The sequence below is a fragment of the Astatotilapia calliptera genome, chromosome 11, assembly GCF_900246225.1.
Source record: "Astatotilapia calliptera chromosome 11, fAstCal1.2, whole genome shotgun sequence".
Taxonomy (NCBI): Eukaryota; Metazoa; Chordata; class Actinopteri; order Cichliformes; family Cichlidae; genus Astatotilapia; species Astatotilapia calliptera.
The window spans coordinates 18,008,400-18,533,786 of record NC_039312.1 but is presented as its reverse complement, the minus strand read 5'-3'; the positions used below and the strand labels follow the sequence as shown (position 1 = coordinate 18,533,786).

The following is a 525,387-nucleotide window of genomic DNA, read 5'->3' as shown; positions in this document are numbered from 1 at the left end:
ATTCAAACCACTCTTCTTTTGAGCAAAGGGCCACTGAGTGCAGCGTCACTGTTATTACAGTTGTCTAAAATAACTACAAGAACTGGGTAGAGGTGGCAACTACATGTACTTCAAGGTAAGACATATAATAAAAATAACAGCCTGCTTTGAAAAAGTTTAAAAATTCAATTGTTCAGTCCCCAAACCTCTCTGTAAAAACAGCCCAGGGCAACGACTCGACCGCTAAATTAAATTATCCCAGTCCAATCACAGGTGCCACAAAAAGTGACCTACAGATTGTTTGATGGTTTTAATGTGATTAGGTACGTGTGAAGAAGATTCAGTTCAGTTCAATTCCATTTTATTTATATAGTGCCAAATCACAACAACAGTTGCCTCAAAGCGCTCTAAGGTAAGGTAAAGACCCTACAATGATCTTTACAAAGATGGGCAGACTGTGGTCGTAAAGGGACAGCAACAACACTCAGGTAGGTTGTGGTGTTTAAATAATACTCAGTTGGTACTAAGGGGCCTAAAGTGTGCCAAGAAAACATCCTAATACCACCACCATCAGCCTGACGTGCACACACAAGGCAGGTCATGCTTTCATGATGTTTATGCCAAATTCTGAAACCACCATTCAAATGTCGCAGCAAAATTCTAGTCACATCAGACCAGGCAACACTTCTATTGTCCAATTTTGGTGAGCCTGTATAAAATGTAGCCTCATTATTCCAGTGCTGTTCTTCCGCATACCTTTGTTGTAATGAGTAGTTATTTGAGTTACTATTTTTACCCACTTGCTGTATATTTTCCTCTTTTTCAGTCCACTATCAGTAAACCCTAGAGATGGTTGCGTGGGAAAATCCCAGTAGATCAGCAGTTTCGTAACACCCAGATATAAATGCCTAAATACACTGAGATGCTGCCATGTGATTGGCTAATTAGATATTTGCATTAACGAGCAGTTGAACAAAATAGCCAGTGTGTGCATTTGATTTACCGTTAATTAGCCAAGTAAATCCCACAGAGGTTAGAAAGCTCTTTTTCCAATAACTAATAACTATTTTCCATTATAGCCCATTAAAAACGGACATTTTATATGAAACAACCCTTATTTGTTTCCCCAGAAATCTCTTTTCTTTTTGCCAAAACATAGGGTTAAACATTAAGGTTAGTTCTCTCAGACATTTTTTTCTCCAGTAGTAACATGTAAAGTTTTTAAAAAGCAATAAACTAAATGAGAAACCATTAGATAAGTGCTGATCTGCGCAGCTGAATAAATTCTGTGCATGTAGGTAGCGACATTAGGAGCCAGCAAAAGTTTTTATGTGTGTGAATGTGCCCATGAAATATGTGTTGCCTTATGACATCCGTTAGAGCAGTCACTTATCTCCCTCCCCAGTCAACAGGTCTCCTCTTCATCAACAGCCCTTTCCACTCAGGCAGAACCCAGCCAGCCTGTAATTACTGATGCCACTTGAGAGGAATACCAACAGGCACAGACACACCAGAGAGGAAAAGCATCAGCAGCGAGCACTATTTCAGCCCACAGCACCTTTTCACGACTTCAAAACACCTGGAGCCTGCTGCTGTTGTCTGTGTGTGAAGAGCAGCAGCACCACCTGCCACTGCGGAGGATCTAATGACCAAATAATGAGTGTAAGGACACAAACTTAGGGAATATTTTAGTCTAGTTGAGCCCAGACTGTTTACTTCATTCCTTCTGGCTTGTACATGGCTGTCTGAGAAATCCGTGAGCCTGTACATGACTTCCTTGTTAAAAGAGCCAGACAGAGTGGCAGGAACTCAGGCTGGACACATCAGGTTGATAACGAATGGCATGTGACAGGTAGGAAGTAGATTTCTGAAGCAGGGCATGACAACATAAATATACTATGAGCGATACATTTTTGCACCCAGCTCACCTCCTCTAACCTCCATTATTTCCTTTCATGTTTTAAAAATTGATATTTAAATTTATTTTTACAAGGCTACATGAGGAATCTCTTCCAGCACTTCCATGCTTAGTGGCACATTTCCATTTATGGAAATGTAGGCGATCATCAGTGGGATTTACATACTAATGCCAGGAGTATTTCTAACTACAAGCGATTGCAAGGTCTTCATTTACTTCGGCAGCTGAGAGGTTTTGTAAAATATTAAGAAGTTAAACACAAAAATTTGCCATTAACTACGGGGATAAATGTCCCCTTGAGCTTTCCTAAAATCTGTCTCTTGCACTCTTTTTTTTGGATGCGAGCCAGAAGATGTCAATAATAAAATCAATTACAAAAAACGCTTCAACTCCAAACTGAGCTACACTCACTCATCAGAATATAGCACAGTGATACTCGTGGGCAGTGTCTGCCCACACTTTCTTCACAACAATAAGCTACATTTTTCTATTCCCTATGGCATGATGCATGGCAGCCGCATGTGAGGGGGGGCGGGGAGTCGCTCTGTAATCTGGGAGTACCATCTGTGGCTGTCAGCTGAAACTGCCACTTAGTGGGCCTAACACAATCACCATGTCAACAGTTGCCAACACTTGGCGCTTCCACAGTCCCCTCGGAGCACATGTGACATGCCAGAAAAGTCTAAGCATGGGAGAAACGTCTCAAAAACAAGCTGAGTCAAGCTGCTGTTAGAGTCGGATTGATTCATGTCACGGGCACACAGCGATTGGTTCTCGGCGAGGATGAATGAAAATCACAAAGAGACAAATGTAGGCATGTTACCATGTAGTGATCTCTGTGATTCATCACAAGAGGCAGAAGCCTGATGTCTGCAAGACCAACAGATGTACAACAGGTGGAGCCAAAGTCTTATTAATAAGAAAAATAGGATCAGTAAGCTGCCATTTTTACACAGTGTAATCCTCTCACGACTGAAGTCGGCCCATTTACAGATTGTCATCAAGTTACACAGTAGATTTCATCACAGCACATCTAGCAGGCATTTTTGGTACTTTAGCACACAGAAAAAAATGCTTAACAGTGTCTTTGATCAAGGAAACTGGAGTAGAAAATGTCCATTAATGCATTTTTTTTAGCAGAAATTGTCACAGTACATTTACTCTATAAGCTCTCATAATTAAATGTGTAAACACTTGATAATGCCATCTGTTATTAAATTAGGCCAATTAGTAGGAATTATCATAAGATCTTAAGTGGTTTTGATTCCACGGCAGCTTCAATCACCTTTGCACAGATCATAGGGCATTTTGCATATTGTGGTATCATCCATCCATCCAGCCATGTGGTGTTTTTCCATTTGTTACTCCTCTGCTTCAATTTCTCCCAAATGTTAGTGCTAATGATAAGACTACAATCAGCTATTACAAAGCAGCAATAATCACACGTTATCATTAATGCATGATTCCCACTGTGAGCAATGATCAAAAATTTTGAGTCTGAGCATACAAGTCTGAGGGTACGTATTTAATACAAAGACATACTTGATGGCGTAATCTCATTAATGCAGGATTAGCAACTTAAACTTGTTGCAGGCAAAATGTTTAAAAAAAAAAAAAACACTGCATAATAACTCAAGCAGATGGAAAGGAAACTAGAGTCTTGCACCTTCTCCCAGCTCTGTCTTCAAGTTTTTAAAAAAAATAATAAAATAAAAAATTTGCCCCAGTAGACCTTGGCCAATCACAACGCACATCCCCCAGGAAATGACTAGAAAATAAACGCTTGGAAAAATGACATGAGCACTTGTTAATGCCTGGTTAAGCTGCTGCTGAGACACTGTCAGCACCTTTAGATGGGACAGAAACTTACATATCTATCTCCTAGACTCTGTGCCTCCTTAAAAGGGGAAATGTTCGTGCATTAGAGATTTGTTGCCTCTAATCTTGTTGCCTTTCATACCAGATCATGTGAGCAGTGCAAAATGTTATTATATATTATTATTAATATTATTTTAGATTTTTTTTTTTTTAAAGTGGGGGTGGTTAAACAGAACAAAAAAAGGTGCAAGAAAAGGGCTCTTTAATCTTCATATTCTGGCTGTTCTTTTAAATAAAATCCTGTCTTCTCTGGTTTCCTTGTCTACTGAAACTTTAAATACTGAGTTAGCCAAGTTAGACAGTCACCCTTAATCTTGAAAGACAATTTTAAAAAGGAAGCAAATCTTCTGTCAATAAAAACTTAGCAGATACCATCATTTTTTCCTTGCACAGGACCTGATTCTGAAAGCAGCATGTAGACATACGTGCAGAAATACAGTGTGTGTGTCAGAAACACAACAAATCCAAATTGAAACAGTTCATATTGGTGTGTCTCAAACTCAATGCAACCATCCCGATTCTCTTGTGCTCTGACAATACCTTGAAAGGGAGGTGTCTGAGTTCAGTCGACGTTATATTTTTAAAAAGAAAACAAATTGTCACTCAGTGCCTGTTCAGAGTTATTGTGGGGCCATTCTTCTGTGCAGCATCATCTGACCCTGGATCGCTTGACAACAATTGTACCAGCAACCATATCATACACAGTCCTGTTGTGCTGGAAGAACAGAAGAGTGATGAAGGCTGGGAAGAAGAAGGCAATGGAAAAGTTCTTATTCAAGGCTCGAACAGTCGATCTGAAGAGGGAGACAGAAACAGTACCGTTATGTGATGTGAGGCTGTTTGCATGCACGCTGTGACTTCTGATGGATAATCTTTAAAAAATAAATAAATAAATACTCACGCAGAAAGAGAGACATTAGTTGCTGGCACGACAAGAACCCTGTTAGGCTGAACCAGAACTGATGAGTCACATGTCACGACTCTGAGTCCAATGAGAAACTTTCCGGGAGTGGCTCCTCCTGCTCCCCAAATGCATATGATCTAAAAAGAGAAACGTGTATCAGCTACCAAACATAAAATACATTTTCCACAAACAATTTAACAAGTTACGGTCGGTAAAATATCACTGCTAGATGTCAGCAAATTGCAGTCGACTGAGTTCAGTCTTCTTCCTTAAGTGCTTAACTCTAAGTACGGTGGCCACGGTAGAACAAACAACTCTGGCTGCTGTTCGTCTGTAGTGAGTGGAAGCTTTCAGTCTGCTACCTAAGCTGTTGATATGCTGGTGTTGTAGTCCATTTATGTTGGAGGAGGCTGTAAAACTTTGTGAAAGGACTCCGATAAGAGTCAATGAGTCAGTGAAGCTCACTTTTGACTGACGACAGCGACACTGAGGTGAGTTGATATCTCAGACTTTTTCTTGCTGGTTTTGCCACTGCTAGCTGCTGTTAGCCTCCATTAGCTGCTGTTAGTCAGAGTTAGTGAAACTTTCTTTGAAGTAAATGTAACACTGTTGGACTCGGACACTTACCAACCAGACCCTCATATGACGTGAGATGTGTAATCAAACTGTTTATCAGAGCGAAAGTGTGACTTTTAGGAAAATTGAGCCTAACATTAGCTGGCATAATGTTAGCTTATAACCCGCTGTTGCTGTTGTGTAGCCGGCTTAGTGGCAGCTGTCCAAAGACAAGAGGGTCGCATGTCAAATCAGCTGACAGTAAGGGACTGTGACAAAATCAGGAATGAATAAACAAGTTTATGTAGGTTTTTGTATGTTATTGCACTGACAAACTGGCACCTGCCCATTTTAATGGAGACGCTCTAAGGTTATGAGAACACAGTTTGTTGGAAGACGGAATTACACACAGAGCAAAATACTTAGGAGTACGACAGCCCCTGGTTCCCCTAGCAGCTGTACCCTTAAGACCAACATCCTAGTCAAGACTCCAGATAACAGCATAAAACTTCTCCGTGTCCACTCACCTCATAAAAACAAACTAATATCCGATACACAAGAGCAACAAGCATCATTTTCTGCAGCTCCTCCATCGATGTGTCTTCATCGATTTCCTCCACTATAAAATGCATGGCGAACTTGGAAACATCTCTGAAAAGTGAATGAAACGATACAGGTTTAAAGAATGTCTTAGTCTGATTACGAGTCTCCTTCTTGAAGGGATAAAAATAAAAAAATTTAGAAAAACATAAATACACAAGGGGCGATCGTGGCTCAAGAGTTGGGCGTTCGCCTTGTAATCGGAAGGTTGCTGGTTCGAGCCCGGCTTGGACAGTCTCGGTCGTTGTGTCCTTGGGCAAGACACTTCACCCGTTGCCTACTGGTGGTGGTCAGAGGGCCCGGTGGCGCCAGTGTCTGGCAGCCTCGCCTCTGTCAGTGCGCCCCAGGGTGGCTGTGGCTACAATGTAGCTTGCCATCACCAGTGTGTGAATGTGTGTGTGAATGGGTGGATGACTGGATATGTAAAGCGCTTTGGGGTCCTTAGGGACTAGTAAAGCGCTATATAAATACAGGCCATTTACCATTAAAGTCCAAAGACATGCAGCTTGTGGGGATAGGTTAATTGGATAATCCAAATTGCCACTAGGTGTGAATGTGCAAGTGAGTGTGAATGGTTGTCTGTCCCTATGTGTTAGCCCTGCGACAGACTGGCGACCTGTCCAGGGTGTACCCCGCCTTTCACCCTATGACAGCTGGGATAGGCTCCCGCGACCCTGAAAAGGATAAGCGGAAGCGAATGGATGGATGGATGGCATAAATACACAAACTCACTTGATTCCACTAAGGTGCATAATACTGATGATTATAGTTGCTTTGATGAAAAACAATATGAAGAAATCCACCATCTCAGCCATTAGTCTTTGGAGAGGAGAAGGAATACTGTACTCTCGGCCTGGAGAAAAGAAGCAAAGAAGTTTGTTTTATTAAGGGATGCCGGACTGCCTTTCAATTGTTTTTAAAGGCGCTCAGTCCCAGAGGGTCATCATAACCCTCAAATGTAGTGACCCTTGGAGTTAGGAAAAATCGGATATGGTTATACTGTCTGTAGCAGCTTTTACCTGGTCTCGGTGCATTTCCATTCTCCCTCGCCTGCTGCTGCTGCTGCGGCTGAGCAGGCACTGCTGCCCCGACGATGGTTTCACCTGCACGGCCGCTCGAGGAGCCGGCCGCGGGTGGGTAAGGAGGCAACGGAAGACCAAACGGATTATTATGCCAGTGCTGGGAGTTGATATCAAGAACGGTCGAAGTCCCGTTAGGTGGCTGTAAACAGTAAGGGTAGGACATGGCTGACGCTGCTAGCCAGCTTTGCCAGTTCACATATCCACTGTAGTACTGCCACATCCATGCCTGTAGTTTCTCGCAGTATCGTGTCGTGGCACGGCTTTCTTCGGCGTCCTTCTTGCCGTCAGTGCTGCCCCGGTTGTCTTTTCTTTGGGTAACTTCGTCAGATAATGGCTTAACTTCACTACCACAAGGTTTATTCTTTCTCTTATCGACATCCATACTTCTGTTTTCTTTGTCGGCCATGTTTGATCGCGTTGCGTCACGTAACGTCATCTGGACGAAGAAAATAAATACGTGTCAAGATAGAGATATTGTAAAGATATGCGATGTTATGGATTCAAATAAATTGAATAATATTTTTCAATTTAAAAAAATCAAAAAAAATCTCTATTTATAATTCACGTTAAACTGTTACCCCTCCTCCCCTCTCCACCTAGCAGGATGTAGTGGTGCCGCCCGATAGTTGCCTGCTATTACGGGAATCAACCACAAGGGTGCAGCATATCTGCGAGGTAGAAGTTGCAGTGATAGTGAGACATTTGGGGTCTTCGAGTTCACACAATTTAATATTCAAATGAGAAAGTACGGCAGCAAAAGATTTTCAGGACTTACTTCTGGATTTTCTCGGATAACTGCATCTGTAATTATCACATTGTTATAGAACTTATGAGATTAACTACATGAATACATGAGACTACATAAGATGACTGCAAATACAAGCCTAGTTCCAAAAAAGTTGTGTGTGTAAAATAAAAGCAGAATGCATTGATTTGCAAAATCATAAACATATATTTTATTCAAAATGAAAGTGTGGACAAAGTTCACCCTGCCATCCACAAATGGTGGTTACAAATGTATGATGCAATAAAGAAGCCATCTAGAAATCTGGATCTTCTCTAGAAAGAGCTCATTTAAAATGAACTGAGGGCAGGTAGAAAACGTGTCTGTGGTCAGACCCATCAAAATTTAAAACTTTTTTGGAAAGCATGCACACCATGTCCTCTGGACTAAAGAGGAGTGAGTGCTTGTCATCAGGACTGATTTTAAAACCCTGCTGTGCAGGAATTGGGTGCATCAATGCCTATGGAAAGGCACTTGCAGGTTTTAGATCAACATATGCTCCCATCAAGGTGACATGTTTTCCAGCAAGACAATGCCAAACCACATACTGCATCTATCACAACAGCATGGCTTCACAGTAAAAGAGTCCCACTGATGAACTGATTCAGATGTTATTTTAATTGAAAACATTTTGCAGCCTCATCATCATGAAACAAATGGTAAAATGAGTCAGCTGATACATACGATATGTGTTCTGTGTGCAAGATTTGCAAATCATTGCATTCTGTTTTTATTCCCATTTTACAGAATGTCCCAAATTTTAGAATCACGATTTATTGTGTAACAGTAAATAATGTCATTTCTTACAGCTTCATGCTGATGAAGGAGATCCTTGTAGGACCTGAAACCACCTTTCGCTATTGAGATTATTCCATCACAATCAACAGGCTGCTTTTCTTAAATAAAAGAGAAATGGAATAATTGTTACAGTATTGGTGTGCACACAGCTACCACATCCTTTCTTAATGAACAAAAGAACAAAAGAATTTAGCAGCTGATCATGTCATTGTGTTTAAGGGAGCTAAGCAATTTCAAAGGAAGTATGCTTCTTAAAGCTGGCACCCACACAACACCATAAGCATGCTTAATCTGTAGGGTTTTGTTTTGTTTTTTTGAGCTGGTAGGACCTCAGGTTTCACCGCATACCTTATATTTATATCTGAGCATGTATTTTAAAAATATAAGTAAATGCTCCACAACACATTCTTTGTGCAGGCAAAGCACCAAAAACATTTGTGTGCATATGGCACCATCTTACATAACATGGCACTTGACAAAACAAAGCAGCTTGTCATTAGTCAATACTCATTGTTGCTTGACCACCACCTGGGGCCACAACCATTCACTACAGCCTGGAAATCTTTGAGGATTTATACCTCAGTGTAGTGCTCTAAAGGACCCTAATTAAAACTTATGTGCACTCACTTGAATTTTGCATCCATGCAACCAAGACTAGGTCACTGCTCCAACTGCAAGCAGGGATTTGGCCTTCTCACCTTGTCATATGAGGGCTACTCTGATTTTAGGAGCTTTCCTTCCCTTTGTTTAAACAAAAGGCCTTTGTAACCCCCTTCCCCTCTAGCTTCAAGATCAGATGTGTGTTTAAGCCAATCAGGTTTCTTGCTTTAAAAGGTTTATCTAAACAGTTTAGAAGGTAACTGCAGGTCATGCCAGCTACGAACATTAAACTAGTGCAGCTATACAGGGAGGTATTTCCTTAATTTTGCACCCTTAACTTTGACCTGATGTGCAGCTGGCACAGCATTTTTAGTAGAGGATGCACGTTTGCATAGTGATAGGCATCTGGATGCAGGACATGCTGTATTGATACAGTCTATAATGTAATTCTTGGAATTGAACCAGCCATATTGAAAATGCCTTTTAAAGTGCAATCTGTTAAACTGAAGGGAATTAGTCTGGCTTTGAAAGTAGTGTTAGAAATGGAGACAAACTGGCTCCACTGTAAATTTTTAGTAGGACATGAGCTGCACACATTGTCAATCATTTAAACCCCCATAGGTAAAGGATGTTGAATTGCATGGGTGAGTAGCATGTGACATTTGAGTTTATGCACCAGAGTCACATTAGAGTCAGTAAATGTGCACCTGATGCTTCACAAGTACAAGACTTTGTAGTAAGAGTCAGACAGAGTGAAGTGTCACAGTTTAAACTTTATTGGCATGTTTGGCAGTAGCGCACAGTCTTGAAGGAACAGAGGAACAGGAACTCTTCACAAAGAGTGCATTAAGCTACTTTCTTATAGGTCCTCACTGCAACAACATCATCCATGTAACATTTCTGTTGAGACAGGGTTCAAAGGTCAGACATTCATTCACTTAAAGCTGTAGAGCAGCAAAAGCGCCATGTTAGGCATGCAGACTGCATATAAAGAGCAAACAGCTTTAATGGCACAGATAAACCATCAGTTACTTACAGCTATTAGTTTTCCATCCTCAATTGCTCGCTCAATTCTTGTCGTCTTTCCATCCCAAGCCTGTTTCTGCACGAGTTTGCCATCCTCAATTGTCATGGTGGTCTGAAATTAGGAAAGTTTATAGAGAGGGCTTTAGTAAGACCTTAAAATGTGTGTAAAATAAAGTCTGGCTGGACCTGGGATGACCCACCTTGGTGGCTCTGCCGTCAGCAGTGTCCTCGTCGCATTCCTCATTCAGCTTGAACTTGAACTCCGTGGTCTTGAATGTAGTCACAGACTTTAGTGTGATAAACCCATCATCACCCATGCTGATCACCACGTTAGGCTTTGCAAGGATTCCCATTTGCCGAGTGGTGTAATTTACGCCTACAACACAGGAAGGATCCAATTAGTAAACTGTTAAAATACAACAGATAACAGCGTGCATCGTTTTAATAAAAAAAAAAACAAAAAAAAACCACACAAAATGAACAAGCTTACCGACTGCTTTCATGTAGTCATCAAACTTGTCGCTGTTAACAAGAGTCCAGTTTCCAACAAACTGCTCAACCATGATGGTGAAGGTGAAGCTGACGTTTGGGCTGCAGACAAAGAATACTTGAATCCTCTGCTGATGAAAGGCGAAGGGACCGAGAAGTTGTGAAAATTGCCTATTTGTAGCTTGATTGAGCACGCGTTTGATTCGGGCCCACCAATCAAGAGCAGGTGCCGTGGTTGCCTTGGAAATCAGCAGATTAGGGGCGTGGCTTTAAATCAGATTTCATCTGATTTTGATTAAGTGTTTGATAGAAGTGAAATGTGTAGCTTATCCTGGGTTTACTGACTTCAGCAATAAAACGGAAGTAAAAGGGGGTTAAAAAGCGTTAACTTAGACACCTAAATACTCCTGAATAAATACTAAAAAATAAATATCATTTAAATGTTTAAAAGTATTATTTATATGTAGAAAAGAAGATGTTTTGCTTTTTTTACATTAAACTTATCCTATTAGAGATTTATTGTGAAACTGCTAATATAACGTGTTATATTTCAGTGAATTTTCCCACAACTGCAACAGAATGGTAAATTGGAAAATAGATTCCGACACAATTCTTTACTTTGTAGTTGTATAGTTATGTTGACTTTAAGCAGTAGGTGGCGCCATGTGAACAGCAGTTAATACTTTAAAAGGGCTAATTCTGTGTTAGAGGTGCAGACAGAACAATTTGTGTGAAAGTGCATTATCAGGCAAATTTATAAGGTCGGGGGGGGGGGTCAACATTTATTTGCTCATATATCTTTTCGACATACAATAGTACTTCATAATTTGCTTCCAAGGAGCCAGACCTATCATTTCTAAGTAGTCTTTCTAAAAAAAGAGCATAACATACAATCTTTACACCAGGAAGGTGTTTGGCACAAAAACTTGGTACATCCGGGTATGCTGTACGACAAGCAGACAGGCCTGAAATACTTTCTACAGCAGATGAACAGTGTCTGAAAGTCAGTAAGAAACAGGAAAAAAATCCTGCAAAGACCTGACACATGACCTGAGAGATGCATATGGTCCTTCAGCTGATCTGTCTGCTGTTCACTGAAGCCTCATCAGAAATGTTCTCAATGGATCTGATTGACTACAGCTTCATTTTTCTTCAGCTTCAAGAGATGGTACTGTAATGTACTGCCCCCTAGTGGTTTCAGCAGCAGACTACAGTACGCTTTATATCTGAGCAAAGGCAACTCAAAATACCACACATGTCAAAGTGAAGTATGACAATGCAAAAGAGAGAAGCAAACTAATCCCAGTTCAACCAGTATAGTATAGTACAGGTTCTATGTTTCATTCTTAGTAGACAAGGATTTATTCACCCAGCATATGTATTTACTTATCTTTTTTTAAAACCCCTCTGTGGAGGCCAGTATTTTGCACAAAAGTACAGAGTGATTAAAATAAAGTATTTTTTTCATCAAAGAGCAAAAGAAAGCTAAGTTTTTACATTTTCACTAAATATTTTGGGCTAATATTAGTGCCGCTGACAAATGTCTGAAGATGACCAAACGGCGGTGGGAACGGCTAAGATACAGACTGGAGCTGCTCAAAGCCAAAACAGCTTCAGATCAGATGAGTGCCCTGTGGCACATCTATGTGGACTGCTGTTTCATTCTCCTATGACCTCCTCCAATCGTTAAATTTCACAAGTGGCGTGTTGTGAAATCACATAAAACGGATTTGTTACTGCCTGCAAGGTATGAAATGGTTGCTTAAGTATAAACTCGTAAAAAAAGAAGAATCTTGTGAGTTTTGGTAGTGACTGCCTGCAAGGTATGAAATGGTTGCTTAAGTATAAACTCGTAAAAAAAGAAGAATCTTGTGAGTTTTGGTAGTGGAATAAAACAGGCAGGCCATCAGGCAGTTTTTGGCTTCAAGATGATACCTAGCACAGTATGAGAACACTTTTATATTAACTGAATATAAAACAAAAAGTGGGTCAGTGGGAAAAAAAAAACTTGCTCTAAATCACAGAAGAAGCGATTTTGTCTTTTAGCCATTTCGTTAGTTTGTGATTGATTAAAATCAGCGATGCTGGAATGAATACATGCTATAGATAGAACATCTGTAATGGGACTGTCACATGGCTGCAATATTAGATTTCATGGTCTCCAGGAATCACTTTATTATTAACTTCAGTGACAGACAGTAATGATGTGATGCATCACGTAATGTCCCAGTATGTCCCATCACCTGGGGTTTCTCCGCATACATACAGGTGCCATCCAGTAGGCACAGTGGTCACCTAATGAACATGAACTCTCGCCGGCATCCACAGAGAAGTCCTTTCCTTCTGGTTTTCATCAACACTTCAGCCCCCATTGATGGGAGAACAGTGACCATGAACAAAAGCTGTATATACTGTACAAACACAGCTCTGAGCGGCAGCACACTGACTCATTCTTCAGTGTGTGTGAGAACGGAGGGGGACCCCTTTCAGCTCCTTTGTGTTGGTGTCTGTCAACAGTGTAGTTGGAGGCAGAGCCCATTGTGGCGGCCAGTGTTTCGTATTGACACAGGGCCTCGTTCAGCTTGTTCCCAGGGTCCAACCTGAGGACTCATGAATAATGGAGAGAGGATCCTCAGGGCCAAGGAGGAGTTTGCCAGTCTGACTGGGATGGTTTAAAACCCAAACGACAACTTTATATGGCAGCAGGTAAAACTGGGGTCACAGCTGATCATGTTGAGTGCCGTGAGAGTCCAGCAGAGTAGTGACATGTTCCACATCAAGGAAGTCTTTTCACTTCTTCTACTCTGTGTACATTTGATCATATTCCCTTCTTTTAAGCCTAAATTGTCTTTTCTATTCCAGGTAAGCTTTTGTCTGAGGTATAGGGGCTAAATTTCCCTCACATAGAAATGAGTGAAACGCTCGTAGGAGTTTTGTCTGTGAATCCAAACCTTTGAGTGACTGATTTTTTTTTTTGTTTGTTTTCATCTGTAAGGGTCAAATTCTGACAATGAAAATATGTCTAGAGACTACAACAAATTCATAGCTAGTAAAGAAACCCACTTAATTAAAAGAGATTTTTGCACATTTTTTTTTTAATTTTCTCTCCTTTTTTTGATAAAAATGTAAAATACCTGATGAGCAAGAAGTAAGTACAGCCCACATTCAGTGTGTGCCACACCTTTGGCACCAACAGGGGGCACCACTTTAGGTCAGGTTCCCAGCAGGTCCAGATCATCTGCTGAACGGCTCACACGGCCCGAGTGATGTGCCCTCTCCTCTTTGCCTTTTTACACGGCTGCTAGGGGAACCAGAGGCTGGTTACCGACTGTTCTGCACAGCCAAAATGAAGAGTGTATGTGTGTGTGTGTGTCTGCATGTGTGTGAGTTTGAGTGTGTGTGGCAGGGGTCAGTGAGGTGCCTCTCGCTTGTGTGCTTTGAGCTTTTTCATGCTTCCTGCTTTGATCTTCTCTCTCATCTCTTCATCCCACACGCTCCCTGCGCCTCAGGCTTCTGGTTTGCACACCGACAGAGGAGCAGGAGAGGGATGGGAGGGGGACATGGGGCTGCCTCTCACACAGACACTACTTGTTCTGTCAATACAGAGAGAGGTGCAGGGAGAGCTGCCCATGGGGCACAGCCACCGGGTGCAGAGTGCAGTGGGTGGAGGGGTCACCAGGAGCTAAAGTGATGCATACTGTACAGTTCTCTGCTCCTCTTTTATGCTCTCTTAGATCATCCAACAGTGGGTTGAAATTCTTGTGTGAAAAACAACTGCCACAGAGCTTAGAGGGTGGCCTCCTGACCCCTTACAACATGGGAAAGTGCACCCCTCAGCTGGTAGTTATATAAAGCCTGCCACAGAGTCATGAGAATCACTGGCTTGAGGCCACTTATGTCTTTCTAAGTCTGAGCAATTATTTCTAAGACTATTGTGACCTTTTCTGCCAAAGGTTTAAATAGCCTGTGTTCAGAGTGTTGCCATTTAGTTCATGTGGAAAAAGTGGGGACGCTTAGAAGAGCAAAACAACCATCATGTGAATACACGTCCTGCGAACCTCATAATCCTCATGAAAGCCCCCCTCATATACTTACACACATACACACACTCAATACCCCTCCCGCTGATGCGAGACTAGGAAACACAGATGCAACAGCACAGAGCAAGAGCCCTAATTGAAGATTAATTGGAAGGGGGGAACACTTACCTTTATTTAGACATGTGGCTAGTGTTAGGCAGTGACAAGCAACTCAACCATCTCAACAGATGACTGCAGTTAATATTTCATGACTAGCTCTGAGGGAGAGGGCACGTTCAGGGAGATTACCATCCATTTCTTCTAGCATATTTACATTGTTGTCATAGCATAGAATAAAGCCTACTGGTACAACTAATCAATTATAACTTGAAAATTAGAAAAGAATAATAATGAATTAAGAATGGATTGAAAGAAAATTAATGAAGAAAATATGTGAATTATAGGGAAAAATGACAGCAAAAAAGAAACAACACTGGATGTAACAGTCGGACTTGCTTGGATTGTGATTCATGCTTGTGTGAGTGGGAAGAGAAAGAATAAGGGGTGCTGTGCTAACAGGCTTTCTGCAGATCACTGGCAGTTTGACTGCAGTGGAGAGTAATGGGGCTGGCAGGGCGGAATCAATTACTGGCCACAACAGATTTTCCCACAGGTCAGAGCTTGGGAAAGCAGTACTTTACTGCAGAGCAGACAGCTGGCACAGAGCATCCACTGGGAAAGGAGCCGGCTCTTAAAAAAAGACAACTTTTTTTCTCTCCTTTTTTGATAAACTTGTGACACATCATAAATTGGCTCTTTTCAGTTTCTCTATTATGTATAACATTTTTGGTGGTTATACCCATTCCTAATCAGATTTTATTTGAAACTGCACTGGGAAGGGAAAATAAAACTGCATGTAAGTGACCAAAAACACTTTGGAAAAGGTTTTTTGAGGTAAAGAGTTACTCATAAAATGACAGCTGAGCTTCAGAGACAGACTTGCTCTAAAACACTGATTTCCCACAGAAATGACCAAACGTGTCTTGTGGCACACAGATGCAGAAACAGAGACTCTGCAGCTTAACTTGGCTAATAATTCATATGGCCGGTGTCAGTGAGGGTTTCTTGTGATGTAAACCAGGAGATACATTTCAATTAGAGCCCTCACACCCCTGCACTTTAAGACACACATACACAGAGACACACACACACACACACACACACACACACACCATTGATATGCAAACAATGTTTTTCCTGTGGCAGCACAATGTGTGGCCTTAAAAGTAGCTTGCTCCGCGGTCCTCCTTTCTCTGTGAGGACATCACGTGCTGTCTCCTGTTGCGCTTATTTGAGAACCAGTCTTGTGATCTGCCTTCCCCCCATTGTGAACTTGCATAAGTTAACTGGTAATTTGAAGCATTCTGGTAAACCTTATGAACAATATAATTGTGAGGGGCCTATGTGCAGGAGTGTGCGACATTGTGGGGGGAAAAAGGAGCGAAAGAGATTTTATTTATTCAGGAGTAACTTAGGTCATCCACTTCTTTCTTTTTTTTCCAGGCACATAAGGTTGTCCATATTGAGTTCAAAGTATTGTCTGAATCTTTCCTAAATGCTGTTCGTGCCCTGTAATCGACTCCAAGCCCTGTAATTGGCAGCTGGCACTGAAATACTGGTGTCAGTATTGTGACCTGAGGCCTGAGGAGATGTCCTCATAAAAAAAAAAGAAAAAGAAAAAAGAAAAGGCAAAAAAAACTTTGCTAAACAAAGAAAGAGGGAAGTCAACATATCCTCCCTGGCTTATACCTATCTGAAAAGTACAAGCAGAATGGATGCCAACAAAGACAGGAAAGTAAAGAATGAGAAGGCGGGTGTATTACGGTTAAGGAGTGGGAATGGGTCTCAGGCCTGCCCAATATAGCGCCTGGGTGCTGACCAGAAAGAGAGGGGACAGACAGGAAACTGTGGCCCATAGGATAACATTGTTGCATGAAAGCTGTCTGGGAGACATTTCCCTCAGTCAAACAACCTATTGAGGACCAGCATGGGTGGCATTTTCCTTGCCTTACATAATAATGTCATACCTAATGTAAATGCGCAGCAAAGCTCACACCTTTGGGCAAACATCGTCCAAATATGGATGAGGAAATTATCTCACACACATTAACAGACACATACATACAGCACACAAACCCACAGTTCACTCCAGCAGTTGTTGAGTGACAGGTATAAGATGTCAGGATGGTGTGCGCACAGGACGCAGGCACGGCTGTGAGCGTTGCTGCTGCCGACAGCCCCAACGGTTGACATAGTAAATCAATCCTGATGGGAGGGAGGGTAGGATGAAGGCGGAGAGGAGAGGGCAGGGGGTGGGGGTGTGGGGTCCAATGGGACTGAGCCGGCCTCCGTCAGACACACTCAGCCACTCAGCCAGCCAGGGAGAGACGGCCGACGGGTGGGAGAACACTCGCCGGGAAGCGCTCACACGGAGATTGAGTTACCACGGAATTAGATCAGGGTTGTGGGAAACAGCACCTCCTAAACACACTTGCACGCTCTCAGTCGCACACACATAAACACATGCAAACACACCAGCGCACACTCAGGCCGTGCTCTTGCACACAAAGAGTCACCAAGGGAAACCTGAGGGAAGATTGAGGAAGGCAGCTGGGCACACGCCAGTTTCAAACAAATGCTTGCTTATACCTTTTAGCTTCCTGGCACTGGGTTGAGAGGGGTTTCTAGAAATCGGTGCCGAGTTACGCCCACGTTCAATAGGCAGACTGGTAAGCTGTTGGAGTTATTAAATGTAAAGATGGTAGTCAAACAACACAAATGAGCCAAAGCCAAACACACTCTAACAGAACAGGACATTCACGTCCAGCGTCACCAAAAGTGGACTGGGAAGGGCGAGGAGATGTTGCGATACCGCAGGTGAAAAGTCAAGGTTTTTAAAAGACGAATCATAATTATGTTTAATGGGCCACAGGAATGTCAGCTCTAATGTGAATGACCTTGATGGTCAGGTGTGAGGAGAGTGGTTTGTGTTGCCATAATGGCCCTATTTCCATAATAGTATCATAAACAGTGCAAAAGAGTGAGCATAAATATATTCAGATTGACATGTAGCAGAGTCACTGGAAGGCCAAGAAGGCACAGTTCATGCATCTTGCATGAGAAATTCAGTCCAAAAAGGGAGCAGGCAGGCTGTGAGTATTTTTCAGCACTGGATTAAGCACATGTTAGGATCTATAAATCCTCCAAGTGGGAGTATGGGAATGTGGAAATGCATGAAATGGATGAAGGTAGGCATGACAAGGAGAGGAGATTAGGTGGGGGTCTGTGCATGTATCTGTGTGTGAGGGATGGTGTGAAGGCTCATCCGCGCTCACTGCATCAACAGAGTGACCGAAGCTCGCACATTGTATCTGTCACCACTGAAGCCCCTCTGACATTCTGGGACCAGCGTGTTGGCCTCCAGTTGCTCCATAGAATCAAGCTCTCATCCGCACTTGTCTAGCTCCCAGCGTACAAAGTTAACAACTGACCTGATGGACAGAGGAGAGAAACAGCTGCTTCTCTACAAGGCACTGGAATTGAAGACAGCAGGGGCACTGCGCTCCCGCTGACAGCCTTAACAGACATGTCAGGCACATGTCAGAGCAGGCGCTATATCCCAACATCAAGTCATTTTTCCAGACCTTCCATCAGACAGAAAAGACTAACATTCACCTGTTTCTTTATCTTAACTGCTTTCTATTCTTGGTTCATTTGTGGTTAAATGTGTATTTTTCAAAAGCCTGGTAAGGTGATGGTTCTAAAACTTTTGTTTTTAAGTAATTAAACCAAATTTCTGTTACAAGAGAAAACAATTTTAGATTTATTAATTAAATGTGCTTACAATATGACCATAAAGTGCTCTTTGTGCAGGGAAGATATGTTGTAATTGGATCACATCCTACCATATATTGCATATGGAAACACTTTATCTGCAGGGTAACTACTGATCTTATTTGTTGGCAAATATAGTGATATATATAAGCATCAAATTTCCGGCTTTGTGGAGGATAAAACAGCAGAAAATATATATATTCGGGCATCTAAAAGTTGCACTATCATGTAGTATTTGTGTAAATGTACAAATATTACTTTCTATTTTTGTTTTACAATAATAGAAATTGTATATAATAGAAATTAGATATGGTTTTACACCATATACATGATATATGGTATACATACATGACAGCAGAAGTGCTGAGATTGTTCAATAAAAGTAGCAATACCAAAATTCAAAAATAAAGTAACATAAAGTAAATAAAGTAAGTCCCACATTCACATTATTGTTTTAACCTGTAACCCTGTAAGTGTATCTAAAAGTGTATCTAATTACTTATTAATACATGAGTTTTTGTGAGTTTTTACCCCTCAAAATCCAAAAGAATTTGGACAACATTTTAAGAGATAAATTGCCAAAAAAAAAAAAAAGAAAGCCAAATGTAGCAAAAAATTACAAGTTAGTTAAAACTCTTTTTTTAAGTGATTTTTTCTAGTATTTTATATTCTAGGTTTTTATAGTTCAGTTAAGAATGTAAGAATTGTTTTTATCACATAAAGTATCAAGAGTAAGCGATTGTACTTTGCAGAAAATGTTCGATGGGAATATTTTAATGTGATATATGATTGACTTTTTTTTATTGTTTCTACTGAAATTATGGAGTCTTAATGCTGTAGGTGTGTAAAGTTGGCCTTATTTTAACTAGTAACTGTAACTGTACTTTTAGTAGTGTAGGGTAGTATAAATAAACCAAATTTTGTGAGATTCCCATGTTACTGCCCTGTGGGAAGCACTAAAAGGTCAGCTTGTAAGACAAACATCCCTGTTTTTGGTTCTGTTTCTATTTATTTTACAGTTTTCCAAGAGTATTTTATTAGTTTAAATATCTCATAAAGTACAAGAATGTTTTCAAACCAGAAAAATCATAAAACGCTACATTTAAAATCCCTAAAACATAAGAGATCTGTTGTGGGTTCTTCTGAGTACACAAAAGAAAGAAATCAATGTGAAAACTAACAAATATCTCAAAGAGAAATAGTAAAACATCAAATAAAGTACAAACACCTAAACTTTGTACTGTAGGTACAATACTAATGTCTAACAATGTCTAATAATGTACACACTTTCTTTCTTTCTTTCTTTCTTTCTTTCTTTCTTTCTTTCTTTCTTTCTTTCTTTCTTTCTTTCTTTCTTTCTTTCTTTCTAACATATTTATATATTCACACTGGCCACAAGTGAAAGAGAACTTAGACTGAACAGCATCATTGCACATTAGCACGACTTCTCCAAGTCCTGGAACTTAGTTGGAGAGATATAAATATCTAAATACATAAATATAGAAATATCATTTGCCCAACAGGAATCCCCTCACTTGATGTTTTGAACTAGAACTTCTTTTATTTATCCTTCCCTGACAAACCATGCCTCCACAGCGAAAGAGACCCCCCTCCCAACTAAAAGATTTGATATGCCCCTAAACTAAAAACATATGCCTAAAGGAATCAGTTACACAGTAGCGCTAGCACTGAAATCTCCCATGTTTCATAGTTTGCCCCCCTGACCCGCTTGTATTAGTGGGGTCACCCTATCACACTTCTGCAGACGCCCCCCTGTTCCCCTTGTGTTCCTTATTTTACGCCCAAAGCAGCTTTACCTGCTGTTATAGTTTCTATAGCTGCTTATAGCTCAAGCTTAAGAAAAAATTTCTGTTTTTTTGCACACTGCACTGCAGAGAGACGAATGTTCACCCAGCGGGTGTATGGCTCCATTGGAAGGTCTGCCTGCCTGTTGACCTGTTTGCAGAAGGTTTAGAGGAGGAAGTTCCCCAGGAGAGCGTGGACACGCTAGCCCACTGTGGAGTCTCCTGGCTGATCAGTGACACTCTGGAACCACATGGTTGAAGACAGTCAGCTAATAGACCATCCAACCTTTATAATGCAGGAGAAGAATCTATGCTGCAGTCACTCCAGCTCTCTACAGGATGGATTAAAATGTTTAATTAATACATTGTTTTTATATATAGATTCATAATGTGATATCATTGTTTCAGACCACTTTTATTAGGATGATGCTCTTTGATCCCTCAAAACTTCATTGATATTTTTAAAGCCCCCGTCACTCAAGCCTCAGCTCGATTCTGACTGGCTCAAGTCTGTCAGAGCCCCGCCCACATCATTCCGGTCACCCCGCCCTCCTCTCCGCCGTGTGAAAACAGTCACAGCAGATGCAGATCAGACAGTTTTAAACTGTTACGCATACCTCGTGCTGTCTGTGCCCCGAGAGAAGAGATTGAAGGCTTGAAGGCGAAATGAAGCGAAGCCACAACTACAGCTCATCGGACAGCGACCTGGACGACACTGTTGAGGTGGAGAAGGACAGTGGGGATGAAAATGGGTATGTTAACTTTTTTTTTTTTTTTTTTTTAAGAAAATCAACCTATACGACATGTTTTAATTAAGAATTGGGTGTTTTTTGCGTTATTCCCTACATATCCTGTTTTTTTTAAAGTGCTCTTTAATGTATTGCCTCAACATCGTTTTTTGTTTTTACTTTTTTAGTCAAATTGACTCCCACGGATCGATGTCACTCTCCACAACCACGCAAGTCCAAGCCAGAAAAAGGCGCAGAGGGGTATGTGAACCGCGTTTCCCGCTCTTGTTTAATAGTTTCCAAAGTTTCTCATCCTCTGCACGATTGAATTAATGTTGAAATATGTTTTCAAACAGATCATTGAGAAACGGAGACGTGACCGGATCAACAACAGTTTGTCAGAGCTGAGAAGATTGGTGCCGAGTGCTTTTGAGAAACAGGTATGTTATTCTTCATTTTATTTGGCACACACAATTTTGTTGATAGATAATATATAACTGAAAGAGACGCTTTATTATAACGTCTTTGCAGGGATCTGCTAAACTGGAGAAAGCAGAAATACTCCAAATGACAGTGGACCATTTGAAGATGCTTCATGCTTCTGGTGGGAAAGGTAGTGGATATTTTCTTTAAATAAATGCATGTTTCAGCTCTGGTATTAATAAATATGACATATTCTTTGAGTAACACGTTTATTTAACCATGTTTGTTCTTTTCTCACAGGTTACTTTGAAGCTCACGCTCTTGCTAAGGATTACCGCAGCCTGGGCTTCAGGGAGTGCCTGGCAGAGACAGCTCGCTACCTGAGCATCATAGAGGGTCGGGACAGCACAGACACCCTCCGTGTACGTTTGGTGTCCCACCTCAGCAACTATGCCTCTCAGAGGGAGGTGCACACTGGACTGGAACACTTAGCCTGGGGCTCTGCCTACGGGGCTACTCCTGCCCGTCTACCCCACCCACTCCTTGTACAGCACCCCCAGGGCAGGACACCTGCATCCAGAACCGCCAGTAGCCAGGCCCCTTCCTCCTCCTCTTCACCCTCATCATCATCTTCCTCCTCCTCCTCCTCCTCCACTGAGACATCTGGGACATCCAGACTCAGTGCCATGCCCCCCACAGAGTCCCTCAGGGTTGCCCCCAATGGCTCTCTACCCCTCAGTCTTCCCATGCCAACAACCAAGCTTTCTCCACCACTGGTCTCATCTCTGTCCTCGCTTTCGGCCTTCCCCCTCTCCTTTAGCGCATTCCCCCTCCTTTCCCCGACAGCCGTCAGCACCGTGAGTCCCTCCTCCACACTGTCAAAACCTTACAGGCCATGGGGCATGGAGATCGGGGCCTTCTGAAGCCAATCCCTGGACTGAGGGCAACAGCTGAGCTGTGTCCACCGTCACATACAGACTGCTTCAACTGTTTTACAACAATAAAATACAGGGGAACAAAACTGATTTTATTTTATTAAGCATAAGGAACAAGTGGGAGCGGTTGCTAGAGGATCTAATTTCTCATTTACTTTTAACAAGTAAAAAAAAGTATTTTTATGTTATTAAATGAAATCATAAACTAATTTAGCTAGCCTGCACTGCCTCCAGGTTGAGGACTGTTGTAATGGTATGATAAATGGGTCATGGATTGATTTACAATAAGCACAAAATTAGAGATCAGCTGTTGTAGGCCATATACTGAAATATACAAATCTACACCTGGCGTAACATAGATTAACTTAATTATGTCAGCTTTCCTTATGATTTTGGGAACTACAGTGACAATAAATATGCATATTATGTGCGCAACTTTTGGGAAAATAACTTTTTAAGGTTTGGAAACCTGGATTCTTGTACCTGTTTGTAATATTTTTGTACCAATAAATTGATTCTAAATATATACAACATGGTTATAAAAGAATGTGTATTTCTGTTGCCTTCACTTCTTTCATTCCTTTTTGGTTCTTATCATGTATACCATGTTGTTGCTTTTCACATTCATTCACATGCAGCCAAGTCCTACATACAAGCAGACGACAGAAGCTCCTTTACTCATAGAGCCCATACATTCCCATAATGACACACAATCTGCAGGTGCACTTCTATTGCAGTCTCATAGAAGTCAATCATGAGCTAATGAGGTCCTGGCTATTGACTGAAAGGTAATTCCTTTACTGTGTGCCAGGTAAGTAACTGAATTCGACAGCATTGTTGCCCTTATGAATACACAGGAAATCATTAAGAGCCAGAGGAAATCCTTTACAATGTTACCCTGACCTCACCAGCTCAGGTTGGTCTGGAACGGAGACAATAGTGTGAACAGTATGAGGACATTGGAGGAAAGAGGTTGAAAAGTAACAACAACACTCAGGCAGCTGGACCCATAAATCACTGTTCCGCATTTTAGGTACTGTTTTTGTTTCTGTCTTTTAGAGGCATGGCTTTTAAGGGGTTCATTGTTTTAATGGCTTGGTCTTTTATCCATGCATGAAGCACATCAGGCATTCAGGTGGGGCATCTGCTGTCTGAATTGTATTCCCCCAGGGCTTTAAGTCACATGCTGTAAATAATAAATCAGATTATGAAAACTAAAATGTCAACAGCAGATTTTAGGGAATCTAATATTCTAATTCAGCCAGTCAGTAATACTGTTAATATGGTTGCCTATATTCCTGTTTAGCATATTATATATTTTGTTCCAGTTTTGAAGGGTTGTAGGGTTTTGTTTTGTTTTGGGAGGGTTCTGGTCCCAAATAAATCTGACACTGCCACCTGCTGGTGGAAAGCTTAAGTACAGTTAGAAGAATTCAACCCCCCAGAGCTGGTGGCTCAGTTATGGCACTGTGTTGTGGAAAACTGGGCCCAAACCTTAGGGAAGGTTTACTGCAGTTTAACACAACGTGTGATGAAATATTTCTCTCCAGAGAGGACACGATGCTCCCAAGTGATATGATGAGTACAGAAATCATGTGAATCATATGCTGTCCCCTCCACGGGCACAAAAGAATAAGTGCACATGGTGAAAATGCCTTAGTAGGGCACTGCGTTTCCCATATATGGAATAACCGTTTTTTCCCCACTATTTCCACTGCTGCACAGCAAACAATAACTGTTGATAACCAATTTGACAAGTTTTGTTTTTTAAATTGTAAACAAATACAGTTTAAGACAGTGTCGCCGTCACAGTGTAATTCAGTTAAACAAGTAAGCTGAAGTGTCCATCATATTGACCAATCACATTAGGATCCGTCATCCGTTGGGTTCCGCCTCCAGACAGTCGAAAGTAAGTTTAGCGAGCGCGTACGTGTTGGTTTAGCAGGGTGTGTGTAAGCAGGCTTTCTCCACAGAGCACCCGCCAGAGCGTAAAATTGTAGCAGCACGTGCAAAGCAGCTAGCGTGCACGATGGCTTCTTTGTGCGCGTTGCTGGGTGGATTGGAATGTAATTGTGTCCCTGAAATGTTTTTGCTCGTGCATGTGTTATGTCATAAATATAATTCCATACAGAAGCACCATGATGTCTTTTTCCGCCACTCCTTTGTAGATTTGCAAAAAGAAAGTTATAACTTGCCTTCAAGACCTTGAAAGGCAACCTCAACATTGAAGTTTACCGGAAGCCCACACACACGGACCAGTACCTCCTCTTTGACTCCCATCACCCTCTGGAACACAAACTTGGAGTAATTAGGACCCTACACCACCGGGCAGAACATGTTCCCTCTAAGCCTGAAGGGAAAAAGAAGGAACACACACATGTAAAGGAAGCACTTAAAACATGCGGTTATCCTAATTGGGCGTTTATAAAGTCAGCAAAGATGCACAGGAAAGAAGATCAGACACCAGCGAGGGAGGATAAGAAAGACAGACGCAACAACATTGTCATCCCCTATGTAGCTGGTGTATCCGAGAAACTCAGGAGGGTTCTCTCCAAGCACGACATCCCGGTGCATTTCAGACCCAGCAACACGCTCAGACAAAAGCTGGTTCACCCGAAAGACAAAGCTCCTAAACACAAACTTAACAATGTGGTGTATGCTGTACAGTGCAGCGAGGAATGCCCAGACCTCCACATCGGAGAGACCAAACAACCCCCAGAAGAGCCACCTCCACAGGACAAGACTCAGCTGTCCATCTGCATCTAAAGGACAAAGGTCACTCTTTCAAGGATGCCAATGTTCACATTTTGGACAGAGAGGACAGATGGTTTGAAAGATGAGTGAAAGAAGCCATTTACGTCCACTGTGAGCGACCATCTTTGAACAGAGGCGGTGGTTTACGACACCAACTCTCTGCCATCTATAATCCAGTTTTGAGATCCCTTCCCAGACGCCTTAACACCCACTCACATCCTGGGCCATCTGACCTCAGGAAATCACATGATAGGGAGGGGCCAGGTTTCACGATGAGCTCACCCAAAACCCTGGCTGATTGTAACCCACACCCGCTTTCACACCTTGGCTCATGTGATTAGGTAGAGGATCATCAGGGGGTCCTTTGTCCCTCTTTGGGGGGAAACTCCCACTGGGTTTAAATCTGGGACTCTCCACTATTTGACCTTAGAACTGAAGAAGCTTCTCAGATGAGAGGTGAAACGTCTTCAAGCAACTCATAGAAGTCCAGACGCTTTTCTTTCCAAGCTCCTTTGACTACGATGACCTGGATGACTGAGAACCTTCACAGACATATAGCTCTCCTTAGGATCATTGCCCTGTTGCACCAACCAATTTTGGCCAGCCTTTAGCGTTATTTGTCTCTAGAAAACTTTGGCATACAGAGGAGAGCCTAGATGCTCAGGTCCTACAAATGTAAAACAAGCCCAAATCATTACACCGCCACTGTCGGGCTTCACAGTTGGTATAAAATGTTTGTGTTGATGTTCTGTATTTTATTTTTGCCAAATATGGGGCTGTGCATTATGGTAAACCATCTCCACTTTGACGGCTTCTCTCCACTTTAAATTTTTCAGAAACGACCTCATGACCATTCCCAAATCATAGCTGATGTTTTTCGTCCTTGGCATTGTGTTAACACACAACTGCTCCAGACCATCCAACTGTAAAAATAAAACCCTCTGCTTTTATAGAGGTGCTCATACTTGCTGATGATCAATTACATATCTGTACATTTTAACTACTCTAAACACTGCAATAATAAAAATGTTAAAACTCTATTAAAATCAGATTAGAATACAAATTTACAGGAAGATTCTCAGGATGTGTAGATAACTGGTTCTTTTATTTGGCAGTTTACAGAAAAGTTTCAGATGGTGCATGCCATGTTCACAGAACCCCAAACTTTTATTCAGCAAAGCTTTCACAGAGAAATAGATGGAGGGAGAAAAACAAGCAGCAGAAGATGCAGGCAGATATCAGTGGTACTGTATATTAAAAAGAGACTAGTTTAGTGTGCTGAATGTAAAGCATCCTGCATCCATTCTCTATCTAACCCCCTAAATGAGAGAAGGTGCTGATGATGCCTCAAGGTAATTCTTCATTCACACACACCCACACAGACATACGTAATGTTCACACTATCAATATCAAGATGGGAGCAACAGCACATTCTACTGTCCAAGACACTATGCATGATACCAGTATGGTGTCATAACATTCACAACTTTATAAGGTTCATTCCCAATACCGTGTTCTTAACAAAGCTATTCGTTTGGGTAACGATGGATTCATCGAAAAATGGCGCCGTCGGGGTAAAGTGGTAATCTGCAAGTGTATAAACAGTTGCTCCCATTGGGCATAGACATTCTTAATAACAATAAAGCACCTATTGAGCTCATTTCAGAGGAAGTGGACTTCTATGTATCTGTGGGGATTCGATTATTGTTAAGTTCCAAGTGTGCGTGTTGAGAATGAGTAGGTGCGCGTGAGGGAGATACAGATGAGATACGTTGATATCTTGAGGAGTCTGTAGTCTGGAAACACCAACCGTCATTCTTCACAAAAGACACAGCAAAAAACATCATTATCAGGACATCATCGGGAATCAATGCAAATGCCTGTCTACAGCCAACTCACACCACTGAGAGCTTCCACAAGAAAATGGTCGCAGAGTCAAACTTCAAGAACTGAACATTAATCAAAGACAAAGAAAATATTAGATAGATAGATAGATAGATAGATAGATAGATAGATAGATAGATAGATAGATAGATAGATAGATAGATAGATAGATAGATAGATAGATAGATAGATAGATAGATAGATAGATAGATAGATAGATAGATAGATAAAAGTACTGACAAAATTAAAGCCAATAAAACCCATATTCTTTCAATTTCTCTTAAATCAACAAAACCATTCAATTCTCAAGATGAGTGTTATTCATGTTTATATCCACTGATAATACTGATAATAGTGAGTACTGGTGGCATGGTGGGTTGTGATATAGTGGTGAGGTCCTTGAACCTCTCAGCCTCCAGGGTTGAGTGTCTGTTACGAAGAGGGTGAAGGCTCTACCGAGGAAGGGGACAGGACTGGGTGGATGGAAGTCTGGACTCGTGTGAGGCTCATGCTGTCAGCTCTTCCCTCAGCTCTTTGTTTTTGCGCACCACAGCCGCGTGTTTCTCCTGGAAACGTCACAACAGCACAGTGAGAATGATTACTCATCAGGACGCTGCCCAGCCCCTTTCATATGCTTTTAGTTCTGATAAAGCTGACGACTCACCTTCTCTTGTAGGCGCTCCATCATGGCCGCCAGGTGGGCTTCACGGTTCTCCTTGATCTGCTCCATCTTCATCTGGAGCTTCTCCTCAGCCATCTTGCTGAAATTACTGTTCTCTTCCATAGCCTTTAGCAACACGTCCCTCTCATGTTCTCGCTTTTCTGCCAAAGCCCTCAGCACCTGGGCCTCTTGGTACTGAATATACAGAAGTATTCAAATTGAATCATTTGCACCTCCATCTTGTAACATGAATTATTCATTTTCCATAGTTAAATGTCTCAAAGATTTCTTTTGTTTTACAGTTTAAACACCTAAAGCTTGTTGACATCGATGCAATATACTCACCTTCCTCCGTTCTTCAGCTGCCTCGAGTTTCTTCTCAATGTCGTCCAAGGAGATATCCCTCTTTGGGGGTGAGGGAAGGTTGTGGGCTACATCTGACACTGGAGACTGAGGCTTGAGAATCACCTCAAAAGCCTGACCCGAGGCCCGCTTGTTTATAGGTTTCACCTCCATGTCTGTAAATGACACAATTACAATGCTAATGGTAGCAAAGTCAAGACATATTACTGTATCAGTCCAATGATACGTATTTTTTGTCTAAAATCTGAAAGAAATCATCAACATGGAGTTAGCTTGTTTAATTTAAAAGAAAATCCATGATTCAGCTGATTTTGTACCTTCAAAGTCACACACAAGCTTATTGCGTGGCTCTGGGTAGAAGCAGGAGCAGATGAGGGAGAGGACAGACAGCTCCTTCATCTTCTCTTTGTATGCTGCAAGAACATAAAACCATAAAACAAACACAGCATTATCCATTTGTCACAACCAACATTGTCACAAATGGATACATATAGTTGAGATTTTCAATTTGATTACTTGTTAAGAAAGGGGAAATTCTCAACAAGCCTGTTAGCTCAGATGACTGCCTAATGAGCTGTTAAAAGTCTGAAATGTATCTAAGTGCAGCACTGCTTAATAATTAATTGGATGAATGTATTCTGTGAGCATTATCAAACTAAGAGCATAACAACCATTACTTTTACTGAAGTTCACATGTGAGCTAAAATCAGGACATGAAACAGCTTTGTCCAATAATGCGCCTCGGTCACCGTGGTGTCATAGTCATAAAAAACACCAGATTAATGACCTGAACGTTCTTTTTTTAATTAACTTTCACTAGATCTTTGGACTATTTTTAATCTTCACCGCCAGTTCTTCGTGCTCTTTCTATTTTTGACAAAGTGCCCACCTGGCTCTTCAGGACTACAGATTGTCAGTGCTGCTATGCCTTCTGCTGCAAAGGCCAGCGTGTGAAGCAGCCCCTTGCTGCAGGGCTGGCCTGCCTCCCACCCTGCCGTACACCTGTCTGGTTAACTACAAATCTATGCTACTACATGCAGAATAGTGAGTTGGCACATTATATTTTATGTAAAAAAAAACCCTGAAGGAATGGGTGGCTTATATTAAGAATTTTGTAAAATAGGTAGCCAAAAACAAACAAACCCATGCTAAATGTCTGGCCTACAACAATAACTACCCATCAGAAGAGATGACTAGCGTAAAATCTAGTTCCTAATATCAGTGTGCTAACTCTACCTACATTTTATTTTTGTAACATATATCAATAATGAATTTTTGGAAAATAAACTGCAGCACCTCTGCCACAGCTGGTGCAATCCTTTGCCAGGAATAGATAAGGAAAGCTAAAGACATGAATAAAGGGTGCAATCTTATAACCGACAACAATCATCTTAAAGAGACGTTTAAGTGACAAAAAAAGTGAAACGATCACCTGCACCTTTCATTATAGCCACATGAATGTAAAAGTCAAACAGATGAAGCCTCCAAATGATTTGGTGTCGGCTAAATGATCGGCAACCCAGCATCTTGGGTGCGGTCCGTCTGCATTATGCTGCATGTTGGGGCCGCTGTAGCGTGAACCGCAGGTGGAGCATTGTAAGGTTAGTAAACCCCTCTCAGGCAGCCCATATTGTATAATTACACAATGTTACCTAACACAATTGTTATATAAAAATGAATATGTTTACATAGGTAGGATAATATAGGAGATTTTTCAGTAACCTAACGACAGAGGATGCTCGGCGTGAGCCCACATTCTTATCATCAATAGAGTCCTGCGTGGAGACAATAGTCTGCAGAAATGTGATTTAATGCAATTTAGTGTTGAAAACGGCAAAGAAAGCTTTTATTTTATTTTATTTTATCTATTTATTTTTATGGTGGAGCTGTTACAGAAGCACGACCACCAGCCGGTAGGCTACACCGGGCCGACACAGACCTTCCGCAAAAATCCTGCACCTGTACCGTGCATCCATCCCGCTTTAATCCATCTGAACCCATCCAGACTAATGCTTACCGGTTGCTGTTTTAGCCATGGCTGATGTATTTCTCCGCAGAGGATGCTGTAGATCTGTTCTGGTGAGCGGTGATGCTGCTTAAGGCACTGAGTCAGCGAAGAGACGGAGGAAGGATCGGATAGCAGACGGGAGGTGGGCACGCACGGGAGCGCGCAAACAGACCCTCCTCTCACGCGCCGCGCGTCTTACACCACCCAGTGTAGGCTAGAAGCTCAAAATACTGAGACACCACAGAATAAAGCCGTTATCTGTCCTCAAGCCTGAATAATAATGTAATAATAATGTGTTTGAGAACGATCCAAGTTAACAGTGCAAAAAATATAGGCCAGAAATAAAATACACCAACATTGTCACTTTTTTTGCGTAAAGAAGTGAATATCCTGGTGTGCAGATGATTCACCACACTGACAACAACCGATATTTCCTCAACCTGCAACTGTGTCATGATATAGTCCAGTATGAAGAAGTTACAGGAATTATAAATGACTAAAGTTTAGATTGAAAAAAACAAAACCAAAGTCTACGTGATTATAACACCTGCATTCACATACTGATTCGTGTCAAAGCTGTGGCGGTGAAAAGGATCTGTTAAACTAATTCAAACAGATAATACTGTAACATAAGTAAGAATGAAGACTTCTTCACCGAGCTGCTGCAGACTGCCACGCCTGCTGGTCAAAAATATCAGCAATGACACTCGCCATTAGTCAGAGTGTTCAATTTTATCTCAACCTTTAATGCGTCATCTATCACCAGCATTAGACAAAAGAGGGAATGAGTGTACTAAAGTTATTCCTCTGACCAAAGCAGTCCAAAGTAACTTCAGTCTCAGCAGATCTTTCTAGAAAATGAACCCTGTGACACCAGCTGAAAATTTTAAAACCAGGTGTTTTCCCCATATAGCTGATTTTAACAGACAAACTAGGTTAGACCAAGGTTAGTATTCATGATTTTGACTCGAATTTACATGAATTGCTGATTGATTGAAACATCTTTCAATAACTGTTCCTTCATTAAATCCAAGCCTAAGGTACGACCTCAAAGTAGGTATTCTTTCCATTTTTTTCATTAATTGTAACAAATTAATGTAACTTTATGATAACCTTAGCAGACAACACAACAAAGCCATACTTCCTTCGGCCAGCTGTTTGTGTGTGGCTCAACACAAACCATTCTGCCAACAAAGAAACAAACAGATATATTTATACAACACTGCCTTTACATGCCTAGCTTCAAATACCTTTCTCATTTCTTATACTCGGGCGGGGGCTCAGTTGTTACATGTGTCACATTTTAACCTAGCTACCACATGGCTTAAGCTTGCTGATGAAAAACCTTTTTAACAAGTGTCCAATTTTTAACCGACTAATACTGTGTGAGCTTTTTATTACAGAAAAAGCAGCAACATGAAAAATTACTCTGACCCCTAAAAATGACAAAATACTTCCTCCCCTCAAACTTTTCTGTCTTTTCCACAAATTAACCACCGCAAAAGTGTCCTTTAATGTGGCGTTAACAGTTAATGTGACAACAACACCAGTCTACCCAAAATCTTTTAGGGAGATTATTATTATTATCATTGATAATTTACTGTTCAATCAGTACACACCAGAACACCATTTATTAATATCTTTGGCTTGTTTATTGGTCAGGATGCTGATCTTGACTTCACCAGGCTTTTCAAGAGCTGCAAATACTGACAGATCATATAACAAACTTCACATTGCATTTGTGCCGCAGTGCCTCTTACTTAAAGAATTCTTTTCTTAATATGTTGTGAAATTTCAGACTGCACAAAGCTTTACTTGCTTGCTTTATTTATGACACAAAGCAGAAATCTTTCTCAAGCGGAGTGTTGTGTTGTTGCAATTTTATATTGTGAAAGAAATGCTGAGCACATATACAAAGGTCGAAGAAACTGAATACAATCTGGATGACAATAAAAATGTAAAAAAAAATCTCCACATACACAATTAAGTTTTCAATAACAAATCTAAACCTATAAAATATTTTAAAAATGTATTTTTTATAATAGGTGTAAAAAGGTCATTTTGTTATGGCACCACTGTAAGTTTAGACTTATAGGTTCAAGTTTTACGGATCTGAAACTTTACATGTCAAGTAGAATAAGACGACCTTAACTAATACACATGAACTTAACTCACTTTAAATACAAGGGTGCTACATCAATTCAAGTGTACTTAAGAGAAATACGAAATAAAACAACAGTGTAGCGGTGCATGTTTTTATAGCAGTGTATCAACTAAATCAGTGTCGAAGGATAAATAGAAGGCATCATTTAAGTCTTTTGGAGATATTTAAAGGTATGACTTCTAGACAGAAGATCATAAGAATTTACTGTATGCTTGCATTTATTTAGCTATCTTTCGCTTTGGCATTCAGCTGCTTCTTAATGTAGTAGCCGACCAGTATCTGAGGACGCTGCTGGTAACTGTGAAGAACTTCGTGAGAGCTGCGCAGCTGATCTCCCTTCAGCCGATCCAGGAGCGTGACGCAAACCACAGCCGCTTTTCACAAACAGAGATAAAAGTTTTCAGACACAAAAAAAATGCTGTCAGAAGTAAAACGATGCTGATATTGAAATTTCTTACCTCGTAGACCACTCAGTTTACACATAGCAGCAAACACTGATGACTCCATCTCTATATTACAAACTCCTGCTTCCTGAGCTTTGTTGAGGTAGTCTTGCTTGTCCTCCTCAGTGTAGGAGCAGAAAGCGCCATCCAAACGGGCTTGCCCTACACGTGTGATCAAACAGAGAAAACAGGAAGACAGTGAAAGACTGTAGATGTTGGCAAACAGTGTACTCGCTAACACATTGATGCATCAGAACTCAAACCTTCATAGAAATCCAGCGTGCACATGGTGTTGCCTACAACTGTCTTAAACTGGTTTAGCTCCTTGCTGCACTGCAGCAGGTCCTCAGCCAGGCTTTGGTCCAGATCAGTATTGCGCACCACGGTCTTCCCAAGGATCACCTGCTCAAACCTGGGCTGAAAGGTGGGATCCACAGACTGTTTGGTGACAACAACAGTGCCAGGCTCAAGTCCTGAAAGCCAAATATAGCAGGTTAGATGAAAAAGTTTTTTAAAGTGAAAATACAAATGTAAAGATTTTAGGACAAATTACTTTATAGCCCTTTCTAGAGCATATATCTTTACTATGAAGATCTGTGGTTGTAAAATTTAGTCACAGCTTCTAGAATTGAATCACCATCGTGTGCATCATGTGCTGGAAATGTTACATGTATAGACTTCAAAATCAAAGATGCAACACAGGCCAACAGCTAAATGTTCATGCAATTGCTTGTGTAAGGCCAAGGTTGTGTAAATTTCAAAGGCAGGCTTCAAAGATCAGCTGATCTCTCTTTCAAAAATCTGATAAAATGAGTTAAAACCAAGTATTTGCAATTAATTGTGAAAATGTTTTCATGAAGCAATTTGATTAAGGAACCTTAGTCTGTTTCTTGGGATAAAAATAGAAAAATATGCCCTTTTTAAAAACAAAGACTCTGTTGTCATCTCTTGCGTCATCACACGATCCATCTACTGGAAAGTACGTGCGACACAATTACAAGGGAAATTAGCATATTCTAAATAACAAACGAATTTCTAGCTTGCTAATGCTGCACATGTATTATTATATATTTACAATGACAAAAAATATATAACCCCTCAATACTGATCTTCATTTAAGTGTAACTTTAACCTAAAATGTCACAGTTTTCCAGTCTAGTGCTCAGCATTCATCACTCTTATGCTGTCTCTCATTTTTGCTTACACCATCTCTGCTTTCCCGCTAGTTGTAATACCCGATCCTTTGAGCTTTGTTAAAATGTAACTAATAACACAGAAACCTTTGCCTCGTTTTGTCTAAACTGAAAACAAATCATTAACCTAGAGACCATTTTGTTGACAGGATCATACTTTCGCTTTCAGCTATTCACCGGTAACATTTTGTAACTGCATCTTGCACAGCTGCGCACAAGAAATAAATCAGTCCCCAAACTGACAAATATTTATCAAATTAAACAAAAAACCTTATTTTGGTTGTTTATTTTACTACAATGATTTGGAAAATGGGTCTGGTATGACATGTAATTAGTCCCATGGTAACTAAGATCCTATCACAAGCTGGTCTTTAGGCTTAATCTACAAATTAATCCCAAACAGCACCCAATTCCAAAGGGTCACTTCACCTTTCCTCAACAAGAAAAGGGCCCAAATGCACATACCTACTCCACCTGATGTCCCAATACGTATAATTGTAACATCTGTGCACTTTGCATGATAGAGGAGCTTTATTAGCTCATGCAACATTATGGCAATAGATGGGATGCCCATTCCGTGCTGCAAAAACAAGCAGAGATATACACAATTTTTAAATGACGTTCATGATATTATTATGCATTTTGGTAGATTAACAAATACAAGTTAAGAAAACGATCATGTGGAAAACAAAATAACATTGAGGATATTGTTCTTACATACACTGACAGAGAGGACAGGGCCAACTTTGTACATGGCGTAACGATCCGTCCCAGCACAGATATTTGGATACTCAGATTTGGGGTCTTCCATACCGAGCTCAGCTGCGATGTACTCAGTGAATGCTTTCATTCTCCAGGGACTCCCACCCACACAAACAAACTACAGTAAAGCACACACATAAAGATAGACATGAGAACTGCACAGACAAAAACAGGCTCAAGGCTTTAAAATAAAAATTAAAAAAGATGACTATGGGATACATTACTTTGACATCACCAAACATATCTTGTAGGCTATGAGTTTCAGTTCCTAGACTGAAGTGGTAGAGGATGTCTTCTTTCAGTGCATCCAGGTGTGGGTTGTGCACATAAACAGGGCTTTAAGAGGGGAGAAGGATAGACATGAAAGGGTCAGTTAAAACAATGAATCACACAGATCAATGAAGAGCAATGATTGTTACGTAAATATGGTGGGTAGCTAACGGGGCAGTATTACAAATATCTTATTGGTTCTGTAAAGACGGTGTTATTTAACAATAACAAAACCGTCACGACTTTCAGGGGGGGGAAAGAAAGAAAAGAAAATCAATGGACATATATCCTGTCACACCCCAGCTTCCTCATTCCAAGACGACATTGCAGTTGACGTGTGTGAAGCGGTTTTGTCGAGTAGTACCTGCGTTTTTAAACAAATATGTCGAACATTATGTTGACCGGAACTTCTCACCTGCTGCACGGAGCGCTTCCTTCGGCCTTTGAGTCCATTTTTCCTGCGAACAGCCGAATCCGAACAAAATTACTCAGTGAGCAGAATGAAAGAAACGCATAACCACACCTGGCTGCTGAGAAAGCCTGTTACTTAGAATTTCACCAACATCTAACTCAGTTCTCGAATCTGGACAATTAAGGTTTTTGGTTTTGTTTTTACATTTAAAACAGTCACCATAGGAACATACTGTCAACATGCAGATTCAGCACTATCGCGCACCGGCTACAGGAAATACGGTAATGAGCTTCATCCTTACCTGAAAGATCAGCCAACGGGACTCACGAAACCAAACAAAAAATAAAAAGCAGATATAGATGTTTTGCTCTTTGCGAGGTTACTTTTCTGCTGCTGTCTTCCTCCGTTTCATTTCAGTATTAAAATCTGACTTAACGCCGAGAGCCGGCCCACAATGCCGTGACGTCGGATGAGTCACAGGGGTACTAAATGAGTCTCGTCACCCACTCACTTGTTGGCTACCGGCTTCCGGTCACGTACAGAGGTCGACGAAGTGCAGCAGATGTTCAGTTACAGCGGCGCTATTAAAGGATTTCCGCATATGTTGGGAAAAGCAGTACTTTTCCGAGTTTATTTTGTGTGAGTCAGTTTGGTCAAAATGACGAAGGTTGTACAAGAAATTAATTCATTAAGTACAGGAATCGTGGTTTTATCCTCGAATAGTGTAAAAAAATACTTACATTTTATAAAATGTGCTCAACAAAATCTTTCATGTGTGATTTTCACTTCCTGTAGATTCATGTTGACCGTTAATCTTTTTTTTTTATAGCAAATTTGTTGTCAAATAACCACTTTATGTAGAACACATAACAAACAGATAAAATAAAATACCATTGGTGTTCCTGTTAATATCTGCTTGACTGATGCAAGAGTCACTCCCGTTTATGCCAATTTCTTAAGCTGTTTAATGCACGGACATGCTCACCAGCTGTACAATACACAGGTGTGTCATTTGTGATGGAAACTGCTGCTGAAGCAGGTTGATAATAGCAGAGGTATAGGACAGAAAATCAAAAGCAATTTGTAGACTGTGATATTATTCTGTTATTATATGTTACCTTATATATGTAATCAAAGTAGTTGAATTAGAATACTGCTGTAGATCATATTATACCCTTTAAAATAGAGTGTGTGATCTGTATGTAGTGTAGTTCTCATTATACTTTTGAGTTAACAGAACATATTCACATATAAATGTGCACCACTCTGTATCCTTGATCTGCTGGGAATGTGTTACACTGTTTTCTTGACATGCTTAATTGTTGAATCATGAAGAGAAGGTTGTAAGCAGGAGACTCTGTGTCTAAAGACAGGGGAGATAGACAGACCACATTCCACACCCCCACCTTACAGAAAGCAGAGAAACAACTGCCGAGGTCATAACTTAGGCGCTGTAACAGAGAAAAAATGTGATGTTTTGGCTTTTACGACTAGCTGGGGGCCACTAGAGACTATAAAAAGCTGAGCAACCCGTCACCATTTTGAGACATGTGCCTGACCCTCTGGTAGCATCTCTCCCGTCCGGACGTTGTAATGCTCTTATTGTTGAATTGTATGCAAATAAATGATTGTTGATTGAGCATTGATACACCGAGTATTGTCCCTCCTTCAGCCCAAAGATTCAAAGAACTGCGTGTTTTCAACAACTTGGTGCCGTGTGACCCGGATCTTTGGTGTGCTGAGGAGGTGCAGATTTGACCTTTGGTGAGATCGTGAGGCGAGGTGAACAGAGGACCGGTCCAAAAATAAAAAGGTAAGCACAGCCTGTTGTATTATAAATACCAAATGTGCATATTGGGCTTTCCAAATTAATCTGTTCGCTGAGTCACATGTATTTTCACAGTAAATTTGTCGGTGTCTGGTTTTTGGCGCAAGATACTAACAACATAAGTTGAGGCTGAATTCCAGGGTGTTAAATAAACTGCTTCTACCGAGATACTAATAACACACTACGTTGGTCTAGATTGCAGTAATCTGCTTCTACCGAGATACTAATAACACACTACGTTGGTCTAGATTGCAGTAATCTGCCTCTACCGAGATACTAATAACATACTACGTTGGACTAGAGTGCAGCCACTTTACCTTCCACATTTAATTTTGTCTAATACTGGCTTCTGTAGCAATAATACGTTAGAATTTATTCTGAAGACGCGGCCATAAGTTCAGTACATTGAAGTCGAGGTTTGTTTATTTTGTTTATGGTGTCAGTGACGTCCTGGCTTTTGCCGGCTATGAAATAGAAGTTGATTTAAGGAAAAGCAGATGCTGGCTTCACGGTGCAGTTGGACGCTGGCAACGCGAGAGCGAAACACGTCCGTAGGTTTGGTTTATGATACGGCGTGTTCCGGTGGTGCGGCCGTGAAGTGCAGTAGTGGTTGGTGCTAGTTTTAGTACATTTGATAGAGGTTTTGACGGTGGTTTGTGGCGTCAGTCGAGTATAAAGGGCTGCGGCCATAATACAAAGTAAAAATTTAAGTAAATAGCAACACCTGGTTTATGATGTCAGGTATAACTTCGGGGATGCAAGCATCACTTTTATGATGCGACTTTGCCCCGTGGTGGCGGTCATAATCGCAGAGAAAAGGGTATTTTGGTCTATGGTGCAGTGTGCTTTCAGAAGATCTAATAGTTGAGCTCAGAGGTTTCTGTGTAAAATTCCCGCTGAGGAAAAGTGTTGTGTGTGAGTGTCAAAGCGCGCTCTGGGTGAGAGAGTGTGTGTGAAGCTGCGAGGCGCGCTCTGGGTGCTGTCTTGTGGGTGAAGCGCGCACTGAGGGAGAGTGTGACTGAGGCGCGCTCTGAGTGTGTTTTGTGTGGAGTGTGAAGCGTGAGCACAGTGACAGTGACGGTTAATGTGTTTGATTAGGAGGACATTAGAGCAAATACACATTTTAGGATCAAAGGTTGATGCCTAGTGTACCTGTGGAACTTTGCCTATGGAGTAGCGACCCTCCTGTCCAGGGACGCTTGGCCAGGACCGGCGGCGTCCGGGTGCTGAGGTGGTGACTTGGGGAGGTGAGGGCCCCCGCATAGCCACGGAAATAACACTGGAACGACCGTGTAATCACGGGTTCACATTTATTTCCGGACTAGAACAAGACACATTTTGCGAACAAACGTTGAGTCTAGATTTAGTAAAGAAATATAAAAAGGTTGAATTCCTCGTTTCAGTGGTTGAAATTGTTGTGTGCCTGTCCCCTGACGAGTGTGAAATTAGAATAAAGAGGGAATTTGGAGCCACATAGAGATAGACGGGCATAATTGGGTGTATTACTCTGTGGTGTAATAAAAATAAAAAGGAGAGATAGTAAGAGGTGTGCAGTGGAGAATTATGGAGGAGTACAGAGAGGAATGAGTTGGGAGACTGGCGTACAGTTTACGCTGTCAAGGTAGGCGGGTTGCCTGCTTATCTGTTTAACATGTGATGAAAATGAAATTAAATAAATCTCTTAGTGTGTTAATACAGGAAGCTGCGGACCTGGACCAACTGCCCCCACAAGCACAGCGGCCGAAGCAAAATTATAGGTAATGGGAACCACACCCAGCTTGAATCAGCAGCTGTGAAAAAGACAGCAGCGAGGAGAGAATTAGAGGAGAAATTAAGAGAAGTTTTAACACATAAAATTGGGGCCAACGGACTTGTGGAGGTTGGGAAGGCGTCCGGAGCATCACAACAAAAAGGTGAAACAAAAACACACACAAGCAGAGAAATCTGAGAGAAAGGCTCCTTTTAAGGTAACGCCTAGTTTGAGAAAAAGATAAAATTAACCTGCTTTTATACAAATGCACATACACGCAATGAAGAAACAGCTTACACTCATGAACACGTGAAGATTTTCCAGCAAGGTTAAAGAAAAATTAACATACTTAAATGATGAAGTCTATACATTACTGACAAAGAAACCCTCTGGGTTGCAGGACAACAATTTAACAAAAAAATAAAAAAGGAACACTGGTCTAACCAACCAGGCAAGACACAACAAATTTAGTGGTTAAAAGATTCAAATTGTGACATGTTTTCTGTTGATTGATTAATAAAAGTGATTACTGAATGAAAGAAAGTTCCTTTTTTGGGCTTTTAAACATGATCTTAAGAATTTTAACATATACCGGTGTTGTCCTGTCAACTTGGTGGGTTAGGAGTTGATTATATCGGGAGACAAAAAACAAGAAAAAAGGGGGAGAGAAGGCTGACACAGGGCCTGGCCCCATTGCCTCCCCTCTGAATAACACAGCCAACACAACAACATTTTCCTGTTCGTTTGTTTTTGTTTTTTGTTTGTTTTTGTTTTGTTTTGTTTTTGTTTTTTCTATACATATTTAATTACAGGCTGCTTTGCCGGCCCTGAAAGCCGAGGCTGACTGGACTCCTGCTCTCCCCCATACGTGACACTGACCAAATGCTGCAACAGCTGGACCCACAACAACGACCTGAGAATGTCAACCGACCTGCAGGAATGTGATCTCATGCAGCTGAGACGGAGAGCACTAAACCTAAGGCCCGTTTCACTACACGGGGGAAAAATTCCCAGACTGCGTCAGCTGACAGAGCTGTGACGAGACGCCCGCCAAGCCCGAATGAAAAGTAAGGCCGAGCGAAAGAATGCTGACCTTGATAACTTTGCATTTACACTGTGCAGGACAGTGATGGACCAACACGGATGATCGGGTGGCGAAAAAGGGCGTGACCGAGACAAGAGGAGTAACTGAGGTCAGAAGGCACCTCAGAATGGACAAAAACACAGAAGAAGATGCAGGTTTCACCTGCGGTGAACATCGACACTGGAGAAAGGACTGCCCCAATTGGGGTCAGAACCAGGACGGACTGAATTTTGAGCAGCAGCAGCAGCAATGGTCGCAAACAAACTGAAAAGGAGGGGGGGGCAGGACCCCAGGGCACGCTTCAGGCCGTGGTTTACCCAGAACACCAGAACAGGAAAGTGATGAACACAAACACAAACACACACATCTACATGCACTGACTCAGAATGAAGAGAAACACACACACACACGTCTCCAAACACACAGATTCAGAATGAAGTGAAATACACACATGAACACGTGCACTCGTTGAGTGAGTGAGAAATGACACACACACACACACACACACACACACACACACACACGGGAATGTTGATTCACTGAGAAGTGATGCACACACATACACATGCACACGCTTGTGCAATGAAGAGTGATCCACACGCACACACACATACACGCTGATGCAATGAAGAATGCTTTGCTTATGCTGATATGCAAAATGCTGCACACAAACATCCCAATGCATAATTTTTATGAGGAGCCATTGATTACCATTGATTACTTAGAATGTGTTATATGTCACCTAGAAGGCATTTATGTAGATTTTAGGAATAAGCGCTAAAAGTTTGGTTATGAAAACAATGTCTGTGCGTGATGTCTGTTTATGGCTCAAGGCCTTGACTGAATTCTTTGCTGTGCTTCACACAGCCCTGATGAGGAACAGTGGCACAGAGTGAAAATGATGAATTAATAGTGTAAGTTTTAGGTCGGAGTACGGCATTTTCTGTGATTGAGTTTTAAATCAAGGAGGAACAAAAGGTGTTACGGCACCTGAGGTTCTCATTCCCACACAATGTTGTCCCGGCAGGAAGCAAAATGTTCCTGTGAATTTCTGGTTGATTGTTTGGTTTTGTTTAGCGCTAGCTTGATTTTATCAGTGAGCTTTGGCTTGTGTTCTTTCTCGTAAGCGAGAGAGGGATAGTTTTATGCTTGGACATGTCTGCAACGGGCCCTAGTTTGTGTTATTTTAGTAGTATTTTGTTGGTTATGTCTGTTTTCGTTTTTGTTACAGTGCACTGGAGAAAAAACATCTGAGAGGTGTGATCCACCGGTGGTGATATGTTGATATTTTGTGAGTTCATGATTTAACAATCAGCTCTTTAAACAAGGCCTGAAAGATTGAAATTTAAAGCGCTATGAAATATTCTTACAAAAACAGTTGCAAAGTGTGCTTCTCCATGATTGTAATTGGCTTGGGAGAAATTCACTTATAGGGAACACTGAGAAGTTCTGAGTCTGAAAGGATTGCACCGAGTCAATCCGGCCCAAAAAGAACAACAAGGAATTGTTTTCCTTTAAAATGATGACGTCATCTTGCTGGTGATGGAGGCTTGAATAGGTTGCGCGTGAGACTCCATTATCAGCAACATCTGGTATGAATGTGTATGGAGGTATGCATGTGAATGGACTGTGATGGACTGACGACTAAAAGTTTTGACTGACTTGATACTGAGACAAGGACTGCACCCACTTTAGGATTAGTAAATGCCAATAAACAATTCATAAACAATTCACCCAGGCGACAAGAGAAGGGTGGATGCTTCGCTTTGTTTTGTTTTGTTTTTTCAGGAGCAGGAGGATAAGAGAGACTGGAGGAGGAGACTCTAGCTTCACATAAGTATGAACTGCAGACTTAACACTGTGGTTGCTGATTTTGAGTTACTGATGTTTGCATTAAGAAAACTGTGCTATATTAGCTGTGTTTTGATTAAGGTATCATGTTATATTATTGGAAATGCCAAATGCTACAGTGGAGATAACTATTGATATCACTCATGACTGGAACATGTTATTATTAACCATAGCAGGCCACTGTAAAAAGTCAATTAAATTTTATAGAGGAAAATCGCCAAAATTGAACAATACCTATGAATGACTGGCCACATTCAGAATAGAGATATGCAATAATAAACATTGGTCCACGTGATTTAGGTTCTCACTTGAAATAGTAAGTTATTAAATGTAGAATATAATCGACAGGGACATTTGATAGGATGTGGTACTGCAAAAGAACAAGAGCAAAGTAAATAAAGAAATATTGTGTTTAGTTTGGATAAATTCAAATTAAAATGTACCATTACACTCAGAGGATCAATATGAAATAAAACATATGCAAAATTTATAGGAAGTACATGACTGATAACTGTTCTGTCCTGAGCGTTTGTTTCTAGAGCACCCACTTGACCACACCAACAGTTTCTCGCCACCGAGGAGGGGTACTTGCAAAAAAAAGAATAAAATAAAAATCTGAGTTTAACAAAACATTTTAAATGTAAATATCAAGCTTACCTTTCTTTTTCCATGAAATATGCTTGTGGGCACGCCAGCCATTTTGAAAAGGTGGGCAAAACAATTGGCAAGGCCACACCCCCACACATGTGATATAATTTTAAAGGTACTGTTGCCCTCTCTAAGAAACATCAGGACTTAGAGGAGTGGCAAGTAGAGTATGCGAGCTACAAGCAAAAACTAAAATGTGTACTACAGTGTGCAAAAAATGAAATACTGGGTCATCAGGGGGACATGAGGGACATTTATAAAACTAAAAGTCCCACTAACCTTAAAGTGCACTTGAAAAGCTCACACAAGAAGGTTAACCTAGCTTACCTAGAAGACCTCATCAGGGGGAGCACACCTCCTTGAAGAGCTCACCCACTCAACCCGCATCCCCAGAAAACAGCTAACCCCAGATAAGGCAGTGTGATGTATCCCGAGACAACAGGACTGGGACATCTAAATAAAGGTGTGAAACAATCGCCTTCAAAAGATTATCAATTCACTTGAACCAAAATTAGGACCACACGGTGCGGCAAGAGTTAATAGTTATTAGTCTCAACACCCAAGGATAACCAGAGGAGCATGACTGATATGATGGAACTGGGATTTTGTTACACTTAATTTTTGCAAGACACAAATAAAACTAAATTGAAACTAAGGATTTTCAGAAAATAAAAACTACACTAAGCTAGAAAAGAATTGGTAAAAACTAATTACAACTGGTAAAAATTGAAAATCTGGAGTCGAAACTAAATAAAAATAACAACTAATGGAAATGGCGAAACGTTTAAAACCCTGGTGCAGAGATTGGCAAATCTGACCAGGAAACGTTATAAAATGGATTGTCAGGATAGTCAGCGTTAAAGCCACTTTTGACAGTCCATACTAGGATGGCATTGGACATCTTCGGGGCAGAAAAGGGTTGGTGTGACCAAGGTGTGGTTTGGCTTGTCGTATGTATATTTGAGATCATATGGCTCTGGATGGACCGGTTACCAGGGCATGGAAGGAGGACAGACTCATTAAAGGAGGAGAAGGAACTTGCTGGGATTGGAGATCCTCTGGGTGAGTGGTTGATTAAAAGTATGCATAAAATGGAAGTTATCTGTTGTTATTGATTGGTAAAATTATTGATTGGTAATGGATTGATAATTGGCCACATTTACAGCTGTATTGACTTGTTGTGGACGTAGTCGACTTCAGGTTTAAACACTCTAATTAACAGGGTGAAAATAGTGACATTAAAGGAAGAGTATGCAGCACCACCCTGTCAGACGCCAGTGATGGTTTTCATTGCAGGTGTAACCATGATCGTTTTTATACATATTGCAACTTGTTGCTCATTGTAGAGTTGTGCTCAAGTTAATAAGGGTTAAAAGCTACAGTCAGCGCGAATGTCTGACTGATCTATTGAGGGAAAAGGCTTCGAGCATAGAAGGCCGCACGCGCTTACAAAACACTGATATCATGTTATTCTTTGTGATCTTTTCTTAAATTATGTCTTTAAGTTTAGTTTAAATAGTGGCAGTTAATTAAACGAGATTTATTAAAATATTAAATACCTGAGTCAGAACGTTACACGCGGATCACCTTAAGAGTCTGGGAAAGTTTGTAGCTGCCTAACTTTTTTGAATGTTCTAGCTCCGTTGATTTGACACATTGGAATGTGTCAAAAAAGGGGGGGAAGGTTGAGCTTTAACATCAAACCAGGATTATTTGAACATTTTATAACTTCATTTGTGTCTTTAATAATTTAGGAATGGTAAAGCTTAAGCTAATAGCGGTCCGAGAAGACGGACCTTTTAGAGAATCAGTGAAAAAGCATAAACTATCACTTTCATGTTTAATCATTACTCATTGAAATGAACTGAATAGCGTTTAGAAGATTTGTTAATTTTTTGTCTTTTGTTAAAAAGAGGGGTTTCAATAATTTTCAGACACACCTTGCAAATGTGCTTATAACGAGTTGGCACTCGGCCTTTTGAAGGTCAGAAGCTTCGTTCGGCGTGACTGTCCGGACTGATAAAGTGTAAGAAATGCCTTGAGTGCGGAGGGCGAAATGCAAACATGCTTACACACACATAGATTATGATTAGAATAGGTCCTGAACATAATATTTTAAACCAAATTTGAATCATTAGAACAACAATGGATAACAATATTAGATTATCAAGGATAGGGAGAGAGGTGTTTTGGCTTTCTGTCTCTTGCAGAGAAAGGAACAGACACCAGACGGGGACACGGAGATGTGAGGACCCTTCACAGCAGAGACAGATGTAGGGACTGCCGAGACAGCAACTGGGGTCAAGTGTCATGACGTTTGGGCTCCTGGAGAAGATGGATCCCACAAATACAGCAATAACCATGAAGGGGTTGGCGAAAACCAGGAACACCAGACCAACGAGGTTCGAGAGGCTCTTGGCAAAAAGGGGGACACGGCGGTGACCCCAAAACACACAGATCCTTGTTTGAAATCGCAATAATCCCCAGAACTGTGCAATGACTAAAGGGTGGTCTAACCCCGGAGGACGAAGAAAGAAGCTGAGAATCACCCAACTGGAAGACACTGGTAGCTGCAGCAATAAAAATAAAGGTTAAAAGCTCCTTAGACAGAGGTTCTAGTCTAAGTACATTTGAAAGGTATAAGGGGGCATTAAAATGGGAGTGGAAAACTGGAGCACCAAAATAAAGCTGTGGGAAAATTGGGAATGATGGGAGTGTCATCTGTAACTGCTGTTATGGTTGTAAATCTAACTTTGCTTGCATCTGAACTGCGTGAACACAGAGGTCATCCCCCATATGGTCCACCCGTTAAAGGGGGACAGAGGGCCTCAGGATCAAGAAAACCTGGACCTTGCAACGCTGAAGTGCTTGTTATTAGTGATCTCTTTAATGAGAGATCAAAAGAGGGTATTGTGATATTATTCTGTTATTATATGTTACCTTATATATGTAATCAAAGTAGTTGAATTAGAATACTGCTGTAGATCATATTATACCCTTTAAAATAGAGTGTGTGATCTGTATGTAGTGTAGTTCTCATTATACTTTTGAGTTAACAGAACATATTCACATATAAATGTGCACCACTCTGTATCCTTGATCTGCTGGGAATGTGTTACACTGTTTTCTTGACATGCTTAATTGTTGAATCATGAAGAGAAGGTTGTAAGCAGGAGACTCTGTGTCTAAAGACAGGGGAGATAGACAGACCACATTCCACACCCCCACCTTACAGAAAGCAGAGAAACAACTGCCGAGGTCATAACTTAGGCGCTGTAACAGAGAAAAAATGTGATGTTTTGGCTTTTACGACTAGCTGGGGGCCACTAGAGACTATAAAAAGCTGAGCAACCCGTCACCATTTTGAGACATGTGCCTGACCCTCTGGTAGCATCTCTCCCGTCCGGACGTTGTAATGCTCTTATTGTTGAATTGTATGCAAATAAATGATTGTTGATTGAGCATTGATACACCGAGTATTGTCCCTCCTTCAGCCCAAAGATTCAAAGAACTGCGTGTTTTCAACAAGACAAATGCAAATCTTAACTCCAGAGAATTTCTAATTATGTGTAAACATAATTGGCGCCATCACTTCAGTTCAGGACTTTTATTAAAGCATCTGAAAAGTAGCCATTCAGTTTTTTTTTTCTGTTTCAAAAAGGTGTTCACACAGTATAAATACACTACAGCACTCTCAGGGGGTTATCAAAAACCGAAATTCTTGTGAACCTCCTGCAAAATAATAAATAGGAAATAAAAAGTTAAATTAAACTGAAAGGAAGAACAGCAAACACAAACACTGCACAAGCAAGACTAATTTCTCAAGGTGAGTGAAGCCCTTCAGCCGCCCTAAAAACAAACAAAGGTGACATATTTTTATTATGGTGTTTATGTTAGCGACCTAATTTTAACAATATACCGTAAAAACTACCTTTTTTTCTAGGTTTTAACTTTAACTTAATTCCTACATATACACATTAACTGGTGTTATAAATGTCCAATGTTCAAATTATTCTTGAAGAACAATGGGTATTTCATTCAAATCATAATCTATACTCTCTACTGTTTTTCTACTGTATGAAAAAAGCATTAAAGTCAAACTGTGGTAACAAATTTACAGTATTAAACTCACATTTTATCTTTCTTGCCATTCATCCTCATTTCATAAAGCCTTAGTTGCTCAGGATCTCTCTGTGAAGATAGTATAAAAGCATTTTAAATCCAGACACTACTGATATTATTTGGACCACTTAGCAAGTAAACAACAAGAATTTTACACTTACTGCCTCACTTAACACTATTGGGTGCTCTGGCAAGAATTCTGGCTTCTTCCTGGCCTCCGGACAACTGGCCAGACCAATTAAGAAGTCCCTTGTGTAAGATATCCTGTCTGAAGATAAACATGGTATAAGAGTTCAAGTTAGGGATATCCAAAAGAATCTGGTTGCTTCTTTACCTCAAAGGTAATAAAGCTGACAAAAAATGTTTGTGATGCATTGGGATTCACCAACACTTCTGCATTGGCTAACATCAAACACAACCTCACTAAAAAGACAAACTCCTTCTAAGAAGCTTATTCAGGTGTGTGATAATTCTCTGATTACTGGATGTTAAGGCCCTCTTGTGGTCATTCCTCACAATATCAGCTTTTTGAGGAAACATTTGTGATGTCTTTGGTCCAAAATTCCTCCTTGTCACTGTTTATGAATTCAGGGTTTGATGACAGGTGTAACAGTGAAGCTGTAAAGTATAGAGGTAATGAGGGTAAATGGGTTTAAATACATGGGGTTAACCCTTCAAAGGGATGAACAGAGCACAAGCGAGGTGAAGAAGAGCATGCAGGCAAGGGGGAGTGGAGGAGGTTTGAGTGATTTGTGACAGAAGTATCGCTGCAAGAGTGAAAGGGAAGATTTGCAAGACGTTAGCGAGACCTGCTGTGATGAATGGTTTGGAGACAGTGGCTCTGACAAAAAGAGACAAGGTCGAGCTGGAAGCAGTAGAGTTGAGACACTCAGATTTTCAGTCAGAGTGACCAGAGGCCTGACTGTGAAGCAGGATATCAGATTATCCAGGTAACTTCAGAGTTAACCTTGGATTTCCCGTACTACAAAGGTGGTTTACTTCTTACTGGGGTACATTGCCATGATAACTTATAACCTGCTCTGGAGCATGTTATGTTCCAGATTAGAGACCAATCGGTATGAAATTACTGCCTAATGACCAAACAGTTCTTCACAAAACACTAATTCCAGGAAGATTCTTCAGACACCTGAGGGGAGAGTACGAGGGTCTGAAGTCTTTGAGTTTCCCTGATGACAAAATCTGATTCCTTGATATATTTTTTTTCTGCTGGCAACAAAAAACTTTAAAATAGTTTCATTGTTCTATAAGCATTAATATATGATCATAAAACAGGACCATATATTGTTGACTTCCCATCAAATTTGTTCATAGACTGAGTCTATGATTTTGTTTTTTATTTAATGTTTATGCTTGAACCCTTAAAAACCAGAAAAGCTGCAGGTGGGAGAATAAAAACTAGAACGGCCAGGAGCAGGTTATGTTTGGTTCAGAGGTTTGGTATAAAATTGTGAAGAACATTTTCAGCATTGTGATAGATTTTCTTCTGGCAGAATAAATTTTATATGTGCAAGTTATTAAACCGTAACCTTACAAAAAACACTGAACGAAGTGAAAACTGTGTCTCACTCTCATGCAAACATATGTGTCTTAATCTGTGATTCAGAAAATATATGAAATGCACTATCTATGTGTATACTTTTTTTTTAATCTCCTGCTAAGCCTCCTTGGCATTTCTGGAATTGCAGCTACTAGAATGCACACCAAAAACACTTGTTTAACCACACTGGCAAGCTGAAGTGCTTTCCACGCCTTGTTTATTAGCCTATGGGACAGCAAAATATATTATTTTGGAAAAAAATAATATAAGAAGAAGAAGAAAAGACTCACCTTTTTTCTGTTTATGAAGGTTGATGATCTTGTAGAACTGCTCTACACCAATATTTGTCTATCAAATACAAAATTTCAGCTTAAATATATTTTTTTAAAAAGCATGATATCATGAGTCTAAAATACTGAAGCGCCGAATAATTAAATGATTAGTTATTTGAAAGGTTAGTGTTATGTGTCATCTTTGTGTAGTGCCACCGTTCTCAAATGTTGAGGTGTGTCACAGGTTTACTCTGGTGGCATAAGGTGCTCACACAGTGGAAAAAATCATCTTAGATTAATCTTAGCCTGACAACGTCTCACCATGGCAAACAGCATCTCTACAAAACCCAGATTTGCAGTGACAAGCTAGAGCCTGATGGACAAACTATGGAAAGCCAAAGCTTAGAACATGTTCACTTTCCCATCCTTTTTTGTTGTTTGATTATGAATTACCTTCAAACAGGTGGATGCTTTTTAGTACTTTTTTTCAGTACTGTTATACATGTATCTCCATATCATATATACACTGTCAGCTTCACCTTTTTGTAACAATGTCGTTTAAACTCCTTTTTTATTAGTAGGCTTCATTTACCAAAACTATATTTTACCTTCTGTGAAAAAAGTGTAATATGTTTAGTTTATCCCAGCTTTCATAGTGCACAGCTGTAATAGAGAGGGAGACAGACATACTCACATTCATACCTACAGTCAACTTAGAATCACATATTAACCTAACGTCTTGATGCATGCTCAATCATTAAGGTAAGTAAATCCCAAAAGGTGGATTCTGTTCATCTGGACGTAGCGTTGCGTCACTCATCCAAGGGAATTCTTCAGTCTCGAGACTGAAGAATTCAATTGGATGAGTGACAAAACATTTTTCCCATTGAAAACGTAACGTCCAGATGAACAGCTACTAACCTAACCTTTGCATGTCTTTGGACTGTGGGAAGAAGCCATGCAGACACATGGAGAAGATTTAAACTCCACACAGAACTAACCTTCTTCCTATGAGTCACGAGTACTAACCACTGCATCACCATGCAACCATCTTCATAATTAGGGTTTTATTTTTTACTTGCCTCTTGATCCATCAGGACATGTGCAGCAGGATTTATTGGTGGATCTAAACAAAGTATTAAAATCCCCATATGAACATTCATTACACGGGAACACATTACATTTCAAACTGGCACATTTGATCCTGTTTACTTGCACTGATGACTTACCAATGTCGGCAGGAATGCAGCGGCGCAGGGGTCTCGCTGGCTCCAGGTGCTTTTGAAGGATTCTTCTCCTTGATACCTCCATTCTGGCGTCAGTAAGGTTCAAACATGCTTTAAGCCAACTAATTTCTACAAGCCTACTAAGCAGTGCTGCATTAACAGAAGGAGACATTAGTCACTAATATATTACTTTTCAGTGTTTTAAAAAGAGGGGTTTGGAGTCCAAACCAAGGCCAAGGCTGCATATCAGGAATACTTACAACTTTTCACTATAGTGTGTAATGATTTATGACCCTATAAATTATTGATATTATTTTATTCCCATTGGTAATGACTTTATTATTTCATAATTAAGTATCTTTTTTTACAGCTACAATATTCAAATACTTCACTAAATAATTTGAGTTTATTGGTATGAAAAGTTGTAAATGTCATGCATCTACATAACAAGATGATTGCTTAGATTTTGTGAAACTAGCAAAATAAACAAAAACAAAAAAAACGTTTGTGATACAAAACCAAACTGCAATCACAGTCCCTGTTTCAGTTCAATTTATATACAGTCATGTGAGAAAATTAGGACACCCTATGAAAGCCTGTATATTTTAAAATATATTTGGCCATATGGATATTTAATGCCAATTTTAATGATACTGAGGAATCCAAATAATATCACTAAACAATTAAAAAAATAAGAAAAGCCGTTTTAAAATTTTATGTGAAATGTAATTTTAAAAGAATGCAATTTCTGGTGAGGAATAAATTAGGACACCCTCACATATTATCCCACTTAAAATGGTTAAAATCACACACAGGTGTATCACATTAGGTGCACATGATCAGTACATCGTTAACCAGCATTTTAAAAGAACCTTGCCTTATCTATACCTCAAATTTAGTTTGGTGCTTTGCTGCAGCAGGACCTGGCCAGCTCACCATCACAGAATCCATCATGAATTCTGCTGTGTATCAGAGGGTGCTTGAAGAACATGTGAGACCATCTGTTAAAAAATTAAAGCTGAAGCGGAACTGGACACTAAAACATGACAATGACCCAAAGCATACCAGCAAATCTACCAAGGACTGGCTAAAAACTAAGAAGTGGAGAGTCCTGGAATGGCAAAGTCAAAGCCCTGATCCTAACCCCATTAAGATGCTGTGGGGTGACTTGAAACGGGCTGTACATGCCAGAAAACCCTCAAACATCTCACAGCTGAAGGAATTCTGCACTGAGGAGTGGAGCGAACCTTCTTCTGATCATGTCAGAGACTGGTAAAAAGTTACAAAAGGCGTCTCGCTGAAGTTATATGAGCCAAAGGAGGCAACACTAGTTATCAGGGGGTAGGGTTTCCTAACTTTTTCCTCCATTAAAACAAACATTTTTGGGTTTTTTGATGTTTCACAAAATGTTCATTTATACAACAACAACAATCTTTATTTATAGAGCACATTTAAAAGCCTTGGGCATACCAAAGTGCTTTACATAAAACAATAAAAAATAAAACAGTTCACACATTAACATCAAATACATAAAGGTAACGAATTATGTTCACAGATAAAAGCCACCAATAAGAGTAAACTGCAGCACATAGGTTATAGCAAGGTAAGACTGTACCACCATGATAAAAGACACCAATAATGGAAAGATAGCAGAGAATTTAATACAATAGGTCAATAGGTCACTGCAAGCAAGCCAGCATTTAACTGGTAGAAAAGGCAAGTTTAAAAAGATATGTTTTTAGCTGTGATTTAAAAGAATGAATAGAATCAGACGCCCGGATGCCAATCGGGAGATTGTTCCACAGCTCCGGTGCAACTAGAGCAAACGATCGATCACCTCTAGATTTCAGTCGAGATCTGGGCTGAAGCAGCAGTAACTGTGAGGATGACCTTAAAGCCCTAGCAGGAGCATATGGGTTTAAAAGTTCCTTAAGATAGCTTGGTGCAGTGTTATTGGTAATTTTAAAAGTAAACAACAAAATTTTAAATTGAATACGATATTTGACAGGCAACCAGTGCAGATCAGCAAGGACAGGAGTAATGTGGGCAAACTTCTTGGTTTTAGTTAGAATGCGTGCTGCAGCATTCTGAACTGTCTGTAATCTATGTAAAAGGGAAGAGTGGAGACCACAATAAAGTGAATTACAGTAATCTAGCCTTGACGTTACAAAGGCATGGATGAGCTTTTCTAGGTCTTTATACGGGATATAGTGCCTGGCCTTAGAAATAAGGCGAAGCTGGTAAAAACTAGATCTGACAACAGCAGATACTTGTTTATCAAGTGTAAATGAGCTGTCAAATAAGACACCCAGATTCCTAACAGTGTCAGAGAAAGAACTAGTGAGAAAACCAAAGGCATCCCGAAGTTTGGCACGAAGGGCATTACTACCAAAAATCATAATTTCGGTTTTCTTATCATTAAGGATAAGAGTATTTGCCAAAAGCCATTTCTTGACCTCACACATGCATTCTCGGAAGCTATTCAAAGACAGAGCAAGATCATCGTTTAGCTCAAAATAGATCTGGATATCATCCGCATAATAGTGAAAAGCAATGTGGTATTTCTCAAAGATAGCACTTAAAGGAAGCATGTACAATGAGAAAAGGGTAGGGCCTAACACAGATCCCTGGGGGACACCACAGCAAACAGGTACAGCCGAAGAAGAGGATGTGGCCAGATGTACCGAAGAGAGCCGATTGGAGAGGTAGGATTTAAACCAATCCAAGGCAGCGCCCTTAATGCCTACAGTGTGCTCTAGTCTCGCCAATAGGATGTTATGGTCAACCATGTCAAATGCCGATGAAAGATCCAATAGCACTAGGACAGAGGGGCGTCCATTGTCAGCCATTAGTAAAAGATCATTGAAAACACGAAGCAGCGCTGATTCAGTGCTGTGATGTTGTTTGAAGGCCGATTGAAATTTATCATTTATATTTATGTTGTTTAATTGCAATTACGTCGCTTTCTTTTCCAGTAATACATAAAATCATGATTGGAAATTGATATGTGAACAGTTCATAATAAAGAGATGATTAGTTAATGGGGGTGTCCCAATTTTCTCACATGACAGTACACAGTGCCAAATCACAGCAACAGTCACCCCAAGGCACTTTATATTGTACAGCAAAAAGTATTAACTCATCTGGCATTAACTCATCCAGGTGTGAAAGTGTGTTTTGTAAGAAGTCACAGACAAGGCTGGCCAAACAACAACAACAATAATAATAATAGTAATTTTGTTTAAACAATTTTTCATTTCATCTTTGTTTAAAGAATACAACGATTAAATGCGGTGTGATATCTGTGATGAAAAGGAAGAATTACTGATAACGATAAACACAAATAGGGAAATCTCAAAGAAAAAGAAAGTATTCGCATTTTATTAGCTAAAATAGTCTGGTCAGGGTTAGACCGTTAAATATCAAACTCCTAAGGTTTAGCATACAGAGAAACAGAATAGAAAAATAATTAAATAAGAACCTTACATAAATAATAAATTCTCCGGCTTAATATAGTTAAATAAAAATCGGTTAAATGTTAGTTGTTTATTTACTTATTACTTAACATGTTTCATTTAGCTTAACTTTACTACACTGGATGTAAGCTAACTTGCCAAACTTTATGAGGCTGTCAACAATAGTTGTTAAAAGCCTTTTCTAAAAATCTAAATCTCAATTTAACTGCATTAACAAAACAACTTTTGAAAACAGGTGTAACGATCCCGCTGTCCACTATAACGCGCTCATGGCACCCCCTAAAAAATAAAATGAATCTGTGTAAAGCCTGCGCATCAAGGCAACGGCGAGCAGCTAACGTTAACATTAGCGGTTGATGTGAAGGTTCACAGTTCGCTGCGTATTTAATGGTCAGCATTGTGTGTACAGATAGGCTAAATGACGTTAAAACAACAAAACGAGAAAGAAAAATAAGACAAGTAATAGAAAAACATAACTTGGAAAAGGATGCAAAAGTTTGAACTCCTATAAACATCTATTAAATCTAACTAGCAACGCTCTGCTCATTGCGCGAATTTATAGATATTGAGGTTTAAAATTTATTCACCTCTAGTTCAACGAAATTCCCTCAGCGTGGATTTCAGCCTGTTCGCCTCACCAGTGTCATGCTAGTCAAGAGGAAGAAAAAACACAAATAACACGACTTCCGAATTTTAATTTTCAAAATAAAACTCATGCAGTCACCATCATCGATACACGTTCTACTGTTGTGAAAAGGGAGTAGTGTTGTTTCCACATTTAATCTAATTAGCAATTTTATCAATATCTGAATGTTTTTTCTGTACAAGTAGGTATTGACTATCGTTACAGCATTAAAAGGAGTGTTTTTTCTTTTTATAACTGTACGGTCTTCTGTAACAGCCGTATTTGATGTGAAGCCACACCTCGCCATTGCTTAGGCGGCTACCAGGACCCGGTACACCTCGTTGCAACATTGGATAAGTGCTTAGTGGTTGATCAACTACCGTTTATCAGTTAACTAAATGTCTTGAGAAATTTTGTATACAAAGTTATTTTAGATTGTTATACACAAGAGAAAATTAGAAATTGTCATTTTAAATGTTCACATTTTTTAAACTAATTTTTCACTAGGTTTGAGCTGTGCAGCTCTCCCAGTGCTTACAAATTATGTAAAATGAGCAGAAAGCGCGCGCGCGCACACACACACACACACAAAAAAAAAACCCCACCACGCAAGTTTTAGACAGGCCTCTATAGTTATTATTTCAAACCTGTCAGTACACCATATTCACCACTACAGATGAGTAGTGACCATTTAAACGGTGGTCGTATTTAAGGTTTTGTTCTTTGAAGGCTGTCTACAAAAAAATAAAATCAATAAAATGCAGAATATCATAACAGGTCTTTGAGGGGAGAAAAAAAAAATACATCACTGAACTCGAAATATTTTTTATTTATTATTTATCTGTATCCTGTATAGACAAGCTTGATCAGCAGATCCTAATTTAATGTTAACAATTCAAAAGCATCCATTTTTATTTTAAAATGACAAAAAGACAGTAAGATGAAATGGAATACACACTATAACAAGTTCAATCAAAAATTGAAATAGAGTATTGCTTTTAGCAGATAAAACAAGGCTAAATTAAATACATGCAAGCTAACTTTATAGTTAGAATCATAAAGCCACCCCATATCAACAGCCCCCAACACCCTCCTTTTCCCCACCCTACATAAAAAATTTAAAAAAAAAAACGAAATAAAAATGAAAAAAAACAACAACAAGGCAGTGGTTTTTCAAATCAACATTGTTTACATTTCCAATTACACCTGGAATTTTAAGTGCAATGAAAAGCAATTTTACTTTCACACAAGGAGAAGCTTTATTTTTCTCTGCCCTATTGGTCTCCCACCTAGTTCTTCAACTGCCGTTAAAGCCTCTCGACGAGACTCAAATACCAAAGTAGCAGAGCCTTTAGGTTTTCCACTCTGGTCATACTGCAGTGACACAGATCCAGGTATTATACGATACCCGTAACAAAAATCGTAGATTTCTTCACTTCTGATTTGGAAAGGTAGGTTGAGTAACTGAACACAGGTGGGAGCGTCAAAAGGCTCCACAGGGGAGCGAAAACTGCCACGAACTCCATTGCCCCTGTCTTCTGGAGAACGAGACCGCGCTGCACGAGACTCATAATCAATACTTCCATGGATGCTATCCTGTGCATTAGTTACTGGTATACCCCCATCACGAGGAACCCTGAAGTCAGGATATGAAGTGTCACCAGTGAGATAAGATGCTTCGCTGCTCTTGCCCGAGTACTGCTCCCCTCTCAGCAGTGGCTCTTGCACCACTGGTGGATCAACACCCAACTCCTGCATCTCAGAACGTGTAATGCATTTTAGTATGACTTTTGACCCAAGAAACCGTCGTCCATCGAGAATGAGTGCCCTCATAGCCTCCGTCTCAGATCCAAAGACCACCATAGCTTGTCCAACCCCAGCACCTTCTCGGTCCTGCAGCACACACACATTGTCCTCTGTGATATTAAACCCAAGGAAGAAGTCGATGATCTCAACTTTTCGTACATCGAATGGCAGGTTTCGCACAAACACACATATCTTCTCTGAGTCATAAGGATCACTGGAGTAAGATGCAGGCCCCTCCCGAAACCTTTCAGAGTTTCCAGAAGGCCGGACAGTGGTACCTTGAGGTTTCAGAAGGGCAATCATGTTCTCCCTCGAAACTGGACGGGTATGCACTAGTCGATTGAAAAACTGTCTTTTTTCATGAGCTAAAGCTTCACAATAGTCACGCAAACTCTTGAACAGCACCAGTGCAGATCTTTTTTGTTTCCCGTCAGAGTCAATCAAGTGCAGGATCTGGTCATCCCCAAGTTTCGCATTATGAAAGAGACGTTTTATATGTTCTTTTTCCACTGCAAATGACAGATTTTCCAACAAAACACAGTACTCCCCTTCTGAAGGAGCAATGTGCCTCTGAGCCACAGGTGATCGTGACCTTGCACGGTGCTGTGGATCCCTCTGATCAGGAATGGGTGATCTCCCCCTTTGGAAACTGCCACCTATTACAGCTGTTGGCATTCTACCAGTAACCCGATGCCAATCATTCAATGTTGTCGTGGAGATCTCAATATACCTTGCGCCAATGTATTCCCGATCTCTCTTCAACCCTTCCATTGCATCCTCTCTTGTTGCAAATTTGACAAAACCTGTTCCATTGTTTAATCCTTGGCGATTTTTTACTAAAACAACTTCATCAACAACTAAACCACCAAAAAAGTCACAAATTTCCTTTTCAGTGACAGAGAAAGGCAGACCTTTTAGAAACAAAAACACATCATCTGTGTTTGGGGCCCTCTGGAGCAGGGGTGGAGGACTGTCACCCGATCTGCTGGCTGATCTCCTGCCCATCTCTGGCTCCATAGATCTGCGAGGATGTCCAATGTCATCTTCAAGCCGCCTTTTCTGATCCCTCTCCACAATTTTTGTTGTTCTGTCGAGCATATTCTGCATCTCTGCTTTACTACTTAAAAGCAATGTAACAGGTGAGCCTCTAATGACACCACCTGAACGTATCATGGCTCTTCTTGCATCTTCATCTGAAGCAAAGATAATGAAAGCCTCGTCTCGCTCCCCACCAATTATATGCACCCCTCCATCAGGAATTTTGAGGCCAGTGAAGAACCTGCGAATATCCTCAGAACCCGCTGTGACTCTCAGGCCCTGTAAACGGATGACGACCGCCATGCTGAAGCACAAACAACAGCACCTGTAGACAGAAGGATATAGAATAATATTATTGCCAACAGAGCATCTGTAGCTCTGTGCCAATTTCCCGGCATTTCACTGTACCACCATGGAATCTGAAAAGCAATGCACTCTCAGGGGCAGATACACCATTTACACCAATACCCAAAACGGCCAATTTTTTAAAAAAAACACACAAGACTGCCTAATAAGAACTGCAGAGGTTAATCACAAATCCACCTCACATTCTAAAGAGCCAAGCTTCAAAGCACAAAACTAAAGGCCTTTACGTTGAAATCGCAGCAAAATTAAGGAACTAAAACACAGACCATATTAAAACTAAAATTCTGCTCACTATTTAAAATATTTGACTCAAGTTCCCACCAAATTGACTTCACCAAAAACCCAAACAAACAAACAAAAAACATCGGTGGCACAGTGTTCACCAGCAAATGAGGGGGGAAAAAATAAAAATAAAACCATACTGGTTTCAATAACCGAGCAAGATTAGTTCTGAAAGATGCCAAGCTGAAAATGAAACCACCTCCCAAAGAAGAAAAATCCTCAATATAGTGAGTCCACTTTCAAGTTTATGAATAATGTCCACTTATTTAGCCAAGTGATCAACTGCAGAACAGCCTCGATGACCAGTCATAAATCCAGCTGTGAAATCTGCGCTTGGTGGGGGGGTAGGGAGTAGTTCTTCATCTGGCACTGTCATCTTACAGAAAAAAATGACAAGATCACGCTTAACAGCAAATAACATCTCCAACCGTTAACCTTTGCTCCATCTGTTCCAGACATGATCAAACGCTGCTCCAAATCAGTCTCAGACTTCACAAGCACATTAAGCTGCACATTTACAACACGTGAAACCCTTCAGTATTGCTTTAGAGCTAGGAGTATACCAGTGTGGTCATAGCTCAAAGCAGCATGTTCATTTGTTTTGGGCAAAGAAGTCCTTACTTGACGTTACTTACAATACCCAAATGTATCAATTATGTACATTTTAGCTTCAAAGCTGTGCAAAACACTCCAATGTTTCAGAAGTTAATAGTTGACTGCTCGTAAAAAGCTAGTTAAAAAAAAATGTTTTATGCTTCAGCCACCACAAAGTCCACCTCAATTCATAATTATAATTAAATGAATTTGGATCTTCTTATAAGCAAACCTAATTAGATGGTGAAAATTCACACTCCTTTGTTCACTCCTTTTTTGTGTTACCAGTTCAGATTTCCTGCTTTCAAGCTGGTCAGACAGGTCGAGCTAGACTGTTGTTTCTGATGAACCAAAGCAGGAAAAAAAAACCCAACGAAATCAGGATGTTGTTCTTCTTCAAGGTTTCTTCACTACATTGCAGCCTTGATCCAGCTTCTCCCAATGATTCCAAAACGTGCAGTTTATAGCAGCAATGGATGTATCAGGTAAAGGAAATAAGTAGCCAGTCACTCATATGGTCCTTATGCAGCAGTACGCTGAAGTCACTGCTCAGTTCAAGATCATTAACCCAAAGTGAAAATTACAGGACCTTTTACCACCAATATCAATGAGAAAACGAACTAACATGGTATCTTGATGAGTCGCCTTCATGCACGGCAGGGAGATCTCAGAATCTTTGCAAACTGACAGTTGCTGTCAACCAGAAATCCACACCCATGCATCACGGGAGGGGGGCACGACCAACGACAGAGCCTTAACTGTTCCAGGTTGGCCATCCACGTAGAGAGAAACCCCCAACATGTACAATAACTTGCTAAATGACTTAAATGTGTCTCCAACGTGCACCTAATCAAAAGCTCAGTGCTCCAAGTACATAACAACCACGTCGCCGATACTGAATCGGACATGCCCCCGTTAGCCGCATCGTTGACAAAATATACACGTAAAATACACGCAACCTGCACACATCGTAACCTTGTATGCCAGCTGAGATTAGCTAACGTGGATTGTTCCCCAGGTTGTTTCTGGCACTTCAAACGCCTCTGCCGCTGAAACCAAGAACAAAATGTCGAGCTGAGCTGCACTCGTCTTTGTACCCAGCTAGGCCTGTAGCTTTAGCGTTAGCTCGTTTATCGCCCGAACCCGGCCAGCAGCAATGACGACGTTTTCGTTTTTTAATATTACCACCATACTGTCACATAACCAACGTCAGAACTTACACAAAAGGCAACCAAAGACTCTCGTTAAAATATCGAGAGCAGTGGAGATAATGAGAACAATAAAGCTCGGGTACGTCGCTCTCACGGCACTGTTTCAGGGGAAAATGGCCTTCTTCTTCCTCCTTTTAAATTTTTATTGCCAGTTGACAAACAACTGAATGGTGCATTACCGCCACCAACTGGTATGGAGTGTGGTCTGAAACGCGAAAGTGGGAAAGTGGCCTTCTTCGGCGCCTTTTTTTCTTCTTCCTCAGGCGGCGCGGTCCAAACCGAAGTCAAAGGTGCATGTTGCCGTCTACTGTACCGGCGTGAGAATGCTCAGGCAAAGTTCTAGCAGAGCCTAACCATTAGTTGACTTGCTAATTAACCAGCCTGTATCCTTAACACATTTACAATCTTCTCCAAAGTTACATTCATCTAGTTTTTTCCCCCACAATATACAGTTTTATATTGTCTGTGTGTGTGTGTGTGTGTGTGTGTGTGTGTGTGTGTTAATATTTTCTGCTATGCCTAATGATAATACAAAAAAAAGAAGAACAAATCAAAACAGAGATCCGGCAATCAGATGAAATCTGCCCTTTAGGTATTGTGAGTGCAGTGTACTTTGGTGTAGTCTGCTGCGGGAGCAGCATTGGAGCTGATACCAGCAAACTGAATAAACCGCTCTGCAATTTTTTATGGAAGCCCATTTCCACCACTAAAAAAGGAAGAAAAATAAGTATCCATAACTTGAAATTTCGAGTTATCTTTCTCAAAATTTTGACTTATGAACTCAAAATTTCAAGTTAGCTCTGCCAAATTTTGAGAAAAGTGAGTCAAAATTTTGCGTTACTTATCTCAAAATTTTGAGTCCATAAGTCGAAATTTCAAGAAAGATAACGCGAAACTTTGAGTTATGGATACTTTTTTTTGTGGCGGAAACGGGCTTCCAAAGACAGCAGATCACTTTCTCTAACAGGCTGATTCAGCTCTGATGGCACAAGGACAGATAAAGGAAATCTTTCATATCACTTGTGATCAACCTCAATAATTTAAAGTATCTGTCAGGCACAGAATCATCTCCTGCATATTATCATCATCAGTAATATTATTATTCATTGCAACTGCTGTACCAAAAGAATTAAAAGAAAGTATGGGATAACAAAAGTATTTCTCTTTCCATCATCACATTAGTGCAGTTCAAATTGTTCCAGTGGATTACAAAAAAACTGAATAGGCAGAACAAAAAGTAATCAATCAAATAATAGACTATGATAAACAACATCAAATAAATGAAGCATGAAATATGTTTATCAAAGGACCAAGGTCTCTGTTATTGAGATTTTAACCACTGTGTGATGCTCTCTAACAAGGCCTGCCTTTTTGAAATTTTAACTGGTTGTTTGATTCGTAGGAGCCGCAGTGCGCTCCGGGGTTCGCGCCAGCTGTGCACCCATATCATGTGATGCTGAACAGAGAAGCCTCAGAAACAGAGGCACTCGATTAGTGGCTGATACAAATAGAAATTGGCTAAAACACATGCTCAAAAGACTTCGTTGGGGGATCAGACTGTTAGTCTTGTCATTTTAAACACTTCCCGAGGCGCTGCATTCGCTATCATTTGTGTTTTAGAGCTCTCCCACAACTCTTCGCTAACTATGTGAGCGCATTCTGGCTCGGTCGTACCACCATTCACCCATGCTGAAGCTAGGGCGCAGCAGTAGCGGAGCAAGCAATAGTTTTAGACAGGCCTCTATAGTTATTATTTCAAACCTGTCAGTACACCATATTCACCACTACAGATGAGTAGTGACCATTTAAACGGTGGTCGTATTTAAGGTTTTGTTCTTTGAAGGCTGTCTACAAAAAAATAAAATCAATAAAATGCAGAATATCATAACAGGTCTTTGAGGGGAGAAAAAAAAAATACATCACTGAACCCGAAATATTTTTTATTTATTATTTATCTGTATCCTGCAGATCCTAATTTAATGTTAACAATTCAAAAGCATCCATTTTTATTTTAAAATGACAAAAAGACAGTAAGATGAAATGGAATACACACTATAACAAGTTCAATCAAAAATTGAAATAGAGTATTGCTTTTAGCAGATAAAACAAGGCTAAATTAAATACATGCAAGCTAACTTTATAGTTAGAATCATAAAGCCACCCCATATCAACAGCCCCCAACACCCTCCTTTTCCCCACCCTACATAAAATTAAAAAAAAAACGAAAAAAAATGAAAAAAACAACAACAAGGCAGTGGTTTTTCAAATCAACATTGTTTACATTTCCAATTACACCTGGAATTTTAAGTGCAATGAAAAGCAATTTTACTTTCACACAAGGAGTAGCTTTATTTTTCTCTGCCCTATTGGTCTCCCACCTAGTTCTTCAACTGCCGTTAAAGCCTCTCGACGAGACTCAAATACCAAAGTAGCAGAGCCTTTAGGTTTTCCACTCTGGTCATACTGCAGTGACACAGATCCAGGTATTATACGATACCCGTAACAAAAATCGTAGATTTCTTCACTTCTGATTTGGAAAGGTAGGTTGAGTAACTGAACACAGGTGGGAGCGTCAAAAGGCTCCACAGGGGAGCGAAAACTGCCACGAACTCCATTGCCCCTGTCTTCTGGAGAACGAGACCGCGCTGCACGAGACTCATAATCAATACTTCCATGGATGCTATCCTGTGCATTAGTTACTGGTATACCCCCATCACGAGGAACCCTGAAGTCAGGATATGAAGTGTCACCAGTGAGATAAGATGCTTCGCTGCTCTTGCCCGAGTACTGCTCCCCTCTCAGCAGTGGCTCTTGCACCACTGGTGGATCAACACCCAACTCCTGCATCTCAGAACGTGTAATGCATTTTAGTATGACTTTTGACCCAAGAAACCGTCGTCCATCGAGAATGAGTGCCCTCATAGCCTCCGTCTCAGATCCAAAGACCACCATAGCTTGTCCAACCCCAGCACCTTCTCGGTCCTGCAGCACACACACATTGTCCTCTGTGATATTAAACCCAAGGAAGAAGTCGATGATCTCAACTTTTCGTACATCGAATGGCAGGTTTCGCACAAACACACATATCTTCTCTGAGTCATAAGGATCACTGGAGTAAGATGCAGGCCCCTCCCGAAACCTTTCAGAGTTTCCAGAAGGCCGGACAGTGGTACCTTGAGGTTTCAGAAGGGCAATCATGTTCTCCCTCGAAACTGGACGGGTATGCACTAGTCGATTGAAAAACTGTCTTTTTTCATGAGCTAAAGCTTCACAATAGTCACGCAAACTCTTGAACAGCACCAGTGCAGATCTTTTTTGTTTCCCGTCAGAGTCAATCAAGTGCAGGATCTGGTCATCCCCAAGTTTCGCATTATGAAAGAGACGTTTTATATGTTCTTTTTCCACTGCAAATGACAGATTTTCCAACAAAACACAGTACTCCCCTTCTGAAGGAGCAATGTGCCTCTGAGCCACAGGTGATCGTGACCTTACACGGTGCTGTGGATCCCTCTGATCGGGAATGGGTGATCTCCCCCTTTGGAAACTGCCACCTATTACAGCTGTTGGCATTCTACCAGTAACCCGATGCCAATCATTCAATGTTGTCGTGGAGATCTCAATATACCTTGCGCCAATCTATTCCCGATCTCTCTTCAACCCTTCCATTGCATCCTCTCTTGTTGCAAATTTGACAAAACCTGTTCCATTGTTTAATCCTTGGCGATTTTTTACTAAAACAACTTCATCAACAACTAAACCACCAAAAAAAATCACAAATTTCCTTTTCAGTGACAGAGAAAGGCAGACCTTTTAGAAACAAAAACACATCATCTGTGTTTGGGGCCCTCTGGAGCAGGGGTGGAGGACTGTCACCCGATCTGCTGGCTGATCTCCTGCCCATCTCTGGCTCCATAGATCTGCGAGGATGTCCAATGTCATCTTCAAGCCGCCTTTTCTGATCCCTCTCCACAATTTTTGTTGTTCTTTCGAGCATATTCTGAAACTCTGCTTTACTACTTAACAGGAATGTAACAGGTGAGCCTCTAATGACACCACCTGAACGTATCATGGCTCTTCTTGCATCTTCATCTGAAGCAAAGATAATGAAAGCCTCGTCTCGCTCCCCACCAATTATATGCACCCCTCCATCAGGAATTTTGAGGCCAGTGAAGAACCTGCGAATATCCTCAGAACCCGCTGTGACTCTCAGGCCCTGTAAACGGATGACGACCGCCATGCTGAAGCACAAACAACAGCACCTGTAGTAGGGCTGCTCGATTATGGCAAAAATGATAATCACGATTATTTTCACTGAAATTGAGATCACGATTATTTGACGATATTTATTTCGTCCGCCAGAGCTTATATTATTTTTTTACATGCTGTAGTGCCATTTGTGGGAGCATTTCAAGTTGCTATACATCAATACAACTGTTATAGCCCATATTTTAAAAATGTGTATGCATTAAGTCCATAGTAACTACATTAATTGCAAAAAAGTGCAATAAACTACAAAAAAATTGAAAATCGTTTTTGTTTTTACATATATTTCTACTTGGAGAAATTTAAGAGGTTTATCCCTCAAAACTTTAAATACAAAAAAGTTGCAAAAAATAGTTTACAACAACAGGAAATTTATTTTGAGTGTCTTCATAGTTTTATTTTTGGAGATACAGCAATTTGTATATACTGCAGGAAAAACAAAAAAACAATCCTATGATGCAAATTTGCAAAGAATGTGCATGTGCATCAAAATAAACTATTTCCAGCAGTGCAATTCGAGTTCTAAGGCCTACAAGTAAAAAACTACATTTTCCGCAAAAATGACGTCACTTGCGATAGTTCACGTTGACGTCTTTTTCAATGTGGGAAGTGTTAAGAACAGCTGATCGGATCGGCAAAGCGTGTTTCTGGAATATTATGTTTTTGTTCCTGCAAGCTCTTTTTATGCAATTTTTGCAAAGCTATATGTGGAAGGAAACCGTGACCGAGGACAAGCTGATGGCATAAGATGTAAGTACAACTCCTCTGGTTTCATATGGAAAAAAATTGATTGTGCTAGCTTAGCGTTCAGGTTCTACAGGGATTTAAAAATAGTTACACAGAACGAGCATGCTGCTCTGACCGGCTTTAAAGGTTTAACAATAACAATGTATTGAATAATGACTTTAAAAAATAATATAAAATAGTGTGCAAATACTGATAACAGTGCAAATGTTTGCAATATAAGAAATAAATGAAAAATGTGAACTTTGCAGTGTTGCTCTGTGGTGCAGCTACGACACCATAGCAAAGTTTACACACTGTGTCTACTTGATCCACGTCTGACTCCGCGAAGCCATAATGTTTCCACACCAATTAAGTTTTTTTTCTTTACCTTTCTTTTCAACCAACGGCAGTCCACTCCTCTCCAAATAACTTCTGCTTAGCTTTCCGAGCTTCCCTCGGGTCCTCTTAATTGTTGTGACGCGTGTTCGAAATGCAGAGCAGTGCGCTTGATTTGCCACATGGAGCAGCGCGAGAGTAAAGCATGAGGGAGGGGCTAATAATCGGCTCAGTCATTTTTAATGATCGTTGAAAGCCCAGATCGTAATCGTGATTAAAATTCGATTAATTGAGCAGCCCTAACCCGTAGACAGAAGGATATAGAATAATATTATTGCCAACAGAGCATCTGTAGCTCTGTGCCAATTTCCCGGCATTTCACTGTACCACCATGGAATCTGAAAAGCAATGCACTCTCAGGGGCAGATACACCATTTACACCAATACCCAAAACGGTCAATTTAAAAAAAACACACACACAAGACTGCCTAATAAGAACTGCAGAGGTTAATCACAAATCCACCTCACATTCTAAAGAGCCAAGCTTCAAAGCACAAAACTAAAGGCCTTTACGTTGAAATCGCAGCAAAATTAAGGAACTAAAACACAGACCATATTAAAACTAAAATTCTGCTCACTATTTAAAATATTTGACTCAAGTTCCCACCAAATTGACTTCACCAAAAACCCAAACAAACAAACAAAAAACATCGGTGGCACAGTGTTCACCAGCAAATGAGGGGGGGAAAAATAAAAATAAAACCATACTGGTTTCAATAACCGAGCAAGATTGGTTCTGAAAGATGCCAAGCTGAAAATGAAACCACCTCCCAAAGAAGAAAAATCCTCAATATAGTGAGTCCACTTTCAAGTTTATAAATAATGTCCACTTATTTAGCCAAGTGATCAACTGCAGAACAGCCTCGATGACCAGTCATAAATCCAGCTGTGAAATCTGCGCTTGGTGGGGGGGTAGGGAGTAGTTCTTCATCTGGCACTGTCATCTTACAGAAAAAAATGACAAGATCACGCTTAACAGCAGATAACATCTCCAACCGTTAACCTTTGCTCCATCTGTTCCATGATCAAACGCTGCTCCAAATCAGTCTCAGACTTCACAAGAACATTAAGCTTAGGGCTGCTCAATTAATCGAATTTTAATCAGATTACGATCTGGGCTTTCAACGATCATTAAAAATGACTGAGCCGATTATTAGCCCCTCCCTCGTGCTTTACTCTCGCGCTGCTCCGTGTGGCGAATCCAGCGCACCTCTCTGCATTTCTAACACGTGTCACAACAATTAAGAGCAGCCAGTGTTGCCAATTTAGCGACTTTGTCGCTATATTTAGCGAGTTTTCAGACCCCCTTAGCGACTTTTTTTCTAAAAAGCGACTAGCGACAAATCTGGCGACTTTTCTGGTATTATTGGAGACTTATTTATGACGACTTTTTGACGTGAAAACGCGCATCGCTCTTACTCTCAACAAGCAGCGGGTGCTGCCGTGGGCACCTCACCCGTGCCAAAGCTCTCCCAGGCGGAGGATAGTCCTCCCCCGCTGTTATCAGGGCAGGAGATGTTCACACCCATGCGTCCAAAGGACAAATGAATCGCGCATGAGTGAAGCCGCTGCTCCCGCACTGACTGTAACGCAGTCAATTCTTCTTTTACTGTTATGCTGTTTTGTGGATCACAAAGTTTAAAACTACTTATAAACAAACACTCTCACACACAAAGTAACTCCACCAGAGCGCCAATTTCGGGTCACTTTTGCCAGTCCAGGCCCGGATAAAGGAGCAGGGTTGGAACTGTGACATTAAAAACAATAATTGTTAAAAGAAATTTAATTTGTAGTTCTAAATAAATTCTAACTGCATTTAGGACGTTTTTTACTCACTTTATGTCTCTTCCACGATGTTATTTCTCTCTCCAACAACGTAGGTTACAATTACATTAGCATGACCAATTCTACAAATTAAGCGATGACGTCATTTGGCGACTTCTAGCGACTTTTAGGACAACCAATAGCGATTTTACTTACTGAGGAGTTGGCAACACTGAGAGCAGCGGTTCCCAACCTTTTTTGCGCCACGGACCGGTTTATGCCCGACAATATTTTCATGGACCGGCCTTTAAGGTGTCGCGGATAAATACAACAAAATAAAACTAGTACCGGTACCGAAAAAAAGAACATTTATTCATAACACACGTAAAAAGACCAAGGAAAACTGAGTAAACGATAAAAACGATAACAAAATAACGCTGAAAACCGATAAAAACCCTGAAAACTATACATTTCACACCTGAGCCTCAACTCTCGCGGCTCGGTACCAAACGACTAACGGACCGGTACCGGTCCGAGGCCCGGGGGTTGGGGACCGCTGATTAAGAGGACCCGAGAGAAGCTCGGAAAGCTAAGCAGAAGTTATTTGGAGAGGAGAGTGACTGCTGTTGGTTTAAAAGAGAGGTAAAAAAAAAACTTCAGTGGTGTGGAAACATTATGGGTTCGCGGAGTCAGACGTGGATCAAGTAGACATAGTGTGTAAACTTTGCTACAGTGTCGTAGCTGCACCACAGAGCAACACTGCAAAGTTCAGTGAACAGATGTTTACATTTTTCATTTGTTTTTTATATTGCAAACATTTGCACAGTTATCCGTATTTGCACACTATTTTATGACAATCTTTAAAGTCATTATTCAATACATTGTTGTTAAATAAATATCGTCAACTAATCGAGATCTCAATTAATAAAAAATAATCGTGATTATCATTTTTGCCATAATCGAGCAGCCCTAATTAAGCTGCACATTTACAACACGTGAAACCCTTCAGTATTGCTTTAGAGCTAGGAGTATACCAGTGTGGGCATAGCTCAAAGCAGCATTTTCATTTGTTTTGGGCAAAGAAGTCCTTACTTGACGTTACTTACAATACCCAAATGTATCAATTATGTACATTTTAGCTTCAAAGCTGTGCAAAACACTCCAATGTTTCAGAAGTTAATAACTGACTGCTCGTAAAAAGCTAGTTAAAAAAAAAAGTTTTATGCTTCAGCCACCACAAAGTCCACCTCAATTCATAATTAAATGAATTTGGATCTTCTTATAAGCAAACCTAATTAGATGGTGAAAATTCACACTCCTTTGTTCACTCCTTTTTTTGTGTTACCAGTTCAGATTTCCTGCTTTCAAGCTGGTCAGACAGGTCGAGCTAGACTGTTGTTTCTGATGAACCAAAGCAGGAAAGAAAAAAACCCAACGAAATCAGGATGTTGTTCTTCTTCAAGGTTTCTTCACTACATTGCAGCCTTGATCCAGCTTCTCCCAATGATTCCAAAACGTGCAGTTTATAGCAGCAATGGCTGTATCAGGTAAAGGAAATAAGTAAGACTTTGAGCCAGTCGCTCATACAGGGAGTGCAGAATTATTAGGCAAGTTGTATTTTTGAGGAATAATTTTATTATTGAACAACAACCATGTTCTCAATGAACCCAAAAAACTCATTAATATCAAAGCTGAATGTTCTTGGAAGTAGTTTTTAGTTTTTTAGTTTTAGCTATTTTAGGGGGATATCTGTGTCTGCAGGTGACTATTACTGTGCATAATTATTAGGCAACTTAACAAAAAACAAATATATACCCATTTCAATTATTTTTACCAGTGAAACCAATATAACATCTCCACATTCACAAATATACATTTCTGACATTCAAAAACAAAACAAAAACAAATCAGTGACCAATATAGCCACCTTTCTTTGCAAGGACACTCAAAAGCCTGCCATCCATGGATTCTGTCAGTGTTTTGATCTGTTCACCATCAACATTGCGTGCAGCAGCAACCACAGCCTCCCAGACACTGTTCAGAGAGGTGTACTGTTTTCCCTCCTTGTAAATCTCACATTTGATGATGGACCACAGGTTCTCAATGGGGTTCAGATCAGGTGAACAAGGTGGCCATGTCATTAGTTTTTCTTCTTTTATACCTTTTCTTGCCAGCCACACTGTGGAGTACTTGGACGCGTGTGATGGAGCATTGTCCTGCATGAAAATCATGTTTTTCTTGAAGGATGCAGACTTCTTCCTGTACCACTGCTCGAAGAAGGTGTCTTCCAGAAACTGGCAGTAGGACTGGGAGTTGAGCTTGACTCCATCCTCAACCCGAAAAGGCCCCACAAGCTCATCTTTGATGATACCAGCCCAAACCAGTACTCCACCTCCACCTTGCTGGCGTCTGAGTCGGACTGGAGCTCTCTGCCCTTTACCAGTCCAGCCATGGGCCCATCCATCTGGCCCATCAAGACTCACTCTCATTACATCAGTCCATAAAACCTTAGAAAAATCAGTCTCAAGATATTTCTTGGCCCAGTCTTGACGTTTCAGCTTGTGTGTCTTGTTCAGTGGTGGTCGTCTTTCAGCCTTTCTTACCTTGGCCATGTCTCTGAGTATTGCACACCTTGTGCTTTTGGGCACTCCAGTGATGTTGCAGCTCTGAAATATGGCCAAACTGGTGGCAAGTGGCATCTTGGCAGCTGCACGCTTGACTTTTCTCAGTTCATGGGCAGTTATTTTGCGCCTTGGTTTTTCCACACGCTTCTTGCGACCCTGTTGACTATTTTGAATGAAACGCGTGATTGTTCGATGATCACGCTTCAGAAGCTTTGCAATTTTGAGACTGCTGCATCCCTCTGCAAGATATCTCACTATTTTTGACTTTTCTGAGCCTGTCAAGTCCTTCTGTTGACCCATTTTGCCAAAGGAAAGGACGTTGCCTACTTCTTCTTCAGTCAAGTTTAACGGCAGCTTGCATCCAAAACTGTTGCATTACTGCCATCTCCTGGCTGTCAACCGTCCGTCACTAGGACGTTGCCTAATAATTATGCACACCTGATATAGGGTGTTGATGTCATTAGACCACACCCCTTCTCATTACAGAGATGCACATCACCTAATATGCTTAATTGGTAGTAGTTTTTCGAGCCTATACAGCTTGGAGTAAGACAACATGCATTAAGAGGATGATGTGGACAAAATACTCATTTGCCTAATAATTCTGCACTCCCTGTATGGTCCTTATGCAGGAGCACGCTGAAGTCACTGCTCAGTTCAAGATCATTAACCCAAAGTGAAAATTACAGGACCTTTTACCACCAATATCAATGAGAAAACGAACTAACATGGTATCTTGATGAGTCGCCTTCATGCACGGCAGGGAGATCTCAGAATCTTTGCAAACTGACAGTTGCTGTCAACCAGAAATCCACACCCATGCATCACGGGAGGGGGGCACGACCAACGACAGAGCCTTAACTGTTCCAGGTTGGCCATCCACGTAGAGAGAAACCCCCAACATGTACAATAACTTGCTAAATGACTTAAATGTGTCTCCAACGTGCACCTAATCAAAAGCTCAGTGCTCCAAGTACATAACAACCACGTCGCCGATACTGAATCGGACATGCCCCCGTTAGCCGCATCGTTGACAAAATATACACGTAAAATACACGCAACCTGCACACATCGTAACCTTGTATGCCAGCTGAGATTAGCTAACGTGGATTGTTCCCCAGGTTGTTTCTGGCACTTCAAACGCCTCTGCCGCTGAAACCAAGAACAAAATGTCGAGCTGAGCTGCACTCGTCTTTGTACCCAGCTAGGCCTGTAGCTTTAGCGTTAGCTCGTTTATCGCCCGAACCCGGCCAGCAGCAATGACGACGTTTTCGTTTTTTAATATTACCACCATACTGTCACATAACCAACGTCAGAACTTACACAAAAGGCAACCAAAGGCTCTCGTTAAAATATCGAGAGCAGTGGAGATAATGAGAACAATAAAGCTCGGGTACGTCGCTCTCACGGCACTGTTTCAGGGGAAAATGGCCTTCTTCTTCCTCCTTTTAAATTTTTATTGCCAGTTGACAAACAACTGAATGGTGCATTACCGCCACCAACTGGTATGGAGTGTGGTCTGAAACGCGAAAGTGGGAAAGTGGCCTTCTTCGGCGCCTTTTTTTCTTCTTCCTCAGGCGGCGCGGTCCAAACCGAAGTCAAAGGTGCATGTTGCCGTCTACTGTACCGGCGTGAGAATGCTCAGGCAAAGTTCTAGCAGAGCCTAACCATTAGTTGACTTGCTAATTAACCAGCCTGTATCCTTAACACATTTACAATCTTCTCCAAAGTTACATTCATCTAGTTTTTTCCCCCACAATATACAGTTTTATATTGTCTGTGTGTGTGTGTGTGTGTGTGTGTGTGTGTGTGTGTGTGTGTGTTAATATTTTCTGCTATGCCTAATGATAATACAAAAAAAAGAAGAACAAATCAAAACAGAGATCCGGCAATCAGATGAAATCTGCCCTTTAGGTATTGTGAGTGCAGTGTACTTTGGTGTAGTCTGCTGCGGGAGCAGCATTGGAGCTGATACCAGCAAACTGAATAAACCGCTCTGCAATTTTTTATGGAAGCCCATTTCCACCACTAAAAAAGGAAGAAAAATAAGTATCCATAACTTGAAATTTCGAGTTATCTTTCTCAAAATTTTGACTTATGAACTCAAAATTTCAAGTTAGCTCTGCCAAATTTTGAGAAAAGTGAGTCAAAATTTTGCGTTACTTATCTCAAAATTTTGAGTCCATAAGTCGAAATTTCAAGAAAGATAACGCGAAACTTTGAGTTATGGATACTTTTTTTTGTGGCGGAAACGGGCTTCCAAAGACAGCAGATCACTTTCTCTAACAGGCTGATTCAGCTCTGATGGCACAAGGACAGATAAAGGAAATCTTTCATATCACTTGTGATCAACCTCAATAATTTAAAGTATCTGTCAGGCACAGAATCATCTCCTGCATATTATCATCATCAGTAATATTATTATTCATTGCAACTGCTGTACCAAAAGAATTAAAAGAAAGTATGGGATAACAAAAGTATTTCTCTTTCCATCATCACATTAGTGCAGTTCAAATTGTTCCAGTGGATTACAAAAAAACTGAATAGGCAGAACAAAAAGTAATCAATCAAATAATAGACTATGATAAACAACATCAAATAAATGAAGCATGAAATATGTTTATCAAAGGACCAAGGTCTCTGTTATTGAGATTTTAACCACTGTGTGATGCTCTCTAACAAGGCCTGCCTTTTTGAAATTTTAACTGGTTGTTTGATTCGTAGGAGCCGCAGTGCGCTCCGGGGTTCGCGCCAGCTGTGCACCCATATCATGTGATGCTGAACAGAGAAGCCTCAGAAACAGAGGCACTCGATTAGTGGCTGATACAAATAGAAATTGGCTAAAACACATGCTCAAAAGACTTCGTTGGGGGATCAGACTGTTAGTCTTGTCATTTTAAACACTTCCCGAGGCGCTGCATTCGCTATCATTTGTGTTTTAGAGCTCTCCCACAACTCTTCGCTAACTATGTGAGCGCATTCTGGCTCGGTCGTACCACCATTCACCCATGCTGAAGCTAGGGCGCAGCAGTAGCGGAGCCAGTGAGCCGACGACCATTTCCGACAGCTCCGTATGGATTTAACGTCGGTATACGTTGCTGCCTGATGTTTTAGAAAGCCGATCACCGGTGATTTCGAAGATGGGGGATCCCTGTGACCTTAAACACTTCGTAAAGTGAGTACCTCGTGAGCATGTCCCGGTTGTTTAGCGGGTCCTTATTTCTGGTGAAACCACCTTACTACAAAACAAAACATTAGCTATCATGCTAGCAAAGCCGGGTCACAGACTCCACTATAGGGGTCCATTGTATCCTAAAATAGAAGTGAATGTCATATATTTTCTTCCGTGTCAAAAAACTACAAAGGTAAGGTGCTCACACTGTCGAAAAAACCCCCATTATTCTGAGTGAACACACCAGGTAAAGCTCAAAGTATAACAAGTTTACGACAGCCACGTTAGCCTACAGAGCGAGGCAAAGCTAACACAGCTAGTGTTAGCTGCTGATGCTAGCCCTTTACAGAAGCAAATGTGATTGTTCAACCCCCTGACAGGCACCCGAAAACACACTAAAAGCCTTACTTCTAGCATGTCAAAGTACACAACTGTTTGCTAGTCGACAGTAATAGCCTACGTTATACACAAGGAATATGCTCCTGCTGTCTTTAAAGACGGCCCATGAAATCTCTGCTAACCTACCCAAGCTAGCTCAGCTATTATATTTTTTAGCAAATTATCATCACGGTCTAATAACTAAGGTATGACGTGTTTTCTGCCTTCTCAGTGTTAGTGTAAGCAATCCTTAAAAAATAGCAGACTAAATTATTTGCTTTAGAACAATAATTTAGCTAGTTCTAGAAGTGGCTGTCTTTTTAAAGGCCATGTTTTGGCTGCATACACTCACTGCACAGGCCATGCTTAAGTGTAGTTACTCAGTTTGCATTCAGTCACGATTTGTTTGTCCCATTACAGTGTCGATGTGGTCATTCACATAAATCGTTGTTCTGCAAACAGCATTTTGTTTTATGTAGTCCGCATGCTTGTCTTTGCCGTGTCTAATAATCAGCTGCATCTTCTAATGCCCGCCCTGCATCCATCCATGTTTTTCCATTTATCTTCGACCATGAAACTTGCTGTTAATAAACAATTGGCGAACGTAACTTCCTATATGTTGATCAGCTGAAGCAACAACAGTGGAAATTTACAGCCAAATGTACTTAAATTGGGGGGAGGGGGTCCATGTCTAATGGGAGTAAGACGAGGTACGGCCACATTGCATCGATAGATAACAGAAAGGAAGGCGGGTCTGCAGAAGTCGTTACTGTGCAACGCTTTAATGCATGTGACACAATGTGCTTTCTGACGTTGTGTGCTGAATATACAATGTGTGTTGGACAACAGAGACAAACTGTGAAATACTGCAGTTATTGTGTCATTAGCAGGAACTTTACTGAGATTTTAATGGTGTCAAAAGTGTACAAGTTCCTGAGTGATTAGCTGTTGTGGATACAGAGAGACTTAGTTCATTGCTTTGTCTTTCTTTTTGTCAGGTGTGGCGTCACTTTGGAGGGCTCATTTCTCTGATTTGGATTATTCTTGGCCAGCAGCCCCTTCAGGCCTACTAATCCTAGACGAATTTCTCTATGGACGCTCTGCACAAGTCAGAGATCAGGTATTAGACAGCAGAAAATGTAGAATGCTTACCAAGTTGTGTTATGTTTATGAATATAGTCTGGCACGCTACTTTTAAAACATTTTGACTTCTACGTCAACCCATCCACCGCCATGTTATTGTTCATATAAAGAGCTTCTTTTTTTTTTTTTTAATTTAAGCACTAAAGTGTCTTATGCAACTCATAAGTTCTGTGCTTTTTCCACATCCTTTCATCTGTTTATTTATTAATTGTCAGTCATTGTCTAGATGGTGTGTTTTTTGTAGTTCATACACAGTTCCTTAAAGTTTGTTGTGGTAATACAGGACAGTAAAAGCAGAAAAAAACAAAAAAGTCATATATATATATCGAACAAATTGAATAGAAATTGTTACCTGAAGATGTATTTTTTTTTAACCATATATTTTTCATTTTCTTTTTATAATTTATTTATCAGCTTAAAAGATTAGATGCTTGTAAATTACAATTACAAAAAAATTACAAGAAAGCTGTTTGCAAAGGGAAAGATATTCATTGAAACCTGTGTTATAATCTTTTTTTTAATTGATTGCCCTTATTGATTCCAGATTCAATCTTTACAGGGAAAAAAGTAGTCCTACACATGTTTTTAGCATCAGTGTAACTGATTTATTATCTTTTCAGTGCAGAGACAGAGTAGAAAATATGGCTTGGATTTGACTGAGGTGAGCAAAAACTCCACTCTTTGTTATTATTTTGTTTTTTGTTTTTCTTTGTAACGGGCAACTGTAAGGAATACATGGCAGCACTAATTAATGAAAAATGATTGGCTTGGAAGCATTTAATTCCAATGGAGCTAATGGGGTTATTTGGAAGCAGTTCTTAACAGGAACCAGTTGTTATTCCCCATTCTTGCATTTCATAGCTCTTTCTGTATTACTGAATGTCCCAGCGCATGTGTCTCAGTTTGAAGGTCACAGGAGAAAAAAAAGAAAATTGAAATCCTAAAGGAATAAATGACCCATTTTTCCCATCACCCATATCAAGCTTTGCCCAAAGAAAACAGACACATTTTATTAAAAGTAGAAAGGGAATAAAAAGTCACACATTAAGTTTTCTTATATGTTGACCGCTTTTATTTCTTTGCTTTTATTGTTGTTTTGGAACACCAGTTACCAGTCTCAGTAAAGACAGTAAAGATATATAACAGCAACATGGCGATGAGAAAAGAATGCCCAATGGTGTGCCAAACCCCTTGTTCTGTAGTCTATGCCACTGAAACAGGAGTTGCATACCAGTCGCCCCTTTTCACTCTCAGTGTCATTGTATGTGAGCTCTATTTATTTAAGTTCAGGGTTAGAAATGAATATGAATCCATTTAGTAGAACGTAATTATTTCAGAACAAGTTTCGAAACATTTAAATTCATGGACATTCCACAATTATCTTACCAACTGTTATTCTTTTCGGTGTTTCTATTGAAAGAGTGATGAAAGAAACTCGTACTGCCAGAAAAAAATCTTACTTGCAGTAAAAAGGGGAGAAATCTGAATGCTTTGTCCTTCGGTATGGTAAAGCACAGAATACACTGTGTAAAGGGCCTATTAGACCCGCCGTTGTCACCCTTGTCAATGGTGACGCGCACCATAAGTGACGTCATATCCGCATAGGCGAGCTGCGCTTTGGTGTCGTTTCAGTTAGCCGTGGACTTCTTAGGTTTTTCTAACCCTTGTGTAGTTGGGGGCAGCCAGATTGAAGACACACGTTTTCAATGGTCATGGGTTTTATCGGCATTTCAGTGATTTATCAGTGCAGGAGCTCAGAGATTTGGAAAGTTGAGACTTTCTGGAGAAAGTATTCCCCTTTCGTCGTCTTTTACTCCCATACCAATGCTGTCGTATAGGCTTTGTCTGTGTGGCAGCACCTGTCGTTCAGGAGAATACTGCAGTGAATCTGGTGCCCCCTCAGTGCTGGTGTAAATGGTGACAGGGCTGTGGTGACGTCATGTTTGGCTTGCGACATAACCAGTGGGGGCCTAAAGATGGATGTGGGTCAGCCCACAAGAGCATCACAGCTAGATATAATAAGGCCTGCATATTTATAAAAAAAAAAAAAAAAAAAGTTTGAAAAGTGAATCCTAAATATTTTTTGTTCTGGTCTTCACTGAAATATCCACTTATTTCATTCAGCTCTAAGAATGTGTGGTAGCCGTAGCGCTTTGTTTTGGTTGAGAAGTGGTGTTATGCAATGCTGGATCACTTTTGGAAGTTCAGAGAGAGTTGAACTTTTATTTATGTCTGACAGAAATCATTTCTAAATAAGCAGGAAATGTAAACAATAGAGGCAGGAATCACCAGACACTCCACTATACAGTATTATCACAATACTTCACTCATGATACAATATTTTTGTGATTATTATTATTTTTTTTTTAATTTTGCGAAATTCTGAGCATTGCAATAATATATATTGTTAGTTTTCATAATTTTTAAACTGCGAATGATGTCCTCAAAGTTAAACTTTGTCAATATCTGTTTCATCCACTAAGATAAAGTTGTCTCACTTCAATTTCTCCAAAAGTTGATTCTGTTCATCTGGACGTAGCGTTTTCAGTGGGAGAAACTTTCCGTCACTCATTCAAGTGACTTCTTCAGTCTCAGCTGACTGCAGGTTTCCCCAATTTTATAAACAGTATATTTGCATAATAACTGAAACCAGCCCACTGAAGGAACACTGAGCTGGTTCCGTCAGTTTTTCAAAGAAAAACCAGTCAGACCGTTGTCTGTCAGTCTGCAATTGAATGAGGGCAAGCTGGCATTTGCATGCAATCTGTTTCTGATAATACAGGAATTAGTTGTGATCAAATAATGTTGAAAATCATATGTGTTGCTGTCTGCATCGATATCGTCTGCATCTTGTTGTAATATTCCCAGAGTATTTGAATTTATCTAATAAAAAAATTGCTATTTGCTGTTCTTGTGTTGATACAATGTCACCAAGCAAAATGACAATACTATGCTGTATCAATTTTTTCCCTAGCAAAAAAACTAAAACCTTTAAAACTGATCTTGCAAGTTAGTCAGCTTTTAGTAATCTGATTGAACATGCAGTTTTTTTGTTAGCTTTTCTAGTTTTTCTCTGCATAGTAGCTCATTGTTCTGCCCTCAGAGTAACAGGCTCAGAGGCTGAATGTCTGTTCTGTTCATCTGGTTGTAGTTTGCATGCTCATACCATGTTTGCATGGGTACGTTCCAACTATGTCACATTCTTCTACACCAAAGGCATCTTTATAAGGAATTTGGAATTATATAGACATAATATATATATGTATATACTTATGTGAGAATTAGGCATCCAAAAGACAGTGCATTTAGATAAAATGTAACTTTCCTCAGAAATGTTATTGTATTCAACATCACATGCTGAAGTTTATTTTTTGCTTAGCAGGCTTCCTCAAACTTTGGTGGGTTTGAGGAAACCTATTTAAAGTTGATCTGAGCAGTTATGTAATGTAAAGCAATTTCCTGTCCCTGTCCCCCCCCCCCCCCCCCCCTTAGATGTATGTGACATGTCTAGGTCAGTTAACCTGACAGTCTCAGCACTTCCATTTCATTTATTTATCGGTGAAATCCATTACTGCCTAACACTGTTTGCCACTAGTAGTCTAAACACATATGATCACATGGCTGCCGTAAGCTAATTCCCTGTCCGCTATATTTAAAATGTTAAAATGAAACTTGAGTCTGTTTATTTCTGTCTGTTTATTAATTTAACTCTGATAGAAATCAGAAGTGTTAATACACTTGGCATAGCATTCCCTTTGAACTTGAGAATATTGGGCAATGAGTGAAAGATACTGAACCACTGTTTCAGATTGGGCAACAGTTGTTTTGAAGTCATTTGTCATTAGTCCAGAGAACATTTTCAGGTAAATGTTTACATCCGCAGGTTTACCCTGATAATTTTGGCTTTAATCTTAAAGTTTCTTTTCTTTACTTTTACGATTGTAAATTAATTTCTGACTTTCCTTTCTTCTACTTTCCCATATTGCTCTTATGTAAATCCAGAGAGGAAGGGAGTGGTGCATCGGTAAGTTAACTAAATATAATTAATGACTATAAATATCTGCGGTCTTATCAGCATTTTACAGCCTTTTTTATTATATAAAAGAACTGAGGCAGCACGTTTATGTGTTTTCTCTTGTATTGTAGGTAAAGGTGGAGGGCCTGTCTAAAGCAGCTCTAATCAAAAGCCTGTCTCCCAGAGTCATGCTGTCCAACCACCTTTTGCCTAAAGGGACCAAGATGAAGGTCAACTTAGAAGATCAGGGTCGTCAGAAAGTGTCCTTCAGCTTCTCACAGACAAAGAAGCCACTCCAAAGCTCGTTCTTCATCCCTCCCAGTCCTGATAAGTCAGATCCTCATGCTGCCTCGTCACAGTCAACCTCCGAAAAACCTGGAAAGAGTGCAGACAGCAAAACTGAGCAAAGGCAGACACCCTTGGTGCCAGTATCAAAAACAGAGACACCTCAGACGCCAGTCCCCACAGCTACTAAAGTGAAAATGATGCATTTCAAGAAGCAAATTCTTAATGACTCTGTGACTGAAGAGAAACAGTCAGTTATGCCAGAAGAGCCGCACACCTCTCTATTTCAGAATGAACTCCCAGCACCCCAGAGTCTCATCAGCACCTGTCCCTCTGAAAGTGCTCACACTGAAACCTCTGAGACGAGAGAAACCTCAAGCCTCAAGAAACCAGCTGCTTCCTCAGGAAAAGATGGGGAGACATCCAGCAGTACTGAGCAGGATGAAAAGATACACAAAAGGAAAACCAGGTCACAGTCAGATAGTGCCCCCCCTGGCTCCGAATCTGATGGAGATTCAGCCCAGATGTCTTCCAGCCACAAATCAGTTGATTCCAAAAGTAAAACAAACTCTGACAGCAGAAGTAAAGATGTAAGAAAATCTTCTTCTGGTTCACATGCAGAGGAAAGGGAAAAAAGTTTCTCAAAGCGCTCAGAGAATTACGAAAGGTCGTCTAGTTACTCGAAATCAGACCGTGATTCCAGACACACATCTTCACGCTCATCCCGATCAGAGAAAGATCGCCGAAGGTCCAGATCTAGATCACGGTCTAGATCAAGAGGTTCTCGAACAAGTTCTTCACACTCCAGATCAGACAGAATTAGAAGTGACAGAGGATCGCGCTCTGAAAGGTCCTACTATCATGAATCAGACCGGAGATCGCACAGGAGTTCTCCACGCAGGGATAGAAGACGTTCTCGCTCTCGGACTGACAGAACTCGGGACAGTTCCGACTCTGAAGATGACCACAGAAAAACAAGGTCAAGGACAAGTGACAACAGTAGGTCATCTAACCACTCAAGCTCACATAAGGAGTCAAAATCATCATCCTACTCAAAATCTGAAAAAACCTCAAAATCTGTAGATTCACCTCACTTTTCAGAGTTGGATAAAAGAACACAGTCCTCAAAGTCTGAAAGGATTACAAAGCGGTTATCGGACTCTGATACCCTACGCAAGGGTTCTCCTGATCTGGACTCCAGTCACCGTAAATCTAGCAGCCATCATAAGTCAGAGGCCAACAATAAATCTTCATCTTCCAGTAGTTACACACACTCTCAGACACATGAAAAACGGCAAAAAAGCAGCCCCAGTGACTCTGAAACGGATCATAAGGGCAAATTACAGTCATCCAACAGAAGCTCCAGCTCCTTGGAGAACTGTAAAAACTCTCAAAAGAAAAGCAGTAGACCAGAGTCGAAACAGGTCCCCTCTAGATCTTCTGTGAAATCTTCTGGGCAAGATAGACAATCAGATGATTTATTTCATAGCCCTGGAAAAGCACCATCTTGTGCAACCACAACAGAATCATTTTCTCAGAGTTCAAAAGAAAAATCCGATTCCCAACCGGTTGAAAATGAAAATGGCAATAAAGATGAAAAGGAGGTGGGGTCTTGTGGTGAGGGTTTGCAAGAACTGTCACTTAAGACAGAAGCAAAATCAGGTCTTGAAATGGAAAATAACATTGCCTCTGATGTCACTTACAGCGAGAGCCTAAAGCATGTAAACTCTACTCTGGAAAACGTGTCTAATGTGAAGGATAGCCTTTCCTCTAATGATCCAACACATGTGAACTCAAATGCATCTGTCGTAAATTTATGTAGTGGTAATGACAGTACAATGTGCAATAAGGACGAGGAAATTTTTTACTGTTCAACTGGGCCAGAGTCTGTACTTCATTCAGTGGATAAAGCTGTCACAGAGGCTGTCCAGCAAAACACTAAACCAGAAAATGTTGAGCTGGATGAAGCTCAGCCAGTCAGTAAAGAGTCTGACACAAATTTGCCAGTCAAATCTGATTCATCTTGTCTTCAGTTTGAGAATCCGCCAGAGTCACTACCTACCGATGTAAAAAAGGGCAGCTGTAGTACCCGAAAGTCACGGTGGGATATTGTTGGGCAGGATTCCTCGGAGAGTGAAAATTCACAGAGAACTGTTTGTGTAGAGAGTAAACTATTAAATACTGTTAAAAAGGTGATCTCTGTCAAAAAAATAGAGTTCTCTAAAGATAATGCTCAACAAGACTGTGATATTAAAGATGATATTCAGCAGGAAGCTGGAACACATTCCAGACTGGTAAGGCAGACGGAGATCTCAAAGCAGGAAGTCCAATCAGAGAGCACACCCGTGACCTTTAATTGCAAAGACCAAAGTGAGCCTTCGCAAGCCAGCACCAGCAATGACCACTGTGACTCCAAACTGTCTGCTTCTCAAAAGTCAAACACAGATCAGCCACTGCACATAAATGACAAGATACAGATCAACTCGGCAGCAACAGCACAGCACTCAAATGAGGAAAATTCCGAAAACAAATCCAAGGACAGTGCTAGCAAGAGCAAACTGAGTAAGAGAATGTCTCCCAGTCAGGATGCGTCAGGACAGAGTGAGGCCAGTGATAGCGATAACTCAGAGTATGACTCTGATTGCGACGAGGCTATAAAACAGTTGCACTCTGTAGTAGTGGTGCCAAAGAATTCTTGTCTAACAATGAATACAGAGGAGAGGGGACCTTTGAATATTTTACAACAGCAGAATGCCTTAGCAGCTGAAAAACATATTAGTGAACCCCCAAATCAAGTTAGCCAACAGAAAAAACAACCCACAACACAGACCGGTATAAGCGATTCACTCAGTAATAGTACATTGTGTCAGTCCCAGAGCAATATGATTGATAGCACCAGTCACTCAGAGGCCTCCACCTCCATCAGTACCCAACCTTATACTGCTGGTCATACCAGTTCCCATGCAAGTGTCACAGATTCCACCCCCATGCGTGATAATTCCAAACAGTGTGAGCAAGGGCACAAACAACATGATGTGAGCAACAGAGGAGATCGGACGCACGTGCATTACCAACAAGATCATTTCTCCAGGGCTGACAATATTAATGAGAAGCATGAATTCAACCTGGGTTGGGATTTCTCACAACCAGAACAGCCTACTAGTACGTACCAGCAGCCTGATAGCAGCCACGGGCCTCAGTTAACAAACACTAAACTGTCAGGATCTTTTTCCAAGGAACAAGAACACAGACCAAGTACTGCTTCCTGTATCCAGCAGTCGCAAAACATGCAGACAAGCAGAAAAAACTACCTCCATGCAAATGTCATTGATCAGGATCCTTCAGGCGAAATTCAACCCGACTCCCTCACTAATGATCATGACGACTTCAGTGGGGATAAATCATCAAGTTGTAGCAAAACGGCTTTTGAGGGCAGTGGGCCTAACACTCAAGGGTCATCAAGCTTTGTACAAGGTCATGAAATAAGCAGCAATAGCAGGGGTTCTGCTGTACCCGACCCCTCTAGAGAAGACAGTTTTAGGCCCCACAGAGGAAGGGGCCCTCCCAAGAAAAGGCGTCCAGAGATAGAGTCCGATTCAGACAACGAGGCAGAGGCTGGCCCTGCAGCTAAAAGGGACCGTCAAGGAGATACTGAAGTCGCTAAAGAAACTCTTGTAAAATCTGCAGCGGACCGTCCATCACTCACTCTGCAGGACTTTCAAGATGCAAATAGATGGAAAGAGTTTGCCAAGTCTAAAAAGATGCCTCCGTACTTTGACTTGATTGAGGAGAACTTGTACCTAACAGAAAGGTAAGATGATTCCCGTCAGAGAATCAAGTTTGTTTGTGAAGAGTAACTTCCTAGCAAAATGTTGAATTATTTTCAGACTTGATCTTTGAAAGTTTTAAAATGTAATTTGCAGGAAAAAAAGCAAATCTCATCGAGATATTAAACGAATGCAGTGTGAGTGCCCGGTGCTACCCAGAGAGGACCGAGCAAGGGGCGTACTAGCATGCGGGGATGACTGTTTAAACCGGCTGCTGATGATTGAGTGGTAAGTGTAATAAAGGTTATTGAACCGCTGGCATCTTTTACATCAATAAATATTTTACAACTTTCCTTAATTAAGAACCTGGAAATCCATAGTTTTTTAAGCACCTATTCTGTTTTGTTAATCAAATCTTTTTACGTCTTTCTCGTAACATCTTTTTGCCATGTGATTTTTTTTTTTTTCTTAGTTCGTCACGGTGCCTGAATGGAGCCTACTGCTCTAATCGCCGCTTTCAGATGAAACAACATGCCGACTTTGATGTGATCCTTACAGAAGACAAGGGCTGGGGACTACGGGCAGCTAAAGACTTGGCATCGTAAGACACTTATTGGTTTTTAATAGAACGCTGTGAAATAATTTTTAGAAAATAACATTCAGTAGTTGACAAAAGAGGCTCTCTGTTTCACTGCATAACGATAGAACAAGGCCTCGACAGTGCTTCCTAAGAGGTTATAAGATCTGACTTATACTAGATAAAAATGCATGTGGAAAGAAAAAACAACAGTGGTGATATATGTGAAACTGCTTTTGTTGTTTTCTTAGAAACACCTTTGTACTGGAATACTGCGGTGAGGTTTTGGACCACAAAGAGTTCAAAACAAGGGTGAAAGAGTACGCTCGCAATAAGAACATCCACTACTATTTTATGTCTCTGAAGAATAACGAGGTAAGTGATGATTTAACACATCAAATGGCGTCTGTAAATGGTTTTAATGGTTATTTGTGGTGGCTGGAAGAAACGACTGACGCTGTACTGCCTCTCTCAGATTATTGATGCAACGCTGAAGGGTAATTGCTCTCGGTTCATGAACCACAGCTGCGAGCCCAACTGTGAAACCCAAAAGGTACGGTGGCAAAATAAAACTCTTTGGCGTATCCTTTTAGTTTCTTTTACTTTTTTGTTTTGTTTTTTTATTTAATTTTTTAATCGTTTCAGTGGACAGTCAACGGTCAGCTTCGAGTTGGGTTCTTCACCACCAAGGCTGTTACTGCAGGAACTGAGCTCACGTTTGACTACCAGTTTCAGAGATATGGGTACGGTTCCTGCGCGGTTACTGTATTTTTGTGTTCGACGTATAATATATGAATAGACTCAAAAAGAAAGACTGGTTAACCTTTTCATCGAATGGTTTAGCAGTGGTGGTTTCATCTCTGTTTAATTGTACCCTGCAGGAAAGAAGCACAGAAATGCTTCTGTGGAGCACCCAGCTGCAGAGGCTTCCTGGGTGGGGAGAACAGAGTTAGTGTTCGAGCAGCTGGTGGGAAGATGAAGAAAGACCGCAGTCGAAAGAGTGCTCTCACAACGGTCGGTTCTTTTAGTAATATTTAAAGGTCTTAAGGCATTTCTTTTAAGTGTAGCTTTAACAGGTTTGCATGGAGGCCGGCACTTTAGTGACTGATACACAACAACTAAGAGAGGGAAAGACTTACAAATTTGTATAAATTGAGTGCTGAGAACTGTTAAGCTGCATACACTGCTGTGTGCAACTGTTATTTTCCTCTTCTTAATAATCAGGTACATAAACCTGTTAGAAAATATTCATGCAAAATCAATCATATCAGAAAAGGCAACAGAAGCTGTGAACTCATTAACTGTTCCGTTTTTAAAAAGTTTACACAATAAAAGTGCAAAAAATGTTATCTTTCTTTTCCTTTTGATCACTATAATAAGTAACTGCTTCAGCAATATAGTGAAAATGTGTTAGTAATGTACCAGAACTTCAGGATATTTGACTACTTGGTATTCACAGCCTCATTTACAGGGTAATTGTAGTGGTCTTTGAAGTCATAGTGTTAAAGTTACAGTAGAGGATTCATAACAGCCTGTATTACAATGCCTGTACTTGCTTCTTAGATTAGATCTGTTTGTTTCAAGCTTATTATTTTTTTAATATTTAGACACTGCTGGAATATCTCTGCATAATTTGTAGTTCAGTTTTTATACTTGTCTTATATTGCATGTCAGTAGACACTCTGAAACTAACTGTTTTAGCTACCCTCCTTTTAAGGCCACCCTCAATTTAAGCTGGAATTCTTCAGAGTGCCTCACCCCTCATTTTGAACAGCAGGTTGATGGGGCAGAGCCAGAACTGTGTGCCTTGATATCCCCTCCCTTTGACGTCAAACGGAGCCAGAAATGGGGGGGGGAAATGAGCTTTTAGAACAGCCCAAGCATTTTGACTCACTGTGATTACTTGCACAGTACATAAGTTGACCTTTATTATTTGAAACTTTGTCCTTGTGTAATATGAGAAGCCATCATTGTAACTACAGGCTGTATACACGGAGTGTTTTAAATGCCAAAATGTATCTTCACTCTTGTTTCTATGCTGTCCTTTCACAGGTCGATGAAGAGCTGGAGGCATTACTAGAGAATGGCGAAGGCTTATACGATGAGAAACAGGTGGTGTCTCTCTGCAGACTGATGGTCCGAGTGGAAACGATGGAACAGAAACTCATCTGTCTAAAGCTCATACAAGTATGACTAGATCTGTGAATACGTTGTCTATATTGTTGATTTTTTTTTATCTTCTTTTTTAGGTTATAACATGTTATGTTTGTTTTGTACAGGATACACAAAATCCATCATGCTTGAAGCAGTTCTTAGACCACCATGGATTGTCTTTGCTCTGGATTTTCATGGTGGAGCTTTCCGAAGCTAAAGGCAACAGTGCCAACAACATCAAACTGCAATTACAGGTGAGATATGTCAAAATGTTATCATATATCACTGTATGGCCCATACACAGCCACTTGCTGTTTGACCAGCGATTGCCTTGTTTGCAGATCATGAAGACCCTCAGTGTGCTGCCCATCTCAACTAAGAACATGTTGGAGGAGAGCAGAGTCCTGACCTTCATTCAGCGGTGGGCTCAGACAAAAACTCTTCCTCAGCAGACTGAGATGGATGGTTACTCTAGTGAGAACACCTCCCGTGCCCAAACTCCCCTCAACACTCCTGATGGTTCCTCCGCTAAAATGGGACCAGAACTAGATAGTGACACGTCCAAGCCTGCTGTGTACAGACGCCTTAAAATCATTAGCGAAAACAGTCTGGACAGCGCTCTTTCTGATGCTAGCAAAGCATCCGATGGGAAAGAGGAAGAGGAGGAGGAGGATGATGAGGAAGATGATGAAAATTCACGTGCAGGACTTCCTGAAGGAAAGCAGTTGAAGCCAGACACACCGGTGGACGCTGCAGATCCAACCACAGATTCAGCGGAAGAGTCGGCAAAAGAAGTCATAGGAGAGAAACAGGAAGAGGCAGCGATGACTTCAAGCAGTGAACCTCAACCTCCAACTGAAGAGGTGAAGGAAAAACCTGATTTGGTTGTGGAAGAGGACTCCGATATAAAAGAAGTCAAAAGTGAAGATCAGGCAGATGAGCTGGAACCAGCAAAAGAGCCAGTTGAAACACAAGAGAGTGGGAAGCCTCAAGATACCCAATCAGTGACAGAAAATGCAGAATTAGAAGAAGGCCAGCCCAGTGTTAAAGTCCATGAGCCAGAGACCCAATCCAGTCAAACGGGTGTTGCTGATGCTCCACCTGAGCAGCCTTCAGAGACTATGGAATCCCAGACAGAGGCTGAAGAGGCTAAGAAAACACTGCCTAGCAGTGAGCCACACAGTGGTGAACCAACCACTGATGTTCCACCTATCGCTGAAGCCCCGGAGGCCACGATTCCCTCAGCGGTCACAGCAACCCCTGTGGATCCATCAGTGATAGGGACGCCTTCTCAAGATGAAGAGGAAGGTGTCTCAGATGTGGAGAGTGAGAGGAGTCAGGAACCACAGCTCAGTGTTTTCGACATTAGTGGCATGGCTGCTAGGCTTCTAGAAAGCTGGAAGGATCTAAAGGTATATTCATAAGTTGTCGCCTTCAAAGGAAAATAGATAAACATGTATAAAATGTGTATCATCCAAATGTTTGCGATGCTCTCATCATTGTATTCCAAAGTCAAAGTTCTGTTATTTTCAGGAGGTGTACAGGATACCAAAGAAGACTCAAGTAGATAAGGAAGGAAGAGGTACGGTTACCTCGAAGTTTATGTTTGGCTTGAAACATTATTTGCATAACTTTTAATATAATTAGATTTTTCTGGCAGATCGCAGCCGAGATCGAGATACATCTTTCACGCCACGCACCACGTCAGGAAGCCGAGAACGTGAACGGGAGCGAGAGAAGGAGAGGGAACGGGACAGGGATCGAGATTGGGACAGAGACAGGGATCGAGATTGGGACAGAGACAGGGATCGAGATTGGGACAGAGACAGGGACCGCGATCGAGGCTCTGAGAAAACTCCGCGCAGCTCTGAGCGACGGAGGAGACGCTCGCCATCTCCACCTTCATCCTACGAGAGGAGCAGCCGACGCACTGAGGAACGGTAGGAATTTGTGTTATTTGTTGATTGTGTCCTCGAATCATAGTGTTTTTTTCTTTTCCCAAACTCTCCTAGTGAAGGTTTGGTACTCAGCTGTCCTCATGTTCTCTGAATTGTGAAGGTTTGATCCATCTAACAGCAGCAAGACACCAAGAGGAGTTGGTGGCAAGGAGCGCAACAAACTGTCCACAGAGGAGCGCAGGAAGCTGTTTGAACAGGAGGTTGCCCAGCGGGAAGCACAGAAGCAGCAACAGCTTCAACAGCAGCAGCAGCTCCAGTCTTTGGCTTATGACCCGGCTCTAGCCTATGCCTCCAGCCCTGGTTTCATCACGTACCCACCTGGATATCCCATCCAGACTTTTGTGGATCCTTCCAACCCCAATGCGGGCAAAGTACTTCTCCCAACACCTACAGTGGAGCCGAGTCTCAACTATGAACAGACTCCACCCCAGCGTCTCGTCTCAGATCTAGGACTGACCTCTCCATCTTCCACTCCCCAAACCACTCCAGTCACCAATCTCCCTCAGCACGTCACTACCGCAAACCTTGCCTCTGGCAACCCTCAGCACTATGCCCAGCCAACTGTAGCAACCCAGGATGCAGGCGTAGCTGTCCTGTCGGTACCAGCCCAGTCTGCCCCTCAGGTACAGGGCCAACAGAGCTACACCACTCTCTGGGACCCCACCACTCAGCAGGCAGTGACTGTGCAGACACAACCTGCACAGCAGTATGCCACAGCCCCGGGACAGGGTCAGACTCCCACAGCTATCTATTATCAGGGCCAGCCTTGCCAAACAATCTACAGCATCCCTGCTCCCTACCCCCAGACCAACACTCCAGTCATACAGGTAATCTTCTTGCTCTGGTCATATACAAATGTCCATTTTACCTTTCTTAGATTTGCTCATTGCCCACGTTTGATTTTTGTGTAATTTTTATAAATAACCTACATTATGATATACAAGAGATAACTCCTTGATATAGAAAAAAGCGAATGTTAATATCTTTATTGCGATTGAACTGTATGAAAATACAAGACAGTCTTTTAAAAGATGGTTAATAAAGGAAATTATGTTTTTCCTGACCAATCTGTAGTATATTTTTGACCCAAATTCGATGGGGGTTGGGAAAACTAAGCTCATAATTCAGAGGAGGATATTTTATTTTATTCCTTAAAAAAGAAAAAAGAGGTTCTGAACGTCTGTAAGACTGCCATCTAATTGTGCTTTGTTTTTGAAGGCATACACTGATCCCACAGCCAGCTACCTACATGGCCAGCCGGTATATCCTGGTCAGCAGGGAGTGGTGGTGCAGCAGGGAGGCACAGTCACCACCATTGTAACATCTCAAACTGTTCAGCAGGTAACAGACAAGACGTAAAACAGGGATATTATAAGGCAGTTGAGTTTGTGGTTTTGAACAAGCCCTATTGTCGTGGCCACAAGGGGGTGGTATAGATCTGAATTATGCATCTGTCCCTTTTAATATGAGACAGAGTCCAGCTAAATGGGTCCCATTTGTTTATAAGAATGTAAACACGTATGACTTCAAACTACAGTTGTTATAGTGACAAATTTAAGTTGTTACATAATGGCCATATACATTAGAAATTAGATGTCAATTTGTTTTGTTTTTGTTTTTAAATGAAAGCTGTGTCAGTAATTTTTGATCTCTTTTTAAACACATTAAAGTGAAGCTGTATGTGTATATTTTGTGATCCTCCTATACTAAGTTTAAAACTTATTTTCTTCTCCAGGAAATGATTGTGCCCAACAGTGTGATAGACCTGCCTCCACCTTCTCCCCCTAAACCCAAAACTATCGTCCTACCTCCCAACTGGAAAGTGGCTCGGGACCCTGAAGGCAAAATTTACTACTACCATATTGTTACAAGGTTAGTAAAACTGTGTTGCAGGGGTGTTTTGTGTGTGTGCCTCAGTAAAGTCCTCACAAGCATATTGCGTTTCATTTATTTATTTATTTTCCCTTTAGGCAAACACAGTGGGATCCACCAACCTGGGAAGGAAATAGTGACAACACTAGTGTGGACCATGAATCAGAGATGGACCTGGGAACACCCACCTATGATGAAAATCCTTCCAAAGTGAGCTTTTGACATTGATTACTCTTCACTGAAAGATTTTTAAAAAGTTAACTGTTGTGATCTAATCTTAGGTGGGTGGTCAGAAACAGCGGGTTTTAGTAACAGTCTTCACAGAGTGGAAAAGTATCTCTGCATTCCTTCGTTTGACAATGAGAAAGAATCCACATTACTTTTTCGTTAGTTCCCCTGAAAGTTTGCGCTTGGATGCAAAACACGATTATAGTGTTTGCTCCTTGAGGTAATTGAAGATGCTGCACCAGTGATTACTTTCAGCTGTTTCTCAACTAAGAAAAAAAGAAGAAGAAGAAGAAAAGCCTTCAGCACAACACCACGTTCTGTCGAGTCTTATAAACTTGGCGGCGACTACACCTCTCAAAATGGCTTCATCGCACTCTACAGAGAGACAGAAATTTTAAGAGTGTGTCTAAACGCCCCGCCCCCTGCTCAGCTGTCTGTCCTTTAGCCTCAAGGCTAAAGAGGAGGCGATGCCTAAGCTCATCTCCTCTCTTCTGCTTCCTTTGTTTTCCCCTTTCATTTTTTATCCTGTCTTTAAAGATAATGGAAACCATGTGGGAGATTTAGCCTTCATTTATTTGCAGTTTGGGGTTTTACGCTTTAACTGCATAACTGTCTCTTTGAAAGACTTGCACAGTGACGGACATGCAACCCACAGCAAAGGTAGACGTGAGAGTCGGTGGAAGTTTATTTGTAAATTTTGTCATTTTAAGTGGTGACAGTACAGAGACGCGCCATCGTGTAGGAGGTCACAAGTCTTAAGTGTTGTCTGCATGCAAAACCCCAGAAATGAGACCACGCATCATCCGGGCAAACTCGACTCACGAGATACAACAGCTGTTGAGAAACACAAAGAAGACACACACTGACACGCATACAGAGATTCCTTGATTTATTCGTAGGGTGTGTTGGTTCATTTAACAAACAAGACTGAGGTGAAACATCCATGTTGTTCAATAATCCAAGAACAGCTACATGTGTGTGAGCTGTAGGCTTTAGACAATGGTGGTGCCGACTTCCAGGGCTCAAAACTATGACACATGCTTTAGCCTTGCAAAGCATTCTGTCTCACTGTCTGGATTCCTCCTCTGTGTGTGCGGCTGTGTGTGTGTGTGAATCCTTTATGCTTGTTCTTGATACTCACCGCTTCATAGTGGGTGTAGGCAGTTAACTGCTGCCTGCTTGGCTTTGCTGTGGAAGGCTGCGGCCAGAGAGGAAGCGGCACCCTGGCAGGATATCCCTGCGTTGTTTCAAATAGCTGGTGAACAGGTGCTGCATTTACTCCCTACTGACCTCAGTAGCTGTCGTTGCAACTTGTAGGAATGTTTTAATTAAGCTAAGCTAGGGTTGGGTTTGCAGCATAGAAAAATCAGTTTGCAAAGTGGCGTGCTAATTCTGGTCCGCAACATTTCAGAGTTATATTTGTCCGCAAACAAGCCTGTTAATGAGTTTCTCTTATGATGACGTTGTAGTTTTCCACAAAGACGGCTGAAGCAGACACTTCCAGTGAACTCGCTAAGAAAAGTAAAGAGACCTTTCGCAAGGAGGTGAGTCAGAGTTTCCACAAACTGTGTTAAGAGCAATGTTTTTAACTCCTTTTTTAAACATATATACAGTGTCTGCACTTCGATCTGCATGGTCGTGAATCTGTCCGGCCATTTCTGTTTTGTTTTTGTTTTTTTAATTCTGTACATTACTTAACTTTATACCTGTTTGTTAATCAGATGTCACAGTTCATAGTGCAATGCTTGAATCCTTATCGAAAGCCAGACTGCAAATCTGGACGCATCAGCAACACAGAAGACTTCAAACACCTGGCTAGAAAGGTAACCGTGTTCATACATGGATTAAGTTTTCCACAAAGCAAACGTTTCTTTCTTTCCTAGTGTGGTCACGGCACAGTGAGGATGCTGGTCAGCATTTAATGTAAACAAAGTTTTCAAAGTTTCCTTCAAACTATTACTAAATAATTAAACTCCCACGATTTCGGCGTCCAGCCAAATGTTTTTGTGTTCTGCCTCCAGAACAAATGTTGTACATGCTAGCTATTATCACTGTCTCTTTTGTTTTAGCTCCTTCTCAAAAGCTGTTTTCAACCAGCATCTCTTCAAAGGGCGGTGGGGTTTTTTTTCCATTATGATTCTCAGTAGGTCCATGGATAGTGCATGTGAGTGGTTTGCCACTCGAACATACCAGGACTCTGAGGACATGGGCGCAGTAAACAGAAAGACGACTTAGGCTTCACCCATTTAAAGACTGCAGCATTGTATTATGTCAAATTATAAAGAGCAAAGTCACTAAAGGGGATTAACCACTCTACCGCAACTTCAATATCAGTTTATTGTAGACTTGAGGGCAAGAATGAATGCCTAACTCTTTCCTCACTTCTGCTCTGTCTTCTAGCTAACTCACGGAGTTATGAATAAGGAGTTGAAAGCTTGCAAGAATCCCGAGGACCTCGAGTGCAATGAAAATGTGAAGCACAAGACCAAGGAATACATCAAAAAGTACATGCAGCGATTCGGCGCCGTGTACAGACCCAAGGAGGACACAGAGGTGTATTGAAGCATTTCAGGCCACAGATGTTACACTTTGCTCTGCGCTAACACAGGAGAAGCACAGATTTGCCTTTCCATTCACTCCCACATGTACGAACTGTCCAGCCTGAACAGTGAAGTAGTTTCTTTATTTCTATTTATGTCTACGAATTGCACTGCTGAAGTTCTCCAGGCCCTGCGGATCGCACAGGAGCCCCGATATACGGACTCTGGGAGACTTGGTTGTTGATGACCAACCCAAGACTCCAGGTGCAGTGTTCTCAGACGATGACACTGAGGGGTGCTACAGAGACTGTTTTCACTGACTGTTTTATTTTTTAGCGTTTTTGTGTTTTTTTTCATTTGCGGCTCTTAAAAGTTCCTCAGATGATCACCTCAATTCCAGTTTTTAAACTGTTATATCCCTGAATGAGGATCATTCACAGGAATCAGCTTTGGTATCACATTTATCAAAGTTTTGTTGTTACTTTCCACTGTTTAAAAAAAAAAAAATTTAAAAAAAGGATCCGTGCCCGAACAGTCGAGTTCTCCCTCCCCAGCCTCCTTTTTCTCCCCCCTCTGTACACGCTTCAGCCCCCCTGCCACTGACCATATCTGGTGCTGCTTTTAAATGGGCTGTGGAGGTCCAAGCTTCCACTCCTGCAAACCCTGCCTTCTTAACCACAAGACTTTGGAGCCTCTGTTGTTTTATGAATGCATGATGTAACCTGAGGTCAGAGTGATCCTTATGGAAATCCCTACATTTTCCACATCTTCTTACTTCAAGTAATCTTCCCTCACGGGGATGAGCTTTTTGCTCACGGTATACTGAGGGATCAATCGGTGGCAATCAGGCTGGCGAAAAGGAGTTAGCGGTCAATCTTTGCTTGACTTTTATCAGTTAATGTGTAATAATGGGAGCAGGGTTTGAATGCTATGTTTGACATGCTGTTTAGGTGTGTGTCCAGTTACTTCCCCACCCCCTCGTTTCTTGTCCGGCCCCACTTCCTCAACTTGTTCTGCCCGATTTCCTCTTCTTGCAGGAATGATTCTGAGAATGAAGGTCGTAGCATTGCAGTTTTAACCGTTTCTAAACATCCCACGCGTTCAGTCTTTTTACCACTCTTAGTCCTAGCAAGACATTTGAGACACTTTGGTCGACAAACTGTCGCTCATTAATTTCTGAGATTTTTACAGTTGGCACTAAAAGTTGTTTCTTTAGCATTAGGTCATCGATTTTACATCGCATAAAATTGCATTAAAAAGAATTCCAACATATGTACATTGCTTTATATGTGAATATACTGAATAATAGTTTTTTGGAATGCTTAATTAAGCCGACACTTTGTAAATGGAATATGATTTGGTGATTAAAAGTGTAAATATTGTGTAAAATTACCAAAGCTGTATGCAGGAGAGTAGGGTGATGGAGCACAGTGAGCCCACCCATCCTCACCAGCTTAGTCCTCCTGATGCAGTTCCCATATCAGTCAGTGAAACTTAGGAGCCCACTGACTCACAGCCAATTTATTTTAATGAAGTGGCCAGGGAGATGTTCATGTGTTTTTGTTTTTTAGTTGTTATTGTTGGTGGTGTTTCTTTTTTTTAATTATTATTTTTCTATGTACAAATTAAATTTCACCCAACTCTACTGTAAGTATTGTGTAAGCACATTGTCATACCGAGTGTAAAAACATTTTAAAGATAATAAACTTTTTTTGTAAAATCACATCAATTTTTTTTCCTGCGGTGCAGTTCAGTTAGGTTCGTTTGAGCATCAATTAAATAGACCAGAATATCTCTAAGCAAATGTGACTGCCTTGTGCTTCATGATTAACAGCGTCGCGCACACCCAATCCCATTTTTAGATCTGCTCCCGCCTCTAATAAAGGGTGCACATGGCACGAATGCCACTACGGCACTTTCGCACAGCACTGAGCCAGATGTTCGGCCCCGCTAAAAGGGAAAAAAGTATGGACTGCCTTCATTAGATACATTCAGTGTGCTCTAAATATGGAGAGCTGTGAGGAGTAGAAAGAGGCGCTGCTGTGCTTCCCCTCTCTCTTCTGGGTCCCAACCCCACCCCACCCCCTTTCCAGTGTATGCACATTCCGCAGCCTCATGCCCGTGTGCTCCAGACCGCAGTTAAGCAGTCCCTTCTGGAGTGTGTGACGGCATGTAACGCTGCTCTAGGCCATGCACGATGCCTGCTCCCACTTAGGACTGTAGGCAAAGAGATCATTAACAGATCCGAGTTCACGGCAGAAGGGGAGGAGGAATGAGAGATGGTGTCTCGGTGAGAAACAGAAAACTGCTCCTCCAGAAGATTTAAGATTATTTTGGTTTCGCCCTCAAATTATTAAATACCTCTTAAATGATTTCCCCTCAGGGTTTTGGACAGGAAACGTCCTCATACACTAAATCCCTTGAAGAGAAGTAGTTTATTCCATGTCCAAACTTTGTTACTCTAACCCATCAGATGAGTTTTATACTTTGACTAAAGATGATAGACGTAGGTTTATGGGACTGTGGTTCTTTAGCAATAAATGTCTTATTTCCGTAAACCTAAAAAAAAAGACTTTTCATTTGGTGCAAATACAACTGTTCACTGTTGCCTTTCACTAGACTGTCATAAAACACTGTATCATTATTACATAAACAATGCCAGAACTGTTTGGGCCTTTGGGAAGATGACAAAAAGATGAAAATTAAACTATACTGTGTGAAACTAATGAGGCCTGTCGAATCTCTTGTCAGCTGAGCTCTTTTATCATCACTTTTACATATTTCATCTGTGCTTCATTTCTGTGCTTCATGTTTAAGGCCCTTTTAAAACTTAACATTTGTTCTGATTGTAACTTTAAATTGTAATTCTGCTTCTTTTTCTTTTTTTGTTTTTAACGAGTTTGTAAATAATCGCTTAGCCTCGAGAAACTAAATAAAAGGTGCAAGTTCCCCAGGCTGATTGTAGCAGATCTGCAGCATAAAGACTGATGTTTTATCATCTGTATAATGCTACACTTGATTAGTAATTCCACAAAAAGCAAAAGAAGTTAAACATCAAAGTTAGACTTGCTTGCCAATTCATTAGTTACAGGTAGTGAGTACTGGAATGGACCTCATTTTACCTTCAGAGCTCAGTTTCCTGTTCCTAGCTGACTGGAGAAGCCTTCTGCAGCTCTAGCAAGGTTCAACATGTTGTGGATTCAGAGATGCTCTTCTGCATACCTTGGTTGTAATGAGCGGTTATCTTGTTACTGTTGCCTTCCTGTCAGCTGAAAGCAGTCTGGCCATTCTCCTCTGACCTCTGACATCAAACGAGGCGTTTTCGCCCAGAAAACTGTCGCTCACTAGATATTTTCTCCTTTTAGACCAGTCTCTGTGAACTCTGTGATTAAAATCCCAGCAAATCAGCATTTTCTGAAATTGGCTGATTAGATACTTTTTCACTAAACTTACTTACTAAACAGTTATACCTAACAAAGTGGCTGTAAGGGTATTTGTTAAATGACAACTAGGCCACCACAGATATCTCATAGGTTTTATTTACTTTCTGACTTGAAGTGGTGTTAAAATAAATACAAAAACAAGGTGTCAAGCTGAACACAAGGATTAATGTTGAGAACTTTTTCTACATTTTAAAATGGAAAATTCCATCTGCATCTTCACAAATTTCCACTTTAATCCAGGACTTTACCAACCCCTTAACATTTAAAGCGTTTACAATTAAATGATGACTTGAATGATGACAGAAAGCGCTAAGAAAGTTGTTTAGCAGAATCTGACGGTGCTTGATATTTCCTCAGTGTAAATGACCACAGCTACTTTGTGGCTGCAGCAGAAAAAAAAAAAAAACCCAACAGAATAGGCAATAACTTTTAACAAACAACCTAGTGAGCAGTTCCTATCTACATACAAGATAAAAGTGTTCTTATAAAAAATATAAACTACAAGCAATAATGGGGACAATTACAGAGATATGACCTTGGTGTTCTCCTGAAGAAATCAGACCACATGCCCATTAAACCCGCACAAATGATCCCCTTTAGGAAAAGCCACATTATACTGGACAGGCAAAAAACATGCCAAAATCAGCTGTACCATAGTGGTTGCTTCAGTTGTGAGTCATAACAAAAAGGCTAGCCATACTAAAAACATGATGACGTAACCTGTGTGCATTTGTACAACAACGTGGGGCGGGATACATATATGTGAATATATATTTGGAGTTTTTTTTACATAGGGATGGATCTAATTTATGATGTCTCTGAATAATAAAACTCATGCAACATGTAAACATGTTATTTCGCTTCCTGCCACTAACTAAATATTTACAAGACATAGTAGTGTGCGCATATAAACAACACTGTAAATGCTCTTATTGTTGTGTGAGAGGAGATCTTTCCACGTCATCCCAGATGATCAGGTTGTTCTCTCACTGGTAGCATCAGTTGCAGTGATGAGATATACAACAGTTTATACCGTTAGCGTCCTGCTTATGTGTTGATAGGACACATTAACAGGAGAATCAGTCATGCAGTTAGAGCAATGTACAATCAAGTGGTGACATAAACTGGAGTAAAGGTTCAGAAGGTAAAAAAAAAAAAAAAGAGATTAAAAAACCCATCAGTGGCAGAGGTGGTGATATCAGAGTACCTCTCATCATGTCAGAGTTTTTCACCTGAGTCTCTGAATTTCACACGTAGGGTCGAGAAGTTGTCAGACCACAGACACCCCCTGCACGGGACAGTTAAGAGCTGTTACTATGTCGGGCCTCTCGATGCGGGCCACTGCAGAGCACAGCAGTCCCAGAGTGGAGCCTTCTTTCTGGGCCCAGTTAGAGAGGAGTGTGTGGGCCGGGGCCTCTCCCCGCTCGAACAGATCCAGCTGTTCAGGCTCATAACCCAGCGCCGCGCCAAGGTGCCTCCAGCCTCGGCCGCTTCCTTCTTGCAGGAGGCGCTCCACCTCTTCCTGTCTTTGTGGAGGTAGGTTCGTGTAAAGACGGCTGTCCTGCTTGTCTCTCATGTTACCTGTGAAAACAAAATCCAACCAAAGTTACCACATCTGTCCGAAAAGCAGTAGCAGTGCTTACAGTATATTATCAAAAGCTATAAAAAATACCACAAACATGGGCGCTAGAATAATTGTGTCCTTTTAGAAATACCAAGTTAATTATTGCAAAATTAGGAAGTTTACAGTTGTTGTGGAAAACACTGAAAACTTAAAGGTGATACAGAGATTTCATCCAAACAAAGAGACTTTGTTTAGTTTTAGTGTTAGTTTCTGAAAGCCACAATGCAATACATGGCTTGTCTGCAAGACATCAGTCTGCAGACAAGCTTATATAAAACGGAGCTATGGTTATAATATAACTTTTTGAACTTGCTTTCATATATATTCAATCAAATCGCTTTTCTTAAATTAACCCCTGCAAAATACAGTTGCATTTTATTATAATAAAATAGTAATAATGGATGAACTTGAAAATGAAATTCCTCCTGTGGAAGTTTCCAAGCTAACCAATAAACGCGGCAAAGCTCATGGAGTTGTCTCAAAAACAGAGGAGGTTAGACCAAACACACGTGATTTAAAAGGGATTTTCACGGCACGTCAACTTCCAAGAGACACGGCAGGCGGCATCATGCATAACTTTAAAAACTCATCGGTAAAGCAGCAAACGTCCCTGGGCATGGAAGAAAGGTTTCGCCGAGAAGAATCAGATGTTTAAAAACAACAGCTGAGATAATAACATATGACTGATGTCTTGGATTGTCTGAGGCACCACGTCATTTAAAAGAATAACACAATGCGCTGAGTGGATAGACTGTAATCGCTCGACTTTCCAGCAAGAAATCATTCCTCGGCGTATTTCCAAGTTAGGACTGGTTCCTGAAATGTCCTCACTTCTCATTTAGAGGCACTGAAAATACTTTTCAGGCTTTTAAAGAAAGCAGCGTGAGCTGAAAGTGTTTGGTCACGAGGAATGAACTAAAATTCCAAAAGCGTGGGAGAAACAACAATAAACATTACCCTTTGGCCTTCTTCTCATCATTAAAGTCAAGCATTGTTATTGTTACTTAAAAACTTTAAAACTGTCAACCTGGTTGCATAAATATGCACACCCTTAACCTAATACTTTGCTTCAGTGACTTCTTATTTTAAAACACCATCTAGTCTTTTTAGGTAGAACTCTATCAGCGTGACACGTCTTCACCCTCCCTCGCGTTGTCTCCTGTGCACAGCTGTCTTCACGTCCGCCCACAGATTTCCTGGTGTGTTTATAGATGTCGGGCACAAAATTTTAATCTTCCCCTGCTGAAGTAATTCTTTTGTTGATCTGGATGTATGCTACGGGTCATTGTTGTGATGAAAGATGACATTCCAGCTGAAGCATGATGCTGCTGCTGCCATGCTTCAGCGTAGCTATTGTGCTCTTTTGGTGATGTGCATAACTTTGGACTTTTTTGCTGTAATTCCAAGTCTTGTCATTATCCCACATGCTTTTAGGAAGACCGGATGTATTTTGTTCTGGAAAACTAGCAAGGCTTGGGTATTTTTCTCTGCAAAAAAAGGCTTCTGTGTTGCCACCCTACCACATAGCACAGACATATGAAGAATATGAAGATTGTTGTCACATGCAGTACACAACCAGATCTTGCCAGAACTTCCTGCAGCTCCTTTAATGTCTCTACAGGCCTCTTGGCAGCCTCCCCGACCAGTTTTCTTGTTATCTCTTCATCATTTTTTGAGGGGTGTCCAGTTCTTGATAAAGTCACTATTGTGCCATATTATTTCCACTCGGTGATGACTGTCTCCATTGTGCTCAATGGTATATTTAATACCTTGGGGATTCTGTTGTACCCTTCTCCTGACTGATACCTTTCAGCAATTTGACAATTTGTAAACTCTCAGTGGCCCTTTTTGCCGTGACCAGATTAGTTTAACAAAATCGGTTGATTTTGGTTAATCCTCAGTTATATGAGGGTGTGCACTCTTATACAAACACACTACACATTAAGCAGTTTGCTTCTCATTTGAATTGCAGAGGTTATTTGTCATATTAAAGATGGAAAAAGCTCTGAAATTATTTATATTGACATCACAAAAACCCGCGATGGGTGGAAAGGTTGGTTTTTTTTTTGTATCCACTGTTCTCGGGGAGCTGCTAGATGTTTTAGCAACATTTTTAGAAAGCTTGAATGATTTGAAATCAGTTTAATTTAGTTTCATAGCGTCTGTGGCTATCATACCTTTGCTGGGCTGGTTGTCCTGTAGGCTGTAAGAATCCAGAAATACACCACTGTCACTCTGAAGCTTCTCTCCTTCTGGAGATGTTCCCAACTCTGCTGCACGGGCCTTAGAGAGCGCCTTCTTCTGTTTGCATGACCTCCAGCTGTGAAGACCACAGTAAAAACAATGATAGTTAATTACCCATTAGGTCCTATTTTTAATCACTGGGGGAATATGTACAGATTCTTATGCACATTTCAAAATAAGGACCCTTCTTCAGTGAAAACCTACCATTTATAAGCCACATAAATAAGCAAACCCAGCACCACAGCAGCCAGAACAGACACATATACAAGAATGTTGCTGTTGCCGCTCTCTTCCTGTGTGGTTAAATCAGTCGTTCCAGGAGCAGGACTGGTCTTCCCGTCCTCCGTTACGCCGGGCCACCGAGGAGCATCGGTTTGACCGGGGCGAGAGAGAATGTGCAGCTTCTTCTCTGTGAAGATTAGGAGATGGACATGCGCCACAGTGAGGAGCATTGCATGTGCACATTTTGCACGTCAGAACACATTTGCACACCATAAATTAGGACCAGATGTAATGATAGCCTCAGCTATCCCACTCCCCTGAGGTTTTCAGACCTTTCATTGCCCCCGTTTCCAGCCTGATTCTCCCTCCTGCCGTCTGCCTATTTTGGGATCAAACAGTATATCGTACTGTGCTGACCCACGAGGGGTCAAAAAGTCATGACTTATGGACCCACGGTGTGCACAGATGACCTAACTCCTGGAGAGCGGGTGTAGCCATTTGGGAGCGAGCAGACTTGCTGTCAGGGTCAGCAGCCTCGCTTGACCTTCAGGTTTTTGAGACAGTTAACCTAAAGACCTGTCAAGCTCATATCAATTGGACTACAGCACTTAAGTGGGCTCTTTTTCACAACTCATGTTTCCCAATTCACAGTGTTACAAAGTGAAGCGTAGATGCAGATGTTGACCACATGTCCTCATTTTTTCAGAGACTCTTCCGCTGCTTGTCTCCCCCTTCCCTTCAGCTCTCTCTTTCATCTTTTTTATGCACTATTGCCTGCATCAGATCTTTAAAGGATAAAGCTCTCACTATTCTTTATTTTCCAATTATCAGCCAGTTATAAAATCAAGACCCCAATCAACCCACTGGGTAATTTATTTTTAATATAATTTATTTTAATAACTTTTACAGCTGATAAAAGCCTCCCCCATGATTATTCATGGTTCTTGGTTTATTCTTGTTAAAAGGGAGTTTTTCTTTCCCTGTCCCTTTATGCATTTTATTTACCGAGTCTAAATCTTTGATAAAGCTCACCCATGCAGAGTGTGTCAGATTGGGGCAGGCAGGACCGGATCTCCACCTCATTTTCAGAGCACCGAGCGCAAGGCTGACAGGGACCTGTGGGACGAACCGCCTCCGAGAAGGTTCCAGGGCCGCAGGTGGCGCACACAGTGTCTCCCATAGAGCCACACTGCTGTACAACCCCCTCACCACGATTGCATTTGGAGCAAGGTGCGCACGAGCTGTACGAGCTCAAAAAGAAGTAGCCTTTGTCACATTCACACTGTGTGTTTTGAGTGGCAGAGCATGGAGAGAAAGTGGGAATACTGTGTGGACACCTAGCACATGGAAGGCAAGAGCCAAGGTCTTCAGATGAGGAAAATCTGCCTATGGGAAAGATTACAAACTCTGCGTCAAACTGGGTGAAGAAAATGATGAGGCACTTGAAACACGCTGAATCAGAGTAGTAACATTAGATTATAAGTGCTTACCCTCTGGGCACGGTGCACATGTGGTGTCCTTTTTCCCACATTCTACCTTCACTTCAAACCCAGGAGGGCACAGACTGCAACACTCCCCTGATTCAGTGAACTTACCGCTGGCACAGGCATTTCCAAGAGTAACCTACAGCAAAAGTGACACAGTAAGAAAAATAAGATACCCCTACTGGGTTTTTTTTAAGGCAACAAATCATACGTTTGGGCCATTTTTGGATATAAAATTTTAGGACTGCACGATTAAAGAAGCAGCAAAGAAGATAAACTGTAAATGCCCCCCCCCCCCACACACACACACACACCCCAAACCCGCCTTGTTTTTATCTTTCGATCTGCCTTGGTTTTCACCCATAAGTGCTCTTAATCCTTATCTGCAAGTGGGTAATGGAGGTCCCAGCTTGAGTTATGACATGACGAATAGATCAGACATTCCTAACAGCTTGTGCAGGGAGCGAGGGTGCCTGACAGGAGTTGCTGGATTTAATCACATGGCTTTAGGTCATTGAAAAGAATGAAACATAAAGGGGGAAGTAAAACAACCAGAAAAGGAGCGTGAAAGAAGTAAAAGAAAAAAGAAAAAATCTGAGTTTCTGCCTCTCCACTCATTCTAAATTCTGTGTGAATGAGCGCTCTCTGTGTGAATTAACTATACTGGTTGTGGCGGTGACTGGGAATAAAGGAGATGGCCCCAGGCAAGAGTGTCAGTTAACCAAGGCTGCTCAGCATGAGAGTGTCCGTTTGGGTAAGAGGAGCGCTTTGAAGTCACAAAGCCCCGCAGGTGTGTCTGTGAAGGTCAGTATTTCACTAACACGCCCTTCTCCAGGCTCTATGCAACGGCATCTTAAACATGCACACATATTTAAGGGAGATTGACCTACTCCGCCTGGGGCCTGACAAGAGCAAACAGATGTCTAACAACTAACCTCCTGCAAAGGAAAAAAGTAACAGCTAAACAACCTCAATGATGTCTCTCTTTGTTTCTGAAGTCTGCCAAGACACTCAGGAGACATGTGTGAACCTGTAGCCTCCAACAAAAGCCCCCCAGATAAAAACCACACACTCACGCACACACACACGCGCGCGCACACACACACACACACACACACACACACAGAGACAGTGGTGCGACTCCAGTCGCGAAACCCAAAATGTTCCGTGCTGATGATACAGGTGAATCGGCTTTGAAACTGTGCTCGACTCGTACCAAAAACAACAGCCGGTTTGACCGCACAGCTTACAGAGGAGCCTGATGATATCTGAACACCAGCCACACAACCCAGAACAGAGGCATTTAGGAGACTGGGGTGGTAGGATCCAGCAGGGAGGAATCAGGATATCTGAGTTGGCGTCATAACCACAATAACTTGTAGCACAGAGGTATCCTGGTAACCCTGGTTTGCCCTCTCCATGTGACTGATGAAGTGCTTAATAACCTTTTGGCCTCTTAATCTATCCTTTGGTAAATATTTAGTGACAGTGGCTCTGTTTTGTTTTTTGGCATTTTTTTGGTGTGTGTGTGTGTGTGGGGGGGGGGGGGGGGGGGGGTTGACCTCGAGCTTGAATTTGTAGCATTTTATAACGCCTGGTGTGGGTCTGGTTGGTGTAACTCGTTAAACTTGGCTGGGGGGCCAACTGTACGGAGAGCAGGCGCCAGCAAATGCTTGGCGCTTAACCCATTGGACTCCAGTATACAATGAAAGATTTCATTCATGCCACACTGGAAACCAGCGGGAACTGACATCTACTCCTTACAGGAATAAATATCTACTCAATGTAAATTAAATAGTACTCCTTAAGGGTAAATTGAACTTTAAGTACTAAGAGGAGTAAATTATACTTTTACAGGACAATGATGAGTTTCCTGTTTAAGTCTAGAAAGTAGACATAATAACAGAAAAAACATCTAAATTATTTGTTGCTTGTAAACTCAGAAGGCAAAAACTGTTATTTTTAGTTTCGTGCCACATAAATTGACACGCTTTGCTTTCTAAACATGTATATAACTTGATTCCGTTTAATTATTGGCTCTTGTTAATCATCTTGCTATAGCTTGTGTGGCTACAACGTCATACCTTGTCATTATGTTCACTTTTCAAGCAAAGTTTAATTTCCCTCAGAGTCCTCTGGGTCTTATCTGTTGTACTGGGGGGATATAAAGTCTGAGGGGAACCAAGCTGCAGTTGCTTTTTCCATCAAGGTAAGAAGCTGCAATCTAAAGGGATTCCCCAGTGAGAACAGACGGACCACCGAGGAGCACAGCTTTCAATGGGGCTCTCAACTCCACGGCTGCTGGAGTCACTCAGTCATCGGAGATCTCACACACAAACACACATACACAATTCATTTCAGCCGCCTCTCTGCCTGAAACATTTTCTGAAGTGAGCTCCCTTTTAAAGCCTGCGGATGTGAGTTTCCACTGTTAATCTAATCTGTGTGAAAATAAACATGAAAAGATTGCTCTTCGCCTGTGAAGATGCTGACCCATGATATTTCACAATCCGGCTGTGGCAACAACAGTGAGAGGTCTTTCAGCAGAGTCAGCCCAGGCTGAGAGGGGAAACCTGTCTGAGCAGCACATCTGTGCCCATTCCTGCTATTGGTGCAGTATGCAGGCAGCATGAGGGACAAATTAAAGGACACAGGGTTCCACCACAACCGTGATCCTAAATCAAACGAGACAGCGCGCGCAGATACACCAACTATTCATCTAACGGTTTTCAACTCTCACCAAAGTAAATGAGGTAATTAAAAGTACTAAATGATCCTGAAGTCTGCCTACTCTGTGGAAATTCAAATTAGGGTGGGAACACACTAAACTACCCCCTTGCATGCACACACACACAAACACCACAAACTGGGAGAAAATGATGATAATTGCCTTGCTCCGGATATCCAGACCCCAGCAGTAGTAATAGACTAGGCCACATTTTCACCAGGAACTGCCACTAGCAACAAATGTATCAACGCGTACAGTAAACTAAATGGAAAATGTGTTGTAGAAAGAGTTAAGGTAGTAGAAAAACACCCAACTTCCACACTGAATCATATAGTGACTAATGAAACAATTATTTTTGGAAACAAAAGATTCCTTTTGTGTTTTTCCCAAATGAAAAGCATCTTAAATTCCACAAATTAATCCTACTGATATTATAATTATAAAGAGATACCTATCTTTTTTAGAACTAAAGCCTTATCTAACCACTTTGATCTAACAAAAGTGCTCTGACTCTTAAAAAGCATGTCTAGACAGGACTACAAGCCCCATGGGCTTTTTCAGGTAGATGAGTGTCAAATTATTGTCTGCAACTGTGAGGTAGAGGTTTTCTTTGCACCCTGATCCTGGCTTAATGGTATGCTATCAAACACCACCGAAACTATAATCTGTCTTTAAATCATACACCATTTATTTTAATGTGGCTGCTTAATCTTGATAAATGGTGTGCTCCTGGGTTTTGTTCCTGTTTTATGTGTTTGGTTCATTGTAGCCGGTGTGATGGGCTTAAAATGCGAAGTTTCGTGGGAAAACAATGAGATTGCAATAAATAAATAAATAAATAAAACACACACACAAGAAGAGGAAGAAATAGTGCCAAGGAGGTCTTCAGTAGGCTTCGTCTTAGCATGTGCATCTGAGAAATATGTTTACCACGGTTCGATTCCAGTTTTGTCAAGAGAGCCTTTCAAAGACGCACTAATTTTACTCTATTATCACCTCTGACGCTTATATTCACCAACATGTGTCGTGTGACAGCCCTGACGAAGTACGGTTCTGTGTTGTGAAACAGATTTCCTTTGGGAGCAATGGTGCAAACTGAGCTGGATTAAGTTTACTCAAGTTTAAACAGACCCCTGATGTAAAGCCACGAGTGTGGAATAAGTAAGAAACGCCTTATAAAACACGTCAAAGTGAAAATCTGACTTTAGCTCATGTGGTGGTAAAGCGTGCAATAAACTGTAGCTTACTTTTAACAGCAGAAATGCGCATACGACAAACGGTTTCATGTCTTCAGCTCCAAAATCCTCTTTGGCTTCGACACACAGGGGCGTCTCAAAATCGTCCACAGAACAGTGTTTTCACTCTGCAGCCTCCAACAATGGCATGAAAAATGCCAAAACCTCAAGTTCCCCGAGTCTAGTTAAATACACCAACTTGTCCTAAAACGCGCTGGTTCCACAGAAAGGAGAATTCGATCATAGTCCAGTAACCAGATGAGGGTTTTTACGCGTGAGGAAGCAGTTTTAAAATGTGTATAATCCTTCGGTCTTCTCCGCGTAGCGCTGCAGCCCGATGCGTCTGTGTCAGTGCATTCCTCAATGTTACCTTAAAACAAAGTTTCTTCTGTCTCAGCTCACAGGACGCACCAACTGCCACACTCCTGCAGCTTTGCAACAGATGAATCTGCTGCGAGTTCTCAGGAGCCTTTTCTCCTCCCATCTATTCGGCTTTCAGTGCGGCTTCGTGATTGGCTGCATCCCGGAGCTCGGAAACAAGTACAGACGATACAGGAAGGGAGAAAAGTAAAGGTAACCGTCATTGTTATCGACTGTGTGTCAATGTTATGTATCTAATGTTACGTGTCTACAGGCTCAGTGCACTAGCTTAAAAAGAGCAACCCCAAAGTTTCCAGTATTAAACACAATAATGGGACATTAATACATAAACAGTCTTGTTAATAAATGGGATAAAGGTATTAGTTTATAGACTAGACTGTTCAGATAGTTTGTACTGATATTTATTAATTTTTTCCAAAATTTTATTGTAATTATTGCCTCTCCTGTATTTATCTGTCTGCTCTTTTTGTCAGTTAGCCAACAAAATAAGACTTTACATGCAGATATGAAATGTGTTGCATTGTTGGATACTTTTTTTTAAATCTGAAGCTGAGTAATCCTAGTGAAAAATGCGTAAAAGCAGGACTTTACCGATCACGTTTTACTGCGTTAGGCCCGACAGGGATGCTCGCAAAGAGCTGTGATCAGTTGTTATCAGAAACAAAAGAGGGCATGCGAATCAAACAAGCGCCCTTAAGAAGAAGTACATGTTTGATCTCAAGTAATTCAAAAGATTAGAAAACCAATCCAGGCTAAATTACACACCTTGTAAATTCTAGAGAGCGCATCGCAGGGGGCCCGGAGACTTCAGAGGCAAACAAATGGAAAGATCTCTCAGACACAATACTACTTGCACTTCAAAGCCTGCCGAGAGATAAGAGGAGACTGAGGATGTTCCTCCTCTGATAAAATGCCAAAAAATATTTGAGACAAGCAGGGATCTCCTTTGCGTTCATTCATAACAACTGACAAAGTCTCCGCACTGCAAAAACCTCAATCTGCCTGAGGAATTCTTTTTTAGTTTTGAGTCTATATTTTAAACACGTCTTTTCTTTTCTTTTTTCACCCTATTAAATCTACTTTCGGCTGCATGTTTGTTTAAGTTTAAAAAAAAAGAAATTACGCCGGATGCCCTGCCTGACTCAAACTTCGGGATCTGCGTCTCCTTCAACCAAGGAACTTTAGTTTGTTAGGTGAATGTGTAAACCACCACAACGTAGAGCTACTATTGCCCTGCAAAATCAAGTAGATTTTTTTATCTTCTATGAGTTTATAATTGAGGCACTATGAGAGTGTGAATCAAATAAGCGCTCTTAAAAATACATGCATTGTTAAATAACGCAATACGAAGAAAAATAAAGTTTATTTCAAGACTGATTTAAAAATAAATAATATAAATGAGTTTGTAGTTACAGCAGACAAATCTGCCTCACTATGAAAACAAGCCTAAAAGTTTATTTTTATGGGGAACAGGTTCCAATAAGATTATCTTACTGGAACTAAAGAAAAAAAGTTGTTTTTGTTTTTTTTTTAGGATTCAGTAACCATCCTTCAAAGCAAGTTTTATCATAAATCAGAAAAATAAACAGTCTTCATCAGTGTCTTCCCCCTTCACTTGTCTGCATTATCTGGCTGTAGGAGCACAAACTGCTTATCAGAGTTTGTTTGTAGTTATACATGACTGGGAATGATAAGGAAGCTATAAAAAGGAAAGAAAATGAAGTTCTTCTCCACAGGCCAAGGTGAAATGGACCAGTGGAGGAAAAAAAAGAAGAGGAGGAGGACGCGGGGGTTGGGATCTGAGGTCGTTTGAGCGAGGACTATTTGAGAGTTGTTGCGGTTCTTGGCAGGAACATCTTGAACAACACCAAAATTGCAGCATATCATGAAATCAATCCCCTCCGCCTGCCCTCAGGTCTGGAGAGGTCAGACGGAGATGCTGGCAGCAACTGGGAGCGAGGTGTTAATCCCTCCCTCCATTGTCAGAGGGACCACATCAGAGCAACTGCACCCTCCTACTACACTTCCCTTATTCACTGCGCTGTGGTTTGTATTTGACTGGAGGTCCACAGGTCAGTTTTACCACCCACCTCCCCCCTCCCAACCCTACTGAATTGTACCTCATAGAGGCGTTTATGGGGAGGCTGACAGGATGTTCGGCCCACCAGGAGATCAAAGTCACTTGAAGTAAATGCGCTCTTGCTTGCTGTGACCTTTTCAACTCTTTTAGGGTTAACATCACAGATGCATGCAAGGCTGGGATTATGGAGGAGCTGGATGAGCTACATTGTGGCAGCAGATCAGTTTCCTTCCTCCTGGGGTTCACACACACACACACACACACATATACAAACACACACACACACGCACAATCAGAGCTCATTTTTCAGCCCTATCATCTGATCAACCTCAGGTAACAGGGCTGTTGGTTCACTGAAAATAAGACGATTGAAAGTAAGCATCGGGAAGGAGCAATACAACTTCTCACACTGAGAGCAAACAGAAACAATAATTGCTTTAAAGTTACAAGGAGCTGGACGTTTCTTTTACTAGAGCAATGCCACCACTTAATAACAGTGGGAAAGAGAAATGGATCAAGTCCAACTGCAACACGCATGGCGTTTCTTACGGATCACTTTGAATCCGAATGATTTCAACACCAAAATTAAAATACGTAAAATACAGCACGACTCAAAAGTGCTTTAGATGGAGGATCGGGACTGCAATGACTGCAAAGACGTACATCTAAAACTGATGAATTCAAAGTCTCTGAGAGTTACTGCATAGTTGTGTGAAATAATGCATTCGCCCTGGTTAGAGCAAAACGTCATAAACCGATATCAGTATTTGCAAGACGTGTTTTATTCACAGACTGTCTCAGCAATGCACAGCTTATACATTTATCCTTATCTTACTGCTGTGTAAATATGATTTTTAGACAGTCTGAACCCATTGAATCAAACAGTGGAGAAAAAGGTTGAAATGAGGAGTAAACATTTCATTTCAAATATAGTTTCCTTTACATTTCTTATGCATTTATTCAGAGAATCTCTGACAACTAGTCATTTTATGTGTGCAACATATTATGGGTATTGCTTTCACCCAGATAGTTCCCTTTGTCTTTCTCCCATTAATGACACTGCAAAACATCGACTTTGTTCCAACCGCAGTATTACAAAAAAAGAAAGAAAGAAAAAAGAAAAAGGAAAAAAAAAAAGCTGGCAGGAAGTGAATTCCTCTAAAACTCACTGACAGACTTTCTACACACATGTTTCAGATGTTCTCAGTACTTCATAAGTGGTTTTACAATACCAGCACAGTCAACAGTTCATCGAATCCACGTCTGAGTCACAGTGGAGTAGAAAAGTGTGTTCAAAATGGATCAGCAGGGACAACAAATCTGACATATAGTGATTTTAGATTCAGTGTTTATACAAGGCCTTAGATGAAAAAGGCACTTTTGAGCTCAAATATAACAGGAATACAGTCATATGGTGAACAGAGTAGCAACAAAACCATTCCAGAAGAATTTATAAAAGCCTTAACGCTATCATGAATAAGGCAACAGAGGGCCCTGCATTTGAGGTTCATTGCATCCAAACTCCACATAGTTAAAAAAACGAATATACTTCACATACTTGACCATTAAAGCAGTTATTGCTTTAATTGTAACAGTCTTACATTACCTAGAGCCTTAAGGAATGCAGAGATTATAAAATGTGGTATCCTGGTGTATTTCTGGTGCTAGGATAAGGATCTTTCAACCACTAAACATTATAAAACGGCATTAAGTATACTAGCCTTGTTACCCCGTGTCTTTCTTTACAAAATCTGACCTTTTGTGGTATTACCAGTATTGCAATTTGGGAATCTCAAGCAACATCTACTGTAGTTTTTTTTCAAGTTTTCAGGAGTTTTAAGAAGTTGCCATTGCCAAAGAATGGCTTTGGGACATTCAACAGTACAGGGATTGTAGCCGTGTCTCCGACAATAAAGGAGAAAAACATGGAGCCCGGGGAGTTCACAGCACGACTCGTCTTTGCGTCTGAGGCTGAATGTGGATCAGAGTGAGTCAGTCCCCTGAAATATGACTCAGAGCACATACAGTTCGACAGCAGTCCACAACCGCAAACACGGAGCTCTTCTCCATACACAAAACAAGGCCACTCTTTGGAATGATGCTGATTAAAAACAGTGTAACCATCAATGAAATATGCAATAAAATATAAAACCATTTAAGAGTAGAAAGTGCTCAGTGTATAGTTGCTCTCTCAGAGAGACAAGTGGCTGGCTGGAGAGCATAGTTTACTATTCTTTACAGTTTGTAAAGGACAGGAGGCCTTGTTGAGTCTCGCGAGCGTGTGACGATGCATCCTACAGAGTCCTCAGGGTTCCTCCCGACTGTCGCTCGTCTCATTTGCCAGCATTCTCTGTGGGATTGTACTCGGTTTCACCTGACGACACCTGAGAGATGCGGCGCGTGGAGCCCCACAGACGACGGGAGAATTGTCCTGAGCGAACCTGAAAGGAGGAGGGCCAGCACGTTAATCTTCACTTCTAAAAAGGCTCGATTATCATAAGAAAAACCTTGTTTTCAGCAAATATTTAGCATACAAGAGCCTCCTTCCCACACCCCCACTCTCTCACATCTGACAGTTACCACTCCTGCTTCTCACCTCCTCTGGTTTCCCAGCCCCCACCACAATTAACTTCCCGTCTTCTAGTCCCACTAGGATGTGGCTGCACTCTTTGGTGACAGACACACTCCTCACAGTGACCCTCAAGGCCAGGGGTGTCACCAAAGCATCCAGGCTGCAAAAGAGGGAAGAGTTAGAACCAAACATTTTTTTGCTCTGAAGTTTTGTGCAAATGCTATAAATTAGCAGCCTTTAAATTAACATTGCACCGTGTTCTTCATCTCTTTACCTGTATAAGTCCCGAATGTGGAGGTTGCCTTGAATAGTTCCCAGGATGACATATTCAGACACCAGGTGGAGTGCAGTCACCTGCTCCTCCATGGTGAAAGAAGACAGCAGACAGCCGTTCACTGAGTAAACATGAATGGAGTACTTGCCCTGCAGGAATAAGCAACATTTGGATAGTGACATAAGCGGAAAGAAAAAAGGAGCCGTACATTCGAATGCATTAGAAAATATATGTTTACTGGACGTGCCTTCTTGTTGGAGCGTTCCTCCAGAGACGTCTGTACCACAATGTGGCCTTCCATTCCCACCTGTAGCCCGGAGATTTGGGCGGGTATGCAGCTTTCGTTAGGTGGCCGCAATGTTCGCAAGAACTGGCCTCGTCGGACTGTGTGCACTATCACAGTTCCATCCTGGCACACAGGAAGCACAAGCAGAGCTTCATTAAAGATCCAACAGCACTTCAAGCTTAAACCTGTCATCTTGTCATGCTGCGAGGTGACAACTCTTGGCGTAAGAAGTCAAGTTTAAGTTCCTGTAATAAGAGCTAAGAATTGCAGACCTGAATTTTCTGTTTGCCCCCTGAGGATTTGATGCTATTTATTTATATAAAAGTTTGAGGGGCAGCTTGGCAGGATGCCTTCTGTGCACTCTAATCAAAAAAACGGAGTATTTCCAGAAGGGAGAACACATCTGAAGCATACTATCTTCTGTTGTATGCTACATGTGCAAAAGATCAACACTGGGCCACAGCCTGGCTTGATTTTCTGAACGTTGCCTGGACTTCATGTGTGAAACAGATCTAGATCATTTAATAATGAGATACTTTTTAAAAAAAATCGCTGGCATAACATCTTTAAATTTCTCTCTTAAATAGTAGCATAAGTACTTTTATTTCATCTTTAACACGTCCACGTTTTACATCTCTGACCTTTGATCCTGAGACAGCCATGTCCAGTTCAGTGCTGATGGCCACACAGGTTACCTCCTGGTCATGCCCACAGAGAATCTGTACTGGCCGGGGAGACAAGCTGCTGGAGAAACCACCCTGAATGACAAAAAAAAAAAAAAGAGAGACTCTTTGCGTGAAGGCTTCATTTTGAGCACAGCTGCTTCTTAGTGCAATTTACAACTGCTGCATGTGAGTGAGGCTAAGCATAAAGATGATCACCTGCTGTAGAACCTGCCACACTATACAGGATGTGTCCCTTGAACCAGAGATGAGGTAGATGCCACAGAGATCCAGAGCCAAGCAAGTAACAACGTCTTCGAAGAACACACAGAAACACAGATAAATGCGCAACAATGCAAAATACAAATATTCCTTTAAGACAGATAACCATCAGAACTCACCAACGTGCCGGCAGATCCTTCCAACCAGCTTGCCTTTCGCCAGCTGGGTGACGCGGAGACTGCAATCCCAGTGTCCCCCGCTGAACAGCAGGCGACCATCATTAGACACGACCAGCACCTGAGCGCTGATGTCGACCCCAGGAGCGAAAGGTCCGCTCAAGAAACGCTGAGTTCTGGGACACAAAGCGGGATTGGAAAAGATCAAAGCGACTTCGAAACAAACAACAAGAGCAAGCTGTGGTCTAAATGTGGACGATTTATAATGTGCCATAAAACTGTCACGACTTCTGCAGATTACAACCTGTGTGAAAGAAAATGTTCAAATGGTTTTTATCGTTATTTATTTCCTGCTTCCTGATCCATGGAAACGATAAGCTGAAAATAAGATCCAGTAAAGCAAATTTCAACAAATTAAAAGGAACTCTGAATCATCACGGACGAGGACAGACAGATGTTGTGCTTCCATCCAGCTATCAGGAATTTTCTTTATCCTGGGAAATGCTGCAATGAGTGCAAAACATTTAAATTTAAGCACAAAGTACCCAAAGTAATCTTGTCACCGTTTCTGTAGAGTCAGATAAGGATCCTGTACTTCAGAGGATCTTCTCAGAAAAGAAAAAAATAGCAGGGTAGTGTGATTTCTTCTGCCATCAGCTTTTAAATAGAGCTCTTTTACTGCTTGCCACACCTGCCTCTAGAGTCCTGCAATTGGGCCCTTATCAGGACATTATTACGTGTAATTTACGAACACTTTTCTCCCTAGAAAATGGAGTTTCCATGGGTGTATTATTTGTTAAGGCACTCACTTAGGATTATTCATCGTGGGGTCTTTAGAGAAGGTGAAGTAGTTGGCGATGTTTTTGTCGTACGGCAGCCAGTTGTGTGTCCCTATCAACCCGTTGGAACTGACGGTCACCTACAGAGGAAAAATCATCTTAATGCAAAAGTTACACCAGCCTTTTCTCTACTATCTAACACAAATGTCTTACTGTTGCTACTGCCAGGGTTTAGTTATGAATTTGGTCCTTACCAGTATATCTGAGCCCTGGGTGATGGAGCGGGTCTGTGTCTTTGGTACCACAGCTTGGACCACAGGAAAGCCATCACTTACCACCTGAGGCACACATGAATAAACACATACACATACACAAACATGACTTAATATTCATTATTTGAGTTGAGGAATGAGTTTAAAAAGATTTTAGGCCGTACCTCCTTAAATGGCCGGAGTTTTTGGATATGTTCAAAGATATTCAGGGGGAGAGTGTCCAGACGGGCCTGCCGCCTTGATGCGTTCTCAGCTGACATGCGAGGCGGATGAGGCTCCTGATTGGACACAAATGTGTTATAACACTGCTGCTTTTTTTTTTAAACAAAAAGTCAGATTATTATTTATCTTGAAAAAAGCTGTGAAATATTTTGAGTGTACCTTAAGGAGCTGACAAGGTGTCTGTCCAAAGTTGCTGATGATGCCCTCCAAGGCCTTGCGCTCATTCTCATTGGCTATTGCATCCAGATCTACTGCACCTGCACAGAGGTCAAGAAAACTGTAAGAAAGAGCCACAACCAAGAAAACAGAATAACAATTAATGCTGAGTGAAGTTTCCTCTTTTTTTCCTGTTCTTTATTCTAGCCTTACCCTCATAAGTACAGTAGTAGAAGACATTGAGGGCATTCACTGCCTCTTCGCCTCTCTGCTTATAACCAAAGATCAGGTCAATCCACTCATGGAGGTGATTGGACACGTACTCAGACTCCTACAGTTTAAGATAAAAGAAATTACGTTCTTTAGCAGTTTCCTTAACAAAATATTCTCACAAGAAAATGCATGAGTAAGTTTTAGAGACACAGGATGTTTGTGTAGACTCACCAGGGCTTTCTTGTGTTTTCTGATAAAGTCTTCCCTTGATGTCGCCCAGCGAGGCAGCACAACATCTGTCACAGGCTCCTGAGATATCTGTAACTGGCCTAGGTCGAAGCCTATAACAGTCATGGAGCAGCTATGAGTTAATATTTTTCATCTTTAAGCATTTATTTGACAAAATATATATATATGGGCACTCTTTACCGTTCATATTCTGCAGGAATTCTGGGAAGTAAAAGAACTCTGGGATGAGCTCTTTGACATCAGCTGGACTCTCCATGCGAGCCTGCCAGGCTGCTGCCACCGAGTGGAACTGTCTGTCAGAGCAGTCAAACCTAAACAGTGGCAACAAAGACCTGTGTGAGAAAACAAGATACCAGGAAACTCAAGAAACTCCTGAACTAGTCAGCACTCCCACCCACTTTCCACTCTGTAGCTGGATATGCAGGGTGGTGAATGGCTCCATGCGGATCATGTAGTGCATGACTCCTGCTGCATTAGAGTAGTGTGTGCCATAGTGGAATTTGTCAATGGTGCCCGTTGGGTCCTCAAAGCTCTCATATCTAAAGAATAAAGAAAAATATGTCAACAAATTATTTATATTATCGATTCAGGTGGTAACACAGGAACTGCTTCAAGACCCACTTACTTCTCTCTGACATTCTGTGCATGACGTGGGTTGACCACACCGATGGGTTTGGATAAATCCCTGAACACTGCAGGGTCCTCCAGATCCAGAACAGTAGAGGTGTAGTCGCACAAGACCCAGGGAAACTGAAGAGAAACAAAAACACACAACTCACTGTAGCATTTGCTCACACTGAAAGTGCAAACTCTTTGGTGATAGCAGTGGTAGCAGATACAAGTGCGGCACACTTACCACAGGGTACTGCGACAGGTCGTTGTAAGTGCGTCCAGCAATGGTGTTCAGTTGCATCAAATACTCAAAATTGGAGATCTCTCTGCACACCCATTTCTGTTAACATCAATACTGGACTGGTCACAAACATGTACATGATTGATGATCTTTGTCTGAAGAATGTCTGAAGAAATTATATGAATTAAGACCTGTGTGAGCCCAGATGCCTTCAGCAGCTCTTGGGGAGAGCGGGAGCCAAAGTAAAAGAGGTTTGGAGGCCGCAGACCGAGTATCCTAGAATAGACTTTGTTTCGTACCTGAAGGGTGAGAGATTGAGAATCTTAGAGAGCACAGAAGCCGCAGTTTCATAACTTCAAAAGCACAGACTTCACTGAAACTAAACAGCAGAAGCTCTTTAGTTTCAATTATGGCTGCAGCTTCCTGAGCAGTTCAATTTAAATCAGGCGTCACCTTCTTTTTGAAGTTGATGAAGTAGTGAGCCTGGTCGATGAAGAAAAGCTCCAGTGCAGACCTTCGCAGGTTGTAGCGCCTCAAATGAACCTCTCTGAGCTGTGACAGAGGTCGCTTGAAATCAAACCCAATTCCTGGGGGGACACATTTATTAGTGACCTCAGCTTGGACACGTGTTTTGGTTTTTTTTCCACAGTGTCAAAGATTTCTCACCCTCCTCTGTCTCCTCTTTCTCACTGCTGCAGTCATAGAAGTACAAGTGATGTGTGGTAACCTCCAGACGACCGGGAACAACTGCCACGATGGTGATGAGCTCACAGTCTTCAGACAGAACCAGCTTTTCTTTCTGGCTCTCGTCTTCTCCCTCCGCCCTGCGAGCATTGAAAAAAAGTACAGCTTCAGTGGATGTCCATACCTTACATTTTTTAATACTGAAACCTGCAGCAGAAGGTGGCAGTAGCTCTGCAGAACTCACGTCTTATCCCAAAAGAGAAGGTCCTCTTCTCCTAACTGATCGTCCTCCATGTCGCTTACTTTTGCTTCCTTAGCAACAGCCAGTGGGAGGGGTTCGGAGCCACGGGGGCTTTCAGCTCCTGATAATCACAGAAATATGGCAACGTGGTGAGTGCAGCTTTGTACTTTGAGAAAAAACACTCACGTGCTTACAGTCTGTGGCATACCCATGTTATCCCGCAGGGCGCTGGCCTCGCTGTGTGGATCGTAGTTATAGTTGGGCACAAGTTTGAGGCGCATCTTTGAATATGTCTCTGCATTGGACAATTTCCATTTTACTTCCGGCTGAACTCTGGGATCAAAGACACAAAGTACACATCAGAACATTTTGGGTAGTGAGCACAGTAACAACTTAGTCTTAAAAATCCACAGCTAAACATGATATCTTGATCAGAGCTGAGAGGAGCTGTCGTACCTGTTGGCCCATGCTGCTCTCTCACAGGTCAAAAGCCTGCGGAGAGACTTCCAGTGCAGCCACACCACCCCCTGCTGGCTGGAGCTCTGCTTCTGCCAAATGAGGTACCTGTTGTTCTCAGTCCGGGCTCGCTTCAAGCAGGGATCCACTATTGCCTCCTGTTTTTACAGGCACATGCATGAAGTAAACGATGCGAAACTGTATTTCGGCAGTTTGCAGTGCGAAGGTCGTAAGGTCTTAACCTGAAATTTGGATTTGCTGTCAGATCTTTCTTTCTCCTGTTTAAAGGCTGTACTCATCAGGTCATCGAAGCACGAGTTCCAGAAATTGGACATGATGTCATGGCTCCTCCCAAACGTGTCCAGCTCGTACTGCTCCATGGTGGGCTGAACCTAGAGGCGCAATTGAAGTAAGTATAATGTGTTTATAAAGCACATTTAAACGCAGCTTAAACAGAACAAAAGCCGTCTCTGTACTAGGAAAGGCTTTGAAGCCAGACGGAAAGGATTCCAATATGCTATATAAGTGCAAGATAGGACAAAAACACTCTGGACCGCAGCACGTTTAAAACACAGAGAGACAGTGTCAGAGTTTATGCAGGAATTAATGATACTCTGGTATTGTCTCCCAGCTCGGACACTGTTTTTGAAGTGGTTAATAAAAGCAAATAAGCAAACTGATTTTGGTCACACAGCCAGCACACTGGTCATCTTTGAGAAGTCAAAAATTATTCAAGGTAACACTCAGTCATTCAAACTAAATATTTTCAGTAATTTCAACGTGTTGTCGCCTCTTGGCCAGGACTCCCTTGAAAAAGAGGTTTTTAATCTCAATGGGACTTTTCCTGGTTAAATAAAGGTTAATAATAATAATAAAAAATATCAAATATCATTTCAATTAGAGAGCTTGCACATTAACCATGACAAGAACATCATTTTGGTCAGGACCAATATTGTTTTATTTAGGGCAGCTGTGGCATAAACCTTCTGTCGTTAACCGTTAAGCACTGCGTATTAAGATTCTTACTGCTTTAACGCTAAATGCTAAAACTGTAAGCACATTTACAACAAACTGTTCTAAAAATAAACTGAAAACACACTAAGACAGACGGTATGTGATCGCTTTCTGCATGAAAAAAGCGCCCTGGAAGTTTCACGTTAGCCAAAGTTATGCCATACTGGTTAATGTACTGCGGGATCCGTATACATAAGTAATCTAAACGAAGCAGATTTATAAACACACACTGTCACGCAGCGCAATGATAAATCAATGCTGAGCTCAGTGTGGAGTGTGTCTGTTTGGCATCAGTTCATGAACTATTTAAGGTGCAAGTACAAGCATAAACTAAGCTCTGCCTAAAATACCAGGCAACATTAGGGAGTTTAAGATTGCCTTTTCATTTTTCTAAACTTGTGATAGCTTTTCTTTTTTTTTTTAAACTTTGCATTAGATTTCTCAGTTGCCCACCGGGAGGTAACTGGTAAAGCCTGAAAATAAAACCGCAAATATTCCTAAAGTACACAAACCTGACAGAGAACAGAGGCAGCCGTATCAGAGTGCACGCTTTATTAAACGTGCTTAGTGAGGAGAACAAGTTCTCGAGACTCCCTAAACAAAAGATAAATGGCATCTATTTTTAAATGCCCCATTTCAGCGGACACTGACCTGCTGCTGGTAAAAGCCTTGCCACTCCAGTGTTTGACAATAGGCCTTCAGGTCCTGGGCGAAGGTGGTGCTGCCGTTGGTGATGGGCAGGTTGGGCAGGAGCTTCTGGAGGTTGACGGGGTCGGCGTGCTGGTCAAGTAGCGTACGCACGATGGGCACAAGGTGGGAAAAGGTCTCTGGCTGTCCGTAGTTGGTGTTGTCCATTGCACCACCAGGCCACAAGGGGGAACCAATCCGCCCCAGCAAGAAGCACACCTCTTCCCAGCTCAGGCAGAGCACAGTCTGAAGAAGGCTGTGGAGCTTGAGATAGGCCATCTCACTCACCTGATAAGGGGAAACAGACACATAGATCTCAGAAAGAAAAAAATAACACTAATTTATTATTATAGGCACATTTTTTATGTGTTATATCAGTATTTGATTGAGAAGTTAAAAAGAAACTGGTTAAAAAGTCCCTCAAAATCACACTTGTGTACATAGCAAATATCCATGACTACCTCCAAACACCTGATTCATTTTACTTTCCTTAGTAGACCAAAAATTGTGATATGTGTCAAAGTGCAATTAAGTTAATATATCTTTAAAGTGACAAAAGGGGGAGTTGCACTACTTAGGAGATGAATGAAACCAGCAGCATGTAATGGAAAGCCTTATGGTCAGTTCATTTAACACTGCTCTCTCTATCCTACAGCGAGAACAGCCACAACAGCCGTGATAACTCAGAGAGAAGCTGCCCTTTCATACAGAACACTCCCTAAAAAGTATGACTGCAATATCTTTGAACAGAAAGCCATAGAAGGCCTGGTATTTAAAAACTATCTTTATCTGGGTTTACTTATCATGATAGGGACTGTAAACCTTTACAGTTCTGCAAAATTCAATGTTGCAGGTGTTTGCGTTGTGAAAGACATGCTTGGTGAAAAGTATTTGACATATATGGTTGGTGCATAATATCGTGGTTGCAGCTGACCGTGGGGTGCTGCTGTTGGATATATCCGGTGATGATACGCAGGCCGATCTGGGCCATTTCCTTCAGTTCAGTGTTTCCTGGACTTCCAGGGGTGCTATGCCAGGCGTTTAACTTGTCCAGCAGGTTCACCACCCCTTCAAAGATCTGCAACAGAACAACAACATCTGTCAACAAAGAACTCAAGACAAAGCCTAGACCTGTTTCCACACCTTGCAGCGTCTATAAAAATCCAAAGCCATTCAGTACAGCCTGACTTTAAAGGTTATTCAAATGCAAACTTCTCACCCAACCACGCCTCTCCACCCTTCAGTAGAGCAAGTTCCACATTTAGTACATGGACTGGTTCTTATATAGTACTTTTCTAGTTTTCAGGGAAAGTCTGAGAATCTTTTTTGGAAACACTGATTTATTTTCTCGCTGAGCGTTAAATGAGAAAATCAATGGCTAACGTAGCTGCATCGCAAAATAATAAAATCTTCCTTTAAAACAACAAAGGGTCAGTCATGACTCAGCATGGTGTCAGAGCAGGCTTTCTACCAATCACAGCCGTTCCTTGCTTGCTCTGTCTACAAACCAAGGTGTTTTGGGGTAAGCCACTGTGTATCCCTGTTTGATTCTGATGGGAGATGAGCACCTTGTAGTGAGAAACACATTATATACACATTATAAGTACTTTGTAAAAAGGATCATGAAGGTGGAGCACATTTACAAATTTTATGACCGTTTCTTGGTCTTGGAGCAGTCACAGAAACTGCCAGGCCACCTTTTTCTAAAAACCCTGTGCTAAGCTAAGCTAACGTTACTGATCTGTACTAGCTTGAATTTTATTTTGAAATTCAACTCACATATAGAAAGAGATAAAATAAGACACAATCATGAGGATATTCAGTAAGCTGATTATACTTAAATTGAGCACTTGTGCTTTGTGTTTAAAACTGAAGAATTTGGACTGATAAAGAGGAGAAAATGTGACATTATTTGGGCTACAAATTGGCAGGTTTTATTAAGAGCATATTTTTTCTTGGTGTATTGATTCATTTTGCTTATATAACCATAAAATATTAAATCAAATTTGTCAGGGACTTTCTTTTGTCTTTGGTGTTTTTCACTTATGAGAGTTAAATACAGGCTTTCAATAATGCAACACTTGAATGAGTTGCTGTTACATGAATCAGCTAATATACCTTTTCACTCCACAGCGCGTGGTTGTTTGTACCCTCTGCAAACAGGAAGTCCTGCAGCAGCCTGAGGAGCCGAACGAGACTGGGACAGAAAGGCAGGAACGCTCCCTGGGCGTCCCTCAGGTCTGACAGTGATGACTCCAGCATCATCTCCAACAAGCTGATGCACAAAGCAGCAAACAGACTTTGAATAATTCACTGCATAACAAGACGGTGCTTCTAGATATTTACAATAAGGTGATACAGATGAAGGAGTGGTTTCGTTTGTTTTTTCAGCTGCGAGACAGGCTCACTCCTGGTGCGTTTCTTCTCCAAGTCCGCGTAACTAACCTGCGTTTGATGTCATCGGGAGGGCGGACCAGCTGGCAGGAGGAGCCCAGTTTGGTGAGAACAGAAAATACCTGTCCTCGCTCTCTCCACACCACATCTTCCGCGCCCTCCGCTCCGCTGCCACTCCACAGGACGGAGAACACGATGTTGGTTAGCAGGTTGCACAGCTCCTCCTCAGGGGTCTGCTGCAGTGTGAACAATAGCTGGTAAATGGAGCTCAACAAAATCTCATCAGATATCATAGACAAGGAACGAGATTTCAAAGCCTGGATTTACATGCTAAGTGCAGTGAAACCCGCATTAAGGGAGCAGGCATACCTGTGGGTTGGACGTGTTGGAGATTGTGTCTCCAGTAGGAGGATCGGTCCCATAGCTGGTGTCATCCAGCACATTGGACAAACTGGAGCTCTTCCTTGGTCTGAGCGGTGGGAATGGTTTGTAGTGCTCTAGAGGGGATGGTGTGTTGGTCAGACTACCAGCAGGTGTGTGTGTGCCAGTCTCTCCCACACCTGGCAAATCCAAATCAAAAGGTGATGTACCGAAGGGGGAGAGCGGATGGTAGTCCCTTCCCTCTTCTTCATGGTGAGACGAGGCGATGTCAACGGGATTGGAGGTAGAGGATGAGTGGCTCCCCTGATCCACCGAGTCAAACGACTTGAAATGCAGGGAGCCTGTGAAGTTTTTCAGCGGGCCTCCGCCTCCACTGGGAGGCGACTGTGATAAATCCGAGAAACCCTCAGAGATGTCCCGCTGTCCACCTTCATCCTCCTCGTCCTCATCCTCGATTTCCTGCGAGGTGCGGTAGTTCATGAAAATGTCTGTGCGTGCGTCCTCTATGACCAGGGATTGCTCTCTGCGCAGCGGCGGCCGGTAGTTTGGTTCTGCTGGAGTGTGGTTGCTCGAGTCGGCAATGGTGGCGGCGTGGGCCTCATAGGACTCTTTCACATAGAGTTTGGTGAGAACATCCTGCCAGCCAGGCTGCTTCGCAAGCTGTTTCACGTAATCCTCATTGGAGTAGATCAGATGAAAGAGCTGGGGTAAAACAGAACAAGAGCTTTTCATTACTGAGAATAAATCTTTTGGTGGGATAGGAGGGAAAAAGCCAGTTTTATAAGAGCACGACTTCTTAAGCAGACTGACCTTGCGACACACGTCCAGTCGGACAGTAAGTTCAGCTCGATGGGACAGACAGGCCACAGCCAGGAGGTCTCTAAAACTAGGACTGGCATCTGTGGAGCAGCAGTTAATTCATTGGTTTCATCATTTCAAGCTTGTTTTAATGGAAGGAAGTTATTGCTGTTTATTCAGTTTGTTTGGTTAGTCGATTCAAGGCTGGGGTAGGCAATATGTTTTCAGCGTCACTTTCAAACAGAAACCTGCAATCATTTTTCAGCATATTGTATCTGAGAAGGTCTGGGAGGCATGAAAAAGCAAGCTAGGCGAGTTGGGAGAGAGTTTCTTTTTTGGACTTCTGCCTGCTGCTTTTTTAATCTTACATACATTTATGAACCTTTAGTGAAACATTCAATTTAATTCACTATTTTGTCATTATTAGAACGTTTTATAACTATTATTATATTATTTTCTCAAAGCATTACAAAAAACAGGACTGACCACTGCACTTGATTTTGGGCTAAAGCGCAGCTTTCTTATCTAAACATCAGATAAATGTTTTTTGTCATCCATTTCCATCATAAAAGGAAAACTCTTGTGTTTGTATTACCTGTAGCGAGGACCTGCTCGTACAGACACCGGACAGTGGTCATGGTTACGGGAATGTTATCAAGACAGCAAACAAGTCCACGATAGCCAAAATCCCTTAGTTTAATGCGATGCTTGTTGCGCTCCGACACACGCTCGCTCTTGAGGATCTTGTACAAAACCTAGAAGGTAACCACAGGGAAACTGTGAGGATCCCATTTTCACAGTTTACAGTACGATGCACATATCTGCTGTTTAATAAATTGCAATATGTTAAGCAGAGGTCCGGTGACTGGATCTCACCCTGAAGACCCTCTCTCTGGCCTCATCCCCAAAGCTTGGATTGAGCAGCAAACTGTACAGCTGCTCCACGCCCCACTCCAGCAGCACTGTCTGCACCTGCTCGCGAGGAGGGCTGCTCCTCAAGAGCTCATACAGCACATCCAAGGCCTTCACCACCTGAGTGAGAGAGACACGGGAAAGATGTGAAGGAGGAGGTTGATGAAGAGCCAAGAAATGTGGAGTAGGGAGGGTAAAGTTTGAAGTTGCACAAAGAGCATTTCGAAAAGTGCAGATATACCAAAACAACATATAAAGAAAAAGAGATTAGGAGTAAAATATTACACGGAAAAGGTCAAATGATAGCAATTTTAAACTCCTGAAATAAAAACAGCTGTAAAACATGCGAGTTATTACCTGCTGCTCCTCTCCTACAGTCAGAACGTAGGCAAGGACGCAGTGAAGCTCCTCTTGTGTAGGAGACTTAAGAAAATCTTTCAGCAAGGCGAAGAGAGAGGTTTGAATCGTCTGCTTCTCATCAGACAGAGAGCTGCCGTCTTTCTCCACACTGTGACCAAAGATATTTCAATGAATTCAATGAAATCCCATCTGAGGAACAACGTTTTGGTATCAAAGGGGAGTGAACAAAACACGGATATTTACAATAACCCGATAAGAGTGATGAGTATTTTTGAATACACTAATCATTTACCTAATGTGACCGTTCATCATCGTAACAGAAGGTTTACCTGTAGTATGTTCGAACGGTATCCAGTATGTACTGAACGCCGTACTTCCTCCTCATCCGCTGCTTGCTTTTGTTTATCACAGACTGCAGGTATTGTATGTGTGCTTTGGGAGACAAAGAATACTTTTGTCATCTTCTTTCAGGCTGACATTTAGAAATGTCAAACTAATATGCAAGACTGTGGTGAAGAGGAGCAGCAATTTATAACACGGGGCGTTGAAGTGGTGCATCAGTCACCGATTCCCTTTTGACCCGTCCCACAGCCTGAACTTGAGACATTAATGTATTCAGCCCCCACTCTGTTGTGCTTTGACCCGTCTCCTTCTCCTCCCACCATGTGCACATGTATAAAAAGGGACACAAAAAGCTTCGGCAGACATTAAAAGGTTCACAGGTGCATTACTCCACAACAAGGGGCTGCTTGTGGCTTACCCAGACAAACAGCAAAGTGGCTTTTGGTCCAGATGCGGAAATTAAAGAGCAGGTGCTGGTAGAGATGCTGTAAGAGCAGACTGTTGCCCTCATTGAAAACCTGCTCCAGCAGCAGCTGACATGCTATTAAAACATTCATGTCCATCATACTGCCTGGAACCTGCAGAAGAAACAAGCAGATAGCAGTTTGTATTAAAGTTCAGTTTGCTTTCATTTATCTGGATTTTTGGGAATGAAGCCCCGTTTAAATAACACTAAAAAAGAAGAAGAAGAAGAAGAAGTAGTGTTTGTTTACTGTATATAACACTTCTATTTGTGAGCCACTGCCACACTAATAAGAAGTAGTTTCCTTACAGGATTGAACACATTAATATTATACATTTAAACATGCAATCACTGGCCACTTTATTAATTACCCCCGATTGTTAATGCAAGCATTTCAACCAGCCAATCACATGGCAGCAACTTAATGCATTTATGCAAGTATGAATGGTCAAGATGTCTTACTTGATTTAAGAAACTTTGAATGATACTTGACTAAGAAATGGAAACCTACGATTTGCACAGGCTTACTAAAACTGGACAACAGCCTACCTGTAATGTTGCTGACCATGTCAATCCTTTCATGACCACAGTGTACCCATCTTTTGATGGTTGCTTCCAGCAGGATAACATGCCATATAACAAAATCTCAAATCTGCTTTCTTGGGCATGACAACGAGGTCATTGTACTCATATGGCCTCCACAGTCACCAGATCTCACCTCTGGGATGCGGTGGAACAGGATTGTCACATCATGGATGCGCAAACAACAAATCTGCAGCAACTGTGTGATACTATCATGTCAACAAAGACCAAAATATCTGAGGAATTCCAGCAGCTTGTTGAATCTATGCCACAAAGAATTAAGGCAAAAGGAACTCCAACCAGTAATAGGAAGGTGTGCCTAATGAAGTGGCTGATTAGTGTATATGGCCAAGATGGCACAGAATGCAAGACCTAGCTAGGTGCATTGAAGAATTACATCTGAGAATACTGTATGATGAAGTCAAGTTCAGAGCTTAAACATACAGGAAATTATCACTGACCCGAAGAAGAAAAAACACTACTGTGCCTGCTGAATCAGCACTGTTGTAACTCGGAAACACGCCACATTAATCCGTGTTTTGTTTGATGCAAGACAGTGAGTGTTTTTGTTTAGCCCTTTTCAAACATGTAACATTGATCAGTCTGACATTCACGCTCATCGTGTTTTTATTCAGACATTTCCTCAAAAGTATGTGTGCCACAGTACTTGTGCAACATCTGCAACATATAATGCACCAGAATAGAGCTTTTTACCCATATACTACTACACTTTATAAAATATGCCACATCCTGTATGTACTTGTGCATCCATACATACTTTAGTAGAACAAACTAAATAAACTATAGCTTATACACTCTTAGTCTGTGCAAAAGTTCACCTGTGTAAAGTTAAACACAAGAAGACTGTTGAAAATATTTAAAGCAGGAGACTCTGAGACATGAGGCTAATGTTTCCCATGTCACTGTGAGAAAAAGTAAACACTACTCTGTCCTTAGATGTCACTAAAAAAAAAAACAACCTTACTGCAATTCAGCACTTTCTCAGGTCGTACAGCTGCTATCACCACTCTCATTCAAAGAGTGACTGTGCAGTCTAGCAAACTCCATACATTCACCCCACATAATCATTTGATACTGTCATTCTGAGAGAACCGCTGCTCTTTCGACAACACTAGACCCGTTTATTACACGGCGATTACGCTGCATCAATACAATGGAAAAGGTCAGATATTCGCTTTCAGATGATAATCAGTTCTTCTCTCATTTAGTTCCCACTCGATGGAATGGATAGCATGTGAGGGGAGCTTACTTTGCTGAGCATGGCTCCTATGATGCTTGGGCCGTGGCAGTGCAAGAGGCTCTCTTGATTAACGGGGTGTTGGCGAATCAAGTTTTTCACCATCAGCAGGAACGCGGCGATGCTGTTTCTCTCTAGTCTGCCCTCTGTGAGAAGAAAAATAGGGCAAATCATTTTTTCCGGTGTTACCGGCAGTCATCATTTCGCATTACCAGGCACTTTATTGACATTTTCTAATCTCATGATGAGTCATCCGACATATGTCAGATTATATGTTTCATTTTGTTACATTTTTTCCAGTCTTAGGTGAACTGACCTACTGACTTCTCATCATTATGCCCACATAGATTCTGACATTTAACCTATTAGGGTTGATTGCACAATGCTTATTGTTTGTCTGCAACTTCCTGCTTGTCATTGCATCGTGCACTACATCTAAGCTCTAATTTACTACTAGTCAGGATGTCACTTATAGATTACATCTAAACTAAATTCAACAGGAAATAATGAATATTTGTGATACTAGCTTTGAAAACTATAAACATGCAATGCTTTCTGACCAGTATACATGCAGTGTATGCAGACATGCTGACAGCTTGGTTTAATTTACTAAAGTTTTAAAAAGATTACAGATGCTACCTCAGTACAGTGAATCTAAATGTTATTTCATTCTCACATTAGTTAAAAGCTACATTTAAAGTATTTTACATAGTTGCAGGATCATACTCTGGCTTTTCAAGGCACAGAAAGTAGCTCCAGTAAAAGTATACTATATGGAGTGTATGTAAGTACTGGGCCACCTACAGGAGCTGCTTGGCCATGGAAACCCATGCCACAAAGCTGCCGGCACACAGTTTTTATGCTGATGTTAATACCAGAGGAGATTTAGAAGTCTGCATTTATTGAGTTTACAGAGAATTGGCAACATTTACGCACCTGTCTGTAACTTTACATGGTCTAAAACTTCGTGGATGAGTTGCTGTGTTTCCTGAATGCTTCTACTTTCAAATAAATAATAACGCCAGGAGGGAAGACATTTTATAAACTGAATTGTTGCATGCTGGGATCCTATTACACAGTGCCACTCTCTAGTCAGTGTGATCATTACAATATCCCTGTGGCTCTGGGACTTTCTTGAGAACAGCAATGGAAGACGAAAAGCAGATATCTCAAAACCTGGGCAAACAAATCGAAGACTATCTATATGCTACTAGAGATTTGTGAGATTCATTTTGGCGAGCGAGCTATTTGATTGTATGCTATAGCCGCATATAATACACAGAGCAGTAAAAAATTAAATTAACTCAAGATTAACTGACCTGCAGATTTGTTCAGCGGCAGCAGCATTGCAGCAGGGCCTCTGGGGGAAGTGAGTTCTGGCCCCAGCAAGTCTGAGATCTCCTGACCTCCATTGTAAACTTGTTCAGCCTCACACACCTGCTCAAGCAGGGGCAGCAAAACCCCCATACCACCGACCACGTTTATAACATCCTGCAGGGACAAAACAAAATAAATCACAATCATAAAAAAAGAAAAAGAAAAAGAAAATTAAACCATGACAAAAATAGCATTGTGCAGTGCTCAGTGCATTATTAGTACAGTATAGGTAAGAGTTCGCAGGCATATAACATGGGTAGTTATAACACTTCTTACTTGCCATAAATGTGAGATACAGTTTCAAAATGAATACAATACATTTGAAAATGCTTCATATCTAACCTTGATGTCCCAGTTCACCACCCTGTGTCCTGTAAGCCTGCCATCATAATGGTGACTGGGTGCCAGGTCCAGACATATCTGATTTTTAAAGGCCTGAAGAAAACATACACACACACATGCATAAACAGGAATAATCTGTACTGTTTATAATTCACCCAATGACAGCACTGTAGTGCAATATGAAAGTTTCAGTGAGCTACCTGTGGAGTGTAGTACAGCAGCAGTTTGCTATTGAGTTCAGACAGCTCTCCTTCCACTTTGAATAAGGACACGTGATTGGGGCCTGTGATGAAGTGTAGAAAGCAATGTAGGTCATGAAATATGCAAACATCGCTCGGTGCACATGTAAAAAAGCTACTCTTGTTTTCAGTGTGCGCAGGACTAATCTTTCAGCAACACGTCTGAGAGACTGTGATTTTTCTTTACTGCTGGTTTCCTGAATATTTGATTGTATGCTGAATTCTGGCAGAGGTGAATCCTAACTTACACTAATACTCAAAGTGATTAAGAACATTTTGCACCTGCAGCATGTAGAGCTCTTGTTTGGGTTTGCTGCAGAGCTTCGTGGCAGATGAAGGCAGTGCCTAGGAGCCCATCCAGGGATGTGGGTGTCCCCCACTCCGTGTCCTGCAGTCCTGCTGGGATTGTGTGCACTGGAGAGTCTCCTATGGACCCCCAGCGGCCACCCGCAAAGGAAGCTGGGAAGGATTGGGAACGGATGAGGGAGGGGGCATGGGAGGGGAAGGCAAACTCAGGTGACGGAGTGGAGGAAAATGATGTGGGCAGGTTAGGAGAGGTGGTGGTGGTAGTGGTCCGATGGCCTGCAGAGCCGATGCAGCAGGATGTAAAAGGCTTCAGGATCAGGTTTGGGTGGGGTACAAAGAGAAGGAATTAGAATGATAAGGAGGAACTCCTCTCTAATAATAGAATACATGCGATGCTAGTTTCAGTTACCTCACTGAAAGATGGAAAGCGAAGCTGTGCGGTTTTACGCAGCTCCCCGTCGATGTAGATAGTGACCAAATTCTGACCAAAAGGACGGCGGCCTGGGATGTGAACTATAGCCACTGAATGCTGTGAATATAGCACAGCAAACACACGTGTTGATGGAAAAAAAAAATGCCATGCTAAAAGTTTGAATACTACAAAGGTGAACATTATGAACATTAGTTCAAAATTCACAGCAACTTTATTTGTAAATTTATTACATCAGATATACTCCAAGGTGTCCACACTCACCCAGCACGAGTCAGCTAGTGGATAGTCTTGCAGAGCAACAGCCATGTAGTCTTTCTTAGTGCAAACAGCCACCACCAGCACGCCCTCCATGGTGAAGAAGGCCTCCAGTCCAGTTCCACTCGCTGTGAAGAAACTTTACAGAAAAAAAGCATCTCAGTCAAGCACTTTAGTCCACAGCAATAAATGTAATTATATCGTGTTGTTACTTTATTGCTCACAAATGTGTCCTTTTACCTGTAGAGCTGTTTCCTGCGTGGTCCCTTTCCCATGTCATGCTGAGTACCCATGCCAGAGCTGGCAGCAGGTTTACGGTTGTTGGAGAAGTCTGAGTGAGAAGAGGGGAACTCCATGTTAAGGCAGAGCCAAGCGTGAAAAGCAAACCCACTGCCTGGCCATCGCTGGATTGAGGGCACCATGATCCCTGCCATCGGGGGTGTAAGATCAAAATATTGCAAGGCACTGTCCTTTCCTTCTCTGGCTGCCATGGCTGAAAGCACACGTATAACGCGAGTGCAGTAGGGGTGGACCCTCCCTGCCAGTGCGCCGTTGTCCTGGCCAACCCTGAGGAGTCTCAAGAGACTCTTCAGCTCCTCTGGTTTGAAACATAGAGAGCCCAAGTCCTGCAAGAGGCCCAGCAGGGAGTCTGCACACTGCCTGTCCAGACACTGGGGATGGGAGAGCACCTGCAGCAGAGCCCCCACCATGCCTGCTTCCACAGCCACCGTGCGACAAGACAAGGAGCCACCGCAAACGGTAGCCAGCCACTGAGCAACCAACAGCTGCAGGTCCCTCTGACCTGAAAGGTCAGGCAGCCACTGCAGGAGCAGGAGCAGAGGCTGGTCGTTACTAATGCCAAGGTGATGAGCATGGGCGTGCGCGCCCTCCACCGCCTGGATAGAAGACAGAGAATAAGAAATAAAGGATAAGATATAGACAGGTTAGGCTAATGACTATAACACCATTTAAACTGGGGCAGTTTGACTTCTACTGTCTCTGTACTCATTAAGGAAAATGAGAAAATTCATATTTCACCATGTTCATCAGCTCTTGCAGAAGCCTTTTGGTGGGTTGACCTTGACTCTTCAGCACGTCAAATAGCTGGGAGTAGCCAATCCTCTCCTTGAAAACCTCCTGAGGGGAAGTGAGACAGAAATAGGCTGGAGAACGCTGTTCTGCAGGGGATAGCTAGCTGGCACACTTCCATATATTGGAAGGAAATACAATGAGCTTTCCCCACATTAACGGAAGGAACTTTCCTGGTCAGCAACCAGGAATTGTAACATTTGTAGCGTTGAGGAGAACATGCAGGTTTTTGTCTAGAGGACATCAAGGAGGGCTTTACCTTAGCATTGGGTGAGTTACTCATTATAGCTGTGAGGACTCCCAAAGCATGAACTGTAATACTGTCTGACCCTTTCTCCCAGACCTGTATGGAAAAAAGGAGGCACAGTTGATTAGAAATGTGCATCATCATGAGCTGGCGCCAAAATTTCCCAAAACAAACGAAAAGTAAACCCTACACAAAAGCTTCAACACATGAATTTTGCACCAAATATCTACAAATTGTAAGAGGAATTTTATTAAACAGCCCTCTTTAAAAAAGTTTTTACACCGTAAGTACTAAAAGTAAGCACACAGTTGAACAAGTCACCAAACAATCGCCCCGTTGTTAATTACTGATAGGTCTCAGCATGCAAAACCCAAAGCCAACCAAAAAAACCCGAAAAAAAAGAAAGAGCTGAGGCAATCCTCAACTACTGCGAGAAATTAAGCAACATCAAACTCCAGGATAGGAGCCAGATCTTTTATACAAGCACCACCAGTCACACGTCAGAGCAGTTAACGCATGAGGAAAAGAAGGAAAGACGTGCACCCAAAAGCAACCATTTCATGCACTATGAAAAACACAGCATGCTCTTATTGCTCAGTGCTGTCAACAGGGAATTCAGCCTATTTACATCTGTGATAGAAATCAACATAATGCCTGAAATAACTAAGATGAGCTGTGACAGGACACTTGTGTGATGGCAGATAAAAAGAAAACTCGAGACGGCAACTATCATGTACAGCCAGTGCTACCTGCTGTATTTACAAATGAGTGTAAGCCAGACTTCCTGCCCTAAGCTTCCTGTTTAAATAGCTCAGAGCAGCTAACGAGTGGAGAGAGCACTGAGTTTCCTGCTGACAGTCCAATAGCAACACAGAGTGGGGGAAAGTACCTGGTCCACTTCGACCTCAGTGAGTAAACGCGTGGTGAGGTCACACACAACCTCACGCTCCGGCCTACGCCTGTTGCTCTGAAAGAGCTACAGGACATACAAACACACGCAGGCAGACACGCACACACAGAGAGCACAAAAAGACAGACAATTAGACCAAAAAAGAAAAAAAAAAAACTCATCCGAGAGAGGCAGAAGAGACAGGTGTGATCCTGGTCTCTCTCAACAGATGCAGGGGTACTTCTTTATCAAAGCCAAGTGACGGACAAGTAACATGGAAGCATGAACATTTGTGATTTTTTTTTTTCAAGGTAACCAAAGAAGAAAGAGATTAGGCGGCAGATGTGACATTTATGAGAACAACAGAGGAAATAGACGTGAGACAAATAAAAAGGTGACAGACTGGTAGGGAGGCTGGTTCAGAAGAGCACAGAGATGAAAGAGCAGACACAAAATGTTTTTAAAGGACTTGCTCTGACCTTGCTGTTCTGAATGAGTCTGAGGATGTGTTCAAAGCAGTTGTTGTTCAGGAAGATAGCTTGAAGGACTGGTCTGTCAGAGCACTGCAGGATCTCAGGAATAGCAGCTAAAAGTGACAACAATAGGGTTGACTCATCTTATTTATCACACACTGGGACAATTGATTCTTGCCCTTCATACCGACTGAGAGAGATCAACAAAAAGGGAACAATCTGCACCCAGGCAGAGTTGAGACTTAGTGAATGTGCTCTTACTTAGCATTTGGCTCTGGAGCGAGATCAGGCTGTCTTCCCAGGACTGCCTGTCTTCCTGATCGCTGCTAAGTGGACGGTTCCAGTTGAGGAGCTGGAAGTAGTTCTCCAGGATGGTCCTGATCTCCACCTGCCGCTCCACAGGGCTGCTGGTGTGCAGGAGATGGATCATCGCTGTCAGGCACTGCAAGCTCAGCCGCGGGAGTCTGGTGTCCTTGGGTTCAGGGGAGGTCCGGCAGCACCATGCTCGCAGGACCGAGAAGAGGTCATCCACAGAGTAAGGAGTGATGGAAAGAAGACCATTCTTCTGCAAAAAACAAGGCGGAGCGTGACTCTGACTCACTTGTATTTTAGTTTGACTGTCTACTGTTTTTCCTCAGACTGCTGAGTGATTATTGATAGACAGGACAGAGTAGCAGACCTTTCCTCCACTGATGACAGCGCCTTGGAGATGAGCCAATCTGAGCGTGAGGAACTCTGGGATCTTCTCGCTCTCCTGCAGACTTTCTGTGTCAGGAAGCCAAAACAATATTATGTAAGACAAGCTAATACTGGAACCACAAGACAGAAAACAAACGCAGTGCTCTCAAAATATAATTAAATTAAAGCAAAAACATTTTCTTTTCAGCCTCTCTAGTTTGTTTCTTTCCCTAATGCATACTGGGACCGATTCCAGGCTCCAGTCACTATAAATAGCACACGGGGCTATAGCAAATGACCAACAGCAAAAAATAAATAAATGAAAGGGAAAACTTCATACCACAACGCCTCAGAAAACGTCCCTTGGAGTGCCTTCTTTGTTTTACAGTTATGCAAAAGAGAAAAGCCTAAGCCTTTCTTATAGGCTCGGTATTACACAAGTAGCCCCTTAACATTGCCAATTACAGCTTGGTATTATGATAATCCTCCTAAAATGTGGACATACTGAAACTTGTCCAGCCTGAGATTTCCCACATGGCTAACAGATTAGAGCAAACGTGACTCTATAATTACTAACGCTTGGACAGCTGATTGAGACCTGATAATTAGACGCAGAATAACTGAGTTCTTTTTACCCAAAGTAAACATGCTGAGAACTGAACCATTTCTACATACACATATATTTTTTCTTTTTTATTCCCAGACAGTGATTCACTTGGAACTGTTTGATTCTTGTGGTATGTGAAGCCTGACAAAGATCAGAGTTGCAGAACAGCTGAAAGGGAGTGTCTCACCATGGAAGAGGGCAGGCAGCTCTTCTGGCAAGGCCAGCGGGGAGAACTTATACTTGTTCCTCTCCAGCAAGCTCACCTCCTCCCTGTAACACACAAAGACTCGAGTCACCACGCTCCCATTCACATCACGCCTAGTTAGTGTGCGGCTGCCACTCAAACCGCTGGTACTAATGAGGTTTGTTTGACTTGAAGGCTTAGATGCAACAAGATGAGGTGTTACTGTGACAAAAGATTGTGCAAGACGTTGAATGCAAATAAGAGTATTCTTCTAGTCTTTGTGCGCCCAAATTCCACCTCCCACACATTCACACAGGCAATGTCCAGTGTTGAAGTAACACACACTCACCCTGCTAGGCGTCTCCTCCACGTCTGATAAGGGTCAAACAGGCTCTCGCACAGCACAAGTCCGTACTGCACGACCGACTCCAGAGACGATTTCTCCCCTTTTCCCTTCTTTAACTGATCGAATGAAAGTTGGTACACATTTATTCACATCTGCATCATCTGTAGTTCATAATCAGAGTAGAAACCCCTGTTTGAACATCTTTCAAATTCCTTAACAATGAAAACAAGGTCAACTGCACACCCACCCACTTCTCTTTTAACCATAGCCTAGTTCTCTTTCCTTAGGGTAAGCATATATATTTTACTACCCAGTTCTGTGTAAGCCTACTGGATCTCTACTTCCATATCCTATTTCAGCAAATTTGTCCATGTATGGGGAGCCAAACTGTGTCGCTGAAATCTTGCTTATGAGGGCCTTACCTGGTTTAAACAGAAATTCAAAAGTTTGATAGTCTCGAAAACAAAACTAGGGGTCTTCTCTGGATCAATGTTCTCCATATTCCTAGAAGTAAAGAGAAATCATAGAATTAGGTTAGGAAAGGTGCTAGGAAAGGTCTCACAGATTGAAAGGGGTGAGGGCACTTTTTTCGGTTAGTCACTGTGGAGCATAATAAAAAAATATACAGTAGAATCACCAGTCAAATCTGATTTAATTAAAAAAAAACAGCTTCAAACGTTACTATATCTGTGAAAAATAGAAATTACCCAGTTCCCCTCACACCCTGTTTTTTTTGGTACAGACTGTTGAATAAAGAGAACTGATAGTGGTTAAGATTTAATTCCACCCACTGCGTGAACTAAGGTGACATCATGAGACATGCGACGCAAATTCGGGCGTATGATTTGGAACCCGAGATGTAGCCTGTCCTAATTAGTCATCTCCTGCCTATCGTCGTGAGAACGTCTGCAAGTTGTTTTACAGAACGCTACGATTAGCACAACCTATTAACTGCGCAACATGTTTACAGTTCTCATTACAACACATTTGCACAGCAGGCTGTGCCCTCACCTGCAAACAATGATGAAGAACTTGATGAGGAGCAGTGGGTGTGGAGTGCTGCTGTTTTGCTCTGCAGCGCCGGTGAGGTGTAGCGCACTGTGCCATAGCTGCGTGCTAAGGAACACCAGGACCTCCCGGGGGAGCAGGGGCACCTCTGAGCTGCACTCCTCCAGCCTGGGAGATGAGAGAGGAGGACATGAGAGAAGAGAAGGGAAGTAAGAGCAAAGAGGGATTGCAGCAGAGGCCGTGAAGCATAAACATGTCACATCCAATGTCCACAGTGCGGAATATAAACCGGTGGAAATTTGTGGCTTTGTAGTTTGTGTAAAATAAATAGCCGCTCACCTCCGAGGCTCCAGCGACTGCACATCAATGAGCCTCTCAAAGGATGCCACAAATGCCTCCAGCCACTGCTGCAGATAGCCCACATCCTTCTGTGGAAGGGAAGAAGAAACAGGTGAGGCTATAACAAATCGGCCTTCACGCCTCTAGGCGTACAGTGTTAGTAAACAATGAAGGGCATGAAAAATGCCCACCTATAAAAGCAAGCTCTTTGTGGTCAGTTGGACCAAGTAGTATCAAACAGAAAGGTTTAGCGCTAAACTCTGACACACGGTGGCTACAGAAAATGCTATGACCTGTTTTTGTAACAGGATGTTGCAAAGAGATGCAATTCTCACAGAGAGGAACACATGAGCTATTTCTTTCCTTTTTCATCACGGGGGAGGTTGAAAGAAACAAAAACAACATGTTCCTTTCATTCAAATCATAATTCCACCCATAACGTCAACAGTGGCCCTGTGTTCACCGTGAGCACATCCTCGTCTCGGACAAGATGTTCTTATTACTGCCCCTCTATAATGTCATGTAAGACAACTTCATTTGTACAAGGATGTTTATATACAACAGTTGCTATCACAGCTACCATCAGTCTCTGCACTGCAACATATCCTGTCAGTCTTCCCTCCACACAACAGTCTCTTGATCTCGTTACAAACAAATGACACAGGTCACAGGCGAAACAGGTCAACTTTAAACTGTTTTTCTTTTATGAGCAATGCTTTGATTTCGATATAAAGCTGGCTCATTATTATCGATAGACAAGTAGCCCTACTTTTGAGAATGTAAAGTTTCAAAACTCAATCTGAAAAAACTCAAAAAACTGAGAAATGTGCAGAAATGTTCTCTGATGTTCATGTGCCAAAACAACCTGTGCGTTCTGATAACTGAGCAAGCAAGTAAGCGTAGCGTGAATCTTCTCCGATTTAGAAGGAAGACATGAGCTGTCTCAGACCGCCTGACTCACTGTACACAAATAACATAAAAAACAGCACATGGTATAACAATTCATCAGGTACTTCCCCCTGAACCAGCAGGGAAATGGCTCGAGTGAGCAGCGTTTGCTGCAGCTCGTGTGGGAAAGCAGCACGGCGATTAAAATCTTACAGTTCAGCACAGTTCTCCAACATGTATGCTTTCATGTTCTGTTAGATCTGCATTTTTAAGTTGCCTGAGTAAGAGTAGCAGCAATCTAATAACCTGAACCCTTTGTGCAACTATGCCTTTCCTGCATTAATGTGAAATGTACATTACCAACTGGCATTGACTTATGTGCCTGTCCATCTCTCATTGTATGCGGCTGAGCAGGGTGCCGGGTTCTTGCGAACCCAGTCTCAGATGAACCGTCGGCGTAGACAAAAGTCAGCGGCTCAGCTGCACATCACTCCTGACCACCAGCAGCGTCTGACTCGCTCGTTTTTTGTCTTCAAGCGTAAAGCGAGCAACCAGGAAATTACTTGTCACTTTAACTGAAGCTTATTTCCTTCATCCTCGCCTCCTCGTCAAACCCCTTCCTCTTTTGGTTGTAGTGCAACTTGTGTGTAGATTGATGAGAGGCCTCTATAAAAACATCCCACAGTAACAATAAAGCACCGGGACTACATTTATGATTCCTATATTTAGCCAAAAAAAAAAAAAAAGATGTTGCAGGAGAAACTTTGAAATTTAGCGTTTGTTTTTGTAAAGTGTGTCTGGCTGTGCTTATGCACAGGGACCAGAAGACTGTGAGCAGATTCAGCTGAAACAGTAGGTGGATGCTATAAAATCACAAAAACTGCATTTGAAATTGGAGAAATTGACTTTAGATGCCTTCAAACGGTTAAACTTTACATGCAGAAAAACCCCCATCTGATTTTAAAGTTGATACACAAACTGCATTTTAAAATCTCTGCGTGTGCTCAACGAAAACAGGAAATGACAAACAACCTATTGTTGTGTGGCTCTGTCATCTGAACAATTAGGTATTTTAAACTTGAGGGGCGAAGATAAGAATCTTAAAGCTGGTTTTTATTTTTCATTATTGAATAGAATCCACAAGTATGCACACTAATATGCTTCATAAAGTGTAGGTTGACTAAAGAGGCTGTGGCATTCAGTTCAGGTACATTGGTTGGCTGTGCAACAGGTAGATTTTAGTGTATGATTAAAAAACAGGGAGAGACAGAGGTCACAGATACACCAGGTGTTTGAATCAGTTCTTGTTTATAAAAACCCGCCAAAAAATGTGTGTTTTTTTAATAAAACAGAACTGGCTTAGACTTCTGGTACAGCGCTGCTTTATGTCTCCACCTTTAACGACTCCTAAAATCTTCCCATATCGACTTACTATTGATCAGCCCCTCTAAACAAATCCGAATCATTTGCTCGCAGCTAATTCAACAAGCTAGTTCAAAGACAGATTTACAATTAGAAAAGCTAATTAAAACCACAATTAGAACAAATGTCACAAACCAACCATGAGCTATCGGCCTCTATAAAGCATGTCATTTATCTCTGTTTTCTCTGCACATGGCCAAGCAGCTGTGCCGCTCAGTGCTGCTTGGCATTCAGCTTCGCTCCAGCTTCCTGCACAAGGGAAAGCAAAGAGAACTTTGATTTTCCTGGTTAGCCGTTCGGTCGGTAAACAGGGGAGCCCAGGCACACAAGGGGATTCAATCAGAGGGCTAACAGGGCTATATATCGTCAGCTGCAGGGATGGATGTATCTCTGAGAACAGTTTGCTGACATGCATCAAAGCACTAGTAACTGGGACAAACACACAGTAGCACGACTGACTGTGTAGGGACAAAAGCAAGGATGTGTGATTTGTTCTTTTCATAGAAATCTGAGGAGGTGGTTTCACAGCTGTTGATGGGTGGCAGCTGGGTTAACGCTGTGGCCCAGCGCTGCGTCTCAAGGCTTTAATTAGGTCCTCAAGCTATGGACCACAGAATAATAACACACCATTTCTCTTCCAGACTAATATCTTACTCTTACATCTTTACTGGCTGAAAATGATGCTTCTCTTTTTTGGCAGAAAAATGGCATCTGTGATTGGAGGCTTACTCCTGACTTAGAGCAGCCTGAAAGGCTGGAACTATCAGTCTTTTTTATTTCTTTATTTTTGAAGATTTATTGATCATCTTATCTAAACAGACTGAAAATCCACCTTTTTATTGTTTACTATCCTCAGATTTGTTTTATGTAGTACTTTCAAATATGACGGGGAAACAAAGAATTCTCACACGTGAAAGCTGGATTTTTTTTTACCAGTATATTAATTTGAACACTAATTAAAGCAGTTGTTGATTAATTTTTTTTTTATGTCAGCCATCTCATCAACTGATCACTTCATTTGTACCTAGTGGTGCGTGTTGATGCATTTGTAACAACATGAAAGCATATTTACCAGATATTTAAGACAATATGACTCATTGAGCTATCCTGACTTTTACCAAGTCAACAGGTCAATTAAAGATTCAATATTTAAGAAGAACTCAAACAATAAGAGTAAGTACAACAATGTTATTAACTCTAGTAAAACTACTCGCTGCCTATTTATTCTTATGTAATAGTCCTTGGTTTTAATTGGACAAAATAGAAAACAAGAAGATACAAATGTAACTTTTTACTATAATCACCAGTTGATTGATCAATCAATCAATTACATTGATACAGATATAAAATATCAAACCAACAAAACTGATCAAGTACTGGTTATTACTACATCCTGACTTGGTGAAAAGCTCAAACATGCCCAAGAACAATACCTTTTTGCATTTTTTCCAGACAAGATCTAACAAGTTATGCACCAGAGCGATTAGATCAGACTCTTCTGCGTACCTCCATACCGCAAGTCATGAGGATTTTATAATGGCCTTCAAATATTCTTAGATGTGAGATATGAAGCAATGAAATAGTGCTGGAAAGGCTGGCCTTACAAAACTGGAGACACAAACACGTCCTGTCTCTTGCACAAAATCTTAAAGTGCCCTAACTACAACTTTGTTTAGCACATTTCCTGACAAAATTACATCAGCAAGCCCTGAAAACCAAGAACTTGTCTGTGAGTAAATAGTCTAGATGTAAATTGCCTGTGCTCAGGTATTTACTGAGCTACAGTATGTGGCAAAATAATAGGAAGCTGGCATCGAGAAAATAATCAGCCTATAAATCATCGTCTGCCTGTGATTTTTGAAGTCACTTGCACAGAACTTTTACCATTTTTCACCGGCTTTAGCGCAATACGCTACTCAATCACAATGTCTATTAAACATTTACATTAGCTCCTGATCTAAAGGTCTGGCAAGAAATGTGATTTTTTTGCACAGTCAAAGGAGGCGGACCTCCTTTATCAATGACAAGCTGTGCTTTCTAAAACAGATTAAAGGCTGGAGATACCACATTTACTCAAACATGCTGAAATCGATTGTTATGATGTATGAAGTTGTTGTGACATACTTAACAACTTCCACGGGACAATATAAGGTCACTGAAAATTTGAGTACACCGGTTTTGGTTTTGTCAGGGTGCACAAAGGAGGTGATAAATGCACAACATTTCTAAACCAATATAACAAATCTGTCAGTGTCACAAACAGGGACACGTAAGGCGCTTTCGGACTTAAAATGAGACGTGTTACAGGGCGTAAAGCAGCCGAGGGCTTATTTACAGCTTTGACAAAACCCCCTGTTGAATAAAGCTCAGGTTTCTTGTCCATCTGACTGATTTACAGCAGTCAATACGTTCTTTAGTGTGACAAATTACAAACAAGGTCTGTGAGTCAGAGATGGGCTGTGTACTAAAAGATGATATTGTCTGTGTCTACCTGACTAACAGGCGGGTAACAAAAACACTGAATACAATTACATGGTGGTGTTTGTAGGAGAGGCCAGTGATTGTTCTCTGTAGTGGTTCTCCTGCCTTTCCACGGCCTGCTGTGCTCCTCTGAGTCACATAAGGTGGTGACATTTAAGCTCAAATCAAATCCCGCTCGAGCAATGGGGTATGTCGTTTACACATGTGAAAAATACACTTTCAAGAATGCTGCGAAAACATGTGCCACTCTTAAAGTCAAAGGAGGAAACTTCTGGTCCTTTTAGGCTTCAGGGCAACTGAAGGAAAGTGACACGGAGCCAAGAGGCAGCTTAATAAGGAAGTGATCTTGCACATAGAGATGTGAGACAGCTGACGGAGCCAGATTCAGGGCAACCCCTCCCTACCTCACAGACACCCCCCCCCCAATGATTTGTTCTAGCAATGGATTGTGACAGCACCTACTACTTGTTTTATTTGTTGCATAACCAGAAAAGTTCAGTAACTTTGCAGTTACATGCAGCAGCAGGAGGAGCACAGAGGAGTGGATTAAACACACTTCCTCTGGGATCTGCCCAGAGCGACCACAATCACCACTTTGACAGTAAATGCTGCAAAAGGTGATACACTGTTGACCTTCATCGGTGATGCATTTATTAGGGTTTGTTTGCAGTTTGTCCACCTTTGACTTCACTCTTCTAAAAAGTCGTTGGCTGCTTTCCAAGATTGGGATTAAGCCCTTCATTAAAACAACATTCAGTGAGATACATAATGAAACATGAGCCACTCTTTGAGAAGGTTTTATCACTGTCAAGAGACTAGCCCTTTAGATCTGCTGTGATGATGATGAGATACAGCGCGTACAAACTTGAAAAAAAAAAACGCTCCTCTTCTTCTTTTTTCTTTTTCTTTTTTGTGTCCTCAGGCATGGAAGCAGATTGCAAACTCATTAAATAATAATAATACCCAACCAAACTGTCTTCCTTCTTCAAGTAGGAACATGATATGAAAGCATTTGCAATATTTTACTCCAGTTAATTTGTTTTCATCCATATTAGCAATATATTACACCTTAATAAACATCCAGAAACCTGAGCTGCACTCACGCCCACAGGGGACAACATCTGAGACCAAACTCCCACACAAACAAATTTGACAGTCAATTCAACATCGGAGAGAGGAAAGCAATTGGCTACTGCGTAACAGTGCTGCTGCGTGCAAAGCCTAAGCATATGCTTCAAGTAATATATGACAGTAGGATCTTCCAACAGTTTAAAAGGCGCATGCTTTCAGTAGGGGAGACAGGCAAGCAGCAGAAACAGGAAGTAGTCTGAGTAACACCTGCATCACAGGTATAACAACGGATATTCGAACAAGTGATTAATCAGCTTCAAATGCCATTTTTTTACGCGTTGCTTTCGAATTGGGGACAGCTTAGAGGCGCATCAATGTGACATGATATTATTTTATAGTGTGCACAAGGCAGCTTCGGCTATTAAGAGAGCGTCACTGTAAATGCAGGAGAAAAAAAATACGCGAGTTCCTCAATAAAACCTCGATTTTTCAAAGAGCGACCCTGTACACACACCGTGAATCACGCAGAGTATTTAGGGGTCACAATAAAGTTCAGGCAAGGAACCTGTGGCAACAACAGGTGTCACCGTCAGCTCTTCCGCACTTGCACTCACCTTAGTGTAATATAACATCCACAGCTCATACAGCTTTTCTTTCGATGCCATTCCGCCGCCCTTGTGGTTGCTCATTATTTCCTTTATTTTCTTTTAAAAGATCATGAAACTGGCAAAGATGGTCAAAGCCACGGCTGTCTGAAGTTGCTTCCTACAGGCAGGAGGACGCAGCACGCTCCTGGGTGAACCATTCCTGCAAATTCGGGCACAGTAATCCCAAATAAAAAAAAAAGTGCTCTTCAGTCTCGACACACAAAGTTGTCAGGGTGACGTGAAAAAGCAAAACATGACGGTGTGGATGTGGCCGCGGTGCGGTCACTGCCCAAACTGTGCAACCAGGAACACAAATGCGTGGAAATGCATGTCTGGAGAAACACCCATGTCCGCATTTAGAGCGAGCTCGCTGCCGTATGATTCCTGTTGGAGAGAGTTCCCACGGAAGCGACAGATGCCATCCGCTCAAGACCAACAAATTAATGCGCTGCCCCTGCGGTCTCGGTCTGGAGCGGTGCGCGATCCTAAACGCTGTGTGACAATCAGGAGAAAATTATCACCAACTAGTGTGTAACCCTGTAAAAAAAAAAAAAAAGACAAGAAATGTGGTGAAGAGTTCTCTAGATCATGCTCACAGGTAGGCTGATATTCTTAAAGGCACACACACATATAAACACTGCCTGCTCGAGGGCTGATCTCACTAACTGACTGCCACCCGGGAGCAATGAATGCAGCTGCCCCCAAAGTTTTTATCATATAAACGTTTCCGTACAAATAAAACAAATAACCATTAAAAAATTGTGCAAAGAAGACTGAGTGCTCAAACTCTCACTTGATTATTGAATAAAAGCCTGCGTTGTGTAGTTACGGGTGTAGGGGTGTAACTGTCAGCTTTTAAAGCGAGCAACTTTCAGTTCTGATGACAGCTGCTCACAGTGGGTCCTTACTATATTCCTTATTGTGATCAGATAAAGCGACACTGTGGCTGCGTTAGTCCTTAAAAACTGAAATAATACGTAGGTGAAAGATTCAAAACATTTACTCCTGCAAGTATGAGGGGTATACTGAAAAAAACACGGCTTTATCTTGAACAAAAAATAAATACACACTGGAATGTTTTATTTTGTAAAATATTACCTTACGGAATTACTGTAAATGACAATGTTTCCTCTCCGCTCTGTGCTGAATGCATGTCAGAAGTATGTTTGTCCCCTGACTGAGCAATAACATGGTTTATTGCACATGGTCATTTTATTGATATATAAATCGTATCCCTCCTAGTTTTATGATCACCACCTTAGTAATATCAGCAGCAGGTTTGTATTGTCATACACACTCTCGATTAGGAGGATAGACAGGGTGAAGCTCGAGGCAGCTGTATTACCATGGCAATGGCCTACATTCCTAACCAGGACCTGTCACTGGGACCATCAGCAGGCAGGTCTGTGTACAAGTCCGTGTTTTACGTTTAGTATATAAATATAGGTTTGTCAATATCGTTAAAATAGACTGAAATAAGCCATTCAAAGATAGCTTGTAAGCTGCTGAAAGTTACATTAGTTAAGGTACTTGATAATACAACTAACATAGACCACATACATCTTATTTATAAAGTATGTTTTAATTATTTATTTGGGGATCGCATTATTGTAAGCAAGAGTTTGGTTTTTAAATAATTCTCGTTCAGATTTCAAGTGAAACTTACGGATGATTGTGATTTTAAAAATATGAACACAACAAAGAACAAAATCACATGATGAGGCAAAAGGCATCGCAATCGATGTGCTCTATGGACTTCTTTTGTCCGATCAGGACAATGAGTAGATTTCAGAGAGAATCGAGCGGCGTGTGGCTAAAAACATGGAGCAAAGTGTTGGGTCGCTTCAGGAGCAGGCTCTAAAGAGGAAGGAGAGGCTAAAGGCTCTAAGAGAGAAACAGCTTCATGTAAGTTTCTTTTATGGCGTTGGCGGTATGTTGCAAAGTGTAGCACAGGCCACAGAAACCCCGTCATTTTGACACTGAGGTACCGTTAGCAGACTTAGCTTTTAGCTAATACTAGCATACTCGTGTGTAAAATCAGCCTTATTTTTAGCCCGTAGCTTTGTTAGTGAGCTGTCAAAGTTTCGATAAATTCGTTTAAATATAAACAGTTTTAGTAATTAATTGTTATTTTACTGGTATGTTTTGCATTTATTCTAATCTCATGTGATTGTTCTTGCACCGTGACATTCTCGTTGTGTTTTAGTTCGGTTTCATGTTAGGTCGCTGCTAGCGTCGACAGTTGAATTAAAACCGCTTCTCAAAGTCAGTTACAGTGATACTACATCAGATGCTGTACATTAACTACAGTCAGTTAGACTATAGATCATTTACGACCCAGTTTACAATACTGTGCAAGAGTCTTGGGCCATCATTTCTCCTTTTTGCTTCCACGGTAGAAGCTGTGTTATGGTTTGGCGCTGCAGGTCAGCCAGTGGTGTTAGGGATCTTGTCAAAGTTGATGGAGTTATGAAAAAGGAAAAGTAGCATTTTGTTCCCCAATGCAAAATCATATGGAAAGTGTCTCATTGGGAACAGGTTTGCTTTTCAGCACGACAGAGATCTCAAAAAGCTGCCAGTGCATTAAAAATATCACTGGATGGAAAAACACACAATGAAGCACTGTCAGTCAGACCAGATCTCAACATGAGGAGTGTGGGATCGTCTCGACAGAAACCAGAAAAGAAGACAGAGCTTTAAATGTCCTTCAAAAAGCCTGGAGAACTATTTCTGAAGACTACTTAAAGAAATGACAAGAATGCTTTCCGAAGAGAGCTCAGGCTGTGTTGAATAAAAGGGGTCATACCAAATATTGACTTTCAAGACTGTTAGAATTGTGCAAACTGTGCTTTCTTATTTTCCTATTAACATATCAAGAAATGAGGGTGGCTCAAAACTTGGGTGGGTGGGTATTCACTTCTGAAAAACGTTGCCCACACAGCTCGTTCATTCTAATCTTTCTTAACAATACATAAAATAAAAGAAATTAAGCATAAATGGATAAATATTCTTCATCACAAACTTCAACCTCAAACACTCATGTAAATAAAGAAATTGAAATGAATATCACAGTATCACCAAAAGTTAATTCTGTTCATCTGGACGTAGCGTTTTCAGTGGGAGAAACGTTTCATCACTCATCCAAGTGACTTCTTCAGCCTCAGCTGACTGCAGGTTTTCCCAATCTTATAAACAGTACATTTGCATAATGACTGAAACTAGCACCACTGAAGGAACAATGGGCTGGGAGGTCAGATACCACAGTATCGAGCCAAAGTTCAGGTTTTATTTGTCATATAAAGGCAATGAAATTCTTAGGCTCAGAGCTCCCTCAGAATGGTGCATAGAAATGTAAAGTTGCAGATAAGTAGCATTTGGGTAAAAATAAAATAAAGAAAATATATTTACTAAAAATACTGTAGCAGCTTTAGTGCAGAATTAATGGTATATACATGTAGAGTGTATCAGTGAATCAGGTGAGTGTTAGTGTATGTTTGTGTTGAGCACCCTGAGGAAGAAGAAAACAGTGATGATTGCCACTATAGTCTACATTTATCAAGTCACTATACTGTAGATGTATAAATAAATAGTTTTCAGATATTGTTTGTTTCTCATTTACTAATACTGATGCAGTGTAAATGGAACAAAAATAAACTTGCTAGTTAAAAAATGCATCATTTATGGTGAAAGTTGGAGAAACCTTGGTAAAAAAAATACGGTAGGGTAAATTCGGACTCCCTGTTATTTGGAGGATTTTGAGTAAAGTATGCAGGTACCTCAGTTTTATTAAATATGCCGAGAATAAATCAAAGCAGTCAGTTGTGTAGTAAATTTAAGCAGTGTGTTAGATGTGTTTGAGAATGAGTTCTTCATCATGTACAATCAGAACTGATGCTGCATTTGCTTCAGCACACCTCGGCTCTTGGACTACAGGACTCAGACGGGGATGTTGCACCAGATTTTCTGTCACTCCTCCACAGGGCTGCAGTCTGTGTTGAACAATTTAAAGGTTACACAATCATTGTCCGCCACTATGGCAGAGTTTCAATTCTAGTTATCAATTCATTTAGCAACAGGAAGGCCCATTCAATGCGAAAGCTACTGTTTTGGAAGCTGGATCACAACTTTCACTAAGCAAACGTTATCTAGTTTTGCTAGCAACAGCCGATAAATGATCATTGACATTCCTGCAGTGTGTCGTTGTTTTCCGTTTGTGCTGCGCTTCAAGAATGAGCCAGTACCCTGAATTGTTCTAGCAGGTGGTCAGGAAGTCTCTTCAGGAAAATGTAAGCTGGGAGTGGTTTGATATCCTTTGTTACAAGATGTGACATGGGCTCAATATTGTGCTTTTGGAATTTCTGCAAGCCTTTTTCATTCTTCACTTACACTGTTGTTTACAAATGAAAGGTTTAGTGTGTGACACCATCTCAGATGCATCATGACTAGAAACAAAGCTTTAAATGATCAGGATGAGTAATCAGAGTTGGATTAGTGGGGCTGATTTTAAATTACACATAGGTGTAAATGTAAGTGCGAATTTTTGTCTTTCTCTCTGTGTTAGCCCTGCGACAGACTGGCGACCTGTCCAGGGTGCACCCTGCCTCTTGCCATATTGTAGTTGGGATAGGCTCCAGCAACCAACCCCCCTCCCACGCAACCCTGATAAGGATAAGCATAAGAGAATGGATGGAGTTCTCAGGGTTTATGAACTACTTCTCCTGAATAGCTCAGTGTCAAGAAATAATGCAGCTTAAAATGTAAATTCATTATTTGACTCTCAAATGACGAGTGACAACAAGCAGATATTAGTTTGTTTTTCTATGCAAACAGCACCATGTTTTTCTATGGTGCTGGAGCTAAAATGACCACATACATACCTTCACTTTCACCAGCCACTGCCAACACATTTCGTTTATGTAAATAATATAAAAGAAAAAATGATTTTCATTTTCTTATCATATGTTACAAAATGATTCTTCAGGGCAGATTACAATATTTTTTTAGTGTTTTTTTTTTTCTAGTTTGTACTCTAAGAATAATGAACAATTAATGCCGGTAATGTTAATAACTTTGATGTCCTTACAGGGGCGAGAGCAGGACAATGGGGAGCCAGAGAGCAAAAAAGCCACATTAGAAGAGGCCACTCAAGAGAAACACAGGTTGGTTTGCTGCACCTCCCACAGAAAACAAACGCCTGTTATCTTTTAAATATTCGTCATAAAAGCTTGTTACTGCGTCTCCACTCATTGCTGTTACTCGCCCCTTTAGCTGAGGCTTTTTAAGCTGTGCAAACGGAACTGAAACTGACTCACAAGTATATCATCAGAGCATTTATCTGCCCTTTATCTAGACACCAATGCATGTCTCGGTGTAAGTTGTGAAATGCAGTATTTACACTTGGCTGGATCCCAGCCTTGTGCTAGTAGCTGCTCAAATAACCTTCAGCTTACTCAACTTATGTGCGTTCATTTGTAGGAAGGAGCAGCCATCTTTCCTGTCCTACAGGACCTTTTTTCCATTGTTTATATTTAATGACTGCACTGACGGCACCAAGGGAGTGCCTCTGTTTTTCCTCCAGTCCAACAGGGCAGATCTCTTTCATGCGAATGAGAAACTCGCTGTAGGGTTAAGAGCCTAACTTAGACATTTGTCTGCAACGAAGGCTAATTATTGCTCAATGCAGTCTATAGGCTTTTTCTCTTTTTCTTTTTTTTATGTTTTAATTTGAGACTCATCTTTAGCAGGGTGCCAGTGTAATGTATCTTGGGATTGGTATTAAAATTTCATGGGGCATCAAATGACTAAACGAATGTATGAGGGAACAGAACAATCAAAATGTTTGTCCCAAGGTTATTCCAATTTTAATTTGTGAGAGCTTCACCAGTTTCAAATGTCAAAATGAATTCATTAAGATTGCAAAGAACCTTTTAGCTTCCTGTGTGATATCATGCATTCCTCCAAGCCTGTTCCACAAAAGGCACCAACCAAACCAGGCAGCTTTTCCTGTTAGATCTTGTTAGGTGTCAGGGTGTTTCCCTGTCTTTTCTTTTTTTAAAGATAGGTAAGTAGATTTAGAGTTCTTGGAAATGGCAAACATGTTTTAAGAAATCTGAACTTGGAAATATTGTTGTTACATGTTAGTTTTTTGTTTTAATTTCACGTTTAAATTAAAGGATTTCTGGTAGCCTGGAATTATTTTTACTGGGGTTTGATGAAGCAGATAGCTTTATCAGTGCAAACATTTGAACACACTGCTGCACCTCCTCCTTAAAAACAGTTCACTCTAAACATTTTGAGAAAGCCAGACTTCGACCAGAGCTCTGAATTTATCACAGGTTCTCTTTGATGCTACGGTGTGCTTGAAGTGGAAATGTGTAAACACCGTCAAAAGGTTTGGAAGTGTAAAACTAAGAGACAGTCAGGAACAAAAAGCTTTTGAAGGGCGAAAATTTACATGAACTCTTTGTCCTGTTTTTTTTGTTCTGCTAAAGGGGGTGTGGGGTTGGAGGCGGGGGGAGGATTCCTGATAGATTAGTGGGTTATAATTCCCTCGAGTCGTAGCACAGTTTGTCTGTGACAAACCCTCTTAAAAAAATAGCACAAAATCCCTGTGATAGACAGGTGACCTGTCGAGGTGTATCCCACCTCTCACCCAGTGATGGCTAGGATAGGCTCCAGCACCTCCACGACGTGGTCCTCAGATGATGACGCTGATGTTTCCTTTCTTCCCACTTACCTTGATGTTGCTCCATACAGGAATTATTTTTTGTATTTTTGGAACTTTGCGTGCCACTTTAGCTCCATTCTTAGACAGTAGAGATTAGAATGACTTTGTGCTTGACGTTGTGACACTTATCCACCCTTTCCTCTGGCCCCGTATATACGTTAATTATTTAAACACAGTATAATGCATAATTTAGTTGAGGATTGTGCTAAATGTGTTCATGTTTCTTACATGTAGCAACATGTTTTGGGCTACGTTTGTGCCTGTTTAATAGCTTGTTAATTGTAGAAAGCTGTCAGAAGATAAGGGGTAACAGAAGAGCTCCAACCCAAGCTTCAGGATGCCTGAGGAAGACATGTTGTGCTATCATTTTGAAAGCATTTCTATTTATTTCAGTTTTACGTGATGAAGGCTGATAAATGACTGCTTCTACTAACCTTTGAAGTGTATTGTGGCTGCTAGGAAAACCTGCTCTGCTTGCTTTTAAAGCAGTTTATCAGTATACCTCTGCATATCACATAAATTTTACTGCAGTAACGATGTTTTAAATAAAGATGACATGTTAAGCTCATTACCAGGTCCATATTTTTCATTGTAGATGCTCCTACAATAGCTTTGCATGATTAACTATTTCAAATAGTCGTTTTTTTACCATATACTAGACTTTTGTGCACTCTTTGAGCTGACTTTCTTCTCATTGGGTGCCTTTTGCAAAGATGCAACGATTTAAACAGCAGGCTGTGCGCCTTTCAGATAAGTGCAACAGAATGTCTTATTTCTATTTGTTGTGTTTGCAGTTTTAATGCTAAAAAAAAAGTCCCTTTTAATAATCAGCTGGACAAACCAGCACAGTGCCTCCTTAAAACAGCCCCTTCAAGGTCTGATATGCTGGAGGTAGAGAAAGAGAGATGTGTGAATTAAAAGTGGACCTCAGGCGTCCAACCACAGAACATGACTAGCATTTTTGCCCACACCCATACAAGGCATTGGTCTGTCTTTTGGCAGCACCAGGAGTCTGATGAATGCATCAAGAGTGTACGCTCTCAAGCTTCATCACAAATCCACGTTAAGCTCAGAGCAGCTGATAACTCTTGGTTGGTGCTTGGGCAGACGGTAGTTTACCTCTGCCTCTGGACCCTCGGTTTAATCTGCAGAGATGTCAGCTAAGCTTGCCAACAATTCCTCCATGTGGAGTTGTGATGAAAGACGGTATAATTCAACATCAAGGGAAGAATTCCTCAGCTGTTTGCTGCTCTCCTGCCCGGCGGCAGGTGGAACATGTTAATCAGAAGTGTTCACGGGAATAAAGAGGGACATTATACCCAACCTTCTTTAGACATTAGATGTGCAGCTGTGTAGGGATTGCAGGTGGTCTTTTATGCTCTTTAGTCTCCGGTGGAGTATATTTGCCTACACTGCCACCTCCTGGAGGTCTAGAGTGTGGATTAATGGTATGAAAAAAGCATTTTAAGAGCATTCAGACTTCTAATAGTAGTATCACATTAAGTGGTATTTTTTTCCACAGAGAACTGAAATTGAGGAATTACGCTCCAGAGGATGAAGAGCTAAAGGAAAGACAGGTGCCTAAAGCCAAACCAGCATCAGGTAAGAAATCTTCAATCAAAGGCGACCTTTAAAAAACATTTAAAAAACCCTTTTTGGTGTCAATGCTGCCTTACTGATTGTAGTTTTGACTCCTGTTGGCTATATAATGATAAGTATTTATTGTTTGCAGTGGAAGATAAAGTCAAAGATCAGTTAGAGGCAGCTAATCCAGAGCCCATCATTGAGGAAGTGGTGGGTACCCCTGTGTAAACGTGAGTTTTCTTCACTGAAGCATTTTTATCTGCCATGTTGAGTTTTTTCTTTTTCTTTCTTCAGGATTTAGCCAACCTTGCCCCAAGAAAACCAGACTGGTAAGACCTGTTTTCAAAATAGCTTTCCAAGCTGTATGGTGCATGATGAACTCTTGGTGTATTTTAAGATATTTCGTTAATGATTTTTTTAAAAATTGTAATTCTGGATTTAGGGATCTAAAGCGCGATGTGGCAAAGAAGCTGGAGAAGTTGGAGAGGAGAACACAGAGAGCCATCGCTGAGCTCATCCGTCAGTATTTCCTGTTATGTTTCTGCCTTTTATCACTACATTTTCGTGAGGCCACAGAGATGACGGTGCCTGAGCTGGGCATAATTTATTAGGCTAATTGCTCTGTGGTTGACAGACTCTGGAGGCTTGAAGCTGTCTGATAACATCAGAGGTGATCATAACTGATGAGTGATTCTAAAAATAGGCAAAATGAGAGATACATCACAGGTTTAAGTCGAGTAGGAGATTTCCCATATTTTTATTGTGCGTAACTGATTACTGAAGACCTTTATTTAAAAGCATTTAAAGTACAGGAAGCCTGGTTTTGTTTTAATGTGTATTAGGGACAGGTTTGTATTGTATGTTATTTCATCAAAAATATCAGATACATCTTTAAAAGTTAGTTTTAAAAAAATCATTATCCTCCTGTGATCTACAAGGCTGAATAAGATCTTACTTGGAAGATGGAAAACATTGTCTTAAGCTTATGATCAGAGGATGCGGTCAATGAATGAGTCAGATTGAGTGTTTGTGTGTATGTCTTTCCAGGTGATCGTCTGCGAGGCCATGAAGAGGAGTTGGCCGGAGCCGTTGGAGCCATCGGAGCAGAGGCGGGAGATTCAGACTGAATCCAAGATGTGACAGAAAACAAGGAGACTAAACAGAGATGCCCAAGATTTACTGCAGCAGTCACATCTGGGTTGTGCATACAGAGGTGGATGATTTAATTGTGCAGGGAGTAAAGCAGTGTTTCCTGTCAGGTCTTCAGGCGAGTCATAGCTTCTGTCCTTGTAGTACATTCTGTATATGTGGGGTTTTTTTTGGAGATGCATTATTAATGTAACGGCCAATATTTTGTAAAATTAAAATATTGTTTTTTAAATTGCTGTCCATTTCATTTGTAATTTTTGCTGCCTTAAAAAAACTGAGGAAAACAGACAAATGTAAATATAAACAAAAACAAAATGCAGTGATTTGCAAATCATAATCTCGTAAACTGATGTTTCCATAGAACATAAAAGTTTAAACTGGATAATAGCATCTAAATGACATTGATATGTCTCTTGCATCTTATTTATATCAGTTCATTTCAATTGTATTTGATATTTTTACCTTTTTTTTTCTCCACCCCTGGTGAGCCTGAATCGAATAAGTGTAAGGAAATGGATTGATGGGCAAAAAGAAACTACACTACAGAGGCTCTGTGCCTCACATTGCACCTATTGCTCGGTCCTCCGTAAATGGTGTTCCATCAACATTTGACCAGAGATGTAAGAGCTACAACAGAAAATCCAAATGGAGATGGCATGTCAAATGCTACTGAGCATCAAATAAGAGAAAGAACACTTAAACACACATTTATTCAGAAAATGTTCTGAAAAGCATCATTTAGTGACACCTAAGCACTCATGGTAGTTACTGCAACACTAATGTCTTGCTACATTTGACTCAAAAGTTAGTTTTGAATCAGTGGGTGATAACATGACAAACAGTTATGAACAATAAGCTGTATTTTTGGTATGACATTCACTACTGCACGGACCTGAACTGAAATGCTCCTATCCTTTCACAATAAAGTGCATCTTTGATTTCAATAGGCCCAAACTGTCCTCGAGAAGAAGGATATTGCACAGCTGATTATTTTACCAGTCTAATACAAGGCCACCTGCTCCCTCCAACAGCTTCCCTCTTTACACAAAACTCTTATCAAAGATCTAAAAAGAAATTCAGTCACTGCTCATCTGAAACTCACACAAAAAAACTACACAAACATGTGACATAAATGTCATTGATATGAATAATAGCCCATAATAGACTCTCCTACACACTACAACCTTCAAAAATATACCACACTGGCGACGAAGCCTACAAACTACAGACATTTATAGCAGAATGACTAATACTGCAAAAAGTGAAGTGTTGATATTGTGGCTCTGGAAGCTTATCAAACCTGTATGAGCAGGTTTGTAGCTCTAAACACTGATGATCACAGGAAACGACAGATCCTGGATTTTTGCATTTAAGAAACTGAGCTAGAGTGATCAGAGGAAGCATCAAAGTTCTGACAGTGGGACGAGTTAGATGATGTTTTGGCACTCGGAGTGGAAGAATAAATACGCCTGCATGCAGATTTTAACAATAATAAAGGGAACAGAAGCAGAAAATGGCAAAGCGGAGAATAAAATCCTCAATACTTAACCTTGATTGCAGGCTGGCATTTGGTGCCAAGTAGACGCCTGCAGATTTAGCCCTTGAGCACGATTGCTCGTAATCTTGTTGATAGTGTGGAGTTTTCATTTGCTGGTACTGACTGATTCATTCATTGCTAGTGGTTCAAGGCTGTCAGTCACACTGTCCTCCACCCGATTCAATCTTCCTGGCAGCAGGACCCAGTTCCACCTTGCACACCCTCTGAGCAAACTTCAGCGAGCACAAGGTCTCTCCCACATTACTCTCCAGAGCAGAAACCTTTAGTAAAACAATTTGAACAAAAATGATGCTCCTTATAAGAATTTATATTTACTGTAAATGATCACAGGCTTATAAATCAGGTATTAAGTAGGACTGGAGCAGTAATCTTACCTGCACAACCATGACAGTCTTGCTGCCCTTTCCCAGGGAGTCTTGCAATAAATAAGTAAGACGGGAGTTCCTGAAGGGGATGTGTGTCTGCCGAGCCCTAAGTGCCTGAATTACGTCTCCCAGTGCCAGCAAAGAGCGGTTAATATTCTGGGCCTCTTTCAGCCTCTCTCCCTCTGCACCGGACTTCCACACCCTCTCCGAGCCAGCCAGGTCCACCAGGTTCAACTTGCCTGGGGAGCGAAAAAGTAATGTCAGCAATAAAGTCAGTCATTCCAACAAAGACTCATACCAGATGTTTGTCTTATACACTTAACCCCTGCTTCTCATCCCAACCTTTACACACTGATACCCGTGTGAAGAGACAGTTTTAAAGGGTAAATTCACAGCCTGCCCTCACCTAAATTTAAAGTAGGTATTAGACTGTAAACCATGATAATAAGTGATATTAAGTGGCTTGGACGAGTCAAAACTGCATTTTCTGTCAGAGTAAAGATGTTTAATTACACATTTAATTCCTGAGATATCTAAATGTAAGATAAAGGAAGTGAAATTTCACTAACACATCTACAAGATAAAGATTTTTCTACATGACAAATGTGTAAAATTACAGAAAGACTTCTAGTAGCTCACTGCCGCAACTGTCCCTCAATCATAAAACATAAAATAGCATAAATGGCTGTGGGGGTGGACTTGAACAAACTTGAAAAACAATACAGGCAAAAGCCCAAAAATGTATTCCCTCCTTTATATTTTCCAAAGCCGTCCAGCGGGCTGGATTGGCGTTTTTGATGTGCTGATTCTGACCCCCGCACCTTATGTTTGACACCCTTGTGTAAACGTTCCATCTTGAACCAGAAATGCATTAATAGCTGACCTGTGGTTTTGGAACCAGTGGCGAGGTCAGTGCCCTGAACAGTGATACAAAGCAGGGCATGGGAGCGGGAGCTGTGCTGGTTCATCTGAGTGCCAAAGGTAATCCTGTTCCTTCGGGCTGTTGCTAGAATCTGGATTAGCAATCAATCAATTAGCATAAGTGTAATCATTTTTCTAATGCTGAATCATAATTCAAAAAATTGCATCTGTGTGGGTGTTTGAAAACAAATAAAAAGAAGAGAAGCAAACATTTTTTTTACCTTTTTGATGTGCTGAAAGCTCTTTACTTCGATGACCCTGAGGCCCGGCACGTGCAGCTGTCCTGTTCCATCCGGGTTGATCTTTATGTCCAGTTTCTCTCCATCTTTACTCAGCAGGTCTCTAAAATACAAAATACAAGTAGCCACATCTACAAGTGGTAGTTATTATTTAGGTAAGGCTCTATCGAAAGAAAAAAAAGAGGAAAGCTGTACCTTAGCACCTCATTGTAGATCTCCACAGAGCTGACTGTGACACTGTAAGACCACATGTCCTTCCTCTCCTCAATCTCACTGAAGAGATGTTTCAGTGCTCGCTGGTTGATACCTGGGTTTTCCACAGTACCCTGGAAATAAAAAGGGTACTTAGCTTGTATATTAAACCTTTAAATGTCTATTATGAGTAGCACGTACAGTAATCAGTGTTTTACCTCCATAGTGTAGGTTTTTCCAGAGCCCGTCTGTCCGTAAGCAAATATGCAGACGTGGTATCCATCGATGCAGGACGTCACAAGAGGTTCAATCTCCTGGAAGACCTGAGGAAACCAAAATAAAGGTTAGCGGTCTTCCCGCTGTACAATAATACTTCCTTTACACGTGTCATCTTTATTACCTCTTCCTGTGTGGACTGTGGGTGGAAGATTTTGTCCATTTCAAAGATGCGAGCCTTTCCTTTGCTCAGCACCGAGAGCGAGGACTCGTTGTTGGGGTCCGTCGTCACGACCACCGAGTGGTCCTCTCCGTGCTGGTCCTCCTTTAGCACTGGCTTCACGCGACACAGCACGCGAATGTTGCCTGCAAACAGGGAGCTCGCTCAGTGATGCTGATTTTACTTGGTGCGGCCAGTTTGAACCTTTCAGTGTTATACCTTTAAGCTCCACCAGCTGCTCGTGATACTTCCTGCGCAGTGCGACTTCTTTCCTGTATTTCTCCAGGAGATCTTTGTTGGCTTCAGACATCTCACTAATAGCAGCTGAAATCTGCAACATCAAAAGACAAAAAAAAAAACAAAACCCAAAAACCCTCCATCATGAAACCTTTTGATTTGGTCAGATAGGCAAATTTATTAAACATAGTTCTCAAGGCACCACATACCTGTTTTTTTGCTTCGCTGATAGCTGCTCCATAAAACTCTGAGAAATTTCGAACCTGGCTCCTCAGGCTGGCGTAGTCTGTCTTCATAGAGCGTAAAGTTGGAGGAAGTGATGTCAGACGCTTCTGCAAGCCTGACAAAAGGCAAAAAAAAAATCCAGTTTTTTCAAATCCAGTTGCTTTTTTATTTCAATTCCTCTTGGAGAAACCAAGAGTTCTTTTCCTGGAGGTTCAGTTACTTACTGAAGAATTGGTCCTGCAGGTTCTGAAAGTGTTCTGCTGAGCAGTTTGCAGCAGCCTTCACAGCCTCCTCCTTCCTCTCCTCCAAGTGGCCGATCTCTTTCAGCAGCTCCTCTTTCAGTTTACTGATTTCTTGTTCATACGCCGCAATCTGTAAGAGGTTCAGCAGAGCAGCTTGTCAGTCTGTGAGCTCGACTGCTGCAGTATGTGCAGATTCTGCTCTGCAATCACTTCTTCTGTCAATGAAACTGTGAATTTCCAGCAGCAACACAGAAACATCCTCCTTCTGACTTTGATTATCCATCCTGTGATGATGTGTTAACTAAACGGGGTGTTTTTTGATTTATACCTCTTTTTTTGGAACTTCTTCCACCCAACAGCTAACAAAGGTAATTCATTTCTTTATTTGCTGCTGCCTGTGACAAAAGCTCAAACATTGGTGGAGCACATTGTCCCTACTTGTGCAAATGGTACTGCCAATGTTCGTCACCTTGTGTTGCAGATTACAGCTGTATTCGTCTGACTTCCTGATCTGTTCCTCCAGCTGTTTGCACCGCTCATTCTGACCGGACAGCCTTTCGGACAACAACTCATTCCTCTGTCTGGCTTTGGTTAGCTGCTTTACTGTGGCTGGAGATTCCACCTCCACGGTCTGCGTGACATACTGGCAGAGAAGATACATCTAGTTAGGGGCATTTTCTCTAAAATAATATGAAAAGATATTGTCAGTATACCCAAATCAAATTATCTACATTATTAATTCTTTATATGTGTGTTTCTACTCAACAATATAAGTTACGAAATCAGTCACAAAGCATTTCTGTCATTTTCTTCATCATCTTGAAAAGTTTATGGCCATTGTTCAAATCCATTTAAAAAATTCTCCAAAATAAGATTTACCTTAATAATGGGCTCCTTGCCTCGCTCTCTATCCAACTCCAGCTGTAGGTCTCTCACTCTGTCCTCTCTCTTCCTCAGCTCCTCGCCTCTTCTCCACTCGCTTTGTTCACTCCGTCGCTCCATTTGCGACAGCTGCTCAGCACGCTGCTGTAGGGAGAGCTCCAGCTGCTGCACTCTGCCACGGAGGTTCTCATTTTCCTAAAGCAAAGTAGATTACAAGTGTAAGAAGGCCTAAACTGAATGTCTGTGAGCACTCAGCTGTGCTGGTCCCTCTCACCTTGATGAGCATGGTGCTCGACTGGGAGGGGATGGTTGAGAGCTGCTGCAGGAGGCCTTGAGTTACGCTCAGGCTCTGTTTCAGACTCTCATTCTCTGCTGACAGACACAGGACCCGCTTCTCCGAGTCTGTGGCCCCCTGAGGACATGAAACATAAGGCTGAGGACCAACATATTAACAGAAAAAATCCCATCATTTATCAGAAAAATGTCTATTTAGTATATGTATACATTTAGGTCAATGGTTTTTTTTAAAAGTAATTTCTAGTTAAGGTTTTGTACAAGGCAAGCAGACCACTGCTTGGCTATTTTTAACTTGGTCGTGTGGCAGCTCAGCTGATGAAGTGGACACTCACAAAGACTTGAGAAACGATTAAGTCAATAGTTTGACCGTGCAGCTCTTACAGTGGCTGTTCTCAGTCTTGACAGCTCCTCCTCACGCTCCTCGATGCAGCTCTTCAGCTCATCAATCTGTGCAAAATTACAAAACCATGTTTTTTTTACAGACATTTAAAACTAAAATTTACTTTTATTACATGTAACATAATGTCAAGCTGATGATTTATGTGCACATATTTTTTACTTTTTATATTTTGTGATATATTTTGAGAGACCCTTCCAGAAAGGCAGCATAGAATAGATAACAGAACGACAGCGTAACACCCAAGAGGATATGTTTGTGCTTTAACTGGATTAGCCTTTTTCAGTATATACATGCATTCATAATAAAACAAAATCTAAAAACTCACTGAAAGTTAAAGAGCAACTTTGGATTTCAGGTGGCATTTTTTCTTGCTTAAATTGGTCTAGCCTAGGAGCTAACTAGTAAGGAGTGGTCTACCTGCTGTTGAAAGGTTTGTATTCGAGAGTGTCTGTCCCTTTCCTTCTGCTCCAGCTGGGAGTGCAGCAGACGGAGTTCTCCTCTCAGCCTACTCCTCTCACCCTGCAGGCCGTGCAGGGACTGCACCAGCCTGTGAACCCCAGCTTGTGCCCCTTCATCACTACTAGACTCACCTGGTGGACCAAATAACATCCATTATAATCATCAGCCTAAGCGCAAACAAGGTCTTTGTAAACATATTAATATTATGCCAGTCACAAATAGTCAGAATCAATAACATCTGAACTTCCACTCACTCGTTTTCTTTTTTAAATGCAGTAATTTTAATTTAATACCACTTCTACAGTGCACCTAAAAGCTTCCAAGTGACTGTAATATTAATGAAAATGAAAAGTGTGCTGAAAGCTCCCTCACCCACCATGTGAAAAATGCAACAACCTATTAAAAAAAGAGCCTATTGTCCAACAAGAACCTGAGCTGCATGCCCGACAGCTTTTAATCGCTTTCCTCCTCCTCAATGATTCATCGGGTTCTGTCACGTCTAATTTTCCTTGCTGGGCTCTTTGCTAATTTTATCAACGCGTTATGTCAGATTTCATTGCTGTATCAAAAAGAGGTGGTGGTGCAAGATATTGAAAAACAAAAAGGAGACGAGGCCACAGCTGTGAATTAGTGGTGCAGGCGTAAATGTGTTGGCAAGCACTTGAAGCTGCAGAGGTACTAATGTAACGATGTGAATTTTAAGACAGCAGCTTGAAATGGTGCATGAAAATGTATGTTAAACTCTGATAAATGTCATCTGCATGCAGGGCAAACCATTCGGTTTAAATACTGAATCACAGACAAAGATACAAACTGGTTTACCTGCTGAGGCACAGAACCAGTCCTGCATGACACTAAACAAACAAACCAGACAGACTTGTAACCCTGGGACGTAGGCCTTGGGCTATTTTTAGTCCAGCACGTTTACACGTGCTGCCTAGCATGTGCCCGACCTTGTAAGTGCATTTGCAGGAAATAAAACAGCACTAACAGCCCTGTTTTATTCATGACAAAGAGTCACTGAGTCGCTACACAAGTACCACAAAGTCTCACCGCATACTCACATATCTTTATGCAGAAACTACAGAGCCAGCACTCAAGGCCTTAAACACGCCTACTTATAGAGATGCTTATAATCTGGTTTGGGTTATCATGCATATTGAGGTATTCCTCTGAGGCTATATAAGTGAGCTTGAGATCTACAGAGCTGTTAACAACCTGACCATATGCACAACACCAAGGGAGAGAATACACTGCTGCGATGTCAAAGAGCCATTTGGTCAAATCTGAAGCACATCAGATACAAACATCTAAAGCTCTGCGGTCAGTTGCAGCTGTACAGTGTCTGTCTGGCTTCTGTGACATCATTACTGCCAAACGTCTTGCATCCTAATAAATCTGATTAACCTGTTTTTCTACAAAAGTGCTGCCTCGCATGTACTTTGTGTTCCCAGTTAGATAAAATCAAACTCTTTTCTAAAGCTGGGTAGGTGGACAACTTAAAAGGCACACACCCACATTAAATGTAGTTGAACTACATAATACCCCATGACAATGAACCAAAACACTTAGTCATCATGCTTTAAATCTCTCGTTCTCAATGCTCTTCACATTTTTTAAGCAGTAATGGAATATTGCAGAATTTTCTCCACTGTAACAGAGAGAACATGAGCCCTGTCTCATTTAAAATACAGAACCTAGTCCATTCGTTTTCATTCATTGTCCTGCTAATTCATCTTCCTCCAACTACCCACTCTGGAATCTCATAAATCTACCTTCAGACATGTGTAATTTTCACCACCTCTTTTCCCACCAGCTGAGTGGATGGGTTTATTGAAACAGCCCCTTGACCTTTTCCTCATTTTTGTCTCACACACTCCATGACAATACACCGCAATCTCACGTTCCCCTTATTTTCCCTTCCCCCATCGCTCCTTCCCTCCCCCCTCTATCATATCTCCTCCTTTTCTCCAACCTCATCCCAGCTCTCTCACCCTCGCTCAGTGGACTGGGGCACTGTTGCTGGCTGATGGCCTCTTCCAGACTGCTGATGATGCTGTTCTTGTCCCGGAGACGCTGGCGGTAGGAGGCTCGGAGAGCCTTCATCTGGCGGCGGTGCTGGACTCGGTGCCTCTTCAGCTGGACCCGGTACTGGTCAGCCTGCTGCTGCAGTTGCTGGAAATGGGAGTACTGCTCCAGAAAACTCAGCAAGTGGGACATCACTGCCACCAGGGGAGACTCTGCCAACTATGCAGCGAAGAGCGCACACAAACACACGCACATAAACCTTAGTAATGTGCAGAATGCCCCGGTTTGGGGAAATCGAGCTCGTGTTATTCTGTCCTACATCAGTTGGACACTTGTTACCTTTCCTGTTGTTTCGAGCTGAACCTGGGAAGCTCTTCTCTTCTCAGCATCCTGCTTGAAAGATAGAAAAGCGGCCAGAGGAGTGCAAGCTGGGATGTCAGGGGTGTCTTCCACATCTTCATCGCTCATTTCATCTGTGTCACTGCTGCTGCCTGGATGACATCGCATCACACAAGCAATAGAGTCAAGGAATGTATGTACTTATTGATCTCTTGTAGACAAAAACAAAAGTGTTATTCCTAAATACTTTCATTTTATGGTTAAAAATGCCCTGAAAGACTATTTGAGCACCCACTTGAATCACTAAAGCGAGCACAAGCTTTTTTTCCCACTTTGGGGGTGTGGCCATCTCTCCTCCTGCTCCTTGTTTCCATGGAAACAGGTCCTGGCTCCTGAGCACAGCATCATATATAAGAGTCAGTAACACAGTAAAATAGACATGCATACAGCAGCATTGTATACATCCTTTGTTAGTGAGCTTATGGCCTGCATGTTCCCCCCCATTTATTTATTTCAATCGAGAACCCCCGAGGCTGGACATGATATGGCTAGACGTACATCTGGGGAATCTCCACACGCCCCTTCCAAGGCTTCCTCCTCCTCCTCCTTCTTAAAGACAGTGTAGAAGATGTAGACCAAAAGGGAGTAAAAGGCATACATCTCCACGCTGCCCAAGAGTCTCTATAGATGACAAATGAGGTCATTAATAGCACGCATCTTTACAAAGGTGGAGAAAAGCAGAATTTTATTTTTGTACTCTTATACTAACGAAACATTTAATATCAATGATTTTTAAAGGTTACATAATAACAAAATCTAGTGCAAATACACAATGACTTCTACAGAGGTGAAACATTGTTTCTATTGTAACAATCGCTCTGTTCCATCACAATAAAACGCTTCGACTTCTTTACCTTATCAAATGAATTCTCCTCTTTGGTGTCAACTCTCCGACATTCCAATCGTTCGTGTTCCACTTTCAGCTTCCATCTGTATTCCCAGTGATGACTCTTCCCATGCAGCTCTTGTTCTCAGAGCTGCAACAGCATCTCACAGCTGTGTGCAGCTCCTCTGTGCCTCCTTCCCAACCGTCCTCTCCTCTCTCCTCCCCTTTGCTCCATCTACAGGCTGCATCTGCAGCGAGCATGCTCAGTGCAGTTTCCCGATGCGCTGCAGTGGTGAAGTGACAGATACAGGCAGTCATGGAGACAGATTGAGGTTGTAGGTTTGATGCCAGCGGTCGCAGTCAGGGGTGACAGTGACCATAAAAGGTGCTCGGAAAAATCAGAAGCTGCAGCTTCATGCATCTGAAAACATCGGAATGGTTTCAAGGAGTAAAAAAGTGGTTTAACAATGATAGATAGCACAACAGTGAGATGGCTGTCAGGTTTTACATGTTTGTTTATTTAACAAGTTAAATACAAAATGTCAAACTTCTAAATGGTCAAAAAATAGAAAACTAACACTTGAAAAGGCAACAATTACCATAACATTTTGGATTTCCCACAAAAATGCTAAAAAGCATCAGTGTTCATCTTTTCCCTGAAGACTGACATAGGCAGTCCCAGAGAAAGGCACAGATGCTTGCACATATACTGCAAAAAGGAAAAACTGCTGAGGAAGCTGCTCACACCCCTGAAATCTTTAGGGAGCCTCTGCAGCGTCCACTACAAATGACTGTAAGGAATATCAATATCTCACAAGGTCAATGTAAATGACATGGGACACAGTGAAACGAGGGTGGTTTAAACAGGCCAGGTTGTTTCAAGTACCAAGACAGCTGATACAAACCAAGAAAGTTTTTTTTTCCTTCTTTAAATTAACTGATAAGAATCAAACAGTTGTGATGAGATAAGGGCTGGGCCAAAACCTTCAGCCACTGCAGATTTTTTCTTCTTAAACAGACATCGTGCTGAGTTTGCAGAACAAATATCACCCAGACTCTGAGGCAGCTGGAAACCACAACATTAAAACTGTTAGAAGAGCCGGAAGATGGAAGAACACTGCTAAAAAGGAAATTCATACAGGAAGTTCAAATATACAAATGACATCTTTAGAATAGTCAAACACAACATATGTTAAGTAGACTTCTACAAAAAGGGTATCTTCAGTCATGGTCTCTTGGTTTGGCTGTATGTTCCAGAAAATGCAGAGGCAAGCAAAAACAAGCATTACAAAAAGGACTATTGTAATATTCATGCTGTGGTACTATCATGCTGGAAAATTTTCCCATCTTTAATTTCATCCAGAATTATTTCTTTAATGTTTGGAAATTCTTCTAAATTACTGTTTAAAACTATACTTTCCTTTAGTACATGTGCTCTCTGAGACGATGAACCACAAATCCTGATGCTTTTCCCTGAATCTCCCTATATCGCTTATTTATTTTTATAGGAAATAGGAATAGGAAATCCCAGTCACCCTAAAATCCAATTTTTAAATCCTATTAAAAGTTTCAGCTTCCCACACCCTCAGCTGGCACCTTCAGTTTCTTGGGTTTTTTAATAGATACGTTTCAAATTCATAAATCATGTTTAACTTTTTGGTACCGCCCTCAACAACCCCCCACCCGCAAACTTATTTCTTACATCCTTGATTCCTCTCCTAGTGAGGTGAGGATAAGACATCATCACACACATAGAAACAGTATGGGTCTTACAGAGCAGGTAGACAAAGGTCAGAGGAGACAAGGAGGCAAAAGGTAGAGATATGAGACAAGCCCACAACAAACCCCCTTACCTTCAACACAGGATTTTTTAACCAGTTCTTTTAACTTGGGATTAATTTACACAAGTATAATGTTTGTTTTTATCAAAAGGCAGTGTGCATAGATTTCACTTAAATAAAGTAACACAGACTCACTGTCTTTACTACATACATGCTTACTGCCATGTTTCATTTACTCCCCAAAAGCTCATTATGAGCCATAAAAATGCTGCATGATGATGCAGGAAAAAGATAAATGTCAAATCCTTGAGAAGGCTGAACCAGCTATTACTGGAGCTATTATTTATTATATTGACACATTAATAGGCATATTAGATTTCTGCATTTTTCTAGTTTGTCAGTCACATCTGTCACAGTCCTAGATACCAGAGATTTCTATGAACTTAAATAGACAGCTTGGTCAGTCACATCAAACAGAAACTTGCCAAGAGCAAGAGTTGATACCCAACAGCCTATAAACAGTGACCCCTTTAAAAGCCACTTCATCAGTCCTTCTGTAGCAGCTGGAAAAAGCAGAGGAGCAAAAGTTTTTGTTCCAAACCTCTGAGTCAGCAGTAAGGGGAGGCTGAGGGCCATGCTCCCAAAGGCCCCTGAAGCATTACCAGCAAACAAACACACCATCAGGCAGCAGGAGAGGGATGATAGGCCCAGACAGCGAGTCATAATTGTGAGAGTATCTGCTGAGAGCCAGTCAGAGAGTCCGAGCAGCAGGCAAGAACCACAGAGGAGAATCTGTGCTGTGTTATGGTCCTGACTGAGCCAAAGGAAATCAAAGGAGACCAACACTGGAGCCAGCACCTCAGCAGCCCATTCTGCTTCTCTCTGCAGGGAGGTTAGGTACGGGCTGGAGGGATGCAAGAGGGAAATTGCTGCAGAGATCCCAAGCAGAAAGAAGCCTACTGAAGGTGCTCTGTGGACCTGCAGAGAGAGAATGACCAAGTTTGATACTGGCTGGATAGATAGATTCACAAATGTCAAGTGAAAGATTTACGGTTTACTGCTAAAAGTTAGATGCAAAAGAAAAAGAAAACTAAAATAAAGGGAAATAGCTGAGGAAAGAAGGCCAAACCCAAGGATATTAAGTTTACTATCATTTATTAAAAGCAGAAACGACTCATTTACTACAAATAAATGTCCACACACAGATACTACATTGAGTGATACCCACCTTAAATAGTTTGTAAGAGGAGTGGAGTGCAGTGGCTGTCAAAATTATGTTGAAACATGACGTGACCCACTCTGTTAGATAGGACGCCATTGATCCTGGGAGACACGGCTAGAGAACACCAGGAAAATTACAGTCTTAATCAGCGTGTTTTTAGTTAGCTATTAAAACTGGAGACGGTGTCAAAATTTAAAAAATTTCACTGACAAACAGAGAAAACAATCAGCACCAAACTTTAGATAGGAACCACAATTGTACCAGGAACAGCGGCCGTTTGTTTTGACACGTGACAAACAAGGATTTGGCAATGCGCAGGCGCAAAATGGTGCATTCAAGGCCAGTCGTAAACCCTGCAACTATTCTAACCAAAATGACCACCAGGTTTGAAATGCTTTACGGATTACTTGATTATTTCTCATCTTTTTTTGAGCCCGTGTTTTATACAGATATCTGAAACAATGCAATTTTGTTTTCAAAAAATCTGAAAGCTCTCATTAATTAGCTGAATATGTTTGGTCGAACTAAAAAATATTAACCTGCACTTTCAAAGTTATATTTTAATATGTACACTCAAACTCTCAATAAACTGACGTCTAACAACTTTAGCAAATAACAAGAAGTAGTAGTTAATGATCTTTTATCTAGAAATGTGCTATATAAATAAAATTTTACTTACTTACTTACTTACTTACTTACTTACTTACTTACGGTTTGTATAAAACCTCCAGTAACAAAAGTGAAACAGGAAAGACGGTATTTATTTTTCAGGCCATGAAGGCAGCAGAACTTCGAAAAGTATGGCGGCGAAGTGTTTGACAACACTAACAGAGCAGTGGATACGTGAAAGATTAAGGCTAAAACACCCGTGTCTCGGTAACTTTACATCCAAGCTAATATATACACTATGTAGGAGTAATCAGCAGCTAACTTTAAGGGTGAGACAGGGACATCAGACATTTGCTGTTGGAAAGTACTGTAGCTAGATACTCTGCCAGGCCAGAGCATCAGTAGATAAGCTAACGAGAGCTAGCGTAGCAATAAATGCTTCCTGCTCCAGACCACATCACCATAACATCTTAAAGTTATTACTTTTTTTAATTTTGTTTAAATAGGCGACGTGCGGAAATTGAGCCTTCCGGGGACATATGAGGAGAAGATCAGACACCTGGGAAATGGTCTGAGTAACTTTATCCGTCTGAAATCTCTGGATCTCTCCTGTAATGCACTCGTTTCAGTTGAGGTTAGTTTTAGATTGTTTTTTTAAAAAAAAATGGAATTCACAATTTATACTACTACTGAAGAAAGAGTCAGAGTTTAATAATTATAAATGATTAAGTGCAGTAGTGGTGTATAAACTATTTGATAGTTTGAGCAATCTCCCTCTAGGAATTTGAAGACATTTGTGAGTCCTCGTTGAACATGCTAATCACACTAGATGCAGTCTGTGTTGGCCTAACATGTAGTTACATTTCTAGGGAAGCTGCAGGGTTTCGTGGGGGGGTTATGGTGGCTAGTGTTTAAATTACCCACTGAAGTATAAATCCCATGTAAGCCTATTGCAGCACACCTAAGATTACCCTGAACACTAAAACTGCATGTTCTTATGCTGATATCGGCCAATACTGTATATTTTGTACATCAAGTAATATAATATATTGCATGACTAATAATATTTGCAGAGTCTGTATCTTAACCGTTCTATTGGTTTGTTCTCAGGGTGTGCAACATTTAAAAATGCTACAGAGGCTGATCCTCTACTATAACTGCATACCTTCTCTTGAAGAAGTGAAAGTACTGTTTGAGCTGCCATCGTTAAAAGAGTTGGACCTCAGGCTCAACCCTCTGGCCAAAAATAATCCACAGTACCGCCTTTACTTGGTGCATGCCATGCCCACCCTGCGCAAGCTAGGTAAGATGTTGTTTTGTTGCCCAGAATTTGCTCATCTCATGTCAGGTTTTAAAATAATAAGTTCTCCTCGTTGATTTACAGATAGCTGTTCAGTCAGAGATGCTGAGCGTAAATCTGCCTTGATGCAGTTCTCTTCTGAACTTCTTCCTCAGCAGATGAGCTTCTCTTTGAATCTGATTGATGATCGAAGGTATGCTGAACACAAAATCCTTAATGTAAATGAGCTTCAGCTCATTCTGTTTGATGAAAGAGTCAAATAAAGATCTGATACCAGATTTATAAGTAATATATTTTTGAAAATACTGTTTTTCTCTTATACACTCATGGACACTTTATTAGTTACACCTTACCAGTATTGATTTGGACCCCTTTTGCCTTCAAAACTGCCTTAATTCTTCATGGCACAGATTAATCGAGGTGCTGGAAACATTCTTCAGAGATTTTGGGACATATTACACGATAACATCACACAGCTGCTGCAGATTTGTCAGCTCCACATCCATGATGTGACTCTTCATTTCCACCGCATCCGACAAATGTTCTATTGGATTGAGATCTGGTGGTTGTGGAGGCCATTTCAATACACTGAAGTCACTGTCACGACCAGATTGAGATTATTTGAGCTTTATTTGAGCACGAGCCATAAATCCAGTGAGTTGTGGCCATGTTAACAGCTGATTCGATATTTACATTAACAAGCAGTTGAAAAGGTGTACCTAATACAGTGTCCATTGAGTGTATGCTGTTGTTCATAAAACAAGAATTTCTTCAGACCAGCAACACAGGCAGCTACCGAGAAATGATAGTAAGGAGATTAAGTAAGGCTTGACAAAACATTGCTATAAAGTGATCCTTTTCATTTTTAATGATGAGGTTTCGTGGGTACATATGTTGAATTGGCAGAAAAAAAGAAACAGAAATGTGTGCCCACATTGACAGTTTTATGAATCAGAATCATAAGTAGATTTGTTGCAGTTTTATGCATCTTCGGGCTGGTGGAGCACATGAAAATGCAGCGAGACGAGTCTTCTCAACCTCGGTTGCTCGAGCGGCACCATTTGCTGTTTCATTTGTGGTTTTTCAGAAGCAGTGATCGCAGACCAGCTTTAACTGACCGCTTAACCAAGAGCCTTTCTGTCCTGACCGACACTCGTGATATTGAGCTGAACTTTGTTGCCACAAATGATGGAGAGCAAAGTGAAGCTGTCTCTGTGTCATTTCACAAGGAGGCCGATGGTAAGATGTCCAACTCCAAAAATCAAAATCAAACCTGACTAATTCATGTTTCTTTGTTTTAACTTCTGATAAATCCAAACCATCCACTGTTTCAGGTTTCAAAGAGAAAGTTTCTGAAGATTTTAGAAAACAGATGAGCTCAACTCCCAAACAGGTGCTTTTATTGTTACTACAGATTAAATAACATTAACAGTATAAAAGTTCATTATGAAGTAGCTCTGTTCTTATTTTTAGGAAACTGCTAAATCCATCCTCAGGTATCCACTCACTAAAACTGGTAAGCCTATTTTTCTAGTTTAGGAGAGTGCAGTTTTTTTCTATGTCAGTATCTTATTAGAATTGAGATCGCAGAAGAATTATTATGAGAATAAAGCTTTCTTTGAAGGTAAGAAATCCTTATCAGTAAGCAATTATGAAAACAACGTGTGACAGTGTGTATAATCACCACTAGGTGGCGACATAACTCTTTTCCTGTGGGTTTTTTTTAACACAACGTGCTTGTCAAAGGTCGATTAATATCACTGGGATTTTTTTTTATGTGTGTGTGCCACATGTAACTCGTCAGATAACAGTGAGTCCAAAGGGTCACAGATGAAAGATCTGTCTCATCAAAAAAGCTGCACCTCAATAAAAGTGCCTGAAAGACCAAAAGTGTCCTTTGGCCCCTACATAGAGCAACGTAGACCTGCTCATGGAAACCCAAAGCAAAAGGACTCTCCCAAACAAACCAGACATCCAGCTAAAGGGCATTTTACCCCAAATCCAGGTAGGAAATAAATTTGTGTTTAACAAAATCCCTGAGCTATGATTTCTTTATTCATTCCACATTTTGTAATTTTTACCAGATGAAAGCCTCCGTCACAGTTCCTCATTTATTAATATCCGGCCTCCCAGTCCACGACGCCCTGGTTTGAATCTGTCTGACCCTTTTAACCCCATCTTGCATCCTCCACGACTAACCTACTCCAGCTTCAACAAAACAGATGGGAGCTCCAGCCAGCCTGGGCAAGCTGAGAAGAAAAAAAAGGTTGGCAGCTATTTCGGTCCTCTTACTGATTTGCAAATGACATTGTGAATCATTCCTCATTCATCTGCAGGGTTTTCCTTTGCACATCTATTCATGGAATCTCTGAACTCTCTTCCCAGGGTAGTTATAGGAAACCCCTGGAGATGCTCCTCAACCTCGTGGACAAACACTGGACAGGGGAGAGGTCACTGCATCAAAACAACAACTTCCTGTGTAAGTTTGGACTTTTGGTTTTGAGGAATGCGCTATCTGATTACAGAAGCCTGAGATAACGAATGTCTTCCTATCATCTCTATTTTTGGCCTCAGCTCAGGCAGTCCAGATCCTCTCCATGATGGAAAGCGATATTTCCAGTCGGGAAACTGAGGTCAGGACCTTACGGCGGGAAGCTGATGCACTTCGCTTTCAAGCGGCAGCACGAGAGGAAGAGCACAAAACTGAAGTGCACAACCTCTCCGCTCAGCTGGAGGAAGCTCGGAGAGCGGTGGTGAGTTGATCCACCACTCAAACACAACACCAAGCTTTAGAGAACCATAAGAGTAAACTTTATTCACAGTGTTCACTCTAACACAGGGCAAACTGAACGAGCAGCTGAGGGTCGTTTTAGAGGAAAACGTTGCTCTGCAGAAGCAGCTCATCAAGTTAGAACGCCATTATCTGAAATCTATGATGAAAAGCTCACATGTGTCTCAGATCAGAGGTGGGTGTACTTGCCACTGTGACATAAGCGAACATGCTGCTTTCCCTACTAAGTGTCCCAGTTTGTGTTTAGAAGCTCAGGCCGAAGTAGAGGAACTGAAGAAAGAGATCGAGGGGCTGAGGAAGAAAGTGCAGGAAGCTGAGAAAGTCAAAGAACTTTCAGATATGCTGCAAGAAAGCCACAGGTAAGAAGATAATGCTGTATTAGTGCTGACAGTTGATTTTGTTGTACCTACATGCTCAGTGTGAGTAAACTGATGTAATCTCAATCTCAACTCACCCCCTTGTTGGCTGGTTTTGTGATTTAAATGTGCCTGTGTTTGTGTTCTGCAGGTCTCTGGTGGCTACAAATGAATGCTTGTTAGCAGAGCTGAAGGGAAGTGGGGAACATTAATGCAGAATTTGAACAAAGAGATGCATGCCAGGATAAAAATATCAAAGCAGGACTATGCCGACCGTCATATTAGCATGTGCCAGCAAATATAAACTGCTTAAATTATTTTATTTTTAAAATTACTGCAGATTACTGCAAAATTGTAGTAAGTGCTATACCTTTTTTTATTTTATTCTTTTTTATAAATGTTTCTATTATTTAAAAAAATGTGCATAAGCTGCATTTACTCGATGTAAACAGTAACGGGGAAAGGCAATTCATTCAGGAAGCTTTGTGTATGAGTGTGTGACAGGGCTGTTGTATTAACAAATGATTTTCTGGGGGGGTGTTAGTGAAAAGGTCATAATGCATTTCCTGGATCTGTGGCGGGATCGTCTCTCTTTTGGCTCCTTTTTTAGTTTTTTTTCTGTTTGTAGGTCAGTCTCCATCTGCTTTGCACGCCGCAGTGGAATGAATGCATCTAGATTCCAGCTGCACTGTGACTTTATTTATACCTCTGCCTTCGGGCTGGAGAGATGCGCAGGCAGACATGCACTTTCCTCTTGCTAACACTAAATCAAGCCCTGGCAAACCAGGTTAGAGGTTTGGATGCTACACAAGCTGAATGTCTTCTTTTTCTTTTTATATGAATGTTACAGATCGTTGGTTGGTACTACTTGTAGGGAGTAAACTCCACAAAAAAAGAAAGAAAAGAAAGCAAGAACATAACTACTGTTTCAACAGACACTCCAAAACCTACTCAGCAGAGGTTCCAGGGTGTGCGTGCATGGTTTCTTTTTTTTTTTTTTTAATTTTCAATAATGCACTACAAATCATGAACACACTTTAAGAGATCTAAAGAACAAGAACAAAAAAACAAACAGAAAACACACTGCATGCACTGGGGCATAATAGTACATTACAAGTTATTTGAAGGAAAAAAGGACAATATTGTGTCTCCACATTAAAAGGTGCACAGTATTTGGCATTAAGCACAGAAAACGGATCATACTCAAGCTACAAAAACACACTGATAGCTGCTAGTTTTGCACTTGATGCACGAGTCTTCATCAGCTGAGGCTACAAGTAGTGTGTGACATGAATCTGTCATTCTGCTGGAAAAATATTCTACAAAAGTATAATACTCGTTTGCAATTTTCCCTTTTTCTGATACAGTGTGTAAGGAAACATTAAAATCCCTGCGTTTGTTTGTTTTTTCTTCAGTTAAATCTGTGCCTTGGATGACTGTGCGCATTAGGAGATTTTTATCAACAAATATTAGAGCATTAGCTGACTTTGTACACGTACAGGTTCATACATATTGATTTCAAACAATACAAGATTTTGTCGTCTCACAATTTCATTACTTAATGTTTTTTTTTAACAACACAATGTTGTCCACCCAGTAGTCTCTTCTTACACCAGGCACAGCAGTTCCAATATAATATGACAGACTCCTACCGTCATCTATATGCTGCTGAATCAAATGCAATATACATAACATGCACAAAGTACAGCAATACATAATACAAATAGAAAATAAAACTTGAAGCCAGTGTCTTAAATTAATGTGGCTTTAACCTTTTTAGAATATACACAATCTTACCACAAATATATTAGAACTACTGTATAGAAATCTGATCAGGAAGTAAAATGTTAAAAATACAATCTTGTACAGTTAGGCTCATCTCATCTGTGGCTAGAGCTTTCTCTTTACCAATTTATTACTTAAAATGCATGTTAGCAAAACAGTTTGTGTATAATTAAATAAAATATGGTATGATAAAGCTAGATAAAGACTAAGAGGGAAAAAACAGGGAAGTCCTTTTAGGTTTTGTGTAAGAGCTTTAAGTAAGCTCGTTAAATTCTGCATGGGAGAGCTTTTGTTTTTATATGTATTTACAAAAGCAAGAAGGTATGATAAAGGTCACAAATATTTAGTCTGAGAGGGGTGACTAACTTTCACAAAAAAATCTCCCCAAAAAACGATTTTCTTGGTTCGAACTAAAGGCAGATTACTGAAAAGACAAGTGTGAGCTCATAAAATAACAAACAGCAGATTTCATGAAGACGAAACAGTTACTAAGTGCAGATGGCGAACAGACAACGCTGAAATCTGAATGAATTTAAGGTTTCGAAAGAGAAAAATCAATGATCTCTGTCAAAAACCTGTGCCAATTATCTTTGAAATGGCAAAACAAGCTAAACCGTGTAATCAGCTAAACATGGGAACAAATGTTTCTATTAAAAAGTGCAAATGTATATTCACCAAACTGTTGTCCCACTTTTGTTTTTCTTGGCATGTTGCTCATTGTGCTCAATAAATACAAGGCCCTATCATAACAACAAAGCCTAAATAGTCATAGCAAAGCAGTTTCTCTCATTTGTTCTCTTCAGTGTTTGGCAGTAACTTGCTATCAGACAGGAATGTACCAGCTGGTGATGAATTTGTAAAAATAGATGTAAACAGTTTTCCAGTTCTCACACTTCACGAAGAGAGGAACTCAAAAACACCTCTCTCGCTTGCTCGCTCTCACACACACACACTCACACATAAAATAGATGGATGGGGAAAAAATATGAAATCCTATGCTTTTGTGCTTTCTATGAGTAATCGTTTAATAGAAAATCATCCTAGTAGTTGATCAAATGTTTATTTCCTTGTCTTCGCCCTCACACGGGTCTGCCCGCAGTGGGTTTGGTCACCTTCTTTTCATACGACCCTTGATGCTTGTATCCCGAAACGTATCCAGAAGTGTCAACTATGTCTACTCGTCCCGCCTTACCCTTCCCGCGGCCGGTTTCGTCAAAACGCTCCTTGTGCGACCCTGTAAACTTGGTGGTGTCTGTAAGACGACTGACTGTTGGGGAAGCGACGGCTCTCTGTGAAGAAGTTCACAAAGAAAGTTTGAGTTTTTACTGCTGAAAAAGGAGACGTGTTGTGAAACTTGTGAAACTTTCCGATCGAATCTTACTGTGACTCCTGAAATGACCGGTGACTTCCCCTCGATCAGCTGGAACACCTCTGCCTCAGCCTCCTCTCCAGTCTTGTCTTTATACTTCTTCCTGGCCAGCTCTCCAAGCGCAACCTTGAACTCATCGAATATGATGGTGCGACTGGATTTCTTCCTGTAATATAGGAGGAAAGAATGGACATTTAAGTAGGAGTTTCAACACCTTTATAGTATATTACCTAACCCCGAAAAGTATAGTCATAGGAAAAAGATGATCTAGTCCTTACCAGGCCTTAAAATTAGGTAAATACCCTAAATACACTGAAGATTTACAGCAATACATGATGTATTACACCAAATCATTATTGAATTAACAAAACCTAAGCCAAAACATCAAAGCAAGCAAGTACACACCCCAGGCTTCAATATCTTGTAAAACCACCTTTAGGAAAAGCAATTTGAAGTAATCGTTTTTCTGTGTGACCTTATCAGTCTCTCAAATCATTGTGAAGGAACTTATCTTGACAATGTTGCTTCAGTTCATTGAGGTTTGCGGGCATTTGTTTATGTACAGCTCTCTCAAGGTCCCACCACAACATTTCAATTGGGTTGAAAGTCTGGCATTTGACTTTTTCAGCCAGTCTCTTGTAGATTTGCTAGTGTGGTTAGGAACATTGTCCCTTTGCATGACCTAGTTTCTGCTAAACTTTAGCTGTCAGACAGATGGCTGCACATTTACCTCTAGATTAGTTTATTTTACAGATGATTTCATGGTCCACTCACTGACTGCACAGTGCCACAGAGCCGACAACTGAAAAATTAAGCCCAAAGTCAAACCCATCTAAAAGTATGGTAGCAAGTGGTATGAGGTATTTGTGCTGATGTGCTGTGTTTAGTTTGGCGCTGTGAATTACGGCCAAAGATTTCCACCTTGGTTTCATCTATCCAAAGGTCCAGACAGTTTGTCCAGATCCATTTTTACAAACCTAAGCTGTGCATTCCTTGGCATTGTGGTAACACATTTGAATGCACCAGAACAACAAACTTCTGCTTTTATGGAGGTGGTCATACTTGCTCATGATCTGTTATCAAGTGCATTTGATTACCAGCACCTTACTCTTTTAATTCTTATGAAAGCAGGGAGGGTGTAGTTTCAAACACTTGCATCCATCCTGGCCCTTTCTTAAATAAATAATGACACGATGAGATATGTCATGTTTTATAGTTCATTTGAGGCTGTATTTTTTTTTACCTCAGTTAAGACCTGCTAGGGCTAAAATACCTGTAGTATTTTAGTTTTGCATTTTCCCATTTATTCATTATTTTATTTTGCTATTCCCCTTGGCATATTTTGCTTCAGTATGGTAATAAAGGAGCTATCAGTCACAGTGTTGTTGATTCACCTTTGGTCCTTTTGGTTGGTCATTCAAAGACTTGCAACAGAAATGGTTACAAGTCAGGTGAAATGAGCCAGTCTAGCTGAAAATAGCCTGTAGTGTTAAACAAGAAAGTAAGCTAATTGGGAAATTAATATAAAAGCAGATGAATGAAAAAATAAAACTTTTAAATGAATTTTTTTAAACAAATACTTACATTGACTTATTTTTCCTGGTGCATGGTCATTTTCTTATTGACTTTTTTGAGAATTTAGGTCCTCCATAGTACCAAGTACTAATGTGTTTCAGAGCAGTTTGAGGTTAAGATGACAGTCCACAGTCTACACTCAGCCATGTGTGATCACTTTAATGTGGCAGATGTAAGACAGCATGGAGATGGTATCCTATTGAGATAAACAATGGGAAAACTTTCACGTCTCCCAGTGTGTCTCAGTACTTATGTGTCGCCTTAGCAACTCCACAGAGTGTAGCTCGCATTTGAGGCCGTCTCTTAAAATCATCCATCATAATGTGTTCGGCTCACGCACTTAGACCCAAATGTGTTTGACTGTAGCTGTCTGCTAAGTTCAGCCATGTATCTGGAAGGGTGTTGACTTCTCGTTTATCTGAGGATCAAACCGCTTGAATGAACTGAAAATCCTGCATCACGTCAATTTTTCTCCATCTCAAATTGCTCCACTTGTTTAAATGGCCATTTGCCATTTTTAACTTCCATGTGAAAAGTTCATAGCAACACAAACACAAACTGCTATCACTGTGGTGATAAACTTAAACACCTAAACAACAGCCTATAAAGCACACAGTCTCCCCTGGCAACCTGCTGCCATAGAAACAAGCTACAGTAAACAGAGATGTTTTGGTTTATTATTAATTTCACTTGTTCAGTGACTGGTTTTGTTTGGGCAATCCATCAGTGTTGAACATTTGGGAGCTTCATTCCCCCCCGAGTATGTTCCATGCTGTCTATTGTCAGAGGGGAAACTGGACTTTTAAACTGCCATTCCTGTGCAAGGAACATAGCTGTGTTTCCTCTCTGCAGACCTCCCCACACTGACCGGTTCAGTTCCTCACAGAATACAAAAGGCTAATCTGTGCAAATAAACAGAAGATGAGAAACTAACGAGGCTGTCATGAGGTTGAAAAGGACAGAAGTCAGAGGGTCATTATAACTTATTTTTGGCAGGGACACTGATAGTTGACCTGCTGTCTGTTGACATATATCAGCCATTTGGAATATATGATGCATATGGACTGAATGTATTACCCATGATCACATTCACTAATAAGGAAACCAAGCAGTGACTTCCAGGGATGAAACATGAATTCAACATCTGCGCCAATTTTTTTGTAAAGGCCACTTGAGGCTGGCTCCAACAGTAAGTCAAACCCCTCAGGCTTCAGTGTGAAAATGCCAAACTGGCTAACTGTGGTTACAGACTTGTGAAAACGCAGTTTTTAACTCTATAGCCAAGTCTCCCTTTATAACAACTGTCTGTTTGTTATAAACCAATGCTTGCACAATGCAACCAATGTAAGTTGCCTTAAACCTGCATTCTTATCTGAAGGACACCACATGGCGATAGCTGTGGTTGCAAAAAGACTTCCAGTCCTATGCGAAAAATGGCTCTCTGACTTGATCTCTATAAATACTTCCCTGCTGGGTTTATGGTCTGAGCCACTTGATAAAAATTAAGTCTGTTTTGTAATTCTTGGTTATACTATGTACCAAAAGGGAGGGTTATCGGTGGCATGTACATTGGCTAATGAATTGCGACTGACAAGTTGTTAGGAAATGCATGAGCAGTTTCACAGTCAGAACTGCACCTCACATCCTCTTTTATGAAAATGAGAACCACTTATCTCAAGGCTTATCAGATGCCTATGGATGATGTCACGGTAGCTATGTTAGCCTTCTGAATAGAGTCTTTGGAAACAAAGACTTTTTTAATGCTTCTACCTCTTTGTGATGAACCCCTTTTTAGGTACAAGCAACCATATGCTGCAGGGCTAAATGCAGTAGCCCAGGTTCGACTCCAACACGAAGCGCTTGCTTCTCTCTCCCCACTTCATCTCATCTCTTCATCTAATAAAGACAAAAAGGCCTAAAAACAAAAAGCTGCTTTCACTATCTTTCATGTTCAGACCTACTTTTCAGTCAATCAGTATTTGATCTACACATAGCACATCAAGCTATGTGCCGGTGGGGTTTTTTAAGGACTACACACATCTGCGTGAGTTGCAGCCGCAAAATTCTTCACTCTTAGTTTAGTATCTACACAAACATAAAAATACTACAAACTTTATCCCAATATAGTCCCATCCCTCGCTTTAAAAAAACAAAAAACATGGTGCAAGAATGATCGAGGCCTCAAAACATTTAGAAACTACTCTCTGACTTGGTGGCTATACCCATCTTTTATATACAGGCTATGGGAAATACAACCAAAGCCCTGGAAATAAGATGTCGTTACAAATTAATGAATCTATCTCAGATTATGTTGTAGCATTCTGGTTCCAAGCAGACACATAGCATAGCAGAGACCTAATGTGGTGCAGCAGACCTCCATATCCAGAATAAATAATGAGTCACTGGGCCATGCTGTAATTTGCCAGTCCTCATTAAGATCTTTAATTTTTTTGCATGCATTCTCCAACACTGATTAAAAGGAAAGTGATGATCTGCATCTCTTGCAATGCCAGCCCTCCCCCACTCAGCTGTGCCTGGAGTCAGAAACTACATGAAAAAGGGCCCTTCCCCCAGAACTGTATCTCTGTTTATACTGTCGGTGACGGCTAGGTATACAAACACCACATGTGTGGGTTTTTTTTTTCACATTTTACAGTAATATTTTCTGGATCACACTCCAGAGCTGTGAGTCTTGAAAGAATTGCCTGCTGCACCACCTGGGATTAGAACCCGAGGGAATCAGATGACGGCACCTGTAAATTCACACACCAAACACACACATATCCAGAGACCTAATGAGACTACACAGAATTACTGGTAAGAAAAATGTGCAAAAAGCCATTGGGCATACTTTGTTCCTTAAAATTTGGGCCATCATATTATTTGCACACTTCAAAATACTGCTCACAAGTAGAGCTGGATGTAAACAAGACTCACAGTCTAAGTTCATTCTGTCCAGAAAAATATTTGTAAATGTAAACACAAATTGCCATGCCAGCAGCAAAGGTGTCGATGTGGTTGGCTCAGAAAAATGATTCTTCTGTTTGTTGTATAAACAGACAGCTGAAATAGGAAGGAATATTTTATTAATGCTCTTAAAACTCTTAAATGCATTGAATGTATTATGACTGATTCGCCATTATTCTCGCTGCTGTGCTCGTGCTCAAAGAAAATATTGTTTTGGACTAAGTCTACCCGAAATCGGACAGGATTACCCATTTTTTCCACCCTCCCATTTCCATCTTTAGACAACTTTGTGAAGTGGACAGACTAAGAGAGCGATAGGTGCATTTCAATATCCATCCATGTGTTTAACAATCTATTTCTGCATAATCTTGGAATCTCTTCCAGTAAATGTATATGAAAAATGACTTAGATTGGACTATATGCAGGTAGAAGATGGAAAATCTGCTAAATCAACGTGAGATTCCCGAGTAGATCTTTTTTCTCTCCATTCTTGTAGACACAATGAAGTGTGGCTCCCAGCCGTACTCCGCAATTCTGGTGCCGTCTTGCGTAATAATCCTTATTCAGATCATTCAACCAGGATGAAACAAGTTCAAAGCCTCTCTGTATATGAATGAAAACTCCAAAATAACCATGCGCACGGTCGCACAAACCAATGCTGTAAAAACCCCGCTCCTTACATCAGCTTTACTCTGTGCTACTGCACACAAGTCCCGTATTGTGTGTGAACAACACTGGAACAATATTCATTTTTAATGTGGCGTGGATCACATGTACGCTCGCCTTAAAAGTGTTACCAGCCTAGACAGCATCCGGATTTTCGGTGCATTTGGTAAACATGGGCACAGCTGTGCAGAAGACTTTTTTTTTTTTCACTCCCATGGCGAAATAATATTGAGGTCACAGTAAAGGGTGAATCAGCCCAGCCTGAGGAAATATAAGATGAGCCATCCTGGCATTTTGTTCTAGCTGCTGTTTTTGACCAACCGAATACTACAAGTCTCCTTAATAAAAGAAAGAACAGCATGTTCTGAAACAGAACATGAAATTCAGAAACTGCTAAACCGAGCCTTGGATTTGTTTATGATATTTTGATGGCTTTATAAACTGATGATCGTGACTGACTTACTTATTAATGACTAAAGTTTAGTTTAATAATAGCTAGATGCCCTTCATGTGTTCATAGTTACTGTACAATAAGGTTGATACCTGCTAAAAACATTAATTTAGTTCTTTGAAATGTTCTGAAACAGAAACGAAATAGTTTTCAGTTTTATGTTCTTTGAACCACAATTCTAAATGTTTGCAATTCTCTACCAACAATCATCTACAAAATGACAAATGCAATAAATAAAATATGCGCTTCTGTCGCGACACAACAGCTAAGTGATTTAAACAATCAATTGCAAATTGGAAGGTAAAACCCAAATATGATGGAAAAGACTTTCTACTAATCCAAACTGAAATTGTATCCTTAGTGTGCAATAATGTCGGTGTCTTTCTTACTTGACTTTGCTGAAGACGATGTCCACGTCAGTGAGGGTGATGTTCTTGCCGTCGATCACGCCGCAGTCCTTGCAGAGCTTGGACCAGTTCTTGCCGTGCATCTCCTTGCCGGTTGCACGAGTGTCGCCGTGGATGGCGAAGCGTCGAAATGATTCTTCCAAAGCAGTAATCTCCACCGGTGTAGATGACCCGACACCACCGTCGCTAGTCCCATTGGACTCGGTCGAAAGCCTCTTGGATGCCCGGTCTTTAGAGTGTTCACTATGCGGCCGTAATGGGGCCGAAGTCATATTAGGGTGCTTAGCTGTCTGGACTTTAAAATCGTCTATGTTGTCTCTGGAAGGTAAAATAGCAAATAATCGGGTTATCCATGTGATGTCAGAAGTATAAAAGGAAGTTTACTGCTACTGAGATCAAGTGTACATGCACTGAAGTTATTCTTTTCTAAGCAGACTTGTGAATAGTCACAACAGAGGAGGTCTGTAAAAGAATAAGAAATTAAGTGAGTTGGGAAAAGCAGCCCCTGCAGCATGTGAGGTTTTGGCTGTGCATCAAGAAACAAATAATTCCCTGTAATATTTTCCATTTACAAGAAAAGCTCATGGATTTGATCACAATCATCGGATAAGAGAGGAAAGAAACGTACAGCCTAAACATGGATACCAGAAAGGAAGAGGAGGATTTTCTGGAAAAATAAATCTGTTCTAAGATAAAGTGCAGTTTAAAAAAAGTGCTCACACTGCCTGTGAATGGGCAGACATCACGGTTCTGGTAGAGAAGTGAGAGTTATAAATAGATCTCTGGAATTCAGTGTCACACAAATCAAGAAACAGGAGTGTATAAAACACGCACACACACCCCCCACACAAAACTGTGGACTGGAAGCACTTGTAGTGTCATATACTACAGCTAAAACGACTTACTTCTGGTCTGCCATGTTTGTGCAGGAATTTGGTTCCCTCTGTGCAGTGTCTTGATTAGCCAACTTTTCTTTTCTCTTTGTGCTGTGGGAGAGATCAGAATGAAAGTGGTTAATGTTATGGGTGTGTACAGATGTGAGTGTCAGGGAGGGGTAAGAGGGAGAGAAATTTAATTAAACCAATTAACCCAGCAGCATAAAAACTGAAAGTGGTGCTCATACTACTAATACAAGGTCAAAATCCTTCTTATAATCAGTAAAAACAAATTTATTTCTGCTTTCTACAGTCTGTGAGGACACACATCTTTCCACTGTCACTTCATTCAGTCTCTCCTAACACATCGGTCAGATTTGCAGCCACAGAAGCAAATTCTTCTTCTCAAGTCAGCTTTACATAAACATACAAAGGAGTGACAAAAAGAAAAAAGCCAGTAAAAGCTTTTTTTTTTCATTCTATAAATATAACAAAACCCTGCATTATGTTTGGATGATGCATTTCTGCTCACCTTTCAGCTGTTCCCATACTCAGCTCAGCATCCTTAAAGAAACAGTGCTGCCACTGCAAAGTACACCCAAACAAACTCTCTACAACAATTTGCCAGAAGTTGTACTCACGTCGGTTTTAAAAAGATACAAACGAGAACCAAACCAGAGCGGGATGCTGCGTCCTGCGGTTCGAACCGTCTGCTCTGGCTAACAAAGTTTAAGCAGCTCCCTCGAGTCACCAATGAAGTGCTTTTACGCTCCCCCAGTGGCAGTGGCAATATGAAGGGCTTTGTTTCCACAATCCTGTAGCTAACAATCACAAACAGGGCCTAGCTAAGGACGGTCGATGCTTGAATACGTACCAAAGTTAAAAGATTGACACTGCATAAAGCCATTATATTCAGAATGTTGAATCTTTGTGAGGAAAAAGAGATTATTAATGTGTCTGAATAATAGCATTCACAGCTATAGACACTGGGAACCCATTGTCCAAGGCAAGTGGCTTCTCTGTCTGACCCATGCCATTTCTTCACGCATGCACACGGTGACATCGCAGAGTACCACTATTGATGGCAGGGGCTTCTGTAGTCATATGTCATCGAGATCTCCAGCCAAGACAATTGAGACTGAGTTATTGAGGTTGCTGAAGTCTCAATGGATTACCAATAAAGTTCGTCACCATTAAGGAGAACAGAAAATCATTACCATTTTTACTGAAGTAATGTATTTACCACCTATATCACCTATATAAATATTTGTGCATTTTTAGACATGATCAAGAAGATGTGCTGAATATCAATACCAGCATCAGAATGGGGAAAAGGAGGGATTTAAGTCACTTTGAACATGGCATGGTTGTTGGTTCCAGATCAGGTGATCTCTGTATTTCAGAAACTGCTGATCTGCTGGGATTTCCCACACAGCCATCTCTGAGGTTTACAGAGAAAGGTCTGAAAAAGAGGAAATATCCAGTAAGCATCGGCTGAAATTGCCTGACATCAGTCAGGTTATATTGAGAGGAGAATGGCCAGACTAGTGTGAGCTGACAGAAATAGTTCAATAATTCCTTGGTTACAACCCAGGCATTCAGAATAGTGTCATCATCTAAACACACAACAAGCTGAAACTTGAAGCAGAGGAACTATAGCAGCAGAACACCACACCAGGTGCAACACCTGTCAGCTAGGAACAGGAAACTGAGGTACAGTTCTCATGAGCTCATGAAAATGTAATAATATGAGATTGCAAAATGTTTCCTGGTCTGATGAGCCTCAGATTTTGTTACACCATTTAGACGGTTGGGTCAGAATTTTGAATAAACACCATGAAAACATGGATCCATCCTGCCTTTTATTAACAAATGAAGCTGGTGGTAGTTTTAGTGGAAAGTGATATTTCCTTGGCACACTTTGGGATTCTTAGTATCAAGTGAGTATCATTTAGAGACCACAGATTTGAACTTTGTGACATATCAGAAAGTTCAACTTGGTTTCTTGAACGTGACAATGAGTTTGCTGTACTCAAATGACCTCCACACTCCAACAGAGCACTGTTGGGATGTGGTGGAAATGCTGAGTGCTATTTTATTTTATTTTATTTTATTTTTTAAGTTATCATGATTTTACTGCTCATAATCAAATTGTATCTTCAATTTAAGAGTCTTAACTTTGATTTAATTGAATTTCAGAAATGGATTGTAATTTTACTCCTTAAGACTTAAGACTTACTACCTCACATTTTCAACCTGTGTCCATACTTCAGGAAGGAGAGGCCAGGGTGAGGTGGAATGGGATTTTACTTAAAATTGCAGAAGGAGAGTCAGATCAAGAGCTGTCAGGACATACCAGCTTTGAAGTTTTTAGGCATTAAAATGTCTAGAAGGGGAAGTAAGAACCTTTTAAACCATGCTGAAATCAGGTTAAAACTGTTTTTTAGAATGAAACATGAAAACAGGACAACGCTGCCCACAATCACCTAGACAACGGGTTCTTTGATTATATCAAACAGAAAATAGGCAACAAAGTTTTAGAAAAAGAACATATCAAAGCTCACAAACCAGGTATGTGTTTATGAAGGTAGCATTAAAACTGAAAACATGCTGGAGCTGAAAACATTTTTCAGCATATCTGTGACTCAGATAACCTAAAATCTGAATTTAACTATTTGAATAATAGCTAATTCAATGAGTTGAGATGGATTCTTCAAGATTGGGCAGCCCATCACAGTAACAAATCAATGATGTTCCTCTTCATGGAACTAATATAACTTCATGTAGGCATGCAACTAAATAGTAGTATAAATACTGATTATAATAGCTATATAATCTCTTCAACATTTAATTTGAATTTATCTTTGTTGTTAGATTGTAAAGTAAAGACTCAATAATACACAGAAAACCTCAACATCAAACAACTGTCTATGAGCAAGTAGTTGGCAACAGTGGGAAGGAAAAGCTCCCTTTTAACAGGACGAAACCTCCAGCAGAACCAGGCTCAGGGAGGGGCAGCCACCTGCCGTGACCGGTTAGGGGCGATAGTCTATAAATATCCACCACTGTTTCCTAGAGCCTAAAAATATTGACTTTATAAAAGATGTTCGCTCCAAAATTAAATAAATAAACAAATAAAAGCTTGAAAAAGTCCTTAAAGGAATTGCTGATTATCAAAATTTCTTTTTGAAACAAGATTTTTACTATCTATATTGCAATGCCATATACAATTAATAACTGACATAACATAATCTACATAAAATTCATAATACTCTAAGCAATTCTGCAATTGCTTCCTGTAGCAGCGACACTGAGGTACTGTGATTATATACCTCACTCTCTGTGGAGATCCACATCCTTTCAGTACACTAGCTGCTCACTGTGTTTTCCTTTGTGCTTTAATGAGAGCAACTAAATCTAACAGAAACAAAGGAATCCTTTCACCGTCCTCCTTGAATTTATTGTCAGCAGTGTTAAGTGCCCAAGTACTCAGTACAACAAGCCTCCTCAAATGATACATAAAATTAACACTGCACAGAGTTCATTGGGATAAGGCACAACACACACTGAGATGAACTGAAATGTGGCCCTCTGAAAGTCTTTGTTTCATTGCCTTTTCTTGGATTTGGCCCGATACAGAAAAAATAGACAAACATTACCATTACAGATCAAATTTGCCTTGTGCCACTTTTTTTTTGTCCCACTTTGCCACATACAAATGAGAAGCCGTTTGGTTAAGGGCAGATCTCCAGAGACAAATCTGTTACTGGATGACAGCATGCTTACATACACTCTCCTTCTGGCAATACGCTGCACAGATGAGTGCTTTAACTATAAATCGACCCATTTTGAACTGCGTCTATTCATAGCAACAATACATTGCCACGAGTGGAACATTCTATTCATTCTTAGGGGAGCAGATCAGACAGCAGACAACATGCAGGCGATAAAAAAGAAAAAAAAAGAGGGAGAAAAATTTGGTGTTAATCTGTTAGTTTGGCAGATGGTGTTTAAGTCACAAAATGATGACACTGTTGTCAGAGTGAGAGAGAGAGAGAGAGAAAAGACAGTGTCTGTAACCTACTGCTTCATCATGCCATCATGGTGAGTGGGGATGGAGGGATCCCATCTGCTTTCTATCTAGATCACCTATCCTTTCCAGGCAGCTGCTCTGGAATGTGACCATGTCAGTCAACTGTTACCACCCCGGTGTCTGCTCAGGGCTTCACCCTGCGCTCAAGTCGCTTGTTTAGTTCTAACAACCCCATGTTTCTTCAAAAAAGTTCAATACAGCCCCTTAAATATATCCCGGTCTGTTCAGTCCCCAGTCCTCACTCTCCACACAAGGAGAGAGGACACGACATTAGCATGCCACAGCCCAGGTCTGAGGTCACCACCACGCTGTCTCTGTCATTCCTCGCCTCCCCAAACACTTGAACAGCTCTGTGAGCCAGAGATCTTGGCAAGCATTATGCTGTAGAAAAATAAGATGTTTAAAACACGACGCAGTGGTTATTGTTGGCAGCAGCAAATGGAGGTAATAACAAAGCCCAGGGATCCTTATGCAGCTGCACATTGGAGCAGGATACATGATGCCAGAGACAGCAGAAGCGTCCCTGACATGGCTCATGGGGAGAAAGGCCTGTTGAGCCAGCAACAAAATGCATTCTGAAGGGAGTACGGTTAAAGATTTTTGGGAGGGTAGACTGTGTTGTATAACTTTTCATTTTAGAGTCTTTTAATTTCGTGGAAATGCAACCAAATGTCTCAGCTGAAACATAAAAATATAGCAGAGCACACCAATGCCAGCTATCCTCCCGTTTGATTTGTATTCACTGTCTAAAAAACCCCACTGACTTTGCATATCTGACCTAAATTTGAGTCATCACAAACAAAATAAGATGATTTACACCGTGAGATTAATTGTTTGCGACAGAACCCAAAGGCTCCTGGTCGAGTGCAATAAAAAACCTACACAGTGAAATCTAGGACAAACTCAGTGACTGTCTTCCTCTCAGCCATACCTAATTCAACCAATGGCAGCAGCGCCATTAGATGAGAGGAATTAAACATATTGTGTTCGCGCAGTGCTTTAGTGACACTGCTTCCAAAATAATGCACTAATGGCTCCTTCAAAACCACAACCTAATACCACCACAGACAGTCGCAATTGGACATATTAATGTGATTATCTTGTATTAATTTGAAATTAAGCAGAGCTGAGCATCGGATTATGACACAGATCTTTTTTTTCTTTCCGTGCCTAATTATGTAACTACCTACTCGTAGCCCAGCAGCTCCCCCCCCCCCCCCCCTTTTTTTTCTAACCATTAATGGTGCTTATTAAAGGAGCTTCCACTCTCGCTCTCATTGCGTTCAAAGGATAAACGGATGAGGGGAGAAAGCTCTTGTTTATATCAGTGGACATGGCTGCAGCTGCTGCTTAAACCACAGAGTCCGAGTGCGTTTATTGAGCGAAACGTGTTACATAAACTTGCAAACGCCAGATTCACACGTCCACGTGATCCGTTTGTTATTGTCAGCCCTTGCGAGTCTGCCTGTCCGGAACATTAGGTACAGCCCAGGTATGCGCGAATCGAGCAGTGTCAAAATAAATCCTTTTACAGGAAATTCTAAATAAAAAGGAAATACATGCAGAAACTTGCAAAAAAAAAAAGACCCGCAAATGAATCACATGAATCAGTGTAGGCTGGCAATCATTTTTTCCAGGTTGTGAAAACATGCAGGTCTACCTTGTAGTCAAAACAAACTACGTTTTTTGTATCTTTTATTGTTTATGAAGTAAATACGACAAATCGTTTTAATTACCTGGTGACGTAATCCTCCAGCTCCTCGCGAATTTCACAAAATCATAATTAAGCAGCGAGGAGCCTTCAACTATCTTTCCTCCCTGTTGCCTGGGATCAAGACTACCCGATGGTTCAGTCCCTCTGAGATGCTGAAGAGAAACCAGACTGCTGATTGGCTGCTGTCGAGTGCGCCGAGCTGTTTTCTCTTTTCTTTTTCTTTCTTTCTTTTCTTTTTTTTCTTTTTTCTTTTACCGCCCCCTCCTCCTCGCCTCCTCGTTTTAGGCACGACGATACCACACTGGAGCTGTGATAAACAACCAGCAGCATCTTTTCGTGCTTTGAGGGGAGGAGATAGTAGATGTAAACAAGGGATGGAGGATCGTACGAAATGATAGCTTTATTAATAATAGCAGCTGTCTGTAGCCATGAACCTTGGAAGGACATGCATGAGAGAGGCCAGTGGTCACACACAGTAGCAATAACAAGCAATAACAATCTTTGGCTTTTGTCCAAACACAGGATGGCCAGAGGGAATTATCTCAAGGGGAAACCCGTCAGACTTTAATAAGCAATCTTTTCAGAATGGATGCATGTCTACAAATACTCATGAATATGACTCTTCTTATGTCCAGGGCTGTAATGTGTTACACAACCAGTAGCCCATAACGGCTGGACGTGGATGGACATTATGTAACCTTTAGTCTTGGTTGGTTCAACTGTGGCACAAAGGTCTGATGTATGCAACTCAAACACAAGGATATAAGCAGAAAGCATGCAAGCCTACAAGCAAACGAAGAGAGAATAGTGATAGCTGATCATGATGAAAGCAGCCTGGACAGAGTGCAATCACTTGATGACATAATAGTCTAACTCAAGCTACTTCAGTTGCACCAGTGTGTGGTTAGTAGTAGGCTACAGCGAAAACAAGTACACACTGAAAGTGCTTTATGATCAGACTTAGCAATAAGAGTTGCCCTGCCACACTTGCAATACACTAGTATTACCCATAAAAAATACCACCTAATCTGGGTTGACTAGAAAATGCCAGCTTCAGTCCACATACAGGAAATATACTGCAGGTGTCAGGTTCATGAAACAGATTTCACAGATATGCTTACACTTTTGTTAATATGATATTTCTCTTTTCATGTAAAATAAAAATAAACAAAAAGGGGAAGTGTGGTTTTTTTTGCGGTCTCGTTAGATCAGGCACGTAGCGTGGGTGGATTCAAAGGTTTTGGGCCGTCTATTTTCACTTTGACAGACCCTCACCACTTCTGGCATATAGCAACATGCAAGTATTGATCATCATTTTCAGTTTAAGGCTGTTGTATTGCATATTAATACCATCATAAATACCTATATTTACTCACCACTGTTACTGAGTGGTGCAGGATTTTAATTATACACTTAAATTAGACTTAAATTATACAGATGTGAGGTGTGTGCTCTCCCCCCCCCCCCCCCCCCCTTCTATGCCACATCATAATATTTGATGTAAACTACTCCTACACCCATCCATCTTGCATTGTACAAAACTTAAAAACTAACTTGATATCTCTAAGCATGACAACTTTTTGTACCAGGTGAACAAGTTCAGTGACCTCATCAACAGAAAGTGGAGGATCAGACTTGGCAGGAACAACAAAGCTGACACATCACACAGTCCTCTCTGAGAGACAATAAAAAGGACACACTATACGTTGGTATGCAAACACCGATACAAATTCCCAGCTCACCCATCCAGGTGACACTGGTGTCTACAGCCCTCTAGTGGTGAAAATATGTACAATCCAAGTAATGTACACTTAAAACTCCCTGCAACAATCCATTTATTATATATTCTTAAATAAAACGTGTAATTGAAAAAAAAATGCAATAACAACAAGTCTCAAAAGAAACATAATGATTAGTGGCTTTTTTGTTTTTTTAGAGAAAAAGGCAGACTAAATCAGACAAATGCTTCAAGCAGCAGTCATGTGCGGGGTATGTGAAAATGTGCCCCAAAACTTACTTTTGATTGATTTCAAAAGCAGCATACACAAGCTGCAGGCCTGGTACAGCTGTGGTTTGACCCATATATACATGAAGAATGAGAAATTTGATGCTAAAGGCTGTGGTTGTAAGAATGACATTCACATGTTTGACAATTGTTGCAAAGTGAGCCAGTTTCTTGCACCATCTCCACTAAATCTGTAAACTGTTGGCTGTGTACATGGCACATTTCCTAATAAACAAAGGAAAGCTCACACACCCACACAGTCATATTGTTTAAAAAACAAACAAACAAACTGCTAATTCCATTTCTGGAGCCTCCTGCTGGCAAACTGAAGGGATTTGCAACTGCAACATCCTTTGTCATTCATTAAAATGTATGACTTCAACTGTAACCCATTCCAAAAAGTCCTACCTTAATGCTCCAACTTTAGGTGTGTGTCAAAGCTGTATGACTATTTTTCATGCTGTATATTGTCAACAAAGCAAATAGTCAGATACATATTTGTATTTTGTAAAATGATGTAGACACTGGAAGTTAAGAAATAAAATAACAGAGCAAACATGGTTTTTATATTCTTTACTGTCATATTTAGCAAAAAAGGGTGTGCTTAACATCGTCAACTTTAAAATCGGTTGTTCATAGAAAGGGAACAGAGAGCTGAAGTGTTATTTCAGGCCACTATCTGCTCCACTCTTCACAGTTAGACAAAACATTTTTCCCATATAAGGTTCTCTCTTTGGTGATCAGATAAAAACGGAAAGATTCTCAAATGTTACCATCAGTGAAATGAACAGGAAACTACACCGTGATATATTTAGTTTTCAAAAAGATGCAAAAATACATCTGTCTAACTGAAATGGAACAGAGACTGACCTGCCTCGCTAACTAAGTCAGTGAGATAAAACATTGCTTTAAATAATTCAACTGTTGTCATTAAAAAACAAACAAACAAAATTATTAAAAAAATGAATGAAACCCAATGACAGGTCAGGTTATGCAGTTGGTATACAAAAAAACAAAAAACAAAAAAAAAAAACAGTCATATAAAAGTGCAAAGGTCCACACAGTACTCTGTTCTTGTAAATAGCCAACCTTTCTGTTCTGTTTTGATAATGTCAAAATAAATATTTTCTGAGAGCAGCATCTTCTGATCCACCACCACGCAGACATCTGTTTGTTTAAATATCATCGGGAGTCATGATTGAGCTGCCTAGAGGGTCCTGCACTCCAGGAACACTGCAAACAGACTTCACAGTGGCACTCTGAGACTCTTCATCATTGTCAGGCTTCCAGTTTTTGATGTCCCTCAAAGCTATTCCCCCTGTCAAACAGAGGAGATAAGCATTACTTACAAACTTCATGTGCCGACAGTCTTTCCTAATACATACTAATAAACTTACCTGATAATGTAGAAGAACACACTTCATTTACGCTCAGCATAAACACTTGTACACTTTACTGCAATAATTCCAATAATTGTTTGCAGTTCTGAAGTAGTATGCATATACTGCAGATTTCTAATACTTTGCGGGGGTTTCATATTTGTAAATGAAGTTGACATACACTCAATAGGACACTTCATTAGGTACACCTTGCTAGTACCAGATTGAACCACTTTTGCCTTCAGAGCTGCCATAGTTGTTTGTGGCACAGATTCAACAAATCCTGGAAATACTTATCATATGAATGCTTCACACAGTTGCATTGTGAACTTCCTGTCCCACCCCATCCCAAAGGTGCTCTATTGGATTTGAGTACATGGTTTAAGATGATGAATTGAGCTTTGTAACATGAATAATTTTTCTGTTGTAAGCAGCGATCAAAAGATGAAATGCCCAAAGTGTGCCAGGGAAACATCCCTTACACCAGCCATTCACAAAGTCAAGAATACTGTGGCCAACTTAAAAGCAAGAAAATCTTAAATCTTCACTCTAATAAAAATACAAGAGAAAGTGATGCTTTTCATGGAAATTTTAATTTGAAAAACAACAACACAAAAACAAAACAACAACATAGGCTGTTGGCTATAAACTGCTAATGTTACTCAGTCATATGCAAACCCGTATGCAAAGTGTTACCGCCAATATGTGACCCATGTGTCACTGGGACAAACCTCAATACCAGAGGAGTAAATGTAGGTCAGAGTAATGAATAATAATACAAACTAACCACATTCTATTACCAGTTTCAATATATGTATATAAATATGAAACTGTCCATAGTTTCAGAATTTCTGTTATTACTGCGGCCAACCTACAAGTTCCTTTGGAGCACACTAGGTGGCCCCAGCCCACACTTTGGAAATCACTGCCCTACACAATTACACCACCAACCTAAACTGTCGATACAAGTAGGTTGGATCCATGCTCTCATGGTTATTTTGATGGTGTCTGTGCAAAACTCATTACCATTTGAATGTTGCAGCAGAATTGAGACTCATCAGACCAAGCAAAGTTTTCACAGCTTTCTATTGTCTAATTTTGGTGAACCCATGTGAATTATAGTCTCAGTTTCCTATTTCTAGCTGACAGGAGAGGCACCCGGTGTGGTCTTCTCCTGAGCCCATTTGCTTCAAGGTTTGATGCATTCAGAGATGCTCTTCTGCAGACTTTGGTTGTAACAAGCGATTATTTCAGATAGTGATGCCTCCCTATCAGCTTGAAGCAGTCTGGCCATTCTCCTCTGACCTCTGGCATCAACAAGGTATTTTCAACCAGAAAACTTGTGCTCAATAGATATTTTCTTTTTCTTACCATCCTTTATAAAACATAGAAATGGTCATGCGCGAAAATCCTAGCAGATCAGCAGTTCCTCAACAACCATGCTACACATGTAGTCACTTCGATCACTTTTCTTCCTAATTCTGATGTTTCAGCAGGTTGTCTTGACCATGTCTACATGCACTGAGATGCTGCCATGTGATTGGCTGATTAAATATTTGCGCTATTATTTGTGTAAGAGTTATTGAAAACGCCTACCTACAAAAAGTGTAAAGTATAAAGTAACTGTAAAGTATAAAAGAGCTCATTGGTAAAGAGTACAGATGAATACTTACTTGCTATATTTTCACTGGGATTTTCTGTACCATAACGGAATTTGTTCTCTGATTTCTTAAAGTTTTCCAGCTATAAAAAAAACAAAACATAAACAAACCCTCGAACACTTTAATGTGTCACAAATTAGATCCATCATAAATCAATCAAAGAAGATATAAGCAGACATGCTTACCTCTGTGCATATGGACTCCGAAAGCCGGCTGGTGAACGGATTTTTATCATGAAATTTGCAAGAACTTCAAGAAAGCCAGAGAGGTATTACTATTTTTTAAAACAAACAGCTTTAAAAGAAGCGTTACAAAACAGAAAGGAAATATTTTACCTTGAACGTTGTGACAATGATGGCTCACAGTCAACTGAGGCCTCTTGGTTCTATTAAAAGAAAAAAAAAAAAGCTACTGAATACAATAGACTAAACAGGTGAATAACAGAGGCAGAAAAGAAGCCTGACCTGTGGAGCCTTATGAGTTTTTGCATTACGAGTACCATTTCCTGCTTCGACGTCTCGTTTCTTTGCTTCTTTTTGCCGCTGCAGCTTAACATAATCATACGTGCTTATGGCTTTATGATCTATAAACCAGAGTGAGGAGCAAACACCACAGGATATAGTGAGGCTTAATCACTGGAAGAGGGCAAAATAACCTTATGACATGTATGTCTCCAAAATTCACTTACAGAGGTAAAGGTGAAAGCCCAGCAGATGGCTTAGCAGCAGTAAGCAGGTGGTGCTCAGCATGACTGTTACGAAGGATAGTATTAGGAGACCAGCTGAACTCGTCTTTATGGGAGCTAACGGCAAAAACATCAGCCAGGTACTATTCCCCGACACATCTTTGAAAAGAAGGAACAAAGGACAGCTTTCAGTGCTGCAATTTCCACCGACTTGGTAAGATTATACTGCAGGTCACTCACCGGCAAACTGCGGTGCAGTCCGTAAGCTGTACGGATTGAGATAATGCTGAATAAATACGAACAACACAACCACAATAAGCAGAAAGACGCCTATTGTAGCTGAGCACAGTGCCAAGAAGAAGTACCTGAAAGTAATGCATGAAAACCGATGAATTTATAGAGCAAGTCTTACTTCATGTGGACAGCAACGATAAGGCTCATAAATCCAAAAACTTCAACTTACCGGTAGTTCCTTCCACCCACACAGGTGTTCAGCCATTTGCAATGGTGATCAAAGTCTTCCACACACTTGTTGCAAACACCACAGTGTTTTACTTTGGGGCCACTGCAAGAAGATTTAATGTTTTACATCATTACACTTTATTAAAAAAAACGTTTTTCCTCATTTGTGATAGGGTACCTGCCAATTTGAAAATGCAAATGAACATTAGAGACTGCTGCTCAGGATACATACACATTCACATCACAAAGATAACAGTGCAGGTCGTGGATAACATGCGGTTGCTTTGTTCGGTCAAAGAGAGGCATCGGCGTGGAATAGCTCTGCTTGGCCCTCACGCTGTCATCTGCTGGATCTACAGTGAGAACTGCGATGTGTGCGAATAAGTGCACAATAAACGCTACGCCCATCAGCTGCACAAAACAACAGTCAAGGAAGTTTTTTTTTTTTTTTAAACGCCCTTAAAGAATATTGCAGCGTGTGATAAATGTGCAGTAATGTGAAAAAATATTAAGTGGGACTAGTATGAGAGAACAACTGCTGTACAAGTCTTGTGCATGAGAAATAAAGACTGAAGACATTGACTGTTCTTGTGGTTGACATCATGCGGCATTCAACAGCTTACAAAAAGGCCACTGATTATGTCTTTTGGGCCAGAAAAAGAAAGTCTGTCACACTGGGTGTGACTGAAGCCCATACAGACATGCCACACAACAAAATCCTTGTCCTGTTCAGCAGCACAGACAAAAAAAGACAAAAAAAAACCCAGCACAGGCTAATGTTTGCTCCATATTCAAATAAGAAAGACCCGCTGTGTGTTAAGGATACAGTATAGGCCACATGTTTCCACGGCAGAGGCAGAAGCGGGATATAGATACCAAAGCTGACTATGGTGAGATAGCTGTACACCAACCACCCAACCACCTGGAAGGCTTGAGGGGGCCACGACCATCCGTTCCTTCTGGGAGGCTTGGAGGGGACAAGCTCATTTTTGCTGCTGCCAAGCATGGGAGCTGTCTGTCTGAACCTCTGACTGAAGCAGTTCATCTATGGTGCGAGAGAAGAATAAGGACAGGTTGGAGTACACATAAAAGTAGAGTACCGGCAGAGTGTGGCCACATTTGCTGGGGAAATGAGCTAGGAAAATGAGTTGAGCATAATGGCAGTGACTGTTCATCCACAGATGGTGCTATACCGAGACTGTATTAGGTGCAGCTAGATGTTCTACAGTGATCCAGCCACTCTGGTTTACTTTCAAGGGTTTATATTTATTAAAAAGAAACATATAAGCACTGCACTGTGATAGTAAAGTGAAGTGTAACTGAGGAGCAGTACGAACTACATTTCTTACATTTTAAACTTCATAAAAGCAGCATTAATTTCTCAGCCACTAAATTAAAAAGGCAAATAAACAAGAACAGAGACTCAGTCACAAAGCCTGCAGGAAACAGCTGATTAAAGTGACTTCCACAAACTTTTACATCCCCTTCTTTTTCACAGGCCTTGCAATCACATGTCTTGCTTTTAGCCTTACCCTTAGCACAGCATATGAATTGTGCAATCCGTTTAACTTAAAAAGCATAAAAGGTCAATTGTTTCTGGACTTTCTGCAAAAAAGGCAGTTAATTATGTTCTTGTTCATCTATGCATTAGAAATCTGAAAAAGAAGCAACAGAGCCATCCAGCTGTATTCCTGGCAGCTAGTTTTGTTGCCTCTGCTTTGCTTAACAACTAAAGCGAGTAGCTGGCAATCAGTTTATGGTTGCTTTAGTGGATCAACCCGGCTGTTTAATTTGCAATCAATCTAGCTGACTCCATTTGTACCCGTTAAAATAACAATACTAATACTACTACTAATAATAATAACGACGACACTAGTCTTAACCCATAATTACTTACCTTTCTACTTGCGACAGCGACCATAACATTACATTTTCTTCAGTTCATTCGATTTTCACCGCCTAATGTCCCATCATAACTTTGTCAGCCAAGCAGGTGTTTCTTATGAGTAAAAGTCACATGAAAATAAAAACACGACAACATCGACAAATAACTTTAAAGCTCCCGTATGTTGGGTAAAACGGGCACACCGGTCCTCCGGTGTCCTTGGATTTGTGAAAGCCGAAGGACGTGAAGTAGAAGAATCAACTCACTCAGCAGGACGGTACAGCGCTATGGAAACTGTGCGACAGCGCATGCGCAATGGCTCTCTTCGCGATACCTGCCCTTTTCCCCTTTTTTGTGTGCATGTGTTTGTGTGTATTTTCTTCTTTGTCAACCTTGACTCGCCAGATGATGTGCATGCAACTCGCCTATTAAACGCGCTATTAAATACTTACAGGTGTCAGGGAATTTGAAACCAATGCTTCCACAGAACAAGAAGGAACTGCAGACAGACACATGTGCTCACAGGGTACTTCTGCTTTCAAAAATAAAGCCCGTGCTTTATTTTCAACTCATATTAGACCGTGCTAAATGCATATGTCGCAGCACCCATAGTGCTTCAGTTTCACTTCCCCAACACACCGAGACAAACAGCGTACATTGCTCAGTTAGAACTTACAGGTGGAAGCTTACCCATGCTGAAAACCCGAGGCCTCAGCAGTTCAGTTACTCTGAAACTGCGTTTTCGCTGCAAATGCACGATATTTGGATAACACGGACATTTCCTATTTTTGTGCTCCCATAGTGTATATACAGTGCTGTGAGAAAGTACTTGTACCCTTCCTGTTTTCTTATTTTTTGCAGCGATGTCAGACTTACATGCTTCACATCATAAATCAAATTGTAATATTAGACAAAGTTGTATTTATACATTTATTTATTTGTATTTATTCAAGCCTTCCTGGTCCTGTATGAAAAAGTTAGCACCCCCCCCCCCCCCCAAACACACGCACGCACGCACACACACGCACACACTCCTTTAAAATAATTGTGATTGAATCAATAAATCACTTAAATAGAACCGATCTGACAAGGTAAAGCAAGCTAAACAAGTCCAAAAAGCAACACATACGACATCATACCACTATCTACAGAAACGGAAGAACAGATGAGAAAGTAATTGACATCTATCTCCGAAAAAGACTAAACATTTCTAGTCAACCACAGTGAGAGCCATTGCACATCAGTGACTCCTCCAGGAGATCACAAAAGAACAGCATCTAAAGAATTGCAGGCCTCACTAGTCTCAGTTAATGATTCAACAATAAGAAAAATACTGAATAAAAATGGCATCGGATGCCATGACAGAACTCGGCCCCTGTGACTTATCTGGGCCGAGTGTTTTGAAAGACTGATGAGAGATCACATCACTTCTTCACTTCCTGCCACCATCGACTCACTTCAGTTTGCTTACCGGACTAATCGTTCCACAGATGATGCCATATCTCACCTGCTCCACACATCCCTGAGTCACCTGGACACTGGCAGAGGGAATTATGTTAGGATGCTGTTCGTGGACTACAGTTCAGCATTCAACACAATAATTCCCTCTAAGCTTTTCACCAAGTTGACGGCTCTAGGACTCAGCTCATCACTGTGTCAGTGGATCCTCAACTTCCTCACAGACAGACCCCAATCAGTGAGGGTGGGAAAACAAGTCTCCCCCTCCATCTCACTCAGCACTGGAGTGCCTCAGGGCTGTGTTTTAAGCCCCCTGCTGTACTCACTGTACACTTATGACTGTGTAGCCACATCCGACACCACCTCCATTGTCAAGTTTGCTGACGACACTGCTGTTGTGGGCCTGATCTCCGACAACATCGAGACGGCCTACCTGGAGGAGATTAGGAACCTGGAGACCTGGTGCCAGGAGAATAACTTCCTCCTAAACATCAGCAAGACTAAGGAGCTGATCGTGGACTTCACTACAAAGCAGGCGAGGAATTACAAACCCCTCATCATGGTAAATGGCCTGTATTTATATAGCGCTTTACTAGTCCCTAAGGACCCCAAAGCGCTTTACATATCCAGTCATCCACCCATCCACACACACATTCGCACACTGGTGATGGCAAGCTACATTGTAACCACAGCCACCCTGGGGCGCACTGACAGAGGCGAGGCTGCCGGACACTGGCGCCACCAGGCCCTCTGACCACCACCAGTAGGCAACAGGTGAAGTGTCTTGCCCAAGGACACAACGACCGAGACTGTCCAAGCCGGGGCTCGAACCGGCAACCTTCCGATTACAAGGCGAACTCCTAACTCTTGAGCCACGATCGCCCCATCAGTGGCACGCCAGTGGAGAGAGTGGACAGTTTCCGATACCTGGGTGTCCACATCACTCAGGACCTGTCATGGTCCTGTCACATCAACACCCTGGTTAAGAAAGCCCGTCAGCATCTCTTCTTCCTCAGAAGACTTAGAGACTTCCATCTGCCACTGAAGGTGCTCAAGAACTTCTACTCCTGCACCATTGAGAGCGTCCTGACGGCAAACATCTGCACCTGGTTTGGGAACAGCACCAAGCAGGACAGACGAGATCTGCAAAGGGTGGTGCGCTCGGCAGAACGCATCATTCAATCAGAGCTCCCTGACCTGCTGTCTATCTACACCAAGCGGTGCAAGTCCCAAGCTAGGAAGATTATGATGGACCTCTCCCATCCCAACAATGGACTCTTCTCACTGTTGAGGTCTGGGAAGCGCTTCCGCTCCCTTAAGGCCAAAACAGAGAGAATGAGGAGGAGCTTTTTCCCCCAGGCTATTCGGGGCCTGAACCAGGTGTAGGACTGGACTCTCCCAAACACGTCACTATAAGACTGAACACACGTCACCACCACACATTTCCTATAATCCTATAATTCCTATCATTTATAATCCTTATCTTTATAATCTCTTCTGCTATCTGCACATTCTTTACTGTAAATTCCTAAGTTAATTTGTAAATTTTTGTAGTAAACTGTAAATTGTAAATATTGTAAAACTTTTCTTCTGTCATTTAATGGTCGGGCATTGTACAGCTACAAGCATTTCACCCCCATGTCATACTGTGTATGGTTGTGTGTGTGTGACAAATAAAATTTGAGTCACAGGGCCAGCGGCCTAAGCAAAGAAGCTCAAACCTCCCTCCCCCCCAGCCACCTTCTCCAGGCCAGCCAGGAAATATGATTTCACCAGCGTGTCCTGGGTCTGCACCAGGCCTCCTCCTGGTGGAACATGCTCAGGACACCTCACCCAGGAGGCATCCTTGTCAGATGCCTGAACCACCTGTACTGGCTTCTTTCAATGTGCAGGAGTAGAGGTTCTACTCTGACGTCCGGATGGCCGAAATCCTCACCCTATCTCTAAGGGAGAGGCCAGCCACCCTTTAGAGAAACTTCATTTCCACCACTTAAAACCCACAGATAAAAGCAGAACTTTATGGAAGGTTTGATTCCTGTTACATCTGCAGTAAAACATCTAATTTCACAAAAATACATCACACCGGCAGTCCATAGTGGTGATAGTATTATCGTCTGGACGATTAATTGCTGGAACCATGAATTCTGCTCTTTACCCTAATAAATGAAAACAGCATTTAAAAACTGCATTTTGCATTTACATGCAAAAAAAAAAAGAGGGCAAATGCTTTTTAACAACACTGTGTATAATCAGAATAAGTAAAAGATTTGTGTCTAATAACTGAGTGCACACATTCACAAACACAGGCACAAACATTTATTTTTCAAGTGCTGCAACTCATACAAAAACACACAATCACACTAGTCTGTACACTTATGTTCAGTCTTTAACAAAGGTCTGAGGCTCCTGCTTTCTTCACGGCAATTCAACAGTCCATAACAGAGTAGCCAGAGTGGTTAGCAACAGGATAACAGTGCGGCAGTGTGTGGTCAGCCGTTGGCCGTGTTCTCTGGCTCTGGAGACTGCAGGAACTCATAGGGATCATGAACCATTTCAGACTGGTCCCCAACACCCAGATGAGATGGGCTCCCTATGGATGCACGAAAAAATGGTTCTTATGTTGTATTGCTGGCACTAGTAGCTCATTTCATATAATCATTAAAATAAAGGGAAAAGAAGGCATTTGCTGGAGATACCTAAGTGGTGCTGGTCCCTCTCGGAGGCATTAGAGAGTGAGGACAGGTTGGATGAGGGTCTGGAACCAACTCTATCCACCTGCGCTTCTTGGAACTCCTGCAGGAGTTTATCAGCATCATCAAAAGGCTGCTGGCCCTCCTCATTACCTGGCTCTTTTTTCACCGTTTTGCCTGATATACAAAAAAAATATGGCTTCATTATCGGGAATTAAAGGGCACTTCATGCGACCTTAATAAGGGCGCATATCCATAAAAAACTAAACTAAAACTTGCACAATTCAGCTGAATTTTGTTAAGCAGAACATTATACATTTTTCCCACAGAAAGCTCCTCTAAACTTTGAGTACAGATTCAGTGGAAAAGAAAGTGAAACAGCAAATTCAGCATTTCTGTTCTATGCCAATGAAGGAGACGTGGCTGCCGCATGTGCTGAAAAATAGTAAACATGTTTACATGAAAATAATGCCCTTTATTCCAGCAACTCCAAATATTTACCTACCCCTATGGTAACATCACATTTACCTGGCTTCTCTTATCTAAATGTCATTGTATCTGAATTACTGATATAGAAATATGAATGTATATACAGCATGTTGATAGAGAACAATCACCTAATGAGTTAAGCATGGTGATATCCAGAGACATATCTGGATAAGTCTTCATTGACATGAAATCCAGCACCGAACTCCCCTCTCCCAGGCCAGCTCCATCTGCCATCTGAACAGAAAATATCCAGCTTGAATTAGTCAATCATTTCAGTTGAAACAAGAAAAACAATAATCAAAACATATTGTAGTATCTCCTTTCATGAGCCACAGCGTACCTGCATGTCACAGATGTTCGACTTGGTTTCGTCAGGTTTCAGCATTATATTTCTCTTCTGAAATGTTACAAATAAAGAAGCTTCGTAAACACAGCAGAGGAACTAAACTTTTCTTTAAGCAAGCAAAAAAAGAAAAAGAAGAAGAAGAAGAAAAAAAAAGAGACTATACCTGTCGTATCTGATTGACAGATTTTGTGTGATCGCCTGCGGTCATCTTGTCCAGGAGCCCGTCAACCCAATGCTTGGTGACACCGCTGCAGCCCTTGACAAACTCCTGTATACTTAAGTAGTGAAAACAGGTGATCAAAAATGAAAAACTTACCACAACTGGATAATTTATCAGTGCGATCAAAAAAATGACCGCCTACCTTAAAGCGCACTGAACCCCTGTGTCATCTCCATAGGCTGAATAGAGCATGTCCATCTCATCAGGTAACAAGTCTGCAAAAACAGAGTTCTTCTGGAGGCTCTGGACGTTGTAGGCACTGCTAAGAAAGGTCACTATACAAAGAGAAAGAAACTTGTTAAAAAGCACGAACTACTTAAAATAATTAAGATTAAGTAAATCAACGAAAATATATATTATCACATACCTTTGTGTCTCCTGTCATCTTTGAAGCCCAGGGTTGTTAACCCAGGCAGAAGCTTATTTGACAGAGAACTTAGATCCACTTTATGGGTCTCTTCCTCTGCAAAACAATAAATCAAACTGGGTTCTTACAGAGATATCACATATTATAATGATATAGCAGAAATAAAAAGGTTTTAGTAGATATATAAAAGGCCGTGTAGTGGTAGCAAACCTTCTGCATCAGGATCGAGTTGATTTACAACAGTATACAAAAGAGAACTGTCAGACTCCTTACGCAAATACCCCATCTGAAAAAGCAAAACACTGGGTAAATTAAACGCTTTAAAAGCTGTCAGCTCTAATAATAAAAAAGAGCTATAACTTGTGTAAACATTGGATACAACTGGATTGTATAAAAAGTGTTCAAAGTGTAAAACCTTGGAGTTTGGCATGTATCTGTTGATGCGGTCGTGAGCTTCATCTGCAGAATGTTCAACCAGCGCCAGAACATGCTCCTCTGCTGTGCTGTCAGTCAAGCTGCATGCGTTTCCCTCTGGTTCATACAGGTAACTGAGACGGCAGAAATGTTACACAGTATCAGTATACAGACGAGGTGTTGTGTGACAAGATTCACAATGCATCCGGTGTCAAGCACTTCCCCACTGTCTTCTCTGAATATGTTAGTCTGAACACGTTCGCAAAAAAAGTAAAGGTGACATGAAATGTAGACACTGTTCAGGGAATACCTGATGACTTCCTTCATGTCCTTGGCTGGCTGCTTCCTGGGCTTCCTTGGAGATTCCATTGGAATGTGGATCGTCTCTGGAGGAGGAATGTCAGCTGTCAGGTCTTCATCCCCCAAAATGGCTGCTTGCTGGGTAAAATCCATGTCCTGCATGAATGACATGCTGCGTTTCAGAGCCAAAAGCCGTTCCTGGACAACGAGTAGAAAGAAAAAAAAAAAAAAAAAGACACAATATTTAAATTCCACTTTTATGGAAAAGCAATAATAAACAATGATATTGGTAGTAAAGCATTTGTACCGATTCCATAAACATGTGACTGTATATTTTAACCAAAGCAAAAACGTATATCCTCAAGTTTTGGGTTTAGAACATCAAGGTTTGCATTACTAGTAGCATTAGTTAACAACATTTGCAGTCGATTGAATATTGTTTAAATTAATGGTACAGTGGGGCAAAAAAGTATTTAGTCAGCCACCGATTGTGCAAGTTCCCCCACTTAAAATGATGACAGAGGTCAGTAATTTGCACCAGAGGTACACTTCAACTGTGAGAGACAGAATGTGAAAAAAAAATCCATGAATCCACATGGTAGGATTTTTAAAGAATTTATTCGTAAATCAGGGTGGAAAATAAGTATTTGGTCACCTCAAACAAGGAAAATCTCTGGCTCTCACAGACCTGTAACGTCTTCTGTAAGAAGCTTTTCTGTCCCCCACTCGTTACCTGTATGAATGGCACCTGTTTGAACTCATCATCTGTATAAAAGACACCTGTCCACAGCCTCAAACAGTCAGACTCCAAACTCCGCCATGGCCAAGACCAAAGAGCTTTCGAAGGACACCAGGAAAAGTATTGTAGACCTGCACCAGACTGGGAAGAGTGAATCTACAATAGGCAAGCAGCTTGGTGTGAAAAAATCAACTGTGGGAGCAATCATCAGAAAATGGAAGACATACAAGACCACTGATAATCTCCCTCGAGCTGGGGCTCCACGCAAGATCTCATCCCGTGGGGTCAAAATGATCATGAGAACGGTGAGCAAAGATCCCAGAACCACACGGGGGGACCTGGTGAATGACCTGCAGAGAGCTGGGACCAAAGTAACAAAGGTCACCATCAGTAACACACTACAACGGCAGGGAATCAAATCCCGCAGTGCCAGACGTGTCCCGCTGCTGAAGCCAGTGCATGTCCAGGCCCGTCTGAAGTTTGCCAGAGAGCACATGGATGATACAGCAGAGGATTGGGAGAATGTCATGTGGTCAGATGAAACCAAAGTAGAACTTTTTGGTATAAACTCAACTCGTCGTGTTTGGAGGAAGAAGAATACTGAGTTGCATCCCAAGAACACCATACCTACTGTGAAGCATGGGGGTGGAAACATCATGCTATGGGGCTGTTTTTCTGCCAAGGGGACAGGACGACTGATCCGTGTTAAGGACAGAATGAATGGGGCCATGTATCGTGAGATTTTGAGCCAAAACCTCCTTCCATCAGTGAGAACTTTGAAGATGAAACGAGGCTGGGTCTTCCAACATGACAATGATCCAAAACACACCGCCCGGGTAACAAAGGAGTGGCTCTGTAAGAAGCATTTGAAAGTCCTGGAGTGGCCTAGCCAGTCTCCAGACCTCAACCCCATAGAAAATCTGTGGCGGGAGTTGAAAGTCCGTGTTGCTCGGCGACAGCCCCAAAACATCACTGCTCTCGAGAAGATCTGCATGGAGGAATGGGCCAAAATACCAGCTACTGTGTGTGCAAACCTGGTAAAGACCTATAGTAAACGTTTGACCTCTGTTATTGCCAACAAAGGTTATGTTACAAAGTATTGAGTTGTATTTTTGTTATTGACCAAATACTTATTTTCCACCCTGATTTACGAATAAATTCTTTACAAATCCTACCATGTGGATTCATGGATTTTTTTTTTTCACATTCTGTCTCTCACAGTTGAAGTGTACCTCTGGTGCAAATTACTGACCTCTGTCATCATTTTAAGTGGGGGAACTTGCACAATCGGTGGCTGACTAAATACTTTTTTGCCCCACTGTATATCTTCGGAGTGATTCGTTGGATTGCAACACCCAAATCAGTTTTATTTGTATGTGAGAGTCGTACAACTCTGCTACTAAAAATATCAGCACTTTGAATATATTCCATAACTGTGTATGGAACATGATTTGACTGCTAATAACTTCCTTTGTGATCTCTGTTGCTGTGCTGTTTTATCTTTATAAAACAACAATATAATGTACACATCAACAACAATCATACACTGTTGTTATAACAAATGAATAAAGTGTTTTTGCCTTTGGTTTGCTTGACCGTGTTACCTTGCTCATCATCTTGAATCCTGTGTGAAGCAATTTCTTTGCAGCCTTGTAGTAGACAGTCTCTGGTCGGTTGTATACCATGGCATTATCACACATCAGTTTAAAATCAGCCTGAGGAACAAAAAGTGTTCAGTCAACTATGAAGGCTGCAGGTTTAATGCCCAACATCTTTAAGCTGGGAAGAAAATCTAATTCACAATTAGATGTTAAAGGCACCCTCACCTTAAATTCTGTTACTGTTTTATAGTCATTGTTTCTATTCTTGTCTTTCATGGTGCTGAAGTCCATAGGATGTTTGATGATCATTGAGTAACCAGGAGCGATTGCATCTGTTACTGGAGATGCAAAGAACCCATGGGGATCTTTCCTGGAAAGATGAGAGACACACCATCAATGTTATTGAAAGCACCAGCTTTTAGACTTGTTTAGACGTGTCCAGTGTTCTGATCTGATCAAGAATGTTATCTTTCAGGTCAAAATGGTCATTATTAATGGATCTTGCTGTGCTTTTATCAAACAAAGAATTTCATAATGTAGCCTTATTCACATGCCACATTTTGTAATCTGTGATAAAAAAACAGGGCTTCCCCTCAGTTCTTCAAAAGAATAATAATTCATTATCTGCTAGGTTAATGTTTGAAAGCATGTCAAAGGAGCGATATTTATTGGCCATGTTCAAAATGTAGCATGCTGGTGTTCCACGACAGAACAGCAAATGCAAAATGCTCTATTTTTAGAACATTATTAGCAGGAAAGTAATGCGAACCTCCCTCTCTAAGAGAATATATGTGTTTATCTAAGCTCATGCTAATCTGCCAAGTGGACTGTGGGAAAAGACACATGCAAAACTGACATTTTTAACCTACTGGTATAAAAAAGGAAACAGAACTACTGTGGACTGCGCTCATCGTAATATGTACAGTTAGGGCCACATATATTTGGACACTGACACAAGTTCTGTTTTTTTTAACCTGTTTACCGAAACATTTTCTAGTTATAGTTACATAATGGACATGGACATAATGTGTAGACTCAGCTTTCATTTGAGGGGATCAAATGCAATGAAGGTATCTGCGGTGCCTGCATTTGGAAGATTTTGCTGTAAACAGACAACACTGTTCTTACCTCTGCAGCTGCCTCAGAAAGTGTTCTAGCAGCTGTTGCCGTGGTGTGGACTCATTCTCTAAATCGGGCAAACATAAACTTACAAGTAAATTTTTGCCCAAATATAAAATGCTTGTAAAAACTGTATGCGCTTATAGACAGGTAGTCTTGCCTTGCTGTGTCCGGCACGCTCTGACTGGCCTGTCTCCTGGTTGTTCTACGTCCACCTTCACAGTGGGGTGAAACTCCTCCCCTTCGGGCTCTATTTCAAACCGTTCTTTCTTCTTCTTTTTCTCTTCTGGCTGTAGAGACACACAGAATGTAAACAACTTGTCAAAAATAACCATAATAATTTATTGGTCACAATCTTAAGATTTAAGTTTTATCACCTCCAATCCAATACTTTTTGACAGTGTGAATGGTTCAACAGGTCCAGCACCACCACCACCACCACTACTACTACTAGCAACAGTCACTGCTGCCGCCTCTGATTCACTCTGCTCCCGCTCCCTCTTCTTCCTTTTCTCCTCCTGTGAAATGGTAAATAGTAAATGGACTGATTGTTATATAGCACTTTTCTACTCTCCCAGAGCACCCAAAACGCTTTATACAAGAAGCCTCATTCACACAAGCACTGTCTTTGACACTTAAGTGCAATCTACCGATCAAAAACATTCATACGTCAATGGATGCATCAGAGAGCATCAGTATCATTATCTTGCCCAAAGATATATGGCATGCAGACTGGAGCAGCCAGAGATCAAACCACCAACCTTCCGATCAGTAGATGACCTGCTCTACCTCCTGAGCTACAGCCACCCCAATGAAATGAAAGCCAATTAAAAAACAAACAACTTAAAAGTAGTAAATGGTGCATTAGTCACGCAGAAGAACGAAATTCAGCTACCTAACCTTTCTTCGCCTTCTCTCCTCATCATCTACATATTTGTCTTTATCCTTTTCAGATTTTTTCTTCTTCTTTTTCTTCTTTTCTTTGTGACGTTCTCGCTCGTGGTCTGATCTGTCATCGTAGTAGCTGGAGTCATGGCCGGACCCAGAGAGTTCAGTCACTTCGCTTCCTCCAACTTTGAGCACAAGCTTCAGAGGCTTCTCAAGAGCTTTGTCCTCATAGTCTACAACCAAAACGAAGAATTGGTAAAGGTATTGTGTCAGGCAATAGCAGTGACAAAGTAGAAGGGCAGTATGAAAGAAGTTGACATTAACATGCAGATTTTCTTTTAAAAAAACGAAGGACTTTACACGCCAAACTGGTTATTATATAAAAAAAAGGCATAATAAGCTCTCTGGTTTATATAAAATATAAGGCATAATAATCTCTTTGTTTATTTTTTTATGTATGTATGTATTTTTTTCCTACTTACAACCCAAATACAGTTTGTAATTTTTAGAAGTGTTTTATAATAATTTATAACGTAAAACAAACAACAATAAGAACATAGTATACAACGTAATGCAGCAAAGTGATTAATGCGAGATTTTAGCTATACATAATTCCACCAGTAGATGAATGAATGAATACTATACATAAACTAAACTCTGTCAGTTTTAATGCTAGCTAACATAATGCTAGCTAGAACAAAAGCGACGCTGCAGTGAGCGCTCGGTGTGCAAATAAAATGTGCTCTAATGTACCGTCAACTGTTCTCCATTCCGGTTTATGCTTCTTATGTTTTTTCCCCATGTTTCTGTTCAAATTCTCAAAGTCGTAAATTTATTCCAATTAACACTGGTCGCTAGCGTTAGCCTAGCTGTGAGAGAGACGGTCTTCTTCTTCTTCTTCTTTGTGTTTAACGGCGGTTGGCAACCAACGTAAAGCAGCATTACCGCCTCCTACTGTTCCGGAGTATGGGTCAGACAGTGAGTTTACAAGCTGTATCAAAAAAACAAAAAAAACCAAGAGAGACGGTGGGCAGATGTGACGCTACAAAAACTACTGTCGTATTTCCGGTTTAAACAAAACGCGCGGAATTCGACTCATAAATATCGGCAGCACACGGTTGATAGTAAAAATACACCAGATGTTTGATTGATACGACTAAACAGTTTGACGACGCTAATGTTTTAAGGTTTGGGTTTTGTTTTGTCACCTCAGCAGGTTATTTTGTTCAAATGAGGCAGCTGGGTTAGCTAGCTCACGTTTACAGCCTTACCCGGTTTAGCTAGCTTGCTAACGCGATGTAGTGATGGGTTTTGGTTCAGTACTTAATAAAATACAGAAGCTCTCTGAGACTTGCTGTTGTTAAAGCCGCAGTTATTGCTCTGGTGTTCACAGTTCTTCGGCAATGGAGGATGACAGGATGGAGACGGGAAACCTCACACCAAAAATCCATGTGGAAGTTCACGTTAAATCTGACAGGTGGGTAGTTTAATCCTAGTGTAAACAGTGAAGTTATTATTAGGTCAAACCCATACACAGGTGATAAAGGACATGAAAAGCTAAAATGCCTCCTTTAGTTTACTTTGACCCTTTGAACTCAAATGACTCATTTTTTTCCACCAAAGATTTAAATATGTTTCAAGTCATGTCTGATGATAACGTTTGTTTAAAACAAATCAGCAATGGTATTGTCATAGTACCAGCCAGAAGCTAGATATATACACGCATGCCTTCTTGTGATTTGTGATTTGTGTTTCATATTTCAGCACAGCTAAACGGTCTGAGGTGAAAATGCATGTTCAGAGTTTACTGAACTGTCACAGCATGGTGTTTGGAAACTACGCATGGACAGAGTTTGACGATGACTTCCTTCAGAAGCATGTGGCATCTGTGGTTATAGCTGATCTAGAAGAAATAGTTACACAGGTCTGTTATTTCAGTTTGTTTTGGGGATGAAAGCTCTGCAGTATCATTGTATTAGTAAAGCTTTATACTTATTAATTTTTATTCTCCCTTTCAGCCCCTTGATTTGAAGAACTGCTGTGTCTCTTTTCACATCTTCACACTGAGCGAAGATGGACCTAGCATGCTCACTTTGGAGGAGGATGAGGAGCTTTCAGCAGCAAACCACTGGTTGCTGCCTGCAGGTAACACTGCGTTCAGTTTAATTCGCTTTGCTGTCATTAAAGCAAAACCAGTGCAATAAATTGTCTCTTATAGGTAGGTTGCAGTTGTTGTTGTTGTTGGCAGTGTGTGACAGTTTCTGGTCTAGTGATTGTGTGCAAAACAGTGTATGACTATGCATTTAATAAGTCATTCATAAAGGACTTTGCAACATATTGTTATAGAGACATGAGAAATTTACTGTCCTGGGGTGGAGAAAGGAAAAAATGAGCCTTGGTGGCATTTCAAAAACACTTGGTGTCAGTGTTTTTTGGTAGATATCTCTAATAACAGGTAGCTGATTGCTAACAGTACGCTCAGCTGCTGTGACTTTCCTCTGCAGTGCCCTTTCGTCAGCCAAGGCAGAGTTGCTGTACCAAACTGTAAGATGGGAACATGGAAAATAATGCTATAATATTTGTACAGTGGTGAAGCTGGAGAAGTGGAGAAACTTGTTTTGTGACAAATGGGCCCTTTTCAGCCGCCTCATGAAGTGGTGGCGACACTAGGCCTTCTTTATCAGACGGGAGATAAAGAGACCAAATCAAGTCCTCAGCAATATAGACATCATTTCTTTGGTCTCTTTAACATTAAGGTCAAGGTTTTTTTTAGAGGACTGTATCACCAGATGCTGGATCTTCTTTTCATTGTTCTGTGGACCATCTTGTTTTTTTTTATTAGATATTTGGACAGTCAATGTGACGCCATCTGCGTATAGTGGAGGATAATAGTATAATATAGGATGTATGTAGGATGGAAATGGTCGTTTGGGTATGTTCCAGCAACATCTATCATCAGGAGGTTCTCAGAAAAAACATCTCATTTAACAGGCAGTAAAGGACTGGAGAGCAATGATTGATGGTCACGATACGTCTCCAACGCAGCTTTAAAAAAGGAGGGGGAGAAGATATTGGATCCATGTGACCCTGCAATCTTCCTGCATTGAGTTACAAACTGACATATTTTAACCAAAATCTTTTTAAATGACATTTTTGTATCTTCATGGTACAAGGTCTGTGCTGAAATGTTTATGGATCATATTAAGAGTAGGAATGAGTATTATACAGCAGAAAGAATTGTGAAAATCTAGCGCTTATTTAAACGTTTCTTTACTTTTTGCTAGTATCAAAATTGGGATTTCATTTGTGTGTTTGAATCCAGCATGACCAAAACCTACTTTGCAAATGTATCAGTATTTTACATTATGATGTTCTTGTTACAAATGTACAGGCTACATGTTTCTGTCAAACAGGCCTCAAGATCCTGCTGCCATGTTGCTGGTGGAGCATCTGCTTTTTATTTCTTCTTTTTATGGGATAAAAATAAAATAATCTTGGTTTAGCATTCGAGATCTGTGGGTGTAAAGCTTGGTGAGCATGTTGTGCTACTGAGGATGATATTTTTTTTCTTGCAGCTCATAAGCATTTTCTGTTCTATTATATATGTTAAGTTGCTTTTTTCTTTTTAACAGCTGAATTTCATGGGATTTGGGAAAGTCTGGTTTATGAAACTGGAGTCAAAACTCAGGTAAAATAAATTACAGCTGTTTAGGAATTAGGAAAAATGATCAAATAGCCTGATGTGTAACCTAATGCTTCTTAACTTTACCTTATTTCCCCTTTTCTCTAGCTCCTGGATTATGTCACAACAACAATTTATTTCTCAGACAAAAATGTTGACAGCAACCTGATTTCATGGAATCGTGTTGTTCTGCTTCATGGTAAATATTTAAGAAGGGAATTTCTACAGTGATTGTTATTACATTGGAACAAAGAGTAATGACTGTCTCTCTTTGTTTGCCCACATTCAGGACCTCCAGGCACAGGGAAAACATCACTGTGCAAAGCTCTCGCCCAGAAACTGTCAATCAGACTGTCAAGTCGGTAAGATCGTCCTCATTCTAGTGAAACCGCTCCAGCTATGACTACACCAGCACTTTTCATTTCCAAATACACCTTTTTTTTCTCCCCTGCAGGTATTTATATGGCCAATTTGTTGAGATAAACAGCCACAGTTTGTTCTCAAAGTGGTTCTCAGAGGTACACCTGGGTCTTTTTTTCTTTTTCTTTTAATGTTTTTGTTACTTGTATTGTCTCCTGTAGCTAATTATGCCTATTTTTCACAGAGTGGCAAGCTGGTCACAAAGATGTTTCAAAAGATCCAACAGCTGATTGATGACAAAGACGCTCTTGTGTTTGTTCTGATTGATGAGGTAAAATGAAGTGTATTTATTTCATTTTGATTTGCTTCTGTGTCTTTTATGTTTCTCTAAGACAGGAGAACTTCTTGCCAACTGGTTGTACTTTGTTATGTTGAAGTGTGATTGAAACGGTTTCTCTTTTGTGAACAGGTGGAGAGTTTGACAGCAGCAAGAAATGCCTGCCAGGCAGGAACAGAGCCTTCTGATGCCATTCGTGTGGTCAACTCGGTCCTCACGCAGCTGGACCAGATCAAACGGTCAGAATGCAAACCTTTCTTAGTGATTTTATTTGTTTTAAATTAGAGATCGACTCTGTACTAGTCTGTTGTAGTGGAGAGAGAGCAGTGTGAAAATGAAGCTGTTGTTTAACACATGGTTAAAAGCTTTCAGTAGAGACCAAAAGATTGGAATTGCAGAGAGAAGTGGTGGAAATGAGCCTCCTCTGTAGGGTATCTTGGTTCTCCCTTTAAGACAGAGGAGGAGCCCAGAGCTGAGCTGCTACACCTCTACATTGAAAAGAGCAGCTGATATGGTTTGGGCATCTAAACAGGAGGCTCTGAGGCAGAACCGGGGCATACTTGAAGACAATATGTCTCTTGGCTGACTTGGAACATAACATTTCCATGAGACGTAACCTTTTAGGGTGGCTGTGGAGACTGAAGTCTGAGTTTCTCTGCTAAAACTGCTACTGACCCAAACTTGGAGTGACAGAAAGTAGATGGATGGATTATTTACTTATTATGTCCTACTTTAAACAAGTTGTTCTGTGTTGGCTATTGGGCTGATATTTCAGACATTCCAATGTAGTGATCTTGACGACCTCCAATGTGACAGAAAAAATCGACTTGGCCTTTGTAGACAGAGCTGATATCAAGCAGTACATCGGACCGCCATCTGAAAAAGGCATTTACAACATCTACCTCTCCTGCCTGGAGGAGCTGATGAAGGTAATCCAGTAATCTGGCAGCAGTTTATTTCCACTTCTAAAGTGAAACACATCTGACTTAAATGTTTTTCCATCTAAAATTGCAACTACACGGTCACGAGGTGGGCAACCAAACTTGGCATACAGGTCTATAATAGATATTTTGATGTCACCATATTGTGTAGTAACCACCTGACCAAAAAGAGCACTTTGCCAGTAGGAAACGAATGTCAGTTTCCTGAAATGTTACATACGTATGGCAGCCATCTGGTGCAGTGCACACCATGCTGTCCAGTGCCAGGCATTGTACCTTGCAATCTCTGTATGAGTGTTTGTGTAACTGAATGAAGACACTGTAAACTGCTCTTGATAAAAGGGCTACATAATGTACATATAGCAGTTTATTCCAACAAAATATTGATAGAACAATTAAAAAAAAAAAAAAGTCATGGTGCAAAATACAATTTAAGCATATTTAAGGAAAGCGAAGCGGTACTGATTTGTAACTTGGGCTTGTTATGATGTTGTATAATATGATATTTTACTACAGTACACATCTAACTAGGCAGCTCATTCTCTTGAAATGGGGTCAACTTGAAAGATGTGAAATGTAAAAGTAAGGTCAGAGGTCAAATGTGACATATTTGGATGCAAATAAGTGCATCCAGGTGCAAAACAAAACAACCCCACGAGAACCTTTGGAGGAGGTGGTCTCCAAAGGAACTCCAGAGCGGTTTGTTTATTTTGTGAACGTGATCCAATCTGAACAGACCACCAAGTGTAAATTAAAAATTTGAGCTAAAAACATCCCAAAGTCACGTATGCTTTGTAATCGCAGTGCGGCAAAGGACTACAGATGTGCAAAGGTCTGTACGGGCCAGTGACTAGCTGTTAAATTAACATTAATTCTCAGTTTTCTCACACAGGACATTCTTCCTGTATTTAGGTTTTTTGCAGAAATTTCTTGACAGAAAAATCACAAGAGGCACTTTTAAAATTCAGCTTATGTAAATAAAATGCAATTTTGTTTTCCGACACGTCTCTGAGTTGTGATCTCGGATGTACACAGTGCCAGATCATCTACCCCCGGCAGCAACTGTTTACCATGTTTGAGCTCGAGACGATGGGCTTTGCAAAGAGTGAGGTGTCCGAACACAGTCTAAACCTGAGGAACATTGCTATGTAAGTGCGCATTCCAATAAGCAGCATCTAAATCAGAGTGTGGGAAGCGAAAAGAGATGGAGGCCAATGCTCAGTTTTTTCTTTTTCTTTTCAGAAAAAGCAAAGGTTTGAGCGGAAGAGCACTCAGGAAGTTACCATTTATAGCCCATGCACTCTTTGTAAAGGTAGGTATTTGATTGTTTTCTCCTGACAAACATACGATTCACATGGGCTTTTTAAAATGGTTTGTTGTCTTGCAGACACCAACAGTAACGCTTGAGAGGTTTCTGGAGGCTATGGGCCAAGCTGTGGAAAAACAGAAGGAGGAAAAAGCTAACTTGGTCAATGGTATCTGAACCTGCTGAAATTCCCACAGGCTGACTGATTGTGCCTTGTTTGTGGTTTAAAACCTATAAAACATCTTTTTTATAGAGCTTAATCAGTTCATTTGTCAGCACTACATTCAATATACATACACACAAATGCTATTTTAACAAGTGCTGTAACACAAAAGTGTTTATTCAGGTAATTTTTCTGGTGCTACTCTCTTAAATTACCAAGACCATATCTATGTCGACAGAGGAATTGTAATTTTAAGTTGTAGCCCCCAATGCTTGAATTTTTCTTTGTTTTATATGCTATTAACAAATATGTTTACTCTTTTCTCACTTCCAAAGTATTTAATATTTGTTGCTTTAACCATAACTGTTTCTTTTTGTTTTTCTTTTTTTAAACCTATACTATTTGTGCACAGACATTAGATCAGTCAGTGTGTAGCTATGCTGACATGACAGCTTGTGAGTCCCACAATGGGCCAACAGACTCACCGGACAACAAATCCAAAATATAGTAAACATGTTGCTGTTTGTTATGAACGGTTAACCTGTGTGTGTTATTATGTGTTCTTGTTAATTGGTCCCATTCAAGGTCGCTTATTTCACCTGACAAGTTTGTAAGCTCAGCTGGCTGCGTCCCCTACAGAGGGGGTTTATGCCTGTGCATGAATCACTTGATGCAAAAAAACAAAACAAAAACGTGAGTGGACTTTACCCTTCACATACAATCTGCTTTGTGCTCTGTTCGCATGTTTGTTTGTTTGTTTTTTTTATAAATGAATGTGATAAATCCAATTTAAACTATCTGGGTTTGTTGTTTATTGGTTTAATTTTGTATATAACCTTGTAATAAACAGCATTGTTTCCTGATTGCAGTGTCTGATGCATTTTGGAGATTTTAATACACTACGTCCACCACTTGGGGGCGCAATGAGGCTGTAATGCAGTTCTATACATAAACAGAATTCAGTTTATTACAGATTCTGATTTGCATGGTTGTCTCAGAAAGGGCAATAAGACAAGATGGATCACGATAAGGTGGCAATAAAAGCTAATTGCATATAATCTTGTGGTAAGCTTGTATCAACTAGATGAACAATGGGGTTTTTTTGGGAGGGTTACCAACAAAGTCCTGCAAATATCAAATGTTACCTTACAACAAAGCAACAAAAGAGCAGTTCTACCTAATATTCCTCCTTTATGATACAGGCCCATGCACGGGAATTTAAAGTGATTCATGGTTATGATTTGGGACTGTGAGCTCTTACATGTTGCGGTCTTCCACTGTGGACTAAAAACCAAAAGGTTGAAAGATGACTGAGTTTGAAATGCGTCACTCCTGTACACAGTTTATACGAACAGATCGGTGGTTTCGTTGTTCGTATGAACATGTTTTGCATTCTGTGAATGCTCTGCTGCTTTGCATGTCAGCTGCCGGCTTCAAACAATGTGCCCTTTGTTTGTTGCTGGCAACAGCTTTTTCATTCCACTTCAAAGGTGAATCCTGTAGGCTGTTCCTGAATGTAAAAGGAAAGCAAATGTTGGATTTGTCTTCATTTGCACGCTCCAGACCTGCTCAATCATAACACTGTCACCTTTACAGTGACCTTTACTGCGTGTTTTATTAAGCTTGTAAGTATTTTATTGGTGGATTTGATTATGCTGTCAAAGGTCTATAATTAAGATGGAAAAAAACGAAGATTTATGCTATAATTAAGACCAACCCAGAATGGATTTCCCCTCATGCATAAAGACTGCATTTGTGTGAATTGCCCCTTTAGTGCCATGTTATCTTTTATACCTAATTGTTTGGCTCCCATTATATCTATTTGTCAGTGAATTTTTGAGTAAGATGAATCACATGAGGGAGCTCAACTTGTCTCTAATCTGATCAGTGATTACAAAGGTGAGAGAAAAAGGGGGTAGTAGAGAAAGGGAGAGCTGTAAGAACGGGCATGGTAAATAAAACCATAATTGCTCTGTCTGCAGGCCTTTTTCTTTTCACTGTAGTCTCTCCAAAAGCAGGCAGCTGTTAAAAGGCAATCAAGCCGGAGAAGGAAGAAAAGTCAAAAGCCTTATTGTTATGGGGATTTTATCACTGTTTCAAGCAGACTTAAAATGTCAGAAAACTCCAAACAAAACAAACAGTCTGATGTTTATCCTCTCAACCGTTGTTCAGGTACATTGCTGAAAGCAATGGAATATACCTTTATGTGCCAATGGTGATTCAAATAGAGGGGTGGGGGTTAACTTACACTCTTACTTATATGCGCGGTAAGAGGAAAGTGAGCCAAGCTGCACACGAACTATGGAAATTATCACTCATCTCCTCTGAGTTTTTAAGAGGTTATGATTTACATTGCTGGTCTAAAAGTGTGATACTCAGTTGTTAGTTTAGAAATACTTTTTGCCTTTGCCAGCGTGGTAATCCACATCCATTGCACAAATGCATACTGAGAGCCCATAAAGCCGAAGCAGTGTTGGCTTTTCAATTCTTCTACATGGCAGCCTTTGATCATAAACTAGTGCTTTTATCCAAATGAACATTTCCCTCAGAAGAAAACCGCAGCGTGCTCTTTCTGTCTCTCTCTCTCTGTATCTGTTCCCAGTCAAGACTGTCCTGTCAGAAATTATGAACAATTGTTGTTTCTCGAGTCTGTTGAGATTTCTGTACCCCATATGTTTGTCATCCATTTAAGCAGGATGTTAGAAGGCGTAGGAGAACGAGGATGAAGGAGAGATACCTTGTAAAGAGACTGAATCCTTGGAGCCGGGCTGCATGAAGAAATTGTGATAATTAGGCGCAGCAAGTAGGATCAAAGGAAGCTGCCATCAATGAGCTATGCAAATGTCGACTCGTCCTGTCAACCGCAGACAGTGATCTAAGATTTCTGCGTCTTTGAGGAGTCATATAGCAGTCACACTGATAGAAAGAGCTATACTGCTGCACATTAAAGGTATGGCAGTAAAAGTGGGACGCTATCATACAGTACCACCCTCAGAAAGAATAACATGTTTCAGTGGCTCTGAGAATACATGCTCATCCACGCAGCTCTCCAACAACAAGGTTTAAGTGCAAGACTGTGATGTGACAGCAGCACGTGGAGGAGACAGCAGAGTGTATCACAACAGTTTGTGTCTAGGTTTCCACGCAAAAGATCAAAGTAACACCTTTCTTGATTTCTTAAAGGATTTGCACGACCGAGGAACATTTACAAAACAGAAACATTAGCTTCACACTGAGCGAGACATTGCTGTAGTAAATTAATATTTATATAGCGCGTGGAATGTGTCCTGCGATTGGGCTCTTTTAACACTGTGCCAAAGGAAACAAACTATAAAAGTGCTGAGGAGCTTTTGAAGTCTGCTGGGCTGAAGTACAACATGTTCTTCCTGGCTGTCTTCAATAAACAATAGTTATCTTTGGCATCTACTGTGCATATATGAAAAACAAATACTGGAAACGACAATAGGAAGCCTATCCGTATTCCCACAAACCAAACAAACTATATATGCCACCTAACATTGATCCTCAATCATTCACGACACTAATCCAGAGCATCTGCAAGTAGTAAAATAGTCCAGCAATAATTGTGCTACAACAATTTTCTTCAAGGTTTTATAACCACAAGGCTATTTGGAGATAATTCACTTTTTTTATTCAGTTATTAACTGACCTCTGGTGTAAACAGAACTACAAATGACAGAATAATGAAAAGTATTTGCCATAAATATGAACCTACAAGAAATGAATTAGGGATAAAACATGAATGGAGTCAAAAGGAAGCTGACACCAACAGAGGACATGGTTCAGCTTTCAACTGCTCATGAACTGCCAATAATTGTTTAACAGTCAAGAGAGACATAACCTGCAACCGGAAAAGGAATTGACTTTTCAAAGTAGAGGTAAAGGTGTGTTACAGCTGTACTAAGAGAACATAGGAAAAATGAAAAACTATCGAAAGGAGAAATTATACAAAATACAAAGTGTATGGAACGTGTTTCTTCGAAAGCAACTTTAAACTTTCCATTATCAAGATGACATTTTGAAATAACTCACAAGTTTTTTGTATTCAGTGGTGGAATAAATAGCATTTCCAATAAAAACATCATAGCATACTGTCTTAAATTAAAAAACAAAAACAAAACGTTTGGACACACACTGAGATTTGGTGTGATCTGTAGAGCTGTTTTGTCTGAATTAGGGAGCGGGTTCCGGGTGACTTGACCAGGATAATGGTGGTGGGTATTGGAGATAATTTCATTTTATTATGCCTATAAGAAATAAGAATACTCAACTCTTGTAAATAATCATTATAAATGATAACCAACAAAAAACAATAAACTAACACCAATCAATTAAAAGAAATACCACCAGCCTATCTAATATCAGAGTAGGCAACATTTCCATTTTAAAAACCTTATCACGCATACGTGTATACATGGTAGATCAAATCTATTTCAAACCGAGTTCAACTTGCACCAATGGTGTGTTTTATTTTGTAAAAGCCTGCACCAGAAGTGTCCCTCTCTTCTTCTGCAAGCTTGACGCCCCGCTCTGCCGTTTCTGTTGCGTTCAAGCAGTTTCACATCAGTTGAACGGGAGTAAAGCTGGAAGCCAGACTGCGAGCGCACCCTGAGCCGCTTACAGATCATTTTAGCGATTTTTATCAGATCATCTCATCGCTGACAAGCGACGCTTCAATGATAGCGCGATATATGTGCGCACCTTTGGATGAAGTTGGACTTTTCTTCTTTCTAAACTAAAAACAATGTGATCATGTAGAGTAAGAAGTGGCGGATTTCGGAGTACATTTACTGATCCAGGGAAGAGGGATTTAAAGAATGGGCAAACTTCAGTCAAAACACGGTAAGACAGCAAAAATACATATATAAATAAATAAATAAAAAATAAAGCGAAATGACACAATTTGAATATTGTAGCCTAAAAAAAACTAACTAGTGTCTCTTTTACATCCTCGTGCGTCGTGATCCGTAGCGTGCAAGCGCAGAGAGAACCCTGAAGGTGAGGATAAACGCACATCATTTTTGCGTAATGGTTTGTAAATGGTAACGGTCTAATAAACCGCAGGACTAGCCTGAGATTTGTACCTGCTAATCGCTGTGTATTCTCCGCGTCTCAGGAGACAGTTTTGTGGTGAACGCCTTCCTCCGGAGAGGGATGGAGGAATGTGAGAGGTACAGCGCGGCGGATCAAAAGCTGAAGAACATGCAGGTAATACTACACTTATTAATTATTTTCTTACTTTCTTCAAAACTAAACTGATCTTCTATTGATTCAAATTTTAGGATGTGGATTGCGTGCACATTATATATGTTTGACAGTTTACACAAAATGCATTATTGTGGAGGGGCGAAAGCATGCCAGGTGTTTTTGTGTGTGCTTGAATTTGCTGATGGGATGAGTCTGTGAGGCACTTCAGAGCTGTTACATTTCTTTTTCCCCTGAAAGCTGATCTAAGAACTTCTTGACTTAAGTGGAGGCAAACTGTATTCACAGGCATGTGTGAAGACATGCTGATGTCTTCGCAGAGTTGTAGGTTGTTGTTCTTTCTGTCATGTCTGGCTCTGGCACAACACTGCAGCGGTTATTCCCTTGCCAACATTGCTGGATGGGTTATGACAGCCATGAGTGAAGCGGCTTGGCAAAGCAACTCAGACCCAAACACACACACACACACACACACACACACACACACACACACACACACACACACACACACACACACACACACACACACACACACACACACACACACACACACAGGCTGGTTGGAAAGGTAGTCAGTCATTTCTCAGACTGAGGGATATAAAGTTTGCTCTTGTGGCTGCTGGCATTGTGACTCGGGTTGTGTCTTTTTCTTCAGTGCCTCCTATTCTAGCGCGGCTCCCAGTGGGCAGCCCTCTGTGGCATAACATTACATCACTTCAATTAGCGTACCTTTTTGAGGGGTACTATGAGTCTCAGGCTCTCAGACAGAAACTGCAAGAAGTTCACACAGCGGCACAGACAATCTGTGAGGTAGGTGGCTGTAATAGTGGAAGAGTTATGGATTATATCAGGGCTATAAACCACCCACTCAAGGCAAATTAAAGAGAACTTTACTCGGCTTCAGAGGAGGCTGAGTTCCCACTCCCCTGAAGGAAAACCACCAAAGGCATAAGCTTGGCACTTATTAGTAGGTGGCTCCCTCCCTCACTTCTATCAAAGTCATACCCCTGATTTATTTGTGCTATTAGCTGGTTGTATTAGTGGCTCAATCACACCACAAAACTGGATGGCTATTAGCATGTAACTAGCAAACCCTTTGCTTTTCATGCTTTCTTTGAAACTACCTCCATGTGGACTGAGAAGGTGGATAGATTCAAGCACAGTCATTGCATATAATGGTCTCGATGGGTCTTTGTGGTAAAATGTAATCTGGTAGTGGTTATTTTATGTCAGAAAGTGACTAAAAGAATCAATTTGCATAGTAGAATTTTTTGTTACTTATTAGTACTGGATAGTTTATATTTTTCTGTATGTTGTAGATGTAATTGTAAAACTAAATAAACATGTATGCTTATAAATCTAAAAAAAAAAGTGAACTGAAGAATACAGAATATAAACTACTAAATAAACCACAGTCAGGTATGAAAATTATACTAGATCATATATTGAGTTTCACCTCAGTATTGTATTCCAGATAGAGCATGCAACTGCCTGCTCATATTAAGTGGAAGCTCCATTCATGCTGCTAAAAAATGGGCCTAAACCAACTTTCCTGTAAAGATATGAAATGTCCCTGGAGACCCTTTTAATGCTTTATAATTTCCCCACCTACAAGACAGAGCTTCCTCAACGATAAAATTTATCTCTGCTATCAGACGCTCACACCATTTCCCTGTTTGATCCCACATTCTGCTAATTAATTCTTCGCTGGGATCGGATTACTCTGTCACATTTCCAGTTGTAATTATTGGATTATGGCTTCTTAGATGTCTGGAGTTTGGATTAAACAGGTCCGAGCAAACAGAAAAACAGCAATAATGATTTAATGTGTTTAGAAGTTGTTGGGAGTTTTTTTTTAGATTCATTGCAGACCCGTTTTTTTCCCCTCAGCTCAGTGTTTTTGCACATGACCCTCATGCCAGATAGAGGTTTCGTCACACGGTACTGGCTGATGAGCTGCAGAGACAGTTCAAAATTCCTTATGATTTCATATAGGAGAAGATTGGCTAAACACACGGCAGAGCTCTGACCATCCCCCTCCTCATTGTCAAACGGGGGAGTAGAATTCCTGAGTTGTCTGGCTGCGACTTCAAAGCACAGAACTGGGAGTTATAAAAGGGCTCTGATATCAGCGAAGGCTCCGAACCCTCACTCCTCTATCCCACCTCCCCTTTTCCCCGTCCTGGGGGATGGGCTGGGGGATAGTGTGCTACCAGAAAGAAAAAAACAAACAAACCAAAAACCCCATAACATGCATGTTCCCATCGTCAGTCTGTGTAAGTCTGAATTTCTTCAATAAAGCAGGATTTTATTTTTTTTTATTTTTTTTTTAACTCCGGCAAAGTGCGAATGCATCGCTGTGCTCCAGGAAGAGATAAAGGATCAAAGGATTTAAATCAATCAAATCAAATCAAATCAAATCAAATCAATTTAAATTTAAAGACCTGTTTAAATATTGATATCACTGCAAACCATGATTCATGATTGCAGCTGTACCGTTTCTTCAGTGTAATCCTATAGTCTCCTTGAAGTGCGGCATTAGGGGACAAAGAGAGAGCGATTCAGCGCAATGACTTTGCTCATCCTACAGTCAAGATACTGACACTTCTGTGCAGGTGTTCACGATGAGTTTTCTCTTTTGAAGCACCTCGTGTGATGTTTAATCATTACATGTGAGATCAACCTAGTGGAAAAGTTACCCACCCCACTACATAATAAATTACCCTAATCTGCGCTTGTTAAATATGTAAGCTACCTCCAAGCTCTGTGAAGCTTCCAGGAACACCAACACATCCACAGTTTCTCTCTCACACACACACTGTGCTTCACGTTGGAGCTTCAAACACTCATGTTTGAATGCCCAAATATTGACAGGCTAATTCAGCTTTTCAACACCACCTTTTGTCTCAAAACTTCCCATATCTGCGGCCTCCAAAGAAGGAGTGTGTCAACATCTTAAACTCCACAACAAAGAGCTTTATTATGCCACTTTGAAAGGTTAATAATATCACACTTGAAGTTAAAAAAAAGAAAAAGAGTCAGGAATTAGCTGGATGTAACGATGTGCCAAAAGCTGCAAGACACAAATTTATTTTGACTTACAAAGAGTTACATAGAGCTCACCCCTCAACAATAAATTAGGTTTAAGAGCGTAGTTCCCAAGCAGCTCACTAAACTAATTGTAAGCTAATGTTTTTTTAACATTCAATTCGGAATTCGTGAATAAGACTTTCCCCTTATATAACATACTCATTTGGTGATCCTGCTCAAAATGGATGTTTTCTTTGGGCAGTTTTGCCGCTGGGCATTTGGGTATATCTTCTAGTCGCCACGTTAATTTTGAGTTAGCAGTATTTGATTTGGATCCGAGGCCGGGATATCTGTGTAATCTTAAGACTATGACACTAAATAACACTTTATTTTTCAGCACACGGGGGCAAGTTTTTAAAAGGGCGATCACTTTTGCTTCGGCTGTGAGTATACTGGATACATTTGTGTGTGCAGCTCCTGAAGTCCTCGACTTCTTTCAAGAAATATTTTTGTCAGCAGCATCTCATGACTTTTTTATCTTTTGCTTTTCCGTCATCTAAGTCCACGAATGAAGAGGAAAACATCCTAGAATGAGGCACAAGCAGGGAACAATACATGGTGGAGAGGAGACAAAAAAGGTGTGCTTGTATTTGTGCTTTTGAAGAGACTTGAAGGCAGTTAGTTTGTGTTTTTTCCACCCCGTCTTTTTTTTTTTCTTTCTTTTTCTTTTTCTTTTAAAAAAAATTGGCTTCACAAGAAGGCGAGCTGTGAGCCTTCATCTCTGAATGAAAAGCATGTGGCTGGCATCCAGAACAGCGGGGTCTTTCAGCACGGCCTCAGCAGACATCTGTTCCTGGTTTGTACAGCAAAAATCCTGGAGCAGGGAGAGGGGCTGTGGTGGGAAGGGGGGCAGGGAGGGAAGAGGAAAAGAGTACAAGGAGGAGGAATAGAGTTTACGGGTGTTGTTTTTTCTTAAGGGAGATATTTGATTGTTTTAAAGGTAGTGGGGGAAGGGGGGTAATTGAGAGCCTCATCTGCCTTCTTCACTGCTTTCTTTAGGGAGACAGAAGTGGACCATTGATCTTATCTTAGCTTGCTTCCCACATTAACTTGTAAAAGTGTTCAACGTGTAAATCAAGCTACTCTCTTGGTTTTTCCTACACTGATTGCCATTTGCTCAGAACATTCACTCCTCTGTCAGTGTAAACATCATCACCTGCTTGGCTCTGACCCTTCTCACAAGTGCGACGTGCTTGTTTTAGACTTTCTTTCATATCTGAGCGCATAGGTGTGCACCCCCACGTGGCTTTGCCTGTGTGTCTGTATATTTGTGAGTGAATAAAAGGCTACAGAGTGGCATGCGTGGCCTGAGTCTAATGGAGAAAGACATTACAACACTGTTAGCAAATTGAATGTTTATTATTCTGACGATACTTGTCTGAAGTACTTGTTTGCTCTCTTTTACTGTAATTCTCTTGTGGCCAATGCTCATGAAAATAACTCTTTATTGCCATCAAAAGAAAAAAGAAACACACGCTACATACTGATTTACACGCTGTCAGCACAAACCAGAGCCAAATTAATCTTATTAGGGGATACTGGGACTAAAAATGAGCTATGGGCCCCTATAGATCCTTCCTGTCGGTTGTTTTAAAAACGCATTTTACTAAACAGATTTGGAGTCACAAAAAACTCCTTAATCTTGAAGGAATATTTGTGTAGATTTTATTGCGACGATAAATCAAACTCTCGTCTCTCTATGGACATGACTAACATTTATAAAGAGCTTTTCTAGTCTTGCTGACCATTCAAAACACTTAAGTCTCCAAGCCACATTTAACTATGTATTAATACAGGTTCTGCATTATTAGAATTCAAGCTCTTTATCTACTGCACATCCATGACCAATCTTGTTCGAACAATAAATTTATATTCAGCATTCAGCCTGCTTAACGTAAAGTCTTAAAACAGAAAAAAAAAAAAGTAGCCTGAATCCCTCCCTGCTGCTTCATGTATACTTCTCTGTTGAATATATATAGACTATGCAAGTGGCCAATGTCATTACCAGTATTTACACCTGTGCAGGCTGTCAGTGTGACATGTGGATAAATTTCGAGGGAAGTGCACGCAAGGTTATGGTGTAGATTACAACATTAGGGTTTAACACCTGAGTTATACTTCTATGGTGAATCTGTGTAGAGCCTACGAGGTAGCCACACCAAGCGTCCGATGTTGCCAGCACTTATGCTGCGTTCCCTTTACTTTGGAAGTCGGGTGACATCACTCCAAGTTGACTGCTTTCCAGTAGTAAAGTCGCAAGGAAAAGCAGGATTTGTTTTGCTCCTTGCAAGGTACAGTCATTCATCCATCACTGGCAATATAGCGCAATGCCTGTTTTATTGCATTGCTGCAGCAAGTTCATGGATAGAGCCTAACCACTTCTTTGTGTATGGCTTCTTTAGCGAGTCTCTCCAGAAGTAGCTGGAAACGCATAGGAGGAATCAAAGGTTACGACGTACCTACAGAGTACATTTAACATGGAATTATAAATCCCCTGCAAGACAACAAAATCATCCTATAGACCCTGCTGTGACCTCCCACACCACAACACTGTATGATGGGGAAAATCGTGGTTTGGTGGTGGTTGTGGTTTGGAAATCTGTGAGCAGCTATAGTCTGCCTTTCTGCCCGCAGAGAGCGTCTGCTGTCAGATGGGGGCAGTGTCAAAGACATGTGGTACGACCGGTCTGTGGGTTACTCTTGCTTGTACTGTTGTTAGACCCTCAGCCGGCTGTGGAGAAGAGTGAAGTTAAAACATACAAATAGCATCATCCATGTTGAGCATGGATGGATGGCTGGGTCTACTGCTTAGGTCAACTGTGCTAATTACAGGAGTTTACTCAGGGAACTCAGGGAACATGGTTTCCTTTTGCCTCTTTTCCACAAACAGCTATTCAACTCAGCTCTATTCGGTTTCCATTAGAACTGAGTACCACTTCAATGTGGGTGAGGTCATTATCGCACACACACACAGCCCAAAAGTCCCTTGACATACTTTTTATGCGACACAAGCACGACACAACAATGGACGATATCAAGCATGCATGCTGCTAAACCAATGCTAAATGTCTGCACCTTGTTGCTGGACCACAGTGCTGGTTTGTGTGCAGCCGTTTCCCTCGTCGTCGGGTTTCAAAAATGACAGGTTTGATTCTTGTGAAGGAGTCACTCTTATGACTCATCCAGTGAGTCACACAGTGGCGTGCAGTCTGTTGATGTTGCATATTCAGCTCGACTCGGCTCAGTTGGAACCCTGGACAAGTAGCTACTAAAAAGGTACCTGGTACTGGGTACTGCCATCTAACAGTCAATCCAGAAAACCAAGCTGAGTCAAGTCTTTTCCACTCTGCTTTGTCTGTGTGCTGGCAAAACAAACTTCCCCTGTCTGCTGAGGAGAGGCAGGTGAAGTGAATATAACCTCACTTAAGTTGATGTTACACTAATGTGAACATAGAATAGAAGCCTCTCACTATGTGTTAAGCTGTCTAAGACTGTCAAAAAACAGTCGGCTAAAGGTGCTTCATTTTGTAAGGTAGAGACCTAACAATAATACAGAGAAAACCCCAACAATTAGATGACCCCTTGTGTACAAGCACTTGACAACAGTGGGAAGAAAAAACTCCCTTTTAACAGGAAGATACCTCCAGCAGAATCAGGCACAAGGATCTGCGATCAGTTGGGCGTGAAGAAGACCGGAAAAAGGCAAAAAAAAAAAAGCCATCCACAAATATTTGCGATTTTTCTTAACCTAACAACTTGAATGTAGTTCAACATAAATAATTAAATAATATTCACATGAAATACTCATGTTTGTCTGGTAAGTCACCATGTTGTGATAATTAAGCTATTCAGCTATTGTATATGTTCTTTTTTCCACTCTTGTTGCTAAGAAACAGTCATACTGAATGAGTAAGAGCAAACCTTTCAAATAGTGTAATCAAAATACCTAAATCAGCTTCCATAAGTACGTAATAAATAGTTGTAAGCAGGCTTCACACACAGCTTTACCCACTGGTTATATTTGATGGCATCAAAAATAAGACAAAAGAAGTTACAATCATTTCGTTTTCTTCATTATTGGACTGTTTATCTTCACACTTTTGGACAGAAGCACTGTTGTGGTTAGTGAAATCTCAGCCACACCATCAGTGCTTTCTCTTCATTATATTAATGAGAGATTTACACAAATGGATTACAGTAATATCTCACCTTTCTGAAAGAAGCACAGGTTTTTCCTTCACACTCAATGAGCTAGAAATGCATGGTCACCGATGACAGCAGGGAGACCTCGCCTCCACTACATCATGGGTAGTGTGCTGGTGTCTGTTTGGGGCAGCCCTGGTGAGGGTTAATGCTGGTGGGTGTCTTTACCCCCGATCCCTGCCAGGGGAAAGAAAATACCTGAAGCTGGAATCCAGTGCTTAGCGCTGACATTTTTGGCAAAGGCTTCTGGATCCAAGTGTGTGTTTGATCTAGTGCTCTCCAAGCCAAGTAAAACACCGGGAGACTCAAAGGTTATTACATTTTAGTGTGTAAGGTATGTTTCCACATAAACCCCTGTTCTTTTCCAAGTGGACTTCATTTCGCAAGCCTTAAAGCAACCAGGGGAATATTATATTTTTTCAGTTATGGTTGCCCATAGTGTTATTGTATTCTGTCATTGTTAATTGATTGCATTGTTATAATTACATATTTAGCTAAATATAGTGCACAAGATACGTTTGGGGAGGATGTGAGAAGCTCCTGAATATGTGTTTAACTTAACAAAGGACACTCCAGATCTGCTACTCTTCAACATTTAGTTTTGTTTGAGGTTTTAAGACACAAAGGAAGTCTGAGGTTTTGGTTGTTTGCTTAAAGAAGACAGGAGATTACTCTTTAGGAAAGAAGTGTGTTATGTATTAAATTCAGCCAGTCGAAAATTGTCCTAATACATACATATCAAATGTAGAGATGACTTCTATGTTAGATAATCATAGAGGGAACTAAAATGGGCATCACAAGATACAGAGTTGTGGGAATATCAATGCATAAAAAAAAGGGGGGGGGGGCATTTATACAAAGTATAGCTGAATAGTTTTGGGCTGATTAACACCTTTCATGATGCGATGCAGTGTATGCCTCCTTTTGTCTCTTGTTACCTTCAATTTCTGTGTTGCTCTTGTATAAACATCCTTCAGGGTCGCAGCTTAATGTGTCGAAACTTCATCCTTGCACCGCATTCATGAACCTGACACCCTGCTGGGTTTGAGGCTTCAGAGTGAAACACCACACACGCCACATACCCTGGCTTCCTGTAACCATCCAAAAAAACCAAAAAAGACCAAGAGTATGCTGGTGAGCTTATTCTTTATGCATAGATCAAGCACTGTAGTAATGCATCATGCTCAGTGTTACACATGCTACGTTGGGTAGTACCACGATTTTGTTTCACGTTCATTCAAATTTCAAGGTAACTTGAAGAAGGTGGAATTTATAGCAGAACTGTTCTCACTGATTAACAGATAACTATCCACCTTCCTGTCTTCAATTTGTACATAGGAATTACCAAATCCTTATTCTTTTTTTTTCAAACACAGCCTAACCCAGACCCCCGAGGAGTCTTCCTCTCTCTCTGAGCTGAGCCTTCCCCTCTTTGGGACCCCAACCCTGCACATGTGTAGGTATCGCTATTACTCAGCTCATAAAATGCCACAGCCCCATCTGAAAGTGGTTAGCTGTTGAAACACACTAGCAGCTTCAAAGCTTGGATCCAGGCTCTGCAGACAGCACAGGCCTGGCCCTCCTTTTGCACAACGCATTCCTCTCCGATGGGGGATGGCTGCAAACGTGCTTTTGTTACCCAAACCTGCTCCCGTCATCAAAACCCTCAGTGAGTCCCCATTTAAAGGAAGTGGTTATTTTTGTCATTGGTGGTAATTTAATTTTGGGAAAAAAACCCAAAACAAAACATGAAAACAAAAAACTGCAGGATGATTCTGCTCATGTGTTCAGAAGAAATGAGAGCTCAGCAGTTCTCACAATATGCATTGGTTATATACCCACACACCTTTTGTGCTCCTATATGTGACAGAACAGGTGGGAGAGGATGAAATGCTGCTGAAAGAGGCCTCTGTTCTTATTTCCTCTGAAGGCAGCCTTCTTTTCTTCCCCCACCCATTTTTTCCTGAGCCCGTCCACTTCAAAAGCTGACCTGAGCCCTGTGTGCCATGTAACATGTTTACCTAAAGGTTCATTTCAAATAAACAGCAGTTCTCCATGAGACGCCTGCCCCTCCTCACTGAGAGCTTTTCAGAGACACAATCTGCTCAAAGGAGGCAGATCTAAAAGAAAACACACTTTCTTAAATCTTGATATCATTTCACGATATTGCCGCTCATTGCCTTTTGTGTCTTACAGTTTTACAGAAGAGCTTACAAGTGTAGCAGAATGTGATGAGAAAATGTGTTCCTCAAAAAAGCCCAAATATAGTGAGTTATGTTGCAAAAGAATCTCAACAGGAGACTTTGAAATGCATGAAAACATCAGAAATATCACGTGCAGTTGCTCCGCAGGATCTTTCTTTATAACCAGCACTTAATTCTTCATGCTGATAGGGGCCCAACTGATCCTATCATTTCAAAAAATGCCAGTGTATCAGAACACCTGAACTTTTACCCCCACTGTCACATGCTTGCAAGGCTTTTAGAGCTGCTCTATCCTGGTAGCGCCTCATTATCTCATAGCTTTTAAGGTGTTATTGCACATCAGCACCCTTCTGCTTTTTGAAGCATAAATCCCCTTTAAAGAACTTTTATCAGACTTTTAAGTGTCACACTTAGTGCTTCAAGTGGACTGCCTTCGGACTTGCTGCATGATAGAGAGCAAGACTCCATCGGGCTTGTAGCTTTATATCGGAGATAAGATAAGAATACACAAGGAAGCTAACACTAAGCTAAGTGCAGGCTCCTCCGCGGCCCTGTAGACCTTCTAATATTACGGCCATGAAAGCACCAGTTTTCGTGCACTCTGCAGCAAAAAAAGCTAAGCTGGAGATGGAGGTGGAGCTGAGCTAAGCTGCCCTCTGCACCATAGCTTTTTGATCTCTGCTTGCGCCATGGATGAATTACGTTTCAGAATTTCACACTGGGGAACAGTGTTTCAGAAACACAGCTAGTCTGTCAGGTCACTAAAGTGCACACATGGCAGCCTGAGTCCAAAAAGAAGACGTGCAGATGTTAAGTCTCGCTGATGGTGGTCTAAGAATCTGCACTTGGCATATTTCTGTGATGTGTTGCAAGTAAAAATTATAATTCATGGTTTGCACCACGAGGCTTTAATATTCTTGTCTTGTAGCTATGATTTCAAGAGCAATTCATCACATGCATACCCTAATATCCTTTTTTTTCTTTTTTTGACCAATTATTTTCTTTGAGAATAATTCAACAGAAATATGAATGAGCTTTGCATGATTTTGGTGCATCAGTAATTAGCCCATGTGCTACTTTCTCTTTTCAGTATCTCATCTGTTCCTCTTCAGCTTGCAACTTTCTACTTCTTTTTCAAAAGAGGTTGCGTCTCACGTGCCATAGCATCACAGCCAGTGACTTACTGGCAATTGTCCATTTCACATAGCCGGGCTTCCTTCACATCATCTCAAGATCATGGAGTCTCCTCTGCTTCCTGTGCCCAGCAGGAGTGTATTTTTAGGAATCCTCAGGAAAACATTTGGTTTTGACCCTGGGATGACCCCCTGTCCAGTTCCAGGCCTGTGAGGAACTTCACAGCTTGGATTTAAGCCTGTTCTTGCAGTGTCAAGAATTCTTGTGGTCTTTGAGACTGGCAATCGCTGCTGGCTGGAGGAGACAGCGGTACAGGACAGTCAGGGGGAGTTACACAACTGCAAAGAGAGAAAGGAGATAAAAGGGGTGCATCCACTATGAATAAGCTGCTGCTACTTTTGTCAGCATGTCAGATTAAGATACTGTATTTAGTGTCAAAAAGTGTACCACAGTCTGCAAAGCCAGGACGTTTTTGCAGAGAACAGGAGGGCCTCAAGCCTTAAATATCTCACAGTAAAGAGCACAGTACCAATTATGCAAATAAGTGGTGTCGCCTAGAACCTGAGGTTTGGCAAACGTGTCTGTAGAGTAGTTAGGTTAGATTATAGCAGATGGGTTTTTAGAGGCTCCGCCTTCTTCTTCCCTCATTTGTTGCGTTTTGCTCAGGATTCTGTCTGTCTCTTACCTGCAAGCCGGAATCTCCCTGGAGTTTTGATGCACTGATAATACACTACAACAGACCTTCGTCTCTGTTTGCCTAATACGCCTTCCAAAATGATGTGTTAAGAATCGACTGGTCACGACTCCATAAGCTCTTCTTTTTGTAGTTACTCATATCCATCGGTACTTTTCTTTGTAAGTTACATTGAAAGACATCGGAATAAGTAACTGCTGGACTGGAAATTTTTGGTTTTGACCTTTAACCAGCTTCTGTTTGGTTGGAAGACCTATACAGGAAACCAGCAGACGGCTCATCTACCACACCACAAGCTTTTATAATAACAGCAGGAGAGCCACAACATCTTTTGTCACTGGCTGCTGTATTTGAGATTGACTGAAAAATAGTCAGCAAATCTGCACAGAACTCGAATGGTGTAGTGCCAAAAACTACAGGTGCCCGAGGTTTTTTTATTGCCCACTTTTAAGTGACTTTGAGTGTCAAGCGGGTACCAGTTAGGCTACTATATGTCTGCTAGACCTTCCCCTCCTAATTCAACTTAGTAAACTGGACCTCTTGACTGTGTTTGTGGTGTTGGTCCCTTTTGAAGCATTTTTAATTCAGTTAATCACATTTGTGCTGCAGTTTCTGTCATAGTACATACTGTGCTAAGTACATACCATGCAGTCTATGGAACACCATGGTCCATAATATATTCCATACTGGACCATATTATGGTAAGTGTTAGAAGTCTTCATTCCTGTGTCCAGCAAATTTCTGATCTAGCAACCTAACCCAGAGCTGATTCAATGTAGGCTAGTTTTGTATAACTAATTTTCTCCCTGCATAACAGTTTTTTGCAATTCGTGGACTAAACCAACATGTTACCGGAGTCCCATCTATGGCCATCTTCCTATTACAGTCTCTGTAACCAATCTGTAGATAATCAGTGATAAATAGCTGACAGACAAATGCACGGCTGAATAAAAGTAGAGATGAATGAACAGAAAAACAGTTGCAATAGCAGTCAAACGTTAAACATAAAAAGGCGATGGTCTAAACGGTAAAAGCACTGAGCATTACTAATTAATAAATAGTTAAAATACGTGATTAAAACTGTTGGATTAAAAACATTGTTCAAATACCTATAAACACTACATTCTATAAGAGTATCCACGTAACACTTATTTTGTAATCCATGAGATCATTTTTGAGAGCTGACGGGTGGTGATGAAGATGCACTTGAGCTTGACTGATACAGATGAGGGAGTGCGTCAGACGAAACAGGTTGAGAGACATGCTACATGTAAAGCAGTGTTGCTGCTCTTACCCACTGGTGTGCAGCTGTCCTTACCCAACATGATTTGTTTACATTTCTCAGTCACCCACAGGAGCATTGTAACGCCTGTAGCTCCACCAGCCTCCAGCCGCAGAGCCTCGCCCCTATGCACTGCTGGGTCTGGTTTTCAATGCTATGACTCAAATCTCTTGCAGCTTAGCAAAATGAGCAGCGAAAACAGTGTGTCGGTGGTTATCTCACAGGTGAGAGCTATTACAACTGACATCTCACTGCTAGACAGACAGCTGGAAACCTGACACAGTGTAGAGTACACAAAAAGCACTCTTACAGATGAGAGTGATTGTGTTGAGGTGTTTTTATTGCCCACTAGAAGCAGACAAGACGGAGACATGCTCACTTGTTCACTGTAACTGACAGACAACCAGTCTGAATTGCTGATGTACTAAACCCCTGGCTACATGAGATCATTGCAGCTGGTTTCAAGCTCAGCTGGACACTTGCATGGAGTAGCTACCTTTGGACCATAATGGTATTGGCGTCCCAGTTGCCTCACCCACAACCTGGCATTCTGAGATCCTCTGTGTTTTTTTAAAGGGCCTGTGGAATGTGGAACAAATCCTCTCAGCTTTATCGGCCTGGACGAGCTCCCCATTGGCCGAGCTTAAGAGCCAGGGGCCTGTGCAGGAGCTTACAGAATTTCACATGGAGGCCAGAAACACAGGAACATCCTGTTTGAGTCCTACGCTGACTTTGATATGCCGGTGCCTTGTGAACTCGCTTCCTTCTTGTTTTCTTGTTTGTCAGGCTGTGCGTATATGCTCAAAATATTGCTTGCTGTGTGTTCTCTGTCTAGTTTATGTGTGTTCTTAATATCTGGTGCTGCAAGGTAAAAGATGAATGATTCTTTTGATTGTTTTATTAAAAATCTCCCCACTTTAATATGAGAACTGGATCATCTTAAGGTCAGGGAAAATTTTTAACAAGAAGCACGATTAATTGGTCATGAAGAGTGCTCCAGCCCTGGATTTCATATGTTTAACACAGTAGGCGAAGCTGGTTTGAATATCTGTCCTCAACAAACAACAAAAGTCTTAATTACAGCAATGTGCAAAAGTCTTGAGCCACCCCTTATTTCTTTCCACTTTGCTTTTAAGGCACTGGACTTTCTTGTCATTTTTAAAGTTGTCTTGAGCAATAGTTCTGCATTCTTTCTGAAGATCTTTCAAAATTTTTCTGGCTTTAAATTGTCTGTTTTTGTTTTTGTGTTTTTACTTCTTTTTGGTCTAGTCCTTGTACCTGAGTATTTTGAGAGAAATATTTATGAATTTGTTTTTATGAAAAAGGCACCTATCTCAAGGGATGAACCAGTGTTGCGTCTACACATAGGCTTAGCAAAGAACCAGTTTTAAATTGAATTTTTAGGGACTTGCCTACTAGCAGCATGTTCTAGAAACATAAAATTTATTCTGAATTCCTTAATTTAATCTACAAAAGAAAAAAGCCCAAAATAAAAAAGCTCGGAAGACATAAGATAGGCAGACACAGACATAAGGTGATTTGCATGAACTATTAGCTGAAAACTTGGCATACCTCTGCATGGTGTGTAGCGTGTCTTCAAAATGTTTTAGGAACTTGGAAAGGTAGAGGACAAACAAGTATAAGACCCAAAAGCTAACTATAGCAGATTAACAATGTTTGAAAGTCATGTCATTTAACAATTGAAAAAAAAAAAAACCTGGCATGGGACCTGTGAGATGCCCTTCAGTTTATCCACCTACTGCTCACTGAAGCCTCATCAGAAATGGTCTCAGTAGAAGGGTGGGTGTCAAGAAGCCCCTTAAGAAGGGGAAACGGGGAGAAGAGGCTAAGATATGCCGAATCGCACAAGAACAATGGGTGTTATGGAGAGATGACTCCAAATGTAAAATTTGTGGTTCAGTCAGTCATACAACAGTGAGTGTCTACAGCCATCTGTAAAACACGGTGAAGGCTCTGGCATGGTTTTTGACTGTATTTCGATGAGTGGTGTTAAAGTGTAACTTATGAATATATAAAAGTATCATCAGATTTTGATTCACCATACAGTAACATCTAAAAAACATTTGATTGGGAAACAGCTTCATTTTTCAAGATGATTATGTCAAATATGTTGCCAGTCCAGTAAGAGCATACCTGGATAAAAAACACACAATATAACACTATCAGTCATGGATTGGCCTCCCCAAAGCCTGCACCTCAACATTTCTGAAACAGTGTGGGATCATTTTGACTGAGGACAGAAGAAAAGACAGCCAACATCCAATGATGAGGATTAAATGTCCTTCAAGAAGCTGTAGAACTATTCCTGAAGACTCCTTAAATCTTTGGGAAAGCATTATGGTACAAACTTAATGTTCTGCTTGGTTTAAATGAATGAGTCTCCTAATTATTTAACAGTCCAAACGGGGGTAAAGACTTTACCCTTGGCCCAGACTTTAGACACAAAATATTTAAGTCTTTACTCACAAAACTACGAAGCAGCATTACTTGTGGCTGTTAAAAGAAGAAGATGGCAATGCAGAGTCTGTCAGTGTTGTAATGCAGAGTTCTGCTCTGAGGTTGCAGTGAGAATGTGTGCGCCACATTATGTTTTCTCTGATCAATTACATGAACAGTGTCGTGATCTACTATGAATACTATTTAGTACATTCGCCTAACCCAGATCTGTAAGACTGATCGAGTCACTGGTATGAAGCACATGGTTTCCAAGTCCCTACAGTAGCTGCCTGTGTGACAGCTGAGAGAAGGGCACTCCATTACATCAGTCTCCTATCAAAGCTCACTTTAATGAAAGCAAGCTGATTACAGCGCTGGTGACAGATGCAGGGTGGCCAGCCAATGATGCTAATCTTTGTTTATGCCATCCACCAGGTCACAATCAAAGCGAGAGAAAGATCAGCGGTGGGGTGAGGAGGGGAGAGTTTAAGAGATAGTATATCCTGATTGAAGGGGAGTGGGTGACTTTCAGTGGTTTACATGTTGCTGTTACATAGACATGCAAGCATGCTCATCTCTCACCACAGCTGTTGTTATAGTAGGACAGACGAGGCTTCGCCCCAGCGATTCATGTTGTGCCAAGGGAGAGGTTCTGCCTCCTGTTTGACCTCGGAGAGCATCCCGCTACCATGAAACTGCCATATCTGTGCCCGGGCTAGTCCAGATGACAGGATGGCATTCTGCTCTGATCTCATTTCCATCCAGAGAAAGACGTGTCAGGGCACGCTGATAGATAATTAGTAGACAAAGGCAAATTTTAGCCGTCTGGTAACTGAAACTTGATGAGATGGTGTTTTCATTTCAAACTTAGAACAAACAGTTGTTTTTGGCTCGTTTATGATAGCACGCAAAAATACTGCGGTCCTGAAGATAATTATCGTGCAGGCTGAAATTAGTATAAACAATGCTAACTGTGGTAAAATGCTTCTGTTGACTGTGAGCAGCATAATGTCACTGACTTTGATTAAAACCAGAGGTCAGATAAACAAAAAAGAAAATGACCCTTTTGTTCCAGCCATCAAAAAAGTAACACACTTATTTTTCTTTTACTGTCCTGCGAGGCAGGGAGTTGTGCAACTGATCTTTTGTCTTTTAACTCCCGTTATTGTAGGAACACCCCCCCCCCCCCCCCCCCACACTTTTTACTCTGCCTCTCTTCAGTAAAACCGCTCACATCTGGTTTTGAGTCAAGGCCAGGTTGGTTTCTTCAGGAATGGAGGGCTTTTATTTCTCAATGGCCCCACACTCCTCTAGTTTCATCCTCCGGTATGCATAAGAAAATCCACTTTGTTTACAAGCTGGTGCTCCCGTCTTTATGTTGATTCTACTCGGTCCACATTTTCATTAGCAGAGAACCCAGCAGTCATCTCCAATTAATAGCAGGAATGTTGGCTGGCTGATGGCTATGAAGCCTTTCTGTGTCAGTTCGAGGTGACTTTGTGTTTCCACAAACTGTGAATGTCATAGAGAACTTTTATTCCAATTATATTTTCATATTTAAAAAAAAAAAAAAAAAAAAGCAATCTGGAGGATTTCAGAAAACCACACAACTTCAAAAATACACGAGGAAACAGACTGTATCATGTTTTGTATTTTTCCATATGTTTATACTTGGATACACATGCAGACATCAGATCGAGTTTCCATGTAGAATACCCAGAGGAGAGAGGAACTGAGTAAAAAAAAATCATGTTAGCCTCGTGTTTTTTAAGACACAGTTTTCAAAAGCAGTTGTGCATCATATGGTTTAAAGAATTGACTAAAAGAAGTGTGTGCACTTATATTTAGGGGGTGAGCTAGAGGGAGTGATGTGAGAACAAAGATGTGCACTGTTTTCCAGTGGGAGGATGGGTGGTAGGCAGGCTGCAAGAGAGAGAGAGGGAGTGAGAGAGAGGGGCTGCTGGGGGATGTCTGATGTCACCTGGTAGGGAGCTATGAAAGCATCCCCTGGTTACCCTATCCCACATAAAAGTCTGGCAGTAGGCTGAGGCTTTAGGGAAGCTTGGCAGAACTGCTGCATTAAACAGGAACAAACATCACACACCTTTCTTTCTGTCTCTTATGTCAAGGTGTCTGGGAGACAGAATCTGTTTACATGGAACACTGTCGCTGCTTTTTTTCCAATGCATTTTTTAAAGAAAACTGAGATCTGATACCTTATCATTTCCCTGTCATTCCTGTTGAAGTGCCTGTTCTGCACATGCAGCCTTGGCTTTTTTTAGTATTTTTTTTCCTCCATACCCAATGCGACACACTTCAAGGATTTCAGGTGTACACCACTGGTAGAAAAATGAGGAACACTTTGCTCCAAAATGCTAACAGATTTCCGCAGGCCGCAGAGCAGTTTGTGATCTGATAGTGAAAGAATGAGAGCTGCTAGATGCCAGAAAGCAGTTAATTACACATGTGGTGGGCAGATTCGAGCCCGACACTGTGGGCGATGGGGATAGAGATGCCATGTGTTTGGACGTTAAACTGCAGACTGCGGTCGGCCCCAGCCTGCTCTCTCATTAGCTCCCCCCATAGATGTAATGAACATGGTGGTGGTGGTAGTCGGGGGAGCCATGTGCTCAACACAAGCCCTGCTGGTTCCCTCATTTTGCACTCAGCGAGATGCGTCCCAATATGTGATTTTTAATTAAAGACCAGCTGGTTGATTAATTTAGTTTCATTGGATTTAAGGCTGAATCATTTGGAGGTGCTCATACCTTGCTTCGTACCCTCATGGGGATGAGGATGGGAGGAATCGGTGGTTGTCTTTGATTTTCCCCTGAGCTGCAGAACAGTGTCTCTGTGTGAACTCCCTCTTCCTTACATACTGGCCTTCATTATGGGACTGAGCACAGAGAGGAGAGATAAAAGCATCCAGTGCAGAGAGGAAACAACAACTTGGCTGCAGAAACCACAAAAGATGGAAACTGCTTTGTTTTTTTGTCTATGGATACATATACGCTTTGTTTCCAGTGTGCGCTTTTGATGATTAAAGAGCCCTTCTTGTTTGGTGCCCAGGGATTGTATCAGTTGTCTCCACCTCTCAAAGAAGCCTTCCAGAGCCTCTAAAAACCCACCTCCGTCCCTCCCCCAGAGCTCCCAGATACTGGAGTAAGCAACAGATAGGCACTATCTCCCAAACTACTTCCTCCTTTACCTCGACACTTATCTGCTTTCTCGCTTCTCTTATCTTTGTCTCTCTTGTTCACCTTCCTCCTCTCTTCTCCTTTGCGCCCGCTTTCCTCTTTCTTTCTTTCTTTCTTTCTTTCTTTCTTTCTTTCTTTCTTTCTTTCTTTCTTTCTTTCTTTCTTTCTTTCTTTCTCCTCACCTCCTGCCTCCCTTTCTTCCCCCACCCCAAGGCTCGACTCCTATTCTTTTTGCTGTTTTTTCTCAGTGTCTCCTGTGGCCAATTTGCAAGGGGTATCCAAGCCTTGACCCTGAGACTCAATGGGCTCCCCCTTTAGCGGTGAAGGTCAGCACCAGATTACAGGCTGGAGGTATCATGCTCTGAAGTGAGGAATAATCATAGGCTTGGAGATTGTTAAATAGAACCACAGGCCCTGGTGCTGTGATTACTCTCAGAAAGGGGAAGGGGAAGGGAGAGGAAAGGGTGGGGGGGCTCATTCACCTAAACGCATGCAGATGTTCAGACTCCCGCTCGAGCCTCAGTTGAGCTGAAGGTACATGGAGTTCTTTTGTTTTCTAGCATCTATCTGTTTTTTATTTGACTCATTTCAGTGGGCCTCCTTGATTCAATCTGGTGTGATTTTATTTCAAAGTGTGTGTGGAGCAGCTTAGAGTACTGAGAATGACGTAAATAAGATGAATCATTTGTTGTTTAAATACTTGTGGTTTAGGGCCTGTGCTGCACTTAATTTTCATTGTTTCCACAATCCAATTGCAATTAAAGATTAGCTGTGTGTGTGTGTGTGTGTGTGTGTGTGTGTGTGTGTGTGTGTGTGTGTGTGTGTGTGTGTGTGTGTGTGTGTGTGTGCATGGAGACCCTGCTGCCTTTGCCTCAGTGTGCCTGAACATATATAGAATGCTTATGAATGCATTGTGGTTCTGTTTAATGCAGGATATTTTTCACCCCCTCCTTTCCCCTGCTTTTGTTTTATGGCTATAGAGTTGTGCATTTAATCAGTCCCATCCTATCTGCACGGAAATTTCCATCTGGTAATTATTCTCCATTCAAAATAACTGTTGCTGAGACCTCACTGTGAAGTTTGTTTTACATAAACCAAACGTCTCTGAGCCGAGTCGCAAGTGAGAAATACGACAGACTCAGAGCTGCCATCAAATGCTTCTCGGTGGGTGTCGCGTCAAGCAGGATGAGAATAAACAGGTTGGCTGAGAGAGAGCTCAGATGATGAAGTGCATCATGGTGAGGTTTTTTGTCTTTTTTTGATGGATGTGAGGGATCTGTTTGAAGGGCTTGAAGGAATCTTGAAAGCTTGGCTGTGGCTGGGCCTGCTGTGTCCCAGACAGTGAAACACAATAAGCGTGCAGATGTTCAAAGTGTTTGGCTGCGCTGGAGCCTCCAGCCCTCTCCCGTTCATCTGAGTAGGAAATGCTTTAGCTGGAACTGTTTGTTTCTCTGTGTCTGTGGTCTGAACTGTAGATTCACTTACATCTCTCTCTCCCTCCTCCTCTTCGTCCTCCTCCTCTCCCTCTCTCTCTCTTCTAATTTGTTTCCTTGTCACAGGAGTTTCCAAATGGTGAGCTGAAGGAAGGACAGTTCACAGATCAACACTGTCCCCTAGAGGGTAAGTGGAGAAGGATGTGCTTCAATTGATTTGGCTTGTGGTCAAACTACAAGTTTTCCACAAGATTTCTTTGGATGTGATTTTTTGCAAAACGTGCAGTGAGCTGGGTTTTAATGGCTTTGATTAAAGCATACCAAGCTACGTGGACTAAGCACAGCACCACTACAAAATAAACGTCTGTAATAAAACTAGTAAGAATAAGCCTTGTATCACGTGCAGATCTTAAAAGCTTTCCTTAATTACATCTGGAACAGTTAACAGCCATCAATTAGAGCGCAGATCTTTGGCTTCATTTCGTAGGTTAAGGCAAATGCATAGCATAAAAGAAACACTATTTTCCTTGGAATGAAAAAGCAGTCGTGCTTAGACACCTTGTAGCCAGACAAAAAGAATAAAGGCTTGTGAGGGTTCCCGATTAAAGAGGATGTTTGAAATGAAATTAAATCAGTGTGTTTGTGTCTAACTGAAATGTGTCCTCTTGTGTTAACAGTGGTTCTGCCTCCAGAGAAGGCTGAGGGCTGTGAAAGCTACCTGCAGTACCTGCACTCAGAAGAAGGCGAGAGGGAGACACTTAGAGACGCAACCAAAGCTTCGGGGAAGAAGCGTATCAGCCTGAATGTAAGCACAATTATTTCTGGGGACACAATAACATGACATAACTGCAGGAGAAGCGCCAAGCTAACAGTAAAGGCTAACAGCAAGCATGTATCTATAGTATTATATGAATCATGTGATTAAAACACATAATACTTTGCATCTTTTTCTCCCACACAACATCGATGAATCCTCTGCAAGCCTTTGAATATTTCGGTTTCTGTGACTTCTCCAGCTGGCCCGTCACATTATTGTGTCCCCAGAAAAACCCGTGTTGTGTTTTGTGTGCTTTTGCAGCATTTGCTGGTGTTTTCCTAAGTTGCAGTCCGCTTGACCTCTCAAGACCACCGTACTTACCACACTTCAACCACGTAATGTGATTACGTTTACAAATACACAACAGTTCAGATGTTTATCACAAAGTATGTGCGCAGGAGTGGGTTAGTGTACGGACATAACTGGGATAACTTTGACTGACATTGGGTTTAATGAGAGCAGGACTGTGGCGTTCCAGCCTAAGCCACGTACAGCTTCAGACACCATTTTAAACGAGTGCGTATAACACTGAGTCAGTGTTGCCTCATATGACACTTTTTTTTCCCCCGGTTAGAAATAAAAAGCCATATGCTAAGATCCAAAAGCTATTTAAACATCTACTGCAGGCAGTAAATGGATGATCGGTAGCCTCTGCTCAAGCTGCCGCAGCATGCCTTCTCTATGTGGGCAGAAGATCTGTCTGTAGGTTTACACCACTCCAGACCATATCCTGATTGAATTTAGGGACCAATAAATATATTGTAATGTTTAGACCTGCATGTTTTAAAGAACTGCTTGGATTTGCCCTTTGGTGATCACCACTGGTTACGTGAGCCGAGGTTATTTCATGAAACCATAAAGAGCTTTGTCTCTCCCTGAGGTCTCATCTCTTGTAAATGCACGTGCTCATTCACACTGTGTCAGCTCTCCATCTCCACTGCTGCAGGCTCTATTCTCCAGATGTTTATTTTTCCATTCATGAACATGTTACCTGATACTTCTGACTTCAAGTTGGTTAAGAAAAAGTGGTAACTCCGAAAGGTGGCCACACTTATTTTTGACTCATCTGTAGAAAGTTGAAGGACTTACTGACCACAGTGATTAATGCTGCTGTGTTTTCTCTTTGGCACACTGCAGACATGCAGTAGTGAGCATGCAGTGCTCTTACTGTGCTTAGGATTGGTAAAAACATGGAGATTAAAGCCAACCAACTGCTAAAAATTTAAATGTTTGTATTCTCAGGATTTGGAGTGTGATGTTTCTGTGGAGGATGACAACCGCCAGGAGTGGATCTTCACTCTTTATGACTTTGACAACAGTGGAAAAGTTACTAAAGAGGTATGTGACAACATAGCGACACTTACTGATGAGCATACCTCTAAATATATTTATTCATTTATTGGCAACTAATTTTATATCAATAAACATGTTCATCCGCGAGTGCTGGTACTTTGTTTTGGTTTCATATTTTATAAATTCCAAGCACCTTATACGTGTTTTGAGATTCAGAGTTGAGATCACTGCTACTTCGCATCATGTTACCTTTGTGTTGTGCTTGTCTGAGCCTTCTACATGTGTCATGTGTCTTCTTACTATTCATAGTCTGTCCTTTTACACGTTATTCTGTCAGACGACAGCACTAGAAACTGTATTAAAAGTGTTTTATCTGTCACTGTAGGACATGTCGAGTTTGATGCACACCATCTATGATGTGGTGGATGCCTCTGTGAATCAGTCCTGTCATAACAAGAGCAAGACTCTGCGTGTCAAACTGACTGTCACTCCAGAGCCCAGAAGCCACAGAAGAGAAACGGGGGCAGGTAGATGGCACCAGCATTATAACTTAGATTATCGTTGTAACAATACTCTTAATTATATCATTACGATTATCATTATTAGAATTATTTTCTGCAACAGAAGCAACAAATGTGGCCAGTGTTTCACGTGTAACCATACAAAAACTTACAGCGCCTGGCTTATGATTTATACATAGCAGCTTACAGATATGGCAAATCTATGGGAAAGATAGTTTTCCCTTGTCTGAACTATTGATCTCTCCCTCATCAGAGCGCTGTCACCAAGAGGAGGGTCGTTCAGCCGACAAGAGGCTATCGTCCTACATCAGGTCAGCACTTGTTTTAAAACCTTTCCTGTGTACACTGTGTTGACTCGACTTGAGAGTTAGCTATTTATTTCTTAACGCACCCACATGCTTATTTACAACAGTAGAGGGCAGAGTAATGAGCCACCAGCCACTGAGGGTCAACATTACTGTGTGGATGAGAACACAGAGAGGAGGAATCACTACCTTGACCTGGCTGGTATAGAGAACTACACCTCCAGATTTGAAGGTAAATGTCTTTTCTGTTCTGTTTTCGTGCAGCCTTCTCGTTTGCAAGTTGAGGGAAGAGAAATAAAATTGTAATTTTATTTACAGGAGCTTTAATTTAGCTGTTCTACACTAATTTCTGTCTCCGCCCTGTCTGTCAGGAACCACCCCTGTCTTTCCTCCACAGGAGGCTCATGCTCGCAGCTCCCAGAGCCGCTCGCGCTCCCAGGAACCAGAAGTCCAAGTTGCGCACCAGCGCCGCTCACAGGTCATCAGTGATAGCTACAATCCTACCGAGTCTCGAAGCAAAGGTGCACAGTTCGTCAAGTCCCCTAAAGGAACCTCCAAGGGTAGCGGAGGCAACAATGGGGGAAGCGGAAGTGGTAAAGCCACTAAATGTCATGGCCACCACCCTCCTCTGCAGACGGTGCTCCACAGCGGCAGCGCAGCAGCTCATGGAGGTCAGGATGTCTACCACTTGCCACACCAAGCCCAAAGCTCCGGCCACCACCAGCATCCTTTGCAATACAGCCACAGTAAACGCCTGAGGGCCAAAGGCCGTGAGGCGCTATCCCCATCCAAAACCCCTCTGCCAAGTCAGTCCCACCCCCAGCAGCCACCCCCAGTGCCCTCTGTACTGCCAGGCCTGGAGAGAGAGCAGGTGTCTGTCCCTCCTGGAAGCCCTGGCTTTGTGGTTCCTGTGGTCCAGCGCCATGAGCACCACCATCATCACGAACACCACCACCATCACCACTACCACCATTACCACCAGACATGACCGCTTTCAGCGTGCAGTGGCTGAAACTGTACAGGACCAACCACAGCCAACCACACCAGTCACAAGGACTAAATGTCATCCCATGGGAGGGTCTCACTCTTCTGCCCAGGATCTTTTAATTTCCTTCCTGAAAGCTAAACAGTTAAATCCCGAGATTCGATGTACCAGGGGAGCATGTGGCTTGGTGACAGATAATGCTGCACCACAAGGATGATATCGTGTGCCACACTGTGAGTGTTATTTGTAGATTTTCTGCCGGGAAGGTACCAGTATAAAAGAGGATGACTTTTGATGTAACAGCCCTCCTTTCCTGAAGCTGTTGATTATACTTCATGGAAGCTATTTGTCAGAATTGTTGTATTGTTCTGTGCGAGACCTTTCCAAAACATGGATCTCAGGTGTAAAGGTGCTGCTGCTCTCAAGCTTTTCAGAGGGTTATTTCCTCTCGGAGGCCTGCTGTGGACCGAGGGGGTTTCCTTTTTGGGGGGGAGGGGGGATATGAAATCACCACTGCCAGTTTTAATGCAAAAATATCTTGGTATATGTATAAAAAATATATATATATGTAAACACATTTTACTGTATAATTATTATACTCTATATGCATATTTCATCATGGGTATAATTATGCATATATGTATTTTGTCTTTTATATATTTTAATAAACGTTATATAGTTCATTTATATTATTGCAGGGAACGTCTGTTTATTTATCCTTGTAACTGCTGCAAGTGTGGACAGAAAGAGGAAAAACACTTTTTTTATTTTAAATTTAAACCATTTAAACCAAGGATGTCAAAGATAAGGCCCGGGGACTGGATTCAGTCTGCCAAAGACTCTAATCCAGCTCTCTGGACAGCTTGGAAAATTCCAAAATGTGGAAAAGGGTTTAAGTTCCTCACTTTTAATTGTATTTTCATAAGTTTTACAGCTTTTCCTACTGATAAAGATCTCCCCTTGGCCATTCATATTACACCAAACTAATTAATTAATAAATAAACAACTAAATGATATAAAAAGTTCTGATTTTTCACTATCTACTATAGAAATTTCTGTCCTTCATGTAGAAAGACTGCTTGTTACAACTGCTGGACCAGATAGGTTCATTAAAAAGAGAAAGAAGGGGGAAAAAAGTCAAACTGAGACGTTGAACTGTTGAAAGTGCACTTCTTTTTCTTATATTAAGAAATCTCTGGGATTAAATGTTGAGTTAAACTTCACACTGACAGAAAAGGGACTTTCACTGGTCTGGCCCACATAACATATGAATTTGAGATCCCTGATTTAAACCAGCCATGCTCATTATTATTACAAGAAATGATTTAGTAGGAAATTTAATAGAAATTATTGGAAATACTTTAGTAATTTGATTAATTGAAGTAATTTAGTCAAGGAAAAAATCAATGTCCTATATTGTGTGTGGGTTTTGTGTTAAGTATCACAAGAATATTGAAGCGTGGCTTTAAAAAACAGCATACAAGTCACCCAGTCCATTAGATGTCATAAAAGTCTTAACTATATACGGGCATTATATTTATTAAGATCCTTCACAATGTAAACTGAAATAAGTTAACTAGATGTTCATACGGGGCTCCTTATTTTATTAAGTATCTGTGCTCTAATGATGCACATTCCCCCAACCATGCCTTCATGATCAAACTGTTACTAGCCCATTACCCCACTAATAACCTGGGGCTTTCAAGCTGCATACTAATCTGTTTTTAATCAATCTGCCAGCCACTAGGTGGCAATAATTCGTCATATACAAGTGATATGGTACACCTTGCTACCAGCGGGTTAGACCCCTTTTTGCCTTCAGAAAACTCGTGGCATAGACTCAACAAGGTGCTTGAAACATTCCTTCGAGATTTTGGTCCACAGTGACAGGTAGCATCACACGGTTGCAGCTGATTTGTCAGCTGCTGATACCTGATGCAAATCATCCACTCAATCACATCCCAAAGGACTGAGATCCGGTGACTGTACAGATCATTTAAGTAATCATTGTATGATCATCTGATGACTGGCTAACTAAATGGTCTTACCTCGTGGTGCATTTAGCAGCTGTTTTGAAATCTTTGAGCTCAAACTGCTTTCAGTCCCTCTGCACTGATGACATTGGTTTTAGCAACCAGTTTTTTGTAAGTTCAAGAAAGGAAATTTTAGGCTAATATTATCAGAAACGGAGACGTTAGCTTGCTTGTTATAAAACAAAACTTCAAAATCAAATCAGAACAAGCTGCTTATGTGTACAAACCTTTTTGTGTCCTGGTTTTAAATTTGTGGCCAGGGCATCCATAGACAACTGATACTTAGCTAAACTAAGCAACAAAATGAACAGGGCAGTTGCTGACATTAATCCCACTACACTGAAATTTGCTGGAATTCCACTAGAGGGCGCTCTGGAGATAACCCTCAGTGAACAGGAGTTTGCTCATTGGCTCTGTGATAGACTGCAAGCTGGTCCACTGTCAGCAAGGCCACACAAAAGCCTGACTATTATTTTAATTCTTTCTGGTATAAATATCAATTAAACGTCAGAAATCAAAGCTAAAAAATACCAGCGTCTTTTAGTATTTATTAGAAGCTAACACTGTCATTCTGCTTATCCTGATTGGTCAGTTCAGGATTCATGGCTCTCACTCAGTGGTGAACCGAAACTACAACACATGTTCGGAGAGTATTTAGACAAAACAAAACTTAAGAGTGTTTCACAAAACAATTTTTTTTCTTTCTTTCTTTCTTTTTTTTTTTTTTTGCCACTAATGAAGGTTGACTGTAAGTGCTCCTGTGTGGCTGCTGCTTCTTGAAGCAAAAGGGTGTCTCTGGGAGTCCCTAATACTTCCACGGCTACAGCTCCATGAGGCCCTGCAGAGCGTCCCACATGAAATATGGAGTTCTGAGATTTCCTCTCCTCTTAAAGACTTTTGGATGGTTTGTCACTCAAGTCAGGCTAGGACATAGAGCATGTCATTTACTAACTAAAAGGTCAGTGGTTCAATCCCTGGCTTTTTGAAGTGGGCAAGATATTGAACCCCAAATTGGCCCTGTGTGTATGTAAAAAGCTTAATGGTGTAAAAGTGCTGCATGAATGTGTGATAAGGTATGGAAGCTTGTTTCTGTTACCAAGTTTGTTTATTTATTTAGTTAAAAATATTTTGGATAGAATATCAAAATTTCTACTTAATCAGAGATTGAAACAAACTTATCTCTTCCTGTCAGTTATTTATTTATTTGTTTGTTTGTTTGTTTGTTTTCGGTGGTAGAAAAGCTTCCATATTAAACTGTGAACATTTGTGCACATGACATTATTATTATTATTATTATTATTATATTGCATTATTAAAAACACTGTATTAAGTTCTTTGAATGCACAGTAAGAGTAAAATACTAAACAATAAATGGAAAATATTTTAAAAGACAAAAAGAAAAAGGAAACAGTTTTTGCCCTCCATATTGAACCTGCTGAACTTCAAACAGATGGTGACATCTGATTCAAATAAAGAAGAAATATCAGAGCCTCGTGTATTCAACATGCACCTGTTTCAGGTATTTACGGAGGTCTGGTTGTTACTTTTGCTTCTCACGTGGTTGCTGCAAACGAATCTGCCATTTAAGTTGGCACTGGAAAAGTGCAAAATAGCATCATTGTTCTCACTTTCTTTTCCACTTTTGCTTTAATCCAACGATTGTTTAATGTATTGTGCATAAAAATGTTGGCATAATAGTTTCTTTGTGCAGCTTTTTAATTGCCAGCCTGGGCTCAGAGAAAGCTGCGTTCCCTTCTCCCTCCGTCAGGGATTTAGAGAAGGACCGAATCCGAGCTCAGGCTGAGACAAACAATGGCAGCTATGAAAGGCGAGGGGAGGGTCGCCCTAATGCAAATATCTACTTTGTACGCCTTGGAGAAGCGGGCAGCTCTAAACACTGACAACTACCAACTTCCATCCAAAGTTAGAGTTCAGTAGGCGCTGGGCCGTAAAAACGCTTCAGGGTTTTTGTTGTTGTTTTTTGGTATATTAAACGCACAAAGCTGCCGATAAAGTTCTTACATGGAGGTTTGGTCGATTCGGCAACAAATGGGAAACTTTGTCGGCGTGACCCGCTGGAGAGGAGACGATTTCTGGAGACAGGGCGCCACAGCATCACTGAAATGCCCCAAATGCACCTGCTGACGGACGAAATACGGAGGTAGGAAGTGTCCCCTTTCAACAAGTGCAGTATGACTAAATGCGGGAAAAGACCTCTTAAACACTTTAATCTGCCTTTTCGTGCATCAGCATTCCTTTGCATTGCTCACAACTACTTTCCATTTCTATTTACGAAGTTTCCGAGGCAAACTTTTTTGGGTGTTCTGCAGCTTTTTTTCTCCCAATATACAACACTTTTGTTTGACCCACCTTTTTTTTCTGTGCGGCTTATTTAGTGCTGCTAAGCCTGTCTCAGGAAAACGTGATTATCCTCAAACCATCCATACGCTGGCTTTCATTCAAGACATGCATGAGAAAGGCTTTGCAGCACAATAGATCAGTGGGAGCCTGGCCCGTCTGCTTGTATAGACGTGGGGCAAGGGGAATTTCACTTGAATGTGGATATTGTTGGGTGTCCAGCAGCATTTTTGACATTAACATTTTTGAGAAATATAAAATTCCCACGTGTATGAGGGTCACTCTGGGTCACAGGAGCCATGGTAAATGTCTGGTACCATGTTACACCGTGAGCCCTGGATCGTATCTGGGGCCTGATTTTGCATCATCTTGCAGGGTGCAGTTTTCGCCAGAGGTGAGCAAAAAGTAATGGAGTGAACTGCTACTGTAAAATCCCAGCACATCCCCCAGAGAGACATCAAAGCGGACTCAACATGAGGCCTTTATCTGAACAATTGTTCCATTCTATCCTGCACCCCAACCCGGACAACCCCCCCACACCCCCTATTCCAAATTTCCACTTGATTAAGCCCTAAGCTGAGCACAGTTGAATCTGGAGGGAAAATGGTTCACTAATTCTGACTCTAAAGTCTGATACAAAGAGAAAAATTGTTCTCTCTGCTCTAAATTCAGCCAGGTTTAAAAAGTTGGCAGGATAATTTTCTTTTCTTTTCAGGCTGGGCTAAAAACTGTGCTGATAAATGCAGACAGATCACACCATGTGTTTGTTAATTATTATATCCATCTTAGGATGTTCAAATCTGTTGCCCAACACTGTTTAAGGCATTTGCAACCATATAATGCAGGTTGCATCTGACTGTGGATGGCATAAATGCATTTCCTGTGGAATAAAGGTTGAGACACAAAATTAGCATAATTTTTTAAATGTTTAAGTTGCACTTAATCCGACTGTAAGTGTAACAATGAAAAGTGGTCCCGCAATAGATGAACAATTGTGCTGCTGACTTGTTTTCAGGGACTCGTGTGAAAGTTAGTTCCACCAGAGTTCATGACCACAAAAAGCTATGGTAACTCATATGTCAGTGTCCCATTTTGCTTTTCTCTATGTTGCAAATAAGACAGTACAGCTTCAGTTCTTGATTTCTCACGTTGGGTTTTCCAGTATTTGCAAGCAATTATCTCTTTTGGTGAGAATAAGCAGAAACAGCCTCCAGGCCACTGTACACATTCTCTCGCTGGTGGTGAGGTTGCCAGGCAATGCGGGCCGCTGGATCAACGCTGCTTAGATGGCTCTTTCACTCTTGGAAGCTCCTCTCTCAATCTTTTTCTGTCTGGACACCCCCCACCTCTCCACTCAGTTTGTCTTTCCTTTTTTGCATACTAATAGATGAAGCAAAGGCTCATTATAAACCACTGGGCTGTCAAATGAATTATCAATAATATATCCCTTTGGTTTGGTTTATTAAAACAGAGAGTTTGTATGTAAGTATTACTGCTTGCTGCATTCACTGTTTTTACAGTGAAGAGAAGTCCACACTTCATATTTAAAATTCTAATGTGCTTTTTATTTACTGTACTATAGATAAGTAGGTCTTTCTCTGTGTGTTCGTATTCCACTAGAGGAGGGCAGTGCACAAAACTGTAAACTCGACAGCAGAGTGGTAAATCTGCTTTAACTGTTTCGTTCTAGCCTGTAAAATGTTAGTGAAACGTCTCCGAGGGCTTCAAGTGATTTTGCCTCAAACATCTTTCAAAAGCCACAAACTTCCAGGAGTCTATCGCCACCGTATCTGTAAACAGGAAGGAACCGTTATACTGACAGCAACTCACAAACAGACTGAGTGAGCCCTGAGTTTATGTAAGACAGGCGCTCTCAATTGCAAAAGGGGAAAAATGCAACAAAAACAAAACAAACATCCTTTTAATGAGCATGAAAGTTACAGTTTGTTTGTTTTTTTTACCTTTTTTTCCATTATTTTGTAGTAAATAATTCCAAAACAGCTAATTATTGTTGTCTAAATGACAGTAGTCCTATATATTTGCCCAGAATACTATTGCCCTACATATTTTATGTACCAATCAGCATGGAGTTTACTTACAGCCTAATCTGTATATTAATCTGTATAGTAGAATAATATCCGGTTAAATGCACCAAAAAATAAATAAACGAGGCAATTAATTTAGAGAGTGCAACAGAATTTGATATTTCTACTTTATTTGCTTTTACATTTGTTTACCTTTTATTCTAAATTATCATCCATGTATTATATAGTATTTTACTCCTACTGTGCATTCAAAGCATTTTGCACTACAAACCAGTTTTTAATAATGTAATATAATTATAATAATGACATGTGTGCAAACCAGATACAGGATGTTCAGATGGGTTTCAGAAAGTATGAAACCTGACATTGTCCTTGAGGAGTTCCTCAATGACAAAGCTCCTCTTCCTGATAAGTCGTATCCTCAAGAGATGAGTATAATTAGAGCTATGGAAACAGGAAACACCTCTCCCTCCCTATCATTCTCTCTCCCCCCGTCAGTACCCCCTTGTCCCTCTCCTTGTCTTCCTCTCTCTTCCTCTGTCTCATTCTCTCGTTTCTTATGTGCATTTACTTGTACAAATTATCAGGTGTACAGTCAACATTCAGTGTATCCATAATGAGTCTTGTGATGGTTATCACTGTGTCTTACATCTTTTGAATTACTGGAAATGAGGCTGTGGCTTCTGTCTTAATTATTTTCTGCCTAAAAACCAATTAACGAGCTGCAGAGTCTGACTTTGGCTGGCCTTCGTCCAGGTTTGTTTTAAAGACTCACACTTGTTTTCATTTTCAAAGGACAGATGTTTTAATGATGTTACTGAAATATTCCCATGACTGACTAAAAAATGCCCATTTATTTTAACCATCTGCCAAAAATCCCAGACGTGTTTAAATTGCAGTGATATGAAACTAGGAAGGAAGTTGTCACCACCCAGCGGCAAATGACGGACTATTTCTGGTTGTTATTTACTTGTCATGCTGTGGGAAACATAACAAATATGAGAAGTAAGTAGACATTTTTATTGTAGTCATATGCTGTCACATACCAAGTGGTAGTTCATAGACTGTGAGTATATGACCAAAAAGTTGTAAAAAATAGCATATTAACACATATATATATATATATATATATATATATATATATATATATATATATATATATATATTCATTCAATGGGGATGGAGATGCTCTGTCCCCACTGCTGTTCTGCATAGGCCTGAACCCCCTCAGTGAGATCATTAACAAGACTGGCTACGGATACCGACTACGGAACGGAGCAGTTGTCAGCCACCTCCTGTACATGGATGACATCAAGCTGTATGCCAAGAGTGAACGAGACATCGATTCACTGATCCACACTACCAGGCTATACAGCAATGACATTGGAATGTCATTCGGACTGGAGAAGTGTAGTTGGATAGTAACAAAGAGAGGGAAGTTAGTCAGAACTGAGGGGATTGAACTACCAGAAGGCAACATTGCAGACATAGAGGACAGTTACAAGTACCTGGGGATCCCGCAGGCGAATGGGAACCATGAAGAGGCTGCTAGAAAAGCTGCAACCACCAAGTACCTGCAGAGGGTCAGGCAAGTCCTGAGGAGTCAGCTGAATGGTAAGAACAAGATCCGGGCCATCAACACGTACGCCCTGCCCGTGATCAGGTACCCTGCTGGGGTAATAGGCTGGCCAAAGGAGGAGATAGAAGCCACTGACATAAAGACAAGAAAGCTCCTTACCATGCATGGAGGGTTTCACCCCAAGTCCAGCACCCTGAGGCTGTACACTAAGCGGAAGGAAGGGGGCCGGGGACTGGTGAGTGTCAGCACCACAGTCCAGGATGAGACAACGAACATCCAAGAATACATTGGGAAGATGGCCCCAACTGACCGAGTGCTCAGTGAATACCTCAGGCAGCAGAAAACCCAAGAAAGAGGAGGGAGACGAGGAACCATCATGGAAGGACAGGCCCCTGCACGGTATGTACCACCGGCAGATAGAGGAGGTGGCTGATATCCAGAAATCCTACCAGTGGCTGGACAAAGCTGGACTGAAAGACAGCACAGAGGCACTAATCATGGCAGCACAAGAACAAGCTCTGAGTACAAGATCCATAGAGGCTGGGGTCTATCACACCAGGCAAGACCCCAGGTGCAGGCTGTGTAAAGATGCCCCAGAGACAATCCAGCACATAACAGCAGGGTGCAAGATGCTAGCAGGCAAGGCATACATGGAACGCCATAACCAAGTGGCCGGCATAGTGTACAGGAACATCTGTGCCGAGTATAACCTGGAAGTCCCGAGGTCAAAATGGGAGATGCCCCCAAGGGTGGTGGAGAATGACCGAGCTAAGATCCTGTGGGACTTCCAGATACAGACGGACAAAATGGTGGTGGCTAACCAACCGGACATAGTGGTGGTAGACAAACAGAAGAAGACGGCCGTAGTGATCGATGTAGCGGTTCCGAATGACAGCAATATCAGGAAGAAGGAACACGAGAAGCTGGAGAAATACCAAGGGCTCAGAGAAGAGCTCGAGAGGATGTGGAGGGTGAAGGTAATGGTGGTCCCCGTGGTAATCGGAGCACTAGGTGCGGTGACTCCCAAGCTAGGCGAGTGGCTCCAGCAGATCCCGGGAACAACATCGGAGATCTCTGTCCAGAAGAGCGCAGTCCTGGGAACAGCTAAGATACTGCGCAGGACCCTCAAGCTCCCAGGCCTCTGGTAGAGGACCCGAGCTTGAAGGATAAACCGCCCGCAGGGGCGTGCTGGGTGTTTTTTATATATATATATATATATATATATATATATATAGATAGATAGATAGATAGATAGATAGATATACATATATAAAGAAGTCAATAAATATGTTAATATGCTATTACGCATACATAATAATATTAAAATACCAGTGATGGAGTATTATTTTCAGTAGATTATGTAAGTGCCTCATTTCTTTGACAATTTCCAGACATTTCTGCCATGATCCTGGTGACACAGTTTATATGTTAGGCCTCGTTGATAACAAAAAGAAATGCAAAAACAAACATACAGGGAAAAAGTACATTTAGGGAAATAGATAAATAGATATAAAGATGTAAATTCTAATTCAAAACATGGGAAATTTATATAGAAGGTTTTCCTGTATAGACGGTTTCATTATTGTTTTGAAGGAGTGTTAGCGACACATTAAGAAAAAAAACTTGTTCATTTTGAGAATTAAGTCAAAATGTTGTCATTTCAAGTCAATCTACTGCCACGGTTGCTAGAGACAACGCTTTATTTATTTAGTAATTTACTTTGGCAGTTTTGGGCCTCCATACAGATGGACTGGACTCCTAGTGATTTAGTTGTGGCGAATATTTTTCACTCCCTATTTGCAGGTTTTCTAAGGGAAGTGGTAGCACAGCCTCTAATTTCTGCGTCTTCCTCCAAAGATTAAAGACTCTGTGGAGACCAGGTGTAGAGTTCAGACCAAAGATTAGACATTCGTCATACTTGCCTTCTTCTAAGAGCACATAAACTATCTTGACGTATATCTTGCACTACACAAAGGGTACATATAAAGGGTATAGATTCAGTTTACAGAGTAAAGAAGCTACTTTTGAGACTGCATTAGCTCTTAACCCAGTTCCATCAGCCTAGCCTCTCGCTCAGGCTAGGCAGCACTTTTTATTGAATCAGGGGAGTGGCTTCCACCTTTTTCCTTCCTGGTGTGGAATGCACACCTGGAGGTGTTTGCTGAGTGGCTCAAGTAATCCATATAACAATGCAGGATGACATCTGTTGCCATCAAAAGGACTGGAGGCAGTTTGCACTCTGGCTGCATTATCTCTTTAGATCAGCAGGTCGGCAGTGCTGTTGATCTCTTCATTGGGACATTCACCTTTAACCCTTTATTTTAAACACTTTAGATTAGAGGTTTCCCGGGGTTTACATATGATCAGAGCCTTTTAAGTGGGTGAGAGATGTGACAAAAGGAGTGTCTGATTTAAGGAAACATACACAATAATATCACAAAAACAAAAATTAAAAGTATGGCATGAAAGACGGGCATCGGAAAGCACAGGTAGAGTATACTTATCTAGACGTTGTTAACATGCCAGACCAGTTCCTGTGCGTTCCCCTCACAGTGTACACACAGGAGGGAGATGGGTGCAGATAAAATGAATGGGTTACGCCCCGCTGAGGAATTGGGATGCCTGGGAGAGGGGGGGGGGGGTGGTGGGGGGTGGAGCTGGGAAACACTCTGCCTGGCTAATCTTAATATTGTGATTCTCGTCAGCCAACAAAACCGTGCATTTGATGTAACATGTCAGGTTCCTCTGGGACTTGGGGGCTGGTCCTCACCTCTGGTTAGACAGCCAGCTGCCAGCTCCTCAGAGTCCACAGAGCCAGAAACACCCACATGTGTTGTTGGACTTTAAGGGCAGAGAGCAAAAGAAGGTAAGTCCTGGTTTTTGTGGTGGATTTTTAGCATTAGGATTCAGTCTTGGGTTTACGAGTATATTTGTGTTTGTAAGTATTGACTGCTGTCCAATCTCTAAGGCATAGGATGCAATTTCTTCAAAAGACAAGTTAAATAAGTTAAAGTTTGTCATTGTTATTCGTCAACCAGTATTTTAGATAGAGGACAGGCAGTTAATGGTGATTAATTCTATATTTAATGTTTCATATTAAATCTTTTTGACTGTATGTACTGTTTAAACTCTTGTAGCATTGTATACGCTACAATAGTTTAAACAGTACATTGACAAATAAAGAATCTCAATCTTAATGTCAAGTTGTTGAGGGAAGTCTTTGTTTTTTTGGTCTACCAGACTAACAAGTAGCTGTGATTTAACAACAGGGATTACTTTATGTACCATTATTGCTTGCCGTACTGTATTTATTGTCCTCGGTACATTCAGTCTGGCTTAGTCTGTCTGCCTTGGCTCCTTGATGGTTTGAATTGTGGGAGCTGCTGCTGTAACTCGACCTTGCCTCCTCCAGCCACCTGTGCTCGCATGCTCAGGGAAAACACTGGCTTTTGTGTTGGAGTGAGACGTCTGCACAGCAGGGGGCTAAGGTACATTAGGGGGCTATGACAGGTGGCATACTCTCTTAATGTTTACTCTCTGTAAAGAGCACGAATATGGTGGGGATGTCAGCGCAACAGCTGCACCACACTGCCTTAAAGGTGGCGGTAAATCTTGATCCTAACTACGACATCAGCGGAATACAGCATTTATACAGGAGGTCTGAGGTTTTTAATGGGCATTTAAGATGCATGCTGACTTTGGTCTCGGTCTACATGCACTCTGGCATGGCAGAGGAAGCTGGGGGATGGCCTGGCAGTGTGACTGTTTGTGTAGCTATGTGCATTTGTATACAGAGGTAGTCAATCTGAAATGTCCAGCAGCCCAGTTGAGTCTATCTGCGAGAAGGGGAACGATTCAGGTCAGAGTTCCCGGGAACTGGAACAGTTTGAGAAAGGAGCGAAGGGGGCAATAGCTCAGGGTCTGTGAGGCTGGATGGTGATGTGATGTGAGTTCTCAAGGTTGTGTGAGGCGGACAGACGGAGAGTGATGACTCATTCACTTTGTCCTCTACATTTCCTGAATTCAAAAGCAGATCTGTAAGTATGAAACTTAATACAAAATGCTGTTGTGTTTCTGGATTGTTTTTGTGTAACGCTGAGACTTTTGCTGCAAGCAAGGGCTTTGGGCTAACAGTAACACACTAAGGCTGAGGCTGCAAAGACCAATCGATCAGCCAGTTGACTGGAAGGAGCTGATACGAACGTCGACTTTATAATAAAAATGTTCAGTTATGACAGAAGATTTACTGCTTTTCTTAAATAATCTTAAATTGTTGTGGAATGAATAAACAAGATATTAGCAGATATCAAATCACTGCTATTTGGCATTTTGAGAAGTTTAATAAACTCTGAGCTGTTTCAAAGATCTGCATTATTTTAAACTGATGCTGTGCGTTATGCTGTTGTAAAGATGTGTTGCCACAGTTGTTGCCGTCCTGACTTTATGAGGATGGAAAAAGGGTGAAGTTTTAAGATTTCATGACAGCTGTTGGTGGCCTGTGTGGTTTTGGTATGAAGTGAGGTAGGATCAAGGTGTCACATTCCACAGTTTGGTGTGTGTGTGTGTGTGTGTCTCTGTGTGTGCGATTTCATTACAATGACCGCTCGTCTATCAGCAACAGGGCATGCACTTGAGTTACTTTTGACTTTTGCCTTATGTCGAGCGTTTGCGTGTGCACTTTGCCTGTGTGTGTTTATGCTCATCTAATGCAGAGCCATGAAAATATTTCAATCTTTATCCAAACATCTTCTGCGTTCACCCTCCCCTTAAATCTGTCTTCTGTTTTCATCTTTTCAAAAACTGTAAGATATGATGATGAAAAATGATGAAACTCCAGCTCTTGTGTCATCTTACTAATTTGCTCCCTTGATAGGTTTATCTGATTGCGTACCAACCCCTGGGACTGACCATATCTGCCTTTTCAGATCACATAAATGTAGTTTACCAGAAGCCTGCGTAAATAAGGCTATTTTAAAACCTGATGGTTGCCCACGGAAAAACAACAGGAAAAGTTTTATTTATGTAGTTGTGCAAACATGCACTACTGACTCGAACTTAACTGCTATCTTGATGTGAATCAAAACACTGTACATACAGGGAAATAGAGCTCACAGATGGATGTGCTGTTGTCTTTAGAATAAGGTCATCAGCACTGTGGAATAAATCACCCTGCATGTAAATATACATTTTGGCTGTAGAGTGCATTTTATTTATTGTTTATAGCAGTGCAGCAGGGCTGCATTGATGTCTCTTTTTGTGGCCACAGATGAGACATTTGTCCACAATCCCAAAAAGGATATGTATGAATGCAGAATGTAGACAGATGAAGTCTTCTCTATCGCATAATAAAAGACCTATAAAACTGTATGTATAAAAGCTAGATTCCAGGTCTCAAAAATGAAGCGAATGGAAAGGTGCATTAAACATGTATTATTCTCAAGGTCCAGCAGGGGGAGACTCTCAAAAAGGGCTGCAAAAAGACATCCTATTGCGCTGAAGTCTATGAAAAAGGATGCTATGTTTCCCTTTATTTATGGCCTCAGTACACAGTTTCATGACAAATTTATAGTGTCACTCACTATTTTCAAATCTTAATGAGCACAACCTGATATTCATTTCCCTTTTTTCTTAGACGTAACCACGTATCCAAATCAGCATCCTGAGCTCGGGGGCTGGAGCTTATTCCAGCTCATTTTTGTAAACAGTATCCCTATGTAGAGTAAAAATACGACAAAGCAGGATGAGGTGCGTGTAGTAGAAATACTACTAAAGTGTCTGTATGCAGCCTGTTTTATATTGTGTGAATCCCTGTATTTGTACACCATGAAAATTCTGATCTGCTGGAGCCATAAAAAGATTAGAGCTGCTGATTACTCCACTGCCAGTTTTATAAAAAGAAATTAAACCAAATTTAATGTCACTCAGTGCTGAAAATCTAATAAACATGTTTTAGAGACACAAACACAGTGGACACCTGCCAAGGCAGCTCTGAATTAACTTGAATTTACTACTTTCGTAGCTAAACAATGTTTCCTTTTTGTAAACATGTAGTGTGTATGTATGTATATGTGTGTGTGTGTGTATATATATATATATATATATATATATATATGTGTGTGTTAGAGATGGACCGATACGTAATACGTAATATCGGATCGGTCCATCTCTAACACAGTTATATATATATATATAACTTGACCTACTTTGTTGCCTATGTGAAGCAACTTTAACTCAATGGGATAACTATGAATTAAAAAGAAGGAAAACGACAAAAGTGGAGAGACATAAAAGAAGAAAATCTGTACTCTGACCTACTGAAACCAGCCCAGTGGAAAGGCAAGGCAGCAGAAATTATAGGTTAAGTCCAAGCACACACACGAGTAGGAGAGAGAGGAGTGTGTATTTGCAGAGTGCATATGTGAGGTATGTCTTCTTCTGCTTACACAGAAGATTATACAGTAGCTATAAGACTAAGACTAAATGTAGACCGAGTGCATAACAGTATCTGCTCTCTTTGTTTCATTTCCCAGAAATGCGCTACACCAAAGTATAAATGTCTCGTAGTATCAGTGTCAACATGAGAGTAACCATGTGTGTGTGTTTGAATGTGCCCACACTGATGTGTCTTTTTGTGCCTCTCAGGTCATTGTGATGTCTGCCTTTAATGACATCTGATGAGACTCCAGCGCCTCTCTCTCTAAAAATAAAGCAAACTCAATTACCCGTCGTCACTACCTTCCCTGTTTGCACAGACTGACCTAATGTGATCTTTTTCACACAGAGTGTGTATTCTTACAGAGCATGTCGTTCCTCCGAACAAGGACTTCCTGTGTTTAGGAAAAAATGGGAAGGAGCTACCATTCACAGCTAGCAAACATATCATTTTGTTGCATTCTTCCTGTAAAAATATGCTCACCTCTGATGCTTGTGTGTCAAAGAGAGGGATATTTTGCAGTGCTTGTCACAATTCCTCATCAGGTAAAACCTATTTTAATAATTCAAAACATTTTTAGAGTCATTATAAAGAAGTTATATCTGGCTTCTGTAGCGGGAGGATGTCTCCATATGTCATTGGTTTGTGAGTCAGTTAAAGGATAGGGCAGTCCCCTGACAATATTTAAGAGGAATGCCATTGTAATGAGTGACCTGAGCCAACCAATCCTATGCTGATGTCTTCCTTTCTTTTTTCTTTTGAAAAGCAGCAGAATAAGCTGAAACCCTAGTCCATTTGTATTGTCAGGACAAAGAGAGACCATTGTGGGCAAGAGGGGTAGAGGGGAGCTGGTGGAGGTAGGGGTGTAGAGGGTCAGGGAGGGCAGAGAGGAGTTAGTCAACGTCTGATGCCTGCTGGGTGGAGTGCTGGGGCTCACGGCAGTCGGGGTGTGCGGGTCAGGTAGTGTGTACGTGTCTTTTTTCTTTTTTTCCCCGTCTTTTTTTTTTATGAATGATGAGCTTGAAGTTGCAGGAGTGTGCATTTGTCCAGCTGGATGGAGCTTCATTAGAAAAGCAAGCAGCAGGGCGGGGGAGGTTATGTTGGAGGAAGGGAGGGTGAGTGACGGGGAAGCCCGCGCACTGCCTCTCTCACGCTCTGAAGTTTAGTCTACTCCAGCTACAGACACCACAGCATAGAGAAAAGGAGAGAGACAGGGGAGAGAAATGGTGCCGGACCCACTGATACCACAGCAATGACTTATTACACTCACAGTGTGGATTACAAAAGTCTTTCACCTGGAGTTTGGAGACACGTGATTTATTGAATTTTGGAATTGTTTCTCTGGTGGCTAAATGCTTCCTTTGGGCAAAATGCACTCCAGAGCAAAATCACGGAGCTGTGACAACTACCTGTGTATAAAGGTACGAGCTTGAAATGTGTTTAATTACAGGATTTCGGTGACTCTCTGGAAGTTTTTGCACATGCTTGAACTTTGTTTTGCCTTTTTTTTTCAGCCACTTTATTGCGTGTGTGTTTCTGTATTATGGCGGTAGATGTTTTTGATGTCACTGTTCAGAGATGGCTGATATTTTGACTTGTCGCTGTGTAGTCAAAACACAGCAGGAAGCTTTTCATGCATGCATTGTGTTAGAAGAAAAGGGAGGACGACACGAACGATGATCGGGATTATGTTATTGCTCGATATGCACATATATCCAGCGGCTCATTTCTCCTTTAAGGGAATATAACATGGACTTGTTTGTTTGTAGCGCTCTGTTCACTTTAAAGGGTGATGAATTCCTTTTGCACGGCCTGTCTGTATCATTACTTTTGTTGTGCAGTTGTAAAAGATGAGCGTTTTAGATTTATTTCTTCACTAGTTATAGATCGTGTGCGTGTTGATGATGATTAGAAATTAGAAACGTGGACTTTTATCTGTAGGGGGAAAAGGAGAAAGCAAGATATGATAAACAGACTATTATTTCTGGGAGTCACTGAGATACACAAGTTTGTATCCTCTCTGATATCTTTATCAACCTCCCACTTATAATGGAATGCACCCACTCTATATTTACCCTGCAGAGGTATCAACAGACTTTGTCAGGCTCCTTTGTCTCTGTTGTCACTACTTATCACTGCCCTGATTGGCTGAAGGACCTCCATTCACTATTTTGTCTTCATTAATGAGTTTTATTGAATTGAACATAATATTTAAATGTGTGAGATTCAGTGTTTCATACACACTGGCAGAACAACAAGCCTGCGGTGCTGTTTACATCCTGAAGCAAAGTCATTAGTCGCTTTCCGGTGGTATAAAGTGAGTCTTTTCCATAAACACTGTGGGAATATGTGAAAATTACTCTTTAATCCATCAGTAGTGGTAGTTTTTGTCGGTCTTATTAAAAAATTTTTTAAAATAAATCAAAATAATACGACTTACTGACCCAGATTAAAAAATAAGTTGAATGTAATCTGACAGAAACACCCCTACTTTCTTTACTGTAAAAGTAGTACTTTTGGCTGTGGGTATGTGGGTGGTCCAGTTTATCGCCTCACCTCTCACACCTATCTGTGTTCATCACACAATCCTTTTGTCTCGCCGGGTTATCTGCTAAGATAACAACGCTACAATTTGCAGCAACAGCTAATCTTCTTACGGACCACAGCATTAGTATGATTATGCTTTTATTTCTCGAAGCGTGTGCTGTGTCTTGTACACAGAGAGTGTGGCGTTTGTGTGTACAGTTTGATGTGTAATTACATGTCTTAAGCTCCTCGTTAAGGGCCGTATTTCAAACTAACAGCGATCTCAAGTAACCTCATTGACTTTGTTATGGCTCCTTGACATAATCAGAAAATGTGGCTTTTAAATGTATTCAGAGTACAGCGTGCACCTTTTGCCTGACCACACATCCCAGCATCTCTCCTCTTACTGTCGTTCTCTCATGAGATAGGATTTCTATTGGTACAGATCAAAAGCTGAAACTTACTGCGGGCTTAATGGGGAGGTCTCACTAGACTCTTTTGTTGGCATCCTGGCACCTGGCAGCGGGGCAGGTCTGAGCAACCTGTGGCCTTTGTCGTCCCACTGCCTTTGAGGCTGTTAGCAGGTTGGTTAGCGAGCAGCCTCTGTGGGGGTTCCAGGGCTCTCCTGTTACACTCCCCTGGTGGCTTCATGCTCCACTGGAGTCCTGGCAGGCAGCGTCTTTTGTGTCCCTGACCCACTAAATGTGTCAGTGACCACCTCGTGTTTGCTTCTGTGTCTCTCACTTTTTCTTTTGGTTTTGATACACTTCTTTCCTTATTTGCCCGACTTTTCAGTCTTGACACATGATTTCATTAAGCGTTGCAATAGAGGAATCACCAACTAATCAAGCATTTCACCACCATCCGTATATCTTTAACTTTATAAAAAAGGAGGGGGGTTAACAAAACAGAAAAGGTCAAACATAACCAGGATCAATCCTCTGGGTTTGCTTTTTTCATCAAGAGACAAAACCCTTTAATGTTTAACCATCCCATTTGCTCTGATCACCTTTTTGACAGCTTGTTTACTGATGGCACAGACAAAAGTGTCCCACCTTGAGCTTTAAAGCCATTAATTACCACCTCAGTCTGCCATCAAACAAGCAGCCCATTAGAAAGATCAGGCATCAGAGAGGTTGGGACTTCCCAATTTGCTCTTGTCCTGCCTGAAGCTCTGAAGCTAGACATACACAGCTATATACACTGCATTCCTGTGTGGCTCAGAGCGGATGGGAGGCTCAGCGCTGGTGGTTAAACTTGGTCACTCTGCTGAGACGTGCAAATATATCTCGTGCTAGACAGGTGACACTTAATGAAAAGCTTCCATTTTTTTCATGCCAGTGGGAAGTTCTGTGTCTCTTACCATAGGTAGGATTTTATTTACATGTGTCACTACTCTGAGTGTAAACAATGGATTACCCATCTGTTGTTATTTTTAGTGCGGGTTTTTGTATCCATACTGTAGCACTGGATTACATAGACAGCCACTCCTGCGCAACACGATGTCTAGCCTTTGAATTGTAATGTTGGCTAATTGTTCTTCAAAACACTGCGTCTGTCACTACCCTTGTTTTTCTGCCTTAGGAACCTGAATTGAAACTTGCTGGTGTGTCCGAACTATGCGGCTAAGGCTTTCCTCCCATTGTTAGCTCTCCTCCAATAAAACTCCATGTTACTCCTCTCCTCCTGAGCGCAACAGTGACTAATGCCCAGAAAAGTTTTTGTCTCGCTAAAGCAAGCTGACTGCTAATGGAAGTGGGTGTTTTGTTTCAGGCCACCGACACTGTACTGCACATACCACTTAGAGAGGCGGAGTGCACAATGAGCGCCTTGTAGTAGAGTCGTGGCATGTGTACGAATGCGCTCAACTGTACTCACTCTCCTCTAATTGATGGTGCTGCACTGCTTAGATCAACAAGACAGATCCTACAAAGGGTGAAACATGGGCTGTCTGACCACCAAAACTCAATAGAGTAAAGGCGATCTCTTGATTTGTTGGCAGCTTCTATTTACATGCAAATGTCGCATAGAGATTCAACTGAAAGTAGCAAAATGCATCGAGGAGCTGCATATTAAAGCCCTGTGTTGGTCAACATCTTGCAAAGTGGTAACACTTTATTATACAGCCCCCTACTGAGGGTGTAATTCGCCTGTAACTAACTGGAATTTCAATGTATTTTACTTGTAATTACAGTGTAGTTATATACTTACAGCTAGGTACTTTAGAATAAAGGCGTGAAAAGGCAGGTCTTTGCAGGAAAAAAGAATTATACTATAACTAAATTGTGTCATTAGAAATTGTGTTAGTAAATTTAAATTAATGTATAAGTAATTTTACATCATTCATGAGTAATTTTAAGAGTAATTTCCTTTTTTTTTAACATCTTTTTTTAATATCATCATTTAATATTTATTATGTCAATGTGCATGATGGATTTTATACGATTCAATTTCCCCACTTTATAGGGTCAATTCTTTGGTGTTCAATTTTGATTGAATTAATTCTAATTATATATTTCTGTTTATTTATTCGAGTCTTTGTTCCATCATATAAATGCATTTTTGTTTTAATTTACTCATTTTGAAAGTTATATTTGAACAGTGATTGTAAAAGGAGAAATACAGTAAAGTAAACTTAAGTAAATAAATTTACTTTACTGTATATACACAGGTCTATAATTTGTTTCTTTTAAGTTTAAAAGGGAGAACGATACTTATAATATTTATATTGTTAAAAAAACATAAATTTTATATATAAATGTGTACCTACCTTTAAATATTTGTTGGTAAACATTTCAAATAAGTTCATACAGGACTATTATACCCTTAGTCGTGGGCTGTATTATAAAGTGTCACCCAAAGTTGTTATATGTGAGACATTTCCTGACATTGCTATTTATCTGTGCGCTTATCATGAGAGACAGATGTCTCTATTCCACGGCTATGTTCCATTCAGGAAGGACACATAGTGGAGTGATGTTTGGCCTTGGCACCGACAGAACAGAGGAAGGTCATAGCTTGAACCATGACTCCGGCTACTACTACAGGTCATCCTCATTCAGATCTGTTGTAATCCCAAATATCCTGTCCTCATCATCAGACAAACTGTGTTGGACATGCAGTTTGGGGGACCAATGGCGGTGGCCCGGGTCATGTAGGGGTCAAATCATACTATGTGGCAACACGGATGCTGTTGGAAGGTCATGTTCCACCGTCCTGATCGCAACTGGAGTCCAGTTTGGACTTTCCAGTTTGCCTGTTTGTGTTAGCTGAAGGTGACGTCATAGTAACCAGGTGTTTCCCCTCTGCCGGGATGCCTGATATTCCCTGTCATGTTCAAACTTCCTGACAGTCTGGCTAAATGGGAGCCTGCATGCATATGTTTATCTAGTTATATATTTGTATACTGTGCACAGATGGCTTTTATTTGATTTTCGTTGCATGCATTTCAAGGAATTCGTTACAAGCTGTCTGGACTAGGAGTTGCTAACCTGTGACTCCAAGAAACATCTTACTATGAAATGTTTGTCTCTTCTCCTTTTCTTGTAAAATCCAGGAAACTTCAAAAATCTGAAAACTCCTTTACACAGCACTGAGGCACAAAATTGTCAGACTGTTGCTTTTATTCAATTCTTGCTTTTACAACTGGAAAAGGAAAAATTGGCAATTCATTAAAAAAATAAATCTCAAAATCTCCATGTCAAAAAGACTGGAAGCCACTTATTTAGACTCACATCTGCTTATATGTTAATGTACCCATCTCTTGTTTTTCTCAGGACGCTGAGTCTTTGGACAACTGTATCCAGAGCACTTTGTCTGCCCTGTACCGTCCCTTCAGTGCCACTGCTGTCACCGTCCTCTGGCAGCTGTTCAGCGTGGTGGAGAGGCAATATCGTGGAGACGGACTCCGCTGCCTCATCGACTTCTTGCTTCCTGCCAAGAGGATCCTACAGATCATACAGAAAGAAACCTGTGTGAGTGCTTGATAGTAATGGTATCTGAGGTTAAATTGAGGAAACCAAGAATGTCTGTGTTTGGAAGAGAAGATGGATAGAAATATAGAGAGAGGACATGGGGATTTAAGAAAAGAAACCAAAACTATCTCACTGTCTGGAAAGAGATAAACAACTAGAAGTTAAACTGTGAACAGTTCTGCTGAGTGTGAATATTTTTCCTGAGTGGGAAAAGTGAGACTGAAACAGAGTTGATTATTGTTCCGGAAACAGGCAACAAGCTGAAAAGCAGCCATCATTCTCTGAATAGCGAAACACAGGGAAACTGTGGAGTGCTTGAGAGGGAGCCATGGACTCTAGGGTCCAGCATGAAATTCAATATTCTCTCTCAAAAGCTTTGATTGCTGTGGGTTAGGGCCCTACCACCAAAGCACTGAAACTTTATTCCTCTGCATTCATCTCTCTGGTGATTACACTGTGACGATAGCCACAGAGCAATAGTTTCATCTAAGCCTAGCCCCTGAGAACAGCTTGCTGTGCATGAGAGTCTTTGTAATGTAGGCAATATGAGAGGCTTCGGAGGAAGATCACATCCTCAGCCTTTGCCATGACATTCATAAGAGATGAAAAAAGCCAACCCTTGAGCACCGTGTTTTTGCTCTTAGGGTTTCATGCTGTCACAACACGGATTTGTGTTGTGGTTGCTGTGAAAACGGGCCTGATCAGACAGGTTTTCGTCTTTAGCTGACAGTGATTCACTCAGTGCACCCCACGAAAACACCTTGCCTCTCCATTACAGCTAAACATGTGTTTAAATACTGCTTTGCAGATGTCAGTTGAAATGATCCAAGTCGTACCACAGCTGAGGCATGACTCACATATATGATAACAATGTTTTACGGGAGTACTGACTGACTTCTCTTTCTCTTCACAGGTAAAGTTCAGAGGCTTGCTCTTTTATCATGAGGGATGGCCTCTTTGCATCCATGAGAAAGTTGTCCTGCAGCTTGCACCTCTGCATAAAGTCAGATTAAAGCAAGGAGATTTCTACCTACAAATTGTTCCTTTAGGACGCAAGGCTGCCAAGCTAGTGATAAAATGTTTGTCGATCAGTGGGCAGGCCATTGCAGAAATCCCTATTTCAGAGAGCATGTACGGCAGCATCTTCACAGCTGAGTTCTTACAGAATGTAACACGTGACCGAAACCTGCATCCGCTACAGAACTGTCTGCTTACCACTGGTACGGCTGTGTTCAGGACACCGTGGAAGAACGTGGTCAACCCACTCTTTGTCAGCAACACAGCAGACGCTATAATGCAAGCGCACTGCAGCCGAGGTGGTTTCCGTGCCCATCTCAGCACTTGCAGCACCAGCGGATCTACGGGGACTCTGGACAGCCATCGCAGCTCCAGAGAGTCCCTGCACTCTCAGGGAGCTGACTCCATTTTCTCTGAGCCCAACTCCCCGAACAGAAACCGCATGGACTCTAGCAGTGAGAGCCATAGCACCAGCACAGCTGACAATGCTATACCCAAGATTAAAATAAAAAGTCTCACTGAGGAGTGTGGTACAGGAAAGGGCGGTGAGGACAGCAGTGCAAGAGAGGGAGGACTGGGGTCCAAGATGCTCTCTTTCAGCACAGACCTCAGTAACCCAGGCCCTCGGCGCCGTCTCCACAGAGACTCTGCAACTTTTGAGACCAGGAGACTTTTCAGAAAATCTTACATGGAAGCACTACAGAATCCCATGACCCTTGGGTCGAGCTCTGAATCCATCTTGGAGGAGAGCTCAGAGCATAGTGCTACCCTAAGAGAGAGAACTGTGACACCGGGTAACAGTCCCGACACACAGACCTCCTCCAGAGAACATTCATCGCGGAGGTTAGGTAGCCGGGGATGGCTCAGCAGTGATGACTCCAGACCCAGCACACCTTTACTTTACTTACAGAGAGGTTTGCGGAGTGCTGAGAGACGAGCAGAAAGGCGCTCCAAGTCACTGGAGAGGACTAACAAAGCAGGCCAGGTTAAAGGCCACCGGGAACGATCTTCTTCTGGAGGATCAGCCGGAATTTCACCCAAAAAACTAAACTATGCTTTTCGTTTCGGAAAGCTGGATGTGGAGGCCATAATTCCTGGAATTGAGAGGAGAAACAGCAAGGATGAGTCGGGTAAGTCCTGATGTTAAACCTCGGTGCACAAAAATTACACTTAAAGTCATAAATGTTGGTCATTTTTTGCACCAATACATAAAGAACATTTGCTTATAAATGTTTTTTTTATGCTTTTCAAGTAAATTTCAAGTGCAGTATTTGAAATGTAGTCATTATATATAATCACGATTATGATCAGTAATGTCATGAACACAGCAAACCTAGCAATTAATTGATCCTAGCCAAATGTAAAGACACAGGAGCCAGTTGGTGGCTCATGTCCTGAAAATCCTATTATGGCAAAATTGCTGCAATTCATTTAGCGGGTACTTAAGAAATTTCTCAAGAAACAGGAATGAACGAACCAAATGGCTAAAATACCTATTTACACCTGATAAACATACATAAATATCAGGAGCATTAATTAAACTCAATTTATACTGTAAGGTGACCATACAGTATCCTTGAGAAAACCCAACAAACAAGCTACGTCCACCCCCACTATCAGCACAGGACTTTGTAACAGTAAGAAGAAAAAACTCCTTTTTAACAAAAAATAAAAAAAGTTCCAGCAGAACTAAGCTCGGGGAGGGGCAGCCATCTGCTGCAACCAGTTGGGGGATGAGAGGAAAGAGAAAAGAAAAAGAAGAACATAAGGAGACAGGACAAAACATACTAAGAAAAGCGCCTCACACAGAGTGCTTCAACAGTTTGAGTCTATAGTAGAATAACAAAGAGATGGTTCAGGGTCACCTGATCCAGCGCTAACTATAAGCTTTATCAAAAAGGAAAGTATTGATAATGTAGAGAGGGGGTGTCTGTCTCACAAATTTAAACTCGGCACTGAAGGGTCTGCCTCCAATTCTACTTTTAGAAACTCTTAAGAAGTACAAGTCTGAGAGTGAAGTAAGAGTGCAGTCTTTAAGATATGGTGCTGCCTGATCATTCAAGACCTCATATATCAGGAGAAGGATTTTAAATACAGGGAGTCGATGAAAATAGGCTAATATTGGAGAAATATGCTCTCTTTCTCATCTTTTTAGTACTCTTACTGCAATGTTCCAGATAAACTGAATGCTTTTAGGGAACTTTTAGAACTACCTGATAAGAATGAATTATAATTATCAGCCTAGAAGTAATGAATGAGACAGGATGTTTCTAATTTTGCAAATGTTGTGCAGATAAAAGAAGGCAGTCCTACATATTTGTTTTAAAATAGTAAATAAGGTGTTAATAGAGGTTATGCCATCCAGAGTAAGCTGGGCACCGTGCTTCTAAGATTTTTAGGACCAAATGTAACAAGAAAGAAAATTACATACAGGCTGGTATGTCTTTATGACATGCCAGTAGTTTAACTAATTGATTTGTATCATCTAGTTTCATCTGGGCTGCAAGTATATGTTGCCTAAGGGAAGCATGTGTAATGTAAAAAGTAGTGGTCCCAGCACAGAACTCTGTGGAACTCCATAAATACATTTCACACATGAAAAACCCGTGCGTTTACCTGTACAAAGAGGAGTCTATCTAATATGGAGTCTATGATTCCTTTAATATTAGTGTCTTCTAATATCCGCAGGAAAACCTTGTGATCAGCAGTATCAAATGCTGTTCTAACAAGACAAGAAGACAGACGTGTCTACCATCAGAGTCTATAAGAAGGTCATTTGTAACATCATTAGCATTATCTGGATTATTTTGTAAACAATCTCTATGACACAAGAAGTCCAGAGAGTGGGACTTTTTGCTTATTTATTACTACACTAAGGATGTATTGTAGTTGCATATTTTCCTTCATTACTGTGAACACTGACACTTTAAATTGTGTTAACCCCAGGCTTGTGGTGGTGCTGTAGTACATATTCACTAATAAAATCGTAAAAGTAATTTATTTGTAGTTTTTAAAAGACACAATTAAAAAGTGTTTCACAGTCAGGATAAAATCCACACCAAGTGTAGCGTAAAAATCCTGACATACATGCAAGCATAAGTTCATACATGTATGTACCTACCTGAATGGGCAAGTCCTTGCCATGCAGGCAAGTACGTGCATGGTAATTACGTGCATGCAGGTAAGTACGCTGTGATTAATAAAACTTTAAAATGAATTCTAAGTTTAAGTGGAAGCAAGTGGTGGAAGGAAAGAAACAGTGTTGATATGTCATCGCTAGCTGCTTTTTTTTGTTTGTTAACGAGGAGGATGGGCTGGGTAGAATTCCACATAAAGATATGTGAGGGAGACAGCGTGTAGTAAAAAGTTATTGACTGACAATACAGGTTTGTTTGTTTAGTTTTGTTTAGTTTTGGGGTTTGTTTGGTTTTTATCAATTTTTCTTAGTTGAAAGAAGCAGTATAAGTTTAGAGACTCAAATGCTGGTCAAAAATAGTATAGACCATTACTAGTATAACAAATGGTGATTTAATCTGTGATAAATCTCTGAGAAATGCCTCTGTACTAGAAAACTGCACAGGCATTTTCAAAAATCTGACAGAATCTGAAACATCTCAGTTTTAACAGGTTTGGTTTACCGATGGTTAAATCATCATGTCACTAATCAAATAATACACCCTGAGGTTATGAAAACCTCTTAATAGCTAGATGGTGGTTTTGCAATAACAGCCTGCAGCAGGACTGGTTATAACAGTTCATTAGATGACTACAGTTGGAGTCTGAGTGCTCATAACTCTCAGCTACTTCATTCCGATTGGTGACAGATAACCTTTCACAGCCCACTCTGTGTGTTTTTTGGCAAGTTGAGGGAACAGGTACAGTCCAACCCTGGAAAGAGCACTTTAGTCCCAATCCTGTGTTTTCTTTACTGCTGTCAGTCTGTTTTGTTTTCTGTTGGTGCGTTCTGGGTAGCTCAGGAAAACACTGATGTGAGAGTACCACCTAGGGAATCATGTTGTTTTTAGAGCTTCTTCCGTGAATTGAAATGTGAGGTTAAAAAAGGCAGTTTTGTTCATTCTCTAGTACTTAACATCGGGCAGTGCCAGACATTAGCTGTGAGTATTTGTGGGTTTTTTTAAAAAGTGGTTTTAATTATGTTGAAAAAACAGCACTGGGCAAAAATACAGTATATAAATCAGATTTTTCAGAGATTACTTCAGAGGGATTGAATTTCAGCTTTTGGCAAGCAGGTTTTTCCAGCAACATTATAGAAAGTCGTGTAAATTCTGTAAAAACTGGCATCCTATAGTGAGATGAGCCTTATCAGGAATGAGGGCTGCAGCAATCCCAGATGGGTTGCTCGTTTACACAAGTTTAACTTGGGAACAAATCAGCTGCTGGGGATGTTTTTGGAAAACAAACTTTTATAAATTGAGCCTTTGTCTTTTAACTATAAAAACCCGAAAGCTCGCTGACTCATACAAGTCTGAAAAACAAAGACTCTATGATTGATTAAATTACTTGTGATATGAGCCAACAAATATCCTGATTCTTATATGTGATCACTAAGTGATAATAACCAGTGCTTGTTTAGTCTTTGATGACTTAAAAAAGTGTCAAACACAGAAGATAGAAAGCAGACTGTGTCACAGGACAATACACAGGAAGCTTTAGCCTACTTTTGTCACTTCCTCTCAAAACAAAGCATTTTAGGAAACCTGCAGCAAACACAAGCGTGGTCACACAGTCGCACAGGAAATGCACTAATTCTCTGAAGACAATAGAGGCTGAGCTGGGAGGGCTTATTATCACAGAACAGAGCAGGACAATACTCAAACTGCTTATACAGACAACACATCACAGATAGATAACTGCAAATTTATTATAGACATAACACTGAGTTTGTGTAAAGTTTTAGGCTCTGTTAATAGTTGGAGTACTTTTTAAAAACCTTTTTTAAGCTAAAATGGCATATATACTGTCCAAAAACCACAAAAATTCAATTACCGGTAGTTATCATGTAGAACAAAGAAAAGCAGCAAATTGTCACATCACACATGATAAAATCAGTGTTTCCAGGGATTTTAGCTTCTGGACCACTATTTTTTGTTGATTAATTCTAATTATGTACCGTGCATGCTCATCTGTCCATTTCATCCCAGTTGTTGGCCAAGACACCATGAAGTATCCTGTAGGATGTAGAGATACTGGACTGGATATTAGAATGCAGGTTTGCAGCCTCAGGTTCAGGTCTGTAAACTGTGGTATCAATTAAAAATTCCAGGAGCACAATTCTTGTAAAAAGAGCCTTGAGCTATGTAGAAGTGAATAGGAGGAGGTGCAGGTATGAGAGTCTGCCTGTGACTCAGCCTGACTAAACACCTGGACTCTGTGATGACTCAGGTGAACTCACTAATTGAGTGCACTTAGCTGGCCACTAATAAACACACTTTCATGAGGTATCACCGCTAGGAAAGAGAGTACAGAAGTGAAAGGAAACTTCAAATTTCTATTGATTGCACTGTGTTGTTGATTGCTTGCTTAATAAACATCAGACTAGTGCTCAGATTTTTTTATTTGTCTTTACAGGACAGCGTAACGACAGCCTGAACAGTGAAAGCAGGCGGCACAGAGCTAGTGGAGAAGAGTCGCACAGTCCCAAAGCTGCAAATGGGACAACAATCAGAGTGGCCTCGGTACAAAGCTCCTCATGTGACTATAATTTAACCTTCCCCAAACTGGTGTCAGAGGTCAATCAGGAGCTGCTCACATCAGCGGCTGTGATCCTGCCAGGTAAAGGACAGCTGATTCAGACCCATCAGCCTGTACTGAAATTATTTTATCCATCCATCCATTTTCTCATAAATCCTGAACCATGAAATAATTCCCGGAACATTCAGGTTTTTTTGAAATTGCAGTATTTATTGAACTTTCTAACTAATTAAGAAAAAAATGAATATCAATTTCCATATATGAGTTTTAACCTTGATCGTATTTGCTCATTTTTATCACATTTCTGATTTCCAACATTGCGCATCTTAAAAATGTGCACTTTATTTATGTTTTTTGGTGAAAATTATGATGTAATGTCTCAAAAATTAATAAAAAAAATGATGAAAGATATTTCACTTCTTTTCAATTCTGAAATCATTCAAAAATAAAATAACACACCTCCCCCCCAAAAAGCGAAGGTAATGGACCGAAACTTTTCTATTGATGCTAAAAAAGCAACAGCAATAGAAACTGAAACATCTACTAAATTATCTATCTAAGGGAGGCCTAGACAAAACCATTAAAAATGTGTGTTCTTATTATGTGAGTGATATTTCTCCTTGTTTTTTTATCGAACTGGCATTTCCAAAACTTTTTTGCTCTAAAAAACATTAGTTTGTCATATCACTATGAAGCTTGAGCAGTTATATTTTTGGTGTGGGAAGAAAGTAGAGCTAAGTTCTGACCCCCATCTCTGCTTTCTCTCTACCAGGGACCAGAGACCGTAGTGGGAGAGCAGTGGTGCAGGTGTGCACAAGAGCTCCATTGTGGGCAAGTGAGATCTGCACCGTCCACGATCTGACGTGCTTACTTAGCTACTACTACTCAACTCTGCGGTAAGTCATGCATGCAGTATGCCGGTTTATTTTGTCTGGGTTAAAAATGACTTCTACACCTATCATTAACTTCTAAGGTGAACTCATCCAAGCTAGTGTTTTTAACACTTTTCCAGTTTTCTTTCCATTCCAGCTTTTATTTGGAGCTATAGAACAAAGAAGTCTTTCCATTAAGTATAGTTGAACATATTTTTTTCATCCCTTATTAGATCTCTTATTAGACAACACGATGTGTTTGCTTTAAGGTCAACATCCATCCCCCCAAAATTGCTTAGAAAGTCTGAAACTTAACTTTAAGTGTCACTTCATCATCACAAAAATCTGTGTTCGTGTACAAATTTGTCAGGTGTCAAAATATTGTATCACATCATGCCATCATGTGTTTGACAGATGCTACAATAACTGTAATGCTTCGGTTTTAGGAAAGAAAGGCATGATCAAGGTATAACTGTTGTAATAGACTGCAGAAGGCAGCAGCCTGTTCCAGCTCTGTTGTCATCGCTGTCTGAGTTTCAGGTGAGCCCACACTGGAAAACATGTAATTACCCTCCAACACACCCGGAGAGTTTTCAGGCCCTCTGCTGCCTCCTGCACTGTAATGTTATGTGTCTCTCTGTCAGAGATAAAATACTACCTCATTCCTTACACATTTCCTTTTGTTCTGCCTCTCTGTCTCTGGCATAGTGCGGTTTTTCTTTTTAAGAGGCACACCTTAAACTTGTAGTGTGTGCACTTCCAAGACATTTTTCTGAAAAAGGCTGGCCTCAGGGCTTTCGCAGAGGAGCCTGTCCTTGCTTGTCTGCTTTTAACCACACGCTGGGAGCAGGCTGGCTGCAGCTGACTCGCAGGAGAGATATCATACTCTGATAATACATTTCTTCCTGATGTAAAGGTGATAATGCTGTAAACCTTGACACAAACATCCGAAGTCACTTTGAACGCACAGTACTTAGCTGTTCATAGCATAAGAACTATATGTTGTATTATAATCTATGTGCTTTAAGTGTATCTTAAATAAAACATGCTCATGTGTTTTTTTTCTAGACTTTAATACCACATGCACTTTACTCAGTTCTGTTCCTGTCGGACAAAGAGGTAGCAAGCAAACCCGAGAGAGACATCAGTGTACAGGTAAAAATAGAATAAATGTGCAGTATTCATGTTGGTGAAGGCTAGGCCTAATTTTGTTTACACACTTGCAAGAATTCATTTCCATTTGTTACAGGGATGATTTTTGAAAGTTTCTTATCTGATCTTATTACTGCAAGCCGTGATGACAGAGATTTTTTTTAAGCTGCGCAGGAGACGTGCTGTGACTGAAATCTGGATGTTTGTTTATGTTTTTCTTTTTCTCCAGACAGAAACTGTGTCATCTTTGAAGGCCCTGCTGAAGTACATTGACCAAACCCAGCTCACACGAGACCTGGAGGGCACCTTCCACTACGATCACAACCACTGGATCCAGTTCAGACAGGTGAGTGTGACTAAGGCGACTGGAGTAGAGTGTAAACATGTATGTAATACCTTTTTTCCAGTTTCATGGTTAGATGCTTGATTTCATAATGAAAAAAGACACCCAGATTTACAGGGCAATGCACCTCTAAGCCAGATAAACATAGGAGAAGTTTGCTTTGAACTCTTACTAAGACATGACTAATGTAACCAAGGATTTTGCTGTCTAAAACAAATTATAGCTGAGTACTGAAAATAATGTAAAAGGGGAAAAAAAGTAAAGCGTTCTGGCAGAAAGCCCCAAAGGCAAACTTCCACCACCAGCAAGCCAGTTGAAACATGATCAGTTTCACATTTGGTAATATCGCTGTTTTGACACTGTAGGTGTTAACAGTCTCACTTCCCTTGCTTTCATTCTTCCTCTTGTCTTCTTTTACTTACAGAAAATCGAACCTTTTGCCGCCAGCTGTAGTGCGGCCATCACCTCCCTTCAGGAGTCTATTAGCTCACTGAGCGCCAGCAGCAACCTAAAGACCTCTAAGGTCAGAGCAAAGCCCTGCAAACAGTCTGGCCTGCTGATTTATGTGTCTCCACTCACACACAATAGATGTCTGCTGGCTTTTTTTTTTTGTAGTAAAATGTTTACCAGTTTGTTTCATTCTTAGTTTCCAGGATATTAAAAAAAAAAAAAAATCTACTGTGTAAATGTGACCATCCATTTACCCGTGTCCGTGTTTATGTCAGGAGGTGTCTGAGGTGTTAGAAAAGCAGAAGCATCTCATGAAGTGTGTACTAGATGACACCTGTCTAAACCGACTCCGTCTGGAAGGTGGAACTGTACTTGCCCGTATCAGGAAGGAAGAAGCCTGCGACAATGAAAACTACAGGTAGATCATGATAGGACGCAATGGTGCCCAATGGTCATAATGAGTAGTACCCATGATGATTAAAATAAACTTCCTGTAACCTGTCTGAATATTGTTTTTCATTTTTTTTCAGGGACACTGTCGACATGTTAAACGCACTCTACAATCAAGTAGATGAAGAAGTTCATAAGCTTGTGATCCTTTCAAACAAGTCACAGAAACAGTTAGACAGCTTGCTGGAGGCGCACAGGTTTGAGGAGCAAACTCAGCAGGTGACTTTTACATTAAATACCATATTCCCACCTGCTCTGCAGAGCTTTTCTTTTCTTTTTTTTAGTAATTGACAATTCCTTTCTCTTTTTCAGATCAAACTTTGGTTCAGTGTCGCGGGAGAGAAGCAGCTTGCGCCTTTGGAATCATTAACTCTGTCTGCAGCCAAAATAAAGGAGATGAGAGAGAGCTTGAGCCAATTTCTGGAGGAATCAGTGGTAAAGATACCTCAACTTTTACGTGAACTGATTATGTTATATTTAACTTTTAGAAAGGATTCAGTGCTAAATTTATCTTTTTTGCTCACAGAACCAGCAGAGACGTGGCCTGCAGCTGGTCAAAGAGTCTCCAGAGGCCCTTCCAGAGGTTCTTTTCGACTTTAAACAACATCTGGGTTCCATTTTGAGCAGAGTTGAGCAAAGGAAGGCGAAGCTAGATATCCTAGCCAACCTGTATGAGTTCTATGATTCGGTAAGTAAAATTCATGCAAAATGATACCACATTTTAATTGATGACCTTTCTTAAAAGATTGAACACTGAATGGTTTGTATTTAGCCATATTGTGTATATCTAACATATTTAAACCACCTTTTTACACCTGTAGGCAAACCAGTGGATGGACCACTGTCAGGATTACTTCCATCAACTGAGTATGGCCAGCCCAGGGGGAAGATTTTCGCCCTCTGTGGTGCAGGTCCTACAGGATTACTGCACTGAAGCATCCAAATTCTCCATGGAAAACTTCAGCACGCTTAATGACATGGTGCTTTCACTGGAGTCTCCTGAGCAGCTGCAGCAGTGGAACGCCGTGTGGCACAAATGTAAACAGACCAAGCAGCAGCTGGAAGAGACTTTGGCTCGAGCCATGGCAGCAGCTCAGGACTCCACAGCTGCCGATACGGATTCTCTGAAGCCTGCAGAAGTTCAGATCATCACTCCAGAGCAGCGTGGAGCTAATGGATGTGTGCGTTTACCTGGACCAATTAAGCCATTAAATTTTGAGGACAACAAAAATCTCTCTGTCAGGCCTTTTTCCAAGAGTCCCACAAGTTCAATCTCCTCTTCATCACACTTCACTTTCTCCCCCGACAGCGAGAGCAAACTGAGACAGAGCCCACCCATGTTTGATGACACAGACAGCGACTGCACTATCGACTCGATCGTCTCCTGCCGCTCCGAGCCCATCTACTCTGGAGCCTCCCGGGTGCGCAAGCAACCCATGAAGAAGATCATGAAGAAGACCATGAGCCATGAGCTATCCCCGAGAGACAGCACCCACTCGGATGTCAGTCACATTCACGGATATACAGGCGTCTACATTAAGGGTTTGGAGGTGACCAATAACGTGTCTGCAGAGAAGAAGCTGCAGAGACCTGATGTGATGAGCCCCACGCTAGGCCGCAGCCGCAGCATGTCTACGCCCTGCAGGATCCATACCAGGCGCAGCGATGGAGATGGAAAGAAACAGAGCAGGTGAGGAATTAATCAGTTATATCAAGAATACGCTGGGATAGAATCTGATGAGTACGTAGTTATAAACAACACGTTTATGATATTTTTGTAAGAGATGGAAAAAAATACCACACAAACTAACATTTTCATGATAAACTACACCAGCCTCAGGCCTGTTAAGCCAGTCATGTGAAGTTTTTAAAAAGCCTTCAAATTCTCATATTAACTGCTTTAAACCTGCCTTATACTTTCTTGGAACCGACCTGTTAAAAAGTAGTGTGTAGTTTTCAGGTGATTACTAGGCTTTAATGACAGTCTTGTGGTATTACTTTAATGGTGTTACAGTCAGTTATTGTCAGATTAGTCATAGACTTGCGTACCTGCGAATATTACAGGTAAAAACAAACCAGACCAGCCAAAATATTCAACTTTTTATATTATGAAATGAAGGCGAACAAATCTAACCCTCAGATTTGGAGTTTTTTAACTGTTTTTTTTTTTTGGGAAACTCTCTGTCAAACAATCAAAATTGTCCACATTATCATCCCTGTTGTTCTCAGTCTTAACCCTGATGCGTCCTTCTGTTCAACAGTAAAGTGCAGCACATCATGGACGAAATGATTTCCACAGAGAGGGAGTACGTTCGCTCACTCAGCTACATCATTGAGCACTATTTCCCCGAAATGGAGCGCCTCGATTTGCCTCAGGACCTGCGGGGGAAACGGAGCATCATTTTTGGGAATGTGGAGAAACTGTGGGACTTCCACAGCCAGTATTTCTTAAAAGAGCTGGAGGCGTGCACCCAATCCCCGCTGTCCATCAGTAGCTGTTTTCTGCGGCATGTGAGTATCCTTACACTTAATTTGAAACAGCTTTCAGGTCTCGTTGCTTCATCGAGATGTGTTGCTGTATAGTTACTAGCTTAGTTTGTCATGTAGTGATTGTTTCATTATCCCACACTGGTCCATTATTGCTTGTGTGCTCATGTACTCAGCAACAAAATGAAAGTACCTGGTGAATTTACAGTCTCTAAATCATTCGGCACGCTTTGTGAATCATTCTGACATGTCAGCATACATTTTGCTGTAGTGTTGTAACTTGTTAATGTTGTGTGCAGGAGGATCAGTTTGGAATGTATGCTCTGTACAGCAAAAATAAGCCGCAGTCCGACGCTTTGCTCAGCAGCCACGGGAACGAATTCTTTAAGGTGCGTGTAGAATCTCTTACTTTGGTTACATTCCTCACACAGTGACTGGATACAGGCTGCAAAACAACCTTTCAACCTCTCTGATTATAGACAGGTTTACGAGAAAATGACCCTACTGCTTACTGAACTTATTCATTCATGTGTCTCAGTTTCTATTTTAGGTGTTTCTTTTTAATCCGGCATCCAGTAAATTAAGCATAATTAGGTGTTAAAACAGGACATAATTTAGGGCATATGTAGTTTGTAATCATCAATCCCTCATGATGTCTGCTTTTGTAAGGATATCACAAACCCACGAATGAAGTGATGGCAGTTCTTTTTTTTAATCCAGGCAGTATCTAAAAGTGTAATGATGATTTCTTCCTCCAGAATAAGCAGATGGAGCTCGGGGATAAGATGGACCTGGCATCCTACTTGCTGAAGCCCATTCAGAGGATGAGTAAATATGCACTGTTGCTCAAAGACCTGATAAAAGAGTGCAGCCAGTCCCAGGAGCAGGAGCTGAGTGACCTTCGCACTGCAGAAGAGATGGTCAAGTTTCAGCTCCGCCATGGGAACGATCTGTTGGCTATGGACGCCATTCGGGGATGTGATGTAAGTTATAGGCAGGCACAGATATGAAACAGAGATACTCAAACTTAGGTCATCAAAGCTATTTTTGCTGGAGTTCATTGTGTTAAATGCGATACAGTAGAATAAGGTCAGACTCCCACCAGGAATCGCATTGTTCTCGCTGATGTGTGCAAGCAGCCATGTTTCCTCTCCAGGTGAATCTGAAAGAACAGGGTCAACTCCGCTGCCAGGATGAGTTCATGGTCTGGTGTGGTCGCAGGAAATACCTCCGCCAAGTCTTCTTGTTTGAAGACCTCATCCTCTTCAGTAAGACCAGGAAGATAGAGGGAGGATATGACATTTACATCTACAAACAGTCTTTCAAAGTAAGAATTTATTGTTTGAGGAGGATTTATTTTGTCTGGACTGCTTTTAGAGTAGAGCTTTACTTTTATATTCTTATTGTTTTCTGTATAGACAGCAGAGATAGGCATGACCGAAAATGTCGGTGACAGCGGCCTACGCTTTGAGATCTGGTTCCGTCGGAGGAAGTCACAAGACACGTTTATACTCCAAGCCAGCTCTGCAGAGGTCAAGGCGGTGTGGACAACTATTATTGGGAAGATTCTGTGGAGGCAGGCGCTCAGAAACAGAGGTCTGTTTCTGTGACAGACTGTGCACTTTGACACAAACTCTTAAATACATCATACAAAACAAATAAGGTGACACACACGAACATTTAGTCATTGGAGATATTTTTGTGTTGGGATTGTAGAGCTGCGCATGCTGGAGATGGTGTCTATGGGAATTGGAAGCAAACCGTTCATGGACATCAAGCCAAGTGACGCAGCTATCAGTGACAGAGCCATTGAGTATACCATGAAGGGGGCAGGTGAGCTGACTTTGGGAACTAAATATTCTTTTTCTTTCTAATGGAATATCTGTGTTTGCTATTTGCGTCATAATCAGTACAATTAATGCATTAATCTTTCTGAAGGTGTGATAACAAATAAAGTACCACAACATTGGTTTTCATTGTTGCTTATCTAACAGCTCACTTCACTTCTCTCTAACGCCAGAGTCGAGGACGAGAGCGTCCATCGCAGTGTCCTCATTTGAACACGTGGCCTCGTTCAAGAGGCCTCACTCCACCATCTCCAACAGCAGCACCTCCTCCTCCAGCAGCCAGTCGTCCTCCTCCCTGCTGGGCTCCCTCAATCTCCACCTGTACTCCTCACCCTCTCACCCGCACACACTTTCGCACCCAGCAGGCAGCGTTCCCTCCTTTACCCAGTGGCCCTATGACTGCATAGAGGAAGATGAGCTGGAGCAGGACACCGTGAGCCAGCCCTCCATGAGTGAGTGACCAGATGTGCATTTGCCGGTTTTGTTTTGTTTGTTCACAGTTTCTCAAGTGTGAACCTTATCCAATCTAATCACAGAGCACAGAACAGAGCAAACTTTGGTAATTTGCACTTCAAACTAACCCAAAATTATTACACAAAACTGCATTGCATGATAAACAATAGAACAAATAAGTAGACATGTAAATAAAACATGCAGTTAGGTGTCGTGTTTGCTGCTACCACAAGGAGTCACCAAAGTCACAAATTCCTACACATAAAATGTGTAAATAAATGTCTTTTTGAACACTTTAATAACGTGCAAATGACAGAAAATTTTAAACTCAAGCTGTGAATGAAGGGAACAGAGTCCTGTCTTGCTGATCTTGTATTGCTTTATTTATATATCTAATTTTTCTCCACGCTTTCTGTGACAGTCATTGAGAGCTCTGAGACATCCTCTCAGTGTACATCCAGTGAAAGTGTGACAGGACTGAATACGCTCGCCGTACCCGGGCACACCAACGTCACCATGGAATCTTACAACAACAATGAGTCCTCTTCTTTCCTCTGCTCCACCACACCTCCATCCTCCATAGCAGAGCCCTCGATTTTCCAGAAAGATGAAGACCTCCAGCCCCAAGGCACCAAGTTTATCACAGCAGTGAGTGTTTGATTTCCGTCATTGTTATTGTTATATATGTAAAAGAAAACTGAGGCTGTATTGTTGCAGCCATCACATTTTTTCATACTTTACCTCTGCCTAGCTTCACTTCTTCCCTTCTCCTATGATCATTTTCATGTTACAGCTTTCTAAGAAGTTGTCATTTAACTTTGGCACATTGTTCCCTATTTGTGGTTCATATGTGCCTCTTTGATTCTGTGTAGCAGTCTGGAAAGCAGAAAAGACCAAGACAAAACACGCTCAGTTGCCACTCAGTTAAGGTTTTTGTGGAAACCTTTTTTTTAAAAGTGTTAAATTGTATGTGTGGTCATTGTGGTTAGTGTTAGCAGTTTCCACTGTTATTCAACTGCATCATTTGTTTCTGACAGTCATTTTCCATTCAGTTAATAAACGCAGGTGGGCTAAATAATACAACATCTCTTTGTACAACATATATAACAGGTCACCACAAACAAACCAAAACTAATCAACAGGACTTTTCAGTCCAAGTGGCATTTCCTGAAACCCCTTTCAGACATGCACTCCCTCCCAGCAACGTGCTGATCTTTGAACATGTCGGCTTCGTTTCTGAATTCATCTGTCACGCATTTTCGCCGTTCTTAATCTGGAAGCGTGATCTTTCTCTCTTTCTAAGCCCGAGCGTGAGAGGCAGGTGCAGCTGCTGCAGCACGCAGTCTTTTCTAAGGAATCGTAAATACACAGACGATGCCCGCGAGCGCGAGACAACTAAACGATCCAAAGTGTGATGACAGTTCGACAGACTCATTTGGACATTAGTGGCAAAAATTGCATAAATAAGGCTGTAATTTGATGAAGCGAGCAACGTTTGTAAAGCATTTTGAACATTTTCTGCAAAGAAACTGCATGACTGTCTGGATTGGCTGCAGCTATATGTGCCTGTTATTGTAGTTTATAGTTTTTAAGATAAAACAGCTGAGGCAGAAATGAGCAGTTATTTACATCTACGCTCATGTTATTCTAAAATGTCTCTCTGAAATCTTTTTTTTTGCAAACAGCAACAACATTAGGATTGGAAAGAACAGCTGTTCAAAAAACAGTTTAAAAACTGTTGAACAAGAAATATAAAACTACTTTTTAAAGAAACTTCAAGCTGGAAACATAATTTACTTATTTTACTCATTTTAATTTACATAATACTGCACTTCACATAAAGCAGGCCGTCCATCATCTGCAAACCTTTTAAGGTCTTTTCTTGAAAATATATATGTTTTCATCACGTTATCTACACCTGGATCTTTAGCTACGAAGCGCACACTCCTTATTAGACAGCTATACTAATGAAGCAGAGTGTCCTGTAAAGGGGAACTGGTTATTTAAATGTTATTTTTAAGGTGGATGTCTTGAAGCAGAAGTACAGTGGGGCAAAAAAGTATTTAGTCAGCCACCGATTGTGCAAGTTCCCCCACTTAAAATGATGACAGAGGTCAGTAATTTGCACCAGAGGTACACTTCAACTGTGAGAGACAGAATGTGAAAAAAAAATCCATGAATTCACATGGTAGGATTTGTAAAGAATTTATTCGTAAATTAGGGTGGAAAATAAGTATTTGGTCACCTCAAACAAGGAAAATCTCTGGCTCTCACAGACCTGTAACGTCTTCTGTAAGAAGCTTTTCTGTCCCCCACTCGTTACCTGTATGAATGGCACCTGTTTGAACTCATCATCTGTATAAAAGACACCTGTCCACAGCCTCAAACAGTCAGATTCCAAACTCCGCCATGGCCAAGACCAAAGAGCTTTCGAAGGACACCAGGAAAAGTATTGTAGACCTGCACCAGACTGGGAAGAGTGAATCTACAATAGGCAAGCAGCTTGGTGTGAAAAAATCAACTGTGGGAGCAATCATCAGAAAATGGAAGACATACAAGACCACTGATAATCTCCCTCGATCTGGGGCTCCACGCAAGATCTCATCCCGTGGGGTCAAAATGATCATGAGAACGGTGAGCAAAGATCCCAGAACCACACGGGGGGACCTGGTGAATGACCTGCAGAGAGCTGGGACCAAAGTAACAAAGGTCACCATCAGTAACACACTACAACGGCAGGGAATCAAATCCCGCAGTGCCAGACGTGTCCCGCTGCTGAAGCCAGTGCATGTCCAGGCCCGTCTGAAGTTTGCCAGAGAGCACATGGATGATACAGCAGAGGATTGGGAGAATGTCATGTGGTCAGATGAAACCAAAGTAGAACTTTTTGGTATAAACTCAACTCGTCGTGTTTGGAGGAAGAAGATTACTGAGTTGCATCCCAAGAACACCATACCTACTGTGAAGCATGGGGGTGGAAACATCATGCTATGGGGCTGTTTTTCTGCCAAGGGGACAGGACGACTGATCCGTGTTAAGGACAGAATGAATGGGGCCATGTATCGTGAGATTTTGAGCCAAAACCTCCTTCCATCAGTGAGAACTTTGAAGATGAAACGAGGCTGGGTCTTCCAACATGACAATGATCCAAAACACACCGCCCGGGTAACAAAGGAGTGGCTCCGTAAGAAGCATTTGAAAGTCCTGGAGTGGCCTAGCCAGTCTCCAGACCTCAACCCCATAGAAAATCTGTGGCGGGAGTTGAAAGTCCGTGTTGCTCGGCGACAGCCCCAAAACATCACTGCTCTCGAGAAGATCTGCATGGAGGAATGGGCCAAAATACCAGCTACTGTGTGTGCAAACCTGGTAAAGACCTATAGTAAACGTTTGACCTCTGTTATTGCCAACAAAGGTTATGTTACAAAGTATTGAGTTGTATTTTTGTTATTGACCAAATACTTATTTTCCACCCTGATTTACGAATAAATTCTTTACAAATCCTACCATGTGGATTCATGGATTTTTTTTTTCACATTCTGTCTCTCACAGTTGAAGTGTACCTCTGGTGCAAATTACTGACCTCTGTCATCATTTTAGGTGGGGGAACTTGCACAATCGGTGGCTGACTAAATACTTTTTTGCCCCACTGTAGTTGCTTCTATAGTTTCACTCACTACTTTTTGCTCTTTTGTTTTTACCAGAGCAAGACCTCTCATATAGCAGTAGGCCTGTCTACATTGGTCTGACTCAGAGCTGAGGGGTTTTAGCTCAGTAAGTAACCGATGTCACAGGGGTGGACATCTGTAATGTTCCCTTCACAACCTCATTAACAACTGTGAGGATGTAGCCGTGGCCTGAATACTAATATGTGTGAAAAAAAAAATTTCTTTTGTGTTGTGTGCTGCGTGGGAGTTTGTCCTGATGGGTTTAGTGGGTTTAGTGGGCTGTCCTTCTGATGGGTGGTTTGGCTCTTTTTCATGTTTCTCTACCTTTTTTGGCATGAGGGTGAAGCGAGTATCATAATAAAAACACGTGTTGTTGAGATTGTGCATGCTTGAACACATGCATGTTATGTTTTAAGAGTGATTTTTTTTTTGTATAGTATCTGTGTGAGTTTTGCGTTTTTAAGAATCTTGCTGTTTTTTAGCTCAAAAAGTGGAAGAAATTTTATTTTTTTTAAAAACAAGGCATTTATAAAATAGCCAGTGCAGCTGGCAGTATTAACGTGTAGACGTAATATATTTTTATAAAAAAAAAAAAGACACCATAGGCTCTTTAAATTCTAAGATAATCTTGTCCTTAGTGGCTCTAAAGGTTATTTAAATGACACGCTATCGATGTTTATGTAACACCAAACTAAGCAAAATGCAGAAGCAGCGTGTGAAGAATTATCTCAGACGCTACACATGTCACTTCACATGTTAAGTGTGTGACAGTATAATTAGAAAGAGGGTGAAACTGGAGATGTTTGGCAGTTATGAACAGCACCATGTTTGGTAAAAAGCAAACACAGCATATCACCACAAACACCTCAAAACACCTCAAAACTGTCAAGCGCGGAGGAGGAGGAGTGATGATTTGGGGCCTGTTTTTCAAACACAGAACCTGGGCACCTTGCAATCACAGAGTTGACCGTGAACTTTTCTTTATACAAAAGTATTCTAGCATCAAATGCGAGGCCACCTCTCCAACAGCTAAAGCTTGGCCCAAATTACAGAGTACAGCAGAATCATGGTTCTGCCGTCCAGTCAACGTCCAGTTCTTGAAGTTAAGAGCGCAGCAGATAAGCAAATACAAACCTCAGTAACGTGAAGCACTGTAGTAATAAAGACCAAAGTTTCTTCACAGTTGTGTGAGAAAATGATAAGGTCACACAGAAAACCATAACTTCCAGTTACTGTTGCTAAAAGTGGTTATACAGCCTCCTGAATTGTGCACCGTACTTCGTTTTTTACACGCTGCTTCTGCATTTTGACTGCATAGATAATAACACAGTTTATTTATTTATATCTTTTAAAAGCTGGTAAGAACTGGGTGTCCTGATAGGTAAAAGCTTTTTATGATCCCTCTACCTTTAAGCATATTAAAGGTATGCGTTGTGACAAATAAATAAATCACTCATGTACTTTCTGTCCAACTTTAATACATTTAATAAACATTACAGGTTAAAAAAAAAAAATTGAATGTTTTTGCTTTAAGTGCCACACAAATAAAACATTTAGTAAAGAAAAAGCTGGCATCTTTATTTCAACTGCTGAAGGTTGTGTTGTTTTGGTCGTTTTTTTAGACAGTGCACAGTTTTGCGCACCTTCCTGATGTTGTGTGAAACCCTGATGCCTTAAAATCACTCAGCATTTTACAGTTGACAGGTGTTCATCTAGCATGCGATGTGGTTTTGCTTTATTAAAAGGTGTATTGGGAGTGTTTTCTTAACTGACATGCTTAATGCTGCATGTTTACTCAACTTAAACCTTTCTGATTGCATCATATTAAAAAAAGTATTTTTTACACGTCTTTTAACATTTTTCGTTTTGCATTTCTTTGCAGCTTTGAGGTCTGCAGGAGGCAGCAGCTTGTACGTCACGGCGAGGAGACGGGAAAAATAAGCGGATTAAAGCTTCACAGCACTACAACTTTAATGACTAAAATGCAACTTATTACATGACATTTCGTTACAATACTGTAAATGTATAACTGACACATAATATACGCTGTCGTGATGGTACGTCAGAGGTCTGTACATTTTTTTTTGTAAGCTAGCCATGTGTTTATACTGTAGATGTATTTTACAAAACAAAACATAGCTGACCAATCCCGACAATGTTGTACTGTCGCACTTCTCTTGCAGTCAGTCCTTGTACAGAAGATTAAAATGTTTTAAACACGTGGTTGTATTTGTTGTTACACTGGGGGAAGCTGTTCTTTTACATACAAAAGTCTTCAAAGTTGAGCAAAACGCTGTGCGTGAAAACATCTCAAAAGTGTGAGTGCACGCAAAAACATGCAACCGATATTTCCACTGATAAAAAAGTATGAGTGTAAAAACCACACACAGAGGGACCCTTGCAAATATACAGAAGTGAACTAAGAGACTCAGCACTACCGTTAAACAAAGAGATGCAGGGGCTGAGTAGAAAAAAGGTGGTTTTTCCTGCACATGAGAGAAGCTGACACTCGTTTACCACAAGTCCTGTGTTCTCAGTCCGAGTCAGTCTTTACACACAGACCACAGCCCAGGCTGTGCAGCGGGGGTTTGTACTCCAGTATAGACAATTGAGACAAAACTGAAAGCCACACTCAGACTATAGAAAACACTAAAGGTTTGCATCACTTAACTTCTTTTAAGCATAAATATATTGTTCCCTATTCCTCTTCATTCAAACACTTTATTTACAGAATAGTATTATTTATCCTCACTTTCTTCTCAGTAAATTTCATCAGTTTGATTATTTGTTTTTTGCACGTTTCTCTTTGGAGAACCAGAAGCAGAGGACTGCAGAGAGGGAAACTTCAAGCCCCAGTACACAAAGCTCCAGTATCTCCATCTGCTAGAAACAAATAAAAACATTACATTTCTTTTACAAAATTATAAAGGAACAGTTTTGTTTTGTCATATTTATAACGTGTCTTACCCTCAGATGATCTTCATTTTGTGGATCCCACTTGGCCAGGTCGACGCTTATCAGAAGAACTGCAAGAAAGGCCACAATAATGCAGCCGCCGTTTACTGTGAGGCACACCTGTAAAAAAACAACAACAAAAACACAGTATTCTTTAAACTAATGATCACATTCACCATCTGTAGCTGTATTATCTGTCAGACTTGTGCTGGGTTTTACTCACACTAAGCAATGCTGGGTATTTGAACAACAGGTTGGAAACAATTCCGGCGATTATGAACTGCAAAGGAGGAAAATAGAGTTTAGAAAGTACCAGAAATTAGTCTTCTCTACTTAGTACGTAATTTTCTGTTTGAGCAGAGACGTACCAGCGAGCCGCTCAGTTGGGAAACTCTGAACAGAGAGAAAAGCGACTCATGGATCTCCTGGGTTGCTGCAAAAACTATTCCCACTCCGATGCTGAGGAGGCCACTCACCATCTGCAAAGACTGAAGGAGCAACAGAGACATAAAATTATTAATATTTACATGGCATTAAGATCAACAGTCTTTTTTTAAGATTTATTTTCGGCCTTTCTAAGAAGGAATGAAATGCGTGAAAGTGCCTGGGGTTTAATTGAATTGAGGCCCTTGCAGAAGCATTTAGGTCAACTGTATTTCGCATTAGGAAGCATTCTGTAGTGAGTTCTCAAGCATGGATCACATCATAGACGAAGTCTGAATTCTTGATTTCTTCATTGTCACCTTTAAAGGCTTCTTATTGACACAGACTTGTGGCCGTGGCCTGGAGGTAGTGGAGGAAAGTGATTAAGCCAACAAGCTGTGGTAACACATTTCTGTTTATCAGATGGACTGCATGTGAAAAGACAGAGATATTGTAGAACCTGGACTTATTTTTATTCATGCATTTAGCGAGTTCATGGTTTTATTGGTCGGCCTATTTGAGATTACACTGTGCTGTGTGGGGCTTGTGAGCCTAACATAAGAGGGATGCATTCACCTGTTATATAAAGCTCAGAAAGATAAGGATCGCTTCATGACAAATGCAGTTATTTGAAAAAGATTTTTCACAGTCGGCTAATTTTTCACAGCAGTTTCTTTTTCACACCCCATGATTCAACAGCTTCTAGAGCCACTTTTAGCAGCAATAACTTCAAGTTCCTGTATGTATGTATAGTTTATCAGTCTCTCACACTGGTGGGGAAGAATTGTGCCTCACTCTTCTTTTACAAAAGCTTTAGGTTCATTGAGGTTTGTGGGCATTCATTTATATACAGCTCTTGCCACAGCCAGGGCATTTCAATTAGAGTTGTGGTCTGGATTTTCATTGGGCTATTGCACCATCTTGATTATCTTCTTTTTGGGGTTGTTTTTTCAGCTTTTCTACTGGCCTGTTGTATGAGCTGCTTTTCAGCAAAACTGTTGCTGTTGGACAGATGACCTCATGTTTGTCTCTAAAATAATTTGATATATAAAGGAATTTACAGTCACCTCAATAAAGTCCCCAGGTCCTGTAGCTGCAAAAATAAGCACAAATCATCACACCTCCACCCTCTATGTTTGACAGTTCGTATGGGGTGTTTCTGTTAACTCATTCACTGCCATTGACGTCTATAGACGTCAATTACGTTTTTCAATGGGAGGGGCTAGAATACAACCTCGGGCAGCTTGTCAGTGAATTTTATTTTTTCATATATTTGTAAATAAATTGTTTTGATAAAACATAACCTTTCTCAGTGTTATTTCTGTTTTATAGAAGTGAAAAACTATTTTATATGTTAGAGGTGTCACAAAGCAAGAAATATTAGTGTCAAAGGCACTTTTCTGCTTGAAATGTATTTTTCACAAAAAGCTCGTTTTCTCCCTTTTTTTGGTCAAAACAGGCATTTTTGGTGGAACCCACCTCTCTTCTACAGCTGATTATGAAGGAATGGAAAATGGTAGAAACAAGCTTTTTTTTTGGATGAAAGAAGAGAGTCTGTTCTTCATTTTGGTAGGTTCAGCGTTTATATGATCATAACACACAGTTTTCTGTGGCTCTTCAAAAATGAGTAAAAATGCTCAAAAACCCTGGCAGTGGGGAGTTACCTGATTTGAAAATGGCTGCGTTTTTGTTTTTTTTTGGGGGGGGGGGGTTGCCAAACATGCTGCTGTGCATTTTGTCAAACATCTCTGCTTTGGTCTCACATGCCCAAAAGATTCCAGAAGTCTTGTAGCTTGCTTCAGATCCAATTTTGCAAACCTAAACTGTGCAGCCGTGTTCTTTCTAGGGAGAAGATTCTTTCTTTTGGCACGTTTTCCAAACAAGTTATTCAATTTAGGCTTTTTTAAAACTGTACGGTCATAAACATTTAACATTTAACACGCTAACTGAGGCCTGTAGAGCCTGAGATGTGGCTCTTGGGTTTTTTGCAATTTCTCTGAGCGTTGCACAGTTTGACCTAGGAGTGAATTTGCTGAGACCTCCAGTCCGGGGAGGATTACATGCACCGGACTGCTCCACACCAACAAACTGACAAAACGTCAGCTTTTATTCAGGTCCCATGAAAAGTTTCATTTTCACATGATCATATACGAAAAGAAACATCATTATCCCATGCACGCCTGGGTGCAACAATATTACTTTACAAATGAAAACTATTGTGCTCACATGATAAGTGCCCTGGACAGAAAACGGCATTGTGCTGTGGACAGCTATGAAAAACATTTACAAAACATTGTTTATGGTCTTCTGAAAAGCTCGCTAACAGCGGTTTGATGATTTTAGCCACTGTTATATTCGACACATACAAGTGTTTGGGTGTATGGGTAAATGATAAGCTTTTTATAATGTGCACATTGCTAATCTTTCCAGGAAGCTCAGAGCGAAGGTTTTTATTTGATGAATCAAAATTACTTTACAGTTTCTTCTAAGAAAAAATGGGTGCAAGCAACTTTTCTTTCTATGATTTATTATAGTATAGATGTACTATTTATTATAGTATAGATTTATAGATAGTATAGATATAGTATAGTATAGATGTACTGTACTGCTCGCCACCTCCTCAGGTATACAGATTCTTGTTTCAGCGTACCACACTTCTCTACAATTTATTGCAAAGTCTCCGAATCGCATTCTCTATGGTAGGTAACGATACTGGGTAAACTCCCAGTTTGTACTTTGTACCCATCTCTGTCCAAGTACCAATAGTTACCAGCTATGTGCCACTAACATTTGCTATTAGATGTGCCGAGGGTTTTGACAGACCTGGTGAAAGCTGTGTTTTCGTACTACGTACTGTGGCATGGACTAGTTTGCAGAAAGGGTTAAACTTTGACGCGTATATCTATTGTTGAATTATAGGAAACAGTTAATGAGATGTGGATGAACTTTTTTTAATGTGGTTGTGGTGGATATTAGTATATTGTTTGTTATACTGTAGATTTTGTATTTTATGATGCGTATGTTGTATTTTATACAATAAAATAAAAACATTTTGTATGATCCCATCTCTCTTGTAAATTGGATGGATTGACAGTATCTCGGTGGCTGGTAAAATACAGGTAACTTAATAAATCCTAGACACATTCACACAGCAACAGGACAGATCAATCTCAGATCCTCTTACAATAACCCTTTTTTATTCATGAATTCCTAAAGAGAACATTCTTAATTAATTTTAATGTGGAAAACTGTTCTTATGCATGATAATCAGTTACTGTAGGTCATTACTCTAAAGAGCTAATAAACATGCCTACATAAGCAAATGAAGGCAAAGAAGTTGATTATGAGCAATTGTTCGATGGTATTAATATTAAATAAATAAGTTTGTGAACTTTATTATCTATCCTTTAGTTTTAAAAGCAATTGTGCACACTTTTTACCAATTAGCACATTATAAAGGGTTATATGAAACAGTTTTTATACATGAAGCAACAAAAACACCGAGCATTTCCTGTTGCTACTGCCCACATCTGCTCAGAGTGCTCTTGTTATTTTGGGTAGGTCTACACATCATATGTGCTTTGCATGAACATTCATAAATGTTTTTAAACATGAAATTAAAAAGTAAGAAATAAAAATTCCCCTGTGGATGTCTATGCAACGTTTGAAAAAAGGATTCATACATTTAGGTGTGAGAAAATAAAACAGCTTTGGTCCTTGCTTTTTTTTCTCGATGTGCAACATACAAAGTGTGAAGCATATTCTTAAATAGCAGACAAAACAAAACAAATCCAATGTGAGAGGTTATGCAGGTCATTAAATTTTGGGCATTTATGAGAGCTTATAGGGTTTAATAACTGCTCATATCTTTGTTGACAAAGTAGTTTGTATTATTGTATTTTCTCCTTTTGCTGGTATTAGCAACCATCAGCGTGCAATCGCTCTGTGGCACATCACTCAAATTCACACTTCACAAAGACTGTTGTTTGAGTCCTCTTACCCCCAACACAGCTGGATGTTTCTGCATCAGATCGTGCAGTGGCCCTTTCTTGTCTGGTATCATTTCAGAGGCCTGATAATAACGCACTACTGGCTGCTCCCTCTGTCCACCTCTGTGGCAATCGTCCTCATCATGGATGTCCATATCAACATCAGCGCAGGCCATGGTGCTTCTGGTCTGGAGAGATAATTGTTTTCATTATCATCCATCCATCCATTTGCTCCCGCTTATCCTTTTCAGGGTCGCGGGGCATAATTAAATCATTGTTAGCTAATTGTTAACTTGTGTATGTTGTGTGGTGCTTTTTTTATATGGCGCAACTACTGCAAAGGCCTTGAGAACAGCTACATGGTATTTTTTTAAATATAATACTGTAATGTAACCGTGCATGTAAAAGATCCAGCAATCCCTTTTGTCCTCTGCAGAGGGCATAACTATGAGAATACACTTTATGCACTCTGTATGAGCCCTACTGTGTGGTCAAGAAGACATCCTGGTCTTTCTATTGATAACACATTTGTGGGGCCTGGCTAACAAGAGCACATGGACTTTCTTTTCAAAATAACAGGAATGGCAGCTTCCACGTTTTATAGTATAGTATAGTATAGTATTCTTTGATAAAGGGCTTACAATTTCTAGAGAAGGAAAAGCCTTGTTTCACACAGACACACCAGCTTTTGATTTATATAATTCATACTAGAAGTGCATTAAGCTTTACCTCTCCTGTCTTCATCAATTCAGTTTCAACCAGAGAATTATTTTTAACATGAAAAATGAAAACAGAACAACATTGCTCATAACCACAGCTGGCGCTGATTATATCAGACGGAAAATAGGTAACTAGGTTTTAGAAAAAAAAATGTCAGCACATACCAGACCAGAGGGAGGTGCTCATCTCCAAAGGCAACATTAAAACCGAAAATACTCTTCAACATATCTGTGTTCACGCATGACTCAAATTTAGTGATTCCTAGTAGTATATATAGGTCAAGACAGATTAGGCTTCCATCAAAGTGACAGAAAATAATTAGGTCCTGAGGTCCTGACCACAACGCTGAGACCACCGAAGGATGAGTCCCTTCACAGGTCGGTGTCCTGTACGGCCGCTGAGAAACACAATCCCACAACTTCCGAGTCCTAACTTACACAATGCTTCCTATCCATAATAGAGTGTCATCATTTTGCTCCTGTTCAGGGCCCTCAAAACCCTTCAATCTGGCCTCCTCCACCTCATCTCCTGACAGCACTGAGTCCGACTCCACTTCTACAGGTCCTAGTAAGATCCTTTCTCGCTCAGTCCTCTGTAATGCCATCCGTGATCATTGTTAAACCCAGGTTTAGGGGAGTATTTACATGCACAGAATGGAAAAAACGTTTGACTATGAGGAGTTCTTTGTTATAATAACAGTATTCCAGGATTTAACAGTTTTAATATTAATGAAATAGAAAGAAATGCACAGAAAAATGGAAGAATATCATTACATCACATCAGCCTGCGAGCAAACAAGTCCTGATGTCCACTACAAGGGACGGATGATAACACATATGAAAGAAATGTTGCCGTAATGTTTACTTCAACCACAATACTTAAATTATCTGAAAAAAATCTTTCAGCAGGATTTTAAAAAGTAAGAACGAAGGTTTCCTTGAACTTTTTCTAACACCGTGAGGTGATTATTTATAGTTATTGTGCTGCATTCAGGAGACAGTTGCATATACTATTGCTACTTCTTTGCCATATATGGTGGATACAACACACGATACTGTTTTACTGAATTTGTTTCAAGAGACAGCAAGAAAATTCAAAAGTGAAAGATATTATGTGTTAGATTTATAGCCGTTTAAAGAGTCACACATTTACAGGCCAAAAAACGACAAAAAATAATGTTAGTTATCATCAAACCGAGTGAGAGTAAAAACGACAAAAAGTGGATTGTGACAGCAGCTGTAATCCACATAGGCTTTAATGATTTTTAAAATTATTTTTTTCTAACATGAAAAATCAAATCTACAAATATATACAGATGGATGTGCACAAATGCAAATATATATTTTAGCAACGATTTTTTTCAGTGTAGTAGAGAAGATCGAGAGTCTTACCCCGTTGGGCTTGAGCAGTCTCTAATTCACAGTCTGCATCTGTCTCGCTCATGAGTCTTTCTCTTTAGGCATGAATTCAACTTCCCTGCAGCTCACAGATGAGGTCATCGTGCCCTTCAACTTCCTCCCTCTGAAAAAAAAAAATCTGCCATAATAATTTCCTCAAGTTTCCGTGCCTCACTAACATATGTTCTATCAAGTGTTTTATTCTTATTCCTAAACATGATTTGTGAAGGATTTTTTAAAAACAATGTTCATTGAAATATTAGATTTTACGTTAGGTCAGCTTTAAATCTTGGCCGAAGTTTGCATGCAAGCCTTTTGTGGGTGTGAAAGAAGGGGGATGGGAGGTGTGCATGTGTGTTTGTGGCGTGGGGGGGGGGGGATTTCAGAAACAAAGACAACTGATGCGTCAGGTCATTTCCTTGTCAAACTCAAAGAAGAGCCAAAGAAGAGAAATTCAAGTCTGAATCAACTTCAGAGGAGAAGAAGAAAAAAGGTATTGCGTGTTTTGCAGAGATCACCTCAGCAACTGCTACAAGGTGCTTAAAAGAGTTTTCATCTCGTTCACAGGAGAATGAGGAAGACATTCGTATGTGATGAATCAATGATCATCACCATTCCAATTGGAAGTCTCAGGGATCTCCGAGATGGTCAGCTGATGCCAGAGAAATTCCACTGTGTCTTCAGAGACTCCTACAAGGTCTTTGTTATTAAGGGGAAACCTACACCTATGGGAGTAAGTTTAAATTTCCTTCTAAGCGGATGGAAAGGCAGGCGGCCGTGCATTAAATAAGTGTAAAGAAATAATTTGCATTTTATCCAAATAATTCCCTGCTTGTTTATACATTATGCACACTATTTTCTGCTTATTAGTATGATTTCTCTTTTTTATCAGGCAGCTCAAGCCATCGCTGGTGTGTTTCTTTTCACACTTGGACTGGTTCAAAAAAACAGTCCAAGCGTGCTCCTCTACACTCTACCGAGTATTCTGGTAAAAACAAACAAAAATGCTTTGTTTTGGGGGGATTTAAGCAAATTGCTAAAACTTTTTGTTATTTGGAAAGAATTTTTTTCATGCTTTCAACAATTTATGTGTATTATTATTGCAGTTTGTGGTCTGTGGTATGCTGTCCTTTGCTGCAGGAAAATTTCCAAACATGCATGTGGTGAGTAATTTGATTTAAAATTAAGGTTTTGTTTTCATGTGAAATTACTTTTCATAGAAAAAAAAATTTCTGCTGATTACATACAATTTGGCATAAAAATTATGACATAACAGTGACTATTGCCTTGATCAGGGGAAAAAATATATTATTATGCATGTATTAATTATCATTACTTCATTATGTCAGGAAACAGTTTTTATGGTTTTACACAGATGCGTTGAGTTATAGATATGTAACATTCACTTGAACCTGAACGGAGAGCTTCTTTAAAAAGTTCTTCTTTCGAACTCAGACTGTTGTCCTAAATGGGGAACACGCTAAACCCACATTGGTAGCACTGGTGCGGTTGATGCTTCTAATGAAATGTGTTTTTTAATCTTTCAGACAAAGTTGTCGTTCTCTCTGAACATTATCAGCTTCTTCTGGTCAGTTGCAGCATTTTCTCTCGCCTTGGTCTTCTTTCCTTATCATCCTACCGATGCCAAGGTAAGCTGCGGCTTACAGTCACTCTCGTTTTGTTTGGTTTGCTTTTTCTTTTTAATTCCAAGTTAAGTTGAACTACTTCGACCTGCTTTTGATTTGCTTTACAGGTGGCTCAAGGAATCAGCGTGCTGATAATGACCCTGCTGGTTGTTGAAAATTTGATTGCCATATTCTTGATCTACTGGTTGAGCAAAGCTGTGTGCAGAGAACATTTCAACACTTTGGTATGTCTTTTTTTTTTTACATACTCCAAGATAGTTGTAGCAAAAACAAGATATTTTATAAATAATAATAATAATGATAATAATCTTCATCATTTTTCTCTGCAGCCCACCGTACTGCTGAAACAGGGAGACTGAATTTTAGTGACAGATGGAAACCCGCGAACGACCTACATTTAACTTTCCTGTCAGTGTCATATGCTCCTCAGCATGCAACAAACAACGACTGTGAAAGCCTGTATTTGTCATGCACTGCTGCTCAAGTATAACTTGTATGTATTATTTTTCTTTTTGAATAGTCACAAGTTGCAACCCCTGTTTACTTCTGGATCATATGAAAGCAGCGGCCACATCTGTATTCAGTAAAAAAAGAAAAAAGTGTGTTTGTAAGCTGTCTTTGATTTTTGCAAGAAGGTAAACGTACAGTAGTTGTTTTTTTAATGAGATGCAAACCATAATTCTGAACATTAATAATTTTTTAACAAGAATATTCGTGGAGAAACATAATACAGGTGTGAGCTCGGTGCCGCTGGACTCCAGTGCTTGTCATCAACTCCTAGTTTGATTTTACGTCTCTGACTTTTACGATAACACAGAGATTTTTGCTCCCCGGATCCTTGAGCAGACGAGCTGACAGAATTCCTCAAACTTTCCTGAAATTTAAACTTTCAAAAAATCTCAGTATTTGTATTTTTAGCCATTTGTAAACACTGATTTAACTGCTTGCTGTTTAATGCATTTTAGCATTATATGTTTTTTATGGTGTTTGTGAATCAGCACATAGTTATACTTTTAAATAAACAGTTCTCTGTGTGTTTTGCTCTGTATCCTGTGTAAATGTATTACTACCCCGATACAACATGCACAAAAGAATCCGAGAAGCAAGGGTTATTTTATGTTTGCTACAAAGTAGAAAATAAGTGAAGCATGCAATGCAGTCTGTAAGATGTAATAGTTTTAATGGGAACAAATAATTTATATGTGTAAATATAATTATAATAACTGATTATTGATAGCAATTTAAAGATATATAGTGTATAAAGAAACATAAAGTAAGAACAAGGTATTTGGATATATTGTGTGTAAAGAACTTTTTATTGTTCTGCGCGATCCTAAAATCTTGTAAAAAATCAGCTGCCTTTGCAGCTGTTTTCTGCTGTTTATGAAAAATGACACAGACACTCGTCAGTAAAATAAAGCAACTGAGCAGATTTATTTACTTTTAAGGTGTTTGTACTTTCATCACGTATTCAGTAACTGTTGATCTTTAGGGCCGCAGATGGAGGGGCGCTTTTTGTTATTTTGTGCAGATAGTGTGAACGTTTCGAGAGGAAGTCTTTCTTTTTTTTCGCTTTCTTTTCACTGTAAAGCACTTTGGTTTTAAATGTGCTTTATAAATAAATTTTTGTGTGTTACTTGATTTTGTGTCAATATCTGCTTTGGACTTGCGCATATTTAAGAAGGAAATAATGTGTTTTATTTTCCGCCCCACTTTCTCAGATCACAGGTAATTATTACTTTAAAAACCTAAAATGATGAAACAAAGGTCACCGAATATGACAAATAGCTTGTTTTAGAACTGATTTTAGGATTTAGTGACTTCTAAGATCTGGTATATATGTAACATAACACAGCTATATAATGGCGTGCTTGTAGGTGAGGTCCTTGGGCAGAGGACACTTATCTGATCCTGAAATGAGGTCAGCACTGTTGGCGACCTCTTTAAATGTTTTCTTAAGATGCACATCAATCAGAACATTTCCTGGTTTCACTTGATCTTTGCTACTGTTGTGTATTTTCACTTTTATTTTAAATTGCTTTTATTGCACGGGCCCCTTTTTCTTCAACAAACTTGCTTTACTGCTTGTGTACTGAGATAATAATCAGTCACTGTATTGCTTTACAGTAAGTTTAGACGCAATAGTATTTTCCCATGTATTGAACTTTGCAATGTACGTTTAGAAAAGTGTGTTTTAAACACAGAGTGCATTCATACAGCACTTTTATGTATGCCTAAGTGCTTTGACTAACGTTTACATTTTGATGGAGGCATCTGGGGGAACTCAGTGTTCAGCATTGCCCAGGGATACTTTGACACATGGTGATCTACTGATGTTCTGATTGGTAGATGACCGCTCTACCACCTTAATCACAGCCGCCCATGGAATAATAATAGCTTATTTTACTGTTAGTAAATTTATGTTTGTGAGATCGGGTGTGATCTATGGTTTGGATACAGACAAAAAAAATGAGGCCCTCCCTGTCTGTCAGCTTTGGTAGTGTTACATTTACACTATTTAATAATAATATATAAAAATAATACAAAGAAACTGACTAACAAGACAAGCCTATAGAGAGTTTATAGAACTTCTCGTGGCAAAGCTAATGTGTTTGACACAACAATGCATGCAACACCGTGATTCAATCTTATAAAGCTGCTGGACAGGAAAGGCTGGAAAACAAAAGAACAACAACAAAAAACAGTCACGAAGCCAAGTTGGAGTTGGCAGAGCTGAAGATGCTTAGGGAGTGACCAGAATGGGCAGGATTTAAAATGAGTACGTCAGAGCTGAGGTTGAGCACTTTGGAGAAAAATTAGAGAGCCAAGGCTGAGATAGTTTGGACATGTGCAGAGCCGGGATATTAGCTATACTGGGCAAAGTATGCTGAAACATGGAGCTTCCAGGCAGGAGAAAAATGGGATAAAGACCACAGAGAAGATTCATCGATGTACTGAAGGAGGTCATGCTGTGACGTGACAGACGAAGAAGATTGGGATGGCAGTAGATGATGACCCTTAAAGGTAGCAGTCGAAGGAAAGAGATTGTTATACGATTAATTTAGCGGCTGCAGTATATAAAATTTATATAATCATGTCTAGACTGCTCATCTTCCATAAAGTAAATAAAAACATATCCTGATATCTAATGATTTACTTTCATACTTTAAGCACTTTTTGCACATTTCATTTAAATATTTTTACTTAGGTAAAATATGAAAAGTATTTGTTTTAAGTGCGAGTACTTCTTTTACCTCAGATGAAAGGCTGTATAAAGCAGCGGTCCCCAAGCCCCGTGAGTCGTTTGGTACCGGGCCACGAGAGTTGAGGCTCAGGTGTGAAAAATATGGTTTTCAGGGTTTTTAATCGGTTTTTAAGCGTTATTTTGTTATCGTTTTTATCATTAACTCGGTTTTCCTGGGTCTTTTCACGTGTGTTATGAATAAATCTCCTTTTTTTCCGGTACCGGTACTAGTTTTATTTTGTTGTATTTATCCGCGACACCCTAAAGGCCGGTCCGTGAAAATATTGTCGGGCATAAACCGGTCCGTGGCGCAAAAAGGGTTGGGGACCGCTGGTATAAAGGATGCCTCTGACCCCTGCAGGGAGCGGAGAGCTGTTTAACACGGCATGTGAAACCATAAGGGGCCACAGGGGGGAGACAAGCACGCACCAACTTAAGTCTTTAAACAAGTGACGCATCCAATTCTGAGAAAACACTCAGGAAACGCGTTCATTTTACATGCAAACGGATGTCCGCCTGTAATTTGTGCAAGACACCAAAACCTATGCATTGCTTTATTAAGGCGTTTTTGTGTAGTCACATAATTAACTGAGAGATTTTTGAAGTCAAGAACGTGCGCAGTCACTCATGCCATAAAGTCCCTGCCTGGAAGCCATGCTAAAAACAATCAGCACACGAGCACGTGAACTCTTCCGCCTCGAGACACTCCCAGCAAGCACGCAAACCAATCAACATCAGAAGTGAACAGTTTGACTCTTAACAGTCTTTCCTCATCTCTAATTCTGCCGCTTGCTTTGCTTGCTGTACCGTTAGTAATGTAACCATTTCCACTGTGTCTGGTGTTTTTCCTGGTATTTTTCACTGGTCGAGGTGGCTCACTTTCTCATGCTGCCGTGAGGAGCTGCTGCTGCTGCTGCTGCTGCTCTCCTGCCTGGCTGCGTCCAGCTATGGCGGCCGTGTATAGCGGATCCCATACCTTAAGCAAGGATGATGTGAATTACAGGATGCATTTCCGAATGATAAACGAGCAGCAGGTCGAAGATATCACAATCGAGTTTTTCTACAAGCCGCACACGATAACGCTGCTGACATGCACCGTGCTCAGTTTGATGTACTTCGCGTTCACAAGGTGAGTCGCTCACAGCTAGCGCTCGCTAATGGGTTAGCTTAGCTGTGCTAGCAGGAACAGTGATGCTCAGAGAGCGCCAGGTACACTAGGAGGCTAGCTAACTATAGCGTTATCTTTGCGCACTTACAGTAATTGGGAATGGGTCACATTCTTAATCTGTGAGGTAATTAGACTTTAACCTCGTCAGATAGCAATAATCCATTAGTTATACAATGGCACCAAATAGGGGACTCTGTTTCCTGTGTTGGCATTAGCTACAACAGTGTAACTAGCAAGGGCATGACTCATAATGTTAGATTTAAAGTATTTTTTTTGCTTTATAGGATCTCTTTATCAGCTGTTTAGAAGCTTAAAGCAATTTTAAAGAGCATCCACATCACTTTAGTTTTAAGTAGGATGTTAACCATACTTGTAAAAATGTGCCTTTTAACTTAATATAAGCAGTGATACTGAGGTTAACTGACTGTCGCTGAGATTTCAATTTTCTGTTTCCCCTCCCTGTCTGCAGAGATGATGGAAACCCTGACAATAATCTTTGGGTGGGGGTCATTCTGGTCATCTCCTTCTTCCTTGTCATCAGTGTTTTGGCATTTCCTAATGGTAAGACAGCACAATATTATTTCTGTGAAGCTCAGTCAAGTGTGTTTGCATAAAGGACCTTAATTACAGTGGCTTAGAAGGAGCTTCACACACACTTGTGTTTTATAGAACTGTAAATAACACCCTGCTTCTCACAAGAAGATCTGTAGCTAGAAAGAAAGAGGAACTTCAGTAAAGACCTTACCATTAGTGAAATAAAATGAACTGCTACCCACATGGCTATTTTCTACCCTATCTGAGAAGTCAAGAGAACTTTGTTACTACATGTCTTTCATGCAGCGTCTTAATATACCTCTCTTTAGGTCCATTCACCAGGCCACACCCAGCGATATGGCGAATAGTCTTTGGTGAGTATTTTTCACACAATCTATCTTTATTCAGATCTTTGGTTTTCCTCTACTAACATTGTGTCCTTCTGTTGCCAAGGTCTGAGTGTTCTCTACTTCCTGTTCCTGGTTTTCATCATTTTCCTCAACTGGCAGCAGGTGAAGCAGTTGATGTATTGGCTGGATCCAAACCTGCGCTATGCCAAAAGAGAGGCAGACATAATGGTGAGCGATGGAGGCTTGCAGCAAAAATCATTTTCCTGTTGATTTACATGCTCTACTTGCGGCACTATCCGAGGGATTATTAATCATTTTAATGAGGCTGCATGCACTTCTGCTTGCAGGAATACGCTGTGAACTGCCATGTCATCACCTGGGAGAGAATCCTGAGCCATTTTGACATTTTTGCATTCAGCCATTTCTGGGGATGGGGTATGAAGGCACTTCTCATTCGAAGTTATGGATTGTGCTGGACCATCAGTATTACGTGGGAACTTACTGAGGTAGAGATGCACACAGCAGATAAGGTTGCCATCGCAAGCTGTCACTTTCTCTCTGCCCGCTGGCCTTTCTTTCTTTGTTTCTCTTGATAACGGTGAAGTTTTCAGGTCATCTAAGCTGGGGATGTCAGTGGTTTATCCTGTGGAGAATTGTGGCGTTTGATTTTACATATTCCTTCAAAATATTGCAGGCTACGTGCATGTATTGTGTACACTATTCTGTTAAATGTTCTTTTTCTGTGTCCATAGCTATTCTTCATGCACCTGCTGCCTAACTTTGCTGAATGCTGGTGGGACCAAGTCATTCTCGATATTCTGCTGTGTAATGGAGGGGGAATCTGGCTTGGCATGACTGTCTGCCGCTTTTTGGAGATGAGAACCTACCACTGGGCCAGTATTAAGTATGAGTTTATGTTGTGGGATGTGTTTACAGCTATGTCTAAACTTTTATCCTCTTTTGCACTAAGTTATATTGTAGATAAGATTCATAAATTGTTTTGAAAGTAACCCCACATCTTTATCAAGGGGGATTGGTTTGAAAGATTCATGTGATGGTATTGCTTTCATGTAGCTTTGTCTGCTAACATTAACATAATACTTACTGAAAATCTATCTGCATGCCTTTGAAACCCTCCTTCTATGCTTTCCATCCAGGGACATCCACACCACCACAGGGAAGATCAAACGAGCCGTGTTGCAGTTCACCCCTGCAAGCTGGACCTATGTACGCTGGCTTGACCCAAAGTCTTCTCTGCAGCGAGTGACGGGCGTCTACCTGTTCATGATCATTTGGCAGGTGGGTCCGTGAGAAATCTGCTTTTGTCGTCTCATGGTGACTTAGTGATGACTAGTCAGAGATCATCCTGTGTGCTCTGCCGTCTAAGTCCTGGCTAATCTGATTGGCTGCAATCTAAAACCTATCCCACATGTACCCACATAATGCTCAAGTGTCCTGCTGGCTGCATGTTAAAAGCTTATCCCATGAGAATGAGACAGGCTGAACTACTTGGGAGCATTTTATGAAAATGAGAAAACGATGGAGAATTTAAGTTAGCTTCATTGCTCTCCACTGGAAAGTCGAGTACAGCTGCCAAATTTTCTAGCCACAGGCTGCCAGGGTGATGAAAGCTAAAGGCTGGTGTTCCTCCACTTTTTGTGTTTGGTGATGAAACGGCACCATCCTCCACTTTCTCTCTCTCAGCCAGTTGAGAACTCTCTTGAGGCCTTAAATAGTAATTAGCAGTCTTTTAGAATTAGTTGAAGAGCTTGCGCATGGCACAGCTGTATTCCACATGGTGACAGTTGAGCTGCTCTTCACTAAATTCAACCACACAGGCTCCTGGCCAAATGAGTGAAAAAACATTGCTGCGGGTCCTCCGCCTCATTATCTGCCAATGCGGGCTTTTACAAAGGCGCCCTCTAAATGCACTGCTGTGACTGTTGCCAAACTCTTAAGTGTGACTTGCATTGGGAGAGAATTTTTTTATGGTGTCCTTAATTCAACCCAAAATTAGTTCAGTAAATGTTACAGTTTTCTGAAATGAGTAAGCAGTGCAATTGTTCGAAATATTCTCCCACCAGCGTGACCAGATTCCTGTTTTGATGTGGGACTGTGCAGTGTTTTTATTACTTGTCCCACATCTTCAGATAGTGTCCCACAGTTTGACTACTTCTGCAGGACATGCACTTTTCCATTGTCTGGTTTTTACCCCGTGGATACAAAGGGAAGGCTTTTACTATATTCACAAGATATATTTAGTTTTTGTGGGGGTTTTGCTGAAAAATGTTTTTCAGTTTTGCGTGGGTGGTTTAATACAAAGTGAAGTGAGGCAATATATGGGTATTTTTGGATTAGAAAATAGCCAAAATTGTCAGATATGGCTCAAAAAAGTATGCCAATTTATGGACACATACAGCCCGAAATAAAATAAAAAAAAGTGTTAAGAGAAATAAAGTTAACAGAGAAATAAAATTGAAGGTGTTCAGATTACCTCTCAGTACTGTTGCTGTTTTCCCACTTTATTCCCCACACAGACACAGTGTTTGCCTCACATTTAGTTTGTTGTGATGTGGTCCTCCCACCTACAACAAAAAACCGTGGATGATATTGTTTGTCTGAATAATTACCTGAACAATGATAAAATATACAGTGATCTATTTTATTAAATCAGAGCTTTACAGCTTACTATATTTTTCCTGCACGGTTATTGTACAGGCTGGATGTGAACCCATTCAGTCAACTTAACAACAGTACATAGCTGATCTATAAACAAATACAGCATACATTTAATTAATACAAATTTTAATTATGTGCTTATTCTAATGTGGCATACACATGTGAGAGAAATGTTAGATCCTTAAAAAACCTGGTGGAACAACAAATGAACCTCATGAGAGTAAATGTAGTTTGATGACACTGAACAGACTGCAGAGGTCTAAAGGACTAATTGTATTAGATCTAATTAACATATATCAGCAACATTTCTGTATTCACAGCCAAGTCCTTCTCATATTATCTGCTTGATTTTAAAAATGCAAAAATATGATGGAAAAAGTTGAACTGCAAGTTTTCCTGGCTGCCTTTGCATCCTTTAAATTATATTTTATAATACAGTATGTTAATATTAAAAAGGGTAATGCAGTTCTGTTTATAACTAGTAGTACATGCTAATATATATTTTTTGTCTTAAGACCACATTTGCCTTCAGATGTGCCTTAATTATTCATGTACAGATTCAAAAAGGTGCTGAAACATTCCTGAGATTTAGGTCCATATCAACATGACAGCCTCACACAGTTGATGCAGATTTATCAGCTGCACATTCATTATGTGAATCTTACATTAAGCACATCCCAAAGGCGCTCCCTTGGATTGAGATCTGGTGGCAGTGGAGGCCATTTGAGTACACAGTGAGTTAGGGCTGTTCGATATAACGATATATATCGGATCATGATATAAAAACGTCTATCGTTTCATTTTACGCTATTGTTTGTTTCGTGGTGTCGCAAAATAAACTGTTTACGGCAATATTTTTTCATCGCTCTGATGGTCACTGTAGTGGCTATATTAATTTCTTAAAGTTCTCTCTTTCTCTTATATGTAATATAACCACACTACAGACGGACAAGCGCCTGTTTTTATGCGTTGTCGTTAGCAACAGCAACGGTAACACCTTCGCATGTCCGCTTGTTTATGTTCCACATACACCTTTCACAATAAAGCTCAAGATCCTGTTGAGACTTTTCAAAATAAACTGAATCACGTGAAAGAGCAGATTATTTACGGATGAGAAGTAAAAAAGAGCCGCCAGGTGCTAAAAAATAAACCTTAGACTCAAACGTTAGAACAGGCTTTTCCCCGCAGCACGCCGTGTAATAAATACAAAGAAAACGGCGGCCTTTACAACTTATGTCTAAAAATGTATAGTTTCATGCATCGGTTAAAACACTCGACTCCGGGTAAAGGACGCACAGCTGGAAACACTTCACGCAAGTCGAGCTGCCCGAGATTCACAGAATTTACAGAAAATGTTAAATTTTTGTGATTAATATCGTTATCGGGACGATAGAATTCTTATATCGGGATATGAGATTTTGGTCATATTGCACAGCCCTACAGTGAGTGAATGAGTGAACTCATTTTCGAGTTCAAGAAACCAGTTTGTGAAGTTTATCTGAGGTGTGCTACATGGTGAGTTATCTTGTGTCAATATTCCCAACACCATTACATCACCAGCAACCTGAGCTGTTTATATAAGAGAGATTGGATCCATGCTTTGGTGTCAGAAATCATGTTTCATCAGACCAGGCAATGTTTTTCCAAACTTCTGTTTTTCAAGATTGATGAACTTATGCAAATTGTAGCCTCAGTTTCCTATTTTTAGCTGTTAGGAGTGTCACCCGGTGTGGTCTTCTGCTGAGGTAGCACATCTGCTTTAAGGTTCCATCTAACTTCAGCGGGTGGTTGATTAAATACTTGAGTTATGCACAAGTGCAACAGGTGTACCCAACAAAGTGGCCGGCTAGAGTATATTAAAGAGTTTTGTGAGTTTAAGTTTAAAGTTTCAGTATGGTAAAATGAATAGAAATGTCCTACTGTCTGAATAATTGTAAACAATGCTATACTTGCTTTTGTTTTTAACTATAGTTCTTTTTATCATTTTTTTCACAGCTTACTGAGTTGAACACATTCTTCCTTAAGCACATTTTCGTCTTTCCTGCAAGCCATGCTCTTAGCTGGTGTCGAATCCTGTTCATCGGTATCATCACAGCTCCAACAGTAAGGTATATCATTTCATGCATTTACCCTCATTATGTGGCAGGTGGGTAAAAGGAAACAGAGACACAGACTAGAAGTTCCAGTGAAATTTGCTAAAAATTTGCTTTGTTTTTTCCTTTAGGCAGTATTATGCATACCTAACAGACACACAGTGCAAGAGAGTTGGGACCCAGTGTTGGGTATTTGGGTAAGTAACCTGATTTTAAAGCTTGTTAATAATAAGCCTGCTTAACATCTTGTATTCCTATGAACATGTAGTGCTGTGTACACATAGCCATGAGCAGTGACAGCAGCTCAAGGAGGAGATGTTACCTGAGCTACCAGAGATTATGAACAGTGGTATTCATGCAGGCATTTCACTGCCTCACTCAAGGACTAAGCTGTCAAACAGCTGACCTACATCAGGAATATTTTTATCCAAAAAAGTTCAAATGTGTAGGTCAGTGACCCAAGCACTGCTCTCAGATAAAAGCCCAAAACTGACATGTTTGATTTGGATGTTATTTTTAGGTTTGGATTTCTCTTCTTTTTGCTACCAGTGAGTTAAAATACTGAACTATGTGTTTGTTTTGCCCCCTCCCTCTCATTCACAGGGCAATAGCCTTTCTGGAGGCTTTGGCATGCATTAAGTTTGGGCAGGACTTGTTCTCAAAAACACAGATCCTCTATGTGATCCTCTGGCTGTTGTGTTTGGTAAGGTCTATCGTGCACTGAAATGCGTATAATTTATTTTATACATATATTTTTGTTTTTTAATATGAATATTCTAACATATGATGAATGCTGCAAGTAATTTTTTACACATTTTCCATGAATCATTTTACAGTTTCTGTTCCCTTCATTCTGTTTTTAGGCCTTCATTACATTCCTGTGTCTGTATGGAATGGTATGGTACGCAGAAACATATGGTCCAAGGGAAAAGGTATGTTTATTGCTTTAGCTTTCATGAGTTTTTCCATTTAACTGCTTTAGACCTTGAAGCATTTACAAAGAATTTAAGGCCTTAGTCACACAGGCCTACAGACCAGTCGACAATCCCCTGGCAGCCTCTGGAAACTAGTGTAGTCCCTGCACCAAAAACTTACCAAGACGAACTATTCACAGAGCAGTAGTGAAACTTGAAGAGCAGTACAACAAGAAACTGAGAACAATCCCCCTCAAAGTGAAAGCTGTGCTTTACCACTGCAACCAAAACATTTCAAATGAGACAACTTTTACTCTGAAGGTGTCACACTTTCAAAGTAAAAGTATCCCTGCTCAGCTGATAGCTAGTAAGTGTTAAGAGGCTATCGGTGCAGCACCGTATATGACCATTTTCAACCAGCGACCACTAGCAACACCTTGCCAACCGGTCTCACAGAAAATATAGTTTCCTTAGTGACCTGTGGTTGCCAGGAGTCTGAAGTTTTTCAGATCTGTTGAGGACAGGAATGATCGGAATTAGGAAAAACAATGTGAATGTCCATAAAAGCACTTAAAACGTGCAAATTGGAGTTAATTTCAATCCCAACTTGTTTCTTTATTCTCAGCCTTTCTAACAAATACACGGTTTGGTTGGCCATACCCCACACCCACAATCATTAACAATATAAAAAACTTTACTCACATATAGATCAGTGCAATAGCATCAGGCATCACACTTCAGTGCCTTTCTGTAAACTCTTGTTACGTCTAAACAAAGCTACAACAAACTGACATCTGTGCCTGAATGGCAAAAGGCCAAATGTCCTGGGTGAAGCCAACCATGCTTAATGCTCTGTAGCTAAATAATCATCAAAGATCATTAGTAAATATTAACATTCAAGGTTTTCCTTGTAGGGGTTGTTATCGGGTTGTTTACAGAGAAAGCTGTACGGAGTCAGTTAGCCGTGATGCATGTACAGTATGGTCTCTGTCCAGTTACAGGTATGTGTGTGTCATGTGTCTTAAACCTTTTCTCCCCTCAGAGCCTCTCAGAATGTGAAGACAGTAATTTCGCAGAGTTTGCTGACCATGTGTATGAGGGATTTAAAGGTACACTGACTTCACTGTAATTCATCCAGCACACCACATTAAAAAATGCATACCAGTATTCAGTTGCTGTCTTGTAAATGGGTGACCTCTAGTGTTTATTATAGTGCTTTACATATGCATACTCATACATGTGTGAGAAGAAACACAGTGCAGTTACATCTCTTTATGGGTTCATTTGAAATATGTGAGCTTCATGTTTCAGGAGAAACTGATGTAGACGGTGACAGCCCCAAAGCCAGACAGAGAAAGAAGGACTCAGGAAAGACCAAATCCATCAACGGCCTCGACAGCCAGTAGGAGTTGGAGGCGGAGGCTGTTGGGTAACCCAAAGTGTGAAAGATTACAGATGGAGAAGAGGGTAAAGCTACGACCACTTCCTGATGTAACCGAAGCCTAGAAAGCCACCCACCTACAGTAGATGGAGTGCAGACAGCAGAAGTGGAAAAACAGGTCCATGCAGTGTTATTAGGAGTGCACAGTGGCTCAGACTACAGAGATACACACGTTGGTGTGTGCTGTAGTCATAAAAGCTCCTAAACCACTGATCACTTTTTTTTTTGTGTTTGCTTTTTGGATGAAAGAGTGGGAGAATTTTATTTTGTGCGAGTGTGTGAGAGAAAGGTGTGGCAACAAAAACTGCCATTTCTAAATATAATTGCATGATCATTGTAGCTAGTGAGCCATAATTCAGTTATCCTATGAAGCAGTATCATTAAAGGCTAATGTACAATTGACTGGTTTATATCAACTCTGGTATCAAACCCATTTCAATGTTAAAAGCCATTATGTAGAATTTATCACTTAGTGGAGCGTCTATGTTTATAGCACAAAAGAAGCTAAAGCATTTTTATATAAATGTCTGTCACTGATTATCTATTTACATCATAGATGTTCACTATTTTATGTTTTTTAACTTGAATGTGGGCAGGAGTTCAATACCAGACAGCTTTAGCGTGGTAGGATCACCGGCTTGGGTCTGCGTTTGGCCTGTAATGAAGCAAAGCACACAGTTTAAGCACTTTGCAGAAAGTTTATTGAAAATACTGTACATTAAGTAATGTTCGAGTATTTTGTGAATCATTGTGACCTTGAGTGATTTTACTCTCCTTGTCCTCCTGTGGCTGCTAATTTTTTTTCTTTTCTTTTCTTTTCTTTTCTTCTTTTTTTTTTTTACTAATAAGAGAAGATAATTATTCAAATTACTGCATGTATTGTCAGTTTTTCTGTCTGTGTCTGGATTGACCTTGTTGCGTATATTGCATTTGCATGGCTGACTCCAATCAAAACAAGTGTTGTAGTAGGAAACCGTTACAAGAGTCTTTGTATTCACCACACAGCAAGATGCCAGTATTGTTATGTGAACCTTTTTCACTGTCGTGGTAACATTTTAATTCACCCCTTGTGCCTGTTTGCATGTTTGTTTTGTTTTTTTAACTCCTATCTTCTTTCAGTTTCTATTAAGACTGATTTTTTTTGTGTGTGTCTTTGATTCTTCTGGCCTTGAGTATTTTATTTGAAGGTTATATTTCCATTTCATGTGTCAGTATCATCTCAGTACAGATATACTATCCCTCATAATCCTTGACAATCCAGACACTGACCTCTCTGGAACAGACCTGGCTCCCGTGCTACATACAGTAGACACTAAATAGGACCTCGTCTGTGGATTTAGATGTCATTTGCCAAAAACAATTCTGCTGAAAACGACCTGTGCTGTTCTTTTCCACTGTGAAATGTATTAAAAGTGTTTTCATTTCCTCTTAATCTTGTTTGGTCGTTTTTACTTGCTGTCACATTCCTATTAGCAGGAAGCCCCTCTGTGTTTGCGTACTTAACAAGAGAAATTTTAAATGACATTGTTTGACCCCTGAGGGGTGTCCCGCTGCAGCAAAGGAGGGCTGGATTGGCTGATTCAAGCACGGCCCATAACAGATCAGATTTCACTCCGTCTGCACAGCATGAAACTCAGACTGAAATAGCTGCCGCATGCTGACCTACGGCAAGATGTATTTGAAGGTACAGTTGCTGTTCCTTTGGAAATAAACATGAGTAGTGGCAGAGCTGTGGCTGACACACTGTTGCACATTTAAGATTGTGCACTGAACTCCAGCCAGGCATATTTCTTTCTTTCCTTTTTTAAAAGTAATATACAGGCTTTTTTGTCACTGAATTTACTCTGTGATATCTGCAATTTGGGTTCTGTGACTGTTCCAAAGGAGGGCAGCAGAGAGCCTTAGTTATGTGCAAAATACCACGTGACAGTTGTGGCCTAAAAGCCCAGGGCACGAGTGCTTACACAAAATTGTGCTTCATATGCCTCTCTCCATGATTCTCTATTTCACCACGTAAATTGGCATTCTATTTTGGTTTCCTGAATTTGCTGCTGCCTGCATCAGCTGACTGAACCATCCCACAGGGTTTAAAGAACAGGATATTTCAGTCATGGCTAAGAGTCTCCAACATCGTGGCTGCCTCAGTCCAGAGGGGATCATCAGAGAGATACAGATCAACCTACTGGAGTGCAAAGTCTGCTTCGAGACGTTTAGCTGTCAGCAAAGGGAGCGCAGACCGCAGAACCTTTCCTGTGGCCATGTACTCTGTCTGGAATGCATCACAGCTTTGTCCCACCCTCTCCTGAGGAAGCTGGAGTGCCCTTTCTGTCGACAGTTATGCAGTGTTGACAGCACCTCCCACTGCCAGGTTCTTAGTGACCTAAAGGATCTTCTGTTGTCTCAAAGTCCCTCACCGTCTGCTCCTCCGTGTAGAGCAAAAGCTGGTTTTATCTTTCCCGCAGCTCTGACGTGCACAACTCTTCTCCTGCGTACTGCATTTGGTGGGTGGGGGACTCTTATCAACCCAACTGGAATAGCTGTTTTGGGGTCCTCAGGAACAATAGTTGTGGTCCATGATGGAGAAAAGAGAGTGGTGGTGTTCAATCTACAGGGAAAGAAGCTGCACAGCTTTGGGCAAAAAGGAGCAGCCAGTGGGGACATCTGTTACCCAGTGGACGTGGCAGTGACCCCAGCTGGTCACGTGGTTGTGACTGATGCAGGTGATAAAGCTGTAAAAGTGTTCACATCCAGGGGGAATCACATGTTGACAATCAAAGATTCCTTCCAGATGCCCTGGGGCGTGGACACTGACAGTTGTGGACACATCCTGGTCTCTGATGTTGAGGCCGGCACTCTCTCCAAGGTGAGGGTGGACTATAGTCACAGCGTCGTTCTAGAGCATCAAACAACCATTTCAGACCTTCAGTGCCCTAAAGCGGTGGCCTATTGTTGCGTGAATGGGAACACTGCAGTGACGGAGCATCTAACTGATGTCACCAATCCAACGGAGAGACACCAACACAGAAGGCTCAGGGTGTTTACAAAAGAGTTCCACCTCCTTTACCAGACAGACACTTTTAGCCTGACCCTGCAGTCCACAGTGAGGCTCAGCATCTCAGGTGTGGCGTTCGACAGAGATGGAGATCTAATTGTGATTGACTCAGACCAGGGGATGATTTGGAGCTTAGGGAAGCTCCAGAGTGGCCCAGTCCGTACTCCTCTTGTGGGAGACCATCTTATTCGCCCTGTTGGATTAACGCTACTGAACAACCTTCTCATTACACTGGACAGTGGAGACCATACAGTGAAGATTTATTCTCCCAAATCTGATGCTGGACCTGTGACATAGTTTATGTATGAACAATCCCAAAGTAGCTGTTCAAGTGAGACAAATTCAATAAAGTGAAGTGAAATGTAGCTTATCACAGGATGAAGTGATGAGAGGTTGTATTAATTTATTTTTGTTGTTGTTTGAGTTGCCTTCTGTGACTAGTTTACAAGTCAAGTTTTACTTTAGATAGAGTGTAAAAATGTCATTGTGTTACTTTGAAAGTGTCAAAATAATAATAAAACAAAAGGTTGTATATGGTGAAACCATTTTCAGCAGGACGTCAGGTATGAAATTATGTCTGTTATTGTGTTAATGTTGTAGCAGTTGTTGAAAATGATGTTGTGTTATTTAATGACGTGTAATATAGCAATGTGATGATTCTCAGTCTCTGAACTGATCCAAGGCTTTTGAAAAATTATGCCAATTGAAACTATCTGAGAAATAAAGGTCCAGCTGCTAACAGCAGACAGTGAGACCATACATAGATAGTATAAACGTTATATGCCACAACTACAGATTATATGTTTATTTTTTCCGTGTATAACAGAAGACTTTTTAAATTAGATTATATCATATGTGTTAAAACAGAAGTTACAAATTATGTATATATGTGTGTGTGTGTGTGTGTGTGTGTGTGTGTGTGTGTGTGTGTGTGTGTGTGTGTGTGTAAGAGCTTTTTAATGCAAAACTTTAAGGTGATTGACAAATGGCAAAACTTAAACTTTAAAAAGAAATTCAAAGAAGCCCAGAATAAATGCTAATGTAACGGTTAGATTTGGCAGCTTGGGGATATAAGAGTGAAAAACAGACATTATTTTTAGGCTTTACGTCAACAGAAGTGAGGTGGTGGGTCAAAAAATGATTCTGCTAAACCTTATAATAAAGTTATATAACTGTAAAATTTTTTGACCCCCTTTCTTGCTTACCAAAAATGCAAATAATTAAACAATTCAGTGTGTATGTGTGAGAGAACTAAGCGCCAATAAGTCGTAGCCAAAAATCATATTTGATAACAACTGTTTAAAGCTGACTCCTAGCTCCGCACTGCCTCTCAATGCTCACTGATGCATGTGAACTAACTTGTCACACACGCTCACATTTCTCGTTCATTGGTTTCCCCCAATGCGCCGATGCGCCGGCGGGGTGCGTAAATCCTTTCCCCCTCTTTGGCACAGCCTCTCCAGTCTGCCAGAGGATAGCAGTCGTGCTCCCAGTGGAAGATGGCGGTGGGGATGCTGTCTGGGGCTGGAGCTGAGTGCTGGATTTGCACAAGAAGCGAACCCGGATGGATACTAAGACAAAAATGAACGCTTTCCCATCACTTCTCATCGAGGATCGGACTCATTTGGGATTGTTTAGCTAGATTCTTTTGCCCTGTTTTCTGGCAAAAAGCCGGGCTTTCTTGTCGGAGACTCTGCGTTGATAGCTGGGCGAATAGACAGGGTGGGAGTGAAAAGTGGACGAAAATGTCGGATACAAAGGTAAAAGTTGCAGTGAGAGTTCGGCCCATGAACCGCAGGGGTAAGTGTTATAACGACGATTTCTGCTTGCAGACTCCTTTTCTGTCTCCTTGGCTTCGTGCCACATTACCATAAACTTTTGGTTTCTTCGCCATTGCTGCTTTCAGTTTGAGTTGTGAGCCTGAAGTCAGACTTGAGAATAGTTTAAAGAAGGCCAAAGTAACTCCGATTTTATTCTTCACACCCCCGCATTCTGCTTCACTTTCCAAACAAACTTTTCTCTGCAGAAATTGAACTGAATACAAAATGTGTCGTGGACATGGAGGACAACCAAACTGTTCTGCACCCACCGCCCTCCAATGCAAAAGGAGAGAACAGGTAAACAAAACTCACATACTGTCAAGAGTTTAAATGAATATTTGTGCACTAAGTTATTTACAGAACTATTGTGTGTTAGGGCGCCTTAAGATTCGCTGTAGTTATGAGTGTTTTGGAAATGTCTGGTGACAAAAGCATTCAAAATGAGCAAATAACTGTACACACAGTGACCTCCTGTAGCAGTGTCTGAAAATACACTAAAGCAAGAGCACTTATAAACACTTTATCTTTAATTCAAAGGAGAATTTAGTCAAATAAAATATGTGCAAATGCAACGCTGCTGCTGCTGCTGCAGCAAAGGACATGGTGTCTGTCACCCACCTGCTTGCAATATGATATTATGTTATGTAATTCATGTGAACTTTCCAAGAGTAATCATCTCAGGATAATAACACCACCTTGGTATTTTGCATGGCTGATTTGGGGTTTTCAAAGCCACGAGAGGAGGTTGAGCCTCTTTGATATGAAGACATGTACAAGGCTGAGCAGATAAATGTCTGGCCTCGGGGTGCCACTGTAAATCTCCGAAGTCAGAGGTAATTTGTCATGTTGCGTTCAAAGACATGTTGGATCACACTGATGGTTTTTAAAGACACAACGGGCTGCGCATTTTATCTAAGAGTAAAGAAAAGCTTCTAAGAAAGCTAAGCATCCTTTAACCTTTCACACTATCTGTGCACTCTAAAGGTCATTAAAACTTTGTGCTGTGTTCTGACATGATTTCATACTGTACTGAAGACAAGTCTGAAGCCACACAGAATATAGGCCAACGATGAGTGTATGCTCATAAATTTCATGCCTGTTAGCAATAGTCACAGATGTAATATTTCCTCCCATCATGGTTGGAGGATTTTCTGCTGTTTTTTTTGTTTTTTTTGCGCTTGTTTTGCTTTCTCTCTTGTCACACATGGTTAGACAGCTGACCTGATTACCAGCAGGCGCAAATAAAGCTAAAAGGATGCTCAGTCTGAACACAATCCAAGGTTCTTTGTTGCCCCCCCCCCCCCCCCCCCCCCCACCCACACACAGCATATTTATAATTTGCGTAATGTCCTTACTGATTAGTTAAAGTGAACAAACAACTCTTCGAGCCACAGTGTGACTGCTGAATATGAAGCCATAGGAGGCAACTACCTCCAGTCAAGGCTTTTCTCGTGGCCTGCACCCAGCCTTGTTAAAGTTTTCAAGTAACTCGCAGTCAGCATCAAACAGCGTTAAGCTCACTCGCCCAGCAGCTCGGGTACACGCACATTAACCTGTACTTAAGGCAATTATCACAACAGAAATTACCATACAGTGGCTGCTTTCCAGACAGTTAAACAAATCCCGCTCACAGCTAACACATGTGGAACGGGAGAGCTGAACAGAAAGCTGCTGTGAGCGAGCGGTCAGAGGAGCGACAGTAACCGAGATGCAGATACGTGCATTATATTCGTCTCAGAGTCAGGATGTTTCAACTCCTCCCAGTTGCCATGTTGATGGGTGAGACACAAACACATTTCACATTTTCATCCAGCGTGAGTTTCCATATCTGATTAGATGCTGTATCAGTTATACAGAGATTCCTTTCATGGAAGCTCAGTTAAATGTTTTCAGCTTCCCCTGAATTCACCTTATTAGATCCTGGAATGGTTTGTTGTCTAGCTGCACATCAGCCACGACCTTCTGTGCTCTGACTCGCTTTGGTTTTATTATGTCTCATCGCTATTCTATAGTGCAGTCCAGGCATATAATTACTTGTTAACATTTCAGCACTAGTGCTGTGTGTGTGTTTTGGGTCTCTGTGCTTAGGCTGCCACGGTTTTCCCAAACCATATAATTTTCCCCTTTTGCTGCTTGTGGAGCCACAAAAGAGGATACCCTGATCGCTAAGACTTTGCCTTGTTTTGAAGACACCTGTTCCTGTGTGTTGGGAATGTGTCAGATTGAGTGGGTATTAGCATACCAAATATGGCTGACCAAGATCCTGGGAACTTTTTCTCTCTCATGGGAATGATGAGGCACAGCCCTAGAATGGGATAAGCAGTAACAGATATTTTTAATGTAGACACGTCTTAATTTAATAGGTATTTTGTTTATATCTTTGGCTGCATATTTTGAAATTCAGGATTTATAAATGGAAAAAAATGACAACATCTGGATCTCAGTGAGACTCTTTTTGCTTCAGTGGTTTTGCTCAGTGCCTAAAATTTTTTAATATTGCTTCAGTCTGATGAAATACAGAAATTATGTCTTTTTGGGAGGTGGAATCGAGTGAATGAGTTTATCAGGTTGGACAACACCTCTAAAAACGTGACTCATGTAAAGAATTTAAAGAAAGGATTTCGTTTGAAGCCTCTGCACCACAGAACATTATGGCTACACTCATGACTCCCACCCCACTCTCCTGTTTCCCTGAGAATTGAAGAGTAAGCTCAGCGGTTTGCAAATGAAACGTGGGCTATGACTTCAGGGCTAGAGGTTAAATTTCCTAAGGTTCGTCTTTCGTCTGCTTGCTAAGCTGGCACAAATGGCATATTTGAAACAGGAATCTGGGAAAGGTTTAGTTTTCATGTGACAGTCAGTCACAATCAGGGTGGGGGTGGACAGGCAGTGAAATACCTGAGGCTGCTGTCTGCACAGGGGATGAGTGCCTGAGCAATATGACCAAAAAAAACTCCCTTCGACTCACACAATAGAGCCATATTACATCTATCAAGTCCCAGCATGTCCGTCAACGTGCAACAACTGAATACAAGGTCATGTTGTGTTGGAAAATCTGCTTTATGTAAATCTCTTGCTTGTCTTGTTCAGATGCACAGTTATTGGAAAAGACAAGAGCTAACCACAATCACTTTTTAGACAGACGCAATGGAGTCTGTTTTATGTCACATGGAGGTGCTGCCTTTTGTCTTCCATGTGGTCATTTTTTTTCAGAAGGCATTTGTCTTTGTCCTGTCGAATATGCAAGTTTTTGGGGCTTCTCATCCCCCATGTCACTCTAGCTCTGCAGTCCTGCATTTCAAGATGATTAGTGGAAGCATGTCTTTATCTGATAATGTCTGTCCCCAAGCTTGTAATTTCACGTCTAATCTCTTCTTATCTCCGATGGTCACAAGAGCTCAATTGGGTTTATCTGCACTTACTAGTGTTATCTTGCTTACTTGAATATGTAATCTGTGCGGTGTGGAGTGCAGCTTCAGTTAAAAAACCCGCTGCTGCTTCTGAAATTTCATGAACAAATACATTCTTTTAAATATGTTCAGAAAGATGAGTAATTTGGTCCCGAATGTCCTGATTTCTCTATTTTTCCTAAATGTTCATTTTTTTGAAATAAGGAACTCAACTTTAAAATGTTGTTCCGAGAAGATTTTTGCAACCCTTACTGTCTTTGCAATTAATAATAATTAAAAATCCAATCAAGCAACACCTGTAATACTTCCATATAAATAATTTAACTGGATTAAATGTAATTCTTATTAATATAATGAAATACTCTGTAATGTGTTTTGCCGCCTGATGGGCCTCAGATTCAACTCTGAATCAGTTTCATTTCTCTGTTATTTAATTAGCTGCAGTTTACATGTTGAAGCAGCATTGGTGTGAAGGTGGAAGAATAAAAAGCTGAAACAGAATGGGATCCAGATCGCCTCCATGTTTGCTGTGTCATCTCCCATCAGGAGTGCTGAAAGTGAAAGTCAGTTTCTGATTTCATTGTTGTTTGCCTTATAGACTGTTTCAAGATGCAGTGCTAAAAATCAGAGGGGGAAATACATTTTATTTAGATAAAACACAAAACAAAAAGCAGTTTATGTAGTAGGTGAGGGATTCCTCTCCATCCTCCCAGCATATCACACCCTGTATTACAAGCTGCACACAGTAATTAACAAAACAATATATTTAAAAACTAATTTACCTTTATGTGGCGTTAGCTAGCTGCTTTTAGCCTTCATGCTAAGCTAGGCTTAACATATTTTTTTAATATTTACCATATAGACGTGAAGTTTACTAGCAGTCTTTTCATCAAAATCTCATCAAACTTTTCCAGAATCTCAAATGTCTCCTTTAAATGTAATCATCCTATGTTTTACTAATGCTTTTTAGCATCCAAGAACTTTATTTGTTTGCTAACCCTCACTAAAACACAGCTAATAAAGACACTGGGCTTTCTGCACTAAGGTGTTGGGTAGACATGACAGTGCACTGTTTTTTTTAGAGCCTTGGTCACATTTTCTCTTCGTTGCACATCAACAAGTGTCATCCAGATTTCCAAAACAAGCCTTTACTAAATGACAATGCTGCTTTGTCCACTGGCCGACCTCAGGAATGCTCTCTTTGTTTTTTCACTGGTGCTTCTCATGTGCCAATAATCAACATTAAAATCTTATTCTCACAGTTAGTTGCACACTATCAGCACAGATTTTCACTTTAAGGCTGCTTTCTTTGCTATTAGGAGAAAGTGCTAGCAGCACGCTGATATAACAATTACATTCCCTTGAGGACTGTTCCCTGTTTGTTTAGAGGGTGGGACATTGTTTACATCTTGATCCGGAATTGAGAAAAGATGGTGCCTTCCCTCTTTGTCAGGCCTGTGCCTCATTAATCTCACATGTGGCCTCTAATTCTACAGGCAGTATTTGTGAAAATTCACTCTCAAACACTTTTTCTTCTATAATTATTCTGGTTTTTGTTCCTGGCGTGATTCTCTGAGATGAGGCCTTTTTGAAGTTTTTGAGCCTGCTTGTTATATTCTGTTTGCTTTCATAATGAGGTAGTGTTTTATTGTGGACTTGCTTTTGGTCTCGTTCTGTGGAAGTGGAGCCATTCAAGCCCATACCTCTGTTAAAATTACATTTCTGCCTCCAATTAATGACATTAATGATGTGATTTGTACTTCTTAAACATTCTCACTCTGGCTTTTGTTATTATCCTCGCCCGGCATATGCCAGATCTATTCAGCTAAGTGACATCCAGCAGGCAGATGGGGTTCATGAGCGGTGTGTCCCAGTAGTAAATGTGTCACTTCCTTTTCTCTTCATTTGCTCAGTACTGTACCGAACTAATTGATGAATTGCACTTCTTTTCTGGCTTGTTTGGAACTTACTGGATTTAAGAGTAGATGTGGTCTGTGTTTTAGCATACACACACGTAGCCTGGTGACCCACCTTGTCACATTGTTGTCAGAAATGCCAGAGAGGATCAAATTAGACCCTGCCTGCATCATATGTTGCTGTTAACATTTGTTATGGAAACCTCGAGGTACCACACAGCAGTTGGTATGAGCATCACGTGTGCTGCTGGTGACAGTGCTCTTCATTAAGGGTTGTTTTGGAGATCGTAAATTCGCCTTTCATACTCCAACTTTGACTCATGAGGCTGGTTGGTTGACTCGCCCTCCATGTTTACCACCGTCGCTTAGCAACAGCAGTTTCAAGATACAGAAAAAGTCCTGAAGTTATGTTGATGACTTCATGAGTGATATGATATTCTCCAGCCGCTCATTCCAAATATTTTCAGACTAATTTTAGCTTTTAGAACAATGATGCAAGGACTCCTTTGTTTTAGGCTTTTTAAAAAATGATCATTTAGTGCATTCAGTATTTTGATTTTTTTAATACCTGTCAATATCACTGCTTTACAAAACTGTGTGCAGGTGTTACTGATCAATTTGCAGTTTACATTAACAGAATTGTCACCCCTTTTTTGGCCTTAGAGCTTTAATGGTGTAATTTAAATGGCTGTGAATACTTAAGTAACACTATTTCACAAAAAAGCCTCACGTAATCAGCCAATCAGACAGCAGAAGCTCTGTGCATTTAGGGTCATACATACGGTCAAGACGACATGCTGAAGTTCAACCTGGGCATCAAAATGGGGTAGGAAGGGGACTTCGTGACATTGAATATGGCCTTGCTGCCAGTGCTAGACAGACTGGTCTGAATATTTCAGAAACGGTTGCCCTACTGGGATTTTCCTCACACAACCATTTCTAGGGTTTAGAGAGTGGTCCAAAAAAATGAAAATACCTTGTTAATGCTAGATTAGTTTCTTGAACATGACACTTCACTCTATTCATATTGTTTCCACAGTCACCAGATCTCAGTGCAATACAGCACCTTTGTGATCTGGTGGAACAAAAGACTTGCATTGTGAATGTGCAGCTGACAAATCTGTGAGATGCTGTCATGTAAATATGGACCAAAATCTCTAGTTTTTCAGTCTGTACCTTATAAACTTTATGCTGTGGGGACCAGTGCACTACAGTGTCAAACTGTAATAGTCGCTTTACCTCAGCTGCTAAAACGGCAAAAAGCTGCTTTCACATACATGACAAAACATTAATGTGCACATAGCTGATAAGTCTATGCTTTTCTTAGGAAGCATTTTAAATGCAAGGCTTTCGTTTGCAGTAGAGAATTTGAGTTGCGGTCCTGTTAAAGGGTCCAACACTAACCAAGATGTTGCATATTTAGCTGACAAAGTCTGAGCTTGTATGATATGAATTAGTTGTCTCAGTAGCCTAAATCTGGTTTTCTCATTAACAAATTATCTTCCTTCAGTGCTGCGTTGGAAATGTTTTTGTCCAGCATGTAAAGCTCTTAACAGTTATTTGTCATGTTTTATTTTGGGATTGTACTCATTTTTCTTGACAGTGTGGTCAGTTATGCATGAAGGCTGGGTGCTACATGGGAACCTCCCCCCCCCCCCCCCCCCCCCCCCCCCCCCCCCAGCACCCATCCCCAGCACCCATCCCCAGCACCCCTCTACTGTAACTCTGCTTGGTGTCTATGCAGCAAGATGACCTCTGCTTTGAGCGGGGACAGGCATGTCCGGTTCTAAACTTACTGGCAGGCAATTTGAAATGTTAACCTAACACTTAAACACACACAGTCTGAAAATTGTGTTTGGCTCTAGAGCTTGCTGAAATCTAATTGTCTTGAAGCATGTCAGAAGCTTACCGGGGGAAAAGTCATATGTGTGGTTAAATTAAGGTGAAAAGATTGTATGTGTGTGTGTGTGTGTGTGTTATGGGGGAGTGATGTTTCAACCATAGATCAAGAGGAGGAATTCGAATATGCATGTGGGAGCGGCAGCAAAATATGTTATGTGTATGCGAGAGTATGTGCAGAGGGGATGAATGCTGTGGAGTCTTAATGGGGGGACCTCTTCCATACTCCATTTGTTGAGCAGGATTATGTCATCATAAAGTCTTTGAAAGGCTGCTGAGGAATCTCAGTAAATAATGGCAAGTAGTGTATATATACTGTTAGAAACTACTGTATTAAATGATACAATAAAAACTCATTATTTTGTCTAATAATTGTGTGAGCTTGTGGGAATAGAATGTAATTTTTTAGAGTAGGTCTCTGCTTCAGTGGGTGGATAATACAGTACATTAATCTGATGTGTTGTCTGCTGGTTTAGAAGAGTGCATTTTTCAGTGGCACGATAACCCAGTGGCCTTAATCTTGCTCCATAACCACAGGGGGGGGGGGCGAATTCCAGTGCTGATTTCCCACTTTTTATACCTTCGTTTTTGCCACACCCATGGATTTAAGCTGAAAGGGCCACAAAAATCTGTCAGACCCTTTCCAGACTATCTTTGAAACTGGTCACGGTCTGGTATTGAAGTGATATTTCTTATCGTTTAACAAGAAACGAGGATATTTTCTCCTCTAATCTATCTCACACCACGTGCAGGAGGAGAGTCATAGCAGTGTGAGAGGCCAGTTTCCTCCCTTTGGCCAAGTTAGTCATACATGGGTGCTTTGGCATCAGGTAGCTGGAGTTGCAGGAACCTAAGCGTTCCCCTAAAAGGAAGCACAGAGACACACTTTACCCATCCTGACAGGATTTTTAAGTCCCTAATGTACGTGCTGTGGTACATGAGGATGATAGCTTTGCAGTATGTCGGATTGAGCACCCTACTCACAACAACGGCTGGTCAGGCCTTTGAATTGTTTGGCCTCCAATACACAACACGTCACATTGTCGCTCATTTTGTGAGTTGCTCGGCTCATCAGAGAGTGACCTAAACAGCAAAAGCATGCACACAATAATAATTTCATCTAACTACCTCATGTTTGCATTAAGGTTAATAGAGTTCTTTATGATTCATTTTCTCTCTCTCTCTTGCCAAGCCTGTGTGTGAAGGGTGCGGTCAGCCTGCGCAGCACCACCATGCAGCATGCATGCAGGGAGAAACCCTGCTCTTAATGGTGGAGAGATCTTAATATTCAAAAGTGTGGTTGCGCATCACCACAGTTACTGCTTGTTGACACAAGTGCAAAAAAGTCTTTTTGCTTTGATTGCAAATATTGTGTGCACACTGCCATGGGTGTGTCTGGATGATGCAAAAGTGGACTATATCTGAAAGACAGAATGCACTAAGTCAAACTGACGAAGGCAGAAATGTTATATTTGCCATGTCTGAAAAGGGCTTTAGATTTCATTCATGCCCTGCTGAGGCTGCAGTGGCTTAGTGCATCTGCCTCTGAGGGGATAATAACCTGATACCACCTGGCACTTCTGTGCCATACATGCGTGTCGCACATTTGTACTGTCCAACCACAGCATAGTCTTTAATAAGCCCTCAAGACATAACTTGACATCCATGCTGATTATTTAGCAGACTGCCTGTGGGCTTCATGCTTGAGTGTTGTAATATAAACTACTACATTTGACAACTATAGCCTGAAAAAAAAATTTTTTTCTGTGCAGGAAGCATCATTAGAAGTATTTACACATCCAAATGTGACTTCATATGTTGTGAGATCAATGTCAGGGAAGACAGCTTTCAGTTAGAGAGTATGTCCAAAGCAAAGGGGGAGAACTGGAGGATAGTGTGTTTTAACTTACTGAGAAGGAGTTCTTGGCTGTGATAGGGTAGGAGGTTAGGGACTCGTTTTGAATAGGAGGCTAAAATGAAGTCAGCTGTTTGGAATTAAATGAATGTCTTGTGAGATTTTGACAAGGAAGTAGGAACTCTATGAAATCCTAAATATAGCCAGTTAGGAACAGTTCCTCCTATTGTCTTGTTCAGCATTCCCAGCATGCCGTAACTGGATACATTAACTGTACATACAGTAGATGACACAGTGAGCATGAGCCGCCAAACCACTGCAGCAGCCCCTGTTACTGCTGCTTAGTTTATGCTGCAGATGTGGAGATTCTGCTGTGGAGTGCACTCATTCAAAAACAGCGAGTCTTTCATCTTTTCATCATCAAGTGTGTGTCTCTGGCTCTCTCTTTCCACTCCTCCTCAATTTTCTCCTTTTGTTCTTCATCAGTACTCCATCTTCATATCTCTGCCATGTTTTTTAATTTAAATTTTGCCTTTCAGTTTAGCATGCATGAAGACCTTATCTGTAGTCCCTCTAGTCTGGAGACCCACATAGCCTGCATATGTCATACTGTAGCGCTTCCTGGGCGTCCCCTCTTTGCGCTGCAGTATGGAGCGACTGGCCGGTGGAGGGGAACTGCCTGCTGCAGTCTCTGTGTGCTTTGATTAAGACCAAGTCTCAGTGTTGTAAGTGGCCCAGATTTAGATATAGGGTATGAACCCAGATGAGGCCCTCTTGCTTTTTGTTCTTCAACCACACTCTTCTGTCGTAAGAGCTAAAACACAGTTAATTCTTTATCTATTCCCCTTGATTTTCTATTATTCTGAAACTTAGAAATTAAAAAAAAACAGAGGCTATTTTTAAATGGATGCTGAGCACTCCATGGCCCTGCCGTTGTCGGTGACTCAGCTTAGTTTGTGTGAGAAACATTGGTGCAGTGTTTCAGTCTTCCCAAAGCTTCTGCTCTGTATTGGTTACTGTGTGAAGGTGATGCCCACCTTTGTGTCTGTGCCAGAAGACTTCTGCAGGAGTTATCTGCTGAATCTTGAAGGACTGGATTGTGGAGCATGCATTTCTTAATTAACCACACACCGTAGAGGCTGTACCTTACTGTAAGATGAGGACTGGTCCAATTAAGAGAATAATCCTGCATATGTTAGAACCATATATGCTACACTTTTGTCCTTAGTTCCGGGAGCTTGTAATGCACAGTGCAGCTTCCCCAAGCTGGCCTCTGTGTTAAGTCCACAGGCATAAGAGCTATTTATTCAGCAGAGTCAGTGGGACATTGAATCCTAAATCTCTTCCCTTCCTCACACTCCACTGGCCCAATTATGAACCCAATCACAGCACCAGCTCCCACCAGGAAAAGCAACAATGTGGAAATGAATGAGTGAGTGAGAAAATGATAGGAGTGAAAGAAGTCAAAGAAGGAATTTCAAAGAAAGAACTGAGGTTACACGTTTCTTTTTTTTTTTCAGAGCACTGTGGATATCAAGTTCTGACTGTGAAATTGTTTGCTAACTATGTTCATTTCTCTGTGTTTTTCTCTGTTTTTGGTTCATCTGCTGGGTTCCTACTATTTCCCCTCAATCTCACCAGGAAACAACCTAAGGTATGTATGTTTTATCTGTTTCTTTTTCTACAAAACAACCTGCTGACATCAACAGAGCTGAATTCCATTTATAGTGACTTCACAGATCATTCAGTAGCAGGATGCGGGACAAGCAGCGCTTCTCCCCCGAGGAGCTGAGAGACATCCTGCACAGTTCAGTCCACTGCTGTTTCTAGGGACATGACTGAGGGTGTTTTAGTAGTTTGGTTGGTCAGCAGGAGCCGGATAGATGTCCGTGTGAATGTGTCAGCGCTCTAAGATCTCGTGAACACCCACAAAGGCGTTACAATGAGAGAGGGATGAGCGCAGACACTGGGGCAGTGTGTGCGCACATTCAAAGCTGCATTGTTGGAGTGCACCCCCACTTCCCCCCCCCCCCCTTGACAACACGCTGGTGACTAGCTCAGAGATGTTTCACACACCAGGGACGGGCTTTGTGCTCAGTACAGTCAGCCCCTGGCTGGACCAAGGGGAGCACTAGTCCGGGCCACGGGTGTGCATGGTCTCTGGGGCCTGTGAACCCGAGCTACCCTATAATACCTTTCAGCTAGACAAGCACGTGGTTGTCTGCTGAGCTATAGTGCCACTCAAATTCTCCCTGCCGTCTACTGGGGAAACAGACGCTGCAGTCCAATCACATTCGGACAGTTTTCATACTAGAAATGACAAAAAGGGCTTTGTGCGCCTCAGCTGCATCATTATTTGCACTGCTGATTAATAGTAATTGTCCAGTCTAAAACAATTTGTGGTGCAGTCACACCCTCAGGCCCGACAGAGACAGGCCAAAGGAGGCTGAAGCCCTAGTTACCAAACCAGCCTTAATTGAGAATGATGGCACTTTTGTTCCTTTGAATGGCACCCACTCACTTGTCTGAAGTCACAAGAGGAGGTCTTGCTTTCAAAGCATTCAGTGATCTCAGTGCTTCCCATGCTGACTGTGCAACCACTGCTTTCCTGGCCAGTGGCCCTTATTATGATTAAAGGTCAATTATTATGGGGTATTTGTGTAGAGAAAAGTGTTTTGGCAGAGCACTAAAGCCAGGAATTGTACCATTGACAGGACGGCAGCTACTCTTCTAACATCAGAAAAACACAAGCGAAGAAAATATGTGGACTTTTTGGTCCTGACCAAGATAGGCTGCAATAATACAGATGTGGAAAAAAACATATGAACGATAATCCGAAAAAATCTGCAATGCATTTTTAAAATCCTGAATATAATGATTATAATTTTAAGCTTTTTATCCTAAATACAAGCTAGATGACTGCTTAAGCAACCAAAAATCTGCCTAAAAACTTCAAAAATCAGATCAAGACTGAAATGTTAATCTGATTTTAAAGGTTTAAGGCAAATGGAGGGAGAAGCATATATAAAGCTCCCATTACCGAGTTCAGGCCACACTTTTTGTCCTAGTGCTTCTTTCTTGAATCAACACAAATAACCTCTTTTCCATCGATGGAGAAAATGTTATGATATTATTTAGCATTACATTATCACAAATCTCAGGGTAATTTCCTTTGGCAATACAATATCTGTGGGCTGCATCTCCCAAACATCAGTGAAGTTCCTGCAGTAGCCCCTCCTATATTCGCTGATTTCAGTCTTTCCAACTCTTGGGTCCAGTGAGTACATGGTGCCATGACAACTGCAGTCTTTTTTGGGGGGGTTGTTTTTTTGTTGGAAATGTGTGGGAATGGTTCTGGATTGAGCGCTGGCACAGGTAATGCATTTCTAGAAATTAGGCAAATGAGGTGTTGCAACAGCAAACAAAAATATGTAATGGGTGACTTGCATTGCAGTTGCTTAAAGGATACATTTAAGAACGATACAGCAGATAAATATGGAGTCAAGTGCATAAACAGATACATTGTAAGAGGAGCTGTTCTGTCTGTGAGGGGCTGTTGACTAATGCTCTTTCCCCAGAAAGAGTATCCTCTCTGTGTGTTATGTATCCAGAGCACTTGCAGGTGCCTGGGTGATAGAAGGGCATGCTGCTGCAGAAGTCTGTGTTGTGGGACTTAGAGGGCTAAGACCCAGCCCGCACCAAGTGGAACAGCTATGCCTCTGTCTCCTTGGAGATGAGGGTCACTGAGTGCTGGAATTTCTTCTGGGGAGCGCTGACCCTGATTTATGAATTCGTTTAACTCCAGCCACTATGACAAAACAGCTGAGAGTGAATTTGTACAGACAGACATGATGCGGTCTTAACTAACATTACTTCGAACAATGCTCAGTTAGGATTCCTCTTACTCACTCAGACAAGCTCAGTCCTGCTGATTTACATGGTACTGCACATCAATCCTGTGAACCTTAGAAGACGACCACCACTAAGAGAGACTGGCTTATGTTGTACTATACATGCTTGGGCAAGTGTGTGTTTACACTCCCTGTGCTGTCGCCTCTGCAGGTGTTCGCATTTGACCACTGTTTCTGGTCCATGGATGAGTCCAACGTTCCCAAATATGCCGGTGAGTCACAAATGTGAAGGCTAGGAAAAAAAACAGAAAAACAATCCTTTACTCAACCAGAGAGCTCAAATTATGTGCCACGCAAAGACCTGCTGCAGAGCTTTATGTTACCATTGCAAGGGCAAAGAAGCTCGCTGCATGATGGCAGGCTGTTTTTGCATCATGCAAATCAGAGTATAGTACAGGTGTATATGAAAATTAGCATTTTGAGTGAATGAATTAAAATCAACAAGGCAGTTGTTTGTATTGTCTGGACTCGTATGTCTGCTATAGTGGCATCACAGTTGTTCACACACATTTATCATTGTGTTTATGTATTTATCCACCACTGTTACACTGCCGTGCACCGGCTAACCCGGTAAAGTCGCTTTCTTCTTTCTCCTCAGCTGCAGTTTCTGTAACATCTTCATAAAAGAGATTATTACTGCCAGTATGAGGCGGATTTACATAATAATTGAGGATACTTTGTGTTTGTCAAATAACTCTTGTTTAGCCGATGGAAATGTTAAGCTTACATCTCCTTTGTGCTGAACCGACAAGGCAATCTGTTCAGTTAAGGGCTGCCTCAAGGGCCCGAGCCAAGGCTTTATTTAGCTCATTAAACAGCTGGGCCATTGAGCAGGGGCATGACAGTGAGCAGCACAAGAGTTTTCTCTACACAGCTCTGCATTTTCCACATGACCAGACAGGAATCTGCCACCTTTCATGAATCTTATTCACTGTTTCGTGGCCCTTTGTGCCCCTTGTCACTCCATTTATAGAGTTTTTTTTTAGTACTAAGACAGCCAAACAGTATGTGTGATCATAGTGCTTATACAGTATAACTGTGTATTAACTCAGAGGCTGGATCCTTAAAAGGACGTGGCCTCTGACCCTGTGTGACACAATTATTCCTCTGTTTACCATAATCTCCATGGTGACCGTGTCTTTCTCTGAAAGGTCAAGAGGTGGTGTTCAAGTGCCTTGGAGAGGGGATACTTGAAAATGCATTCCAGGGATATAACGCCTGCATATTTGCTTACGGACAAACAGGTAACTGAATGACTTCATTTCCTCCCTCGCCCTGAAAGCACATTAGCTATTTTTTCCTGCTTCCTGTCTTAGAGGGACACACCTGCACGCTCATCAGTTAGAAGAAAGAAAGAAAACAAATCCGATATAATCATCTGGTTGAAGCAACATCCTGCAAGCAGCACATGAGTGATGACGACACTTCTGGACAGTCTTAGTTTAACTTAGATCACAAATCGTAAATAATGATGTGAAGTGATTTGAAATGAATTAAGAAGTTTCACTTTTAACGTGCTCCCATCACCTTTAATTTTTAGTGCTAATAAGCAAATGTTAGCATGCTAACATGCTAAAGGAAATCCATTGTACACCCAGTATATGCAAATGTGCAAGCACAAATGTGGCCTGACACAGCTGCTGGCACAGTTGGAGACTCATTCTTTACATGTTCGTTTTTTGCAACACGATGATGATGGCAATTATTCTCCAGATGTACTTGTGGCCATAGCAGAGACTACACTTAACTACACTTAACTAACTCGCTTTCTGAAGTTGGCAACTTATGTGTGGCTCTGTTGTGCATCCAGGCTCAGGCAAGTCCTTTTCCATGATGGGCAATGGAGAGCAGCCAGGCTTAATTCCTCGACTCTGCTGCTCGTTGTTTGAGAGGGTCCACAGGGAGACAAACGAAGGCCATTCTTTTAAGGTGGAAGTTTCCTACATGGAGATCTACAATGAGAAAGTCCGTGACCTTCTGGATCCCAAAGGGTGAGTTTGATGTTTGCTTTTAAAAATACACATGTTCCAGCTCACCGAAGCAGCTTTCGGACCTGGGGGCGACAAGACGCAGCTGTTTTCACAAACTATGGAGTTGTTTTCTCGTTCTCTTCAGTCTCTCCAGCTCAAGTAGAGAGTGATCTGTCCGTTAGCTCGCATTGTCTTCTGGTTTGTGTCTCTTTTTATAGCTCTGTTGTGTCTAGTACCCAGGATGGGGGGATGGCGATAGAATGATGTGAGTAGGAAGCTCAACCCAGTTATTTCCTGCAGAACAGCAGCCAGTGTCGTCCTCTGACAGTGCTGCTTTCTTCGCCTCTGTGGTGTGATGTGGGTTGGCAGACAGACTGCTAAGAAGGGTGAGCTGTGAATGGGGATGTTTCGGGGAGATCTGGTAGTAAAGCCGTGAGCGAGAGAGCGGTCAGAGCTGCTGCGAGCCGAGCGCCAGAAACAGACTACAGTGCAGCGCTCTGTGAGTTGCAGATGTCAAAAGATGCAGCTTCCTGTCACGTATATAGTAACCTCCAGATGCTCTTGATCTTGCATCCTAATTTACTCTGTCAGTTATAGGAATAAACGTTAGCTGTAGTACTGTATAAAGCAGGGGTGGGTTAGACCACTGACAGACAGACATCTTCAAACCAAGTCTGATGTATCAAGATGGTGAGAAAATGGCACTAAGACAAAGCTGAAATCTTCCAAGCAATCTGTTTACAATAATAAATGTGATTAAACCGGTTGCCATCTCCATCAAAGGTGCGGAGCTATACAGGAGTCAAGGGTGGACGTGATTTGGTTGTGTGTCTGAAGAAGAAAGTGAATATTGCACATACTAATTTGACTAGCCTTAATCCTAAGATATTGTTACGCTCATGTTAATGGACAAATGTTATGCAGTAGTGACTACAGAGTTTGCCTTGCATGTTCTCACTGCTAAAAACAGACATGCAGAGATGTTTTCATTGTGTACTAGTCTTTGTGTAGAAATATAGCTAAAAAGCCTGAAACACTGGAGCCCACTCTGCTCACTGTAAAAAGGAAAACAAGACCTATCCTTGTATCTGTCTCCTGTTGGGATCTTCCATGTGACGCGCTGTGAATTTCAGTTCAGCTGTGTTTCGCTAAAATACCAGTATTATTGTGCAGCAGGAGTATGTGGGGCTCAGCTCTAAACACTCAGAGTAGTCCTCAGAGTAAAGAACAACAGGATAGAAACAAAGTTTTAGCTCCTATCTTTAAGCTCTCCACCCCTGCCAATTATGCACTTGTTCTGATAACATCTCCCCTTCTCTTTCCAGATAAATAAACCATCCTAGCAACTATCACACACACACTGGGTGCAACATAGGGCATGCTTTTTGGTGTTAAATGTAGCGCAATTTACAGTAAGGTGCCTGCCACAAAAGAAGAGCATCTCTGAACACACAGCACGTCAAACCTTGAAGCAGATGGCCCACAAACGCAAAAGATCACACAGAATTCAGATAATCTCAAACTGGTTTTGTGAACATGACTTCACTTTACTCATATAACCTCCATAGTCACCAGATCTCAATTCAGTAGAGCACCTTTGGGATGCGGTGGAACGGGAGATTCAAATCCCGCATTTTAAAGTCAATGTGGGCTGAACATCCCTGAAGTTGAATCATAGGTAGATTGTTGAATCTATGCCATTAAGCATAGATAAGAGGGGGTCCAGCAAGCAAGTTCTTAATAAAGTGTCCAGTGAGTTTACACTGCTGATGATTCCCCATGGTGTATGCCTTAAACAAGAAAAATCCACACCTGTGTGTATTTTTGTTTGGCCTTGCTCTCAACCTGTTGTGAACCCATCTCTACTGGTGTGCCAATGTGGGAATGTTACCACAAACACCAGATTTAAAGCACTGCTGCATTGTGAATCACAGGAAATCTATTTGGTGCTGATAAGCTTAATCAAAATGACCCTTTGAAAAAGCTTTGATTCTTATAAATGTTCATGTATATGTTACAGTTCCATACTACAGCTTGTATGTATTTAATAAAAGATTTTAAGTTTCTTCAGAGTGCTTCTTTGTTCTCTTTTACTCATTGTGTTGCCTTCTCTATTTTTTGAAGGAGCCGACAGTCCCTGAAAGTTCGGGAACACAAAGTCTTTGGTCCGTATGTGGACGGTCTGTCTCAGCTGGCTGTGACCAGCTTTGAGGTGAGTCTTTCACCCGTCTGTCATCATGCCGCGACCAGAAATGAGGCGATATCCACCCTCTATCAGAGCCACATAAACATGATTTATAACATCCAGAAGAAATTACTTTGTATCTTCAGTCGCCAAACCACTGATTTACATTTGGAATAACCTCGCTGTGTAAAACCTTCCCAAGCGCAGAGACTCCAGTGACACATATTCCTGATGTGGGATGTAGTCATGGGGTTTTGTGTAGTGCGTATGCCAAGCCTTGGCAGGCCCTTCCATAATTACGTTTAAACACCTCCGCCCTGCTCCTCTGCGCTCTGCTCTGCCTGATATTAGTCCAATGGATTTCCCACAGCTTTGGCCCTCTCTCAGTTGTGACCCAATTAAATGAAGTGGCATACAGCCAGATGTGCACATCTATCACAACTATCATTTTAAAGATTTAGCCACCGAAATGTGCTCAAAGCCTGAGCAAGAAAAACACTTTAAATAGTTCTGCTGTCCTTCCTCTTTTTTGTTTTTTTTAGGACATTGAGGTGTTGATGTCAGAGGGGAACAAATCTCGCACAGTTGCAGCCACCAACATGAATGAGGAGAGCAGCCGATCACACGCCGTCTTCAGTATCATTGTCACGCAAACGCTCTATGATCTACAGTCTGGAGTAAGTCTTTTTGTTTTTTCTTATTTCACACACATTTACAATCATTTTTTTCACAAGGACAAACATTTGTTTATTAATTAAATATATTTGTCTGGGCACACTGTGACTGTCAACAGAATTCAGGGGAGAAAGTGAGCAAAATGAGTCTGGTTGACCTGGCAGGAAGTGAACGTGTGTCGAAGACTGGAGCTGCTGGGGAGAGACTCAAAGAAGGAAGCAATATAAACAAGTGAGAACATTTTTATTTTGTATATGAGCTGTATATAAAGTCCAATCATTTATCAGGTTAAATGTATCTTTGTTTGGTTTTTAGGTCTCTCACCACATTAGGATGTGTGATTTCTGCTTTGGCTGATCAGTCTGCAGGAAAGGGGAAGGCCAAGTTTGTGCCTTACAGAGACTCAGTGCTCACCTGGCTACTGAAGGTTTGACCCACGTTCTGTTTGGGTTGTTCTTTTGTAACTTGTCATGAAAGTCTATTTTAACAGCTTCTTGTGATTTTTTTTTTTAAACTCAGGACAACCTTGGCGGAAACAGCAAGACCGCCATGATAGCAACGGTGAGTCCAGCTGCTGATAATTATGAGGAGACTTTGTCCACTCTACGTTACGCCGACAGGGCCAAGAGAATCGTCAACCATGCCGTTGTGAATGAAGACCCCAACGCTCGGATCATCAGAGAGCTCAGGGAAGAGGTGGAGAAGCTGAAAGTTCAGCTCTCTCAGGCCGAGGTGAGAAGAGAGGTTGAACCACAGATGCTGTTCAATTAGGAATAAATTATGCCAGACATCTGACTCTGACTTATTCTCCTTTTTTTACATTTTTTTTATTCCCATCAGTCCATGAAGGCTCCTGAGCTGAAGGAGAAACTGCAGGAGTCTGAGAAACTCATCCAAGAGATGACAGTCACCTGGGAGGAGAAGCTAAGAAAGACAGAGGAGATTGCCACTGTAAACTCCTTACTCATGAAAACTGTGAAACCTCAACTCTAATTTAGTGTGTTTATATGAACAGCTACATTGTTATTATCCATGTTCTCAGGAGCGTCAGAAGCAGTTGGAAAGCATGGGCATCTCCTTGGAAACGTCTGGGATTAAAGTGGGTGAAGACAAGTGTTTCCTGGTCAATCTGAATGCTGATCCTGCCCTAAATGAGCTGCTGGTCTACTACCTGAAGGTAATGCTGTTTTTGCAATGTCATTTTTTTCCAAGCTCAGCTCCTCAGTCAAGCCGTTTTTTTTTTTTTAATAAAGCAAATTTAAGCACAACAGGCACTATCCGAGGTGATGCACAGAAATCAATAAAACAATTAGGAGGCAGTAATTTAAAAACAATAAGGAATGTAATTAACATAATTAAAATCAATCTCTAGTGTTTACAGAAACACACAGTCGTAAATTAGACCTAAAGTAAAAAGGTTCATAAGACAAGATAAGTTTTTAAGTTTAAGTCTGAGAGTTAGGCAACTGCAAAAGATCAGTTAGCTGTAAGAGCTATTTTGGTGTTTAGAATTAAGTCACCAGTCGAGTCACCTGGTCTTGCACTGAGCATGTAAAATTGTAACATGACGAATAGTTACTTAGAGATATGCTGATGCAAGCACTTATAAGTGAACAAAATTTAAAAATGAATCCTAATCAATGCTAAGATAGATGAAATGCATTCATGTGTCTGTCTACCAGTCAGGGGTCGAGCAGCTGCATTTTAGACCAACTGCATTCATGATAATAGTGCCTTGCAAAAGCTGACATAAAAAACAAACTGCAGGAATCCAGTCTGGGCGTGATAAAAGCATGGATATCCTTGCCAAGGTTGTTTAAAAAAAGAAACTAAAAGCTAAAAGGGCACAGATTTAATCTGCAAATCTAATTTCAGAAAGGAATCAATGAAAGCACCGAGGTTCTTTACAGCAGGTTTACAATATGATGCTAGAGGACCAAGACCCAAAGTATCTGTTGATATTATCACACTGGATTATATACTACTCAACAATTTCTTTGCTTAATGCAAATATAGCATACAGCTTGTTTTTAACAGTGAGTCTAATTAGTTTAAACACATAGCCTGGATCTGCCCTGTTACTTAAGTTTAAGAGTCTCTTAGAAAAAAAGATAGAGATTATTCACACTGCATTGCCGTATTGCATTTCTGTGATTATCCCAGTGATTTTAAATATTAAATTTAAACTGATTTAAATTCCTAAAGTTCCAAGAGGACATTTTTAATAAAAAAATAAAGTTTTACAGACATATATTTGTATGATTTTTTTGGGGGGTTTAGAAAATCGAGTGCCTAATGTTAAAGTGAGACTTAAGTATACAGTTGGTAAATGGACTGGTTCTTTTATTTGTGATGTCAGTGTTAGCATTTTGATAGCTAATGAGCTAATGTGGCTAATATCATGGTTAGCATTGATGAAATGCTCCCAGACCAGAGCTGGGGACACAGCTGGTTACTGTGTTTTCATGTCATCTTATGTCCTATAGTGAAACCTAATCACTTGTCCTTTATTAATTCTCTGTGAATTAACTTTCAGAATTATAGAGCAAGATGTTCCTATGATGTTTATTATAATCACTGTAGCGTTTTGCTCATAGTGACTGCAAAAGACCAGAACGCCTATATGGTGGAAAACAAGCCAAAAAGATCCCCTTGTACTCTTCATTAGTTGCCACAAAGACCCAGTTAGTCACTTATTCAGTCACTCGCTAATACTGCAGTTTACTATTTAAGCACTCACAGTGAGTCTCTTCATGCGCCACATACCACAGCAGTAATATTTAGCACTGACAGAGGCCCTGAAACACACACTGAAGCACACATGTTGTCGTGAGAGAAGTTCAGTAAGAGCAGGTCTGGACTTTGAAGTGGAACAGCCAGCCGTCTAGTTGGATGTGTGAGCGCTGAGGCATGTGAGACAGCAATCTGCACAGCTTACAGAACAACAGGCCTTTGTCTAGTTCCTGCAGGCCAGCCTGGCATATCAGTGTGGAATGACTATGGTAATGTGAAATAGGTTCGTTCGCTGCAGGGTACGACATCCTTTAGAAGCTAGGATGTTTGTTTTACAACGCCCCCTCGGCACACATGTTTTTTTGCTTAGGCCTGATTTTTTTCTTTATGTCTAGTTGTCATTTTCCCAAATTCGTATTCTTGTGTTTATTGTTTTTTTCACTACTTTAGTTCAAATCAGTTCAGTAGATAAAAGGTAGCAGCCTTTTGTGGTTATGGCCAGAACATTTGGATAAGAAGGGTGAGATGTAATTACATCCTGATCTGCCAATGTAGTTTCCCTAATCTTTCCTGCACCTGTGTGTAGGAGCACACGCGTGTGGGTGCAGACACATCTCAGGACATCCAGCTCTTTGGGATCGGGATACAACCAGAGCACTGCGTCCTGGAGGTGTGCCCAGATGGTGATGTCACCCTGATGCCAGTAGGGAATGCCAGGTGAGCTGTCGTGCAACTTATTCCAACATACTAAGTGTCTGTGTTTCTGTCTGTGATCTGCGCTCTTGGATGACTGGACCTCAGAGTTTCACATGACCTCACTGCACAGGAATCTCATGATCTGAGCCCCTCACTTTGATATCAGATGCATGTCTCCCTCCCCCTAAAAAACCATTGTTCCTACTCGATTAGCCTGCTTCTTCCCCTTGAAAACCTGAAGGTTACAATACAATTCTTCAACAATAAAATATAAATGTATGTTCTCTGCAGGACCTGTGTGAATGGAACTATGATTGATTCATTAGTACACTTGTGGCATGGAGACCGTATCTTATGGGGAAATAATCACTTCTTCAGGTATGAGTCCTTTGTTTTTGTTGCCACATTCAAGCGTGTGAACAGCTATGAAGTCACTGACTGGATATTTGCGCTGCTTTCCAGGATCAATCTGCCTAAACGAAAGCGGCGGGACCGTTTGAAGGAGCTGGAGAGAGCATCTCCCAGAGAGAGCTTTGTCGAGGCAGACATCGAGACAGCCAGCGAGGCCTCTTCTGAGCAAGACTACACTTATGAGTTTGCCCAGATGGAGGTCATAATGAAGACTCTTGGAAACAATGGTATGATTGGGACCATGTACATATTTTATGAACTGCCAGCTCATTCCAGAAACTCTGACTGTATCCTAACATCCTTTTAAAATACCATTCCTGTATTACTGGGTTTAATCCTCTGAATAAAGGGGAAAAAAGTATTTCTCTATTTGACTTACAGTATCCATGTGTAATGCCACAAATAATGAAGTTATTCTCAGAAGAAAAACAGTTTCTAGCAGCTCATGAATATTAATTCAGTGAGTGTTCATGAGTAGAACAGTAGTTTAATCTGTGATGATACTGATAATAACTAATATTTGCATTTCTGTTGAGTAACTTCACATTGCAGTTGTTCTTTGTCTTGATCATGGCTACATGCCTAAATGCACTGAGCTGCTGCCGTGTGATTGATTGATTGGATATTTATGTTAACAAGCAGCTGAAACAGAGCGGTGTAGCTAACAACAGACAGTGAGTGCATGTTTTTAATAAGTTTTTAATTGCAATACATACAATTAATTGTTTTTAATTGTATGTAGACCCCATGCAGAATGTGGTCCAGGTGTTGGAGAAGCAGTATCTGGAGGAGAAGCGTACGGCCCTGGAGGAGCAAAGGATGATGTACGAAAGAGAGCTGGAGTCGCTGCGGCAACAGCTGTCTCCAGAGAAAACCTCACAGCATCACCGCAGCAGCAGCGACCGCCTCACGTTCTCAACGCACGCACCGCACGGCAAGCTGCGACTGTGGACGGAGGAGCGGTTAGTGTAGCTCGCACACACATATGATGCCTCATACATATAAAATATATAGGCATGCTACTTAAGATGTTGACATCAAAATTATAAATACGTAGCCACAGATGAAACTAGTATATAATAATTTAGATGTATATTTTTTTCTACTTTTACATACTTGTTGCCCACACAAATACAAACTATAGTGCACAATTTTCTCTACCATAAAAATGCCAAAAGAAGTCAAATCTGAGTGGAAGGAATTAATGATTCTTTTACTCACTCAGGACACAAGAAGATCAAACTCTATAAAATGCGTCTCTGTGTATTTGTTTCTTTGTGACAGGGATGAGCTTTTTCGCCAGAGCCTTTCCCGACTCAGAGAGCAGGTTGTCAAAGCCAACACTTTGGTGCGAGAAGCCAACTTTTTGGCAGAGGAGATGAACAAACTCACCGATTATCAGGTCACCCTTCAGATTCCTGCAGCCAACCTCAGCGCCAACCGTAAGGTCAGACTGCTGAACCTTTTTGAAACGATTACACTTCATTCGGTTATTTCAGTGTTTTGGTCGGTTAAGCTTAGGGTTAGGGAGGATGTGAATATCTTGTAATCTGATCTAAAATGTGACACTTTAATGTAGCGTGGCGCTATCGTGAGCGAGCCAGCCATTCAGGTGCGGAGGAAAGGGAAGGGGACCCAGGTTTGGACCATTGAAAAGCTGGAGAACAAACTTGTAGACATGAGAGACCACTACAGAGACTGGAAAGAGGGCACAGAGGAAACGGTGAGTAACAAAGGACCAGAGACAGGCAAAAATGAGTAAGGAAGCGGGAAAGTAATTAAAAGTATGTTCTTTTGTTTTCCTTTGTATAGTATAACAAAGCAAGCAGTAAGCACTGTGATCCTTTCTACGAGGCGCAAGAGAACCACAACCTGATTGGGGTGGCCAACATTTTTCTCGAGTGCCTTTTCCATGATGTCAAGCTGCAGTACGCTGTCCCCATCATCAGCCAGCAGGGAGAGGTAAGGGCACACTGTAGACTTGCTGTCTGTGACGTCAGTCATTGTGTTCGTGAATTCCCCTTTTGAAGCCCTGATTTTATTATTTTACTAGTTAATGCTTAATAAAATGAAGATATGGTACTAGATCACACACTTCTCATGTGGGCTGTTAGTACAATTAGTCTTATTCTTTTAGTCCTTATATATTTAAAAGCTTTTCATGATTCACAGTACTTTTATGTCCATATGAAAAGATATAGACCAACAAAAATCAGCATACTGGTTAAAATGAATAAAAAATGGCCAATTTTCTCTGGATACATGGATTAGTTCTCAAACGGTTTAGGTTTTGTCCCACTCCTTCTGCTTGTATGTACAGGTAGCAGGCAGGCTGCACGTTGAGCTGATGCGAGTGAGTGGAGCTGTACCAGAGCGCCTGTGTAGTGGGGACGACTCTTCGGAGAACTCCAGTGAAAATAGTTGCTACGAGGTCATGGACACCAACGGAGAGATCGTCCACATGGCCAAAAGGCTCACCTGCAGGGTACGAGTGAACCATCAGTGGATTTTAACCAAAGATTTCAAAACGGATCTGTGCAGGCGGTGCACGGCGAGATTTCAGTTCTAAAAAAACATCAAAGTCTTCAATCTTCATCCTGTCTTCGCTGCTGTAGGTGCGGATCAGGGATGCCACAGGACTGCCGCTCAACCTGTCCAACTTTGTCTTCTGTCAGTACATGTTCTGGGAGCATGGTGAGCCCACTGTGGCTCCTCCCATGGTCAGCCCAGATAGACCATCCCCTCGAAGCCCAGATGCTCAGTTCACGGTCCAGTTTGATCACTGCAAGGTTGGAAAAATGAGCTGCTTGTTGTTTCATTCGAGGTTTTTTTTAATGCCTTGTTTCGGAGACATTTTACATTCTTGCAACTTTTGTTAGTAACTTTCATCTTCTCTACCCCAAACTCTTTTCCCAGGACTACGTTGTGCACGTGACAGATGAGTTTTTAGAGTTTATATCAGATGGAGCGCTGGCCATAGAAGTGTGGGGTCATCGCTGTGCTGGGAATGGTCGTTCTCTCTGGGAGTTGGATGCACTGGAAGCCAAGACCCAGACGCTCCGGGACAGGTCGGATGCATCACATGTTGCACTGACATTTTTGCACTTCTATAAAATTGATTCTAATCCCAGCTGTTACATGTTCAAGGTGGAGCGACGTGTCTCGCCGGATCGAGCTGTGGATCGCCATCCAAGAGCTTAATGAGCAGGGAGAGTATGCATCTGTGGAGCTGCAACCTGGGAAAGACATCAGCACAGGAGGAGTCTTCCAACTCCGACAGGTCAGAGAAAAACTATGAAGGAGGTTTCCTTCAGGTCGGGCTGGCTGCTTTAGACTAAACACACATTTAAGAGGATAAAAATTAATTATGTGATTATGATTTCTTTCAAACAGGGTCACTCCAGGAGACTGCAGGTGTCCGTGAAACCGGTCCAGAACTCAGGCACTCTGCCCTTGCTGGTGGAGGCTGTTCTGTCTGTCTCTATTGGGTGTGTGTCGGCTCGCTCCACCAAACTACAGAGACCGCTCGACAGCTACCAGGTCTGCAAAATGCACATGTTTGCGTTTTTCCACATGCACACAAATGGACTTTGACTATGAGCCTATTGTGCTGGCTTCATTAGGATGGTAATTTGCCTTTAGATGTTTCTGTATCAAAACAGGAAGATGTTCTGGGGAACATTCTACTTGTTTCATACCACAAAGACACAATATTACACCAATTCAGCCAAACTATGTTTAGTCTTTCTCAGCTTTCATGCCTAGACTGGTCCATCCTGGTAGCTGGCAGCCAGCATAGAGTTGGTCAAGAAAATAAAGACTTGTTAGTGTCGCAGTTCTGTTGTGGGGTATAGAAAGGGGCTGCTTGTTAATTCAGTAGTCACAGAATCCCTTTTTTTTTTTTCTTCAAATTAACTATGAAATTGACAATTCTTGTTATAAATATAACTATTTACTCAAAAAAGTATGTGAGCATGGATGTAAACGTCACTGAAATTCACAGTAAGCTAGATGAGAAACAACTGGTTTCATCTGACGTGTCAAGTGAAGGCCTTTACTGCTTCTCCACATCTGACTCAGTGTGTTCTCTCCTGCCAGAGAGAGGTGGAAGACGATATGGATAGTTATCAGGTACCCTTCGAGTCTCCTGCTGCTGCTGCTCACCCTTTAGTTCACACTGCAGCATGAAGGACACCAACCGATGTGATCACGTGTTTGTGACTAGGCCTTGTGCTGAGGGCATGAGAGGCAGGAGGTCCCTGCCGACTAAAGAAGCGCTTTATTAAACAGCATCTGCATCAGCTGCACACGTGGATGTATTCTGATGTGTTGTGATTACCAGTCGCACCAACAACTCTTTGGCATCTCCTAGAATAAAAACGAACAAATTACAGGTTCACCCTGAGCTTCCGGGAGCAGCATGTCTGCCAGAATCTTGTCCCGCCTTCTCTTGCCTTTCCCCTCAGGTTTTGCGCACTAATGCTACTGTTTGCTTGTCACTACTGAAGAGCTGCAGAAGTAATACGCCTCAATTAATCACTTGGGCATTGCATGGCTGCATGATTTACAGTACTTTGCATTGTGAGAGTGTGCTGATTGCAGAAGCGTAACATGATTGGCTCTGAGGTATTTCGGGGATTGGGGATGTTGCAGAGGGGAATCTACTCTCTGCTGCTCTGTCAGAGAAATACTTCCCATGTATTCAGGTAGGACTTTGGGGACCTTTGGCTGCGTGCGAGGAGGTGCATGCAAACGAGTGTGAATGATGAGTGCGATTGCAAAAGGGGGATAAGGAGAGCTTTTGTGTATGTGTTTATTTAGTGAAATCACATTTGTTTTATAGCCAGAATTGGAGAGCTTAAGACTTTTACTTTTTAACATCTTGGGTTTGGTAAAGCTGTTACTTTTCCAAAGTATTAGCTGGGGGTGTTTGGGAGCAGTTACAGTATTCCCTCAGAGAAATCAGCCCAGTGCACGCTCATCATCCACTGGTAACAATTCACTCTGCCCTGTAGCAGAACCTTTGCTTCACTGAGCCAGCTGGCATTAATTCAGCTCTTTGTTTGGTTCCAGGAAGAGGATCTCAACTGTGTTAGAGAGCGCTGGTCAGATGCACTAATCAAACGCCGGGAGTATCTTGACGAACAAATCAAGAAAATCATCAACAAACAGGGTGGGTTTTAGGCCCTGATCACAAGATTGCTCATTTTTTTAAACATTTCTTTTTTAACTTCTATCCTTCTCACTGCATGTAGAGAAGTCAGAGGAGGACATTGAGCGTGAAGCTCGGCTGGTGGAGCAGTGGGTCGGGCTGACTGAAGAGAGAAATGCAGTGCTGGTACCTGCACCTGGTAGTGGCATCCCGGGAGCTCCTGCAGACTGGTGAAAACAAGCAAAACAAAACATTCAGAAATGAAAACTTCTTGTTGCCTTTTATTTAATTTTATTTTTGAACCAATACCCTGTTGTTCAACTGCTTGTAGGACTCCACCTGCAGGAATGGAAGCTCACATTCCTGTACTCTTCCTGGATTTAAATGGTAAGGCAGACACATACTTTACTTCACAGACTCCTCGCTGGCTTCACAAATGCAAACGGCCTTCTTTTTGTACGCCACCAGCGGATAATCTGACAGTGAACGAGCAGCTGACCGGCCCACATGCTGCAGGCGTTAACTCTATACTGCCCAAAGAGCACGGCAGCCAGTTCTTCTATCTACCTATCATTAGGCACAGTGATGAGGAGGTAAGTAACAACGGTTACTTTACTGCCCTCTCCTGGTCAAAAATACTTTAACATTATTATTTTTTAATTGAATTGAGTTGAATCATAGACAAAAAAAAAGATTAAAGTGTTTCCAATTTGGTTTCTCTTGGCAACTCAGAGACTCTATGGAGGCCCAAAACTGTCAAAAAATAAAAAAAATAATAATAATGATGCATTATTATTCTTTTGCCTTTTCCCTTTACTTACTTAGAGAAGCTCACAGATATCCAATAGTGTAATGAATGTACTGTAAGTAAGTCAACTCTGTAGAGTATTTTTGTTAAACATATAAATTTGTGTGTCTTTGGTTTTACTATGGCTCCATGTTAAATTATCTTCATTTGCTAAATTGCTGCTATAAAGTTTTTCTCCTCACATAATTGCACAAATTGACACATAAAAGGGTTTTAGGGCAACTTTTTTCCTACAATTATGTGTGCCTAATTGGATGGGTTGCAGCATGCGTGGTAGGAAGTAATTAAATGAAATTAATCTTTATTCCTTTTTGTGTGATGTTGAGCAGGACTAACCCTACAGTAATCGTTGCGCTAAATGCTGTCTAAATGGTAATTAGACAAACCCAGAGCTACGGTCCACGTATGCCATCGTAATCCATGTGTCTCCCTGTGCTGTCACAAAACCACTGCCACACATTCTTTCTATAGATAAATGTGAAATTAAATAAATTAAACACAAGTTTGAAATTTCATTAGGTGTCAGCAGTGTGCTCCTGGGATTCATCCATTCATGATTCTGTTCACCTCAACCGGGTCACGTCGCCAAATGAACGCATCTACCTGATCATTAAAGCCACGGTGCAGCTCAGCCACCCTGCCTCCATGGAGCTGGTGCTCCGCAAGAGGATTGCTGTCAACATCTACAACAAACAGGTTAATACTTGAAACTCTAGATGTAACCAAAGGAGGTTAGCCCAAAGAACATATTAGGCTTACAGATGTCTGTCATGTTTTAATGATCAACATAATTTGAATATTTTTTTTCTTACAGAGTTTCACTCAGAGCCTCAAGAGAAGAATGTCGCTAAAGAACATGCTTTACTCCTGCAGTGTGACTTATGAGATAGTTTCCAACATACCAAAGGTATGTTGGAAACTCTGCTTCTGTTTTATCAGTGTTTGGAGTTTAACTTCTCTTTCTAAGCTTCCTTCCTTTTTTTTTCTTCCAGGCTTCGGAGGAGCCAGAGGAGAGGGAAACCTTGGCTCTCATGGCTGCTCGTGGGGACAGCGAGGAGACTCAGGATGGAGAAACTTACATAGAAAAATACACCCGGGGAGTTCTGGAGGTGGAGAACATCCTTAGCCTGGAGAGGCTACGACAGGTAACCTACGCAGTAACACAATCTAATTTAGTAAAAAATGTAATTTAGTGTACATCATAATCATTAATTATTTAGGGATGATGTATAGAGATAAATTTGCCTTTGTTTAATGGTCTCTGCAGGCTGTGACAGTGAAGGAATCACTCGCTGCCAAGGGGAGACACTTAAGGAGGAGTATCAGCACACCAAATGTACAGCAAGTAATTAAAGAAATCACTCACTGCATGTCCTGCTGGCCATATGGAAATAACTTGACTATAAAATTATACACATAATTTTACTGTCCTATTTCTTGTTCTCCAGTCTTTATGTAGTAAAACAGACCTGACTGGTTGTGAAGATGAAGACTGTAAGGTGCGTCGGGCTTCTTGTTCAACGTTTTCTGTAACTGTCATGCAAGAGTACATTTGTGTGATGACTGTGGTCTGTTGTGACTGTAATCACAGGATCACTGTGACCGTGTGGACAGCACCAACTGTAATCCACAGGACGGCTCCCTTTGTACCACACCCATTAAAAAGGAGAGTTCAGGTAACCTCAGAAAAAGCACGTGTGTGGAAGCGTTCCGTTCTGACTTAGAGTTAACACCGAATGTTCCCATACAGGGTTGGTTCCAGACAGTTCGACCTTTTTTATTGCCAGCCCCTTTAAAGTCCTCTCCCCACAACCTCCTAAATTCCTCAAGTCTCTTCTTCCTGTCAAAGAGGAAAACAAGGCCAAGAAAGTTCTTGAGGCCCGGCCGCTGCTGGGACACGAGGTAAGGAGGATGGAGCTGAAATCACTCTAAATGGGTGGTGTTCATTTCTGTGGGGTTTTTTTTGCATGTTGCTCCTTTTGCCATTGCACTTTTCTTCCAGTTCCACATTTCCATTTTGTCAGATCACTGTCGGAATTTCACCACATCAAGTTACACTTTCAAAACATGTTTAGTATAACGACGCTGACAAAAAACACAAATTGTCCGAAGCTGCGTGATGACATAATTCACTTTGTTGTTGTCACTTTATTGAGCAGAAGGTGCGTGACACATAGGAGCATGACTTCAACTTGACTAAGCTGTGCTGTGTTATGTCTCATTTTATTTGTGGAAGTTGAATTTCCGGATATTTTTGTCACTGTTTCGATCATTTAAACTAACACTGCACATTTGTTTTCTTGAAGTGGACTAAGAGAGGTGTAAGGACTGAGGTTATATCAGGAATACTGTGGTTCGCAGATAGAAGTTTCTACAAACCCAGTTACAAAGATTTTTGGATGCTGTGTAAAATGCAAATACAAGCAGAATGTGATGATTTGCAAATCTTATAAGACCATATTTTATTCACAATAGCAAAAAATAAAAACCATCAAGTATTTAAACTAAGAAATTCACCATTTTCAGAAAAAATAAGTTGGGATGGGTATCTCCTCTTTGCTTAGCTACAATAAGTAAATGGCTGGGAACCAGAGAGACCAATTGTTGGACTTCTGTGGAGAGGACTGTATATAACCTTTCAGAATTAGGTTTTTAACAATCAGCATAAAAGTTCTGAATGTATAAATGCAGGAGTACATAAATAGCAGTAGTCTGTTTAAAATGGTCTTATGCATGTATTAAGTGTGAGCAAGTGCTTAAGATTATACTTGTTCACGGGGCATGAGAAAACGAGTGCAAGAAACTACACAGGCTAACTGCTCACCAGTGTTCTCTAATAAAAAGTACTGTCCCTCGTCCTTAGTGCACTTCAAGCATTGTTTTTGTGAAATGTTAAACTGCATGGCACTAATGATATAACTGGCCTGCCCAGCTCCATGCATGCTGTGTGTGTGAAGTGTGTGCTGTTGTTCTGACCCATCTGCAGAGCATGCGCTCATGTGTGGACAGCCCTGCACTGCTCCCCCCTCCCTGCCCCTGGCGCCGACCCAGGGCAGGCAGCGAGGGCCACTGCAAGCCTTCCACCTCCACCTCCACCCCCACCTCCATTCCCACCAGCAGACAGCTCAGCCACACACTGCCACACACTGCTGTAAGTGTTACACTCTCCACTGAGGGTTACTCTAGGAGTTTTGCACAGACATAACACGTGCTGACGTAACAAGTAGTCGGTGTGCTGTAAGTATCGCACTCACAACTATACACTTGTCCTTTTGCTGGGCAGATAATCCGTGAACTGACAGCATTTACAACAAGAGTCATCTTCATTGGCTCAGTAATAACATAGCATTAGTCAGGAAAGCTAGTTAGAAATAATAGTATTTAGGTTGCTACTAACCTGGTAGAAAAAAAAGTGTTTATATCAGTTCAATACTTTGGTTAAAATATGTAATACTGTGATATTAATGGGGTAATACTTTTGATTATAATGCAATACATGCAACACATCTAATACATGCATAGAAAATATTAAGATTAATAGCATAGTAGCAGTTTAAATGCTACTATGAGCCCCAGATTACCATCAAAATCACAAGCTGAAATAAGTTATGACCAAATTTTAATACTTAGGTAGCTGAAAAAGCAGAGCTTCATGGGTTTTATGGGTTGGCACAAATATATGTTTTTGGAGAAAATATTATGATATAGTATAGTATAATTTCTAAACAGCCGCATTCAAATATTCAGTGAAATGCAAAAATATACTATTATACTGTACATTTTTTTGGCTTTGCCTGTGTAAACCAGGAAAATGGATTTAAAATCAAACAACCAAGAGAAAACCGAAATGCAGGCTTTCAGCTTTAATTTAAATTAAAAATAAATTTTAACTAACTATTTAGGAATTACAGCCATTTTCATATACATCTATTTCCTCAAAATTAGTTTGTTAATTGACTGAAAAGTAGTTTCATGTTTAAAGGAGGGTAATTGTGTGATTTCAACACAAACTGAGCAGACATAATATCAGTTGTTGAAACTGGATTTTATAGCTTTTCATTGTCATCATCCCCAAAGAAACGTCAGTGTAATTCAGGGAGGTCATCATTAGGCTTACAAACTAAATAAATTTATCAGAGAGAAAAACTTTTGGAATGGCCAAATGATTACCATTGTTAAAAAAGATCTCAACAGGATCTAAATACCTGGGAGACCACGGAAGACAGCTAAAGTGCAAGACCACAGGATTATTGTTGTCAAAGTCTCTAATCAGGAGACACCTTCATAAATGTATATACAAAGGGTTTGCAAAACAGCAAAACACTAAAGAACCAGAAGGTCAGATCAGACATGTCTAACATCTAAAAGAGCCTGTGCAGATCTGAAAAATTCCTCTGGTCTGAAGAAACTACAATAAACTTTTACCAGAATGATGGGAGGGTGAAAGTATAAGATGCATCCTCAGTCATCCAATCCCAGTCTAGCTTGGATGAGTGACAGAACGTTTCTTCCCCTGAAGAAATGTCAAGATGAACAGACTTTATGGATCATAAGAAAGAGTTTCTTTAATGATGAAATCAGTCACCTGATCTCAACCAAACAAAGCATGCTTTACAATTAATAAATACAAAAAAGAAGGCAGAGAGACCCACAAACAAGCAGCAGCTGAGGTGGCTGCAGTAAAGACCTAGCAGCGCATTTCAAGGGAGAAAGCATTTCGTGATGTCCATGGGTTTCAAACCTCAATGACTGCAAAAGTATTCAAAAGAATCCTCATATTTAAAATGATGTTGGTTTGTCCGCTTAATTCTTATAATTTTAAAATTTAGAGGACTGTATATACAAATAACTGTAATTCCGACGTTTGTTAAACCTTTTGAATTAAAGCTGGAAGCAGCCACTTCAGTCATATATTAATTGTTTCATTTAAATGGCGGTCTACAGAAATACACAAATTATGTCTTTGCCCAACAAATCGTGGACCTAAGTGTAGAATGAGTGGTTTGATAGGTGTTTAACTTGATGGGTCACGTTAAAGGACATGCAGCATGTGAATGCAAATTTAAAGCAGCAAACACCAGTAAAGTTATCAAAGATCAAAGAAAAAAGTGTCACAATATTCATACATTATGCTCTGTTCCATCATTACATTCAACCATTTTCATTGTCTCCAGTCTCTTTCTGTAAATAGTCTTCACATAGGCTATACGTGCTGTAACTAACATCAGACCTGGTGTGTCTTTTGTCCCGCTGCTCTTCTTTTGATCGGCAGGACTCTGAAGACGAGGAGACGGATGTGCGCATGGCTCTAAGTCTAAATCGTGGCTCTCAGGACCAAAGCACCTTACAGCCTTACATCCCAGAGGACTTTGCAAACTTTGAGATCTACAACGCCACTCTGGAGAGCCAGGAGGGGTTTCGCTCTGACTTGAAGGGGAGCCGTTGTGGAGGTGGGAGCAGCGAGAGAGAGGTGTCGCGAAGCCCCACGAACAGCAGTTGCACTAGTGGTTACTTTTCACACAGTGCCTCCAATGCCACGCTGTCTGACATGCCTTTCAGTGCCAGTGAGAGCTCTGACCATATCAGCTGCACCTCCAGAGATTCCCATGACCCTCTTGGCTGCCCTGTTGGAAGAGGCGGCACCCGAACCAAAAGTGTTTCTGCGGGGAGTGATGCTCAGCCACGACCTCTTTCGGCAGATGGGGTTCAGGACCTGCTCATCCATTCAGCCTCCTCACCTATCAGTATTCCTAATTGCACTGATAAGCCACAGTCATTCCCTTCACCAAACAACTGTGTACTCAGTACCAGCCAGGAGTTTACTGACTTTAAAGGGGCTGATGACAGTGTTGGTGTAGCTGATTTGGAACATTTTACACAGGGATGGGGGGAGGAGGGGTTGGAGGTTTGTACAAACGAGCAGAAGAAAACAGTCGATGTAGAAACACGTGACACTGACAATCAGCTCACCTCTGATGTCTCTGGTATTCTTAAGACATCTCTTCCCGAAAAGACAATATGCAAATATCCTAATTATGAAAACGCCGTTAGTGTAGGTGTGTCCTGCCCTAACACAACAGTGTTTTGCACTTCAGTCAGAGCCCCAGTCTCCGCCTCTCCAGCCCAAATAAATCTTGCTGCATCGGTCCCACCTCCACAATCGCCATCTCTACTCACATCGTTACCTACAGCCACGTCTTCAGCTCCAGCTCTGCGAGCAGGAGGAGAACCTCCCATTCAGGAGCCAGCCCAAGGGGATCTGCCCCATGGAAGTCCCTGTCCCAGTCCAAATCCCAGCAGCGCCGAGCCCTCTGGAGACTCCAGTGGGGATGAGAGCACTCCTGTTGCTCAGCTTCCTGACTGGATGGCACCTGGTGAGCAGGTGTGGGTGGGGAAGAGGAGAGGAACGGTCCACTATGTGGGAGGGGTGGAGTTTGCCAAGGGGATCTGGATTGGTGTGAAGCTGGACATGGCAGTGGGTGAGTCCATTTAAAACTTCTGTTTGTAGACCCCCAAGAAAAGTAATTATTACAGGAAAGAATGATTCGTTTAAACAGTCTGAATGTTCCATATATCTGATGTCCTGTATTCCTTAGTCAAAAACTTAATGATTAATTTATACATGTTGTCTTTAAGGCTATGCAGTTATTAACAGCAATATAAATATAGTATTTATTAATCCCTTAAATACTGGTGTCAGTCACGGCTAACGCACATGTGGGGCTATGTGGTGAAACAAAATCGCTGTAACCCCCTGTTGACTGTCTATTAGAGGATTAGAAGAGCGACTTACAGGAGAGCGAGGTTTGCTATTAGTGGTGGGATTGTTAATCCACTCTGACTGGTCCATTAGTGTCAGCAGGCTGTTGTTTCTAGGAAACAAAACAAGAAAACAAAAGCAAAAAAAACCAAACACTTAAGGCCTGTGCACTCAGTGCCAAGCAGGAAAGATCTCAAAGGCTCTGTTAAAGGCTAATGGATAAACATAGTGGAGCATTTAGCAACTGGTATTTCTCTTTGGTCTGTTTTGGAGACAACAAACAGGTGAACACAAACTTCACATGAATGCTAATGATGATTTGGGTTTTCTGGCTGTACAAAACAGGAAACTGTCTGTGCATCCAGTTTATACGTTGTGCTTAAAAATGTATTGATTGGCTGAGATAAGTCAAAACTAACGAGTTAGTACATTAGATAGATACGTCAAAATTTTGAGATAATAACCTGAAAAGTTTGCCTTGAGGATGGCAAAAAATATTTCTTTTTAAATAGCAGAAACAAGCTTTCGTAGTTTTCCATATCAATCTCATAAGGGATCTCATACTTTTGAGGGGGTTTCTGTTGCCCCCAAGTGGTATACAAGAGGAAAAGCAGGGGGGGGGAAAGGTGTCTTAGTTTTGATGTGTTGTAGTCATCACAGACTGACTCATAGTCTAGAAAATGAGTCAGACTGTGACAAACAGCAATAAACCTGTGACCCCAGGGCAGTTTCCACTTAATATACTGTACGTATCATATAACATGTGGGGTTTTTTCTGTGTGCTACCCTGTTACTAATAAAGCTGAAACACAGCGTGAATGTTAGTAAAACAGGACACAGAAATTAGTAAATCCCTATATTTAAAAGAAAAAAGCACAAATACATTCTATATTCTATAAAATTCTATAAAAATTGCACATTTTGCTTTTGATGCCAGTAAAAAAAAGCCAAAGTTTTGTGGGTTTTTTTTTTTTTTTTTTTTTTTTTTTTTTTTGCAAAGCAGGCAAATACTGTAGTAATACAAACTGTGTATAAATTACAGGGAACTAAACCTGACTGAGAGAGGAAGAAAAAAAATAAAAAGGAAGCTAAACAAACATCACATTCCAGTAAAGGCAACACAATACATACTGTTGACTCATATATCATCCCGGAAAATGCAGAGGCGATTAGGTAATGAAGAAATGGGTCCCAGGTCTGGTAGAATAAAAAGGGTTTATCCTTTAATGGTGCAGAAGAGCTTCAGATAGAAAGAGTAGGACACCTGTCAGTGATCCACTAGACCAAGATAGATTTCCAAGCACAGCGGAGCAGAACGTGCCAAAAGGTCTCTGTAGTGAAAATAGGCCATTACATTAAACTGTTGAACAATTGTGATCCAAACCTGCTGGACACAGTGCCAGCAGCAGACAGACGTGTAGAACGAAGCATTTAATACAAAGCTCAGGAACACATTTTTAAAAAGTCATGACATCAAAATGTGTTTTATGTCCATACTTGATATAAGATTTCAGCTGCTCAACAGTCCAGCCTTCATTTCACAATGTGTCAAATGCTCTGAGAGAGTAGCAGGTCTGGACTGCAGAGGTGCTACTTTGCACTTTTTTTTATTAAGGATCCCTGCAGTTGCATGTGCAGATTCTTCTTCATCTTCTTCTTCTTTCGGATCCTAATCCACATATTTTTTTTCCTGAAAGACCGCTTTCTGGAAATGTTTTGTTGGCATCAAGTTTAAAATGACTTTTTTTTTCTGAAAGGCTTAAAAAGTCTTTTTTATTCTGATTTTATTTACATTTTACTTGTTTTGTAAAACGTGTTTGTAAGAGAAGTCTACATTAAAAGTGATTAGAAGTGAGCCATAACTCCTCTAATAAGTTATGCCTCATCCTATAGGTAAGCACAATGGGACAGTCCAGGGCAGGGTGTACTTCCGCTGTCCCCAAGGCCACGGCGTGTTTGTGAAGCCATCTCGTCTCACCAGAGGACCACCCTCCATGGACACTGAACCGCAGACTCTGATCAGATAGGACCCAAAGAAGGACGCATTTTCCGGGGAGTTGCAGGGATCTGAGCGTGGTCCTCAGATCCTCTTCGGCCTCCCTTCGTATTATCTTTTTGACCACTCAATTCTCTGAGCTGAAGGAGTCTGTGCTGTCTGAAAGCATATCTTACCTGTGCATTTAATGAAGGTATATCCTAATTATTGTTCACTGACAACAACAAAAAAAATCACTATGCACATATCTTAGTTTTCTATATGGTGATATTTTTATAGAAAACTTTAATCTGGGAGTCTTTATACAATATTACCCACATACTTTTTGTTACATTGGTTCTGAACACTACCGTATTTTTGTAAGGCAATGCACTCCAGCCACCCCCCCCCCAGCTCCCCCTAGGCTCATAATGGAGTAATCTGGGATATGAAGATTAAGAATGTACTACTGTTAATAAACATTGATATTTACATCAATATGAAATATCAGGGCTAACCAAAGAACTTCGGTTCCATATCTGCTGTTATGAGTTACATGTTATTTTTCTAATGTGCGTATGTGGACGTATTTGCTACAAATCGATGTGTCCAATTAAAGCTTAGTGCCATATCTCTAGGAGTAATGCCACATACCCTGAGCATAAGACGAATCTGCAAACCCGAGTTGCAGTTAGAAATGTTGCTGTTGACGTACTGTAACACTGTGGAGGAAATAATCCCCATCCATCCAGCACGAAACTGTTGGTGTTCGAATGCTTGCACTGGAAAGGATTCTTGGAGAGTTTGTTGACTGTCTTCCACGATGGACTGATGAAATATTTGCAACCGATGAACTGTGTGTCAACACTAGATGTACAAAGCAGCTAGGTTTTGTCTGAGGCTGGTTATACTGATGCCTTATTGCCCTGTTTCTATAAAAAGAGGCACATAAGTCCCAAAATACTCAGTAGTTATAACCATAGCTGTATGGATCAGAACCTGTATGTATATTTTGAAACCCACAAGTATTCAAAATGCCATCCTGCCTTGCTGACTGACTGATTGAATGCCTTTTTAGCGGATGTCCATCTCCATTTTACATGCTAACAGACTGATGAGTGATGCTACACGTTAAAAGGTACTCAATAACTCAGTTTTTCACATGGAGGATTGAATAAAGGGGCGATGGACAGCATCGGGTTAGAGAAAATTAGCTTAGGTATGAAGAAGAGTTTCCTACAAACGTGTGTTTTATCAAAGCAGTGAACTGTGGAACTGACTAGAAATAGGTAAATATTCAAGCTGTAATTGCAAGTAAAAGAAAGAAACCCAAGAACCTTACTTTAAAGAAGAGAACAAAGCTGCTCTCCCTAAAAAGGAGTTGTAAATAGAAATGTATTTGAACATACACTATTATAATGTACAGAATTGTATTTATAATGTATCTTGAATTGTTTAATTGGTACAAAATGTTCTAGAATAGAACATTTACAATCAGTGTATGTGTTGACTCTTCATTCTGCTCATGCATGCTAACCTAGTGTATTTACCTAACTAGTATATGCAAGTAAATTTGAAATTCAGGATTCAGATGCAGGAAAAAAGAAAAAACAAGAAGTTACTTTTAACCACTGCATTTATCTAATGTAGCGATACCTTCAGGCTGACAAACCTGTTTCCTGGATGTATATATATACATATATTAAAATGTAGTCTAATATTAACTTCTTTTTTTTTCAATTAAAAAAAGTCTGGTGATAATGTAGGATTAGCCAGCAGTTTGTGTTTTTAGTTCCGTCCTATGCTGGGATGTAGTGCAGTTTTAATATTTGGAATAGGAAACAGCAACAGTATACAGCAATTTACGTCCTTGCAAAAAGAAAGTTTTCACAGGACTCTATGCAGTTCAGTGAAAATCTAAATGCACCCTATGATTCAGTAGCTCTTAGAACTACCTACATTGACTCTACATTACTTTGGTAATGAGAAGGAGTTCATGGCCAACTCAATGACTGCAAGATGCCCAAGTCCTGTGGCTGTAAACAAACCCAAATAACCATTCCTCCACCACCCTTGTTCACGGTGGGAATGATGTGTTTGCGCCAATAGTCTGTGACTGATTTTGACCAAACACAGCATTATTCAAAAGAACACACTAGCGTCCCGAAGTCTTGTTGTATCTTTAGTTACAACTTTGTAAACATAAGCTGTGCTGCCATGTTCTTTTTAGAGAGAAGATACTTTCTCCTGGCAACCCTTCCGAATTCTTCTTCCTAATTTCTAATTTTACTGCCATGAATTTTAACATTTAACATCCTAACTGAGGCCTGTAGAGTCTGAGATGTAGCTCTTTGGTTTTTTGCAGTTTCCCAGAGTGTTGCATGGTCTGACCTTGGGGTGAATTTGCTCACTCTCTGGTTAAGACCGTGGCGTTGTGTCAACACACATCTGATTGTTCACACACACCTGTGAATGATCTGTTAATCAAGTTAATCAATTACCCTCTTAATTACTATGGAAGCAGTGAGGGTGTACTTTGTTTGAAAACTTTCTTTTTCATATAACTGCACTGTTTTGAGATCTAAATAAGAATGCTATGTCTAAGGTGTACAGGAGAAGATAGCATACGGGTAATGAATTTACAATAATCTCATGTTTTTAAAAAAAAAACTTTCAAATGATGTTATAATAGAACACATTTTACTTTAAGATGTGCAGCATGTGTGAAATATCGCCAGGGACAATATAAACATCCTGGAAACAGGAATAAGTACGTTGCCCCCTTAAAATGATGAAGCCCTTTAATAGTTTTAAATCTTTCCAGCCTGTCTGTAGCCAGTGGTGTCATGTTTGAGGTGCTTTTAACCTACAGTTATGGTAGTCTGTTTACATACACTCATCACAGGCATGAGTGTCATGGTAATTTGGGGCTTTTAAGGATTTGTTTAAACTGTTCTTTTTCCAGGGTGGAATGATTTTTACAGCATACATATTTAACTATTTTAAACTGGACGCACAAGTTTGAATTTATTTTTGATTCTCTCAAATCTGAAACTTCATGGGCCTTGGCAAAGTTAAAAGACAAAAGTTATTAAAAGATTTAAGTAAGCATATGTAATTATTTGAGTGTGTGTATGTATGTATGTATATATATATATATATATATATATATATATATATATATATATATATATATATATATATATATATATATATATATATATATATATATATATATATATATATATATATATAATTTTTTTTTTTTTTTTTTTTTTTTTTACCCTGTGTGGATTAGAGAAAATCCAAAAGAAGTTCAAACTTGTGCACCCAATTCTTGTTTTCTTCATTAAAGATGTATGCTGTGCAATAACTCCACCCTGGAAAAAAAAAGTTCATGGAAGTTATTAAAAGCCCCAAATTACGACGGGTCATGCTCACTTCTAACCACAACTGTAAAGTAACTTCCCCAAATTGTTCCCCAAACAAACAAAAAACAAACTATTTTTAAAAGTGTCTATTATATCCGGATATTGATGATTGATTCTGTTTATTTCCAATAGGAGGAGGTGCTATAGGGAAAAAAAAACACAAAAAAACAGCTTATACTACAGTAAACTAAGACGATAGTAAAGAATACATTATTTGAGCAAGATTTTCAGCTTTTTTTTTTTTTGCACTTTCATTATGAACTTATTAAATTACACCCCAGCAAGTGCTGTGCACCCACGGACTGCACGAGTTTCCGGGGAGAACTGACATTCCCAACATGCTATTATTTCCCAGTCAACCCTAACTTATATATGAACATACATGGTCGAAGTAACTGAGTAACTTTATTCAGCTCTACGCTGCGTGCCCTTGTGACAGTTTCAGCAGTTGTGCGACAGTAGGGAGCCTGAACACGGTGTGGTGGTCTGGATCTGGGTGGAGTTAAGGATCCGTGTCACGCACACTGACAACTGGGAAGCACACACACAACAAACAGGTGTCTTCCTCCTCTTTCAGACGCACAGTCACACTTTCGGGGGGCCTCCTGTCCGCACACTGAACGCTCCTCTTTCCTTTATCTAACTTTTAAAACTCCCCGGAAATCATTTTGAAACACAGCTTTCACACAATGCACGCGGCACAGAAAGACACCACCTTCACCAAGATCTTTGTGGGAGGTCTTCCTTATCACACAACCGACTCAAGTCTGAGAAAATACTTCGAGGTGTTTGGAGAAATCGAAGAGGCCGTTGTTATCACTGACCGGCAGACGGGCAAATCCAGAGGTTATGGATTCGTAAGTAAATCTTGTAATTATATAACGATCCGGTCAGCTGAACAAGTCAAGTAGAATGCGCTGTTTCGCGTGCAGGAGTATAATCTCATGGAAAACGCGTTGTCCTAATTTAGGTGACCATGGCAGACCGGGCCTCTGCCGACCGAGCCTGCAAGGACCCCAACCCCATAATAGATGGAAGGAAAGCCAATGTGAACCTGGCGTATCTTGGGGCCAAACCCAGGGTCATTCAGCCAGGTGAGGGACTGGACCTCAGTTTTGTTTTTATTTTCTTTTACAATCGAATATAAAAAGAACTAAACTAAATTAAGCTAATTAAAGTTTATGGAAACAAATCTAAGAAAACTTGTAGGTATTTTTCTTCCTGGGTTATTTTTATTTTAAAGATTTTAAACAAATGTTTCACAATGGTCTGTATCAACTCCAGGCTTTGCATTTGGTGTGCCTCAGATCCATCCAGCATTCATCCAGAGACCTTACGGGTATGTGAAGCTACATTTTGTTTCTGTCACAAAAATCTGTCTCTATTAGAAATGCCCTTGACTATATTTTTTTCATTATTATTGTTTTAAACGTGTATTTATTATTGCCTCCATCTGTTTCACCCTGACTGATGACATGTGAGTGTACATGTGTGCCCCTCTGCTTGAGGTTGATTGTGAAGGAAGTGAGCGTTTGTCCCCAGCCACTGCAGGACTTGTCTTCATGTTGTCTATTTCTCTCTGATCTGACAGGGTCGGTAACGGTTAAAATAGCTGATGAAGTGACATGATGATTTGAGGAATAGCTGAGTCTGCATTGGGCAGAGCGCTAAAGTGTTACCTGTATACTCTGACATACACAAACGAACAGAAATGGTGACTAGATGCATGGAAATCTTCTCCTGTTGTTGTTTTCTTTGATGATTTTTTTTTTTTTCAGTTTTCCATAGTACATAGATTGGTGTGTGCCTTGTTTTCAGTATGATGTGGCGTTCAGCTTAACTGTGTGCTTACTTCTACTTGCAGTGGGGGGTGTGGGGCGTTCAGAAGGGGATTTTTTCATACAGACTTTTCCAGTCATCATAGGGAGTTATAACTCTGCGATGGGGTGTTGATTCTTTTTCCCGTTTTAATGATTGTGCTTTAGCCTGTGTTTTTATTTATTTATTCCTGGTTTCTGGTTAACATGAAGTTCACTGTGTTTTGTTGTCAAAAGGGGTTGGGGTTGACGATCACTCAGTGTGTTAATTTCAAATTCAATCCCCGGCAACAAAACAAACACTGGCTTGCATGTGGGAGTTCATTTTCTGTTTCCTTACCCATGATGCTGTGTTTTGTTTTGTTTTTTTGTTTTTTTTATTGGGTTTTTTTTTTTTTTTTTTTCAATTAACCTACTGCTTTCATTTGTAGCTTACATCTACAGGTACATATACTGAACATTTTCTTTCTGATCAGTCACAAATATTCAGTGGGTTTTTTTTGCCATCACTCAAGTGGTGTGTATGAGTGTGTTCGATTGCCTCCCTCTTTGCAGAAAGGCTGTGCTTTGGTGAAGTAAGTTATTTTTTTAACAAAAAGGTTTCAAATTAAAGCTGGATCACTCTGCTGAAATTTTAGCGTTATGAATTCATTATTTTAGCTGTGACACATGAGTTTAGGTGTGCTCATATAGTCCCTGCAATATAGGGTGAAGACAAGAGCTCTTAGCTCATCTCTTAGGCAGCAGCTGTTGGCTACAGTGATCCGCATGGCCTCTCAAATTCAGATGGAAAAAAGGGAGTCACTCAGCAGCGCTGTTAATAATGTATGGCAGAGACGGAGCCGCTCGGCTGCGGACGACAGGTGGGACGAGCCATGCGCCCATGAGGCGTTTTGGTTATGTGCTGGGGATTACCCACGTGCCCTGGTGATTTACAATGCACCTTTATTTAGCTCTCCACTTGCAGGACGACAAAACCTCCATGCCCTCCTTTCAGTAGTCACACTTAAAGTCAGCTGTGACCTTTACAGCATTTAAACACTTTGTAGTAAAACCAAGTTGCGTCACAAAGCGAGGATACCAGCGTGATGGCTTCTGTCTTGTCAAGTTGAAAGCTGTTAAAGTAATTAGACGGGTCACGCTCAAAAATAAGCATTGGGAGTTTTCTGGAATCGATGTGCCTCTATAAGACAAAAGAGTTAGCCTTTGTTTCGCCTCCCATTTTCACTTATCAGTGGGGACACCTTCAGTCTGATCGTAGTGAGGTGTAGGCAGTTGTTGAGGAGAGCTCTGCCATGTGTCACTGAAGGAGAAGATCAGCTTGTCCTTTTGCGATGACAAGAGGAGCAAAAATAGCATGCAGCCAGCCTCCCTTGTCACTCAAGTTGGCCGTGCGTGTGTATTTGCGCGGGGTGGTGGTATGTCTGGAAGGGTAGAAGAGGTGCACGTGTCAGTGGATAAATATACTTTACACCTGCTCCTCTGTGTATTTGGTTAGCGTGACTCTGACAGAAGTTTAAAGTGGAGGCAAGTTTACCCAGATACAAAGGTTGTATGTTTCCATCATCATCAAATGGAGATGTCCCTTTATTACACAGTCTTGTTTATTTCTTTTTCAAACAGCCATCTGCACAACATGATACAGCTAAGCACCTACTTTTGATAAGATGCTGTATGGTTACTTTAACAGCTACGTGCAAAACAGTCATTTTTTTCTTTTTCTTTTGCGTTTAAGGACCTATTAACATGTGTGGGCATGCTTGTATGTGTGGTGTTGGTGTTGCAGTATGTGGGCAGAACCATGTCCATTTCTCGAACTGATATGTTGTGTTTTTGCGATAAGCTCGCATTTTGTCAAATATGGTTTTCAGTGAAGCGTTGGGGTGCAGAGCTTGGCTATGTCTTCTTTTAATGCCTCACTGTGTTTCAGATTCGGGTGCTTTTTGAAATTTAAAGCTACGCTTGTGTTTCTTTGTGGTTTTTGCTGCTTTTTAACGTTTCATTTCTAGGTAGGGTTTTTATTTTTTCCGTTAATGAATGGATTTGCTGTGTTCTGAGGACTGGACTGACATATTTGGCACCTGCTTTTCAGTTTTCCAGCGTTGGAAAGATGACTGACTGTGGCTCTGTTCTGACCCTGTGCATCTTTGTGTCCTACAGGATCCCAGCTCATTATGTCTTCCCTCAAGCCTTTGTCCAACCCAGCGTGGTGATCCCTCATGTACAACCGTCTGCGGCTACAGCAACAGCTGCCGCTGCCACTTCCCCATACCTTGACTATACTGGAGCAGCTTATGCCCAGTACTCTGCAGCTGCTGCGACTGCTGCTGCTGCAGCTGCTGCCTATGAGCAGTATCCGTACGCAGCTTCACCAGCACCGACGAGCTACATGACTACAGCGGGGTATGGGTACGCTGTCCAGCAGCCGCTTGCCACCGCTGCCACCCCAGGAGCAGCAGCAGCTGCTGCGGCCTTCAGTCAGTATCAGCCTCAGCAGCTCCAGACAGATCGCATGCAGTAAAACCTTTAAGACTACCTTACAGAAAGAAAAGAAGGGGAGGTGAGCTCTTTCCACGAAGAGGGTGAAGGGAGGAGATGCAGACAGATTGAGGCTGATTTAAAAAGAAAAGAAAGGTTGTCACTTCCAGGTTTTAACTAAGCAGAACCTCTACCAAAGAGCGAGAAGACAATGTTGAGACAAGTGAGGAATGTATATTTTATTCAAGTGAGATCAGTATTGGATATAAATGAATATTTAATATTTATTCAGCAGTAAAAAATTTGTCAGGTTAACTGAAGTTGACTCACTGGACATCAAGACAGCTGTTGCTGAGTTTTGTATATATGTTGCAGGGGTAAGTCCAAAGTGCATTCATGTCTTATGATCAGATTTCTTCCACGCTAATTTAAAAATCAGCGATAACACCTGGCGACAGTATGTTACACCTTCATGCAGTTCTCAGTATTGAAATAGTTTCGGACCATTTTTTTTCTTTTTGTTTCACAAAGCTATCCAGGCACTGATGGAAACGTCAGTGTTTATTAAGACTTTTTATATATATATACACATATATATTATTGTTTGGAGTGAGGTAGATTAGAGACCCTTGGGAAAAGAAATCCCTTTTAAAAAGTATTTTTTTCTGCGGTACATAAGACAAAATGCTCTGGTGACAGCTGAAGCTGGTAAAAGCACTCGCGCGTCTTCCCTTTTAATCACTCAAGTATGTTCAGCTAAAGGGAAGAAACGCTGTTGAATGTGAATCTTTCATTTTCATAAAATGTTTCATCGTGTGTTTAAATTATGCTATTTATGTATTTATTATGGAGCCTTACAGCAATAAACCCTTTGTTTTCATATGTTAGTATAAAAGTCTACTGTGGAACATGTCCATGTGTGCTGCTGCATTTCTCATGATCAAGAGCATATGATGGATGTGAACGCTAGGCTTTGCAAAGCTGTCGTCTGTATAAAGAACAAATGATGAGTGGAAAGGTAGCAGTAACTTTAAAGTGTTTCTTTTTTTCTATACTGTTCTGTTGTTTTTATGTTGTCTAATAGATTAATAGCTCTTTAATGTCACTTTTGATACTTGACTAATTTGATAACTGAGAGGCTGTTTTTAAAATTGATCACATTTTATGTCTTTTGACATTAAAGGTTTTCTGATGCAAGAGCAACAGCTGTTGACCTTGTAATGCATGACTCAACTATACAGATATTTTATTTGGGAAATAAATCAAAATTTACCTTCAACTGTTTCTGTGTTCTTGTTTAATTGTTTGGCAGTATGAAAGAAGATTCTCCAGGTTTCTAAAAGGACGTTTAAAGCTGTTCTTTGGATGTTGGCTGCCTTTTGCTCTGTTCTCCATCAAGATGACTGTGTTTTAGGGATAGCTGTAAACACTCGCTGTTATCTCTCTCTCCTGACCTCTTCCATTCATACCGATGATGATTTGAACCCAAAACCTTCACCTTTGGATTCATCACTCCATAAAATGTGTCCTCACTCATGTTCAGGGCTGACAATCCTTAAGAATGGCGTCTTGACAGTTTTTCTTACCAAAGCTGCTGCCTCCTGACACCTGCTGGTTAATGTGAGTATTGCACACCATTGAGTCGTGACACCTTGAGCTCTGTGGTTATGTTTTCCCACGAACGCCTGTCTCACATCGAGCACATTACTTTCAATTTTACTCACACGTTGGGCGGAGCTGAAGGCCAGCGGCACTGCCAAGCCTGACGCATTCAAGCCATATCAAAATTACTTAAGGAGGTTCTTTGATTTGTTTTTAATTTTAAGATTTGCTAAAGCATTTATGCACACACTATACGTTGAATACCAATGACATAGGGGGCGAAATCTTCTCTTACAAAAATGCTGGTTAATCACGTGAAAGTTAAGCGAACATGACCTGACGTCGGTCAAAGTAACTCATTTAAAATAAATTTAAACATGGCTTAGTTGATATCGAGTTTTGGTGTTTATGTGACGTATTTAAAAAAAAAATAGCCAGTGTCCTATCAGAAAACTTTCTATCTTTACGGAAAGAAAAAGCTCGCAAATCATTGCGGTGAGAACATCGGTATCACCTGTCCCATTTCTCCCATGTTTCGTGAACGCATTCCGTCTGTCGAGCGCGTTAAGAGGAAGTCGTTCTTTAGCAATCACAGTGCCTTAAAATTCAAAAAACCTGCAAAACGACACCCACAAATGATTCAAAGGGAAGCCATTTGGAACTGAAACGTTTCTTCCCAGCACTGTGAGTAGCATTTAGAGACTTCAGCTATCATAACTGTTGATCTCTGCTTCCTTTCGCCTGCCTTTTTTTTTTTTAGAAAAACATGTCTATATTATGTTAATCAATTTAACAGAAAAAAAACTCACATGCTAATTCGTTCTTTGTCAGAAATATGACATGTATTCCCATGTCTTATTTTAATTCAGAGGGCAGAATACGTGAGCTAAAGGGTGGTTTCGTGGATGAAAGTCAGATTTGTGGCCTATTTCTTTTATCCTGTAAACCTCGCGATTCTCGGGATGTTTCAAACGGTGCCGATTCTTTTCTTTTTTTTTTCGACCCTGGTGTCAAGTGAGCTCCACATGTGGACTCGTGCTAGCGGCAGAAGCACTGACAATATGTACAGTGGTTACAAAACGCTTGTTTTAATTGAGATATCGGTGTTTGTGGGAAAACAATAGGTACCGGAAGTAACCGCTTCCACGTGACTTCTGTATCGCTGCGTGTGTATGTGTATACTCGCTGCCAACATTATCTGTCAAGTAGCATATTTGTTGTTCTTCTTTGTATTTTATGCTTTTCAGAGGTTATCTCGTATCCCTGCGCACCGGACGGTATCTGCTCCTGATCTAAGGCGGAGATGACTACCGAGAAGACTGAATACACTCCCGTGGTGGTGGGAGCATCTCAGCCACCTCTCCCCGGGCAGCCAGCATTTCCCGTTGCCTTTGGCACGAACGTGCCGGGTCCAAGTACGCTCGAGGGCCACGTACCTGGTGCTGGTGTCCATCCCTTCCCTCCACCGACTGCGTTTGCACCCGGTGTCCCGGGAGATTTCGGAATGGCCGTGAACCCCAACCAAGGACAGTCAGGATTCGCCAACCCATCATATCCTGCATATCCTCCACCAGCATATGGCTTTAATGAAAATATCGCAGGTGGGTGTTTGAAACACTGCCACTTTTTTTTTTCTTTTAACTTTGTTCTCAGTTTGTCATTGCCATTGCAGGAGAAGTTTTCCATAATGAGGATCCACCAGCTTTTCATGAGAATCAAGAGTTTGATTTTGGATTGGATAACAAGACCATACGACGAGCGTTTATACGAAAGGTAAGAAGATGCTTCGGTTATTTTGAGCCACATATATTTGTAATATTTTCATCAAGTATCTTTGAAATAATCAGCAGGGTTATGTTACTTAAAGCTGAAACAAATGACTAAAACTAATATTTCCTACTTGGTAGGGTCAAACAGATACTTCAGTACAAACAAGATATTTACCTTGTTTATTATTTACAAATGTGTGTTCACTTTTCCCTACAGGTATTCTTGGTGTTAACCGCTCAGCTCATGGTGACATTCGCATTCGTGGCTGTTTTCACCTTTGTGGAACAGGTCAAGGTGTTTGTAGCGGCGAACATGTGGACATATTTGGTGTCCTACATTGTGTTCTTTGTGTCCATTTGCGTGATCAGCTGCTGTGGAAATGTTCGTCGTAGACACCCTTGGAACCTGGTTGCACTGGTAAGCCAGGGGGTGTTTTCGTCACTGTGTAGATTTTGGGGAAGGAAATCCTACTTGCACTTATGTAACTCCTTCTTTCAAAAACTGAGTTGGTTAATTTATAAGAAGTCGAGGGGTCGGGCAGCTTTTGTCCTAAAGTGTTGACATTTTGTACTTGAGGTTTACAGTAAAAAGTTGTGTAACTGTAAAATCATCTGTGATTTATCTGCCCGCTGATGTACTGTGCTTGTCTTCTTTACAGTCCATTTTGACTCTAAGTATGTCCTACATGGTGGGAATGATCGCCAGCTTCCATGAAACCGATTCGGTGATCATGGCTGTGGGCATCACAGCAATTGTGTGCTTCACGGTGGTCATCTTCTCTCTGCAGGTTTGTACCTGTAGATCTCTGCCTCTGGTCTACATGTCGAGTGCGTTAATCATTCTTCAATATGTAAATAATCATAGGTTTTTCTTCTTCCAACAGACCAAGTATGACTTTACTTCCTGTTACGGGGTACTTTTCGTCTGTTTAATTGTCTTGATTGTCTTTGGCTTCCTCTGCATCTTCATCCGTGACAAAATCCTGCATATTGTCTATGCTGGACTGGGAGCATTACTCTTCACCTGTGTAAGTCCTTAAACAAACTTGTCACTACTGCTAGGTCGGATTTGTGTGAAATTTTGTGTTGGTGCTTTTATTTTGTGATGCTGTAACCTAATCTAAATTGGTCACACATCAAAACAACAGTAATCAGCTGACATTTGTTTAGGGTCTTTCTTTAGAGTTCAGGGTTTATTCGTGTACCTTGTGGCTGGATTTCATACAGATGCTTTTCACAGAAGTCTGGTCAGTGGTTATAAGAAGGAGCAGACAGTCACAGAAAATAAGGAAGAAAGAAATGAACAAGACAGACTTTAAGAAACACCTGTCTTCAACCCAGACTTGCCACAGCACCCCAGGCAGCATTAAAGATGTAAACATTCGGTGTGACAGCAGTGTTTGTTTTCAGAAACATTACCATCACAGAACAGCTTTTTAATAATTAAAGGACTACACTCACCAGACACTGTTAGCTGTACCAGGCTAGATCCCGTTTTGCTCTCAGAACTCTAATTCTACATGGCAGGATGGATCCATGCTTTTTTATAATTTACACCAAATTCTGACCTTGCACCCGGTGTGGTCTTCTGCTGCTGTAGCCTATCTGCCAAGGTTCCACCCATTCTGGTGCTCATTTTAGCTGTAGCTACATATTCCTGCCTTGTTATTGGCTAATTAGATATTTGCTTTAACAAGCAGTTAAACCAGTATACCCAGTGAAGTGACTGGTGAGTGTACATTTAAACGAATGGCATGTTGAGTCTGGTCGGAAAGGGAATAAAGTGAAAGTGAATAACAGAGTGGTGGTTTCGCAGAGACACATTATTGAAGCTTTAAAGGTTATTTGAATGTTCATCTGGACAAGCAAAATGAAACCAACCTATCTCCGTAGCTTGATAGTGGCGCTAACTGTAATTTGGATAATGGAAACTGGAACTAATGTTGCACCACACATGAACAGAAGTCAGATCTTTATATATAAATTTTACTTTTTTTTTTCTTTTTTTTCCTGTTATTTATTGGTGAAAATCTTTGACTGTATTAAATTTGTGTGTTGCAGTTCTTGGCTGTGGACACTCAGATGCTTCTTGGCAACAAGGAACTGGCCCTGAGTCCCGAGGAATACGTCTTTGCTGCTCTAAACCTGTACACAGACATCATCAACATCTTCCTCTACATTCTCGCCATCATTGGCAGAGCCAGAGGAGGCTGAGCAAAGGGAGCGACAATCAAAACTGTTTTCTGTTCAAACACAGAAGCGAATTCTGATAATGTTGATTTTTGCTTTGCTTTGTAGTGTGTATTCGTTACATAGTTGAAGATTGCTTTTGCTTCACCCAGTAAATGTAGTTTTTGTATGATGCTATGTAGTGTAAGTAGGACCACATAGCCTCCAGCTTAGAGATTGCTACAGTTTTCTGCAGTATATGTACAAAACTTGTATTTTGGTTTAGAAAATTGTATCCTATGCCAAACAAAACCATTAAAAAGGACAAAGGTTTGCCAAAATGATCCCAAGGTTTTTTCTTTTTGTTTTGGTGGGGGTTTTTTTGTTTGTTTTTTTTACCAGGAGGAGTTTTAATTAGCCAGAAGAGTGCTTTGTTGATATCTAGTCTCATTAGCATGTGGACTTTGGGATTGTTTTGTCAAATTTTTGTTTGCTGGGATCAAAAGTGAATCTTTAATGCTTAACCTAAAAAAACCCAGCAGAAATAAGGGCTAAAATGTGCAGTAGATGAAACCGTAACTGCAGCCAAACCTAAATATAAATGTATGCGACTCCATGACAGCTAGGCAAGATTAATCCAATGATGAAACCTTTTAAAAAGTGATGAATTAATGGTCATTCCTTCATGTATCGAGGAAACTTAAAATCTTGATGCGCTCTCTCTTTCTCTCTCTCTCTCTTTCTCTCTCTCTCTTTCTCTGTTTTCATTGAACTAAAAGAATCCTGTCAAAGTCAACTGCTGCCAGAGTTCTGTTGTCATTTGAATTGATACAGTTTTGTTTTGGGGGCAGTTTGTGGCTTAGCTGTGAAACTGAGACCCTCCAATGAATCTGGAGCAAACTGCTGTGGCCTTGCGGTTAAAAAATGACCAGCTCAGGCAGGACAATGATCAGCTGAAGTCGATATTAAGTGTGGTCAAAGAAAACATAGACCTCAGAGCTAGGATGGAGAGCTTCAACAAAGACACTCTGGAGGAATTAACAGGTATTGTGGTTTTCTTTGCCACCAGGTGGTGGCATCAGTGTTGACTTCTGACTGGCTTTGCTTAGAAATCTATATTTTTTACTTCTTTAAACAAGTAATGTTATGTCTACGTGATGTATAGTAAAGTGTAAGCATTTATAAATATATTTTTTCTGTATTTTATTAATCGTCCTTAATATGTAGATCCAGCATTTTAAAAAACAACACTTCGTAGTAGAATAAATGGACCCAGGCTATTTTAAAGAAAAATAGCCTGGGTCCAATCACTTTGTCCTCAATCTCTCTGTATTAATGACTAATAAATATTATTTTCAGTGTACATTAAAGTATTTTCAAGTTAATTGTTTGAATGGCATTGCCCCGTTCTTTGAAGCGTACAAAGGCTAGCGAGGGCAACAATAGATCCTTGGTAAATGCATGTGCAGCATAATGACAATTGCTTTTATTTAATTTAATTTATAGAGGCGTATTTGTTATCCTGCACATTACGAGCAACATGCTTTTCAGGCATCTGTGGTTAAAAAAAGAGTGGTTCAAATACAGTACGATAATATAAAGTACTAGAGAGATAAAAGGGGTAATTTAAGTCAAATTGGGTTATAAAATGGGACATTTTGGGGGGAATGTCATTACAGACACACACTCTCTAATCCTTCGGTTAATCCATACTTTAAAATCAGGTCTATGCCATGGGGTCAACCAGCTCAGAAGGACTGAAACAAGTGTGATGGGGTTACGCCTCCACTCTGGAGTTACAATCAAAGAAAAGCTTTTGCAATAATCACTGGTTTATTAGACAACTTTCACTGTGCACATACCTCTGATTTTCTGCTTGTTATTAATGACGAATAACAAGGCCGTTGTTTTTTATCAGTTTGCTCCATCTCAGGAACAGAACCATTAACTCAGTGGCAGCGCACCTTTGATGAGAAACAATTCAGAAAAGACTTGCAACAAACCAAACCCAAATGGGAACATCGATCTTCGTCTCCCATCGACTTCAAGTCTTTCATCCAAAGCTCTCTGCATACAGACGCAGATGAGACAGCTGAGCGTCACAGCCGCAGAACTGATGTTCTTCTTGACAGCAAGGGTGATTGTTACTTCAAATGTAGAAAATGTTTGAGCTGTAATTGCACTGTTGACACTCTAAGAAAGGAATAATTCATTTTTATTATCTATCTTCAGCCCCAAACAGGCTTCTTGGAGAGATTTGCTATCAGCTGGATAGGAGAATTCTCTCCTACATCTTCCAGGGTCACACGAGGCTCTACGGTTTCATAATGGCCAATATACCAAACAAGATCATAGAGGTAAGAATTATCACAATGATATAATGAGGAGCTCAATTTAATTAGTACAAATGTGTCTGTTGAGGAGTTTCCTGTTTAATATGGCAGTGCTCATATTCACCTTTTATTTACTCATTACAGGTTAGCACACATCCACTGACAGGGAAGGTGGACCAAGGCTATCAGCTTCATCTCACTCAGAGGCATGCAGAGCTCGTGGAAAGGCTGAGCCAGCGTGGGTATAAAGAAGCACTTCACCCTCCTTTTACTGAGTTCATTGTGAACACCTACGGGATCCTAACGGAAAGGCCAAGTGAACACAGCACACAGGAAATGGACTACAATAATCCAGACTTCCTGAAGAAGGTGATAATGACCACTGCACCTAGAAAGCTTCACAAGGACCTGCTGGTTGTGCTCACTTGCCTCTGCATGATGGCAGAAATGGACAGAAAGCCACTTCTTTTTTGGTAGCTCCAGATCCAAATTTGGCTTTGCACCATCCTGAAGCTGGAATAAATGATTCGACATAGCAAATAATGTGTGTCTATGATTTTGTGCTTAATGAAAAATGTCTGCCATTTGATAGAGAAACCCAAAAATGAAACTCACAATTGCACATGTGTTTAGTCATTTCAACAACACCAATCAGCCAGCTTTATTTAACCAGAAAAACAATGAAGTATCCAGGGGGTTTAAAACTGTCACACACAAATAAGAAGCACAGCTTGATGACAGCTGTCTTAACAGTAATTTGATTTCAGCCAATATTCAGTGCAGTGTGGACTGCTATGGTATCCCCAACATTGGGGATCATGAGATACAGCATCAGGAAGTTTTCGTGGACCTAACTTTAAAGAGGTGATACTACAAAATGGCCGATATAGGTCTAATGCAATCTGGAGTTCTGTTTCCTCGCTTTGTTTCACATGTGAAGTAATCTGTTATTCTACAGTACTTTCTAAAATCTCAAGGCACCCCTCATTTTTGCTTGCAGTGACGTTCTTGTCATTTTTAAATAGTCCTGAAAAATAACTTTTCGGGATTTCTGAGGATCTATCAAAGTTTTTCTTTGCACATTGGCTGCTTCCTCAGCCTGATTAAGTCAGACGAATTTGTTTGTTTGCTTGTCTGTTAAACCACGTGAGACGACACAGTTTGACATAAAATAGTGTTTCTGCACCTAAAAGGTGATTTACAAAGAGCTGTTGTTACCATGTTGTGCAGTTCGTCCCTAATAAATACATAAATGAATGAATAAATAAGAGGAAATTGGATAAGTTTAGGACAAAGGGAGAAGGGAGTCTAAAATCTATCTACAGCAGATGAACAGTATCTAAAAGTTACGTTAGGGTTGACACAAGACTTTTGCACAGTACTGTATATGCTATGCATTTTTAAAAACTGAAATTGAAGCAGGACAGTTGCTGGCTCCGCAGTATGTAGTTTAGTTTGTCGTCAAGTAGGACTTTATAATTTTACTTTTATTATCGGAAAGTTTCATTTGTTACGTTAAGTCATATTTACGTCACTAACAATAAGTAAATATACTTAAAACAATTCAAGAAAAAAACACATGTATGGAAAATAAACAGCACAGTGACTTAGAAATATCAAATTCAATGGAGTTTTTCATTTGGCGAACAACAGCAGCTGATGCTGTAGGTCGCCCCAGGTGAGGTCACGTGCCATACGGGGCAGACACCATGACAACTCTGTAGGGGTGTGGCTTAATAACGTGACACACACCGAGCAATAAGAGCAATATGGTTTTATGTATGTTCAAAAGGACTGCTTTACTAATGTTATTATCTGCTTTCAAGCTAGACCGTACGTGTTTTCTACCGAGCATGTGCGAACAATACAAAGAAATAAAATAAACATTTCAACCGGCTGCTCGTTGTGTGGGTTCATCAGACGGACTGTGCCAGTTTACATGCTAAGGTAAGTAGACGTGTGACTTCCACGTTAGCTGGTGTTTTAAGCTAGCAATGCAACATCAAGGGTGTATAATGATAAACGACATGTAAAGAGAAGTGTTAGCATTTACTGAGAAAAAGATTGTGGGAATTCAAAAGTATGAATTTGAGAAGTGAAACGGTTAGCTTAAGCTTACTTGCAGATGGCCGATGAAGAGAGAACGTGTTATTCAGCTACATTTACCTGTACAAGTATGTTGCGAGCAGTGGCACAGAGATCTCTTGCTGATTAAGAGGCTAGATGATGATTTAAGTTACGTTAGCCTGTGTTTGTGTAACCTAGTTTTATTCCGTGATTTTTTTAAATAGTTAGGAATGTTAATCGAAAGTCAGAAATGGTCCTCAACCTTTGAACGCACCACCCTGGGGGTCCATTGTTAAGCAGTGTTTGTAGTATGATCTGGATTTTCACTGTGAATTAAATGCATCTCCAGCTCATATTGCTACAGTTAACGCCCTGATAGAGAATATGCTCGCCTTGGATCGATATAATTGTATGTATGTGCTTTTCAAACGACAAAAAGCAGCAGTACAAGGTTTGAACAAGATAAACATTTGTACTGTTTTACTTTACATAAACTCATGGGCCTTAGATGGTGTGTTAGATCTGTAAAGACACAAAGGTGTGGTGCTCAAGGCAAATTTTCACTGAAGCCTTACTCTGCCTTTAGTTAAATAAAAACTCTACAGATGGTGACAGCTGGATAATGTCAAGGCTGTTTCAAGCATGTTTTTTTTTCTCTTCTTTTAAAAGCAATCATTATGCATTGCGTAAACAATGAGTAAGCTGTCTGTTGTTTCCTGTGCATTTGATTATACTGCCTTCAGTTCTGTGCAGATGCCAGTTGCTTCATGCTTTCCAGAAATGCATGTACGGGCATGAAGTCGTAAAGCAGGTTATTCCATGAGAACGATTATTTCCTTTTTCTTGTTTCAGTGTCCAGTGGATCCCATGAAGAGGAGACGCTGCACAGGAATGAGGCCAGGCCGAGAAGCTCTGACGTTGTTGATTGTTGTTTAGAGACTGTAAATCAACATGGCCCTGCAGGCTTCTGCCTTTCCTAATGGCTTTGTTGCAGGCATCCATGCTGTGGGATGGGCTTTTATCGTGCCATGTTTCTGGTTTCTTGATCGCCTCATTGCTGTGTGCAAGTCCACCACTCTGGAGCAAAGTCAGCGGCTGGAACAGGAATGCTATCTTCGCCCCCTCGAGGTCTTTTTTGGCTCCATTACCTTCTTTATTCTTTTTCTCGCTACTGCCCCTTTGGCTTTTCTTGGCTTTCTGCTTTGGGCACCTCTTCAGGCCTGCCGCAGGCCATTTAGCTACCACAGAGAGATACCATCCTTACCAGAGAAGGCAACAAACAAGGGCTTTGAGCTGACTGGTAAGGCGTCATTTGTCTTTGCTTCAGCCAACCTTTGTCTGCTGCCTGACAGCCTGGCTCGCTTTAACAACTTGGCTAACACTCAACGTAGGGCAACTGCTATTGGCCAATGCATTGTGCAGGGCATATCTCGCCCTAATATCCGGATATTAGTTGATTCCCCCAGCAGCTGTGGTACTCTCAGCCCTTCCAGCAGCATTCTTCCCACAGTGAACTCACCTACATACGGGGCTACAGTAAGTCAACATCCTGACCCAGCTGAAATGCATGATCTAAATCTAAATTCTAACATAGATTGTGTACCCAATGATGATACAGAAGAGCCTTTGAATGAGTCCACCTTTCCCCTCCTCAATTCCAACCGTAACTCTAACCAACAGGACCAATCAAGTCAGCAAAATCCCCGAGCTTTGAGCTCTCAGGGACTCCGCCAGCAGAGTGATGTACCCTGGGAGATATTGCCACTGTTTCCAGCCAACGTCGACATACTGTGCCTTGAAGAAGTGTTTGATAAGAGGGCTGCACGGAAGCTCACCAATATATTGAAGCTTGAATTTGGACACATACTGTATGATATAGGTGTGTATGCATGCCAGCCACCATGCAGATGTTCTTCTTTTAAGTTCTTCAACAGTGGGCTCTTCCTCGCCAGCCGATTCCCTGTCCTCGAGGCCCAGTACCACTGCTTTCCAAACAGCCGAGGAGAGGATGCACTGGCTGCCAAGGGTCTGCTTTCTGTTAAGGTGCATTGCTTAACGTCCCCCTCTTTAATCTGTCTTTTCTTTTTTTCCCTTTTTTTTTTTGTTTTTGTTTTGAAATCTTCAGATCTGCTAGTTTTGGATGCTTGCACGTCATCGTATAGGGATAAATTGTGTTCAACGTTTCATTTTAGAAGTATGCTTTCATATTTATGGACAGGAAGTGGAAATTTCATCAGAGCTTAGCTGATCTGAGATAAAGAACTGAAACTGTGAGCAAAATTCGTGACACCTCAAAAAGTTTAGAAGTCAGTTTAGGTCCATTAGTTAACTTTATGATGTGGAAATATGTGATATAAAGTAGTGGATGCATGCATAATAAGGAGGGTCATCTTATGAAGTTACAGACATTTTTAGTGAGGTATTGAGTGTTGATTTCATTGGACTTTGTTGCTTTTATGTAAAATAGAATTAATACTTGGGCTTTTGTATCAGTTTGAATAAACAGAAAATATGATGCCATGATTGTTTTTTTTGTTTTTGTTTTAATTTCTAGGTGCTTATTGGGAAGAACCAGAAACAGAAGAGAGTGGTTGGCTATTTTAACTGCACACACCTTCATGCACCAGAGGGTAGGTCCCAATTTCTGATTTGGCTTAATTAAACAAATTATAAAATCTTTTCATATTTAAATTTTTTTATTTTTTTATTTTAAGTTGTGTTTAGGAGACCCTCTGTGTAATCCTATTTCAGGTGAAGGGGAAATTCGTTGTATCCAGTTAGAAATGGTAACTAAGTGGATCGCGGAATTTCAAGCTGCCAACAAACAACCTGATGAGGATGTTGTTTTTGATGTACTCTGTGGAGATTTCAACTTTGACAACTGCTCACCTGGTGTGTTGCTGTCTCATGCAAGACTTTATTCTGTTAATATTTTTCCTTTTTGTTAATATTGTGTTTTTAACCAGTTTTTAAAATGTATTCATCTAGATGATCGTCAGGAACAGAGTCACTCTGTTTTTGAGGAATACAAAGACCCTTGCAGGGCCGGACCTGGAAAGGAGAAGCCCTGGGTCACCGGTTTGTACTATTTATTCCCTGTAGCACTTCATAGTTTGACTATATGACAAATTTCAACAAAGATTAGAGAATTTTTATGGTTTGTTTTTGAAGGTACTCTGCTGGAACAGCCCACATTGTATGAAGAAGATGTAAACACCCCAGAAAATCTACAGAGGTACTTTTGCCACTTTTGTTGTTTTCAGGAAAACTAAATTTCTGATAAGAAATCCTTACACACTGTTTATGGTTACAGCAACCTGCCCTGTCTTTTTCATGCTCTTGTAGGACTTTGGAGAGTGAGGATCTGAGAAAGAGGTTTATCGCTCCTCCTGTACCTAAGGCGGACTTTCCGTTGGTGTACCCTGAAACTGACCAGCCGTGGATCGGACGACGGATCGACTATATCCTGTACCGCGAAAGCTCCATTTCGAAGCAGTGCCGAACAGTATGTGCCTCTCTTATTTCCCTGTGTTCAGTCCCCAGTCTTTTCATTTGCTCATTTGTGTTTGAAATGTTTATATCTGTAGATCATTCAGAAAATATTTGCAAATTGCAGAACTACTGACAGCCTCCTCATTTAGAAGAATAATTTATCATTAGAAAATGCATAAAATCTTTTTTTCCATTTAGGAAATTGAAGAGGTGACCTTTATAACTCAGCTGGCTGGGCTTACGGACCATATTCCTGTGGGACTCAAACTGAATGTGGTTATGGACTCAGACTCTGCTGATGAATGAGGACTCATTCAAACAACAGTACAAAATGCACAAAAAAAGTGCACTGCTTTACTCTGTACAGGTACAAGAGTGTTTTGACTATATACTTGAATTTGTAATTTTAATGACCAAGGAGATTATACCTCAGGTGAACTTTATACATTTTTATAGCATAAAGGTTTTATAATCGATGCATTTTATATATCAGGGGTTGTTCAGGCCAGAGGTGTTGATTTTATAAAACAGTAGCATTCTCCTGTCATAGCTTCCTACCAAAATAAATGCAAATAATGAATTTTATACCTTTCTTTCTGACAACATTTAAGAGGTGCATTTTTTTACTTGTCCTTCTGACACAGCAGACAATAGTACTGTTGTGACTGTCATCCAGCTGCTAGACAAAATGTTGACAGCACACAATTATGATTATAATGAACAAAAGTTTCAACAAACAGTTCATTAGTAAGTAGCAGTTTTGTTTTCTTATATACACAACCATGCCAGTCTTACAGTTCATCAAAGTAGCAGAGGCTTTGAAGAAAGTAAATACGAAATAAAAAGCCAGAGTGATTTAAATGTTGCTGGAAACTGAACTTGAACTTGAAATTAAGTAAATAATGAATATAACCTCAACTCCAATTTAAGAGCTGCAACATTTGATGAGATGCAACAATAAAATATGGCAGGTGAATTGATATGTACAATTAGATGTTCTTCTGGAAAACCTTGAGTCCTGGTATTCATGTGGATGTGATTGTGACGCACACCACTCACCAAAACAGTGATGCTCACATTCACTTCAAAGGCACCTCCAGACGGCGGGGCAGGACAATACACTTCATTTGAGACTTGCTCAGAAGAATAGACCAAGCTGTTGATCCCACCTGCAAAGTCTGCAGATCTAAATGCAATTGCATGTCCACTGGATATAAAGGAACAGCCAAACATCACAAGACATCCCCAGAGTTCCTGTGTCCATTCCCCGAATGGGTCAGCTGGTTTAATGGGTCAGGTTTTCATCATATCTTAAAGAAGGAAGTGTATATGCTTCAGTTAGTGGTTTTTAGATCTGGACAAATGTAACAAATTAAATCAGGGGTTCCTCAGTTGTCTGTTCTTGGACTATTACTCTTTAGCTTTTACATGTTCCAGCATAAAATATCCTATTCAGATGATACACAGTTGTAGTCATCATTTTCCTCCAATGATCTAACCCTTGTTTGCAAATTAATGGAGCAATAAATGATCATAGTATCTGCTGTCATCATTTTCAACATTATTTCAGAACTGAACAGAGACGAGGCAAATATTTGTTGTTGCTCAAAAAGGTCAGAGAACATTTGTTCATATTTATCATTCATTTCTCGGAAACACAATGAGCAAGTCTGGTTTGATAACTGGTTTGTTCACTAGATGGGCTTTCTATCACTTTAAAGTGCATATTCAAAATGAGGAATGTTTTACCTCAACCTGACTGTGAGAAATTGGTCCATGCATTCATATCACGCAGGTTAGACTATTTGAATGCTCAATTTGCATCAGTGGGACAACTTCAGCTTATTCAGAAAGCAACAGGCAGAGTCCTTATGCATACAGTCAGGTCCATAAATATTGGGACATCGACACAATTCTAACATTTTTGGCTCTATACACAACCACAATGGATTCCAAATGAAACAAACAATATGTGCTTTAACTGCAGACTGTCAGCTTTTATTTGAGGGTATTTATATCCAAATCAGGTGAACGGTGTAGGAATTACAACAGCTTGCATATGTGCCTCCCACTTGTTAAGGGACCAAAAGTAATGGGACTATTGGCTTCTCAGCTGTTCCATGGCCAGGTGTGTTATTCGCTCATTATCCCAATTACAATGAGCAGATAAAAGGTCCAGAGTTCATTTCAAGTGTGCTATTTGCATTTGGAACCTGTTGTCAACTGTCAAGATGATATCCAAAGAGCTGTCACTATCAGTGAAGCAAGCGATAATTAGGCTGAAAAAACAAAACAAACCCATCAGAGAGATAGCAAAAACATTAGGCGTGGCCAAAACAACTGTTTGGAACATTTTCAAAAAGAAGGAACACGCCGGTGAGCTCAGCAACACCAAAAGACTAGGAAGACCACGGAAAACAACTGTGGTGGATGACCGAAGAGTCCTTCCCCTGGTGAAGAAAACACCCTTCACAACAGTTGGCCAGATCAAGAACACTCTCCATGAGGTAGGTGTATGTGTGTCAAAGTCAACAATCAAGAGAAGACTCCACCAGTGTGAATACAGAGGGTTCACCACAAGATGTAAACCATTGGTGAGCCCCAAAAACAGGAAGGCCAGATTAGAGTTTGCCAAACGATGTCTAAAAAAAGCCTTTACAGTTCTGGAACAACATCCTGTGGACAGATGAGACCAAGATCAACTTGTACCAGAGTGATGGGAAGAGAAGAGTATGGAGAAGGAAAGGAACTGCTCATGATCCTAAGCACCTTATCAGTGAAGCATGGTGGTGGAAGTGTCATGCGTAGGCATGTATGCCTGCCAGTGGAACTGGTTCTCTTGTGTTTATTGGTGATGTGACTGCTGACAAAAGCTGCACGATGAATTCTGAAGTCACTGGACAGCACTTCACAGTGCAGATGGACAATGACCCAAAGCATACTGCAAAAGCAACCAAAGAGTTTTTGAAGGGAAAGAAGTGGACTTTTTTTTTGCAATAGCTAAGTCAATCACCTGACCTGAATCTGATTGAGCATGTCTTTCACTTGCTGAAGATGAAACTGAAGGGAAAATGCCCCAAGAACAAGCAGGAACTGAAGACTGTTGCAGTAGAGGCCTGGCAGAGCATCGCCAGGGATGAAACCCAGCGTCTAGTGATGTCTGTGTTCCAGACTTCAGGCTGTGATTGACTGCAAAGGATTTGCAACCAAGTATTAAAAAGTGAAAGTTTGATTTATGGTTCTTATTCTATCCCATTACTTTTGGTCCCTTAACAAGTGGGAGGCACATATGGAAACTGTTGTAATTCCTACACTGTTCACCTGATTTGGATGTAAATAGCCTCAAATAAAAGCTGACAGCCTGCAGTTAAAGCACATCTTGTTTGTTTCATTTGGAAACTTGAGCATATCCAAGTGTTGGAGTCACTCCATTGGCTCCAGTTCAATACAGAATTACCTTTAAAATCCCTCTTATAGTTTATATTGCGGTCGGGTCATCAGATGTAGATCTTGTAACTAGTCCCAGAATTAGATCCAAGTGTGCTGAAAGTGCTTTCAATTACAGTAGTCCCATTCTTTGGAACAAGCTACCTGCTGACCTGAGGTCAAGTACATAAAAAAACAAAACAAACAAACAAAAAAAAAAAAATCCCAGACTCAATCGCGCTCTCACAGGCCTTCACTTAACACCTGTGTGTGCATGTGCAAATTAATTACATCATTAAAATGTAATTTCCAAACATGTTTCACATGTTTAAAGTGGGTTCATCAGTCAAGTCAAAGTAAATCACAGGGCAATGGACTAACCTTACATGTGGAAATCAGAGTACAAAGAAAATCCACAGCCTGAAGTTTCGGTAGCTTTCGCTACCGATAGGGGGAGCTCTATATTTTCCCCCCCACAATCACGACCTTAAAGCCAACAAAAATGCATTAAAAGCCAATCAAAACCGAGGACATGAAACACTTCCTGTTTTTAGCGCTGTAAACTCGTGGATAGCTGTTTCCGTAATACTGTAATGTTATGCAGGTGAAGACCATGAATTTACTCTGTCACTCGCGGAAAGTGCTGTCCTCGGTGTTGAGAAGTAGTGTTTTACTAAAGCCAACAGAGGCTTTTGGAAGCATTTGTTCAATCTCCAAAGCTCGGTGCATTAGCCTGTCTGTGCCTCAACATTTTACAGCAAATCTGACCTCATGTCAACACTCGCATCACACAGCGTCCTTCACCGGGCACTTTGACATAAAAAGATGTTATTCGGAAAGCGAAGAGAGCCGAAATTCAGAGAGTAATGGCGTGATTGAAGATGATTCACATGAACTGGACGATAATAGCAGCGAAAACAGCTCCTTAAGTCGCAGTAAGTACTTAGAGCGTGATAGAGGTTTCAAGAGCAGTCGCTTACTTGCTTTATCATGTGTAATATAATTGAATTTCTTGACGTTTCACGGTTACGCGACATTTGGTCTTGAAAGTGTGATACCTGAAAAGTTTTTATGGTGCATCTTCAGGTTGCAAAAACAAAGTCCTGCTTCTTATTTCTGACAAAACTGCCAATATGACGGCAGATGCCTAAATTCTTGCTTAATATGCTTATTATTTGTGCCAGTAATTAATTGGCAGGTAATAGTAAACACTGGGATTTCATGAAGGATGAAAGAATGTAAATATCTACTACTTACAGATAAAACAAAGGAAAATATACAGTTGGGATACTTAAAAAGATGATTCATACGGTTTAGATGGTTCACATCAAGTGTGTGCAGTTTCATTAAAAACAATTAAACTCTAATAAAAATATTAAATATTTTTAAATCTGACATGATTGCGCATTAAATATAAAACTTTTTGTCATTTATGCTGTTGTTTTTCATTTAAGCCAAATAAGCATCAGATGTGTGTCATTTACTGTTATGGACACTACAGCATGCAACAGGCTGCACAAAACTGCAGCCTGTTGATCATGTCCACAGGATATGCAGAATTTATAAATAAAAAAGTAATGTAATGTTTATATTTGCTGATGTATTACTCAGGTTGTGTAATGTTACAGACACTGCAGAATTTGTCTGGCAAAGTCCACACCTTCACATATTGACAAGAGGAAGTAATGAAGAAAAATAATTAGTCACAGAAGTATAGAATTACACATGTAACACTTAAAAAAATTGGTATTAAAGGACATGCAAATGTGCTAGATCATAATTTGGAGGGTATTTGCATTTGTATATCAAATAAACAACCTTTGATTATATATCATTTCTTTTTATTCAATGATTTCAATCAACACCTGTGTAAACGTTCTCACCAGGACCAACTCTGTATAAAATTACTAGAAAATACTTCTTAGTTACATGGATGAATGCAGTTTTGTCATTTCATTGTGGGTGACTCATGTTCAAAGTACCAGTATGTTTCTGTAAAATGTCTTTTTCCAAACTGCCTTGCAGTGACTCAAAGAAAGTAGGACCCCTGTGCTGCTTACATGCTCGTACTGCTTTACCATTTTCTTTTCTTTTTGTCAAGGATCCTTGGAGACTTTCAGTCTTGATGTGCTGGTGTCTCTTCTGCGTCAGGAAAATGCAGTAGACCTCTGTGTGATTAAAGTACCAGAGCAAATCAAATACGCTGAGTACTTCATTGTCGTCAGCGGTGTGTCACCAAGGCACTTGCGCGCAATGGCACTTTATGCCATTAAAGTGGTAACTTACCTCTGTTTATTCTTTGTTACATGCTAAATATATTTGTTCTTTAAACTCATACAAAGGATGCTTTTACTTCAGTACAAGTTTCTGAAGAAAGATGAAGATCCAAATGTCAAGATTGAAGGGAAAGATGCAGAAGATTGGATGTGTATTGACTTTGGTATGTATATCCTTATTATTTGTTTAACAATTCCTATCCACTAAATTAACCATCTATAAAAGTTACAAGTATTTGTTTTTCTGTGTCTCAGGTAATATGGTTGTTCATTTCATGCTGCCAGAGACTAGAGAAGTGTATGAACTCGAAAAACTTTGGACTCTCCGCAGCTACGATGAGCAGCTGAAGAGTATCCCAACTGAAACACTCCCAGAGGATTTCATATTTGATGTTGAAGTTACAAAGTGAAAACATCTAAGGCTAAATAATAAGATGTGCCCAGACTGAACTACTTTGAGTTTTGGATACATTCTTTACAGTCAAAACCAAATCTGTTGGATTTCCAAAAGTACTTTAAGTGACAGAAATGCTGAAGCCCAACTTACCAGTATATACTGATCTCAGATATATTAACTGTACTATCTACATTATATCTCATCTAATGAGCATAATATCCCATGGCAAGACATCCATCTGTCTGCAGTTCACAAGTTACTCCATCTACTACTGGGCAGGTTTTAATAAAACTTGCACACAATGAAAATATACTCCAAATTGTTCTCAAGGTTGCATTTTGCCAGATGAGCTACTATCTGAAGTCTTTAATGGAACATAAAGAAAAAAAAAATACATGCTTTTGGCTATTTAGAAATTGTGGCATCACATAACTTGTCCAACGAAGTATGGACAATAGAAAGTACGATGCTATAACATCAAATATGCAGAAACAACAAATTGTGTAGACTTATGCACGGTGCCTTACACTTTGTTATGACATACACACCACTCGGACATAGGCTCTTGCAAATTTGCAGATATAGAAAGCATGTTACTGAGCCATCACATCATTTTTCTGCAGGGGTCATCCCAGCATTTACAATGATAGTGATTTATCTGTGATAGGCTAATGTATACTTGTATACTGGTCAGCCTTCAGTATTTTTCTTTAGATAAATAATCCAGAAACCCAACACCTTTTGTGTTTAAAATTGACAACCTCTAATGATTCTGTTAATTTTTCGTACTGTTTGACATCACTGGTACGGTGATATGGTGTTTGTAAAATGCTAAAATGACTCATGAGTTTGCAGATAAAATGTATGTTTTATCCTGTTTAGATTGTTGAAGTAAATTATTTTTTCTTACATTTCAGACGTGTTGATTGATGATTAATATGGTGTCGAGGTGAGGACAAAGAAGAGGCAGACGTTGCTGTCGAGCAGACGAAATGCATAGGTTCAGTGTTGATTCAGTCTCCCCAGGTGTGAATATACTTATTCACAAGCACCTGCAACTGTGTCTGAAGAGCAAGAGCCTTTTAATATTTAAACCTGACAGCAGCAAAGCAGTATTCACATTTGCAGGTATAATTTAAAAAATAGTCTGTATTTAAAATATATTCAAGTCTCAGAAACACATTTTCTGCAAAATTCAAGCAAGAATAAATAAATAAGAGAAAGAAGAATATAGAGTCACTAAAACAAGTCATTTAAGATGATGTTTTCAGCCAAATCCATCTGAGTGCTTTGTTTCGGAAAAAAATTGTTGCCCAGGCCATTATTCGTTACACGCATTCACTCAGCACTTACAAGATAATAAGACAATAAAAGACTCAAAAGTAAGTGTATCCAACACCTAGGTTGATTAGGACATGGACAGATTAAGAGTTTCTGTCTTTTTTCATGGTTTCTGACATCAATATCACATTAAAAAACAGACTGATAAATAGATTTTTGGACCTTTTTGACATTTAAAGAATACGGAGCCTGAGGGTAGAAACTAAGCCAAAACATACACAAACACTGATACAACTCGCACTATATCCCCATAACTTTCTTGCATGCAAGCATTACGCTTCATTGACTTATTGTCAGGACATTAGCTAAATGTGAAAATGTAATGAGGCAGGAGATGCCTGCACAGAGCCGACTGGACCTGGTGTTTGAATGCTTTTAACTTGTGGTCGTGCTGCTTGCACATGAATGGAAAATGAAGAATGAGTCAGACTAATGTTTAAAAACAGATGGGGAAGCAGTGAATTTGGACATCTTCATGCAACATAGTCTCTGGTTTCCAGTACACTCCCAATATAAACCCACTGAGATGAAAGTTAGACTTTGTTGATCACACTTACTTATTCAGTAGTTTAAATTAAAAAATAAGACTATCAAGTAATTATTTTTAATATTATTTGTCTTTATTGTAATATAGTAATTTATTTTTTTAAACTAGCTTATTTCTATTTTTTCTTTTTTTTTTTTAAAGGCTCTGGGGGAAAATTGCAGTTTGAAAAATCTTTTTGTTCCACTCAAATTTTGAGTGGATAATGTTCTCATTATCTATACAGCTGTTTCACCCACTGTTTTCTCCCCATTAGGGACCAGGTGCTACGATGGAGGAGATTATGAAGAAAGGGAGGTTAATTAGTAAATAGTAGCAGAGTTTATGTCTTGCATGACTCATTGCTATACAAAGCTCACAGTCGGCTTACTTTCACATACATTACCAAAGTGCATATGCAATTAAATTCTATCATGGTCTTTGTGTAGCATTAGGTTTCTGTATAAAGAAAGGAGTATATTATTTAGTAGGTGGTCATTACTATCCAGTGCAACTGGCTAAAATAAATAATTTATCTTCCAGAATTCCTACTGAAAGTTTTAGCTTTAATCCTCAACTAGAAGTCCATCTGGGTGTCAGGCTTTTGATATTTTAGTACGAGTAAATGTATGTATTTAGGCCTTCTGATAGTCCTGCAGGTGGGCTCTCTCTTTGTAGATAACGTTTGTGAGGAGCATTACAAGAGAGCACATCAATTTTATCAGAAATGGCACTTGAAGGACTCTGTGCTTTATCCACCTGGCCCTCATTTGTCATCACAATACCTGATGTCACAAACTATTTAAATCAGTCCGTAAAGTGTGTTCAGCATCAAGTGCAAATGTGCTTGCAAAGATTCTGGGAGTATTTGTAAAAAGTAAATAAATAGTTTTGAGCTTCTTGTACCCCAACGCCTGTGTCCGGTGATGACAATGAAGTACATGATTGATGCCTGGTTGGCAGCTCCTGCCACAGCAGTCAGTTGGTGTCTGCTCCAAGCATGCCAAGTTTGACTGATCTGATCAGCATAGTGTTGTTTTGGAGCATTTTTCCTGACAGATTCATACTAACAGTGAACCTGATCACTTGGCAGTGATACTCAGTGCCATGAAAATCGCAGTATTAACATGTAAATGCTTTCTATGAATAACAATGTCATTTTCTTTTACAGCATCTGAATATTTTGCCTGTAATATGAGCCAGAAAAAGTTTTTTGTTTGTGTTTAGCCGACGTTACCAGCAAGGACTTGTGCTGTTGCTTTGGAGTGCAGCGCTCATATGACTGCCACAGAACAGCAACGATTTACTGCCAAGTTTTTGTTGAGTGCCCTTCTAAGAAAATAGTTGCCATTAAAGTTGTCTTATCATTTTGGGGCTGAAAGCTTTTTGTGCCCTCTATCAACTGAAATTGAAAATTTAAGGAGTTTTTTGTGATTTCCTGCCCTTTCTTGTATGATTTCGAGTAATTTAGAGCTATGCTTGCTCGTTTGGCCGAAATTGCTGCAGTTATTGTCTTAAGACAACTGCCTGTATTCAGTAGTGTTTAATTTGGACTTAAAGATGAGATACATGAAGCAGTTTTAAAAGGCCATAAAATCAAAGGATTTAACATATACTAATGAGTTTTGAACTTTTGGTTCATTACTGCTAACCGTTTAAAGGCTTTGACTAGGCTGCTCTTGTATAATTTGCACACAATACACAATTGTGTGATAGCAAGGAGCACGAATGCCTGTTCTTTTATTTCCAGCAGCTTTTCCTATTTTTGAGATGGTTAATGCACAATTTCATGAGTTAATTTTGTTTCCTGATGAGCCACAAGTTCTTTTGAGCTGCATCAGTCAAGGCATCCGGCATTTCAAAAACAATAATAAAATAAAAAAGTCAAATCAAACATGTGGAGCTTCCTGCTGTATCAGCCCCTTGTGATTAAGGTAGTAGTTAAAAGTAGCTTTTGATGTAGACCCCCTTTGCATTTCTCTATGAAGTGAAACATAATTTTTCCAAACACTAGGGCATCCTTTCATTTTTCAGCTTAATGTGAAAACCATGGCCATCTTAAGTTACACATCATCAGTTTTATTAAAACATACCATGCTGCTTTTGGTCTTAAGTAGATTTTCTACATTAATAAAACTTTTAGCTTTCATCTCCACTCATCAGTACTTTTCCATGATAACTTCAAAATCTTTTTGTGAACCAAAGAAAAGTTTGCTGTAATCAGGTGTACTCTTATTGCTTATTTAGACCTCCTTATTTTTTTTTAAACATAGAAAACAAAGCCATTAGGGTAAACAAAAATGATGCAGACCTTTTGGGTTGTTCCAAATGAATTGGTCCTATTGTAGAACACAAATTTCTGTAGCATGTTAGTGATGTACTTAATTTACATTTATAAAAAAACAAAGGTTATGAGTTTTTTTTTCTGAAATAATGCCATTTTTTGTTTCACTGCTTTGCTACTTTGAGCTTAAATAATGCAACCATAGATATTTCTCAGGAGTAGCCTAAAAGAACAGAATTACCCCCCACACACACACACACACACCCCTCCCCACATGGCACAAGCTGTATAAAACATGGGCAATGTAGGGAATCAGACAGACGTGCCTTGAACAGCGGGAAAAGCAACTACAGCAGAACTAAAGTGTAAGCAAAATCTTTATTTGTAACAATTTGATGGAGAGGCTTGCTTTTTAAATTTAAAGTCAGCATGTCTTTACAGATTTGACTGCCTTTATGTTTCATGAACATGAACATGGTCACTCTATTGCAGAGCTCTTTTTCTGATTTTGCCGTGAGTTGCTGGATTTGTGTTTTTGTTTTTTATTACTCTGTATTTTCACTTAATTTTCCCTGTGATCTAGGACGTGTTCCAACGCTGTGATGTCGCTGAGTATTCTGGCTCTCTGCCTGCTGGTTTGTATTCACTCTGGCATAAATGCATACCCAGCCAAACCTGCCAATCCACGGCAAGGCGCGCCACCTGAGGAGCTTGCCAAATATTATTCTGCACTAAGACACTACATCAACCTCATAACAAGACAGAGGTTAGTTATCTACTTCTATATTATTGAGTCCATCTTGACCCTATATGGAAAAAAATATTGTTTAATTGCTGATATCTTCTTTATGCACAGGTATGGGAAACGAGACAGTCCTGATACTGTATTTTCTGATGTGCTAGTGAGGGAGAGCACAGAAAGTGTTCCAGGATCCAGCTATATCAGGTAGATTTATTTACCCCATTATCTCTCTGTTAAACTACCATATATATATTCTTGTATATTATATATTCTTCATTGGACTGAATATTACTTGAGTCTGATTAGGAAGAGGGATACCTTATGCAGATATTTTAATGTGTTTTCTAGAGACTCAATTTCTAATTATTATGTTTTAATGTGTTTCTGTAGGTATGATGGGCTGCCATGCTGCTAGAGCTGTTACATCCAGGTTGACTTTACCATAACGCTGCCACTATGATGTCTTTTACTCCCATGAATTGAACTTGTGTTGCATGGAATAAACGCTGTGTGTAAAGAAACTACTTTAAACTGTTTGTGTTATTGCCACTGCTGCACTGTGACATGTTGCTAGATAGTACAAGTGTGTCTTACGTGGTGAACAGTGTTTTCTGTGTCATTCACTGATGGAGTAACAGTGCACTCTGATGGTGAGCTGACATCTAAGCATTTTGAGGTTTTTCTTAAGTGGGGCAAATAGCTTTTAAAACATGTCTGCTGCAAGAGTCCTATTTAGGGGAAATGTGAAATAGAAATTAGTAATGTGAGTACATCAAAGTGTTTTTCTCAGCTTTACTTTTACCTCTTTTATCAAGCCTACTGAGATTTGCCTCCACCCTAACTCACAACAGATTAACACTTTAATCTCATCAAGTGACCTGGATACATAAAAGCAAATCATGCAATGCTATGGTAGTCTCTATGTGCCTTGAGAGAAAATGTCACTTTTTTATGAATGTCAGTTGTGCAGATGAGGTTATTTGTTGCCAGACATGGCAACAATTATTACAGGACTCAAAGATGGCAGTGAGGCTTACAGTATCTCTTGGGGTAAGCGTATCCTTCCAGTTTAGTTCTTAGCTGTGCTGTTTGCTATGCAATATGAGCTGTCATCATTGTGCATGCTTTTCTGGAGTCAGCAGAGAAACTAATCTGTATATAAGGTTAGACATTCAGTCGACTTGTTTTTAAAGACTACACACACACTCGCTTACTCACAGTAGATCAGGAATCAATACACGAAATAGATAAAAGATGAGACCTATAAACCAATTCAGTAATGGATAATTGACTCAATATTCATCCCTATTCATAAAAACCATGAAAAGGCACAATAGGTGGTCAAAAGGCAACTGTATATTTTAATTTACAGTACTCGCATATTTAATTCAACAAAGTACTGTTGTTAAAATACATTTAGTCAAAAACAAAAAAAGTACATTAACGGGGTCATAAAAATCTGAAGAGGGCAACAACTTTGCTACAGCTTACTTTCATACATAAACATTTACTCTACTTAATATTTCTACCGTTATTTATTTTAGTGTAACAGAAAGTTATATGAGAAGACTGCGGGTTTTCGCTGCACTAGATATAACTTGAACGGCACTGGATGACATTAGCAGTGCGTGAGTGGACTGGGAACTGAGAGCAGGGGCGCATGCAGGCACGCACTCTGAAAACGCAGTAACAACTTATTCGTGCGCGAATGATCGGCGAATTATAAAACTCCGGAATAAAGAAAAGAATGAAAGCTTGACTGGAAACTGATTTAACTGGGTAAAGTATATTTCATTCATTCATTTGTTTATGTGAGGCTATGTAACGGTACGGGACCTAGTAGTTTCTCGGATTTCACTGTGCCACTGGCTAATGTTAAGTAGCTACTATGAGCCACATATTACTATTAGCTACTACAAAGCTAACTTTAGCTGATTTTACTTCTCTGCTGCAAGGGCCGATACTAACTGAGCGTTAACTACCGAAGCTAGCCTGTTTAAATTTTGCTGGCATGTCTGTTATTATGTATTATTAGTATTATTTGTCGGCCAAAAATAAAACTTAGAGCGCACGCCACTCGTAGTTGCTAGTTAGCGCTGCTAATTCGCCCGCATATGAGATCCAAACGGACACGGCACGAGCTCTGGTGTTAATGACAAGACGCCCTGAGAGTAGAGACCTACGGTTTAGTTTATTTCAACCAGCAACTGGTCGTTGTAATTAACGCCAAAATTAGTATTCACGGCTTCTACTTACCATTTCAGCTAAGCTACCTGACGTTGAAGTGGTTACACGTGCCCAGTGCGTGTGTAGCTTGACATCAGTTAATTTAACCACTGCAGAGAACACATTTATAAGTCACTCGTCCTGCCTGAGGTTTGGTGACAATTTCAGCTTCTTCTAAGAAGTGCTGCAGGAGTTTAAAGAAAGAAGAGAGAACACTCTTATGAGAACAGCTGTGATGTGCATAGGTTTTATTTTCCTTGAAGTAATGTTTAAACATTTACCTTATTCAAATGCTAAGGATACGGACCAACGAAATGCTGTCTGCCCTACGTAGAATATATTGTGTATAATGCAAACGAAACAACTGAAAAATGTAATTGAGAAGTAAAACAGAATATTTAACTAATGTAAATATAATATACCAAAATCACGCGTCCCATACAAATTATAACTGTTTTACTACATGATTTATTTTTTGATTACTTTAAATCGGATAAAATGTAGGTCCATAATTTGACTCCTTTAAGCTTTAAAATAAAATTCCTCTTTAAATAGACAGTGGTCATGTGATCATCTTGGCCAATCACAATGACTGCATTACAATAACATTGAATGGGCAGGAGAAGTGTGGACAATAAAGGGACCCTAAGGGTAGGGAGTTGCGTATTTATCATGATTTGCTTTTATTGATAGTTATAATGGTGTTAAAACGGTCTTGCTCAATTTCTGATTATTCTCCCTCCATTCTCTCATTAGTCCAGAGGTACCAGATGAGTGTTTTTTAGAAAACGTGGGGCTCGGTGTTGGCCTGCTGCACTGATGATCTGAAATCAGTAACTAGGTGAGTTGTTGCCATGTTTTTTTGGTATTTGTTTTAGGTCAGCATGGTTGTTTTGCTGCTTTTGTTGATAGTGCATAGCTAGAATACAGTGTTTCATTTATGTTTATACAGTTCACAATCTGTAGTCAAACAAGGCTTCCTGAGTCGACTGTCTTACTGTGTATTGAGGGAGTTCGAGAGTTTTTTTTCCTCACTCTGTTTGGAGACCGTGTTTGCACAGAAAATCCCCAGGGCCCTCTCTGTGTGTGGCTGGCACAACCTTTAGCCAGAAGGATGGAAGACTCATCCTTTGTCATTCAATCACCCTCTTTGTCATCTGCTTAATTCATGAGTGCCCTTTGTGCTAACATGCATAAAACACAAAGACCAACAAATGCTTTCTTTTCTAATTGCTCTCCGTTCTGCATCTGTTTATCACTCATACAGCAGTAAATGCAGGCTTGATTCTAATCATTGAAAAAGGCTTGTTTAGTGTGATACTGTACTGACTCGAGTGGGTTTCCTACATCCTGCAGCTCTCCAGTTGCTCTGGTTTCTGTAAACAGCAATTGGGTGGCTTTTGACCGTGTTTAGGGAGTTTCACCATCCTGAGCTGTGGAATAATAAACATGACTGTGGCCAACGCAAAGTCTGGCTCAGGTAAGCTGTAAGAGACAAAGTCCCCGACTAGCCTTTTGCACAGGAATTGCAGCAGTGTTGTTTACCATATTTGCCATTTAATTACCATTTGAATGGTACTGTGCCCACTTCTCAGAGATAGTTGTGGGGGTGCCTTTGGCCGCCTGTCAACAATTCCATTTGTTCTTTTTTATGGACAAAAATGTAGAAAAAACTATGTTTAATACATGGTTCTCTTGATAAAAACGTTTCAGGCTCATCTGTTCAGATTACATTTTAATTCAGTGTTGTACTCCTCATATAAACAAAAGAGAAAAAAATGACAAGTGTTTTTATTGCTACGTCTTTCTTGGTGACAAGCAAGATGTTGCATTAATTTTGTTGCTAGAAGTAAAATAATAATAATAATTTGACCTGTGTCACTAGTCACTACGAGACAAAGCTATTAGTGAAACAATTCCTTGGTGACCGTGCGTCCTTGTTGCTGTTGCAATGGAAATGAGCAATGTTCTTTGAATTGGCCCATTGATTCGCTCCCCACTTGTTGTTCTTGCCTTGTCCATTCGTAGTATACTGAAATAGTTTTCCACTGGCTCTGAATTTTAATTATATTTATTACTGCTGGTCACGAGGTTGGTTTTTCACTAGTATTTCTGCCTCTGTTTTTACATAGCAGTTCATTTTAGAGCTTAAAAGAAGTAAAGAGAGCAGTTGGCAAATGGTTAGCTAAATCATTTAAGTTTATCTGTTCTTCTACAGCCATGCAACAGGTGCTGGAGAACCTGAGAGACATGCCATCAGGCACAGGAGCCAAAGATATTGACCTCATCTTCCTCAGAGGGATCATGGAGAGCCCCATCGTCCGTTCCCTTGCTAAGGTATGTTGTGCACTCGCTGAAACCACTTCTGTTTGCTTGTTCTCCACTTCCTACAAACACATGCACAGATACATCTCACCATAATTTCATCAGGTCGATTTTTCTGTTAGCTATAAGTGAAGTAGATTAGAAGTCTGTGTAGGACAGAGGAAGTGAATTGTAGCTGGTGTTTTCTCATGTGTGGAGACGGGAGAAATGGGGAATTCATGCTTTATGTGCAAGAGTTGTAATCACATGAACTGATTACTTGTTGTGTGTCTTTTTCTTGTGTCCACATTTAAGTTAGTTACCAGAAATCTAGCTACTGCAATCTAATACCCTTCCTGTCATCGGAAGAGTAAAACACAAAGGTCTACTCTCTGCAGGGCTGTATAGCACAGCTTTTTTGTATTTTTATTTTTATTTAATCACCACAAATTTAAGTTCATGTTGAAGCTTAAGTAAAAACAGAAAACCTCTTAAAATTAGATCAATCAATTTGACACACAAATAAAGAGGCTTACAGCATGAAGAACAAATGGCTTACATAACATTCTGAAAAAAATATCTCCAGTGCAGATTGAGGTCATCAGGTTTAACTACCATAACTATAAATAGACAGCTTTTTATAGAAAACCGTCCACAAAGAGAAACTCTTGTCCTTATTTTGTAACAAGAGTTTGTAGCTTTAAAAAAACAAAATACACTATTTTACACAGATGGCCCATCAATCATATTAAATGGATTTGAATCCCTTGTTACTTTATATTCTGCTCTTAATTTTCCTTCATTCTTCTGCATATCACAGTGATAGTTTAACAGAAACAAAGCCCGCTTGTTCTTGGTGTAGGTGGTAAAGTAATTCACTGTGATATATATATATTTTTTGTTATTGAGTTGTTTAAAATGTTTGGATATATTAAAATTCAATAAAAATATCAGCAAGTGGGTTTTTATGAATGCCTGCTGTTGTAGCCAGTGCAATTATGGATTAAATTATGGAATTATGACAATTATGGAAGTGTTTTTGTTAGAAAGATGGTATTAAGAAGTCATTCAGAACTCTGGCTGAGGAACATAATGGCATAGTCCATTCTTAACAACTTGCAAGCCCCCATGCTTCCACATGTGCAAAATATAGTCCAAATTCCTAAAATCACAACCTTCACGCCACAGTTTTCAAACTTTATAAATCCACTCAGTGGAACAAACAGGTCCACTGAGTGGATCTAAAGTGTAATCTGGCTGCTTGGCAGAAATATAGAAAAAACATCAAGTGGTAATTGCAGCTTTGGGAATGTTATTATGCTATAAAATCACAGTTTGTAAGGCTAACCAAATTTACCTCATGCTTGATACAAACATTGACTTGCTGTGTACACTCTTTTGGTGGACATGTCTGTGTTTAGGCACATGAGCGTCTGGAGGAAGTTGCGTTACAAGCCGTGCGGGATGATAATGTTCAGCTTGTCACTGAGATCTTGGATGCCCTTAACAATCTCACAGATAAGGATGCTGCCGCTGCTGAGCTTGTCAAAATCCTGCAGGAGCCACACTTCAAGGTACCTTAAGTCTTATTCAGTGGCGGGGTGGGGCTTTTTACTGGAGTGGAAATGGAAGCCAGAGCTGCTTCTCCAACCCCTACCTCATTTCTTCTGATTTACCTGTCTGCAAGCTTCACCTAACTGGTCTCGCTTTCTTACTATCAACTAATTTGTTTCGGAGAGTATTGAGAGGATTCCTACGCACTGTTTGAGTAAATCTAATGTTGTTTGTCTTCACTGTCTGTAACTGCTTGGGGATATTTTTCAGTTAGTCTATTGGCAGTGCAGTTTGTCTTCATTTGTTCATAGTAATTCATGTAATGCATGTTGGAGTGTTTTTTCATTTTTCCAAGAAACATATTGTTAAGTCATTTCTTTCTGTGTGTATTTTTCTCTTCTTCTTCTGTCTTAGTGTTTGATAGAAGCTCATGACAAAGTGGCTGCAAAGTGCTATGAAACATCGCAGACTGCAGTTAACAGTAATTCCATGATGACCAGTTCACTGATGCCAGCTGATGCTGTCAGGATGATTGGCATCCAGAAGAAAGCTGGGGAACCACTGGTGAGTTAGCAAGGCATTGGTAAACACTCCTGTTAAGTTGCAAAGAGTTTTACACATGCCCTTTCACTGACTATCTGTTAGGATGCAGTGACTCAGCCTTACATAGTTAATCATCATCTTTTAGAGGAACCTGACCAACGCATGAAACTGGCCTCCTCTATGATTTATGAAGTGCGGATGTACAGTACTTTATTGACTCTTACTCTCTTTCAGGGGGTGACATTCCGCGTGGTGCGAGGAGAGATGGTGATAGCCCGGATCCTGCACGGAAGCTCAATTGACAGGCAAGGCATGCTGCACACAGGGGACATAATCCGAGAGGTGAATGGTCGAGAGGTCGGCAGCGACCCACATGTGCTCCAGGAGCTGCTGAGGGACTGCAACGGGAGTATTACACTCAAGGTCCTGCCAAGCTACAAAGACACACCAGCACCTCCACAGGTACAGAAAAGGAGGTTTCATTTTCTGAATTCACCTGGAGGTGATTGATAATCTTAGTTTAGTTTTTCAGTCCTCACGACCAGCCCTGGATGAGCGGATGAAAATGGGTGGATGGATGTTTAATTAATAAGTTGGATGCAAGATGAATTGCTTTTAATGACATTTTTCTTAGTTTTAGAGTTTTTCATATAATATCAAGTTACATTCAGTCATATAAATGCACCTTAATATTTGCTGTTGGTATTTGATTTGATTTGCAATAATATATTCTGAAATTGTGCTCTAATGAATAATATATATTGATTGAGAGCTGAGTGATCTCTGAATACCAGGTTCTTGAAAACTGAGCCCATGGGAATCTATTAATAACACTCCACACACCAAGTAGGACATGCACCACTTTATTCAATGGAGCACACATAGCAGCTGACACTGAGAAGCCTTAGGTAAAATTACATCATAAGGCTATTGGTACTTTGTACTGAGGACGATAAATTATCTACTGTTAGTAAGAGTGAAAATGTTTCTTCCTGTTCACACTTAAGAGTTGTATGTGGTCCAACTCACTCAGGCTTTTGACTTCTGACTGGGAAAGAAGAAGGTTTACTTTCATATTGTATTTCAAAATCAAGAGTCATGAGACATATGTAGTTTTTTTGCAGCTTAATTAAGTGTTGTAATGTCACAGTACAGATTTACACCTCACCTCTGTTAAATTGCAGGTTTATGTGAAGTCACACTTCAACTACAACCCAGCCACAGATAACCTGATCCCTTGTAAAGAGGCGGGTCTGGCCTTCTCCAGAGGAGATGTGATTCATGTAGTCAACAAGGAAGACCCCAATTGGTGGCAGGTGAGTGTGCTCATATTACTGGAAATTTATGGCTGCCACAATATGTAAAACACAAGGATCGCAAAGTAGTTAATACATAATACACTACACACAACCATGAATGTTGGCAACAACGTTGGCCACTTAAATAGGTTACATCAAAGACTCACTGCAGAACTCTAAAGCCATTGCTGCTCCCCAATGGCGAAAGTGCTGCTTGGTGCGAGTTCTGAGTCAGTTTATAAGAATCTACAGCTTTCTAAAAGATTAATAACCATCAAATAGTTTTTTTCTTTCTATATATTTAAATTAAGAGTCTGAAGCATCTCTCAACTACTCTAACCCCTGTATAGGCACGGAAAGTTGTTGGTGGAGCCACTGGCCTCATCCCTAGTCAGGTCTTGGAGGAGAAGAGAAAAGCCTTTGTGAGGAGAGACTGGGACATGTCAGGTACAGGTTAGTATGACTCTTTCCAACCGTACCAGCTGCTCTTGTATAGATTTAATGAAGGTTAGATTTCAGCACCAAAATGCGGAGCACTAATACTTTGTGCATTTGACTCAGGGATGCTCTGTGGGACTCTGACTGGAAAGAAAAAAAAGAAAAAAATGATGTACCTCACTACCAAGAATGCAGGTGTGTATTACCTGCAGTTTTAGGGTTTTCGCGCTTAAATATTTACATTTTTTAAAATGGTGACACAGTACTGACTCTGTATCGCCTTCAACAGAGTTTGATCGTTACGAGCTGCAGACCTATGAAGAGGTAGCCAGGATGCCCCCGTTCCAAAGGAAAACGCTGGTTCTGATTGGAGCTCAGGGAGTTGGGAGGCGGAGCCTAAAGAACAGGCTTATTGTCGTGAATCCCCTGAGATATGGAACCACTGTCCCATGTGAGTGCGTGCATGTGTGAGACATAGACCTGAGACCACCGAAATGTTCAGACTTTAGACCCGTCAGGCTGCATGAAATGCCTTTTCTTACCTTCTACATTCAGTTACATCACGCCGTCCCAGAGAAGAGGAGAAAGATGGGCAAAACTACTGTTTCGTTACACGGGAAGAGATGGAGAAGGACATCAAAGAGAGCCGCTATCTGGAGCACGGCGAGTACGATGGCAACCTTTATGGAACCAAGATCGACTCTATCCATGAAGTGGTGGCTGCCGGCCGTACCTGTATCCTAGATGTTAACCCTCAGGTCGGTCAAAGATGCACGCACTGAATATCTGGATCTGCTTTTCCTAAAAGCTTTGGTAGTGACATCACATTTTATGCCCAGGCCCTGAAAGTGTTGAAGACTGCTGAGTTTATGCCGTTTGTGGTATTTATTGCTGCTCCTGAGCTGGACACACTAAGAGCTATGCACAAAGCTGTGGTAGATGCTGGACTTACGACCAAACTACTCACGGTAAGTTTTAAGCCGATGAAACATTCTTAAATACGATGGTGGGATTTTACAGTGGTTGTCACTGTAATGGCTGTGGCTTCCCTTCTATAAATGGGCTTAATCCATTTTCTGTAACAGGAGAATGATTTGAAGAAGACTGTAGACGAGAGCGCCAGGATCCGCCGGGCATACAGCCACTACTTTGACCTGACTATTGTTAATGACAATCTGGACAAAGCCTTTGACAAGCTCCAGGAAGCAGTGGAGCAATTAATCATAGAGCCACAGTGGGTTCCAGTCAGCTGGGTCTACTGATATTTTACCCCCCACTGGAGAGAAGCTGCTGTTGGAGGTGCCAGGCTTAGGATAAAAGGGGATTCAACACTGTGCTGCACACAAAGTAAGTGTTGGACGTCAAGCCTGTGTGAATTTGGTCTCACACAAAGTTGCATCAGAGTCACCTTAACCTGAATTGCCAGATTCCTTTCTAGCACACTATGCAATTCACAACACATAGGAAGTGTACTTATTTATTGGCAAGTATTTTTTAAATGATATTTTTTACTCACATGGATTGGAAGAGTACTGGCACTCGTGTCAGATGCTTTTGAAAGCAAACCCAGTTTTTAATGTTACATCTGTATGTAAGATCAGTTAAGTTGTATTTATTCTACATAAAAATGAGGGCTCGCTCATTGAAAAGAATAATACCTCAGTGTTACAGTTTACAGTGCTTATGCGTCCAGTTTCTCATCTCATTCTGTCATTACAGACTTGTCATTCGTGTAGAATAGTGTCATATATATGAGACCTTTTTTCCTCCTGGAGGCAAAGATTTAACTCCTCAGCCAAACTTAATGAATGGAAAACGATTTGCCAGTCACTGTATGAAGTTGTACAGGAAGAAAACTAATCCTGTAGTGTTTACCTATGGCTCTTTAACTCAAGCACGAAAGATATTACATTAAATACGCTGACTCTGTGTCAGACGTTTGGATCATGTAAATGTTTCTGAGTATTTGTTGCTGTGTTTGTGTTTTCAAAGAAAGACTTTCCACAGGACTCTCAAACAGGGTACTGCACCTCAGTGAAACATCCCTTTTGATGTGATATGTACTAAAATTTAACAGTTTTAAATAAAATTCATATTTACTTATAAAATTATATTTTACAAGATTTCACATAAGATGTATTTTCAGATGTCAAATAAATAACTGGTGTTTTCTAATGATCCGCTGTGTTTTAGGTGTGTTTCTTTAAGCAAACTTGCCGACAAACATGCTACATTCAGGCATATTAAAAATCAAAAGTGTATGTAGTAGCAAATGACACAAAAAGTTTAAATGTACACAAGCCAGGGTGGTGCAGAATGAGGTTTGTGTTATGAGCGTCAAAGATCCTGAAGATGGAGCTCATTGGAGAATTAATAATTGATCTGAGAGTAAAAATAACCTGAAATGTTACTGCTATAATATTGTCAAAGAATGTGATCAGTCCATGTTTGAGAAACAGTTATTGCTCAGAACAATTGATTTGAATACAATCTTAGTGATGATGACATAATTATATACTGTTAATAAGATGTTAATAATAAAACATGATGGTAGTTTGAGAGACAAAGCATGTTTTTTTTTCCATGAGAATGCCCAACATAATCAGAACCAGGAGCATAATAGATTTGTCTATAGGGATATTGCTGCAAGCTGTGTGCCTGAGATGACCATATTTAGGTTATCGCTTCTTTTTGCGCACTTAGATGTGAATTAAGTTGTAACGACTATATAATCTCACATTCCAAGGAATATGTTCTGCACAGGGAGGCTTCAACCGGGATACAGACCCGAAACCTCTGCTGGGAAAGGATTGTGCTAAGCACCACACCCATGATAATTTTATAGTATGGTTCATAATTTTTTTTATACAATCAGACACAACAGCTCAAAATCATTTTTTATTTGAAGGAAACTGCCAAAGTTACAAAAAAATAGATACAATTTTGCATATTTATTCACATAAAAATCAAGTCTGACTATTAATTCATTATTATTATTATTATTTTTTTTAAACACATTGAGTAATCACATATGAGTCCAGATCAAGTATTCAGTATTTTTAGAATGACTTCTTGGTCATGTAGCACCCCTTAAAATATTCTATTAAAATAACAAAAAGAATTATTTACATGTTTCCATTTACCTAATTCCACTGTGACACTTGTTTCTGGTGGCTGTAAAGCAGGTTTCAGTTCAAACACCCTGAGCTAATGAGGCAAGACTTCGAATCACGATACACAGGACCAGAGGATTTCCTGGCTGCTTGTTTATTTCTGCCTTCACCATGTCCCCATTTCTCCGCAGGGACACATTACAGGAGGCAAACAGATGTTCGATCTTTCCATAGATGGCCTCTGTCAGTACAGACGACGCTTCGGCGCTCAGAGGCAACTCTCCATTTTTTGATGCACACTGCACCTGGAACAGGTGTTGAGAGATTCATAAGGGGCAGCTGACTTAATGTGCAATGTTTAATTTACAAAGAAACACCTGCTTAACATGTTGTGCCATTTTATAAAAAAGAGGATTTACTAACCAGTAGCTCCAATATCCCCAACACTGCAGGGCTGCAGCACATTTCCAAGGCAGCAAGACAATCATTTGTCATCTCTGAAAGACAAAACAGACGCATGATGAAGGAACCTGCATTAAGTTTTTAGAACTTGCAGTGTGCATGAAGTGGGTATACTAGGTCTCTAGTATATGAAAAGAAATCCACAAGTAATGACTGTAGAGTACAAATTTTCTCACCATCCAATGCACTGATTAAGAGGTGAAGGGCTGTGTGAAGCGATGTGGATTGGCTTTTTTCAGTTGGTTCCTCTTGACTAGACTGCTCTAAAAGATCCAGAATTGCCTGGAAATTCTGTTTTTGAGACGCTGTTGTTTTAAAGTCAACTGAGGCAGATCCCTTATCCACGCACATCTGCTCTAGCTGAGACAGAGAAGGAGACAGGTCAGACTTTAAACGGAACGGAACTGAATTTCATTATGTCCATTTTCTTTTAGTGAATGTGCAGTGCCAGTGCCCAGACCTCTTCGTTCCTCTTACCACATCCTGAAGTGCACTAATGGTGATCTGGTCCTGCAAAAGTTTTGTAATCTGCTGTAGCAGAGCGGACCTGGTGGATGCCGGAAGAGCTGAAAGCAGCTGGAAATGATCGCTCAGTTGGTCTAGTTCTGAAGACAGAAAAATAAGGACAGTTTGTCATTCACTGTCAAAGATAAAACATTCTCCCGGAGCACGTTAAAAAGGTTAACTGAGATTATGATGATGTAAACCACAACAATATGTAGAAGCTAATAAAACACTGCATGTGTATATACATGCTATTTTAAAAAAAAAGTCAATACACGCATGCATGCTGTGGCCAGTGAATGCAAAACTATTATCTTGGCTTATTCCAAGCAGGTTAAGTCCTGATTCAAAATTCCACCCAATAAAATCATACAGTCAGTACATAACTTCCATAGCAAACTAAAGAGTAAACTGTACTGTATTGTACCCTTTTAATATAGGTCAAAACTGTGTTTACAAATACGTTTAACACCCTTCTGATAAGATGCAGCAAGGTCTCTTATCTTTGAGACCCTTTGACTTGAATACAGCAGAGGTGTGGTGCTGCTGGAGCGCAACACAGAATAAGCAAATGCCATTTTTTGCCAAAGAACCAAAGAATCTGCATTAACAAAAGTACACCCATGAAAGTGGATAGTTTACTAATAATGTGCTGATTTATATACAAATATGTAGTTGGTTCATTTCAATAACTACATGCCTAGAGCAGCGCAAATTAGTGGCTGAAAAACGAGCACACCCAATGAAGGAGTATGACGGAGTGAGTGATGTCAATGTGTAGAGGAACACAAAACCCTTTATAGTCATATCCTGATTCATACTTGTGTTAATGAAAATATTACTGTGGCCATGAAGCTACAAGTAAAGGTAATATATATTACATATTTTAAGATTCTGGCATTAATCAAAAGGAAACTATATGAAAATAACTGTGTGCGCACTGCTGAGAAAAAACATGCAGAGATTTTTTAATTATGTACCGAGCTTTATGTAGAAATGTGACAAAAACCTGAAACCCAGTTCTCATAACATTTCCCCCTCGTTCCCAATAAATGAACGCTCCAACTATCAAAAATCCTCAAACCAAAGTAAGACATGCTTTTTACAGCATTAAATTTAGAGCTAAACTGTATGCCACAAATCCTTGTGAAGTATAATTGTATGTTTCTCCTTAAATTTTGTGCTATCAAGATGAAACTCCTATAAATATGAATAGGCAACAAGGCTAGCCACCAAAATATCCGCGTTCACACCTTTCAGCTGTAAAACTAACACTGCACCTCTATATTAAATCCCAACGGTAGACTTTTAATACTAATACTACTACTAATAAAAATAATATTATTAAAAATAATAATAACCTGTATTTTTATAGAGCCCTTTTCAAAGAATCTAAGGCCAAAAAAAAATTCAAGGCTCTGTTGCAAAGAGTGGACACAGTTAGTTTTGCAAGTATTTGTAGGAGCGTCCTTTTTAGAACATAAGGAACACTGTAAAAAAACACAGAGCTGTCAGATATATCCATAACTCTGGCGTTATGGGAAAGAATGAAAAGCAGAGAGAGAAGCTATCCACGGAGGAAAGAGCAGAATGCAATATATAAGAATTGGTCATACAGACTAGCCAATCACATGCTCTCATTTTCAGTCTAACATTTGATCTCGGTTGCTCAGTTATAGTGTAATAATGCATGGAAACTTTCCACTGTGGTGACAAAACCTTAGAAACAAATACTAACCTGATGTGCTCTACAGCTCTGGTGTGCAGGACATTTCTCTGCATGCAATCGTGTGTTTTTTTGCTGGAAAAGGTAAGAAATCTGAGGCGAAAACAGTGATTTACCTTGTTGAAGGCAGCTATTGTCAGATGAATGTGCAGGAGCTCCTGAAGTAGACGGCTGGTCTTTCATTCTAGCAGTACCATCAACTTTATCAAAGCCTCCATTGGTGCCTGACAATACACACAGCTCTGTGGAAAATGCACGTGATAGTTCAAGGAGACAGAACATGGATATTTCCAACAATAGCCTAGAACTAATGATGCTGATCCTGCAATTACTAAATATAACTTTGAGTTTATCAGTTCTTGTTAAATTAACATGAAGTAAGACAGTTACTCTACAAATACAATGAATGACTTCTCACCATATTGTCCATCGTGTTTGATCTTTAGTTCTATAAGGCTATAGGCTATTGGAGTGTTGGTAGGAATCTCCATGGTAATGTCACTGTCATTGCCCAAGCTTGCGTTCTCCTTCAATAAAAACTGAAGAAACAGGAACACCGAATCAGAACAAATGGCAACAAAATTCCTCAGTGAGTGTCACAAATATTAATCTACTTTAAAGAATTATTAAAAGATTCAATATTTTCTTTAAGGTTATAGTGGAATTTAATATAAGATATAGTTTTAACTACAGTACTTTGCAAAGGTCTTGAGTTTTAGGTCCAAGGAGTCACACTTTTTTTGTGATTTTTTTTTTTAAAGTGGTCTTATGCAACAGTTCTCCAGGCTTTCTGAATGTCTTTTGATAGTTTTTCTTTGGACACTGGCTGCTTTTTCACTCATTTTCATTCCAATCCTTATACCTGACCCTTCAGAGGAATTTTATTTATTTATTTACTTTATTTTTTTTAAGCCACTTAACATTTACAACTGAATCCATCTTTAATTAAAAAAAAAGCCTTTAATAACTTTGTTACTAACAGCCTGTTAAAGCACATAATCTGTTCCCATTTCTTTGGTTAAATGTAGGAAATATATCAAAGATAACACAATTTGACATACACAGGGTGATACCCAAGAGCTATTAGTGGAAGGCTTGGCACATCTCAGTATGGTGTGCCGTGTCCTTAAAAAAAATCTAAGGAAACTGGACCAGTGGAGGACAAAAAGGACTGGCCTCTTCAGAGCCCGGACATCAACGTTATTGAAGCAGTGTAGGATCATCCTGGCAGAAAACAGAAAAAAAGGCAGCCAACATCCAAGGAAGAGCCTTGAATGTCAAGTCTGTCTGGAGACCTTGGCACAGTACTGTATGTAGCTAGAACATAAACAATAAATTCCCAGTTTTGATTTCTGGAAATGAAGAGGAAAAACCGAGGATAAATGAAGGACCCGAATTCTGAAGAGGAACCACAATGCAACTGTTTCATGCATAGTGGGCAAGATTTATTCCACTTCTTCTTATTCTCTTCTGCTTTCAAAATGTACACGCAAAGCTGGCACACGCAGATCTGAAACTCATCCGGGTAAAAGCAGCACATGTATTGCTCACCTGGCAACAGGACCTATGAATTTTGTATTGTGAACTTAGCTTATTGACTTAATATAGGAATGTATTAGCAACTTTAAAAACTGACCGAACCCTAAATACCAGCAACTATTAGGTCTGATACGAGGTTTGATATTGTACCTTAGTCATCTTGGGGCCACAGGTGCTCAGATTTCCCCCACACTGTCCTCCCTGCTGCACCTCCTCTATGACTGAACAGGGTTGAGTGGTTACAATACGATCCTTTACAATCCCAAATACCCGTCTTTGCTTCTCCTTTGTCTGCTGGATTAGACAGTGGGACATGTCCAGAACCCTAACACAAGAAAAATGTGGTGAGTTTCACCAGGAACATTCTTGGAAACAAAATTTTATTGTGACTTATCCTACATCATCTTTTCTTGCGTTAATATTCAACCGGGCATCGTGTTTTGTGTGAAACTTTACAGCTGGACAAAGATCACCAATGCGATCTTTAACATGCTGATCGGCAGGTGATGTTTAGAGTGTTTGAAACAACTTTACATGTGACACCAGGTACAGATTGTGAACCAACTTGTCTTTTGAGTCTTGCAGCAACTTCTGCATATCAATCTCCTCTTTCTTCAAGCTTCCAAAAGATGACTGGAGTTTGGATGAGTCTTCACCCTGAAGTTTAATGCTGTATTTGGAAAAATTTGCATCCACAGTTCCCTGAATGTTGTCACTAAATCTCCCGCTGTATTTGATGAAGTCTGTCTCAACCACAACTGCAAAAGGTAAATAAATATATTAAAAAAAAAATCAAATTTCTGTGATCTCGGGAGAGTAAACTGTGACACATGCGGCCATTTTCGTGCTGCTTTTGAGGTTTACCTGGCTTTATGGGTGTGTCTCCTGTTAGTATATCATTGAGATTAAAATCAGTGGGAAGATATTTGGACTTTTGCCAGCACCAGAAACGCCTGCGCTTCACCACCACCGTCAGGAGAGCAATGGTGTCATTCAGGCTGGTCACTGGGATCAGGGACCCGTTATCTTCCACCTCCTCCACAAAGTTTCTGGTAGCCAGAGCAAACATCTTTCGGCTGGATAAAGCTTTGAAAGCGAGAGAAGAGAGGGGAGGCGTTTACTACACAGCTACAGAAGACCTCACCCATGTGAGCTCCTCCTTAGGACTAAACACAAATAAACTTCCTACTTCAGCCACTGTACTCATTTCAAGCAAAAACATAGTAGACACCATACAGCTCTTTACATTTAAAACCTCCAGGCTGCACGACAACAATCAAAGCACCGGTTATTATGGAAACCGAAAGTCCATCGGTACAGCAGTCACTGTAGATAAGACGAAATATGCTAGTTTTTTTTTTTAATCTGGCTAATTTTCCACCTACCGCTTCCACGGAGTCTTCGCTTTATTGGTGACCTGCAAGAGAAACTCCCCAGTGGTCAGACTTTTACAGGAGTCAGTTCCTCTGTAGTAGCTCAGCCTGGTTTCCTGCACTCTTTGTTTTGGACAAAAGGCTCCGCCCTCTGCACGGTAGGAGAGGCCGAAACATATATGGCATATATGGCCTTTCTTCCTGTACGCTTACAATCCAGCTTATAATAATAATAATAATAATAATAATAATAATAATAATAATAATAATAATAATAATAATAATAATAATAATGTCTCTTCTATATTTGCTTGTACTGGTAAATTGTCAACTGGATTTATGTAGGGACTATATATATATAAAATAAAGAAATAACCTATTTTACAAGTATCTTAATTACACTGCATTGATGTATCTACTGCTCTGCATTATAATTTATTCAGTCCTATTTGACCAGTGACAATATTTTATAGGGGATTTTTGTAAAAACAGATTATCAGTAGTCCGCTTTCATTTGCATTTGTCGCCACCTAGCGGCTGTTTAAGATAACCCAGCAATCTGATGAGCCCATGTTCGCTAGCGTGGATTAACAAACAAAACAAAGAAAAAGAATACAAACAAACTATACTACAGTGAATTATTAGAGTAAAAAAAAAAAAAGAAAACAAAAGAGAATAGGTGGACTCAAGAAGCCCTTTTTCAAAGTCATTTATCATATTGTAGGATGTCAAAAATGCAGACAGGCTCTAAGGATCACTAGCGGTATCTTACTCTTTTCATCAACATGACTCTCACAACATTCCTGCATTCGTTATTTATAAATGATAACCTTTACTTGTTGCACGGCTCCATAATTGCTCATTAACCTTGAACTCTGGTCATTGCTTAGCAGGACGGGCAAAAACAAGCCATAAACACGAATCGTCGTCAAACACATACGGCTGTTTCTAAAGTGATTGGAACAATTCACTCAACACTTGTGAAACGTAGCAACATATCTACTGTATACTGCAGGATATTCATTGGAAAGTATCATGCACAGGTTTCCATTTAGATGGCACTGAGATTTAACCCATAAAGCCAAGAAAATTATAAAGGGATGAAGTGCAGCCACGAGCAAAAAATTCTATAATTTAGCAGATGATCTTTTACCAGTCCTTTAAGAGTTGCTACTTCACTTAAGGAATATGTATAGTAAGAAGCAGGGAACTGCTTCACATTCCCAGTAAACCTAGTGTTTATACCCCAATTGCTTTTCATAGCTTCCTAAATGGCATTTTCGTGTGGCATTCCTGACCCATCATGTTTAAAATTAATTGCATTTTTCCTTTATGCACCAAAATTATAATCAGGCTATCTACCTGCCAACTCATCATCTGAGATGAGAGGGAATTATTTCAACTGTCTATTTGCTTTCAGTGTTTTTGAACAAACAATCACAAAAGACTCAACAAAAAAGAAAACAATCAGAAATTTTATTTGAGCTCATGGAGCATAGTTTTTGGACATTTCTTTTCCCTTTTTTTTTGGTCCCAAAGCCCAGGGTCCATAGAGACAATGGTGTGCTGAATAAAGTGAAAAAGATATGACTGAGTTTGCTACAGCTGCTCATAGTTGCACAATCATTCACACATTCATAGCGAAAAGCAGTAATTACTCATAACGGACAGAAAAATCACTTCAGTAAGGATTCGGAGATCGCTTGCACAATATTTTGTTAGCAAGAATTCCTTACGAAACATAGACTTTTGTTTTATTTTTTTAAACATCTGGCAGGTACAACAAAATAAATTAAACAAGTTTGAGTACAACCAGTAAGGCATCAGGCAGATGCAGAATAAATATCGGATGTTTACACTGAATCAATGGCGTAGCGAGGCTAGTTTATCTCAGAGGTAGAGAATGTCCATGGTAAGACAACAACCAACATAACCAGTTGATCAGTACATTTTAAGCTAGTGTAGATAAACTATGAAACTCTTCTTCTCATCCTTCATACCAAGGATCTTTCCTTTTCTTAGTTTAAGTGGTTTAGCACAACATAATATGTGGAATGCAGGCAAAAAAATGAAATTGGCCTACTGCAAATTGAGCAACATTCTCATAATATGTTTGCATAAATGTGTTTATACAACTCAGATAAGCACTTGCTATTAAGGCAATAACTCTGATGAACTCCAGTACAGAATGTGGATGGTCAGAATGAGATACAGACATCACCAGAACCAGTCTGGATCACAAATCACAGTAGAGGCTGTGCAGGTCCAAATGTTTGTATGATCTGCAGCACACGGTCACCACAGTGTAGGGAAATCTACATGGGCAAAGCCAGGGTCTTTCCTCAGCTCCCAGTACGTGTTGTTGCTCACCCAGGTATCGTCCTGTGCCTTCCTGTGGAGACAGAAAAGACGCACAACTGCAATTAACACTGTCAACGACAGATTTACAAGTTGTGTTTCACCATTAGGAGCGGAGATGTGGTCACTTTTCCATAAGTGACTTTCTAGGTGAGAAAGTTTTAAGCTAAGATACTCAGGGTACCTGAAAAATTTAGGCTGATGTGTTGCATTGTTCTCATCCAGGACTCTCCGTCTGTCTCTCTGCAGCTGTTCAATCCTCTGCTTATGCTCCTCTGCAGCCTCCAACTTCCCCTCCTCCAGCAGTCTGCCGTTGAGACCCAGACGCATTCATTATGCAGATGTTTAAAACATTAATCTTCCACATCCAAGCATAATCTTCACTCGCGCCTTCTCATTTTGAGTGAATTTTAGGGGTTTTCCTGTTTTTGAATGGCCCTGTCACAGGGTTATTTCCAACGTGGGCATAAACAGTCTGTATGCGTAAAGGCGGTGAGCTTGTTCCACTTTAATTTATAGAAATCTATACATTTTCCTATTATTTATGACAAAATATTGAACAAAAAAAGTAAATAAGCCTACAGTTAAGAGAACTGGTATAATATAAATATAAATTGGCTGCTGATTTTACTTTACCTCTGGATCGTTGTAAGACGGTGGAGCTTGGGCTAAAAAGGAGAATACATAACCACTTATTTGCAGAGCTGGAAGCAGTGCAGCTTCATACTTTGATGGCAAAGTACTGAGAGCTTCGTTTTTTCTCCAGCACCTCGGGGCAGCAGCATTTAGTTTGCAGACTTAAAAAACTTAAAAGATGAGCTAAAATTAGTTTGATTGTGATAGCCTGAAAGGGCGTGCAGTTGCGTACTATTCTTAACGCGAGTGCCTATTTTTGTACTTTTTTGATCACAAGGTGCATTTTTCAGGACGTGACTGAGATCAATGATGGTGTGGTGCTTAGATACTCACTGGAAATGCTTTGGTTTTTAATTCAGCTATGTCTGACAGTCCTCTGGCAGGAAAATTAGATGTTATATCTAAATTAGTTTTTAACCTTTTCCCCCTGTATGTTTCTCACTGACATTTATTAAAATTAAGCTGACGACCACCAGGCTGCGTAAGTGCATGGAAATATACTAATGGGTTTTTAAATGTTTTTCACTTTTTTCCTCTTACCTTTGGTCCACTCGTAGTCTCGTGTCTGTAGGTGGTAGCAGCAGTTTCAGGGATGGGTCCAACTCGTTCAGCTCAATTGCAAACTTCGTGAAGCCATAGTACTGCTCATGGTCTACTGGCATTGCATCTATATTGTACACAAGTGACATCAACAGCATGAGAAGCTATAACAGGGAGACGCATTATTGAAGAGGTTTTTTTTTCTACTTAATTTTGAGAGACTTTCATACTTGCTCTCCAGATGCATGTAGCTGAAGGCGGGTCTCCACAGAAAACCGCTTCGTGCCACTTTCCAAAGAGTCGGTGGATAACCTTTCCTTTATTATTTGTGATAGTCCCCTCTATCTCATTTACACTCGAATTCCAGTATTTGGCCTGTTAGAAAAAAAGCAGCGTGTTATAGTGGGTGAGTATGAAAGAATGCACATAGCCCACGACAGTGTCTCTTGCAGTCAGCAGATGTTGCTCTTGCGTCAACCATTTGATCCCCAGTGTGTTTGTGTTGCTGGGCCGGTGTGTTTAACCCTCTCGAGGCAGGCGTTGCCGATTTGCAACAGTTAAAAACTAACAACCTGATTACCCCACATACATATTTTTTTACTCAGAAGTACCACTGCAGGACTTAGTTGTGCATTAGCAAAAAAAATCTTAATTTGAGCCTGAGAGGGTTAATGAGAGATGAGGATGCATAATGTGTTCTGGCATGTCTTGACTTATACTGCACAGCTTCGCGAGGTCTTTCGAGTGACGCAAACTAAAGCAATGAACCTTCTCCTCTTGGCAAATGACTCCATAGTTAAAGAAAAGAGAAAAAAAGATCATTTGTTTGTTGGGTTTTGTTGGCATGCAGGTGAAAAACACCATCTGTATAGATGCAAGAACAACAGTTTGGATAAACACACTTTGTAGATTCCTCCATCAGGTAACGCAGAGGTTATATAAATGACTGTGGCTATGGTAGATAAGTAATGGATAACCTGGACCCCATCTGCACCACTTACTGGGCAGGCAGTGGACCACTTTCTCTAATATCTGTTTCACCTCTGCTGTCGCGAGGACAAATGCAGAACATTTTGTACACCTCATACCTCATACCTGCATTTATCTAATAGATTTTTATAAATTAAGATCCTTATCTTTTATTATATGTAGATTTTGATTGAGTTCATCAATTTTTTATTAAGCGCCCTCCTTCTTTAGTGTACCTTAGTTACGTTTCTTACCTTTCCATGCTTGTGATATATTTACTCTATTGAGCTTTTCAGTTATTGAGTTATTTTTGCCGTCACATAGTTATTTCTAAACATTTCAGATAAGTAAAGCAAATCTGATCTTATCCATGTCAAGCATTTCCACATTTCCAAGATGTCAGTTTGATCAGTCAAATGTGGGATACATAGAGACCCCAGCTAAAAGCCCCAAAAGCTCTGACAGTTCAACATGGACAGGCAGCTGGTTTTAATGTTGTTGCTGATCAGTCTACAAGCCCCTGAGATTCATAGAGGGACATGTTAATGTGGTAGCCATCATTATGGCTGATTGCTTTTACAGAAAAGCACTCTGGTATGAATATGAAACAAGACTGTCGCCTCACAGTAGTGCACCTTTCACAAACTGATTTGTGACTACAGTATATTCATCCAACATGCTTCCAAAACCAAATTGTTTGGAGAAAAAAAACAAAGAAATCCTATTTTCTATTTCAGAAATAATTTACTTTTCGTGGTCCTGCAAAGTAATCTTCAGTGCAGTTCTCTACTTCACTCTAATTGTTACAGATTACTTTGGGGTTTTCAGAAATGTATGCCATTAATGAATAATGCATCTGGTGATGCGACAATGCAATCACAGCAAATACAATTTAATCTGCCTTTGTGTTTTAGATGTCGTTTATAAATGTAGCTATGTGGTAAGTTTATTCATGTAATCTTTTTTTAGCTGCTCCGTTTAGGGAGCCACAGCGACTCATCTCCCTCCATCTCCCTCGATCCCTAGCCTCCTCGTCTGACAAACCAACCCTTCACTACATCCATAAATCTTCTCTGTGGTCTTCCTCTTTTCCTCCTGCCTGGGAGTTCCATATTTAACATCCTTCGACCAATACATTCACCATCTCTCCTCTGCGCTTGTCCAAACCATCTCACTTATCTCCAATTCATTCAACTTGAGTTGTTCCTCTGATACATTTCTAATCTTGTCCTTTCTGGTCACTCCTAATGAAAATATTAGCATGTTCAGTTTATTCATGTCATATTTATGTAAATGTTACTTAAATATTAATTCATGTGTTCACTGTTTTTCTGTTTAGTACAACAGGCATATTTTATGTTTATTGTGTAACAACCTAAAGATTTCTATGGTGTATGGTACAAGTAGTGCATAAATACAAATGGATGATTTAAATTAAGCATCTTTAAAAAGTTTTTATTTGATTTAAAGTCTGACAGTAGATGAAAGAGGTTTGAAATGAGACTGTGATAAATGACATAATAATAAAAGAGTCACTAAAACTTGCAAATAAGGTCTTGTTCCTGAAGATTTTGCATTATAAATGTTGTCAGAGTTTGTTATAGAGGCCATCAGGCTGGATGATGCCTTGCATATGTTTACCTTACCTTAATAAAAGTGATCTTGCACTGACAAATATCACTGCTGGAGTTTCTGATGGTGATCTCCCCATAGTGCTCGATCCAGCGCTGCCCACTGAGAATGTTGTGGATGCAAGAGGTCACTTTGTTCCACTCGTAATGGTCTCCAAATCTGTCGTTTTCAAGAAGAAAAAAAATATATATATGGACACTGTTACATATTAGAGTTATAATATAAATGATTTATCTGTATCTGTATGTGGTTCTGACACAAAAATAAAATATGAAAACATTTTTTCCACCACAGACGAAGAATGGGGAATTGTTATTGATCTGAATGGAAAAAGAACAGGAGAGGAAAAATACTGTGAATCGTGCTACACCCCCGCTGCGTGATTTTCTCTAAACGTCTGCACAATGCCCAGGCAGGGGTCTGTGCAGCGCCAATGTAAATGAGGCAGAAGAGACTCACCCTGGCAGAGTTACATGAGTGGTCCCCACAGGAACAATCTCCATTGACTTCCCCCAAAACTTGTTTTTACACCTCACGTCTGCAAAAACATTGAACAAATGAACATTAATTCCAGACAATAGGTGCTATTCTAGTATTTAAGATCACTGAGAATGGATCAAAATCAATATTCCAGTACCTTGCCAAAACACAAAGTTTTTAGACTCTGCATGGCAAGCTGAGATTGGTGGGTGATGGCTGACCTGATGTAAAGGGGATTAAAATGCTTTGTTAATCACACAAAGAGCTCTGAGTTGACTTTTTTGAACAGTGCTATACAATAAAACATAAAAATGTAAATATTCATATGAATCCAGTCAGATAACAAATCAAGAATCATTCATACCTGCTCTGCAACAAATCGTAAGCCTTTATCTGGTCGGTCACATTCATATGTTTCTCCAAGAACAGGGTTGAAAGGCTTTCCCCCAGTTCTGTAGTAGCTGGATGCATAACCGGACACAACAAATGTAGCGATGTATATCTACAAAAAAGGATAAAAGCATAAACCTGAGCAGCAAGTACCACTTTAATTTTTATTACAGGATGAGTGACTGAGTGAACACTGAACTGAGCTCTATCATCCATTTCATTTAATCTTATATGTGTGTTCTTCTTTTTAGCCTAATGAGCAGAGTAAGTGTCTGAATAGTCCTCCAGTAGTTTCAGTAAACCGACAGAGCACTGATAGCTTCTCTACCTCATAATGAGAGGCCACAGCCTGGAGCTTTCGGCCCGTTTGCAATTTCACTATGTGATCCTCTGTAGGTCTAAACATTGTTTGTCAAGGTCTTATTTGAACTTTTATATTGGTATTTATTGAGCTTGTTTATGGATTTTATTTATGGCCTTTTTTTTTAAATTCAGCACAATTTTTTTCATTCATTTAATTGTCTTCATGTGTTGTTTTATAACTCGTTAGTCCAAACAAATTGCCCCTCATAGGATTAATAAACTGTCAGTATTTGTACTGCACCAAGTCTAACATCAGCTGCTTTTCCTTTTTACACTTACATTGGCCAGCCACTTTGTTTGGCACACCCAGTCAACTGCTCGTTAATACAAATATCTAACCAGTCAATCACATGGCAGCAACTCAGTGACTGAATAAGATGACCTAATGAAGTTCAAAGTGATCATCAGAATGAGGAATTAAGGGGATTTAGGTGAGTTTTGAAGGTTGTTGATGACAGATCTGATTACTTTGCAAAGTGCCGATTGAGATTTGCCTACAAACACATTTCCTGGGGTTTGCAAAGAACTGATAATGCCAGAGGTCAGAGGAGAATATATATACTGCTTCATGCTGATAGGAAGGCAACAGTAACTGAAATAACCACTTCTTACAACCAAGGTATGCAGACACGCATCTACGAGTGCACAACACATCATTAAACCTTGAAGCAGATGGGCTACAGAAGAAGAAGACCGCACCATGTGTCATACCTGTCAGCTAAGAACAGGAAACGGAGGCTCAGCAAAATCGAACAATAGACGATCGGAAAGATGTTGCCTGGTTCGACGTAAATCACATGGGTCCAGAATGAAATGGTGTACTGGATATTTTCTTAGCGCACTTTGGGTTCCATAAGACTAACTGAGCATTGCTTCAGCCTTCCTGAGTGTTGTTGCTGGCTATATTCATAATTTATAACCAGAGATGGGCAGTAACGCGTTACAAGTAACGCGTTACTGTAATCCGATTACTTTTTTCAAGTAACTAGTAAAGTAAGGGATTACTATTGCAAAAACGGTAATTAGATTACCGTTACTTTCCCGTAGGAACGCTGCGTTACTGCGTTACTAAAACCGTGATTTTTTTTGCTAGAATGTCTCATGACAGTGACATAAGCGAGTGCGACGTTCGTGACAACAGCTGTGTGCAGATCAACAATGGATCATATATCGAGTGCGGGAGAGAGTATGAGCGTGCAGCGTTTAAAGCGTGGAAGTACTGACCTTACTTTGAGTTTGATTCCATAAAAAGTGACAAAAACATTAGTGTCCATTAGCATTGTGCGTGGGAAGAAAACATCTTTTTACAGCGAAAAAAAACCCTAAACTTCCAAGCAAGCACCAGTAGCTACGACGTGATGGGAAACTCACAGAGAAACTGCCGTATCCTTCCACTGACCGCTGCGGCACACCTGCACCAGGGTAAACCTCCGCCTACCCAACTCCTGCTGTACAGGTGAAAATAGAGCAACAGGACCGCTAGTCTTTGATTTTATTTATTTTCTGCTGTGTTTTACTTGCATCTATTTGAAAGAGTGAGTGTAAACACAAAAAAAAAAAAAATTTTATGTGCTGGAATGTGCAGAAAATAGGTTTAAATATTAAACAAATTTCTTCCAGTCAGAGAATGTTGCATATAATTAAATTTTTGCTTGATGCATAAAGTTAAAAGATTAAAATTAATAAAACTATAAAAGTTTTAAAAAGAGACTTTTCCATTTGATTACATTTTGTATGATGGATTATGCAGAAAAAGTAGAATTGGGCTGAAAGATCTATCACTTTATCACCTACTCAGGTTGTAAATCGTGTTTTTAAAAAGTAACTAAGTAACTAAGTAATTAATTACTTTTGAAAATAAGTAATCAGTAAAGTAACGGGATTACTTTTTGGGGGAAGTAATCAGTAATTAGTTACTGATTACTTTTTTCAAGTAACTTGACCAACACTGTTTATAACTACAGTTTACTCATCCTCTCATGGCTCATTCCAGTAGATTAATGTGCCATGTCCCAAAGGTCAGATCATGTCAAACCAGCTTCTTGAACATGAAAGTGAGTTCACTTAACTCAAATGACCTCCCCAGTCATCAGAGCTCAATGCAATAGAACACCTTTGGGATGTGGTGGATAAATCACAAATCTTCAGCATGTGTAATGGCATCATATCAATATTGACCCTCATCTCTGAAGAATGTTTCCAGCATTTTGTCGAGTCAATGCCATGAAGAATTAAGGCAGTTCTAAAGGCAAAAGGGGGTCGAACCTGGTACTAGCAGGGTATACCTAATAAAGTGACTGCTGAACGTATTTACTGTATGTTGTGTATATGTCTTATTTGTCTTATTCCACAGGGTATATCTCAAAAAACAACAAAGTTAGTCAGTGGAAAGCTCATCATGGCGTCTTTCTGCTAAAAATCTTAAAGGTAGATCAGACTCTCTCACGTAAAGGCAGTGCACCGCAGTCCCTGAAAGCCAATCAGCAACAATTGTGCGTTAGCGCTAGTTTACTTGGCTATATACGGCATCTCTTACTTGTCACGCTAGTTTTACCAACAGCAGCTCTTCTTCTCAGAGGAATCATCAAAGCAAACAAGTAAGCTGAACAAAAAAGGCCCAGCCCACACACTCAAAGAGCGAAACTGCATTCTCACCATACGTTCAAAAGGGTCCTGTGTGTTGGCGGCCCTGTCTAGCAGCTCGCTGTACTCCAGCTCCTCACACAGTCTCTGCAGGGTGTTGAGGGGTTCATTAAGTTGCACAGGCATTGCAACCTTGGAAAGGTCTTTGCCTATGTTGTTCCTAAGGATGTTCCACAAGCTGATGGAGGTGTTGCTTGGGCTGGGTGTGGGCAGACAGGATCTACGACGATAAAGAACAGTGCCTTCTTCCACAGAGCCTGAAAAGAGTCGGTATAAGAGCTGAGGTTAGGGACACCTTGATAATACATACCGACAACCCAGTGTACCATAATATCATTTGTATATAAATGCATAAAAGTGTCCCAAGGCTAGTACTGTAATGACTTTACCCGAGTTTGGTCTTTCACTTTCGGTCTCATTACTGAAGTTGTCCATGGAAATGTTGTCACTAATGTCACTGATATACGAGTCATCCTCTGATACCTAAAAAAAACAAAACATTCAAGTTGTTTTAATATCACTGACAAAAAGCGAATGAACGAGTCTCTTTTAACATCTTGTCACATCTGCAGAAGATCTAAAGTGGTGGAGATGAAGGTTCTCTTAGGACATGGTGGCAGAGCTGCACCTCGGCTCGCTGTATTTTTAGATGAAAGTAATTAACTTTCATTTTCATATTGCTTCCGCTCCAGGTGCTACCTCATCAAGCATGCCACATGAGCACTGAAGGAAGAGGAGGCTGAACTAACATAGGGCAGATTTGTTTTATGACACATATCATAAAAAAATGGATTTAAGACAGGACGTTAAGTTAAATGGCATTTCCCCCTCTTTTGTAATAAAATACCATGAATTGTCCAGTGTGCTTACAAAATTTAGGCCAGTTATCAGACACAGAGACAAAAGTGAAGAAATCCTGGGTGACAGGCAATAAATAAAGTAAGAGCCACTGGTGGAGGTTTTGTTCTGGTTGTGCTTGTGTAAACAAGACAAATTACTCCAAACATCAACAGCAATGATAATTCTATTATGCAGCTCTAAACATCAGTTTGCTACAAGCAAAAAGACCCAACATCACAACTACTGACAATGAAGAGTTTAGTCTCCACACTTACCTCATTTTCAGAAGAGCTAGCAGATAACAGAACCTCCTGTGCGTCAAAGAACTCGGACAAAGACTCCGCGATTGAAGCTCTGCTCTCATTGGATACTTGGTGTACGAGGGGATGGGCTTCATCTACTGATTCCTGTTTCTAAGAGAAACAATGTCCACAGCTACAATAAGAACACAGGAAGGGGCCCCGCCATCATTCCCGGGGTGGCAATCACAGTGTCATTGAGAATACAACACAATCACAACATGCAAAGTATGACAATCACAACACCCACAAATTTAATCTGCAATATATTGAAAGACAGTCATTTATAATACATACGTAAATATATTGGCTGACATCACACCCGTCATACACTTTTTTAATTTCTTCACTGATTTAACAAATGTAGGTTTATAAACATTAACAAACAGCTGAGTGACATCATGCAGTCGTGTGCATAGCGTCTCAACATGGGTGTGTCTGCATTCAATCATACTGTTATCAGTCAAATAAGCCAAATGATGAACTGCTGAAAACATGAACTCTTCAGAATCAAAATTTCATAAGACAATTTATTCCTACCTAGAGACTGCCTGACAATATACTACTGTATTAAATAAAGCAAGAATAATTACAGTGAGAAGTGAGGCTGCATGCCTGCCCTGCACACATCTCAGAAAATAACTGACAAGCATGCAGTTGATTGCCAATATGAGATAGCTTTCCACACATGGACTTGAGCGTCCCAATCTACCCTTTGTTATTGGTGAAGCTGATTAATTAACATGGAGATGTTCTCAGAGGAGGCGTATTAGTTTTGCTCTGCGTGTTTCCAGGGACACAATTAAGCAGATCGGCTCGCTTTGTGTGATCAGCAAATCCGATTAAACGAGCAAAGAGTTTCCTTTAGAAGACGATTATATGGAGCTAGAAGCCTTCCTCTGAACCGTGTCATGGTGAGACATTTGGTTACGCAACGACGAGGCTGAGAGGAAGAGGCAGTGTTCCCCAAAAGAAAGTTCTGTTAATTTTTCTCATATTGACTGAGCTGGATGAGGGGGTGAGAGGAGAGTGACATTTGTTGATTCTAGATGAGAGGAAAAGGACAGCTCATTCATTCTGTGGCACATTCAAGCTTGCGGGGGATAAAAATAAAGACAGATATATAAGAATAATCGTCATGAAGGTGGGGGAATCGAGTCACTGCATTCCTGCACCCACCTGCACAGGGGCAGTGAGCGTTATTAGTGTGGGCTCTATGATCTGGGACTCAGCATGAATCTTGCACAGGCGTTCTCTCAGCTCTGAGTTCTGGGCTAAAGCCTGGAAAAAATAACCAGTTTAAACACTGTTTACTGCAAACACCCGAGCCTTGAAATGCTTGAAATCCTCAGCATAAATCAAAACCCGGCTGATTTGGAGTTGTGTAATCTCAAGAAAATCAGTAAACGTCACATTTACTCATTTACGTACTGGAGAGGCATGCTTTCACCTGTTATTATCTCAAGTGGAACAGAGTAAGCAAACCAGAGAAACCAATAAGAAAAGCTAAAAGCTAAAATCCAGCAGACTATAGCAGAGACCACACAAATCTGAATGTGTAAAGAAATACTTGTGCCGCATTAGAATTTGCGCGGTCTCGACGCCAACACATTTCTTCGCTGACTACATGACAATGAACATGTACAACCAAAGACAGAAAACAGAAAAACAAGCCTCTGGTGGGAGGCAGCAGCCACAGGAAACATGACTGTTGAATGCGGTCTCATTTAGGGGGGCTGACATCATACCGGCAGCTAGTAATCCCTCTAAAATACTCGTAAATGTGTCATGCTTGACAAATGGTGTGGGAGGACACGACATACGAGAGAAGTGTAAAAGCAAAAAAAAAATTAAAAAAGGAAGAAAAAAGGAGAATAGCTAATACCTATTTCTGTTGAAAACATCCGCTTGCAAAAAATGTGCAAGGGGGTGTGTTATTTCACATACCGCAGCCAGCGTGTTCTTCAAATTTACAACTTGTGGAGAGGTGGGGGGGCAGGTTTCGTGATCCAGGCATTGTTTTAATCTCTCTCTCTCTGATGTCAGTGTGCTCAGGGCCGCCTTCATGGTTGTATGCACTGGCAGCAACAAGAGACACAAAAAGAGGGAATCAAAAAGATCATTATTTGGAAAACCCTGCCATTATAAATGATTAAGCCCATCACACATCTTTAGCTCCATAATTTTAAATGTGTGCATAAATTCGTTAGTTTAAATAGCAGCAGAACTGACAGCAGTTCTCCGGAGTAAGTTTGAAACTGTAAAGCCATTATGTAAAAAACAAATGAATCTCATTACTCCATGTCAAGCACCAAGAATCTGCATAGAAAATTCCAAAGAGGACAGAAGTAAAATTATATTCATCCTCTATGCGTCAACCACTTCCTTACAAAGAGATTTAACAGGTTTTGTGGCACAAAAAACAAACTTCTGACCTAATATCAGCTAGAAGACATCCACATAACTAACAGCAACTAACACTTCAACTTGTTAGAAGTAGCAGCACCACACCAGTCTTAGCTTTCGTGCAGATTTATCGGAAGCAGATTGAGGAATTTTAAAAATGTGTGCTTTACAGAGTTTTATCTGAAACTAGAGTTTTTCACTCACAGTTGGTGGCAACACGACAGAAGTCTTCTTGCAGCTTGGCCACATCAAAAGGGGAGTCCAGGGATTCAGGATCGGCTTTATCATTGCTCAGTGCAGCAGTGGATAGGTTGGGGTTTGAGGCATGGAGGCGGATAGAGCCAGAGGAGATGCAGCTCGGTACCTAGAGCAGAGCAGGAAGAAAAACTGGAGATACTCACAATGAAATATAAAAACAAATTAAGCATGATCACACTTCTCTGTCATGTTGTCTACCTGCAGAGTTGTTTTGACATCTTTGTTGTAGTTTTTAGTGCGCCACTTCTTTGGAAGTCTCTTTTCTTTTTTGGGGCTGTCAAAAGTAGACGCCTAAGAAAGCAGATGTGAAATTATTGACAGTCAGGCCAGTGAGGATTTTTTGTCTTTAAAGGAAGGCTTTTTATGGAAAGTGGTTTCACAACTACCAGAGCAAGATGCAAGATGAAATATCTTCTATATTTAATAAGAGGTGAGTTAAGGTCAACAGAAAATAACTTAATAATGTTTTGTATCATCAGAAAAGTTACCCTGCATGTAAAGTAACCAGAAATACTGCAGTGCTGACCTGCAGTGCTTGGATGGATGGAGCAGAATAAGTCCGGTGAATTACTTCCATACTCTGAAGCAGGTGGTTAAGCTCTAGGAGATAGGCCTCACATACTGATAAGTCTGTCCGGATGAGAACAAACACTAATAGTTATAAAAGGAGGTATGAAGTGAAAAAGAAAAGACAGTTAAAAGGCTAAAGTGAGAAAAAGGGCAGTGCCTGCAAATGGGCACGTGTTAGTTGGGCCTATTGAGTGAACTCAAAAACCAGTCTCTGTAGAAACAGCAGAGAGGGCTGACATATCCTAATCTGTCATCAACAAGTTTGGTGATTTCAGTTTGACAAAGTTAGAGGGTGCCACATGTGCTTACTGAACCATATGCACTATGTTATATATGCTTTATTCAAATAGACTCCTCAGTTTGGCGATTCACCTCCCAAGATATCTATTTCTGCTTTTTGCATCTTTTTCAAGCATGAACAGCAGCCTGTAGAGCGAGCCTAAAAGCTTCTCATATTACCAGAATCAGAAAAACACCTTCAAACTGCATCTGCCTCAGAAAGAGAAGGTTAGTCTAAGGCAAGAGATAATCAATCTGGACTGTCCATGACCTGACAAATGTCCAAGACATTTAACAACTGACAGACAGTTTCAGGGGTGAGGTGAGGCTGAGCTCAGTGAGGCTTTTTCCTAATTTAGTCTATGACAAATTAAAGATCTCGAGTCGATTTTAAGTACTAAAATTGCGTTCAGTACCTTTGAACTTTAAATATGGGCTCCAAAGAAATGCTGATGCAAGTGAATGACGGGGTTTAGGCTGATAAGCCCAGATAAACCTATAAGAGACATAGCAAAAACTTTATGAGGGGCCAAATCTACTATCTGGTATATTCCTAACAATGTTCTGGCCAGCTCAGCAACACCCAAATCCCTGAAAGACTAAAGTAGATTATGATTATATTATCATTGGAGATAGTTGAATCATTGTCAAAGTCAAGTGACACTTTCATGAATGAAAATACAGACAGTTTACAACAAAGTGCAAACCAAGTCAGTCACCTGATCTCAGCCCAACACGGTTCATAAACACAGAGAGACTTACAAACAAGCACCAGCTGGAGGTGGCTGAGGTAAAGGCCTGGCAGAGCATCTCAAGGGAGGAAACTGCTTGCATGCTTTGCAGTCAAGTATTAAAAATAAATATTACATTTAAAATTATGTTAACGTGTCCTATTATTTTATGGGATTATGTTTAATCTCATATCTGTTAATAAAATGCTTTTGTCAGACCCTTTGAATTAAAGCTGAAAGTCGACCCTTCAATCATCATCAATCATTGCTGCCATCCATTAAAAACAATGCCACGTGGATTTCTTTCTCTCCAAAGGACTGGCTTTGCCATGGTTTCATATAGAGAGGTCTCATAAACAGATGTTTAAATTGTGACAGTATTTGAACATACACATTATGAAATGACAGACAACTAAATAAGCACCAGTCCAACTGAAACCATGCTGTGTTAGTAAATGTGCGCGTGAGTTGTTGTGTCCATTTTCCAAAGTTTCTTGATTACAAAGTGCTGACAGCATATCGTCAGAATCTTAATGAATGAAAACTGAGACAAACAGTGCATTAGTAATCACCAGCTTGTTTCTTTATGATCACCACTCTGCCAGCCTCATCTAACTTGCAAATGAGACAGCAGGCGTACACAATTATAGAAGCATTTCCCAAATAACATAAATATATTAGAACTGGTTAGATCGCTTCCTCCATGACCGGGACCCTGACAAGAAGTAGAAAATGGGTATAAATGAAAAAGCTGGGCCCTCTAACAATCTAATGTCTTTGACTGGTATCGGTAGCATCGTTGTAAGCAGGAAACTTTGCATGAACTCTCTTACTTATCTGCATCATATTCACGGATCAGCCACAACAATAAAACCAAGTGAAGTGAATAACATCGATCATTGTAGCACAATATAGCGCTCTGCTGGGAAACCTTGGGTTGTGGCGTTTGTGCAGATATTAGTTTAACATGTACCACCCACATAAAATTTGATGCACACCAAACACACCGACCACGGCAGCAGCAGCAGCAGCAGCAGCATGATACACTCTACCACAAGGAAGAGTGCATTTCCACAGATTAAGGACTGCAAAAAAGAGCCAAAGGCACAATACGAGGAAGGTACGATTACATTTTAAATGGCTTTATCTGAGTTGATTATTTTCCTCAGCAAAACCGTAATCACATTGGAGATCATCATCCAGGTGGAAAATTGAAGATTTTTAAACAACTAGTACAAGAATGCATCTTATGACTTTAATAAAAGTGCAAATTATCCCACACAGAGATTAAAAACCCCACATTAAAGAATCTGTCTTAGCACTACGAGCTCTCCCCATTTTAGCCAGGCAAGTTCTTTATTGTGGAAATTTTGCTCAGAAATTCAGAAAGTGTAAAAAAATCAAATCGTGAGAGGCTGCTCTTGTCTCTCACCTTTGAAGCATTTGTCCATTTCGTCAGATGACTGGAGCCAGGCAGCCACCTTTGCTTGGCTGTTGGAGTTTAAAGGGAAAGCTGCGGCATGATGCACTGTGGACTGCCTTCGTATGGACAGGCACTGCAGTAACAAAGAGACCCAAAGGTCAGTTCAAAAACACTTTGGCTGTGTCATTAATTTTTTTCAGCAAAGGGAATTCACTTCATTAAATACAGCACATGGAATAATGATGCTCGTGATGAAAAACACACGAGAATCATCTTTGTTTTTCATTTTCATTTTAAACAGAGCCGACCATTTTCAGCAACAGCATGCTGTGTGGCGCAGTTATACCTTTCTAATAGGGGGTCCCTCGGCGATGCCAGGGGAGTTCGGGGAGGCATAATGGGGATAGAACAAGGACTTCTCGTTAGGGTACATGGCAATCTCATTTTGCCGATAAAGACGATGGTGACGCAGCTTGGATACCCATTCATCAAACAGCTCCTGAGACTTAATCTGTAGAGCAGATACCGCAATCAGAAAATCAGCACAAGGGCAAGTAAGATGGAAGAGGTGTGTCAGTGGAAAAACACACACACAGGTATGGAGTGAGCAGTTATTCCCTCTGGCACACATATATATCACATGAGGTAATTCTGAAGTCATTTTAATGATGGCATCTGTACCAGGAATTAAAAAGCAAAAACTCGGGAAAAAATGTTTAACCCCTTTAAGCCTTAAGCCTATTTAAGCCTGTAGGGATTCCCTTGTCTTTATTAGTCTTGTGGTTTACCTTCAGGTGATAGATGTTTTCCTCGGCATCAAGATCGATGCACTTGGCCTTCTTCTTAATGGCCATGACAGAGAGACCCACATCAATGCAACCATGCAGCTTCCCTTTCTCAATCTGTTGGATGAGACAGCTCTCACTGTTATGAATGCAACAGATGAAACTCAGTGCAAACAATGCATAAAATAATAATCCCTTTTTAGGCTGTGACGCGGCCCATGCGTAATTATGTGTGATCTGTAGGTAAAATACACAGTCTGATTGCTATCAACAATGAGGAGATTGAGAGAGAATTAGGGCCTATTGTATCTCTGGGCGCAGGCGGTCAGGAGCCTGACAAGAACATTGAAAAAGACATCAAGTGTCCTTTTTAATCTTCTGTAAATGATGAGCTCACACAGCATTCAGCCAGCAGCCTTTTGTACTCACATCAGCACTGCACTTGCCATACTTAAGGATACCCTTGTCCAGGAAAAAGTATCTCTGGAGGGAGAGAGAAGGACAATCAGCCAATGAGATACAACTGGACATGATATGCAACATCCCTGACAGCAAATCTAAAGTCAGTGTTATGAGGCTGAGGTCATGGTAGTCAGTCTCCTAAAATGTATGTTGCTGCAGTGGGATGTATGCAATTCCAGGCTATTGTCTTACATCTGTCTTCCTTTATTACACTTCCTCTCACTCACTTGCAATATGTCTCATCCACTCAATTTGTAAATGCAATTCTTGGTGCTTTTACTGTACATCAACAGAATCAGACTGTTGAAAGCACAGAGACCTAAAAAGCTCCGACTGCAAGTCAATACTAAATGTATACAACCCTAGTAACCAACAGGCCATCAGCTAATGCATCTGAGAGGACCACCAAGATATCTAGGCATTATCCCAGGAAAAGCTTTCAGACAGAGTGTAAACAGGCACTGACCCTGGTCACATGTGACTCCTCTGTGAGTCAAATTATCTACTACATAAGCTCATTCAATTAGTTTAAAACACAAATGACTCGTGTCAGCAGATTTGCAGAGGCAAGTGCCTAAAAAGTGCCGTGTGAAACGAGGACAATGAAATGACGTTAAGCTGTCACTACTCTGAAAGATGAGTCACATGGGTCACACGAAGACCACACAGGTGCTCCATGCTACCTTGTGCCAGCCCTTCATTGGCCACTTTCTTCTTTTCATCATGTAGCCCTCCTGTTTCTGAGGCTCCTGGACACTGCTGAAGCTTCCTCGCAGGCCTTCCACGATTTCCCAGCTGTCCTGTTGGAATACAATGGTTTATGAGAACTCTGAGACGACAGACATCTGCACGCCATGCAAATGAAAGTTTCAGAGGAGGATTTATAAATGGAACTGAGCGAATCAACCACTCAGCAAGTGCCATAATCACACTCAAAACATATTATAATCTGTGGCTGCTGGGGTGATTTAAATTTGATGCCTCACTTTCATCAGTGTCAGTCAATCGGCAGGAGGCTCTATAAGTGGAAGATTAGCATTTTTATTTTATTTTTTATAGATGTAGCCCTATGTAATAAGGTGTTCAGGGTGAAGTTATACAGACTTCTTTCCCCTCATGGGCGGGCATAGCAGATGGTTGCCCCTCCCTTAGCCTCGTTCTGCTAGAGGTTTCTACCTGTTAAAAGGGAGTTTTTCATTCCTACTGTCAACAAAGTGCTTACTCATAGGGAGTCATGTGATTGCTGGGGTTTTTCTCAGTTTTCTTTGTATTATCAAAAATAAAAAGCTTGTTATATAAAGCTTGTTGAGGCAACTGTTGCTGTGATTTGGCACTGTATAAATAAAAGTGAATTGAATTGAATTTACAAAATTAGCTTACCTGTTTAATCTCACTCTTCACTATAATAATAATTTCCTGAATGAGATTAGAACGGTCAAGCCCAAATCCCCTGCAATACAGAGATTAAGATGATATTTCATCACGGACTAATCCAGATAGCTTTGTTATGTGTTTCAGGAGTGAGAGTTCCAGGAACGCAGGATGAATAGTATAACAGAGGCTTCTGTAATACCGTTGTGGGCACAGAATAATTCATCATTTGTGAACTATTTCGCTTTTAGTTTCTATTAGTGCTGAAACAATAAGATGATTAATCAACAGAAAGGGGTCTATCATTCAAATGAGCCAATGTTATAGATTATTCTCATATGACTACTTAGCAGTAAGCCTATAAATAATAGTGGAATGGGCATGTAGCCAGCAAAAATAACCCCGAGGAACAGTAGTGGGCTGTGAAGTAGTTATGACGCAGTGACCTCAGTTGGTAATGAGACCCAAAAACAGTTTTCAACATATAGTCATTAGAAAATGATGCAGGTGTAAAAGAATAACTACATTTCATTAATTTTGTGCTGCTAAATTGACATAATAAGAAAAGCTGAAAACATTATGACGGGCAGTTTACACATCTACTGTCAATGTGCAACAAATTATTAGAAATAATTAACAAATTAACTCATAATATATGAACTCATAATGCTAATGATGGCATATTACACCTCAGGCTTATCTTTAAATTATTCTACTTAAGTATAAATCATGTCTGTGTTACACCGTGGGAGGGACTTTGGGCACTTGGGAGAGGTTAATCCTTGCTTCTTGTGTCAGTGTGTCCCTGACTGTATAAACACACACTGTATCAGTCAGAGAGGCTGAATGCTGGTGGGTGAGGCAATCTAAAATAAACCCTCATATCTGAAGGGGATTGACCAAGGGCGTGGCCAGCGGGCTACAGTTCGACTCTCCCTCAGTGTTCGTCACGGCTCCAGGGCAGCACAGTCACACAGTGCGTCATTGTCACACACTGCCTGGACACTGTTCCTCAAGGTCAAGAGGCACTTTGAGTAACAAGGCTCTGATAGGAGCGCCGAGAAGACAGCGTCGTTTTAGCGTCACACAATTATAAAGTGTGAATGTGTTCAGACTGCTGCATTTAGACATCCTGTCCATTCTACCACATTTTGATCTGTGTTATCATTTACAAAAACACTTTCACATTCACAACAAATTAAATATTGATGGTTTGGTTTGGAACAAATGGGAAAAAATGGTTACCAAGCTCTCTCTGAATGTAACTGAACCCACATAGCAGTGTCACGACAGTCAGAATATTTCCTTATTCAAAGTTTTTCTTGCTAACGAGAATGGGTTTTTTTTTTGCCACTTTTTGCTTCACCAGAGTGGTGAGCCTTAAGTGTCTGATTATCCTGTGGACAGTACTAGAGTAAGACTTTATTACTTTCATTTCCAAAAGGAAAAGGCTGTTTCTGGTAATGAAAAATTAATGAGTCGGCAGCCTGCAGATAAACGCTTGAGGCAAATGCAAAACAGTTTGTTCATGGTGCCAACATCTTCTTTATGTGGTGTGTCTGAGAATTACTTTGGGGGATATAGTTGCAGTTTAGTAATTTAGAGCACTCCAATATCTTCCACATTTGTAGAAATACCCTGGTTTTATAGTGAGAAAGGGGTAGGTAAATCCTAATAAAAAAACACCTCCTTTTAGGCAGCTTTTAGTTTTTGCTTCATGACATCTATAATGCAAAACGTGGCTAGATCTTATACTAGTATTATAATTCCTAGGAGGCAGAGAAAAATATCTGAGGACTGGCAGTTACAACATTTTCAATTAAATCTTCATTATGGGAAATCCAGCCTTCCTCCCTTCCACATACATGACACCAGCGAAAACGTCTGTAAGTATAACGCGAGTGTTACCTGTCGGCTGTCATGTTTGGATGAAGAGCTGCTGTTGCTGCGCGACAGGGAGGAGAGCTTCTGTGACATGGCTGAGCCGCGCTCCTCCGAGCTCATCTTGCTGCAGGTTTGCCGGGTCCAGGCTACAGCTGGTGTACAAAGAACATTACTCTAAGAGAAGAAGGAGTGGAGAAGAGGCCGGGGAGAGGGGGGTGGAGATGGTTTGAATACTTTACGAGCCTTTTAGATCCCACTGAAAAATACATTAGGCTATTTAGAGTGATCAGTTTTTCCATCTTCAAAAGCTACTCAAAGTTTCGCAGCATCAGCAAACAAAGATGACTGACAGGACTGGAGGATCTAACTTGGACTGCAGATGAAGAGACCACAGATTGAAATTATTCATATTGCACTATTTCAGCATTTAACAGCCACACAAATCCAAATCCTCTGCTTGAAGAACACTTACAGTGTAGAGCAACGTATTAAGATTTACTTATCGAAAGCATGAGCTACTGTCTAACCATGAAACTGGCAAATCTCATGTTGTATATGTTGTTTTAGCTGTTTTAGCATCTCTATCCCCGCTCTGCATCTACAAGCTGATTTGCAACCCACCTCCACCCAGCTCCTCTGACTCATCCTGTGTCTGAATTGATCAGTACTCTGTGGTATATGGTGGGTGGGAGGGGGGTGTGGAGTGTATTGGTGGTAGAATGACAAGGAGGTCCCAGAACAGAGCACTACCACCAAGTATATAGACTCACCAACCACTTTATTAGGTATCTGTTAACGTGTTCATCACATTAGACCAACTCGGTGCATTTAGGCATGTAGATTGTTTAAACTGAGATTAAGAATGAGGAAGAAAAGTGATTTAAGTGACTTTGAGCATGACATGGTTGTCAACACTGGGATTTTACTCCAAAACCATCTCTAGGATTTACAGAGAATAGAGTAAAAAAGAAAAAATATCCAGTGAGCAGCAGTTCTTTGGGTGAAAATACCTTGATGATGCCAGAGAATAGATAGATTGCTTCATGCAGCAACTCAAATAACCGCTTGTTACAACCAAGATATGCAGACGAGCATTTCTGAGTGCACAACACATCGAACCAAGCAGATGTGCTACAGCAGCAGAAGACCACACGAGGTGCCACTCCTGTCAGCTTAGGACAGGGAACTGAGACTAGATCTTGAATGGGCTCACCAAAATTAGACAGTGGATGATTAGACAAATGTTACCTGGTCTTTTGAGTATGATGTGACATTTGGATGGTATAGGATTAGAATTTGTCATAAACAACACAAATGAGACACAAATCCATCCTACCTTGTATCAGTTCAGGTTGATGTTATAGTGGCTATTTTATCAACACACTTTGGGCCCCTTTGTATCACTGTGTATTTTTACTGCATTTTATTACCACAGACCACATCTTTTGATGCCTACTTCCAGAAATCTTACAAAAATCAAATGATCTCAAACTGATTTCTTGAACAAGACAATGAGTTCACTGTACTCAAATAGCCTCCACAGTCACCAAATGTCAGTCCAATAGAGAACCTTTTTATATGCGACAACCTGGATTTGCGGTTGACAAATCTGGAGCAAAAACAATATGCTAACATGTCATTGCCGTGTTGAATCTTTTACTAGACCTTGTATTAGCAAAGTGGACCTAATAAAGTGTCCAGTGAGTGTATTAATCTCCTTTTCAATAGTGCTCCTGATTGAAATGACAATTAAAGTTACTATTGTAATTGAAGTTAAGCTCAAATTCAAATCTAGCTGAATTTATACCTGCATTTACCTGTTGATACTCAGTATCATGTCTTTTTAAGGTGGGATTTCAACCTGTGCTTCATTATCTGACTAAATGACACTGAATGGGGATGATATAACCTCACGCTGATGGGGAAATGAAAAGACAAGAGTCACATGTGAAGACGCAGTCAGATGTGAGAACATCAGCGAAATTTAATACCATCACTTCAACTGAGTGTAAAAATTGTCGGGGCTTTTTAGGAAATAGCAACCTTCAGTCAACTGCCACACACAACACGCAGTCTAATTAACATTATGTGCCTGGTGTACCACATCAACACATAAAGCCACATTTTCCTAATGCAATGTGAGTGGCACTTTGTCATAGTATGGAAGGCTGATTAACAACCCATGCACACTGAGTGTTTGTGCAAACTCCACATAAAGCAGCAGGTCATTAGCTTCTCTGAAGATGCACAGCAGTACTGATTTTTAGGACCATTTGGCTTGAGTTCATTTCTGTATTAAGTGATCATCTGAGAGATTCCGTCTGAAATGCAGGACGTTTTAGTGTTACAGCTGATTATGTCTTACACAGTACTTTTTCCAGTAAGTGGCATCTGCATGTTTTCCCCAAACATCCTAAAATCCCACAGTATTTGGGATTAGGATATTATAAAACCAAATCCTGACATCGTCTTAAATGCCGTGTTGTTGATTTGTTTACTGTAAATTTAACCACACATTAATTATGGAACTGCTTTAGCTCCAAACTATATGTAATGCAAAATAAACATGTTTCAAAAATATAAAAAGCACACTGATTGGTTCCTCATGCAGTTGTAGTTAGACTGCAAGAGAAAAAACATCTATAAATAATTACAAATTTCAGTTGTGGCCTCTTGGATTTAATAAGACATCCCACATCTCCGTGCTAAGTATGAGGCAGCAACAAGGTTAATTGCATTACCTTCTCTGCATTTGCAAGCTTTGTGCAGCGTGATGGCTACAGCCGTGTGTGTTGGACAGACAAAGGAGTGGTCATCTGAAACCTGCAGGCCTGCACCATCCCTCTGTCTCCAGACCACAGGCTGTGGTTTACACTGACAAAGCAAGGTGTCCAAAATGCAGCCACAACAATGGATCAAAGTGGCTAGACAGACAAATACATGTATCCAACAGCAGGACAGTATGTAGCTTGTGAAATTTTGTATCTAAATTATTGCTGTATGGTGTTACTGAAACCTCCACAGAAAGAAATGAATCTATAGACAGACGTCATTTATAACAAATTAAATGTTATCTTTTTATCTGTGTGTTTATCTAGCCAGTTTATCCTTATCTTCACTGATTATTCATCCACTTTCCACAGATCACAGCAGCTATGCACAGGTCTGTAACACTGTCTGCCTTCATGGAAGCCTTTCATCTTATACAAAACCACTTCTCAGCCTTTCATCTGCATGACAGCAGTGTTAGATACTAGAGCTCCAATAGTTACCCTTTTTCAGTGAAGGACACTTGCTAAATTATAACATTAGGACATACACTACACTGTGACTGTGGTAAAAATGTATTAGCTTGGAAGAAAACAGTGTTAGAGTAAGGCCAAAATTGAAGAACAATCAGAAACAGTATCAATTTTAAGGCAGATTGGAAACCAATTAAAAAAAGAAAGGGCTGTGGGTTACTGTGATTTTGTGCTCAGTGCAAGTTAGACTCAGCTGGCTTTTTGTCAGCTGTTTACATCAGTTTGCTTCTCCTTTACTCTCCATGCTCACATATGCTGTTTTTTAACAGCCAAGTTCACAGTAAAGTTGTTCTCATTTCCATATTTTTCAGTCAGCTTCTCTTGCCAGAGCAGCTGACCGTCACTGAGACAGTCACACTAAGGAGGCCCAAGATGCTGGTCTGCGCTGTCAGAGTCGTAATCCTGTTCACTGTGTGAGAAAATCACAGCACACAGACCTTTGAGACAATGGCTGTGCTGTCATTTTAGCTTTACTTGCATGTAAAATTACCCCTCAGAGAGAAAGTTGCTTTCTGCTCCTCAAAGCCCTCATACTGTGAGGAGTGTGGGTAGCAACCGCTTAACTGAATTTAAGCTGCTAGCAGTGAAGTTGCGACATATACAGAGCTCTGAGGTAGTTTGAGCTAAAACTTAAAATATAGCTTCTGGGGATGTGTGACGCTTCCATTAATTCAAAAATATAACTGTTAAAATATGCCTTCTTTAATTAAAACTCATAATTGTTCTCTAGTAGACACTTGATTAATAAAAAAAACGGAAATCACTAAAAAAACAAAAGAACCAGGACCTGGCTACCGGGAGGATGGCAGAGCGTGGTGGCCACTCCAAAGCATATTCCAGCTGTCATGTGATAGGTCATCCATCTGCTGCAGGGCTTATTCTCACATTCACACCTACAGCTAATTTAGAATCGCCAATTAAACTCACCCTATTTATGTTTTAGGACTGTGGGAGGACACCAGAGTTCCCAGAGAGAACCCTAGCTGACACAGGGAGAAGATACAAACTGCACACAGGAAGCACCCAGATTGGATCTGAACCTGGGACCTTTGTGGAAGCCAACTGTGCTAACTACTGCACCACCATGCCATCCTAATATGGAGAAGAATATGGCTGTTAAGTTATAAACTTGGATGCTCAGCCTGATTGCGCAGAAAGATTGAATTATTTATGATCTTTTAGGTACACATCAAAATCATTGAGGCCCAACAATAAACCTGGTACAGAGCAAAGACTCTGGTAGCGCAAAAGTACTGTGATTCTACTATGTGCTGATGTTCCTGTTCCTACATGATAACACTTGTAATTACAGTGTTTAACACAATTACAAAGCAAATTTTGATTCTGCCATTAGAGAATTCAATCAAACTGCTGAGGATTAGAGTGGTCAGATTATTTAATACCTAAGTATAAAACTTTAAAAAGAATTGATGGCTTGTTACAGACTTATATTGGCTTATAGTTCGTTAAAAAAAAGGAAAAGCCTCTACTATGGCAGGACAATGGTTAGGACCACTGCCTCACAGCTAGAAGTTTCTAGTTTTGAATCCAGACTGGGGCCTTTCTTGTGGAATTTGCATGTTTTTCTCGTGTCTGTGTGAGCTCTCTCTGGGTGCTCTGGCTTCTTTACAGTCCAAAGACATTCATGTTATTTTAATTGTGATTCTAAATTGGCAGTAAGAATGAACGACTGTCTGTCTCTCTGAGTCAGCCCTGCAAGAGAACTGGATCTCACTCTATGACAGTCGGGATGAGCTCCATCTCAACCGCAATTGTGAAATGAATAAGTAGTGAAAATGGATGTATGGAGTAAAAAATATTATAGAAAGCTTGATTTAAAATATTGTAGAAAACTTTTAAGATAGTCAAAAAACGTATTGTCAAGCAGCCAGGTAGTTTTTGTTTGTGGGAGACAAGATGCTAACCTTTTGCATCACAGCAACATCCCATTATTGACAAGCTGAAAAGAATAAAAATAAATATTTCCATATATTTCCATTAGATTAATTTTTAATAGGATTTTTTTTAGGTTTTTTTTTAATATATTACACAGTATATTCTCCAATATTACAAGTGAAATTTTCACCAATATTAATGTCTCACTAATCATTTCATTTTTCTATATGAAAACATTACAGATAGTGTGACTAATAATAGTAAAATAAGTTGGATAGAGCTAAAAAAACACATAGAGCTATATCTGAGGATGCAGGGTTATTATAGGTCTACAAGCCAGTAAAAGTAAAGTGAGCCTACCAGAAGTTCATTGATTTATAGAATGATATAAGCAGTTGTGTACAGCCTCACTGCGACTCTTTAGTGGGTCTGCATGATAATGTTTAAAAAAATCCTCAAACACAAAAGGCTAAATGAAGAGGTGACTAACATCTATTGAATATTTCAGTATGGGTGGGTGAATCCCACAGTTGTTCTGTAATGACAAATTAGCATAACACTTCAGTGAGACAGATGTCTTATGACCTTTACTGGCTGTCCTGGTTTTATCCGATACCGGTGCCAAACCGATACTTTTGAAACGGTGCCGGTGCTTAAACGGTGCTGAACCGGTGCTTAAATAATGGAGAACACAAACTTTGTCCAAAAACCTCTCATGTTTAGCTATTTTTTTGTAAAAAGATAACAATGTTAGCCTTTTCTGCAGCTATGGGGCATATATGGTATCACTCTTGGCTGGAAGCAGTGCTTAAACAATGGAAAAAACAAACTTTGTCCAAACATCTCTCATGTTTAGCTGTTTTCCACTTTTTCTTTGATCATTTTAGCCTTTTTGGCCAGGGTGAAGGGAGTATCTGCCATCAAACAAGAAGACAGCCGTGCTAGTTCACCTTACATGCATTAATATAATAACGTGGTGAGCCTACTCAACAAATTACACACGAACAACATTAAGCTACTCACGCAGAGAAGAACGGCTGCTGCTGCTAACATCATCCGTCATCATTTCTGCTACACTGGCAGGGCTAGGGGCCAGGACTCTACTCTTTGGGTTCTTGGGGGATGTTGCTAACTCCGGGTCCGATAACAGGCACCACCCCGCAGTAGATGTGCTCGGTGTGAGATCTCGCAGCAAGCTATCAAATAAGGTGCATTTCTCTGCTTAAAAAAAAAACGCTATGCGTCGCCAGGTGTTTCATCAGATTCGAGGTGTTACCTCCTTTGCACAGTATCATCTTAAAGCACTTGTTGCAGGCTGCTGAGTTTGCATCTTTTGCTGTGAAGTACAGCCAGACTTTTGACCGCTTGGCCTTGGGCATTTTTAATCTGTAGATCTGCTCTAAAAGAACGTACATACCTGGGCCCGCCTACTACGCTTGCAAAGGTAAAGTGATTGGCTAGAATCCAAAGTGCATGACATCTCAGAAAGAAAAAAAAAAGCACCGAAATAAAGCACCGAAATGTGCGCTGCTTTTCGGTCTGGTTACTTTATGTCAGAACCGGATACCGGTACCCATCCCTAGTCTTCTCTTACTGTGATATGGGGGTGTTTTTGCCCATTATAGGATGGTGACATAGAGTGCAGAACAGAAAGGAAAGAAAAATACATAGGGGGATGGCATAGTTTAGCCTGCAGCCAGCAATTTCTTTTCATCATTTATGAATCTGAGTAACTGCTTAGGCTACGAAATGCCAAAAAATATGAAAAATGTTTTATCGTCTACTTGATTTTTGTAACGCAGCGAACACACACGATGAGCTAAAAGTAATTAATAAAAGCTTGGAAAAGTTTGGACTCGTATCAGCTGCATAACACACAAAGATGCTCAAAGGCAAGCACATTCATATCACAATTAATCGTGTGATTAATAACACAAAATAATCATAAATGTCAGCAAGTGCTTGATAAAGCACACCTCCCAAGCTGTTGAGACGTAAGCCTTTCAAAGCCCTTGTGCACTGTTATGAAGCCCATTCTCTCTCTCTCTTTTTTTTTAATTTAAGGCGTACCAGAGAATTGTCAACAAATCTTTGGTCAGCAGTAGGTTTCAAATTAAGTTATACATGGTTTAATGTCCCTCTAAGCTGCACTAACCACATTGACAGAAGCTGAAAGCCCTTTATTGTAACTCATCTGCAGTTCAAGTTGCAGATGTTCCTCTGTCCTTTCACTAAATCCAGTCTGCCAATGAGGATGACATGCATAGCAGGCTTTTAGGCATCATTAGGATGTGACTCACCAGAATAAAAGACTCATGGGTAAACCCCCACAGAGCAGCTTTGTTAGGAAATAGAGTCGTGCTTGCAAAAATGATAGCACTTAAGCTCATATTAGCTGCTGATCCATCACAGTAATTCAGATGTAACAGGGTGGGGAAAGACTCCCTCATCTCAGAAGTGAACTTTAGAGTGAGATTCATTTCACAAGAGGCGAGACGCTGCTGGAGTTCAGTAAATACCAGCAGGAAGAGCGTGCTTAAAATTGCTGAAGTGGGAATCACAACCCCAGGTTATTAACGTAAATATCTAACAAGCCAATCATACGACAGCATCTCACTGCATTTAGGCTTGCAGACATGATCAAGATGACCCTCTGAGTTTCAAACTGAGCGTCAGAAAGAGGAAGAAAATGGCAGTTTAATTGCCTTTGAATGTGACGTCATTGTGGCTGGTCTGAGTAATTCACAACCTGCTGATTCACTGAGATTTTTCCACATAACTATCTCTAGGTGTTACAGAGAACGGTCTGAAAAAATATCAGTCAGCAGCAGTTCTCTAAGAGAAAGTGCCTTGATGATGTCACTGATGATGTCACTTCCAAAGACCACAGTAGGTGTGACTTGTTCACTCTAAGAACAGGAAACCAAGGCTATAATTCACATGGACTTACCAGAATTGGACAGCAGAAGACAAGTCTTTAATTTTATTCAATAAAACCAATGACCTCTCATTCATCATGGGCTGAATCTAAACTGATCCTTTTCTTGTGAGAGTGGCTGGATCACAAAAAATGAACTTATTAGAAGAAAGTCAATGTTGATTTAGAACTGGTTCAAGGGTAAACATCACTCTTCTCTCTTGTCTTTTTTGGCTCTCAAACAACCAGCCTAAAGGTTATAAACTGCCTCTGCAAACACAACACACCCAACATGATGTTGCAGTAGCTACTTTATCCTTGCAGTCTCACCAGCTTTTTTTCCGGGAGCTTATCCCTCTCAGTTAAAAGCACTCTGAAAACAATACAAAATCTGGCAATAACTAGACACTTATTTATCTTTCTTCTAATTTTGTCCCTCTGACGATATAACTACAGGCATACATCAAAATGTATTTCTATTATTCCCTTTTATGTATTTTCCTTAGAAAGATAGACCTTTATCTGATAGCTGACAAAGGAGGCACACTCATTTCTTGCATCTGAAACTTACCACCTTAATAACAGTAATCATATTACAGCTGCACACTGCCCCACTGGGATGATGCCACTTAGGCTTTATTTTTTATTGAAACACAAATGAACAATGAGAGGAAATGAGAAACTGACATAAATGAAGCAAAAGTACTTTTACATCTACATTTTTCTTTGATTTGAATGATGTAATGTATCGCAGATTTAAAAAGAAAAAAGCCTATAAAATCAATATACAGATTTAGTATAAAATTTTAAATTAACAGGATGCTGACCCCTATTTTAGTCTTTCTGCTGAGAAAATAACCTGTTGCTGGCTTTAGTGTCATAGTTATGAAGCATATAAATAGTAATAATTATACAGATCAGTTATATTGATAGGAATATTGACATTATTTCACAGATACCAATGCCATTATTGATTTTTCTTATAGGTCCTGTTCTGTATAGATTCCTTTATAGATTCATGAATAATTTTCTCTTTGGAACAAAAGAGGCCATCACTGGTTAACAGAAGCAATGCACAGTCTCAACACTATATAAAAGAGTAAAGAAGGCTAGCATGTGACTCATGAACAGACGCTTCACTTCTTTGAGTTTGGTGACAAGTGCAAAACATATCATTGATGAAACAAAGTCATAAGCTGGAAGGCAGGATTCAAAAGAATCAAATGAACCAAAAGAATTTGGTTCTGATTAACAACTGGAAACTGTTCTTGATTGTCATCACAGTCTACCACTGAACGGAATAATCACACTTGCTAAAATTTCTGCTATTAACTTAAAATTCAAGGCATTAATATTCAACGTGAATATTCAAGCATTCCTTTAACCGTTGATGCTTATTTTTCAGAGAGATCAGCCCACTAGTACCCTTGTTTACTTCACTGAATGAATCTCACTTCATGAGGTAGAGAACTCTCTTTATTCTCCAATCTGTGGTTTCTCACACATTTGAGTCTGCAATATTCATGAAATGATAACACATCATAAAGCTGTGCTTTCATAAGGAACTGCAGAAGAGAAAAAGCAAATAATTCAAATCTGAAAGACTATTTCAGAGATCGTGATGTTGAAAACTGCTTAGAGGTGCAGGCTGGGTTCTTCAATGGGATGCAATCAGAACAGAAGAGCAGAAGTGACAGCTCCTATCTCAGTTTCCTGTTCAAGTTGGAAGAATTATTTAGTGAGAGCATGAACAATTGCACAGAAAACAGAATATGAAATTTTAAAGTTTCTCTTATACACGTTACTGGTGTATCGCCCAATGGTGCAGGCATTAAGGTTGCACCACTGGGCACCATTAAATCACCATTAAATCCTTGCATGTCACTTTGCGTAGACTTTCTATCTTTAGATGTGTTAGTGTGAGCAAAAGTTGACGTAACTGATGTGAAAGGGAATAGACACATACAGAGATTCCTTCTTTTGCGGCTTTGACCTTCTTATTCCCTGTCCTAATTCTAAAATCTTCTTCAAAAATTCTAATTCTAATCTCACTACTTTGATCTTCTTAGTTACTGCTGCTTTGCCAAAGTAATTTAAATTTCTTGAATTTTCTTAATTACTTTTACATCTTACTCTGTAACATCAGTGGCCACAGATGTCACAGCAAAAGAGCAGGCAGTCTGCTTGTTAGGTCTGATGTAATTAGCGATTTCAGGTCTAAATATGTCTTTAGTTGAAAATGGTACAGATTCTTTCAGAGCAAACAAAGTGAGCAGTGCAGTGTTTGCCCAGATGCTACGGTCAAACAGCATTAAGGCATTAATGAAGAAGAGGATTTCAAATGCTGAACAGATTTAAGCTAGCTAGCATGTTTAAGTCTAAAGCTAAGATATCATGACTTAATTATGTCTAAAAATGATAATAACAATTTCTGCACTGTTCTGTCTTTGGTTGAAATCTAAGATGAAAACTTAGATACCAGCAAGGTTTTGAAGGGATAGGAAGTTAAACTAATTGATATTATGATCTTAAGTGAGAGTCAGTGAAGAGACAACAAGGGTAAACTGGAGCCAACAGTATTTTAAGTGTACATTATTATGACTTTTTAAACACTTAGTTTAAAAATGTGCTGCACAGGAATAGTGCTAATGGCTGGAGACGTATGAGGAAACACGACTATTCATAATAAGGGACACAGCAATGCAGCTTTTTAAAAGATGAGAGTTTGAGCATAGATCTATGCTTGAGCCAGCATCGGATCACTGATAGGTCATCACTATCTGAACTGTAGCATGATGAAGATGATGATGCCTAGCAACAGGGCTACTCTGTTGCTTAGCAATGCAGAATAGAACCCCAAAATGAGACCAGCCCTCATTCAAATGACCTCAAACTCACTTGGGTCCCCAGCTCTGCTGCTCATTTGGCCAGGTCTCTTTTGAAAAAAAAAGAAAAGAAAATTAAAATCAATAAAACTTTAAATTTTTTTCTTTTTTGGCCTGTCCCGTTTGGCTCTTTTGCCATCAGAATTGTTGTCTAAAGGCAAAGAAAGATGCCCAACGGATTTACTTTACCAAACTGACCATCCCAGCCTTGCCGTAATGGTCCATTTGATTCAGCTTTTATTGTTTATTTTATTTTCACTTACTGAATACGGGACAGACTTGACTGGGGGAAAGAAGGGGAGAAAGAAAGAGGGAAAGAGAAACAGCTGAGAAGAGGGACGGGGGAGAAGGGCAAAAGACAAAAACCAACAGAACGGGCAGAGAAAAAAAAATGCATATATCAATCACCTGGATCACCTGCTGAGAAAGAAAAAAGAAAGCAAGCAGAAGAAAACAAGAGTAATAGAATAAACAACATCACAATGATATATGGGAATATGACAGTAAATACTAAATGTTAAACATTATTGTGCAGCACATAAGATCAACAGAACACAGTGTGCTTTGAGGTAGGAGCCAAAAAGGGTGTAGTTTGTGGGTGTGATCACCCGTGTGTACACCTGTGAGCATGGACGCGCTTGTTTTTTGTTTTTTTAAAAGGTTCCTTCATGTAATGATCTGCTAGAGGGTGTGGGGGGGCCACAGCCCCGTCCTCCAGGGCGTGAAGCAGGTGTGGAGGAGATCAAAACTCCAGACATCCAGAGGCCCCCAGAACACAAGAGACCAAGGAAGACCAACAGAGGGGCAGCTGCGCCACTGTCCCGGAAAGAGCTGAGGAGAGTCCCAGATGAGGGCTCACTCAGCAGCCGCGGAGCAGAAGCCAGGGGGGGGGGTTGCAGTGACGCGCCGGTGAGCTCCGCCGGCAGCCAGCTGCGCCTGAGTGACCGAGCCCCAGGCCGAGAGGCCGGGGGCACCCCACCTCCGAAGTGGCCCGAGCGAGCCCCAGGCTCCAGGCCCCGATAAGCGGCCGCCAAGGAGTGAGCCGGTGTGTACCTGGACGCCCATCCCCGGACACAAAGAACCACCAACGCACCGATGTCTGAGGGGGTCCGCCACTGGCAGGGGAAGTGGTGGTAGGGGGAGATAGGCCTCCAAACCTTGGAGGGCCTGAGATGTCCCCAGAGAGGTGGCGTCTGATACCCAACCTGACATATAGACACAGAAATACAGGCACACACAGATACAAACATCCATTCCCACCCTCATGCTCTCATATGCACTTACTCCACACTCAACCAACGTGGAGACAGACATAAAGAGACGTTGTACACACGATAACACTCCCCAAGCGTACTCTACAAACCGGGTCTAGGTGCCCCCGCCCCTGGAGGGGGGAACTGCACCCAGACCCAGGTGGTGTTTCCCTTTTCCCTGCGGTGGGGGGAGGCAGACCGCCCCGACTCCGCAGCAGCAGGAAGGCTCCACACTCCAGACCGCAGTCGGACGGCCAACTCCTCCTCCTAGTCCTAGCCCCCCTGCTCCAGCAGGTCGCAGAGAACGGGGGTGAGAGAAGACTCCAAACCTCCCTCCACCCGCTCATTGTAGTGTTGATGCATGTGTGTTCTAAGGTGCATTTAAAAACCAGGAGGGCATGGAGCTACCTGCCAGAGAGCAGCAGGTAAGCGCATGGTCCCTCCTGCTAGCCCTCAATGTCTACGTGTATTTAAAATTGAGAGGTGGGCAACGATGCCAGGGGTGGGGTGTACACCCTGATGGTACTTTGGACTCCGTGTATCGTGCCCACCCCCAAGATCCTATATGTATGTGTAATGAGAGTGTGAGTAATGTGAATGTCTAAGTTGTGGGATAAAATTGAGGCAGAGGCAGCCAGAAGGGGACAGAGGGGGGGGGGGGGTAGCCTCCTCTGCACCCTGGTGACATACCCCTACTCCAAGGCCCTGCATGTGTGGGTGGTTGTGGTGGAGCGGGAAGAGGGAGGCAGCTGGAGATGGGGAGGGAAGGAAGGGAGGGGCAAGTGACCCCTCCCTGGGGCCAGCTCCCCCGCTGACCCCAGTAGGCACCCCCATACTCCGCGACCCGCCAGGGAAAGGGGGCCCAGGCCCATCCAGACCGGGCCCAGTGCAGCAGCGCCGCCCGGCCCCACAGAGCCCGGGACAGTCCACCCAACCCCACCACAGAGAAAACTGCACGCACCCCACCATCCACTCATCTTCCAGACTACATAAGACAATAAACACCCAGGCTGAGATCTTCCTCCACCTCTCCTGTATCTCCCCCTCCTGCAGAGGCAGCTCCTGAGGAGAGGAAAGCTCCTGCAAGATGTGACAATCTCCCCCACCAGTTGAAGAGCCCCCCAGGTGGCTCGACGCACCGGCGGCACCCTGCTCCAGGGCTGGGCCCCCATGCACCCACCCGCCCACAACCCCGGCAACACACCAACCAGGACCCAAGCCCCCGAGTCCCGGTCCGGGTCCCAGCCCAGAGACGGAGCTCCCCCAGAACCTCACGCCCATCCCGGACCCACCCAGGGGCAGCCAGGCTACCAGGTCAGTAACCCACGTCCGTCAGCACAGACCCTCCCCTAGCCCCGCTGCATGCAGCCGCGAGGAAACAGTCACCGGAGAGCCAACAGAGCCCCTAACCGGACATGACCGCTACCCCGGGTTGAGCCCCCCAAGGAAGATGCCTCCGGGGAACCCCCCGACGCCCTAAGCCTGTCCCTACCCCCGCACCAATCACAACAGTGAAGGCGGGACCAAACTATGACCCCCCACCCCCACTAGGTGATGGAGCTGATCAAAGGAGCCCAGAGCAATTGATCTGATGTGGTGGCAGAGGCTGTATCAAGACTAATGTAATCTAATAGATAATTTCTATATTGGTTAGAATTAAGATTATTTTTATTTTTCCAGTTCATGAGGACTGTTTTCTTGGCTATGCATAGGGCAGTGAAAACCATATGGGCGATATTCTTTTCTGAAGTGACATTATCTAAGCTGCCCAACAAACACACTAAGGGGGAAGTTGGAATGTTACATTTCAGACACTTCGATAAGTCTTCACATATCTCGCGCCAAAACTTCTGAACTGGTGGACAGAACCAAAGAGCGTGGATATAATTGTCCGGTGAATTGGTTTGGCAGTGTGAGCAGTTGTTGGTAGACGTAAAGCCCATCTTGAACATCCGATGACCTGTATAGTGCACTCTATGTAATATTTTGTATTGAATTAATTGAAGACTGGGATTTCTAATTAGATGAAAGGTTTTTAAGCAAATCTGAGACCAGAAGTTTAGGTCTAAGTTAACTGATAAATCCGCTTCCCATTTTGCAATAGGAAGTGATATTGATTCATCTGTTTTAGAAAGCATTCTGTATATTTTGGATAGTAATTTGGGGGGTTTAAGAGTAAGAAATTGAACCACACTTGGTGGTGTTTGTAGTTCAACTTGACCCGGTTTAAATTTCTTTTTTACTATGGATTTAATTTGTTGATATTCTAAAAATCTTTTCTTGTTGATCCCATATTGTGTAACTAGTCCGTCAAATGAAATAAATTCTGTTCCTTCTAGTATATGTTCTAAATATTTGATTCCTTTATCACTCCAATCTGAAAAGTTTATCATATTATTGTTTTGTAATATGTCAGGGTTGTTCCAGATAGGTGTACGTTTGCATGGGATTAATGAAGACGCCGTCAATTTTAGAAACTCCCACCATGCTGTCAGAGAAGAGCTGATGTTGATGCTTTTAAAGCATTCATGTCGTTGGATGTTAAAACTTTAAAATTGATAAATAAAGTATTATAAATACTCGGTCAACTTGGTTAACTCGGTCAATCATTAGATGAATGATTGTCAAGAACACGCTCAATTCCTCAGTTTATCAGTAAGAGGAAAGACTGTGACGTTTAGGTTCAGTAATTAATCACCTTACTTATGTGATCTATCTCTTCCCAAGAAACTTAATCAGTGTAAATGTGAAAAGGGTGAAAGCAGTCCTTCTTCTTAAATTGTCTGCAGATCAAGGGCTCTACAGAACTTTATATTTGTTTTATTTATTCATATATTACTTGATTATTCTCAGTATCCCAGGTTATCATGGGAGCACCCAACAAGCCATCAGCATTGTGGACTGACACAGAAAGAACACTAGTTCATCCCAATATAATGATATTATTCATTCTCACAGCTCTTGACCCTCCAACATGGCAATGTTTGCCAGCCCACGTCTCCCTGTGTGTGAGGCACACCCTTTCCTGAAAGAGGCGCGCATACAGTCACGCCTGCTCCTGATCTGCTTTAAGGAGTTGTGGTGAAAGGTTGCCAAGGCCACAGGGAGCTGCTCCAAAAAAAGGGATCACGGTGCTGAGCTTAAAGTGCCTCTCCACTATCTGCAGTATTACATTTTCAGGAGTATGAAGCAGAAGTGTGAAGCTGTCACTGCTCATCACCCTAAGAGGAAAGCTTTGTAGAGCTATTTTCATGCTAGAAACACAGCCACCTTTCTCATTCATGCCTAAAACTGCCTGACACGTCACAGGCTCTGTGTCACACTCTCAAAACTACTACACCGCATCCTGTTAATCAGCTATAACCTCGGTGCACCACCTACGCTCCAACATCCCCGTAACTCCCTCACTGTCTCTTTCTCTTGTCAGCTCTGAGGGTGACAGAGGTCCTTTCCTTTGTTGTACTCTCAGTGTAAGGGAGCCAGACAGCCTCATAACTCAGCACCAGCCTATTAGAATGCAGAATAGCTGCAGCTTGGTTCAACACTTGCTGATAAGAGAGGGGAAAAACATAGATTGGCTGGATTTCCGGGCCCAGAGAGCTCTTTATGACGTATCATGTAGCAACTTGCTTGTCAGGTGATGCAGCTGTTGCTTCCCCAATTAAAGATAACAGTAGTTATGACTCTCATGGGGACGAAAAACAGGTTTAATAAAGAGAAATCACATTTCGTTGCCCTGTACCTGTGCATGTGCAATGACAATAAAGTTGAATTCTAATTCTAATTCTAATTCTAAAAAGCTAAATGAACATCTGCACTGCCACAAGCCACCTCTTAGACATTGGAGTGACGATATATTTAGACATGGCATCGTCTTCCTTTACCTTCCATTTATGAACAGAAAAAGAAGTGTCTGACTGAGAGGAGTTACCACATTTTGAGAGATTTACTTCATGCACGAACTACATCAGGACAGCACAGATGAGTCCCTCCCTGATTTTGTAGCATATAAACTGTCACAGCACCAGAGGATGACTCAAACTGTGGCATCCCTGAAGTGACAAAAGAATGAGGAGCCAACACAAAGCAGCGCTGAGTTTTCTTCTCTGACAAGCTCGTGCTTTGTGGTTACTCTGCAGTCATCCTCTGAAAGACGTCAGTTGCAGTCAGTACTGCTAAAGTTGCGGAGAGATCAGATCTCACCTACAGGTTTTTGAAAATTCAGCCATCGTCTTTTGACCTAATTTAGTGCCCAAATAAAGTTTTTTTCCTCATATGATGTTGCTAATAGACACCTTAATATATTTCTTGCTTGATATTGCACACCAAATCTAAAAAGTTCACTTGACTAAAAAATGTGAACAGACTGCCAATTTCAGTACCGAATTAATTCAACCACTATCATATTTTGAAATCTGTCACATCACGCCAACAAGAATTCGAGTCACTCAAAACAGGACTGTGAGGCAGTACTTAGCCACAAAGCACAGCATACAGCTGTGAACATGTTTAGCTGGTTATATTTACATCAGACAAGGACGCTACATGATGGGAGCTCTGATGAAGCTGGAACATCACTGCATGTCCAGGTCATAAGACTGAAAAGTCCAAGGATCAAAGAATCCAAAATCAAAGAGTCGGATTCATCATTGTTTATGAAGATGGTTGATGAGAACCATCTCTGAAAGTTTATGGACTGACACGATATATATGGAGTGTTATGTTACTTATTTAAAATTCACAATATCCTGGTTTTTCAACCAGTGAGGACAAAGCAACGAGAACTACAAATTAACAGAACCTTCATCTACAGCTGTGAAAATAAGCAGGGATAGATTCTTATGCACCAGCTCACCACTTTATTAGGTACATCTGTTCAACTGCAACTACTCAGATCACATGGCAGCAACTCTGTGTAATTAGGCATGTTGATACAAAGACAAGACCTGAAGTTCAAAATGAGGAAGAAAGGTGATTTAAGTGACTTTAAATGGGGAGTGGTCTCAGAACAAAGCACTACCACCAAATATGCACACTAACCAGCCACTTTATTGGGTACATCTGTTGCAGCACTCGTTGACCATCACATGGGAGCACATTTATGTGTGTAGATTTGGGGGAAAAGTGATTTAAGTGACTTTGAATGGTTGTTGATGGCATAAAGGCTCATAGAGAATCATGCAAAAAAGAAAAACTACCCAGTGAGCGATAGTTATCTGTGTAAAAATGCTTTGATGATGCAGGAGATCAGTGAAGAATGTTACAACAAAGGTATGAAGAAGACCATCTCTAAATGCACACCATGTTCAGCCCTGAAGCAGACAGGCTACACAGCATAGGAATACCACAATGAGCTGCCAAGAACAGGAAACTAGGACTAGAATTTGCATCTCCTCAGCAATTAAAACTTATCAGACCAGGCAACACTGGAAAAAAAACATTGCCTGGTCTGATGAGTCTAGATTTCCCTGTGAGAATTCGAATGGTAGGGTCAGAATTTGGTGTAAACATCATAAAAGCAGGGGTGAATCCTGCCTTGTCACAAAGCTCAGATCATCTAAAACAGATTTTTTGAACATGATGATGAGTTCACTGTACTCAGATGGCCTTCACCCACAAATCTGAAGCAATTGTGTGATGCTATCATGTCAATATGAATCCAAATCTCTAAAGAACGTTTTCAGGGGATTGTTGAACCAATGCCATGAGAATTAAGGCAGCTCAGGGGCCCAACCCTGTACTAGAAGGGTGTACCTAATAAAGTGGCAAGTGACTGTATAAAATGACACTGTCATGCTTTATTATGTCGGTATTTGTTGATATGATTTGAACTTGAAAAGCAGAAGTAACTGTTCTGTTACATAAAAACTGTCATTCTTAAAGACAGTATCGGATCAGTTTTAAATGCCACAGAAAGACCGCTATTATAGACGGGCGATTGTGGCTCAAGAGTTCGCCTTGTAATCGGAAGGTTGCCGGTTCGAGCCCCGGCTTGGACAGTCTCGGTCGTTGTGTCCTTGGGCAAGACACTTCACCCGTAGCCTACTGGTGGTGGTCAGAGGGTCCGGTGGCGCCAGTATCCGGCAGCCTTTCCTCTGTCAGTGCGCCCCAGGGTGGCTGTGGCTACAATGAAGCTTGCCATCACCAGTGTGTGAATGGGTGGATGACTGGATATGTAAAGCGCTTTGGGGTCCTTAGGGACTAGTAAAGCGCTATATAAATACAGGCCATTTACCATATGCAGGAGTTTGGAAAAAAACATGTTTTTTCCCCCTCACTGTGCTTTATTGGTTTTTATCAATAAGTATCAACTAGTGCCGCCCTCGTTAAAATTTCATGCAGATATCTGGCAGTCTGTGAGGGAGTTACGAAACCAGCCTCTGAGCTTCTTTCAGTCTCTCCAATGCCTGGAGGAGGCTGAAGACAAGAGTAGCAAGCTGCTATTAAAAAACTATATTACAAATTTGGACAAAAAGTAGATGGACAAATTGCATAACAGCGGGAGTGATGATCTTATCCATCTATCCTGCTATCAAATTCAGGGTTGTGTTGGGGAGCTGGAGGCTATCTCAGCTGTCATAAGGCAAGAGGAAAAGTCATCAGCCTGTTGCAGGGTTTTATTATTTAGAAACGTCTGTGAAGGTTCTCAGTCATCCAGGTCATCGTAGTCAAAGGAGCTTGTAAAGAAAAGCGTCTGGACTTCTTCAAGTTGCTTGAAGACGTTTCACCTCTCATCCGAGAAACTTCTTTCAGTTCTATTATTTAGAACCCCCCCCCCCCAAAAAAAACAAACAAAAACAAAACAAAAACCCTTAAGTTGAATTTGAAAACTACAGAAACTACAGCTCAAAGGAGGAGCTTCTCTTGTGCCGGCCCAAAACCACATGTATATTTTTAGATATGAAACCACATGAATTATTTATGTAGACCTACAGGCCCTGCAAAAATAGCAAAAACACCTGCCACATACTCACAACAGCTGCTTTGTTGACACTTTTTTTTGCATTGTTCACCTGCCAGTTAGCGGCTATTACAAATAAGTTTGGGGGTTTTTGTAACGTACACCCTGAAGCCACAACTACTTCACACAGGTCACTGTATGAGCCAGTGTGCGAAAATGATAGCTCTATACATCCTCTGCTATCTGAATTCTGTTGATCATTGCAAGGAAATTATTGACTGGTAAATATCAATGTGCTGGCCTGACCATCGGTGCTGTGCAATTTTCTGCAATATGATGTTACACTATAAACAACACAACAGCAGGTGACCTAAAAAACTGGAAACAGCCCATGCAATATAAAGACTCAGCACCAAAATGAACGAATTCTGTAGAATCTGACAGATTATAGGCCCATTCAAACATTCAGTGAAATTACTGTGAGCTGGAGGTCACCTTATGAAATGCAGTGCTTTACTGCTAATACTAGCTATACCCATGAAATTAAATTAAGCACCACACCTATTATTTAGGATTTTCAAAATAAATATTCTACTGTACAAAATGTCCAGTTAAATAAAATAAAATAAATTTAGAAAATCCTCCTTAACCACGTTTTCTTTTTGAAACTCTGCGATTATATGTGTTTTCCCCCAGACAAAGCAATTTTATGTTATTTCTCGCTGTTGCATTCCACAGATTCTATTGATTCTTCTCTCTCACAGTCTCTTTGTGTTTGACTGCAATCACTGTCTTGGGCGTGATAGGAGCAAAAAACCTCAGGAGCTGCAGGAAAGACAGATGGGCCACCAAACAAACCATAGTCCCCAGTGAGCACAGCTGTGACAGAAAAATGAGAAGTAGTTTATACAGTGAAACTTACCAAGCCCTCAAGAATTTAGTGTCACAACAATCAACATTGCCAATCTCTAAGAAAAAAATAAAAATAAAACTCAATGTTCCACTGAATAACCTTGACTTTCTCCTTAACTGTGTACAAATCTGTGGCAGCATGCACACTATCTACCTCCTTTGCTCCACCTCATGCCAGCGTGCATTTATGCTGAAATTCTGAGTGGCCTTCCCCATACATGTTTGAACAAACACAGTTCAAGCAACACTTGAAAAGCCTCCTCTGTTGCACTGTTTACACAGGACTCTAGAAAACTGAGCGACCTTGTGTTAGCTGTAAAATTACTCTGTATATGAGCCACATAGATCTCTGACAAAACAGCTTTGAGTCACATTTTTTTTCACTGTGAAGTTGTGCCATAAGTCACTCTTATTCAGCTGGATTTATGAATCCTGCTCGGGTGCACTGATAACTACCATAAATATTGAATATTACATGTGAAACAAAGCAAAATCCTCCATAATCCTGTTTGCTTTGACCACTATCTGTTAAGCAGGAGATGCTGAGCTCCAGCCATGATTGAATCTGAAAATGGATATCACACACACCTACATCCACTCAGCATGAGAGATACACACAGTCATAAAGGCACATTATTCACAGTCCTGGCTTATGACTTGTCGCCTGTGAAGCTAATGAGTTCTACTGCATATTAGGTTTATCATAGAAACAACAGACCATCTTTTATAACTTGTAGAAGACTCAAGAATCTGGAGACCAAAGTGATCTATTGTTGTTCATATTGTCTCATGTCCAGACCTTTAAATAAACAAATAAATAAATATATAAATACCAGTTGCTTGTTAAACTATAGGACATAAATTTAAGGTCAAGCGCTTTTACATTTATCCAGTTTATCGATGGGTTGTTAAACTTTGATGACTCTGCTGAAGTGTTTCGAAGAACATTACAACTAAAGATTCACATGCACCTGATTTGTTCGGCTGAAAGATCATAATCAATCAAATAACTTCCAGAGGGTTTGAGATTCATCATTGCATAAGAGAAAATTACAAGGCCAAAGAGTTTTTCTTGGACGAGAGAGAGAGAAAGAAAACACACTCACCTTGAGCTACAGATGGACACGATCGGTGAACAGATGTTTAACTACAGGAAAGGCCACAGCCGGAGAAGAGATAGTCAATTTAGAGCCCCAACCAAACAGCCTGGCTACTTTACTATGACAAGTACACACATGCACCATCCAGCCGCGCTGAAAAGCATCAGTCTCTCCACCGCTGTACGGAGGAGGGAGATGAGAGGCGACTGACTGAGGCCAACTCCAATTAAACTGCAAAGCAAAGCTCGGCGTCAACTTAAAGGGGCGGCGTTTCTATCACTGACATGTTTCCGTGACGCATAGACGTGTAGAGGAGGTCCCCAAAGCGCAAGGACACAGTGTAGAAGTCTTCATATTTTACATGCAGTCCTGTTAATTAATGCGTTATAGTGGATCTTAGAGGATAAATATCTTATTTGACTTATTTTATTTTATTTTATTTGACTATTCACATTAGTAAATATCACAAAAATGGTTAAATAACTGTTATTAGAAGCGATAAATGAAGTTCAAACGACAAAAGTTAGCATATACCGCCACCTACTGGATACACTGCTGAATCACATCTGTGCTGTTAAACAGTCAAAGCGTCTGCAAACAGATTAAAATGCAAACATACAACAGTTGAGTAAATAGGTACGTTTTTCTATACATTTAAGTCATTTCACGTGATTTAAGTATAGACTTATTGCATAATTATGACAGCAGACAGAAACAGAACTCAACAAAAGCCATATAATTTTTATTTCCATCCCGTCGACAAACTGATATTGTCTCCATTATTAAACAGCAAACTGTGCATGTCTACTTTGCTTTGTGAGCCATTATTCTTTTTCAGTGAAAGTCTGAATGAGACGCTGTTGTATCAGTGAAGGCTGCAGGCTTGCACCTCAAGGACATACTGTCATAAAAAAAATCATTTCACACAAGTCAGCCTGACTGCAACAGATTTTGTGCAAAAGAGCCTTTTTTTTCCTTTCACAGTGGCACGCTGGAAGGTTACTGCGGCACCTATAATACACAGAGTTGGATTCCATAACACAGGCAGCACAATGCTCTGTTCTGCACTCTGTGTTACATTTGCTGGAAAAATCAGCCTCGTATTTTTCTCTCTCTCTCTCTGTAAAATTGGAAAGGTTACAGGGAAGACTAAAGTATTCATCTGTGCAGCATTATGAATCTGGTACAGCTGAATTGCTTCTGTGTGCACTGTGCAGGCTGGCTGAACTCACTTTGAAGGCTGTTGCTTTTATTTTACTTGATACAATTAGCCACAGCTTGTAAGAGACCAGTACTGTAAAATAAATCCTGAGCTCTAATGCAAATGAAATGTGGGAAAGTAAAGAGCAAATTAACAATGCTTCCGACATGGATGAAACACTTACTGTGCTCGCAGTAATATGTTTATTCTAATTAGCTTCAGTCTGAAAGAAAAACAAATTGCATTCTTATACAATTACAGAGAAACTTTAAATGTGACTATAGTCATATGAGGGATTGCACAAAATAGGCTGTATTCCTTATGGTCAGTCCATGAAAGTCCATTTTTAGTTGTGCCAAGAAGTCTTTAATGTGGGTGTTATGTAACAATAACCTATATTGAAACCTGTGATAAATTGCTCTATAGGTGCAATAATGCTTCTGAAAAACTGTCCACTGCATCTTTGGTTATGAAAAGTCACACTTAAGTAATGTTAAATACATGCAGTCATTTAAATTTTAATACTAAGTTACTTTCAGGATTCAGGTTATTAGAACTGCTATTGCTTTACTGAGATATTACAATTATGTTTATAAGGCCATATGGGAGCTGCAGTGGTTAGTACTGTTGCCTCACAGCACAAAGGCCCTGGGTTTCAATCCACCAGCTGGACAGGGCCTTCCTGTGTGGAGTTTGTATGCTCTCCCCGTCCTCAGGCTTCCTCCCACAGTCCAAAAACGTGTATGTGGTTAGGTTAATTGGCTGTAGGTGTAAATGTGAGAGTGGTAAACTGTCCAGGGTGTACCATGCCATTTCTCCTCTGACAGCTGGGAACAACTCCATCCATCCTTGCAATTCTGAATTGGGCAAGTGGGAAAAATGGCTGGATGGAAGGTCATCCATGGATGTAGTAGCAGTTAATCCCATAGAAGTTGTGTTTTTTCCCACAGACTACGTTGTCTCTAAGGTTCACAGCGGCATGAGTGATGGAGCTGTTGAACTTGCGATGAGCCTCTGACTTGCTGAATGAATGTTGAAGGTCTAATAGGGTCAGGGCTGCACCTGATTTACCCACAGTCCCAATGGAAGAACTGCCTGGCAGGACAGGAGAGCGTGGCATGATGCACGGATTAGAGTTGCCATGTAGCCGCTCTCTGTCCTCTGCTCCTGGTAACAATTTGGGATGTGATTCCCTGCCCGTCTGGTCTTTGTCTTCAAGTAGTGGACTACAGCTGGGTATATTTCTTCCAACTTTAAAAAGTTTTTTGTCATTTAGCACATCCTTTACACAGATGCTTTCCTCTCTGTTGACTTCTATCCCTCCTTGGGGATGTAGGCGGTTGGACAGGTCCCAGAGTTGCTCTGTGTTTGTGATCTGGGCAGCGTTAGCCTCTTGGTTGCTCTGTGACGGGGATCCTTGCATGACATTGTCAAACTGGACTTTGCAGTTTTCCCTCTTTCTGCCCTTATGCGCAGAGCATTTGCACTGAGCTTGCTGCTTGCGTAAGACCTCCTGGGACAGCTCAGTCTGCTGTGCCTTTGTGGAGTTAGTGCTGCACTTTGATTGAGTATGACCCATTTGGTTCAGATCTGGTGCCTCATTACGCATAGCTGTGATCTCTTGTGGTTGGTTCACAGCAGGCGAGGCAGTGCTTTGGTTTAGAGTTGGAGATGTATTTTGGAGTTCAGCAGCAGTGGGACTGCAGCTGCTCCTCCTGACATTGCTCCCCAGTCTTTTTCTACATCCTTGCCTTGCTTTAGAAGGAACAAACACAGGATGCGACCTTTCTTGCTGCAGGGAAAATAATTAGACTTATTAGTGTTCTGGTCTGTTAATGCTACCGTATAATAAATGCAATGGCTTTTACCAGGTTTGACGTGTGTGAATTAATCCCAGCAAAGTTAGTCATTTTTTCCTTGAAATCATCTGTCATAAAAGGATTTGCTGGCCCTGATCCTTAAAACAAGATTTCACATTAATGTCAGATTTTGGATTACTGCACAAAATACAATAACAACTGATTGATCATCAGTAAGTGTGAGAACCTCTGCGAGTCCTGTCAGTTTGCTGGTCTGGAGCATTCAGGTGTGTGTTTCTCAGTGAGAAAAGACATCAACAATGATCTCAGAGAAACAGAAAGATTGAACAAGTATGAAAGCCTCATCTCTCTAAAAAGAACACATCAAACCAACTGTTGGGTCCAGTGGTGGAAGGCTGCTGATTTGGACCTCAACCTAATTGAAATGCTGTGGCATGACATTAAGATAGCTGTGTATAAACGAAATTTCAAAAATCTCAGATTAACTGATGCAACATTGTAAAGAAGACTTGGCCAAGATTCCTCTACAATGATGCGAGAGATAAAATCATAAAGAAATGATTACTTCAAGATACTGTTGCTAAAAGGTGCTTGACCAGATACTGAACCACAGGGTGTACTTAGTTTTTCCCCTCATTGCTTCTGCATTTTGGCTTTTTTTTGGTTAAATATATAACAGCACGGTGTAATATTTCATGTGCTGTATGTGAATAATTTAGAACCTGCTAAATACAAGATACAAAGATTTTTCATCAATTCAATTCAATTCAATTTTATTTATATAGCGCCAAATCACAACAGGTACCTCAAGGTGCTTTTTATTGCACAGTAGATCGTACAATAATAGATACAGAGAAAAACCCAACAATCATATGACCCCCTATGAGCAAGCACTTAGGCGACAGTGGGAAGGAAAAACTCCCTTTTAACAGGAAGAAACCTCCAGCAGAACCAGGGTCAGGGAGGGGCGGGGCCATCTGCTGCGACCGGTTGGGGTGAGAGAAAGAAGACAGGATAAAAGACATGCTGTGGAAGAGAGACAGAGGTTAATAACAGATATGATTCAATGCAGAGAGGTCTGTTAACACATAGTGAGTGAGAAAGGTGACTGGAAAGGAAAAACTCAATGCATCATGGGAATCCCCCGGCAGCCTACGTCTCTTGCAGAGTAACTAAGGGATCCTCCCTTAGTTACTCTGCAAGAGCATTTGCAAGGGTCACCTGGTCCAGCCCTAACTATATGCTTTAGCAAAAAGGAAAGTTTTAAGCCTAATCTTAAAAGTAGAGATAGTGTCTGTCTCCCGAATCCAAACTGGAAGCTGGTTCCACAGAAGAGGGGCCTGAAAACTGAAGGCTCTCCCTCCCATTCTACTTTTAAATACTCGAGGAACAACAAGTAGGTCTGCAGAGCGAGAGCGAAGTGCTCTAATAGGGTGATATGGTACTACAAGGTCATTAAGATATGTCCTGATAGATAAAACTGATGAACTGAATACTTTTGATACTTTCTGTTTAACAAGGATTTATTTTTCAGTATTTTCACTTCTTACCTGTGTAGTGCATTTGGTAGGAAGTGACCCAAAGGGTCTTCTCCATGTTTTTCAGGATGTTGCTTGTCCTCTCCGATAGCGTCAAATCCCAGTCTCGAAGTTTCAGGTTGGGCAGCACCATCTTTGGGGGAGTGGGGTAGAAAACCTGGCTCTCTCCCTTCGCTGGTTTTGCATGCTGGTGGAAGGAGGAAGACACTTTATGCTTCGATTAACGTCAGTGAAACTGTGAAGTCACTGATATTTCATCACTCACATCAAAAAAGCCATGTTCTCCTGTCCACATAACAGCCTTCTTCCTTGTTTTCAGTGGTGTTTCTAAGCTCTCAAGTCTATATGGAGCACCTAGGTGTGAAAAAAGAAGCATCTTAAAGACCTAACCATTCTACCACTCCCTTTTATCAGAATATCACACCTTTAGTTTTGCTTAGCAGAGTGATATCAGGTGCACTATTTGGGATACTGAGGTTGAGGAAAGATTGAGACGCAGCTCTGACTCCTGTATGTGGGTCATCTGGTGAGTGGAAGGATGGGAACATTGCAAAACGAGAGATGTGCGATGAATAGGGATGCTCTTTTGGGATGGCAATCTTTATCATTTTCTCCCTATGAAAGGCACAAAGACAAGAAAGGGTCGAACTATGTGCAAAAACAAATCAGTTTATCATTATGGAAAGAGTACTCACGCTATATTTATGTTCGTTGGTTTTGGTATTCTGGTAAAAAAACACACAAAAAAACCCCACCATCACTGTTATTATGTATCACCACAAACACAGGAAGAGGAAGTTTTTGATTATAATATTTATATAAAATCAGCAGCTACTTACAGTTGGTCATTAAGTCGAACATGACTTTTGTTTCTGCCATCACTGCTGTTACAGCGTTGATTGGTGATACTCCTGTGAAGGTGAAATAATTATATAATTATACTACATTTGATATATTACATTATAAATTCTAAGACTGTCTCATAATGAAGCCAGCATCACACTCACCCAGGTATGGTTCCTCCATAACCGCAGGGATAATGTCTATTTAAATCAGCCCTGAATCCACTGGTGAGTGAAGGCTCCATGTGGCTGCTGAAGACCTGACTCATAATCAGTGAATGTGAAAGAAGGATAAAGCCCTAAAAACCCCCCACTAGTATAGAAGGACAAAGAGGCGATGTTTGTAATTGCACACAAGTTTAGCTTGAGAAACAGTACTTAACAAATTTATTAGACCATCTGTCATAAAAGCAAGAAAACACACATATTTTAGAAAAAAATACAACATAATTTTTTTATACAAAAAATTATGTTGTTACTTATTAGGAAAATCTAATGTTTCACTTCTCTGGATAGTCAGAAAGCATAGACAAGACAATTTAGCAAAGAACCTATTATTTAATTGCATCTTTAGGCACTTTATTGCTAGTAGCTATCATTTGTTTCTATGTCTTTAGATGAATCTATGAAAAATGCCAGCAGTAACACTAAGGGATTCCCCCCCCCCCCCCCCCCCCCCAAAAAAAAAAAAAATCTACATCAGATGAACAGGATCTGCAAGTTATGTCCTTAAGCAAAAGGGAAAAAATCCATGAAAGCCCTGAAACAGGACCCGAGAGATGCATCTGGCCTTTCGGTTGATCTGTTTACTGAAGAAGGCTGAGGTACGGCAAATTCTACAATAACTCCCCTGAAAAAGTGGCAACAGGTCTTATGGAGTGATAATTTCCAGCCATCTGCAAACCATGGGACAAAAAGTAGCTAACATCCAAAGAAAGGCTTTGAATCTCAAAGAAGCCTGGACAGCTACTTAAAGAAATAAAAATATCATTGGATCTATTTCCCATTTTCATAGAAAAACATTAAGTGAGGGGCGGCCTAAGACTTTTGTGCAGTATTTTATATATACAGCGACTAATCTTCTAGAGTATACTTGCTGTTTAATCATTAATTAATATAAATTACTATTTTCGTAATATTAACTTACCTGGACAGTGGTATAAAGGAAGTCCAGAGAAGTTCCGAGTATCTGTCTGTGATAAACACACAAATGTCTTGTTTCAAATAAAGGTGAACATTTTAAAGCCTTTTTTTTTGACTGAACAGGAGGATCTCCTCTTTGCTTTTGACCAAAGAGGTGGGTTTGAACTCCTGGGACAGGCAGAGTGACAGTGTTACAAACAATAGGGTCAGAGTGAGCGACACCCAATCCAGCCCACTGTGTGTAGTACTGATGTCACTTAAAAGCAACTGTAAAACTAACCTAACTAAACACTGACTACTCTAAGACCAGTGCGATGTAATTTTTACAGTTCTTATTGTTCAAAAATCAAGTCTTGGCTGATTTACTAATATTACTTACAATCACTGCTGAGAACGCCCATCATCCAGTCATCCAGTGTGGATCTGATAATATTACGCATTCACAGCTCAGTGAATGGGTGCAAAGAAAATGAAGCTGGCTCTGACTAGCACACACCGACACCAGATACAAGCTGTGCGACTGGTGTTGGGTTGCAGGAGTCGTATTTCATTCCTGCGCAACACAAGGACTGAAATAGATCCAGATTATGTGCATTAGTGAATGCCCCCAAACTGTCCATCAAATGTAAGTGTTGGCATGCCAAAAAGTAACACGTGTGGGGCGTCGTTTGTAAAGTGAAACATGCTGAAATTAACAGCAACATTTTTCCACATTTAGCTCAAAACCTTACAAAAACATGATTTTTCCCGAGTCATTTTTTACAACATTTAGTAAAATGTTTGTAACTTTTCATATTTAAAACACAATTTTAAAAGTTAAATCTAAATGTTATATTTAAATCTAAATGTTAAATCTAAATGTTACAGGAAACCAAATATTTAGTTTCCTGTTTTCACTTTCCATGTTTCACTTTACAAACTGCGCCTCATAGTTTCTTGTATTTTTTTTATTTATTTATTTATTTATTTTTTAAGTTTTATTGAGTGATAGTGCTTTGGAGAAAACCTCTAAAGTTCTTTCAAAATTTTTCTTTGGACATTAGCTGCTTTTTCACTTACTTTTAGTCCAGTCCTTGTACCTGATTGTTTTCAGAGGAATGTCTAATTGTTAAATTAAGCCATTAAACACAGACCTATTCAGTCACTGAGGGGATTAACCAGTGTTATGTCTACACATAACAGGCAACAGTATCTGAATCTCATGTCCTTAAGGAATAGGAAAAAAAATATCCAGCAAAGACTCAGGCAGGATCTGAGTGATGCATTTGGCCCTTGATCCACCTACTGTTCACTAGGTTCAACTACTGTCTCATAAGAAATGGGCTCAGTGGAAGGGAGGCTGTCATTAAGCTTTCTTAAGGAAAGACTCAGGTATGTCAGATTACACAAGAACTGCACAGAAAATTTGTGTCAACCAGTTTGATGGTTAGATGGATCAAGATTTGATTCAAGTTTAAATTGTTATCAATATGTACAGAGGAGATCAGGAGAGCGATACCACAGTGACTGTGTACAAAACACAGTGGAGGCTCCATCATGGTTTGGGGAAATATTTCAGGAAGTGTTGTTGGGGACTTGATGGAATTGATGGAATTATGAACACAGAAAAGTACAGACAGATTTTCATCCACTATGCAACAGCTTCTTTTTTCAATATGACAATGATGCCAAACACACTGTTAATGCAATAAAAGCATACCAGGATGGAATAACACACAATTAAACTGTGAGTCATGGAAAGGCCTCCCCAGCGCTCAGACCTCAACATTATTGAAGCAGTGTGGGATCATTTTGACAGAGAACAAAACAAAAAAGCCGCCAACATCCAAGAGGAGCTTTGAATGTCCTTCAAGAAGCCTGGGGAACTATTTCTGAAGACTTTAAAGAAATGACATGAAACTTTGCCTAAGAGAGTCCAGGCTGTGTTTGGATTATACCAAATATTGACTGCCAGCCTTGTTAGAATTGTACACACTGCTGTTTTACCATATACGTGGTATTTCCTTGTAAATTCCTGCACTTACTTCCTGTTAAAGAAATAAAGGTGATTGAAAAACTTTTATTCCTGCTGAGCCAGCTCTTTCATGTGTAATGATAGCAAATTGATATCATCCTTCAATTTTCCTTTTCACACTTGTCCCCAAAACAATTACATTCGTTTTTAATTTGAAAACAAGATTTATGATATTAAACCCCCTGAAAATGTTTCTTTATTATGTAACATTAAATATTTATGGCTAAATAAGTAACTACAAAACATAGGCATATTACATTTAAAGCTGCTGTGATATGCTCTGCCTTTATGCACAGTGACCAAAAGGCCACAGCATTAGATTCCCATTCAGATGTTACTGGATCCAGATTTGCTTAATATGTGAAAATTATGGGAGAGACCTTTCCAGACCAGACCAACTCTCAAATAAAACAACAAAAATGGTTTGAACCACTGCAAACACTCTATTATTCATGCAGGGTCTTTTTTATGCCTAGTAGTAAGAAGTTTATTGAAGATACACTAAATCCAGAAACCTGAAAATTGCATTAAAATACCAGTTTTTCAATCAATGCGTGCGGCTGCCTTTTATTGAACGCGATTTGGACTGCTTTCCAAGCAGCAAACCTTGTTTGTTAACTCACAAGACCCATTCTGCATTCTGCTTTTTAATTGGGATTCTCAAGAGACCTTGTCCAAAGTCTCAGCAAAACATGCAAGTCCTATCAAGCAGCATAAGCTAAGTCCAGTAACCAATTACCCTGCTCTGGCCCAGCAGAGCTGCCGCTCTCTCTCCGGATTATAGTTCCCGCTGCTGCATTATAAATGTGCAGCTGCAGTGCTTTCCCTAATATTAGGTTATTGTGCAGATGGAAGTTGACAGTTAGTGGATGATTTGCAACAACAACAGGAAACCAGCCTTATCTGTAGCTCTCATGCCAAGAACTTCAGACACATTGTGAAAAATTAGCTCACCACTGTCATCATGTGACATTTGTTGATAAGATAAGATAAGATAAGATAAGATAAGATAAGATAAGATAAGATAAGATAAGATAAGATAACCTTTATTAGTCCCACACGTAGGAAATTTGTTTTGTCATAGCAGGAAGTGGACAGTGCAAAAGTTATATAGCAAAAATTAGAATACAATAGGAATAAAATACTGTACACAACTGTACAGAATAGAATAAAATAAAATACTATATACAGTAGAATAAATAGAATAAAATATACAATAGGATAAAAATAGAATACAAATGCTGTATACAAATGCTGTAGTAAAAATACAACTTTGTCAGAAAAAGACTGACTTCACAAAAAAATAACCTCACTGGTCAAAACCTGTTAAAGGAGAGCAGAAATTAAACTTCACCTTCTAACCTCTGAAAGCCACAAGTGAAGCTAAAGACTGTCAGGTCTCATCAGCTTTGCGGTGCCAATTATGTTGTAGTAATATTGCTTTTAGCAATTTTATTAAGCTATCTTACCCTGCAAACACAGCACAATCAGACACAAACAAAATTCAGCTTCAGTGCAAACAGATAAGGTCTTAGAATTACAGCCAGAAAACTTAATAACATCTAACAAAGTTAAAAATGTTCAAAGTTAAAAGCGAGGAAGTCTGCAACCAAGAAATGCCTTCATGAATGGAAACACAGAGATTGGTTTACAGCAAGATGCAAACCACTGTTTACACTCAGTAAAAAGTTAGACTTTGCCAAAAACCAGATAAAGGAGGCTGCATTATCTGACAAATGAAACAAAGACTAAACTGTACTAGAATAATGGGAGAAGAGAAGTATGGAGAAGGAAAGAAAAAGCTAATGGTTTGACAAACATGGTGACATGTGCATATATGGCTGCCAGTGGAACCGGATCACTGGTGTTTATTGATGATGTGGCTGCTGATTAAATGAGAAGTGCACAGGGCTATATTCCCTGCTCAAACAACACTTCACGGTGGGAAATGGATAATGACTTAAAATCAGATTTAGTGGTGTACAGAGGCAAAACGACAAAACTAAATAAATAAAAATGTTACTTTCTAACTGCTGAAAAAAGAGAATGTGTTGATGGTTGAAAGACAGACACACACACACTGACTCTTGCACTCGTCTTCAGTGCCCAGTTACAAATCCGTCCTTGTCTTGTTGGCGGACTATAAGCTTTCTGAAAGGACTTATGAAGACATCCATGATGTTTCTTTCATGTGAGCTAAGGATGAAAGAAAAAAAGATGAACCTGTGAACTCACACTTCAAAGCTCACAGCTCGGGAGAATTTTTCTTTAATTTCATGTTTCAGGAAACACACACACACACACACACACACACACACACACACACACACACACACACACACACACACACACACACACACACACACACACACACACACACATTTCACAATCACAGAGCACAGTGTGTGGGCTTGTGTGCATGTGTGTGTGTGTGTGCGTGAGACTCCAAGGTAACATAGGTGCATTTGTCAGTACAATGAAAATTGTTTTAAATAAAATTACACCATTTTTTCCTCATTTGCATAGAGTTGCTTGGGGAAAAAATGTGGTAAATTAACAGATTTTATTTAAATGTTTTCATTTCATTCTCCAACTATTCAGTCACATTCTGTTAGCTGGGAGGCAAGTGCCCTTGAGTTATTCAGAGCTGTTCATAAAGCAAGTCAGAGCTCTATCTATCTATCTATCTATCTATCTATCTATCTATCTATCTATCTATCTATCTATCTATCTATCTATCTATCTATCTATCTATCTATCTATCTATCTATCTATCTATCTATCTATCTATCTATCTATCTATCTATCTATCTATCCATCCATCCATCCATCCATCCATCCATCCATCCATCCATCCATCCATCACATTTAAAATACAATGTGCATGTTTACTTTGGCCATCTGTTCAAACAGCTTCATTATTTAAATGTACATTAAAAACAGCGTTTTTCCTGTAAATGTAACTGAAACATCACTGACTTTATGGTGAGCTGAGTGTCTCTGGTGGTACAGAATAAAGAGAGGCACTAAAGACACTGCCCTGCAGTTGTCTTTTCTTTTTTCTGTTTTTTATTGCTGGGGAGAATAGGCGCTGTGTTTTTCCACACCTCTGCATACTATTCCACAGAAATCCCCAGAGAAACAGCTCAATCTCTCGTTTGACGGACAGCTGTAGCTCGTCTCTTGTGAAAAGTGAATTTATTTGACCACTTCTGCTGCCTGTATTTTGGGGGAGAACAAGGGGAACTATACTGGGTCATACTAGGAATGCATATAAAAATGTTTTGAGCTCATCACTTCTCTGTGAAGCTCGAATGTAGCTGCCTCACTCCCTCACTCCCATCTAACTCCTGCTCTGTTACATTTAAGAATCTCATTTGGTCTTCACAGCTGCTTTCACTATGACAGCGTTTGACTTCTCGGATATAGAGGCGTTTTTGGATTGCCACCCGGATCTGTTCGAGGAGTATCTCGTTCGGAAAGCCAAATGTGACCAGGTTAGCAGGTGGTTGAAGGAGCATCAGCCGTCGAAAGTGTCCTCTGTCGAGGAGAAGCGGGGCGCTGCCATGGACCCACTGTGGCCGACCAGTGCTGACGGACTCCGGCGCAGATCGTCCCACATGGAGCTGCGACGGAACTTTGCTCGGTCCAAAGCCACCACTGCACACTGGACATACGACGAGCACGTGAGTTTGAGCGAACACGAGTCCCAGTCCAGCATGAGGCGCCGTGCGCTCCTGCGTAAAGCCAGTTCACTGCCTCCCACTACCGCGCACATCCTGAGCGCCCTGCTGGAGTCCAGGGTCAATGTGCCTCAGTACGCATCCAGCGCCATTGACTATAAATACAGACTTAAAGAAACCAACGAGAGGGAGTTTTTCTTAGAGCTCGTGAAAGATATCTCCAACGAGTTGGACTTAACAAATCTGAGTTATAAAATCCTGATCAATGTCTGCATTCTTGTGGATGCAGACAGGTGTTCGCTTTTCCTCGTTGAAGGACCCCCTCACAAGAGGACTCTGGTTTCCAAGTTCTTTGATGTGCATTCAGGCACTACAGTCAGACCATCATCTAGCACTCTTAACTCCAATGAAGTGCAAGTGCCATGGGGGAAAGGTATCATTGGATATGTGGCAGAGCACGGGGAGACTGTAAACATCTCAAACGCATATGAGGTAAAGTGTACACCGTTATGATCAATAGAATTTGTATTCTTAATTTATGTGCGTCCATTTAAGCTGGCGGATATCAGTACATGATGATGTCGGGTATTGGACCCGAGTTTTGTAGTAGTAAAAGAAAAATTTCTGCAATACACATCAGGTTTCAGGTCCACTTTCAGCTGCATTCCCAAGTTAAAAGCATCCACAAATGTGTGTCTTTTTCAAAGTAATGGGACTTTTTTGTTTTGGTTTTTGCCAGCAGAGGTATTCAGGTGTTGGCAAAACTATCCCACTCCTCAGAACTTCAACTGCGCACGTCGTTCCGAATACCAAATGCAGGTTCTTTTGGATACAAAAAATACAATAGTCAAAGAAAAGGAAAACCAATCACTATATTTTTTCCCCCCACAAACTAAATCTGGTATTATATGCTAGACTTGAGCACCACATCATTATATCATCGCCCTGGGCTGCTTGGGAAACTAAGGAAACATGCGATCTACTACTCCAGCAGCATAGGTACGTGCCAGTGAGGGGTACAAGAGTCTCTCTGCTTATAGTAAAAACAGTTTCAATCAACAGAGACTCAAATTTACAAGCCCAAGAGTCAGACCTAAACGCTGCGGATGCTTTATCATAGGCTTTACGAGACAAACGCGCATATGGTGAAGGAATGTAGAGCTGGGATGTGTGTGTGTGTTTTTTAATGTGGACTCCAGTCAATAAATATGTAATAGCCTGTATGTTTATATAACCACAATTCCAGGATCACCGCTTCAGTGATGAGATTGACAAGCTGACCGGGTACAAGACTCAGTCCATCCTCTGTATGGCCATCTGCAACAGTGATGGAGAAGTCATAGGTGTTGTACAAGCTATTAACAAAAATCCAATCGGCACCCCATTTACTGAGGATGACGAGAAGGTGAGGCTCTGTTATGCTGAAGAGAAGAAAATCATTCGCCTGTCGTACCAGCGGGCTTCACATTCATATTCATCTTCTTCAATATTACTTATCGCGCCATTAAGGGCATTTAACGAGGGAGTTAAATTTAACTGGTGCATCGTCTACCCCACCACCCAACACTAACACTTGCCATGCAACTGGAAATATTGTTTGTAATTTGCATCTTAATGGCTGCGGAGAGGGGTAAAGTGTTCCCTTGGAATCAAAACACAAGAAAATGGAAGAGAAGAGGTCAAGCTTTTACTCAAGCGTGGAGCATTAAATACGTTCGCCTGTGCATACACACAGTAAGAAAAGTGTTACTTTCAGTTGCTCCCTGTTCCAGTTGAAATGGGCTTACTAGAATATATGTGTGTTATAGCTTCATTTACGGCTCCGCTGCTTATGAGTACAATTTAATTCTCAGAGTTTGCTGACGAGACAATAATATTTCGTACATCCTGGAGATTGGAGGGTTTGGTAAAAACAAAACAAAAACAAAAAACTGCATCAATGCTGATATTTGCAGTTTGTAAAAATCACAAGTTTGCTTCTGCGTGCAGACCAGTTGCACTGACAAATTCATCCACAAGGTGGCAGAAAAAACTTGTGGAAATAAATGCATTGTGAATCCGTATAGTATGCTCTAACGCTCAACTTCAAAGAAGCTGTGAGAGATTTAAGCTTCTTTTTCAAGTGTATATAAAACAAAGCACTAAATATAACTTTGGCAGAGCAACCTCAGAAACTATTTTTCAGCAACAAAGACTGTAAAAATAGGGAGGAGAAAAAGCTTCATCCGGCAGCTTGTCCAGACATTTTAAGGCCTTTGATGTCTTACTAAGTCTCTTTCTCTGAATCAGTACTTCATTAACAGCAAATCTATTTGAGAGAAATTTGCACTGAGAAGCAGCTGACTCCATCATGATCTTTGTATGCGCATTTACTCTTTCTGGTTCTCTTATTCGGCTTTATGTCATTATTAGCATGCAGACATTGTGCATGCCTTTCTCCACTTTTTTGTGCTTTCATTCAGGTGCTGCAGATGTATCTACCATTCTGTGGAATATCGATTTCCAATGCTAAGTTGTTTTCAGAGTCTCGCAAGGAGTATGAAAGGAGCAGGGTGAGAAGTTTTAAACTGTGCTTTTACAAAAACATAACTGAACACAATAATCACTCCAAAACACATTAACATGCTGTATGCTTGCCTTTCACAAGTTAGGCTTACATTAACTTCAGCAGCGTGCTATTCTATCAGGAATGTGGAAATATGTTTGTGTAATGAACAAATGAAGTTACGGTGTTTATTGTTGCTGCTACAGGCTTTGCTGGAGGTGGTCAATGACCTGTTTGAGGAACAGACCGACCTGGAAAAGATTGTCAGGAAGATCATGCAGCGAGCGCTGACTCTGCTGCAGTGTGAACGTTGCTCTGTGCTTCTTCTGGAGGACATTGACTCACCTGTGAGACCTTTCTTTTCCCATTTCCTCACAGATTCATCTGCTGCTTGATTTTCAGTGTATAACTAAACCAAAGTCATTATAACCTTTTTTTTTTAATTTGCTGAATGACTTTATTTCTGATTGCAGTGATATATGATTTTTCTCATAGGTTGTGAAGTTCTCAAAGACATTTGAACTCATGTCTCCTTTGTGCAATGTGGACCGTGACATCAGGTTAAGGAGATTTTGCTCATAGATCACTACTGCAGAATTACAATAAACACAAATATGATTAACATTAAAAGAAGACTTGCATTTCACTGTGATAAAATTTGTAGTCAGTGTTTCTGTATATTAATGTTTGACTGTTGCTTCCTCTTTGTAATAGTGCCCACATCAGCATGGAGAAGTTATCCTGTTCTGACTGGCTAATCAATAACAGTATTGCTGAGCTGGTGGCTTCAACAGGACTGCCTGTTAACATCAGTGATGTGTGCCAGGACCCACGCTTTGATGCTGAGGTATACACAGTGTAGTGTATTTATCAGATCTGAGGCTTTTATTTAAAAAACAGTCAGATAATATGAGTCATTTGCACCGTTGTTATCACTGCAAGAATATCAGTTCCCCCCCCCAAAAAAAAGTAAAAAATGGCTTCTCTCTTTGCAGGCAGATCAAGCTTCAGGGTTTCATATCAGATCAGTGTTATGTGTTCCTATCTGGAATCGAACTCATCAGATAATTGGTAAGTGAACCAGAAAATAATCAGTTTTGTTTCACTGGAAACGAGTCCTCATGTTATAGTCATGATTTATGTATATTTTCCACAGGGGTTGCACAAATTCTGAACCGCCTGGACAGGAAGACCTTCGATGATGCAGATCAGAGGCTATTTGAGGTTAAGCTACACTAGCAACCTTCTGTTTGGTCTGCACTGTGACACTGTAGATCCGCAGGTTCTTTTCATGTTTCATATTTTTCCTCTGGCCTGTTGTTTGTGTGCAGGCATTTGTGATATTCTGTGGCCTTGGAATCAACAACACAATGATGTACAATCAAGTTAAGAAGACATGGGCTAAACAGTCTGTAGCACTGGATGTAAGCCTGTTCTTCTATCCATCACTCTATGTCTCTCTGGAGGATAAAAGATATTTATGTATCTTTTTCTATACAATAATTTCTTTTTTTTTGTCATGTGCCAGTTTTCTTTTATGGTAAATGGCCTGTATTTGTACAGCGCTTTACTTTATGTTTTCTTTTATGTTTTGATGATTCCATGTAATCCATCCATCCATTTTCTTAACCAGTTCTCTAACTAGGGTTGCAGAGGAGCTGAAGCCTTTCTAGTTGACACAGGAGAGTGGTGGTTTACACAAGTTACCAGTCTATCAAATGGGTAGTATAATCTGATATCAATTCAAATCAATTTTATTTATATAGTGCAAGTTCACAACTATAGTTGCATCAAAGTAAGAGTAAAGACCCAACAAAATTAGAAAGAAAACCCCATCAATCACACAACCCTAAATAAGGAAGCATTTTATAAGAGTACGAAGGAAAAAGGGAGCCTGAAAGCTGAAGGTTCTGCCTACCATTCTACTTTTAGAAACTCTACAAATAAAAAGTAGGCCAGCAGCCTGATAGAAAGGTGAGCTGTTAGGAAAATATGGTACTGTAATTTGATGTATATTTACTACTACCTTCTATTTACATTTACCTGATTACTTTGTATGTAAGGAAATTTATTTTTAATTCTATTCTAAATTTAACAGTGAGCCAGTGAAGAGAAACTAATATGGGAGATATATGATCTCTCTTTCTGGTCCCTGTCGGTACTCTTGTTTTGGATCAACTGAAGGTTTTTCAGGGAGCTTTTAGAGTGCCCTGAAAATAATGAATTACAAGAGTAATAGTATTAGATAAGTGCATGAAGTAGCTTTTCAGCATCACTTTGAAACAGAATATTGCTAATTTTAGAGATTCAGGACAGTGTGAATGAGTAAATAAAGCTGAGTGTCATCTGCATAGCAATGGAAATATCTGTAATGTCTTCTAAATATACAGCCTAAGGGAAGCATGTAAAATATTAAAAGTATTGATACCAGCATGCAACGCTGTGGAGCTCCATGACTAACTTTTATGTGTAACTCTCCATTTACACACACAAATTGGAATCTATCAGATAGAGTCGCGCTGTTGCAGAGCTGGATTCCTTTAATACTTTCAGTGTGTTCTGATCTCTGCAGTAAAATACTATGGTCAATGGTATCAATAACAATATAAGCTGTAGCAATAATCCAATCAACTCTTATTCATAAATGGGTCTATATTTATTGTGGGAAAAGTCATATTTTAGGACACACGGTAAAATGAATTCAAACTACCTGTATGAGAAATTATCGATTCCAGAAAAATGCTGTGTCACCACTGTTACTGCTAATCTTAGCAGAGGCTCTTTACATTCATTGGTGTCTCAGTCTGCGTTCTGTTCCAGTGCCCAGTATCTAACCTGAGCAGTCACATTATCCTCAGAAAACATGATTCCTCTTCTTTACCATAAATATTTTAGTTGCTTTTAAATTATTAATGATAAATACACGTGCAGGTCTGCTCAGTTTTCATCAAGGACAACAAACACAGCTGTATTTCTGTCACACAATCTTTGATGTTTCTTTCATCACCTGATGGATTTTTTTGTGATTAGAGACGCCAAAATATAGCAACAAATTGGCTTTAAAAGCAGATACATATTTACTTTGATCTGATTACATAGGACGGTGAATACAGATAAAAAACATCAACACTCTTGGTAAATATTAATTATCTTTTTTAGCAGTGAGTGTACATTAGAGAGCTAGTCTTATGTTATTTAGGCCATCCCCTCATGACATCACCTCACTATCTGGGACAGTTTTTTTTTTTTAATACATCAGTGTTTTGCATTATTTTCTGTTTTTCAGATGTTGTCCTATCACGCTACCTGCTCCAAGGTGGAAGTTGACAGACTGAAGGTAATCCTCAGAACTAATCAAATAAAAACATTATATAATGCATAAAGGCACTATACCAACATCAGGAAAATAGTGAAATGTGTCAGTAGATAAAGGTGCAACGTAAACCGGAAGGCTGTTTGCCTATGCTGTCATCCTTCAGTGGCACTCTGTGACTGACAGCACTGTCCTCTCCCCCTAAGGCTGCCAAGATCCCCCTGAGCAGTGAGTTAGGCATTGATGAGTTTCACTTCAACGACTTTTCATTGGACAACGACGCCATGATCACGGCTTCTCTCAGGATGTTTCTGGAACTTGGTGTTGTCCAAAAGTTTAAAATTGACTATGAGGTAAGGCCATGAAATGTGCCCTGTAATATGTTTATCCATCCATACATAAACATGATCATACCTTCTGTATATCTGTCTGTAGGTTTTGTGCCGCTGGCTTCTGACTGTGAGGAAGAACTATCGAACTGTGGCATACCATAACTGGAGGCATGCTTTCAATGTGTCGCAGTGCATGTTCGTTATGATCACGGTAAATTTTAACATAGAGCAAAAAAAGTCAGATGTATATCTTACAGAAGCAATGATGTAAAGTTGTTTTGCATGCCCACAAATAGATAGATCTATGGAATAAACTATATAAAAATTTCTAAGAGGTATATCCAAGGTATTTCTAAGAAGTCATATGGTGGTGGATTTGGTCTCTTATTGCTTAGGGTTGCTTCTATGTCCTATCCTATCCTAACTGATGCAAAATATCCTATAAAAGTACGTTAAATATTTAGTTAAAATAAATGAAACAGAATAGATTTAAAATTACTCAGTAAGAATGTGGCCATCTGCTTTGCATTGTGTAGACAGCAAGTTTCCAGGATGTCCTGTCAGATGCAGAGATATTGGCACTGATGGTTGGCTGTTTGTGCCATGACTTAGACCACAGAGGCACCAACAATGCATTTCAAGCTAAGTACGCCACAGAGGCCTGTGGATTTTGGAACTGGTGTCTTGTTAATGCAGAGAAGTGTAACTACTCTGTTGTTCCTGCAGGACAGGTTCTGCTCTGGCCCTGCTTTACGGGACATCAGCCACCCTGGAGCATCATCACTTCAACCATGCAGTCATGATCCTGCAAAGTGAGGTCAGGCTAATATTTTTCTATTTTTTGATAAATTCCATGTAATTCTTATGTTTTTGCAGAGGTTTCTTTTTTTATCTTAATAGTTTGCTTTCCTTGTTCAAGGTTCTGTAACTTCCAACTGATAAAAGAAAATAATATTTACTTAATCCTTAATGAAATCTTGATGATTAATTTGAATAAATAACGTCATATGGTGTCAGTTAGATAGATAAATTAATATTTTTTTCTTTATTTTCTTATAGATAGCGGTTTGAATATGAAACGAAAATACCAGAGTCAAAAAAAAAAATCAAGGACAGACATTGGTGTATTTTTGAAATGTTATTTAATCAGCTCAATTGTGGATCAGTAATACATGCTATGGCCTGAGGCTAGTCGGCAATTTCTGTCCCTTTAGATTAAACTAAACATCAGCTCAGCAAGAAAACACATTCAAAATAACAGAAAACACAAATGCACAGACTTCATTCAATTTAAAAGTGTTGGACTGAGACCATTAGGCTAACAGAAAGCCACTGTTTAAAGAGTTCGAGTAAAGTCGAGAGGCTGCTTTGTCTCAGGTGAAAATCAGTTTGATCATTGGGATCCGTGTTTTTTTATCGATTTCTTTTAGCAGCGGACAGAGAAAGTCCAAACACGCTGCTAATTAACATTTCTAAAGGGAGCTTCTTTTGACAGTGAGCAATGACTTTACCGGTGCATTGGATTTAAGGAGACATTTTAGCCACTATTACTCATCCTCGTCTGCTTTTGCGTGTGTACCCACTGTATTGCATGCTATTGTGTTTTTATTTCACAGGGTCACAATATCTTTGCAAACCTAAGCTCTAAAGAGTACAGCAACATGATGCAACTATTGAAGCAGGCTATTCTCTCCACAGACCTTACTTTGCACTTTGAGTAAGTGTTGCTTTTTTTTCCTCATGGCATTCAAGGCCAAAATAGTTTGTGACTTGTAAACTTACATACATCATTATAAATTATTGGATGTATTACCATATTCTGAACAATAATTTTCACATTTTTTTGTCATTACAAAGCTCTTCCACTTGGGTGGTTACCAAGATGGGGAGGGGGACAAATTGTGCTTCAACTTTTTTTTCTGTCCTTGATTATCTCTTTTAATTGCAAGGCGCAGAACCAAGTTTTTTGAATATGTTCTGTCTGGAGAGTTCAGCTGGACTGATGAAGGACACAGAGAAGTTCTCAGGTTTCTACATTTATATACAAATAAATCAAAATAACACAAACTATAACTGAATTTAAAAAAAAGAGATGGAAATGAGCTTTAATGTCATCAACAGGTCTATGTTGATGACAGCATGCGATCTGGGTGCAGTCACTCGTCCCTGGAAGATATCCAAACAGGTTTGAGCCTTTCACTATCCCTTCATCCAGGCTGCTAATGTTTTAATCACTGATAGTAATTATTAACGCAGCTGCTCTTGCTATGTATGGGTCCGAATGGCCGGAAAGGATGCTAGGTTGTGTACATGACCTTATACACCAGGGCATTGTGATATTGTTAGAAGGTGCATTTATAATAATCCTTATTGTGATACATCTTCTTTTTTTCCCCAATATATGCTAAGAAGTACATAATTGCAATACAACCAAAGAAGGTCTTTTCCATACACTCCGGAATATGCACTTGCTTCCTAGTGGCCCTGAGCCATGGCTATATTAAGAGGATTCTTATAATATATCCATGTCATGAATATGTTACAGGTACAGGACACTGGAGGATAGATTAGATTAAAAAATCCATCTAAGGTAGTGCCACAAACATCGCTTCAGTTTCTTTGGGACTTTTCCAAAAAGAGCATAAGGGCACTTCCTAAAGGCCATTTAAAAAGTTTTTTTTTGCATCCTTGACCCATACAGTTGTTCTATCTAGGTCAAGGATGCATGTTTCCTAGAGCTTTCTCATTAAATTAAATTAGCTCACTAATCCATTTACTTAATTTTACTTGGACACAAACACTCATTTGATTTTTTTTATACACAACCAAATTATATTTCCAAAGCTTAGTTTACAGTCCTGTGCATGTGTTTTTTTTTTCTAAAATAATGCATGTGATGCGTTAGCATGACCCATAATAGTACCATACTAATAGAAAGATAATTGTTCTTCTCATTTAATTTAAATTAAAATAAGGACAAAATAACAAAGTACGTTTAAGCCATTATTAACAGCAAACTGGTACATCATTTTTAGAGTTAACTAATTTGTTTCCCTCGATCTGCACAGGTTGCAGAGCTGGTTACAAGTGAATTCTTCGAGCAAGGTGATAGGGAGAGGTCAGAGCTTAAGTTAATCCCAGCAGTAAGTAAGGAAGCTTTAAAAGTCAGTCACACAATTTTCCACAATTTTCTTAATATAACTAGATCTCTCTCTAGGCAATCTTTGACCGCAATCGCAAAGATGAACTACCTGCCTTACAGCTTGAATGGATTGATGGGATCTGTAAACCTCTTTACCAGGTCAGACAACCCTTTATGATTTAAGTTAAGCATTTAGGTCTTATGAAAAGGTAATAGTAATTAAACTATTAATATCATTCTTTCTCTCCAGGCACTGCTGAAACTCAACAGAAAGTTACAGCCAATGATGGATGGCATCGATGCCAATCGAAAGAAATGGCAGGATCTCTGCTCATCCTATCAGCAGACACGCAGAGCTTCGGTGTCTAATCAGAGTACAGAATCAGGTCAGAACACTGAGTCAGGTGAAGAAGATGGAGAAAACAATGAAAACCTAGAGTCTAGAGAAACTGCGAAGCCAGTCAAAAACTCAGTGTTTGGGTCAAAGTGCAGTTAGGATCAAAGATGCAGAGAAAACAAGGAGATGGAAACATAGCATCTGCAGGAAAGAAGTAAAATAAGCTAAGTGTTTGGCAAGCTTTGCATTAAGTTGAAAACGTTCAAATGTCCTCTGATTTGATGAGAAATGCACTACCCACTATTGGTAAATGAAAAGCAGCTTTCATCTGCTAGGTGTCCCAAGCACTACGTTAAACTCAGGACTGAGCTTTATCCCTACTGGTCAGACTCCCTCAGATCTCCCTCAGCTCTCAGATGTAACTGAGAGCTTGTCATGGGATGAATGAGAATTGAATAAGAATGAAGGATGAATATGAAACCAAAGAAGGTCTCTTAATATTATAATATTTTTAATGGGAACTGTGTTAGAAATCCCAAAACTATTGGAATGCCTTTACAAAACAAAAAAGAATCACTGTGACAAATCATATAAATTGCCATTATGAATGTTTACTGGAGCATGATTGTGTTCTGGATAAGGCTGTGGTACCTCAGTTGCAAGTCTTTGGCTATATGGTGTAATTTTCAGTGTTTGTGGGTTAATTGAACTGTTTGGCCAGCCGCTTGTTGTGTGCAACACGTGTATTTTCTGGGGGAAAACAGGCAGATATGCGTCAAAGACTCAAACAAGAGGTCAGGGTTAAAATTTAAAGTCTGCTGGCTTGTTGTATGCACGTGTCTCTCTGTGTGTGTGAGTCTGTGTTATATCATGGTTAGGTAGTTATTTAATGGGTCTTAAAATAATTTATTGCAGCGGGATAGTTTAATTTCCAGTCTCATAAAATGTTTAATGAATGCTCACTTGATTGAGAAAAATACATGAATGCCTATAAGTCCATGTCCATGTGTTCAGTTCAGTGTTAGATCTACTTTCTCTTTACATGTGCCCCAACTGTATGCTACTAATTTTATTGTTTACTGTCTTTAAACTACACACAGTGGGATGAGTTTGTCTTACTCTCGCTAAAAAAGAAGACTCCTCAGTGCCCGTACTATGGCCTTTACAAGATTTCGGTGTTGTACATATAAAATATGGAAAAATATCCAATTGGAAGTTTCATAAAGCAGATTGTGTACATACAGTATATACGGTGCCATGAAAAGTATTTTCCCCCTTACTGATTTCTAAGCTTTGTGTATTTTTGTCACACTTACATGTTTCAGATAATCAAAGAAATGATAAATGATGACTTCATTTATTAAGGAAAAAAGCTAGCCAAACCTAATCTATGTGAAGTCATGGCCTGCCTCATTGAAAATAATGAAAATCATGAAAATAATTTGATTAACCGCGTTTTCATATAAAAGAAAAAAGCTGAGTCCAGTTTCATGAGCTAAACCCAGAACTGATTACCAGACCTGTTGAATCAAGGAATCACTTAAATGGAACCTATTTGACAAAGTGAAGTAGGTTAAAAGTCCTCAAAAAGCAACAGCTGAGAAACAAAGTCACTGATATCTATCAGTCTGGAAAGGGTTACAAAGCCATTTCTAAAGCTTTAGGACTCCAGTGAACCACAGCGGTAAGGACAGCACTATCCACAAATTGAGAAAACTTGGAACAGTGGTGAACCTTCCTAACAAAATTACTCCAAAGAACCCAGAACTGCATCTAAAGAACCGCAGGCCTCACTTGCCTCACTTGCTTCACTTCAGGTCAGAGTTCATTATTCAACAATAAGAAAGAAACTAAACAAAAATGACATCCATGGGAGAACTCCAAGGAGAAAACCACTGCTGACCAGGAAGAGGACATAGCTGAGCTCACATTTGTCAAAACTCTGTGGACTGATGAAGCAAAAGTTGAACTTTTTTAAAAGGTTTGAGTCCCATTACACCTGACATAAAACTAACCATCATTTCAGGAAAAGAACACATCATGCCAACAGTCAAACATGGTGGTGGTAGTGTGATGGTCCGGAGGTGCTTTCTGCTTCAGGACCTGGACGACTTGCTGTAACCGACTGAACCATGAATTCTTCTGGTAAACCCTGGAGGAGAATGTCCAGCCATCAGTTTGTGCTCTAAAGACAATGCAGGACAGTGACCCAAAACACGCCAGCAAGTCCAATGGCTCCAAAAAAAAATAAAAAATTGAAATCCAATTGAGATGCTTTCTTCATGCATCCTAACTCTACAATCTGTCTGAATAAAAACTATTCTGCAAAGAAGAGTGGGCCAGAATTCCTTAATAGCAATGTGAAAGACTCATTGCTAGCTATCACAAATGCTTAATTTCAAGTCCTGCTGCCAAGGGTGGCACAAACAGCTACTTTGCTTAGGAGCCAATTAATTTTTCAAATACGGCTGGGTAGGTACGGATGGCTTTTAGTAAATGAAATCATTATTTTTAAACTGCATTTTGTATTTACTCTGGTTATCTTTTCCTAATTTTATAATATTGAAATTTGTTTGATGGTTTGAAACATTTAAGTCTGAGGAATACTAAAACTAAGAAATCAGGAATAGGGCAAATACTCTTTCATGGCACTTTACACTATGCTTTCATTTATTTGCCGATGCATGGTGATTGTGTTGAAACTGCATGCATCATATTTAATATTGACGCTGGACATTATCTCGATGCCTTCGACTGCCCAATGAGATTTGTTTTGCATGAAAGTATTACAACGGAAATACGAAATGTTGCTACTGCACTACTGTTGTCGAGAACAGATACAGATTTCTATTTTAGATCACAAACTGTACCAAAATGATACATTCATTATTTTTCATACACCAGGCTCTATATTTATAATTATTCCCTAAAATAAATTCTTAGAGAAGACAGGACGGCGTTTCACTTCAGACAAAAAGGAGAGGCAAGTTTTAAATGTGTCTCCATCTGGTTTTGTGAATAAAACTCTGTGGCATGAAAACTGTTTGTTTGGTGTTTATGTAACCAGAGTTATGTCATAGCTATTGTTTAAAATTACAGTAGCTGCTTCTTTATATCAGACCGTCTGACAATTGTGAAGTTTACTGACATTCAGAAGGAGGAAGTAGCACCATGATGTGAATGTATTGTTACTGTTGTAAGGCTATTGGCAAAAAAAATAAAATAAAATACATGAATAAATATGATAATCCATCAAGTACATTCTCCACTGTAAATGATATACACAATATGCCTAATGTGACAATGCACTGTGCTTTCATATGTGGCCAAGGATGACGCTGATGCACTCTTTCACTGAAGCACATTGAGGCAGCTGAGATCTGGAAGATTATGAATCAATTAAACATGCAGTCCCCATGATTCATTAGCCTGTAGGAACAGTTTTAGCAGCAATAACTTGAAGTAAAAACTCACAGTTTGGGTTTGGATCATCTTCAAACTTTACATCAGTATACCAGGCCATGGGGGAGCTAAGTACCTAGGTTGGCTAAGCATTTGACCATGACAGTCGCTGTTAGCGTCCAGTAACAATGTTAACCTTGAAATTTTTTTTAAGAAACAATATTGAGTAACATATCAAATGAAAGGGCATGGGGAAAGCTTTACAACACTAGTTTTATTTTTTCAATAAGACATCCTATGGAATCACAATAACATAACATAACAGGCTGATGGGCTCGTTCTCTGAGTATTGAATTGTTAGGAATTTAACATTTCAGACGCTAACTGAGGTCTGTAGACCCTGAGGTTTTTTGCAGTTTCTCGCAGCACTGCACAGTCTGACTTCATGGTGAATTTTCTGTGATGTCCATTCCTTGTGTTGTGAAGATTGTGTTAACACACATCTAATTTGTCCAGACCAGCAAACTGCCAAACTTCCGTTTTTGCATTTGATAAGAAACAGTTTTCTGCTATATACGCTCTTAATTTTTTATGGAAAATCAGCATGGATGTAGTTTTTCACATGGCTCCATACAGGCCTGTTAACACATTGTTTTTCACATGACTGTAGGTGTGGCTTCTCTCACTGTTGATAAAACCCCAAACACGTTGCTTGTGCATATCTGCAGCATCACAGATAACAAAACAACATCTGTCCACATCTGCTACCTGAATGTCATTAAACTTGGAAATTAATGCTTCTAATTTCAAGTTGCATTTATTTCTTATGTCTTTCATAAAAAGTAGAGTAAAGTGTTTTTGTTTGATTTTCTTGTGCGTATGGATATTAATAGAGTTTATGTGACTGAAATAGACAGCATCTGTATTTATGATATGCAGTGGCTTTGAGATTTCCCTGTCTCTTTGGAATACTGAAGAACAACATGGAGAGCAACAATATCTCTTTTTACCTTTTTATATTTGACAGCACATAAGAAAAGACGAACTTGCACTTTCAAAATCGTCTCAGGTAAAAGAGCAAAGTGACATGAAAGACTGCCAATGAGAAAAACACCGAAAAGTAACGATAAAGGTTGAATCATCCGCAAAGCCTCAAAACAGAAGCTGAAACATTGTATAGAGATTCTTTACATATTCATACAGCCTCTGTTAAATCCTCTTATTGGTCTGTGGAGAGTGTTTGATGTTGATTTTAATAGGTGAGGCAACAGTAGAAGCAGAAGTAATGTATAAAACCCAGTACAGCTTGATGCGTATTCAGCCGCCAGCTGCCAAGCCATAGCCAGACCCGGGCCTTAATCTATAATTTAACATGGATTGAGTTTATTCTCCTCAGGGTCCGTGATCAGGGAGAACTGGATGGAGACAGGAGAGAGAGCCTTCCAACCTCATTTTTGATACAGAGTCTGGCTCCAGCACAGTCTTTGATCTCTCTGCTGCTCTCGCTTCCTCTTCGCTGTGCTTGTTTTTTTTTTTGTTTTTTTTGTCTCCCTCACATACAGAAGCAGCATCTCTAACTCATATCCTGTCTGACATACTGTACTATAGGTACACGCTGACAAAAAGATGCAGTGCATAAATGTCTGTGCGGAAAACAAACACCCCGAAGAGACGCGTGTAATGTTTAATAACCTTTAAGATATTTATATGCCTAGTTTATATTCTGAGTCATTTTTTATGAACCAGAGCTCAAAAAATAAAAACACATAATAAGAAATAACCTCTGAGAATGAGTTACAGTGAAGGTTTTAAACAGTGTGTGTAAACATTATCACAGTAATGAGATCGCTCCAACTGCTGCTTTGTAAATCTAGAGGAAATGTCCTTTATCCATTTTTAGAAACTAGATTGCCATGCAAATGTAATAGTGTGAAGCAGACTATAAATATTAATACACACTCTTACTAATGGTGGTGTACTAGAAATAGCTGTGTTCGCCTCATGATTATTTCTTTGATTATGTGCAAATCTTTTTTATGATACAATGCCGGAACTCTATTATGAATTTTAAAGCAGACGGCACTTGTTGGGCATGCATCAGTGTGATGGCTTCAATAATCACACATTCAACACCACATCAAGTCTGAACACAGCAAACAAGAAACTTTGGGGGAGAAAAAATTAAAACACTTCAGTGACTGTAAAACACTATTTGTTTACATTTACTGTACTTAGAGTACTACAGTACATACCTTGAGCCACTCCTCATTTCCATATATTTTTCTAGGAAAATGGAAAATAGGTGCAGTGATTTATTGAAACGTGCAAAAACATTTATGGAAATGCACGATATAGTGCAAAAAACAGTTTCTGGCTCCATAACTGATAGTGTTTCCACTGTGTGTTCTATCCATGCTTTAACTGCATTGGTCATGGGTTTGAGGTCATTATGTGGCTGAAAAATGAAGCTGTGGCTAATCAGATGCTTTCAGATGGTACTCCATGGTGGATCGACATCTGATGGTAATTTTCTGCATTTATGAGTCCATCGATTTTGACAAGATCGCCAACACCACTGGCTGAAATGCAGCCCCAAAACATGACAGAGCCTCCACAGATGATGATTTGATCCTAAGACCTGTTGCCATTGATTTTCACCTTATTGGTGCAGAAATACTATTTTATGTTTGTAACTGTGTTATCTTTGGAATTATTCATGGATTCATTTAAATAAATGAGAACAAATCATGAGTTTTTGTGACAGGCTGTTAGTAATAAATTGTCTAAAGATACAATTCAAACATGTTTATTTGCTAAGTGGTCTTTTAAATGTAGACCCAACACTGATTCAACAAAGAAACATTCCTTGACCACTTTAAATATTGCAAAAAAGTCAGGAAGCAAAAGATAAAGAAATGAGCAGTGACTCAAGACTATTGCACAGTTTCTGTATAAAAGTAAATCAACAAAGAAGAAGCTAGTGTATTTACTTCCCCATTATTCCATGGCGACTTTAAGAATCTGCTTGGAAGTCAGAATAGCTCATATCACTAAAAATAGAATTATAAAGTGTGGATGAAAACATAATTTAAGGTCCATTTAGTAGTTGTTGTAAAGCTTTTCACCGCCATATTTGCAAAATTATTCTTGCTTTTAGTAAAATACTTGTGCACTGTTTACACATATGAAAATGTCTGGTATTCTATTCAATTTACGCCATCTGCCAACAGACGGCATATATGAAATTCTCTAAATATGGTGGCTGAATAAATGATTTTTCATTGGTTAGACGAGGACCCATTATAGATCAAAATGTATGTTTGTGCGTGCGCATTAAGACGCTGAAGTGTGGCTATTGTAGCTTTCAAAAGAAACTAGCAAAGAATTTTAATGATAACTTTAGTGACAGGAGACTAATATACTATTACTTCAGCTCAGATAGTGTTTTGCAGAGCTGTGACTTAGGAGAAAATATACAAAGGAAGTGAAGGACACAGTCTCACAATGAAGCATGGTGAGTTTTTACCTTGTGTTGTACTGTGGACATGAATAGGCCAGTTTTTTCATCTCTGAATGCAGAGAGAAAGTCTCAGCTATCTTAAAAAATAAAGAAATAAATAAGCTTTGAACCTTTACAGCATGTAATCATTTCATTATAGGCTATCAGATATGTTTTACAGAACAGATGGTCATGGCTGATTATCCTGGTAGGAAAATCAAGATGCACTGCACCTATTTAACCACTTTGTCAGTATTACCTGCCTTAATGAGAGTTAAATAAAAAAAGGACAGAGGCATGAAGCACAAAGAGAAATACATATCTTCCTTCTTTTGCCTGTACTTCTCTGACCACTTCATTACAAATCCCATGTGGAAAGACCTGCAGACAAATAATTTTGTGCTGGTTCCTCTACTGCCAAGGGCTGTTTTTAAAATCAAGCATCCTCGCTGTCTTTCTGTCTAGGTGGAGAAACATGTTTTATCTGAAGGTTCTTTCCCTCTGCAGTCACATTGCACAGCCACATATCCAGTGGAGATTGGTGGGGTTTTTTTTTCTTTTTCTGCCATTTACTGATCTGCCTTGTCTGGCTGGTGTCTGTCACAATCAAAGTATCCTCAGTGTTACAACATGCAGATAAATAATTGATTCACGCAGGCAGCTCACTGGTTATGTAATGAAGCATCAGAGAGTACCCTACTCTGAAACTGTGCCGCAAGTAAAGACATAAATGTTACAGCAGCTTGTTGATATTTAGTGCATGTGTGTCAAATTTGTCAAATGATTTGATTACAAATGATTATTAATTGGTTTATTGAGTGGCTTTATTGTCATTGCAAACTAGGGTAGCAAAACAATGAAATTATTTTAGCACCTCCTGACATGCAAAACATTAAAAAAAAACGGTGCAAATGGAAATATTTAAACATGCACATGAAGAATAAAGAATATGTGGTAAGAAAATATAGTGCAAAGATTACACAAGTACTATATACACTATATTATATTAAGATAGAAATACTATAAACCACAGTTTAGCTACACACTATAAACATACTAAAGAACATTGAATGGTGTTAAAGTCAGGGTGTTATGTTTCTCCATTGTAATCTATCAGTCAATCAACTGTGTATTATTCAGCAAACATGCATTAATTGTGCATCAAATAGAAATCATCACTGCTGATATCAGCATGTGATGATTTTTTAATTTCTTTAGTTTTTGAAAACAGCCACTGTTAAGTTTTACAATATTCATGGGGTTTGAAATACCGCAAAGTTAAATATTTATTAAAAATAACTGTCACAATCAATGACAATAAAGATAACTAATAGCTTCAGCCCAAAAAATGGTGTTTTCATTCATCCAACCCGATGAAGAAGCAACAAAACGTAAAAAAAAAAAAAGAAAATGTGAAAAAAAGTCATCTGAGCAAGATGAAAATAGGTTGTTTCATGCTTGGTGGGAAATATCCTAAAATCAAGTTAAAAATGTATATAACTGCATTATTATAGTCAGGATTAATGTGTCAGGTATCTGAATACTACAGATAACAGTGGCACTTCCTTGCGTTTTCCTTGGTTTTGCTTCCCTCAAGTGGTGAATAAGAAAAGTAACATTTCTGCAGGGTACTTGGAGAGAGTAGTTACTAAAAAATACATGTGGTATAATGAGAAATCAAAAATAATGAAAGCGTACAAGTAAACTGCCACAATGCAGACAGCTGTGCAATGTCACACAACACAGCTGAGCTGAATTGCTTGCATAAATAAAGAAGATGGCACACTGACTTTCAAGGGCAGAGAGAGAGAGAGACAGAGAGAGACAGAGAGGGTGGAGCGTGTGCTCTTGACCAATCCATGGATCTGACCAGAGAGGAAAAAAGAAAGCAGAGGAGGAACCAGAGTGTCCCCCTGGCCTGCTGACAGCTGGGAACGCCCCTCCCTGATGACAGACCAGAACTGAATTCCTTCAATGAAAAGCCCTTTGATTGTTGGCAGAAACTCCTCTGGTTTGGCTGAATGGCTGTCAACTCTGTCAGGATGATGGACGGGCGGCTGTTTCACCCCTGATAGAAACAAGCCCCTTGCAGTGAGCCACTAACTCTTAAAGAACAGGACCTCTGCCAGTCAACTTCTAACCTCTTTCCAGGCAGATGGAAACAACCATAAGACGAGGAGTGCAAAAGTGATGCAACGTCTGCCTGTGATAAGTAGTTACCAGTGCTGGAGAAGAAAGCTGAGCTTCTCATGCTACTGTGTGGCTCCATCAACAAATCACGTGACAGCTGATATACAACAATCCAGATTGATATTTTATGTGTAATTAAGACTTTAAATGAATTCAATGTCAATTAAAAGCACCAGAAATATAACAACCAATAATTTGTTATCCAAACAAATGTGAAACATAATGTAATTCTCCCCTTCTGTTCCTGAGTTACAGAGTAAATTATGGGAAGAAAAGCCTTTTTGTGAAATATATGATGTCTCTGTTGACCTTTGTTCTTTCACATATAAAACGTCATCAGTACATCATTTTGTTATTATTGAGTTTTGGCAGAAAATGTGTTTTGTGGTCTCTCATTGACCGTGTTCTTAGACCACAAAATTCTAATTAGCTCAATGCAATAGTCCAGTAGTGTGTCTATGTGTTCACAGGTCAAAGAAAAATAAGAAGAAATACTCCATATTCATGAGAAAGAACAAAGAAAGTCAGCTTTGGTTTTGAACCCCACGTCAGACACCTGCCTTCAGATACTAAAATCCACATGATAATATGGAAACAGCGTTAATTTGCTTTCATGTCCCAAAATTATTTATAGTTTATGTGTAAATCTGTAAATGAAAGTGTATATACGAATGTGAATTTAGTTTAAACCAGAACGCTATTAAAAAATGTAGTTAATTTTGCCACGAGGCTCATGGCCCATTTTACAAGCGCTCTTTAAATGACTGCAACTTTGTTACCGTTTGTGCTTGAGGTGAAATGCAAATGTTTTCAGATAGAAAAAGCCATGGTAGCACAAAGCATTCACAGGGAGAGAAAATTCAAATGGTTCCAGAAATATAAGAATTGTTTTCTAATCTTACGGTGACAGTTACAAAATAAGTCCAGGTGGTCTGTATGACACTTGGGTAATAAACGCTCAATCACATGTATATCCACACTCAACATCACTACCAGCAAAGAAGTGCCTCATGTGTCTACAGGTGTGAGCTGTATCTGAGGTAAGACAATTTTATTCACCTCTAAACTTTCCGCTAGTCTTGTGAACAACATTATGTATAAACACAGGCCTTGGCCATCAATATACTGTTCAAACTTGAATAACCTCATAACACAGGGAGTTACTTCTGTTCGTACTCCTACAGGCAATCGTTTTATTATTCTACAAGGCCAGAGAGATGTTTGTTTTTCCCTCGCTACCTTTATGTAACTGACTGTATGTACAGAAAACTCAGAGGCTGTTTAAAAGGTGGAAATTCTAAGGAAAAAGTCTGTTGTGTGTCTGGTAGTCACAATGCTACTGCAGTGTTTAGGCTCTATGACATTAACTGCAGCCCTTTAACGCACCATGATCATTATGTGTTCTATGACCGTTCATACGTGAGTGCCGAAGAGAGCAGCTTAGACTCTCCGAACAGTGAATCATCGCTGTTTCCCTGTGAGAAGAAGGTATAATCCAGGCAAATGTGTACACTGAGTCCCAGCTCAGTCAGAAAGCAGTATTTCTCTTTTCTCTCTTTTCACCACTCTCTGACGCACAAACACACTCAGCATACATCCCTCTCAGCTATAATTGTTTATACTGACTTCAGCTTAGCCCTGAGGTCCAGGCTATGAATCACTACTCACCACCGTCGTGACAGGCCTTCACACTTAGGTGGTCCTTTTAGAGAAGCAGCGGCGGGCTTGTGTGGGCATGAAGCCAGCTCTGACCTTGGAACATGTGAATGCAAACAGGAAATCTGTTTCTACGTGAGCCTCGGTCACCTGTCATCCTGCCTCCAACTAAAATGGTACTAAAAGGTTGGCTACTCCTGAACATACTGGCGTTGATACCATAGTATAGCTAATAATCGGAATTCTGTGTGAATTGAAAAACAAAAGACCAGAGCTGATCAAAAAATTACCTACAGTGTTTAACTTTTACCCAAGCTGCTTTCATACGTGCACTGCAGCCTTGAACCTCACCCGCCAGACGTGCAAGTGTTCCAGTGTAATCAGACATTAAACAGTTTTTAAACTCGGTTACCTCGTAAAAAAAAAAAAATGTCTGCGTGATGTCAGATTGCACCCATGTGAGAACAGTGCATTTAACTGTCCAGTGGATTCATGGAGAGCGGGGAGGTCTCGCGTCTCCAGTGCACTCTGCCCATCCTGCGCTGTCTCTAAAACCGCTGTTTCCAGTAGTCTGACTCCATGTGAAGCTGCTGTGTGCTCTGTGTCAAGATTAAGGTTGGAAAATGTCCTGACTTTATTCTCCAGAGTTGATTGATTTTTTTTTTTAAGAGAGCTAAGAGAATTCACAAGTTTTGTATCACACATGTGATTTTTAACCTGACATGTTTTGATGTGATTCTTCATTTTCAGATGAAGGGACCATTCTCTGTCTAATTGCTTCTGTTTGGTTTGATCTGACGTCAGCGTTTCAGATTCTTAAAGTCTACAGGTTCAGCCTGAACTTGTAGAAAAACACTGGCAGATGTGAGGCTTATCCATCCCTTTGAGTGAACATGAAACACAAAACATACTTTGTCTGTTTCAGTGTAACACCAGTTTTCATCTTTAGAAAATGTGTGGATGACAATTTTGGTTTTTAGGCTGTTCATGCAAGTCAGCCAGTATTGGAGTATTTCAAGTGAGCAGGGAGAGAGTCTAAAGAACAGATGTGTTTTGTCATTGATTTTATTAATGAGTATTTTATCAATACTCATCTAAAGTGGAACGCACAAATCCTTTTTGTTATTTATTATGGCATGGGAAAAGAGAAACAACAGCACAAGCTTTAGTACAGCCACAAATTTCACTGTTACAGCGTATCGCACAGAGATTTTATCTTTTGCTTACACATAAGTGTGTTTCAGCTCTTTCACATCACTCATCTCAACCATAAAGACAGAGGGAGGGTAGAGGCAGGGGATGGGGGATGGGGGCAGCTGGGGAGTGGTTCTGGAGGTCTGAGAAACTCAAGACCTCGTAGCAACATACCAGTCAGCCATCACAAACACTTAACATCTTTAAAACGCTGCAGCTCTATGTGAACAAAAAGCTGGAGCCCTGATGTCTCCACACTAACAAGGCCCATCTGAAAGCAGGAGGGGAAATACAAGCCGGCCTGTGCTTGCCACTTCATTTCCTGGCTGGTAAGAGCTTGTTTCCTGTGCATCAGCCTAAACATGGCATTTCACAGGAGAGACTTTGCTGTATTGCCCCCTCCCCTCCGCTACCACCGGTCCACTTTTGACTCTCAGCTGCAAACAATTTATATTCAAGACACACTGAGTAACAGTTTCCAGATTAGCCCTTGATAGGATTCAAATTGAAAATGACATTTTGGAGGAGGGACAATGTAAATCACATTCATGTTTTGTCAGGCCCAGGCAGCGGTTCAAACCAAGGGAGTGCTCGTGGTTTTTCAGCACTCCATACCAACTTGCGGAAAGGAAGCTATGGAAACAAATTTTCACACTAGGAACTATTTCAGGGCAAGTATAAAGCTGTCTTGCTTACAAAGAGTGGAGGCTGTGATTTTAATGAACTCAGACTTATGTAGTGCATATGTCGGACAAATGTTACACATCTTGGTTTTCCCCCTTGAACTGCAAATGACTAAAGGAAAACTTTTAGCTTCCAATAATTAGAAAATAGACACTACTCATTTGGCTGTATACTAAATATTAAGGCAAAAGTTTACAAGTTAAGATTGGGTTGAGTATAAGCTATCAATCTGACCACATTAGCACCATGGCTTCATAATGGTCAGTGATTAAAGGTGGGATCAAAACCCTGCTGGCATGAAAGGGACAAGATATTTTAATAGTTAGACATGAGGATAACATTTCGCAGATGACACTGAAAGCACTCTACCCTTAAAATGGATTGGCCAGCCTGGGCATGACCTTTGGAGTGTGATATGTTAAAACAATAGACTGTATGCAAAAGGTGGATATATGTATGGATATATTCCCTTTGATGCTTTCCTTTTGAAGTCTTAGTGATTTGGCCACAGGAATATTATTTTTCTTTCTGAAAAGTTACTATATTTGTACAACAGGTTTATCATCTAGCCCTAGCTAGCTTGATTAGCATGTGGCATAAACCAAACAGATTCAAGGGAGACACATACATGTCTGCTAATTGGTGCTAAATAACAGACAATTTTTAAGAAATTTCTTTTAAAATGCTCCAGAAGGTATTAACCCCACAATAATGGAGAAGAGGTCCAGTTCAGTAGCACAAGGCATCAGTGAGGTAGGCTTAGAGACCAGTCAGGGACTCCCTGGCAACCTCCAGTTGCTAGGAAAGGTGCCTTTCCCCCTACAAGTTGTACAAGTTGTTGCTGGAGTTGCTAGGTGTAACTGGTCGCAACAAGGGTGCAGCAGCTCCTTGTTATTGCTTTGGCTGAGTGCAAAGAAGACACTGCATTGTCTGCAGACACTCATCAACTACATGCTGATTGTTGTGAAATTTAAAAAGGTGTGACACAAACTAGAAAGATGTTTGGTTTCAAAGTAAAAGTTGTGTATTACCACTGCAACCAACATTTTTCAAAAGCCAAAAATTTTACTTTATAGGCATTTGTTTGTGTTGCACTTTTCATAATTTCATAATTACTCACCAAGCGGTAGTAAAACCAACCACAGAGGATTTTGGCATTGGACCATGAAATTCTTTGTGTCCAAAATCACCAAGCAACAGCCAGCAACCGCTTGCCAATCAGTTGAGCAGTTCACATTTTTCCCTAGGAACTGGTGGTTGTAAGTGGATCGCTGACGAGTGTCTAGGCCTGTGTGACTAAATTAGCAACTACAAGGCCTATGAGACATCAGTCTATTACAACTCCCTGTAAGCACAACTGTTAATCAAAGCAGACAGGCTCTTAACTTTTGACTTATTTAAAAGAGAATCCTGCAGTTGTTATGAAAAGTATCCGCAAGGTCCAAAATATTCTTTTGCATCAGGTTGTAAACAGCACTTTTTATAACATGGGTGTCTATGGGAACTGACTTTGTTTCATGAACTGCAGTTGCCAGCCAGCTGAGACTGCAAGAAGTCATGATCCTAACCCAAAATGTAATCCTATACAGAAGCCCCCATCTGAAAGAATAAATAAATAAATACAAATTTTAAAGCCAACTCTCTAAAAATCATAATCCTGAAATTTGAAATTTCCATTCCTCAGTTTGAACAGTAACTGCTTAAATAAGTTTTAGTGATCACCAGATATGACATTTCTGCAAGCAGAACAGTTTTACTCTCAGCACTTCACTACATTGTTTCACTGTGTGAGTTATCACGTGTTAGAATAGTTCATCGTATTGCTAAAATCTGCTGAGCGCACAGGTGTCGATTATGATGTACGAGTATTGTAAAGCATTTATGGAGCCTGAGAGCAACTGAGTTGCAACAATTTGTGAACATGAAGGAGACTACTCTGATACATATTTTATGAAGGTAACTACCTGCCAGTGGAAGAGGAGTAAGGATGTGTGTGCTGGTGTAGACATAATTTAGGAGCAGAGTATAGAGTATTGTTCTAGAAATGGAGGCAATTTAATGATTGTTGTAAAAGTCAGACCTTTAAGTGTTAAAACCAGTAGCAAACAGACAGGGGCGACAGGATGTCCAGTGATTTCCAACAGTATTTTGCTATTGTATTTACAGTTGTGGTCAGTTGTGGTCAGAAGTTTGCATACACTCATCATTAGCATAAATATTACAGTAATTGCAGGCTGTGGACATTGATGCTGGTGTTCTGGCAGTTTCCCGTTCATCATAAACTTGAGCCTTTGTGGTTCCTGGATTGTTCTTGAATATCATAACCAATTTCCTCTGTAATATCAGTTTGGGTCTCATTACTAAAAGATTTAAGTGAGTTCATGTATAATTTCAACTCTGTGTGGATAAAAATCCAAATAAATTCAAACTTTGTTCACTCTAATTCTTGTTTTTCAAAGATTCATTTTAAATTCTAAGAAATTGTTAAAAGCCCTAAAATTACCAAGACATTCACGAATGTATGTAAACTTACATATTTAAACTTATATTTCAACACTGAGTGACTTTTGACACTGATACGCTGCATGTTTATTCTGTCTAATGCTGATTATGTACATTTTTGATTTTGAATATAGTTATAGTTTGAATATAGTTTACCATTTTCCCCCAGGATCCCTAAAAAAAGCTCTTATTTTTGCAAAGTAGATTATAAAACCTCTTCTTCTTGAAATCAGCATGCTTATAGGCTAGCAGCCAGTTATTCCCAGACAAAAATAATGTATTTTAGAGATTCAGTCTGATATTATAATATTATTAACACACTATAGATTTATATCAAATATCATTTGATATAAATGATTTCCAGTGTCAGAGAACTTGACTTACTCGTTAATAAAAGAACAAAACTTAAAGGTTTTGTGGTGAGTTTGAGACCTTCACCCATGTTTAGAGAAATACAACTAAGACTGTAGTAGAGATCATAAGCAATGTCAGTGTCCAGAAGTAGCCATTTCTTAAAAAACAAGAGGAGGTTTTGAGCATGTTGCATTTCTACTATACTCTCAGTTGCTATGGCCTCACTCGATCAGTCATGTAGATTTCATCACGGTGTGTTCGGAGCCCTTCTTCAGAGTTGGCAGGGTAATTACTGAAAGGGCCTACTTAAAGCTGTAATTTTCCAGATGGCAGGCAGGCAAGACATAAGAGCCGGTTGCTCTCACCATGTGCTGAAGCTGGAGCCTATTCAGTATCACTTCAGATGGCATAGAGCTGCTACAGGCCTGACTGAGTAAAAATATGTAATAGTCAAAGCTCTTTTGGCTCAAGAAGAAAAGCTTCAGATTCCCAGAAGCCAAAAAGCAACTGCTCTGTATCTGAGGGGGGACCTGTGAAGAACAGACATGAGATTTGATTTCAGATTGGCCAGTTTTGCAGCCAAACGGGGGGATGTGGAGCAGATCTAAAGTTCAAAGCCTACAGCTGTGTTAGAGAAAAGAAGTGAAAGGTCAACAGACTGGATTCGGCAGTTTGTGGAGCTGCACCCGATGAGAGCAGATAGTCAGCAGCTGCGCAGTGACAAGGAGATTTATCAAGGCAAAGGTCCTCTCACCAGGATAAAGTACTTTTCAGCTGTCTACTTACATTAGGAGTCAGGCCAGTGTTTATAACGCTCATATTCATGTGATAAATATAAAGACTATACTACTTATAGGAGTTTACTGTATGTCAGTTAGTATACCAACCCATTAAAAAAAGACTCTTACATGCAGTATATAATTAAAAAAATAAGAAAAACACCCACACATGTTGACTTAAAGCAGCCAGCAACGATATTGTGGATTCAAACAAAGCACTGTCATCACACCAAGCCAGTACATTCTTCCCTCTTCTCCTTTGTCTCAATTTCTCCCTGCATGACAGAAGAGGAGCTCGCTCCCTGTTTGGATTCACTGGGTGGTGATGGACAGCGGTGAAAAGGAACACTTAACATTTCAAGAAACTGAAATGGAAGAGGATGTTTGACAAAAGCTGGCCACAGAAACGCAAACAATCTCCTCGCAGACAGCAGCAGTCGTTGCCGTGCGGGTAACCAGAGGAGAGCAATCCATCAAACTTTAGTTAGTGACTAGCTGCCTTAAAGTGCAACACAAAAAGGAACAAATTTGATTGTAACCTGTTCAAAAACTGTTGCTCGTGATTAAAAGCATTCGGCGCTCCTGAGGGCATGTGAAAATGTCACATCATGAAATCTTTTCTTGAAATTTGTTCACAAAAATGCCCCTGGATCATTAGTCTATTTTCAGAGTTACATTTATCCAAAACAAACGAGTTACGTTCAGTTAGGCTTATGCAATAATTGCAGGACAACGTCGGTGCCGTGTTATTTAAAGCTTAAATTTTCTTTCTGACATAAAGTCAGACAAGAGCTGAGTGACACATCGCTTCTTTGAAATGACAGCAACTTTATTCACATTCTACTCTTCCCCAGGTCATCATCGTCAGCCACAAAGCTCAGAAGGACAAAAAAAATCACCGCAGAGAAAGGAAAAAAGTGAAAGAAGAATGGCACGAACTAAGAGAGAGAGCGGGAGTAAAGACCAGCACTGGAAGAAGGGGGAATTATTCTTTTTAGGTTCAAAGGCGATCTATTCCCTACCACTCCTATCCATTCACTTTGTGCCACATTGGCCCCAGGGGGAATGGGAGTTGCTTGTCACTGATGCCATTCACCCATCAGTCACAGTGTTACAAGATCCTACGGGCTTCGCTTTGTGGGGCGGAATCTCCCAGCAGAGACCCACATGTGATGAAGTCAGCACCACTTCCACTGTGTGACTTTTCCCTCTCCCTCCGTTCAGCAGATGAACAGATTTATTATCTCTACAAAGGTTACATGGAGTTTCTTTGAGTACTGCAAAGGGCCGAGCTCTGAATATTCCAAATAAGCACATACAGTATGAAACCAAAGCTGGAAACTATTTACTTTCTTGGAAAGATGGTAGAGGTTCTTCAGAGTGTCAATTTTGTGCTGCTTAAACTTTCATCTCACCAGGTTCAGGTTTATTCTTTATTCAAACTGACGACGCACAGAGACGCAGCTGCTTCTCAAGCTCTTATTTATACTCATACTGTTTCTTGGTTTTGTATATATTGCTCTTGATGAGCGTTATTTTTGTTGGTCTTAACTAGGACTTGAGTGCAAAATTTAGTTTCACCTCATGGCAATAAAAATCCTTAGATCCTTGTATTCATCAAGCACAATCAAAGGCTGTTGGCTGCTTTTTTAATTTTGATGGCTTTTTTGTTATATTATGGTGACAATAATGTCACATGGATGAACGTCTGCATGACTGTGTAAACTATATTACACCTTTGCGATTTTTGTTTCACTCCGTTTTCTGCAGGGAGTGTTACAGCTGATCTGCAACAGAAAACCCCAAGCTACCTTTTACCTTAAATAATTATAATTCTTTCTCTCTGTGCTGGCATTTAGATGAGCTTTCTTGACCAGATAGTAGTTTTAATAAAATACATTTATGCTATATTAATCTCTTCTTGTCTGATTGAAACCTGTAGTGTAATGCATACTCCTAGTGTATGCATTCCCAGTAACTCTGCAGACACAAAGACTGGTAATGACTACACGACTCTAGCCCTGGAGTGTCAGGTATAGAATAACACAGAGGAAAGTATCTTGGGGCACCATAAATGTTCTGAAACAAGAGACAGATTTCCGCAAGTAGATCCAGGTGGTCTGTGGTTCCACGTCATCTGTTACTCGTGAAAAGTTTCTTTTCTCTCTGCCACTGCTGCATAAATATCGAGGACATAAAGTGCACTGGAGCCTGCCACTTAGTACCCTGATTGACTTTGTATGTGACTCTGAATATGATCTGAAGTCAGTTTTTGAAGCTGATGAAGGGAGAGTTGGCAAAGAACTTGAATTTTTTCAAAACATGCAAAAATGATATCCAAGAAAGTGCTTTACAAATGCGCAGTCAGTGAATTGTTATGGACTTATTTGAATCTCGTTTTGACCACCGGTACTTTTAGTAACGTTTTACTGGATTCTGTGTCTTATATAACCACAGACTTGATAAGAACACAAGGACTGACATGAATTCCTTCACCGTGGTTGTAATCTGAGAGCTTCAAAGTTGGAACTAAGGGAACGCCGGGGGCCCACCATGTGAAAAGAGTCCACTCGGGCCTATCCTGAGCCACACAGACCACTACTCACTCCATCCACATCCCCTCACAGCAGGATCTAGCCATCTGGACTAATTTCTGCTCTGACAGAATGGCTCTCAAGCCCCATCTGTATTAGGGCTCCATTCACAGTGGGTGTGTGGAATGTGCTTGTCTGGGAGGGAAGTTAGTAGATTTAAGGGATGACGGCATAACGCAATATATCTTTTCACCCTGTACACTGGAGCATGTAATTTCATCAACATCTGTATTTCATTTTTAGTGCCTTGGTCAATTTAGGGGTTCAGTCAGTTTGCATTCAAGGCACCAGGAAGGCCTCAAATCACTTTATTATTACATGTAGTAACATTATTTAGATTACAAATTTGTGTAAGACATAAAACAAATGTTTATAAAACATCTCAGATATGCCAGTGTTCACCTAAATCTAACTACTGCAATCCAGAGGCTGATCAATAATATCAAATTTCCCACAACTATCAAAAACAGATGCTTATGTAAATGTTTGTTGGTCAGTTTTTAGTCTATATATGAATAGTAAGTTGTGGTGGAGGAGTGGTTGAAACCCATAACATTAAGTGTTACAGGGTCAGTTTTACTCACCTACTATGTCTTCTCAATGTCTCAATCAATACTGTCATTTAATCAATAACAGTGAAAAAAGAAATCTCCTCATGAAAAGTTGTTAATGTTAATTCTGGGATGCAAATCTAAAATAACCTGCTTTCCCCCAAAACAATATATACAGTAGTAAATCTAGACAGGACCTCACTGCATGCATTACTGCCATTCTTGGGCCTACAGCGACAGCCCAAGCCTATTAGCTGTTCCGTTACTATAGCAACTTGTACTAAATCCCCAGAAGAGTAGACAGGAAGGGGTCCGAGGGCAAAAGTGGGTCATTTGGTTGATAACCAACACATGTCTTGCCTCAGTGTCTCAGTCAACTAATACACCAATCCATGGAGGAAAAAGATGTCTTGTAAGGATGGTGTGGCTCTACGAAAAATGCTTTTTAATAAAGCACACCTAATAAAGGATGTTAAATTGTAAACTGCTGAAAAACATAGTTATAAGAGAGACAGCCAAAATAATGTTTCACAACATGGGAATATTGTATTGCAGTATTAATATAGACACTGAAAAGGGTCGACCCTTATAATTATGATTATATTTCTAGTGTGTCTGTTGAGTGAGGCGGGGGTCCCTAAGTTCTCAATGTACTTATAAATTGGTGTGAAAACAGTTCGTAGCATTTGTATCTGGAGGCCTGGAGTATCTTCGACACAGTGTTAATAATTAAACAGTGTAGAAAACAGCAGGTTACCTTGGTTTTATCAATAGAGAATCTACAATTCATGAAGTTAATATCTACAGGCCCCCTCATTTAAAAGTTTCCACTGCACAAGGGGGATAGGTGGTCAGTCCAAATATAAATAATGGTAGCTGTTTACTTTAGACCAGTCACCTGTCCTCCTCCTGACTGCCTTTCTGATTATAGTATGTCTGATACATCTTTGGACTTTTGTAGTGTTGTTAGACTACGTAAGTTTATGTCTATACATAAATTTGTGGTCAAATACACCAAGTGCTGCATAATCCTGCCTTGACAATGAAATGGTACCAGTAGAAGCTGTATTCTGCACAGCTCCTGCGAGAGAGTGGTGGAAAAACTCAATGTGGAGCTGCTGCCTTTTGGCTGTGAGCTTTCCAGTATAAATCTATTGACAGCGGCTAACAGAGGTGCTATCAGTCCAATACAGGCTGGCAGCGTCCCCCAGTGGTGTTTTACAAAACAGTGTGGAGTAACTGCTGGAAAGCAAAGTGGAAAGGCCTGTTCTTTGGTCGGGATGGAATGGGGCGGGGGCTATTTGGCCAATCAGTAGCTCTGAGTTTACTCATTGGCTAGAGGGGAACTGTCAGTCAAATCTCCCAAAGACTGTTTTTCCTGCGATTTCAACAGTACAGCCTCAGAGTTTGAGGGGAGCAGATCCCCGTCGACAAAGCCCAGTGTCTTTACAGCACTGAAAACAGTAAAAAAGTATTCTCAAATAATACTAAGTAACACTTTCTGTATTAGAATTTCTACTATACAATATCATGCAAAATTAAATATTAAAAATAGCATCAAACGTTTAAAATAATGCAAAATGAAGCGATTCAGTATATTATTTCCATCAGGAATTTACATTCATTGCAACTGCTTTATAAACCCACCGCTGTATCATTTTAAAGTGGATGGTATTTTTCTCTTAAATGTATTGAACTTTATGTAACATCAATTGGAAATACATGGAAGTACTCTAAAATTAAATAAAACTAAAGTGCACCAAGATCCCTGGTTCGATCCCGGGAGGAGACACAATACATTTATTTATTTATTTATTGTATTCTCGGACTGTCTTTTTGTTTCCAATAAAATAAAACAAAATTTGTGAAATACATTATAGGAAGTGCGCATGCCCTGCCATACCCCGCTGACGCCCATGGGTGGCAGGGCTGTTCCGGACCGCTGGACTGGGACGGTCGAGCGGACTGCTCCCTGATTGGTCGCTGCTGTGCGCGTCCCCGTCGTCTCCTCCCGGTTTTCCTGGCATGACCTTTTCCCTTGGCAACCACTTCCTCCGAGCATCAACGGCCATCTTTAATTTTAACTCATTCATGAAAAGTTGTTTCGCTCATTTACTCACATCGACCGACACATTTGAGCTCAAAGCAGCGTCACCGGCGCTTTGTGCATGTTGTTTCCAGCGACAAGCACAGAGCAGAGCCGAGCGGCACCGCAGCAGGCTACCCTCCGAGATTAAGTAAACACCGAGAGCGTACGTGCATATTGTTCATTACAGCGTCTAATGCATCACCGAGGCACGCTTCTATTCACTCGTGTTTCGGGCTGCTGTCTGCTGAATGTGCTCGTAACCAGGCTGTGAGTGAACGACGCTCACGGCGATACTAACATGTTGCTTTTTTTGGACTGAAGGAGCACAATCACCCGACAGAAACAGCAGGTGGAGCGCTGTAACAAGTGTGCCGATCATTGTATGAAGGGCACAGCAGAGTAGTCGCCACTGCCATGTTCTGCTGGAAAAAAAAATCCCAGCAGCAGGGAGATAAAAGTGAATGTTCCTGACTCCACCGTGTTTAGTTTGTTTTTTTTTTTTAGCACGAAAAGAAATGAACTCCCTGTTCTTGTGATTGCCCTGGCCTTCATTCATTCGCTTATTCTCTATCGTGGCAGAATGAGAAAGAAGCAGACTGCCAAACAGAGGAAGACTGAGGAGACTACAGTTGTCCAGGAGTTTGTGGTTGAAAAAATAATTCGCCGCAGAATCTCGAATGGGAGAGTGGAGTACTTCCTGAAGTGGAAGGGCTTCACTGAGTGAGTGGGATGTTGCAGAACCAGTCATTTGAACGGTTTGATTGTGTAACCCGTTTATCCACCGTAGTAAAAATTGCCTTTCCCTCCTCCTGTTAACTCTAACCGCAGTGCAGAAAACACGTGGGAACCCGAGGACAACCTGGACTGTCCTGAACTCATAGAGGAGTTCTTGAGAAACGCCCACTTCACCGAGGAGAATGAAGAAGAGCAACCCGAGCAAGGGTTTGTTCCCAAAGAGGAAATGGCAGAGGAAGAGACAGAAATTGTGAGTATGTGAGGAATTTTGGAGTTTCTGGATCGTCTGTATGTCTGTCTGTTTCCATGTTATTTACAGAACTTCTGCAGCTAAATCTGCCAAAAGGGAGAACAACAATGAAAAATATAGAAGTATAGGGAACACAATAGAAGTATGGTAGCATTTTCCCTTTAGTTGTAGACTGAGGTTGGAATAGAGTCAACTGACTCCTTGTCAGAAATTGTTTTAAGGCTCAATCTGAAACTAAATGTCGTGTTAAAGAGGTTAGTTTTACAAAAGCTCCTGAAAATGAAACCAGTTAAATTTCCCCTTTTTTCTGCAATGGGTGTGTACAGTGAGGGAGAAAAAATGAAATGGCTCGACTTAGCAACCTTCTTATCATGTCTAGTAAATCTGTGCTGCAACTTTGAACTTTGCCTTTTCTTATTTTGTTCTTTTAGTCCTGCGTGCAGGAGGCTCAGGCTGTGAAGACGGACAACAGCGTCCTTCAGCCCGATGATGAGCAGAAAAACTCCCCCAGTGACCTCAGTACTTATCTCGAGCCCGAATGCATCATCGGCTCAACGGACAGAAAGGGAGAGCTCATGTTCCTAGTCAAATGGTGACTGCTTCCTCTTTACTCTGTCCTTGAATAATAAATGCCAGCACTTGAGTAAACGTGGAAAATGTTAATATTTAAAGCCAGAGTCAGACAGCAAAGTGTGTGTGTGGGGGGGGGGGGACTCGATGTTTTTGTTGCTGTTGCTTTGTGGGAAACTGCAGTTTTCCAACATTTTATATATGCATGATCATTTACTTGAGAAGAGAAGTTGGAAGTTGACACTGACCACCTCAAACCTTATTAGTAACAGATTGGAGAGAGCAGATGGGCTTTGGGTTTATCATTACACACAACCATTAAGCTATAGACTCGGGGGCTCTTAACTATGCGTACCTGGACTATTAAGTCCAGCTCTGCAAAGATCTACCTTTATGAGGCTCCGAGTGATCGGCTTAGATCGTTTTGCTTTTTTTTTTCTCTTCTGATTTACATACACAAATGTTAGTGTCCGGGAGTCCAGCAGAGCCGCAACACTACCTACGATTGTAGTTACTTTATGAAAGAGGAGCTATATTGAATTACAACAGATTGTAAAGTTTGTAAACACAGTTTGTAAAACGGTTGGCTGAAGTCTTTTAAAACGCTCAATGAGTTTTGTTAGGTTGGAGAACTTGGAATTTTTTGAGTGTGAAAGATGTGCTCATGTTTAGGGCTGGAAGTTTAGAGGTCTACGGAAAGCAAACACTTGCACACAATTCCACAAATTATTGACCTTACCCAAATGTCCGCGTCATTCAAAGAAGCACGGCATTGATATGATGATAAGACGCCAGAGTCCTATATTGCTTCCCTTAAGCAAACAAGTCATTTTTTTTACTTCTCCTCCACAAGAGCATAGCCAGTCAGAAAATGTTTAATTCCCTTTGTTTGTCGCAGTCTGTCCCTTGCATCCCATTCTGTCATTCTTGTAATCTTCTCTTCTTGTAATCTTCTTTCCTGCTGTTTGGGAGCTCAGTCTCCATCATCCTTTGCCCAGTGTATCAACTATCCCTCCTCTGCACATGTCCTACCTATTTCAGCTTTGCCTGGTACACTGTCATATGCTTTCTGTAGATCCTCAAAGACAGAGTGCAACTCCTTCTCTGTACTTCTCCATTAACACTTTAAGCAAACTAGCACAAACATCGTGTCTCTAGTGCTCTTTCTCAGTATGAAGTCATACTGCTGCTCACTGATCATCACCTCTCCTCTTAACTGAGCTTTGGCAGCTCTGTCCCGTGTTTTCATGGCTTTATCCCTCTGTAGTTACTTCAGCTAGGCACGCATCATCCTTGTTCTTGAAAATCAGTGATGATATGCTTTATTACATTTGTTGATCTGTCAGCAAGACACTGTGAGAAATTACTGGCTAAATTTAACAGAATTGGTGGAACAATGGAGCATGAGCTAAAGGAAGCTAAAGCTAAAATCTAGTGCCCCTTTTATGTAGACTCCCCTTACCCTTTACTTCTCCATTAAAAAAAACTGTCAGAAATATTTGTTTCTGTTAAGACATTTTACATCCATTAAAAACGAGAGGCGGTTTCAGTCTTTTTCCTTCTGCTGCGCGTATCCCCACAGGAAAAACTCGGATGACGTTGCCCTGCTGCCGGCCCGTGAAGCGAGCGCCAGATGTCCCCAGGTGGTCATCGACTTCTACGAGCAGAAGCTGACCTGGCACTGTGGAGACGACGAGCAGTAAAAATGTGTGTGGGTTGTGTGCAGAGGAGAACTAATAAACAGCTGTGCTCTCATCTGAAGCTTAACTTTAGCCTCCATCAAATGTCCTCCTTCAGCTGGCATCAGAAGCACTTCGAGCTCTGGCAGGTGTGACATCCTCGGCGGTGGTGGATTTTAAGTGCTGTCTGCCCCGTGGTGCTCAAAAAAGGTCACTGTGACTTTGCAGACACTCTGATGGAGGCTCAAGCTAACCTTTATGTAGAGCGGCTGATCTGAGGTCAGACTAACCCGTTGCAGCTTTTTTCCTGTGTCATCATGTAGCGGACTCGATCACTGTGGTTGTGTTTTGTTTTGAAGATATTGTTCTATGAGTAATTTAGTATTTATAGTCCTGTTTAGATGCCAGTATCTTACACTGGAAGGGCCCTGCGGTTGTTTAGTGTGTGCTTTACATCCTGTACGGCGACACTCTACTGCCAGAGCCAGCAAACTACTGTCCAAGTCCATGCCTTCAGCCTATGTAGCTTTTGGTTAGAGCTGAAGATTGTAGCCCTGTTGTTGGAATGCCTCTTGTTTGAACTTGTATTGTGTGAGGTTGTGAAGTGTTAATGGACACAGCTTTTACTGTATCTCTTTATGACCCTTGTGGTTGATGTTAAATAATATATATTTTAAAAAAAATGTTGCCCATCAAAAATTCCCTTGTTTTTTTTAATCAGCTGCTGTAAATTAGCAGTTTTCTCCTGTTTATTGAATTAGAACGTTTCAGATTATTTAAATATTTGGTGCTTTGATCCAAAAAGTGAAGCCCTGTAGAATTTTTCAGAATAAGAGCGCCTCGAGGCAACTGTTGTCGTGATTTGGCACTGTATAAATAAAATTGAGTTGAATTAGAAGGTCATGAATTTTCTTAAGTAAATCTAATGAGATTTACACTTATCAAAATGAACTCTTGTGCACCGTAAATGCGTAAGACGATTGTTAAATGTAGCACTTTAGATCTGAGACTGTGCAGTTTACACAGGGCATTCATTGACTGTAATTATACAGTTCTGTGTACTTTATATCTGTATCCTGGTGGCATTGTTCTGACTCGACATATCTCCCATGACTGCTATGGGACACTCAGCTGAACCTCAAACCTCCTAAAAACACATCTGCTACAGAACTACTGTAACTGTTGACCATGGATCTGTGAAGTCTGTGAATAAATGAAACCTTTTTTGACACTTTTTGCATCTTGATTCACTCTAATTATATTTCTCACATTATGTGGTCCAATTACTCCTAAAATAAATGATCAATTCCAAATTATTAAAAAAAACAACAACATTAATATGAGATGATTCATTTGACATTACATTTCTGGCACTAAATGGGCTACACAGAGTTGGGTCCAGAAACACAAGCTTTGTGATTTTCTTTTTTCCTCTGTGCACCACCACAGTGGATTTTAAAGCTAACAGTTAAGATGTGCTTAAAGTGCAGACCTTTAATCTTAATTCAAGGGTTTTACTGTAAAAAATGCAGCTCTTTAGGAATTGCAGTGATTTTTTTAGACAGTGCTTCATTTTCAGAGGCGGAAATCAATTGGACAAACTTACAACATTTTAAAAGTAAAAACCTTTGTAGTCAATAAATGCCTAAAGTTTAGAACCCATCGACACCACCACGTACTTTTTTTCCATGCTTCAGAGGCTCTGCTAGCCCTGTGCTGCGGTCACTGTCTGGTGCTGCTTGTGGGTTTTTCTGGATTCAGTTTTGTTTTTAGTAACTGGAAGGCACGCTGTTAGGCGGAGATCAGGTGACTGACGTGGTTGATGAAGAATATCCCCGTTTTTGCTTTCAGGAATGGCTGAGTTGCTTTTGTGGTGTCCTTCGGGTCATTATCTGTTTGCACTGTGAAGTGATTAGGTTTGTGGCATTTGAGTGAAAAGTATAGTGCTGTACACTTCTATCAATAAACACTAGTGACCCTTTACCATTGGCAACCATACATGCCCATGCTATAACATTACCTCCACATATTTTACAGATGATGTGGTATGCTTAGGATAATGATTTGTTTCCATGCTTCTCTCTTCTCATTATTCTGGCACAAGTTAATCTTGAGTTTATCTGTCCAAAGATACTTTTTCTAGAACTGTGCAGGTTCTTTTAGGTATTTTCTTATCTGACCTTCTTGTTTTTGAGTATAACCAGTGGTTTCCACTGTGCTGTAAACTCTCTGTATTTACATTCATGAAGGTGTTTCTAAACTCTGGACCCTGTCAATGATATGCTTACCTCTTCTTGACTTGGTTAGATGCTGTAAAGTTGTTTTTCCTTACAAATGGAAACGATTCTGTCATCATGTATTTTAGTTTTATGTTCTTCTGTTTTTTTCTTTGTTTTTTTTTAGATAGTGCAGTACTGTGAGTAAACAGAAAAGATGGGAGAGAGTGGAAGGAGTTAGACACAGAAAATGTTCTGGCATGGACTTAAAAACAGGCCTCTGCAGTACCCTTGGGTACTTGGCTACCAGCATCCACTTCAATTGTCTCCTGTGATCTTTCAGGCATCTCATTGTTTTTAAGAACAGATCAGATTGTTGATTTGGCCTCTCTTAAATTTTTTGCTGTCTCTATGAGAGGATTATTTTTCACTTTCAGCCTAATGACGGCCTTCCTCACTTAGATTGGCATCTCATTAGACCTTATATTTAAAATCTAAACCATTTTCACCATTTTAAATTAACGCCAGATCTTTTGTCTACTTCATTTGTCACAAAATAACAAATGAACAGGCCTCACCTGGCCACAAAACTGCTAGCAGTTACCTTTGAGCCTCTTAAAACGGAAGACTGTGTATAAAAATGGCTGTAATTTATAAACAGTTAATACTAAACTTTTTGTTAAACTTTTGTGAATTAAAGCCAAAAGTCTCCACTTCAATCATATCTTGATTGTGTCGTGTAAAATCCACTGTGATGGTGTAAAAAAAAAAACCTACAGCAGTTGTCTCTTTTTCTAACAAAGTATGGATTTCCTGTAACTTTAGCTGCTTTGATCTGGTTGTGCTGACACATGTTCTCTAACAATGCTTCCGATTTAGGAATGCTCGTTTTGCTGAGTTGACAGTTAGAGGGAGGTGCTTATATCAGTCTTGTGACTTTATTTTGAAACCTTTGCTCCATAACCTGTAAAGGTGGAAATAAAAGACACAAATGCAGTGCTAAGGACCACTATTATCTATCTGACTTACAGTTATTGAGATTGAATCTTTTAGATCATGAGAAAAGAAACTGACAGCACCGAGAATCAGGTAGGTCTGAATTAGTGTTGTGAATGTGACAGTTTCTTAATTGTCAAGAAGAAAGATCTTTTAGGAGTCACGTGTTTTCCTTAAACTGTGGCACAACTTTGAAAATAACCGTGTTTGTACTAAGCATGAAACCATTCTCTGTTGGATTTTCCTATCCTGGTTCGTGTGATGTTAGTCATTCTACTTCCTCTATCTGCCAATATAATCCTTCCCTTTTTCACAACACAGTGCATTCCATTCAGTCTTTCAGTCTCTGTCCTGCCTTCTCCATGCAGCAGGTCATCAGTGTCTGGGTACGGGACCCACGGATGCAAAAGAATGACTTCTGGCATGCCTACATAGACTATGAAATTTGTTTACATGTAAGTAAAATGCTTAAGACAGTTGGTCGAATCGTTATTCTTTCATTTAGGGCATTTTTACTGTGATATGTGTGTGACACTGGGGTGTCCTGTTTTAGACCGACAGTGTGTGCTTCACCAAGAAGATCTCACAAGTGAGAAGGAGATACAGTGAGTTTGTATGGCTCAGGCGAAAACTGCAGGCAAATTCGATGCTAATGTAAGTTCATCCACTGAGATTTGAATTTAAAGTTTACTTACTCATAGTTAAAGTAGTGTGCTCAGTTGTTCCTGACATTTTGTTGTTCTTGTTGTTGATTTTCCAGGGTACATGTACCAGGGCTGCCCCCTAAAAACCCTTTCTTCAGTCTTAATAATGCTCAGCAGATCACTGATCGAATGAAAGGGCTCCAGAAATTTTTGGAACAGTACGTGAGAACCCAAAGATCAATGCATTTATGAACTTTGACCTAGTCAAACAAAAACTGGAGTACAAACACGGGACCACATGACTGACTCTTTCTAAAGGTAATACCGGGCGAAGTTTTAAAGTGTTTATTTTTCCCAAATTTTTTTCAGAGTCCTTCAGAACCCTCTGCTGCTGTCCGACAGCTGCCTTCACCTTTTCCTACAGTCACAGCTTAGCGTGCCTATGATAGAGGCCTGCGCTGCTGGAAGGACGCACTACTCTGTGGTTCAGGCTGTGCAACGCTGCGGCCTCCGGAGATTCCACTCAGAAGAGGATCTGCACAATAACCTCAAAATTTCCTGTGACTCTGACTCAGATAGGTAAAAAAAAAGATCTGATCTCACCGCATGAGTAAAACTGAAAGTCTTTAGAAGTCAGTTTCACTCTACCTAATTCACTAAATTGTCTTTTTTTTTTCCAGCTCCGAGGGTAGGGATCCAGAACACAAGATTAAAGATTTGGAAGCTTCTTCTCTTGATCTCATTGAAACAAGCCAGGAGGAAGAGCTGAGCTGCTTATCTCGTTCTACATGAAAGCATCATCTTCATACTGCTGACAGAATGTGGGAGTCTCTGCACCCATACAATGTTTTGGATGAGCGAAGGAAAAAGCTATTACCGTAAACCTGTTACTGCACTTAACATGTCTCGTCTTAATTATTTCATTTATTTAAAAAAATGTCACAGCTTCTTGTGTTCTTGATGAGACGTTTTAGTTTGAAATTTGCACAGTAAATAATAATAAAAAATTACCTCTTGTATATTACATATCTATTATCTATCTACATTTATATCTATCTACATATCTACCTGCACGTTCTCAGATTGTCTGAATAAATACAAAGTTGTACCAACAATTTGCCTGAAGATGGCAGTGTTGTAACAGCAATGCGTTTGTATAATCTTTGCTTCATAAACATTGCTTGAATTTTGGTCATTGAGACTGAAACTGGTCAGATATGAGTGCAGTGAAAGCCTTTTGTTCTCCTCTCTGTGCTTCACTCCCAATCAAGGGAAGGGTGTGGAAAGCTTGTCATCTGGTGGCCACCGCAGTGCTTAGCAGTATGACATGTGTAATAGGGTCTCTGCAGAGTTTTTAGACAGCCCCCTTGTCAGGTGTGTGGCTGGTAGGAGGTCCTGTGGGATCCCAATGGACTTGCTCCTGTCTGAGAGGGCTATCGGGTAGACAGGCTACATTGCTCCCTGCTGAACAAAATGCCAGCTGCAATGACAAGACACCCTTTCTACCTGTCTCCTTTGCTTTTGTTAGTCTGAGCTCACCTACTGCAGTCACATCTCAGCGTGTCTGTTCGTGTGTGTTTAGTAAACACACACGCCTGCTCTCACAGTGAACACCACCGTGCTTTTTTTTATTTTATTGCAGATGTAATAACGAGTAAAGGGAGTGGACAAACTGACATATCTGCAAAACTCATTAGATGAAGTGTTTTGCTTACTTTGGTTTTTTCCTCTGCAGCAGCTGGGTGAGATTTATTGTGAATTCAGAGGGTGGAAGAGATAGTAGGCTTATGTTAGAAAGAACAGAGCAGTGACGTCATCTTAAACACACTGAGATGAACAGCCGCCGACCGAGCTGCCACGGGAAGGTGGGACACATTTCTGAAAGATGCGCATCCAGTAGATATGTATTCATTTGCATCTACTATAGTGAAATATATGTATGTGCAACCATTACCAATGCTTGACGTGTAGTCAGCAGTATTTTGCACCTTCGGACAAAGGTGTAGGTGTTCAAGTGCAAACATATGAATGTTTTTCACTATTTCCACTTAATAAATTTTGAAAAATGTTTGTCTTGTCTTCCTGCAAATAGCTTGCAAAGAAGCTATTTAAACAGGAACTGTTCAGTCTAATGATATCTGACTTTCCAATATTGTTGCGTGTCACCCTGACAGACTTTTAAGAAGCCTATGTAAAATGCTACACTGTATCATGTCAGTGTTTGAAGGAATTCTTGAAGTTAAAGATGCAACATTTTGGGTATTGTGTGGGTATTTTAAAAATAAACTTCAGTCATTCAGAATTAAATTACTTTGTCTGTTAAAAAAAGAAAAGAAAAGCTGTCATGTAAATTTTAATTAATTAAAACATTTTAGACTCATCAGTTTCATAATATTAATGAAACCAATGAAGGATGTATCACAGCCCTTGAGATGCTAGTGTAAGAGATGCCAAAAATGTAAAAGGGAAGAAGTAATCTTGGGGAGCTTTGGAGTTGCAGGTTGCACAATGAACTAAGTTCCCTTTGCAGAGCTTTGTGACTGCAAACTCCTTTTTGTCACTAGCAGTCTTGTGGATTGAAATGTTTCCATTTGCTAGTTTCAATTTGACCCGTCCTGCAGTATTGACCCATCATTTGATGGTTCAGTACTCCGATCCACTGGCCGTTAACCTTGAGCCTACCCTGCCGCTGCAGTTCTGCTACCATGACAACAAGGAGACATTTAAACCCATCAGATCAATTGCTAGTGGCTCCCTGCTCCATGTTGTGTGACCCCCAGTGTGGTCAGCTGGAGTGAAAACAGCGGGACAATAAATGAAGAAGAAGTAGAAGATGAAATTTCACTCTCCCTGGGCAAATACCCTCACTGTGCGTAATCTAATTAGTATGCTTATTGTTTGACACATAAAGTAGTCGAAGACCAAATAAATGAAAATGGCCCCTCTGGGAGAGACCCATCTGCCTCAGACCAAGTCAGCATGTCTTTCTGCCACAACAGCTCAAATAAACCACATCTAATGTCTATGATCACATGCTTGACTTGCTATTACATCTGATTTGTAATTAACACCGCATCAGAATAAGCAAAAGTAAACATTTTATCTTTTGGAATTAACCAAACGGTCAAACATGTGACAATATGAAATCCCAATCAGGGTATGTCTACAAAGCCAAAAACAAATGGAAGAAATGAGGGAGATATGCTCCAGTGGAGGCAAATTACAGATAAATCAGAGCCTGCTCATGCATTTTAAGTGCCACATTATACAGAATCCATTAGTAGCAATAGGAGCTCAGCACCATTTGAGATATTAAATCTCTGTGACTGCAACTCCGTTGAACCAGGATGAGTCGATATCAGAGAAAGCCAGCTGCACTGCCAGTGGACAGGGGCTGATGCCTAAACAAAACGATACCATGAATATACATTATTGGTGATATGACAACAGCACACGCAGGCGATACGGCGTGTTTTTCCACTATAGGCAGATCTTGGAGCTGGGGATTTACTGAAGCGTTAATAAGAAACTGAACATTTTTCAAGGTCTCTTACATTTCATGCCAGTACTGAGTGCTGATTTACTGTGGGCCACAAAGCTTCCACAACCTGACAGCCAAAACAGGATTTTTACATCTGTCCTTGCAGCTGTGTGTGCCTCTGTCCTTCTATGTGTGTGTGTGTGTGTCTGTGCATGTGCACATTCAAAAGCCAAACCTACCCTCAGTTTGACCAAAAAGCAAAAACAAAAAGGAAAAAAAAATCTTCAGGGTTGAAACATTTTTCTGTGTCACTCAAATGTCACAGATGAAAATGAGATGACACAAGCCATCCATCAAATTCTGCAGCCTTACCTTTTCTGAGTTCTGTATAGCTAAACCTGCTATTTCCCCTGCAAATGGTGTCGCCTGTTGATGTGTAGATGTAGCAATTACAGGGAACCGACGTGATCACTGTACCAAGGCATGCACCAGCTTCCCATCCCCTAGAATCAGAGCTGATCAGCATGAAACTAGCTCCTCTGCCTTGAGCGCATCGGCTTGAGGGAGGGAAAAAAAGATGAGATCATTGCTGGGTAATTTCCTCAAATAATATGGTGTGTAAAATTAGATGTGTTTCCTTTGGTTTGTGCATCTTAAAAACAGATGTATGACAAGGAGGGACTTTGTCTTAAAAGAGCAAATGTGTTTGATCATATATAATCACAAATGTTCATTAATCAATGAAATAATCCCTTCGTTTTATAGAAAGGAACATATGCCTGCAGGTTGTACAAACAGGGGTCTTTATTCTTTTGGCATCTATTGTTTTTTTAATGTTAGCATAGCATGAGAATATAGCGCTTTTTGAGAACCTCAAAGCGCTGTACAATTCCACTATTCATTCACTCTCACATTCACACACTGGTGGAAGGGCATTGTTCCCCTGGTGGGGCCTTCCTGTGTGGAGTTTGCATGTTCTCCCTGCGCCTACATAGGTGTCCTCCCTCGGTGCAAAAACATGCATCTTAGATTAACTGCTAAATCTACATTTGATAACATTTTTTATAAAGTATGCATGAATCCATATTAAAATAAAGTGCTTTGACTGAGTTTTCTAAATTGTTAACTTTGACTTAGAATTAGGTAAAAAAAAAAATGAATAGATGATAATTTAGTAGGTAACTCCTTAAATTGAAATGACAAGAAACTAAATATTTTTAGTCTTTTTTTTTCTTTCTTTTTTTATTACAGTTCATAGTCGTGTAAACTTGTGATCATTTCATTGGCATAGGAACAGGTTGTTTTGTACTGTTTCCCATACAAACAGCCTCCAAAGCCACCAGCTGCAGGTTTGCTGTGTTATTGGAAGTACAAATTCTTTAAACTGCAAAAAATATAGAAGCCGCCATTGCGTGCAATAGGTCGGCAGCCTTATGAAATTTCCCCTTGTGGGACTAATAAAGGTATATCAAATCAAATCAAATCAAAAGTCCTTGTGTAATGATTGTTAGTACATAGGTTGACCAATAGCTCAACCGATAGATGAAGACAGAAAGAGAGGGAGATGTGTAGTACATTTTTGCATGCATTCGCATCTTGGCACAGGGGAACAGAGCCTTTTGTGTGTCACAAGATCATGTGTAAATAGCAAACCCTCCAGACGAAATGTCTTGTTAGGGATGAGGTATGAGTAGAGGGGGAGCTCTTTGGTCAGACCCATTTCAGGGAACAGAGAAACTGCCAGTGGTGGCAGTGAGAAGACGACATAGGGTGGAGAAAGAAGGGGGAAAAACGGAGGGGTAGAGGGCACCATCTCTCGGGGCCTCTGAGCTTCACTGGCAGTGTGTGTAAATCAGCAGGCAGCTCACGGCTGCAATGAGGTAGAAAATAAAAAAAACATAAAAATGTCCAAGTGAAATAAGAGGCAAGGAGAAATCTTTTATGATGAGCCTAAATTCTCCTTACTCTGCTGTAGATCCACTGACCGGCTCAGCTTGTCTTCTTCAGACACCGTCCATCATCCCAATATCTGCATATAGCCACAAATTACTCAAATTACCCCACCTGCTACTCATGTAATACATATGTAATGAGTATCCTAAATTTGAATGATTATTATTCATGGTACCCTTAATAGACCTATGTCAAATTCATTAATATGCACGTAAAATGATATGGACTGTCACACCAGGAAGTCTGAAGTTGTGCAGACGTGGTTAACACACATAAAGTCTTACTTAAAAGTTACCAACACTCTGGATGTTAAATATACACCGCCACTGGAGCGTGGATGCTTGTTCTTGACCTTTGGGAGCAGTATATGCAAACAATGTAATGACACAGTGTCATAGCTCTACTGTCTAGCTTTGTGAAGTTAGAACTTCTGGCCCTCTTCAGCAGGATGGTTTTGGGGGCATCATGTGACCTGTAGGTGGAAGCTATGGAGAGGACATTGAATTAATTGAAAGTACATTACCATATTTAAGTTGTTTATCGTGCCGGCTGGTTAGCTCAGTTGCCTCACAGCAGATAGGTCATGCACCTGTAGACATTCTCCTTGTAGTGCATGGGTTTTCCTCATAATGTGGATATGAGGATGAATGGCACCATAACATTTTATCTCATTGCCTCTTTATTTTCCTCTATATAATACGTACTGTATTATAAATAGGATGAGACGAGAAGAATACAAAAAATATAAAGCAGTAAAACTGAATAACTTAAAATGTCTGAATCAATCAATCTGAATGTGAATCTTACCGCAGTGTTCTTACTTATGAAGATGTGGTCTTGTCACAGTGTAATGATGAATACCTCTGTGTGTACTTTGGGCACTAAATGAGTTCAGGTTAGCTTGGCAGGACCCGAGCCTGGATACATGCCAAAGCTGACACTAAATGGGAGTGATGGCAACAATCTGCTATCCAGTGCCTCAGTTAGCTCAGCAAGCTCTTGTAATTCAAACCTCACGCCTTCACTTCCACTGCTGGAGGGCTGTCTTGAAAACTGCTGCTATATAAAGACCTGACACTGAGATGGGACCTCAACTTAAAGGTGGGGTCATTACAACCAGGGGCATCTAACTCAGGGCAGTAAAAGAGGAGCTGGCAAGAGATGGGGGGTGATTCTTTTACGCAGCACTGAGAGGCAGACAGCTGCAGTGTATGTGGGTGAAAGGGGTACACAGGGCTGTAATTACAGTTAGAACATCGCTTGCATCTCTGACCTCCTTTGATTACAAACTATCCTCCCAAACCATCCCGGGTCATTACTCACCTCGCTAACTAGTATAGTAAATCAGCAGCAGAGCACCGACCTGATATTAGAGCCACAACAAGAGAGTAAACAGGGCTGGGCTATGGAGGCTGCAGCATTATAAATAATCTATGAAGAGATGGAGCAGGAGCGAGGTGTGGGAGATGTTTATAGCAGGTGGACAAACACCTGTCACTTTGATAAGCCTGATTTATTTTGAGTGACATGTCAGCACATAGCTCTAACCTGCCTGACAGCCTGGACTCCACACCCTTGAAACACGAACTGCTTGAAACGTTGATGTATACAGTAAATGAGAGGGCTGACAATCATCGCCACACCATTAACAGCTTCATTAGTGAAAACACCAGCTTAGATGTGATGGTGCTAATCATAGTATCAAGTAGGGGGTTGATGGTGAGGTTTTTGAGGCCAGGAAATGTGACTTTCGGACGTTGGAGCCACATCTGTCACCCGCTCCAGAAATATACAAGTCCTCTTTCGACATCGCTGTCTGCAGCACCCAGAAGGCTATTAACGCGAAGAGAGAGCAGACACCTATAACATGTGAGAAAAGTGGGCGTGGTGCTTCTAATAAATGACCTGTCTAGACCTATATTTAGTGCCCCACCGCTAACCCTGTTCTGCAGCTCATAACATTAGATGGTAGATATCAAAAAACCACTAAAATAAATTTTTAAAAAATCGAAGCTTCAAATTTCCAGAAATATGAGTTTTCCTGCTGTGATTGTCATTAGCATTCACTTTGAATACACCATATCGTCCCACAGTGTCACGAGCCAGCGGAAAAAACCTTAATTTGTCAGCTGCTATGAGTTATGTTCACAGAAACTGACCTCAATTAAGAGTGACTTACCTTTAAAGTGTGTCTATTTCAAATTTTAAGATTTAGACTGAGGAAAAGAAGCTTTAATGGAATGCTGACATAGGGCCAGTTGGAGATGTAATACATTTCCTGCAAAATGCCAGGGGATACCACATAAATAACACTCTGTTATGCCTGACAGAAACTCTCTATGAAGCTGTGATCTACTGCTCTGTGACCTGGTTAAAGAGCAGAAGAAGCAGCTGACAGCTTGATCAAAATTACCTCTCCAAAGTGGTATAGATCAAGCCTTTAGCCTTCTCAACAAGCCTGATGCATAATAATAATCAACAAAGATGAGCGGGTTATATTAGTGTACCGTTATTCTTCTGAGTTATTTATGTTTGCACATGGCACGAATTATGAGAGCAGTAGCATCAAAAGAAGTCTTACTGGGGGGAAAAAAAATACACTGTCACCTGTAACAGAATTAACTTCTTTGAACTCTCAGTCATTATCAGCAGAAAATGACTACAAATGTGTTTTTACCTGAAGGGAAATGCGTTTTATATTTCCATCATCTTTCTCTGTAAATCCAGTTTTATTTATTATTACTCAACAGCTCAATCTATACACATTTGGCTGGCAGAATTGTCGCTTTATGGTTAAAAGTATTAATTAGTGATATTCTGGTATCATTAGTGTAATTTAGTGCCCGGCAGATTAATAGCATGGTGACATTTATCTTTGAAACATTATATCTTGATGTTAAATTGCAATAAAAGACCCTGTATATTCTGAGGATATGGCTGTCCAAATCTAACAGGAGATGTGGGGGGGGGGGGGGGGGGGGGGGGGGTTGACATCCATTAAGGAAATCCTTTATTGGCACATAAAAATGAGAGGCAACATTTAGCCTTACTTGCCTTTGGCAACTTAACCCATTGCCAAACATTAAAACGAACGCTATGTCAGCACTAAGGAAATATTTTTGTTTAGCCATTATAGCCCATAATTTAGCAACAAGCCCAAAACCTGATGGAAGCGTTTCAGAGCATTGTCATCACAATTTTGGACATCTATATGGCAGAATATTGCATTATTTGATTATGCATTCTTTCTCTGCCCTAAGACAAAAGCATTTCCTCTCTATATTCAATAACTCATTATGGTAATTCATTACATCGCCAATTAGTAGAGAAGCTTTATCGCTGCACTATACCATAAAGGGCAGGATTTATGTTGTCTTTGAATGTCACCCAGAGGACAGAGGACGAGCTCATCACTCAAGAAGAACAAAATAGAGAGACACAGAAAAGGGAGAAAAAATAGAGGGAAGATGAAGGGAACGATGCAGTGAGTTATCGGTTAATGAATGCATTTTCCCTGCCCATTTTCTCACAACCTTGAGAAACCTTGACAAGGAATCTTTGTCTGTATCAAACCAAAAATGAGCATATATAAAAACATAGCTTTGGTATTTCATTCAGTGAGGAGACTGTAAAAAGATATGTACAGTACGTATGTAACCTCAGAGGGATATGCCCAGCCGCAACCACCTCGCCTGCTGTCAAACAGCCCCTCAGAGGGCGATAAGCATCCATACGATCTGTGTGGGTGGCTGTCTTATTAGTGCACCTCAACCATTTCACTCAGGCATGCAGCACGAGCAACCATCTGCCACGCTGCGATCCTCTGCCCAGGCAAGTCTCTCAGGTGCCATAAAATAAAAAGTGTCCCTTTGAAGATTGGAGCAAAAAGTGCTGAGCAGATGAATAAAGTCATTTTAAAATAAATAAATATTTTTGTAACCAGGAGACCCTATACACGTCTTTAGTGTATACCCAGGTTTAAATATCGCCTTTGACCTAACCGCACAGCATTACAGAAAACAAATAATGTGATTTATTATTCAGGGTAGATTAGTATTCATAGATGCACTTAGTGCATATAAAGTATAAATATTTTATAAATATTTCTCCCCATCAGAAAATGACACAAAGCCTCAAGAACCAAATATTTCTTCTGTTTGATAATATTAATTATTTAAACTTTATGTCAAGAACTGTGTTCTAAGACAAGAAAGAAGATACAGATGTGTAGACTCTTCTATCAGTGTCTTTGTTAAAGATAAACTGACACTCCAAAACTCTCTACTGCCACCTTGTGGACTTTTAGGGAAAGAAAAAAACCCACACACAGGGGAGGTCCAAACGTCATGTGTTTACATTTTTATTTATTTCGCCAGTTGCAAAATTCAAAATTTGCCAAAAGCAGCAAGTGAGATCACACTGTTTTAAAAAAAAAAACCCAATACAGAATAAATAACAAAGAAAGCAGTGCAAAGTGCAGAAAACCCTACATGTATCAGTCAAATTAAAAAAGTTAAATCCTTATATCAGTCTCTTACAATGCGTATCACAGGGAATGTTCTTCAAAAAGAAATTCAATACAAAAAAACCCCCACAATATTTTACCATATTTATAATTACTAGTTTTTCAGTTATAACTTTTGAGCATTTGGAACGAGCAATTGGAAAGCCACAAGATGTTAGCAGTTTACACCAGGTGCATTTAAATAGCATACAGCTCCAGCAGATAGTCTTTGGGAACAATACCTATAACTCCATTCTTCTCTCCAACCCACCAGCCAAAGTTCTGATACTCCTGGAAGCACAAAGAGAAGCAGAAACAAGGAAGGAAAAAGAAGAGTGTGTTAGTGCTCCTTCATCCTAGCTGATAATATTCTGCTGAAATCAAAATTGATAAAAACAGAAGAACAAATGACGCCTTCTTTCTTTCGGCTGTTTTCCGTCCACTCTACAGTACTTATCTCCCATCAACACCTGTACACCTCCTTGCCTTCCGTTCTGCCTCTTTACCTGGTGTTAGTTTTGAGACTGCACGTTTCCCTCCACTCCACACAAAAAGCTCAGTGTGCATAAAGCACATCGCACATAAATCTGTCAAAGCGTGACAAGTAATAGCTCCAAATGGCTGTCAGCATGCTGAGATGTGAGGAGGACACTGCGAGGAGAGATCTGAGACAAGACGACAATAACTCACTCTCTCCCCTTCTTTCTCTCTCACCCCCCCCCCCCTTTCTCTTTGACCTTACATCAAAGTCTTCCCTGCGCATGAATCAAGACCGGAGATCACGTTCTGACAAGGCTGAAGGAAGACGAACCTGGACAACGTTTCACATCCAAGCCAGAACTCGGGGACAGTGAAGGGCCACATCTGTGTCCACTTATTCCCAAGACAGAGCAATGGATGTAAGCGATCATATGGTAGTATTAGACAGAGGGGGATTATGCTCACTATAGTGAGGGCTGACACTGACAGGTCTCTGGTGACGGGCCATTTATCACATCAGATAAAGACAGGCTTGACACACCGTTTCAGTATCTGTACCAGCCAAATCGATATAATGCTGTAGAAAGCTATTCGAAACATCTGAATTATTAACACTAAATTTAAATAATAATAAAAATAATAATAATAATGATAATGTTTACATAGCCACCACAGACAAACAGAAAATGTTAAATCCACTTTCCTAAAATGTAATTTCATCACATGCCCCTGGAGGCTAATATAGCAGCTTGACATGAGGTGTGTGTAAAGGAGTGTGCGTCCACATTAAGACTTCCTGCCACCAGCCTTTGAAAACAGCAACACCTCATTGTGTCGTTGGCCGGCTGACAAATAAGTCATGCTTTAGTAAGTGCTGGACGCAACATGAGAACAAATATGTAGAGCTGTGGATGACTAATGACACCACACACATCAACACAAATACCCTCGGCTAGTCAAAACAACAGTCCTGTAATTTGATTACTTTCACCAAATGAAAGAGTCCCGGTGCATTAGTTAAAACACAAAGTGTAAAACAGTGATAGGATAAAACGCTGTGCAGGCGTTGTGGCATTTTAAGCAGAGAGACCTTGCATCTCTCAGTCAGTTTGTTACTAATGGGAGGCTGGGTGTGTGTGCAGCATATCCGGTCAACACAATCGCCCTTAGTCGGGCCTTATAATCAGCTCCCAGGTCCTCCTGACTGGGGGGTCTCCCAGCTGTAACACTACAGCTATTTCTGGTCTGCAGAATGGGGGAGGGACACATTGGAGGAAGGAGAACAGTGGAAGAGGGAATGGTGGAGGGGGGGGGGGGGGGGGGGGGGGGGAGTCGGCTGTCCATTTAGCTGCAGCTGGCTGCTGCAGTCCAGACAGGTTTTATGGTCATTGCCCTCGCAGCAGGCCACAACCCCCAACACCAAGGTTTTAGCTAATGGCACTCCCAGTCTAAGTGAAAGGGCAACTTGATTCTTGGGCCTTTTCTACACACCAAGGAGAAGTCATAAACAGGCATTTGGTCAATGAGGATTGGACAGTCTGTCTGCTTTGTGCATTTGTGTCCCTCCATTAGTGTTGAAGGAACAATCTATTGATTTGGTGAAAAGAAAACCAACAGTCCTGATAATTCATTATTTAGTTTTATTGTAGTGTATTTAAAAGAGAGCGAGAGAGAGAGAGCAATTTTCTGGTCCTAGTCTCCTAAACGTGATAATAAGGTGAATTTGTCTTGAATTTTACATTGACATCATGTTCAATATAAAATTGAGAAGGGCTTTAAAAATTATTTACACATTTCAAAGGTGAAAAATAAATTTCTAGTGCTTCTTGCTATACATGGAGTTAATAATATGACTATGTAGCATATTACAATTGTATTTATTTATTTGTGCATCTCTGTTTAATGTACAGCACATGCCTCTCAAAGTTTCCCCAAGTCTTCTTTGCCTTAAAGAGCCAGTAGATGGCAGACTTGAATTTGAAAAGCAACCTGGCCCGTTGACAACAGAATGTCTCAATTGACTCCATGCTCCATAGAAACCAAACCAGACAGGAAATATTGCCCGTCTGGATGGAGTACATTTCACACATTATTTATATATATATTTTTTAAAGACAAACCACACATCTCGACGAGTATAAAATTCCACTGCTCATTTTCTGTCCAGCGTCCAAAACAAATCTTGTTAAATGTATCACAACAAAATCCAATTCAGCGTTCATACGAACCGGTTAAGTACAAAGGGGCTCCTGTTTAGTTACATAATAAAGGTAAAGAACTGCCTCTCAGTTCTCCGGCTCATGACTAGCTGACAAGCCTCGGAAATTGTGCGTCCATTACACGTCCTCACCTGCTCTGAATAGAGTGGCTGACCAGCCTGGTTTTCCTGAAAACACACATTCCTATTTGGCGAGGTGAGAGAAATTTCTGAGAGGTGCGTGTGGGCTGAAGGCTGCTCACTGCCTGGCATGGCAGTAGCGACAGCGTGCTGAAACAGTCCAGATGGAAGTGATGGAATTACGCCGTGTGCCAGCTAAGCTCGGCCTCCGCCAACAGCACTAAAACAGTTTCCGTTGTGACACAACTAATCCCCATTAGAGCGCCAGAGAAGGAACCAAGCCCAGTCTGCCTCTTACCATCAGCCTTCCACCTCTAGGCGGTGGGCCAGGTGCTGCCAGTAAAGGATCTGAATAGTCAGTTCCTCTAAGAGCTTAGAAATAACTCACTTTAGGTGGTCTGAAACCAGCCACTCGGTCTACAAACCTCTCAAACTTTTGCAGTGTGGTTGGATTTAAGGTAATACCAACTTTATCGTGCATCAAGACAAGAATCGCCACAGTTTAGCTCTGACATCTAGGGTTTAGCCTCACCATACCTTACTCAGGATGTAGATGGCATCTCCACGTTTGAAGGACAGCTCGTCTGGGTGGTCCCCTGAACAGTCCCACAAGCCTTGGTAGTAGTTCTGATAGTCTGTGCTCTTATCAACTGAAAAAGAAAAAAAAAAAAAAAAAAGCAAGGTGATGACAGATCGGCGCTTTATTTTCTAGCCAGAGTAATCCTTCTAGATGTACAGATTTCACACAGCAATTACTTGTTAGTTTGAACCGAACCTACAGGGGGCAGCCAAGAGCCTACGGCAGAATTTGGTTGGATCAAAAACCAAATCAAGAAGGTCAGCAGTGTCCCAGTTACCTAATAAATTCTCATTAAAAAAATAATAATAATAATTTTGGGGTGTATTGTTTGTGCATTATTTTTTAATCACAAAGTAATGCACAAAGAGAAATGTAAAAGCTGGGCACTGCTTTCAGAATTAAAAAGAAAATAGTGGTGTTTAGTAGTAAAATGTACAATGACAACTAACTACTATGTAGTGCAGTGCATTAGTATGCTGGATTCAACTGGTTTGTAGTTTGAAACCAAGACACAGCTAGTGTTTTAGCAGCTGGGGTTTCCACTTCTGAGCAAGTCTGTTTTTAAAGTCTATAAAGCTGGCCATTCTGAGTCGTGTGGTGAGACTTGGTGGTTAGTAACTGGAAGTTTGCTCAAATGTGCAGAGCAGACAGAGGCAGATCGTTTTTGGAGGAAAGGTATCAGCTATTTACAGAACTATAACATGCTAGTTATTGTAAAAGGAACTTGGCCAACTAGGCTGAAGTTATTTCCAGTATTGTGCTAACTTTCAGTTGCACTCCTTCACGAGAACTTCCTCTGCGTATGTCACTTCTTCATAGCTGTTAGGTTTCATTTGCTGTGTGTACGTGTCACAAAAAGGCAGATCACATTTAAAGTTTCTTCTGTCTATTTAAAAACTTCCTACATTCTAATTCACTAAATATACCACATTGGATTGAGATAAGCACAAATGTCAGTGCTTTGTGTACCTGCAGCAGGAGGAGGAACAGGTTTGCTTGCCGGCTCAATTTTTGGAGGACGAGGCTTTGCTACAGCCGGAACTTCTTCTTCTGGAGAAACAAAACGATATAAAAAATAAAATCAGATCAAATCAAACAAGATCCACGCACTTTGTTCCCATTCTCTAACATGATAGAGGCTATCATTGTCATGTAACACATGGTCAGACCTGGAAGCTCTTCGTAGATGTCTTCATCGATTGGCTGAGCTATAGTCCCTACGTCATCGTACATTTCCTGTTCCTCGTCGTCTTCTGGGATGATGCCCGACATGTCTACAAACAGGAGAGCAAAATTAGTTTTATTGCATAAATGCAGATTTTCTTTCCCCAGTAGGTGCTACTAACTTTAAAGAGCATAATAAATGGTTTGTTTTTTTTTATGAATGGCAAAGTTCAAACCTTTCAAAACAAAGTCTATCTGTTTCACCCACTCTTCCGCCTCCTTCGGTGATGACGCACAAAACTGTCATGAAAGGGGGAAGAGAAATGAATGTGAATGTGCAATAAGCTCTACATATATTAATTAACATAAGCAAATAATATTGCATTTATGCATAGTAAAATGTTCCACATGGAAGAGTCTGAATGTTAGAAACACTCTGGGTTGAGCTACTGCAAAGGCAGTAGTGTCAAATGGAAAAGCATTAAAATAAAGATTTACTGAAGTGCATGGATAGACACACTGTGCCAAGTTTTAAACATGTCACGTCTCAAGTTTGTATTTGGTTTTGGTTATTTCAGTTTAACAGCATTTTAAAAAAGGCAACGACTGAAAGAAACTCGAGCAGCCATCGAGAGATGAGCGTACCTGATAGACGCGCTTGTCTGGGGCCAAAATTTCAAAGCAGCAGTCTTTCTTCGAGTCCTTGCGCAAGGTGTTGTTCATTTTGACACCGTACCCATCGATACTGAACTCACCCTTCTGCTGCTTGTCTGGTTTAGAAAATTAAAGCATCATCATTATTGGTGCAGATGCAATAAATGCATCAATACTGTTAAAAAGGGGGGGGGGGGATTATTCACCCACTTAAAAATGAAGAAAGTACCTTTCTCACTGCCGTAATAGTAGAAGGTGTGATGGCTCAGAGCACACCATCTCTTCTGCCACTCAGTACCAAAAAAGCTGTGATCTGTGAAGGGAGAGAACCACATGCACAGAGAATTTTCCAGTGTGTTTTGATGGCTGTAAGCGTTGTGATTTTTATATATAGAAGGGACAGAAATACCTGAACTGTAAAGAAAATGTGTATTAGATTACAGTCTTTATTTAGGGTATTGTGTGCAACACAGTAGAGTCAACTAACTTTTTGCAGATTTTTGGTGTTTTGCATTATGTAAGATTCTTTGTAAAGGTTAAAAAACAAAAAAGCCTTCTTTTTGTTCGCATCTGATAAAAAGCCAATTTAAAAAACACTGGCCCAAGGATATTTGAGAGCTTGCATATTTCAGTAACCAGGCAGCCTCCTTTTCCTTTACAGTTTTTCCCCCTTAGGAAAGCTGCCTTGTACATATCTTATAATCAGAGCACCAACCCTTTCTGCGCTTCTCAAGATATCCTGCTTTAAAGACAGATGGCAGGTCCTGGGCCGCCACAGGTGGGGACTGCTGGGAACCTGGAAAAAGAATTAAGGAAATCCAAATATGTGACCCGTCATCATTGCTGCTGAATCCTTAATAACTGACTGTTGTTTTTTGTGGCGGGGGTCTTAAAGTTAAACATGACCAGAAGGTTTATGAGCTACTTTGCTATCATGCATTTGTTTAACCGATATTAAATTGAATAGCAAAGCCACTCTGAGTAATATTTTACTCTCACTGGAGAAGGTTTCCCTTGCCCTGTCTAACTTCAAATATTCAAATGCCGTGTCAAAGTTGCATTGTGTGAAAGAGCAGCCATAAAACTGGCAGCTGCTTATAGGCCATAAAACCCAGTCCCCCAATCACCATTTCATAAGGATTTCCCTGATACTCTGTGGTGGGAAAAAAGGGGGGGCAAAAACAAAACTGCAAATGCAAAAATCTGTCACAGTTTGGATAATGGAATAAACAGGATTAAAGCTAGTGTTTATCGGGGAATGTTTTTGTGTCATAACCTGCAGCCACAGCAGTAATTTTAAGCCCCTAGACTGTGGCTGAGAGAGCAATAAAGTGTGCTTTAGCCATCAAAGGGGAGGGGTGAGGGAGGTGGTAGGAGTAGCAGTTGTGCACCCAAATTGCTTCCCAAGTATGTTGCCAAGTTACAGTTGGAATGTCTCACTCATTGTGCCACTCAAAGTCGCTTTCTCCAAGGAGCCAGAGCAAAGATCTGTATACTTTCCTGCCAACACTGAGCTTTCGGTGCTCTAATCCGCAGCTTGCGAGCAGTTAGCGAGTCAACTCTGTTTGTCTGCTAAGTGTTTGTGGCTCACCTTCGAAACCATCATCATCCTTGTCCGTGCGCTCTGACTGCAGCGACCCCCCGTCGTTGTTGCTGTCAACTTCCTCCTCGTCATCAGAGTCATTTCCACCTACTGCAGTAAACACAGAGGGCTGTGAAGTAACTGCACACAGTGTAACACAGAAGTTGCCATTGTGTGGTGTTAGAGGTGTTATGTGGCCAGTTTATTATGAAATGCGACTCTTTTTGCCCTTGCTTTTTCAAATTTGTGGGATAAGTTTGTAATCGACTTGTGAGCCTTCGCATTAATGTCATGACATCTTGTGGTCAGTCATGACCCCCATTGGGTACCAGTTTTAAAAACACACCTACAGGATTATTCAGCAGACAGGCAACTTACCTTTGTCCTTAAACTCTTGTGGAAAACTGTTTGGGAGAAAAAGACAGCAAATAAAATTAATCACAACAACTTATGCACCTGCAAAGCAAATCAAAACTGGAGTATTTTGATGTATGCTGGTTCCAGTCATGAGTCATACCCTTGCTTGACCTCCTTTATCCTCTTGATGAAGGCTTCCCTCTTCTCTTTCGCCTTCTTGCTTAGATTTTCTGCCTTCAACCCATCAATGAGGTAGTTTTCGAGATCTGAACAGCACAAGAGGTAAAACATTAACATGTTCTGATGGCTGATAGCAGTCAAGTGGCCACACCACTGATGGACATCCACAACATAAACAAAGGAGCAGTTTGCAGCTTTGACGTCCAGCTCATGCCTCAGGTTTGAGACATGAAGCGAGTTGTTTTTTGGGGTTTTTTTTAATGAAATGCAAGCACAACCGTCGATTTGAGTGAATATAGCAGAAAAAAGGGGGGAAACTATGCTTCCTCTTTTTAAAAAGCAGTTTGTTATATACGAGACTTAAAGTAAAACAAGTCTTTATAAAATGCGGAAATAAACTCTCCTCTACTCCAAAGGCAACTATGAATCAACAGTTTTACCTGAAATGAGCGTCGTTAACTCCTCGGGGATCGCACGCATTCTTACCGCAGTTTCCAGCCTGAAGCGATTGAGCGTCCAGCCTGAGGAAGGGAAACTCTAGCCTGCGCGACACGGAAGCAGCAGCTCGGGCTCGAAGATATACGGAAGTTAATCTGCTAATTATTTATCAGTGACCACACAGTTCCGCTGCAGGACAAACACTCAGAGCCGCCTGCTCGGTGTTCGGCGTTCACAGACGTTGACGTTTATTGGCCTTTATTTATTTTTTGACTGCCACCGTAGACAGGAAATTGATGCTTTAATGGAGCAACGGGTCTTTACGGAATAATAAAGTCCGAGCATAACGCCGCGATCATACTGTTGATTGATTCCAGATCATATTTTTGGCACTTAAGTCTGCTCTCTACGGCTGACTCGCTGAACACATTAGGGGCGTCTTTTGTTTTACAGCGATGCAAGCTTTGAGTCTATGAATATGTCAGGGCTGTAATCCAAAACAGGGATCATTAATAGATTAAAAAGTCAATCATATAATGCTGAATGCTTCTGTGCCAGCTTCCTCAGATGTTTCACGGGAGTCTGTGCTACTTCTGCTGCACTGCTTTGTACTCTGACTATATATTTGACATTTTAAAAAGGAAGAAGAAACAACAAATGCAGGTTATTTTAAAAGAAAACGATAGAACCAGGAAAGAATGACTTCTTACATCAAGTTAAGTCAGCGCCTCTGGTGCATTTACGGAAAATGGCCTTTTCTTTTTGTTTTGTCACATTGTTTATAAAGATGTCAGTCATTTATTCGTCTTTTTTGACAGGCGGTATCACCCAATCTGGGTTAAAAGACTGAGCCTTTGAACTGTATACTCTGTTGTTTTGGAGGAAGGAGACAGAAGTGTCGAGGCGTTTGTGGCACAGCTTTAGTCTCAGGTGTTGGCTTGGCTGCAGGTAGCTGTGCTGCCACAGCCAGTCAGACTCTGCAAACAGATCATATGATCATTAAACAAGGATTTTTGTTCAGAATCACGATTGAATTTCTCAGTATTAGAGTTGTTACAAATCATAACGCAAAATTAAACCTTTTCCACGTTTTCTGACGTCACTTCCTGTTTCTCTTCATCCGAGCAGCCAGCACGTTGTTTATGAGCCTCTAATGCTCTGCGGCCATTCAAAACCTGACCCCCTCCTGACCTGCCGGTAGTTCCTCCCAGCTTTAGAGGAGAGCCGCTTTGACCTCTGACCTCTGTGTGCCTCTGTGTGCCAGCGCATGTGTGCGAGCAAGGGGAGGGCTCTTACAGGCAAAGCCATGTATCTAGTTTCCATAAAGCTCTATCTTACTTGCCTGTAGTCTCAAAAACAGCCCAACGCCTTTGGTTCCTTCCCCTTTTATCACACTCATTACAGGGGTCGCAATCCACCGAGTGCACACTGCACTCTAGCTGTTTAACATGCAAAACACGGATTAATTCATAGTTTAGTTTATCGTTTTTGTATAATAAGATACTTTATTTGGTGAGTGTAAAATTAAAGGTGGGAGATGATCATGTGGACCATTGTTGTGCTTTTAGAAAAGGAGGTGTTGCTTGGTTAACACTGGATCTACAGTTATGAGTCCACGTCCGACTGCTTCTGGGCCTACTGGGTTTAATATTAGGCTTTCACGATTTTGTCCTTGTTCTCAAAACATGCAGAATCAGCATCACTTTGAACCATTTTCAGGAGGACGAGCAGTTCACCGCCTCACCTCACATTCGTTTTTATTAATGCTATGAGGCGCTTAGCGTGCGGTCGAAAACGCAGAGTGAGTGTGTGTGTGTGTGTGTGTGTGTGTGTGTGTGTGTGTGTGTGTGTGTGTGTGTGTGTGTGTGTGTGTGTGTGTGTGTGTGTGTGTGTGTGTGTGTGTGTGCAAGTACACTGAGCATATAAATGAATATCTGCCGCCTGGGGACTGTTTTCAGAATTATTAATCACTGTGGTGGTTAATTTTATATAGCACCGAAGAATGACTTTGGTTTTTCACCAAACATTTTTTTTAATTCTAAACAGTAAATAATGTATATGAAAAATGGGAGTTGGATGGAGGTGGGGCCCTTGTGGAAAAAGCGTCTTTAAGTCGAGCAGAGGATCAACTGGTCGGTGTGAGAAATTCCTTTAGCATTAAACGGGGTCGAACTGCCTTTGATCCAGACCAACATAAATTTACCTCAATTTCATGATGATTTACTAAAAAAATAATAATAAACTGTTCATATACATAAATACCTTCAGCCGTTTGACTGATATGTGACCATTGTTCGCAGTCGAATCCGTTTTATAGTTACATCATCCAATTAATTTATAGGCTCAGTTACATAAATTTATATATCAATTTGGAAAAAATGCCTTACGTCTGCTGCTTTGAATGAGTCCTACTTAATTTTACATCATAAAAAGTTTTGAAAACCACAATGGGGCAAGGCGCACGTCTTAATTCAAAGAGATTGTATTACATTGCGGCTCGGGCTATAAACAAGCACCCTCAGTCCTGTGAGTTTTATAGGCAATAAAACGTAATTAGAAAGCCAGGAAAAGTCATAGCTTTTGGCCTGGGACTCCTAGCAGGCAATTCACACAGCAAATTTTCTTTTTCTGCGTTTAAGTATGGAGAGGCAATGAATCTCTCGCAGTGCTCCTTTTTGTGTGTGTCTTTTTGTGGACTATATGCTACCAGACCCACGGCCACGCTGGAAAAATTCTCTCAGCACAATCTATGAACATAAAAATGTAATACAGCAACAAAAATTACACATTTATACAGCTTCTATTTTAATTTTAGTTTATATGTGTTCAGTGCATTCACAGGCTAATTAATTTAATGGTAAAATAATCCTTTTATATTAAAAGCTTATATTGTTTTTTCTCATTTTTGAGAATTCATTTCATTTTATGGCTGATGCTCTTAATAATTTTCATTTATTGAGGTAAAATCAATAAGCTCTCTAGAGTTGCTTATTGTGGGCATATAGTGAGAAAAAAACCCAAAACGCATCTGAGTTCAATCAATGTAAAATTTTATTTCAATAAAAATATTGTGCTCAATTATAGTCCAAATCCATATAAAAATAAATGTGCACTGTGTCTTCTACCAGCCTACTTTAACAGTCCATACAGGCAACAAAAAAAAAGAAAAAAAGCTTTGCTTATTTCGCTTTAACTTACCTCATCTATTAAAAATTTCCACCCTGACGCCCTAAACTATAGAGCACAACCGTCTGAGTTACAAATACCAAAGTCGAAACATTTCAATAACTCAGGTTTTGCAGGTCGATTGTTGTGAGTGTTTCTGAGAAGAGGTCGAAAGTCTCGCAGGGTAAAGGCAGGGGACTTTGAGCTGATTCTGACAAACTCGGTGAGAAAGAGGGCGAGGATGAGAAAACTTGGAAATCCCGAAATGAGGCGTCCAGGTCCGGGGAATCGTCATTGTTCGGGCCTATTGTGGACACGCAGATGGGCACAATGGCTGACGGGTTTGGAAAATGTTTCAGATTTTTCTCATTGCTGGTCAGAGGGGTAACAGTTGGGCTTTGGCTCTCTCCATTGTTCTGACAGTCTTGTGAAGTCAACGTATTCTGGTGGAAATACCTCTCCCTCTCAAAGAGCGTCCCGGCGGCGCTGCCCTCTGTAGCCTGCTCCAACTCGTCCTCCGGCCCGTCGTCCAGGCAGGCGTATTTCCCCTCGCTGTCCCTGTTTTCCTTGCTGTGAGTCTGCCTCTTGTGCTTCATCCGCCTGTTCTGAAACCACACTTTCACCTGCTTCTCCGTTAAATCCAGCAAAGCAGCTATTTCCACTCGCCTCGGTCTGCACAGGTATTTGTTAAAATGAAACTCCTTCTCCAGCTCCAGAAGTTGGGTGTTGGTGTACGCAGTCCTCAGCCTCCTTGATGGCCCTCCATCGCCAGCACCACTCTCTGGTGTATCAGGTGAACCTAAAATAAATAAACAATTTAAATAAATTATTAATAGAAAATCCACTGCAAATATAATAATTTAAAACATTCGTAACAGGGGTGTGTTTGGAGGGGAGAAAAAGCGCTATGGGGTGAAACTTGTGGCAAGCAAACACCAGGACTGGGAAGATTTATGGGCCCCAGGCAGAATATGATGGGTCTGCGTGGACAAGACAGGACGGAGGGTGAAGATTAATGAACATGCCAGCTGCTGGCCCGTGTAAGAATAATCTATCACTCTCCATTACTGTCAAACATTAGCACTCTTACACTGCATCACAAGTCAGTGCGTTACTTGATGAGATTAAGAATACTTAAATCAAAATCCTAGACTGGCTCAGAAGGGACGCCCACGCTGCACAAGGCCCCAGGATGGAGCTACTTGCAGAGGGAGAATCCTCAGACAATAAGGAGCCTTTTTTACATGGAGGTTATTAATCATCATGTCTTGCCTTGGGGGGAGAAGTAGAGTGGCGAGGAGTCATCCGTCGTCGCAGCAGGAGCAGCAGCAGGAGCAGAAGAAGATGAAGAAGCAGAAGCAGCCTGGTTCCTCTTGATGCTTTTTTTCTCCTTCATCCACGGGTACTCCGGGGGTAGGGACACAGCCTGTAGCGGGCTGAAGCCCTTCTGAGCCTGCTTGGAGCGGCTGTGGCGTGGGTGGACGCTCGGGTTCAGGCCGGGGATGGTCTGCTCAAAAGGAGGAGGAATCAGTGTCGACTGTGAAAGCGCTGAGCTCTTGATTGATGAACTTTGAAATGCATCACCGACAGGGTTAGTGAAAGATGTCAGGCACTCAGCGAGCGACGGCTGGCTGTTGATAAAACCACTTTCTCGCCCAAATTCGTAATTCATCTCCTCCTGCTTGTCTCGGAAAGCTCGGGGGTATTCAGAGGAGGGAAGAATTATAAAGATAAAATATATCTCTCTATATATAAATATATGTTTGCGAGGTTTCTTTTTGATAAACTACTTAACTGGTTATAGTCATAGGGAGACCTCTGCCATAAACTATTGCTTTCAGGAGGACATGGTCGGAATTAGACCGTGCTGCTTGTCACATGATTGCATCTGCCCAATGACAATTTGGGTTTTTTATCAAAAGAAGCCACTGTCCCCTATGATTGATCGAGAAAGTCTGAGAGGTAACGCCTCATTCCGGGGGTAGGGGTTGCTTTATTTACACATTTTTTCCCTCCTCTTCTCAGTTTGTCCACCACTGCCTAACCGCCCCCCCACTCCCACCTTACAGCACCCCGAAAATGCACCACAAAGCCGTGCACGTCTGCCACGGGAGCGCGCGCCCGTGCGAGCTTGCAGTTCACGAGTGTTTATGGGCATTTATTTCCAGCATGGCGCGCCGCAAATCATTGCAGCAGTCACATTTGTGCCTCATAATACCAAGACGCCCACAGTCGTTATCTCTGGCCGAGACGTTAATCTTGAGAGTTTCTTGAGGATTGACTAGAAAAGGAAAGGAAAGGAAAGGAAAGGAAAGGAAAGGAAAGGAAAGGAAAGGAAAGGAAAGGAAAGGAAAGGAAAGGCAGCACCAGACACAGCAACATGTCCTCCCCTCCCCCACCGCCCAAACTACAGAGAGAGAGAGAGAGAAAAGAGACAAATTAATTTTCATATTTTAGTCTGATTTTGCATCGATTACATTTTAATCCCCAAATTATTTAACCTTTGATTGGCAGCGTTAGATTTAAAGTCTAAATAAAAATGTGATGTATAAATTATTTGAAGTGTGTTTGTGTGTCTGTGTCAAGGTAAGAAAGCATCTTGGTAATTTAACGTGCATTTGTCACCGTTTTACAGTTTATTGCTCCCTTCCCCTCGTCCAGTTTCGTTCATTTTATATCACCTATTGGGATAATGTTGACCTTAGCCGGCATCCATACATTTCAGCATTATTGGTTATAACATAGGGGAGAGCAGAAATGATTTGCCACTGCACTGTGAAGCTTAGGAAAGGTGGGGATCTGATGGCTGTTTATTGCTCAGGCTCTAAACAAAGAGCCCTGGTAGCCCGTGCGTGATCAATCTTTCTCGCCAAAAGGTCTGACAGCTCCCTGCCCTAAGAACACATTTAAACCATCTAACACTCCCTTGGATCATATGTGGCCAGGAAGAGGACGACCTCTCTGTGAGCTGCAGGATGAGTTTTCAATTTAGAAAGGTCGGGATTTCTTTAAAAGCAGGGATGAGACGCATGGGCTTTGCGCACAAAGCTTTTTGCTCTGTTATTTGATAATAAACGATAAATCCAGACGTAACTCTGACCCCCTCACTTTTTTTGATCTCAGAAAGGACATTTCTGGCATAGAAAGAAAGAAGAGAAGACTTGACTGGGTGGATGGTATAGAAACGAAAACGGAGCTTCTTCTTCTTTTTTCTTTCTTTTTTTTGTGCATAGGATCAATTGTTTGCTGAGGTGAGTGGGTGTTGGCATTCAGTAGAAATCCCATTCACTGCCATACCTATCTCTCTGGCAGGAACCATGTAGACAAAGTCTTTGTGTGGCCTGCTTTCTGGAATAATTCTGCTTTTACGCATAGAAGTGATTTTATATATCCTCATAGCGTAAAACGGTTTATTATTGTTTGTAAAAGTGCGTCCTGAATATGAGACATGAGATCTTGTAGTAGAATAAAATCATAAAATATACTTTAACATGTCTTTGCTAAAAGAAAACTAAATTAAACGTTGGTGACTTAGAAATAAATTTAAGAAGGTACAAAAATTAAACGAATTCGACGTAATGGCGGTTAATTCTCTTTCTGAAAATACCTGCCTAATAATACCTGTCTGAATAAATCACGTCATTCTGCCATTTATTTATTTATCTTAATTTGCACATCATAATTTTAAAGCACTTAAAGACGCTGTTTACTTATTCTGACACATTTTTTGGAAACGAAAGAACAGAGCCCTGTTCAAAATATAACCCCCAGCAATATTTGATCATATTATAAATACTGAGAGCTGAAAACGTGAATATATTTCACATTTCGTACTGCTACAAAATTTGAATCGATGCTGTTATCCGTGTACAGATCTTTGACGACCTGAAGTCGTTTTTTTTTTTTTTGTTTTATTTTATGTTGCTTGTCCTGAACGGCAGACGAAAAGAGGATGATCCGTGGACGTGAACCGGAGTGGCACGTTTCCCGTCTGTTCTGAAACAACGAGAGACATCTGGAAGGCAAGGGGGCGAAACACTAATGCGTTGTTTTAAAGGGGATATATTTCATTCAGCACATATTCTGTTTTCAGACAGATACCGTGATATTAAACGTATTAAAAAATAGAAATTTTTAGTAGCTGGAAAATTACAGCGTGTCCATGTGCTTTTGTTTTGGATTTTATTTTATTATTTGTTTGTTTTTAAGCGTGAAAAATATATTTAATAATTATAATAATGGTATAATCATGTGTGTAAAATAAAGGTGATTTGGAATGGTGGAGAGGCCTGAGTGTTTGCTGCATCTTTTTGTCGTTTGCGCTGCATCATATCACAGCATGCTCTCCCTGCGAGAGGACACTTAAAACGAAATTGCATGGGTGCATTCAAGGCGCACAGTAGCTATAATACTCTGGAAAACACATTTAGGGTTGAGCCTGTGTGTGTGTGTGTGTGTGTGTGTGTGTGTGTGTGTGTGTGTGTGTGTGTGTGTGTGTGTGTGTGTGTGTGTGTGTGTGTGTGTGTGTGTGTGTCCTGGAAACAAAGCAGCGTTCACAACGACAGCATTTTCATATTACGCTTTTATTTATTGAGCCGCCTGGATTCATGGGAAGATTTGACAGATACTCCAGGCGCACTATAGGCCTGCAAATCAAACATTATTTTTCCCTCTAAGTCGACATGTGAAAATAAATAAATAAATGAAATCTCATAAAATTCCATTTTTGGTGATGAAAGCAAATAAATAAATGGCGTTCATGAATAAAGCTGGTCGTATATATATGTATATATACGACCAGCTTTATTCATATATATATTTATAGATATAGATATATAGATATAAGGTTTGAAGCGTTTCCTGTGCTTCCCAGTAAGATGACACCTCTCCCACCTATAACCCACTTTTAGGAGACAGCCAGCCTGTCTGTCAGTCCTTTCCCTGTTTGACTCAAGTGGGCTATCTCTGCTTAATCACACCCCACGTGAAAGGAAAAATGTACATGAGGGAGGTTTTGATGCAAACTGATGTGAGACTGCTGAGAACAAATGGCCGATAAGCATAAGCTTTAAAGAAAGAGTCTTTCCCCTGAAGACACGATAAATCTAAGGTTTTTTCCATGGTTCGCCTCGTAGGTCAATCCATTATATCTGCAAAATGTTTGGGCTTCTGCTAACCCAGACACATATTACAAAGTTAACCTCAGTTTCCACGTTCTCTTTGGGATTTGTCCAAAACAACAGGCTACTGGCACTGAGGATAAGTGGATGGAACAGATTCCCATGTGCTCACGACTTTACTCCTCTGAACTTCTATTCCAGATTTGACTTACAGCCTCCTCTGCCACTGCTGGTGTCATGAGGTTTGATGTATAGGGGTCACCAAAGGTCACGGCAAACAACGTCTAAGGAACTTTGTTTTTCTGCAGCAGGACTCCCGGCATGGCTGTTTGCACTGAAACTATCCAGCCTAACATTCATGAGGATCAGACCGGAACCTTCGGCCATTTGCACACAACAGTGTTTTCTTGTGTCTTAAGGAGAGTTCACAGATGCCATAACAGCGCAGTAAAACAGCATATGCATAATGTTTATGTTTTTGAATTTGTCCTCAAAGTATCCCTTCTTCCACCTCACAAACTGATAAAGACACATACTGATCTACACATGGATGACCGTTTCAGGTGACAGAGGGAGAAATGGAGGAACTGTAGTGAAAGAAGAGGAGCCTACTCTCGGTTTTTCAGGACCTCAAGTCTATCATGAGACATAAGCTAACGGCCATGCTCCCGAGACAAACTTAATCATGTGGCAGTAATCATGATCGTTTTGGTGTAAATTATCTGTAGGCATGTGAGTGCAGGAATAAAGGGGGAGGTCACAGCAAAAATCAAATGTGAGCTTTCCCCTGCTCAGTAGTGCTATTTATCCATCTAGATTATTTTTGGTGTGAGCTACAGAGACGCCCGCCTTCTTTTGAACATAATGGAACTAAATGCTACTCACAGATATCTCCAGGCATCGATCCTGAACAGAGGTTTGTGGTGCGGATGGTGCCACAGGATCTAAACCTGAGCTTGATTTGCATGATTGAATGATTTTGAACACTACAGGGCACTTAGTTCCATTACATTCAAGAGCATCCCACACCCACACAAGCTAGCACAGTTGAGGAAATAATACGCAAATTAGATCTTGGGGCTAACTGCTTCTCTATACAAATAAATGGCATGATGACAGATGATCGAGATTTTTCTTACATATATTATTTAAAGCATCCTAGTACTACTGCTGAGTGACAAAATAAAAATATGTAGGCTTGATTTTGAGTGTAACCAGCCTTTTACTTTCGTTTTTGTTGCATGAGATAAAGCCGTATGTGTAAATAATCTTTTAAACTGTACATGGGCTGGATTCATGAGATAACCCCTTCATATTTGCTATATTTTTCTCAAACCAGACTAAACACGTCAAAATTGGTGAATAACAAAGTCTGTTTTTAACTATATAACAATTTTTAAAGCATGATATGAGTAAAATAATCATAAATGAAGCTGAAACATGGGTTAGATATTCATATTTATGAAGTAGAGGTCTGAAATCGGTGGGGAGTGGTGTTTAGTCGCATCATCATGAACGCATCATCCTTTTTGAGCACTGTTCTTCAGATTAGCCGCTGCCTCCACCTGCTGGTGGTCAGAGAGCAGCAGCATTCACCAAAGCATGGAGCTTCAACACCATCACCAGCACAGTGTTTGACCCCGTTTATTTGTTTAAGTGTAAATTAAAATAGTCAGCTTTACCAGAAAGAAAAATCTGTTTGGTCATTCAATGTTATTTTTATAAACGGTCATTTTTATTGGCAGATTCCTCAGTTTGTCAGACATGCTGCAATAGTGTGTCTGCTGTAGTGACAAAACAACAAGCTTTTTTGACCGAGACGGTCTAATTGTTGGCGGGTGGCTGTAAAGTAATTAGACGTTTTAAAACAGAACCATTTGCACCCCCCACCCCTTGTGTCTCTCTCTCTGTGTGTGTGTGTGTGTGTGTGTGTGTGTGTGTGTGTGTGTGTGTGTGTGTGTGTGTGTGTGTGTGTGTGTGTGTGTGTGTGTGTGTGTGTGTGCAAATGGACAAATATTACATATCTGACTATTGGCCCACAGTATCCTGCAGACAAATAAGAAAAATAAAATCACGTACAATACTAAAGTGGAACAATAATCTCTTTTAACTTTCTCTTAGATACAGGTAGGCCTCTGCTGTTTGCAGTCTAACGCTTTTATTTTGTTTTTCCTTTTTCTTTCTTTCTTTTTTTAAGGATTTAAGGATTAAGGACAATTTACGTAATTGTGACCGTTTTACTGCTTTGTAATAAATATTCAGTTTAATAAGCAGAGAAGGACTATTATCAAATGCTGACCATATCTTAAAGATTTCTCGCTCGTCCGTAAGAGTAGCTTTTTTAATTGCAATACATAGATAATTATTAAAATACAAATTTATACCAGCAGGCCTTCGCATAGGACTTTTTTGAGTTAAAGAGAGAGAGAGAGAGAGAGAGAGAGAGAGAGAGAGAGAGAGAGAGAGAGAGAGAGAGAGAATGGCTAACTTGGCAAACCTTAGCTTGGGAAGTTTCGGTGGTTCATTTGGGTTGTTTGCGCCATAAAGCTCGATGGTTACAGCCCAGAACTTGTAGTAAAAGTCTATTTTTATCGTTTTCTTCCTGCAATAAAACATTTCCCCCACTTCATTTAATTTGTATATAACAGAAGCAAAAGCTTTAACTTCAAAAGAGAAAAAAGAAAAGATAAAAAAGGATTTGAAAACATTTCACGATCGAAACAAAGGAGCATTTAAAAACAAAATCCTCTAGCACCATTTAGGAATTTAAATGTTGGTTTATATTTGTGTATTATTGTTGGGAGAAATTAAATACAAAAATGACATCACATTACTACTTTTCTTTAATGCTACACAAACTACACTTTATTTTAGGTTAAATCAAGAACGATGAGGTATTTTCCGTGTGCGCAGTATGTTCACAAATGCATCAAAATCTTACTATTAAAAAAACAATATCAAGTTACCAAAACAATAACTTAAATAATGCAAATAGGTAGCTGAAAGACATTCAGGTAGTCAACAGATCCATGCAAATAACAAATGGCCTAAGGTAGCTATCTGTGTGCGGCAGTACAACACATCTAAGTTCTCATAAAACACTTGTTCCTCTCAATATTATAAGAAAAAAAAAACACCCAGCATTGTTTCAACAGCACTAACTTTACAACAACATGTGTTACAGGAACATTAAGGACAGACACCAGTTTTCCCTTTCAACCCCTCACCCCTCCCCTCCCAACCAGGCTCTAATCCCAGGTCTGTCCAAGAAAAAACAAAGAAAAAATGAAAACAGTTAACTGTCTCTTCGCCGGTCTTTGTTTTCTTTCTTCATCTTCATCCTGCGGTTCTGAAACCAGATTTTTACCTGTCTCTCGGTCAAATTCAACAGTCTCGCTATCTCGTATCTACGATCCCGGGGAAGGTACATGTTAAACAGAAACTCCTTTTCCAGTTCGAGGATTTGATGCTTTGTATACGGGCAACGTTTTTTTCTGGTGGGCTTTGCGTGAAGCCAGTTGGATGACGGGTTATCTGGAAACCATGAGACAAGAGAGTTAACACTATCGAGATTAGTGTAAAATTAACAAAACAAAACAAAAATAAAACAAGTCCTGCTTATTCGTTTTACGCACAGTATGACTTTTTTCTTTAGAGACATTCTTTTTTGTCTGATGAGAGGCAATTTTGAGGTTTTTCTCTGGCAATATTTCTGCCGAATTTGGAAAAATGCGCAGAATCTGACGTGAATATTAGGGTCATAGTCACCTTATTTATTATTTTATTTATTTATTTATTTTGGATATGATGTTAATCAGCTAGGAGACCGCTATGTCTCCGTACCTTTGAAACAATGCACTCTTATAATAGCGTCATACGCGTTTTCAAGATGATACAAGCCAATGGCATTCAAAACAAATCCTCCACATTCGCGAAAAATTAAACCCTTTTGCTTATGCTATCTAAATGTTTACATCGAGTGACAATAATAAAAATCCAAACCCTGCATTGCTTACTTGGATCCACCTTCCTTTTTTCCTCTACTGACGGATTATCTTCAGTGGCTTTAGACGCAGTTTCGCAGGGAATCTCCACTAGAGACGCACCGTTTTCAGTGTCAGACAAAAGATGCGTGTGCGTCTCCAAAGTTGTGCATTCCGCAGTCCCAATCAGGGGTTCCGGTTTTATCTCATAGTGCATGCCTGTCGATGGTAATCCCGTCAAACACAGGGACGCAGAGACCGGATCCAGCGCCCAAGAGCGCGTAAACATGCCATCGCTGTCCCCACTCGGGTAAGGGTGATGTATATATGTCGGAGCGGTCGTGTTTGGAGTGTGGGCCGAGATGGCACTCCAAGAGCCACCAAAAATAGAAGATTTCGCCTGCAATGGGCAAGACTCCTGTCCGCCATATTCGGTGACCACCGCCTGCTCCACCCCTGCGGCTGACGAGGAATACCTCGGTGCCATATCCTCCTGCTCGGGAAGAATGCGCGAGTCAATGTAATAACTGGTCCCCAAAGTCGACATTGCAAAGACGCAAAGTCAGAAAACGGCACTCTACAGTCCTGCAGCGTTTAGAAAAAAACGTTTCATTGCATGATAAGCTGCTGCTGTCGTGCGCCAGCTAGAAACTCAATGCGTCCAGTAAGTTGAACCTTGCCCAAGACTGGATAGGGCGCCCCAAACACGTGACCGTGGGACAGAACAATAAATAATAAATCAGCCTAGCGCTCGGCTAAATGGCCACCATTTTCCCCCACCATATTTTAATAGCAAATCCCCGCGCTTTTATTGGGAACTATTTCGTTTATAAGCAATAAACGTTATGAATTTTGTCAAGAGAGCGTATGTTAGTGTAATCAAATCTAGCTGTAAATAGGGACGGGGGTAATAATCCTTTAAAGTATCCATTTGTAAAAACATCAAACAAGGTCTTCAGCTGAATATATATATATATGTATATATATATATATATATGTATGCATGTATGTATTCATAAAAAAGCATCATAGGGTTATTTACCCCCCATCAAAAAAACAGACTGTAATACTTTAATGACCTCTATAAAACTTCTAATATGTACAAAAATTAGGCTCGTGGTAGCGGCAGATAAAATATGTCAAGATTTTACTTTTTTATATATACAAAAGCAGCAAACACGTCATTAAAGAATCACCAGGCTTTGGAAGATTTAAACATTCTGGGACAGTTTCCAAAACGCACATAGTTGCGTCTGCGTGTCTGTGGGTCCACTTTGAAGGCAATCTAAAACGGAAAGTGGGATGAGGTTATTTGGGTGCCATATACCAGGCCCCTTTTATCACGGGCAATTGGGTTGTTTTTCTTAAGGTTACAACCTGGCTGTCTAAGCTAAATATCACCAATAAAGCTCAGCCTTTGTGTCCTTTCTCTGGCTCAGGCAGACGCATCCGGCATTTGGAGGCAACTGGCAGACTGCAATGATCATAACCGAGGCCTTGTCTGTCCTTTCCCCCTCTCCAGGACGCATACCACTGCGAATTCTTTCATATTCCTGCTTCCAACACTGCTATTTTACACACATGTACTCACAATCATACAGAGCGGTGACCTTAAAATTATGGACGTGGTTAAAACTTGGTGTTTCTTTTTATTATTTTTTAAATCCCAAAGTGTAGTCATGTGGACTTGGCTTTATAACCAAAAAGAAGGGGAAAAAAGTGGTCTATCCCCTTTGCGCAAAGCCATAAAACACATTATTGCACTTTTTGGAATAATACCTTTTATGCCTCTGAAGCAGTGTGCGCCGAGCAATTAATAAATGCAATTAGTAATTAAGAGCGATTCACTTTTCATGATGTGACGAGTTTTACTGAGGTAATCAAGGCAGTTTTGTGTTGTGGGAGAAATAATATAGCCCAACAACATGAGACTACCTAAACCACTCCACAGCCCGCTCTCCTCTTCTGGGGTTTTTGATTTCTTTTCTTTCTTTCTTTTTAAGTGTGAAATTTTGCTTAGGTGTAGCCTGTTTTATTACTAGTAACAATTTTAGAAATTTCCAAAGGCGAAGAACTCAGTGTACAGGCAGTTAGCAACCACAAGTTGATATCATGCACCAAAACGGCTTTATAGCCCCCCATTTGGAGCTGCTTTTCGTCAAATTAGTCAGAGTGCGTTATTGCTTAGGCGTCTAGATTATGGATTTTACTATTTAAAAAATTGAATGCAAGAAAACCTAACGTAATAACAATTTCAGATAGTTCAGAAAATCGCAATCAAAGGAGTCACTGTTATTCCACGCTTTGTGTGGCACATTTAGATATAATGTCAAGGACAAAAACAACGAAGTAACAGGCATCTGCCGAAGGCCTAAACCGTGAAGAACGTCACGCAGTAAAAGTGTAAAAAAACCCAATTTAAAGTACAAAGAGCACAAATGCATTTGCGCTGTACCGGTGCCAGCTTTAAAATTTTAACAACCCGCAGCTCCTGCTCTGGTTTTGTGAATGAAATAAGAAGGCTGCAGGTGCATGGATGGGTTTTATTCATTTGACCAGCAAAATGTGCAAATATTAATCAAATCTCTGGGCTTCTTTAGCACTCACACAAATACCTACATGTAACTGGAACACAAGTTTCCCCAAGGTCCAGCATGCAAATTCCAATGGTTCACTCAGGTTGAATAAAGAATATGTACAAGCCTGAAGCTCTGAAACACTGTGGTCACATTCAGAGCATTTTCAGCTGATCAGCGTTACAAATGTAACTATTTATAAATACAAACACGACAAATTAAACCAGACATGAAAACGAAAATCATTCAAAAAAGACCAACAATCAATAAGTTAGCAGTAGGATCCTATTTTCATTCTCACAGTTGGGTGTGGGGTCTGCACAGGCGTCCTTGGCATGGATGAAGGAGGGCGCCAAAGACGCACAGTCTCATGAGAAACTGAAGCTGCTGGAGAGCTCTCGGATCCTGTTTTCCCGGCTCATTTTTTTCAGTTTCATCCTCCTGTTTTGGAACCAGATTTTGACTTGCCTGTCAGTGAGGTGCACGCTACGGCTGATCTCCAGACGGCGCTCTCTAGTCAAGTACATGTTGAAGAGAAACTCCTTCTCCAGCTCCAGAGTCTGGTGCTTGGTGTAGGGGCAACGCTTCTTTCGACCACTCTTAGCTGTGAGCCAATTAGCCGTACTTTCCATCTTTCCATCCCCTACAATGAAAATCAGCCAAATATTAGGCAACAGGTGTGACAAACGTCATATTCATTAGAAATCATGAACGGATAACATTACATAAACAAAACATGCCAGTGCCCACACATGAAAATGTTCACTCAAATAATTTATCAACTATACGTATTTATTGCAAATGTTATATATAACTATATATATATATATATATATATATATATATATATATATATATATATATATATATATATATATATATATATATATATATATATATATATATATATATATATATATACATATATATATATATATATATATATATATATATATATATATATATATATATAACTAAGGTGTGTCCTAAATAATAGTTAATTATATTATTAACAGTTAAAATAAATACACGAGGTCTGTTTTAATATTGACAGCCAAAACATCGTATCACTGTTTTTTTGTTTTTGTTTTTGGGGGGTTTGGGGGATTTTTGTTTAGTTTTTTTTTCCTTTGAGAGAGACAATAGCTCTGCATCTCTGCTTTAAATAAGCCAAGTTTAATTTTTCTTCCTCTCTGATAAACTTCTAAGTGCCTGACAGTTCCCCAAAAGCACCAATCTTCCTCGCGTATTTGTGCGGTCAGAAATCTTACGTTTTAAAGCAATGATCGCATCTCCTTTTTTTTTTTTAGCCATATTTCTGCAGCTAATGCCAGCTCTTCACCTTTTACGAGCTTTTCTGGACACTCCGTACTGCAAGTCTCAGTTGGTTCGGGAGAGGACGAGCCTTCCGAGGAGAGGCGGCTGTCCTCTCCTCTGGCCGGGGCGCAGGGCGCAGGGACAGGCGCCTCCTCGTGGCCCTCTCCATGCTCCGACTCCGCCGAGGCGGCCGGCGGCTGGGAGGCTTGGCTGTCCAAACGGGCAGGTCGTTGCAGAGTGAAGTGATTCATGTTTGGCTGGACATCGTGATAGAGCCTGGAGGACGTGTATGTCTGAGACAGGCGGAAGTAGCCGGGGACTGGCACCGTGTTGCCGCTACCCGGGCAGGATGCGCTCGAGTAGGATATGTCATCTACTGTCGCTCCTTTAGGACATTTATCAGACTCATAAAGGCAGTAAGCGCTCTCCTCTTTTATACTCGGCGAGAATGAACACTGAGCCATATGCTGGGCGCTGGGCTGATCCACCCGACAGGATCTCGACGTTTCCAGCCACGTTTCCATTCCTTGAACATACGAAGCAGCAGAGGGGATCACGCTTTGGGTCGTTGGCTCGTTGCGCTTACCGATCCCCGTGAAACAAGAGCCACCGGAGAGTCCATATGAATATTCCGACGCCTGTGGCAAGTACACGCTGTTACTTTGGTAATACGAACCGCTGTCGGTTCTCACGTTGATTAAGGAGTCCACAAAAAAGGAATTTCCAGCTTGGTTGTTGGGGCATGACATCGCTGTGGTATAATTTGACGGTGGATGAAGATAGCCCTTTCTGGCTGACATTTCTTGTGCAAAACATTGCTGAATAATTACTGATACTCACGCTTCTCACTGTAGCCTGCAGCCAATTAAAACACCAGGCGACTACAGACTCCTCCCAGTCCCGATCAGGCATCTCCACTGTGTCATATATTTTGTTTTAGGCTAAGTAAAGAGAAACTTTGAGGGGGGAAAAGTGGTGTATCAGATGGGTTTAAGTAAAATCTTTAAATCTCCTTAAACTCTTGCACCTATAAGCCTCGAGGTGCCTGCCTTAAGTTCAGCACAACAACTGCTATTTGAAAACTCAGTTGTTGAAAGCTGTCCCTAACCATTATGTACAATGCATAGCTTTATGGCCAGTTTTACAGCACTGTAAAATGAGGGGTTCTAGAGGTGCCTCAGGATGCGTCGAGGATCCAAAATGTGTGTGACTCTTTGGTCCAGGGACTCTTAAGCTTTCGTGTGCTCATCTGATTGTTAATATTATTGGCCAGAACCTTTTAAAAATTTCTCATGGACTGTCCAATAGCAGAGTGGACAGCTGCTCAACTTTGTCGCATTCATGCCAAAACTTCAGGTCACGTTTTGGTGTGAATATTATGGATTAAAATATCACGACAAGGCAACTTTTATTGCAGATGCTCTGCTGAGCATTTATAAGGGCAGCGAGCAGGAACACTGAAGTAAAGGCGCCACAGTTGAACAATGCCCTGGAGCTGCATTTGCGTAATCGTCCCCTAATAGTGGCAATACTGCAAGGAAGGTAGTTTCTTATTTAACAGATTGGAACTTGTTAATTCTACTGTTATGTTCGCCACCGCTGGGATGCCGTATTTTCTCACGTATTTATTCCTTGCTTCTTCAGAAACACCAAGGTCCATATGCACATACTCCACTTTTACTTAATACTTAACAGCATCTCTCTCTCCATATATTCATATATATATATATATATATATATATATATATATATATATATATATATATATATATATATATATATATATATATATATATATATATATATATATATATATATATATATGGAGAGAGAGATGCTGTTAAGTATTAAGTATTTAAAATAAAAGAATAAATAAACAAAATGTATAAAGATATTTCACTTCTCAGGAAACAACAAGTACTACTTCTAAAAAAAAAAGTGCTCCGGTAACCACACACGGATCATATCCCAGTCGGCCGGCCAAGCAAGCAAATCGAGGATCTTAGTTAATTTTTATTTTCCATTTTTATATCATGACAAAGTCAGTTAAAACTAGTTAACAAAAAGCGTTGAGTTAAAAGCAAATAAATAAATAAAAGATACAAATAAAAATAATACATTAAAGCACGCCTTTAAATAAAAATAGAAGCTGGGTTTGTGGCCGACAGATTTAGGTCAGCCTAAAATGTCGCTTATCGTGGGGTTTATCCTAAAATACAACACCGGTTACGTCTATCTCCCTTTAAGCCTGGAGCCATAAAGTCTAGAAATCAGAGCTGCAGTTTATATACAGCCATTTTATATGGCGGCAAACGTGCAGCAGTCTTGCTGGAATGAATGAGAATATCCATTAACCCCTCTGGATTATTTCCCGTCAGATCTAAGTGTGTGCTGCGCGTCAGCTGATTATTATCATTCCCTCATATTATTATTCACATAAAACTTAGGTGTAAAAAGGGGGCTTTTTATTTATCTGACTTTATTAAATAAATGTTAGAAATCGAATGAAAAGCACGCACAAAGGGACAACAAAAGTAACCAAACGAACCATGGCTTCCACTTTTTAAAAGATTTGTATTGATCCCATAGCGTGTATCCAAGGATGATCAAATCCTCTTCCACTAAATGAAGTATGATCTACATTTAAAAATAAAACAAAACTGTATGGTGTTGTAAAAATTAGTGACCCACAAACTGTTTGGAATATAAACCTTTGAGATTTTATTTCTTCATGCGCATTAGATATGCCCATTACTTTGCACAATTTCAACCTGAGAACTGCTGAATTGAATATACACAGAAATAAATTTTCTGCAGTTTTCTTGCGGAACTTTTCCAGAAATCTTATTATTATATGATAACATACAATAAAACATCTTCAGGTCAGTTATATGCAGACAGAAATGATTCTGGATGTTGTGGGAAATAGACTTTCTTAAATCACAAGAAGAGAAGGTGAAAAAGAAAAATACATCCCTGTCACTGTGAAATGAATATGACAGTATGTCTGTGCCTACCTTAACAATAAAATCCTGAGGTGGTTACATATTTAAAGCGGCTGAACGTCGAGTCAAACTTCCTTCATATCTCAATTCACGGCAATGACATTGATCTGAGGAGCGCCACCCAGTGGGCAAACACAACAGGCCCACACTGGAACGCAACACCAACGGAATATTCCTACCACGGCAAGATGCTGATACAAATGAGGCCGGAAAGGTCCGTGAACACAAGTTTCAGTGCTCCCAGCCGTTGTTTTTCAGGCCCTTAGTCACAGTTAATAACCTTGGTCTCAGACGCTTTATTGCACTGCACTCCAAACGCTCCAGACGAATCCGCGTTTTATGGCCAAGTTACTGGAGCAACTGGGAGGATGTGCAGCAATCAAAGCGGCATTCCTGGGAGCCTCACAGGATGCACGGTATAAGGAAGGCTACAGGGCCCTTATTAGCTTATGACAGGCTATTCAAGTTGTTTTCAGGGCCCTAGTGCTGATTATAAAATCACATTGAACACTTTTTCTTTTTTACCATCTTTTCATGTGCAGTTACCTCCATTTGCCTGTAAGATTCCCAGCTTGTTTATGTACTAACATACTTATGTAAGATCTTTGGATTAAATCACTCCACATAATAAATAAATGATGATACTGTTGGTGGTGACTGTACTCACAGTCTGGGGTTTCTCCGTGTCTTTATTTACCCCATGTGCTACTGCTGGTTCAGGCTGACACAGGCTGACTTGAGCGTCCAGTAACAGCTACAACACTTCGTGGAGCCACATGAGAAAACAAATACATTTGTTTTTTAATTAGATCTACGCGATTTTTTAAAGTGTCAAGATCGTTTCAGATTGACCTAATAGGAATGTAAGGTAAAAAAAAAGCTTTTCCACATCCCCCTCCCAGAAATGAATGAAAGCCTTGTAACGGATATCAAATAATAACTGCAGAGGATCTGATTTCCAGCCACGAGGGAATAAAAAGCGTCAGACCTACATATCATGCATCTGATACGACCCACGTGCTGGCATATAAAACAAAATATTGGATTATGTTTCTTTTGGAGGCTCTTTTATCAGAGGTTTGCCCTTTGGACGAATTTGGAAAGTAATCCAACTTTTACGAGCAAGGGCTCGACAAAGCGCATGTAGTAGGGTCAAGCGCAGATGTTAAATATCAGTGAATCTCAGACTTAAGTGCATGAGACGAACAAATTTGTATCAGATTATGACTTTACTCATTCCACAACTATGCAATGCCGTGGCAAGCGTTTTTCGACCAGCTGATCACTATCAGTGGTGTCAAAAATCAGGAGGGGGGGTCTGTTAGTAACTCCAAAACCTAGAAAAAAAACGTTTTTAAATCCCCAGACTTCTTGTATTTGCACAGGAACACTGAAAAGATGGCGGGGGGGGGGAGTCAAAAGTTTCGGCCCGCAAAAGATCTGTGTTCGCGCTAAAATTGGGCCAAATCAAGATCCATTAAGGGGGACAGAAAGATACACGTGCGTGCGCAAGTAAACTTTAATCATATAGTGGAACAAAATAGGATTTTTTTTAATGCATCTTGATGTATATTATTAAATAAAATGAAGGGAAATCAGACAGATGTGGTTTTCTGCGCAAGCACCCCCATGCAACCATTAGACTTTAACATCTGTCGAGCTTAATAATAATAATAATAATAATAATAATAATAATAATAGAGCAAATTGTGTTAAAGGTGTATAAATAATTATTGATGGAGAGTGGCACTTTAAAATCTCGTCCTCCTGTCCAGGTAATGATATAGATGTGTGTGTAAAAGAGAGAGGTGCGTGTCCGCTGTCTTTGTTCAGTTTTTTTTTATAGCAGGGGGTTCGTGGTGTAGTACTGTAAACGGTCTCTGTTCAGTTTCTTCTCCTTCATCCTTCTGTTTTGGAACCAAATCTTGACCTGGCGATCTGTCAGGTTGAGCATCCGCGAAAGCTGCAGACGCTTCTCTTTGTTGATGTAAACACTGAAGAAGAACTCTCTTTCCAGTTCCCTGATCTGATATTTGGAGTATGGACATCTCTTCTTGCGCGTCCTCTGGCCACCTGGAAGACAACAAAAGGCAAAAGATCGTCACTTAAGATTAACATGGACCCCTTTGCACCCGCGTGAGATCGCCAGTGTATTTCTCGCTGATAAGCAGCCCCAGCTTTGGAGTTCAAGTATCTTCCCCCTACACTCAGGCCTACAGGATCAAGACTTGTAAACAAAGGCTGGGATTGATAGTGAAATCTGTGAAGTGAGGGGGGGGGGATCATCTTGGCTGTTTTGGGGATTGAAGGCGTAGGCCTAAACGACACATGGGAGTATCATGTATCTGGTATTCTTTTACTGTTCCCTATTGATCTCGCTGTGGGTAGAGAGCAGTTATTTTAGCTTTAGCACTGTAAATGCTGTCATGGAAAGCAGCTGGTGCATTAAAGCCTTGCAAATCCAGTGAATTTGTAAATATTTATCCAAAGAAGCAGGGTTAAGCCTAAACTCTTGTCCAGAGTCAGATTTAAACGCCCAACGCACTCCACTTTGCACTGCGCGGAATAAACAAGAATGCTAAATCTTAAAATGATCCAAAAATGGCTTATAATCAATGCAGAGGCTCTGTGGTGTGTTTAAAATATCTAGGTCGCTGTTAGGCTGTTATGTCAGTAGTATTTAAAAAAAAAGAAAATAAAAATTAACATTTGGCATATAAATGTTTTACAAGGTAATTATAAAAGTCCATACAAGTGCACAAATGAAGGGGAAAAACAGAGGCCATGTTGGAAATCTTGAAGACCAGCTTAACGCCAAAGTCTTCACGGCCAATTTCAATCCCAAGCACGTGATCTTGTCGTTTATAACATAGTTTTGTTGTAGGGTAAATCTGCAGGCCCTCCATAAACCTTACGTGCTTATAAAACTGCATATAAAAAGCTTTAAGAGCAAGGCGTAAGATTTTTCTCTGTGCATTAAGCAGGTTCACTCACTGCTGCTTTTGCTTTGCTTCTCCTCGCTGTGGCCGGAAGACGACTTGGGGCTGCAGCTCTCCGCCGTGTCGGAGCCCGGGTGCGCAGGAGCTGGGCTTGCTTTGGCGTGTCTCTCCGTGTCTGTCGCGTGTGCCGTCGGCGTTGCGCCGTTCTCTGCGCTCCCGTAAGCAGTGTCGAAAAACTGATCGAACGCCTGTGGCAGGACCCCGTTCCTGCCAACGCTGCCATAGAAGCTGGGCGTCGGGTTGGAGGAGCTGCAGTGGCTGGCGCTGGGGCTGCCTTTCACCAGGATCTCTCCCCCCCGAGAGGTCGGGCTCGTCCAGCTTTCCCTGTGCACGATGTCCTCAGCGAAGCAGTGCGATAGGCTCCCCCTGCTGTGGTGCCATTTACTTGAAGTATCAATGCCATAGTCTCTGAAAGCCACATCTCTCACGGATGGGACCTGTGGAAGAGCTGAGGACTGGTAGGAGTATGTCATGGGGCAAGAGGACTGGCTCTGGGTTAAATAATGAGGGAGACCCGAGAACTCTGCTCCGGAGACGTAGTAAGTGCAGCTCGGTAAATACATATTGGAGCCAGAGATCCGTTCATCAAAATCCATATTCTGTGGCTGAAAACGTCCTATAATAATCCTTGCATAGTTCCTCCGCGACGCTGCGCTCCAGTCACTTTGAGGCAGACTGGTGGAGCAGAAATCCTTAGACGTACAAGCTGACGTGGGGATCCATCTCTATCCATTCCTGAGGGCCAAAGCCATGTGACCACTGGCACAAAATGACAGATAGCCTACGTCTCAACGTGTAGGTTATATGAGTGAAAGAGTTTATGAAGTCGATCTTTGGCCGTGTGGAAAAGGAAAAATACTGAAACGGAATTTTGCTCAGAACTATTTTGGATATGCTGGAAGAGCTGAGCCTCTTATACACTGATTTTCATTGTTCCAGTGGGGTTATCTGGCTGAAGGCCTATTAGTGCCATGCTACAGGGTGGAAAACCCCTCAGTTATATCAATTTTTACGCAGGCCAAGCATACCTGCAATTATATTATTTTATTTTTTATTTATTTATTTTTGGTTTCTTTCTTTCTTTCTTTCTTTCTTTCTTTCTTTCTTTCTTTCTTTATTTATTTTTATTGTTTTTAAACCTAACATTCGCCTTAACCCCGACCTCAGCACAGACGCCTGAGCGCTTTTGAAGATGAAGATCAGGTTTTCGGCCGCGTCAGCAGCAAAGATACACACCCGGTTACGCACGTAAGGGTTAAACTTTGAGACACAGATGACAGCATTTAGATAGAACAGATGATCTGTTGAGTTTGATAGCTTGACAGATTCCAGTTTTGAAAAAAAAAATGGTGCTCAGTCACAGATGCGTAAATTTATTAAGAAATTAGAAGCCTGTAAAATGGGATTATTTCTTGTCTGTGGATTTAATATAGCTCCTCTGGTTATATGGCAACCAATCAAGTCCCCAAGTGTGGGGCGATGCGAGACATTGTGTACTTTTGTTTTTCAGGCATCCGCACAGATTCACACCCAGGAGCAAAAAGATAACAGACTGTGAGGCTTTTTTTTTCCATTATATTTCTATATTTGTAAAGTTTTTTGTTCAGACCAGCATTTCCATGATCGTTAAAACATACTTTTCTATTTAATACCACATTTCCCCCAAAAATACATTGAACCGCAGTTTGTTTTTTTGTTTTTGATTTTGTTTTTGCGTAAAAGTTGAAAAAAAAATATATATATATATATGTGTGTGTGTGTGTGTGTGTGTGTGTGTGTGTGTGTGTGTGTGTGTGTGTGTGTGTGTGTGTGTGTGTGTGTGTGTGTGTTTGATGTTTAATGTAGACATTTACGTGTTCATGTACTATGGATAATAGAGGTATTTGTCGAAGGGGTTCCAGTCTTTGGATCGCTTGTTCTCTCATTGCAACGCCCAATATAAACCTTTGGACACGGGCGATTTCCCACACTCCAACCCATTTTCATTTGTCATCACTGCTGACTAAGTGGGCACATGTGTCACATATCACTAAACCCGTTGTGCAGCCAATTTTAGAATTTCGTCCAAATATATCAAAGCCTGTGAATTTGTCATCTGCACGGAAGCATTAAGAGACTCTAATATTTCACCCACGTGGCTGTCTCGCTGATTTGAACGGACTGCGTGTGCTTATTGCTATGGCACTAATATTAATTTCATTGTTAAAATCGTCTCGAACATTTTCACCCAGTTTAAATTCTTTTGCTAATTATTCGTCCCGTCGTATTTATAGCAGCATCTGTATTAAACCGAGCCTGCAGGTGTGAATCGGTCTGTTACATCCTTAAATCATGTTATATTTAAATAGATATTCAATGCAGGTTAAAAAAAAAAAGGACATGCAATGTTAAAGCCGTACATTAAAATATAAATTGACACACTAATTGATATGAGAAGGCTTCACTGTAGGCTGTAATCATTTA

At 40.6% G+C, this 525,387-nt stretch overlaps 40 protein-coding genes and 1 long non-coding RNA gene across 72 annotated transcripts; 19 read left to right on the top strand and 22 right to left on the bottom strand.

Annotated features, from left to right (window-relative positions):
* Positions 1 to 3,407: 3,407 nt before the first annotated feature.
* On the bottom strand, positions 3,408 to 8,535 carry fam8a1b (family with sequence similarity 8 member A1b). Of its 2 annotated transcripts, none has more exons than XM_026185412.1 (8): positions 8,508 to 8,535; positions 7,692 to 7,717; positions 7,495 to 7,584; positions 6,854 to 7,352; positions 6,567 to 6,687; positions 5,762 to 5,885; positions 4,677 to 4,816; positions 3,408 to 4,569 (listed from the first exon to the last, which is right to left on the bottom strand). In XM_026185412.1, the coding sequence occupies exons 4-8, from the start codon at positions 7,350 to 7,352 to the stop codon at positions 4,425 to 4,427; spliced, it is 1,029 nt and encodes a 342-aa protein (XP_026041197.1). In that variant the 5' UTR covers positions 7,495 to 7,584; positions 7,692 to 7,717; positions 8,508 to 8,535; the 3' UTR covers positions 3,408 to 4,424. The 2 variants fall into 2 exon arrangements, with proteins under 2 accessions (XP_026041197.1, XP_026041196.1); XM_026185411.1 differs by having other exon boundaries at positions 7,513 to 7,584.
* Positions 8,536 to 9,851: 1,316 nt separating this feature from the next.
* fabp4b (fatty acid binding protein 4b) lies at positions 9,852 to 10,803 on the bottom strand. Its single transcript, XM_026185413.1, has 4 exons — positions 10,615 to 10,803; positions 10,325 to 10,500; positions 10,135 to 10,236; positions 9,852 to 9,998 (listed from the first exon to the last, which is right to left on the bottom strand). Exons 1-4 carry the CDS (start codon positions 10,685 to 10,687, stop codon positions 9,945 to 9,947), a joined length of 405 nt encoding a protein of 134 aa, XP_026041198.1. The 5' UTR covers positions 10,688 to 10,803; the 3' UTR covers positions 9,852 to 9,944.
* Positions 10,804 to 20,896: 10,093 nt separating this feature from the next.
* LOC113032567 (hairy/enhancer-of-split related with YRPW motif protein 1-like) lies at positions 20,897 to 22,943 on the top strand. The gene is made up of 5 exons (XM_026185559.1): positions 20,897 to 21,083; positions 21,248 to 21,320; positions 21,416 to 21,499; positions 21,591 to 21,672; positions 21,783 to 22,943. The coding sequence occupies exons 1-5, from the start codon at positions 20,998 to 21,000 to the stop codon at positions 22,403 to 22,405; spliced, it is 948 nt and encodes a 315-aa protein (XP_026041344.1). The 5' UTR covers positions 20,897 to 20,997; the 3' UTR covers positions 22,406 to 22,943.
* A 3,312-nt stretch (positions 22,944 to 26,255) lies between these two features.
* On the bottom strand, positions 26,256 to 30,250 carry stmn2a (stathmin 2a). Of its 2 annotated transcripts, XR_003273898.1 has the most exons (6): positions 30,097 to 30,250; positions 28,397 to 28,492; positions 28,062 to 28,234; positions 27,720 to 27,911; positions 27,512 to 27,621; positions 26,256 to 26,988 (listed from the first exon to the last, which is right to left on the bottom strand). XR_003273898.1 is itself a non-coding variant. In XM_026185560.1 (5 exons), exons 1-5 carry the CDS (start codon positions 30,113 to 30,115, stop codon positions 27,562 to 27,564), a joined length of 540 nt encoding a protein of 179 aa, XP_026041345.1. In that variant the 5' UTR covers positions 30,116 to 30,250; the 3' UTR covers positions 27,237 to 27,561. The 2 variants fall into 2 exon arrangements, 1 of the variants encoding a protein (XP_026041345.1); XM_026185560.1 differs by lacking the exon at positions 26,256 to 26,988 and having other exon boundaries at positions 27,237 to 27,621.
* A 1,312-nt stretch (positions 30,251 to 31,562) lies between these two features.
* Positions 31,563 to 36,414, bottom strand: upp1 (uridine phosphorylase 1). The gene is made up of 8 exons (XM_026183709.1): positions 35,633 to 36,414; positions 35,335 to 35,377; positions 34,874 to 34,985; positions 34,609 to 34,767; positions 34,353 to 34,467; positions 32,958 to 33,167; positions 32,710 to 32,856; positions 31,563 to 32,625 (listed from the first exon to the last, which is right to left on the bottom strand). Exons 2-8 carry the CDS (start codon positions 35,370 to 35,372, stop codon positions 32,474 to 32,476), a joined length of 933 nt encoding a protein of 310 aa, XP_026039494.1. The 5' UTR covers positions 35,373 to 35,377; positions 35,633 to 36,414; the 3' UTR covers positions 31,563 to 32,473.
* A 9,670-nt stretch (positions 36,415 to 46,084) lies between these two features.
* gra (granulito) lies at positions 46,085 to 54,345 on the bottom strand. The gene is made up of 7 exons (XM_026183710.1): positions 53,734 to 54,345; positions 49,674 to 49,756; positions 49,527 to 49,570; positions 48,463 to 48,520; positions 46,776 to 46,882; positions 46,625 to 46,683; positions 46,085 to 46,341 (listed from the first exon to the last, which is right to left on the bottom strand). The coding sequence occupies exons 2-7, from the start codon at positions 49,753 to 49,755 to the stop codon at positions 46,314 to 46,316; spliced, it is 378 nt and encodes a 125-aa protein (XP_026039495.1). The 5' UTR covers position 49,756; positions 53,734 to 54,345; the 3' UTR covers positions 46,085 to 46,313.
* A 235-nt stretch (positions 54,346 to 54,580) lies between these two features.
* LOC113031549 (RNA-binding protein 12B-A-like) lies at positions 54,581 to 63,345 on the bottom strand. Of its 2 annotated transcripts, none has more exons than XM_026183707.1 (2): positions 63,328 to 63,345; positions 54,581 to 56,940 (listed from the first exon to the last, which is right to left on the bottom strand). In XM_026183707.1, the coding sequence occupies exon 2, from the start codon at positions 56,916 to 56,918 to the stop codon at positions 55,014 to 55,016; it is 1,905 nt and encodes a 634-aa protein (XP_026039492.1). In that variant the 5' UTR covers positions 56,919 to 56,940; positions 63,328 to 63,345; the 3' UTR covers positions 54,581 to 55,013. The 2 variants fall into 2 exon arrangements, with proteins under 2 accessions (XP_026039492.1, XP_026039490.1); XM_026183705.1 differs by lacking the exon at positions 63,328 to 63,345 and adding an exon at positions 59,078 to 59,353.
* On the bottom strand, positions 61,295 to 70,324 carry LOC113031550 (RNA-binding protein 12B-A-like). Its single transcript, XM_026183708.1, is given in 3 exon segments — positions 61,295 to 62,836; positions 62,838 to 63,327; positions 70,165 to 70,324. Coding segments are annotated over 2 exon segments (1,905 nt in total). The 5' UTR covers positions 63,306 to 63,327; positions 70,165 to 70,324; the 3' UTR covers positions 61,295 to 61,399.
* Positions 70,325 to 71,552: 1,228 nt separating this feature from the next.
* Positions 71,553 to 92,498, top strand: setd2 (SET domain containing 2, histone lysine methyltransferase). Of its 3 annotated transcripts, XM_026183941.1 has the most exons (23): positions 71,553 to 72,016; positions 73,390 to 73,511; positions 74,155 to 74,195; positions 77,537 to 77,558; positions 77,681 to 81,645; positions 81,758 to 81,889; positions 82,074 to 82,202; positions 82,430 to 82,553; positions 82,654 to 82,731; positions 82,824 to 82,921; positions 83,060 to 83,192; positions 84,231 to 84,365; positions 84,458 to 84,586; positions 84,674 to 85,744; positions 85,866 to 85,914; positions 85,993 to 86,272; positions 86,391 to 87,117; positions 87,509 to 87,631; positions 88,026 to 88,162; positions 88,261 to 88,372; positions 89,860 to 89,934; positions 90,112 to 90,213; positions 90,791 to 92,498. In XM_026183941.1, the coding sequence occupies exons 5-23, from the start codon at positions 77,738 to 77,740 to the stop codon at positions 90,950 to 90,952; spliced, it is 7,704 nt and encodes a 2,567-aa protein (XP_026039726.1). In that variant the 5' UTR covers positions 71,553 to 72,016; positions 73,390 to 73,511; positions 74,155 to 74,195; positions 77,537 to 77,558; positions 77,681 to 77,737; the 3' UTR covers positions 90,953 to 92,498. The 3 variants fall into 3 exon arrangements, with proteins under 3 accessions (XP_026039726.1, XP_026039725.1, XP_026039724.1); XM_026183940.1 differs by lacking the exon at positions 74,155 to 74,195; XM_026183939.1 differs by lacking the exons at positions 73,390 to 73,511; positions 74,155 to 74,195.
* A 2,090-nt stretch (positions 92,499 to 94,588) lies between these two features.
* Positions 94,589 to 104,437, bottom strand: nradd (neurotrophin receptor associated death domain). Of its 2 annotated transcripts, none has more exons than XM_026185685.1 (6): positions 104,281 to 104,437; positions 99,954 to 100,086; positions 99,496 to 99,849; positions 98,446 to 98,650; positions 98,175 to 98,317; positions 94,589 to 95,954 (listed from the first exon to the last, which is right to left on the bottom strand). In XM_026185685.1, the coding sequence occupies exons 1-6, from the start codon at positions 104,392 to 104,394 to the stop codon at positions 95,644 to 95,646; spliced, it is 1,260 nt and encodes a 419-aa protein (XP_026041470.1). In that variant the 5' UTR covers positions 104,395 to 104,437; the 3' UTR covers positions 94,589 to 95,643. The 2 variants fall into 2 exon arrangements, with proteins under 2 accessions (XP_026041470.1, XP_026041471.1); XM_026185686.1 differs by having other exon boundaries at positions 103,923 to 104,348.
* A 2,694-nt stretch (positions 104,438 to 107,131) lies between these two features.
* On the bottom strand, positions 107,132 to 139,747 carry nbeal2 (neurobeachin-like 2). 4 transcript variants are annotated; one of them, XM_026184080.1, is made up of 55 exons: positions 139,168 to 139,747; positions 132,692 to 132,780; positions 132,356 to 132,520; positions 131,767 to 131,848; positions 131,348 to 131,460; positions 131,002 to 131,084; positions 130,209 to 130,294; positions 129,791 to 130,094; positions 129,536 to 129,642; positions 129,057 to 129,143; positions 128,180 to 128,263; positions 127,870 to 127,968; positions 127,072 to 127,727; positions 126,838 to 126,970; positions 126,553 to 126,672; positions 126,120 to 126,450; positions 125,799 to 125,881; positions 125,599 to 125,691; positions 125,199 to 125,370; positions 123,892 to 124,025; positions 121,995 to 122,154; positions 121,564 to 121,666; positions 121,232 to 121,382; positions 120,839 to 120,994; positions 120,558 to 120,717; positions 119,975 to 120,063; positions 119,153 to 119,866; positions 118,835 to 119,019; positions 118,508 to 118,664; positions 117,324 to 117,467; positions 116,354 to 116,677; positions 114,931 to 115,080; positions 114,689 to 114,846; positions 114,441 to 114,565; positions 114,236 to 114,353; positions 113,974 to 114,131; positions 113,761 to 113,894; positions 113,499 to 113,606; positions 113,311 to 113,406; positions 113,080 to 113,204; positions 112,853 to 112,993; positions 112,635 to 112,765; positions 112,437 to 112,546; positions 112,206 to 112,323; positions 111,996 to 112,093; positions 111,779 to 111,892; positions 111,597 to 111,680; positions 111,373 to 111,482; positions 110,567 to 110,739; positions 110,385 to 110,479; positions 110,145 to 110,261; positions 109,465 to 109,626; positions 109,218 to 109,366; positions 108,968 to 109,103; positions 107,132 to 108,812 (listed from the first exon to the last, which is right to left on the bottom strand). In XM_026184080.1, exons 1-55 carry the CDS (start codon positions 139,240 to 139,242, stop codon positions 108,705 to 108,707), a joined length of 8,457 nt encoding a protein of 2,818 aa, XP_026039865.1. In that variant the 5' UTR covers positions 139,243 to 139,747; the 3' UTR covers positions 107,132 to 108,704. The 4 variants fall into 4 exon arrangements, with proteins under 4 accessions (XP_026039865.1, XP_026039866.1, XP_026039867.1 ...); XM_026184081.1 differs by having other exon boundaries at positions 118,835 to 119,016; XM_026184082.1 differs by lacking the exon at positions 139,168 to 139,747 and adding an exon at positions 133,940 to 134,135.
* Positions 139,748 to 140,919: 1,172 nt separating this feature from the next.
* On the top strand, positions 140,920 to 148,892 carry ccdc12 (coiled-coil domain containing 12). Its single transcript, XM_026184422.1, has 7 exons — positions 140,920 to 141,105; positions 144,286 to 144,359; positions 147,450 to 147,529; positions 147,660 to 147,721; positions 147,806 to 147,840; positions 147,954 to 148,030; positions 148,559 to 148,892. Exons 1-7 carry the CDS (start codon positions 141,022 to 141,024, stop codon positions 148,636 to 148,638), a joined length of 492 nt encoding a protein of 163 aa, XP_026040207.1. The 5' UTR covers positions 140,920 to 141,021; the 3' UTR covers positions 148,639 to 148,892.
* A 459-nt stretch (positions 148,893 to 149,351) lies between these two features.
* LOC113031901 (kinesin-like protein KIFC3) lies at positions 149,352 to 158,776 on the bottom strand. The gene is made up of 20 exons (XM_026184421.1): positions 158,395 to 158,776; positions 158,039 to 158,161; positions 157,776 to 157,872; positions 157,481 to 157,632; positions 157,108 to 157,360; positions 155,072 to 155,244; positions 154,636 to 154,701; positions 154,232 to 154,369; positions 153,955 to 154,152; positions 153,545 to 153,718; positions 153,058 to 153,205; positions 152,818 to 152,948; positions 152,591 to 152,702; positions 152,336 to 152,517; positions 152,154 to 152,258; positions 151,939 to 152,069; positions 151,726 to 151,846; positions 151,467 to 151,596; positions 150,593 to 150,822; positions 149,352 to 150,478 (listed from the first exon to the last, which is right to left on the bottom strand). The coding sequence occupies exons 2-20, from the start codon at positions 158,138 to 158,140 to the stop codon at positions 150,353 to 150,355; spliced, it is 2,769 nt and encodes a 922-aa protein (XP_026040206.1). The 5' UTR covers positions 158,141 to 158,161; positions 158,395 to 158,776; the 3' UTR covers positions 149,352 to 150,352.
* A 3,361-nt stretch (positions 158,777 to 162,137) lies between these two features.
* cep72 (centrosomal protein 72) lies at positions 162,138 to 167,974 on the top strand. 4 transcript variants are annotated; one of them, XM_026184526.1, is made up of 14 exons: positions 162,138 to 162,245; positions 162,485 to 162,612; positions 163,089 to 163,281; positions 163,363 to 163,471; positions 164,369 to 164,517; positions 164,613 to 164,671; positions 164,752 to 164,794; positions 165,083 to 165,283; positions 165,363 to 165,544; positions 165,664 to 165,757; positions 165,853 to 166,031; positions 166,118 to 166,244; positions 166,317 to 166,428; positions 166,577 to 167,974. In XM_026184526.1, exons 1-14 carry the CDS (start codon positions 162,170 to 162,172, stop codon positions 166,635 to 166,637), a joined length of 1,713 nt encoding a protein of 570 aa, XP_026040311.1. In that variant the 5' UTR covers positions 162,138 to 162,169; the 3' UTR covers positions 166,638 to 167,974. The 4 variants fall into 4 exon arrangements, with proteins under 4 accessions (XP_026040311.1, XP_026040312.1, XP_026040310.1 ...); XM_026184527.1 differs by having other exon boundaries at positions 164,366 to 164,517; positions 165,191 to 165,283; XM_026184525.1 differs by having other exon boundaries at positions 164,366 to 164,517.
* tppp (tubulin polymerization promoting protein) lies at positions 167,347 to 182,528 on the bottom strand. Of its 3 annotated transcripts, none has more exons than XM_026184530.1 (5): positions 182,350 to 182,528; positions 176,551 to 176,631; positions 175,628 to 175,963; positions 169,592 to 169,745; positions 167,347 to 169,499 (listed from the first exon to the last, which is right to left on the bottom strand). In XM_026184530.1, the coding sequence occupies exons 2-5, from the start codon at positions 176,562 to 176,564 to the stop codon at positions 169,290 to 169,292; spliced, it is 714 nt and encodes a 237-aa protein (XP_026040315.1). In that variant the 5' UTR covers positions 176,565 to 176,631; positions 182,350 to 182,528; the 3' UTR covers positions 167,347 to 169,289. The 3 variants fall into 3 exon arrangements, with proteins under 3 accessions (XP_026040315.1, XP_026040316.1, XP_026040314.1); XM_026184531.1 differs by lacking the exon at positions 182,350 to 182,528 and adding an exon at positions 177,162 to 177,301; XM_026184529.1 differs by lacking the exon at positions 182,350 to 182,528 and adding an exon at positions 177,053 to 177,146.
* LOC113031959 (uncharacterized) lies at positions 170,973 to 172,955 on the bottom strand. Its single transcript, XR_003273833.1, has 2 exons — positions 171,164 to 172,955; positions 170,973 to 171,060 (listed from the first exon to the last, which is right to left on the bottom strand). It is a non-coding gene; the product is annotated as an uncharacterized LOC113031959 (long non-coding RNA).
* Positions 182,529 to 184,888: 2,360 nt separating the features above from the next.
* On the bottom strand, positions 184,889 to 190,740 carry zdhhc11 (zDHHC palmitoyltransferase 11). Its single transcript, XM_026185970.1, has 11 exons — positions 190,417 to 190,740; positions 189,346 to 189,564; positions 188,752 to 188,930; positions 188,521 to 188,622; positions 188,298 to 188,422; positions 188,061 to 188,216; positions 187,837 to 187,955; positions 187,708 to 187,757; positions 187,558 to 187,621; positions 187,385 to 187,454; positions 184,889 to 185,650 (listed from the first exon to the last, which is right to left on the bottom strand). Exons 1-11 carry the CDS (start codon positions 190,438 to 190,440, stop codon positions 185,508 to 185,510), a joined length of 1,251 nt encoding a protein of 416 aa, XP_026041755.1. The 5' UTR covers positions 190,441 to 190,740; the 3' UTR covers positions 184,889 to 185,507.
* A 3,433-nt stretch (positions 190,741 to 194,173) lies between these two features.
* On the bottom strand, positions 194,174 to 201,846 carry brd9 (bromodomain containing 9). The gene is made up of 17 exons (XM_026185390.1): positions 201,789 to 201,846; positions 201,048 to 201,268; positions 200,525 to 200,665; positions 200,308 to 200,437; positions 200,157 to 200,214; positions 199,254 to 199,398; positions 199,032 to 199,142; positions 196,699 to 196,886; positions 196,390 to 196,522; positions 196,185 to 196,260; positions 195,975 to 196,070; positions 195,750 to 195,882; positions 195,551 to 195,662; positions 195,382 to 195,438; positions 195,170 to 195,275; positions 194,559 to 194,729; positions 194,174 to 194,452 (listed from the first exon to the last, which is right to left on the bottom strand). The coding sequence occupies exons 1-17, from the start codon at positions 201,835 to 201,837 to the stop codon at positions 194,352 to 194,354; spliced, it is 2,028 nt and encodes a 675-aa protein (XP_026041175.1). The 5' UTR covers positions 201,838 to 201,846; the 3' UTR covers positions 194,174 to 194,351.
* Positions 201,242 to 208,687, top strand: trip13 (thyroid hormone receptor interactor 13). Of its 3 annotated transcripts, none has more exons than XM_026185393.1 (14): positions 201,242 to 201,296; positions 202,429 to 202,512; positions 202,800 to 202,959; positions 203,054 to 203,180; positions 204,668 to 204,723; positions 204,826 to 204,916; positions 205,007 to 205,079; positions 205,172 to 205,235; positions 205,322 to 205,408; positions 205,547 to 205,653; positions 206,190 to 206,343; positions 207,391 to 207,503; positions 207,598 to 207,667; positions 207,743 to 208,687. In XM_026185393.1, the coding sequence occupies exons 2-14, from the start codon at positions 202,439 to 202,441 to the stop codon at positions 207,836 to 207,838; spliced, it is 1,272 nt and encodes a 423-aa protein (XP_026041178.1). In that variant the 5' UTR covers positions 201,242 to 201,296; positions 202,429 to 202,438; the 3' UTR covers positions 207,839 to 208,687. The 3 variants fall into 3 exon arrangements, with proteins under 3 accessions (XP_026041178.1, XP_026041177.1, XP_026041176.1); XM_026185392.1 differs by lacking the exon at positions 201,242 to 201,296 and adding an exon at positions 201,950 to 202,013; XM_026185391.1 differs by lacking the exon at positions 201,242 to 201,296 and adding an exon at positions 202,033 to 202,222.
* Positions 208,688 to 212,425: 3,738 nt separating this feature from the next.
* On the top strand, positions 212,426 to 237,259 carry nkd2b (NKD inhibitor of WNT signaling pathway 2b). 2 transcript variants are annotated; one of them, XM_026185209.1, is made up of 10 exons: positions 212,426 to 212,687; positions 212,817 to 212,843; positions 212,962 to 213,053; positions 232,871 to 232,931; positions 233,422 to 233,549; positions 234,804 to 234,899; positions 235,240 to 235,381; positions 235,629 to 235,686; positions 235,791 to 235,912; positions 236,052 to 237,259. In XM_026185209.1, exons 1-10 carry the CDS (start codon positions 212,663 to 212,665, stop codon positions 236,666 to 236,668), a joined length of 1,368 nt encoding a protein of 455 aa, XP_026040994.1. In that variant the 5' UTR covers positions 212,426 to 212,662; the 3' UTR covers positions 236,669 to 237,259. The 2 variants fall into 2 exon arrangements, with proteins under 2 accessions (XP_026040994.1, XP_026040993.1); XM_026185208.1 differs by having other exon boundaries at positions 235,788 to 235,912; positions 236,052 to 237,258.
* Positions 237,260 to 240,194: 2,935 nt separating this feature from the next.
* Positions 240,195 to 278,280, top strand: plekhg4b (pleckstrin homology domain containing, family G (with RhoGef domain) member 4B). 4 transcript variants are annotated; one of them, XM_026184851.1, is made up of 24 exons: positions 240,195 to 240,217; positions 257,416 to 257,613; positions 258,527 to 259,760; positions 264,220 to 264,423; positions 265,115 to 265,238; positions 265,661 to 265,754; positions 266,283 to 266,369; positions 266,596 to 266,712; positions 267,134 to 267,232; positions 267,435 to 267,577; positions 267,690 to 267,828; positions 267,922 to 268,044; positions 268,136 to 268,297; positions 268,431 to 269,299; positions 269,871 to 270,120; positions 270,396 to 270,485; positions 270,855 to 271,079; positions 271,253 to 271,423; positions 271,515 to 271,692; positions 271,813 to 271,929; positions 272,117 to 272,395; positions 272,818 to 273,044; positions 276,098 to 276,167; positions 277,944 to 278,280. In XM_026184851.1, the coding sequence occupies exons 1-23, from the start codon at positions 240,203 to 240,205 to the stop codon at positions 276,140 to 276,142; spliced, it is 5,190 nt and encodes a 1,729-aa protein (XP_026040636.1). In that variant the 5' UTR covers positions 240,195 to 240,202; the 3' UTR covers positions 276,143 to 276,167; positions 277,944 to 278,280. The 4 variants fall into 4 exon arrangements, with proteins under 4 accessions (XP_026040636.1, XP_026040633.1, XP_026040634.1 ...); XM_026184848.1 differs by lacking the exon at positions 240,195 to 240,217 and adding an exon at positions 241,313 to 241,450; XM_026184850.1 differs by lacking the exon at positions 240,195 to 240,217 and adding an exon at positions 252,262 to 252,534.
* A 12,641-nt stretch (positions 278,281 to 290,921) lies between these two features.
* On the top strand, positions 290,922 to 301,046 carry ptdss1a (phosphatidylserine synthase 1a). Its single transcript, XM_026185227.1, has 13 exons — positions 290,922 to 291,564; positions 292,073 to 292,164; positions 292,467 to 292,511; positions 292,591 to 292,715; positions 292,835 to 292,993; positions 293,240 to 293,391; positions 293,645 to 293,786; positions 297,162 to 297,274; positions 297,391 to 297,456; positions 297,863 to 297,962; positions 298,123 to 298,191; positions 299,216 to 299,282; positions 299,485 to 301,046. Exons 1-13 carry the CDS (start codon positions 291,383 to 291,385, stop codon positions 299,577 to 299,579), a joined length of 1,407 nt encoding a protein of 468 aa, XP_026041012.1. The 5' UTR covers positions 290,922 to 291,382; the 3' UTR covers positions 299,580 to 301,046.
* Positions 301,047 to 301,313: 267 nt separating this feature from the next.
* Positions 301,314 to 303,211, top strand: LOC113032349 (E3 ubiquitin-protein ligase NHLRC1). The gene has a single exon (XM_026185228.1). The coding sequence runs from the start codon at positions 301,725 to 301,727 to the stop codon at positions 302,961 to 302,963; it is 1,239 nt and encodes a 412-aa protein (XP_026041013.1). The 5' UTR covers positions 301,314 to 301,724; the 3' UTR covers positions 302,964 to 303,211.
* Positions 303,212 to 304,040: 829 nt separating this feature from the next.
* On the top strand, positions 304,041 to 342,344 carry kif13a (kinesin family member 13A). 5 transcript variants are annotated; one of them, XM_026185841.1, is made up of 40 exons: positions 304,041 to 304,466; positions 304,693 to 304,783; positions 315,208 to 315,220; positions 317,629 to 317,689; positions 318,629 to 318,721; positions 319,288 to 319,468; positions 321,572 to 321,659; positions 322,175 to 322,309; positions 322,426 to 322,538; positions 322,623 to 322,734; positions 322,827 to 323,039; positions 323,148 to 323,258; positions 323,350 to 323,484; positions 325,627 to 325,757; positions 326,028 to 326,114; positions 326,199 to 326,374; positions 326,890 to 327,109; positions 327,432 to 327,594; positions 327,727 to 327,870; positions 327,960 to 328,109; positions 328,468 to 328,632; positions 328,763 to 328,936; positions 329,064 to 329,215; positions 329,295 to 329,427; positions 329,541 to 329,687; positions 330,246 to 330,278; positions 331,221 to 331,320; positions 331,403 to 331,529; positions 331,631 to 331,686; positions 331,768 to 331,892; positions 332,627 to 332,803; positions 332,922 to 333,014; positions 333,100 to 333,252; positions 333,375 to 333,443; positions 333,556 to 333,606; positions 333,699 to 333,783; positions 333,858 to 334,009; positions 335,094 to 335,258; positions 337,380 to 338,586; positions 340,761 to 342,344. In XM_026185841.1, exons 1-40 carry the CDS (start codon positions 304,412 to 304,414, stop codon positions 340,892 to 340,894), a joined length of 5,970 nt encoding a protein of 1,989 aa, XP_026041626.1. In that variant the 5' UTR covers positions 304,041 to 304,411; the 3' UTR covers positions 340,895 to 342,344. The 5 variants fall into 5 exon arrangements, with proteins under 5 accessions (XP_026041626.1, XP_026041625.1, XP_026041627.1 ...); XM_026185840.1 differs by having other exon boundaries at positions 333,375 to 333,452; XM_026185842.1 differs by lacking the exon at positions 330,246 to 330,278 and having other exon boundaries at positions 304,042 to 304,466; positions 333,375 to 333,452.
* A 2,362-nt stretch (positions 342,345 to 344,706) lies between these two features.
* rbm24b (RNA binding motif protein 24b) lies at positions 344,707 to 349,847 on the top strand. Its single transcript, XM_026185847.1, has 4 exons — positions 344,707 to 345,130; positions 345,244 to 345,367; positions 345,558 to 345,612; positions 348,251 to 349,847. Exons 1-4 carry the CDS (start codon positions 344,963 to 344,965, stop codon positions 348,609 to 348,611), a joined length of 708 nt encoding a protein of 235 aa, XP_026041632.1. The 5' UTR covers positions 344,707 to 344,962; the 3' UTR covers positions 348,612 to 349,847.
* A 646-nt stretch (positions 349,848 to 350,493) lies between these two features.
* grinab (glutamate receptor, ionotropic, N-methyl D-aspartate-associated protein 1b (glutamate binding)) lies at positions 350,494 to 354,904 on the top strand. Its single transcript, XM_026185845.1, has 7 exons — positions 350,494 to 350,854; positions 351,418 to 351,771; positions 351,843 to 351,943; positions 352,157 to 352,357; positions 352,599 to 352,727; positions 352,824 to 352,967; positions 354,001 to 354,904. The coding sequence occupies exons 2-7, from the start codon at positions 351,474 to 351,476 to the stop codon at positions 354,151 to 354,153; spliced, it is 1,026 nt and encodes a 341-aa protein (XP_026041630.1). The 5' UTR covers positions 350,494 to 350,854; positions 351,418 to 351,473; the 3' UTR covers positions 354,154 to 354,904.
* A 63-nt stretch (positions 354,905 to 354,967) lies between these two features.
* Positions 354,968 to 356,976, top strand: LOC113032763 (speriolin-like protein). Its single transcript, XM_026185846.1, has 4 exons — positions 354,968 to 355,152; positions 356,027 to 356,245; positions 356,341 to 356,465; positions 356,586 to 356,976. Exons 1-4 carry the CDS (start codon positions 354,993 to 354,995, stop codon positions 356,916 to 356,918), a joined length of 837 nt encoding a protein of 278 aa, XP_026041631.1. The 5' UTR covers positions 354,968 to 354,992; the 3' UTR covers positions 356,919 to 356,976.
* Positions 356,977 to 358,130: 1,154 nt separating this feature from the next.
* On the top strand, positions 358,131 to 363,539 carry smpd5 (sphingomyelin phosphodiesterase 5). Of its 2 annotated transcripts, XM_026185514.1 has the most exons (9): positions 358,133 to 358,388; positions 359,361 to 360,044; positions 360,189 to 360,551; positions 361,063 to 361,138; positions 361,260 to 361,400; positions 361,497 to 361,586; positions 361,680 to 361,743; positions 361,854 to 362,013; positions 362,199 to 363,539. In XM_026185514.1, the coding sequence occupies exons 2-9, from the start codon at positions 359,460 to 359,462 to the stop codon at positions 362,304 to 362,306; spliced, it is 1,587 nt and encodes a 528-aa protein (XP_026041299.1). In that variant the 5' UTR covers positions 358,133 to 358,388; positions 359,361 to 359,459; the 3' UTR covers positions 362,307 to 363,539. The 2 variants fall into 2 exon arrangements, with proteins under 2 accessions (XP_026041298.1, XP_026041299.1); XM_026185513.1 differs by having other exon boundaries at positions 358,131 to 358,388; positions 359,361 to 360,551.
* A 2,109-nt stretch (positions 363,540 to 365,648) lies between these two features.
* malsu1 (mitochondrial assembly of ribosomal large subunit 1) lies at positions 365,649 to 369,010 on the top strand. The gene is made up of 4 exons (XM_026184192.1): positions 365,649 to 366,361; positions 367,528 to 367,703; positions 367,785 to 367,866; positions 367,958 to 369,010. Exons 1-4 carry the CDS (start codon positions 366,025 to 366,027, stop codon positions 368,110 to 368,112), a joined length of 750 nt encoding a protein of 249 aa, XP_026039977.1. The 5' UTR covers positions 365,649 to 366,024; the 3' UTR covers positions 368,113 to 369,010.
* Positions 369,011 to 374,482: 5,472 nt separating this feature from the next.
* pals2a (protein associated with LIN7 2, MAGUK p55 family member a) lies at positions 374,483 to 383,532 on the top strand. 2 transcript variants are annotated; one of them, XM_026184190.1, is made up of 14 exons: positions 374,483 to 374,768; positions 375,972 to 376,056; positions 376,572 to 376,695; positions 377,434 to 377,552; positions 378,941 to 379,093; positions 379,488 to 379,637; positions 379,851 to 380,078; positions 380,801 to 380,932; positions 381,265 to 381,367; positions 381,476 to 381,547; positions 381,642 to 381,803; positions 381,908 to 382,110; positions 382,192 to 382,320; positions 382,438 to 383,532. In XM_026184190.1, the coding sequence occupies exons 3-14, from the start codon at positions 376,665 to 376,667 to the stop codon at positions 382,612 to 382,614; spliced, it is 1,659 nt and encodes a 552-aa protein (XP_026039975.1). In that variant the 5' UTR covers positions 374,483 to 374,768; positions 375,972 to 376,056; positions 376,572 to 376,664; the 3' UTR covers positions 382,615 to 383,532. The 2 variants fall into 2 exon arrangements, with proteins under 2 accessions (XP_026039975.1, XP_026039976.1); XM_026184191.1 differs by lacking the exon at positions 376,572 to 376,695 and having other exon boundaries at positions 374,484 to 374,768.
* A 740-nt stretch (positions 383,533 to 384,272) lies between these two features.
* Positions 384,273 to 390,210, bottom strand: gsdmeb (gasdermin Eb). Its single transcript, XM_026185815.1, has 10 exons — positions 390,082 to 390,210; positions 389,561 to 389,782; positions 389,262 to 389,454; positions 388,847 to 389,021; positions 387,576 to 387,696; positions 387,274 to 387,399; positions 385,405 to 385,532; positions 385,104 to 385,287; positions 384,889 to 384,962; positions 384,273 to 384,770 (listed from the first exon to the last, which is right to left on the bottom strand). The coding sequence occupies exons 2-10, from the start codon at positions 389,763 to 389,765 to the stop codon at positions 384,546 to 384,548; spliced, it is 1,431 nt and encodes a 476-aa protein (XP_026041600.1). The 5' UTR covers positions 389,766 to 389,782; positions 390,082 to 390,210; the 3' UTR covers positions 384,273 to 384,545.
* Positions 390,211 to 391,523: 1,313 nt separating this feature from the next.
* Positions 391,524 to 432,770, bottom strand: osbpl3b (oxysterol binding protein-like 3b). Of its 3 annotated transcripts, none has more exons than XM_026184339.1 (23): positions 432,561 to 432,770; positions 411,413 to 411,562; positions 408,817 to 408,933; positions 408,101 to 408,154; positions 407,675 to 407,788; positions 407,233 to 407,397; positions 406,896 to 407,019; positions 404,410 to 404,513; positions 404,082 to 404,174; positions 403,830 to 403,989; positions 403,167 to 403,297; positions 402,399 to 402,500; positions 401,196 to 401,333; positions 400,470 to 400,563; positions 400,093 to 400,337; positions 397,049 to 397,186; positions 396,842 to 396,905; positions 396,664 to 396,742; positions 396,219 to 396,363; positions 393,834 to 393,978; positions 393,604 to 393,730; positions 392,612 to 392,734; positions 391,524 to 392,461 (listed from the first exon to the last, which is right to left on the bottom strand). In XM_026184339.1, the coding sequence occupies exons 2-23, from the start codon at positions 411,506 to 411,508 to the stop codon at positions 392,365 to 392,367; spliced, it is 2,655 nt and encodes an 884-aa protein (XP_026040124.1). In that variant the 5' UTR covers positions 411,509 to 411,562; positions 432,561 to 432,770; the 3' UTR covers positions 391,524 to 392,364. The 3 variants fall into 3 exon arrangements, with proteins under 3 accessions (XP_026040124.1, XP_026040125.1, XP_026040126.1); XM_026184340.1 differs by lacking the exon at positions 432,561 to 432,770 and adding an exon at positions 422,402 to 422,477; XM_026184341.1 differs by lacking the exon at positions 402,399 to 402,500.
* Positions 432,771 to 434,539: 1,769 nt separating this feature from the next.
* On the bottom strand, positions 434,540 to 438,228 carry spmip4 (sperm microtubule inner protein 4). The gene is made up of 8 exons (XM_026185464.1): positions 438,121 to 438,228; positions 437,953 to 438,024; positions 437,809 to 437,838; positions 437,538 to 437,728; positions 437,379 to 437,467; positions 437,126 to 437,300; positions 435,624 to 435,712; positions 434,540 to 435,547 (listed from the first exon to the last, which is right to left on the bottom strand). Exons 1-8 carry the CDS (start codon positions 438,222 to 438,224, stop codon positions 434,651 to 434,653), a joined length of 1,647 nt encoding a protein of 548 aa, XP_026041249.1. The 5' UTR covers positions 438,225 to 438,228; the 3' UTR covers positions 434,540 to 434,650.
* A 6,001-nt stretch (positions 438,229 to 444,229) lies between these two features.
* Positions 444,230 to 458,629, top strand: pde11al (phosphodiesterase 11a, like). Its single transcript, XM_026185539.1, has 20 exons — positions 444,230 to 445,287; positions 446,042 to 446,200; positions 447,258 to 447,347; positions 447,547 to 447,687; positions 447,836 to 447,900; positions 448,055 to 448,187; positions 448,336 to 448,411; positions 448,497 to 448,564; positions 448,672 to 448,764; positions 450,627 to 450,677; positions 450,860 to 451,006; positions 451,089 to 451,196; positions 451,522 to 451,631; positions 451,712 to 451,802; positions 452,602 to 452,702; positions 452,935 to 453,012; positions 453,107 to 453,170; positions 454,054 to 454,128; positions 454,203 to 454,286; positions 454,378 to 458,629. Exons 1-20 carry the CDS (start codon positions 444,514 to 444,516, stop codon positions 454,621 to 454,623), a joined length of 2,754 nt encoding a protein of 917 aa, XP_026041324.1. The 5' UTR covers positions 444,230 to 444,513; the 3' UTR covers positions 454,624 to 458,629.
* Positions 458,630 to 475,866: 17,237 nt separating this feature from the next.
* On the top strand, positions 475,867 to 479,899 carry cbx3b (chromobox homolog 3b). 2 transcript variants are annotated; one of them, XM_026185366.1, is made up of 5 exons: positions 475,867 to 476,106; positions 476,538 to 476,678; positions 476,787 to 476,943; positions 477,375 to 477,535; positions 479,096 to 479,899. In XM_026185366.1, the coding sequence occupies exons 1-5, from the start codon at positions 475,895 to 475,897 to the stop codon at positions 479,214 to 479,216; spliced, it is 792 nt and encodes a 263-aa protein (XP_026041151.1). In that variant the 5' UTR covers positions 475,867 to 475,894; the 3' UTR covers positions 479,217 to 479,899. The 2 variants fall into 2 exon arrangements, with proteins under 2 accessions (XP_026041151.1, XP_026041152.1); XM_026185367.1 differs by having other exon boundaries at positions 475,868 to 476,121.
* A 2,421-nt stretch (positions 479,900 to 482,320) lies between these two features.
* On the top strand, positions 482,321 to 484,243 carry snx10b (sorting nexin 10b). 2 transcript variants are annotated; one of them, XM_026185369.1, is made up of 6 exons: positions 482,321 to 482,497; positions 482,773 to 482,859; positions 482,958 to 483,058; positions 483,165 to 483,266; positions 483,418 to 483,627; positions 483,729 to 484,243. In XM_026185369.1, the coding sequence occupies exons 1-6, from the start codon at positions 482,465 to 482,467 to the stop codon at positions 483,838 to 483,840; spliced, it is 645 nt and encodes a 214-aa protein (XP_026041154.1). In that variant the 5' UTR covers positions 482,321 to 482,464; the 3' UTR covers positions 483,841 to 484,243. The 2 variants fall into 2 exon arrangements, with proteins under 2 accessions (XP_026041154.1, XP_026041153.1); XM_026185368.1 differs by lacking the exon at positions 482,321 to 482,497 and having other exon boundaries at positions 482,517 to 482,859.
* An 8,583-nt stretch (positions 484,244 to 492,826) lies between these two features.
* Positions 492,827 to 500,985, bottom strand: skap2 (src kinase associated phosphoprotein 2). Its single transcript, XM_026185757.1, has 12 exons — positions 500,762 to 500,985; positions 500,302 to 500,407; positions 500,163 to 500,188; positions 499,794 to 499,895; positions 498,918 to 498,998; positions 498,432 to 498,515; positions 498,194 to 498,318; positions 497,785 to 497,848; positions 497,554 to 497,658; positions 497,354 to 497,434; positions 496,342 to 496,454; positions 492,827 to 493,277 (listed from the first exon to the last, which is right to left on the bottom strand). Exons 1-12 carry the CDS (start codon positions 500,799 to 500,801, stop codon positions 493,185 to 493,187), a joined length of 1,020 nt encoding a protein of 339 aa, XP_026041542.1. The 5' UTR covers positions 500,802 to 500,985; the 3' UTR covers positions 492,827 to 493,184.
* Positions 500,986 to 503,835: 2,850 nt separating this feature from the next.
* hoxa2b (homeobox A2b) lies at positions 503,836 to 506,004 on the bottom strand. Of its 2 annotated transcripts, XM_026184653.1 has the most exons (3): positions 505,513 to 506,004; positions 505,197 to 505,431; positions 503,836 to 504,723 (listed from the first exon to the last, which is right to left on the bottom strand). In XM_026184653.1, exons 1-3 carry the CDS (start codon positions 505,594 to 505,596, stop codon positions 504,041 to 504,043), a joined length of 1,002 nt encoding a protein of 333 aa, XP_026040438.1. In that variant the 5' UTR covers positions 505,597 to 506,004; the 3' UTR covers positions 503,836 to 504,040. The 2 variants fall into 2 exon arrangements, with proteins under 2 accessions (XP_026040438.1, XP_026040437.1); XM_026184652.1 differs by having other exon boundaries at positions 505,197 to 506,004.
* Positions 506,005 to 511,848: 5,844 nt separating this feature from the next.
* hoxa9b (homeobox A9b) lies at positions 511,849 to 513,962 on the bottom strand. Its single transcript, XM_026184912.1, has 2 exons — positions 513,061 to 513,962; positions 511,849 to 512,578 (listed from the first exon to the last, which is right to left on the bottom strand). Exons 1-2 carry the CDS (start codon positions 513,572 to 513,574, stop codon positions 512,340 to 512,342), a joined length of 753 nt encoding a protein of 250 aa, XP_026040697.1. The 5' UTR covers positions 513,575 to 513,962; the 3' UTR covers positions 511,849 to 512,339.
* A 1,594-nt stretch (positions 513,963 to 515,556) lies between these two features.
* hoxa10b (homeobox A10b) lies at positions 515,557 to 518,248 on the bottom strand. The gene is made up of 2 exons (XM_026185586.1): positions 516,946 to 518,248; positions 515,557 to 516,246 (listed from the first exon to the last, which is right to left on the bottom strand). Exons 1-2 carry the CDS (start codon positions 517,718 to 517,720, stop codon positions 515,972 to 515,974), a joined length of 1,050 nt encoding a protein of 349 aa, XP_026041371.1. The 5' UTR covers positions 517,721 to 518,248; the 3' UTR covers positions 515,557 to 515,971.
* A 1,369-nt stretch (positions 518,249 to 519,617) lies between these two features.
* Positions 519,618 to 523,930, bottom strand: hoxa11b (homeobox A11b). Its single transcript, XM_026185587.1, has 2 exons — positions 522,920 to 523,930; positions 519,618 to 521,998 (listed from the first exon to the last, which is right to left on the bottom strand). Exons 1-2 carry the CDS (start codon positions 523,518 to 523,520, stop codon positions 521,766 to 521,768), a joined length of 834 nt encoding a protein of 277 aa, XP_026041372.1. The 5' UTR covers positions 523,521 to 523,930; the 3' UTR covers positions 519,618 to 521,765.
* Positions 523,931 to 525,387: the final 1,457 nt, after the last annotated feature.

Bases quoted from the DNA above. Each gene is read 5' to 3' on its own strand.
- cbx3b (XM_026185366.1), top strand. From the start codon at position 475,895: ATGACCTTTTCCCTTGGCAACCACTTCCTCCGAGCATCAACGGCCATC. The intron at 476,944-477,374 runs GTGAGTATGTGA...TTGTTCTTTTAG, and splicing joins CAGAGGAAGAGACAGAAATT to TCCTGCGTGCAGGAGGCTCA. The intron at 477,536-479,095 runs GTGACTGCTTCC...GTATCCCCACAG, and splicing joins CTCATGTTCCTAGTCAAATG to GAAAAACTCGGATGACGTTG.
- hoxa2b (XM_026184652.1), bottom strand. From the start codon at position 505,596: ATGAATTACGAATTTGGGCGAGAAAGTGGTTTTATCAACAGCCAGCCG. The intron at 504,724-505,196 runs GCAAGACATGAT...TATTTATTTTAG, and splicing joins ACTCTACTTCTCCCCCCAAG to GTTCACCTGATACACCAGAG.
- fabp4b (XM_026185413.1), bottom strand. From the start codon at position 10,687: ATGGTTGAGCAGTTTGTTGGAAACTGGACTCTTGTTAACAGCGACAAG. The intron at 10,237-10,324 runs GTGGGTCATCCC...TCCTAATTTCAG, and splicing joins CTGACGGCAGAGCCACCAAG to ACCACCATGACAATTGAGGA. The intron at 9,999-10,134 runs GTAAGTAACTGA...CTGTCTCAACAG, and splicing joins AGGATGGAAAACTAATAGCT to AAATGTTACATGGATGATGT.
- gra (XM_026183710.1), bottom strand. From the start codon at position 49,755: ATGGAGGTATCAAGGAGAAGAATCCTTCAAAAGCACCTGGAGCCAGCG. The intron at 49,571-49,673 runs GTAAGTCATCAG...TACTTTGTTTAG, and splicing joins CTGCATTCCTGCCGACATTG to ATCCACCAATAAATCCTGCT. The intron at 46,883-48,462 runs GTGAGTCTTTTC...GTTTATCTTCAG, and splicing joins CCTTCATAAACAGAAAAAAG to ACAGGATATCTTACACAAGG.
- ccdc12 (XM_026184422.1), top strand. From the start codon at position 141,022: ATGGAGCAAAGTGTTGGGTCGCTTCAGGAGCAGGCTCTAAAGAGGAAG. The intron at 144,360-147,449 runs GTTGGTTTGCTG...TTTTTTCCACAG, and splicing joins GCCACTCAAGAGAAACACAG to AGAACTGAAATTGAGGAATT. The intron at 147,722-147,805 runs GTGGGTACCCCT...TTCTTTCTTCAG, and splicing joins AGCCCATCATTGAGGAAGTG to GATTTAGCCAACCTTGCCCC.
- LOC113031549 (XM_026183707.1), bottom strand. From the start codon at position 56,918: ATGGCGGTCGTCATCCGTTTACAGGGCCTGAGAGTCACAGCGGGTTCT.
- cep72 (XM_026184525.1), top strand. From the start codon at position 162,170: ATGGCGGCGAAGTGTTTGACAACACTAACAGAGCAGTGGATACGTGAA. The intron at 165,284-165,362 runs GTAGGAAATAAA...AATTTTTACCAG, and splicing joins GCATTTTACCCCAAATCCAG to ATGAAAGCCTCCGTCACAGT. The intron at 166,429-166,576 runs GTAAGAAGATAA...TGTGTTCTGCAG, and splicing joins ATGCTGCAAGAAAGCCACAG to GTCTCTGGTGGCTACAAATG.
- snx10b (XM_026185368.1), top strand. From the start codon at position 482,623: ATGAAACCATTCTCTGTTGGATTTTCCTATCCTGGTTCGTGTGATGTT. The intron at 483,059-483,164 runs GTAAGTTCATCC...TTGATTTTCCAG, and splicing joins CAGGCAAATTCGATGCTAAT to GGTACATGTACCAGGGCTGC. The intron at 483,267-483,417 runs GTACGTGAGAAC...AATTTTTTTCAG, and splicing joins CTCCAGAAATTTTTGGAACA to AGTCCTTCAGAACCCTCTGC.
- zdhhc11 (XM_026185970.1), bottom strand. From the start codon at position 190,440: ATGGTCGCTGTCGCAAGTAGAAAG. The intron at 187,758-187,836 runs GTCAGGCTTCTT...TTCTTTTAATAG, and splicing joins AAACTCATAAGGCTCCACAG to AACCAAGAGGCCTCAGTTGA. The intron at 185,651-187,384 runs GTAAGTATTCAT...TCTGTTTGACAG, and splicing joins TCCCAGTGAAAATATAGCAA to GGGGAATAGCTTTGAGGGAC.
- skap2 (XM_026185757.1), bottom strand. From the start codon at position 500,801: ATGCGTGCGATCCCCGAGGAGTTAACGACGCTCATTTCAG. The intron at 500,408-500,761 runs GTAAAACTGTTG...TGTGCTGTTCAG, and splicing joins GTTAACGACGCTCATTTCAG to ATCTCGAAAACTACCTCATT. The intron at 497,659-497,784 runs GTTTGAACTTTG...TCCTGTTTGTAG, and splicing joins GATAGACTTTGTTTTGAAAG to ACATGTCGGGCATCATCCCA.
- hoxa9b (XM_026184912.1), bottom strand. From the start codon at position 513,574: ATGTCGACTTTGGGGACCAGTTATTACATTGACTCGCGCATTCTTCCC. The intron at 512,579-513,060 runs GTAAGCAATGCA...CATGGTTTCCAG, and splicing joins AAAAAGGAAGGTGGATCCAA to ATAACCCGTCATCCAACTGG.
- grinab (XM_026185845.1), top strand. From the start codon at position 351,474: ATGACTACCGAGAAGACTGAATACACTCCCGTGGTGGTGGGAGCATCT. The intron at 351,772-351,842 runs GTGGGTGTTTGA...TTGCCATTGCAG, and splicing joins CTTTAATGAAAATATCGCAG to GAGAAGTTTTCCATAATGAG. The intron at 352,358-352,598 runs GTAAGCCAGGGG...TCTTCTTTACAG, and splicing joins CTTGGAACCTGGTTGCACTG to TCCATTTTGACTCTAAGTAT.
- LOC113032349 (XM_026185228.1), top strand. From the start codon at position 301,725: ATGGCTAAGAGTCTCCAACATCGTGGCTGCCTCAGTCCAGAGGGGATC.
- smpd5 (XM_026185513.1), top strand. From the start codon at position 359,460: ATGGCCCTGCAGGCTTCTGCCTTTCCTAATGGCTTTGTTGCAGGCATC. The intron at 361,139-361,259 runs GTAGGTCCCAAT...ATCCTATTTCAG, and splicing joins ACACCTTCATGCACCAGAGG to GTGAAGGGGAAATTCGTTGT. The intron at 361,587-361,679 runs GTTTGTACTATT...TTGTTTTTGAAG, and splicing joins GGAGAAGCCCTGGGTCACCG to GTACTCTGCTGGAACAGCCC.
- stmn2a (XM_026185560.1), bottom strand. The intron at 28,235-28,396 runs GTACAAAATCAG...TGTCATTTACAG, and splicing joins GCTTGTGTGTGACTTTGAAG to ACATGGAGGTGAAACCTATA. The intron at 27,622-27,719 runs GTGAGTCGTCAG...TGACGTTTCCAG, and splicing joins TGGAGCGCCTACAAGAGAAG to GAGAAACACGCGGCTGTGGT.
- pde11al (XM_026185539.1), top strand. From the start codon at position 444,514: ATGACAGCGTTTGACTTCTCGGATATAGAGGCGTTTTTGGATTGCCAC. The intron at 445,288-446,041 runs GTAAAGTGTACA...CCACAATTCCAG, and splicing joins ACATCTCAAACGCATATGAG to GATCACCGCTTCAGTGATGA. The intron at 448,412-448,496 runs GTAAGTGAACCA...TATTTTCCACAG, and splicing joins TCGAACTCATCAGATAATTG to GGGTTGCACAAATTCTGAAC.
- nkd2b (XM_026185208.1), top strand. From the start codon at position 212,663: ATGGGCAAACTTCAGTCAAAACACG. The intron at 232,932-233,421 runs GTAAGTGGAGAA...TTGTGTTAACAG, and splicing joins TCAACACTGTCCCCTAGAGG to TGGTTCTGCCTCCAGAGAAG. The intron at 234,900-235,239 runs GTATGTGACAAC...CTGTCACTGTAG, and splicing joins GTGGAAAAGTTACTAAAGAG to GACATGTCGAGTTTGATGCA.
- ptdss1a (XM_026185227.1), top strand. From the start codon at position 291,383: ATGGCGGCCGTGTATAGCGGATCCCATACCTTAAGCAAGGATGATGTG. The intron at 292,716-292,834 runs GTGAGCGATGGA...TTCTGCTTGCAG, and splicing joins AAAGAGAGGCAGACATAATG to GAATACGCTGTGAACTGCCA. The intron at 297,275-297,390 runs GTATATCATTTC...TTTTTCCTTTAG, and splicing joins ATCACAGCTCCAACAGTAAG to GCAGTATTATGCATACCTAA.
- osbpl3b (XM_026184339.1), bottom strand. From the start codon at position 411,508: ATGAGCTCGGAGGAGCGCGGCTCAGCCATGTCACAGAAGCTCTCCTCC. The intron at 408,155-408,816 runs GTAGCATGGAGC...CTCTCCCTCCAG, and splicing joins CAATGAAGGGCTGGCACAAG to AGATACTTTTTCCTGGACAA. The intron at 401,334-402,398 runs GTGGGTGCAGGA...TGTTTCTCTTAG, and splicing joins CGCTCACTGCCCCTGTGCAG to AAACAGGAATCAGTAGATGA.
- hoxa11b (XM_026185587.1), bottom strand. From the start codon at position 523,520: ATGGATTTTGATGAACGGATCTCTGGCTCCAATATGTATTTACCGAGC. The intron at 521,999-522,919 runs GTGAGTGAACCT...GTTGTCTTCCAG, and splicing joins GAAGCAAAGCAAAAGCAGCA to GTGGCCAGAGGACGCGCAAG.
- nradd (XM_026185685.1), bottom strand. From the start codon at position 104,394: ATGGGAGGAGAAAAGGCTCCTGAGAACTCGCAGCAGATTCATCTGTTG. The intron at 99,850-99,953 runs GTAAGCACTTAT...TCTTTCCCATAG, and splicing joins ATGTGCACCGTGCCCAGAGG to GCAGATTTTCCTCATCTGAA. The intron at 95,955-98,174 runs GTATGATAGCCA...TTGTTTTCACAG, and splicing joins GGACAACCAGCCCAGCAAAG to GTAACATGAGAGACAAGCAG.
- hoxa10b (XM_026185586.1), bottom strand. From the start codon at position 517,720: ATGTCAGCCAGAAAGGGCTATCTTCATCCACCGTCAAATTATACCACA. The intron at 516,247-516,945 runs GTGAAGAGCTGG...TTTTCATTGTAG, and splicing joins TCCAGAAAAGCTCGTAAAAG to GGGATGGAAAGATGGAAAGT.
- spmip4 (XM_026185464.1), bottom strand. From the start codon at position 438,224: ATGAGTCAGGTCTTCAGCAGCCACATGGAGCCTTCACTCACCAGTGGA. The intron at 437,729-437,808 runs GTGAGTACTCTT...TGCCTTTCATAG, and splicing joins CCAACGAACATAAATATAGC to GGAGAAAATGATAAAGATTG. The intron at 435,548-435,623 runs GTAAAAGCCATT...TTTTCCCTGCAG, and splicing joins ATTCACACACGTCAAACCTG to CAAGAAAGGTCGCATCCTGT.
- gsdmeb (XM_026185815.1), bottom strand. From the start codon at position 389,765: ATGTTTGCTCTGGCTACCAGAAACTTTGTGGAGGAGGTGGAAGATAAC. The intron at 389,455-389,560 runs GTAAACCTCAAA...TACCTTTTGCAG, and splicing joins AGACACACCCATAAAGCCAG to TTGTGGTTGAGACAGACTTC. The intron at 389,022-389,261 runs GTTGGTTCACAA...TTCTTGTGTTAG, and splicing joins CTGCAAGACTCAAAAGACAA to GGTTCTGGACATGTCCCACT.
- LOC113031901 (XM_026184421.1), bottom strand. From the start codon at position 158,140: ATGTATGCCTTTTACTCCCTTTTGGTCTACATCTTCTACACTGTCTTT. The intron at 153,206-153,544 runs GTGACGAACATT...AACCTCTTACAG, and splicing joins GCTGTAATCTGCAACACAAG to ATTGCGGCGTATGAACAAGA. The intron at 152,259-152,335 runs GTAATAAAGATG...TGGTTTCCTCAG, and splicing joins CACAGTCCACACAGGAAGAG to GTCTTCCAGGAGATTGAACC.
- fam8a1b (XM_026185412.1), bottom strand. From the start codon at position 7,352: ATGACGTTACGTGACGCAACGCGATCAAACATGGCCGACAAAGAAAAC. The intron at 5,886-6,566 runs GTGAGTTTGTGT...TTCACTTTTCAG, and splicing joins ATGCACCTTAGTGGAATCAA to AGATGTTTCCAAGTTCGCCA. The intron at 4,817-5,761 runs GTGAGTGGACAC...TTCTCTTTTTAG, and splicing joins TATTAGTTTGTTTTTATGAG to ATCATATGCATTTGGGGAGC.
- tppp (XM_026184529.1), bottom strand. The intron at 169,746-175,627 runs GTAAGAAAGACA...CCTATATTACAG, and splicing joins ATCGTCTTCAGCAAAGTCAA to GAAGAAATCCAGTCGCACCA. The intron at 169,500-169,591 runs GTAAGATTCGAT...ACTTCTTCACAG, and splicing joins CGGTCATTTCAGGAGTCACA to AGAGCCGTCGCTTCCCCAAC.
- LOC113032567 (XM_026185559.1), top strand. From the start codon at position 20,998: ATGAAGCGAAGCCACAACTACAGCTCATCGGACAGCGACCTGGACGAC. The intron at 21,321-21,415 runs GTATGTGAACCG...GTTTTCAAACAG, and splicing joins CCAGAAAAAGGCGCAGAGGG to ATCATTGAGAAACGGAGACG. The intron at 21,673-21,782 runs GTAGTGGATATT...CTTTTCTCACAG, and splicing joins TCATGCTTCTGGTGGGAAAG to GTTACTTTGAAGCTCACGCT.
- plekhg4b (XM_026184848.1), top strand. From the start codon at position 241,328: ATGAGGGTCACTCTGGGTCACAGGAGCCATGGTAAATGTCTGGTACCA. The intron at 259,761-264,219 runs GTAAGTCCTGAT...TTGTCTTTACAG, and splicing joins AAACAGCAAGGATGAGTCGG to GACAGCGTAACGACAGCCTG. The intron at 271,424-271,514 runs GTAAGAATTTAT...TTTTCTGTATAG, and splicing joins TCTACAAACAGTCTTTCAAA to ACAGCAGAGATAGGCATGAC.
- pals2a (XM_026184190.1), top strand. From the start codon at position 376,665: ATGACTGTGGCCAACGCAAAGTCTGGCTCAG. The intron at 376,696-377,433 runs GTAAGCTGTAAG...GTTCTTCTACAG, and splicing joins CAACGCAAAGTCTGGCTCAG to CCATGCAACAGGTGCTGGAG. The intron at 380,933-381,264 runs GTGAGTGTGCTC...ACCCCTGTATAG, and splicing joins AAGACCCCAATTGGTGGCAG to GCACGGAAAGTTGTTGGTGG.
- LOC113032763 (XM_026185846.1), top strand. From the start codon at position 354,993: ATGAATCTGGAGCAAACTGCTGTGGCCTTGCGGTTAAAAAATGACCAG. The intron at 355,153-356,026 runs GTATTGTGGTTT...GTTTTTTATCAG, and splicing joins CACTCTGGAGGAATTAACAG to TTTGCTCCATCTCAGGAACA. The intron at 356,246-356,340 runs GTGATTGTTACT...ATCTATCTTCAG, and splicing joins TGTTCTTCTTGACAGCAAGG to CCCCAAACAGGCTTCTTGGA.
- trip13 (XM_026185393.1), top strand. From the start codon at position 202,439: ATGGAGGATGACAGGATGGAGACGGGAAACCTCACACCAAAAATCCAT. The intron at 205,080-205,171 runs GTAAGATCGTCC...TCTCCCCTGCAG, and splicing joins TCAATCAGACTGTCAAGTCG to GTATTTATATGGCCAATTTG. The intron at 206,344-207,390 runs GTAATCCAGTAA...GGATGTACACAG, and splicing joins GCCTGGAGGAGCTGATGAAG to TGCCAGATCATCTACCCCCG.
- setd2 (XM_026183939.1), top strand. From the start codon at position 71,982: ATGGGGGATCCCTGTGACCTTAAACACTTCGTAAA. The intron at 82,203-82,429 runs GTAAGACACTTA...TTGTTTTCTTAG, and splicing joins GCAGCTAAAGACTTGGCATC to AAACACCTTTGTACTGGAAT. The intron at 87,118-87,508 runs GTAATCTTCTTG...TTGTTTTTGAAG, and splicing joins CCAACACTCCAGTCATACAG to GCATACACTGATCCCACAGC.
- nbeal2 (XM_026184080.1), bottom strand. From the start codon at position 139,242: ATGAGCAACCACAAGGGCGGCGGAATGGCATCGAAAGAAAAGCTGTAT. The intron at 124,026-125,198 runs GTCAGTTAATCT...TTCTTCTCACAG, and splicing joins GCCGCTGAACAAATCTGCAG to AGGGCAGACTAGAGAGAAAC. The intron at 120,064-120,557 runs GTAATACAAACA...GCTGCTCCACAG, and splicing joins CGAGCAGGTCCTCGCTACAG to ATGCCAGTCCTAGTTTTAGA.
- kif13a (XM_026185840.1), top strand. From the start codon at position 304,412: ATGTCGGATACAAAGGTAAAAGTTGCAGTGAGAGTTCGGCCCATGAAC. The intron at 323,040-323,147 runs GTGAGAAGAGAG...TATTCCCATCAG, and splicing joins TTCAGCTCTCTCAGGCCGAG to TCCATGAAGGCTCCTGAGCT. The intron at 331,530-331,630 runs GTGAAAACAAGC...AACTGCTTGTAG, and splicing joins CCGGGAGCTCCTGCAGACTG to GACTCCACCTGCAGGAATGG.
- upp1 (XM_026183709.1), bottom strand. From the start codon at position 35,372: ATGGACTCAAAGGCCGAAGGAAGCGCTCCGTGCAGCAG. The intron at 34,768-34,873 runs GTAATGTATCCC...GCTTTACTGTAG, and splicing joins ATATGTTTGGTGATGTCAAA to TTTGTTTGTGTGGGTGGGAG. The intron at 33,168-34,352 runs GTATGTGCATTT...TTTGGCTTTCAG, and splicing joins TGGGACATCAGGTGGAGTAG to GACTTGAGCCTGGCACTGTT.
- brd9 (XM_026185390.1), bottom strand. From the start codon at position 201,837: ATGGGGAAAAAACATAAGAAGCATAAACCGGAATGGAGAACAGTTGAC. The intron at 200,666-201,047 runs GTTAGGTAGCTG...ACCATTTCACAG, and splicing joins AGGAGAGAAGGCGAAGAAAG to GAGGAGAAAAGGAAGAAGAG. The intron at 200,215-200,307 runs GCAAGACTACCT...TGCCCGATTTAG, and splicing joins AGCGTGCCGGACACAGCAAG to AGAATGAGTCCACACCACGG.
- rbm24b (XM_026185847.1), top strand. From the start codon at position 344,963: ATGCACGCGGCACAGAAAGACACCACCTTCACCAAGATCTTTGTGGGA. The intron at 345,131-345,243 runs GTAAGTAAATCT...GTCCTAATTTAG, and splicing joins AATCCAGAGGTTATGGATTC to GTGACCATGGCAGACCGGGC. The intron at 345,613-348,250 runs GTATGTGAAGCT...TGTGTCCTACAG, and splicing joins TTCATCCAGAGACCTTACGG to GATCCCAGCTCATTATGTCT.
- malsu1 (XM_026184192.1), top strand. From the start codon at position 366,025: ATGCAGGTGAAGACCATGAATTTACTCTGTCACTCGCGGAAAGTGCTG. The intron at 367,704-367,784 runs GTAACTTACCTC...CTTTTACTTCAG, and splicing joins CACTTTATGCCATTAAAGTG to TACAAGTTTCTGAAGAAAGA. The intron at 367,867-367,957 runs GTATGTATATCC...TCTGTGTCTCAG, and splicing joins TTGGATGTGTATTGACTTTG to GTAATATGGTTGTTCATTTC.